The sequence below is a fragment of the Typopeltis vanoorti genome, chromosome 20, assembly GCF_054136105.1.
Source record: "Typopeltis vanoorti isolate ZY-2024b chromosome 20, IOZ_Tvanoo_1.0, whole genome shotgun sequence".
NCBI lineage: Eukaryota > Metazoa > Arthropoda > Arachnida > Uropygi > Thelyphonidae > Typopeltis > Typopeltis vanoorti.
Window position 1 is genome coordinate 94563942 of NC_143568.1, and position 409221 is coordinate 94973162.

Genomic DNA, 409221 nt, shown 5'->3' on the forward strand with positions numbered 1-409221 from the left:
ACATATCATGAAAAGTGAGTCTTGGCTCCTTAGCAAATACTTTCTTGTTGCTTTCATAAATTGTATTATTTGTCTTTCTTGTTGAATGGATTGTTGTTTATGGATAAATTATATAAATTCACCCTTCATTATGAACAATAAATGAAAGGAAACACAAATTGCTCTTTTAAGCTTTGTGAAATAGTGCAAAACTGAAGGAACTGTAAGTGTTAGTGGAATATACATCTTAAACCCCTGTAAAGGGTAGGATATTTCTGTATAATTAAACGTGTAGCAAGAATGTAACTCTTTTGTTATCATAACATGTAACATTCAGATTTTTAAAACATCACTATAAGATATTTACATAAATTAGACCAATATTTGGCAAGTAAATATTTTTTGTAGTTAATAGATTTAATTTTCTGCCTATGATATATATATATATATATATATATATATATATATATCAGTTTTGCATAAGTTTTTATATCTGTTATCTGTGCATATCGGACTTGCAGAAGAGGATATCAGATCTGATTTTCCCTTTCAGTCATTTCTGACCGTAGGCATTGTCCACAAAGTATTCCTTTCCTGATGAGACTTTTACAGGGTGGTTCACCATTGCTTTCTCCAACCCCCCAATTTTATCTGGGCTCGAGACTGGCATCTGGCCGGAACATATTCATGACTGTAATCCACGTGTGTTCACAGGGCTGGTTTTTCATCGGGGGATGAAAAACCTGCCTCCATATGAGACTGGCTAACATACCTTTAGTCGAAAGAGAGCGCGGATAAAGGTTTTTCACATCACTGACGGGAATCGAACCCAGGTCTTTCTGACCAAAGGGCTTCATCTATACTGACTGAGCTATGGAGGCTCAGAAGAGGATAAGCAAACAAAGTTTGCATGTGAAGTTTCTTCATGATTAGTCTGCTTGTATATAGAGGTTGTTGACTCAACATCAATTGCCTCAGTATCCAACAATATAAGCACATTTCCTTTCAGAAATATATATTGCTATGCATTATTGGAAGGGTCACTACCAAGACCAGCTTTAACCATTATTGAGGTCTGATCAGTGGGAGCTAGACTGAAAGATACCCAAGCTAACTGCTAACTTTTCTGGTAAGACTGATTGATTGGACACCTGTGGTCCTTTGTCAGATTTGTAAAGATATTTCTGGATTAAGGAATGTTATTGAGCACTTGGCTCGCCCATTGTTGGTTTTTGTCTACCAGTGAGTTTTTTTTTTTTTTTTTCTCCTTAAAAAACTTGTTTGGTATGGTTTTTTGGGTTGTTTGTCGTGAGATATTTGTTTTATTCTACTGCTAGGTGGTAAACCATAATGGGCTTGGAATATTATTGAGCCTTTGGCGCAGCCATTTTGGGCTTCTAGCAGTGGGTTTTAAAAACTTTCCTGTTCAATATGGTAATCCACTAATTTGCCAAGCTTACTGCTCTTAAGCTTAGTGGATTAGGGTGGATAGCAGCATTTTCGAAGAATTTTGTAGTCTTTTTTGCATAGGAAACTTTTGATGTCGATCGGCTTCCCAGTAAAGCTATGTGTTTCTTACGAACCATGGTGCATTAAGCAGTATTTGTAAACACTTGTTTTGGATTGTCTGCACTTTGCTCAAATTTGAATCCACTGTGTGACATCATGAAGGTAAGCTGCACATCAGGACTGGTCTGATCAACATCTTGTATAGTAGCAGTTTAAGTTCCATGCTTAGTGGAGTGTGACGATTCAGTAATGGGTATAACTGCCACATTGCTCTATTTGCTTTAGAGCACTCATGATGAATATGAGTTGTAAAGCAAATCCTTATCTAGTAAAGCTTTATCTAGTTGTACTCCTAAGTATTTAGCTACTGATTACCATGGAATAGGGGTGCCAAACATGACATTTTGTCCTCTGGGGACACTCATCTTGTGAATAGCACTACAGAGCTCTTGTCTGCACTAACATCAATTTGCCATTTTTTTGAACCATTGTGCTAGTACCGAGACTGCATTTTGCAGTCACTGAGGTACGATTTGGTAAGTTTGACTAGTGTCCTAGTGGAAATTTGGTCTGCAGGAGTTGGAAAAGAAGGCCGTTGTGCCACATTTGTTGAATGCTTTGGAAATATCCAGGAATATTGCACAGGTGTGCTGCTTCCAGATGAAACCTATGCTAATGTTTTTCATGACCCCGAGAATTTCTTGTTCTGTGAAGTGATTCTCTCGGAATCCAAATTATATGGGATGAAATTTAATTCTTTAAAGATTTTCTGCAGTCTTATCAGTATTACCCTCTCAGCTATTTTTCCTACACAGGAAAACAGGCTGATTGGATGCTAGTTTTGGGGAAATTGTGCTGCCTTTCCTGGTTTTGGGATTAATCTGCTACTTTCCATGCAGGAAAGTAGTGATACCTTAATATTGCATTAATAATAGCAGTAACATGCATTAGGGCTTTATGTGGCAGGCATTTGATGATTTCGTTAGAAATTTTATCTGGCCCTGGTGCTTTCCTATTCTCCAGTTTGGTGATTTCACATACCTCAGCAGGTAATGTCAGTTGGATGAACTTTATGTACTCTGTATGTTTTAGCATCTAGCATATTGGCTTGTACTTTACTAATGAAGTCAAGAATCTGCATGGGTGTAGATTCTTGACTTCATTAGTAAAGTCAAGAATCTGCATGGGTGTAGTTTGGACTACACTGTTTCTCTAGGCTGTCGGCAAATGTCTACATCACAATAAACCAGACCATGTTCACTGTGGATTGGTGGGAGAGTTTACAGTCTGCATAGCTTTGGTCATTTTCCAGGGTCTGGTCCATTGTGTTTAAGAACTGATGTTTTGTCTCCCACTGTTGATTTATATAGTTTTTAAGTGCAAGTTAGACTTCCTTTGTAGCCCTGTTGAGTGCTTGTCAGTGTTCTGTGGTATTTGGCATCTGGCTCTGTTCTTTTCACAGATCAAATTTTTAATCTCATCTGGAAGTAGGTTGAAGTTTGTGTGCGACACATCCACAGCTGCTATTTAATGCAGTTGTGATCTGCTTTTCTAAGCTCAATAGTGAGTCATCAATTTTTTCTTTTGAGTCACTAGCTGGAATGGGCCAATACATTCATGTAGAGCAATCGTTAATTAATCGTTAATCGACAAAATTGGAAACTGATCTGGGATATTTTCATGTTGTAAGCTCAGCTGGAGTAAAGCTGGGTTGTAGTCAGAGCTGAGGTCTGTTCCTCTTATTTCACATTGATGTACGATATTTTGCAATATCGCTATATCAAGGACATAAGGACATCAGGAAGTCCTGCTACATTGTAGTACATGAGTCTGGGAGGGGGTAGAATTATCAATGGCAGCAGTCATTGAGAATTCTACCATTTTGTTTTGTAGTCTGCTGTTTCAGTCTGTGTACTTAGTTTGGGTCTCCTCATACTACTACTAGCACTGCTTTGTTTGTGTCTAGAATTTTAATCAAGTCTACTTCCAATACCTGTTTGGAAAGTTGTATACAGAATATATTTTCAGGGGAACCTGCATTTGTAATTTTGACATCCACTCCCATGATTTCTATGTTGGTAGTGCTGGGATTTACAATTTCATTGTGTTCTATATTGAGCTTGACAAATATGGCTGTTCCCCCCCCCTGGTGTTAGGTATGGAACATACTTCCTGAGCTTGGGATTGTCAGCTGGCCCAATTCATTTACAAGGATTACCTCATCACTATAACATGTAAATTCTTGTAGTGAGTCCTAGCCGTGATTTGCTTTGCTGAACTTGGTTAACATTTTCCCCCAGAATGGCTGCAAACACTGCAGCTTTTGCTGGATTATTTGGGCATTGGGATTCAGTTTTTCCTGAAGGCTTTGAAGTCACCACCACATCTTCATATGAGGCATATTTTTTTGAGTGGTTGTGCCATTTGGGGGGTTATCAGCATTTGTTGTGGGTGCCCATGAAGTTGTTGTTGGGGGCTCTTCTGTTTAATTTTGTTGATTTTTAGGTGCTCAAGTATTGCTTGCACTCTCAGTAGTTGGCAGGATGTGGTTTTGCTGTAGTCAGGGCTGGTTCGAGAGTATCTGGCGCCCCTAGGCAAAGAAAATTTAGGCGCCCCTATACATTGTCTCTATGCAGTAATTGGTGCGTCATTTTTTAGATACCCAAATTCGATTATTGTGCCTATATACATCTTAAAAATAAATGTTACAGATTTTAAAATTTTCTATCTATATATTGGTTCTGAAGACGATGCGAACAGTGCTTCCTAAACTTCTGGATGTCAAGTCCCCCTTTGCAAAAATTAAAATATTTCACGGCCCCCCTCGAAAAAAATCGTAATAGAGATATATTATTATAATATTTATTGTATTTATATTCAATACAAAACATACACAGCGAATATTGCAAAAATCAAATGCATATATTACATTTTTTGCCTCTTACCGTTTGGTTCTGAAGACGATGCGGGCTGTTCTGGTAAAATATGAAATAGTGTCCTTTTTTTTTTTGAGTCTGTTTCTGCTTCTGATTGTTCGCTGGATTTTTTTTTTTTTTTTTTATCAGCCACTTATCCATCTCAGGGTTAAATTTTTTAATATAGAATAGATCAAATAATATCACCACTTACCGATACTGGCACACCACAGACCGATAACATGAAATTAGTGAATATTACCTGAATAAGGGAATCCCCGGACCAGGAACATTTTTCTCCCTTTACGATAATTAAGCCTAACGCGAAACAGCAAAGGCAGGTTATTAAAACGTGCATATGATTGGTGCGGTATTAACAAAAGATCGCGCAACAGAGAGATAAAAGCATAGCTGACAATTGAGTTGAAATGCTCGAATTAAGATGGCGTCTCGAGTAGTCGATGTTGAGAATTCTGATTTCAGAATTATCAGTCGAGTGTGTTAGTGTTTCGTATCGAGTATTATTGATGATGAATTGTGAATTTAATTGATATGTTTTAGCGATTTTTTATGTTTATTCATTGTAATAGTAGTTAATACCTTCTGTTATAAACAGTCGCTTAATTTTCGTCAGTGCATTATCCAGCGTCAACAGAGTGCTCGATCATTCAGAGCAGGTAAGACTTTTATTTCATCTTCAAAAACATTTTTCAGGCCCTCTCCTGTTCCCTGCCCTGTGCAGCACTTGGTGGTTGAAGGGACAAGGCAGATCCTTCCCCCACTTCAAGTCTAGATTTAATTATGGATTCACCATATGAGGATCTCTCTTTCAAAGAACTTCTAGCTATTTTTTGGCAAATTGGTAACATTTTGCACACGAAATGGCCAGGAAGAGTTGAAATTCATCAGATTATGGAGGTCGAGACAGAAGACCCTCAAACCTCCGAAATTTCTCCTCACAGTACACATGACAATGTCACAACAACTGACATAGATTCCAATGATTATCAGGAAGTCAGCAGAAAGAAGAGAAAGAAAGCGTCTCTTGCTGCAGAACCTGAATTTGCACCTCAAATGGACACATCAGCACAATCTAGTGCAAGAACAGAGACAAATATACCGATACAGCCCAAAGAGAGGATCCCACCAGTAGTCTTGCGATCTAAGGAAAAATGGTCGTTGCTTGCAGAGACGATGAAGAAAAATAACATCAAGTTCTCATCAGCCAAAAACACAGATGACGGAGTCCGCATACAGCCTGAAGGAACAACGGACTACCGCCAGCTAACCAGACTTATGGACGATCATAAATTTCCATACCATACTTACCAACTCAAAAGTGAAAAGAACCTCAAGGTAGTGATCAGAGGATTGGTAGAAAACATAACATCAGAAGAAATAGCTACTGACCTTAGATTACAAGGCTTGGAGCCGATCAAGATTTCTCGAATGTATCGAGCAGACAAGCGTCCCATGCCTCTGGTCTTAGTAGAGATCAGTAAAGATCAGAGAGAAATTTATGATCTTAAAATAGTCTGCAACTTGGTCATCAAGACCGAGCCACTAAGAAGAAAGGCATCGGCTGGTCAATGCCATCGCTGCCAAAAATTTGGGCATGCGCAAATGTTATGCAAAGCAGACTACAAGTGTGTGAAATGCGGTGGCAACCATCCCTCGCACACTTGCGTCAAGCCAAAGTCCACACCTGCTAAATGTGCGAACTGCAGTGGCCCACATCCTGCTAATTACAAGGGCTGTTCTCTCCACCCATCCAACCTTCAAAAACCTAGACAGGAGTTAATTCAGCAAACGCAGAAAAATAATGTGAGATCTGTGCCTGAAATCAAAGCACGAAAAGTTACACCAGATAAATCTTATGCTTCTGTGGTTTCCTCACGTAACACCGAGGTACTCCCTGCAGCTAGCAGTCAAAATTCCTCAGCAATTCTCGCTGCCTCACTAGGGGAGATGCTAATGGCCTTCAGCAAAACAAATCCAAGCCAGGCCGATACCAACAAATTCCTTAGGAATACTCAAGTCATCTTCTCCATGATTAATGACTAATCCAGATTCAACATCAAATTCTATACAGATAATATTCTGGAATGCAAACGGTCTCAACAACAAAATTTTGGAATTACAGGAACTTATAGATCACTTACAAATTGATATTCTCCTCATTAATGAGACTCACCTACGTCCCTGCGATAATCCCAAACTTAGAAACTACTCATTACTTAGAAATGACAGACTCAATGCCAGAGGTGGAGGCACTGCCATCTTTGTCAGAAGAAGCATCCGCTATAATGAGATTAAGAAGACTAATACATCTAACCTCGAGGAGACAGGCATAGAAATTCATACCAACAATGCAGGCAGCTTAATGATTTATTCTGTATACAACCCCCCTGGCAAACCTTTACTCTCCTCTGATCTCTCTCAGCTACTAGATACAAATGAAGCAATAATTGTAGCAGGAGATCTCAATTCTAAGCATCCTTTATGGAACAGCAAGAGTTTTAACAACAACGGAATGATCCTCTACAATTTTGCCTTAAAGAGAAATATTGTTATTGCAGGCCCAATCGAGCCAACTCATTATGGAGCGATCGGCAGACCTGATGTTTTGGATATTGCTATTTTTAACAATATTTGTCATCAATTTCAACTTCAAGTGGTTGACGAGCTCAGCTCAGATCACAATCCAGTACTCTTAAGTTTAGGGGGGGAGCCTGAGCTCATTCCCAACCAATCCCACACTAATTTTGCAAAATTCAAGGCTAAAATGAACTCTATCATAGACTCAGTACCTACTATCTCCACCTGTGAAGAAATTGACGTGGCAGTCAGCAATCTTGAATGTAAAATACACGCTGGCTTATCCGCAGCTTGTTCTATTTCCACCCCAGCTCAAGTCAACTCACTTCCTGAAGAAATCCTTGTTCTGATCAGGAACAAAAATAGACTCAGATGCCGCTATCACAACACACTATCTCCGCAAGACTGTCGAGAACTAAATAGAGCATCCAACCAAGTTCGTTACGCATTAAAAGATCACAAAAACCAGCAATGGGAAAGAAAACTCTGTTCTCTCAAAGCTGAAGATAATTCTCTGTGGAAGTTGACTAAAGCTCTCCGTACAGATCGCTCTAACATCCAGCCCATTCACGGAGAAAGAGGTCTTGTTTACAGAGATAATGAAAAAGCGGAAGCTTTCGTTGATGCCCTCCAGCTTCAGTGCCGTCCTAATTATACGCATGCTGATCTGACCTTCATAGAGAGGATACACCGTCGTGTACGCTCTGTGCTTCGGAAACCTTGTAGCTGTGAAAATATCTGTCCCACCTCACCTAAAGAGGTCTATTCAATCATTAGGAAGCTTAAAAACAAAAAAGCACCTGGTCCAGATGAAATTACCAACAAAACAATTAAAGCCCTCCCACACAAAGCTGTCATGCATTTAGTAGCCATTATTAATGCAATTCTGAGATTAAATTATTTCCCCTCAAGATGGAAACAAGCTGATATATTCCTTATCCTGAAACCTGGTAAGGCACCACAAATGCCACAGAGCTATAGACCTATCAGTCTTTTATCATGCTTAGGAAAAATCGCAGAAAGAGTCATTCTCAACCGACTTAATGAGGAGGTGAATAAAAATAACATAATTTCGAAAGAACAATTCGGTTTCCGTACCGGACATAGCACTACACAGCAAATTCACAGACTGACTGAATTCATCACTACAGGCTTTAACTGGAAACAGCACACAGGAGCTATCTTTTTAGATGTTGCAAAAGCATTTGATAAGGTGTGGCACAAAGGTCTCATCTATAAATTAATTACAGCCAACATCCCTCTTTACCTTACTAAAATTATTAACTCCTTTCTACAGGACCGTAAAATCCAGGTCAAGTTGCGCGGAATTTGATCCTCACTGAAAAAAATCACTGCTGGTGTCCCTCAAGGCTCGCTGCTTTTTAACATCTTTGTTTCTGATGTTCCTAGCACATCACTAACCACTATAGCTAGTTATGCGGATGATATGGCAATTCTTAGCAGATCTCTCAGGCCTAATATTGCTACTCAGCGATTACAAACTGCAGCAAGAAAATTGGAGGACTGGTTCAGAAAATGGAGAATATCTGTAAATGCCGATAAAAGCACTGCCATTCTATTCACACGAAGACAAGCATCTCACTCTGGAGAAGTTAAACTTTTTAACACAGCCATCCCATGGAGAACTAGCACCAAATATCTAGGCATTCAACTTGATAACCATTTAAACTTTAATTCCCACATAGTTTATGCATGCAAAAAAGCAAACTCTGCAATTGTACAACTCTATTCTCTCCTCAATAGAAGAAGTCAAGTTAGCACTGAAAACAAACTACGGATCTATAAAACAATTATCAGACCATCGTTAACTTACAGATCTCCAGCCTGGGGTCACACTTCCCCCACCAACATCAACAAGCTACAAGTTATTCAAAACAAGTGCCTCCGTATGATTTTTAACGCTCCGTGGTTTGTCAGAAATGCTCTCTTACACCGTGATGCCGATATTCCAGATATTCCCACGTTCCTCCATAACAGTGCTGCTGCTTATTTTGCCAAAGCAGCTGTTCATCCAAATCAACTCATTCGAGAGTCTTCTAACTATGACGAACACGACAAGTGGAAACATAAGCGCCCGAAAACAGCTCTGCTTATCGGTTCAGGTGCCTCCATACAGCCCTAAATAGGGTGAGCCAAGTGCTCGCTAATCTTTAATGCAAGACTATTTCATAGAGACAAAGGGATTGGAGTCCTTGGGACTGATATCCATCATGCCACATCAGTTATCAGAGTTGAAATGCTAATTCTCTTCAGTCGAATTCCATATGTGAAACCCATAACATTCATTATATATATATATATATAACATTTATTATACCCAAGGTAAAATACTTTCTACATATATATATATATATATATATATATATTACTTAGTTTTAACACTTTTACGAATTTTATTGCTGCCTTGGGAAATCGAACTCACACATATCTAATTAATAACAATAGTTTTTAGTTAGATACTGTGTTTGCCCATGCAACATATGGTTTTGTTTCAGTCTATACAGCATAGTTTCTGTATGAGGGGACATGTGATTCATTAATTAGTGTGTTTTTATCTCAGTTGTCTCTAATTGCACTTTTGTTGAGAAATATATTACACAGACTCCTCATACCTTATTCACTGGCATAATAAAAGTACTTGTTTTTATTTCCTCTGCAGTATAGTGGCTCTTAGGGAGGGCGTGTTGTTTACCACTGCAAGCGAGTTACTATCTCCCCACATGAACTTGTTTAAGCTTTTTTTCATGTATGAAGTATATGCGAAACTTTTATTGGCAACAGAAAACTAGCTCGGATGACAGATAATATAAAACGAGTTTTGATATGTATATAAAGTCAATATTAACAGTCCCTGATTACGAACGCGTGATGAAAGGGACAGGAAGATTGGGAGCTTCCCTGGAGAACATTCGAAGTAAATACAATTAACCACTGCTTTAAAATGAAATATATGAATAAACAATATTTACTAATATTCATTAAGCGCCGAAATACGCAGGAAGCAAAGTTTGTGAACCAACACCAATGTGTGAATTTTTCCATTAAAATATAAAAAATAACAAAAAAGAAATAATAAATAATAAAAGTTAAATACGTTTCTTTTAAAATAAAAGAAATCTACTTAGTCGTAAACATTTTAAATTTGTTTTCATTATTTCATGGCACCCCTCAACAAAACCTACGGCCCCCAAGGGGGCCGCGGCCCACAGTTTAGGAAGCGCTGCACTAGAATATCATGTGTTAAATAATTTTCCAATATCAAACATTTTTTAATCAGTTCTGCTGAAGTAATTTTTTGAAATTCATATATATTTAAAAGAAAACCAAACGTTTCGTTAATTGTAGACATGTGCTTGAATTTTTCATCAACAGATGCAATTGCGGTACCAATAATTGAAAAATAAAAATCTACCTTAAATTTTTGTTTAAAATCTGTTATGGAGTCGAACCGGAAAAAAATACGTAAAGACGATGTACCGCGTCAAAAAATGCTGTGGCATCTAAAGTATTAGCAGTGCAATTCACTACTAAATTTAATGAATGTGAACTACAGGGTACATACATTGCTCTCGGGTTAATATTTGAAATTTGTCGCTGCACACCTTTTACATCGCTTTTCATATTATTGGCGTTATCGTATCCTTGATCTCGTAAATCTTGTATTGGTAATGAAAATTTGTCTAGAGTTCCTAGTATTTCATTTGCTAAAACTTCTCCAGTGGTATTTTTTATTTCTATAAATCCCAAAAAGTGTTCTTTTATAGAAACCGTACTATTACTAGTGTCTGCGAATCGAAGTACTATGCTCATTTGTTCCGTGCGACTAATGTCGGACGTACAGTCAATAATTATGGAATAATATTTTGCGGCAACAACTTGTTGCCGCAAAATATTATTATTGTCCTGCAACTTGGTGTCCTGTAAAATTTTCCAATATCATTGGAAAATTTTACAGGACACCAAGTTGCAGGATCATTATAATTTAAATTTGTAAAATCAAATCCTTTTATGATTGGATATGATCTGTAGATTTATATATATCTACAAGATCAGATTTAGATATTTATATATAATATAGTAGATTTAGATATAATATTCATATGATCTGTAGATTTCTCCTTCGATGTTTTAATCCAATTTTTGGTATCTGTAGAATTCTCCAATTCATTAATCGAAACTATAGACGAATTATCCAACGAATAATCTTGAAGATTTTCTTCTTGTATGTGATTACGATCTTCTCGGCAAAGATATTTTAAAAATGCACCTTCTAGTTTTTTCAATCTTTCTTCCTTTTCTGCTTTACGTTTGCGATATTGAAAACCCTATTTCTTTTTATCCATTTTCAAAATCCAGTAACTGAAATATTTATAAATAAAAATAAACTTAATTATAAGAAACATGGACTTTAAACTATTCAGTAATTCATAAATAAATTTTTATTCATTTACTTAATGAAGTATTTATCAATTATATATACCTTATAACTATATAACTTATCTATCATACATTTATAATCTAATAATTCAACAATATCGTTTTCTATGAACATAACTGACAAATTTCTCAAATGCATCTGACTTAACGAATTGTGTAAATAATATTTTTAACGCGTTTAAGTACAGAAAATGAGCGTTTACCGCTAGCATTACAAACAGGCAGTGTCCAGGGCCGCATTTATACTTTTGGAGGTCCGAGGCGCAACATCATTATGAGGCCTCAAAAATAAGCACTTTTTTTTTTTAGTTTATTGAAAATAAAAGTAAACATTTCCATAATAACTAATTTTAATAACACAGTACGACATGGGTATACATATACAGTCGTACCCGGAGTTACGCGGTTTCATATATGTACGTATTCCCGTCCCGCTTCACGCCTCACCACTAGTCGTATCTTTCCGGCGCCGGCCGCATTCGCCAGTGACACACATGCTTTGAACAAGCACTGACGTGTTTCGCGCGGTCTCCATTGATACATGATTTTTATTGTCTACAAACCTTGCGATTGTTTAATGGAGACCGCGCGAAACATAATTTTTATATTCTTCATAAAAATTATATCACATAAAAAATACTGTCATCCAAAAGAAGCAAGTCCGATTCTTCTACAGCTAGCAAGAAAAGAAAAACATTGATTTTGGAAACAAAACTCAACATTATTAAGGATTTTGAAGCGGAATGAAAATTTGTGAGCTAGAAAAGAAGTACAGGAATCCACAGTAAGAACAGTCATAAAAGAAAGGTTTACAGATTTTGGAGGACATAGATTCTGACGAGGAACGAATTGTAGCCACAAGGCAAGGAATAAAAAAAATCATTAGCTTGCTATGAAGAAATTTTGCGTGACAAGAAAAAAGACATTATGCCGTCAGACGAATCTATTAGATTTTATGAAACCATCGAAATAACTTTCTTTTTTTTATGTACGAAAAACTATAATTATGATTATATTTCTTAAAAAATATACGTGTTTTTGTAAACCTTTGGTCCCAATTAACTAATATTTTGTATGTTTGTATGCAAAATTATACCTGAGTTCAACTTACGCGAGATTTTTGTTGGTCCCACCTACCGCGTAACTTCGGGGTATGATTGCATTTGCATTTTAAATAACGTATAAAAATAAATCAGTTCAAATTAAATTTTTAAAAAAATCAATAATTAAAAGTTTTTTTTTTTCTGGCTTTGGTTTTAGCAAATATATCTAAAATGATATAATTAATCGAGTCTATTACATCTGAATCAATGCATAATAACGACAAGTCAATTGTTTTATTTTGGTGGAAGTTGCCTCTTAAATAATTTTTTATTCGTTTCAACGCTGAAAATGAGCGTTCAGCACTTGCATTTGAAATAGGCATCGTGAAAAATATTTTTAAAATTGTTTCTACGTTCGGAAAAGTAGACCTTAACCCATCGTTTATAAATTTGTACATATTTTTAATTGAAGAATTTTCTTCCTTCATCATTATTAAAAATTGCTTAACTTCATCAGTAAATTTTTCTGGATGAACATCAGTCCAATAAGTGTAAAATTTTATTAATAGTGGTCTTGTACTTGTCTTGATCTATATCTTTCTTCAAAAAAAAAAAAAAAAACGCCAAACATATCTAATCTGCTGAAATAGCTCTTTGTTCTTTCATTAATGTCCAAAATTAGCTTATCGCAAATGACATTAAAAGTGTTCACAGCGAAATTTTCTTTCCCATGTAACATAATTTCATGGTTAGATTGTGAAACTTAGTCACTTTTTTTTTTTTTTTCGTTTTCTAACTCTTTCCGTTTCATCTTTAAATTTTGTCTCATCTGATAATAAATTCGCTTCTTCATTTACAGCAGCAAAACTATTTCTTATATCTAAAATAAAACCAACTAAAGACTAACAAATTATTAACTAAAAACAAATCCATATCGGGATCTTGTAGAGATTTACTAGTAGCATCTATTTGTTGTAAACTTTTGTCCCACACAACTGTTAAAATTGCTGTTTCTGGTTTCTCAAAATGTTCAGCCAATGATGAGCTCTCTAATTTAGAAATAGGTTTTTCATGAGGAGAAATGTACAAGTAATGCGTCTTTAATTTCTTTATATCTACGTTTATATCCAAAATCTTTTTGCAAAAGATTTCAATTGCAGTGTTGATTGTTGATTTTGTTTGACAAGCATCATAGTTGATACAAAAATTCTGAATACCGAAAAAATATTAAAAGGTATGGTAATAATTTAGTATAAGGTAAAAGTTTTTTTAAAAGAAAAAAGAAAAGAAAATAATTTAAATGCAATCCAATTAAGCTTGCTAATCGAGGTAAAAATAGGAACTTCAACTCTAAAGTTCAGATATTCTCACTAAAAATAAAAATTTTGAATTTGCGGTAATAAAAATTGTAGCAAAAATCATGATATTTATGGAATTACAACATAGATCTAAATATAAATATAAAACGTTTCAGTTTGCAGTAACATGCATAGTATGCCTCTCTGATTGACAGAATGGTTAATGTATCTGCTTTCCAACCACACAACTTTAGGTGAAAGGTAAATTTCGTCGCCTAATGCGAGACAACCTTACTTACTGGAAGCATGGGATTCACATAAAAAGCATAAAATAAATACATATATATGTGTGTGTGTTCAGAAGCGAAAACCATCTGTGACAAAATGAAACTAGTTTATTTAATTAAAAACACAAAAATACAACCAATTTATTAAATATATATTTATAGAGCTCATAATTAAAATGACTCTAATAATAATAATAATAGATTTCTGCAGATGTGTCTCATCATGTTTTAGTATTATCAAATTATTCTGAAGCATTATGAATTTTATTATTATGCCGCTAATATTTCTGCAAATGCGGCACTTTTTACAACAAAACTGGCTAAGTTATGTTGAATATATCTGTTTGCAGGGCTGGCGGAAGCGGGCACGCAGAGCATGCGGGCGTCGCTACGAAGGGGGCGCCGCCGCTGGGGCACCATTCATAAGTTCATTTTTAAGAAACAAAATTTTTATCATGAAAACAAAAAATTCTTAGAATGATCAATATTAAAATTAATAAGGTCGGATACACCGAATAAAAATTTTAAAAAATTGTATATTGCCGCCTCTTTGATCAGCCAGCTGTTTACAATTTTGCAGCGAGAGCAGGCTAAATGCTTGCCTAAGAATGCTGTGTCTACTGCAATCTATCTAAAGTGAAATGGTGAACGGCTTTTATGTGCAGAAACGAATTTTCGTACAAAACATTTGTTGCTAGTTAACCAGTCATATGATACGCATCTCAGTAGGCTACTGACAGTAGCACAGTGCTGACTATTATTTCGTTTCTATGTCGTGTTGTGCAATAATTTCTTGTGGGTATAAAATAGAAATGGAATCAAAAATTAAAAAAGAAGTTATCTGGTGCACACAATCGTAAGCGTCATGCTGCGAAAGAAGCAGATATTAAGAAACAAACTGGGGCTCTTAATAAATTTGTTAAAATATTAAAATATTCCGATGCATATTGTAACCAACTCGATACATCACAAATCAGTTGAAGAACCGTGCACATCATCCAGTTTTCATGGAAGTACTATTTCGACTATTGAACAAGATGCATGATTTAAGTGAAAAACAGAAGATTTGGTTGTAGTTGACCATGAAACTAACACATTGTTAGTCTCTGTAAATTTAGAAGATCCAGGTGAATAGGGAAATATTGATGAAAAATTACGAGTTGTTTTAATTGAAATGGGGCCTGTTCAACAGAAAAATATATCTCAGAGATACATATGGTCATAAATTTGGCGACACGTATTATAATAGAAAAAATGGAAAACGGTGAGCTCGTGCCAAGAACATGGCTCATTTATTCCGAAACTTTAAATTCTGTTTTTTGCTTTTGTTGCAAACCTTTCGCACCTACCGGATCAAGTAGTCTTGAAGAAGGTTTAACGATTGGAGAAATGTAAGTACAGCTTTGCATAGACATGAGACTAGTTTAACTCACATGAAAAATTTCTTAAAATGGAAAATGAAGTTGATAAAAATTTAAAAAACAAAACTACTATTGATTGCCAGACTCAATGGAAAAGAAACATTGGACGAGTGCTTTAGAACGCTTGATTGAAATTATAAAATTCCTTGGTAGCCAAAATTTAGCTTTTCGCGGATAATCTGATAAATTATATGAAAGGAATAACGGCAATTTTTTAAAATTAGTCGAACTGTTTGCAAAGTTTGATCCTGTTATGGAAAATCATGTTGAAAGGGCCCTACAACGAAACAGAGTACACTATATGAGTAAAGACAGTCAAAATTAAATATTGGAAACTTTAAGTAATGCAATCAGGGATACAATTTTATTATCAATTCTAAAATCTAAATATTATTCCATAATTTTAGACTGCACACCTTATGCAAGTAAAACAGAACAAATGACCATTATTATTCGGCTTGTTTCCTGTGACAATGGAATTGTCAAGATCAGGGAAAACTTTGTAGGTTTTGCAGACATATCAGATTCCACAGGATGTGGTTTATGTGGAACAACTGGAAAAATGGAACATTCCCATTGAAGACATGCGAGGTCAAGGATATGACAATGGGGCAAATACGAATATGGGCGCCAAAATATGCTTTTAAACAAAAATCCTCGAGCATTTTACGTGGATGTGCTGCTCATACTCTAAATGTAATCATTAACGTTGCAGCCGAAGTGAATGCAGATACAATTAGTTTCTTTGCAATTATTCAAAAAATATACAATTTCTTTTCATTCTCTTACATACGTTGGACAATCCTTTTAAAATTCGTAAAAAAATTAACATTGAAACAGCCATCAGAAACGCGATGGGAAAGTAAAATTAATGCAATCCGCCCTCTACGATATCAGTTAGGAGAAATTTACGATGCACTTTTTGAAATTTTAAATAATGAAAATTTTCATAAAGAAACAGCATGAAGCACAAACATTATGTGCTAAAATAAAGGACTACAAATTTATTTGCTCTTTTATAACTGGGCATGATTCACTTAACAGAATAAACCCTGTGAGTAAAATGCTTCAAGACAAAAATATGTACATTACACTTGCTTTAGAATCTATCGAAATCGTAAAAATATTCTTAGAAGAGTATCGATGAGATACAAATTTTAAAGAAGTTCTAAAACGGCAAAAGAACTGAGTGAAGAGGTGGACCGAAAACAAGAATTTAAAACTGGTACGGAAGTCCGACGACGAAAAAAGACAATTTGACTACGAGCTTCATTACGAAACGCCGCAATCGCCAGAAGATAAATTTAGAGTGAATGTGTTTTATACACTTCTAGACGTTGCAATGTGTTCGTTAATAGAACGTTCTAAACAACTAAAAACATATGATAATTTCAATTTCTTGTATAGATTACTACAAATTAATAAAGAAGATTTACGAAAAAACTGTGACGATTTAGAGATTCCCTTGAAGGACGGCGACAATAAAGACGTAAATGCAATAGAATTATATGACAAGTTATGTGCTTTTCGGGATATTTTTTGGAATGATAATTTAAATATTCCAAACCCTTTCGATATTCTTAATTTTATTGTGTCCAATAATTTATCTTTCCCTAACTTTTTAATTTCTTTAAGAATACTATTAACCTTACCTGTTAGTGTAGCGAGCGGTGAACGTTCCTTTTCCAAGTTGCAATTGATTAAAACCTACTTAAGAACAACTATGTCACAAAAAAAGCTTGTTAGTTTGGCGTTAATGGCTATTGAAAATGATATATGTGCGGAATTAGACGTTAAGACCATTATTTCTAATTTTATGAATATGAAATCAAAAACCCTTAAATTTTAATTTAAAAATTTTCAAGTATATTTATATAATTTAATTTATTTTCTGTTATTCTGTAAAGATGTTATTTTTTGAATACTTATATTAAATGTTCTAATTATTTCTGAATTCTTTTCTTATTTTTCATCTATCTTGAATTTCTTTTATTTTCCTAAAAGATAGTTCCACTTATAAAAATTATTAAAATTTTTTTACAAGTTACTAAGAATTTAGTAACTTGTAAATCAGGGATACAAAAATGCAAGAATTTTTTAAACATTAGTTCAAATAAAATTTAACTTAAATTAAAATTCATTTTAATTTTGTTAGCGATTCGGGTTGGTGAGAAGGCTATAATCCCTGTATCATTATATTCAACGATTAAAGTGAAGTGGCTTTATCAAAATTTGCTTTAACTTTTGAGAATTTTTTGAATATTCGGGTTTTTAACGATTATCCTGCCTAGTCAACACCCCAGGTTCGTTACATTTAGCGAACCACGTGTGGCGGTTCTGTCAAAATTTATTTAAGAAATTTCAAATAATTTAAATTTTTATTATCGTAAAAGAACCACACACGCCCGGATCGTTAAAGGGAGCGCTTAGATAGACTTTGCATGCGGGCGACAAAGACCCTAGCGCCGGCTCTGACTGTTCGCAAATATACTCAAAATCCCTTTGACCTAATAAAAATGTAGAATGCTGATGAAACTTATCAGCATTCTATCTGTTGCAATTATAGGCAATTACCCCCCCCCCCCTTCTTTAACGGATTATTGTCTTTATGTGCACTGTATTACTTCGAATTTCTTTACTGTCTTACGATATTTGGCCCTTTTTTGCTGCGCACTTTATTTATTGTGTCTCTTCCCAAATAAAAACGAATTTAACATGTGCGAAAAAAAATAATCAAAACGTTTGTTTGCATTGAAAATATGTCAAATATTTATATTTTTTAAATAACATTTATTGAAATAAATATGACATTTTGCTTTCTTTCCTTGAAAATAAAATTATATGGGTTGCACATTTCAATTTTAGGAACTTTTTTTTTTAATGAACGACAAATGATGTTAAACATTACTCGGGGTTTCCGATTGTGAGTCTTTTTAATAACAAAAATTTATATCCAGTGGTATTTTATCAGAGATTCTTCACCTTTGTCTTTTGCTTAAAACTGCAACAGTACAATTACTTTGGAAAACTAACGAATTCAAACAAAAAGAAAGTGCACATATGTTATCTAGCAGTATTTTTTTCGTGTGTGTGTGTGGGGGGGGGTGATAATTTTGGGAGGGGTTAGCCATTAAAGGCGAATTAATTCTGTTATGAAAATTTTGGAAATAAAATTTCATTTTGACGCATGTACCTACACATGTTTCGAAGGATAAAGTGTAGGGAAAATATCGCTACTTCAAAACTGCCGCATAATACCGAAAATATGTACATAACAGTTGACTTCATAACTGCCGTTTATTTCGATTTGTAGGGAGTGATTGGGGGAAACCAAGAAAGTTGAAATGCAAAAACCTACAGATTACGTTTATAAAAATTATGCGTTACATGATATGATTCAAGATTTACATATGATTCTCTATAAAACAAAATTTAAAAGTGTGAACCTTCGCGCTATCTGTGAACTAACCTTCGAACTAAGATTATGAATAAAAAAAGAAAACTTAATTAGGAACAGATGGAGGCTATATTCATTTTTAGATTCGGATTTTCATGAATTTATAAAATAATTGTTTGACAAAAATAATTATCTTCAATCAAGTTCTGGGAGAATTTTAAAATGTATTGGTGATTAAAATAATTAGCCAAAAAATTGATAGTGACATTGATCTTTCAAAGTGATACAATATGAAGTGAAGAAAGTATGAAAGGATTTCTTATTTTGTGCTGGCATTAAAAACTATAATTATACGATAAAAACAAGCAGCAAAATGAATAGAGCCTCTGCTACTAATAACTTAAGCAAGTTTAAGCGCGGTTAGTAGTTGGACGGGAATCAATCGTTCAGTGTTGTTGGCACACTCTCCCTCGATGAGTCTTTGGACTTCTTGGAGGTGTCACATACTACTACTACTACTACTAATAATAATAATAATAACTCATACGTATTTAGTCTGATATAACTTAGATTCCGGTTACCGAGCAAACGGCAAGCAACTGCATTTCTTGCTGTAGGCAACTGAACATAGCTTCTACATATGCCAAGTAATCTAGTTAAGTGTTCTTTTCAGCGTGACGGATTATTGCGCCTTCTAATGGACATGACTGTCAAACTACACTTCTTATCCATGTTCTTTCAGCAGGTGGACAGAATATCCAGGTTTGCTGGATGTGTATATACGTCCAGCAAAGAAATGGTACGCTTACATACATGAGTTTTATGGAATACAAAAGTTCCTGTTAGTTTTATATGTAGAAAAATCTGAGGCCCATAGGCGATTGCCTAGGTCGCCTAGTGATAAAACCGGCACTGGCTGTAGTTGGTGCATTTAGCTGGCTGTGTTTTTGATTTTTTGCAGGAAGCCATTGCATGGTTTTCTTAGCACTTAACAGTGGAACTGTTAAGTGCTAACTCACAACACAGCGGCCTTGCAGCTGTGTTGTGAGTGGCTGAATTGTTGACATTGGTGACATTGTCCAGTTGGTGCCTTCCATCCTAATGGTTCTGGTTTTATAGCTAAGTTGCATACTGTTTTTATGTCATAGATTTCTCGGTACTCTTTGTTGATTTTCACTATGGGTGAGAGGCATTGGCCATTTGTCTGCTCAGAGCATGTGGCTAACTTTAATAGGGTTTAGTCTGCAGTTTTGTCTGGGACTTCTTCAGTGCTAACAGATTCTGGAATACTGCACAGTACTGCCTATTTTTCCCCTTTTTAAAGCGAACATGGTATTGGACATTTTTATTGCCTCAAAGTTCAGTGCGTGCTTGGTAATCAGCCACCATCTCAGTTCCCCCCTTGGCCATGTTCCTGGCTTTCGTAAAACTTATTTTATGATTTTTGAGGGCCGTGACCACTTCTGTCCATTGATCCTTGGCTTGTAGGATAAAAGGAGGAATTTTTCCTTACATTGTTTCATTTCTGCTTTCATGTGGGGTGCAGTTTCATTTGATGTTTGTTCCTTTCATTGTTTTTTTCTTATAATTTTTTAGAATCCGTTTTGTTCCTTCCTCAGATGTTTCATGGCTTAAATATAAGCCAGACAGCAAGTAGAGGCTGGAGTTCTGGTCTGTTGATGATGACTGGAGTGGTTGTTGGTCTCTCAAGCTCGATTGGGCCATTTCATTTGTAAGAGGTTATAAAAACTTTCGAAGTGTGCAAATGCCAAGTCAAACTCTAGGCATTCCCAGTGGGGATTGCTCATTTAAAGTTTGTAAAATAATTGTAAATTCTCAGTTTAAGATAAGAGATTAAAAAATAAAGAAGTAGAATAAATCTAGTAACTAGATGGTACCTCTGAAGAAGCCTTGAACCCAAAGTCACTAAAGGTAGAATGGCAAAGGTATTAATGATTCACCTGCAATAGATAAGTAAATCAGATGAGATCTTCTAGATCAGACTTGCTACATGTGGGAAGAGAGGGAGAGCAGAAACCAGAACCCCTGCTCTAGTGAACAAAAATGGCTGTAGCCACTTCAAGCTTCTAATAAGCAAGGTAGTGTATTTCACTGGGTAATGGACATATACCACTCGAGGTCCATACAAAATTTTCTCCAGCTACGGAAGGTATGCAGTTGACAATGGCCATTAGACCCTTTTGTAGAAATCTGCTATACCTCAGGAAGGTGGATGACTTGATTGCAGAGGCTATATATTGTACATCGATAGTCCTTTAGTAGCCAATTAATTACTAATAATTGTAAGAGATGATCTGAGTTACCAACAGAACTGACATCCACAGTATACTTGGAAGGGGAGCTTGTTAAGAAGAGGTCAGGTGTGTTGGCAGATTGGTGGGGATTGTCATTTATTATCCAAGTAAAAGAGCACACCTTGTTGACACCATTGTTCTATTCAGATTAGCTATTTAGCAGCTAATTAAAAGCACACCTTATACCTCTAAAACGACATTTGCATCCATATTGCTAGGCCACCCGAACCGAAGCACGAATCTAGTCGCCAACTAGAACTTTTTGTAAGCCTTTTTTTCGACAGGCTCCCTAGTTAGATGCTCTCTGACATTGGCAAGCAAGGATTTTCATCCTGTAGGCTGAAGAAAATTCAAAGAGTTGTGTACTCTTTCCTGAATGCCAATTAAAATCATTGAGAGTGTTGAGGAAGCTATTTGTGATTGGCTCGTCTACTCCCTCTGAGGAAAAAAAATGACAACGGGTATTACATGATATTTGGAAGAACTCATTTTTATTTGCATAGTTAGCAATGTTATAAACAGAAACAAATCCCTTTTAACTGTTAATATTTGGTCCTTTTGTACTAAGTAAGAGACATTTTCTTTGGATTTTATTGGATCATGATTCTTTATAAATATATGTATACAATCGTCTACAAGTTTCGCAGGCTTAAGTCTGTCTGTCTGGCTTCTTCAGGACAAGAAATGGGTACACTAACAAGAAATGCCGAAAAGGAATGCAGTAACGACAGTAAAATTAATTGAAATGATGCGTGACCAGTTTTAATTTTAATTAATTTCACTGTCGTTACTGCATTCCTTTTTAGCAATTAATGTTAGTGTACCCATTTTTGTCCTGAAGAAGCCAGACAGACTTAATCTGGCGAAACTTGTAGACGATTGTATACATATATTTATAAAGAATCATGGTCCAATAAAATCCAAAGAAAATGTCTGTTGCGTAGAAATAAATCCCATTTAGGCTGAATCTCTCTGCCCAGAAAATCAAGAGCTTTGATTAAAACGAATTTGAACCATACAGCCAGTGTATATATATAATTTACTCCCCCATTTCTTGTCAAATTAGAACAACAATGGAAAATCCCGAGTCATATGGTTTGTGTTTAATGTGTATTCTTCTGAGTGATATAATCTGATATAGAACTTTAGACTAGTTGCGTTTAAAAAAGTGAGTACATATTACATACGTACTTTTTGTCATATATTCCACATGTGCACACTGTTATAAAGGTATATGAGTATATTAAACCTCAAAGTACTGAAAAGTTCCCAATAACTATGGGTTCTGAAACCTCACATCTGAGATACAGGTCTTTGTAATTGCAGCACAAATGCCAATAATAAGCAAAATATAAGTACAGGCAGTCCTCGGTTTACGCCTCACTTGCGTTCCTGAAAAAACTGGCATAAAACAAACCCAATTTTAATGGGAGGTACAAAATTATGTTCTGCGCAGTCAAAAAATATGCATACGAAATATGTGTAACATTATATTTAAAGCTTTGATAATGCATACATATATTTTGTTAAAATAAAATTATTAATAACGAAAACAAAAAATTATATACAAAATTTCGAAAAGATATTACATATTTCTATGTTAAGTTCCTGGATTCGGATTACCTGCTTTTTTATCTTCTTTTTTTGAAAAAGTATCCAGTGTTAACTGCCTAGATTTTCTTTTTCTTTCTTTAAGGAATTCAGTGTAAGGTCAAATAGATGCGATTACACTCCTTTTTACGTTCGCTCTCCGTTCCCAATCGTGGTCCGTTTCGCAGTTCATCAGTCAATGTCTATGCTTGGCAGGATACGCTGTAAATCGGCCGTTTTTATATCTCTCAGAGGACTTCTTCGTTTTCTTTCTCCTCCCTTGGATGTTGTTCGGCTAATTCTTTTAAGTCTTCATTGGAAATCGGTTTATCATGGCTCTCTAAGACTTCTGTCGTATCTTCAGCTGTAATAATGTTCAATTCCACCTCTTGCGCAGGTTTGGTAACGTCTTCAATAACATTCTCCTCTTGCTCTAATTCCTCGAAGTCGCGCATAAATGCTGGAAGAAGTTTTTGCCTTGATCCTTTTAAACACTTTGCTGACACTTTGTTCCAAGCTGCCTTGATGTTGTTAATGCCCTTCAAAATATCGAATGATTCCAATAGTTTTTCCTGAAGTGTCCAAGACTTACCATTTCCATAAATGTTATACGGAGGTAATAGGCCTTGAAGATTGATATAATCCCCTGATCCATCGGTTGAAAAAGCGATGTTATGTTTCGGAGCATGTAAACAACCTTGACATCCAATGGTGTACTTACTTCAGCAAGGTTTTGCGGATGTCCAGGGGCATTATCAAAGAGAAGTAATGCCTTGGCTGGCAAATCGTTTTCTTTACAGAAGCAAAGCACGGTAGGACAAAAATAATTTGTGTACCAATCTATAAAAACGTCTTGTGTAACCCAAGCTTTCTTATTCTATTCCCAATAGACTGACAGCATGGTTTTAGGCCCTTGAAGGCGCTTGGTGTTTGTGAACCAACATTGGTTTAAGCTTCAAAGTTCCGGAGGCATTTGCACCCAACTTTGCACAAAAGCGTAAGTCTATCTTTTGCAGCTTTAAAACCTGGAGCGGAACGTTCTTCATGGGAAATGAAGGTGCTTGATGGCATTTTTTTCCTGTAGAGCCCAGTCTCATCAACATTAAAAATTAGATAAGGAGGATAACTTCCGTGTTCTACACAGTCTTTAGGAAAAGCAGCCGCTGCCGCAACATCTGCACTTACCGCTTCACCACATAATTTGACACTATGGCACTTCGAGACTTAAATCTCATGAATCAACCTTTGCTTCCTAAAAATGTTTCATCTTCTCCATCTGTCTTTTTAAGATCCTCAAAAATTGTTTTTGCTTTCTCAGTTATAACGGCCTGCGTCAGAGGAATGTTTTTCTGATTCAAGCCATCCACCCATAATGATAATAATTTTTCCATTTTTTCATGAAGTTTAGCCCTGCTATAACTTATATGTTTTGCATTTCGTACTGCCGTAGATTGTTGCGCAGACTGTTTTACTCCATCTGCATTTTTCATAGTTGTAGTAACAGTCGATGGAGGTAAGTTCATACTTCTACAGACATTAGCACGTGTCTGCCCATTTTCCATTCTTCGAATCACCTCCATCTTCTTTTCAAGTGTGAATGATTTCCACTCTTTCTTAATGACCAAGTTCTGTTAACTTTTCTGCACTTCATTTATCAGACATGGTATATAATTACGTACTTTATCAATTTTAAATACGTATGTAAAAAAATCAAATAGAACAATTAGGTAGATTACACAGTAAAACTAGACTTGATACATATATGTCTAGTTGCTCGGTACACACTCAAACATTAGATTCCCTGCTAGGGTGTTTCTCAGTCAGACCACATTACAGTAAGAGCACGCACAGGTACCTGGCGTTATTGTGAACCGTCGTAAACCGAGGGCTGCCTGTACATCCTTTTTCGGCGGTCACAAAAATCTAATAGAAGTGCATACAGGATCGACACGCTCTTGCAGTTCATCAACAATCCCCATAGTGGTGATGTATACCAATGATTTCAAATCGTATCACTAAAATCGAAACAGGATGTTCATCATAAAAGCCTTAAAATAAGCTGGCCTTTTACTGGTAAACCTCTGCATGCATTAATCTTGTTTTCCCTCCAAGCCAAGGGAACACAATGGAGCATGTTATGGAAGATGTTTTCTACCACCAGGTTATTTAGTCATGGTATGAAGATCCTGCAGCTTGTCTGCCAAAGCATACGGTCCTAGAACTGTGCCCCCCCCCCCAAAAAAAAATACCTATGACGACAGAAAATTGTTACTGATATCTTAAGATGCATGTATACCCATACGGCTGATAATCAAAAACACTGAAAAGTATTTTTGATTATTTCTCATGTCAACATCGCCTCTTCTGTAATACATGACAAGAATCGGCCCAGTATACACCGTTGCAAAACCACTAACAAAATAATGACTAATACGAATAAAGCCAAATTTCATGTAAGGCACTACATAGAGCTCCCTTTTCCATTAAGATCATCTGTGTGCTAACAAAATTGCAAATTCGACAATACTGTTTGGTAAAAAATCAACAGACCCCATAGTGAAGAACAAACAGCCATCGTGACCGCTTTCATAAGACGGACCTCCTTTTGCTGCAGTTCTATGGGGCATAATTTCCACAGGCATGCGAAAAATAAATTGATCCGTTATATATAAAAAGCTAATGCCTTTCATTCCCTTATAGGAGTAGGCAAGGCATTTTAACCCTATTGAATGAGAAAATGAACCATCACGTTATCCTACCATTAGATAGTTGTGCTAAACATATCCTCTTAAAAGAGATGAACAAAGTATTTTATCTTGAGGCTTTAATTTTGCTATAACTCCAATTAACATACCAGAGGTTGATGTCAAAGGAATATAGAAAGATATCTGCATAGAATCTCGAGAAAGTCAGTCGAAATAATATGTATAAACACAACAGCAATTTTAATTCCTTCTCCTGTGTAGCTCCGTGGAAGTGGCACTTGCATCCTCTGCAGCAGGCCACCCGAAGATAGATTTATAGTTCAAGTTTAGTCAACGACTGGAAGAACTTTTTCAAAGCTTTCCTTCAACCGGTTCCTCAGTTAATCTCTGCAGAGCAAACGGGTTTTTTCTCCCTTAAACTTAAGAAAATTGACTTTAGAACCCACATTATTTCACACAGTAACTGTCCTGTTATCGTTAGGTACCAAGAGATGGGAGTACTTGCTTGCTGATATCTTCATCAGTTGCCACCTATAATTAGTGATAGTCATGGGTCTGCTATCAGTGGAGATTGAATGTCTCCAAAAGCTAGATAGGGTTAAAAGGCCTCGTCTACTTCCTATAAGGGAATAAAAGGCATTAGCTTATTTTAATTCCAAACCTAGCTGGTAATATCTTCCTTCAAAACAGAAGTCATAGCTCTCAGTGGTATTCATAATGCTGTTTTAGGAGGGATCGGCAAAAGTAATCAATCTGAAATTCTAGATTCCAGTGATTATATACAAATGCTGACGTTAGCAATGACCCCACTTAAGTGTACTCATAAAATGACTTCATGAAGGATTGTTTGCAACTGGCCAAGAGAAACTGAAGATCAAATAATATTGAAATATCGCCGTTGACATACCGATCTGAGGTACACCTACAATCCATTAAGACGGTATCAGATTAACACCAATTGTACATTGAAGACCCTCCAACGTACTACCTTACTAGATCCCTCATATCAGAAAAACTTCGTCCATTAAATGAAATACTCGCTAGATTTCATCAAGGTATAAGACAGCATTTTGTATTCTATATGATATGCTATTCAGTAACGTATATGTTAGCTAATTAGAAGGTAATGAGTCTTTTTTTTATATTAAGTTACATATGAGACGTTACTTAGCATAAAAGATGTAGGAACGTTAGACAACTGTCTGGGCAGTGGTCTCCAAACTTTTTTGATCGCGTACCCCCAAGACAGAAAAAATAAATAGCGCGTACCCCCAATCGATTGAGAAAGTTTCTTTGGAGGAAATGAGGAAATTTTTTTAATCATTTATCCATTTTGTGAGGGTTGATTTGTAAAATTTAAATATCATTCATTTACTACTGATAATATCAAGCACTTTTAGTTTGATATTATGCAAACAATTATAATATGTAAAAATGTAAGCAATTTTGATAACATTAATTCACCGTTTCTCGTGTAAACGTAAAATAAGCACAAAAAGGCGTTGGAATTGCACAGAAACAATATATACTACTAATAGTCAAATAATTAATACAACTGTGGTGTCATCTGTAGATAGCAGGATAGCTAAGCAATTTTCCTTCTCTAGTTGGGTTTGTCAACACCAGGATGCTCTACAAACAATGGCAATGATAAGAAGTAAGAGATTTACTCCCTAGTTTTAAAAAACATGGCAGCTTTGCCACGGACGATTATGTGTGCAAAGTCACCCAATGTGTGCTACTCGCAAATTTAAGTTCACAGGATCTTTATAACGTCTTTGTCTATATTAGACATATGTTTAATTGATGAAAGAAAGTAATATTCTTTATCTTTAATTAATTACTTAACTTTTTCCCTATCAATATAAAACTTTTTTTGATGATACCCCCACGTATCGACTCCCGTACCCCCTGGGGTACGCGTACCACACTTTGGAGACCACTGGTCTAGAGTGCTAGTGTCAAATATTAACGATCGAAATTGTCACACTGAGCAAAAAAAAAAAAAAAACAGCTAGCAGCCTAGCTAGCTACATTATTGAGCTTACATATCGTGCCAATTTATTTTATTCGTGTAGGGGTTTCCCCCCCATACCTCGACCACCTCTTAGGACTGGTTGAGCACCCTAATGAGGGATTAAGTACTATATCCTATGACTAGCAGCGTGTGTTCACGGGGGCGGTTTGCCTGCTTGCAGGATGAAAAGCCCCACATAAACTGGGGGGGACCCCCAGTTTATATGGGGCTTCCCCCCCAGGGTCCCCCCACATAAACTGGGGGGGGGGACCCTGCTGTCCACACCCAAGACCAGCTAACTTGGCTATGGCTAATAAAGATCCTTGAGCTCCTCCCATCGTCGGGAATCGAACCTAGGACACTCCTTCCCCAGGCATAGCCACTAAGCTAACTGTGCAGATATCTTGCCAATGAAATCTCTTGAGTAATGTAGCGTTTCTTCTAACAAAGTCTTTAATATATATATATATATATATATATATATATTGTGTTTCACATCTACAATATGTCTTAATGGGACAGTGCCTTCAATTTCAGATGTCCATAGATCCGTAAGACAACGGGAATGTTTCCAGGTTATTTGAACTTGAATTTCTTTTGATCGCTTATTGTTACTGTATTAGAAGTTATTTCCACCAGCTCTATCAACCTTTTCAGACAGTTTTTTTTTTAACTCGAAGATACTATGAATAGGAAGATCTAGCCAAAGGTGCAACAGTTCCTCCCTTTCCTAAATTATATATATAAAGTGCTTGAAAAGAAGTCAAGTGACACCATAGCATGAGGAATAAACAGCCATGGTCCCTACATTAATATTAAGATAGGCGTCTTAAAAACATGTAGGGCGTCCTTTCAGTACGGTGCCTGGCAATCCTATGGAGCATAATTAATACAAGCTTACGATAGCGACCAATGGGAATTTTAGACTATTCTTCCTATAGCATTTTAATGAGGTCTTTGACTGTTGTAGGGCAGACATCCCACAACAGCTTACCTCGTCCAACGCTCCAATTTTTTCCACAGATGTTTAAGAAGGTTGAGATCAGGGTGCTGTGGAGGCCAGTTAAATGTGGTAGTGTTCGTGTCCACAAACCACAGTAGCAGCCTTATGACTGTGCATCGTCTTGCTGAAAGAGACAGTAGTCAGTTCCGTAGGAAGCACTGCATTGCACAGAATGTTCAAATACCTCTCTCTGTTTGTGACACCACAAACAGACGTTCAAGGCCAAAACACTTGGATTACAATCACGCCACTTGTGAATCTCATAGTTGGGGTTAAAAAATCTGGTAAGAGAGATTCACTGGGCATCCGCCACACTCATCCATCTGCTTGGTGGAGGGTGTAGTGTTACTTATCTCTCCACTGTCAATCCTCTTTGCGCTACTGCATGTTGGTTTCGATGATTTGACTTGCATACGAGTATTATGGTCCTACCATGGAAACCCATGTTAATAACTCATGCGAGAAAAACGTTTAAAACCTCGGTTTTAAAAGTTTTTCTTGCAGATTCGTGGTTTTAGTCGATGCTAGGAATTCAACATGTCGGCCAACGAATGGTGGTTTTTACGTATTATCCTTCATAGCACCATACGCTAACTTTGGCGAGAGTGATGGGTCGTCTACTATAGTTATTACTCTACTCCCTGCTCTTCCATCTCAGTTTGATATCACTGATTGGGATGACCCAGGTCCAATTTGTCACCAATTTGTCAAACAGATAAGCTTGCAATGATGCATCCTATGAGGTCTCTTTAACTTAGTCAGTTCGCTTCTCACAGCCATTTAACCTGGACAACACAGTTGCATTGACTTGGGAGCATCGTAATTCTCTAATTTATACCGACTAGGAACACATGACACGATACAACTTGCCCATGGGCAAGATGCATCTTGACTTCTTTCCAGATAGTGTATATAAGTTAGGAAATTTCCATTTCCCCAAGGGAGAACTGTCAAGACATCCATTAACAAGATGAGCAATTTCTTCAAATCATCAATAAAATTTTTAACTTAATTCGAGAAGTCCAAAAACAACTTACTCTCTTCATACGATAAAACAAATCCTTCTACCAAAGCACCTCAAACTCCCCAATCTTCCACATTATACACCTAATTAAGTTAATTACAAGGTCCAAAAGAATATAAACTCCTTGTGCTATTGATCAATGTACAGGAAAGTCATTGGGATCCACACTGCTTGGAAAGAAGTCCACAGACCAGTCCCATCGGCAAAATGCATCAGGCTTAGAAATTAGTCCACTGACCTATTTCCAGTGTATTTAATTTTAAATTTCTATTTCCCCAGAAACTATCATTATAAGATGTGCATTTTGAGGTGGACGGTTTCTGGATTTCTAAAAGCCGCACTTTCCTTACTAAACCAAGCAAATTAAATTTGGTGATTATGGAAGAATGCATGATAAAGCAGTATGGTTGTTTTTTGCTTTAAAATCTGTACCAAATGACAATTTCAATAGCCACAGTATATTTCACTTATGAAATATTCTGCCCCACCCCAATCACTATGAAAAAGTAATTTACTTAGGGAATGTTTATCTTGAGAAAGATAATACAGGTAACTCGTTATATGCTTTTACGCATATAACGAGTTACATTAATCTTTCAAGATTAATTTAACCAAAAATGCAACTATTTTTCATACATATTAATGCATAAACGTAGTAAATAAAACATATCAGTACGTACAAAATAAACCACCGTTAAAGTAGTTCTTTATTTTCACGATTAATACATTGTAACTATATCTTTAGCTGGCATGCTGAAGTTGAAGACTCGTAGGAGGCTGAAAGCTACGTTTTCAAGGATTCATTGAAACCTACTTTGCAGTTTTCAACTTTTGGTTATAACCGCCTGCCATCGTTTGCTTTGAGAAATTCATGAAGTTCTTCAACAGCAAGGTGATGTGCAGTCTCACCAGTCATGTTTAGATTGGGGAAGGCTAGCGTTGAACCATCCACAGCCTGCAGGAAAAGGTGGTGTGGGTTGTTTTCCATGTTTCGCCACCTCTTCATACAAATCTTTCTCATCCAATAATCAGTATCTTTTTGTATTTTCTCAATTGCATGACATCGCGAATTTATTACCCTGGTCACACGCTCTTGCGAATTGTACCAGCCGCTATCACTAGAATCCCTCAGTCCTGAAACGGATTTTGAACTGGGATTTCCTATGCCATTTCTTCGCCTGGTCATTATTTACATTATTCTTTTCACTCTTTGTTTTCATTTGCTCAAAGGGCGCAGAAGTTAATTTTTAGAGTAGGTACACTTAATGGTATTCTGAACAAGTGCATGCATGGAAGCTTCCATCCCCTGGAGAGGAAACAGCGATGGTCCTTATGTACCGCTGTAAAATATATCGCGAGATATAAATTTTTTTAGAGAATTTTCGCTAAATATTTTACAATATTTTTTGTCTGAAATTTTAAGAAAAAAATGTACCTAGTTAGTTGTAATAATATATAAAATTGTAAAAGTATAAATTGCTGTTAAAATGCACCTGCACTTTAGACTTGTTAAGAGCTTAATAAGAATTAAGCCGGATTAGCGCCGAATGCCACCAAAATCGTAAGGTTAAGCGGCCAGCGATGACGTCAATTGTTTCATTGCTTCTGGCTAATCCTGGAATACTTCTAAGTACGAACAAAGGACTGAAAATGGAATAAAAGTGGTTCTAGGCCTTTTTTTTTTTTTGGTCCTTGGCTCTTCACCTACGAGGGCTCCTTCCCTAGTTCCCGGATGATCGTTCTTCCCGCTGCCGATTACAGATGTTTGTCTGCCGCCAGCTCGCTCTAGGCTGCGGATCGCTACGGCAGAACTCCAGCGTACGACGAAGGAAAACTATCGAGGATTGACCTGATGGAAGTATCTACGTCAGTGGCGCACCCAGAGGGGAGGGGGGGGGGGCAAGTTGCCCGGGCACCCCCCAAAGAAAAGGAAAAAACACTAGAAAAATTTCCAAAAATCTTTTCCTAATTAAAATTCTTTTTTTTTTATTTATGTTGACAATTGACAATTGACATTTATGTCTTCAGGGGTGAAGCAAGATGCTTTTCATATTCCCCGCTATCTGTTGTGGTTGCAGTGAAGGTAAAATTTATGAGCAGAATGCTCGCCCTGATTGAGCATGGAGATTATGCATCACTAAAGGAGGCCAATATAGCTTTTGGTCTTCTGTATTTGAATATGTCCGTTGGATCGTATGCTGTAGCTTGTTGAACCAAATCGTTGGGATGTGTGGACGTCTTTAGGAAAAACTTGGTGGCTAAGGATCGTAGAAAAGAGAAGATATAGGGAATATTTGTGTCTCTGTGGAGTTGAGTGTTTCTAACATACCACGGGGCATTCAAAATCATTCTCAGGCACTTGTTCTGCACTCGCTGTATTTTGATGATGTTAGCATTAGAGGTGTGGCTCCAGGCCGGAGAGGCATAGGTGATTATAGGACGAATCGTCAACTGGTATAGCTGCAATTTGATTCTGTTGCTGAGCTTGCTATTTCTATTAATTAGCGGATAGATCTGTGCTACGGCTTTAGATGCCTTTGTGCATGCAGACTTGGTGTGTTGATTGAAAGATAGCTTTTTGTCGAGAATTACACCCAGGTAATTTGTTTCTGACTGCCAGGGAATTTTAATATTGAATAGTAACAAATCTCCTACAGGAGACATTGGCCTTTTTGAGAAAAGAACGGCTGAGCTTTTCTGGGGGTTGACTTCCAATCTCCATTTAGAGAACCAACCCTCCAGCTTTAGAATGTTTTCTTGAAGCTTTCTGGTAATGAAAAGGGGTCTGAGAGATCTGGTTAGTATTGCCGTATCGTCTGCATATAGGGCCAAAATGGAAGTCATCGGATTGTGTGGGATGTCTGACATGTATACAGAGAACAGCAATGGAGCCAGCAGAGATCCCTGCGGCACTCCAGCAAAGATGTGGCGCTGGGAGGATGTAGAACCGTTGATTTTTACTTGCATTGATCTATTTTGAAGATATGAGTGGATTAAATGAACCATTTTAGGTGAGATGCCGGCTGAGATAAGCTTGTGCAGGAGTCCAAAATGCCAGATTTTGTCAAATGCTTTGGATAAGTCTAGGAAAACAGCGCCTGTGCACTGGCGCCAGTTGTAGCTGGTTGTGATGTATTCAACAATTCTGTGGATTTGCTGGGTAGTACTATGGTGTTGCCTAAAACCAAACTGTTCTTTTGGAAGGATGTTTAGGTCATTTATTGAGGTTTGAAGTCGTGAGAGGATGACCTTCTCTGCAACCTTACCCAGATTTGAGATGAGACTGATTGGACGATAATTTTGGGGTAGGTGTGAGTCTTTGCCTGGCTTATGTATGGGAATTACGTCAGCCAGTTTCCAGGTGGAAGGAAAATAGTGAAATCTTAAAATTGCATTTATTATACTGGTCAGGTACACTACTGCCCTCCGGGGCAGAAGTTTAATCACACGATTAGTAATGCCGTCTGGTCCAGGAGCTTTTTTGTTCTTTAAATTTTTAATAATGTCATATATCTCAGCAGGTGATGTTGATGCAATATGGTCAGTGCTGGTGATAGGAAGTTTGAGTGAGTGTCTGACCTTGCTGTGAATCTTATGTATGTGGTCAAAGTCAAGGTTTCCATACGAAGGCCTGCATTGCTCTTCCAAGCTGTGCGCTATAACCTCTGCTTTGTCCACATCTGTGTGAGCAAGGCCCTGATCAGTTAATATTGGGGGAAGGGATCTGCCTTTGTTTTTGGTATTTTTCAGTAGTCCCCAGATGGAGTGATCACTAGGTGAAATGGAGGATAACTTTTCATCCCATACATGGTCTCTGTGAGCTTTCAGTGCATCTCTTACTGCCCCATTTAATCTGTTTAGATTTGTTTTGTCTTGTGGTGCACACGTGTTACGGAATCTCTTTCGAGCTCTGTTTTTATCTCTGATTAAGTTCATGATGTCTTCAGGCAAACGATCTGGCTTGCGGGCAGATTTGTAGGAGGAAGCTACCTTTATAGCAGAATTAATTTGTTGTGTGAGATTTGTAACTGCAGTTTCTACTTCTTCTTTTGTGTGTATGTGAGGAACAGGTCCAATATGATCCTTGAGTGCGGCTGACAGTCTTTCCCATACAATGTAGGAGTGAGAAGGAGGACACAGGAATTCCTGATTTCCCAGCTGCAGCAGTATTGGATTGTGATCGGATGATAGTTCATCCATAGAAATGATACTGTACTGAAGTTTAATATCCTGCAGGATAGCTATATCCAGGATATCAGCAGTGCCGAACGTACTGAGATGAGTTGGTTCGGTGGGGCCTGCCACAACAGCGTTGCTTGATCCTAAGTAATTGAAAAGGATGCAACCATTCTTGTTTGTGGTTGAACAATTCCAGGCAGGGTGCTTGGAATTCAGATCCCCGGCAATAATGGTGGGCCCTCTGATGCCTAAGATGGCATTTAGATCAGAGTGAAGTAGAGATTTTTGGGGAGGATTGTAAGCTGAGTAGATTTTCAGTTTGCCAGTGGAGCTGGTGACTACTTCCACTCCTGTGATCTCAAGGTTAGTGGTTGAAGGAATGCTCACAGAGTGGTGCTTAATGTAGTTTTTAATGAAGATGGCAGTGCCACCACCTCTGTAGAGTAGTCTGTCATTTCTGTATAGGTGATAGCCCCTTATTGTAGGGTTGTCTGAGGGTCTTAGATGAGTTTCGCTGATTAGAATAACATCTGGCTGATACCTAGATGTGAAGGCACGGAGTTCCAGGATTTTGTTTTTGAGGCCATTTGCGTTCCAAGCAACTATTTGAAGAGATGCTGGAATGAGTTTGTTACTATTCATTTATGAGAGCTGTGAGGATGACCTGTGTTTCACGAAGAAATCTTTTAGTGGAGGTTTCAGTAGGGTTTGATAGGCTAAAATTTTGTAGCATGTTTGCTAGTGAGGCCGTGATAATAGCTGTTAGGTTTTTAGGTGCTCTTGGTTGATTTTGTTCTGGAATTGGCCTAGTTGTACGGGTCACATCGGCATAACTTCTTGTTTGCTTTTGGTTGGAGGTCTCCGACTGTGGTCGATGAGTCTCCGGTTTTGATGTCTGGGCCGCTGGTGTTCTTGTACTGTAGGAGGAGGGCTGATTGATTGCCTCCATCCGTCTGTTCTTTGGGTGTTGAGTGCATCCTTTGATGCACTCAACACCGGATGAGGGCCACTCATCCGGTGTTGAGGATGAGTGGCCACTGCCACTCATCCGGTGTTGAGGTGAGTGGCAGTGGCCACTCACCTCAACACCGGATGAGGGCCACTGCAGTTGGCACATTTGGCCGAGGTGGTCCTTGGCTTAGTGCAGGTATTGGTTGGGTGGCTGTCTCCACATTTTAAACATCTATATTCTGCTCGGCATAGATTCTGGGCATGGCCAAACTTTTGGCACTGCCCAGAAGATGATCTTTTACGGAGTGGTTCCGGTGTGACGATGAGACCACAGACTGTTTTTAAGTTGTAGATATCCTTATATATTTTGTGAATCTCAACAAGGACTAATGGCATGGGAGTTTTGTCTGCTTTGTACATTCTGCTCACTTTGACTGGTGGCAGATCCTGAGAATTTAGGTCAGCAGCGATTTCTGCTGTGTCAATGTCTTCACAGACACCACGAAGGACTACTTTTAAATTTTTTTCTGAACTGAGCGCAAAGGTATGATACTGGATGCCTCTGTTGTCCAGTTCCTTGGTCAACCTTCTGTAGTCTGTCACTGTTGCTGGCTGAATCTTTATGCCTTCATCCATGTTTTTGGCCTTAATGAAGCCAATATGTAGATTGGACATTGTGGATCGTAAAGCTGCCCACTTTTGTTTTTCTCTAAGGATGACCGGAGGCACCTTTTCTTTGGGAGAGGTAGCGGCGTCCGAACCCTGAGAATCCTGTTCCATTACAGTGTTGTTATTGTGCGGTTCTTCTGTTGTTCTTCGCTTTTTGCGAGCACGCACTTCTACAAAGTCTGAAGGTGTAGAAGGCATCGACTCTAAATGATCTTCAGCGACGACTTTGTGAGCACGCACTTCTGCAAAGTCTGGAGGAGTAGAAGGCATCGACTCTAAATGATCTTCAGCGACAGCGTCTGAGACACATTCGGGGGGAAACGTGTCATACAGTTTAACCTTTCCCGGCCAATTTTCACTCAGCAGCTTTCCCAGTCTGAGGAATTCAAAATAAACTTCTTCGAATTTGGCCTCATTAAGAAGTTTTGCCATGACAATATTTGGAAATGTGTTAAGTCAAGGATGGAGAAAGAGTAGAGATTGCTCTGGTGTTCCGAGCAGGTAAAAGTAATCCTGTGGACTTTTGAGGGTCCACTAGCAAATCCCGTAGACACCCTAAGGTGTCTACCAGCAATAAGATGTCGCGATATAAAATACAGCAATGGCGATACTAACGGCAGTAGGCCTAGCGTATCGCCCTTATAACTTCAATTGACTTACCTGGATGGAAAATAAATAAAGTGCCTGTTTATGGCAGTAAGCAATTAACTGAAATTATTGATGAATACGCATAAATCACTAAATCATAACCGTCAAATTCACAATTCACCATCAATAATACACGACACTAAACACTACCACGCGAGCCGCCATCTTCATTCCACCCTATTATGTTCTGTCGTGTCTTCTATTTTTATACTACTTATGAATTAGCGATCACTGCACATGCTCAGTCATAGGTCGTATGCGATGCGTAGTGTATATTCTCAAATCGTCTACTCAACTCGCCCCCCCCCCCCCCCCAAAGGTTAAATCTTGAGCGCTCAGCCCCTTCCAAAATTAAATCCTGAGTGCGCCACTGATCTACATGTGTTACGGATTAAATCGAACTTTCCTCTCGAGATTGTTAGCAAGTCAGCCATTATTTTGTTTGTAGTATGTAATACGATTCTCACTCGAAATCGTAACGGATTGAGAGAGGTTACTTGTTAACCGGCGGTTATATCGAATTTTGAACATGGGAAGTGTATTGTTAAGTATGTCAAATTCATAAGTTGCTTGTGATACTGTCTGAATTAGTATTATGTAAGTTTTGAAACGTGTTGGAAGAAAGTTAAATGTAATTCTTCCTGGAATACTTATGCATACTTGTAAGCCAAGTTATGTCATAGAATACATTTTTATATCAAGGAAAACTAGGTTTTTCTGATAGTGAAAGCACTATAGTTTCTGTTACCCAGATGGCAAGTAAATTTGTGTGTTAAAGTTGTTTTGATTAAGTTAGTCTAAAATTAACTTTTATGCGCTCTGTATCACATCTTTTAGTTTGATAATAAATATGTTTTTGTTTTGTAACTACCTGGTTCTCATTCCTTAGCCAATGCACCATCCCGAAAATAAAAACGAGCCTGCGGAAGTAGAATATAATAACGAGCCACGACTTGCATATATAAAGAATTTGTATAGAAGTGTTAAATTAATTTTGTCATCTTCTCGCCCTGACTTTCAATTATAAAAGGGTCAATTAAGTGACGCAGTCGTTAAGATAAATAAATTTCTTAATTGACATTGTGCGATTGCTCAGGAACTGTTACGTTAGATCGACTTACAACACGAGGTCTAACCTAACAGCAGAAAGGGGGGAGGAGAAATAATGTTAGGTAGGGAAGTAGATAGATAAAAGGAAAAGTAAAACAAAGTAAATATTTTGCAAAGGAGCAACCGACAAGGATCTAATAAAAATAACATAATAGAAAGATATAAAAAATTTACACCGTAATAACGGAAACGTGTATATGAGGAAACGCGGATAGCGAGATTTACCTGCACTCTGATTTTTTATAGCACTTTTTGCTTTATTAAGTCCTACGCAATTTGACATTCTATATATTAAAACACAAAAAAAGTAATGCACATACACACTGGCCACTAAATTTAGAAACTTATTTAACACCGTGTTGCACCTCCTTTATCCCGAATTACAACACAATTGCGGTTTAGAATAGATTCCACAAGATGTTGGATTGTATCAGTGGCGCACTCAGGATTTAATCTTGGAGGGGGCCGAGCGCTCAGGATTTAACCTTTGGGGGGGGGGACGAGTTGAGTAGACGTTTTGCGAATACACACGACACATCGTATATGACCTATAACTGAGCATCTGCAGTGATCGCTAATTCATAAGTAGCACACAACATAAATAAAAAAATGAATTTGAATTAGGAAAAGATTTTTGGAAATTTTTCTATTGTTTTTTCCTTTTCTTTGGGGGATGCCCGGGCCCCTTCCCCCCCCTCTGGGTGCGCCACTGGATTGTATCTACATCTACAACATATCAGTCATCCAAGTGACTCAGATTTCACGGAAGAGAACTGCTCTCGGATCTATTTTTCTAATCTCATTATCATCATGCATATCAAGGATTTAGGCCTAGCATGGCCTGTTCCGGCCTTAGAAGTCATCGTTTAAGAGGACGTCCTGGTTTTCTTTTTTCCAAATGGCTTGTATTTTAAGGCTTGTTTTGGTAATTTTTCTGTTTTCATTCTTTGAACGTGTTCCATCCATTTATGTTTATACAGGGTGTCCCAAAATTCACGCAAGATTTAAATTTAGCGCCATTTGTGCGGTCAAGTGTTGCCAACGAAAAAAAAAAAAAAAGAGCGTGACAGCTGACAGTTCAGGGTTATTAAAAATGATCACACACAGCGAAGAGAGTTCGTTGAATGGATTATGGAACAACAACAAGTGGATGCTTATTTTTCGAACAAAATCATCTTCAGCGATGAGGGTCATTTTCATCTTGATGGCTTCGTTAGTCGACAAAATTGTCGCATTTGGGGTTCAGAAAATTCACGAGTGATTGTTGAGAAACAAATGCACCCACAGCGTGTCACTGTGTGGTGCGGATTTTGGACTGGAGGCATTATCGGTCCATTCTTCTTCAAACATGCGGCTGGTAAGACAATAACAGTTAATGGTGCTTGCTATCGCGACATGATAATCCAGTTTTTTGTGCCTAAATTGCAAGATATGGATGTGGACGACATGTGGTTTCAACAAGACGGTGCCACATGCCATACAGCCTGAGAAACAATTCAATTACTGCATGAGTCATTTCCTGGTCGTGTAATTTCCCGTTTTGGTGATCAGAATTGGCCGCCCAGATCATGTGACTTAACGCCGTTGGACCTTTTTCTTTGGGGTTTTTTGAAGTCAAAAGGTTTATGCCAACAAGCCCACGACCACCCACGCCTTGAAGGAGGAAATTGAGCGCTGTATCAACGAAATTCAGCCATATTTATGCAAAACGGTCATGGAAAATTTCGACTTAACTCTTAATTATATATGCCAGTTCTTGGTGTCAACATTTGATAAAATAAAGCATATATGACCCATTTTGCATATTGAGAATGCTTGGTATAACAATATATTTCTATATATATTACTTCTCTGCTAATTATCTCCACTCCTGGCAATCAAGGTTACATAATATAATTTCATATTTCATAATACAAAACATAATAAATATAACCATGGTTACAGCTGATATGCAACTAGTGCTTTTTGATGAAATATTCAGTTTATTCTTTCAAAGTGTGCCTGTGTAGCTCAGTGGAAGTGGCACATGCATCCTGTACTAGGCCACACAAAGATAGACGTTCGAGTCTAGTTGCCAACTGGAGGAACCTTTTTCTTAGCCTTTGTTTGACTGGTTCCCAAGTTAGTTGATCTCTGGCATGGGCAAGCGAGTTTTTTTCTCCCAGAAACTTGGGTTTATCATCCTGTAAACTCAAGAACCCACATTATTTCAGACAGTAACACATCCTGTAAGGATTAGTACTGAGAGATGGCAGCACTTGTTTGTTGGTCTCTTCAGTGATGGCCATCTATGATTAGTGAGTCATGGGCGAGCTATCCTTGATTGGCTACCAGTGGAGACCGAACTGCCCACTCAGTCTCCAAAAGCTAGATAGGGTTTAAAAGTCATCACCTACTCCCTTACAGTGGATTCCACACTGGAAATAAGATAATTTGGTCTAATTAAATGAAGTTAGGTCAAGAATTTTGAAGCTGTCAATGAATGCAAATGCTTCATAGTTTCTGATGCAGTTCAAATCCAATGGGATGTCATTTTTATTATTAGCTGTATCCATGATCCCACATTTTTGTTCAAATGGTACCAAACTAGTCACCTCTTCATTGTAATACCTTTAATGTATCAAGGGCTGGTCCTTTCCACAATAACTAGCTACTTTCACTTACTAGTTCCAAATATTTACATGGCATAACACTGTTTACACAATCCATTTATCCAACAGTGGTTTGGATAAATTTTAAAATAAAAGTTATGTTTATAACACAACCATTTGATGTGGCACAAAAAATAGCCTTCTTTTTTCAGCATTGTATACATCAGCACTAAATTTTTGATATAACGAGAATTTTTTTTTTTACCTCCATGCAACAGGTTACTCGCTAGCCTGATTAAACGAAACAAATTCATGTTTTATTCTCATTTTGTTTTTATTCTTCGAAACTTGTCCCAATAAAACAGCTGCCCTTATTAACTGGAATCTATTGTATTTAAAAACGAATTTCAATTTCAATATCAGTTTTTAATTTAAATCTCCAACGTTTATTTGAGATTGCTAGAATACATTTTGTTAGTTCATCAGAAATATCTAAAATAAAGAAGGTACTTTACATTTACTTTCATATTAGAGTGGACCATCATGCAACGGATTATTAAAGAGCAATGAATCAACATTTACGAATATGTTTCTTTCCCCAAGTACTTTTGCATGCAGATTTAAACTATTTAAGCAAAAGCATTTGTTAATTCTGCAGTCTAATTTTATTTTTGATGACCGTATATAAAAATGTACAAAAATGAAAAAATCAACTGCAGCAATCATATTGCTGTGATTTCCTTACAAATTCAGAAAGAAACATTTGCATAGTAAATACAGTTGTGAATTTATTGTACATACCAACTTCAAATACACATCTCATTCTATGTTGCATACTAACATACAGTGCAGGAAAGTAATTTATGACTCACATACATACGTACGTTCATTCTCAGTCCAGATATATTCTTCCATTCTGACAAGCATGCATGCACACATACAGTTGTTTTAAATTAAGTAGCTAAACAGTGTTGACAAAGCTCCCACAAAAGAAAAGTAGGAATTTAGAAAGGAAACATTTTATGTACATTTATGTTTTATGATAATGCAAAAGAAAAAAGTCTGCTGTACAAAATCAGTGAAGAGCAATTGGGCAACTTTAAAGATCATCATCATCTTCATCAGGAAGAGATATGTTCTGAGCTTCCTAGAAGGAAAAATAAAAAAATTTTTAGTAAATATTTCAAAATCTGAACTGACTTATGAAAATTAATATAAAAAGGCTACCAGATGTTGAATAACTTTATTTTTCAGAGAGAATCAAGAATAAGAATTTACAGCAGTGAGGTAAAATTTAAGTAACTGTTAAGAACCACGGGCTTCTAGTTTAATGTTGCTTGTGATACACACACACACACCTTCAAGGTGACATTCAGGATCAGGGCTTCAAAAATATACCTGTCTGCTCATCCATGACAAATGAAAATTCTGAGTTGACAAGTAAAAAAAACTTAGAAGAGGAGGGTCTCTTTAATCTTTTTATTTAGGTAATAATTATTCTGTTCTGGTTATTATAACAAACATGTCGTAGATAAGTTTTTTGTATTCATCACCAAATTCCTGCATGTACCCTCAAGGGATGTACAGGATAAGGTAGTGCCACATGAAAAATTTACATCATTACTGACTTCCTATCTACAATTTCCCTCCAAATCAGTCCGTTGCCTGTCAAGACTCCAACATTATCAGATCTTATATTTCTATCGTCTAAGGCACTTTGTACCGTATCAATCCACCTGATTGATACGGTATCTTGGTCTTTCTCTGGGTTGTTTTCCTGCCAACCTGGCACAGAACGCTTGTTTTGCTAATCTTTCCTCGACCATTCTGTTCAAGTGACCATACCACCTGAGATTAGCTCTGCTAACGCATTCCTGGATGCTGACAATGTCAAGTTCTTTCCTAATATCCTCGTTTTTAATATGATATTGCCATTGATGCCATTTGTTCATGCCTCTAATCTTTCTCAGGACTCTCATATCTGCGGTCTCTAGTCTTTGGTCAAGTGTTTTACTTCTGACCCAGCTCTCAGATCCATAAGTTAAAACTGGTTTGAACACTGTCTTGTATAAGCTAATTTAGTGTTCCGACTAATTTCTCTCTTATTCCATATGAATTTATTCAGTTCACTTCCTACCATACCAGCTTTGTTGACTCTGTTGTCTATTTCAATATTAAATTTACCATCTTCACTAAAAATCGTGCTTAAGTAGCTAATAATGTTTTACTTGTTCCACAAGTTCTCCGTTCACAATGCATTTTCAACGATTCAGCCTATTTTCATCGTCTTTGTCTTTTTAATGCTGACGTTCATACCATATCTATTACAACAGTTATTCAATTTAGTCAGTGAATTTTGCAGACTTGTAGCGGATTTATTTAGAAGTATAACATCGTCCACATAAAGCAAAGAGCAGACATAAAATGTGGGTCGTTTTCCTGCCAACCTGGCAGAGAACACTTGTTTCGCTAATCTTTCCTAGCTCATTCTGTTTAAGTGACCATTAGATTAGCCCAGCTAATGCATTCCTGGATGCTGACAATGTCAAGTTCTTTCCTAATATCCTTGTTTTTAATCTGATATTGCCATTGATGCATCTGTTCACACCACTAAACTTTCTCAGGACTCTCATATCTGCGGTCTCTAGTCTTTGGTCAAGTGTTTTACTTTTGACCAAGTTCTCAGATCCATAAGTTAAAACTGGTAAATTTTGTACTGGGAAACAGTACAAAATTTTGTAGAAAAGCACCACCTGGGTAAGGCTGTAGCAGTGCGAGTGATGAATCTGTTTAACGACAATGCAATGTCATATTTCCGTGAAATCCTCAAAAGGAGGCAAAAGCAAGTGTCATTGGATAGGTTCCTTGTTAAAGTCGCACAAAAGGAAAAAGAGTTAACAGATAGCAGTGATTCCGTTAGCGACAATGAAAGTCGTCCTACCCAATACAATTACTGTAACATGTAATTGTAATGTAATTAATAAATTCGATTACTTTATGTATATTACATTTAAATAATAAAAATAAGGTATATGAAGGTATATGCATTTTGTATTAATCGTTTTTATATGAATATTTTTGAGTTTTGGAATGAATCATCTGAGTTTCCATTATTTCTTATGGGGAAATTCGCTTTGATATAAGAATACTTTGGATTACAAGCACGTTTCCGGAACAAATTATGCTCACAAACCAAGGTATCATTGTGTGTGTATATACATATATAAACTATCGTGCATACCGGCCTGCACGAAACTCACATGCACGACAATCTATCCCACTAAATCCAAACACCTGCCCAGCTCAAATTAACATGAATTGCAGAAAGAAACCTCCAAAAACATATCACAAGCAAGAAAACAATCAAAAAATCATAAATCCACTTCAGTAAAAAAACAAAACAGAATTCAGTAGTTATGTTTTCAATGTTTGTTTATAATGACAGAAAACCAATGGCTCCCCCCCTCCCCCAAAAGTGATTCAAGACATGTTAGAAGTGAAAAATAGTATCATTAATAAAATAACTTGTATCTATCACCTTGTATGTATGTAACAAAGGCTTCTAAACTAACCAGATCCAGGATTAAACATGTGAAATCAATACCTGAGAGAGAGAGAGAGAGAGAGAGAGAGAAAAAAAAGTTCAAAAATTCCCCATCATTCTGGTTAATACTATCCACACCGATGGCAATAACTCCCCTCCCCCCAACGTGCTTTGATAGTGAAGTTGTACCACCTAAACAAATGTTGACGAAATCCACTATTGCATGTGCTGTGTGATGAATGATTAGCTGTTTTGAAGAAATGGGATCATTGAGAGTCACACCTGGCAGAGGTAGCAAACCAAGCAGTTCACATGTGAATGGAGTTGCTAATGCTGTTGTGGAGCAGGCCATGAATAACAGTGTTAGTTCTTGCAATGCACATGCTGTATCAAGACACATGAACATGTCTAACACAACTGTCTGGAAAATTCTGCATTTCTACCCAGTCAAGATAACCCTGACACAGGAGTTGTGCATGCAGGACTTTTGAAAGTCAACTGACGTTTGCTTTAACACTCGTTCGATGGTACGTGGCTGTGGATGATTTTGTGATTAGATGAGGCCACTCTTCACCTGAACGGAGCTGTGAATACCCACAACTGGTGGAGAGTTTATAGCTTTGCATATCATTGGACCATTCATCTTTGAGGATAGATTCAAAAATGCAGTATAAGGAAAAAGAAATGGCTCCTGCTCAGTTCTGATTGAGAAGTATTGTGATATAATAAATAAAAAGCAGGTGCTACTACAGCAGTGCCTGTGCAAGGATTCATTTTCATATAAGATGGGCCCCCTCCACACAATCAGTTGATCAATACGGTGGTTCTTGAAGAACCACCTATATGCATCAACTAATGTGTGGAGGGGGCCCCTGCATGGAAACCAGAGTGATCAGCTGTGCATTTCTCATTGCATGAACACCTTGTTCACTTGATCTGACTCCCTATGACCTCTGTTTGTAGGGATTTCTCAAAGACAGCATAACGCAGCGATCAATCCAGACCAGCTGCATTCTGCCACATGCTGTGCAAAGGATAGTTTGTGTCATACCAGGAAGGGCAGCACATTGAATGGCACAGCTCATGAATGTACAAAGTGGAAGTGAATAAAAATGTGTTATTTATGCTTGTGTCGCTTTTCTCCTTACACAGAGAAAAATTACACACCCATTTGGTATATATCATACAGTGTTCTCAGTGGCAAATTTTGTAACCCCCCCCCCCCAGATATCACTTCTGCATGAAGCACAGTGTATTCCTGCAAAGTTTCACAGCATATGACTCACCAGGTGGCACTCAACAAGTCCTTCAACAGGGTAGTTTAATTTTGATCACCATGTATTTAAAAATGGCATATGATTGCATAATGACTAGTCAACCAACAAGTGTCATTTTGAGAGCTTTTGCTTCTACTGTTGGATTAAATTGTACAAAAATTAGAGTGTTGCGGATCCTAAAATTAGAATATTAGGATCCACAACATCAAGTTGTTTTATAATGTGCTCTTAATAATTTTGTACTGGTCATCATCCTAAAATTAGAATTCTAGGATCAACAACATCAACAAGGTGATTTATAATAATCATAAAAAAGAGTTTATGCCTTTTAAGTTTATTTAATTTACTATCTTTCCATATAATGTTTTTGAAAATGTAAGAAATTATTGATAACTGAAAAAGTCAGTAAATTTGCAATCCTAGTTGTGACCAATCTAATGTGATATGTACAAAACTACATTTGCGTATTTAGGATGATAATGTAAATTTTTAAATAAACACTACAAGGTACATACATGTCTGCTACTTATTTTAACAATTCTATAACTTTAAACAAACCAATTAGCCACAACCATAAGGTATCAGCCCCATGTTCATATGAAATTTTTTACTCAAATTTTTCCAAGTTCCCAAGTTATGCACATTTTTTTGACTTAGCAAGCAATCCTTTTATTAGTTGAACATAAGATTTTTATTGAATAGTAATAATATTATGCACACAGAAGGAGTAAAAACAACATACCTTCATATCATTTTCCAGTTTTGCCTGCCATTCTGGATCCATTGTAACTTCAGGAGGTGCTAAAGCAGGCATTGCTACAAACTCTAAGTTAGGATCACCTATTAATTTTCTGGCCAGCCATAAGAAAGGCTTTTCAAAATTGTAGTTGCTCTTGGCACTAATATCATAGTACTGAAAATAAAAGGAAGCACAATCCGAGCTGATTAAAATTTTGTAAGATAGTAATGACTACTGGGTTACAATAAAACTTCAATGATACATGTATTTTAAGTTTAAGAAATATAGGGGATTCCTCAGCACCTTTTTTTTCTTTGTAAATGAGGTAGCTGTGTATACAACTTTTGGATAAGTTGTAAACATGTGGCTGGCAACAATCAGAATTAAAGCTGGCCATACATGTGACAGAGATTAAGGCAAGGCAGGAAGTAAAAAAGGGGGGAACGTTAATACAGCGCAAATTGCAGTCACCTGACCTGCATGTTGTCTTGGAGTGTGATGGTTTATTCAATACATTTATAGTTTTGATGTCATAACTGTTTTTTTTTTCCTCTTCAAAGAATGACTTTAACGTAAGTTATTTTCTCGTTTCTTTTGTTATCACCACTTGATAATAATGGATCTATTTTAATGTTTTGATAATACTCCATATTTGAGCTGGATGGTGGTAAGAACTAGCTAGTTAACTAAAGAACTAACATGTATTCAACTTTTTTTCTGTATACTTCAAATGATAAGAACATTCAAGAAGGAAATAGATCTATCTTTTTCTACCTCTGATATAAACTGGATTTTTTGATGTAAATCATTAAGGAAGCAAGCGAAGTTATGAAGAGATTATGCTGAGTCTAATCAAGTGATAAAAATATCATCAAAATCTCACCGGCACTCTTGGTTTATTATGGTAGTCATCAATAGCAGACTGTTCAAAAGAAACAAGGGAAAACTTATGTTAAATACATCCTTTAAAAAAAATGGTTACATCAAAACCAATAACAACATAATGAATAAATAATTGCTGGCCAGGGCAACAAAGCAGATACCTACAAAGGTACTTTCTTTACCTTATATCAGGAATGTTAGACAAAATAATCCTGCAAAAATACAACTTAAAAGGTGCCTTCTGACTTCTACGAAAAATCTCCATGATGTCAAGATCACCAAAACAACTACATCAACCTATGAAGAAACCAAGAATTTGCAATCGAAATGCTAGTTACTTTGGAGACAAGAAGTTCTGGAGAAATCTATCAAAGATGTAGAGAAAAAACGAGCGCATAAATCTGGAATGGCCTTTCACACAACGAAAATCAAGTCAATTGTCAAATCACAAAAATACCATACATAGAATTATGTACACAAAGTTAAAGATGCTAGTGCAATGATATAATGTCCAACCTAGCGTGATAAAAACCAAAGTCTGATACTAAATGATCTCTGGGCAGCATGCATGAGAGATCTATATACGTGTGGATGAATTAGGCTATAAGACAAAATGTTATATCCTGTACAATGATCTACACTCAAGATATTTTGTTATTGCATCAATACGCCTCTCACGTGTTGAATGAATTAAAAAAAAAAATGATTTTGTTGCAAAACAAGTGTTCTCTGCCAAGTGGACAGGAAAAAAGATCCAGAGGAAGACCAAGATATAGGTGGATTGATACAGTCAAAAGTGCCTTAGAAGACAGAAATATAAGATCTGATAATGTTGGAGTCTTGACAGGTAACAGACTGATTTGGAGGAAAATTGTAGATAGGAAGTTAGTAAGGATGCAAGTTGTTCATGTAGTACTATCATAATATCCTGTACACCCTTTGAGGATACACATCAGGAATTTGATGATGATGAATACTACAAGCCATGGGAATATAAATCCCATAAGGAATTAAAAGTGTTCATGAAGATAAGATAACAAATGAAAGAAAGAAGGATATAACATGAGAAAATCAATACCTGATTTTGAAGACCTGCAGACTCTAAAGGAGCTCTCTCTCACAGGGATATCGTCTCCTTAAGAGGTGTTTTTAAGTAAACAGCTAATAACAGTTCAAGTAACATCTTAAAGCAAAGAGGAACTTAATTTCTTGGATACCGAGAAGGCAATATTCACAATGCTCACGAGAAAAATATTCCATAGGATATTAAAATGTTAATAAAAAAAATACGGGTGATCCTTATAATCACAAAGTTGGGAAACATAGCATTTAAATACACTAAAATACTCTTATTTCAGTGTTTAATTTCATTAAACAATGGCAAGGTTTGTTGGTGGGTATATATTCAATCTGATGAAAACACTGCATAACCATTCAATTTACACAATTTCACAGAATTCTTCAATGTCATTTAAAACAATCAATATTAGTTAAAATATAACACTAACCTGCAAATTTTTTTTCCTGTGAAAAACAATAGACTTTGCTTTGACTTTTCTGTCTTTGATATCAACCTTATTTCCACATAACACAATGGGTATATTTTCACATACTCTAACTAAATCTCTATGCCAGTTTGGAACGTTTTTGTATGTTACTCGTGATGTCACATCAAACATGATAATAGCACACTGGCCTGCCAAACAAATATAGTACAGTATTAAGATATATTAAATTCAAAATATACAATATCATTTTTAAGGTTACTTTTCAAAATGAAACAGTAAATCGAGGATAAAAAAAACTTACCCTGAATATAATAACCATCTCTAAGACCTCCAAATTTTTCTTGACCTGCTGTATCCCAGACATTAAACCTAATTGGTCCACGATTTGTGTGAAACACTAGAGGATGCACCTCAACACCCAAGGTTGCTATTAAAAAAACATTTAAATAATTTAATGATATTTAACCCATAAAAATGCAAAAACAAAATAAATTATATTTGTAAGTAAGATGTAAATTTACTGGACTTCAAACCAGCATCCTAAAGCACAAAAACAGAATACAAGAATCCAGTAACAGAAAGTTTAAAACTGTAACACAGGACTAACATTTTATCAAAGTGTCATCTTAAAATGAGTCTTCCATTTTTTGGTGAATTAATACAATAATATTCACTGACATTTGAAGCATTAATCCCAAAAAAATGGAGTTCGTTATACTATATTTTTCTTTCATTTAAATCTGTGTGAAAGGGTATCCATCACACATGCCAAGACTACATGATCATACGACACCAATGTACTATATATATTTAGCTATTCTTATATTTCTAGGGTAGATATTAGCAGACAAGGTGATTTTGCTCCTGGATGTGTAAATTGATGGATTTTAGCCTTAGATAATGGGTAAGGGTGGCTCATTTTATCATCTAAAAGTGGCATCAAGATTACATTTAGTTTGCACTTTGGCTAACTTCTTTAAGAAAGGAAATAACCCTACTGTGATTTTTTGTCATGGGCAGAGTATATAGTATTCTATCCTGAAAGGGTTTATATACTGCTCAAAACAATTTGGGGATATTTTGGTTTCCTATAAATTATAAAAATAATTTACAAACATAACACATTTATTTAAAAATATTCTTAATATATAACAGTGTAGAACGCACAACCCCGTATAAAATCATGTTGCCACTTTTAGATGATAAAATGAGCCACCCTTACCCATTATCTAAGGCTAAAATCCATCAATTTACACATCCAGGAGCAAAATCACCTTGTCTGCTAATATCTACCCTAGAAATATAAGAATAGCTAAATATATATAGTACATTGGTGTCGTATGATCATGTAGTCTTGGCATGTGTGATGGATACCCTTTCACACAGATTTAAATGAAAGAAAAATATAGTATAACGAACTCCATTTTTTTGGGTTTCGACATGTTAAGATTTGTCGTGTCTTAGCCATATTAGCATGTGGGGGGGGGGGGGGGGTATAAAAGTGTGGCTTGTTGCACTCACTTCCACAGTGCATAATTATCACTTCAATTACTCGTGTCACCTACCACCACTCATTATTTTGCTAAAAATGGCAGAGAAACATGATATCCTGGGATCCATCTGTCGATTAGAAACTGGACAAATAGCAAGTTGTCGCATATCTCAAAGCATAATCTTTCTGGAGACAGGAAATATTTGCCAAAGACAAGGCCAAGGCCATCCATCACCAACAGACGATCAGTATTTGTTGTTACTTGCCAGAAGAAATCGAACATTTAACACAACACAACTTTGAAGAGAACTTGCCACAGCAACAGGGAGGCTGTTATCGACACAGTACGAAATCGTCTTCATGCCATAGATTTATATGTTTGAAGACCAATGGTTTGCATTCCACCTACTGCAAATCACAAAATATCCCGAAGAATTTGGGCAAAGGAACACTGCAGTTGGACAAATGAGGATTGGGCTTGCATATTTTTTAGTGACGAGTCCAGGTTCAGTCTGCAACCAGATAACCCCTTTTCTACCATAACCAAATTTTCTAGTGATGCCTCATTCTTTTTCTTCCACTTTTGCATTCCAATCACCTAGAATCAAGAAAAAATCTGTTATCAACTGTATACTACTTTTTTGCAATGTACTGCAAAATTCACTGGATAATCTGATTAGGATTACTCTGTATTCTAAGCATGAATGCTACTCCACTTCCTTGAAGGTTTCATGTCCAGAGTAATACATCATGAAATCATTAGTATCAAAGTGACCCAGTCTGGTCTATCTCAGTTCAGTTCCACTTCTGAGATTAACTCTATCAGAAGTTTAACTTCCAGAAGGCTTTGACCAAGCTTCCCATTCATATTAATTTTGTTGGAAGTTCCTCTTTGCTCTTCCCTAGTAGCTATTTCAATGTCTTTCGATCTTTCAACCTGGGTTCCTCATCTTCCAGCACTATATCACAATAACTTAAGCCTGTACATAAGATTTTCTTGGCAAAACATATGCAGAAGTGATTTGCCATTGTCTTCTGTGCGTGTTTTTAGCCTATTAGGCAAGCAAATAATTGGGAGAGAAGGCAGACCCCCCACTGCAAGAGATGAAGAAAAGTAAAATAGGAAATATTCACCCCCTAGCCCTCAAAGACATTACTATACCAATTTGCATAGTGTTTAGTCTTACTCTGGTTCTAACCATACCACCAAATTTTTCTTGAGTTTCAGTATATTCAATATATAACTAATTCTGAGAAGTCTCATATCTGTTTGTATTCTTCAGGAGATTCTGCTAAAAATAAGTCTTTTTAGCAGATATATAAGTAAAAATATTAGATGAAAAAGTGACATTTACTGTATACAGGCATATTATAAAGAAATCAGCAGTGTTCACTATTATTGTGAATACAACAAGTGAACACACGATGGTATATGTACTTAGCAGGAATTATTACATTAAAAAAAAAAAAGTGCATTGTGTCAAAGGTCTGTGCATGACATTTTTGATGAACAGTGACCACACTATGTAAGATGATGCCCAGGATAGATGTAAAGCATCTGTGAATTTTGGGACCAAACAGTTATGAAGAAAAGCTAAAACACCTGTTTTATTAACCAATTTTAATCCCATTCTGAGTGACTATTCTACCTAATATTAGACCTTCTCAGACCTTAGTGAATGGTAAAATGTCAAGCTCATTTCCAAGTTCTAAATTTTTAATATGAATCTGCTATTAATGTCTCTTCACTCCCAGTTTTTCTTTATGATCTAACTAGCCTTTGATCAGTTAATTTCTAACCCAATATTCAGATCCAACAGCTAGAATTGGAGTTTTGGTTAATTCTACTGTTATTCTATATAAATTATTCAACTGGTTTTCTTTCTTTCTGTACTAGCTTGGATCACACATTTATTTCTGTAAATGATTACCTATTATTCACTAAACATTATGCTTAAATAGTTTAAAATAATTCTGCACATCTACTACTGATAGGATCCTGATGGACTCATTTAAGAGTATAACATGATCCATATAAAGAAGCAAGTTCAACCTATCATACCAACAGATTTAATTCAATTTTTCTTTGAACGTAATCTATACAATTGGAGATAATACATACTCAATATCTGTTATCACCTCATACCATCTTATAGTATCATTATTCATAAGTTAAGTAGAAAAAACTGTAGCTGAAGTCAATAAAACAAAGAAAATGGGAAAGAGAACAGAGGAAATAGTAGGAACAATACATAAAACCTACAAAAACACAATGAGGAAAGTACAAATGCTAACAATAATGAGAGATATAAGAGGAAAAGAACTTTTATAAAGTTCAATTAAGCCTATAATAACATTTCACAATCTAAATGTTTCATTTTTATAATCCAGGCTCCAGAAATACAACTTAAATCAGAAACCCAAACTATCAGTCTACTTTATATGTTGTTATAAGTGATGTTTTAAAAAGCAATATCATGATGACAAAATAAACACATTATTATTAGCAATGTATGAGAAGGATATCTATAGACAGTGAGTGGGAAGTATTAAAAAAAATAAAACCTTCAATGCTGCAATATCAGAATGTGTTCCTAAAGTTTTGAAGAATAAATATAGTCGGGGTGAAATGGATGTGTGTAATCTAATTAAACAAGAGATTCATTAGATAAAGTTGATGTGGAAGGAATATCGAGTGCATGCTCACCACCACCTCTTCACCTCATTGATGAAGAGGTACTAGTGCTGTTGCACAAAGTGAATAAGAATTCTGCAATAGGAACTGATGGGATATCAACATGGATGCTAAAAGAGTGTTCAGCTGAACTGGCTATTCCCTTGAGTCTCAGAACAGGGAAAATTCCACAGGAGTGGCAACTGCACAAGGGTAGTGCAAAATCTAATGTATCCAACGATTAGGAAAACTTGCAGCTTCATCCTCTCCAATCTGTAGAGAGGGTTTTCATAGCCCTAGTATCCAAGAGGAATTTTGATGAGTGAAGGGGTAGACCCAGATTGAGACAGCAAGAGAATGAGTATAGGAGATGGGCATCTTTGCCTATAATTCTGTAAGCGGCATCTCCTTAGTAGAGTCACACTTGGTATCCCCACAACATTAGTGGGTATATGATGGGACTAGATTACTTCCAGGTTTTGAGTTTATTGATTTAATAAGGACTAGAATAAATGCCCTGTCCAGTAGGGCCCACAGAGTCCAACAGCGCAGTGAAGACATTAGCTGTAGGGCTGGCTGCCATTACAGCAAGACTTTGTCTCATATTTCCAAACGCTGTTTCTGGACACATGGTGTCCGTGTACAGACACATGATGCTGTGGTCTCCATATTAGCTAACCATTTTAATAACAAAGGTTGGGAGACCACAGTTGAACCACACTATAGAACAACTTCTGGCATTAGAAAACCAGATATAGTAATGAGGAAAGATGGTGATGTTTGGGTGACTGATGGTACTGGGTACTGGGCACTCACTCACCTATTGCCATAAGAGCAAGGTTCAGTACTATGAGCAAAATGCTGACCTTGCCAGGCAAATAGAAGAGAGGAGTTTGGGGGCGGCTCCTCGTTTTACCAGCATCACCATCTCCATGAACAGCGTGTGGAGTGCCACTAACTATAGAGACTTGTCTTTATTTGGTTTATTCAAGAGTGATTTTATCAACTTACATTCCATAACAATTTTACCATTGAACTAGACAAGGGGAATGGATACACCATGGAAAACTGTTGCATAAATTGGAGAATATGGGTTTGGGTTATACAATATTAGTGTGGAAAAAGATGGCTGACTGATATCAAAAAGTGTTCTACAGGAGATGTGAGTCTGCAAGATTTAAGATAATCAGTGGTACACCACAAGGATCAATGCTTGGTCCACTGTTATTCAATCTGTACATTAATGATATTGGGAAGGATTTGACATGCAACATACAGCCATTTGTTGATGATGATGCTGATATGCAAATTCAAATCATTCTTGAATAGGTTGGAATTGTGGGCATGGGAAAATGGATATCAGTTCAATGCCAGTAAATGCAAAGTCATGCAGTTTGGCATGATTAGATATCCAATGTCGTATTCTGTTGGTTTCCATGGTGATTGTGATATAGTGAGAGAGAGAAAGAGACTGCAAAGGAGAGTGTCAAAAATTATATCAGGATAGTAGAATACTGATTATGAAAACAGATTGAGAATATGTAGGCTGCAGACACCAGCAAACAGGAGAAAGAAGGGATTGATTGATATGAATGAGACTTACAAACTTCTTACAAATATACAGAATTTCAGTAGATGGATTTTTTCATTTTATGGAGGGCAGAGAAAGACTGCAAGGGCATCCATGGAAGTTGAGAATGAATGTTGCGAAGGAAGGGGTTAGGGCACTAGATTTTTCTCTCAAAGCAGTGCATGACTGGAATGGATTGCCATTGGATTTTGTGGGTGCAAGTAACATGAATGAATTTAAGAATAGATATATCAGCTGGTGTGAATAGTATGGCCTTGTCTGATGAGTTCCTGACTCCCTAGAGGTCTTAATAATAATAATTACTCAATTCCAGAAATTTGATGCTAACTTCAAGCTATTTGTCAGTGAGGGCTTGTTCAACTGAATTATGCTCCAGCTGACATGACATGATTATGTTGTACCATCATACTGTATTGACTGAAACTATATGTTTGATGTGGTTTAAGCCAATAGGGCCAAGCTTAGTTTCACAACTGTTAACTAGATGGATATACCTACTAATAGGGTGAGCAACAAGAAGTATTGAAGACTCAGTCAGAAATTTCAGTTTCTTTGCAGTGTTTTACAGATCATGTGGAGATCTCTTTCTAGTTATCTTTGATCTTTAATAGGTCCTAAAAACAACATGACCAAACTTGTGTCACTCATGAACCAGGTAATGTGTTCCAATGCTCACCTTTTTCTGAATTTTACTTGCTCAAAACATCAGATATAATGTATATGGATGGGCATGCCATGTACTTTTTCCCTTGAATTCAAAACAACATACGGGGGGGGGGGGGGGGATTTATTGGTTTCAGGATAATACTTAAGAGGATTTTCAATGCTGGATGGTATATTAAATTAGCAAAGGATGATATGCATTACAAAGCAATAAGCTAGAAGAGAATCACATATGCATGAGTTTAAGATATAAAAGTTAAAAGATTGATACAGGAACTACCCAATAACTACCTATATGTACCATCCACATACAGGATCTCACTATGTGGATGGTACAGTTGTGGGATGGAGCTATTTACATATAAGCCTAAAATTTATTATGATAAAGGAACAGAAAACTTATGAAAATAAAACCCATGTAACTATAACAAGTCTGGCGATTGTTCGTGACATGTGATGTACTCATTATGCATGCACTCCAAAGCACACGACAGCAAACATTTAGTTTGGGATTTTATTCCAGGAAAATCTTTACTAATCATTTTGAAATAGCTCACGTAGCAGACACTATTTCATTTCAAAAATAAAAGGTACTATTAGAATTCTGAATTTGTGTTTTACAGTATTTGATGGCAATAGTGAAAGGTAATGACTGAAGCTGTACCATTCAAGTTTAAGACATTCATAAGTCTAGAAAAAAATTGGTAACCAGTAATAAATTTAATAACTTCAATGACCAACAACAGGCATTGGTCCAACTATGCCTGCAGAATGGATGTTTGTGAATATCTTTAGGCTATATTCTGAATCTGTGACTCTTTGAAACGAGCAATTTAATAGGAAACAGAAATACAGGATCCCAATGAAATTCCAATTCATTTGAATTTTCTTCACCTAGTGTGTTGGGATCAATGAATTAACAATCCAATTAATACCATCAGCCAAAGTGTGTATATCTGCAAACTGCATATTTTCTGTTTTGCAGAATGAAAAATCCTAATAAAAATTCTCCATTCTAGATGGGAATCAAGTTTTTTCAAACCAAAAGGAATAAGCTATAGAGCATTGAATCAATGTAAATTTTACTTCAATTCATTTTATTCTTCCCCTATCATGTTTATGTATTTGCTAAACTGGTGCCTATCTTTAATAAATTCAGATATCTCTACAGAATAATGATGAGTCATATTCACTATATATATATATATCCACATTTAAAGACTGAAAATTTTTTAGTTACTAGTACTAATTGACCCTAAAGAAAAGCTGAGCTATCAATTATGTACAAAGTGATGCACAATTTCGTTTCCATTATTTTTCTTTTTCTCACAGAAATGCTGCACTTTCTTTCTCCCACTTTATATATAATTTTCTTACTAAAATACGATAATTACTCTTACCTAAATATCTAATTCAAAATGCCAATCACCAACCAACGAAATCCTTCCTTTATATTATTTCAGACAGTATATCTGAAGTCATAAAAAAAAAAAGAAGGAAATTATTGTTCATGGGTGCATTCCCATTTTTCTCATGTTCACACTAACTTCTTTAAGTAAAAAAAAAAATATTTTGTATTATATAATTGTATTATTTCAAATTTTAACAAGCACAACATTTCAAAACTATATTTTAGGAGAACAAGTTTTCATTTTTGTCTTTATCCACACAGTACATCTTATTGTGCTCGCTTCAACTATCAACATATATGTAATTTTTTTTTGAAGTATACCAAAACATGTCCTTCATACACAACAATCCTCCATCTCCTCCTTACACTTAAAATGTGCATTTTCACCTTTATTACTAGCTTTATTTATTATATAAATCCCAACTTACAAAAGATAGAACATATGATGCATATTACTAGTCAGTGGGCTACAGGTTAGCTATGATTCTCACAATATCAAAAGAAGCAACTTCACATTATTACACTACCACGGAAAAACTTCATCACAGAGTTACACTCGGTAAAAAAAGCATTCTCCATAACCAATTTTCAATAACTTTATGCATGTCACTGGGGACCAGGGATACTTTCAAATGCTAATTATGATTTATTTTGAAACAGACTCATTACTCAGAAAACAAGACTAGAATGATTTCCAACCAAGTGATCTAGCCTTACAGGTCAAAAATATGATATTGCATAGTCACATACATCCATTTTTCATGCAGCTATCTCATGATTTTTGATAAGATGTTCCTCCAATTAACAAGTTGGAAGAAGCATAAAGACATTCTGATCAAGTTTGATTCTCATGATGACAAGAGAAATCTTCACATGGAAATGGAAGTAGCAGGTTTTTTTCCTGAAGAAAGGTTTTCATCTTACGTACAGGCAAATCAGCTAGTGAATACACCCAGTTAACAGACAAAATTACCATTAGTGGATAACAGATGGCAGTGTGTGTGTAGGTAGAGGGTAGCACTCTCATGTAGATGTGTTAAACCTCCTGTGATGAATCACTGGTGTATCACATAATATTATATTGTATCTAGTTTTATGAAATACAGTATCTGATTTTAATGCCATAAATTCTACATATTCTACATACATAAATTCAATTGTGATGGTGAATATTTTTTTTTTGTTTCAGTAGAAATTTAGTAGATAAATTTTATGCTGATTAAACTAATATAGAAAGCTCAATTACAGTCGGCATTTCACAACATCTTTAATTTTTATTTGTGCTATTCAAACATTCAAAAACCTTGTTCTCAAGGAAAAGCATATTCTAAGTATACTAGACAAGAAATTTATTCTTATTTTAATCCTTCCTAGAAACGTTATATCACCATGCCATTAAAATACTCTAGATCAGAAATATATGTATCAAGTTTTTCTGAGTGGTTATGAAGTAAATTACACTAGACAAAAATTATGTCTTAATCCTTTACACAGCATAAGCAAACTTTGTACATGAAGTATCACGACTAGACTACTTGGTAAAGAATTAAAACAATATAATTTCTAGTTCTCTATAACTGCTTCATAACCAAAGGGGGAAAAACTTTTCACAAAAAACACATGCTATTTTTAATAGTTCAAATGCTTACTGATATCACCAGTGATATCAGTGAGCATTTGATTAAACTGTTTTATCAAGATGAGCATTTAATTCAGTTTTATCAACTTGATATCAAAATTTTACACAAACGCTGATTCATGAACTGAGATTGTTAGAATATGCCAACATCATAAAATTGCTACATACTCATCATTCCCACAACATTGTCAGGTCAATGGCTTATGTCAATAATACACTAACTACATTTGCAGACACACTGGGGTGAAAGAAACTGCAACCCAGAGACATTACCAGTGACTCTCCAGAGCTTTACATATTTCCTTAAAACACCAGCTTAAATATCTGGTCATACATGTGACACCAAAAGCACATTAACTGTAGCTATTAGTTACTGAGGAGAGTTACTCTGAGTTTTCAATAACATTATCCAATAGACAATAAAACTCTTGAAACTTCAGTCTTTAAATACATAAAAATTGACACTACACATACGTTCTTCACAATAAATGTTGCACCAAAATCCTAGAAATACATGACATGTTTTCATTGTCTAAATAAATTTTCATGAAGATTACAACCCTCTTTTTCCCCCCCTTCAAATTAGATCCCTCTTCCCCACAGCAACACTTTCTTTTCCATTCAAAATTCAACTTTAACTAGTTAATAAATAAACTGTTTTTCCCCATAAATACCCAAGGCTCTAAACGAGAAGGATATGGAAATTTTTAAAAATTGATTACAATTTGATGTTTATCCAATACATCAAATATTGTATGTATTGGATAAACCATTAATTCTCCATACATAAATACAATCTTTGCAAACCACATCCATAACATATTTTAGAACTATATAAGAAGGCATTTGTAATGATTCAACTAGCAGTGCATCTAATTTTGTATCAAAAGGTCACCTCTTTTGTACCTTATGGTTCTACTTAAATATTAATAACAATTCATTGTCAGTATTCAGCTCTCAAAATGATTATAAACCAAATCACCAGTTTTGCTGACAACCATCCACTACACTTCTAGAGTAAATATCATAAAATGTCTTGATTCAAAGTATTTTCACTAATTTTTCTTTTGGAATTAAGGAACTTTAGGAATGGAATGGAAATTTTGGAACTAATAGTTATTAAATCTTCTATGTTGTTTTCTTGAAACAAAAAGATTATTAAGAGTATAAACTGATATTTTAAACAAGTCTCAAAAACAGAAAGGAAGTACTGCAATTTAGCACTGTTATAAAAGCAGAACAATACATCTAAAAACTGAGGGCATGTGATAAGATGCATAAAAAACCATATACTGGACTTTTGCAAAAAAACTATTCAAACCACATTTAATTCAACCATTAATTAAATACACTGCAGAACTGTTTTCACAATATTTTCAATGAAATGAAAGAAGTTGAATAAAACATTTTATTCCACCAAACTGATCTGAAGAATAAAATGTGGCAAATATCTCCAGTAATAAATTCATTTCTAAGGTCTCTCCAAAGTCCTATAGTAAAATCAACATTTTTATTTCTTTTCATGCACATGAAGTTAATTTTCATTTTTTTGTGAACAAAAGAAAATAAATAGAATGTGAAGCAAAATATTAACACACTGAAAAACACTTTCTGTTCTACAGTCAACACTGGTCTCAATGGTCACTACTTGGTTACAGTAAATCCATTACTTAAGAGGAGTAGGATAATTACATGATTAAAGAACAAAAATGGTTCAGTGTCTTCAATTCACTTACCTGGTGTGTGTGTGTGGGGGGGGGGGGGAACAAATTATCAAAACTTGCTATTGATTTATATACACTGATGAATATAAAAAAAATTAGGACATATACACAGAATCGTTTAATAAAAGAAAATTTTACTTACCTACATACTTTTTTTCAAACTCTCCTGTTAAATGTCTTTTAACAAATGTAGTCTTTCCTGTCCCACCATCTCCAACAAGCACACACTAAAACACATGCACATTATTAATACATAGTATAAATCTTCAAATATTGAACATCCAGGTTCACAAAGCTAAATTTAAGATTATTTAAACAATCATAAAAGATGAACATCAAGATTCTATGTGCAAAATAAGTACATTCACAATTTTTTTAATACTATAAAACTTCCAATTTTCAAAATGGTCCAACATGCATTACTGTCTACTGTTCAAGATGTTGGGGAAATAGTGTACAGAATAAATTTCTTCCCCCAAGGTAGTGGCCCAAAAGTAAACAATGCTTCTGCGGTTAACCAGGACATGAATCTATTGTATTTTGTGTTCATTACAAGATCTTTTGATAAGTAATTACAAGCTCATAATGGAGAATATAAGATGTATGCACAATTCAAATTTTGTGTTGGTAAATTACAGGTTTCTGCATGCATGCACACACACACACAGCATAAGTTCAATGAATGATAACAACAATGTGAATGTATTGATCTGATCATATACATGTCATTTTTTGTTACATATCAGCAAATTCAAAAATGGCTCAGTTGTGAAAGAAAGACAACATGCAAATCTATAGCTTCCAAAGTTATGCAAGCAAACACTCTCATACAATCTTTCTGCAAAACACAAGGCAACAATGCCATCAATAGCGGTCATCCTTAATGGGATACATCATGAAGTGACAATTCACCTGAATCAAGTTTTCAGAACATTTTTTTAGAGAAGCTACGTATTCACTCACCATAACTTTTATGAATGGCATACCTATTTTGCTGATTGATTGTGAAGCATGTGCTTACATGATCCTCATAAAGTAGACATTCTTAAATAACTATAACCAGAGTATTTTTTTCTCCCTATCCAATTTTCAACCAAATCACACTAATGCTTGCTGAGTATCACGTAAATTAGAATTATTTGTAATAATTTTCAAAATGTAGTGATGGGTAACTATCATCTATCTTGGATTATATAATTTTTATAAACTTTTCAAAAAATTGCAGAAATTATACTTTTTGGTCACCTAATACACAATCATTAAATCACTTTACACCTCATACTTCAAGATGAAGATATTGCAAACATTGCATTTTTTGGAATAACAATCAGATATTTTCAAAAGCAAAAGGCTTCCCAACCCCATGATAATACAGCCATTTTAACCCATAGCTTTTAATTTTTCATTAAACCAAACAGTAGCAGCAAGAAACTTTCTGGATTTGCAAGACACTGACAGGTGAAATTTAATCTATGAAGGGGTAGTTATTAACCTATTCTACATTAGTAGAGTGTATGAGCTCCCAGGGGTGATCTTACTCGAGACTAAATGAACTTTAAAAGCCACTTTAGACCTCAGTGGGATGGTGGTCTCACATACATCCATGCCCTATTGGCTTGGCAGGAGAGGTGCTATCCAGTCAGTCAACAAGGTCAGAGTAATGGCTTCCCTATTCAGAGAGGAAAATAGCATTGTGTAATCCAGACTAAAAAAAAAAAAAATTCCCTTATAAGATTGGAAGCACATATACATGCTTTCCTGTTATAAGCCATCAGATACTTCAAATTTAGTTACATGCCAGAAGATCTGGAGTGATACCAAAGGAAAGGTGATAAATGCTGCATAGTGATGGATTCTGCATCACTCCCAGCCTATATATTCTTCAAACACTAAGGATGCATTTAGATACAACCTCATTAAACAGTTTTTCAAAGATTCCCAAGCATTGCTGATATTTTTACCATTCACTAACTGATACCATGGGACCAAAGATAGCATTCTCCTAAGTTGATCATAACTTCCAGCTTTGTAGTTCAGCATATAATCTGTTTTAATCAGAGTAGCAACATAATTAGATACTTTCCAAGAAAGCACAGCATGATCACTTGGTGGTAAAATAGCCATATTCCTAACAGAGACCCTGTCTGACGCTTTAAGCAAATCCAACACTCTTTGACCTCAAGTTCCTTTTTTCACATACTGCTTGAGAAAGTTGCCTTGCAACAATTCAATAAACTCCTCTTCTTTCTTATGAGATTTCTCTTTTATCCAATCAATGTTTGGAAAATTAAAGTCACCCATAATGATCATTCATTTGGTACCCAATAAGGCTAAATTGGAGATGCATTTCTTCGTTCCCTGCAACTGAGCCACCAGGTCTGTAGCAACCCCCCCCACAATATATTTCATTCTTTTAACCTCCATTTCACACCAGATACTCAAACTCACCGCAACTTGGGACACTGATACCATACCATGCTCTGGATTGCATACTCCTTCACACAGGATCAGATGGAGAAAACATCTACTGTATATTACATAGAAGTCATTACAAGTTTGAGAAGCTTTTCTTAGATGAGTAGAAACAAAAAAAAATATTATTCAATAAAGCAACGAACTCAACCCCTTTTGTTTCTGGCATTTGTGTATAGACATAATAAATTATCACCTAGCCTAATCTTAAAATTAGATATGCAATTTATTTGTTGTAACAGATTTCACGGTATGATATGAACACAGATGGATAAGAAAATAACTATTTATTAACTTAGAAGCTACTAAAGTCCTAATATGGCGCCATCTAGGTAAAAAAAAAAATCAAAGTTTTGAAACAGTAGTCCAAATGATAGTGTTAGAAAGTTTTAAAAAATAAAATAAAAGTAATAAATATTAATTTGGTCTTAGGATGACTGTCTCCCAAATCTTTGGTAGATTTATACAGCCATACTTGTTAAGGTTTGGAGTATGTTTTAAGGCTTCTGTTGATTCAGGGAACAACCTCTCTGACTTGTAGAAGCTTCTGTGCATTACTTTTGTTTCTTTCCAATTGATCCTGTGTGCAGGGGTATCCAAAGCATGGTCTGCCAGACCCGACTTGCCATAGTGAAAGTGTCAGATATATTTATTGTGTTCACTGAGGCAGATGTCCACAGTTCTTCCTGTCTGTCCATAGCAGGCTTGATGGCAAGAACAGAGCACTTCATAGACTCCTGGATGTTATAAAGGAGTGCATTTGTCCTTAGCTGAACGGATGAGAGTTGCTAATTTTACATAAGGTTTGAATACTGTGCATAGTTGGTGTTTGTTAAGCACCCTAGATATCTTTCAGATGTGCCTTTAATATATGGGATGGTGATAGTTTTGTTGTAGTCTTTTGTGGTAGATAGAGGGGATTTCTGGGTCTCAGAAATCCCCTCTAACGACATAATGTCGAAACACCATATAATATATAATTCACTATACTATGTATTGCCATGTTCTTTAACAATCTCTCCGTTAAATTATGTGCCATATAACGAAATATACTTAAATACACGCAAATAGCTTCAACTGATAGCGTGTGTCAAAAACACAAAAATAACGCTTTTGTGCACGGGGGCGAACATTAAGGACGTCAGCGAGTCTATTAGAGTGCAAAAACAGAGGGTGAAAGAAATGATAGTCGTGACAGGAACAAATGATTCTGAAAGAAGACAAAATGGAAATGATAGAGGATGTGAGGGAATTACAAGAGGTTGCAAAAAAGAAGAGTGAGAGAGTTAGGATGGTGAGTATTTTACCATAGTTTGATAGTGAAGTGTTTAGAAGGAGGACCATAATTGCCAATGACTTTATATGTGGGTTATGCATGGAGAGTGGTGTAGAATGAGTTTGATGGGTGAAAGGATTTATATAAGATGGATGGTTTACATTCGAATGGATTTGGTGTATGGAGGCTTGAAAAAGTGTCGATAAATGAAGTGGATGTACAGACACAGGGAAACTAGATTTTTTTGGGGGGGAGGGAGTAGATATGTAGACTTTAGGGAGGCAGTTGAGTGTATGAATGAGTATATATATAATATGCCCTAGCGAGTACGAAGGACAACAAATCAGAATGGGATAGTTAGTATAAGGCATCAAAGTAGGGATGAGACTAACGGGCTTCTGCAATTCATGTACACTAATGCCAGGAGTATTAGGAACAAGGAGGAGGAGTTTTTGGGCTTGGTTGGCACTTCCAGGCCTCAGGTTGTTGGTATTAGTGAAACATGGCTGACAGAAGATGATAGAGCTAGTGGGATTGAATGTGATTGAATGGCATTCAACCATGCTCAAAATGTGAAATTCTTTCAAAAATAGACATGGACAGAAAATACATTAGACTAATAACTAATTTTAACCAGGAATAGACTACGTTTTTGAGAATAAATGGAGAGACCTCAGAAGAAGTTTTAAGAAAGGTGTGAGACAAGCTGTGTCTTGTCTCTGATTCTCCTTAACCGATACACAGGATAGGTAATAAAATTAGTAACCTCAAAGGAATCAATGTAAGGGGTAGAAATATTAATAACCTAAGATACACAGATGACATGGTCCTTCTAGATAAAAACAAATGACTTCAAGTACAGCGACCAGTATGGCATTAATTTCAACTTTAAAAAGAGAAAAAGGAAAAACCAAAAATATACATCAATATAAAAGAAAAACTAGAACAAGTGCAAACGTGTGTGTGTATATATATATATAGTCACCCTTGATTTATGTCCGTTCGAGTTATGTCTGTGATCCCATATGGGAATGAATAAATAACATTTTCGGCTATACTTCTGAACAAGATGCAAGCGAGCGTAAGGTAAAGCATGTGTGTTGGCTACAGCATTTTCAGCAGCAACCTCCCTCGGCAGTTGGAATGTGCCATCAGTCCCTCTATTGATTTTCTGATTGAGAAATGGATTATTTGTATATTTATCGTTAAATATTTTGGGATGTTTTGTGAAACATGGTCCATCAAAAAATCTAGTGAAGAATCACAGAAAAAGAGGCACACAGTTAATTTTAAAACGAAGTTGCAAAATATGGAAAAAACTACTTGCATCACAGATAGGGGACCTGAACCAAAAGTGCATACCCCTTAGCACTATGACCATAACCACTAAGTCTCTTCAACATGTTGAAGGAGAAAGCAGGACCCGATCAAGACTGCCAAATTGCTTGCAGATGAAGAAATTGGATAACATTATTTGCCATAGCAAATATTTAATATGGATGAGACCTCCTAGCTTTTTTCAGAAAAAAGTGCCCAAGCAGATATGCATTCACAAAAAGCTAAAATCTGCCAGGTTTCAAAGCTCTTAAAGCCTGCATTATGATTCTGTTAGGGGTAATGTGGCTGGATATAAACTGAAACCATTTGTGAAACAGTACAGTGAGAATTCACGAGCCTTCACAAACATTAGAAAGCATATTCTTCCAGTTCGTTATTGGAGCAATATGTCGTGAATGACTCAAAAATTGCTTGCGGATACCTGTTATGCGAGTGAAATGAAAAGCTATTGTGTGAAAGAAAATGTAGAATTTAAAATTTTATTAATTCTAGATAATGTTCCAGGTCATCCGTCTTATAAGCGGTGATCTTCATCGGGTTCAAGGTATGTTTCTCCCTCCAAAAACTATTGATCCAACCGATGAATTAGAGTTGCAGTGTTTAAGGCTTATTATCTATGGAGAACTTTTTCACAAGCCATTTCTGTTACTGAAAGAAATGATCACTTTCATGCAATTCTGGAAAACATTCAATATTTATCATGCTATTAAAAATATTATTGTGGTTTGGGACGAAGTGACCTCAGTGTATGAGTGGCATATGAAAAAAAGACACGAAAATGGTTCGTGGACAATTTTGGAAGTTTGTAATAGTAGGCCCAGCAAACAATCTGAATGAAGTGATGACAACATAATTCAACCCACAGAAGTTGCCCTTGAAGAGTTGACCAACGAATTGGTCAAACTGGAGGAACAACCTGTTACAGAAGAGAAAAAAAAAGAGAGAAAAGAGAAAGAAGAGGTAGTTAAACAATTCACAGTGAAGGGACTTACAGAAATGTTCTCAAAATGGCTGAAAACATGGACCCAATGTTGAACGCTACTTATTAGTAGAAACTAAAGTAGCATTTATAGCAAGCAAACACATTTGCTTGCTATAAACAAATGTATGATGAAAATATGAAGAAGAATAAGCAAAGCAGATTGGACATTTTCATCAAAAAACAAAAGTTACACCAGAAGACTCACAGCTTGATTGTTCACATAGGGAAGGTAATGAAGATGTGATTGTGGAGGAAGATCTGGGTGATTATTCTCCTATTTTATAGTGGCAGTAATAAACAGTACAGTTTTACAATAAAGTTTAAAAATTAAAAACGACAGTATACTTTTTACGGCTATGTCCCTATAACTGTTGATTTAATGTATCGATTTACATTCTGCTGGATAGAACGGAACCCGAGGGATGACTGTGTGTGTGTGTGTGTGTGTATATTGGATTGAAATCACAAGGTCAATCTTCATTAATATAAAAGCCTACTGACATCTAGAGAGCTAAATTTGAAAATAAGACTAATCTCCAAATGTGACATATGGTCCACCTTACTTCTATATGGAGTAGACACATGCACACTTTCTAATCTGAGTGTGAAAAAACTGGAAGTATTCAAAATGTGGATGCTGCGAAGAATTCTGAGGATATCATGGAAAGACATAATGACTAACGAAGAGGTATTAAAAATGAGGTGAAAACAGAAGCCTAAAAAAAAGAAATTAAAGAGTCGGCTATTTCAGACATATTGGTAGACACAATTGCCTACAAAGAACACTTCTTGAAGGAACTGTTGAGAAAAAGAGGAGAAAGAAGACAAAGACTGGAGTGGATGAAAAATATAAAAGAATGGCCTATCTCTCATACAAAGAATGCACAGAGAGGCGAAGCATAAGACATGGTGGAGACACATGGTAGTTGATCTACTGGAGGAAGTGGACATCCGACAAGACAAGATCTTTATTTACATGTTGAAAGTTTTTCACTATTATAATATAAAGATGCCAAGAAATTATATTATTGGTTTAATCCTTTATCCAAGTGTAAGCAAACAAATTTTGCATGTGAAGTATCTTCATAACAGGGCTACTTATACAAGGTGGTTCAAAATTCTAGGTACAAACTTTGAGGGGAGGTAGAGAACATCAAAATCAACCATATTCACATAGGAAAGCATGACTGGAAACGCCACCCGAAAGTGATAAGTGGCACTCCAGGTGATCAATTGGGGCTTCCTCATTCAAGCTTTCGACGTCGTACGAAGAACATGAGTCATTTTACGAACGATGAGATGGCAGACATGCACCTCATTTATGGGTTAGCTGACGGTAATGGATGAGCCACTGTATGAATGTATTGCGAAAGGTACCCAAACAGATGTGTACTGCATCAACAAATGTTTGTGCATTTGCATCAGAATTTGTGTGACTATGGATCATTCAGGGATCGCAGGCATGACAGTGGGAGGGAGGCCACAATCGATGCGAAATCCCGCCATGGAAGAGGAGGTGTTGCATGTGATGGACAATAATTCAGAGACAAGCACACATGCCATTGCCTCTGCCATAGAAGTATCTCGATCCAGTGTATTGCATGTTTTGCACTCTGAGTCCTTACATCCGTTTCATCTGCAACAGGCCCAGTTAGTGATGGCCGAAGATTATCCTCGACGTGGAATTTGCGCAGTGGTTTCTGCAGAAAAGTGCCATAGACCGGAATTTTCCAACTTATGTTTCGTTCATGGATGAAGCTTCATTTACAAGCAAAGGAGTCTTCAATCACCACAATGCTCATGTGTGGGGCCCATGAGATCCCACACGCTGCACAACAACACTTCACCATTAAGGTATGGGCAGGTATCGTCCCTGACTGTTCAGTTGGCCCATACCTGTTACCACCCTGACTGGACTCCCAGAAGTATTGGACCTTTCTGAAAAAAGTTCTGCCGAATCTACTGAACAATGTTCCAATGACTATGCGTCGGTAGATATGGTTCCAACACGACTGGGCTACAGCCCATTTTGGCACTTCTGTGAGTCAGTATTTGGACAGGTCCTTTGAGACTCAATGGCCCCTAAGCTCACCTGATTTATTGAGCATTGATTACTTTCTGTGGGGAACCCTTAAAGCCACGGTGTACAAAACGGTTGGTGTTGCCTCTGACATGGACCTTGTGGCAAGAATCACCACTCCTAATATCCGGGAAACTCCAGGTATTTTCGAAAATGTACGGCAATCCATGCATCACTGTTAATGGTCATTAGTACTTTCTGGTGGCATTTCTGGTTATGCTTTCCTATGTGAATATGGTCGATTTTGATGTTCTCTACCTCCCCTCAAAGTTTGTATGTCGAATTTTGAACCACCCTGTATATAGAGGCTAATGACTTCACATTAGTTGGGTTCTTATCCCATAAAGCAAAGCACATCCTTTAGGGTGTGCATAATGTTATGCATTATGGAAGGGCCACTACCCAGACCCAGAAGGGATATCAAGGACGAAGTAATGCAGATGCCATATACAAGTGGTGAAAATTGTATATAACCTTATTAAATTACTCTGGATCAGATAAAGATTTTGAAAGTTTTTTTCACCTACTTATATTATAAATTAAAGATGGCAAGAATCCCATTTCTTGCCATCTTTAATTTGTATCTTTATTTAGACCAGACTGTTTCGTTACTGAAGATTACAAGCATACTGGAAAAAAGGACTAAGAAATACAGATGAAAGAACAAGCTGCTTTGGGCCAAACAGGGATGGCCAAAGACAGATTTTTGTGTTATGTAGTTGAGAAATCACCATCATCATCAAATTCCTGCCATGTATCCTCAAGGGGTGTATAGGATATGATAGTACTACATGAAAAAAATTACATCATTATTAATTTCCTATCTACAATTTTCCTCCAAATCAGTCTGTTACTTGTCAAGACTCCAACATTATCATATCTTATATTTCTATCGTCTAAGGCACTTTGTACCGCATCAATCCACCTATATCTTGGTCTTCCTCTGGGTTGTTTTCCTGCCAACTTGGCAGAGAACACTTGTTTTGCTAATCTTTCCTCACTCATTCTGTTTAAGTGACCATACCACCTGAGATTAGCTCTGCTAATGCATTCCTGGATGCTAACAATGTCAAGTTCTTTCCTAATATCCTTGTTTTTAATATGATATTGCCATTGATGCCACCTGTTCACGGCTATAATCTTTCTCAGGACTCTCATACCTGTGGTCTCGTCTTTGGTCAAGTGTTTTACTTCTGACCCAGCTCTCAGATCCATAAGTTAAAAATGGTTTGAACACTGTCTTGTATACAGCTAATTTAGTGTTCCAACTAATTTCTCTCTTATTCCATATGAATTTATTCAATTGACTTCCCACCATATCAGTTTTGCTGATTCTGTTGTCTATTTCTATATTTAATTTACCATCTTCACTAAAAATCGTGCCTAAATAGCTGAAATGTTTTACTTGTTCCACAGGTTCTCCATTCACAACACAGTTGACAATTTCAATGATTTTGCCTATTTTCATTGTCTTTGTCTTTTTATTGCTGACCTTCATACCATATCTATTACAACAGCTATTTAATTTAGTCAGATAATCTTGCAGACTTGTAGCGGATTTATTTAGAAGTATAACATCGCCTGCATAAAGCAAAGAGCATACATTAACATCTCCAATTCTGATATGTTTAATACCACTTTCCTTCATAATGTGATCCATATAGATAATGAATAACAGAGGGGATAATGTACATCCTTGTCTCACACCAGATTTAACATTAAACCATCTTACTGTACTCCCTTCAATTCTAACTGCTGACTTACAACTCAAATAAAGACTAAGTATTGCTTGATATAATGCCCCATTGACACCATATAACTGCAGCATATTGAATAGCTTCTCTCTTGGCACCTTGTCATATGCCTTTTCCAAATCGACAAAACTTAAATACAGATCTTTGTTATATTCCCATGCTTTCTCGACTATTTGTCGCAAAGTGAAGATATGATCCTGACAGCCTCTATTTGGCCTGAATCCAGCTTGTTCTTCACCAAGCTTTTCTTCCACAATTCTTCTCAACTGTTTCTCAAGTATACTTGCATAGATCTTGCCAGGAACACTCAGTAGGGTGTTCCTGGCAAGATCTATGCAAGTATACTTGAGTATATTACAAATACCTCTGTAATTCTCACATGCAGTTTTATTTCCCTTATTACATATGGGTACTATGAGAGCTCTACTCCAATCATCGGGAAATCGTCCCTCTGTCCAGGCTTTCTGAACTACGCAGTGCAGCCACTGTAAGACTCTTATACCACCATACTTCAGCATTTCTGGTCGAATATCATCTACTCCTGCTGCCTTTGATGGCTTTTTCTACTTCAAGTACGGATATGCATGCCTGGTCAGTTTTTATACCACTGTGCTGTCATCACTGCTTGTTTCATTTAGCAGTTTTTCAAAGTAATTACTCCATACTTCAAGGATATCTTTTTCTCCTGTTTTCATGTCACCTTTATCATCTCTAACTCCTTTTACAGCACTCTTTCCTCTATTCCTAAACTTCTTCAACAACCTCCAGAATATTTTGCCACCTTCTTGATATTTATTTTCTATATTCTTGCCAAAGTCCTCCCATGACTTTTGTTTAGCTAGTTTTACACAGTGTTTAGCATTCTTGCATTTGTCTCTATATTCTCTAAGAGCACAAGCTGACTTATTTGACAGGAACTTTTGATATGCTTTCTTCTTTTCCTTCACTGCCTCTTAAACTTCCTGTGTCCACCAGGGAGTTCTGATTTTTTTATCCTTACAGACAACCTCACCACATGCCTCTCTGGCAGAATCAATGAATGTTTTCTTCAGAGTTTGCCACTGAATCTCCAAGGTTTGATTCCTGTTCTCAAACTCTTTCATTTTTTCTTCAATAATCTTTGTGTATTTTCGTCTACAGTTCACATCTGAGAGCTGCTCAACTTTTATTCGCTTTAAAACTTTCTTACATGTTTTTCTTTTCGATACGAAATTCAATTTTATCTTGCTCAACACTAAGTCACAGGGTTCAGTCCTTGGCCCATTGTTATTCAGTCTACTTTAACGACATTAGGAAGGATTTGGCATATGGCTTATAGCTGATAAAGCAAGGATACAGGATAATCAGGAATGCAGATGATATGCAGTACTTGTAGAATGATTTGAATAAGATTAATTGTGGCCATGTGAAAATGGCTGTCAGTTCCGAATATAAATTAAATTACACTTTAATAAATATTTCCGATATTTCAAAAGGAACTTACAAAAAAAGGCACTTGCACGTAGGCACTACAACACAGTAACTGAGAATGAAGTGATGAAGCTATTGTTCTCCTAAAAGTTCTGATGGTGCCCTCTAGCAGGCTAAGTAGGTGTTCTTGGCCGTTGGGCTGAAGGTCTGCTGATGTAAGCCTCCCAAATTTGGAGCAATCCTCTGTACACTCTGGTGTCCTGCACCTGGGAGAAAAACATCACTATCAACAATAACATAGTCAATGAGACTTTTCTTATTCCTAGCCTCTTCTCTCCATGTGAATTTGTGCACATTTTTATGTTGGAACATGGTGTTAGTAATAACCAGTCCATGTCCTGAGCAGAAATCCAACAGATATTTGCCATTATTATTAGCTTTGCTCTTTTCTCCAAATTTTTCCAAAATATTTTGGTATGTCTTACAATCATTTCCTACTCTGCTATTTAGATCCCCAACAAGGACCAACTATTCCTTTTTCATTGTGTCAGTTGCTTTTTCTAAAGCCTCAAAAAATTCCTCCACTTCTACCTTAGTAGAACCTTCTGTGAGACCTTAGGCACAAATAAGTCTCATTGTCCAGTTTCCCATTCTCATATTTGCCCACATTACTCTACTTGAGACTGACTGACTGCCATTCAAGAAGATTAGCCTCATATTTTGTGTTGAATACTATGGCTACTCCTTCTTTTCCGTGATTGTCATTGCCTGAATATAACATTTTGTATTTATTGCTCAGAAAGATCTCACCAGTTTTGGTCTTTTTTGTTTCAGTCACCCCTATTATGTCGATCTGGTACTTATCTAATTCCTCAGCTAGCTCCATTTCTTTGCTATTCAGGCTTCTTACGTGATAGTACCGATCTTTAACTCTGGTGATGTTGAGTTTAGCTGACACTTTTCGCTGTTCTCCCTGGTGAAAACAACGGGTGGTTTAACTGGGCGACGCCCCAGCCAGCATGAAATTTTGTCATGTTGTACCATCATTTTTTATTTTGGTTTAACCAACAAGAATACAATTTGGTCGGCTAAATCCCAAATTGCCAGCCCATCCTCGTTCGTTCAGTATCCAAGTAGATACCCAACAGGGTGTACCACGAGAAGGTGAGGATTGGACATTAGGTCAGAAGCCCTGGTCGGTTCTCCACATTCCTTTAAAGGCTATGTGGAAGTCTCCTCTCAGTTATACAGCTTTGACCCTTAAGCACCCCACAAGTTGAGAAATCATAGGTACATATTTAAATAAGCTGTGACAAAGTTCATTTGAAAATTAGCAATAGATGAATAACAGCTAATACCATTCTTTGTAAAACATGTTAATTACTTCAGCTATTCAGGTATTTGGTGAAAATTCCAAATTAAGCGCAGAATTCAAAAACAGAATAAGTAAGTCTGCAAAGTCATATGTCAGATGAATAAAATATATGGAACCAAGAGAAATCAACAAAAACAGTTAAGAGTATACAAGATAAAACAGAAGCGATCAAATTAATCCAAACAAGCTATATTTTCGTGAAGTTTTTGGTTTGGTCTTGCTCACAAAAACGGAAACCACAATAATTTATTTCGGTTTAGTTCACATTTTGGTTTAATGCAGCATATTTTATCTGTATAATGTTTATTAATAGTGTTGTAGATTTTAATTGCGTAAACAAGTTGGCGTTCATAGTGCTTCATACATTTTGTGTAGCTATACAATGGATACATTATCAAGAAAGCGTACATATTCAAAAATATGTACTCTTTCTCAGCACACATTCATGACTCAAATACAAATCCCCAATGAGTGTGATGTTCATTTGGGCACTGTTAATCCAATTTTAAACTACACTTACTCAAGATCATTTACTAGTTAAGAAAAGCAAAATGAACCCAAGATTGTCTGCTGTAGACTTAAAAGAGCATGTAAAGATTGGAGATTGTTGAGAAGTGGAAAGTCATATTCTCAGATGAGAGCCATTTCTTTGTCCAAGGAGAGTGGATAAAGAAATAGACTGTTCCTTCAACAAGCTAAACATCCAAATAAAAAGATGTTCTGGGACTGTTTCACAAATGACAGACCAGGACTGTCTATTGACAGTATGATGAAAAGTGACCAATACATAAAAATATTGGAGTAAAGAGTGATTCCATAAATCTAAAAGACAAAGATCACATCTTCCAACAGGATCTCACTACATTCCAAAAAAGAGTTCCAATCACAAAATCCATTTGCTTCAGTGGCCAGGTAACTCTCCTGAAATTAACCTAATAGAAAATTTGTGGGCTACAGCAAAAAGGAGACTTGGAAAATTAAACTGTGATACAAAGTATAACTTAATAAAGACATCCCTCGATTAACGCGGTTAATTAATCCCCCGATGTTACCGAGTATATCAAAATCGTGTTAATCAAATCTAATAATCAATGGCAAAAATTATAATTCGTCCATAATCGATCACTGTATTAATAATTCGTTTTATATGGTACTCTTTTAGGAAAGATAAAAATTGAATGCAAAGTAAATGTTTAATAAATACTTGCCTATATTATTTACTGCAATTTTTTTTATCAAAAGAAGTTATCAAGAGTCCTTTGAACAGTTTTAGTTTTTTTCTTATCCGCATAAATTCTACGATAACAAGCAAAATGACTCTCCAGACCTCAGCATACCAGCAATGAAACAAAGAAAAAACACTGCAAATATAATACATGATGGTACAAATTAAGTGGATATTGAATCCAACATTATTTCATAGCCAAATATAGAAACTACAAGAGTTTCGGAGGATGCAAGCATAAGCAACTTTATGGGCAACTCCTAGTAAAGGTGGAGTGAGCCCCAGATCACTTTCCTCAGTATTTTCCATAATATAAAGCATATGCATGATAAATAAGCCTTTGGCTCTCTATTTCAGTAACACATGATGGTTTATTTATTTTCAGTTACAATCTAGAAATTGTTAAACAAACAAAACATACTATAGTGTCATCGGAGGTTGCGGTATCTCTCAGATACAATTTACTGTCAAATATCACAAACCTTTCCATAACATGTTAAACCAAACAGACAGCAAAAACAGTGCAGAATATCAGTCATAACATATGAATGCACAGCTACTCATCACCTCCATGCTATACACTGAATTGTGTAGGAATATTTATATTAAACATTTTGCATGTATCTGTCAGATCAGCTGCGAGTTCTGCAGGGATAAAGGCGTGTTAATCAAGGGATTGCCGCAATTAATTTCGGCGCGTTAAGCAAGGGATACCATACTTATAAAAGTATGGTATGGTTTCAAGATGCATAAATAAGAAAAGCATGTTCTTTGTTGGTAGTGTTCAAGCCTAAGTAAATTAATGAACTTATTAGAAACAGAAGAGCACATAAATTATCGAGTAAAGTTTTCATTTTAGTACTTAAGACAGCTTTGGTGTCATTAATGTTTGGTCAGAATCAACAGCAATTCCATTGCAGGAGTTTTTATTTTTGGTGGAACCATCTGGCTTCTGATGGTGTGAGGCCTTTTTAAAAACTTTTTGGAAAATGTAGATGATTGGTGTTTCACTTTAACTCTAAAGAGACAGCAATTACATTATACTGTTCCAGGATGCTGTAGCTATGAGAAGGTGGTGTTATAAAGAGATTAGATCTCTGTAGCCATTTGTTATAAAGAGGGATTATTTATTATTTAATTTTTATCAATCCTCATTTGTTATGAGATTTTCTCTATATCCAAGTGTTTTTATTTATATGCTCTGGTGTCAACAAGGAATCGAAGAAGGGTTCAATTCCGATTGGTGCAATGACTTTTTACTGTTTCTTTCAGAATCTGAAAAATCACTGACTCAAGACCAAATACAAAATATACACATTTAATAAAACAAAAACAATATATACACTTCAAATAAAATTACACAACTACAAAATTAACTGGATCCAAGGCCTTTTAAAATAAACTTACACTTTAGAGATCCATTCTCTGACTCATTCTATTACTGGTTTGTTTATCATATACTTAATCACGTCTACTAGACTAAACACCTTGTTTACACAATAAAATGTTCATAGTCAGTTTCTTTGTTAAGGCCTTTTCCCGAAGATATAAGATTCTCTTCTTCTTTTTCCACAGAATCCTTTCTCATCACCTTTATGTAGCACACATTATTCCTCCCGACTCTGAAGTAAGATATTCAGAATTCACTGAGGTATAAATACTCTTACCTCATGCAGTTCAATTTTGTTAATTTTTGTACCAGCAAAAAAAGTTTCTTCTACTGATTTATCTAAGTTGCTAAATTCAGTCTCCTTTTCCAGTAGAAATAACAGATAGATCTGGTTTTTCCTTAAAACAGATGAAATTTTCAATCAGCATTTCCTCAAACATTCCTATAGAATGCAAATCACAATATTTTCTTTTATTTATCAAAACCTTTTTTTTACAGTATTAACTCCTCCACTTTAAATGCTCACAGTTCTACAATTCCTTTTTTGGAATCTTCTATTAATATTCCTCCCACTGTCACATACAACTAAATAAACTTCGTAAGAACAAAATTCCTTCATTACTTTAATACCAAACGCTCTCTTGATATTTCTGTTACCTTGATACTGAATGCAAAACTCCTTGGAGAGCATGTGCACTCCATGAAAGTGGCAAGCAAGAAGTTATGTATAATGGTTGACGTGTTGTCTATGTTAGCATTAAGAGAATGTCTTTACAAATCACAGCACTTAATAATTTTAAACCACAATAAAATTTCTGAAAGTAACACAACTATCCAAATCCAGTAAGTATATATATTTTTAAATTTTTTAATCATAAATTAAGTCTCTTCCTATTAATATAGCTGATAAAATTTGGCTAGAAACCAGCAGAGTTCTGAATAAAAAGAAAACCTTATATAGCAATCTTACAAAAACAGAACTAGCAGTCATTAAAAGCTAATCAAGATATAGCAAAATCAGACAAAGGTAATGCCACTGTTGTCCTTGACAGATCAACTTATATCCATCAGATGAATCAACTAGTCTCTGATAACAGCACCTATCAGCTTGTAAACTATAATCCAACTAACAGAATAAAAAAAAAACGGGAAATTACTTAAGTCCGTCATTAGAAAGGGTCATACAGGATTTCACTTGATGGAATGTTTCATTTTCTGGAGGACAGGAAAAGGACATTCTCAGAAGCTGAGAATGAATGCCACCAAGAAAAGGGCAAGATCTAGATTTTTTTCTCTCTCATAGAGTGGTATGCGATTGGAATGGATTGCCATTGGATGTGTGTGAAAGTAGTGTGAATGAATTCAAGAATAACAATCTATTATGTGGTCTCCCTCAATGAGGTCTGACTTCTTAAAGGTCTCTCTTATTAAATAATAATAGTGCAAAGCCCCTCTAGGATGATTTAAATATTTATTTCGATAAGTTAGGTTATTCTGAATTATAGATAAAGCACTTAATACTATGGGGATGCCAGTTTTTTTCCCCCAGTGGAATTCATACCATCCATCAGGTAATCCTGCCCTAGATACTGAATTGCAAGCATTATACAGACACAAACTGCTGCTTACAACACTGACAACCAGAGATAGTGATTATATTAGAGTCAAGACCTTATTCAGACAACTGAGCTATTTTGCACTTATCTCTTCACCTACTTTCTGCGTGATAAAGAAACTGGTCAGTTGATCAAGGTCATGGGGAAGAGGTGATATGACAGCAACTGGTGAGGGCAATTTTACCAGATAAATATGGAGAAGATTTTATAGAGTATGAAAGATGATGACTGGAATGTAAATTATAAACTGGTAGTTGGGTCAGACCTCAGGTGATGGATCCAACTCAACAAAGGTGTGATATTTTTCAGTTCAATTTCATTAACCATCAATTGACTACACTGGATTAAAGATATCAATTCCCACATTTCACACCTATGAAAAATACCTACATACACTGCTTAAATAGAAAAGGTGGTTAATTTTAACCAAGAATTTAATAGAAGAAACCAAGGATCCTTGACATGTTCATATATATAAGTATGAATATAATGTCATGCAAATACCAAATCTGCAATATTGTTTTTGTGTACTTAAGGTTTGCAATGAGGATAAATTTAAATATTCACAATTCGAAACAACACCTATTCCTACCAAAATACTCTAGAATTTTACTTAAAATAAATTTATAGTTATCATTCAAGGTAAGTAATATCTAATTTTCTTATCTGAGGGTAATGGAGCTAAAACTATATTACACAGATTTAGCACGAGACTCTCACTAATGATTTTCCTGTGACATCTGAATGCCCAAGCATTGTAAGCTTGGTCACTCCAAGTTGATACAGGACTACTATATTCCAAATGTATTTTTATTTATGATACAAACTACCTACAAGCATACTTCAATATCTTGCCAAATACTCCAGAATTTTACTTAAAATAAATTTAGTTATCATTTAAGGTAAGTAATATCTAATTTTCTTGTCTGAGGGCAATGGAGCTAAAATTATATAACACAGATTTAGCACGAGACTCTCACTAATGATTTTCCTGCAACATCTGAATGCCCAAGCATTGAAAACTTGGTCATTCCAAGTTTACACAGGATTACTATATTCCAATTTATGATGCAAACTACCTAAAAATATTAAGCATATCACATCCCTCATAATAAGGATCACATTGATAGTATTAGATTGTAGGAGATGAATAGCCAGAAATGGGTCATCACTGGAAGTTGTGTAAGAGTGTGGTTAGTAAGGGTGTGTGGAGTAGATTATTAGAGGTATCATGTGTATAAAGGTTAATTATTGGTCAACCTCAATTAGTCTTCCAACTCCATGGAGATACCCGTGAAGTAATAGTAATAAACTGGAGTCAGATAATAAATCTATATTTATAAGTGTAATAATGTTAATTAAACTCTTATTTTTAGTTAGTTCACAGTTTTATATATTCATATAAACTGTTGCCATTTTTGATGAAAATGATACTGTACTTTGATGGACAGTAACGAGACATACCCAAGAGATATTCTATAACAATTTCAAAAAGAAGATAAAATGGGAATTTTTGATAAAAGTAATATAAATGATATTTTCAGAAACTAGTGAAAACATGAAACCATAAAGTGGCATAAATAAACAGACCTTCCTGATGCATTCCTCTATGCAAATTAAAGGAAACTGTTTTCTCTGTTAAAAAAAGAATTTGTGATTGTACTTCCTGTAGATCAGGGATGCACAAACTTGTTAAGGCCGAGGACTGCACAGTTCCACTGTTACTTATGGGAGGGCCGCCAAAAAAAAAAAAAAAACTTGAAAGTTATCATCTGCCATATATTATTTATACCTATCATAATTGTTACAAAAAAGGTAATAAAAAGTAAGTGAATTTAATTTGATGCGTGGCATTGCATTGATTTGACAACTGTTTTGATATTTGATTCGAGTTTTGTAGTAGCCAACCGCAAAATTGATTCTAAATTTTCATCAGTCAAGCAGTTCCTATTTTTTGATTTGTTAATATTCATGATTGAAAAAGTTTGTTCACAAATATATGTTGAGCCAAAGAGGCTTGCACATTTTAATGCATTATCAAGCAACCATTTATAATTGTTTTTATCGACACAACGAGAGAAGTTTAATAAATTGCCTTTGTTAAATTTTCACAGGCTCTCATTATTTTGAACGTCGATGAGTTCAAGCTGTGCTGATTGGGGCAAAATGGCAAAAGGATTGCTAAATAAATCTAGCAACGGTTTCACTTTTTTAAAATCAGAAAACCGATCCTTGAAGGCTGATATCAAGTTATCAATCTTTTCAACATACACAGTTTTGAAGTTGACATTGAACTTTTCAGAAGTTTTCTTATAATTAGGAAAATGGATGTAATTCCTTGACTTCAGCTGGATTTGAAATAGATTTAACTTGTATTGAAAAGACAAAATGTGGCCGTAAAGTTGAGTAACCAATTGAGCTTTTCCCTGAAGTCGCGTATTTAACGTATTTAAATTATTAATAATGTCAACCAGAAAGGCTAAGTCACCTAACCAATCTGGATATTTTATGTCAGGGATGTTTTTGTTTTTTCAGTCACGAAGATTTCAATTTCATCAATTAAATTTAGGAACCACTCCAATGTTTGTCTATAACTTAGCCACCTCACTTCTGTGTAAAAAATTAAGTCACCATATTCACTTTCAATGTCTTCAAGAAATTTTTTAAATTGTTGGTGATTAAGGCCACGGGATCTTATAAAATTAATCGTTGAAACCACAACTTTCATTCATGACATGTTCAAATCCAAGTTTCTTAGGGCACAAGCTCTCCTGGTGAAATTGTATCAACTCATCGTCGTGCCATCCCAAATGCTGTTTCAATAATGTTACCAATCCAGAATTAGCTCCATCAGTCATGATACCTGATACTTTTGTCAGATCTAAATCAATTTTGGAACACTGTTCCAAAAGCCCAGCGAACATGTCATTACCTTTCATTTGATCTGACAATGAACTCATTCCAATCAGCTCCTCACTTACCTCAAACTCTTGCGTTATTCCAAGTGCAAATATTAACAACTGGGCTGTGGAAGTAATGTCAGTTGATTCATCAATAGCTAATCAATGGCAAATTTCTTTGAATAAGATGTTAATTGGTCCTTTACATTTTCCGACATTGCAGTAATTCTTCTTTGCACAGTCATCCTGTTTAACTGAATTTTCTTAACATTTTTGGCTGATTCGGGACAATTTTTTTAGCAGCTATCTCAAGGCAATCTTTAACGAAATCTCCGTCTGTAAATGGTCGGCACCTTTTTGCTATAAGGCAAGATATTTCAAAACTCATTTCTGTTGTGATTTCCGAATCTTGAATAGGTTTTGTAAACATCATTTGCTGACCTGTCAATTCTAGTTTCAAAAATGAAATTTTTTGTTTACGTAGTTCTTCGGGTAGATTTGAAAATGTAGAATGCAGACTTTCATAGTGTCTCCTTATATTGTATTTTTTTGGTATGGCTACAGCACTTTGCAAAAATCATGCACACGATATTATTAAACGACTGCACAAAACCATATTTTTCAGTCCAGCTATCCTGAAACTGCCGTTTTTCATCCTGTAGTTTGCGTTTCCTACTTGGCCCTGCTTTATCCATCGTAGAATTTATTTTTTACCATTTCCTAGGAGTGATAATTAATTGTAGCAACCGCACCTACGAAAACAAAATACTCATATGACAAATTATAAAATTTGTTAACATTATTACTAACCGATTATTGTAAGTAGACAGGCAATCGTGACATCACAAGCTACCTTGCTTTGCACATGTACCATTTTTAAAAATTACCTATCGTGTAACTTGTTAAAGTTAAAATAATACGCAGTGAGGCGGGCCGCCAGCAAATCAACGGAGGGCTGCATGCGGCCCGTGGTCTGTGCATCCCTACTGTAGATGGTGCCCAGACATGGAACACCACTAATCAATAAGCAGTGGGATAATATGCCTTTGAACAACACTACCCAAGAGATATTGTATAACAATTTCAAAAAGAAGATAAAACGGGAATTTTTGTTTTTCTCCCCGTTTCAAGGATAACAGTAATATAAATGATTTTCTCAGAAACCCATAAAGTGGCATAAATAAACAGACCTTCCTGATGCATTCCTCTAAGTAAATTATACGAAACTGCTTTCTCTGGTAAAAAAAAAAAGAATTTGTGATTGTACCTCCTGTACATGGTGCCCAGACATGGAACACCACTAATCAATAAGCAGTGGGACAATATGCCTTTGAACAATACTACGATATACATGGCAAGTTCACATTCCCAATATTGTCATTAATGAAGAAAGCCAGCAAAGACTGCTAACAGAAACAATTCAAAAAAAATCAACTGAGAAACCACCTTCATTCAGTGTTCATGCTTTCTACAGACCAACTAATGGAAGACCAAGGAAACAGTTTTGGCAATACCTAGGTAAACTTCTTTTTGAAGATGAGGGTCATGAATCATCTGATATTTACCATTTGGAACATGGAGCAACCTGATTCAACTTTATCTAACAGAACGCCATGAGTTTTTGCAATATGAATGTTTCTGTATATAATTTGCTATTCATACATCTGACCAATCAGTTGATGTCCGAGGGTAACGGAGCTGAAACTATATCACACAGAACAGCACGAGGCCCTCCACTGATTTTCCTGCATACATTTAAACACCCAAATAATACACAGTTGGGCATGCCAAAGTCTATACAGGATAAATTACTTTGCACCATAGTTAAAGCAGCCACATTAAGAGAAACAAATTTTCTAAAAATTACATATAAAAAATTTAATTAAAGGAATTTTGCAGTAGTTTATAACTGTACCTAAAGCAGGCAACTTAAGCTAAATTCAGTTGATATGCACATTAATAACATAGTTCAGCAGTGTTTTCATTGTTTAAATAATGGTTAGTTATTCAAACCTAAAATTTTTATGGTGGCCATACCCAAAACAAAAGCACAATGTTAGTGTCAGTCTAGTGGTTTTGTGATGTCTAACAGTGATAACAAAAGCAGGTTTAGGTGCAATGATAAGTTCACCAATCTTTACACAATGTTGCAGGAGACTTTTCTATGCCCACACTTCATTTAAAAAAAAATCTATTCATGTTGATTTCAGGCATGACCGAGAAAGCCTTTGAAAACATTTTTCAGGATGAAAAATGGCAAAGACCAATGATTACGTCTTTCGAATGTGTCTCCAGTTGCAAAAACTACAGATGCTAAAGAGTATCAAAATATCAATTAGGAATAACTTCACATTCTGAAATGGAAACATTAGCTAGCAATGTCTCCTGATGTCACTATTTCCTGTGAGAGCACTGAGAACAAAAAAGTATACTCTAACAATCCCAGAGATTTAGACATATTGACACAAAATAAATTCTGCACGGTGCTTTTCCAATACATATCATTTCCCTGTCAAGTCAACTCTGCCTTCCATGTGTGTGTGGCCTGTTTCCACAAAATGGGGGCTCTGGCATTTGTAGTGAGCAAATGCCAGAGCATATCTCTGCAAAACAGTATCTTTCTAGTTGAAGGAAATGCAAACTCCAACTAGACCACTAGGTGGTAGATGAACTTCACTGCGTGGTGAAACACCATGCTTACTGGGGACAAGACGTGGCAAATGCTATGTTTGGCTTCTATCATCCCTTCCCCCTTCTCGTTGCAATGTGAGTAAGGACACATGACTAACATACTTAGAAACCCAGATCCTTCTTCATTTTGACGATACAGCATTTACAATGTGGCAATGCAGGCCAGTCACCAGATAGTATATAGTGCCTGAACAGGTCAATATGAGTCAGGAGGCTTCCTGGTTACCTGGTGCATATCCCCCTGCCGCATGCTCTGTCAGATTGTGCTGGTGGCCACTGTTGAGGCCACGGAATGGCAAGGCAACTGGTCATAACCTGCATGGGTGACATGTTCATGCTCTATCCCTCCACTCTTTCATCTAATAACAAAACGAAAAAAATTAAACAATGGCAACACTGCAAACAATAAATCCCCCTCAATCAGTTCATCCAAACAATTCAAAGCAAACATAATAATCCAAACACATCAGGATAAAAACTCATTTCCACATCCATGACATAAATTCCAACATAAACAACATTCATCACCACTTACAGATATCTAAACCAGACCCCTTCTTTTAACAGAAACCCAAACCCAGAAACAGCTACAACAACCTCAGTTCATCTTCAATGCCCAAATTATATTTTTTATGATTCATTTTGCCACAAAGGCGGCACCAGTGGATTTGTACATTCTAACACTGCCTGCCAGAGAACAGCAAATTTAAAACCCCCTACTTTTGACCTTTTCTGGTCGAAGGTTTCCTTGACCCACTTAGTAACATTCATCTGTTGAATTTACCAGACTCCAAACTCTGGAAACCACAAGGACCTCTTCACTTCTCTCCATGAAACATGACCATCTACAAGCCAGCTATTCAAAAATGAATGCCCATAACTCCGACTGGCATCCCTTCTCCAACACTACAGATCAAGCTGGAGGTGATGAAGTGTTTGCTATAAGCAAACAGCTAATGCAAATCGTGCAGCTACCTAACCAAATTCCAGATACCCCCCATCCCTCCCCATATAGCCTTGATATTTTTTTAAAACTGGTACTTCTTCCACACATGCTATAGAAGTCACCTCTTCTCTCAGCAACTCAGACCACAAACTAGTGCAAGTTTCCAGTTTCACAGAATGCCCCTACATGAGCACACCTAGAGTTGTGGCCTCTGGCACTACAACAGTGCATGTGGGATGACCTCCAGAGCAGGTGGCTTGTATCAAGAACCCAAGCTTCATACTCAGCCTATATGGAAGCATATAATAAATTACTATGGTTATTGTGTAATTTATTATTTATAATTATGCCACAGACACCTTTAAAGATTAGACAATAAATGTATATCAACTATCAGCAAATCCAAAATCATAAAAGCCACAAGCAGAAACACCTGTCGCTTGTCCAAATGGTGGTTGTGCCTTTTGGCCCCTTGCAAATGACATCAGATGCAACTGCTGCTCACGTGTGCTCTCACCTCTCTCCCATCCATACAGTACCAATGTTACAGCACCCAAACACAAACCTGACCTTCTAGCATCACTCTTTTTCTTTAACTCCTGCATAACAAATCATCTCCTTCAATACCAGCAATTGAGATATGACAGGAGCCATGTCTCCTGTAGCCTTTTCACAGAAAGACATAAAAATATTAAACAATCTGAACACTACAAAGTTGTCTGGATCCAATAGCATCTCACATATTGTGCTCCAGAGCTAACACCTATACTGTATTGTCTCTTCAATCTTCTGTATTCAGCTGGAACCTATCCCATCGCATGGAAACTAACATATATCCTACCCATTCCAAAATACGGGTGCAAAAGCCTACTGTCAAACTACCATCACCTCAATCCTTTCCAAAATAATGGAGATAGTTATCAATAGTCAGCTTCTTCATTGCCTAGAAGCTCACCAGCATGGATTCTGCCATTCCAGATCCTGGCTGATATCTTAGCCTAAATCGCTCACCACTGAACATGTGCCATGGAAAGGTTTGGAGAAACGTGTGCTGTAGCTCTCTTTTGTTCATGTTTGGCATAAAGGCATGCTTTGCTAACTGCCGTCCTTTGGTTTTCTGTATGTGGGTAGCCAGTCAGCTTATTCTCTGGTCATTCGCTGATTATCATACTGGATGGCACCCTCTCTTCAAGCTTTGCCACCAATGCAGTACTTCAGGGCTCCATTCTCTCATCTACCCTGTTTTTCTTATACACAAATAACCTAAATCTCAATCACTACAAATCCCATCCAGCTTTGCCTACAACAGCACTCTCCATTCATTCTACTTCTTTAACAAATCACACAGTTTCCAGACACCCCTTCCATCAATATCTGTAACCAATGCCATACACACAGATCTCCAATACCATCCTTCATAGGGAAAAGGATAACCTGATAATTGTCAATGCTGCCAAAACACAACTGCACCTGTGCTCTCGTGAAACAGATGTTAGATCACCTTCCCTCATTCTAGTAATACACACTTCATCAGACAGGATGAATTCTCTCTCCTTAGACTGGCATTTACCTCCAACCTCTCTTGGTACAAACACTTTAAATCAATGGCTTCCTCAGCTTCTAAAAACTAGGCATTCTTTTCCACTCAAGAAGTTATTTTACACCCACACAGCTAATCCCATATAAATCCCAAATCTGCACACCCTTAGAATACTGTTCACACATTTAGGGTACACCTAAAACCTGCTTAAAAATTCTTGATGCTGTGCAGAGGAGAGCAATTCAGCTCATAGATGACCCTTCCCTCATAGGCTCATTTCAACATCCATCTCATGGGCGCAATGTTTCTTCTACAGCTACTTCCATAGTCATTACTTCAGTAAATTGGCAAACATCATTCACCACTTGCAGGCCTGTTAAAACAAGATCAGCTGCTGTCCAACATCCCTTTACAGTACAACTCCAAATTCATCAAACCTACTTCTCTTCCTCATTTATTTCATCTACACACCTGTCATCTGGAACAACCTTCCTCATGATGTGTTTCTCAACAATTTCAACCTACTGCTCTTTTAAGAATGTCAAGTTTCTTCTTTCTCAATCCTCAGCTACAAGTCACACTCTGAACTGATGCACCACAGGTTCTTGTACTGCTCAGGTGTGGGATAAAAATCACATTACGTTTGTAGGAAAAGATTGTTCACTTCCAATAGCCTTTGAATATTGAAGCCAAACTTGATACTAGCTGATCAATTTCAACATTAGGTTATGCAACATGAGCCAAAGTTTCTGTACTCGTGACAGTCTGCTCTGCAGTTCTTGCAATCATTTCTTTCCAGAAGCAAGTCACCAGAGGAATGATTCTTGTCCTAATTAAATCTATATATTCATAACCAGGCAGAGAAAGCTCCATCATCCTCGAGCTTTGATGCTGAGAGGGAACATGTTTAGATTTTTAATGCAGCTCCATCAACTGAACGGTGCAGGCCATCTCCTTTGTTCAACTAAGGGAGTTATAATGTGTCCTTCCATCAAGACCCCACTCAGAGGTACATCGATAATCATCCATAATACATGAAGTTCTAGAGGCAGCAAACATACTTCTGAAGTGGAGAGAGAAAATTTCTGCAATATGGATAGACATAATTTAGGCACTAATCATTGCAATGAGGGAATCCCATGCTCTCCAAAGGTTTACCGTGGCATGGAAATATACTAGTTGCACATTGCGAGAGAGACATAACCATGAATAGATTGCTGCATCCATCCATGACAGTACTGAGAGAGAGACTTCACCTAGGAGTAATCTACGGTAATCTAAGAAGAAAGATTCTAGAGTGGATGGGAAAGAGGAACAGCCTGTCATAGAGAAGAGAACACCAAGGTATCCACATTCCTCCAGAAGGCAAGAAGATGCTGTGCAGGGAAAACTCAAAGTTCTCAACCTTCAATTTCTTGTCTTTACCTGAGTCGACATGAGAAAGCAGACTTGACTTTGTCACATTGATGTTTAGGCCTTGAACTTGAAAGAAGTTGACTGTTTGGTCGAGGAGTTCCTGCAAGCCTACTTCAGTAAAGGCTATGAATATAAGATCATCAACAAATGCCATGGAATTAAGTGGTTGTGGCAAGAGTGTGGCCAATATGGCTTGGAAGATAGCAAAGAAAATAGGGAAGAGAGAGCATCTCCTCGGCATAAACCCCTAAATGCTGGGATGGATGTCAATGTGGGTTGAAAAAGTTCTAGTTTGGTGTCCGCTTTTCTAATCTAATAGTAAAATACTACTTGCAGTCTTTCATTGGCAGGATTGATAAGTATAAACATACAAGGCATTTTTTTTGGAAATGCAATTAACAAGCCTCACAGAAGTGCTATTCAGAATACAACAGAAGGGCAAGATATTAAAAATATCCACCACAATGTTGTTTAAAAGGCGACAAATGTTTTTAACATACAAGTTTTTTCATATAAATCATACTTGTTTCCAAAAGAAGCAACAGCAAAACTATCCCATCCATATTCCAGAAGAACCTTACCTTAAAAGTAGGAATACCATCACCCTGGTCTGATGTTTGAGCAGGTGTCTGCTGCATAGTTCCACAATATTATGTTCCTGTAAAAAGAAATGCATGGTATAGCATAGGAAAAGCAAAATTAACATTAGATACAAATATTCCACACAAAAAGGATCACATTTATATAGAAAATAAATATGTGATTGCCATGTCCTATACTAGATTACATGACAATTTCACAAGCAGTACAATTACTTATTAACACTTTGACAAGAACTGAATTGTAAAAAAATAAATATATAAAATAAAAAACTTACATTTGTCTTAAAATGTAACGACATTAGTAATATGTTACAGGTAAATTATAAGTGAGGGAAACATATCAGGTTAGGAACCTGGGTGTGATTGTGAACAGAAAGCTGAAGCTTAGAGGGCATATTGTAAAGGTAACCGAAACAGTAGATTGTTGGAGACAACCATGTGGTTGTTGAAGAACACACTAACAAGCAAGGATAGAGAGGTTACTGTTTCCTTATACAGGCTTTAATAGGATCACACCTGGACTCCCACACTTCACAGCGATGAAGTTGTGGAGAAGTACAATTACTCATTAACACTTTGACAAGAACTGAATTGTAAAAAAATAAATATATAAAATAAAAAAACTTACATTTGTCTTAAAATGTAATGGCATTAGTAAGATGTTATAGGTAAATTATAAGTGAGGGAAACATATCAGGTCAGGAACCTGGGTGTGATTGTGAACAGAAAGCTGAAGCTTAGAGGGCATATTGCAAAGGTAACCTAAACAGTAGATTGTTGGAGACAACAATGTGGTTGTTGAAGAACAAGCAGGGATAGAGAGGTTACCGTTTCCCTATACAGGCTTTAATAAGATCACACCTGGACTCTCACATTTCACAGCGATGAAGTTGTGGAGAGGATCCAGTGACTGAATAATTTTTCTCTTGGCACCTTGTCATATGCCTTTTGGAGGTCTACAAAACTTAAATGCAGATCTTTGTTATATTCTCACGATTCTTGGCTATTTGCCTTAAAGTGAAAATCTGATCCTAACAGACTCTATTTGGCTTGAATCCAGCTTGTTCTTCACCAAGCTTCCCTTCCACAATCCTTCTGAACCATTTCCTCAAGTATACTTGTATAAATCGTGTGCAGGAGCGCCTTCTAGCGTTAAAAAAAAAAAAAAAAACCGATGTCCTAAGACACTTAGGTCGAAATATTTACGTATTAAAAAAACTAAAAGTCAAAGCTGTATAATTGAGAGGAGACCTCCACATAGCCTTTAAAGGAATGCAGAGAACCGACCAGGGCTTCTGACCTAATGTTCAATCCTCACCTTCTCGTGGTGCACCCTGTTGGGTATCTACTTGGATACTGAACGAACGAGGATGGGCTGGCAATTTGGGATTTAGCCGACCAAATTGTATTCTTATTGGTTAAACCAAAATAAAAAATGATGGTACAACATGACAAAATTTCATGCCGGCTGCGGCGTCGCCCGGTTAAATAAGGCCCTCGTTGTTTTCGCCAGGGAACCAGGGCGAACAGCGAAAAGTCAGCTACTGGAACAAATCTGAAAACAAACCCCAACCCAACATCACCAGAGTTAAAGATCGGTACTATCAATGTAAGAAGCCTGCATGGCAAAGAAATGGAGCTAGCTGAGGAATTAGATAAGTACCAGATCGACATAACAGGGGTGACTGAAACAAAAAAGACAAAAACTGGCGAGATCTTTCTGAGCAATAAATACAAAATGTTATATTCAGGCAATGACAATCACGGAAAAGAAGGAGTAGCCATAGTATTCAACACTAAATAGAAGGCTAATCTTCTTGAATGGCAGGCAGTCTCAAGTAGACTGAACTGGGCAAATATGAGAATGGGAAACTGGACAATGAGACTTATTTGTGCCTATGGTCCCAAAGAAGGCTCTACTAAGGTAGAAGTGGAGGAATTTTTTGAGGCTCTAGAGAATGCTACTGACACAATGATAAAGAAAAATTGGTCCTTGTTGGGGATCTAAATAGCAGAGTAGGAAATGATTGCGAGACATACAAAAATATTTTGGAAAAATTTGGAGAAAAGAGCAAAACTAATAATAATGGCAAATATCTGTTGGATTTCTGCTCAGGACATGGACTGGTTATTACTAACACCATGTTCCAACATAAAAATGTGCACAAATTCACATGGAGAGAAGAGGCAAGGAATAAGAAAAGTCTCATTGACTATGTTATTGTTGATAGTGATGTTTTCTCCTTGGTGCAGAACACCAGAGTGTACAAAGGATTTGAAATTGGAAGTGATCACTATTTAGTCTTGAGCAGGATAAAATTGAATTTCATATTGAAAAGAAGAACATGTAAGAAAGTTTTAAAGCTACTAAAAGTTGAGCTGCTCCCAGATGTAAACTGTAGACTAAAATACAGAAAGATTATTGAAGAAAAAATGAAAGAGTTTGAGAACAGGAATCAAACCTTGAAGAAAGCCCTGATTGATTCAGCTAGAGAGGCATGTGGTGAAGTTGTCTGCAAGGATAGAAAAATTAGAACTCTATGGTGGACACAGGAAGTAAAGAAGAAAGCATATCAAAAGTTCCTGGCAAATAAGTCAGCGTGAGCTCTTAGAGAATATAGAGACAAATGCAAGAATGTTAAACACTGTAAAACTATGCAAGTATACTTGAGAAACGATTAAGAAGAATTGTGGAAGAAAAGCTGGATTCAGGCCAAATAGAGGCTGTCAGGATCAGATCTTCACTTTACAACAAATATTCGAGAAAGCATGGGAATATAACAAAGATCTGTATTTAAGTTTTGTCGATTTGGAAAAGGCATATGACAAGGTGCGAAGAGAGAAGCTATTCAATACGCTAGTTATATGGTGTCAATGGGGCATTATATCAAGCAATACTTAATCTTTATTTGAGTTGTAAGTCGGCAGTTAGAACTGAAGGAAGTATATTATCCCCTCTGTTATTCATTATCTATATGGATCATTATGAAGGAAAGTGGTATTAAACATGATATCAGAATTGGAGATGTTAATGTCAGCTCTTTGCTTTATGAGGATGATGTTATACTTCTAAATAAATCCGCTACAAGTCTGCAAGATTCTTTGACTAAATTGAATAACTGCTGTAATAGATATGGTATGAAGGTCAGCAATAAAAAGACACAGACAATGAAAATAGGCAGAATCATTGAAAATGTCAACTGTTGTGAATGGAGAACCTGTGGAACGAGTAAAGCATTTCAGCTATTCAGTTACGATTTTTAGTGAAGATGGTAAATTAAATATAGAAATAGACAACAGAATCAGCAAAGCTGATATGGTGGGAAGTCAATTGAATAAATTAATATGGAATAAGAGAGAAATTAGTCAGCACACTAAATTAGTTATACATATATACAAGACAGTGTTCAAACCAGTTTTAACTTATGGATCTGAGAGCTGGGTCAGAAGTAAAACACTTGACCAAAGACTAGAGACCGCAGATATGAGAGTCCTGAGAAAGATTAGAGGCATGAACAGATGACATCAATGGCAATATCATATTAAAAACGAGGATATTAGAAAAGAACTTGACATTGTCAGCATCCAGGAATGCGTTAGCAGAGCTAATCTCAGGTGGTATGGTCACTTGAACAGAATGGGTGAGGAAAGATTAGCAAAACAAGCATTCTGTGCCAGGTTGGCAGGAAAACAACCCAGAGAAAGACCAAGATATATAGGTGGATTGATACGGTACAAAGTGCCTTAGACGACAGAAATGTAAGATCTGATAATGTTGGAGTCTTGACAAGTAACAGACTGATTTGGAGGAAAATTGTAGATAAAGTTAGTAATGATGTAAATTTTTCATGTAGTACTATCATATCCATGGCAGGAATTTGATGATGATGATTACTGTGGTTTTACGTGTGTTTATTTAGTCATGAATTCTCTACAGGTTTCTTTATATAATCATGTCACATTGTTTTTATTTATACGGATACTATGAGAGCTCTACTCCAATCGTCTGGAATTCGTCCCTCTGTCTAGGCCTTTTGAACTATGCAGTGCATTTTATACCTCCATATTTTAGCATTTCTGGTTGAGTATCATCTACTCCCTCTGCCTTTCATGAGGAAAGTCAAAATTTCAAGATCTCAGTCAAAAACAGATCTTGAAATTTCTTAAAATAAAGATTTTAAGAATTTTTCTACTTGAAGTATGGATACGTACTCCTGATTGCATGCATGTTCAATGATTTTTACCACTGTGCTGTCTGTTCATTACATTTAGCAATTTTTCCAAGTAATAATTCCATACATCAAGGATATGTTTTTCTGCAGTTTTTATATCATCTTGAATCCAGAATCCTGAACCGTAAAAGAAATCATCTCTAATTCTTTTTACTGCAGTCTTTTCAACAGCCTCAGAAATCTTGCCAAAACCTTCCCATGACTTGGCTAGTTTTACACAGTGTTTAGCTTTCTTACATGTCTCTGTATTCTCTGGGTACAAGCTGACTTATTTGTTAGGAACTTTCGATACTTTCTTCTTTTTCTTCACTGTCTCTTTAACTTTCTGTGTCCACCATGGAGTTCTGATTTTTCTATTCTTGCAGACAACCTTACTACATGCCTCTCAGGCCGAATCAGTATTTTCTTCAGGGCTTGCCACTGAATTTCCATGGTTTGGTTCTAGTTCTCAAACTCTTTCATTTTTTCTTGAATGTTTGTGTATTTGTCTACAGTTCACATCTGAGAGGCGGTCAACTTGTATCCGCTTTAGTACTTTCTTACATGTTATTATTTTCAATATAAAATTCAATTTCATCCTGCTCAAGACTAAATGGTGATCACTTCCAATTTCAAATCTTCTGTACACTCGAGTGTCCTACACTAGTGAAAAATCATCACTATCAACAATAACATAGTCAATGAGACTTTTTTTTTTATTCCCCTCTTCTCTCCATGCAAATTTAAAATACTGGCACAACATGACAGAATAATGAAAAGATGTGACACCTTATTATTAATACTCTGGATTAGAATTAGTTATAATTTTTTTCTCTCACTTGGTTCTAAATTAAATTAAATACGGCAAGAAATTATATCCTTGTTTAATTATTTATCCATGTGCAAGCAAACTAAATTCGTGCATAAAGTATCCTTGCGGTGAATATACTTCATGCACAAGTTTTGCAAAAAATTATATTAGTGATGCTGTTACAATATAACAAGGTAGAGTTGTTTTGGTAGACACAAATGACTTGAAAGGTGAGAAGTATGAGATGAGAGAAGATATAGAAGCTATTGAAAAAAAAAAAAAGGGGGGGGGGAATGCATGAATGAAAACAAGTCAATGTATAGGCTGTGCAGTTATGGTTTGCACTTATATGGATTTGGAGTTAAGCATTTTGAAAATCATTGTTCAGTGAGAGTGGGGAAGTACAAAGTCCAGAAAAATAAAGTTATTGGGAGTTAGGGGAAACTATAGATGAGTGTATGTGTAGTGCACCCATGAGGGCAAGTGTGAGAATGATCTAAAATGGAAGAATAACAAAACTGAATGAGCTGTCAATGTCACTACAATGTGGAAAAGCAATTACTCAATGTCAAAATCATCAGATATTAAAGGGAGAAGTTTTTAGTATTGGATGGTGCAAGCTTACAAAAAGTTATATGCATTAAAGATATTTGAATGATGAACAAAAAAGTATTTACAGGGAGGAGATATATATATATGAACCATATTTACTCGAATATAACTTGCATGCTTCTGCTCAAAATTAAAGTTAACAAATTGTGGTGCGAGATATCTGTGGAGATTTTTGGAAACTCAAATTTTTCAGGAAAAATCTAAACTGATGTTTCTAATTAAACCCTCACTATTCATTATAATTGTAATTGTTCACATAGAGCCTCTGCAGCTCAGTCGGTATAGATGAAGCTGTTTGGTCAGAAAGACCTGGGTTCGATTCCCGTGAATGAGGTGAGGAACCTTTATCTGGTGTCTTTCGACTAAAGCTGAATTAGCTGGTCTCATCCAGAGGTAGAGGTTTTTTTTTCATCCAGAAGCTCAGGTATTTCGTCCTTCAGGACAGGCTAACTGCCACTGTAAACACACGCACACGAATTTACAGTCATAAAATACATACATTTAATCCCTCATTAAGTGGGCTCACTTTGCCCGTTAGGATGGGGAAAGGGGAGGGGAACCCCACATAAATAAATTAACTGCTCATATTATTTATAAAATGAATGCATTTAAATGCTATTTACTTGATCAGCTGCTCACCTCCATCACGCACTATATTTGAATCTTTAGCAACAATACCTATGTAATGAAATGAAAACAAACAGTTTCATTATTGCTTTCAGAATCATAAGATTACCATGATTTAAAAAAACTGAAAATAGGTATGACTTACCAAGAATCTCCTATTCGCTATTGCTACTTCTGGTCTCGAGAGCAGTTTCCTCATGTACATTGTCAATCTATCCAAACAGCATCATGTTCATTCCCACGCAGGGTTAAAAAAAACCCTTGGCCATTATTTCTAGCAAAATCATATCCCAAGCTCTCAAAAACCAGTTGAATAACATTTGTAACAATGGTCTATTAATATTCCCTTTCGGAGTCAGGTCGTAGCTGCTGGCTGCCATCCACTGTATGTAGAATTTTCGTACATAGTCCTTGAATGGTTTGTTGACAATGCATCCAAGGGCTGTAGACAAGGTGTAAGACCACCAGGAATAATGGTGACATTGGTCTTCACATACAAAAGTTTTTACTATCTATTTCTTAAAGGTTTACATCTTTTTTTGTGCATGTGCAAGGTATGTGAGAAACTTTTTAATTTTATTTTTTGAGAAGTAAAATCAGGGATGTGAGATATACATGAGGGCAAGTTATATTCAGGTAAATATGGTGTGTGTGTGTGTGTGTGTGTATACACAGTAAACTCTTGAATGGACACCAATTCAACAGACATAATTTGACAAATAAATATATACACAGTAAATTCTATTTAACAGATCCCGGTTCAACAGACTTCGGATTTAACAGATATAATTTGACAAATAAATACAGATATGCAATGAAATAATCAATAAAACATATATATATACGTGCTGGTTAATCAAAAGCGATCGACAGTGTTTATAAGCTGCATCTTTGGATACATTTGCACACGTGCATGTACTTGGACACAGTAGCGTTGCTAGAGTAATTTTTAGTTAAACTGTTATTAATCATTATTAACATCAGTTATAACATTAACATTATTAACATGTCTGGGGTTAAAAGAAAATGAGTAAACTTGATGACAGCACAGAAATTTGAGTTGGAAAGTGGTGCACCTGCTGCTCGTGTTTGTGAACTTTTACGGGGTGAAAAAAACAAACAGTTTCGCAAAAATAAAGACAAACTTACACAGTTTTCGCTAAAATATGGCATTGAGAGCTCCAAAAGTGGTTTCACTGTCGCAGATAAGAAACGTGAAGTTGGCCAAGCATAAGAATTTAGAAGAACTTGCGCATTACAAGTGGTAATTCAACAGCTGTGTAGTGGCGTTAAACTATGGTCGGCTGCTGAAAAACTGGCACAACACATGGGCATACAGTTCCAGTGAGTGGATGGCTTTGGCGCTTTCGTAAATGCCATGGCATTACAAACAGGCAAACATGTGGTGAAGCACTGAGCCGATATTGAACAAGTTGAGCACTTCAGAAAAGTCATTGAATTTGAGGGAAGGGTCTTATTTTGTCTGAAGTTTACAATGCAAACGAGACCAGCCTGTTCTATAGCACTGTTCCTGAAAATACCCTTATGAACAAATGAGATTAGCATGCCTGACTGCAAGTGCATTTCAACCCTACATTATGCTAATACTGATGGCAGTCAGAAGAGAACGAAAGTCTCGCACTTTGAAGAATGTCGTCAGCTATTCCAGATCAAGAAATGCCGATTTACAAGTGACATTTTTTTCAACTGGTTTTTCAATCACTTCATACCTGAAGTGCAAAACTATCAAGAGGTCCTGAAAATGTAAAAGCTGTTTTACCTCTTGATAATGCATCAGCCCATCCTATGCTGAGAAGTTCGTTAGTAGGAATAGAAGAATAAAATGTATCTTCCTTCCTCCAATCAGCACTTCTATAATACAGCCTATAGACCAGGGAGTCGCTGTTGCCTGCAAGAGGTTGTATAAGAAGTTTTGGAAAACGATCTCAAAGATAAAAGAGGAGCCAGGACACTTCAAAATTTGCATGCATACAACATGAAGTTCACCATCTTTAATTTTGCTGTCACTTGGAAGGAGATAAAGACTATAACATTGGCTAATGACTGGACCAAGTTACTGGGGAGTGAACCAGAATACAATTTTGGAGGTTTTGAAACCTCTGATTTTCGTGAAACTTTGAAGTGAGAATGACATTGAACAATGGCAACCGAGGCTACCAAATTCTCAGCCAGGAAGGGATTGCTGAAGATGTTCTACAGGGTGATCAGGAGGTTGACGAGGAAGAAGCAGTTCCAACTGCTTCTTCCTCGTGTTCCAACTGGTCTGAAACCATCAGTGGTTAGAGAACACATGGACAACGACATCTCGTTCATAGGTGCATCTTCAGATCCAGGCGATTGTTTATTACGAACATTTTCAGTAATTTCGATCGTTAATTATTAAGAAACAGTATAAAAGTAGAAAGCAACTGAAATGTGATGCATTTTTTCAAGCCCAATCCTCAGTAAAATGTGGTATTTACATAAAAATTAACATTTTTATGTTTTCTCCTCCAAACTTCAGAGATGAAAGTTGAAATAATTTAGATATTACAGAATAGAGTACTCAGGTAAAGGAGAAGTGGCAAACCCCAAATGACATGAACGGATGGATGCTGTGCATCACTGTTGAATGTGAATTCAGCTGCTTCAAGAAAAGCTCAGTACAAGGCCTCCTGGAGATAATTTGTGTAGCAGATTATTGAAACAGGCAATGTTAATATGCCAAAGCCAATCGTGATATAGGTTTAAGTATATTTTCAAGCAGTTGTAAAGTGACTGGAGTTTTTCATGTGATATTGACTGAACAATGACTAACTGTTGGAAGTTTTCCCACTTGGTTATACTATAAATTAAAGATGCCAAGAAATTACATTCTTGGTTTAATCCTTTATCCAAGTGTATGTGCTTTGCATTATGGTAAAGTGATGTAATATACTAAGAACCTGAGTTGTCATCAGTCAAGTTTATTAACCAAAACGGTTAATAATTTTCCATTCCAGATATACTGTAGTGGGCACCTTTCCTCTTGGTAACCTAGACCATAACTTTGTGCAAATTTCCTCTCCCACAGAATGCTGTTGTTCTAACCAACTCGACACGAGCAGCTCGCAGTGCCAAAGGATGCAAGCAGGACAACCTTGATTTCTGTTCTTCCTTTCTATGGTCAGACTACTTCTGAGGGCTGTAGAAAGCCTGACAAAAACTACCACAAATACTTATCTTGCCTCTCTGGAAGAACTGGCAACTGTAGGTTGTACACAACTTTCAGTGCTTATGACATACCAATGTCTTTCTTATTCAAGGCCTGAAGTGGCTGTTGCCATGTCTAGTCCCCAGGGCAAAGTTTTCAATTTGTTACCATTCACTTTCTTCTTATATACAGTGTGCACAACAGTTTCATGAGGATGCTAAAAATTTAATCCCCCAAACCCTTAATCAAGAGCAAGTGTTCTACAGGCCAGCCACTAGGTAGAACAAGGGACTGAATCCAATGATAAGGCGCCAAGAAACGTTCCAATCAACATTAAAAATCCTCATATGACTGATACATGATCTCACCTCATCAACTAATGCACAAATGGTTTACTTCAGCTTTTTTTTTTTTTTTTTTTAACAGGTACTTCAATGGATACTACTCCACCAAAATCAACCTTTTACAGTCCAAACGCAAACTTACTGAACCTGCTTGTGGTATCTTTTATTCTATCTGCTCATGTTCTACAGAATAGCCTTCATGAGGCCATTCTAGCTTAGAAAACGTTTCAAGAAAAAAAAAAAAAAAAAATCTTTCCCAATTCATCTGAACTAGGGTCTTCATCACAGTATTAAATGAAACAACTATGGTACAATATAGCTGTTGCTAATCAGAATATTTCTAACATGGATTATATATATATTTCCAACCTCAACAAGCATGGCTGCACTAATTTACCCAAAATTTGGGAGACAGACCTATGCAGCCCAGTTAAGTGGCATTTGCATCTACCTATTGTGTAAAGAAACCTGAAGAAAAAACGTTTCTAAAAAAACTAGGCATTCTTTTATGCTCAAGGTGCTATTTTGCATCCACCTAAAACCTCCTTAAAAACGCTCATTGCTGTCTAGAGGAGAGCGATTCAGCTAAAGGAGGTTCCTTCCCTCATGGGCACACTTCAACCTCTATCTCACATATTCAATTTTTCAGCTCTGTATCTCTTCTACAGGTACTTCCATGGTTACTGCTGCAATGAATTGGCAAATATCATTCCTCCACTTGCTGTTAGGCCTGTTAAAACAACACGAGATGCTGATGAACATCCCTTTACAGTACAATTGCAAACTCATCGCTACAATTTTAACCTAGTGTTTTAAGAAGAATATAAATAAATAGGTGCAATTAAGGATTTTTCAATCCTTATTTGCACTTCACATTTGGCACTGAGAGGTGTAGGTTCTTTTACCTCTCATGTATAGGATAAATACATAAAAAAGAATTCATTAGATTCTATTTTATTCAATCTCACTGGAAAGGAGTGTCCAAAGCACAGAATACCTATGGTGACGTGCCATACAGAGGGTGTTTATTTCATGTGTCTCATAAGCCAGCCTGGTTGGCTTATGAGACACATGATGTGTCTTAACCACTGATGATGTGTCTCATCAGTGGTTAGCATATTCACTCTCCAGCCAAAAGGCAGTGGGTTCGAATCCCGCTGTGGGCATGGATATTTGTGATTGTCTGTGAAAGAACTAGTGGTGGTAGTCGGCAGTAGATGATGAAGGTTGGTGGAGTAGTGAGACAAAGAGTTGTAGAGTAGATGCCCTCCCTCGATGAGTCTTGGACTCCTTGGAGGCGTGATGTAATAATAATAATAAAAAAGTTGATAAGGAAAAAAAAAAAAAATGTTAACACACCTTACTGCCCATATTAGGCCAAGTTAAGGTCACAGGACACTTCATGCAAGAGGATGGAGCTTATCCTTTGGCGAGATCAGGGTCTTTATGTTGGAGGTTTAATGGATTTTTTACAACACTCAAAAAGAATTAAAATAGAATTTAATACTTCCTATATTTCGTCCTAGTCACTAGGACACCTACGGGGATTACAAAAACAATTAATGTAACATGCACACAAAAACTTACAATACTAAGCCCAACCACGTGGGTGACACTAAAGTCCTATCTAGGTGGAGCGCCCTCTAAGGGCGATAGTAGGTGGCCTGGAATGTAAGGTGGGACCTCTGGTGATGAGTGTTTCCCAAATCTTCGGAAGCTTAATGCAACCGTATTTATTAAGATTTGGTTGGTTTCTGAGAGCTGCTGCTGCTAAGAAAAATCTCTCTTTCTTGAATTTGCTGTGGTGGAGCATGGTGGTTTTCTTCCATGATACTCTGTGGGTGGTGTCCAAAACATGGTCAGCCAAGCCTGAATGGCTATAGTTGTGGTTAACGATGTACGACTTGTGTTCTTCCAGGCAGATGGATGCTGATCTGCCTGTCTGTCCAAAGTACGCAAGCTTACAGGAACAGGGTACTTTGTAAACTCCAGGCAGAGAGAGAGAGAGAGGAGGGAGCTGATCTTTCGTAGAACGGATAAGGGTAGCAAGTTTGCGGTAGGGCTTATATGCTGTGTGTAGGTTATACTTTTTTAGTATCTTGGCTATTTTTTCCGAAGTACCATGGATGTAGGGTATGGTGATGGCATTTTTAAAATCTTGTTGACGAGAGGGACGGGGAATGGGGTAGAAATTGATTATTTTTTTGATACTGTGCTTGCTGTAGCCATTGGAGAGGAAAGTTCTGTGTATGTGGTTAAGCTCAGTAGTGAGGGCGGTTCCACTGGAACAAAGATTGTGGGCTCTCTTGGTAAGAGTTTTAATGATGCCATATTGTTGCGAGGGGTGGTGGTGGAAGAGTTGGTGAATGTATCTGCCTGTGTGTGTGGGTTTTCTGTATACAGTCAAGGCAAGTGTATCATTAGGGCAGGCGTGTGACTAGGGTGTCTAGGAAGGGTAAACAATTGTTCTTTTCCTTTTCCATAGTAAACTGGATAACATTAATCCAGTTTACTATGGAAAATTTATTTACTATGGAAAACTGGATAAATTTATTAATAAAATTTATCCAGTTTATTAAACTGACAACATATTTATCATACCAAATCTTAAAATTCTCAAGGCGCCTTATCAACATATTCTGGTAGTGCACTGCATTCACTGACAGTTCTCCATGTAAAAAAAATCTACTCCTCACATTCTTACACAACTTTAAGGGATGGCCTCTAGTTCTTCCTTTCACTTTCTACTCTTTTTATAATCTCCCCTTGGATTACCCCAATAAAATCACCTTACTAATTAAATGCCTCTTTCATATCATTTCTTTTCCTTCTATCCACCAAACTCTGCAATCCACATTTCTTCAGCCCCTCTCTATAGCTAACATTACAAATCCTGACATTCTCTTAGTCTCCTGTCTGTGGATCCTCTCCAACTACCTACATATTAAAGTACTTCTTATCATAGTGACACTATGATGTGCAGTCTTTGCAATGCATGCAACATGCCATCTAAACCTCACTCTAGTGTCAACTAGCATTCCTAAATCTCATCCACTTCCTGCAGTACACCACTACCAATAATGTACACATCCTTATATTTCTGTACTCCAAAATGCAACACTTTGCACTTATTAATATTAAAACTACAACCATCACTCATTTGTCCAAAAGTCTATTCAAATCTTCTTGAAGGGAAATTAACATCAGTAGTGCTTCTTCAACTTTTACATCATTAGCAAACAACTGAAGATCCTTTGGGTGGATGATCAAACTCTATGTAACATGCCACGATTATGAGGGGAGCTAATGCTAGACAGGGTGTTGGAAGAAAGATCTTGCTGCCTAGAGCTCCTTCATGAGAGAAAAGGGAAATGACAATAGACTCCTCAGAGATGGCTATATTTTCAATATGCCAAACTATCACTCAGCCTGACTCTTCGTAAAAAGTAAAACCATACATACATACAAGTTTATATGTAATAATATTGCCGAATTAAAGTTCAATACTGTTCTATTCATGTTTGTGTATTCACTTTTTTCCTATTTACGTAAGGTCAAAATTTAGCATTCTTCTTAAACACCCGAAAGGGAGTGATCTGCACTGTGGGATAGATACCAAAGTTAACTGAAGTATCCTGAATATACTTCACATGCAAACTTTGTTTGCTTACACTTCAGGTAAAAGATTAAACACACACACATATTCTAAATATAATTTACTTTTATGAGCAAGTGCAAAAACTTCTTACAAAACTGCTGCCATCATTATGGTAGATCAGCATTGACAGACCACGTTCTGGACACCCTTCACATAGTATTAGATGAAAGAAAACTAGTTGGAGGGAATATTTTAAATCTGAAGTTACAATGCACTCCTAAGCACACCAAATATGGCTGCATTAATCTCCAAATATTTGGGAGATTTAAGAATTTTCTTCCAATGTTTAATGAAGATGGCATATTCTGTTCGGTCCGACTGGTCAGGTTTATTAAGACAAAGAGCTGTGACGCATTGGAAATATTATATCAATCTTCTATTAATTTTTTTTACATTAGGATTTCCAATTTTATTTCTGCATACATGACAGCTTAGAAAGATAATACTATGTTTTTGCACTTTAATTCATGTGCAAAAATATGACTTTCAACAATGTTTATCAAACTAGTAATGTTCAGCGATCATGATATAAAATGTGACACACAGCTCGATAAATTTTGCAAAATCATACCTGCCACAAAAAAAAAAAAAAAAAAAAAAAAAATTCCAGGAAGAGATTAGTGGTGCTGCATTATTTAGATATTTCATTTGTGTGAGAACCCTTCCAAAATCGATGTCGGTTTTATTGTTATTTTTTTTCTTAGTCAATAAATAAGAATAAAAAAAAAAAAAAAAACAGTAAAACCAGCACTGATTTTTTTGGAAAATCAAAAAATATAAGTTGTGCATTAATTTTTACTAGAACAGCCCTTTATATTATGCACATTCTCCTATTTTCTTCAATTTGTTTAGTTTTTTTTTTTATTAAATACAAAATACTCTATTTTGCAGCTACTAGTTAGCTGGCAAAATCTACTTGCCATGGGCAAGCATATCTGTTGAGCTCTGTATATGTATATACAGAGCAACAGACACACACCAGAGGTCTCAAGATCTATTGGTGCTATAGACAAGTGATTAGGAGAAGAAATCTGTCAATGTATTTCTTAAAGAGATAGTATGCATTCATTTGGGAGAGGGAAAAAAAAAAAAAAAAAAAAAAAAAAAAAAAAAAAAAAATGGTATGAGGAAGAGTGTTCTAAAGAGCATAAGATGAAACAAAGTAAATAAGCCAGTATGACATCTTTGGAGCCAAGGCATTTATAGATGCTGACCAACAGCTGTCTGTATAATTAGAGAAAGAAGAGGAATGTTGGTGGCTAGTTCACGGCATAATACTTTTGGAAATATCCACAGAAAAGAATGCTGAAACTGTGTGTGTGTGTGGAGAAAGCAAGTGGAGTAAATCGGTGAGTGTGGGAGGGTCATCTAAAAAACAATCAGTTGTTCTGCATACGACTGAGTATTCTATGATGCCTTTGTGGTTTCTTGTTTTTGGTGCATCATTCCAAATGTGAGAACAATATTCTAAAGTTGAGAAGACTGGGATTTATAGTGAGGACTTGAAATGAAGAGAAGTATTATTTAGGACAAAAATAAGAGCAAGATTTTTACAGGATGAAAGAACTATGGATGGGATGTGTTTGTGCCAGGATATACTAAATGTGAAGCAACATAAAAAATAGAAGGGAGTTAAGCACATCTTTCTTCTGAGAAAATAAGAGGAAATGTGTTTTGGTATAATTCAGTTATCTTATATCCACTTGGAAACAGCAAGGAAATCAGTGTTTAAGGCACTGATTACAGATCTTAAAATCTTGAGCCATTTCAGAAGTACAAGATGAAGAAGAGGAATGAGTTTACTGTTATGATCAGAAACTCTACAAACAAGATTGGACATTAATGAGAAGATTACTGGTGTATAGAAGGAAGAGCACGCGTTAAAAAAAAATTATATCGCCATATGTCGCTGAATAAGAAGACAACCAGATACAGCCTACAAAGGTATGTCCGAATTATTTTTCCTATATATTCTTCATATATCGGTCTTTAAAACATCAGTAATGACCTAAAAATTGAGAAAAAACCAATGACATTATAAAAAAGGGGTACTCCTAAAGAAAAATAGGCTAAATAGCCATAAAAATAATATTTACTTAGAGGATTAACATGGAAAATTTCCAGAAATAATACATATAATTATGGAAACAACTATCGTGCTATAGTAAAACTTCAGTTTAACTTATTCGAAAATAATCACCTGTTTTGATCTTCACATCAAGGTCACCATCTGGAGTATAAACATGTGTATACTATAATAGTCCATAATAATAAAAAAATGAACACCAATCACCATGTAACTATGAAAGAAAAAAAAGGAAGAGTAGGTGAAAGCATAAATTCCTGGATCACTCTGATATTGGAACATTCTAACCACTAACCACAAGATGCAACAACCAGACAAAAAAAAGTACTCCACATAGTTAGTACAGTAGGATAAGATTTGCCTTGGTCATCCGACCAAGCTTAGGAGAACAGAATGATGCAATCTTCAGGTGTTACTAATATAATCAGGGTGAGAGAGAAGTGAAAAAATGGCAGGGTAGGACTGGAGGCATACTCAGTAGATTTGGCCCTCATAAATTATGCTTTACTTTTTTTTTTTTTTTAAATAAAGATAGCTGTTACAAGGCAGTAGTAGTTTAACTGTGTGAGAAGACGAATTCTAAAGTTCAGCCCTTGCATGTTGACTGAATTTTTGTTTTGGATTGCTCTGGCACATTTGTTTGATGAGTGAAGTGGGGTGGGAAAATAAAGCACTTGTTAACAGCAAGAATAATTTCAATTATTTGATCAGAACAAGTGCTGGCTTAGCAGAGCAGAGCAGAAGTAATAACCAAATATGGACAAGAAATCTGAAAGGTCACCTCAGATAGCACCAAGGTTGAGACTGGTTGGGAGAACAATCTGTATAAAAACTTGGATAAGGCTATTTCCAGGGATGCAAGAGGAGAGTTGGTAAGTTCTCGGGTGTTGGAAGAATGACAAGATTAAATGATATTCTGGTAGATTAATGAATGATTCGTGTTAGATCATTATTGATAAACAATTCAGCTTTTCTTATAGCTGTCTGTGATGTAAGGAAAAGGGAGCTAGACAGAATTATGGATAATGAAATTTCCAAGGGTGATTGATTATTTTGCTGCTTGGGTAACAGACTACATGAACAACTCTGAGAAAGATATTAAAATATTCAGTATAGTTATATAATTAGAAAAGCAATAAAGAAAATAAGAAAATGACAGCAACAAAGCCAAGGAAATCTGAAGCTAAAGCAATCAGATAAAAGGAGGTTCCAGGTCTGTGATCAGTAACCTTAACCTGACAAAAGGAATGCATTTCACCATTCTTATAGAATGGTATCATGAATAATGTAATGTGGAGAGTCAAGGAAAGGTATAGTCAGAGGATATTAGCTGAGATTCAGTGATTAATATATTGAGTTTGGATATCTATAAGGTTGATTAGTACTGAGATTTTTTTCTTGAAAATTTTGGTTTTTGTGGATTTTTTTTAAACAGTGATTATTTTTTAATGCTGCGGAATATCAGAAAAAAATTATTGGGCAGGAATGAAGGACTCACAGACAAGACTTGCACACAGTACCCATTAAAGACATGGCCTCTACAGTAACTGCAATTACATAATTATATAAATGCTGCATAATTAATATTAGAAACACCAATACTTATATGTAAGGATGCAAGCTGCATGTTCATTTTTAACTTACTGATCAAGGTGAAGCCTTTGACATTTATTAATTAATGCACTAATTGAGAGAAAGCAATTAGTGAAAGATCTATTTATGAAAAACTTGTGAATTTATGAAAGCAACTATGACATTCAAACCTTTGATTTTTGATGTGAGGTGCTTTCAGGTGATGTTCTTCATCAAAATGGCTGAGTAGTTAACGTATCAGCTCTCCAGCCAAAAGGCTGCAGGTTCGAATCCCACCATGGGCATGGATGTTTGTGATTGTCTGTGAAAATACTAGTGAGCAGTAGATAGCATTGGTGTAGATGATGCAGTTCGCTGTAGTTGATGGATTGAGTGGTGGAGACGGAGAGTTGGTGCCCTCCCTCGATGAGTCTTTGGACTCCTTGGAGGTATCACATAATAATAATAATAAAAAAATAATAAAAGAATTAATAAAAGCAAATATGAGGTTATGAGTGAATTTCATGTCTACTATCAATGGGTTAGAGTTAATTGGAGTCATGATAGAAGCAGCTAAGGCTATGAGAACAGTGTCAGTTACAAACTACCCTTTTTATAGCATTTTCTTTAACTTTCAGCTAACATAATATCAACTAAAATAACATTTCAGTAGGTCATTTAGGGCAACTTGTAGCTTGGCCAGCAGCATGTTCTGATCTGAAATGAGAAGGAACAAGTGCAAAGCTCAGTATTATGACAGCTTCTCTTCATGGGTGATACAGTAATGAGTAGCAGTAAAGCTGTGCTAAGTTTGGTGTTAACAGAATAGTCCAAACTTTCAATCTAATTCGGTGAAGATTAGGAGCTATCTGATATCTGTCCCAAACATTATGACCATCACGAAGAGTAAACTCAATGGTCTCAACACAAGAATGACTATACAGAGTGCAGAATGATTTGAATGCAATATACCAAATATTAAAAGAGCAGGAAAGTGTTGTATTAATTTTATGTTTTTTTTGGGGAGACATGTCATTGCAGGGATGAGGAGAAGAAAGACAAGTCATACAGAGAATCTGAAGAGAAAGGCTTTGCCTCAATAACCTTAGATTACTCAAAGTACTAACACTAATGTACCATTAGGTTAAGAGCCTCTTGGCTGCAATATACATAAGTGTTTTGGCTTTATGGATGGTCAAAATACTCAGGTTTGGGTCTTCCACATTATTTTAAAACACAAATCCATTTTGTGAGGATTATAGCATAAATTGCTCTTAAAACTAAGTTGTTTGAAAGCTGATTCAATTTTATAATGCAGCTTGATTAATTGATTTGTAGATTTTATGGTGCAAGGACACAGGTTACAGAAGTATATAGGGTATGAATAAATAAATAGTTATAGGAAGATAAATATACATATTAAAGGTATTAAGAAAGTTATCTATACAAGGCCATAAAAAATAGCACGAAAGGCATTAATAAATAGAAGATAACTAAATTAAATGTATGTACAAGGTTTAGTATCTACATATAAGCAAATTTATAATCAATGTGTTTGAACAAATTAATTCTTTGTAAAAATTTAAAAATGTAATGTAATTTGTCCTAGTCTGATATCTATATAAGTAATAACATTCCTCTCTTGTGCGAAGCACTGACACTCGACCAGAATGACTAATGGTAAGACAGGTGTTGCATGATTGGATCTAGGTTATATACCCTCCTATTTTTAATAACAGTGAAACATACAGATAAGCCTCAGTAACTAATGTGTAATAGGTAACAACGGTAACAGTTGGCAAGGATAACAACAATGCGCTTGGGTTAGAAAGACAAGGATATAAATCCTACATAGGATACAGCTTTTATTAGGCATTTTCAGCTGAAGGCAAATTTAGCAATTTTATATGGAGTTCACAGGGTGTTTTCTGTACAACTAGTTCATCACATAAGGCAGATAAACCAGCCAGAAAATACAATTAACAAACCTGCAACTTATATATAAATAAGATTCATTATCAGCATTGTTTCTACAAACCCAAATTACTTGGCTCTGACACATTGAGTCTAACATAAGTGGAAGAAAAAGAATCACATAGTATCTGGCCACTCATTAACAACTTAATAGTTGGCTCACACTCCAAACCAGTCAATTTTGCAACTGATCATACTGCTGATAAGCTAGCAAACAGGAGCTGTTAGGTGATCAGTACACTTACAGGGATGACTAGTTTGGAGAGCAATTCAAATATTGAGTTGCTAATAAATTAAAGATGCAAAGAAATTATATACTTGGTTTCATCTTCTATCCAAGTGTAAGCAAACAAAGTTTGCATGTAAAGTCACTTCATGACTGGGCCAGTTGTATAACTTGCAAATGTGGGGTGAACTCGCAAAGGAATATTTTGTGTACATTTTGATATAACTGAGCTGTGTTTAGGTACCTCATGCATAATGAACTATCTGCTATAAAGAAGTAAGTGTTGCAATATCATGGTCTCAAAATGAATGTAAGTATGAATAAAATAGATGATTTTTCAGTTTTATAGAAAAAAAAAATTCCATGTTTAATACACAGCACATATTAAAAGGGAAACATGTCCAGTGTTAATATGGCATTCTTAGAAACAAGTATGCAACATCGCTGTGGTGAAACATCAGTTGAAAGTGAAGAAAGTTATGCCTGTAAAAAATATGGTAAAGGAATTTGGTTTGAGAAATTAAATGGAAATTTTGAAAAAAGGTCAACACCCAACAATTTACTGTTGATTCTCATACTGCAGAAATGATGAGAAAAGGAAAAATAGGGACTAGGTGTTGGACAATGAATTTTTGGAAGATAAAGTTCTGGAAAAACTTCTCATTACCAATTGATTAGAATTAAATAAACTATCAACTGCATGAAGGCCTGGATAGAAAAAAAAAAACACTTAGAATGCTGAAAATTATATGAATTTTGCTAACATTAACATGAGACAACACAAAACAAAATGAATAACTGAATTATAAAATTTTTCACATGGAATTTAAAAGAAGCTACAGAAAGATAGGGCACTTTGCTAACTTTTAATTCAAATCTGACTGACGAATGAACCAGTGAGGAGTTCCCTTTGCACACTTGAATGCTTACTTTGAAAAAAAAAAAGGTAAGATTAGGAATGAAAGGTAGTCTTGAGTCACACTATGCCAATGGACTTTCCAATGTTGCCAACCTTTGTTTTTTTTTTATCCCCAGTAAGCATCTTTGCTGGGTTGCTTGGAAGGATAACACTTAATATTTTCTCACATTCTAATATCTTAAAATTCATTGCCTTAAATAGTAAATCTTATTCTGAAACAAAAGAAATGTTTGGTGGCCTTTAAGACAAGTAGTCTGAATCAGAAATGGAAAGGTTTGCACTTAGGGATTAGCTATATATTAATTGTGTAGTTAATGTTTTAACATTATTCAAATATATGAAAAGAAAAAAAAAATCACCAACAAGGGTTCTGATTTTATGCATAATTGCAAGACCAGGTTGAGTTTATTTCAACAATTGGCTTTAAATCCTCTCCAAATTATATAACCATAAAAGACAATCGCTCTGTTGAATCTTTGCTATGCCTTTTGCTAGAAGTAAACGGTTTGCTAAAAGTCAACTGTCTTGCATAAGTATAATATGATATGATCTAAATTATTGGAACGAGGTTATATAGCCTCACTTTTTAATTAATAGAATTACATTTGTGAAACTAAATAAGACCAATGACTTACAGTGAATGCTGTTTTTAATTTTTTTTCTTTTTTTTGTCAACTTCAGAATCATTCCATTCATTTTAACTGCAGTTATGAAACATTCGTTATTTCACTAAATTGCCGAATGCCCAATTTTTCTAAAATACATACTTTTTAATCATATGATCACCAATATTTGCTAAGAATCAATCACAAACAACCAACATAAAATATACTTATTCCAATTCGAAAGTTGCTGGTGGTCCCATAACCAACAAGGATTCAATGAAGATCCTGATAACCCTACCAAATCGCACTATTTATTAGTAAAAACCCATTCATATGTCAATTTTAAATTGGCAAAAAAATTAAAATATATGCAATTTTTAAATAACGCAAATCCAAGCACAGTTTTTGTGTGGCTTTTTAATTAGTGCTAACTTTTCGGCTGATCGCGTATATGTGAATATATATAATCCTATAATGATGTTAAAATTTTAAACATTTCCCAAAATAAATAAAGTAAAAAAATCTTTTACATCTAGGCGTATAAAAAACATGATGTACATAAAAATAAACAACATTTTTTCCGAAAGATGGTACAGATATATATATGCATACATACAAGTACAATTGACAATACCCACCTTTCTCAACGTCTACGATAAATTCTGCTTCTATCGTGCTCAATAACTAAGTTTGGCGCGCACCCTATTTGCGATACGCACATTAAATTTTTTTTCTATGTTAGTACAGTTAAATTTTTGCTTCGATTAAATCATTTATATATTTTAATATTTTAATGTAATAGATTTGTGATATCTTAAAAAAGTAATTTAAACTTGATCATTTTGGCTATTAAGGTAATCAGCACACTTCCGGTTGTTATGGCAGCCAGCTTTCATGCTTTGTTAAAGTGTACTGTACAAGTCACTGAAATTTCGGTTTGCAGCAGTCTTCTTTTACATGTAATGAGTAGTAACGAATTTAAATTAAATAATTACATTGCTCTGATCCGTGGTTCTCCTGAAGGATCATTTGTTTAAACATATCTTTAGTCTCTTAATATGCCCATTCGAGATCGACTCTCTGAACTAAGAGAAAAATCTTCTGTTGTAAGTGTGTTGCTATAAATTTGATATATGTATGATTACATGGGCATCATCTTATGTCTTCTTCTACATTTAAAATTAATAAATGCTTTTAGCAGATAGAGAGTTCAGAGCCACTTGCAATAACATGCAACCGGCAAGAACTGGAATTCAAAATAGCATTGGTATTTGGATGAGTGATGCCTACTGACTTTCACTTGTCGGTGTAGAACATATGTATGGATATACTTTTGCAGAAGCATCCTCTGCAAAATGGGAACTATTAGGAAATTTGATTCAGCTTTGTTGGCTGCCCGGGCATAGAAATAACATCCGGATAGGGTGAAGTGGAGTAGTGAAGGATCTCGTACTATCAGTAAATGTGACCACTTTTTATTGCCGCTTTACTGAAAAATATCTGAGTATCCGAGAGAAAAAGCTCTCCATATATGATTGGCTAACTTACCTTCAGCCGAAAAAGTCGAGGCCATACTTTTGGCTAGATGAGAATTGAACTCGGTTCTTTCTTTTCCATTCAGTCTTCCAATTGCCAAGAGACAAAAGCGCTTTTCTTCTTCTTCTTTTTTTTTTTTTTAATCCCATATAGCAGCACAACCAAAACGTAGGTCCTTTTCTAAGATACAGTTCTTCTCTCAGACAGCTTACCTTTATCATTGGGGGAAAATGACTTTTTCATTCTGGTAAAGTCATTCCTCCATGTGTCTCCGAAGTCACAAGATTCATTGCAAGAGATAATATTAATATTGTATATTCTCTTAAATATAAGCAACTTTTTGGATAGGAATATTAGCTGCTCATAGCTTACTTTCACAGAGTGATAGAATAGCCACCATACAAAACTACACAGTGACAGCATTTTTTATTTTATTTTATTTTTTGAGAAAAGTAATGACTATAATAAAGATGAAATGAAAATTGAAAGTGGAATGAAAAACGAAGAACATCTGGGAAACATTAAAGAGAATGAAAAAAAGCTGTTAAGAAGATGACTTATGGTTCAGCCAATGATTTTAGGGAATAAAGAAAATATCATTGCTCTAATGCCTTCCCAGATGAAATTTTGAAGTTAACTTGTGACAAATGCAAGAGCATTTACACATAATACAAATCTTTAGTTTTGTATGGAGATTGGAAAAAGTGAATGTATTCTCACTGTTGATAAAGTGTATATTTAAGTGGTAAGCAGTATTAATATATTAAAGTACTGTACTTGAATTTCCTACAAACTAGTAATTAAAAAAATATATATACCTGGACTCATTGTAGGAGATTTTTATGAAATCATTGCACTAGCTTAAATCTTTGCATCCGCCATACTCTGGCATGTAATCCATTTGCCTGCCATTCTATAAGCAAAACAGTTTTTTTTTCTGCCTCACACTTTCCTTATATAGCTTTAAGGTGATGTCTGTTCTTTGGTTGAATAATAAAAAAAAAAGTAAACTTATGAATGTGTATGTCTAATATATCATTTTCTTCTCTTATCAGTCAAACTTTACAGATGGCATTTTCCCAGTAAGTTCAAAGCATTGAAAAGCAGGTGACCATATTAGTGCAGGTATAATATGAACAAGATATGTGGATGTATTGTGGCACAGAAGTACTACTTGTCAGTTTGGTTTCCTTTTCAGCATTTGCAAGAATCTACTGTGATATCTTCACTATGATATTTCTTGCTTCAGTTCTGTTTATCATCACTCAAAGAACCAGTATTTTTTAACCATCGTGTTTTAATTTTTAACCAACTTATTTAAATTATTATAAAATTTTATTTACATGTACATACGAGTACATCAGCAAAGGGGCGAATTGAAATAGACTCGCGGGTAAGGGGTTCCCCACCCCTGCTATAGACTGATACCTATCTGATAACCATTTGCCTTCCCAATATACTATGGAGTGTCAATTTATACAATCTGGAAGGCTTTTATTTTATTTATGGTGACCGTATACACAAGATGTTGCAAAGGAGAGAATACTGCATATCATGCTGCTGGTATAGGTGACGTCAATAATAACAGAGAAGAAAAATCGGGTTTAGTTTTTCATTTCTCAAGAACGAACCATACCATACCATAGAGTGGGATAGAAGCACAATTCCTTACATGGAGGAGGACTTCCGCTCCCGAATTTTTAAGGAGGCCACAACAGTTTCCCACTGTACACAAAACCTTAACAGGAACCAAGGACTAATCTTGCCCGTGATCTGGAAGATCCTTATCAGATCCTTCAACTCGCCAGAACTGAATTATAGTGCCAACTATAGAATGTTCCTAAATAACAACAAGTGAGATCATCCACGCTCTATGAATGTATTGTACGCGCTCTGTTCTTTATTTAATATAATTGGAATCGGTTGATTTTAGTTTGTAACAGTTTTTTACTTTTTAGTGCCTTACATCAGTTATGTACCCTGAAGATGCCAACAGACTTAGTTGGTGAAACTAGTTGGTATAACTTAGTTGTTTATTATATACACTTGATCAATATAATTCCAATAAAAGTTTTTCCATGAATTGACTCTTCTTGGCAGCCTGCCAATGACAGCTCTTGCTTCTGTGGTCAGACTATAGCATGCTGGAGGATTTTAATAGTCTCTTAGGTAGTAGTATGGGGACATGCGAGTTGCTAATTCAGTGTTATTGAGTGTCAAGTAAGTAGAACTTGATGCTCAGTTACATATTAACTGGCAATCCACTTATATGTTCATACTCTCACTATCCTGAGAGGCTAGTGAGAGTATGAATTCATATCCAGCCAGTGCAACAGCAACATTAGATCACTTCCCTTGCTTGTGTATCATCTACATAATTGGGTTACTAACGGATTGGTGATGCAGAGCATATAGTCTTCCTAGCTGAGCCAGGCCAACCTTTCTGCACTATGATGAATATTGATACCCTAAGGCATATTTACCGTAGTTCAGGAAATGAAAACTAAACTGCTACGTTTTAAATAACTTTTTTGTCTAGTAAACACCTTGCCATACTCAACAGATGTTTGAAGCCACAGTTGACTTGTTTGATCCCCAAGGCTTTTAGATTTTTGAACAACATTTACATGGTTTTGCAGGCTGGCTGAGCCAGGCCAACCTTTCTGCACTATGATGAATATTGATACCCTAAGGCATATTTACCGTAGTTGGGGAAATGAAAACTAAACTGCTACGTTTTAGATAACTTTTTTGTCTAGTAAACACCTTGCCATACTCAACAGATGTTTGAAGCCACAGTTGACTTGTTTGATCCCCAAGGCTTTTAGGTTTTTGAACAACATTTAAATGTTGTTCAAAAACCTTAAAAAAACAAAAACATTAAAACGTTAAAACAAAAAACATTAAAAAAACCCAATAAAACTCATCCCAGAAAGTGAAATACAGCACCAAAATGCTTGGTCTTAATTATAATGTAAATGAAGTGCCCCCACTGCTTTAGAGACATTTAAACCTCACTTGTTATTTTCAAACAGAATTTCAACTACTGTTGTCCACTTTAACTTACAAACTCTTCATGATTTCCTCCACCACAATGTGAAACATTGTGGTGAGGACCTGACTGACCATTTGTTTATTTGTCAAATCTGATATCCTGTACCAGCAAATGATAAATCTTTAAACCTATCTTTAAAAAGGACCCATGATTTATTATTCTCTGATTTGGCTCAAAATTTCTTTGTCCAATTTACATTCATTTGATCTCTCTTTCTCTCCAAATTCTGATAATTACTCTGACCTTTTTTTTTTTTTCATTATTTTTCTGTGAATGGTGATTATCTACAGTCCAAATACCCAAGCAGTGAGGTGTCATTTTCCTTGGTGACTTCAATGTTCACATCTTTCCTTTTCCATTTCCACTGATTCATAATACAATTTAATGGAATAACTACAACACAAAGAGAAAGAATTAAATAGCAGGTTAAATGGTTTCAATATTTCATCTCTGTCACAGAGACATATCTTCTGAAATACAGTGTTAAAATTTAATAATATATGCAAAAATTCACAAGAAATAAGAAATGAAATTATTATTATTATTATTATTATTATTCCTGATACCTCCAAGGAGTCCGAAGACTCATCGCGGGAGGACATCTTCAACTGTGTTACACCTTACCTCTACTACGAATCAACGAATTAAATTAGACTATATAAAGACTAGTCTTATGAGGGGTACCTTCTATGGGTGCTGTTGGCTAGTCGGCTGTTTGATGGGAGGCTTAAGAATTAAACTTTCTCAAATCTTGGGAAGTTTAACACAACATTATTTATTACGTGGCTGGTTTTTTAAAATCTGCTACTGGTTTTAAAAAAGAGTTTTTCAAGTTTATATGTACTGTGATGGAGCATAATAGTTTTCTATCTGGTTCTGTGCAAGGTATCAAAGGCATGATCAGCTAGACCTGACTGACTATACTTGTGGCAGCAGATATATTTTTTGTGTTCATCTAGGTAAATGTTAGCATATCTGTCTGTCTTACCATAATATGATACGTTCGAAGAACAAGAAACTTTGTAAACACTGAAACAGAGGGGATGAATTGTATCCTTAGGAGAGAGAGGAAAAGGGAAGACAGCTTCAAACAAGGCTTGAAAGCAGTGCAGAGATAATTATTATTATTATTGTTATGGGCAACTCCAGGGAGTCCTTAGACTCATCGAGGGAGGCCCCAAATCATGTTCATCACAACTATTCGACATTTATACAGTATCTATCATACCTCGCCTTAAACTCATTCACTGTCACAGTATTCACTACAGACTCTGGTAGCCCATTCCACTCATTCACCACTCTAAAAGTAAAGAACCCAGCTCTAACACCCCTTACTAACCACACTTTTCCCCAGTTTCCATGGATGTCCCCTAGTCCTCCCACAACCAGCGCTGTTCACAGAAATATCTGATGAATTAATTTTATAGAAACCCTTCAGTAATTTGAATGTCTCAATCATATCTCGCCTCCTCTGCGTATCAAACAATTTTTGCAACCCACAAATCCTCAACCTGTTCTCATAAGGTTCATTCCACAGACCTGCTATCATCTCGGTCACTTGCCTCTGGATCCTCTCAACCTCCTCCCCATCAAGAAGAAACCTAGGTGACCAAATCTGGACACAGTAGTTAAGATGGGGTCTTATCAAGACTCGATACAGAGGAACAATAACCTGCTTGTCTCTGCTCGTCAAGGTATTTTTCAACAACCAAGTGAGTTGATGAGCTGATTTAGCCACTTTTGCAATGTGCTCCCTAAACTTCATCTCCCTATCCACCAACACTTCCAAGTCCCTGGTCTCATCAATCTCCTGGAGTACAGTTCAACCAATGTGATATACTGCTGCTAATCTTTTCATCCCAAAATGCATAACCTTACATTTTGTCACATTAAATTGACATTATTCTCCTTAGCCCAGACCTCCAATCTATCCAAATCATCCTGCAAAATTTTAACATCATCTGCATTCACTATTGCCCTACCTAACTTTGCATCATCTGCAAACAAATGAACTGTTCCTCTCAGATCTTTTCCTATATCATTAATGAACAAATTAAACAGCAGTGGTCCAAGAACAGATCCTTGTGGCACACCACTAGTCACAGGCCGTTTTGTGGACTCTACTCCTGAATAAACCACTCTCTGATATCTCTCTGCCATCCATCTCCGCCACCCTCCCATCCATCTCACCAACCGTATATCCATCCCCATATGCTGCAATTTACTGATTAGAATTCCATGTGGTATCCTGTCAAAGGCCTTAGCAAGGTCCAGTAGAATCACTGTAAACCCATTACCCTTATCCAGTTCAGCCGTCACTGTGTTATAATACGTGAGCAAGTTACTGAGGCATGACCTACCCTTCACAAAACCATGCTGTCCCCGATACAGTATCCCATTTTCATCTATCCAATCTTGTATTTTCCTCTTGACTATTTTCTCCAAGACCTTGATAACGATTCCTGTTATGCTGATTGGCCGGTAATTTTCAACAGCAGCCTTGGAACCACCTTTATGCAGCAGAACTGTTTTCCCCTCTTTTCACCCCCTTGGGACTGACCCAGACCCGAGACTCAAATTAAACAAAACGGGCAAGGGCACTGACAATGCTTTAGCCGCTTCACTTACAACACGAGCTGGTATACCATCCAATCCCACAAATGTATTGACATTGAGGTTCTGTAATAGACTATTTACCTCTACGTCATTCATCTCAATTCCAGTATAAGCTGTTGGTTCTTCTATTCCTGCAATGTCACCACCTGGATGATATACTCTTGCAAAGTGCTCGCTCAGTAATTCCACTATATCGACTGATTCGGTTACCTCCCTACCCTTAGCATTTTTTAAAATCATTCTGCCATGAACATTTTTCCTTTTACTTGCAACATATTGAAAAAGCTGTTTGGGATTCTCTTTAGCCTGCATGGCCAATTTTCTTTCGTAGTCCGCTTTTGCTTTTCTTATCACCCTTGTTATCATCCTGGCCTGAGCTTTATACTGTTCCTGCACCTGCTGGTCACCTTTCTCCTTAAATTACCCCCACAATTGTTTCTTTTTTTGCAGCTCAAGCTTAATAGTATTATTCATCTATTTAACCCCTACTTGATTTATTATTCGGAGTTTTGTTATACAGTCAACCATTGCCTCCTGCAAACACTTCTTAACCACCTCCCATGCACTATCAACATCCAACCCTTGCAGTTTTACATGTCATGGCACTGAGCCAAGCACACTCCTAAGCTTGTCATACTTACCAGCCCGGTAATTCCACATCTACCCTGTCTTAATTGTAAATTCCACTCCTTTAGCCACCTCCCAAGTCATGACCTTAGGATCACTCTCACCAATTGGTGGCAACATAGTCATGTTCGTTACAGCCACATTCTCAGATGCAATTACTAGGTCAAGCACTCTTTGCCCCCTAGTATTTTCCACTACATGCTGTCGCAGATAGTTGTCCCTTAATAACCGCATAAAATCCAGTTCCTTCCTCCCATGTGCTGCCCTCTCTTCTTTCCAGTCCATGTTACCATAATTGAAATCACCCATAATAATTACCCTCCTTCCACTCAATTCTTCTATCTGCCTATGCATGTGTTAAATGGATGCTATAAATTTAGATGGACGTGTTAAATTTCTCAAAATTTGGGAAACTTTAATTCTTGCCTGTGCCCAACAGCTAAGGCTAGCCAACAGTATGCACCCATAGAGAGTACCCCCACATAAGACTTTAGTCTTTATATAATTTAATTTCTTTCACTTATTATTTCTTTTTTTTTTTTGTGTGTTATTACAAACATTGTATTCCTGAAGATGTCTCTGTGGCAGAGACGAAATATTGAAATTTCTCTTTGTGCTGTAGTTGTTCCATTAAATTGTATTATGAGTGTAAACTAGCACCTACACTTAAACACACATTGATAGTTAGTTGGTTAATTATCTGGAATATGAGACTAGTTATTATTATTATTATTATTTTGACACCTCCAGGGAGTCCAAAGACTCATTGAGGGAGAGTGTGCCGACAGCATCGAACGATTGGCCCCCTTCCAACTACTAACCGCGCTCAAACTTACTTAACTGAGCCATTAGTAGCAGAGGCTCTACCAATCGACCAACCTTTGCCGGCAAAGGAAGAAATACACAGATATTTGCAGTCAGCAAGAACTTTCCAAGTTGTCCATCTGACCAGAATATTTGATTATTAACCAGAGTACTAGTACTCCTAATAAATATGCTGTCAGTGACATCTCTCTTCTTCATAATCCAGCCCATATCCTCATCTAAGTCTCCTTTTCTGCAGAACACATCTCACCCCCAGTCACTATTGGTCTCATATATCCTTTGGCACTACAATAGTGTCAAATGGTGTAAACTAAGTAATTTCCACTCCTTTCCTTTCCTTTCCTTGGACTGCCTACTATTTTCACTCTTCTAATTCAAACATCTCCCCCCCCCCCTCCCCAAACAAACAAACAAACAAAAAAAATAACCGGAAATGATTCCTACTGGAATGATAGCCCATTACTTCACCCTAAACTTCAGAAAACTGTCCCTCAAAAATTCTAGAAATTCATTTGCTTTTATACATCATCTTTTCCTTCCAATCCATATTCCAATAATTAAAATCTTCATTAGTATCACACTCCTATTTCTTACCCAACCAGTTTGTGTTAATATTTCATGATTCTTACTGTCTACATTCCCAGGTCTTTAATAACATCATGTTGTATTCATTTCAACCTCATATATACTGCCATTTTCCACCTTCATCCTGAATGGCCATAAAAATATTATTATTAACAAATATTATTACTTGCTAAGTAATTATTTTAGCTGGTAATTATAAGAGTATTACACTTTCAAGTAAAATTTGAGTCCTGTACAGCAACATGATTATTTAATGGTCCAGTAGTGTAACACAATTAAATGTAAGTCTCATAACAGTTTCTATATAGAAAACGAAAATAAAAATAAATGTAAAAAATTAGTAACTGTAATTGACTGGGATGCCAATTATAATAATTATATTTTGTTTCATTCAAAATTTATCATAGAGGATTTGATGCAAGGAACTGCTTAATCACCTAATTTATGATGAAAAAGAGCTTGTTCAGAAGCTCTTTTTCCATCATAATTAGGTTATATTAATTGATAAAACAAAGTAATTACTATCTCATCAGGTGAACTATACAGATCAACTACATCAGACCATTTCTTTCATTGAGCTGTCATATCACTTGAACTAGTGAGATAAGACAATAGATCTGTTGCTTTTTGGTAGGTGTGAATATTGCTTTTCCTTCTCTAAAACATCCAACATTAAATCGATTTTTTTTTAAGGTGCATTTTGCATAATCACATGTTAATTCAATTTTTTCATCCATATGTAAGTTCCTACTGGCCTCTGACTGGATAATGTTTTATTCAACCATGGTATCGGTCTGGCTCTGACTGATCAGACTTCAGTAAAGGTCAAAAGTCTGGCTAGTGACCCTTCCATAATGCATAGCACTGTGCATATCTGAGAGGAAGTGTGCTTTGCATAATGGAATACTAAAGCAATTGATGTGAAGTCATCAGCCTGTATATACAAGTAACTTAGTCAAGAAGTTATTTCACATGCAAACTTTATTTCCTTGCACTTGGATAAAGGATTAAAGTAGAAAATAATTTCTTGACAAGTATAATTTACTTTTTAACCAAACAAAAAATTTATAGCTATCTCTAATTCAAAGTATTTTAATAATAAGTGTACATCTTTTTACTACTTATATATGGGAAATATATAACTTCCCCATTGATTCAACCTTGGTATTATCTTCCTAGATCTTGCTCCCACTGATGATATTTAATATTTTTCATCTTCGGGCTTGCTTGCTTCCTGGAAAGCAGAGTGGTTCTACTTGGTGGTGGGCTTTTGCCTGTCACTAAATGGAGTCATTGCTGAATTTCCTGTCCTGGAGTGATGGGTTTAGTAGTAATCCTGTAAGGTCACTCAGTGAGATTTAGAGTGCTCTTGTGGATCATCAGAGTGTTTGGAGCAGTATCCCCCTGTACTACTTTAATAGTACCTCAAGAAGATTGACACTGGTCTGGATAGTAGCCTTCTCATACTGCATAGCATTGTGCACATCTGAAAGGAAGTTTGCTTTCATTATGCAACTGACATGAAGTCACCAGTCTCTGTATATAAGTAATTTAGTTGTGAAGATATTTCATGTGAACTTTGTCTGTTATGCATGGTTTAATGAGTCCTTAATGCATGATTTATCTAGTCCTTTACTGGATAAATTGTATTGATTTTGTATTGTATTTTGTTCATTTCTTACAACCATTTGTCATGCCACCATAATTTTTCTCCAAGTTGGACCATTTGCAGATCAAATTGTATCCGAATTCCATTCATTCATCCTCATCTGACCTTACTCAGATTGAGTTCCCAAACTGGGGAGTTTTTAGGCAATTTAATACAGTTGGCTTGTCATTCCTTTGCTGCATCCCTCTAACAGTAAGTATTTTATGTTTGTAGATGTGTGTGTTTGTAGGACTGGTTTACCTATTTGTAGGAAAACCTGAATTCCCAGGAGGAAAAATCATGCCAACCTGATATGAGACTGGTTTACTCATCTTTTATCTTCAGCTGGAAAATTCTGATAATGGTTTTTCACATCCTAGATTGAATTTGAACCCAGAATTTTCAAACCAAAGAGCTTTGTCTATATTGTCTGAGCTATTGGAAGCTCTGTATCAGGATTATTATTATTACATAACACTTCCAGGGAGTCCAAAGACTCACTGAGGGAGGGCACCTACTTTACAACTATCTGTCTCCACCACTCAATCCACTAACTACAATGAACGGCAACTACCATCATCATCTACAGCAGTGGTTCTTAATCTTTTTGAACACATGGAACACTTTTGATTATAAGAAAAATTTGGGGAACACCAAAAGAATTAGTGTCATAAAACAAACAATAAAAATATGCATGGACATGCCTTTTATAAAATGGAACTTATTTTAATGCGATACTTGAGCTTTTCGGCTTTTTCAGATTTCATCAATATCAGATCTAATATGCGATATAGCTATCCTCATCTCTTTGTCTATATTAATAAGTCTTTCACACTTTTTAGTTTTTATATTATTATTATTATTATGTGACACCTCCAGGGTGTCCAAAGACTCATCGAGGGGGAGTGTGCCAACAGCATCAAACGATGTGCCCCCTTCCAACTACTAACCATGCTCCAACTTTCTTAACTTTTTGTGAGCATTAGTAGCAGAGGCTCTTCCAATCGACCAATCTTTGCTGGCTTAATATTGAGAGACCGAGCTCACACAAATATGATGTTGAAAACTGTAACAAAATTTTCAGTGCCCTTTTGGAGAGAGCAGGGTATTTGGCTTGGACAAAAATCCAAAATTCATCCAGAATTATTTCAGAGAATTTCATTTTTAGAGTATGATCCATTGACGAGGTAACTAATTGTTCTTCTTGTAACAAAAATTCACAACTCGATGTATTAACTGTGCCAAATTGATTTTGTGTTAAGTCATAATTGTGTGATATAAGGAAGGAAAGTAACTTGAAATCTTTTCTTCCAATATTATTAAATGTTCTGTTATAACGAAAATAATTCCTTTCTCATTTTTATTATGGGGCAAAGGAAACTTATCTACTGTATTTTTTTCTGATATGCAGTTTTTCAAAAAGAGATACTTTTTTTTCTGAAAAGCTGACATTTGTCAGTGGATGTCAAAATATTTTCATTTTTCCCTTGGATACTTGTATTAATGCTATTTAAGTAATTAAAAATATCAGCTAAATATGCCATTTTAGCACACCAAATATCATTTTGAAGACATTTTTACAAAGGCATCTATACCTTCATTTTGAAAAAAGGCCAATAACTCATTCTTAAGTTCTAAAATTTGGAGTAGTATTTACTCCTGGATAACCTTCTTATTTCAGTGTGCAAAAGCAAAGATTCGTACTTGGCTTCCATAGATATGCAAAGTTTTTTTTAAAAAAAAGCGTGCTTTTAAAAGTTTCTTGACTCAATGTAATTTACCATATTTACAACTTGGTCTAGTACAGGTTTTAATATTGCCGGTAATGTTTTTGATACTAGTGATTCTCTGTGCAAAAAATAGTGCATAGATATAAAATTTGTTTTATTTTCTTTGCAAGTTTTTTTTTTAAAAAAAGGCATGCTTTTAAAGGTTTCTTGACTGTAATTTACCATATTTGCAACTTGGTCTAGTACAGGTTTTAATATTGCTGGTAATGTTTTTGAAACTAGTGATTCTCTGTGCAAAAAACAGTGCGTAGATATAAAATTTGTTTTATTTTCTTTGCATGGGTAACAAATCCTTTAATAGAGCCTACCATTGATGGAGCACCATCCGTACAAATTCCTACACACAACTCCCATGAAATTTTAAAATTTCAAAAAGCAGTCTTCAGTTGTTAGGATCAGAGTAGTCAATTACACTCAGAACTGTCATGTGACATCTTTCACCAGCGGAACACTTGTAACCAGTTCGTGGAACACCGGTTAAGAACCACTGATCTATAGCAATGCCATCTACTTCCAATCATCATCACCACTAGTATTTTCAGTCGCAAACATCCATGCCTACAGTGAGATTCGAACCCACAGCCTTTTAGCTATAGAGTGGATACAGTACAGGAACTAGGCCGGCATTATATATAGAAGTAACTCTGTTCTAGAGCCTCTATAGCTCAGTCAGTAGACGAAGCCCTTTGATTGAAAAGACTTGGATTTGATTCCCGTCTATGATGTGAGGAACCTTTATCTGGTTTCTTTCGACTAAAGGTGAGCTGGTCTTGTATGGAGGTAGAGGTCCCAGAAACTCGGGGTTTTTCATCCCTCAGAACAGGCAAACCTACCTCGTGAACATGCACAGATCTATAGTCAAAAATATATATTTAGAGGCATTTTTTTTTTTTTTTTTTTTTGGAGGGCACAACCTTAACCAGTACTAAGAGGGAGAGATGGGGAAATTTGGGAGAACCCCCACACGACAAACAAACTCTATTCTGCTTGATGGGATATGTTATTATTATTATTTTCTTCACCTCCATTTAGCCACAAGACTCATTTGTAGGAGGTCAACACACTAATTAATCTAAAATCTTTTGTTCCACTCCTTAAGCTGATTTGGCGTTTGCACTTTCACCACTCTTTCTCAGGCAACACATTCTATTCTCTTGCTACTTCCTTTTGCAACGTCCAGGGATGACTCTTGTTCTACCATATGAAAAATCTCCCCAGTGTTAATTTGATGATAACCCTTCAACATCTTAAATATCTCAGTCATAGCCTCTTTTTTTTTTTTTTTTTAATCAGACTCTGCATGCCCTCGGTCTGTCATCATAATTAACATTATACAGTCCTGATATTATTTTTATTATCCACCTACAAATACTGGTGACCAATTATGAGCACAAAAATCCATGTTGTCTGAACAAAGCTTTACACAATGTGACTATTCCCCCTTTTCTCTCTCTCTCTGTCATTGTCCTCCTCATTATTGCAGAAATTCTCGTAGATGTCTTCACAACCTTTGTAATATGTCCTCCAAACTTCATATTTCTATCCAAAATCACTGCAAGATCCATTGCTTCCTCCCTTTATTCCCAGTATAACTCCACCAAGTGAGTATGAAGCATTCCATCTGTGGCTTTCATATTTCAAAACCTTACATACCCATTTATTTGACTGCCTTTCCAGCTTATTCAAATTCTCTTGAAGAACCAAAACATCAACACTATCACTAATAATATTTCCAAGTTTCACATTGTCTGAACATAGATTGAACTCTAATGGTCCCAGGACTGAACCATCTGGATCTCCAACTGTAACTTTCCTATACAACTCTCTGATATCTATCTAAGAGCCAATCACCGATCTAATCCACTAAACTGATATCCAAACCCATATGTTGCAATTTAAAAATCAACTTGTCATGCAGCATCCTGTCAAATGACTATGAAAAATCCAAAAAAAAAGTTACTATATTGATTGTATAAGATATAACGGATACTAAAATAAGAGCACCTCTTAACAGATCTGGCCTGCATAAATAATAAATTACTCTCATCTGCCCAATTCTGTATGTGAGTTCTTACCAATTTCTCCAAATCTTAAAAAGTACAGAAGAAATACAAACATGCCTATAGTTTGATACCTCCATTCTACCACCACTACCTTTATGCAGTGGCACTGGCTTGCACTCCTTCCGCTTTTCAGGAACTTGTCCCATTGCAAGACTTTCATTAAACAGCCAAGTTAATTGCATGGTCAGTTCCACAGTACATTTTGTGGAACTGACAAAATCTGCATAACAAAACTCTGTCTGGTCCCCCTTCCTACTGAGTATACTAAATGACACAGTATTTAGAATACATCCTCTTCATTCACTTCTAGCACTTCACTAAATATATAATTTAGTGTTTCACTAGCACTTCACTAAATATAATTTATATAAAATTAAACTAATTATATAATTCATAGTCTAACCAAGTGAAAAAAAAAACTTCCAACATCTTTCTCTAATTCAAAGTAGTTTAATAATAAGGTGTGACACCTTTTGGCAACTGGCATATGCAAATATGAGTTCTGCATTGCTTCAACCTTGGTATCACCTCTGGGTCTGACTCCCACTGAAGAGACCTCAGTAAAGGTTGAAACCGGTTTGGGTAGTAACCCTTCCCATAATGCATAGCATTATACATGTCTGCAAGAGATGTGCTTTACATTATGGGATATTAAGAAAAGTGATGAGATCTTAGTCACGAGTTGCCCCAGTCCTGAAGATACTTCAGGTGCAAACTTTATTTGCTTACACTTGGATAATGGATTAAACTAATTTGTACAGTTATCTGTACAATTTTCTCTTAGGTATCTCCCATGTACTACTTATCTCTCTTCTTTCAAATTCAGCGATTTCATTGTATTGCTGCAAGCTGGTTTTTAAGTTAGCGATAGTTTCCTGCCTTATAATTCCATGTAAATTATTTTTTTCCTTGACATTTCTACATGTTTATTCATCCTCCAAGTCAAGATTATAGTCACAATCAGATGTGCTGGTACTATGACCAGATCCAAACTCTTGATCCTCGTGCTTTTGCCTCCACCACATGCTGCCTAAGATGTGTCTCACTCCTTCAAGAAATAAAAAATTCAGTTCTCTTAGTACTGCATGCTGTCTCCTCATGCAGTTTATATTGCTATAGTTGAAGTTCTCCATAATGATTCACTTGCTTTGCACTTATAAACTAATTTACCTAAACATTTCCGCTTATCACCATTTATATTTCCTAGTCTATAGCGACATCCCACTAAATATCTTGTCTTATAAATGTCTATCTCACACCGTGTACTCAGATCCATTAGTGTTATTTCTATCGTAATTCTCCACCGTGCAAAAATTCATAGTTCATCTCTTATCATAAATAACACTCCACCATCACGTTTTCATTCACCACCATGTTTACCATCCTATCCTACTGAAATGTGCTTTATTCTTTGACTTCTATCTCTGTTAAAACATCTTCCTCAGTCAATCAAGTTTAACTGGCACCAACAATTTTTGGAGAGACTGAGTCAACAGTGCTATAACTCATTCTATTTACATGGAATTATAAGGCAGGAAACTATTGCTGACTTAAAAACCAGCTTCCAGCAATACAATAAAATCATCTCTCTTTTCCTGTTCCACCCATTCTCTCTTGCTTTTTTGTACTCTTTTCCACAAGAAGTACAAGATGAATAATGGTAATAATTAGTTACATGAAGAGTATAAAGAAGAAGCCAGGAGAGTGACTCAGTTAGTAAGGAAAACAGAAGTACAAAGATTCTTTACCTTAAGAAAACAAAGCATTGTTTTCTTAAGGTAAGGATGAGTAAAAGATTAAAACAAGGATATAATTTCTTGTACTTTGTAACCCAGTAATAACTCTTTCTACAACTATGATCCATAGTATATAATAATATGGCAATACACCGTGTTACTACTTGTATATTGAAAATATATGACTTCTGCAATGGTTTAATCTTGGTATCTTCCGGGATTAACTCATTCATGAGACCTTGATAAAGGTTGAATTGTCTGTAGTGAACCATTCCATAATGTTTTTTTTTTAAAAAAATTTTTTTTGATTATGGGTTCATGAGGCATTTGATATGAGAATGTCCTCTATATACAATTAGACTATTGAAGATATTTTGTTTGCAAAGTATTAAACTTGGGTAAAGTATTAAAACAGGAATATAATTTCTTGTCAAGTATATTATACAAGATCCTAGAGCTAAGTTTTTCTATTGTGATAAATCTCATTCCATCTTCTCTAATCAAAGGGCATGACCTTACACTTAGCAACATTGAAGTGACATCTTCATTCTTGAGCCAGGTACCAACCTATTCAAATCCTGCAACAACATTGTCAGAACTACCTTTCATTGCTCTTCCTAATTTAGTGTCATCATTAACAACTGAATATCTCATCTCAAACCATAAACCAAACTATACCAATAAGTGAAACATGATGGGATGAGAATGATATCCTGACTGGAATAGAAATTGAAGCATATGATGTTTTTCATGAGGATGGGAAGGGTTAAAAGGGAGGGAGAATACTATTAATGATAGTAGAGGAATTATGTCTGCACAGGATTGAGATATGAGGTTGGAAAATAGCAGCAGTGGAGCTTTGAAGCATTATGGTGAGGTACAGGATAATAGGATGAAATATTTAGTTGGGTATTGTTATAGGCCAGGGTATGTGAAGAATAGAGACAAAGAAATTATAGGCAAATTGGCTTAGTGAGTCAGAGAAGGTTGATCATTATTGGTGATTTTAATTATGATAATATTTTTTATAATTTAGAGATAATAGGTGGAGTGAATTTCTCGAGTTCTTAAGAGACAACTATCTTAGGCCATATGATATAGAGGACACAAGATGGTTGAGAGTCTTAGATCTGATCATATCATCAGAGCATGTGATTGTGAATGGAGCATCTCATCTTCCTCCAGTTAGTGAACATGACCATGATGTGATCTGTGATCATCTTGGTTATAGGCATTCACATGAGAACTGTGAGGAAGGGCTATATGTGGAAATATAAGGCTGCTGATTATGAAAAAACTTGAGATTAGGAGCTATAAGCATGGAAAGGAGAGAGAGAGAGAGAGAGAGAGAGAGAGAGAGATGCTACTTGGGCACTGATCAAGAAATATTTCACAGCAGCAATGTCTGACTATTCCAAATGTGAACATGCTAAATAAGGAGTAAAATGGATGAGAAAAGGGATCAAGCATGAAATTTGGCAAAAGAAGAAGAAGGCATTGTGGAGCAACATATGATGAATATTAGTAATAATTAGTTGCTTGAAAGTACAAATAGCAGGCTAGAAAGGTGACTCAGTAAAGACAGCAAAAGTGCAATATGAGCAGAAAAGCCGAGAAAATCCTAGTGAGTTCTTTTTTTTATGTGGCAAGTAGAAGAAAGAATGACTGTGGGAGGAGGAGGATGTTAGTAGACAACAATGGCATATTGGTAACTCCTGCAGAGGATATAGTTGAGATATGCAATGAGCACTTTATTGGGTTATTTCATCTTCATGATTGTAACATCATGAGAAGGAGGAATGAATGATGAGATAGTATATGAAGAATTTAATAAACTTGATGTTAATAACAGTATATCACCATATCTTAAGAGGAATGCTCCAGGGAAATAATGGTACCATTACACTTGTTTAACATAAGTCTTGTATCAGGGTAGGAAAACCAAAGGAGCGGAAAGAAGATAAAATTGAAAGTTACCATCTTACCCCAGTCCTGAAGATACTTTCAGGCGCAAACTTTGTTTGCTCACACTTGGATAAAGGATTAAACTAAATTTATTATTAGAAGATAAAATTGTTCTACTTCACAAAGGGTGGGGGATAAGACTGAGGCTACAAAATATGGGCCAGAGACTGTCTATCTTGGGTTGTAGTTAAGATGTTAAAGAGGTTGTTGAGGACTAGGATTCAGAATTTGGTTGATAATAGCATTATTTTCTATGATGGGTTTGTTAAGGGGAGGTCATGCTTCAGCAATCTGCTTATGTGCTACAACAAGTTAACAAATTTACTGTCTAAGGGAGATGCATATACAGTAGTATACTTGGATTTTTCAAAGGCTCTTTTGATATGTTGCCACATGACAGGCAGGTAACAGAATTGAAATGGACGAGATTGAATAAAAGACTAGTAAGTTCGATAGGTGATTGCCTATCAGAGGTATTAACAGTTGTGTATGGAAATATTCCATAACAGGAGAATCACTAGCAAAGTGCTACAGGGATCTCTCTCTCTCTCGTGGCAATTTTTTGTTTAACTTGCATGGTAATGATATTCAGACAAGCTTAACTGGAGATGTGTAGCTATTTCCAGATGATGCAAAGTTAGGAAGAACTGTGAGAAGCAGTGCTGATGCTGTGACTATACAGGCCTTCCATATATCAATAGGCTGTGAATGGAATTATTAGTTTGTTAACAGCTCAAAGGATCACTTGAGTGTTAAAAAACAGACAGGTAGGTTATCATCCATCTTTATAAGGCTTTGATATGATCACATCAGGAGTATTATGTTCAGATTTGGTTGCCTAAAGTTTGTTTAGGATATTAATGTGGTGGAGAAAATTTTACAGTGTGAGTGACAAAGGAGACTGGTCTGTGGAGTGCTTCCTGTGAGAATAGACTAAAGATCTGACTAAAGGAGAGAGACTATAGACTAAAGGGTTGCAAAGTTTGGCTGATTGCAGAAAAGAGGGGAAACGAGAGAAACATGTTTCTTATAGGGTTATTACAGTGGCATAGCTACAGCTTTTCCTCTCATTGACCCACCAAAAATACTACAAAAAATCAAAACGATGTATGGGGAAATAAATTAAAACACTATGTTTATTTTTGAAGTAAAATTCTAATTTCAATATTCTAAAATGTTATTTTTCTTGCTTTTCTGTTAGAAAAATCATCGATGACATTGGCGAAGTCTATTTCATAGTAATGTAGGTAAATCATAATCAATTTTATTTAGAAAAACTCCTCTCACAACTAACAACACTTACAGCAATTGTGAGGAAAATTTGCAGTGATATTACAATATTTTTAACTGAGTTCTCGAGACTGTATTTTAGAATTAACTGCAAAAGTTCAAAAAGGTTCAAAGTGCTGCCTGGGGCGAACCGCCCCCTCTGCACCCCCCCCCCCCCAGCTACGGATGTCCATTGCATTGTTTACAAGGAAAGTGAAATAGTACTTTCCTAGGAGCAATGAGTTGTTACTTTGGTATGTTATTTGCCTGTTGTTCTTATGCAAATGTTATGGAGATGTTTTGTCAGAAGCATCCTGACTCTCTTGCTCCTTAAAATTTGACAAGATTAATCAAACAGTGACTGCGGTACACAGTATGTTGCAATGTTCACCTTCAAAGAGTCTTAAAAAACTCTCTACACAGACAGGTATATCATATGGTAGTACTTGGAGAGCGGCCAAACAATTAAAGATTCATCCATACTGTGTTTGCTCAGTTCAGGAATCAAAGCCACTGGATGAGGAAAAAACGTGTTGTGTACTTGTAGCACTGAAGCAATCAGAGCAGCCAGTAATTCCATGCTTCATAGAGTTGTGTCCAATTTGGTAAAAAGATCACATCCCTGCATTCAAGAACGAGGCAGCCATTTTGAACATTTGTTTTAGTAATATTATTCATTTTTGCCTTTGTAAAGATATGGTTATTAGCTTTGTAGCAATTTAGTTCTATAAAGTTTGTCACTAATATTGAAAAATTCAAGTTTATTTTATGATGTACATAATGGATCATTCTGTGTAATGTACATCTGTATATAATGAACAGGAGCGAATTCTCTATGCTTGCTGCACAAGCTCATTAATTGAGAAAGAAGTAATATTTATTTGTTAATAAATGCATGCATTTATAAGCATTCCATTTAGGCTTTTATTTCTGTAGACAGAAGATATTTTAAGCTTGCGCGACAATAATTGAGCTTTGCGTTGTGTATCGAAGGCTGATGCTTGCTCGTCTAGTCAAAGCTACCTTGGCTTACTCGGTTGTAGGAGCTTCCAGGTCCTCGCTGCAGCACTGTGATTTCATGCACACGCATAGCCATTTCCGCTCCCTTCACATCATCTTAAACACAGGCCATATGCAGTCAAGTTAGCTCTAGCCAGTGAGCTACAGCCAGCCTTTACAAGTGTGCGTGTTGCTTGGGAAAATTAAGTTACAACCAACTTTTTATGACAGTGTTATTGACCAGTTCATAAAGAAGAACCGTAGGGTAGAATTTGTATTCAAGTAGCTAAATTGAAAAAAGATAGAATATCATTTGTAAAATAAATGTTGTATTTGTATGATTAAATGTACATAAATTTCTAAATATATAGTTTTAAATGGTCAGTAATTCATTATTCTGCTAATCAGACTTCAATCACACCTCTCACTCCCTGAATGATAACAAGAGCAAGCTTGAATTTCAAGACCAGCATTCACCCCTGATAATGAATTAGACAGATAAATAGTGTAGTAGTGATATGCATGAACAGTGAAATTAGGCACGAAGTGGGGAACAGAAGTTGGCGTGGAGATATAATATGGTACTAGTAATCAGCTACATGAGGGCTATAAAAGTGGCAAGCATGGTAGAAAGAGAACAGTATGAGAGGGGAGCAGCTATCAAGGCAAGGAAATTTTTCTATGTAGCAAGCAAGAGGAAAAATGATTGTCAGTGGTTGAAACTGGTTGATGCTGACTGCAGCAAAGTGACCATGGCAAAGGATAAAGTGGAATTATTTAATGATTACTTTTCCACTGTATATCATTCTGCTCTAAACTCCTAGAAGGGAGACAAATGCTGGAAAGACCTAGAGTGAAAGAAACAAAGGTGTTGAGTGTATAGATGTTAATAAACATGTGGGAATGAATGACATATCACCATGTATTTTTAGGGAATGTGCAAAGCAGTTGGTTGTGTGCCTTTGACGTGGTTGTTTAATGAGAAGGTTGAATGAGATGGCTCCCTAGTGCTGCTGTACACAAATGCTGTTTTGACAGCTGTTTCTTTCCAAATACAGAACAGTCTATATCTGAATTTAATGTACTGAAGAGACTTAGGATTAGAATACAGGATTTGGTTAATAGACATCCTTGTATTTGCATATAGACATAACAAGTTACCTCCTCACTTTTTCTTATACTTAAATCTACATTCTGCTTGGCCCAGTTGAACAACTTTCTCTTTTCTCTTCCCAGATAAACTCAAAATGCCAAAACCCAAAGCACAGTCCATTCCTTCAGCAGATTCATATGCATGCTCATTGACATGCATATCACTTATGTCTTCACATCCTAGATGAACTTACACATCCTCAGCATTTCTCCCAAGATGATCTAGTTTCCCTGACTCTCTGCATTAAGTCTCATTCCAATAAATAATTTCTGTAGGCACCTAATATTAAATACATTCAAGTGCAAATATGAAAAACAAATTTCTTGAATTGGTGAAGGAATGACAACCTTAGGCAACATATAAGGGAGGCCACACGAGTATTGAGTCTTAGATCTGATCATGTCATTACAGGATGTGTGATTGTGAAAGGAGTGCCTCATCCTCCTCCAGTTGGTGAGAATGAGAAGTGAATCCGTGGGTATTAGGCAGTTATTTGTGAGGAAAGAATGCATGTAATACTGGGCTGGTGATTATGAAAAAACTTAGAAGATAACTGGTAACTATAACATGGAAAGATTAGTTGAATCGAAAGGAGATAGATGCTGCATGGGTACTGATCAAGAGCTGTTTAATAGTAGCAATATCTAAGAATATCCTGAAAGGAGGAGTAAAAAGGATTAATGAAGAGATTAAGTAAGCAATCTGGAAAAAGAAGGCTTTATTGATGCAGCACAGGATGAAAAGTAATAATTAGTTGCGTGAGGACGATAACTTGGTAAGGACAGTCTGAATTGACCAATCAGACCAAGAAAAATCTAGAGAATTCTTCAGTAAGTGGGAATTTTAAAAAATGAATATGGGAAGGTGATGTTGGATGAAAATGGTAGATTGATAATGGCTGCAGATGATATAGTTGAGGTATTCAATGAACAGTTTATTAGGGTATTTCATCCTCATGAATGTGACATGTGGGACTCGAGTATAGAGGGTATGGTGGTGGAGGGACTGATGATTACTGAGTAAAGTTTTAGGAGGAATTATGTAGACATGAATATTAATAAGGATTTGACAACATAACACCTCATTTCAGAAAGAAATGCTCCAGGGAGTTAATGTCCCCCTGGGTATACCAGTTTAATAAGAGTCTTGAAACAGATTAAACAGCAGTGGTTCAAGAACAGAACCCTGCGGCACACCACTAGTCACAGGTCGTCTTTTGGACTCTACTCCTGAATAAACTACTCTTTGATATCTCTCCATCAACCACCCACTTATCCATCTCATCAATCCTATATCCATTCCCATATGTTGTAGTTTACGGATTAGAATTCCATGTGGTATCCTGTCAAACACCTTTGCCAGGTCCATTAGTATCACTGTAAACCCATTACCCTTATCCAGTTCAGCCATCACCTTGTTATAAAACTTGAGCAAGTTACTGAGGCATGATCTACCCTTCACAAAGCCATGCTGTCCCCTGTACAGTATCTCATTTTCATCAATCCATTCTTGTATTTTTCCCTTGACTACTTTCTCCAAGACCTTGACAACGACTCCTGATATGCTGATCGGTCGGTAATTTGCAACAACCGTAGTCTTGGATCCTCCTTTATGCAGTGAAACTATTTTCCCCCCTCTTTCCACACCTTTGGGACTAAACCAGACCCGAGACTCAGATTAAACAGCATGGTCAAGGGCACTGATAATTCTTTAGCTGCTTCACGTAAGACTCGTGCCGGTATACCATCCAATCCCACAGATGTGATGTGAAAGGAGTAAACTAATGGTTCCTTCATTTTTTCAATGTCACCACCTGGATGATATACTTTTGCAAAGTGCACGCTCAGTAACTCCACTATATCGACTGATTCAGTGACCTCCTTACCAACGTCATTCCTTAAAATCATTTTGCCGTGTACAGTTTTTTTCCTTGCTTGCAGCATATTGAAAGAACTGTTTGGGAATTCCCTTTTGCTTGCATAGCTAGTTTCCTTTCATAATCTACTTTTGATTTTTTTACCACACTCGTTACCCTTCTGGCCTGCACTTTATACCGTTCATGTGCCTGCAGGTCGCCCCTTTCTTTAAATTCCCTCCACAGTTGTTTCTTTTTTGCAGTTAAAGCTTAATGGTGTTATTCATCCATTTAACCCCTACTTGTTTTACTATTCGGACCCTAGGTATACACTCAGCCATAGCCTCCTGTAAATGCTCCTTGACCACTTCCCATGCTCTATCGACGTCCAGCCCTTGCAGTTGTACATGCCATGGCACTGATCCAAGCAATCTCCTAAGCTTGTCATACTTGCCAGCACGGATATCCACACATATCCTGTCTTAATTGAAAATTCCACATCTTTAGCCCCCTCCCAGGTTAAGTAAGACCTTATGATCACTCTCACCAATAGGTGGCAACATGGTCATATTCATTATAGTCAAATTCTGAGATGCTATTACCAGGTCAAGCACTCTCACACCCCTAGTATTTTCAATTACATGCTGTCTCAGATAGTTATCCCTTAATAATTGAATAAAATCCATTTCCTTCCTCACGTGTCCTCTCCTCCTTCCAATCAATATTACCATAGTTGAAATCCCCCATAATAATTACCCTCCTTCCACTCATTTCATCAATTCATATGCATACTATCTCCACCATCTATTCCATCACCTGGTCTATAGCAGCACCCAGCTGTATATTTTATTCTGCCAGTCTCAATCTCACACCAAATAGCCTCAAATGAGCTCCTTTCACTATCCTGCGATACAACTTCAATTCTCCTTGGCTGCAGTTTATCAGCTATCATCAATAACACCCCTCCCCCTATTTTATTCTCTCTGTCCCTCCTAAACATACTATAACCCACACATTCTATCTCACTAACTATATCATTTTCTGTCAGCCATGTTTCACTAATGCCAATAACCTGTGGTCAGGAAGAGCCAATCAAGACCAAAAATTCTTCCTTCTTGTTCCTAAAACTCCTGGCATTAGTATACATGAAATGCAGTGATCCCTTTGTCCCACCCCTATCTTGATGCGTTATTCTAAATGTTCCATTCCCATTTTTTGTCCTTAGTGCTGGCTTGGGTACATTATATAGATTCTTACACTCAACTGTTTCACTGATGTCCGCATATCCACCCCCCCTTCTCCTTTAGTTCTAGTTTCCCTGGTTCTGCACATCCATTTTCACTTCATCAGCAACACTTTTTCCAGTCTCCGCACACCAAGTCCATTCAAATGCAGGCCATCCATCTTGTATAAGTCCTTTTGCCCATCAAACTCATTCCACACCACACCGTCTGCATAACCTGCGCATAATGTCATTTGCGATTATGGCCCTCATTCTAAACTCCTCTCTGTCATACTGCTGCAACAGACTCACCATTCTAAACCTTAAGATTAGATATAAGATATAGACTATAATATATATATATAGCTGATAAAAAGGATATCGTTGCTTCAAATCAATATCTAAATAGATCATATGCCTTTTTCTTTAAAAAAAACAAGAATGTAAATACCATTTATTATCATATATTTTTTGTGTTCATGACCTGTTTACAGTCATGCTGCAAACAGATAATGTTCGTTTTCTTTCCTTAAAAGGGCAAAAAATTATTTACAAAACTCTTTGCATCAGGATAAAATGTCAAATTTATCACTTTTACTTATTGAAAATGATGTTGTGAATAATTTGAATATGATGATATTATTCATACATTTGTGAAAGAAAAGTCTAGGAAAAAACATTTATAGTGTCTTTACTTTGCATTAGTTTAACATTGTGTTTGATATATTATTATTATTATTATTATTAAACAAGACCTCATGGAGTCAAAGACTCACCTGGGAGGTCCTTTTATCACACACACACATCTCATCATACCGTGTCTTAAACACACTCAAACTCCTTGCAGACACCACACTCTCAGGCAAGGCATTCCAATCATTCACAACTCTGCATGAAAAAAACCTGCCTCACACTCCACCTACTCACACCCTCTTTATACAGTTTCCAGGGATGACCTCTGGTTCTCCCCTGATCTCCCACTATTCCCTGTAGAACTTCTCCACCATTGATCTTACAACAACCCCTTACCAACTGTAGGTCTCTATCATATCTCCCCTCTTCCTTCTCTCCACCAGACTCTGCAAATTACATCTTCTCAATCTTTCCTCATACTCAACATTCCAGAGGTCAAAAACTACCTTAGTCAGTCGCCTTTGGATCCTTTCCAACATCTCTTCATCCTTCTGAAAACCCAGTGATCAAATCTGGGCACAATAGTCCATGTGTGGCCTAATCAAAGCCTTATACAACAAAACAAGAATCTCCTTACTTCTACACATCAGTATCCTCCGCATCATTCCCAGAAGTCTTTGTGTTGTCTTCACAATTTTGTTGATGTGTCCCCTAAATTTTAGATCCTTATCCACTGTCACCCCCAGATCTCTTATTTCCTCAACCTCCAACAATATATTCTCACCAAGCATAAATTCTGCATCCCATCTTTGTTTTCCAAATTTTAAAACCATACATTTTGCAACATTGAACTCACATCCCCATTTCCGTGCCCAATCACTCAATTTATTCAAGTCTTCTTGCAAGGTCACAACATCTTCACTACTCTTTATGGTTCGTCCCAACTTTGCATCATCTGCAAACAACTGAATATCTCCATCCAAATCTTCGCCAATATCATTAATATACAAGTTAAATAGTAATGACCTTAAAACAGACCCCTGAGGCACTCCACTAGTGACTTTCCTTTTCCTGGATATCGCATCCCCATACACAACTTGTTGATACCTATCAGATAGCAAGTCTCCAATCCAATGCACTAATCTAATATCCAACCCCATCTGCTCTAGTTTGACTCTTAACTTATCATGAGGTACTCTATCAAAAGCTTTTGCGAAATCCAAGTATATTACTGTGTATCCTTCTCCTCTGTCCAAGGAAGCAGTCACTTTATTGTAATAAGTAAGTAGATTACTAAAACATGATCTCCCTTTAACAAATCCATGCTGTCCATCAAAGATTATACCATTGTTCTCAACCCAACTCTGGATCCTAGTTCTCACAAGCTTCTCCAACAACTTAACCACAACACCAGACACACAGATAGGCCTATAGTTTGATGCTTGAGTTCGATCACCTCCTTTATGAAGTGGCACAATCTTGCCCTCCTTCCACTCCTTAGAAACTTGACCAAGTGCAAGACTCATATTAAAAAAATATATTAAGGCAGGTGTCAACTCTCTGGCACATTCCTTCAGAATACACGGTGATATATTATCAAGTCCCACAGCCTTATTTATATCCAGTTTACTCAACTCCCCAAACACCTCTTGCTCACTTACAGTCAGTCTCTCCTCCCCATCATCAACTGCTCTTAATCTCTCCATGAAGTCACATTCACAAGATTAAAAGATCTGTATGAACTGCTCATTAAGTGTCTCCACCGAACATTCTGCAACAGCTGTCTTTATACCATTTCCTCTAATCAATGTCATCCTTCCATAATCATTCTTTCTTTTGCTGGCTTCATATCAAAAGAACTCCCTAAGATTCTTTTTGGCTTCATTAGCTAACTGCTGTTCATACCTCTCTTTAGCTACTCTCACCAACCAAGTCACCCCTCCTTGCCTGGTCTTTGTAGACCTCATGAAATTGGTTACTTCCACTTCTCTTATGCTGCCTCCACAATTCCCTTTTTCTCAGTATCGCATGCTTAATCTCTCTATTCATCCATCTCACACCTACCTTATTTAACCTTCTCACCCATGGAATACATTTAGACATTGCATCTACTAAATAGTTTTTGAAAATCCCCCAAGTTGCATTGATCTCTTTTCCAGCTAACTCCTCATTCCATGCTACACCTGCAAGCTGTCTCCTGAGCTCTTTATAATCACCCCCATTGTAGTTTCACATATACCCTTTTCTCATAGGGGTCCTTGCACTGCTGGCAACCACCCAGGTAATTACCTCATGGTCACTTTCACCAATTGGTGGATGATTTGACACCTCATTTATAATTACATCCTCTGATGAGATGACCAAATCCAAGACCCTTAATCCTCGTGTGCCCTCTGTTACATACTGTCTGAGGTAGTTATCCCTTAAAACTCAAGTTTTTGAGGGATAACTACCTCAAGAAACTCATTTTATTTACTTCCAGTTGCTATATCTTCATTTCAGTCTATATTGCCATAATTAAAATCATCCATTTAAGATCACCCTTTTCTTATTTGCTTTGCTTATTTGACTATACATTTCACTATCACGACCATCCACATTACCAGGTCTATAACAACATCCCACCAAGTATTTGATTCTATTCACCTCTATCTCACACCATACTGCCTCAAAACCACTGGCCCTATTTCCCTCTTTCATCTCTGCCTTATATGGACATAACTCTTTCTCTATCATCAGTAGCACTCCCCCTCCCCTTTTACCCCTTCTATCCTCACGAAACACATCATACCTTTCCATCTCTATTCCTGTCAGGATGTCGTCCTCATCTAATCATGTCTCACTTATTCCGACAATAATTGGGTGAACAGATGCAATTAGTGCAACCATTTCATCCTCCTTGTTTCTTATACTTCTAGCATGGGTATACATACACAACAGCTCATTTCTGGATCTGCAGTTAGTTCCACTGATACCACTCACTCGATGTGATCTCTCCATGCTAGACTGGGGCCATTTCCCTTTCTGCTTCTTCATTTTAGAACCCTTTGCAATTCCATCTGTTTCCTCTTGCTCCCTGGTTATCCCATTTCTTTCCTGCCTACACATGCTCTCACCTCCTCTTGGGACATCCAGCTTTCTCATGTTGTATACCCCTGTCCACCCTGAGCCTCTCCATTTCCCTGCTCCTCTTGTACACCCATCCTCTCATTTTCTATACTCATACCACTCACTTCCCCATTCGTATCCACTTCTTCAATCTCTCCTGTCTTACTCTCCTGCTCTTCCACATCACTCCCCTCTCGATCTGATTCATTCTCTCTATTCACTTCTCTACCTTCCAGCAGCAGTCTCTCCAAGCGACTCACACCATAACCACTCAAATGCAGTCCATCGTTCCCATATAGCTCACTTCGTCCCTCAAACTCATTCCACACATTAACAAACTGTACTCCCATCTCCTCACACATTTCAGCCAGATCATTCATAATCCTTGCTGTCTGCCTCATTTCACCACAATCATACCTAGGCAACACACTGACTACTCATCCTCTCACACTATTCTCTTTTATCTTTCCAAGCAGCCTCTTGATATTCATTTTGACATGCTCTTTGTTCTCTCTGAAATCATTTGTACCAATTAATACTATTAACTCTTTTGCTTGCTCCTGCCTTATATCCAATGCCTCAATCACTGTACTCATTTTACTGCCTGGAAAACATACCTTGTGCATTTTATCCTCTAGCACACCTTTAATAATGGAGTTGCCATACAATGCCACTCGCTCATCTTTCATTAACTCTTTCACGCCATCATGATTTATTTTAATAGTTTTGACCTGAATTCTCTTAATTTCATTCCGCATCCATTTCATTTCTTGCCTCATCCAATCGAATTCACTTTCTGAATCTCGCTACACATTCTCTCTATCATTAAATCTTTCTAACTTTCTAACTCTCGACCCCCTCTTCTCACTTTCCCTCTCATTCATCCTTCTTTGTTTCCATACTTTCGGTCCAACTTTCACTATCATTCTTCTCACTTTCACTCTCATTTATCTTTCTTTGTTTCCGTACTTTTGGACTAACATGCGTCTAACTTTTGCTATCATTCTTCTCACTTTTACTGTCATTCATCTTTCTTTGTTTCAGTACTTTGAGTCCAACATGCGTCCAACTTTCGCCATCATTCATTCTTTTTTCTCTATCATGTATTCTTTCGATTTTTTTCACTTGCGATTTCTCCATCACGCCATTTCTACTTTCATTTGTTCTCTCAATTTCGTTTCTTTCTGCCTCACTTTTGTCCCTTTTAACATCCATTACGGTTTTCAAATTGCTCTTTTTCCATTTTCCTGATTTTTTAACATTTTTTCGCCTCTCTTTCTCACTATCCTTGTTTTTCAAACGTGCACTTGCGACACAATCGGTACTAACACTTTCTGTCATCAATTTCATATTCGCATTCATCAGTTCCTCGTTCAGGTCACACTTCACACACACCCGTCTTCCATCTGCACTAAACATCCACAAATCATTTATATAATCGAAGGAATACATATAACAGACCTCACACTTAACGAAACAACTGAAATCTAAATTAAAATCATGGAATGACAATGCCGCTGCCATTTTTTTTTTTTCTCTCTCTGCAGGTTACTAGGTCTAATAATAACGATTTCTTAATTTAGTTTAGGCAAGAAAAATCCCCCACACTAATAATACCGGTAGCGCACAACATTTACAGCCGCTCTTACTCAAACAATTACGCATATATACTTAATTATTCCTAGTAAAACTTATCTGAATCAGGAGCTCTTCAAATCACGTCCACAGTCCTTGGCTCACATATGTATTGTCTTTACTTAGCATAAATTTTATTAATAAATGTAATAAAAGTTTTTTGTATATATTGATTATTTTTATTTGTCTTTATTCATTTTGTAAGGAGAAGCCCCAGGGTACTGTAGTGCCCCGGGAAAAGTGTGAGTACGCCTCTGCACTTGAGTTAAAGAGAATGGCTGCATGATAATAGTACTCAGTTTTTGTAGAAGTGTTTGACAAGATATCATGTGGAACTCTCTTACACAAATTGGACAAATGAGGATGGACATGAAGCTTCTGATATGAATATGAAGGTTGCTGATGGGCAGATACCAAAGAGAAAAGCATAATCCTGAAGAAGGCAGGTGACTAGTGGTGTGCTGTAGATTCTGTGCTTGGATTGCCACTGTTCAATTTGTGTATTAATGATATACAAAATGATTTGAAGGGAAATATTGAGTTGTTTTGTTGATGATTCATAATTAGGTAGTTTAATAGTCAAGGTGATGTAGAGGGCTTGCTGAATGATTTAAATAAGCTGATTTATGGACAAAAGATAATGGATGCTAGTTTAAGGTTGAAAAATGTAAGTTATACACTTTGGGTTGAAAAGATTACAAGCTGTGTATACGGAACTAATGGAACTGTACCCCATGAAATCAGAGCTAGGAATTTGTAACGGTGGTGGACAGCAAGTTGAAGTTCAACTCCCTGTTTCTCTTTAGGAAGCTTTGTGCATGTCATCTGGATTGCTGTAGGTCTGCTCAACTGGTTTTCTTGGAGATGAGGAAGTAGTGAAGAGAATTGAGAAATGAATGACAAGATGGTGTGTGTGTGTGTGTGTGTGTGTGTGTGTGTGTGTGTGTGTGTGTGTGTGTGTGTGTGTGTGTGTGTGTGGTTCTGTAAAATGTTCCCTATGATGATAATATTAGAGTTTGTTGTTTGCAGGTTGGTTATTAGGCAGAAAAGAGGTAATACGATAGAAACACATAACTCACTAAACGAAATTTTATAGGATTGATGCAGAGAAGTTTTTTAGCACTTGGGGAGTGAGTAGAACAAGCAGTCATTGCTGGTAATTGAATATGAATATAGTCAGTAAAAGTGTCACGATTAGATTTTTCACTTAGTGGATCCTATGATGTAGATCCTATTCAGATTGAAGACACAGAAACTAGATAGAAGAGAAAGAGAGAGAGAGAGAGAGAGGATATTGTTGTATAAAGAGATGTGTAAAGTTTATTGTAGTTATTAATCCATATAGGATTTATTTCGGTTAAAACTGAAAGGATCTTTATTGCTTACCAGTTCATATAGAAATGGCAGTCCCCAGTAAAGTTTTATTGTGTGTTGTTTTATTTAGGATTCTTAGTCTTAAAAGTTACTGAAATTGTTGATATAATTTCTTAATGAGTTATTTCTTGGGAGCTTTCATGTAGAAAGTGAAGTTGTTCTGATTTGATAAAACTGTTGATATAGGTTTAGTAGTTTATGCAACGGAGCTTGCTGTTACTTTCATACAGAAAGTAAATCGCATTATTGAAGTGTCTTGGATGACACTTCACTGAAGAAAATAAGACTTGTTTTCTTCAGTATTCCATGATTTTAACATGCAAGATGAATTTGATTGGCTTATGTTGCTGTCATAGAGAGAGAAGTTTTTGTATTAATTTTTCTCCTGTGTTTATTCAAGATGGAATCAGAGTTTCTGGATGAAGCAAGAAGCTGAAATTTCAAAAGTTTTGACCATATAGGATGAAATGTATTGGATTTTGAGACTTAAAAGAAAGTTATGTAGCTAAAGTGTTTTTCATGTTGTCTGGAATTGTGATCTGATGAATATATTGGTGCTTGAATAGTTAAGTACTTGATTTGATGTAAATATTTGTTTGTAATTTAAGGATTTTTATTTTGGTTATAAGGCATGTGAAGACTCAATTTCTTAATGAGTTAAATGAGTTTTTAGGTGAATTTAAGAGTAAGCTACATATAAGATATCCTGGGATATGACTCTAAGATTAATTGGGAGTTTAGTTTTCAATTTTCTTTTTGTTTTGAAATTAAGAGTTTAATCACTCAGAGTGGGAGGGAATGTGTAAAAATATACATCCCTCCCACACAGACACATACAAATGCAATAAGTTAGTACTGTATTATATTATTATTATCATCAACAGACCTCTATGGAGTCAAGAGATGCATCATGAGATGTCCCACTCTCACATGCACAGCTCATCATATCTCAACTTAAATTCATTCACTGTTCCTGCACTCACCACACTTTCAGGCAGTGCATTCCAATCACCCGCCACTCTCCATGCAAAAATATACTCTTCATTCCCTTGCTCACACCACCTTATACAGCTTCCAGGGATGGCCCCTCGTTCTTCCCCCTGTCTCCAGATATTCTGTGACAAATCCCATCCATACTAATCTGGTAATTACCCCTTACCAACATATACACGTCAATCATGCTCCCCTTTTCCTTCTATCCACTAGGCTCTGTAATTTGTATTCTAATCTGTCCTCATATTCCACATTCCAAACACCAGATACCAACTTAGACAATCGTCTCTGGATCCTCTCCAACAAATCATTATCTTTTTTGAAAACCTGGTGACCAAATCTGTGCACAGTAATCCATATGTGGCCTGATCAAAGTCTTGTACAATGTGATCAAAACATCCTTACTTCTGCAAGGCAGTGTTCTCTGCATAATAATAAGCTGTGTTTTCCATAATAAGCTGTATTGTCTTCACAATTTTAGCAAAATATCCACGAAATTTCAAGTCTATCCAACAATCCCCAAATCCTTCATCTTCTTCGCTTCCTCCAAAATATCCACCAATCCTATACTCTGCATCCCATATTTGCTTCCCAAATTTTAAAACCTTACACTTTGTAACATTTAACTAACATCCCCACACACCACCCATTCAGATAGTCTGTTTTAGTTCTCTTGCAAAGCCATCTGCTCTGCTTCTCATAACTCTCCCCAACTTTGCATCATATGCAAACAACTGTATATCACCATTTAAGCTCTTGCAAATGTCATTTATATACAAATTAAACAACATTGGCCCCAAAACAGATCCCTAGGGCACACCACTAGTGACTTTCCTCTTCTGGGCTATCACTCCCCCATACACAACCGATTGATACCTATCGGACAGCCAATCTCCAATCCGATGAACTAATCTACTACTGTCCACCCATTCTGAATCCTTGTCCTCACTAGCTTCTCCAACATCTTGACCACAACTCCAGACAAACAGATTGGCCTATAATTTGAAGCCTTAATCTTATTATCTTAATGAAGCAGAACAGTTTTGTCATATTTCATATTTCTATTCCTTTGAAACTACGGCTAATCTAAGACTCATGTTGAAAATGTATGTTAAAGGTGTTGTTAACTCCTTGAAACATTTCCTCAAGACACACAGTGATAACCAATTTGTTTAAACATTTCCTTCTCACCGCCTTCCACATTTCCAGGTCTATAGCAACACTGTAATAAGCATTTCATCCTGTCCACCTCCAATTCACACCATACTGCTTCAAAACCACTGTCAGTATTTGCTCGTGGCATTTTCACCCTGGACGGGCACAACTCCTCTTTCACCATTAATAGCACTCCCCCTCCTCCCTTTTTTGCTTTATCTGTCTTTGCAAAAAATTACATATCCCTCCATTTGTCTTCTGGTCAGAATGTCAGGAATACAGATGGCAGGATGGATACATCCTTGTTCAACCATGTCTCACTTATACCAACAATGTTTGGAGAAATTAGCTCTATCAATGCTACAATTTCCTTTCCCTTGTTTCTAATACTTCTTTCATTTGTAAACATACAAATGCTAGAAGTATTAGCTCATTTCTGTTTCTATAACAAATTCCACTAACCCCACTTCTCGAACATCTCCTCTATACTCTACCTTATCCTTTACTATCATCACTGCTCCTCCCCAGACCTAAACATCCCTCCCCACACCCTTGACTACCTTAATCCTTTCTGGAGAACTTGCACATCTACTCCTGAAACCATCATCCACTTTTCATGCAGTGTCCTCATGTCCACCCTGACTTCCTCCATTTACTTGTCCACTCTGTGTTCCTTCTCTCTCTCATTCTCTCCACTTGTGCCACTCACATCTCCATTCACAAACTTGTCACCTTACTTCCCTGCTCTTCCACAACACTTCTTGCTTTTTCAGGTCTTACGTTCACTTCAGTTATTCTCTCTTGCAGCAACAGTTTCTCCAACTGACACACCAAATCCATTCAAATGTAGCCCATCTCTTTTATACATCTCTATCCTCAAACTCATCCAACACATCCACAAAATTAACTTCTTTCTCCTGATACAACTCTGCTAGCAGTGTGCTTAGCTAGGGGGGTGTGGAGGGGGCAGTCTTCCCCAGGCAGCACTTTGAACCTTTTTGAACTTTTGCAGTTAATTCCAAAGTACAGTCTTGAGAACTCAGTTCCAAATATTGTAATACTACTGCGAATTTTTCTCACAATTGCTATAAGTATTGCTAGTTGTGAGGGGAGTTTTTCTAAATAAAATTTGATTAAGAATTACCTACATTACTATGATATAGACTTTGTCAATGTCATCGATGATTTTGCTTACAGTAAAGCAAGAAAAATAACATTTTAGAATGTTGCAATTAAAGTTTTACTTCAGAACTAAACATAGTGTTTTAATTTATTTCCCTATACATCGTTTTGACTTTTTGTAGTATTTTTGGTGTATATTGAGAGGGGCAGCAAACTCGGGGACTGCCCTGGGCAGCAACAGCTCTAGCTACACCACTGTCTGCTAGCATACCATTCAAAATCTTCACTTGCCTTCTCAACTCATCATTATCATACCTAGGCAACATGCTATCTACCTTACCTCCCACACTGTTATCTTTCATTCTCCTTACAATCTCATGACATCCCTATTACATTCTTCTTGTTACCAGTCAGATCATTCATGCCAATTACCACTATAAACTCTTATGCTCGCATATTCCTGTTATTCAATGTTTCAACCACCCTGCTCATTTTACCTCTCAGAAAACAGATCTTGTGCACCTTTTCATTCACCACACTTATTATCATCGAATCTCCATACACTGCCACTCTCAAATCATACAATATTTCTTTCAAATCTTTTATCCCATTCTTCCTCATCTCCTCAGTTTATTCCTCAAATGTTTTATCTCTTTGCCTCATCTTTGCCAACTCCACTTTCATACCTTCAATTAGTTTTTCATTGTTATTTATGTAAATTGCAATTTCACTACTTTGCATGTCTGCTGTCTTACCACCCGCCACTGCTTACTTGCCACTGGCTTTCATACTGCTTATCACCGGTAACTTACTGTCATTTATGCATTCTGTATTGTCAATCAACATCACTAACTCATTGTCACTTTCACCTGCTGTCTTATTGTTACCACTCAAGCACTCAGCTGTACCATCAGCTCTGCTTATTCCCATAGCTACATCCATGATCTTTTGCCCACTCTGCTTACATTCAATATAATTTCTCATCTCTGTTAACTTTCCTCTCCACAAAAACATCCTCAATCTCTCCTCAAGCACGCACACACTGCACTCACAGCATCTCACCATTTTCAAAAAAATCCATGCCCGTTGCACTTTGTGTTTCACACATAATTGAAACATAAATGAAACATAAAGAATCTTATGTTTCACTGCCATTTCACTCGTGCCCAAAGCTGCACACAGGAAACACAAAAAATATAATAAACATAATAAATACAGAATTATAACTATGCCTAACACTGCCTACAGATCACAACTGTCATACAACAATATTTATAAAATAAACTATCACTACTACCATACACCATTTCAAAATTTAAACTTATCTTTTCCCAGTGATCTCAACGAATACAGCTTTCTCTTTGCCATCTAATCTAGTATGTGGGAAGAGATTTGGGAAAGAAAAAACTTGTTCACATTAGATTTGAATGCTTGTGCATTGTATTCCTTGGAAAATACATTGGGGAGGGGCAGGGCTGATCTAGAGTACAGCAGCAGGAGGAAGAGAAACTTGATTTCTGAGTATGGAGTGGGACTGTGAGTGGTGTTGGGTGGCAACTGTATGTTTTAATGGATTTGGTATATATTTGGAGAAGGGGAGAGGGAGAGAGAGAAAGAGAGATGGAGTTATTGATGCAAGTTCTGATGACCATTTACCATGGAAATATTTATAGAATATGTGTACAGTAGATACCAAATGCCTATGTGAGAGTGGATTTGTCATTTGTACATGTAATACCTGGTCAGAGGTAACTGAAGTATTTGCCAGAACAGCTTCATTGCAGAGGGTAAGGATTTTGAGGTGGTGGAGGAATATGAAGTTACTCCTGAAAGTGTTAGCAACACCATAATAGTGCAAGGGTATAATTATGAACAAAAGAGCAGATTTTTTTACATTGAGCAGAATGCACTGCTAGAACTGGTGATGAAAGCATGATGTTAATAAGTTTAATGCAAATTATAACAGACAAAATCACAGTTAATTGGGTTGGCATCTCACGATCCATCTATTCCTTGTGAAGGCCTGAAATAATGCTGTAATTTTTTAGATTCTCCATTTTTTGTAGCCAATCTGTTTTGTTTCAATTCATTCCCTTATTTCAAGCTATGCAGTTAGGGTGCTGCTCCTGTAGATCTATAGATCTATTTAAAATGTTAAATACTTATTTGTGCATTAGTTATGAATCTAAAATAAATTGTAAAATTTATTGTGAAATGTATATAATTTTTAATTGTCATGATTGTATTTTTTAAACATTTAGTTGGGAGTTATTCCTGAAAGTTCTGAATTTACAGAGACTTCAATATTGATTACTGATAATACATTTATCAAGAACTTTTTTGCTGAGGTAAGCCTAAACTGTATATATTATTATTATTATTATTATTATTATTATTATTATAATAGGCTACTTCAAGGAGTCCTTAGACTCATCAAGGGAGGTCCCAAACATCACGTCAGGCACTCTCCAATATCCATCATACTTTGCTTTGAACTCTTTCACAGTCATGGCACCACAACGGACTCTAGCTACCTTTTCCACTCATTGACTACTCTCCAAGCAAAAAATCTAGTTCTAACATCCTTGCTAACTACAGTCTTACTCAGTTTCCAAGGATGGCCTCTAGTTCTCCCACTGCCAGACCTTCTGAAAAATTTCTTCTATATTAATCTTGTAGATTAAAGCTGACAAAAAAAGATAATCGGATTGAATCTATGGGAAACGACCCTGGAATGGAAAAGGGAAAACGAAAATGGAAACGACAAAATATAATACACATAGCAAACTGGAATGTAAGAGGAATAGCATATAAAGAAATAGAATTAGACCAGTTATTCAATGAAAGAAATTTTAAAATAGCAGTAATCACTGAAACAAAAAAGAAATTAAAAGGAACTATGAGAACTGAAAATTTTAATGTGATATACAGTGGAGTCGACAGAGACCAAAGAGCACAAGCAGGAGTCATGATTTGGATTCATAACTCCCTTTCAAAACAGTTAAAACATTATAAATTATGGAATGAAAGAATAATAGAAGCTAGAATAAAAATAGATAGAGGCTATTTAACAATAATTGGTTTATATGCCCCAGAAGAAGGAAGAGAACAGGATAATATTGATTTTTATAATCAGCTACAAAACATATATAATAAAATAAATAAAAATGATACATAATTTTAGCAGGAGACTTAAATTCAAGAATTGGAAACACGAAAATTAATAATAATAATATAGGAATACATGGAGAACACACTCTAAATAGAAATGGTAAAAAATTGATTGACTTTGTAGTTTATAATAACCTAAAAATAATGAATTCCTTCTATAAACATAAAGACATACATAAATATACTTGGGCAGCAAGAGGATGGAAATCAATATTAGATTACTTCATATTAAATGAAAAGACATCAAAATTTTCACTAGATGTTAGAGTTCACAGAGGATACGAAATAAGCAGTGACCACTTGTTAAAATAAAATTAAGATTATCACCTAAATGGCTACAAGTAACAAGAACAGAAAGAAAAATTGAAACATTTGTTTATAAAACTAGACTATTGAATAGATAAAATAAAACAAAATGAAGAAATAGAAATAGAATGGCTTAATATAAAAACGATACTAAATGCAGCAGCAAATGAAAGCTTAGGAAAGACCAAAAAATTCAATAAAAGAAAAAAACTGAAGATCTTGGATGATACAAATAAAGAAATAATCAAAAAGAAAAAAGAAGCCGATCACAAATGGTTAAGCAGTAAAAGATTAGAAGATGAAATAGAATATAAAAGAATAAGAGCCATAGCTAAAAGAGAAGTCAGAAAAAGACATAGAGAATCATGGAATAAATTTGTTTCTAATTTAGAACATGATTTATATAAAATAAGACCCAATGTATATAAGATTTTGAAACACCTAAATGCAGATACCAAAGAAAACATAAAATTAAACACTGAATTGAAATTAGAAGAATTTCTAAATTACTATACAGAACTGTGGACAGACAAATATTTTAAAAAAGACAACTGGCAAACAATTAACGAAAATGAAAAGGAAATAACTGAAGAAGAATTAGAAATCAGCATGAAAGAAACAAGAAACGGAAAATCACCTGGAGAAGATAAGCTAGGTTCAGAACTATATAAATACACAGGAACAAGATTCAAAGAAAGACTCTTATTATTTTTAAATAAAATTTATTCAACTGGTATGCCCCCAATAGAATGGAAAAAAGCAAATGTGATTCCCATCTTTAAAAAAGGTAATAGAGATGATCCTAAAAACTATACAGGTATCAGTATACTAAATTCCTGTTACAAAATATATAGCAGAATCTTAAATAGCAAACTAATGAAATATTCCAAAAACTTTATTTTAGAAGTACAGAATGGATTTAGAAAAGGACGATCATGTACAGACCCAGCCTTTTGCCTAAAAGTAATAATAGAGAAAAGAAGAGAATACAATTTAGAAACACATACTGCATTTATTGACTTTGAAAAAGCGTTTGACAAAGTTAAAAGAAACATATTATTTAACATATTAAAAGAAAGACAAATACCAAATAATATCCTAAAAGCTGTCACAAGTATATATGAAAATAATCAAATACAAATAAGATTAAATCATGAGCTATCATATACAAGAGAGATAAACCAAGGGGTCCGACAGGGATGTCCCCTCTCAGCAACTCTTTTTAATATCTACTTAAATGAAATAATAATAAAATGGAGTAAAAATTTACATCAAGTAATTAAATTTTCACCTACAGTTAACTTAAACACTCTCCTCTTTGCAGACGACCAAATAATAATTACAAATTCTGAAGATAACTTACAGAAAGCTATTTTAAATCTAAATGAGATATCCAAAGATTATGGTATGATAATATCAACGGAAAAATCAAAAACTATGGCCTTTAAAGGACAAGATCCAGCAAGAACTAAAATAGTATTAGATAACAAGATCTTAGAACAGGTGAATTCATTTAACTACCTAGGATGTATGATCACTTATGAAAATGAAAAAGATATAAACATAAAAATTGCAAAATATTTAAAAATAACAGGAGTAATTAACTCTATATTTAAACCAAACCTAGTTCAAAAACAAACCAGGCTAAAAGTATACAATACATTAGCCTTACCGGTCTTAATGTATGGAAGCGAAATCTGGACAATAAAACAAAAAGACAAACAAAGATTAACAACAGCAGAAATGAAGTTTATGAGAAAAACTGCAAAGTATACCCTATTTGATCACAAAAGAAACGAAGATATTATGAAAGAATTAAACCAAGAACCAGTAATTGAAAAAAAAAATTAAAAAATATAAACATAGATGGATGGAACACGTTCAAAGAATGAAAACAGAAAGATTACCAAAACAAGCCTTAAAGTACAAGCCATTAGGAAAAAGAAAACCAGGACGTCCTCTTAAACGATTCAACGATGACTTCTAAGGCCGGAACAGGCCATACTAGGCCTAAATCCTTGATACGTATGATGATGATGATTAATCTTGTAAAGACCCTTCATGTCTCAATCATATCATTCCTTTTCCATCTGTCAACTTTCTGTAACCCACAAATCTTCAACCTGTTATTGTAAGGTTCATTCCATAGATACACTACCATCTTGGTCGCTCATCTCTGGATCCTCTCCACCTCTTCCTCATTGCCAAGAAACCTTGGCACCCAGATCTGTGTGCAGTAGTCAAGATTGGATCTTATCAAAGCTCAATAAAGAGGAACAATAACCTGCTTGTGTCTGTTCATCAAAGTATTTTTCAGTAACCAAATAATCTTATGAGCTGTTTTAGCCACTTTTGCTATGTGTCCTCTAAACTTTAACTTCCTATCCACTAACATTCCCAAATCTCTAGCATTGTCAATTTCTTGGAGTACAGCTCCAGCAATGTGGTACCAGAGATACTGATAAATTGGTAGTTAGACACATCAATTTTTGCACCACCCTTGTACAATGGAACTATCATACATTCCTTCCATTCCTGTGGTATCATTCCTGAGCTGAGACTCAAGTTATACAAACACGTGAAATTTGGCTGAACATTCCTTTAGCAAACAGGTTGATATTCCATCTGTCCCTATAGACAAATTCTTATCCAGGTTATGCAACAGCTCTTCATCCTCATTTTCATGAACCTCTAACTCTTCATCCAATGTAGCAGTAGCACTATGCACCATGTTACGTACACCTGGTTGATTGATATATCTTAGCAAAGTGAGTATTCATTACCTAAACAATCTCATTAGCTTCCGACACTCAAGTATCATCTGCATTCAATAAAGTTATTCTTTCACATTCATTCTTTTTTTTGCTTGTGGCATAATCATATAATTCCTTTAGCTTGCATGGCCAATTTCTTTTCATACTCTGATTTAGCTTTTTGCATAATCCTTGTTATTTTTCTGGCCTGAGCTTTATTTATTTCATAACTCCTCTCATTCTTATTCTCACGATATTCTTTCCACATCAGCTTCTTCTTGTGGATCTCTTGCTTAATAAAGTTGCACATCCATTTCACTCCCAACCTATTTATTCTTCTAACACCAAAAATGCATTCAGATATTTCCTCATTTAAGCACTTTTTCAAAAATTCCCATATATCATCTAATACCATGGGACCAAAGATAGTATTCTCTTAAGTTGATCATTATTTCCAGTTTTGTAGTTTAGTAGTTTAGCATGTAACCTGTTTTAATTGGAGCATCATTATAATTAGATACTTCCCAAGAAAGCACAACATGATCACTGTCACTAATTGGTGGTAAAATAGCCATATTCTTAACAGAGATACTATCTGATGCTATGAGCAAATCCAACACTCTTTGACCTCGAGTTCCTTCTTTCACATGCTGCTTGAGAAAGTTGTCTTGCAACAATTCAATAAATTCTTCTTCTTTCTTATCATGAGACTTCTCTTCTACCTAATCAATATTTGGAAAATTAAAGTTCACCCATAATGATCACTTGTTTAGTATCCATAAGGCTAAATTGGTGATGCATTTCTTCGTCCCCTGCAATGAGCTTCCAGGTTTGTAGCAACACCCCACCATATATTTCATTCTGTTAACCTCCACTTCACAACAGGTAGACTCAAACTCACTGCTGCAGTGAACATTTTTACCATCATTGTTTTCTTGTGTTTCTACCCTAACTGGACTTAAGACATCTGATATCATTAGTAGTACTCCTTCTCCTATCTTTCTCTCTCTCTCCTGTCATTCCTAAAAATAATATACCCATTACACTCAATCCCACTTATCATTTGATTACGATAGCCAGGTTTCACTAATGCTAACAATCTTAGTATTCAATCATAGTATTCAATAAACCAACAAACTCAACTCCTGTTTCTGATGCTCTTGGCATTTGTGCATAGACATAATAAATTACTACCTAGCCTATTTTTATAATTAGATATGCAATCTATTTGTTTTTGTTCTAGGATTTTCTCTTTTCCCTCCCCAGATATACTTAAAGGTCCGAACCCAAAGTATATTTTTCCACCCCTTCGCCACATACATAACCATGTCCGAAGACATTCATCTTTATCATATTTGCATACCATAGCTAAATTTTCACACACATTTTTCCCATTCCTCCTTTGATGACCTTTTCCCTGACTCTGAATTAGGTCTCATACCAAGAAGTAATTTCTTCAGGTTCTTTATGTTTCTCTCTCTCTCTCTGTGTGTGTGTGTGTGTGTGTGTGTGTGTGTGTGTGTGTGTGTGTGTGTGTGTGTGTGTGTGTGTGTGTGTGTGTGTGTGTGTGTGTCTAGATGGAGAGTTTTAAATGCACATTCAACATCAAATAATGCATATTGCGAGATGAATTAAAGAAATAAAAACTGAATTTCTGCAGAAACATTTCATCAGAAACACATACTGCCGAAAAAAGCAATGCAGGCATTTTTATGCATAGGAAAACCACTGATCCCATGTGAAGATAACATGCAGAATTTCAGTGGTTGTAATGTAGCCAGCATTTCATTCCTAAAAGAACCATGCATAAAAGGTACCATCAACCCAGCAGAAATACTTAACAGTCAATTGTATTTGATTGCAATTCAATATCCTCTCCAAAAATATTTGGATAATCACAAACTGCTGTTCATGCATCATAGGGTAGACAAGTTTTAGTCTTGAAATATGACAAAAATATGAACATCAAATGATTCTGAAAACAGCATTGTCTGTGATTGAACATGGCTAAGTATAAGTCATAATGTGGATGATAGCCTGAGTCTTATTCTGAAGATAACTTCTAGATGTCTCTTTTTTTAAAGAATCCCATTTCACAAAAGGATGGAAACCTATATGTGTAGACTAGGAATAAGATAATCTGGGAATTCTCTACTAGAGATCATACTTAATATTTACTTGTTAACTAGGTCTGCAAAATTTAGAAGAGAAGAAACTGTTAATTAGATTTTTTTCAGTTTTTCCTGTCTAGTGAATCTAGTCTTGCCAACCAAGTATAGTTAAGTGCTGGTTGAATGAAAGAATTAAACATAGATTTAATGGTTCCAATATTTCTTGTCTGTTCACCCAGATATCATCTGAGATACAATATGGGAATTGCAATATTGCAATAATGTATACAAACAAACAAAAAAAAAAGGGAAGTGGGAGCTATAAACCTAAGGGTTATAATCCTATAACCCTTAGGTTTATAGATTCATAGCGTTGACCTTTGGACAGGAGAACTAAGAATTACTGTTTCCCGAATCTTGGAATTTTCATAACCATATTATTAAGATAAGGTCTTTTTTTTTTTTTTTTTTTTTTTTTTTTCCAAATATGCTGTTCATCCAAAAAAAAAAAAAAAAGTTTGTCTGGTTTGTATTTTTTGGTGTGAAGCATAGTTTTATTTTTTTTTCCCATTTGATTCTTTTATGTCTCCAAGTCATGACCCTCTAGATCTGACTGACCAGAATTTTAGATATGGACATATTTCTTGTGTTCTTTAAGGCAAATGTTGACCGATCTTTCAGTTTGACCATAATAGGGCAAGTTGCAAGGAACTTTGTATACATCTGGAACCGAGAAAGGAGGGAATTGATCTTTAGATCGAAAAACAACTATTACTGTATACAGAGTATACAGTAATAGTTATTTTTCCTAAGGTGCTCAGATATGGGGAATTGTAATAGCATTGCAGTAAATTACAGTAGGTTTTCAGTTTACAGAAACCTACTTATAGGTAGATACATTCACAAACCTTCCTGTCATCCCCCTCCCAACAATATGTTGTATTGTTGGGAGGGGTTGCAAAGAAATATGCAAGGTTCCTTGTTCTTAATTAATAGAACCACCAATCTCTTCCACCCAGACTTCTCTCATAGCTGAACTCTCCTTTATTCATTACATCTTCCTATCCAATGGCTATAGTGCAGGGGGAAAAAAAAAAGATTAAAAGAAATTTTTTTTCTTCCTGCATCTCTCTCTCAATATACACATTACACAGATTACAGTAATGCTATTAATATTTCTTATATCTGGGATATTCAGGAAAAATAACTACAACTTCGAAGAAATATAATGCTTTTACAGCTTTCAAACCATATTCAAAGCTAGCTGCTCGTATCTTAATTCAGTCTCCCTTTCCATTTAATTGCACATATATGCAAGTTTCCTTGTTCTTGCAACCTGTCCCAGATTGCAGTACTCTTCTGTCCAGCATTACAGTACTCTTTATGGTTAAACAGAAAGATCTGCCAACATCCATCTTAATGAACACAAGAAATAAAATCATGCTTATGATTTGGTAAGGTCTAAATGACCATGTCTTGGATCCCTTGCACAGAATCAAATAAAAAGCACTGTTATGTTTCTCTGCAACAAATACAAACATTACAGAACTATTTTTTCTTTTCTTTTCTTTTTTGAATTAGCAGCAGATTTAAAAAGCCATCCAAATCTTAATTAATATGGTTGTGTGAAACTTCCCAAGATTTGGGAAACAGTAATTCTTACAAATCTCATCCAAGAAATCCATTCCATTCATTCAGTGCTCTGCAAGCAAAAAATCTAGTGTCCTCACACACTTAGTAACTTAAAAGTTTCTATGATGTCCTCTCTTTTCTGCCACATAACTAAATTTTGCAACCCACACATATACACCTTCAGGCTATCTTCATAGGCAACATTTCACAGACCTATCACCATGTTGGTCACTCATACTTCCTTATCCCTAAGAAACCCAAGTGATCACATCCATGCAGAGTTAAGATGGGATCATATCATAGTCTTATAAAGAGGGATAATAACTTTCCTATCTCCACTTGTCAGTGGGTTATTAAATATCCAAGTAATCCTTTGAGTTATTTTGCAAACTTTTGCAACATGCTCTCTGTCGACCATCACCCCATATATCCACCACCTCACCAATTTCCTACATTCCAGTACATCAATACAGTAGATAGATGTAATACAGTGTAATCTTTCATCTTAAAGTGCATAATATTACATTTTGTCACAGTAAACTGAAACCATCATCCTTTACCTGCACCGCCAATCTGTTTAAATCATTCTATAGGAGTGCTACATCATCTTTATTAACTATTTTTTTGGTGTTTTGCATCATCTGTAAACAACTGAATCATCTTCTTCTTTTCAGCCATTTTCTGTCCACTGCTGGATGAAGGCCTTCTTCAGTTCTTTCCACCTTTCTCTGTTCTTTGCAATGGTTGACCAATTTTCCCCAACAAAATTTGACCATTCATCGCTCCACCTTCTTTTAGGACGTCCTCATTTCCCTTCTTTTGGAATCCAGTTCATTAGTATGACGGTCCATAGCTCATCTTCTCTTCTGGATAGATGTCCGGCCCATTTCCATTTTAGTCGCTTATGGTGAATATGATGTCAGTGATGTGAGTCTGGCTTCTTATCTTTTAATGTGATGCCTAGCATCAACCTCTCCATTTTTCTTTCAGTTCTTGTTAGTTTATTTGCCAGTGTTTTGTTAGAGACCAAGTTTCACAACCATATGCGATGACTAGAAGTATACACTGGCTAAATGTCTTCCTTTTTAAATAAAGTGGGACATCATTGTTTAGAAAAATACTTTTCAAATTTTTTGAATACACTCCAGGCGAGTTGAACTCTCCTATTTATTTCCTTTTGGAGTCCACAGTTTAAATCAATGAGATGACCCAAGCATGTATATGAAGAGACTCTTTCCAAGAAATTGTTTTCTATTATTATGTTTTTTTGGTGTTACAAAATGATTAAACATAATTTTAGTTTTTTCTCTGTTTATTTTTAGACTGACTTTTCTGCTTTCATGAGATAGGTTTTCTGGAGTGTTTGCAAAAATTTGATATCATCTGCATATCTTAGATGTGTTAAGTTTCTGTTATTAATTTTTATACCAAGGTTTGTCCAGTTTATATTATTAAATATTTCTTGAAGTTTGGGTATTCCTGTTTGGGTGATAGAGAGTCTCCTTGTCGGACACCTTTTTCAATTGATATTTTATTGCTACTCATGTGAAGTTGGATTGTTACTGTTGCAGTGTGGTATATTTCCTGGAGGAGTCCATATATTCTCCAGGAATTCCCTGATTCTGGACTGCTTTGATTATTGCATTAGTTTTGATGGAATCAAATACTTTTTCCAAATAAATAAAGGCTAAACAGAGAGGCAGTTGGTTTTCTTCTGCTTTTTCTAGTATTTGTTTTACTGCATGAATATGATCAATTGTGTTAAAGCCTTTACGGAATCCTGCTTGTTCTACTGGTTGATTTGAGTCTAGAAGAGGGGAGTTAACTTATTTGTTATTACTTCTGTGAGAATTTTGTACAGATTAGAGAGAATACTAATTGGTCTGTAGCTCTTTACTTTTTCTTTGTCCTCTTTTTTAATAACAGTATCAGAGTAGCATTTTTCCAGTTTTCTGGAAAAATGCTGCTCTGTAAGTTTGTGTCATAGTGAATTATTGTTTCCCCATTTAATTAATTCTGTGTGAATTAGGTCTTTCTTCACCAGGACATTTTCCATTTTTCATTTGTTTTAATGCTTGTTTTATTTCATCTGAAGTGAATGGGTTGGTGAATTCTATATGCGATGGAGAAGAGTTATTTATATTTGATTTATCTATTGAAGGATCACTATAGAGTTCTTTATAAAATTCTTCTAGCCTGCTTGGGATTTGTTCTTAGTTCCTTATTGTAGTTCCCTCCTTATCTTTTGTTGCAGTTATTTGACTTTTGCCAACTGATAAATGTTTTCTTAGTATTTTCATATTTTTATTGTTTTCAATTGTTTCTTTTATTTTTTTAGTGTTATAAGATCTTATTTCATTTCTCACCTTTTTCCTTATTGTTTTGCATATTCTACTTTACAAATTAAGTTTTTGTCTTGTTTCATGTTTCCTCTGAAAGTTTATGATATTTTTGTTGTTTGTTGCTTTTGAATTCATTAGCTGCTGAGATTATTACTTCCGCTAGGATTTTGCTTATTTTATTTATGTCTTCTTCTTCAAATATATTTATTAAGTCTAGTTTTTGATTGAGTTTTTCTTCATAATCCTTCTTCTTGATTTCAATAAGTTTGAAGTCAAAACTTCTTGATTTTTTGTTGTTTAGCCATTTTATTCTTTCCAATTTGGGGTTTATTTTAATTTTGGCTCTCACCAGTCGGTGGTCACTTCCTGTTTTTATCAGTACTTGATTTAGTACTGAGGTATCTATCTATCAGTAACAAGCTTTACATTATGAATACATTTTTTAAGAAGCCCTCAAAAGAAAATGGACATGGAGAAGTCTAAATGGAGAAATAAAAAATGAAATAGATTATATGAAATCGATTATAGTATATAATCAATTTCATTTTTTATTTCTCCATTTGGACTTCTCCATGTCCATTTTCTTTTGAGGGCTTTCTTAAAAAATGTATTCATAATGTAAAGTTTGTTACTGAGAGAATTCTGTAAGAGCCATTCCTGAGTCATTCTTTTTGGATACAATTTTTGTATTGTATCCCATTTGATGTCTCCGTGACTAAGATGCAATAATGGAGCCATTAAACCTGTTTTAATTCTTTCATTTTGCTGTTTCATCTTTGTCACAGAGATATCATCTGGGATCAATATGAGCATTGTGCCCAGGAGATAATATAGTACAATATAAATACAGTATATAAAATACAAAATAAATACAATATGCAAAATCTTCAACTTTAACATTAGCCTTAATATGATTCTTGCCACTAACACTTTATCCACCAGTTATTAAAATGAAATTGTTTGAAATGGCTTTAGTTCACTCCACTGTATCTGTTACAAATTGCACATCTTTTTAAAGACCTCTCTGAATTCTTATTTTACCAGTCTAATTTTAATGTCCATTTCTTAGATGTGGAAAGTTATTATTAGAGATTTTACCATATAATTGTTTCACCCACCATGTTCTGGACCTTTCATGTTTCTTGATTGCTTATATAGTACCTTGTCCTGTTTTGCATTGCTTTCTTCATATCTTCCTTATTTGATTATTAACTACATGGTTTTTCTTCCTTCAACCTCTCTTCTTTTATGATCTTTGCTTTATATCATCCAATTATATATTTGGTTTAATCCTTTATCCAAGTGTAAGCAAACAAAGGTTGTGCCAGAAGTATTTTCAGGACTGGGGGCAACTCATGGCAAAGGTGGTATAAGTTCTCATCACTTGCCCTAGTATCCCATGATGCAAAGCACATCTACTTTCAGACATGTATAATGTTATGCATTAAGGGAAGGGTTACTACCCAGACCAGTTTCGGCCTTTATTGAGGTCTCATCAGTGGGAACCAGACTTTTTTGTTTAATCCTTTATCCAAGTGTAAGAAAACAAAGTTTGCACCTGAAGTATTTTCAGGACTGGGGCAACTCATCGCAAAGGTGGTATAAGTTCTCGTCACTTGCCTTAGTATCCCATAATGCAAAGCACATCTCCTCACGGACATGTATAATGCTATGCATTAAGGGCACCTTCGCCACGAGTTGCCACAGTCCTGAAAATACTTAAGGCACAAACTTTGTTTGCTTACACTTGAATAAAGGATTAAACCAAATATATAATTGGTAGCATAGCCAAGTGAAAAAACTTCCATCAACTTATCTCTAATCCAGAGAATTTTCAACTGGCATATGGAAATATGACTTCTCCATTACTTCCACCTTAGTATCTCCACCTCTGGGTCTGGCTCCCACTGATGAGACCTCAATAAAGGTTGAAACCAGTCTGAGTAGTGACCCTTCCCTTAATGCATAGCATTATACATGTCCACAAGGAGATGTGTTTTGCATTATGGGATATTAAGGCAAGTGATGAGAAGTTATACCACCTTTGTCATGAGTTATACCCCTCTCCTGAAAATACTTCAGGTGCAAACTTTGTTTGCTTATACTTGGATAAAGGATTAAACCAAATATATAATTGGTAGCATAGCCAAGTGAAAAAACTTCCATCAGCTTTATATCATCCTTTCAATCATTCCATAGCATTCGCTATTCCACTCCTCTTAGACCCATCCAAGTAATCTTAAACAATGTTATAATACTAAGGTCACACATAAGACAGTTGACAAATTATTTAATTAAGATTGATTAAACTACAGATATTTTAGTTCACGTATTGTGAACTACATCAGTGTTTTATAGAAACTAAAAATTAAACAACAGTAAAGGTATATGAATAACAGAATCTCTTCTTTTATGCAGTCACCAGCCAAGTAAAACCAATACTATTAGAAAACAATTAAAAGAGAGAAAAATATATATATATATATAATATTAAACCGCATAGTTCTTAATAATAATTTTCCAGATTTTTGGCATGGAAAGTTCATCATTAAGGTTGAGATTTTATAGAAGGACTTTGGAATTTATTTTAAAAAATGCTCATATTTATTGGAGTATGAGTAATCCCACATTCTGCTAGACATGATTTGGAGATAATGTAGGATTGATAGTCAGAAATATGTGTAGACATACAGATCAGTCTGTTTGCAATAGCACAACTGGCAGTTGCATGAGACAGGTAGCAGCAGAGGTGGAATTTTATTTTGGGGAGATAATATCATAGAGCTGATTGAATTAATATGATTGAAAATAGTTGCGATATTAGAAATGCTTTCCGAAAGTCCTGAAATGTCTTTAATGTGTGGAATAGGAATTCTCCGTGAGTCATCTTTTCTAATAGAGGATGGGGAAAAACAAGTGAAAATCTCTGTTGTTTTGGAATTATAACAGTCAAGAATGGCCATTTGTTTGATTGTAAAAATTTCTTTTAGAAGCATTTCAGACAAGGAACAGATAATATGAACTCTTTAATATTTCTGTGAGGGATGGTGAGCAGAAGTGTGATGGATATGCCCACCAGAGAAGGAAGGTTTGCAAAATACAGATGTATAAGCAACTATCCACTTCTCTTTTTATAAGGATGGGGGGGGGGATAAGATTCAAGATATTTTGAAATGATACCAAATTACTACACAGATGTTCTGAAAAATATGAGCGTCTCTTTGTACATCACATAAATCCCAACTGTAATGATAGACTTTCTATGCCCAAATCTGGGAAATTATTACATGTGTTTAAGGATATGTGCATTGCATTATAAGATGCTAAAGTAATTGATGTAAAATCATTAGCCTTGATATACAAGTATCCCAGTCGTGAAGTTACTTCACGTGCAAACTCTGTTTACCAACACTCGGATAAAGGATGAAACCAAGAATATAATTTCCTGACATGTTTAATTTATAGTATAACCAAGTGAAAAACTTGCAACATCTATCCCTAATCGAGTGTATTTTAGTAATAAGGTGTGACAACTTTTGACTAATTGTATATGGAAACATGACTTCTGCATTACTTCAAATTTGGTATCACTTCTGGGTCTGGCTCCCACTGAAGTGGTTACTTTCCTTGAGATTCCTAGTACATTTTCTGTATCTTTTCTACTTTTCCTTCATCTGTTCTTGCTCTCTCCAGTGCCTGTCACATGGGATAGTATCATTAGTTTTCTCCATATCCACAAAAATCAAAAGGAGTTCTTTATGCTTAACAACCATTTTTTTTTGGATATTTGCTGTGGGAAAATATATTATCCACGAAAGATCTTTCTGTTGTAAAACCAGACTGCTTTTTCGATATTATTTGGCATATCTTATATTCAATTCCTCATGATTTGGCTAAATATCCTGCTAACTGAGCACATGACACTTATATCTCTGTAACTTTTAGAGGCTTTCTTATTGGACTTATTGGACTTAGCCACTTGGTTATTTTTTCCGATGTGCCATCCCTTATATCCATGGCATTTTGGAAATCCTTCTGAAGAGATGGCTGAGGAATGGGGGAAGAACTGATTATTTTTTTTTTTAATTCTGTAATCACTGTAGCCATTGGAAAGGAAGGTGTTGTGTATGTGGTTGAGTTCGGTTGAAAGGGAGGTTCCACTGGAACAAAGATTATAGGCTCTATGGTTAGAGTTTTAATAATACCGTATTGTTGAGAGGGGTGGTGGGAAAGTTTGGAAATGTATCTGCCTGTGTGAGTAGGTCTTCTACAGTGAAGGAAAGGTTACCATTAGGAAGATGTGTTATTAAGGCAGTGGTTCTTAACTTTTTTGAAGTGACGGAACACTTGTGATTATAAGAAAAATTTGGGGAACACCAAAAGCATTAGGGTCATAAAACTAATAATAAAAATATGCATGGACTTGCCTTTTATAAAAATGGAACCTATTTTAATGCGATACTTGAGCTTGTCGGCTTTTGCAGATTTCAGCAATATCAGATCCAATATGTGATATAGTTACACTCATCTCTTTGTCTATATTAGTAAGTCTTTCATGCTTTTTAGTTTTTATAGTGGTTAATATAAAAACTAAAAAAAACTTGAGCCATTACTAAAGAATCAGAGGTATTTAATATATTGCAAAATTTAAATGCAAACACTGCTGTAGGCTTAGATGGAATATCAGCTCGGGTGTTGCATGAATGTGCAAATGAATTGTCAACCCCTCTTACTTGGATATTTAATTTAAGTTTGAACTCTGGTATGGTCCCTAGGGAGTGGACGTTAGGCAAAGTGCCTAACGTCCACTCCCTAGGGACCATAAGGGTGGCTCTAAAACTGCGGTAGTTAATTACAGACCAATCACCATCTCAGGAGTAGTGGTAAAAGTGTTGGAAAAGTTGGTTAAAGACAAAATTCAAGAATGGGTGGATCAGGATATGATACTCTATAGAGGCCAACATGGTTTTGTTAAAGGTAGATCCTGCCTTAGCAATCTATTAACTTTTCATAATAGAATGACATCTGAGTTGGACAAAGGAACTGGCTACACAGTGGTACTTCTGGATTTTGCTAAGACTTTTGACAGGATACCCCCTAGAACACTGTTACGCAAATTGGCGCAGATGGGAATGGATACTAAATTGGTGATATGGATAGGAGAATGGCTCAGGGAGAGATACCATAAGGTGGTGTATGGAGGAGCCGAGTCCAGAATGAGGCAGGTGACCAGTGGTGTGCCTCAGGACTCTGTGCTTGGGCCATTGTTGTTTAATTTGTATATAAATGATATAGGAAATGGCTTAAAGAGAGATATTCAGTTGTTTGCTGATGATGCAAAGTTGGGTAGCGCAATAAAAAATCAAGCTGATGTTGAAAGTTTGCAGGATGATTTAAATAAGCTGGTAAAAAGGGCAAAAGATAATGGATGTCAGTTCAATGTGGAAAAGTGTAAAGTCATGCATTTTGGGATTAAAAGATTACCAGCTGTGTACTACATTGATGGAAAAGTACTCCAAGAAATTGATGAGTCTAGGGACTTAGGGGTGTTGGTAGATAGGGAGATGAAGTTCAGAGGACACATTGCTAAGGTGTCCAAGATTGCACATAGGATTACTTGGTTGTTGAGGAACACACTGACATCCAGAGATCAAGAGGTTATTATTCCCCTTTATAAAGCGTTGATACTTCCACATTTGGATTACCGTGCTCAGGTCTGGTCACCTGGATTCCTTGGAGATGAGGAGGCTGTGGAGAGGGTTCAGAGAAGAGTGACCAAGTTGGTGAGTGATGTAAAAAATGCTCCCTACATTGATAGATTGAGAGCTTGTGGATTGCAGAGATTGGTTGATAGGTGAAGAAGAGGGGATATGATAGAAACATTTAAATTACTGAAAGGTTTTTATAGGATTGATGCAGAGGAAATGTTTCAGCTGTGTGATAGTTATGGAAGAACAAGAGCATCCCTGGAAATTAAAGAAGAGTGTGGTTAACAAAGGTGTCAGAACAAGGTTTTTTGCCTGGAAGGTGGTGAATGAGTGGAATTCATTGCCTGACTTAGTTGTGAGCTCTTCGTCTGTAAATGAATTCAAGAAGAGATGTGACAGATGTTGTTTTGCTAGTTTGGGTCTCCCGCGATGAGCCTAACTGACTCCATGGAGATACCCGTAATAATAATAATAATATAATAATATTGAGAAACCGAGCTCACAAATATGATGTTGAAAACTGTAAAAAAATTTTCGGTGTCCTTGTGGAGAGAGCAGGGTATTCAGCTTGGACAAAAATCCAAAATTCCTTCCAGAGTTATTTCAGAGAATTTCATTTTTAGAGTACAATCCGTTGACAAGGTCACTAATTGTTCTTCTTCTTGTAACAAAAATTCATAACTTGATGTATTAATTGATTTCGTATCCAGTCATAATTGTGTATATTTAAGGCAGGAATTGTAAGTTGAGATCTTTTCTTTCAATATTGTTAAATGTTCTGTTATAACAGAAATAATTCAGTTTTTCCAAAGAGATACTTTTTTTCTGAAAAGCTGACAATTTGTCAGTGGATGTCAAAATATTTCCATTTTTCTCTTGGATACTTATATTAACACTATTTAAGTAATTAAAAAAATTGGCTAAATATGCCATTTGAGCAACACCAAATATCATTTTGAAGACATTTTACAAAAGCATCTATATCTTCATTTTTAAAAAAGGCCAATAATTCATTCTTAAGTTCTAAAATTCAGAATAGCACGTTAGCCCTGGATAACCATCTTATTTCAGTGTGCAAAAGCAAAGATTCATACTTGGCTTCCATAGATATGCAAAGTTTTTGAAAAAGGCTTGCTTTTAAAAGTCTTGACTTGATGTAATCTATCATATTTACAGATTGGTCTAGTACAGGTTTTAATATTATTATTATTATTATTACACAACACCTGGGAGTCCAAAGACTCATCGAGGAAGGGTCCCTAATCTACAACTCTTCATCTCCACCAATCCACCTACTGCATCTACCTTCATCATCTACACCAACGCCATCCACTACTGACCACCACTACTAGTATTTGCACAAACAAATATCCATGCCCACAGCGCGATTCAAACCTGCAGCCTTTTGGCTGGATAGCGGATACGCTAATCACTTAGTCAACCAGGCCGGTAATGTTTTTGAAAGATGTCATATGACATCTTTCACCGGAGGAACACTTGTAACCAGTTCACATGCCTTAAACTAGAAATAAACATGCTGGTAGAATATGAGATTTTGTGCCAGCTGGGACATCACTTGGAATCAGGAATTCTTGCCATTCAAGAAGGTTAGCCTCGTATTTACAAGGCTAATCTTCTTGAATGGCAGGCTGTCTCAAGTAGAGTGATGTGGGCAAATATCAGAGTGGGGAACTGGAAAATGAGACTTATTTGTGTCTATGGTGCCACAGAAGGTTCTACTAAGGTAAAAGTGGAGGAATTTTTTGAGGCTTTAGAGAAAGCAGTTGACACAATGAAAAAGGCATTGGCATTAGATTTTTATTAAAAAAATTCCATAGGCTTTTTTTTTAACAATGAAATTCATACAAAGTTTCCTTTTTTTTTAATGTATTAATCATAGTTTAGCCGATCTGGTTGGCCAAGTGGTTAGCGTATCCACTCTCCAGCCAAAAGGCAGCGGGTTCGAATCCTGCTGTGGGCATGGATGTTTGTGATTGTCTGTGAAAGCACTAGTGGTAGTAGTCGGTGGTAGATGGCATTGGTGTTAGATAATGAAGGTTGGTGGAGTATTAAGATGAAGAGTTGTAGAGTTGATGCCCTCCCTTGATGAGTCTTTGGACTCCTTGGAGGTGTAATATAATAATAGTTTCTGTAGTTGGTAATTTATAGTTGTAGTTGAATAACATTATATTTTTTAAGTATTTATACAATAACAATAAATTATATATATTTAAAATTTTTTCTTTAATGTATTTAAATGCTGTAACAACTACACTTAAATGTAATAAATGGATTTTTTTTCTTTGTGTCGATCTTAATTGAGATGTAATGTCTCAACTTGCATCCTTGAAGCTTTTTATTAAGCTTATCTGAGTATGACACTGGTTAATTATAATAATAATAATAATAATAATAATAAGATCGTTGCTCCCATAACTTGTCATTGTCATACCTGGGTAACACACAAACTACCCTTCCTACTAAATCATTCATTCCAACCACTAACTCTCTCTTGCATGCTTACTTCTCATATCCAGCTCCTCAATCACTCTGTTCATCTTTCCTTCTGAAAAGCAAACCTCTTGCATTCACACTTTTTTTATGGAATCCTCATGTAATGCTACTCTTGAGTCATTTGCCATTTCTTTTTCTCCACTGTCTTTCATTTTATTCTTTCTCACTCTTCTGTTTATCCACCATATGTCTAATTTCATTTTGTAAACATCTCATCTCATTTCTCATTTTAATAATTTCATTCTTCATATCTTGCATTTCAACAATCATTCCCAATTTGCTCTCAGTCAAGCTTTCTTCTATTCTTGCAGTTATGCCAGCTCTTACTCTGTCAGGCTCACTTCTATTTTGGCATTTACTCTCCCTTTTTCTTTTTCAATCATTTCTGTATACACAATCACATTCTCTGCACTCATATTCTCTTGTGCTCACTCATCTGTCCATCATTTTCATTCCTGCACTTAGGCTTCTGTCGATCATTCTCAGTCTTACTCCTGTCACTGCCTTTCATCTCATATTTTGTACTTCCCCTTCCTGACTTATTCATATCACTGCCGTCCATTAATATATCACACTTTCTGTAGAGATTGTGATTGTGCATACAGAAATGATTGAAAAAGTAAAACCTCTTCACTGGGGTGCTTAAGGGTCAAAGCTGTATAACTGAGAGGAGACCTCCACATAGCCTTTAAAGGAATGCGGAGAACCGACCAGGGCTTCTGACCTAATGTCCAATCCTCACCTTCTCATGGTGCACCCTGTTGGGTATCTACTTTGATACTGAACGAACGAGGATGGGCTGGCAATTTGGGATTTAGCCGACCAAATTGTATTCTTATTGGTTAAACCAAAATAAAAAATGATGGTACAACATGACAAAATTTCATGCTGGCTGGGGCGTTACCCGGTTAAACAAGGCCCCCGTTGTTTTCTCCAGGGAACCAGGGCGAACAGCGAAAAGTCAGCTACTGGAACAAATCTGAAAACAAACCCCAACTCAACATCACCAGAGTTAAAGATCGGTACTATCAACGTAAGAAGCCTGAATGGCAAAGAAATGGAGCTAGCTGAGGAATTAGATAAGTACCAGATCGACATAATAGGGGTGACTGAAACAAAAAAGACCAAAACTGGTGAGATCTTTCTGAGCAATAAATACAAAATGTTATATTCAGGCAATGACAATCAAGGAAAAGAAGGAGTAGCTATAGTATTCAACACAAAATACGAGGCTAATCTTCTTGAATGGCAGTCAGTATCAAGTAGAGTAATGTGGGCAAATATGAGAATGGGGAACTGGACAATGAGACTTATTTGTGCCTATGGTCCCACAGAAACAGAAGGTTCTACTAAGGTAGAAGTGGAGGAATTTTTTGAGGCTTTAGAAAAAGCAACTGATACAATGAAAAAGGAAAAGTTGGTCCTTGTTGGGGATCTAAATAGCAGAGTAGGAAATGATTGTGAGACATACAAAAATATTTTGGGAAAATTTGGAGAAAAGAGCAAAGCTAATAATAATGGGCAAATATCTGTTGGATTTCTGCTCAGGACATGGACTGGTTATTACTAACACCATGTTCCAACATAAAAATGTGCACAAATTCACATGGAGAGAAGAGGCTAGGAATAAGAAAAGTCTCATTGACTATGTTATTGTTGATAGTGATGTTTTCTCCCTGGTGCAGGACACCAGAGTGTACAGAGGATTTGAAATTGGAAGTGATCACTATTTAGTCTTGAGCAGGATAAAATTGAATTTCATATTGAAAAGAATAACATGTAAGAAAGTTTTAAAGCGAATAAAAGTTGAGCAGCTCTCAGATGTGAACTGTAGACTAAAATACAGAAATATTATTGAAAAGAAAATGAAAGAGTTTGAGAACAGGAATCAAACCTTGGAGATTCAGTGGCAAACTCTGAAGGAAACATTGATTGATTCTGCCAGAGAGGCATGTGGTGAGGTTGTGTGCAAGGATAAAAAAATCAGAACTCCCTGGTGGACACAGGAAGTTAAAGAGGCAGTGAAGGAAAAGAAGAAAGCTTATCAAAAGTTCCTGGCAAATAAGTCAGCTTTTACTCTTACAGAATACAGAGACAAATGTAAGAAAGCTAAACAGTGTGTAAAACTAGCTAAACAAAAGTCATGGGAGGACTTTGGCAAGAATATAGAAAATAAATATCAAGAAGGTGGCAAAATATTCTGGAGGTTGTTGAAGAAGCTTAGGAATGGAGGAAAGAGTGCTGTAAAAGGAATTAGAGATGATAAAGGTGAAATGAAAACAGGAGAAAAAGATATCCTTGAAGTATGGAGTAATTACTTTGAAAAACTGCTAAATGAAACAAGCAGTGATGACAGCACAGTGATAAAAAACACTGACCAGGCATGCAGTCAGGAATACATATCCATACTTGAAGTAGAAAAAGCCATCAAAGGCTTGAAATGTGGAAAGGCAGCAGGAGTAGATGATATTCGACCAGAAATGCTGAAGTATGGTGGTATAAGAGTCTTACAGTGGCTGCACTGCATAGTTGAGAAAGCCTGGACAGAGGGACGAATTCCCGATGATTGGAGTAGAGCTCTCATAGTACCCATATATAAAAAGGGAAATAAAACTGAATGTGAGAATTACAGAGGTATTTCCCTACTGAGTGTTCCTGGCAAGATCTATGCAAGTATACTTGAGAAACGGTTGAGAACAATTGTGGAAGAAAAGCTTGGTGAAGAACAAGCTGGATTCAGGCCAAATAGAGGCTGTCAGGATCAGATCTTCACTTTACGACAAATAGTCGAGAAAGCATGGGAATATAACAAAGATCTGTATTTAAGTTTTGTCGATTTGGAAAAGGCATATGACAAGGTGCCAAGAGAGAAGCTATTCAATATGCTGCAGTTATATGGTGTCAATGGGGCATTATATCAAGCAATACTTGGTCTTTATTTGAGTTGTGAGTCAGCAGTTAGAATTGAAGGAAGTACAGGAAGATGGTTTAATGTTAAATCTGGTGTGAGACAAGGATGTACATTATTCTCTCTGTTATTCATTATCTATATGGATCACATTATGAAGGGATGTGGTATTAAACCTGATATCAAAATTGGAGATGTTAATGTCAACTCTTTGCTTTATGCGGATGATGTTATATTTCTAAATAAATCCGCTACAAGTCTGCAAGATTCTCTGACTAAATTGAATAGCTGTTGTAATAGATATGGTATGAAGGTCAGCAATAAAAAGACAAAGACAATGAAAATAGGCAGAATCATTGAAAATGTCAACTGTGTTGTGAATGGAGAACCTGTGGAACAAGTAAAACATTTCAGCTACTTATGCACAATTTTTACTGAAGATGGTAAACTAAATATAGAAATAGACAACAGAATCAGCAAAGCTGGTATCGTGGGAAGTCAATTGAATAAATTCATATGGAATAAGAGAGAAATTAGTTGGAACACTAAATTAGCTGTATACAAGACAGTGTTCAAACCAGTTTTAACTTATGGATCTGAGAGCTGGGTCAGAAGTAAAACACTTGACCAAAGACTAGAGACCGCAGATATGAGAGTCCTGAGAAAGATTAGAGGCGTGAACAGATGGCATCAATGGCAATATCATATTAAAAATGAGGATATTAGGAAAGAACTTGACATTGTCAGCATCCAGGAATGCGTTAGTAGAGCTAATCTCAGATGGTATGGTCACTTAAATAGAATGGGAGAGGAAAGATTAGCAAAACAAGTGTTCTCTGCCAGGTTGGCAGGAAAACGACCCAGAGGAAGACCAAGATATAGGTGGATTGATACGGTACAAAGTGCCTTAGACGATAGAAATATAAGATCTGATAATGTTGGAGTCTTGACAAGTAACAGACTGATTTGGAGGAAAATTGTAGATAGGAAGTTAGTAATGATGTAATTTTTTCATGTAGTACTGTCATATCCTGTACACCCCTTGAGGGTACATGGCAGGAATTTGATGATGATGAACCTCTTCACTAACACATACATATTACAACAAAGAACCATCTTTGTAAAATCCACACTGTTCAACACACCCAATTTTCATGGTAGTTCTTGTTTTAGTTCTTGCTGCCCCCTTTTGCCTTTGTTGACTGCTATACACAAAATTTGTACAAAACCTACTATCAGCTTCAATAATTAATACACATTTAGCCTCAGTATCACTAATTAAATACATTTTCGATGAATTGCATATATGTTGAAAGTTTTTTCACTTGATCATAATATAAATTAAAGATGCCAAGAAATTATATTCTTGGTTTAATCCTTTATCCAATCGTAAGCAAACAAAGTTTATATGTGAAGCATCTTCGTGACTCGACTACTTTGTATTCCATAATACAAAGTACACATTCGTTTGGGTGTGTATAATGCTAAGCATTATGGGAAGGAACACTACCAAGTCTGATTTCTACCTTTATTGAAGTCTCATCAGTGGGAGATAGACTCATCTTAAGCATGTATACCTCAGAAGGGTCTAAGATTAATTGTGGAAGAGAAACTTAGAGAAGAACAAACTGGGTTCAAATAGAGGTTGTTGAGATAGGATTTTCGCTTTATGACAAACAGTTGAAAAATCATAGGAATATAACATCTTAGTTTAGTAGATCTGGAAAAATAATACAACAAGGTATCTAGAGAAAAGCTTTTCAAAACTCTGCAGATTATATGGAATAAATGGAATTTTATCCAGAGCAATATAATAACAATTGAATGATATGCTGGCTGAAATGTGTGAGGAGATGGGAGTACAGTTTGTATTAATGTGTGGAATGAGTTTGAGGGACGAAGTGAGCTGTATGGGAGCGATGGACTGCATTTGAGTGGTTATGGTGTGAGTCGCTTGGAGAGACTGCTGCTGCAAGGTAGAGAAGTGAATAGAGAGAATGAATCAGATCGATAGGGGAGTAATGTGGAATAGCAGGAGAGTAAGACAGGTGAGATTTAAGAAGTGGATATGAATGGGGAACTGAGTGGAATGAGTATAGAAAATGAGAGAATGGGTGTGCAAGAGGATCAGGGAAACGGGGAGGCTCAGGGTGGACAGGAGTACACAGCGTGAGAAAGGTGGATGCTCCAAGAGGAGGTGAGAGCATGTGTAGGCAAGAAAGGAATGGGATGACCAGGAATCAAGAGGAAACAGTTGGAGTTCAAAAGGTTCTAAAATCAAGAAGCAGAAAGGGAAATGGCCCCAATCTAGCATGGAGTGAGATCACATCGAGTGAGTGGTATCAGTGGAACTAGCTGTAGATCCAGAAATGAGCTGTTGTGTTTGTATACCAATGCTAGAAGTATAAGAAACGAGGCAGATGAAATGGTTGCACTAATTGCGTCTGTTCACTCAAAGATTGTCGGAATAAGTGAGACATGGTTGGAAGAGGATGACAACCTGATAGGAATAGAGATGAAAAGGTATGATGTGTTTTGTGAAGATAGAAGGGGTAAAAAGGGAGGGGAGTGCTATTGATGATAGAGAAAGAGTTATTTCCATACAAAGTAGAGATGCAAGACGGAAATAGTGCCAGTGGTTTTGAGGTAGTATGGTGTGAGATACAGGTAATCAAATACTTGGTGGGATGCTGTTATAGACCTGGTAATGTGGATGGTGGTGTTAGTGAAATGTATAGTCAAATTAGCCAAGCAAATAAGAAAAGGGTGATCATTATGGGTGATTTTAATTATGGCAATATAGACTGGAATGATGAGATAACAACTGGGAGTAAAGAAAATGAGTTTCTTGAGTTTTTCAGAGATAACTACCTCAAACAGTATGTAACAGAGGGCACATGAGGATTAAGAGTCTTGGATTTGGTCATCTCATCAGAGGATGTAATTGTAAATGAGGTTTCAAATCATCCACCAATTGGTGAGAGTGACCATGAGGTGATTACCTGGGTGGTTGCCAGCAGTGCAATGACCCCTGTGAGAAAAGGGTATATGTGAAACTACAATGGGGGTGATTATGAAGAGCTCAGGAGACAGCTTGCGGGTGTAGTGTGGAATGAGGAGTTAGAACTGGAAAAGAGATCAATGCAGCTTGGGGGATTTTCAAAAACTATCTAGTAGATGCAATGTCTAAATGTATTCCAAGGGTGAGAAGGTTAAATAAGGTAGGTGTGAGATGGATGAATAAAGAGATTAAGCATGCGATACAGAGAAAAAGGGCATTGTGGAGGCAGCATAAGAGAAGTGGAAATAACCAATTTCATGAGGTCTACAAAGACCAGGCAAGGAGGGTGACTTGGTTGGTGAGAGTAGCTAAAGAGAGGTATGAACAGCATTTGGCTAATGAAGCCAAAAAGAATCCTAGGGAGTTCTTTCGATATGTATCCAGCAAAAGAAAGAATAATTATGGAAGGATGACATTGATTGGAGAAAATGGTATAAAGACAGCTGTTGCAGAATGTGTGGTGGAGATACTTAATGAGCAGTTCATAAAGATCTTTCAATCTTGTGAATGTGACTTCATGGAGAGATTGAGAGCAGTTGATGATGGGGGAGGAGAGACTGACTGTAACTGTAAGTGAGCTAGAGATGTTTGGGGAGTTGAGTAAACTAGATGTAAATAAGGCTGTGGGACTTGATAATATATCACCGTGTATTCTGAAGGAATGTGCCAGAGAGTTGACACCTGCCTTGACATATTTTTTTAATATGAGTCGTGCACTTGGTGAAGTTCCTAAGGAGTGGAACGAGGGCAAGATTGTGCCATTTCATAAAGTAGGTGATCGAACTCAAGCATCAAACTATAGGCCTATCTGTGTGTCTGGTGTTGTGGTTAAGTTGTTGGAGAAGCTTGTGACAACTAGGATCCAGAGTTCGGTTGACAACAATGGTATAATCTTTGATGGACAGCATGGATTTGCTAAAGGGAGATCATGTTTTAGTAATCTACTTATTTATTACAATAAAGTGTTTCTGCTTCCTTGGGCAGAGGAGAAGGATGCACAGTAATATACTTGGATTTTGCAAAGGCTTTTGATAGAGTACCTCATGATAAGTTAACAGTCAAGCTAGAGTAGATGGGGTTGGATATTAGACTAGTGCATTGGATTGGAGACTTGCTATCTGATAGGTATCAACAAGTTGTGTATGGGGGTGCGATATCCAGGAAAAGGAGTCACTAGTGGAGTGCCTCAGTGGTCTGTTTTAGGGCCATTACTGTTTAACTTGTATATTAATGATATTGGCGAAGATTTAGATGGAGATATTCAGTTGTTTGCAGATGATGCAAAGTTGGGACGAACCATAAAGAGTAGTGAAGATGTTGTGACCTTGCAAGAAGACTTGAATAAATTGAGTGATTGGGCACGGAAATGGGGATGTGAGTTCAGTGTTACAAAATGTAAGGTTTTAAAATTTGGAAAACAAAGATGGTATGCAGAATTTATGCTTGGTGAGAATATATTGTTGGAGGTTGAGGAAATAAGAGATCTGGGAGTAATAGTGGACAAGGATCTAAAATTTAGGGGACACATCACCAAAATTGTGAAGACAACACAAAGGCTTCTGGGAATGATGCGGAGGATACTGATGTGTAGAAGTAAGGAGATTCTTGTTTTGTTGTATAAGGCTTTGATTAGGCCACACATGGACTATTGTGCCCAGATTTGGTCACCGGGTTTTCAGAAGGATGAAGAGATGTTGGAAAGGATCCAAAGGAGGCTGACAAGGTAGTTTCTGACCTCTGGAATGTTGAGTATGAGGAAAGATTGAGAAGATGTAATTTGCAGAGTCTGGTGGAGAGGAGGAAGAGGAAAGATATGATAGAGACTTACAAGTTGGTAAGGGATTGTTATAAGATCAATGGTGGAGAAGTTCTACAGAGAATAGTGGGAGATCAGGGGAGAACCAGAGGTCATCCCTGGAAACTGTATAAAGAGGGTGTGAGTAGGGGAATGAGAGGCAGGTTTTTTTCGTGCAGAGTTGTGAATGATTGGAATGCCTTGCCTGAGAGTGTGGTGTCTGCAAGGAGTTTGAGTGTGTTTAAGACATGGTATGATGAGATGTGTGTGTGATAAAAGGACCTCCCAGATGAGTCTTTGACTCCATGAGGTCTTGGGGTAATAATAATAATAATATACAGTCTATCTTTATTTATGTTGTAAGTCAGCAGTTAGAATTGAAGAAAATACAGAAAAATGGCTTGATATAAAATCTGGTGTAAGACAAGGATGTACACTATCTTCACTGTTATTCATCATCTTTATTGATCACATTATCACAGAAAGTACCTGATATTAGAATTAGAGGTACAAAAGTATCTCTTTGCTTTATGCAGGTGATCTGTTCTCTAAACACGTCCAGTGTAAGTGTCCAGTATTCTCTGACTAAATTGAATAACAGCTGTAACAAATTTGGCATGAAGATCAGCATTTAAAAAAAGTATGAAAATATACAGAAACATAAAAAACTTCAACTGCATTTCAGTGGAAAACCTATAGAATAAGTAAAATATTGATTATGGAAATGATTTCTGTTGGGATTTATTGATGATGTATTTTTTTTAGAACAACTATGTTATACTGGCTAGTTTCACCAACTGAGGATGTTGGCATCTTCAGGGTACATAACTGATATAAGGCACTTAAAGTGAAAACTGTTACAGAGTATAAATCAACTGATTCCAATTATATTGAACCAAACAGAATGCATACAATACATGCATAGCGCTTGTAATTTCACTTATGGTTATTTAGGAACGTTCTATAATTGGCACTATAATTCAGTTCCTGTATGTTTAGAGATCTAATGAGGGTCTTCCAGATCTCGGGCAAGATTAATCCTTGGTTCCTGGTAAGGTTTTGTGCCGAACGGGCAACTGTTGTAGCTTCTTTAATAATTCAAGAGCAGAAATCCTCCTTTATGTAAGGAATGGTGCTTTTATCCCACTCTATGATATGGTTAGTTCTTGAGAAATGAAAGGATAAACCAGATTTTTCTTCTCTATTGTTATTAACGTCTCCAATGTGCTCCCTTTTTCTAATCTCAAGGATTCTTGAAGTCTGGCTGATGTAATTTAAACCGCACGAGCAGGGTATGTTGTAAACGCCTGGAGGAACACAAGTCATTCATCTGCAACTACCACGACTATGGTCAGTCAGGCCTTGCTGACCATGTCTTGGATACATAGGATCTCATGGAGAAAAACCACCATGCTCCACCACAGCAAATTCAAAAAAGAGAGACTATTTTTAGAATCAGCGGCAGCTCTCAGAAATCAACCAAATCTTAATAAATACGGTTGCATTAAGCTTCCTAAGATTTGAGAAACACTTATCACCAGAGGTCCCACCCTACATTCCAAGCCACCTACAACTGCCTTTAGAGGCCGCTCCACCTAGTTGGGACTTTAGTGTCACCCACGTGGTTGGGGCTTAGTATTGTTTGTTATTTGTGTTTATGTTACATTAGTTTTTTTTGTAATCCCTGAAGATGTCTCAGTGACTGAGATGAAATATAATAAGTATTAAATTCTGTTTTAATCCTTTCTGAGTGTTGTAAAAAATCCATTAAGCCTCCAACACGAAGACATTGTAATCTATAGATCACACTCGTGCCAAATTGATATAGTCACAATGAATACCAAAAACAACTTTTGAAGAAATAAAATAAAATCAACCAAAATTCAAACATCACCTAGCTTGAGTAAAGTTTTCTTTTTTTAGTTTTGGTTGTTTTAAAAATGTTATTGGCATTTTTCTTTCAGGAACACTAGATAGTCTGTTCCTACCCAGTCTTCTAGGCAGTTATACATTCCTAAGTTCTGTAGCTATCTTTTTTTTATATACATAAAAAAAAGTTTTGGGTGGGCCTAAGGGGAGTTATATAATATAAAAATCCAGGGAAAAAACTGAACTATTTTCAAGCCACCTCATGTCTCCAACAGGATGATAGTAACACAACATATAGTGAAATCCATCTGCTCTCCAATCCCATCCCCAAACATCCATGCCTGCACTTGGATTGAAATCCATGGTGTATTGGTTGGTGGAAAGAAGCACTATCTACTCAGTCAACCAAACTCGCTTAACTACTTCGAGTAATGATCATCTCACAAAGAACATTTCATATATCCTTTGTTTCATGCTTACACGGTGATCAGAATACATTATCAAAAATTATGGAGACAACTACCATGTTAGAGCAAAACTTTAGTTTAATATAAACCAAAATGAACACTCGACGTTTTGACCTTCATATCAAGGCCATCATCTGGAGCATACATATATATACAAAGAAACAAGCTGCGTTACAATCTACATGTTTGCTAAAGTTACTTACCAGCTGTTACAAACCTCTGGTGAGGAAAAAAAAAAAAAACCTTTACTACATCAAAGCTAGAATCCTATTATTATTATTATTATTATTATTATTATCTATTAGGTTACAAAATTAAATTGGGCTGGAGAGCAACACGTTTATATATATATATGTGTGTGTGTGTGTGTGCGTATGCTCCAGATGATGACCTTAATATGAAGGTCGAAACGTCGAGTATTCATTTTGGTTTATATTAAACTAAAGTTTTGCTCTGACACAGTAGTCGTGTCCATAATTTTTGATAATGTAACATTTCATATATATATGTATATATAATGTGAGCCAAGTATTGAGAAAGCAGGAGAGAATTGCAATTAGAAATATGTAATTCACTGATTTCAAATAAATGGCAATACTTTTCAGTTTCAGAGGGAGAATTTATATTTTTAAGAATTATAATAATAATGTCAGCCAAGTAGTCATTTCCAAATTGTAACCAGCCTTCTGTTTCCTCAGCACTGGAAGTTCACTTTCTTTTACCCATATGAGATGTGTTTTATGAGATATCATTTTTTTTGTTTTGCTAAAGCAGGTAAAACAGTCGAGGAATAAATTGCTAGAATCGGTAGTGGCAACATCTGCAGGTTGTCAAGAGGTCATCCCCAGAAGTTGGGTAAGAGTGTGGGTAGCGCTCATGTGAGGACTAAATTTTTTGCTTGGAGAATGTTGAATGAATGAAATGGTTATCTGAGTCAGTTGTGGGTGCTTTGTCTCTTAATGGTTTCAAGGAGAAATATGATAGATATTGTGTTGATAGTTTTTTCTCCCATGATGAGTCTTAGGACTCCATGGAGGCACCTGTGCAATAATAATAAAGAAACAGCTATTATCTAAATATGGTTGAAATTCATTCAGTCATGTGATTTGTAGAGATGTCTAAGGAGAGGTGGAGGAGAAAAAGGAGGGAAATTGCAGTTTTTTAGATGTTTTTCACTGTTTTTAAATTATTCTATTTTTTTATTAATTGGATTCAGTGCTACGCATTTGGCACAGTGCTCTGCTGGTTACCTATGTGGATAAAAGTAACATAATAATGATGTTCAACTTATGATTTAAGATATGGAATTTTCTGCAGCAACTTAGCCTAAAAGTCACTGTCATGCTCCTTGATAACTTTAGCATTTTAGATAAAACATGATTAAAAAGAAATTATAATAGTTTTGCTAAATCTGATAAGTCCCCTTTTTGGTATAGGTGGAAGATATTTCCAATGATATTAAAAAGATAGAGAATGATACTGCTGAAGTAATCAAGATTCAGAGTGAAGTACTAAATTCTGGAGAAGTTGAAGATAGTAAGATATTTACATATGCAAGCAGCTTAATTCATTTTTCAATTTTCATTACTATGATAACTTAGTTTTTGTTGTGCCTCTTATTATTTGATATAATTTTACTTCATTAGCCATCATAACCCTGAAGTCAGAGTTATGATGGCTCAGAAATTCAGAAAGTTTTGTTTCATTCCCTTCCAGCTCATATTAGTTGTCAGCATTTTGTGACTAGAATTATCATAAAAAAAAAAACTATAATAGAATAGAATAGCAGCCCTAATTTTTATTCTACTATAATAGTAGAATGAAAACTAGGACTGCAAAAATGGGAGCAACAGAGTCCAAGCTGTTATAGAATGATAAGAGTATTAGAAATAGAGGGATGGATTTTTGACCATGATCAAATTAGTTGTCCTCCCAAATTATTGCTGTCAGTAAGATATGGTTCGTTCAAAATGATAAAATATTTTTTAAAAGGTAGAAAATAAAAAAAAAAAAGGTGGTGGATATTATGGATGATCACAGAAGAGTTGTATCCTCTCCATTTAAATGGAATGGGAAGGAAACAGTAGTGATATCAGGTTTCACATAGAGGCGAACATAAATTGTGGATATTTATTGGGGTGTTACCATAAGGTTTTCAGATAAAGGAAATTGGTCAGTGATGGGCAGGAGATAATAAAATTGTTTATTTGATCCTTCTATTACTTTATTTATGGAAGGATTAAAAGCAGAAAACTTCTTATGAAACTAAGGAGAATAAACCCATTGAGTTTTAAGGGTCAAGTACTTATATTGATGCCATCTCTACCACAAATACATGTAGAGATGACATCAAGTTGGTCATATTGTGATGAGAGAGTCATGACAATGCTACCATTTGCTGAAGCGTGATCATATAATTTTGACAAAGAAGATCGCTAGGCAGGTGTAAGCTTCATTAAAGAGAAAAGAAGTCTATAACAGAGCAGAAGATTGTTGTCACTTGATGGGGAAGGTAATGAGTAGTTCCTGGAACTTATTCAAGATTAGTTAGTGATGGCAATGTCAGACTTCATCTCTAAAGGAAGGTGATAGCAGAGTGGGAACGAAATGCATAAATCATGAAATTATGCAGAATCTTCAGAGAAAGAGTATGTTATAGAGAAGATACAAAGGGTGAGCATGAGAAGTAAAAGCACCTTGCTAAGAAGGTAATAATAAATGTAATGAGAAGGAGAAATTAGCACAAGAAAGGTGATTGACTGATGCAGAATCCCAAATCTTAGAAAATTCTATATTTATTCAGCTGGTAGTAGAAGAAAAAGTGAGTATGGATGACTGACCTGAGTTATTGGATATAGTAGTAGCTAAATAAGTAGGAACCTTTACACAGACATTCACAGGAAATGTAGGGAAAATGTCCAGTGAATATGTTGGCAGGTCATGAAAGTAAATTGTATGGAATTTAATTTTTTTTTTAATTTTTTTAATATCAGCCCTACAGAGATTTCAGAACCTATATCAAGTTAGTGCTATCAGTTGACAAAAAAACTTGATATTAATAACACCATGGGACTGGATGGATATATCGGCATGTACAGTTTGTTAAGGGAATATGCGAGGTTGCTAATAGTTTCCATGATATGGTTTGTTCAGCAGGACACACAAATAGTCCCAGATAAGTGGAAAGATTGCAAAATTGTGCCATTTATTTATTTATTTATTCGTATGGGATCCCCCCCCCCTCCCTTTCTCCTCCCATATGAATGTGGGATTAAGTATATATATCTTATGACTGTAGGTCTGTATGTGTGTTCAAAGGTTTACTTCTTCTGAGGGACGAAAAACCTGAGTTTCCAGGTGAAAAAACCCTCTACCTCTATTACTAACTCACCTTTACTTGAAAGAGACCAGATAAAGGTCCCTCGTGTCCTAGATGGGATTCGAACCCAGGTCTTTCCAACTAAAGGACTTTATCTATATCATATGAATTACAGAGGCTCTATTATGCCATCGAATAAAGAAAAATCCAAGTTTGGTCAGTGATGTCAAACTATAGGCCAGTTTGTGAATCAGGTGTTGTTGTAAAGGTGTTATAGAAACTGGTTAGAGAGATAGACTGCAACTTGGATTGGAGAATAATTTTTCCAAAGAGTAGCATGGGTTTTTAAGAGAGAGACCTTGATTCATGGTTACATTTTATAATAGGTTAACAAGTTAATTTTACATAAGAGATGCTTATAGGTGATTTTTTTTCTAGATTTTTGTCAAAGCATTGGATATTATCCTGCTTGATAAACTGTTCATTGAAGTTGAATGTATAGTCAGTTGGTTTGCTTGAATACAGGGATGGTTGGCTAATAAAACCAGAGAATTATATATTCGGGGAGTGGTATCTTGAGAGAGAAGGATTGCAAGCAGTGTGCCACAGGGTTCTGTTTTAGAGTTGCTGTCATTTAATTTATACATGAACAAAAAAACTACATTGCAATATCACACCTTGGCTTATGCACATTTAGCATTACAGTGTTCAACAACCACTCAGGTAATGCATTTCTCTCATTCACCACTCTTAGTGGGAAAAAAAAATGCTACATCTGATGTTCAAAGTTTGCAAAAATGTTTTCATATAATGCTAAATTGGGACATCAGGAAGCTCTGATATGATTTTGTTACAAAAGAATTTGAATAGGTTGGTGCTTTGGGCAAATGAATATTAGATGAACTTGCCAATGATAATGCATATTGCAAATGAAAACAAATTGAGATGAATATATTGTATTGGAGGAACTTTGCTTCAAGAGGTGAAGGCATAAAAGATCTAGGATTGGTGGATAGGATACTAAAGTTCAGTGGAAATGTTTCCAAATTTGTAAACGTTACCAGAAAAATTTTGGAAAATGCACAGAACTAGATTTGGGTTTCTGTGCACAGATCTGGTCACCTGGATAATAAGGAAACCTTAAAGAGAGAGAGAGAGAAAGAGATAAGTGACTGTCTTAGAACTGTAGAATGTTGAATATGATTACAAATTGAGAGAATATGCTGTAAAGATATTCTCTCAATTATAAAAATCTAAAGATAGGGGTAATATTATCCAGCATGGGAGTTGGTGAGAGGAGTCTGTTATACAAGATATAGGAAAATAAGAGTAATAGGTAGTTAAAAACAAACAAAACAGATTTAGCATTTTTTTTTTTTCACTAAAAGTGGTGAATGAGAGAAATGCATTACCTGAGTGGTTGTTGAACACTGTAATGTTAAATGTGCATAAGCCAAGGTGTGATATTGCAGTGTAGTCTGTAGAGTGGGGACACGGGTGTGATATTGCAGTGTAGTCTGTTATTTTGTCATCCACTTGGCCAGTTGGGCCAAGTGGATGACAAAATAACAGATCAAATATGCAATGCTATTCTATTGATCTACTACCCAGTAAATTTAAATAATTTTTTTTCAGAAATGAGTTAAAAGAACGGTATAAACATAAAATTTGAAAATTCTCGCTTATAATTTATTTTATTTTTATTGTGTAGAATTACAAAATTGTATAGAAATTATATTGAAATTTTACATTACAAAAAATGAGTCAGCTAGTTAATAAATATTTTTGTTTATATCATAATGACAATATTAATTTTTGGTCGTGAAAGTTATGCAATGTAGAGCCAAAGCATGAATGAATTATTTGTGGATGGCACATTTTTACTTTTTCCCCCTCTTTTTTGCTCAAAATTTTGTTATTTGAGCTAGAAAGGATGGAGGTCCTGTTTAGTATTGTTTACTACCTAATAAGACTCTTGAAACATACACAAAATTATTTTATATCTTCTTCTTCTTCCTAATATGGAATTTAGGCCATGTGGCCTGTTCTGGTCTCATGCCATCGTTTTCTTGGTCTTCCGATTCTTCTTTTTCCACTTATTTTGTATCTGTATAATATTTTTGGTAGTCTGCTGTTGTCTATTCGATTTAAATGTTCTAGCCATTTTTGTTTATACTGTCTTATGTAGTAATTAATTGGTTTTATTTTCAGGGATTGTAAGATTTCTTCATTTGTTTTGTGGTCCCACTTGGTATATCCAGCTGTTTTTCTGAGGAACTTCATTTCTGCTGTTTGAATTCGTTTTTCATCTTTCTTTTTCATGGTCCATGTTTCGCTTCCGTATAGTAGAGTTGGTTTTGACAAGACATTATATAGTCTGATTCTAGTGTGTTTTTGTACCAGGGATGGCTTAAATATATTATTTATTATGCCATTTACTTTGACAAAGTTTGATATTTTAGTGTCTATGTCTTTTTCTTCTTTGTATGATAGATCACATCCCAAGTATCTAAAAGTGTTTACTTGTTCTAGTATTTTATTATATATCACTATTTTACTTCTTATTGGGTTTTCTCCTTTGAATGCCATTAGTTTTGTTTTTTCTTTGGATATTGTCATATTATATTGCTTTGAGATATCATTTAATGATTTTAATGATCTTTGTAAGTCATCTTCTGATGTAGCTAATACTATTTGATCATCTGCAAATAGTAGTGTATCTATCTTCATTTGCAGGGTCATATGTATACCAAATGGGTTATGCTGTTTCCAGATTGTTAATATTTCATTTATATATCTATAAATTTATTATCTATTTATTTAGACACAGTTTTTAGTGAAGACTGCAAGTTAAATCTGGAAATAGACAATAGAATAAGCAGAGCTGGTATGGTGGGTAGCTAGCTGAATAAATTTATAATGATTTAGTCAAAACACAAAACTAATAGTATACAAGACATTGTTCAAACCAGTTTTAAGCTATGGATCTGAGAGTTGGGTTTAGAAATGAAGCACATTATCCAAGACTTGAGATCACAGACCAATGGCAGAATCATATTAAAAATGAAGATATGGCCACTTATAGAATAGATGATGAAAGGTTAGAAAAACTGGTATTTGATGCCAAAATGACAGGAAAGAGACCCAGAAGAAGATCAAGGTCTAGATGGATTGATTCAATCCAGTGGCATACCTACGGGAGTTTGGAAGGGGCAGCCCACCCTGGGCAGCACTTTGAACCTTACCCTATATGTTGCTTTGACTTTTTATAGTATTTTTGGTATGTATTGAGAGAGGCAGCAAACTCAGGGACCTCCCCAGGTGGCAAAAGCTATGGTAACGCCACTGATTCAATGATAAGTGCCCTTAGAAGCACAAATTGTTAATTATGACAATATTGAAGTGCTGACAAGTAATAGACTAATTCGGAAGAAAATTGTGGATTGGAGGTTAATAATAATGTAAACTTAATCATGTAGTGTTGTGATAGTATTGACAATATTGAAGTGCTGACAAGTAATAGACTAATTCGGAGGAAAATGGTGGATTGGAGGTTAATAATAATGTAAAGTTAATCATGTGTTGTGATAGTATCCTGAACACTCCTTGAAGGTAGATATCAGGAAATTGGTGATGATGATAATTATGTATATGGATATTCATCATCATGCTTTTCAAGGATTTAGGCCTAGAGTGGCCTCTTCTGGCCTTCAAAGTCGTTGAATCTCTTTAGAGCATGTCGTGGTTTTCTTTTTCTTTATACACTATTCCTCTCACATTCCAGTTTGTTATATGTATTATATTTTGTCATTTCCATTTTTGTTTAACCTTTTCCATTCCAGGGTAATTTTCCATAGATTCATTTCGAGTAGCTTTCTCTGTTGGCTTAAAAGTAGATTAATTCTCCATGTGAGGTTACTATCCTGACAGTGGATAGTTCAGCAGTAGGGCTGCTGTCATAAAGCTTTTGATATTCAGTATTGATATTCATCTATATATAAATTTAGCTGGATCTATAAAATCAGCAAGAAGTATGAACTTTCCTATAAAAAAAGAGTTAAGTATGGCGATGCCATTGCACTTAAATTATTTATGGCAGACCTAGAAGAAATTTTAAAATCTAGAATGGAAAAATAGAGGAATTATAGTAAATGGAAAAGAATTAGATCACATATGATTTGCTGATGACACTGTTCTTTTAGGACAACTCTTTAATCACAACACCTGGCACTTTGATTGGCCTATAATTTAAAGCTTAAATCTTATTACCTCCCTAATGAAGTGATACAGCTATACTTTTCTTCCATTTCTTTGGAACTTTTCCCACTGTAAGACCCATATTAAGCAAGTATATCAAGGCAGGTATTAGCTCCCTGGCACATTTCCTCAAGGTAAGCGGTAGCATATCATTGAGTCACACAGCTTTATTAACATCAAGTTTACCCAATTTCTTATGTACCTCCTGATCATTCACAGTCACTCTCTCCTCCTGTCTTTTACTCAAATGCTGCATGATGTGACATTCACAAGGATGAAATACCTTTATAACATGCTCGTTTAATATCTGAATTATATCCTCTACACTGGTTATTGTTTTACCATTTTCACCAGTATTTCAAAAGAACTCCCTAGGTTTTTTTTTCCTCACTTCATTAGCTAACTGCTGCTCATATTGCACTTTTACTACCCTTACCAAGTGAGTCACCTTCCTTGCCTGTTCTTTGTAATCCTCATGCAACTGATTATTACCACTCATCTTATGCTGCTGCCTCCATAATGTCTTTTTCCCTATTTTATGCTTAATTTTTTTATTCATTAATTTCACCCCTACCTTATTTAACCTTCTCACCCTTCGACTGCATTTTGGCATTGTTTCTATTGGATAGTTCTTGAATAGCACCAAAGCAGCATTGAACTCCTTTCTCCTGAACTTCTCATTTCATGATACAGCTGCCAGATGTTTCCTGAGTTTTTCCCAGCTTTGTAGTTACACATATACACGAGGACTAAGGGATCTTGTGATCAAATCCAAGATCCCTTAGTCCTCGTGTATCCTCTGTTACATACTGCCTAAGGAAGTCGTCTCTCAGAATCTCAAGAAATTCATTTTCTTTGCCTCTGGATGCTGCCCTTGTCATCTCAGGCTATATTACCAGAATCAAAATCATCCAATGACCACAATGATCACCCTTTTCCTATTTGTTTGGCTAATTTTCTTATACATTTCATTGTCACTGCCTTCACATTACTAGGTATATAGCAACATTCAACTAAGTATTGCATTCTATCCAATTCCCAGTTGGATAGAATCAGTGGTGAGCTATGGAAATTTTAACAAAGGGCTCGCATCGTCGAGCAAAAAAAAAAGAAAAAAAAAGAGAGGCCTAACTTAGCCCTTATAATACTTATATGGCAACTTTGTAGAGCTTCTGCCAGATATGATAATTCCTGTAAGATATCAATCATTAATGCTAGATTTTTTAAAAATTCCAAATTGAGAATTTAAAAATTCTCAATTTGGTCAGTTTAAAAAGCCCTTATATTTATCGTTCGATGCAAAATGCTTTCATAAATTTGGGTAATTTCTCCACAAAGCAAGAGCCGTTTGTAAACTGCAAGCTGCCTATCGTGGTCCAAACACATGGCCGATCTTTAAAATTTCGATACCAAGGTCTTTTGCAATTGTATTTAATTCTCGTTGATTTTTTGTGATTGATGATAAAAAGCATATAATTTATCCATAAATATTTCAAAATTATTTATTTCTTTAATGTTTTTTAAAGATGTTTTTTAAAGATGTGTCTAATGCTAAGTGTAAACGATGAGCGCAATGCCAAATCACAACGTTGGGAAATTTTTCTGGAAGTTTGATTGCAACACCTGATTTGTTTCCTAACATTACACTAGCTCCATCAGAACAAAATGCAATGAGATGATTTTTTATATAGTTATTAGAAAATCCATATGAATTTAAAGTAACAATTATAGTAGCATGTATACATTCCACAGTGGTATTTTCTAGTTCTACAAGATTATTAAACAAGATGCACAAGGGGCTCGCAAATTTGAGAAAAATTTAACAAAGGGCCCCCCCACTAGTCCCTTATAGCTCACCACTGGATAGAATGCAACCCGTTGCATTTCTACCCTGCATCGGCATAACTCCGTTTCTATCATCAACTCCTTTTCTATCTTTACAAAAAACACCATACACCTTCCATTTCTGTTGCTGTCCTCATCCAGCTATGTCTCATTTATTCCAACAATGTTCGGCATAGTATGACTTGTGCTTGCATCATTAAACTTGCATCATTAAACTCTTAATCAGTTAACCAATTATTCCAACAGTTTTTGGTTGAACGAACTCAGTCAAGCAATAATTTCATTCCACTTATTTCAGATATGGCTAGCATTTTTATACGAACATAAAAATTCATTTCTGTGTGTGTGTGTGTGTAACAAGTTCCACTGATATCACTTTAGAATGACTTCTTCCTGCCTTCACCCAGCCATTCCTGTCTCTCATTGTCCATCCTGGAACCCTCTCCAGATCCAAATGTTCTACTCCCCATTCCAGGCCATCTCATTCCTCTCTTGTTTACTCACACATCCACTTCTTCTTCCAGCATCAACCTTTTTCATGCTATATCCCCATGTCCACCCTATCTATCTATCTATCTATCTCAATGGCTTTAATAGGCCTTTAAGGCCCACAACCCTCCAAGCATGCTTGAATTTTGTAACCGAAATATGAGGATAGATTGTCACCCCTATGCCTCGAAGTACCTCTGGCTGTATCCCTGTGTGTGTTCATGGGGCCAGTTTGTCTGCTTGCAGGATGAAAAACGCCAGATAAACTGGCAGGAAAAACCCTGCTGTCCATGCCCAAGACCGGCTAACTTGGCTATGGCTGATGAAGATCCTTCAGCTCCTCACGTCATCGATAGGAATCGAACCTAGGACACTCCTTTCCCAGTCATATGGTTGCGAAGCGCAAAGCCACTAGGCTAACCATGCGGCCCTGTGTCCACCCTGACTTCCCAAACTTCCTTTTCTTACTATTGTTTTCTCATTCTCCTTACTCCTGTTACTCACTTCTCCATTCCTAAGCACTGCTTCAATCTCTCCTTTCTTACTCATCTACTCTTCCACCTTGCTTCTTACTTGCTCAGGTCCATTCTCAGAAGTCATTACTCTTCCTTCTAGCAGCAACATGACTTCTATCCATGATTTTTGCTCTCGGTCGGTGTAAAAGTAATTACTAAAAGAAAGAGCCATAAGGCTTCATTTTAATTATGTAATATTACTTAGGCAAAGTTGATACTAGATCCAACGTGCAAAGCCGAATGTTTGTAGAAACTATTCAAGTTTTATAAGTTGACCTGAGAACTTACAAGGATACAATCCTCGGCATCCCTGAGTTGCATTAGCTTGCACTACTTAAAAGACATGGGTGCTTCCTAGAATTCACTTATGAAAAATACATTTCTCTGACATTTCAATTTCCTTAGTACTGAACAAGAGTTTTTGCTCGCTTAAGGTTTCTGCCTGGTCTCTGAAGAGAACCAACCACTTCGAAACAGCTGTCAGGTCAGTGAAACCTTAAAAAATGCATTAATAAAAAGGTAAATATATGGATGCTTCAGCAGCATCTATGTCTTTTAAATAGCACAACTAAGGCAACTCTGGGATGCTGAGAATTGTATTCTTGTAAGTTCTCAGGTCAACTTACAAAACTATCAGAGTTTCTACAAACATTTGGCTTTGAAATAATGTTGAATCTAGTATCCACTTTGCCTATGTAATTTTACATTGCCATTCTTTCTTTTAGTAAATAAAATTTTTATACATATAAGTATAATAATATACAGATGATAAAAACATCTAAATAAACAAAGTTTTATAGTAGAACTACATTAAACTACATTAAAGATGTGTTTAATGTAGTTCTACTATAAAACGTTTTCCATATACGTGGTAAATAACTTTCATCATGAAGTTCTACTATCATGCATACATATTGGACTGAAGTGGCTACTGCCGTGTTTGTTCTTCAGTTTCTGTCCTCCCATTCTCAATCTGCATTGTGGCTAATACCCTTCACGGACATGATCAACACACCCTATTTGAATAAGTCAGTATTTCCTCCGTTTCAAGGTACAGTAGTAGAGCAGTCCTGAAGGATGCTGCTACATAGTAAACTAGACTGAACCTGATTGTTCATTCTGGTATATCTGATGAGGCAGGCTAGATTTATTTATTATTATCATTATTATTAAGACATATCTCCAGGGAGTCAAGGACTCATTGAGGGAGGCCACATACTATCCACATCAAATGTACTACCTGTTCTTGAATTCATACACAACATCTAATGGCAATCAATTCCAATCATGCACTACTCAATAAGAGAAAAATCTAGCTCTCACTTTATTCGTGTTGGCGTTCATTCTCAATTTCCAAGGATGCCATCTTGCACTTTTCCTACTCTCCATAAAATGAAAAATTCCAGTGCTACTGATATTCTGTGTAACCCTTTCATAAGTTTGTAAGTCTCAATAATATCACTCCTCTTTCTCCTGTTTACATGTGTCTACAGTCTACAAATTCTTAATCTGTCTTCATATTAATCAGTATTCTATAATCTTGATATCATTTTTAACACTCTCTTTTGCACTCTCTCTCTACTATATCGTAATCCCATGGAAACCAGGATATACTCCCTACATAATAGTTCAAGTGAAATCTTATTGCCTTTTAATGAGACAAAATGAATTCCTTATCATTACATGACAATGTTCATTTCAGAATTCCAATTATTGTCTGAGTTGTATTTGCAATCTTTACTCTATGGTCACTGAACTTCACCTTCCGATCTACTAAAACTCCAAAGTCTCTACCTCATCTGTTTCTTCTAGCATAATCCCACCAATATAAAATGACATTGAATATTTAATCACTGTGTGTAGAGGCTTAAGTGCTGTGAGGACATCATGTTGGAGGCTTAATGGATTGTTTACAGCACTCAGAAAGGATTAAAACAGAATTTAATACTTCCTATATTTTGTCTCAGTCACTGAGACATCTTCAGGGATTACAAAAAATCTAATGTAACATCTACACAAATACCACACAATACTAAGCCCAACCACATGATGACTCTAAAGTCCTATGTAGGTGGAGCACTCTCTAATGGCTGTTGTAGGTGGCCTGGAATGTAAGGTGGAATCTCTGATGATAAGTGTTTCCCCAATCTTAGGAAGCTTAATGCAACTGTATTTATTAAGATTTGGTTGATTTCTGAGAGCTGTTGCTGATTCTAAAAATAGCCTCTCTTTCTTGAATTTGCTGTGGTGGAGCATGGTGGTTTTTTCCATGAGATCCTGTGGGTTGTATCCAAGACATGGTCAGCCAGGCCTAACTGACCATAGTCGTGGTTGCAGATGTATGACTTGTGTTCCTCCAGAAGGATAGTTGCTGATCTGTCTGTCTGTCCAAAGTATGCCAGCTTGCATACTTTGGACATACTTGCAGGAACAGAATACTGTTCCTGCAAGTATGTCCTATAACTTTGCTAATATTTCCTATTTTAATATTTCCTACTTGGACATATTTTGCTAATATATCCAAGTATGTCCTATAATTTTGCTAATATTTCCTTTCCTGTGTACACAGTACACAGGAAAGGATATATTAGCAAAACAAGTGTTCTCTGACAGGAAAAAGCAGGAAAAAGACCCAGAGGAAGATCAAGATATAGGTGAATTGAATACAGTAAAAAGGGCTTCAAAAGATAGAAATATAAGATCTGATAATGTTGGAGTCTTGACAGGTAACAGATTGATTTGGAGGAAAATTGTAGATAGGAAGTTAGTAATGATGTAAGTTTTTCATGTAGTACTATCATATTCTGTACATCCCTTGAGGGATGCATATCAGGAATTTAATGACGATGATGTTGTCTGATTCTGATAGCCAGTTGTCGCTAATGCCTACAATCTGAGGTCCCAACATATTGACTGAGGCAACAGACTCTATCCCTTTGTTTCTGATACTCCTAGCATTCATGTAGAGACATAATAAATTATCTCCCCCCCTTTATATATATATATATATATATATATATATATATATATATATATATATATATATATATATATATATATATATTAGGTAAATATATATATATATATATTAGGTAAATATTGCAGAATAGCATGTAAAAAAACTTGGTCAGTCCCAGTAATGATTTATTGATTATTAGCAATAGCATTTGATTGAAAATACAGTACATCATCATTGCAGAACAAAACAAGCAATTTAAAGAGAACAGAATACTAGGTAAATATGAAAATTGGTTAACCAATAATAGCAAATATGTTGTGGGCTAGAAAGATATCAAAAGATAATTGATCATTTTTGATATTTACTAAGGATGAGAATCACTCACTTTCAGCAATTAGAAGCAGTCATTCTGATTTAAATTCAGGCAGTGTAATAAGGAACTTTCTTTTATATTTAAAATTGTTTCTGTGAAGTATATAGGTGTTATTCAAATGGATGCTGTTTTTGTTCTCAGTGCAATATGGTGCAACATGACTTATAAGGTTTCAACTACTATATGTGTGCTTGATATTCATTGATTTTTTTTTTCCTCACTGAAAAAAAAAATCACTGAACATCAGCAATATGAATGTAATTTAGAATACTTTAATATTCTAAATTACATTCATAATTTTATTGTAATTTAGAATATTAAAAGAATATTCTAAATTACAATAGTTTTTCTTTCATAGTTGGCAAAAGATTAGAAAATACATATGTTATGTGAAATTCTTCAAGATTCTGCCAATAGATTCCGAGATGCCTAAAATATATGGGATTAGGAACTCAGTATATCTTTGGGTGTAGGATACTTGCAGAATATAACTGCTTTGCAAGTAGGATAAAGCTTGTTTCTCTAGAATGAAAAATCATCATTAAAACTTCACAGGCCACTACATACAGTAAGATTCAGCACATCATCCATTTAAAAAAATAGGCACCTTCAAATCTTTGCTTAACAGAGTATGTATTATCTTCTCCAATTCTCAAGTTTTTCAACAAGAACTGAGCACCATCTTGGACTCTTACAAGCCCATTGCCAAAAACCCTGAACCTGTATTTCAAGTCCCTATCCCATACATTGCAGGCACCTCTGAGATGATTGCTAAGATCCTAAAAGCTACAATTTAGTTCCTACATTTTTCACTATCAACAAAATTTTCTCTTGACTACATCCACAAAAGATAAACAGCCCCCCCCCCCCTGTTGTTTTCCAAGTTCATTGCGAGTGCCCTGCTTGTGCTTTGGACAAATGAAATGTTCTGTTGAAAAACAACTACAGAACACCAATCTTACGTTAACAACAATAAATGTGAAAAACCTGGCCTTGTTCAGCATGGAGTGGACATTGACCATGATATTCTATGGTCCAATACTTTCCTTTTGCATTGGTGCAGGTTTAGGTTTGAGCAGTTATTTAAAGAGAGTGCTGAAACACTACTGTACCACTCAAATTTAAATTAGAATGACTATCTCTCTCCAGTACCATGATTTGAGGAGTCTCATTCTCATAAATGGCAAGCAGTAGTGTATTTCCCCCCTTACCATTTTAATTATTATTTTTATTTTACTTTATTTCTTTTTAAATTTAATATAATATAATGCTGTGTCATTTCATTATCTAATTAAATTTAGTTGTATTTGACATCACTTAATTTTAAATTTGGGCCTTAACTATAATCTTATTTTATTAAGATTACAATTAACCACTCACTAGGTGGCATCCTCAGTATGTGGCTCAGCTCTGTAAATTGGATTAATATTCTTTGTTCTAGCTTTTTCTTGTGATTGTGCTGATGCACTGATGATGATCAGTTAGTTTAAGGTTGAAATATTTGCATTAAATTACTATATTCTTGTGAATTCTATATTCTTGTATGTTTATTACACACATGTTAGTGTGTAATAAACATTATTAGGCCACAATTGTCATTAGAAATTCTTAAAATTCATCATTAAAATTCTTGTATTATGTAATCTGCTCTAATCACCTTCTCTATACAGCATGGTCATTGTTCCATAATCATTTCTCATGCTGGCTATACAGTTATAATATTGCAATTATATTATAATATTATGCAAGTAAGGGAGGTAAAAAGCAGCTGCATGAAGAGTGTCGGAATCAGAACTATCAAGTAACCAGTATTATAAAGAAAAATATGTTCAAATATAAGAGAAGTTAGTACTGTTAAGAGATAATAGAGAAGATATAAAACAAATTTTTCATATGTCAACAGTTAAGGAAGGATGTCCCCTGGAAACTGAGTAAATTTGGGATAAGCAAGGAATTGAGTAAATATTTCTCATGGCAGGTAGTGCATTGAACTGCATTGACAATGAATGAATGAATGAATGACAGATACGATAGGTATTGTGGACAGAGAGACCTATTTTGAATTTGTGATCCTCTGATAGTCTCATGGAAGTTACAATGCTTTTTCTATGCATGCATATTATCTTCAAATTAGATTAAACTTGCCAAGAAATCATATTCTTGTTTGCTTAGACTTGGATGAAGGATTAAACAAGAATATTATTTCTTTGCAAGTATAATTTATTTTTGTAACAAGGTACAAAAAAAAACTTTCTATATGGTCTTCAAAGTTTAAACCGTTTAATTTATTTAATGATTAATTTTCATTACAGAAATAAAAGATGAGTTAGAAAAGTTCAATAGTCAAATTGCTAGATATGGAAGACAAGTTGGAAGAAGACTGAAAAGTAAGATTTCTTTATTTTAATACACATGCTCTTTTTTTTAAATACAAGGTTGTCAACCATTTCCTGGAAATAATTTTTAATGCTATGTAGATTTACTTCTATTTACCTATGATGCTTCTGGAGAGTGTACTAAGCTGCTATTGTAGACTGATGAAGGTAGTAGTACTACTACTACTACTACTGACACAAGAGTGACTGAAGGTCCTCAAACAGGTTAGTATGTTTGTACTAATGCATAGAGCATGGGTGGCCAAATACACATCCTTTTGGAGCCAAAATAATTCCAGTAAGACCTAGAAGAGCTGCTACCTTTGACTGATGCAATAGTATGGGAGTAAGTTTGTAAGACTGCTTTGATTAATTACACAAATAATTTTAAGGCACTTATTAAGAATATGGATACAAGGAAGGCCTCTAGTAGTAAATAAGTCATTAAAATTATTGTTTCGACTTTAAAATTATTCTAATTGTTCAAAGTAAACCCCATGTAATGTGTTTCAAATTAAACCCCATGTAATGTGTTTCGAATTGAACTTTTTTATTGCAATAATTTTTATTAACCCTGTATCTCTCTCTCTCTCTTCTTTTTTTTTCTTTTGTTCCTCTTCTTTTTTGTTGTCTCCTCTTTTTGTTTATTTTTCCTTGTAGATCGTGAAGTGACGCGAGCCACATGTGGCTTTCAAGCCATGTTGTGGCCACCACTGGCATGGAGTATCAGAAATAAAGGCAAGTTTGCAACGTTGCTTGAGTTGATTTGTCTGATTATTATTATTCATATATATGCAAAATGTAGGTGATATACAGGTGGGAATAAAAATGGAAAGATATAGCACATCCTTCCAGGAGGATAAGAATTAGAAAAGTGGATAGGAAATACTGTTAATGATAGCAAAGGAATTATGACTGCTCAGAGCAAAGGTGTAAAGTGGTAATACATGTGATGGCTTTAGCATATTTGGTATGAGATTGAGATAAATAGAACAGGACTAATGGAATGTTGCAGTAGGACTAGAAATGTTGAGGACAGTGACTGTGTTGATGGTATGAAACCTTTAGCAATTAGTAGTCCACGTAAAAGCAGGCTGTTACTATGCAGAGATTTCCATTTTGGATTGGAAAGAGAGGACAGCATATGGAAGCAAAGGATGAATTTCTGGAATTCCTGTTAGACAGCTAACTACCTGGCATAGCATGTGATAGAAGACAGGCCCACCCCACCACTGAGAAGAATCTTCTGCAGTGGCTCTGCCCAATGGCAGGCTCACTCCACCACAAAGAAGAACTGCTCGTATTCCAGGGAATGGCCCCCCTGGAGTGGCACCACCTCTGTGGAAGCCAGTTTAGCAAATTTCCTCTTCAGCACAAAAGCACATCAGTGGGAGCCAGATCCAGAAGGAATAACCAACAAGGATGAAGTAATGCAGAAGTCATATATTTCTCATATACAAGTAGTAAAAATGTGTATCGCCTTATTATTAAAATACCTTGCATCAGAGATAGATGTTGAAAGTTTTTTCACTTTGTAATACTAAAAATTAAAGATTAAAAGAAATTATATTCTTGATTTAATCCTTTAACCAAGTGTATGCAAAGTTTGCATGTGAAGTTTTTTCATGAATGGTCTGGTATATAGAGTCTGATGACTTCACGTTGATTGCGTTACCGTCCCATAATGCAATGCACCCTCCCCTTCAGACATGTATAATGCTATGCATTAAGGGAAGGGCCACTACCAGCTACCTTTAGTAAGAATAAGGTGATACACTTTTTCACTACTTGTATAAGAGAAATACATGACTTTTGCATTACTTCAACCTTGGTATCTCTTCTGCATCTGGCTTCCACTGATGAGACCTCAGTGAAGGTCAAAACTGGTTTGGTTAGTGGTCCTTTTCCCTTAATGCATAGTATTATACATGTCCAAAAGGGAGTGTGTACTTTGCATTATGAGATAGTAAGGCAATTGATGTGAAGTCATTAGCCTCTACCTAGGTATATAGAAATAGCAGCCATGAAGAAATTTCAAATGCATGCTTTGTTTGCTTTCAGTTGGTTAAAGGATTAAACCAAGAATATAATTTCTTGGCATCTGTAATTTTTAGTATTACCAAGTGAAAAAACTTGCAACACTTATCTGTTTATTTGTGACAAGTAAAATAATCAGAAGAGGTGTTAGGTTAATTATCAGTTTTTATTTACACAATCCCTATTCTATGGCATGTTTTATGATATAAATAGTTTTTTGTATTTTTATGTTATTGCAATAAGTATATTGCACTTACATTACAAATGCATGTTTTTGTTATTTATCAATGACTTTTTTCATAATGGAATACAACCAATATTAATACAGGATACGTGAAGATTTTAACTTCGAAGCGTGCTCAGGCTTACTATGAAATTACCTGCCCAGTCATCACAACTAGGCTAGTTAGCATGCACACAGTAAACTAACACAGAGTTGCATTAGGCAGTCATAATTGGCTTATTTCATACCTAGTGAAAAAATATGCAGAATTTTATTTTTATTATTATTATTATTATTATTATTATATCTCCATGGAGTCCAGAGACTTATCGTGGGAGACGCACACTAACTTTTATATAACACATAAAACCTCTCTTTAACACATACCTATCCTTAAAGTCATTCACTATCAGGGCACTCATAACTCATTCTGGCAATTCATTCCACTCATTCACCACTCCCTATGTGAAAAATCTAGTTTGCATACCCTTACTAACTACTATCTTACATAACGTCTGTGTTTTCTCTCTATTTGTTATGTATTGAGAAATTTCCTTTGTATCATTCTTAAAAAAAACCTTTAACAACTCATAAGTTTCTATCATGTCACTTCTTTTATGCTTATCAATGCACTCTGCAACCAACACACCTTTAACATTCCACAGACCTGTCACCAGCTTTGTCACTCATTTCTGAATCTTCTTCTCTCTCTGCCACCTCCTGATCTCCAAGTCAGGTGACCAAATCTGTGAACAATAGTCTAGTTGGAGCTGAATCATAGCATTATAAAGGGGGATAATAACTTCCCTATCTTTACTTGGTAGTGTGTTTTTCAATATCAAAATAATCCTTTGAGCTATTTTTTCAACTTTTGTAGTATGCCCTCAGAATTTCAACTCTCTATCCACCTTTATCTCTAAATCTCTAGCCTCATCAGTTGCTTGCAATACAGTGGCGTTAATGTTGTACACAGTATGCAACTGTTTTAACCTAAAGTGTGCATAACCTTACATTTTGCGACATTAAATTGACAATTATTATTGTTTGACCACAGTGCCAATTTGTTTAAATTATTCTGCAGGATATTTACATCACCTTTATTAACAATTGCTCTCCCCAGTTTTCCATCAGCAAACAACTGAATATTCCTCCCTTCCCTAAATCTTTCCCTATATCATTGATATACAAATTAAAAAGCAGTGGCCCTAGTGCAGAACCCTAAGGTACTCCACTAGTCATCTAATTCTCCTAAATTCCACTCCAAAATATGCTACTCTCTGGTGTCTATGTGTCAGCCCTCCTCTCCCCCATCCATGCTTCTAGCCTTACATACATTCTTATTTGATCCAACTTTTGTATAGTTTACCATGAAGTATTCTGTCAGATTCCTTTGCAAAGTTCAGAGCATCATGGTGTACCCATTTTCCTTATCTGACTTTGCTGTCGTTCTATTATAAATATATATAATGTGCATAAACTATTAACGCAGGACCTGGCTTTTACAAAGGAATGCTGCTCATTATAGAGAATCATATTGTGGCCAACTGAGGAATATGATGGATTCTGTACCACGGTATCAGTTGTTGGATTGGGAGAATATCTACAGTGCATAGAATGTATGGGAACTGGATGTGTAATTTTCTTAAACATGAGATTCATAAGAAAAGGATGATGTGAAAGAAATACTCTGTATATAAGGATGATATCAGTTATGAAAATTATAAGGAGCAGGCCATAAGTGTTACAACCATTGTACAAAAAGCTGCCTGAATAAGAAAAGAAACTGGTTCTGCAAGCTAAAGACATCCCAGAAGAATTCTGTTGTTATGCTGCAAGTACAAGAAATAATCAATATGAAAGAATAACTCTGCTGAATACAGATGGTGTGAGGGTGACAGATGCAGATGAGATTAATCAACTATTTAGCGCCACTTTCTTACAAGCTATCAACCTGGTGTATTGTGCTCACTACTATGTCTTCACTGGATGAAGAAACTCAGGTTTATGAGGAGGAAGTACTACAGCTATTGCACAAACTGAATAAGAATTCAACGGGGCTGATGAATATCAGCATGGATGCTAAAAGATTGTTCAGCTGAACTGCCTGGTCCTTTGATCAAGACTATATAATTTGAGCCACAGAACAGGGAAATTCCACAAGAGTAGAATGAATGTATGGTAATCCTATTGCACAAGGGTTTTACAAAGACTGATGTATCTAACTATTGACCTATCATTATATTTCTTGCATACAGAAATGGGCTGACAGACAATCTCTGTTTTGAAATAAACAACATGGGTTTACTAAAGGAAGGTCATTTTAGAGCAGCTTGCCAACATTCTAGAATAATGTTACCACTGAGTTAGACAAGGCTAATAGATACATCTTGATACTTTTGGATTTTGCTAAGGCCTTTGACAGAATATAATATGGAAAACTTGCATAAATTGAAGCATATGAGAATGGTTCATAAAATATTGGTGTGAATAAGAGAATGGCTGACTGGCAGATATCAAAAAGTGGTATATGTGAGTTTGTGAGTCTGGAAGATTTAATGTAACCAGTGGTACACCACAAGGATCAGTCTTTGGTCCACTGCTGTTCAATCTGTATGTTAATGACTGGGAAGGATTTGACAGGCAACATACAGCTATTTGCTGATGGTTAAAGATAGGTATGGTAATCAGGAATGCAGTGCTTGCAAAACGATTTGAATAGGCTGGAATTTTAGTTTAATATTAGATAATGTAAACTGATACACTTTGGTGTGATTAGATATCCAATGTCATATTTATATTGGTGGAATTATGCTAGAAAAAACTCATCAGGCTAGAGACCTTGGAGTTTTAGTAGATAGGAAGTTGAAGTTCAGTGGCCATAGAGCAAAGATTGCAACATCTCAGATGATAATTGGAATGCTGAAACGAACATCATCATCATCATCATCATTATTATTATTATTATTCAGGCCTCTATGGAGTCAGACTCATCATGGGAGGACCTTCCTAGGAAACACCAAGTCTATCATACCAATCTTTGAACTCATTGACCGTTCTTGCTCTCACCGCTCTATTACGCAACCACCCTCCATGCAAAGAAACCACTCCTCACCCTCTTGCTCACAGCTTCCCTTGTCATCGCTCCTTCCTGCTGGTCCACCAAGTGAAAGAACTCCCCAGTGTCAACTCTGTAACTGCCTCTCAACAGTTTTAAAGTCTCGATCATATCACCTCTCCTTCTTCTATCCACCAAACTCTGCAGTCCACATTCCTTCAGCTGATCCTCATAACTAACATTATACAGTCCTGAAACCATCTTTGTTATCTCCCCTACTTCCTCCAGTACAGCTCCTCCAGTTGAGTATGCAGCCTCCCATGAATTTATTCAAGACTTTACATTTTGCTGCATTAAACTGAAACCCCCATTCATTTGCCCATCTGTCCAGCTTATTCAAATCCTGTTGCAGGGCTGCCACATCTGCACTATTACTAATAACCCTGCCCAGCTTCACATCATCTACAAACAACTGAATATCCTCTTGCAATCCATTGACAATGTCATTGATATAAAGATTAAACAATACAGGTCCCAGTACTGAGCCCTGTGGAACCCCACTTGTAACTTTCTGCCTCCTTGATATTGCCCTGCCATATACAACTCTCTGATACCTATCAGACAGCCAATCCAGTTGACCTGGCATCTAAACCCATGTGCTGCAACTTAAGTATCAGCTTATCATGTGATACCCTATCAAATGCCTTTGCAAAATAAAAAAAAAATGGCAGTATATACCTTTCCCTCATCAACTGCTTTTGTCACTTTATTATAAAAGGCAATCATATTTATCATATTACGCTCCTATTGCTAACAAAGAGTGCCCCTTAACGAATCCATATTGATTCTCACAGATAACATTACCCTCCTCTGCCCAACGATATATATGGTCCCTCACTAATTTCTCCAAGATCTTAACAACTACTGATGACACACAAACTGGCCTATAATTAGACACTTTCAGTCTGCTACCACTCTTATGCAATGACACTATCTTACCTTCCTTCCATTCTCTGGGCACCTTTCCCATAGCCAGACTTTCATTGAAATGCCAGGTTAAAGGAGCTGTCAGTTCCTTAGCACATTCTCTCAAAACTCATAGCGAAATACCATCCAGTCCCATAGCTTTACTGACATCCAGAGTACTCAGTACTTGGAACACACTCTCCTCTTGCACCTCGAACCTGCACCTGCCCTATTCCTCTAATACTAAAACCTAATTTCTCCAGGATAAAATACTCCAATAAGGTGTTCATTGAACAATTCCACTATGTCCTCAGCATCAGTCACTCTATTCCCATTTTTATCCTACAATGTCATTCTTTCATAATCATTTCTCTGCCTACTGGCCACATAGCTAAAAAATTCCCTAGGATTTTCTTTGGATCTTAATGCCAATCTCTTCTCATATTCAAGTTTTGCCTTCCTCATCATATTAGTCACTCTCCTGGCGTGAGTCTTATATTCTTCATGCATCTGCTCTCCACCCCTCTCTTTATATCTCTTCCATAATCTCTTTTCACCTGCAGTTCCTGTTTGATATTGTTTGTCATTCACTTTACACCAAATTGTGTCCTCTTCTTCACTTGTAGAATACAGCTTGCTGTTGCTGCTAACAAATATTACTTCACAATTTCCCAAGCACTAATGATATCTCGCCCTTCCATTTCCTCCCTACATGGAACTGTCCCGAGTTGATATCTAAGACTATTATAATCACCCGCCTTATAATTCTACATATGTTCCCTTTTCTTTGATACTCCTGCATGTCTATTCGTCTTCCAAGTCAAAACCACATGGTCATTCTCTCCAAGTGGGGTGAGAGATGTCATTTCAGTTATTATCAGCTCTTCTGGTGCTATGACCAAATCCAAAACCCTTGAACCTCTTGTTCCCTTTATTACATGTTGCCTAAGACTTTTGTCCCTCAAGAATTCTAGAAATTCCATCCCCTTATTACTACATGCATTTTCCTCTTCCCAGCTTATGCTGCTGTAGTTAAAATCTCCCATAACAACCATTCTTCTTGCACTTGCTAAGTTTAACTGCCTAAACATCTCCTGCTCACCACCCTCTGTGCTCCTTGGTTTGTAGCAAAATCCCACTAAATATCCTGTCTTGATCACTTCTACTTCACATTATATGCTTTCAAAACCATTAGTGTCAAGGACATAAGTCATCATTTATCATAAGCAATACTCCGCCACCACCACCACATTTTCCCTTCCTATCCTGCTGAAAAATGCTGTACCCTGCTACTTCTATTCCTATCATTATATTGTTATGTCCCCTTCTTCCATATATATTAGTTATTTATATCAAAGGGATCTCTTACGTGTGACACGTGATATCTCTGGTTCACAAAGGAATATCCCGAGGGTCGAGCGAAAACCAATGTGGATGATTCTTCCTAACCAACCTCTCGTTAAGCCCTAAGAATATTTATTTTTTACTGCGCCACTTAGGACCCTTAGATTAATTGAATTGCTAATCAAGAGATTGGTAGAGAGTTTTGCCAAAGTATCACAAATAATTGCAATCGTGACTGAAAATATACACTGAATGAGTTCCCCGCTTAGATCCGTATTATTTCACAGGTGGTGCATTAAATTTCATACAGACATAGGATTTAATTAAAGAATAGCAAACATTTACTTAACATAAGACATACAATACTATTTACACAAAGAAAGTTTTTCATCCAATAAGATTTAAAAATTAAATCAAGTTTAACAGTATTAAGTCACTCAAATGAATTTCATACTAAGTTTCAATAAGCCTTATATATCTCTCCTGATACAACTATTTAACACTGTGAACCTTAATTAAACAATCCCTAATTTTATATCTTCACTCTAGACACAATCTTATAATTCCTATTATAAGCAGACATTAATCGAATACACATTTCATCAGATTACTCATGATATTCCACACACTTATTTCCCTTTGTCCTAAAGTCCTCATAATAATTGCCTCTGGGTTCTTTGTTACGATAATTCTATGTGAGATTAAGCTCTTAAATCATACACATGCTATGGGAAAATTGTACACTCTTAGTCACAAAGGATCATACAGGCACCATTCAATTAACCTTAATTATTCCATACAAAATATCCTTTATACACTACTAATTTTAGAATTAACGATTTTATTCTTTAAGCATTCACTCCAATGATCAAATTACTATTATAATATTCTTGGACAAGTTTAACAATTTTCAACCACACAGTGCCTATTCATTTAATACTTTCTTTAAATCAAATTAATCACTTTCCTACAGCCCTTATTCTTTACTATTCTTAGAGTTCTTTGCCGATTAATTCTCTTACAATTCTTAGATTCTGCTCAACCGTTCCTTTCGCATGCTAGCGATGGAATCGGCCCTAGATACGTGGCCGACCACGAGGTAAAAAAAACCGGACATCCACGAAGATCAGGAGCACAACTCAGGAACACAGGACTAAGACCAAAAAAAGACCTTGCGCGCGTGTGTATGTGTGGGGGGGAGTTCCAACCCTTTTATACCACTCTCCAATCGGCCGCTACCGTAAACTTGGCCGTTCACCCGAGGCGCGAACAAGCTTGTGACATCACAGTGTCCGATTCTCCCGCTACTCGCTGCTAGCACGGGACAGTATGGGGTAACAGTTTGCTTTCCCCCTTTCTTCTCTTGGAGTATATGAAATATATTGATCAAAATTTGATCACAATTTGATCAAAATTTAAGCATTACTATCAATACAACGTTAGCATATCTTCTTAAATATTCTTTCCATTTCTTAAAGTAAACATGTTTTCTTCTTTTTACACTAGTACATAACCTTTCCTTTAGATATTTTACAATTTCTTCCTTTCTTTTTCTTGTTAATACACTTGGTATTTAAAGTACACATTGCTATTACCCAGATAACAAGTATTTTCAGTAAGCATTGTATATAGTTTATACTCCGTTATACAATGATAAGTAGAATCATGACATTCTAAGCTTGTCAGGGTATAACAATATCATCTTATGTTAACCACATCTTAGATATCCCAATAATCTTTAGCCAGGCTGATGCTATTAGTGCCACCATTTCATCTCCTTTATTCTGGATATTCCTGGCATTAGTATAAATTCCTTCTCATTACATGACAAAAACATTGTCATGTAATGATAAGGAATTCATTTTGTCTCATTAAAAGGCATTGATAAGACTTCACTTGAACTGTTGTGCAGAGAATATATCCTGGTTTCCATAGTGATTATGATACATTAGAGAGAGAGTGCAAAAGAGAATGTGAAAAATGATATCAAGATTTGGAATGCTGATCACTCTGAAGACAGATTAAGAATTTGTAGACTGCAGACACAAGCAAACAGGAGAAAGAGGAGTGATATTATTGAAACTTACAAACTTATGAAAGGGTTATACAGGATATCAGTAGATGGAATTTGAATTTTTCATTTTATGGAAGATAGGAAAAGTGCAAGATGGTATCCTTGGAATTTGAGAAAGGATGCCATCACGAAGCGTCTGAGAGCTAGATTTTTCTCTCATAGAGTAGTGCATGATTGGAATGGATTGTCATTGGATGTTGTGTTGTGTATGCAAGTAGTGTGAATTGAATTCAAGAACAAAGATGACAGCTGATGTGGGTAGAGTGTATCCTCCCTCAATGAGTCCCTTACTCCCTGGAGCCTTCTCTTAATAATAATAATAATATTATTATTCCTTTCCACATAACTGTTGGATTTCACTTTAGCCACCTTTCCAATACTTTATCCATCACTCCTGAGATATTAAGTGGTCTTAATTTGTTACTTCAGTCTTAATGCCACTTTTATATAATGTAGCTATCTTATCCACTTTCCAGTCCCTTGGTGAAACCTTGTTGGAAGTGATACAGATCAAACTACTTCATCAGAAGCAGTGCCAAATCTCTTGCACATTCCCGTATTACACAAGCTGACAAGCTATCCAGTTCTGCTGCTGTATCATTCATTTTGATATTTTTCAATATACTGAGCACCTCCTGTTCATCTAGCTCAATTTTGACATTAGTGCCTCTCGCATCAGCAACTGCAAAATCTCCACATGGCACCTTGGCAAAGTGATCACTCAGCAACTTAATTATTTCTTTGGCCTCTATAACCTTCCTGCCATCAGCATTGATTAAGATCATCCTTCAGTAGTCATTCTTCCTCTTACTTCTATATAACAAAAACTTTTTTGTATTTACTTTGGCCTTCTTAGCTAATTTTCTCTCATAATTTGATTTGGCCGGCCTTTCTCATGATATTTGTCACCCTTTTTGCTTACACTTTGTACTGCTCATTAGTATTCTGATCATCCTTTTCTTTATATTCCCTCCACAGTGTTTCTTTTTCTGCAGCTTGTTTTATATCTTTACTCATTCACTTAATCCCACTTGGTTTCTCCTGCTGACTGCAGATATGCAGTTTGATGCTTCTCTCAAACAATCCCTGACCACTTCCTGTGCACTAGTGACATTCTTTCCTTGTAGCTTTTCAAGCTTTTGCACTGCTCCAAGATTCCTCTAAGTCTGTCATAATTACCAGCATTATAGTTCAACATAATACCCTTCTCGACAGAGAATCCACATGTTTAGCAACTTCCCAGAACAAGACTGCATGGTCACTCTCCCCAGTTGGAGGCAGAGTCTACTTTGGTTATGAATATATCTACTGATGCTATCTCAGATCCAGCAGTCTAAAATTCCTTGTCCTCTCTATCTATGACATGCTTTATCAGGTAATTATAAATTAGCAACTGTATAAATTCCACTTCCATCTTGCTATACCTCTTTTCCTAACTTCAGTCTGTGTCCCTATAGTTAATGTCCCTCATAATAATTGTTCAGGCTGCACTCATTGTGCTAATTTGCCGATGCTTGGTATCTGCATCTTCCTGTGGACCCTCCTGGTCTGTATCAGCAACTAGCAATATGTTTTGTCCTATTGCCCTCATCTTGCACTAATCTGCTTCAAATGAAAAATTCCCTCAGTGAAAGTACAGTACCTTTTACATTCTGTTGCTGTAACTATATTATTTTCTGTAAATCAGATATCACTGATGACTGTAATTTTTGGTCAAGTTGACCAATGCAAAAAACTCTCCTCCCTTATTTCTAACACATTTGGCATTCGTGAACACACACATGCGCGCGTGCGCGCGCACACACACACACACACACAAATTTGTTTGTCCCGGGAGTGGCTGATACATTCTTGATTGTATCCTTCTAACATCTCTCTAGTTTCCCTATTTTTGCATCTCCAAACTCTGCACTAAACAACACATTTTCAAAACAATCGAACGTAGTCCATCAAGCATATATGTTTAACTATTAATGATGGATGTTAAAACATGGAAAGTTGAGAAAGAAGTATTCCAGATTTTTTTTTATTATTATTATTATTATTTTCCCAAAATATATAATTTCTGGCTTATGACATGTATTAGCAATAAAATGAAATGTATTTGAGTTTCTATCCTATATCATGGGCTTATAAACACACTAAATATACAGTATAAGCAGCTAACATATTTGCTTCAATATTGGTAGATACACAGAATAAAAATCAGTCATATTATTAATATGAGCTTATAAATTACCAAGTCCTGGATTGACAGTGCAACTGATATGTTAGATTCTTGGTACTTCACTGAGGAAGTCATCTGACTAGTTATATATCTACATGACAAGTGAGCCAGTACAAAATTTTCAAGTCCTGTATATATATATATATATATATATATATATTTCAAAAAATAGATTTAATGACTCCAAGACCGAGATAACTATATATATATATATATATATATATATATATATTGTGACTGGTATTGACTTGGCTTATAGACATTTTAAAAATTAATAATTATACTGAAAAGAACACTGAGAAAGGTAAGAAAACTTTAACATAGCACGACTAGTTTCATCGGAACGCTGACTTCTTCAGGTGTGTAAATAATAACAAAAAACTGGAAAAATAACATGGTAAAAAACATAGACTTCTCAAATTATCAAAATAGGAATAGCAATAGTTATATTTGAACTGGTGTCCGCATGGCAGGACTAGCGCGAGTTGTAAGTGAGTGGCAACTGATTCGAGGACGCCAGAACTCAATCATTGCACTGTGGGCATCAGGCAAACTGTAGCTTAAATTGTTGTTTATGTGTGATGGGTCGAGAACTATTTCTTTTGAAATAGTTCTGAAATAGACATCTTCATGTCTATGACAAAGGATAACAGAAGTTGTTTGGGGAAAGTTTTATAAGTGATGCTAATGTCAAGTCCAGAAAGATTTGAATAGGCTGGTAACTGAGTACATTATTATTATGAATATTCTTATCATCTGGACATCTCCATGGAGTCTTAAGGCTCATTGTTGGAAGGCCTGAACTAACCATTATTCATAGTATGCCCATCATACTTCTCAGTCACTAGATTCTAAGAAACATTGTGATCCTCACATCCTTGCTAATCACATTTTACTCAGGTAACATCTTTTCTTCATCCCCCCCCCAACTTATATCTGTCACAAAATTTCTTCTGCATCTAAATTGTAAAAGCGTCCTTAGTAACTCAAAGATGTTTTTATTATATACTCCCTTTTCATCCTAAAAATTGAGTTTTTATTGTTATGATCTTGACTTTTAGACAGAAAAAAAAATTTTATATACACACACATGCAAAATCTTATTACCATCTTAGTCACCTGCTTCTGAATCATTTCCACTGCTTTCTCAATCACATGAAATTCAGGTGACCAAATTTGTCAGTAGTTCAGACATGGTGATATCATGTGGTTACTGTTCCTTATGAATAGGAACAATAACTTTCTTATCATCACTTGTTGAGAGTGTTTCAATGTACTGTGGTCTTTACTTCCTTTTGAAATATACTCCCTAATCCTCACCTCCCAGTTTACTTTCACTCCCAAGTTTCTAGTGTCATCAATTCTTGTAGTACAGTCCCATCAATGTAATAAACCTTGTAATCTCTTCAATCAAAAATGCATAACCTTATGCTTTCTGACATTGAACTGATTGTCATTTTCAGTTGCTGTATCAATTGCTTTACTTCCTCCTGTAGAATATCTACATTACTTTTATTAATATTGCCCTAATTAATATATGCACGTAAACACAAGAAAGATATTTAATTAACCAAATATTTCAGACTGGAAATAGCAAACCATCATCAGTGGTATTACAAGAACATTTAAAAAAAACTACAAACTAGAATACTAACAATAGATCGTTAAAAATAGAACACACTGCGTGATGTTATTATTTCACTAAGTATGAAACAGAATATTTTGAAGTAGAGACATGATTGAGGGGAAAAAAAAATAATGAGTAATCTTTATTAGCCTTTCCCAGATTTTTGATATAGATATACAGTCATTACGATTCAGGTTGGGACGATGGAGCAAGGCCTCCATGCTTTCCTTGAACAAACGTTCAAACTTATAACGGGATCTTTGCAAGAGGCGAGTCCTGGACCAAAAGATGCTGTAGTCAGTTTCAATCCTGTGTTGAGCCAGTCCAGACTTTTCAGGTTTGTTGTGAAGAATGGAGGATTGATGTTCTTGGATTCTTTTTTCAAGAGAACGTCCAGTCTGTCCAAAATAGGAGAGATTACAGTTGCAAGGAATTTGATAAACTCCAGGAAGATATAAAGTTGAGCATTTGTCTTTAGAAGAAGGAAAATGATAATAGATGAATACATAACTGTTAAATCATATTTCTTTAAAATTCTTGCGATAGGTTCTGAAATACCAGAGATATAAGGAATAGGCACTCGACGTGTTGAAATTTTGTTGTTTTGTTGAGGAGTATAAGAATTGAGAAGATGTTGAGTACTTTCTTCAGAAAAACCATTGAGTTTCATGTGTTGTTGGATAGTAGAAAGTTCTTTCTGTAGATAATCAAAAGTAGAACAATTAGTTTTGGCTCTTCTGATGAGGCATTTTATAATTCCTGTTTTTTGACATGGATGATGGGCTGATTCTTTAAGAATGTAACAACTACAGTATACAGGAAACCAACCTGTGAATGTTGGTTTCCTGTATACTGTAGTTGTAAGACTATTTGAAGGGGACCGGATGAGGAGAATGTCTAAAAAAGATAACTGGTTGTTTTCTTCTATTTCCATAGTAAACTTTATATGATGATGCAAGGAATTGATACTGTTTAAAAAAGAAGGTAAAGAGGTTTTGCTGTGTGGCCAAATAGTAAAGATGTCATCTATATATCTTACCCAAAAGGATGGTTGAGGGAAAATAGATGAGAAGAGGACTTTTTCTAAATGTTCTAAATAAAAGTTGGCTAAAGCAGGAGAAAGAGGACTTCCCATGGCGTGTTCTATTTTTAATGATCTATTGTTAGTATTCTAGCTTGTATTTTTTTGAAACTGTTCTTGTAATACCACTGAGGATGGTCTGCTATTTCCAGACCGAAATATTTGGTTAATTAAATATCTTTCTTGTGTTTACGTGCATATATTATTCAGTCTTATGTCACAAGTATCCTTAAAACAGCAAATTAATATTGCCCTTTCTATAGCATTATCAGAAAACAAGTGGATATTCTTATTAAATCACTGTGGGATGATTTAATAAGAATTAAATTAACATACAGAATAGCAGTGATCCAAGCACCAAGCCTTGATAACAGCTTTCTCCTTGTATATTATTTTGTACATGACTCGATGTCAACCAGCTTCATAATCCTTTCTCCATTTGCTCCAGTTTACATAACATATTCTATATGGTATCCTGTAAAATATCTTTGCAATATCCAGCAGTATCATGCTGCAGTCTGTCATTTTCTCTAAGCTGCCACTTTATTATAGAAAATGGATTAAATTACTAAGGAAAGATTAACCCTACACTACCCATTTCTGAATTCTAGCCTTCCATTATCTTTACTAGTACTACTACTACTACTACTGCTGAGATATGTGGACTGGTCTGTAATTTTCTACTTCTGTCTTGAAGAAACCTTTATGCAATAGAACTCTTTTGCCTCTTTCTGTTCTCTTGGGATTCTGCCAGTGCTGAGGCTTAAACAATACATAGTGCCAGTTCTCTTGTACTGTTTTGTACACAACACATAGACAGGTATCCCATCTATACAAATGTTTACAATCTATGCATCTTTACAATCTTTACATCTATACAAACTATACAAATGTTTGCATAGGTGGTGCCAGCGAATAATCAACTTTAAATTTGTGCTCCCGCATTTTATCATAACTGCAAGTGTTTTTTTGTACAAAATAAGCAGCAAATGGAAAAGTAACAGAAGGTACAATGCAGCTGACTACTACAGTACAACTCGTAAGTACCCATAGTCCATTAAATCTGGTATATTTTACAACTAAAAAACAGCCACATGAAAGCGCTATGCCTACCATCCGAAATAAAGATGGCAGCAACAAAAGCCAACAATGGAAGACTACCTCGAGTCCCATCAGCGTAGCGTCGCCGATCAACAACAAACTGAATGACATTAAGAATTGCCGTAGCTGTGAAACAGAAGTCAGAGAAGGGAAAAAAGGTATATTGTGCGATTTCTGCTGCAACTGGATACATATTTCTTGCGCGAAAATAAATGAATTGCCGCACAAGCTTTTCACCAATCTAAACCAGCCCTACTTCTGTACGATGTGCTTCCCTTCCGTAAAACAGATACTAAACCTAGGCAAAAGAGTCACAAACCTTGAGCAGCAGCTTAATATCGAGATCGATACCTTCTCCTCCAAAATCGGAAAGTTGGAAACTAAGCTCGAGAAGCTCAACGATCACCGCCCGACCGCAAGTGTGCCAGTGCCTGCTAACGAACTTCGTGAACTAGTCACATCATCTATACATGAGTCGCTTGAGGCCGAAAATAGGAAACTCAACGCTATTATCCTGAACTTTCTGACAGAAAACGGTAAATCCTTAAAAGAAGACATCGGCAAACTTGCAGGAGAATGCAATTTCGATCCCAGAAACATTGCCACATGCCATCGTATTGGACCCATAAACAAAAGAAAGGACGGAACGAACTATCCACGTCTCGTGAAAGTGACCTGTGACTCACCAATAAACGCAACCAAATTTATAACAGCGATGAACAACAAGCTAAAGGACACTTGCCCCCAGTCGCTCATACGTGCTTGACCTGATTTAACCTTTGCCCAGAGAGAACAAAGACACCAACTCCGAAAACAACCAGAAGAAAAACACCAAAATGAAGAGAACAGTTGGGTAATAGACTACAATCCAAACTAGTACAAAAACCAAGTGACACTAGTAGCCACCAAGAACACCAGCATTCAGGCACTGCATAGGAAACGTGCAAGACCCTTAGGGTGAAATCCATGCCTTACAGAACCTTGCATATCCACTTCACCAAAACATCCGTGTCCTCAACTCTAACCTCAACAGCATCCACTACCACCTGCTGTCCACCAAACCCCACCTACTTTTTTTAACTGAAACTCAAATCTCCCCCCCCCCAGCACTATTCATCTCAACCTTCCTAACTATACACCATTTAACTCCTTTTGACCCAAGGGTGGCGTCTGCATATATCCGCTCTGACATACCCTGCCAGAGAACAACTAGCTTGGAATCACCTGACTTCGACCTCCTTTGGCTGAAGATATCCCTCCCCCACTCAGTCAAATTCATCTGCTGTTTCTATCGCTCTCCTAACACCACCAATCACTAACAGCTCTTTCATTTCCTCTCCTTAAAAGTTGATTTTCTCCGGTCCCACTCCCCAAACAGCGAAATCATCCTCCTGGGTGATTTCAACGTCCATAACACCAGTTGGCTTTCCTCTTCCAGTCATACAGATCCTGCAGGCAGAGATGCTGAAACATTTGCAGTCACTAATGACCTCATGCAAATTGTTCAAAAACCGACCAGAATACCAGATAACCCAAACCATCTCCCAAATACCCTAGATCTCTTCCTTACTAATGACCCCTCCAAATATACAGTAAATGTAGTAAGCCCCCCCCCCCCAGGTAATTCTGACCACAACTTAGTGCTTATCTCCTCTCCCATACAACAACGCCTATACAGTTACTCCCACACAAGAGTAGTTTGGCATTATAATAGTGCCAAATGGGACAGTCTCCGAGACTACTATGCTTCATTCCCATGGTTAGACTATTGTTTCTAGTCTTCCAGTCCAGACAAATGCACCGAACGTATCACCAAAGTGATCCTCGCTGGCATAAAAGCATATATTCCCCACAGTACTCAGACCTGCCATCCCCTAACTAAACCCTGGTTCTCCAAAAAATGTGCCAAGGCAGTACAAATGAAAAATCAGGCATACTACCACAACTAGCTCAAATCAAGAACCCCCCCCCCCCCCAATCCTCATTCAATGCACTGAAGCCCGAAACAAATGCAAGAAAACTATCAATACTTCCAAAACAGATTTTGAACGGGCAAAAAGCAGGAAGCTTGCAGCTTGTCCACACGGAAGCCGTGCCTTTTGGTCCCTTGCCAAGGCAGTTTGCCGTAACTTTTGCCCTACACTATTTCCACCTCTATCATACCCAGATGGCTCATTTGCAACATCACCCATAGAAAAAGCTAACCTCCTGGCATCACACTTTGCCTCCAATGCACACATAACTGACAATGGCAAATGCCCTCCAGTCATTCCAACTGCCCAATGTACAATGCCCCCTATATCCTTTTGCCAAAAAGACATCACAAAGCTGCTGTCTAAATTAGACACAAAAAAGTCTTATCCAGATGGAATTCCTCCAATTATTCTGAAGGTCTGTGCATCTGAGCTAACTCCTATCCTATGTCACCTGTACACACTCTCTTACTCCACTGGTACATATCCCAAAACCTGGAAACTGGCCTATATTCAACCCATTCCTAAAAAGGGTGAAGAATCACTGCCATCTAACTACCACCCTATCTCACTTACTTCAGTCCTATCTAAAGTAATGGAGAAAATCATCATTTCTCAAATCCTAATCTACCTTGAAGGTACCCGACTATTAAGCGACCACCAGTACGGATTCCGCCAAAGCCGTTCAACGGGAGATCTACTCTCATACATCACCCATCACTGGACAAGCGCTATGGAGAAATTCGGCGAATCCCAAGTAGTTGCACTTGATATCTACAAAGCCTTTCACCGGCACAAAGGCTTACTAAGCAAACTCCCATCATTTGGACTGCCTCAGGACTTCTGCATATGGATTGCCAGCTTCCTGTCTGGATGCACACTATGTATGATGGTAGATGGCTCCCTATCCTCTCACCATCCAACTAATGCTGGGGTCCCTCAAGGCTCATTTCTCCCACCGACCCTCTTCCTTCTATATATCAATGACCTACTTCACTTGACCTCTAACCCAATACACAGTTTTGCAGATGACAGCATACTGCATTCCTCCCTTTCATTTGACAAACCCTACCCTACACAACTCACTTCAACCCACAGAACATCAACCACCACTGCTCTTAATTCCGACCTCCAAGCCATCCTCCGATGGGGGCTCAGACAACCTTGTCAACTTCAACGCTAGTAAAACCCAGTTCTGTCTTATTTCTCACAAAAAAAGAACCATTTTCTCCCAGCATTGTTTTCGATAACACTCAAATTCACAGACAAGACGAAATTTCTTTTCTCGAAATTACCTTGACATCAAGTCTCTCCTGGCATAAACACATCACAACCATTGCATCCTCAGCTTCCAAAAAACTAGGTTTTCTCTTTCGCTCAAGATGCTATTTCACCTCTAAACAACTGTTAACACTATACAAGTCATCCGCCCAGCTCTCGAATACTGCTCTCACATCTGGAGTGAGAGCAGTATTCGAGACATCTGGGCTCCAAAAAGCACCCTCAATAAGCTTTACTCAATACAGAGGAGAGCAATTAGACTAATGAATGACCCTTCCCTCACCAACTCGCTCCCCCCACTTTCACATAGACGCTTGGTCTCTGCAATCTGTATATTCTATAAATACTTTCACGGGAAAGGGTCATCTGAAACAGCAGCAATAATTCCCCCACCCTGTACCAAGCCCATTGGAACATGTACAGCTGCCGCCCAACATCCTTTTACAGTACACCTCGAAACCCACAGAACAAGTTTCTTCTCCTCCTCATTCATCCCTGCTACTGCCGTACTGTGGAACAGTCTTCCCCTGTTGTATTTCCCAAGGAATACAATACAGGCGTTCAAATCAAATGTAAACAAGTTTCTCCTTTCATAACTCATCATCATATACGGTACTAACGTACTATAGGTTGACCAGCCAACCTCCTGTATATGGGCCCAACATAAAAATAAAATAAAATAAAATAAAAATAAATATAATTCTATTGCTGTACTCACATCAAGATTTTGCAATATCTTTAACACTTTCAGTTCATCTGCCTCTATTCTCACCTCTCTTCCCATCATATCAGTTGCTATGTTGTCTTCGACTATATGGTATACCCTATTAAAGTAATCAATCAGTAATTCAGCAATGTCTTTTGCTTTTATCACTGTCCTACTATCTATATTTATTATAGCTATCATTCTTCCTTGTATACTCATCACGTATCAAATGAACTATGAGAATTCCTTATGCCTAATTATCTAATTTTCTCATAATATGACTTTGATTTCTTTATAGTTCTGTTACTTTCTTGCCTGTGCTTTGTATTGCTTATTGTTGGTCTCCCTATATTTTTTTATATCACTCTCAGACACAACGCATTGTACGGCCTATAGTAAATATATGGTGCTTGTGTGTGCATGTGCTGGTTTAAGAGCAACATGATCTGTTTATATTCTTCTTGCAGAGTTCAAGGTCATGTTATTTGGGAACCCTTCATGGGGAAAGCTGTTCTGTAGAACCAAGATTGGAATGAAAGATCAAGAGAATAGTAGGTTTAGTAAGTCAGCAGTTAACTGTGAAAGGATGTTAGCCAGTTGTTTCTTGCATTGCTATAGGTTATGGAAATATGATGGATGCTAGTTCTGTTGTGGCACCCATGGAAATATGTGTAGAAGAGACAGTGTAGACACTGACCATCATTATGACAGTGGCTGAAGAGAGTGTTTGAGAGAAGTCATCAATCAGCCAAACTTCTCTTCTGAACAGCATCAAGAATTTTTTTAGAGAGGCTTTAGGTTTTAGAGAGTAAGTGACTGATAGTTAGGTAGCTGATAGTTAGATTGAATTATGAAGAATAGTGCTGGTATTACAGGAAGATTTGAATTGACTTTTAGCTTGGACAAATGAGTGGGGTTACATTTTTAATATTAATAAATGCACTTTGGGATACAGAGATTTAAGACTATGTACTGTATTGGTGGAGCTGTACTTCAGGAAGTGAATGAGATTCAGTTTAGAGTGATGGTAGACAGTGGACTGAAGTTCTGAGGGCACATTGCAAGTGTTGCAAAGACTGCACATCATATTGCTGCTATGATAAAAAATACACTAGCATGTACAGATATGGAGGTGGCTCCATATATAAGACATTGTTCAGACCACATATGGACTATGGTGCTCAGATTTGGTCACCTAGTTTTCATTATGATGCAGAATCACTAGAGAGGGTCCAGAGAGGAATGACCGAAGTAATATCCAGACTCTGGAGTGTTGGTTATGAAGAACCTTTGAAGGAATGGATTACAGAGGTTGGTGGATAGGAGGAAAAGAGGAGATATAATGGAGAAGTTAAGAGATTCTATCAGATTAATACAGAAGGAATTATAAAAAGAGTGGATGTTAAGATGTGAAGAACAAGAGGCCATCCCTGGAAGTTGTATAAAGATGTGGTGAAGAAAGGTGTGAGGAGTAGATTTTTTATGTGGAGCATTGTTAGTGAGTGGAATGCATTGCTGGAGTGCAGTGTGAATGCATGTAGTGTAAATAACTTCAAAGTTCATTGTGATAGACATGTTACTGGTTGAGTTGGTCTCCCATGAGATGAGTCTTTTGATTCTATGGAGGTTACCAAAATAATAATTTGATATCATTAATATAAGAATACTATATCCTTTTGAATATAAGAATACTATATACTTATTACATCCAACTATCAAAGTTGGATGTAATAAGTGGAATCAAGAGGATATACTATATACTATATTCTCTTGATTCCACTTATTACATCCAACTTTGATAGTTGGATTTCACTAATTCCAACAATTTTACACCACAACATATTCACCAAAGCAACAAACAAACTCATCCACTTTGTTTTTAATATTCTTTGCATTTGTTTATAGATATAACCAGTTACCCCCCCCCTTGCTTTTTTCTTATACTTAAATCTATAGTCTGCTTGGTTCAGTTGGGCAGTTTTCTCTTTCCCTCACCAGACATATTCAGAAAGGCCCAAACTCAAAGCATAGTCCATCTCTTCAGCAGATTCATAACCATGCTCATTGACATTCATATCACTATTATGTCTGCACATCCTAGCTGAATACACATCTTCAGCATTCTCTCCTAAGATGATCTGGCTTCCTAGATTCTCTGCATTATGTCTCATTCAAATAAATAATTTCTTTAGGAACTTGATGCCAAATCCATTCAAGTGCAAGCCATCTCTCTTATGTCCTTTCTATCATCAAACTCACTCCATACATACAAAAAGTCAGTGTTTTTGTATGCATTTTTTCTATATGGACTGCACATTGAATCGTTTTCTATCATATCCCTCCTTCTTAACTCATTATTGTCAAATCTTGATAATAAACTAACCATTTTTTTTTGTCTCACCTTTCTTTCTCACTTCTTCTGTCAAGCCTTTCATATCTTCTCTGATTCTGAAATTGTCACTTATCATTATTATTCATTGATAACTTATGCCTGTGCGGTTAGCCTAGTGGCTGTGCGCTTCACAACCATATGACTAGGGAAGGAGTGTCCCAGGTTCGATTCCCATTGAAGCGTGAGGAATTTGAGGATCTTCCTCAGCCATAGCCAAGTTAGCCGGGCGTGGGCAGTAGGGTTTTTCCGCCGGTTTATCTGGCGTTTTAATCCTGCAAGCAGGCAAACTGGCCCCGTGAACACACACACACACACGAATCTACAGCTATAAATACTTAACCCCCATGAGGGGGCTCAACTCACCCCAATAGGGACGGGGGAGAAAAAGGGAGTTTTCTCCCTTTTTCTCCCAGAGAGCTCAATGTTCCATACACTAGGTTGATAGCTTTTAACAAAATGGTACTCATTAGTTGAATAGTTTGTGTTCTGCATTTGTAACCCTCACACTGTCTGCATTTACCACAGTTATTCTTTCATACTAATTCTTTTCTTTTTTTTTTTTACTTGCAGCATGATGATAGAATTCTTTTGAGTTGTCTTTATCTTGCAGAGCCAGTTTCTTTCATATTCAGGCTTAGCTTTCAATACAACAGTTGTGACACGTCTGGCCTACTGCTTATAATTTTCATAATGGACATCATCCTTATGCACATGGTATTCCTTTCACATCCTTTTCTTATCAATCTTTTGCTTGCTAAGATTATACATCCATTTGACTCCTACCCTACTTAATTCTTCGAATTCTGAACTCTGGAACACATTCTGATATTGTATTATTTAAGTACACTATCTACGAGTAATTGTCCGGACACTTTACAATTTACATTTGATACCAGTAGTCGAACTGTAATATTGGCTGTATCCACCTTTGAATACCTCCACCCTTTGAGGGTGGAGGTATTCAAAGGCTTTCCACCAATGTCTGGCAGGCATCAGGTGGAACTTGTCTCCATTCCTGCATCAAAGCAGCACTGAGTTCAGCAACAGATCAAGGACATGTTGCTCTGGACTTCAATCACCACTCCAATCCATCCCACATGCGTTCGATGGAGTTGAGATCAGGACTCTGCTCAGGCCAGGCCAGGCCAGTCATAACACCCATCTCTTTATGCCATTCCATAACAATTATGGCTTCATGGCATGGGGCATTGTCACCTTGATAGTAACACTGGTCCTTTCGATAAAAACTCCACAGTATAGGCAGCACCTGATTATCCAGAATATCAAGGTACTGAGCTGTCTTCATGGAACCATGGACAACAACCAGTGGTCCTGCCCCAAACTAGCTCAATGCACCTCCCGACACCATTTCTCTTCCACAAACAAATTTTACTGTGGGTACAACACACTGTGGTAACAAGCATTCACCAGGCTGCTTCCATGCCCACACTCTACCATCAAACTGAAAACAGGTGAACCTTGATTCACTTCTCCAGAGTATCCTTTTCTACTTGTCCAGTTCACATGCTCTTTGCACCAGACCAGACAAGCCACCTTGTTCGTTGTTGTGATGTTTGTCATGTGTGCTACTGCTCTTTCATGGAAACCTAGTAAATGTAGTTCTTTTTGTACAATATTAGTGCTCACCATTTGTTACTGGTGCTTTAGAACTCATCACGGTTAGTCTGTGCTGATTGTAGCCAAATTTTGTGTGCCACCTATTGTAAGACCCTCCTGTCCCTGTTATTTTTGGCAGCTTCCCTAGTTGTTTTCCTGTCAGAATGTCTCCATTTTTCAATCACATTGCCAACTGTTAATTTTGGATGCTCCAGTTGATCAGCAATGGTAGCATATATGGACATGCCACCAATGCGACAGCCCATGATGACGCCTCTCTCATAGTCACTGAGTTCATATTTTGTTGCCATACCACCACCTGTATTCATCTGCTATGATGAAATACTGCTTCCTACTATCCTTACACTGGTTTTTATGTTGTTAACAAACCTGGAATGTTACACAACTTCAAATAACAAGGGTGTCCAGACAATTATCTGTAGATAGTGCATTTTTTAAATGCTTCCTATACACTTGATATATTCTTCCCATCCAGCAACTGATACCATTATGCATAACTCAGTATACTCCCCAGTTTATTATAATTTTCTGTTTTGTAATTCAGCATGCAACCTTTTCTGAATGGAACATACATAAACTTAGCCACTTTCCAAGTGAGTATCGCATGATCACTGTCACCTACCAGAGGCAGAATAGTTATTTCTTTAACTGAAACACTCTCTGACACTATAATCAAATCTAACACCTCTTTGACCTTGAGTCCTTTCTGTCAAATGCTGCTTGATTAAGTTGTCTCACAATAGCTCAGTAAATTCAGTTTCATTCTTCTCATGAGATTGTATTATTACCCAATCAATGTTTGGATAATTAGATTCCTCCATTATGATTACTCTTTTTGCACCCATTGTCTTTATTTGGTGATGCATTTCTTCATCACTAGCAACTGATCCACCTGATCTGTAACAACACTCCACTATGTATTCGATCTTATTAGATTCCACTTCACACTGTTGGATTCTGAATATATAGAGATTTGAGTAATTATTATTTGCTTCAGAATCCAACATGATCTTCCATCACACAAGCTAAACTTGTAATTATTAATTAATGTAAGTCACTTGTTTATAAATTAATATTCATATAACTACCTTTAACTTTATTTGATATTTAATTATTTAATCAAGGATATGTATTAATAGTGAAAAGACTCTGTATTAAAATATTAAGTTTATTTTATTTATTGCTATGTTAATATAAGAATTTATATTTAACATTTAACTGCGCATTAATTGAAGTGTAAATATTCTTTATTTGTTCCTGTATGTAGAAGTATAATGTTATGCAATACCTCAGTTTTATTATATTTGGTTTGGTTGTCATGGAGACGTATGTAAGATAGCTTGCACGAGTTTAGAACAGTGCGTGAGAGAGAGAATTGAAGGGCTTGAAAGGATTTTAGTTGAAGAGAACACAAGAACAATTTTGGCGGGAAGAAGGAATATATAAGCTAGGAACGCTGAAAGAATGATTCATTCGAATGGAATCGGAGGAGAAGCATTTGGGGAATCAGAGTGCGATAATAGCGAGTCGGCGAGTCACTCAAGTAGCTAATTAAAGTCTACTAGTCAAGGAGCGGGTTAGCTAGTAAGTTGAAGAGCAACAAATAAAGCAACGGAAGATAGCAAAGTAACAACCAGATGACTAGCGATAATTTTATTGAGATTTAATTCCAGGCCGACTTTTCAAGGATGCACGGAAACTTGAAGCATAGCACAGAGTAACTAAGAAAATAAGTAGAGGCAGTAAAGTTGAATTTAAACGATAGCTGTGTTAAGAAATATAGTGCTTAAAAGATTAATTAAATGCCGGAAGTATAGGCAACTGTGCGTAAAAACTTCAAGTTAAAGAATTACTGTGTGTTACCTTAGTTCAAGAGTTATTAGTAGAATACTGAATTGGTCAAGTGATGTCAAAAGTAGTACAAGCGTTTTGATCTGAGCAAGAACGTTTAACTATGTGAATTGCGACCATTAATTTATCCAGTTACTAAGTTACTAAGTATTACTAAGAAGATTTGTTTTAATGAGTGCTGTATACAGTTTTAATTTTATGTGTATACAGTTTTAAGAGATGTTCGTATATAAGTAGATGAACAAGGAAGATTACCGGTAAGAATTATCCAACTATTGATATTCCTATGCGGAGATGTGTGTGTGTTTCTTCCTAGAATATCCCTATATTAACAGTAACTATTGCGGAGATTAGCTGGAGTGTGGAATTAAGAGTGTATACTTGTGAAGAAGTGTTACTGCACTTTTATTGCATTTGAAACTTAAGTATCTATGAGATATTGGTGTAATTGATCATTAAGGAACCTTATGACATTGAATTTTATTAAATAGTTAAATGAACCTTGTGAAGACTGTATTTCAGACAGCAGATTAACCATTGCCTGAGATTGTATGACTGTATTACCAGATGAGCTCAAATGTCTATAATACCTTATTCAGTGATTTAAATTAATGTATATAAATTGTAAGCTTCCTAAATTAAATGTTTGTTTGTTGATCTAAATTTGTATTTTGCCTGAATCTCTTTTACTGCACCATTCATAAAATATTCGAACCAAAGCGGGTGAATTAAATAAGTTAAATATACTTGACCAGTATATAAAATAATAACATATTAAAAGAGAAATAGTTGAGAGTTGGTTTTACTTCAATTCTTGGACTAATTTAGATATAGAGTGGCGCAGTCAATAAATATAAATTTTCTCCATGTTTGGATTAGAAATCAACTAGCAACTTATTTTTTGTTTAAGAACATCATAGTGATAAACATGTCAGATCCAAAGATGAAGGTTAAGATGAAGTAGGATCCAACAACACCAAATGGCTTCAAACTTACTGTCACATGAAAAATTGTTACTAGTATTACAGCCATAGATCTCAACATTAACTGGATTTAAGTCATTCGATAGCATTAGCAGCACACATCCCTCCTTTCATATCCTGTTTATCCTTCCTAAAAATACTACTCTTCACACTCAATACCAGTTATTATGTCTGATTCTGATAACCAGGTCTCACTGATGCCTATAATCTGAGCTCTGAACATATTGACAAATTCAACAAACTCTACCCCTTTGTTTCTGATACTACTAACATTTGTGTACAGACATAATAAGCTACCTGCATGTTCTTTTTTTATGCTCTTGTCTGTAGTCTGTATGACGCAGACAACTTACAGATCTCTGTTCTTCTCTAGCACTTTATATATGCAGACATCTTTGCACACATTTGGTGGGTTCCAAACTGAATGAACACAAAGTTGAAATCATTCTCTCTTCATAATAATTTCCATGATAATGCCCAATCTCATTGTTAACACAATTATATTATATTATCGCTCTTACACTCATATTCTCACCATTCCTCCCATTATAATTTAGTTTCTCTGATTCCTTGTGTTAGGTCTCATATCAGTTATTAGTTTTTCAAGACTCCTGATACCACATGCGTTCAGGTATAGGCTGTCCCTCTTATACAAATCTAATCTTCCTTCAAACTCACTCCACACATCCAAAAACTTGCATCCATTCATTCTACACAGCCTAAGCATCAAATCGTTTGTCATCATAGCTCTTCTTCTTAATTCATTTTTATCATATCGAGGTAATATACTTACTATTTTCACTTTCTCACTCTTCACTCTCTCTCTCTCTCTCTCTCTCTCTCTCTCTCTCTCTCTCTCTCTCTCTCTCTCTCCTCTTCCAGCAACCTTTCATGTCCTCTCTCATGCTGAACTTATCACCAGTTAAATCATTAGTACCTACTACAATTATGATCTTGTTTATTTTTCTTTTTGGTTTTGGAATTGCTTGCATTATATCTTTAATATTTGCTCCCAGAAAACTCAAAGTTATAACCAGCTTATCAACAGCATGTTTTACAATAGAGTTGCTATACTAAATAACATCCTTTGTTTTACAAACACATTACTTAGCTGATTTTCATTACTTGCTGACATACCTGATTCCGTGCGTTGTTGTTTCTTATTTTGCTAAATAATTTTTCCTCTCTATGTTCATTTAAATGCCTCTCAACTTTCTGTAATTCCCGCATTGTCTCTCTGATAATCTGCTTTAATTTTGCTGATAAATAATAGCTGAATATTTTTTAAAAAAAAAGTGTTTATCAGCATTACTTGCCATTATTAGGAAAGTTTGCGAGGACGTGGCGGTGGATTCGAGCTGTGGTAGAAAAAAGTGTTTTTTTTACAGTGTAGAAAAATGGTGTATAGTGTGAATTTTTTTTGTGAATTGTGCTATATTTTTTTCTCAGAAACACAAGTGTTCTTTAGTGGTTCTTCTTTTGGTGTTTTGTTGTTATATATTGTATTATTTTTGGGTTACTGAGAAGGTGAGGTCACAGTCGGCAGCATCTGGTGGAAGAGAAGAGAAGTTTTCGCTATTTAATATAGTTGAATATAGCATTTATATATATATATAATACAGTGTTTATATAGCGTTTATATATATTTAGCGGTTAGTTTAGTAGTTCCTTGTCAGTAAGGAATGATGGCGGCTGCAGCTGCAATCACAAATGGCATATCACCAAGTCCTCTGCCATTTAAGAACTGTATTGTATGTAACATAATAAAGGACTTTGTGGCATGCAGTGCTTGCGGCATGTACGTCACAGGAGTTGGATATGTGGCGGGTGAGAGACGGGGGAGTGTGTATATGTGCAAAATGTAGGCAATGGGAGGAATTCAATGAATTAGATATTTCGATAACTGACCTAGTTGCGATGGGAAATGAATGTTGGGAGAGGAGTAGTGTGATAGGAGAGAATGACAAGCGAAATATGAATGAGAAAATAACAGTCGGGAGTATGGAAGGTTTTAATGACTGTGAAGTTTTCGGAGATGTCTTGATTGGGAGAATGAATAGCGAGTAACAGTGACTAACTAGCAGAGAATGATAGATAAGCTGAAAGAGGAGGTGGAATGTCTTATGAACGAGATGAGAAGTATGAAAGATAGATTAGGAGAATGAAAGAGATGAATGCAAGGCGAATCAGAGTAGGAGTGAGAGAAAGTTTTGGGAATGATAGAAGAGGAGAGAATAGAAACAGTAAGAGAGAGAGAGGGGTATTGGAATGCTAGAAGAGGAGAGAATAGGAGCAGTAGAAGAGAGGAAATGAGAGAGAGAGAGAGAGTATGGAATGATAGAAGAGGAGAGAATGGAAACAGTCAGAGAGAGGAAATGAGAAGAATGCGAGGGAGTGCTGGAACCAGGGATAGAGTGATATCAGGACAGCAGGTAAGTAGGGGAACACAGAGAGAAAGGGTTAGAGGAGAGAGAGAGAGTGAGGGATGCAGGTGAGCAATCAAGGAACAGAGTGGTAAGAGGTATGGAGACTCGATGATCTATGGTGTGCAAGATAGGATGCCAGAGGAGTGTTTGGAGGGATGATAGAGAGTGTGGCTATGGCAGTTAAGAGGGGTAAAGGATTAATGAAATGATTGTGATGGTGGGCATGAATGACTTGAGAGGCAATGTAAATCGGGTGGCGAGAGATCTGAGATTCTTGCTTGAGGTTGTGCAAAAGAAAATGCAGAGAGGAAAAGTTGTGTGTGTGTTGCCCAGGTATGATAGTGACAAGCTGAACAGAGGAGCAGTAATACTGAATAGCATAATAGCCAGAATGTGTCAGAAGAGAGGATTGGAATATGTGGATGCTTGGAGGGCATTCGAGGACAGAAGAGAACTGTATGCGAGAGACCACTTGCATGTGAATGAGGAAGGTTCAAGGGATCTGGAGAGATTGCTGTTTTCTGAACGAGTCAGTGTGTCAATGCAGGGAAACTAGAATTCCCAGGATAGATGGTAGCAGGGGTGGCCTTTTTGTGGGAATGGGTGCTTGGGGGGGGGATGACATCAGGTAACACTGAATCCAGTGGGGCCGAGAGGGAATAATGATAGGTATAGAAGCAGTGATTTATGCTTTATACTAATGCCAGGCATATCTGAAATAAAGGAAATGAATTGGTGGCGCTTATAGCATCAGCCTGACCAAAGATTATTGGGATCTCTGAGACATGGTTGACGGAGGATGATATAATAACAGGAATTGAAGTAGCAGGGTACAGCATTTTTCAGCAGGATAGGAAAGGAAAATGTGGTGGTGGGGTACTGCTTATGATAAGTGATGACTTATGTCCTCTACGAGTGGAGGATTTGGAAGGCAGTGACACTAATGGTTTTGAAAGCATATGATGTGAAGTAGAAGTGACCAAGACAGGATATTTAGTGGGATTTTGCTACAAACCAAGGAGCACAGAGGGTGGTGAGCAGGAGATGTTTAGGCAGTTAAACTTAGCAAGTGCAAGAAGAATGGTTGTTATGGGAGATTTTAACTACAGCAGTATAAGCTGGGAAGAGGAAAATGTATGTAGTAATAAGGGGATGGAATTGCTAGAATTCTTGAGGGACAAATGTCTTAGGCAACATGTAATAAAGGGAACAAGAGGTTCAAGAGTTTTGGATTTGGTCATAGCGCCAGAAGAGCTGATAATAAGTGAGATGACATCTTTCCCACCAGTTGGAGAGAATGACCATGTGGTTTTGACTTGGAAGATGAATAAACATGCAGGAGTATCAAAGAAAAGGGAACGTATGTGGAATTATAAGGTGGGTGATTATAATAGTCTTAGGTATCAACTAGAGGCAGTTCCATAGAGGGCAGAATTGGAAGGCCAGGATATCATTAGTGCTTGGGGAATTGTGAAGGAATATTTGTTAGCAGCAATAGTAAGCTGTATTCCACGGGTGAAGAAGCAGACACAATCTCAGTCCTTGGACTTGTATTGTTCAACCTTTATATCAATGACATTGTCAATGGATTGCAAGGGGATATTCAGTTGCTTGCAGATGATGTGAAGCTGGGAAAGGTTATCCGTAATACTGCAGATATGGTAGCCCTGCAAGAAGATTTGAATAAACTAGACAAATGGGCAAATGATTGGGGGTTTGGTTTAATTCAGCAAAATGTAAAGTCTTGAAGTTTGTGATCCATCGATGGGATGATGCATACTCGATGAGGAGCTATACTGGAGGAAGTAGAGGAGATGAGATCTGGGCGTGATGATTGATAGGAAACTGAAATTCAGGGAGCATATTGCAAAGGTGGTGAAGGTAACCCAGAGGATTGCTGCAATACTGAGAAGGATGCTGATCTGCACAGATAAAAGAGTTATCATTCCGTTGTATTATAAGACCCTGATCAGACCACACTTAGACTATTGTTCTCAAATTTGGTCCCCAGGATTTGAAGGGGATAAATTAACTGTGGAAAGTGTACAGAGGCGGATAACAAAGATGCTTTCAGCACTGTACAATGTCAGTTACGAGGATCGACCGAGGGAATGTGGACTGCCGAGTTTGGAAGATAGAAGGAGAGATGATATGATTGAGACTTTTAAACTGTTGAGAGGCAGTTACAGGATAGACATTGGGGAGTTCTTTTGCTTGATGGAATGGCAGGAAGGAGCGATGACTATTTTTGTAACTTCTATATGGAAGTTATGAAAAGAAGTTTTGAGCAAGAGGGTGAGGAGTGGTTTCTTTGCATGGAGGGTGGTTGAACTGTGGAATGCATTGTCTAAGTGAGTGGTCAAGAATGGTCAGTGAGTTCAAGGAGTGGTATGATAGACTGTGTTTTCTGAGAAGGACCTTCCACGATGAGTCAAAAGACTCATCGTGGGAGGTCCTTCTGGAGGCCTGAATAATAATAGTAATAATTTTTTCTTTTTTAAATTCCATAAATTCTAGACTGCCATAAAATCCCACATATGGGATTTGATGGCAGTCTTATTTTGTTTCATTGAATTCTGTGACTGAAAGAAATTGTGTATTGTTCAAGACCAAAATTATCAGTCATTTTGTATCTAATGCAGTCTTGATGTTCTTCAAAGTATGACAGATCACTTAAGTAAGGCACATGGTAAACTTCTATATGGAATAATTAATCCAACTTATCTTCCGGAGAATGTAAGAAAGAATCTGACTTACATATCATGCCTAAGGTTGCTAGTAAAGTTTTACAGTGCAGAAATCTGGCTGTCATCTTTGCTAGTTTGCCATGTTTCTTAGCCATCTATGCTGGATGACTACAAGACTTGGTTGAAAATTCTGCAAAGAAATAATTTTTCCTAAGTTGAAATCACTAATTCTTTTTGTTATATATATATATAATTTATATATCACTACATTCTAAAAGCTAATAAATTACTTCAGGTGATATTTCTGTTAGTAATAGGATAATTTTGTGTGTGTTTCTCTCTACTCACCGGTTGGTGGTGTAGGAATGCTACATTACTAGGGAATTATTATAGTACAAGGTGGTTTTCCCTTTGATCTGTGTGTTCACAGCCTACACATCAAATCGTTTGGCATCATTACCCTTCTTCTTCTTAATTCATTTTTATCATATTGAGGTAATATACTTACAATTTTCACTTTCTTACTCTTCACTCTTACTTCTTCCAACAACCTTTTCATATCCTATCGATGCACTTGTCAGATTTTTATGAAATTACTACAACCATGTTGATAGAGTATTTTTTTTTTTGAATAATGTAAATTTTCCACAAACATCATGTTAGTTGACAATCATTGATTAAAAACAGCTAAAAGTGTATTGTATATAAACCATTTTAAGAGTTACTAATTCTGATTAAATTATGTGATTAATTATTTTGATTAATTATAGTTTTATCAGAATAGTTTGATTCACTTGTGGGTTATTGATCTTACATATATGTATCTTTATTTATATATTTATTTGTAGCTATGGGAAAGGTCATAGATGATACTCATTTTGATGGTTCACCAGCAGATTACAGAATTTGTCGCACACAGGTAATGTAACTTAGTTTTCCTAGTGTAAGTTACAACCAAATAAAGGGCTAATATTCTACTTGAAAATAAAAATAGTACTGAAAAAGAGAGCCAAAAGGCTTCACTTCGGCGATGCAAAATTATTCAAATTGAAACAGATAAAGAAAGAATTTATATTAAAATGTTAGCAGTGAATATAAAGTGTAGCATGGAAAAAGTCATAAAAGAGTTAGTCTGGTTATAGGAGGTTTCATATAAGGGTAGTGAGTGGCATACAAAGAATTCACAAAGGAGAACAAACCAATATATACAATAAAAGAGAAAAAAAGAACATGATCTTTTATTCTCAGAGACTTAATGAGTGAGAAGGCATTATAGAAATAAATTATTGTTATAATCACACCTCCATGGAATCAAAAGACTAATCAGGAGTGGTCCACTATCATGCACATAGCTCATTGTACCTTAAATCTGTACCTTAGCTCATCACACTCATATAATGTATTCCAATAACTCACCACCACTATCTAAGTAAATAAAAACGCTTGCTCCTCATCCACCATGCTCAGATTCCTCATTATACAGCTTCTGACAATAGCTTCTTGTTCTCACCCCATTTTATGAAAAACCTTTTCTACATTAATCTGGTAATAACTCCTTACTACCTTACATATCATATTTCTCTCCTCTTGTCCACTGGACTCAATCTTTCTGCATATTCAGCATTTCATAGAAAAGAAACTACCTTAGTCAGTTGTCTCTGGATCCATTCCAATATCCCTTCAACTTTTTTTTTTTTTTTTTTTGAAAATCAAGTGAGTAAATCTGTGCACACTAATCCATATGCAGCCTGATCAAGGCTTTATACAATAGAACCATAATCTTCCTATTTCTACATTTCAGTGTCCTCCAGCTCATTGATCATTGCAGTTATCTCTTGTGTTGTCCTCATCATTTTAGTGACGTATCACCTAAATTTGAGGTCCTTATCTGTCATCCCATCCCTAGATCACATATCTTCTCCACCTCTTCTCATATATCTCTGCCAATTGTATACTGTGCATCCTATCTTTGCTTCCCAAATTTTAAAACCTTTCTCTTTGCAACATTAAATTTATAGTCCCACTGACTTTCCCATTCACCCAGTTGATTCAGATCCCTTTGCATTACTCCTAACATTTTCTCTACTCATCATAGTTTTTCCCAACTTGGCATCATCTGCATATCACCATTCACACTTTCTCCAATATCATTAACACACATGTTAAACAGCAACAGTCCTAAAATAGACCCTTGGGGCACACCACCACTACTAGTGACTTTTCTCTTCTGGAATATTGCTCTCCGTACTGTTAAACTGTGAATAAAATTGTTTTGTATGTTTTTCTTCTTCATAACTGGTAATTAGTTTATGGAATTAACAATGCATATAAAGTATATTAATTAAAGTTAACTTTAATAAATAACTTCTATATTTCAGCAACGTCACGCTGCCATCTTCAGGAACATAAAGATATGGTACGTGCACGCAGGCACTAACAAAAGCAAATGAGGAAGAAAGCAAGAAACTAATATTGTTCCTAAAGTCCTAATGGTGCCCCTCTGGCGGGCTAATTTGGTTGTCTTGGCAGTTGGGCTGAAGTTCTCATCAAATTAGCCCACCAGAGGGTACCATTAGGACTTTAGGAACAATATTAGTTTCTTGCTTTCTTCCTCATTTGCTTTTGTTAGTGCCTGCGTGCACATACCATATCTTTATGTTCCTGAAGATGGCAGCGTGACGTTCCCGAAATATAGAAGTTATTTATTAAAGTTACCTTTAATTAATATATTTTATATGCATTGTTAATTCCGTAAACTAATTACCAGTTATGTATGACCAACGTATAAGCCTTGCTACTAGAAGTTTTTATTCTTCATGCACATTTAACATAATCTACCATATACTAAGCAAGACATGTTTAAATATTATTTGTTAGTCCCTTGCTTAAGATTTATTATTCATGTATTATCCTTGAATTTTATCAGCTATTATTTGATTATATAATTTTAATGTATATTATACTATTGAAAGGACTCTGTAGTAAATAACATTTATCTTATTACTTTATTCCTTTAATAATATTATTAGGAACTCTATGTATGTAACTTTTATGTGCCTTATATAAACTGTAACATATGTTTTATTATTAATATTTGTAAATGAAAGTGAAGGAGAAATTAAGTAACTATAATATTTTTATTATTATTTTTCATTACTCAGTGTAAATACATGAATAATAAACCTTATGTAACGCTAATGCTTATGTTTATGTTCTGTTTTGATCGTTGCCATGGAGATAGAAATAAAATAGAATGCGCGAGGTAGAGCATGAGCTTCGATAATGGGGAGAGGAGAAATTAATGAGTTGGACGGAGTGAACAAGTTTTAGGTGGGAAGAAGGAAGGCATTATAAGCGAGAGGTAAAAGTAAACAAGGACACTGAAGGGCAGGGAATTCAAGGGAGTAGCATTCAGAAGTGTACAGAGACGAGGAGAAAACTTAGAGACAGCTGAGAGTAAAGTCAGCAGTGGCAGTAATAGGAATTTAGTGCTGTAATAAGCTAACTAAAAGACCGGAAGATTAATAGAAGATTCAGAATAAATCCACTAAGTTTTAGAATTACTACGTATTCCTATATCGCTTTAAAGAAGGATTGTACAAAGCTCAACTTGTTATACAGTAGTAAACTTGGAATAATTATTCTGCCCTATAGTAAGCCCGTCAAGAATTGTGTAGCGCGATAAATAATAATTCATTTATCTCCTTGAAGAATTCTTTTGAATAGTGTTCCATCGGAGTAATAAGTGAATTTGAAATGTGCTCACATTGGATCTGATGTGCTAAGGATTAATCCCGGTACGAACAATCCTATTTTATTTTATTTCAGTGTGAAGGTTTAAGTGATAGCTCCATCTCGAATGTCCTAACATTTATTGTGGCGTTTCACCGAATTTAGCCGAAGTTAGAAGTTGAAAATATTTCCCCTTGAAGCAATAACTGCCATGATTAATAATGTTATAAGTGCTTGCTAAGTGTTAAATATAAAGTGTAACTAAGTGGTACCAGCAAATTTATTTAGCAAGAAATTCTGTAGTATTGATCGGCATGAACAATCTAGTTATTGAGAGAACTGTGAATTTTGTATCTGAAGATTTGAAGACTACTTTAATATGAATCTTTTGATCTGAAGAACTAAGTTAATTGTATTATCTTATTTTAGGAGTTAAATTTATGTATTTGTCATCTAACTTTGTATTAAAAGTTTTGTTTTATTGATTTCAATATTGTGTGTGCCTGATTCTTTTTCATTGCACCGTTCATAAAAAGTTCAAACTTTGCGGGAGCCCTAAGTGAAAAATATTAAATTCGGCCTGTATGAATAAGGAGACTGCTAAGTTAATTGAAGATTGATTCTACTATTTTACATAGACAAATCTAAATATAGGGTGGTGCAGCATAAATATAAATTTCCTTACATTTTGATTAGTAATCAACCAGCAATTAATTGATTTTATTAAGAATAACATTACAATAAGATGGTGAACCATAGAGCCAAGAAGGACGTTCCAACAGTACACAACTTGCTGACACCTGTCAAACAGCCAGTCTCTAATTCAGTGCACTAATCCCCATTTGTTCAAGTTTAATTACATCTTGTCATGTGGAAATCTATCAAAGGCTGTTACAAAATCTGAATATGCCACTGCATGTGCATCTCCCTTGTCCACTGTATTTGTCACCTTGTAAGTAAATAGATTGCTAAAACATGATCTTCCTTTGGAGAACCCATGCTGTCCATTAAAGAGGTTGCTACTGTTATGAATCTGATTCTAGATCTTGGTTTTCACTAATATCTTCAAACACTTTAGCAGTGACTCAAGATACACAGATTGGTCTGTGATTTGAAGCCTCAGTCTTATCACCTCCCTTATGTAGATGAACAATTTTGTCCTCTTTCTACTCCTTTGGAAGTTTGCCCAGTGTAGAACTTGTGAAACATGTACATTAGAGCTGCTGTTAACTCCCTGGAACATTTTCTCAAAATATGATGATATACCTCCTGCTCAATCATCACCAGTCTCTTCTTTACTCTTCTCATTGCATTAAAGCCCTGCATGATGCCACAAGAATGACATATCTTTATGAATTGCTCATTTCATATATCAACCCAATTCTGGATCTAAACCATTACCGTGACTCCTGACATATAGATTGACATTGCCTCTCTCTCATGAAATGAAACAGTTCTGTCCTCTTTTCATTCCTCTGGAATATAGTCCAGTGTAAGACTCATATTATACAAGTACATTGAGGCAGTTATTATCTACTTGGAACATGCACCCACAAAACACCTGGTGTTTTGTGGGTGCATGTATTCAAGATATATCTTATATCACTTGCTCACTCCCCCATCAGTTCCTCCTCTACTCTTCCCACTACACTGAAGCTCTGCATAATGTTGTACTCACAAAAATAAAACATTTTATAAATTGCTTATTTAATATCTCAATTTTAGCCTCTGCAGTGGTTATCATTCTAGCATTTTCACCAAATCATCCCTCCATAATCATCCTTTCTTATATCTACATATCAAATATACTCCCTGAAGTATTTATTTGCTCATTAGGTTAGCTGCTGCTCTTACTGCACTTTTATCCTTACTAAGTGAGTCACCATCATTTCCTGCTCTCTATACTCCTAATGCAACTGATTTTTACCACTCATTTTATGCTGCCAGCATAATACTTTCTTCCTGATTGCATACTTAATACTACTTCATCCATCCATTTCAGGCCTACCTTCTGTAACTTCCTGACAATTTTAACAATTGAGACATTGCCTCCGTTAGATATTTCTTGAATAGGCTTCCAAGCAGCACTGATCTTCTTTTCATCTGGTTCCTCATTCGATGATAATGCAAACTGTCTCCTGAGCTTTTCATAATCAGCAGCCTTATAGTTCCACATATAGTTCTCACCACCCAGGTGATTACTACATGATCACTTTCACCATGGAGGGAAAATCAACATCTCATTTATAATAACATCCTCTGATGAGATAATCAAATCCATGACCCTTAACCACCTTACCGGCTATTATGGATCAAATACGCATCCTCATACGCTTCGTATCCATCATATATTTCAATGTAATATCAATGGTATTACAATTTTAAAATGCACTTCGTATCCATGGTAATTTGGGTGTATATATATGTCCTGGCTGGTAGTGTGGTTAATCTTCACATTGTTTCTGTTATGTATTGTCTAGGGTAGTTGTCTCTAAAAATTCAAGAAATTCGTTCTCTTTTCTTTCAGATGTCATCTCTTCATTCCTGTCTGTATTACCATAATTAAATTCACCCATAATGATCACTTTTATTTCTTATTTGCTAGGCGAATTTGTTTATATTTCCTCCTCATTGTCTTCCACATTACCAGATCTATAGAACATATGATTAAACATTTCATCTTGTCCACCTCTACTTCACACCATACTGTCTCAGAACTGCTACCAGTATATCCTTGTTGTATCTTCGATGGGCTTAACTCCTCTGCTGTCATCAACAACATTTCTTACCTTTCTTCTCTATCTGTCTTCACAAAAAACATCTTACCTTACTTCTCTATCTCTGTTCTTGTCAAGATGTGTCCTCATTAGTTGTGCCTTACTTATTCTGCCAATTTTGGGGAAAATGGGTCATTGCAACAATACAATTTTGTTCCCCTTTGGATACTTGTGGCATTTGTAAACAAATATAATAGCTCATTTCTGGATCTTTAAGAACTCTCACTGATATCACTTTTCAGATATGACTGCTCCCTTTGATTTCCTGGCCATACCTCTCTTCTGACAATCCATTCCAGACTCAAACTTTCTCCCACATTCCAGGCCATCCAATCTAATCTTGTCTGTTCACACATTCACTTCCACATCCAGCATCCAAACTTCATGCAGCTGTTTGTCTTGACTGCCCCCCCCCCCACCATCACCATTTCCACACTTGTGTTCCTGTTTTTGCATTCTCCTCACTCACACTACTTACCTCTCCATTCACAAGCACTTCTCTAATCTCTCCTATCCTACTTTCCCTACTTTCCTGCTCTTCACATTACCTCTTACTTCCATTCATTCATAATCTGAAATTCCTCTGTTCATAATCTGTGAATAGAACAAATTTATGTTCTATTCACAGTAGTCATTACTCTTCCTTTCAGTAACAGCCTCTCCATTTGACTTGCACTGTAACCATTTAACTGCAGTCTGTCTCTTGTATACTGTTCCATTCTTCTCTCAGAATCATCCTATGCCTTCACAACCTGCACTCCCTTCTTCTTGAGCAGAGTCCATGAACAGTATGCTGGAACAGCGTTCCAGCATACTGTTCATGGACTCTGCTCACTGTCTCAACACATCACTGTCATACCTGAGCAGCACCTTTACATTGCCTATCACTAACTCGTATCTTTTATTCTCCTCAGTAACCTCCTAATATCCATTCTGATATTCTCCTCATTCCCAACCAAATCATTCATTCCCTATGACTACCAACACTTTTCTCACTTATTCCTTATATCGAATGCCTCTACTCTGCTTATTTGCATCCAAGAAATTAAACCTTATGCACTTTCTCATTCACCACTTCTAATATTTGAATCTTCATACAGCACGACTCTTAAATCATTTGTTACCACTTTTACACAGTTGTATTTCATCCTATTCTTCCTCACTCTTCTGTGCATACCTAGAATTCTCATTTTGTTCTGCATATTTTTTTCATCTCTTGCTCATCTTCATCAACTTTGCTGTCATGTTTTGAGTCACTTTCTCCCTGCCATTCATGCATGCTCACTTGCCATTAATCACATTCTCTTTTTTGCTTTCTTGCTCTCACTCACACTTTCTTTCTCACTGCCATTCATACTCATTATCTTATTGTCAGTTGCATTCTCTTTTTTGCCATACGTCTTGTATTTTACTTTCAGTCTTGCTCACTTTCTGGCTCAGTCTCACACACACACTATCTTACTATCAGTCACACCTGCACTCATACCATACCTTTTGTACATGCTACTTCTGACATTCATAGACGTCTCATAGTGCATGAGCATGTTGCACACTCTGCATACTGATACTTGCTCACTTATCTTCATAATCTACATAATGATCTCCCTCTCCCTGCCATTCTGTCTTGGATGAGTGAACAAAACACTGAAATTGATCACTAAGAAATCTAAGACTTAAATAAACCTCACATATCAATCTCAGCTACTGCATAGTGAACTCTAAATTAAAAACTATTAATTTTGTCACACTGTAAATAAAAAAATAATTAACTTATCCTGAATAACCAATTTAGGAGGTGGAAGAGGGGGGGAGTGCTAATGATTGCAAATGATTCTGTATGTTGTGTAGAAGGGATATGTTCTGTAGGTGGATGTTCGGCATTAATTTCATGAAAGGAAGGATTTGTGTGAGCAACAATATAATTTTTGACCAATATAGGATTGGAGTTAGACATTTCTACAGGATTAGTAAGAAAATGGATAAAAAAAAAGGAAGTAGGAAACAGAAGTTGTTAGGATGAAAGTATATATTTTGTGCAAAGTTTGAATGACTGAGAATGTATTTGTAGGACTGCAGTTATTATTGTCTAGAAAGAATGTGAAGTAGCTTGAATCATATATGCCTTGTGTATGTGCAAAAGTAGGCCTAAAGTTCCTTTAGGCCATCTTTTGCACATAAAGTCTCCTCATATATGATGCACTGAAAACCTATCAGTGGATGACCAACATGTTTTGCAAACAGATTTACAAATCCCGCTTCCTTACCAATCATGCTGGGTACACCATCTATCGTGACAGATACTGCTTTTGAAATATCAATTTGTTGAATAGATAATTTGTTCATAACTGCTTTACATATTTCAACCCCAGTGCTGTGCTCAGGTAGTGTCACAAAGTTAATCATCTCTTCACATACTTTGTGAACCCTACAAAATTGAGCAAAGATTGCTAGCCTAACTGATGATGTAATGTGTTACGTTGTTGGTTTCCTATAAATTCACTACTATTATTTCTCCTGTGCCAACTAAGAATAAATCTCTAAACTATCTCTCTGGGGGCCGTTTCCCTTTTCGAACTCTGACGATATTTGTTTGTTTTAGCTGTGCCAGTCAGAGCTTTAGGACAGAAAATTCTTATCCAAAGAAACCTTCCCGGAGTTCGAGTGTTACCTAACCCTGTTGAAAGAATTAAGTAGCTTAAAATAATCTTAGCATTCAGTCATGGTGTAAATGCTCTTAGCTTCCTTTATATTTCCCTTGTGCATAGATCCGTAATTTTGTGAGTGGTAAAATCAGTCTCATGCTCAAACAAAACTCAGGCTTGCATAGAAAAACTGTTTATTAAATGGTCAAAGAGATTACAATTAAGTTTAACATGTCAAAGGCAAATGATTTATATCATTACTAAATCACTAGTTAAGCAAATAAGAAATTTTCAATCTGACAAGCATGCCATTCACATTCCATAGGTAAATTAAGTTCACACATAGAACAAAACATAAGTTCAGTTTCTAAACTAAATGTTCTGTCATTTGAATCCTTCATGTTAGATTAAGAACCACACAATCTTAAGTTCTCAGACTACCAGTCCAATACAGTCAATAAGTCATTGCACATGGTCACTATAAAGTTCTCTTTCCTCCTAGTCAAAATCTTGTTCCTTCCTTCGTCTAAAGCTAATTATTACATAAAAAAAAAGATTTTCAGTACATTACCACCTTGACGTGATGATGTCGTGATTCTCTCATCCGTCCTTTGTGAGGGGATACCTTTCTGCTACGGTAGGTTGCCGCCACACGGAAGTGACGTGCTCGTCACGAATTGGGTATTTTTCTTTGTTGGACACACGCTCATCTCATGGGTTGCTGTGGTCAGCTCGACCGCCATCAAAGAGAATCCTTTGCTATCTCACATCGGTAAAGCCTTTACCGATGGCCCGAATTTTGAGAACTGTTGTCATCTCGCATGTAGCCTTGTTCGACTTGTGTCAGTCAGCAACGGGAAAAAGGTTGCAGCTCGTCGTCGTCAAGCTTCCTTCCGGTCATCAGCATCGCTGGTCCACACGAGAAACAGGAACAGGCAAAAAAAGGGGCCTCAAACACATGTGAACTCGCTTTTATCCTCCTTCATAGCGCCCCTCTTTCCACCTTCAAATCTTATCCATGGCGCCTTCCTATTCGCTCTTACGAAGTGGCGTCACACCTCTGCTTCAGAGTTTACGTAATCGGTGGTGGTCAGCTAGCAACCTTTGGACTTTTGTTAGCACTTAGATACATGTTCTTGTATAGAGCATAATTTAACATTAATGCTTTAAACAATATATTTATGTTTAGACATGCAAATTTTATTTCTATTTTTTTTATTTTCTAAAGAAAATGTGACATGTTCTCTCATATAATATGCTTACTTTGCTAACAGTACAAGTATTTTCTTACTTAGTATTGTGTTTTAGTTAAATCCTGAATGAATGACTCTCTTTTCTTGAAAGAGTCTCCTCATTCAAGATCTAACAAATGTCTGTGCTCTCATCAACACAAATAGAAAAGAACTTACATGAAGCCAAATATTTTGTTAATTGTTCTGCTGTATTCCTTTCCAACTTATGCATCCTATCCTTAACTGTTTTTTACTCGCAGATAAATTTTTAATGCACTGAATAAATTTACCTTTTCTGAAAGATTGTCAAATATTAAAGGTGCACATTCTAGCCATGCTTTTTTAATATACTCCCCATCACTGAGTGGTTTTCCATGTTGGACAATAACGTTTGAAACTTCAAAACTAGCAGCAACTAAGTTGGAACTAGGCCAACCTGAAATAAATTTCATCCAAGTATCGGATGTTTCTTTTTTTTTTGTCTTCCTCAGTTCATGAGAAATTAATTCTCTTTGTTCTTGCTCACTTTTATTGCTTAAGTTCTTATAAACAATTTCAAAATGTCTCTTTACAGAAGTCCTACAAACAACTGGCTCAGAACATAACATACTCCCCATCACTGAGTGGTTTTCCGTGTTGGACAATAACTTTTGAAACCTCAAAACTAGCAGCAACTAAGTTGGAACTAGGCCAACCTGAAATAAATTTCATCAAAGTATCGGATGTTTTTTTTTTTTTTTTTGTCTTCCTCAGTTCATGAGAAATTAATTCTCTAATGCTTTATTATCTTTCTTAATTATACAAAAGTTTTTAGTTCAGTATACTTTAAATTCTCTACTATCCTTTTCATTTCAATGTCTATGTTTCTTTGCTGGTGGTTGTGACATTCTGTACAATCTATAAAGAGCAGGAAGCAAATAAAAATATATGATTATGGAATATTTATATATATAGCATAAATATGAATAGAAAAAAGGAGGAAGAAAGAAAGAAAGTCAAGAAGGGAATAAAGTGAAAGGCAAAGGAAAAAAAGTAAATTACAACTGAATGACCAAAGTTGTACAAGCACATGGTACATACAAAAAATAATTGCTTTCTTCATACAGCTTGCAACTTTAATGAAAGATCTGTGTAAAAATGTGGACAGAGACATATGGACACTGACAAAAATTATAATTTGTACTCAGAAAATCTCATCATAACCACTCTCTGCATACACCTATGAGGTTTAAGCAAACCATAAAATTAGTACAATTATAAGCCTACCTACACAAAAAAAGAAGGGTACACATGCCATTTAATCATGTGTAGATAACACTTCATAATCCTGAATATTGATAATACATTTCACATAGCTTTAACAATAACTTATGTTTATGGTAATTAAAGAAAATTTGCATTTATATCTAATAAGTTAAACATATTAATTGGCAATGAATACTTCCAATCCATATTTTAATGACTTACAATTTAACTAACTCCAAATTCACATATATACACACTTTAGAAACCAATAAATTCTTCATGAAACACAAAAAAAAAATATATAAAAGGATGGTAAAAGAGTCATGCTACATCTGGCTGCCTGGCAAACGATGCAACAACTGAACGGGACAAAACTTGTATGTCAGTATATTATTATTATTATTGGGGGTGGGAGAACTGCTACAAGTACAGATAATAATCATTCGATTTAGAACTATAAAAGAGCGATAACCCTATCAAAAAATTCCTGGATGTTTCAAGTGTCGGAGACACACATTTTAGCAATCAATAAATTACTGTTATTATTATAGCATCCTCTATAGACTTGGCAGACTCGTCATGGGAAGTTCATTCAATTGACAACATATTTATCATATAGTTATGTTGGAGGTTTAATGGATTTTTTACAACACTCAAAAAGAATTAAATTAGAATTTAATACTTCCTATATTTCGTCCTAGTCACTAGGACATCTACGGGGATTACAAAAACAATTAATGTAACATGCACACAAAAACTTACAATACTAAGCCCAACCACGTGGGTGACACTAAAGTCCTATCTAGGTGGAGCGCCCTCTAAGGGCGGTAGTAGGTTGCCTGAAATGAAAGGTGGGACCTCTGGTGATGATTGTTTCCCAAATCTTCGGAAGCTTAATGCAACCGTATTTGTTAAGATTTGGTTGGTTTCTGAGAGCTGCTGCTGCTTCTAAGAAAAGTCTCTCTTTCTTGAATTTGCTGTGGTGGAGCATGGTGGTTTTCTTCCATGATACTGTGTGGGTGGTGTCCAAAACATGGTCAGCCAAGCCTGAATGGCCATAGATGTGTTTAACGATGTACGACTTGTGTTCCTCCAGACGGATGGATGCTGATCTGCCTGTCTCTCCAAAGTCGCAAGCTTACAGGAAGGGGGTACTTTGTAAACTCTAGGCAGAGAGAGAGGAGGGAGCTGATCTTTCGTACAACGGATAAGGGCTGCAAGTTTGCGGTTGCGCTTATATGCTGTGTGTAGGTTATACTTTTTTAGTATCTTGGCTATTTTTTCCGAAGTGCCTCGGATGTAGGGTATGGTGATGGCATTTTTAAAATCTTGTTGACGAGAGGGACGGGGAATGGGGGAGGAATTGATTATTTTTTTGATACTGTGTACGCTGTAGCCATTGGAGAGGAAAGTTCTGTGTATGTGGTTAAGCTCAGTAGTGAGGGCGGTTCCACTGGAACAAAGATTGTGGGCTCTCTTGGTAAGGGTTTTAATGATGCCATATTGTTGTGAGGGGTAGTGGTGGGAGAGTTTGTGAATGTATCTGCTTGTGTGTGTGGGTTTTCTGTATACAGTGAAGGCAAGCATATCATTAGGCAGGCACGTGACTAAGGTGTCTAGGAAGGGTAAACAATTGTTCTATGGAAAACTATGGAAAAGGAAAAGAACAATTGTTTACCCTTCCTAGACACCTTAGTCACGCGCCTGCCTAATGATACGCTTGCCTTCACTGTATACAGAAAACCCACACACACAAGCAGATACATTCACAAACTCTCCCACCACCACCCCGCACAACAATATGGCATCATTAAAACCCTTACCGAGAGCCCACAATCTTTGTTCCAGTGGAACCGCCCTCACTACTGAGCTTAACCACATACACAGAACTTTCCTCTCCAATGGCTACAGCGAACACAGTATCAAAAAAATAATCAATTCCTTCCCCATTCCCTGTCCCTCTCTTCAACAAGATTTTAAAAATGCCATCACCATACCCTACATCCGAGGCACTTCAGAAAAAATAGCCAAGATACTAAAAAAGTATAACCTACACACAGCATATAAGCGCAACCGCAAACTTGCAGCCCTTATCCGTTGTACGAAAGATCAGCTCCCTCCTGTCTCTCTGCCTAGAGTTTACAAAGTACCCTCTTCCTGTAAGCTTGCGACTTTGGAGAGACAGGCAGATCAGCATCCATCCGTCTGGAGGAACACAAGTCGTACATCGTTAAACACAACTATGGCCATTCAGGCTTGGCTGACCATGTTTTGGACACCACCCACACAGTATCATGGAAGAAAACCACCATGCTCCACCACAGCAAATTCAAGAAAGAGAGACTTTTCTTAGAAGCAGCAGCAGCTCTCAGAAACCAACCAAATCTTAACAAATACGGTTGCATTAAGCTTCCAAAGATTTGGGAAACACTCATCACCAGAGGTCCCACCTTACATTCCAGGCCACCTACTACCGCCCTTAGAGGGCGCTCCACCTAGATAGGACTTTAGTGTCACCCATGTGGTTGGGCTTAGTATTGTAAGTTTTTGTGTGCATGTTACATTAATTGTTTTTGTAATCCCCGTAGATGTCCTAGTGACTAGGACGAAATATAGGAAGTATAAAATTTTAATTTAATTCTTTTTGAGTGTTGTAAAAAAATCCATTAAACCTCCAACTTAATGTCCTCACAGCACTTAAGCCTCTACACAAGAATTTATCATATCATCATCATCATCATCAAATTCCTGCCATGTACCCTCAAGGGGTGTACAGGGTATGACAGTACCACATGAAAAAATTACATCATTACTAACTTCCTATCTACAATTTTCCTCCAAATCAGTCTGTTACTTGTCAAGACTCCAACATTATCAGATCTTATATTTCTATCGTCTAAGGCACTTTGTACCGTATCAATCCACCTATATCTTGGTCTTCCTCTGGGTCGTTTTCCAGCCAACCTGGCAGAGAACACTTGTTTTACTAATCTTTCCTCTCCCATTCGATTTAAGTGACCATACCACCTGAGATTAGCTCTGCTAACGCATTCCTGGATGCTGACAATGTCAAGTTCTTTCCTAATATCCTCGTTTTTAATATGATATTGCCATTGATGCCATCTGTTCATGCCTCTAATCTTTCTCAGGACTCTCATATCTGCGGTCTCTAGTCTTTGGTCAAGTGTTTTACTTCTGACCCAGCTCTCAGATCCATAAGTTAAAATTGGTTTGAACACAGTCTTGTATACAGCTAATTTAGTGTTCCGACTAATTTCTTTCTTATTCCATATGAATTTATTCAATTGACTTCCCACGATACCAGCTTTGCTGATTCTGTTGTTTGTTTCTATATTTAGTATACCATCTTCAGTAAAAATTGTGCCTAAGTAGCTGAAATGTTTTACTTGTTCCACAGGTTCTCCATTCACAACACAGTTGACATTTTCAATGATTCTGCCTATTTTCATTGTCTTTGTCTTTTTATTGCTGACCTTCATACCATATCTATTACAACAGCTATTCACTTTAGTCAGAGAATCTTGCAGACTTGTAGCGGATTTATTTAGAAGTATAACATCATCCGCATAAAGCAAAGAGCTGACATTAACATCTCCAATTTTGATATCAGGTTTAATACCACATTCCTTCATAATGTGATCCATATAGATAATGAATAACAGAGGGGATAATGTACATCCTTGTCTCACACCAGATTTAACATTAAACCATCTTCCTGTACTTCCTTCAATTCTAACTGCTGACTCACAACTCAAATAAAGACTAAGTATTGCTTGATATAATGCCCCATTGACACCATATAACTGCAGCGTATTGAATAGCTTCTCTCTTGGCACCTTGTCATATGCCTTTTCCAAATCGACAAAACTTAAATACAGATCTTTGTTATATTCCCATGCTTTCTCGACTATTTGTCGTAAAGTGAAGATCTGATCCTGACAGCCTCTATTTGGCCTGAATCCAGCTTGTTCTTCGCCAAGCTTTTCTTCCACAATTCTTCTCAACCGTTTCTCAAGTATACTTGCATAGATCTTGCCAGGAACACTCAGTAGGGAAATACCTCTGTAATTCTCACATTCAGTTTTATTTCCCTTTTTATATATGGGTACTATGAGAGCTCTACTCCAATCATCGGGAATTCGTCCCTCTGTCCAGGCTTTCTGAACTATGCAGTGCAGCCACTGTAAGACTCTTATACCACCATACTTCAGCATTTCTGGTCGAATATCATCTACTCCTGCTGCCTTTCCACATTTCAAGCCTTTGATGGCTTTTTCTACTTCAAGTATGGATATGTATTCCTGACTGCATGCCTGGTCAGTGTTTTTTATCACTGTGCTGTCATCACTGCTTGTTTCATTTAGCAGTTTTTCAAAGTAATTACTCCATACTTCAAGGATATCTTTTTCTCCTGTTTTCATTTCACCTTTATCATCTCTAATTCCTTTTACAGCACTCTTTCCTCCATTCCTAAGCTTCTTCAACAACCTCCAGAATATTTTGCCACCTTCTTGATATTTATTTTCTATATTCTTGCCAAAGTCCTCCCATGACTTTTGTTTAGCTAGTTTTACACACTGTTTAGCTTTCTTACATTTGTCTCTGTATTCTGTAAGAGTAAAAGCTGACTTATTTGCCAGGAACTTTTGATAAGCTTTCTTCTTTTCCTTCACTGCCTCTTTAACTTCCTGTGTCCACCAAGGAGTTCTGATTTTTTTATCCTTGCACACAACCTCACCACATGCCTCTCTGGCAGAATCAATCAATGTTTCCTTCAGAGTTTGCCACTGAATCTCCAAGGTTTGATTCCTGTTCTCAAACTCTTTCATTTTCTTTTCAATAATATTTCTGTATTTTAGTCTACAGTTCACATCTGAGAGCTGCTCAACTTTTATTCGCTTTAAAACTTTCTTACATGTTATTCTTTTCAATATGAAATTCAATTTTATCCTGCTCAAGACTAAATAGTGATCACTTCCAATTTCAAATCCTCTGTACACTCTGGTGTCCTGCACCAGGGAGAAAACATCACTATCAACAATAACATAGTCAATGAGACTTTTCTTATTCCTAGCCTCTTCTCTCCATGTGAATTTGTGCACATTTTTATGTTGGAACATGGTGTTAGTAATAACCAGTCCATGTCCTGAGCAGAAATCCAACAGATATTTGCCATTATTATTAGCTTTGCTCTTTTCTCCAAATTTTCCCAAAATATTTTTGTATGTCTCACAATCATTTCCTACTCTACTATTTAGATCCCCAACAAGGACCAACTTTTCCTTTTTCATTGTGTCAGTTGCTTTTTCTAACGCCTCAAAAAATTCCTCCACTTCTACCTTAGTAGAACCTTCTGTGGGACCATAGGCACAAATAAGTCTCATTGTCCAGTTCCCCATTCTCATATTTGCCCACATTACTCTACTTGAGACTGACTGCCATTCAAGAAGATTAGCCTCGTATTTTGTGTTGAATACTATGGCTACTCCTTCTTTTCCTTGATTGTCATTGCCTGAATATAACATTTTGTATTTATTGCTCAGAAAGATCTCACCAGTTTTTGTCTTTTTTGTTTCAGTCACCCCTATTATGTCGATCTGGTACTTATCTAATTCCTCAGCTAGCTCCATTTCTTTGCCGTTCAGGCTTCTTACGTTGATAGTACCGATCTTTCCTTAACACCCCTTGCATTAACAACACATTCTGGTAATGCATTCCATTCACTAACAATTCTCCATGTAAAAATATATTCATCATACCCCCTTCTTCACCACACTTTTACATAACTTCCAGGGATGACCTCTGGTTCTTCCCCTGTCACCTTCTATTCTTTTTATAATCCCCTCTGGATTAATCTGATAAAATCCTCTCACTAACTTAAATGTCTCTATCATATCACCTCTCTTCCTCCTATCCACCAAACTCTGCAATCCACATTTCTTCAACCTCTTGTCATAGCCAGCATTCCAAAGACCTAATCACATAGATAGATGGCTTGGAAAGAAGATGTTTGTTTCATTTTCTTAGTACTTATTATTACTAAAACAGTTGATAGTGTTTGTTTATTTATTGCATTTTTATTTGGTATCACTCTACTTAATAAAATTGTATTCTATTAAGTTAAAATATACAACTCAGCGAAGATGTTGGATATGTATTTAATTATTTTTTAAATTGAGACCTGGATTGCATGCTGGAAAAGAAAAAGTTGTTGGCATGCCACATTTGGCACACGTGCCAAGGGTTCCTCACCCCTGGCCTAGTGCATTGGATTAGATATTGACTATCTGATGGATGTCAACAAGTCGTGTATGGGAGCAATATCCTGGATGAGAAAAATCACTATTTGTGTCCCTCTACAGTCTATTTTTTAGGGCCATTGCTGTTTAGCCTGTATGTTAATGATATTGAGGAAGACTTGAATAGAGATATTCAGTTGTTTCCAGATGATGCAAAGTTGGGACAAGCTATGAGAAGTAGAGGAGATGTTGTGGCCTTACAAGAAGACTTAAATAGACTGAGTGAATGGGCACAGAGTGGGAATGTCAGATCAATGTTGCAAAATGTAAGGTTTTAAAATTTGCAAAATGAAGATGGGATGTAGAATATATTCTTGGTGGGATATGTTGTTGAAGGACATAAGAGATCTTGAGATGATGGTGTATAAGGATCTAAATTTAAAGGACACATTGCAAAATTGTGAGGACAATACAATGAATTCTGGCAATATTGCAGAAGACACTGACTTGTAGAAGTAAGGAGAGCCTGGTTCCATTGTATAAGGTCTTGATTAGGCTACATATGGACTACTATACATAGATTTGGTCACCTGGTTTTCAAAAGGATGATGAGATATTGAAAAGAGCCCAGAGACTATTGAATATTGAAGTAGGGGATGTTGAATATGAAGAATGGTTGAGAAGATGCAATTTACAGTCTAGTGGATAGGAAAGAGAGCCGTGATATGATAGAGACATACAAGTTGATAAGGGATGAATTATTATAGGATGAATGTTTAAGAGGTTTTTCATAAAATGGTCGGAGATGGGGGAAGAACAAGTAGTCATCCTGGAAGCTGTATAAGGAGGGGGATGAGCAAGGGAGTGGGAAGCAGGTTTTTTTGCATGGAGAGTTGTGAATCATTGCAGTGCATTGCCTGAGAGTGGTGTGTCTGCAGAGAATTTGAATGTATTTAAGTCATGGTATAATGACTGTGTGTATGACAAAGGACCTCCTAGATTAGTCTTTGATCAATTAATCCACAATAATTTCTCCTTCTACTGGCAACATAATGAAAGAATTGCTTAGAATTTTCCTTGGACTCTGGTGTTGGTCTCTTCCTGATTCCATTGTTGTCTTTGTCTTCCTTACTATATTAGCCACTTTCCTGGCCTAAATCTTATATTCCTGATGCATCTGCTCTCCACATCTGTCTTACTTTTTTTTCATAATGTCTTTTTTTTGTAGTTCCTGTTTGATTTTATTAGGCATCCAATTTACACCACTTGAGGTATACTTCTTGCCATTGCTGCTAATAAATATTTCTTCACTAGCTCCCATGCGATGGCAATATCTTTTCCTTCCAGTTCTTCCATCCAATCGAAGCTGATTTCTAAGATTATTATAATCACTTGCCTTATAATTTCACATAAATTCCTTTCTCCTTGATATTTCTGCATGTCTGTACATCTTCCATCTCAAGCCTATATTGTCATTCTTGCTAGCCTGGACAAGGATGACATCTCACTTACAGTAAAATACTCTGATTCTAGGACCAAAACTTCATGTTTCCTGTACTACATGTTGTGTAAGGCTATTTAAACATTAATTAATCAATATTTAATTATTTTGAAATACTATTATGAACAACCAAAATATAATTCTTACCACCAGATCTCCAGAATATCCTTATCTTCAGTTTTTATATCACCTCTTATCATCTCTGATTTCTTTTTTTATACTTTTTTTTTTGTACGCCATTTCTCTGCTTTTTGATCTAGTCCAAAATAATTTGCCACTTTTATAATATCTATCTTCCATATTTGTCTTCCTACGTGTGGGAAGAGTTAAGACAGCAGGAATGGACCAAAAAAAAAAAAACATGGTGATATATGGCGATTCTGTGATTGGGAGCATTCTAGATGAGTGAGTAATGACAGTGTGTGTGTGTGTGTGTGTGTGTGTGTGTGTTTCCTGGGTATGAGGATTCATGATGTAACTGAAGCAATATGTAAGCAAGTAGAATGAGGGGATGATATGATTTTATTGGTTGGAATAAATGATTTGAAAGGAGAAAAGTATTATAAGAAAGAGTTGTTGAGTGAAGTACAAAAGAAGATTAAAAATAATAAGGATTGTGTGTCTTGCCATGGTATCGCAAGAGTGAGCTGAGAAGAAAGCTGCCGTTTCAATGAGTAAGTAGATTGTGTAAGAGAACTGGCATACAGTAATGTGGAAGTATGAAGTGACTTTGATTAGTGAAAGGATTTGTACTTGCAAGGTGGGTTACACACGAGTGGTGTGGTGACCTGAACTTGGGAAAATTGTTATTTAGTGAAAAAGCAAATGTGAATTTTTTAGGAAACTTGATATATCTTGGTGGTTACATTAAATTAAGTAGTGGCAGTTGTGAGTGTGAGTGACAAACAGAATAAGAGCGAGCTTGTTAGGGATAATCTTAAAAAATAGAGGACTAGTTTTGTCAAGGGTGTAAACTGTGGAAGAGTAGATTTGGTTTAAGACTCAGCTCATCAGTTTGTCATGTGTATACACTAATGCTAGAAGCATCAGGAATAAAGGCAAGCTTTAGTAGAACAGTGACAAAAATTATAGCTATTAGTGAGATTTGGCAGACAGAGCAGGAGATTTACAGGAATAGAATAAGATAGTTTCAGTTTATTAAGGGACGATAGATAAGAAAGGTGGGAGAGTATTAGTAACGATCGCAGAGGAATTAAGTTTCTTCTAGCCAAATCCCACCAATATAATACGACATTGGATATCTAATCATGCCGAAGTGAATGACTTTACATTTACTGACATTGAACTGACACCTATTTTCCCATACCCACAATTCCAGCCTATTCAAATCAATCTACAAAGACTGCATATCAGCAGCATTCCCGATTACCCTACCTATCTTTGTATCATCAGCAAATAACTGTATGTCACTTGTCAAATCCTTCCCAATATCATTAATGTACAGATTGAATAACAGTGGACCAAGCACTGATCCTTGTGGTACACCACTTGTTACCTTAAACCTTGCAGACTCAAATCCCACATATACCACTTTTTGATATTTGTCTGTCAGCCATCTTCTTATCCATGCTAAAATCGTATAACTCAAACCATTTTCTCCAATTTACGCAGCAGTCTGCCATGCTGTATTCTGTCAAAAACCTTAGCAAAATCCAAAAGTGTCATGGTGTATCCATTCTCCTTGTCTAGTTCAATGGTAACATTGTTATAGAATGTGAGCAAGCTGCTAAAACACGACTTTCCTTTAGTAAACCCATATTGTTCATTGCAAAGTAGATATTCACTATCAACCCATTTCTGAATGCGGGCCCTAACCAATTTTTCCAAAATCTTCACCACCACACCTAAGATACTAATTGGTCGATAGTTGGATACATCGGTCTTTGCACCACCCTTGTGCAATGGAATTACCATATATTCCTTCCATTCCTGTGAAATCTTCCCTGTTCTAAGACTCATATTAAGCATCCTGGTCAAAGGAATGGCCAGTTCAGCTGAACATTCTTTTAGCACACATGCTGATATTCCATCAGTCCCTATTGATGAATTCTTATTCAGTTTGTGCAACAGCTCTAATACCTCGGCCTCACTCACCTGCATTTCTTCATCTAGTGAAGAGGTAACAGTGAGCTCAGTGTTGCGTTCACCAGGTTGATAGCTTTTAATGAAATGGGCACTCATTAACTGAACAACCTCTTCTGCATCTGTAACCCTCACGCCATCTGGATTTAGAAGAGTTATTCTTTCATATTCATTCTTTCTTTTACTTGCACCATATTGATAGAATTCTTGTGGGTTGTCTTTAGCACACAGAGCCAGTTTCTTTTCATAATCAGACTTTGCTTTCCGTACAACAGTTGTGACTATTCTAGCTTGCTGCTTATAACGTTAATAACGGACATCATCCTTATGCAAACGGTATTCCTTCCACATCGTCCTTTTCTTATGAATCTTTTGCTTAATAAGATTACACATCCATTTGACTCCTACTCTATTTATTCTTCGAAATCTCGGGACACATTCTGATATCACATCATTTAAGTATTGTTTAAATGCTTCCCATGCACTGTTGATATTCTTTCCATCAGGCAACCAATCCCATTCCACTGAAATCAGTGTATTCCTCAGTTTGTCATCATGTAACCTTTTCTGAATGGAACATTCATAAACTTAGTCACTTCCCAAGTGAGTACCGCATGGTCACTGTCACCAACTGGAGGCAGAATAGTTATGTCTTTAACTGAAATACCCTCTGACATTATAATCAAATCTAACACTCTTTGACTTCGAGTTCATTCTGTCACGTGTTGCTTAAGGAAGTTGTCCTGCAACAGCTCAATAAATGCATTTTCATTCTTCTCATGAGATTCTACTGCTGCCCAATCAATATTTGGATAATTAAAGTCTCCCATTATGATTACTCTTTTCGCGCTCATCTTTTCTATTTGGTGATGCATTTCTTCATCACCAGCAACCGATCCACCAGGTCTGTAACAACACTCCACTATGTAATTTGTCTTGTTAGATTCCACCTCACACCAGATGGCTTCAAACTCACTGTCTCATGAAATATTGTTAGTAGTATTACTACATTCCTAGTTCAATCTGAGGTCGCAACATATTGACTAAGGCAACTCTACCCCTTTGTTTCTGATACTCCTAGCATTTGTGTACAGACTTAATAATCTATCTGCATGTTCTTTTGCATACTCTTGTTTGCAGTCTGTCTGACACAGTTCAACATCTTGCAGATCTGTATTCTTCTCTAATGCCTTACACATGTAGACATCTTTGCACACATATGACTGGTCCGAACCGGATGAACACAAACCCGAAATTGTTCTCGGTTCGTCAACATTTCCATGACAAAGCCCATTCTCTTCATTAACACAGTTATATACCATTGTTACTTTTACACTCACATTCACACTATTCCTCCCTTTATAATTTAGTTTCCCTGACTCTCTGTGTTAGGTCTCATACTGGTTATTAGTTTTATAAGACTTGTGATATCAAACGCATTCAGGTGTAGGCCATCCCTCTTATACAAATCCAATCTTCCCTCAAACTCTCTCCACACATCCAAAAACTCGCATCGATTCCTTCTACATAGCCTAAGCATTGAATCGTTTGCCATCATAACCCTTCTTTTTAATTCATTGTTATCATAGCGATGTAATATACTAACCATTTTCACTTTCTCACTCTTCACTCTCACCCTCTTCCAGCAACCCTTTCATGTCCTCTCTCATACTGAACTTATTGCCAGTTAAATTGTTCACACCTACTGCAACTACAATTTCGTTTACTTTTCTTTTCTGTTTTTGAATTACTTGCGTTATATAATTTGCAATTACCTTATTGCAATCACCTCATGTCTTCTAATCAAAAATAATGGAGAAAATCATTAGTATTCATCTTCTTCACCATCTTCATACCCACATGTTAATCATTTACAACCAGTATGTATTCCATTGCTTTTGATCTGCAATAAATCACCTTACCAATGTCACTCATCTGTGAACACAAGCTGCAGAAAGATTTGGTGAAATTCTTGGTCACTCTTGATCAAGTCTGGTACAAGGACCTTCTTACTTAAATACCATCTTATGGTCTACCATCCATTCTTTGTAATTTGGTTGCCAATTTTCTCTCTCTCTCTCTGGCCATTCAACATGCGTGTGCCATTGAAGATGGCTTCATCTCTTCAGATTTTTCTATCATTTCTAGTGTATCCTAGGTCTCTGTACTTTTATCCATTCTCTTTTTTCTGTTCATAAATGAACAGAAGAAAGAGAGTGGCTGAAAGTATATTTTAGTGGAGCAAGGACAACCTTGTCAGCTTCAATGCAACAAGGGCACTGTTTGCACAAGAAAGACTGCACTTCTCTTCTGCTAAACTCTGATAATGCACAAAACCAATCTCTCTCTCTCTCTCTCTCTCAGGTTGACTTACATTTCTAGCCTTTCCTGGCTTGAGCACATAACATAACACCACCTCCAAAAAATTATTAGTTATCCTTTTCTGCTGAAGACATTACTTCTTGCTTAAATAATTTCTAACACTATACATCTCAGATTTTCCCCATCTTAGAATATTGTTCTCACGTTTCTGATACTACACCAAATTCCTCTCTGAAAATACTTGATACTCTCTCTTGAAATGGGTAGTTCAATCAATTCATGATCCATGAAATATAATGAATTTCTAATATATTCTTATTACTACAGTAAATCACATGGTATCTGGGGAGTCATTATTAAAAATTTAAAAGGGATGACTAAGAACCATATTAAGGATAAACTGTTTAAGAGAAGAAAGAAGGAAGGAAGCATATTGCAACTGGCCTTTACTGAAATCTCACTCTTTTTTGTACCTTCTGTATGCTGGCCGAGTGGTCAGCATATCCGCTCTCCAGCCAAAAGGCTGTGGGTTCGAATCCTGCCTTGGGCATGGATGTTTGTGATTGTCTGTGAAAATATTAGTGGTGATGATGGGTGGTAGATGATGTTGTTGGAGATGATGATGATGGTAGTTAAGATTTGTTGTAGTTGGTGGATTGAGTGGTGGAGACAGAGAGTTGTAGAGTAGGTGCCCTCCCTTGATGAGTCTTTGAACTCCCTGGAGGTGTTACATAATAATAATAATATTATTAAAATTTGAACTAGAAACAGGCAAATTATCAGCACATTAAAAAGAGAAGAAGTGATAAGATAGACACATCTAAGTTTGTGAATGGATTTTTTTGAGATTAATACAGAAGGGATTATTCTTTGATTGTAGGAAGAGATGAGAAGACCAATGGACCGGAAAGAATTTTTCATCAAAAAGTGTGAATGAGTTTAAGATGTAGTATAACAGATGTCTGATTAGTTGAAGGAGAGACCTCCTCTATGAATCTTCCTACATGGAGGTTTGTTAACAATAATAATAATTTAGATTTCAGAAAGTATATGTGCATGTATGGGGATTAGATAAAAGCAAGTAAAGTGAGAATAATAATAATGATTATTTATTTTATTTTTTCAAAGCACTTGACGCTGTCTCGAAGATATACAGATGCAATGAGTAAATATAATGAAATTCAACTTGAACATCGTGAAAAATGTAAAGATAGAATTAAAAGGCAATTAGATATTGGTAAGTAAATTCTAATTCTATAATATTCATTTTGTATAATTCTTTATAATTTCTTCTTCATTAGTCATTTTCTACCACTCTGGTTGAAGATCTCCCTTAAATTCTTGCACTGTTTTTGGAGCAGTTTTGTTAATAATCACATCCTTCTAACATCTCTGTGATTTTCCATAATTTTCATGTGATCTCAAAGATTTGGTTCGGATGTCATTCCTGCCCATTCTATTAGATTCTTTTAGATTATGCTTTACAGGAGATTATATTTTTATCCTTTATCCAAGTAGGAGCAAACAAAACTTTGCATGTGAAGTATCTTCACAACTAGGCTACTTGCTTCTAAAGGCAGTTGATTTCGCATTTGCCTCGATATTATCATAAAACACACACACACATGCAGCAAACTTCCTTTCAGACATGTATATTGCTACATTATAGGAAGGATCACTGTTCAGGCTAGTTCTAATCTTCAAAACAGTTTATTCAAGGTGTCTAAGGTTTAAAAAAATGATGGGTGAACCATAAAGATCACTCAGCCATGCCTCTAAACCTAGATCACTCCAGGATCTGGGTCTCTTAGGTGTCTCTGTGTGCTCCACCAGACTACATCATCCCAAACATTCTACACAACTGCAGGCAAAACCTACCACTGTGCTAAGTCTTGGCTCTGCCCAGCAGTAGATAAACTCTATCAGACAGCGTGCCTTGACTCAGTGCAACAGTAGGGCAATCCTATCATACATACAGGACCTAAGCACAAGCCATTGACTGGATGGTAGAAATTAGCTCTGCTCTTTGGATAAACATCTTCTGGAATAAAATTAAAAAAAAAAAAAAAAAGCATTGCATCAGTGGGAACTAGACTAAATCAATTCCAGAAGTCATATGCAAGCAGCAAAATGTATATTATCATGTTCTTAAAATTGAGGGTGTCAAGGCTAGAATTATCCAAAAATGCACACATCATCAATAAGGTTTATTAAAATAATTTTTTGTTATTATTATTTGTCACTTCCAGGGAGTCCAAACACTCATCGATGGAGGGCATCTGCCCTACAGCTCTGCTTCCACCACTCACAATCCACCAATTGACTGCAACTGCACCAACGGCATCTACCTCTGACCACCACCACTAGTATTTCCACAGAAAATCACAAACATCCATGCCCACGGTGGGATTCGAACCCGCAGCCTCTTGACTGGAGACCGGATATGCTAACCACTCAGCCAGCCAGGAGAGTAACTAGTAACTCACCAAGTTTTTATGAAGATTAGTAAAGTTCAATGTGAGCACCTTTTTTTTTTTTTAGCTTGATCGGTGTCAAATTGATACTTGAGCTCTTGCTGAGTATTTTCCAGCATCTAAGGCATTATTAGAGCAACTGCTGCAATGATACACCGTTTCACCTCATCCAAATTTTTAACTTTTCTCTGGTACATTCAGTCTTTAATAAAGCCCCATGCAAGAAAGACCAATGGAGTAATATCCAGAGGTCTAGGCAGCCAGACAGTTGGGCCTCCTGTTCAATCCAGCATCCAGGAAATCTCTTTCAAAAATCCAGATGTTACTACATTTTTCTACATTTGGGCCTCCTGTTCAATCCACGAATTTGTATAAACTCCAGCATCCAGGAATTCGCTTTCAAAAATCCAGATGTTACTACAATTTTGAAAGAGCTTTCCTGGTGAAACTTGGGGGAATCTGTGGAACAGCAAAGATCTGCAGCATGTTGAGGTAAGTGTGTCCCGTCACTGTGGGCTCTATGAAAAAAAAAAATAAATAAATGGACCGATGATGCCATTCTTGTGCACCCCTAACCAGACAATGACTTTTCATTTCTGATTACTTGGTGAGGATTCTCACTACCCCAAGTTTGTCTGTTAACTTTCCTGCAGATGTGAAAGTTTGATTCATCACTGAATAACAACTGATCAAATAATTGGGATTGTCATTGATACGACTGATCATCTCAGCTTGAGAGATGAGATGATCAGTCGTATCAGTGAAATCAGCTCTCAAGTGGTGATCATCTGGCTCAAGGTGATGAAAAAGTTGAAGTTTGTATGCATGCAAACGGATACATTTATAAACAATGTTGTGAACTGTTCAACGAGAAATCTGCAGTTCATTACTAGCCTGTCTAATTGACTTACATGGGCTCCTAGAGAATGACATATGCATCCAATCCACAATATCATCAGCCATGCTTTTTTAGGCATGTCCCAGTTTATGAAACCAAACTTCCCATCTATTTAAATTCAGCTAACCAAAGCATGCACTGCACCTTCCACTGTGGTGTCTACATCTCAACTGAGTCGATAACTGTTCTTATGCCATTTTTGCATGTGCACGAGTGACCTTGGAAGTGTGACAAAACAAATCTTGGAGAGATTTCCAATTGAATGAGCTTTAGTTTGAGAAAATATAATGAGTGGTTTTTGCATTATAAGCTGTTATTTTTGGATACCTCCCCAGAAACTCTGTATTCCAGATGACAGATAGTTATAGTATTTTTTTATTTGGTTAGTAAGTAAATTATATTTGACAAGAAATTGTATAATTGAAGTGTTGACAATGAAAAGGGTGGAAGTGCCAAAATCCAAATTTTACAGGAGAAGCAAAAAACCGAATGATCATCTATTTAAAGTTGCATCCAGCGTGATCTGTTGATGTGAATTACAATTAGAACGAATGGGCTATGGAACTTGTCTCCTTTTCTATACTATTGGCGTTGGAACATACATCTCTTTCAATGAGAAAATAACTTTTTGTAAATTTTGGCACTTGCACCCTTTTTATTGTCAATGCCTCAATTATTTTTATCCATTACTGAAGCATGTGTAACAAATATTTGCTTGAAGTATCTTCATGATTAGGTTACTTGTACAGAAAGGCAGTTGACTTTACATCAGATTGTCTCAGTACTGCATATTGTACAGCAAAGTTACATTTTAGTCATTTATACTGCAGTGCTTGATTGGAAAGTCACTATCCAGATTGGTTTTAATCTTTATGTTGTATTGACAGAAACTAGACCCATTGATCTATGATGAATCTGGCAGATCTCTTGTTTTCTATCTTAGAAGATAACAAAGTATTGATCTCTCCATGTTTTTTTTATTTGTATAAACTTCACCTTAATAAAGAAAAAAGTGTTACTAAAATATAAAACAATAAGGGTAGAATATATAACCAGTGAAGCTGCATATGGAATTGGTGTTAGATAAATATCACTGGTTGTGTATGAGAATTTGTATCCTAAATGAGGAAGGTCACTAGCAGGGTGTAACTAGGGTCAGTTTTGGGACAATTTTTGCTTAGCTTGTATGCAGATAATGCAAAGTTAGGAAGCACTATGAGGAGTATAGCAGATATGGTCTTACAGGAGGATCTCATTAGACAACTGTGTGGGTTGGCAACTGAGTCGTATTATCAGTTTAATTTTGCAAAGTGTAAGGTCTTGAAATTTGGTAGGCAAGGTTGGGATGCAGAGTATACAGTTAATGAGGAAATTTTACAAGTGAAAGAGATCAGAGATCTGGGAGCCACAATGGACATACACTTTAAGTTTGGGGGGGGGGGGTCACATTGCCAAAATTGTAAGAAAATCACAACAAATTATAGCAGTAACGAGGAGGACATTGACATGCAGAAGCAAGAGGTTATGATTCCCTTTTATAAGGCTTTGATCAGGTTGCATATGGACTAATGTGCACAGATTTTGTCACCTGGTTTTCAAGGGGATGAGGATATTTTCACTAAAGTCTATTAGGTCTATAGAATATCGCATTGGAGGACAGATTTAGGGAATGCAATTTTCAGAGCCTTGTTAGTAGAAGAATGAGGAGTAGATATAATTGAGACATATAAGTTGGTGTTTCCATTTCAGTGTTGTGTTGCAAAGTGTAAGATTTGAAATTTGGTAGACAAGGATGGTAACAAATTTTTGAAGGAGGTGGAGTAGATGAGAGATCTGGGAGTGGTAGTAAACAGAGACATGAAGTTTAAGAGGTCACATTGCTGAAATTGGGAAAACATCATAATGGTTTATGGCAATGATGAGGAGACCCTTAAAATGTAAAAATAAAAAGGTTATGATTCCCTTGATTAGGTGCATATGGTCCAGATCTGATCACCTGTTTTTCAAGGGGATGAGGATACGTTAGAGAGGGTGTGGAGAAAATTCACTACACCCTAATTCAATAAAGACAGATTGGGGGAATGCAATGTGATAACCTTTTGAATAGAAGGAGGGGAGATATGATTGAGACTTATAAGTTAGTGAAGAGTTGTTACCATATTAATATGGAGGAGATTTTTCATATCATACAGGAAGACAAGGCCTCTTGTTCAAGGGTTGAACAAGAGGCCATCTATGGAAGCTGTATAAGAAAGGTGTGAGCAAGGGACTAATGAGCAGATTCGTTGCATGGCAAATGGTTGGTGAGTGGAATGCATTTCCTGAGAGCATGAGAAGTGCTGAAACTGAATGGGTTTAAAATATAGCTTGATGATCTTCTTTACTTCTTTTTGACTCTATGGTAGTCTGATGCTAATAATAATAATAAAACTCAAAATGCGATACATGTGATGTTGTAGGTAGTGTGCTAGATTTATTATTATTATTATTAACATCAACCAGAAGACTGATTGTGGGAGGTACCCACCATTACACAAAATTCATCAAACTGTGATGTAAACTCATTCAACATGTCTGCATTTATGATGGTGTTAGGTAGTATATTCCACTTGCCACCACTCTTTTCATGGATATCTTCATGGAAAGAAACTGCTCGTCAATGCTTTACTCACCCTCTGTATATAATTTCTGGGGATGGTCTCTTGTTATACTCTCTTCTGCCATTCTATGAAAAATAATAAACACAGTAACAATCCCTTACCAACTTATATCTTAATCATACCTCCTCTCCTCCTCCTCCTCCACCTATTCACATGTAAAAGACTTGGCTTCAAATCCTATCTAGGATGTGAAGAACCTTTATCAGGGCTTTTCAACTGAAGGTGAGTTAGCTGGTCTCATACAGAGGTAGAGGGTTTTTTCCTCCTGGAAACTCAGGTTTTTTGTCCCTCAGAACAGGCAAACTGGCCATTAAAACACACACAATTAACACATGTAAAACACTGGCTTCATAGCCTGAGTTGCTTTGGCTAAATCTAAATAAACCATATAAAGCAATATCATCCTATTCACAGCATTTTATAAGTTACATTCCCTCAATGTCTTCACACCTCTATATCCCAATGACCACTTACCACCTTAGTCAATCTTTTCTAGACCCTTTGTAATGTATATTCGTCACTATGAAAACCAAGTAACCAAATTTGTTCACAGTAATCACAGTCTTATACAATAGAATCATATCTTTGTTTCTACATATTAAGATCTTCTGCATATCCTCCAGATATGAAATGCCATTACAGTCAAGTGTAAATTAAACAGATAAGTAAACATCATTATGAAAAACACAGATTAATTAAAATAATTATTTTAAAAAAAATGACAATTAGTGAGTGGGTAACAGTACTGCTTCCTAAAATAGGAAACATTTATAGTGGCCTTTCCTATTCAAATTCAGTTTGTGGAGCAGAGCTTCACATCTTTCTTTGTATAATCTTTCCATTAAAAATTAGCTTTTGTGAAAGACTTTGATTTTGTTTTATTGAATTTTATGACTAGAGAGACTGTATTCTGAGCACGATCCAACTCATCAGACCTTTGGTTATCTAATGTAAATTAATGGTCTACATAGACAAAGGCTGACTTTTCTGTTTGTCCAAGGTAAAATAGGTCACATAAACAAGGCATTCAATAAACCTCAGCATTTGACACTGGCACTAACATGTCTTTAGAAAAATGTTAGAAAGAAGCTTATTTATGAATTGGGTGAAAGGTGGCTTGCAAGCTTTTAGACCATAGAATTCTGGTTGACTTCTCTGAGACACCTTGGACATGAACAGAAATAGGAGTATAGTTTTATTATTTTTTCAGTGAGATCAGTGTTATACTCATCAAAAGATGTGGATTTGATGAACTTCATCTTTTCTTCTGAAAGAGTTTCTGTGGAACAAAGGATATAAGCAAAATGGATCAATCTTTTGTTATCTGATGTTTGGCTCTGCTGATGGTCAGACTAAACATTAATCTATTTATTTGATTTCTATTGACTACTTTTTTGTAGACTGTAAATGAAAAACAGAGATCCTGTAAGGTGAATATTGCCACCTTAAAAGCATCCCTTCCCTAATTAGGGGAAATGCCAACTAGACTGCTAGGTGATAGATGACGTTACTATCACCTAGAGGTAATAGATGACTTTACTTTCATCACCTGCTGGCACACCACTTATTTGAAATAGCTGTAGCCATGTTTCTTCTCTAGAATAGAATTTCTAATTTCTGTCCTCTCTCACTTTATTCTTACATGCAGTGCAGGGCAGATAGTGGCCTTGTTGAGCATGCCATCCACACCATAATTATTCAGCAAGTGAGCCAGGCCTCCCCCATTTAATAGTACAACAGTAAAGCATTTTCCACAGATCAGGTAGTATATGGGACTGAACCTGCTGGTAACACTTTGGGAGGCTTCCTGATATGCTGAAGAATAATCCTTTGCCAGATTGTGCCTGCAGGAAGCTTTCAAGGCCACATTTGGATTGGAGTCTGTGTCTTCCTTATGTGGGAGTCATATCCACAAGTCCTACACCCTTTCTACATGCCATTACTCTATAAATGTTTCCAGTATTCCACTACCATGATAGAAAATATAAAAAATGATAGTCACTACAGTTTAAAAAACCTCCCACAAAAAAGTAACAAAATATTTTCAAAACATATCAAAAATACAAAAAAATTACAAAAAACAATAAATTATTATCATTATTATTATTATTGTTATAAGAGACATTCAGGGAATCAGGGCCTCATTGATGGAAGCCCACATCACCCACACCTGCTATCATACCTATTCTGGACATTCACAGTACCTACACTCACAACCTCCAAAAGCAATCCATTCCTATCCTGCACCATTCTGTGAGAAAAAAAAAAATTCTCATCTCTTTCTTGACTGCATTTACTCTCAACTTCTGTGGATGGTCACTTGTTCTTTTCCCATCCTGTAGAAAATTAAAAATTCATTTAGTGATATATTATATGACCCTTTCAAAAGTTTGTATGTCTCTATCAAATATCTCCTCTTTCTCCAATTTACTAGTGTCTGCAGTCTACAAATTCTTAATTTGTCCTCATACTCAACATTCAACACCAGTTATAAAACATGTCTACTAAAACTCCAAGAACCCTTACCTGGTCAGTTTCTTGTAGCATAGTCTTGCCAATGTAATATGCCATTGGATATCTCATTACACCAAAGTGCATAACTTTACATTTACTAACATTGAACTGAGCCATTTTCACATGCTCACAGCTTCAGCTTATTCAAATCATTCTGCAAGTATTGCATGTCAGTTGCTTTCCTCACTACAATGCATATCTTTGCATCATCAGCAAATAGCTGTATGTCAGCTGTGAAATCCATCCCAATAGCATTAATGCAATGACAGTGGACCAAGGACTGATCCCTGAGATACACCACTGGTGGCTTTAAATTTTGCAGACTCAAAATAAAAATAATCCCTCATATGCCACTTTTTGATATCAAAAAGTGGTGTGTGGTTTTTTGATTAGTCAGCCATCCTCTTATCCAAAGTAGTAATTTATAATTTCATCCCATATCTTCCAACTTATGCAACAGTCTTCCATGACATATCCTGTCAAAAAGCCTTAGCCAAGTCTAAAAGTATCATGGTGTACCCCATTCTCCTTGTCTAACTCAGTGGTAATATTATTATAAAATGTGAGCAAATTACTAAACCATGATATTCCTTTAGTAAACCTATGCCATTCTCTGCAAAATATAGTCACTGAGAACCCATTTCTAAATGTGATCTCTTACAAACTTTTCCAAAATCTTCACCACCACTCCAGAAATAGTGATGGGTTGATAGTTGAGCACATCAGTCTTTGCATCACCCTTGTGAAATGGGATTATCATACATTCTTTCCACTCTATGTTCTGAGACTCAAATTATACAATCTGATTAAAGACATAGTCAATTATCTGAACACTGTTTTAGCATCTGTGCTGGTATCCTGTCATTCTTTTTTGCTGAGTTTATATTCAATTTATCAACAGCTCTAGTACCTCGTTCTCATACACCTGACTTTCTTCATGCAGTGAAGAAGTAGCATTAACAATGTTGCATATACCAGGTTGACAGCTCTTAGCAAGAATGGACCTTATTATTTGAACAATTTCTTCTGCATCTATTATACTCACGTAACATCTGCATTCAGTAGAGTTATTCTTTCTTTTACTCGTAGCATAATGATAATTTTTTGGGAGGTTGGCTTTAACTTGCAGAGTTAATTTTTTTTTCATACTCAGAATAGTTTTCCTTACAGTACTTGTAACTCTTTTGGCATATGCCTTATAATTTTTATGTTTGTGCAATCTTATTAAGCAAAAGATTCTTATGAAAAAATGATATGGAAGGAATTACATCTGCATAGGATGATTGCACATCCATTTCACTCCTATCTTGTTTATTCTCCAACTCTAGGGGCACATTCCAATATCACATCATTTAACTTTTTTTTTTTTTTTAAAGTGATGGGAAAGCTATTGGTCAGTGCATACTATACATTGCCAATAGCCTTCCCATTTAGCAACTGATACCATAGGACGGAACCTAATATACTCTTCAGTTTGTCAATTTCTTGCTTTTTGGTTCAGTGTGTAACTTTTTTTTTTTAATGGAATATCCACATACTTATCCTGTCACATCTTTAACTGAAACATCCTCTGACACTAATCAGATCTAACACACTTGAGTTCCTTCTGTCACATGCTGCTTGAGGAATTTGTCTCACAACAGCTCAATAATTTTTTTATTCATTCTGCTCATGTTAGTCACAGTTCTGATAGTTAAATGCACCCATAATTTTGATCACTTATATAGCACCTTTCAGGTTGATTTGGTGATGCATTTCATCTTTATCAGCAATCTACTAGTTCTCTAACAACACCCCACTATGTATATGATCTTGTTACACTTCACTTCACATAGATAGCTTCAAAACTGGACTCCAAAAAAACTGGATTTCCTGCCTAACTGGACTCAAATTATCCAATATCATTAGTAACACACCCTCTTCTCTGCATCGTGTCTGTCTTTCATAAAAATGCTGTATCCTTTACACTTGATACCAGTTAGTATATCTGCCTCTGAGAGCCAGATCTCACTAATGCCTACAGTCTGAGGGCCAACGTATTCACCAAGGCAGCAAACTTTGTTCCTAATATTCTTGGCATTCATGAACAGGCACAATAAGTCACCTTCAGACTTTTTGTTGTGTATATTATCATTCTGTAGTCTGCATGATCCATCTGGATAACTTTCAGATCCTGTTCATATATAATACTTCATTTATACAGATATTCTTACATATGTCTAATATGTCTGCACTGGACAAACATGCAATCATCATTTCATCATAATCGTCTTCATGATTAAGAATATTCATATCATTAACATAGTTGCATAACTCAGTTGCTCGTATATATAGATTCTCACCATTCTTTCCATCATGATTTACTTTCCCTGACTTTCTATATTCCATATCCATAAATACTTTCTCCAGAATCCTGAGGCTAAATATATGGATATTCCATTAAAAATAAAAAAAGTTACACACTGAACCAAAAAGCAAGAAATTGACAAACTGAAGAGTATATTAGGTTCCATCCTATGAACGCATTCAAGTGCTGGCTGTCCTTATATGAATCAGTTGTTCATTCAGTACATCCCAAAACCTTGCATCCTCTCCTTCTACATAGCCTATGCTTCAATTATTTGCCATCATGGCTTTTCTTAATTCACTACTGTGATATCTCACTGACAAACTATTGATTTACACTCTCTCACTCTTTACTCTCACTTCTTCAAGCATTCCTTTCCTGCCCTCTCTCATACTGCATTTCTATCTATTTAAATCATTTGTACCTACAAGAACTGATTTCTTTTCCTTTTCTTTTCTGCTTTTTAATTGCATTTGTTGTATTTTTATTTTTGCTTTTGGAAAATTCAAAGTAATAACAGTCCTCAGTGGTATCATATGTTTTATGAGAGAATCATCATACCAAATAACATCCTCTTTTTATATTCAACATTACTTTTATTGTCATTACTTAATATCTTACCTGCTTTAGTACATTGTTGTTTCTTTTAAGAAGCTCATGTATTAGCATATTAGCAATATACATATTATAACAAGGTGACAAAATGCAGTAGATGAAGGAGATGCATATATTATTATTATTATCTGAGACCTCCAGGGAGTCAAGGACTCATCGAGGGAGGGTAAATTACCCAACCCAGCTATCATACCTTCCCTTAAATTCATTTACACTAGATGCACTCACTACCCCTAAGGGCAAATTATTCCACTCACTCACTGCTCTCTGAGAGAAAAACCTAGCTCTTACCCCTTTCTTGACTGAGAACAACCTTAACTTCCATGGATGCCCCCCGTGTTCTCTCCCTACCTTCCATATAACGAAAAATTTCATCATTTGAAATGCTATAACACCCATTCAAAAGTTTATAGACCTCTATCATATCACCCCTCTTTCTCCTGTTAACCAGAGTCTGCAATCCGCATACTCGCCTGTCCTCATAATCTAAATCCCATAATCCAGATATCATCTTTGTAACTTTTCTTTGCACCCTTTCCACAGCTTCTTTATCCCCTTGAAACCCGGGAGACCAAATCTGCGCACAGTAATCCAAGTGTGATCTTATCAAAGCCTTATAAAGATGCAAAATTATTTCCTTATCCTTACATGTCAAGGTTCACTTCAGCCTAGAAATTATCCTCTGAGTTGTATTTGCAACTTTTGCTATGTGACCTTTGAACTTTAAATTCTTATCCACCAATACATCAAGATCCCTTGCCTCTTCAGTTTCTTGTAGCATAACCCTGCTAATATAATATGCCGCTGGATCTCTAATCACGACAAAGTGCATAACTTTACACTTACTAACATTAAACTGACAGCCATTTTCGTTTTCCACTCTATTCAAATCATTTTGTAAAATTGCTGAATATCAGTAGCATCTCTGATTGCCCTGCTTATCTTCACATCATCAGCAAACAATTGCAATCAGATGATAGACCCTGCTTGAAGTCATTAATGTATAGATTGAACAATAATGGCCCAAGGACTGAACCCTGAGGTATACCACTGGTTACCTTAAATCTGGCAGATTCACACCCATCGTATACCACTTTTTGATATCTGTCTGTTAACCATCACCTGATCCAAGTCAATAGATTATGTTCCAATCCCATATTATCCAGTTTACGGAACAGCCTATTGTGCGGTATCCTATCAAATGCTTTAGAAAAATCCAACATTAATTGCTAAAACATGACCTTCCTTTAGTAAACTCATGCTAACTTCTCTAAAATCTTCACTACCACACTAGAAATACTAATGGGTCGGTAGTTAGACACATCAGTTTTTGCATCCAAATAGAATATATTACCTTCCTTCCATTCCTGTGGTATCATTCCTGAGCTGAGACTCAAGTTATACAAATGTGTGAAAGGCCTAGCCAATTCAGCTGAACATTCCTTTAACAAACGGGCAGATATTCCATCTGTCCCTATCGAGCACTCATTAACTGAACAATCTCCTTAGCTTCTGACACTCGTGTACCACCTGCATTCAATAAAGTTATTCCTCCACATTCATTCTTTCTTTTGCTTGTGGCATAATGATAAAATTCTTTTGGATTGCCTTTAGCTTGCATGGCCAATTTCTTTTCATACTCCATTTTAGCTTTTCTCACAATACTTGTTACTTTTCTGGCCTGAGTTTTATATATTTCATAACTCCTCTCACTCTTATTCTCATGATACTCTTTCCACATCATCTTCTTGTGGATTTCTAGCTTAATAAGGCTGCACATCCATTTCACACCCAACCTATTTACTCTTCGAACACTAGGGATACATTCAGATACCGCCTCATTCAAGCACTTTTTCAGAGATTCCCATGCATTGCTGACATTTTTTCCATTCAGTAACTGATACCATGGGACCAAAGATAATATTCTTCTAAGTTGATCATAATTTCCAGCTTTGTAATTCAGCGCATGTAGCCTGATTTAATCAGAGTTTCAATACAAGTAGATACTTCCCAAGAAAGAACAGCATGATCACTGTCACTAATTGGTGGTAAAATAGCCATATTCTTGACAGAGATCCCTTCTGACGCTATGAGAAAATCCAACACTCTTTGACCTCGAGTTCCTTCTTTCACATGCTGCTTGAGAAAGTTATCCCGCAACAATTCAATAAATTTCTGTTCTTTCTGATCATGAGATTTCTCTTCTACCCAATCAATGTTTGGAAAATTAAAGTCACCCATAATGACCATTCGCTTGATACCCATAAGGCTAAATTGGCGATGCATTTCTTTGTCCCCTACAACTGAGCTGCCGGGTCTGTAGCAACACCCCACCATATATTTCATTCTGTTAACCTCCACTTCACACCAAATAGACTCAAAGTCATTGCTACATGGGACATTGTTACCATCATTGTTTTCTTGTATTTCTACCCTAACTGGACTTAAGTCATCTGATATCATTAGTAGCACTCCTCCTATTTCTTCTGTCATTCCTAAAAATAGTATATCCGTTATACTCGATCCCACTTACCATATCTCATTCTGATAGCCAGGTTTCACTAATGCCAACAATCTTAGGCCACATCGTATTCAATAAAGCAACAAACTCAACCCCTTTGTTTCTAATGCTCCTAGCATTAGAAACAAAGGAACATAATAAATTACGACCTAGTCTATTCTTATAATTTGATATGCAATGTATTTGGTCTTGTTCTAGAATTTTCTCTTTTCCTTCCCCAGACATGCTTAAAAGGTCCGAACCCAATGCATATTTTTCCACTCCTACGCCACATACATAACCATGTTCAAAGACATTTATATCTTTATCACGTTTGTATACCATAGCTGAACGTTCACACACATTTTTCCCATTCCTCCCTTGATGTTCTAGTTTCCCTGACTCTCTGCATTGGTTCTCATCCAGGAAGTAATTTCTCCAGGCTTCTGATGCCAAAGAATTCAAGTGCAGGCCATCATTCTTGTACAAATCTTTTCTGCCATCAAACACATTTAAATATACAGTGGTTTATTTAAATTTTGCAAAGGTCTTTGATAGATTTCCATATGACAAGTTAGTAATTAAACTAGAACAGATGAGGTTAGATAATAGATTAGTGCACATTTGCAGATTGGCTGTCTGACAGATATCAGCAAGCTGATAGGGTAACAGTATCCTGAAGAAGAAAGTTACTAGTTGTGTGCCCCAAGGATCTGTTTTGGGGCTGCTGTTGTTTAACTTGTATATTAATTGAAAAAGGTTTGAATGGTGATGTTCAGACTGCCTGTTTCTTCAAATTTACGAATCATGAATCACACTCCATTTGGTGTCATTGGGCCTTTTTTTGTGAGGTCTTTAGGTGTCTATACTCTCATAGTACTGCTGCAACATTTTCCCCATTCCTATAGAAACACTTCACAAGCAAGGTATATTCAGGCAAAGTGAGACCCATCGTGCAAATTGAATGACTGTAGAGTCAGTCTTGCACCAGCATTTATACTGCTTTATGATTCATGCCATATGAAAAATTCATTCTTTTCTCACTCATGGTGCCATATTTCCTCTATTTTCATTTCTGAACTAATTTTTTGAACTTCCATTAGATGGAAGAAAACTATTATGCTCCATCACAGTAAATACAAACTTGAAACTCTTTTTAGAATCAGTAGCAGATTTCAAAAACCAGCCTAATCTTAATAAATATGGTTGTGTTAAACTTCTCAAGAGTTGGGAACTTGAATTCTTAGATCTTCTACCCAATAGCACTCATACAGGGCATCCCTCACAGGACTGACTTTAGTCATTATATAATCTAATTACATTTCTTCGACTTATTGTTTCTTGTGTGTGTTTTTTGGGTGTGTTATTACAATTTTAACTTTGTATGCCTCTGTAACAAAGACAAAATATTGAAACAATTAAACCTGCTGTTTAACTATTTCTCTTTGTGCTGTAGTAATTCCATGTAAACCAGCTTTTGGACTAAATGTGAATTATTTGGTCTCATGGAGGGGTGAGGTTCATCCTCTGCAAAACAGGCATATGGTAAGAGAACACCTACAATTATCAACCATAATATGTATGCCCTCTTAGTTGTAGTTGCTTTAGTATTAATTCCAACTATCCCAATTCTTTTACAGTGCATTTTTTTCCCTATTAATTTGATATAATTTCCTTCCCAATATGCATTTCTATCATATCTATCAATACTATGAAAAGTTGATAGGTCATTCATAATTCTTATACTTAATATGTACTAAGTGTTATTCTGAACATTTAGTAATTTAATATTATAATTATCAGACCTCAAATATTTATTAGTGATACTCCTCACTGTCACACAAAGCCATCAAACTTTAGCTTAAACTCATTCACTTTTTTTTTTTTACACTAACTGTGATTTTATGCATGTAGAGTGACTAGTGACCAATGCAAAAAACCTACTCTTCACTTTTTTGCTCACACCCTTCTTATATATCTTCAAGGGATGACTTCTTCCACCTGTCTTTCTCCAGTCTGTGAAAAATCTCTTACACATTAATCTGGTCAAAATCCATGTTTTTTTTTTTTTTTTTTGGTCATATCACCCCTGTTCCTGTTCACCAGTCTACAAATGGCATTTGCACAATCTGTCTTCATATCATTCCAAAGACTGCTATGCACATTATCTTAAATGTTTTTCTCTAGTCAATTCCAAAATGTTTTCATTCTCCTTGAAAATCAGATTCTGAATCTGTGAACATTATTCCATGTGTGATCTTATCAAGACCTTATATAGCAGAACCTTAACTACTACATGTCAGTGTCATCCTTATCTTCATCACCATGCTCTTTTGCATCATCCTCTCATAATCCCTTGATATTTATATCAAGTCCCTGCCATTGTTCCACTCAGATCCCTTATCTCTTACACTGCCTTCATGATATTCTTAAATTGTATATTTGCATCCCATCCTTGTCTTCTGGTTTCAAAGTCTTACACTTAATAATATTGAACTTACAGACCCAATCACCTGTCCATCCAGAGAGTCTCTTTCTACAAACAACTATATAGCTCCATTCATTCCTCTCTCTCTCTCTGAATATCATTAATATAATTTAAACAGTAATAGCCATAAAATGGACCTTTCTGACTCACCACTAGTGACTGTTTTGTTCCAAGTACTGCTTCTTCATACACATGTTGATTCCTATCATATATCAAGTCTCCTATCAAACTTACTAATCTGATATCCAGTCCCATCCATTTCAATTTAATTACTAAATTCCCATGTCACAGTCTGCCAAAGACCATTTAGAAAATCTAAATATATTCTGTACATGCAAGTCCCTTCTCCATTTGCAACTCTGTTGTAAAACATAAATGGATTGCTAAAACAACCTCCCCCTTAACAAACCCATCCCAGTTTCAGAGAATTCTACTGTTATCAACCACTTCTAGATCTTGCTCTCACCATCCTCCCTAACATCTTAACCATACTTCCAAATACATAATTTCTTCTATAATTTAAAGTCTCAGTCATATCAGTCCCTACACTTATTTTAAAGTGGAACAATTTTACCCTCTTTATACTTCTTTGAGAGTTGCCAGTTGCAAAGCTTTTGTTAAACAAGAATGTCAAGACTGCTCTTAACTCACTGGAACAACCTTTAAAACATAAAGCTATATGTTGTCATCTTATTTCCTTACTTCTTTAACATTGGGTTTGTTGGGATACCTCGTGTTCACTCACCGCCAGTCTCCATCCTGCTATTCTCTACCAGGTGTTATTAATCTGCATAATATCAAACTTCAGATGATGAATTATCTTTCTTATTGTTCGTTAAATACTTCAACAATGCATCTTCAGTAGTTACCATTCTTCTGTTTTCAGAGACTAATATCATTAATTATCAGACTAATAACTTTCTCTAACTGGTATTTTCTTGGCTGGATTGGCTAATTGTTGCTCATAATTGAGTAAAAGCACTGTAGCAAAAGTACTGTTACTCAGTACTTTTGCTTTTAGAATAAGGAGGCGACATTTCTTGATAAGGATTTTCTGCTGAAGTGGAGTTAGTCTTACATGGAAGTGGCAGGGATTTTCTTTCCAGAAACTCAGATTTAGCCTATTTTTCATCCTGCATATGTCCTCCACTCTGTTTTTCATCCTGCAAAACAGGCTGGAGGACATATGAGGTCGGTCTTTTAGAAAAGTAATGAGAGAAAATCCATGTAAAATTGTGCATTCAGTTAATCATCTGATACATCATGGTCACATTTAGAGTAACTCTCCCTGCATGTAACACACCATTTCCAATGTTCCTTCCTTGCAGTATAACCAAACTGGAAGTCCTCTTTTGTTAGCTTGTTTGTGGTCCTGGTTCTTTGGATGTTTTCTATAGTCTCAAAATGGGTACATTCCATCTTGTTTCTGAGCTTGGGGCAAAGAAAAAGTCACATGGAGATGAATTAGATGAGTATGGTGGCTGTTCCAACATGAAAATGCATTTTTTGGCTATATACTCGTGAATTGATAGTGCAGAATGATAAGACAAATTGGTGTGATGCAAAATCCAATCATTTACAATCTCTAGACACACCCATAAGATGCATTTTTGCAACCATTCAAGCATTTCTTTGTGATAAATTTGATTATCAGTTGTTCCAGGTAGTAAAAAATTCTTGGTGGACCATGCCATGGTCCAACCCTCCAAAAACATCTTGTGCTAATTAGGCACTTGAGCACATGATAAAGAATCCTTGCCTTACACCCATTTCATTTTATGGAATGTTCACTAGCACTATTATTCAGTTTAACCCAGAATTTAATCACACAATTTTATTCAAGATTTTGCTCCTCCATTTTTGTAATGGATGCATTAGACATATACTTATTAAAAACAATAACTCTACAATTGCTTACCCTATCAATGAGAAATTGGTACTTATTACTGGTAACTGGAAACTGGAATCACTCTAACATATTATGTCATCATCAGTTTGACAGCGCTGCCAATTGTTGTGATAAAAATAAAATCATTACTTTTCTGCTAAACCTAGTTGCCTCAACCATAATTACAAACACCCCAACCCAGCCTTTTCTTTTCTTATTAATCAAGTCATCTTTCTGGCATGCTATTTACGTTTTTCTTGTAACTGATTATGCCTCTCACCTTATGCTGCCTTTGTAACTGTCTTCTTCTTCAAGGCTGTGTGCTTAAACTCGCCATTTGTCATTTCGCACGTAAGTTATTTATCTTCCTAATTGTGAGGAGAGAGTTGATCTTGTGGGGAGCTAATTAGGGCAGGTAACTTCATATAGGGTTTAAAAGCAGTGCAAAAATTATATTTCTTTATGTTCTAGCTTTTTTTTTTATGGGTTTCACCAAATCCACCATTCCAGCTTTTATAGATTTTAACAATGCCTTTGACAAGATGTGGAGGCAGAAACTCTTTTCCAGACTTTGTCATATTGGAATAAAAGGGAAAGTTCTAAACTGGATTTATGACTTTCTAAGAAACAGAACAATTTGAGTTAGAATAAATAATACCTTTTCCAAGAAAGTGAAAATAAGCCAGGGACTCCCTTAAGGCAGCATTTTGAGTCCACTCTTTTTTTCTATCTTCTTAAATGACTTAAACAAAAATATAAATAAAGAAACAAAGATAGCTATGTTTGCTGATGATTTGGTCCTATTCTCAGCTCCCAACAACTTAGAAACAGCAGAAGGTCACTTAAACAAAGCCACTGAAAGTTTATCTACATACTGTGAAAACAAAAAACTCAAAATTAACCCTACTAAATCAGAAATTTGTGCATTTACCAATAATAACCACCTCAGAAAGTTGAGACCAAAGATTAAGCTAAACAATCAACTAATTATATTTAATGAAAACCCCAAATACCTTATGGGTCAGAAAACAGAGTTGTATGTGACTTTTAAGGTTTTAGCATTGGCTCCGCACTCTATACCAGAGATACTTTTCATGATATTTAGTCTTCTTTTTTGCTCTGACTGCAACAGTGTTTCTATGTTTATTGAAGCTTACTCTGGATCCATCACTAAGCTTCAATAAACATATCAACACTATTGCAGTCAGAGCAAAAAGAAGACAAATATCATGAAAAGTATCTCTGGTAGAGAGTGGGGAGTCACTGCTAAAACCTTAAAAGTCACATACACCTCTGTTATCTGACCCATAATGGAATATTCTTCATCCATCTGGATACATACATCACAAACCAGTTTAGACAAGCTTATAAAAATTCAGAAAAATGCAGCTAGAATCATATGTGGACTAAGGAATACAACTCCTGGAAAAATAGCAGATTTCGAATCCAACCATGTTCCTTTAAAAATTAGGTGGCAAGAAAATCTTACTAAATTTATAGAAAAAAGAGCTAACCTTGCACATTACAGAACAAGTGAACTGTTTAAAAAAGTGGCAACCAACAAACAGAATAAAGAAAAAATCGAAAAAAGAAAAAATTCCCTTGGATTGTCCAAATAAAATAGCCAACTACTCAGCATTTCCTCCAAATCAAGACAGGAAAAAATATAGTTATTAATTTTGAAATAGGGAAACACTAGGAAAAAAGCCTAGAAAACCCTGAAATCTTGAGATCATTAGCTCTCTCAAAAATAATGAAATATGGGCCTGACTCAATAAAGATCTGCATGGATGGCTCCAGAAATCTAAATGGCAATTTTAGGAGTTGCATATTCACCTATGGCTATCAAAATATAGAGCTAAAAACAACCAACAGTATAGGATTCAACTCATACCATGCAGAATTAATAGCCATTAACAGAGCACTGCAACATTTGGATAAATAGAACCCAAAGGAATTTATATTTTTCACATATTCCTTAGCAACCCTTCAAGCTATTAAGAACTGCTACGCTAGTCATCAAGAAATACTTAGAGACATAGCAAAAAACATAAACAAACTACATAAGGATTCCAAAATAATTTTCCAATGGATTCCATCCCATGTGGGTTTAAAGGGAAATGAAACTGCAGATGAAGTAGCAAAAATGGCTGCAACAATCAAATGATACCACAATTTTGATCTTTTTAAAACTACTGAAAAAGAAAACGTAAAAAGAATGATTCTCCAGGACAAGATTCACCACTGGTATTCAGCAGAAAATCAGGAGCTACCATCAACCCCAAGTTTAATCACTGTGTCACTATCATGATCTCTCACCTCAAAGACCGGCCACACAACAATCAAGTTTAGCAGTGGCAAAAAAGTCTTCCCCATCTGCAAAATCTGTAACATTGAGGAAGCATCACCACTGTATTTACTAATTCAATGTTACAGATTTCTAAATGTGAACTTTATTAGAAACCCAGAAAATTTGACTTCTATGATCTAGTGTAATAATACCATGGGATTAAAAAAACAATGGATATAGGGAATAGTGATAGCATTACTGTAATCTGTAATTACACACTAACTATCTGGAATTGCATATTACAACAGTTGTATACAGAATCAAAAAAAAAAAAAATGTGCATCACTACTGTAAACACAAGCACATACTTTTTATGGAATCAGCTGCAGATTTAAAAATATAAAATAAAATAAACCAAACCTTAATAAGGTTATGTGAAAATTCCCAATATTTGTGAACCAGTAATAATTCTTAAGCATCAGCCAATACTGCTTATGAAAACCCATAGAGGGCACTCTTTGTAGGATTTTAGCCTTCTAGTCTAATTTCTTCCACTTGTCTTTTGTGTGTTATTCTTCTTGGACACATCAGTCCAAAGATTTGTTAGCAACCATAGTACTTCATAATATCCTATCCTGTTCCATTCTCTTTATTTCTTCATAGCTCTTAGCTCCAGTTAATTATTGTTAAGTTGTTTATATAGGAAATTCTTGGTCTGCTTCTTGTCTTCCTTCCTTCCTTCCTTCCATCCACAGTCTCTTCCATCATTTCTGTAAGCAGTCCTCCCTGCCTCAGGTGATGTTCAATTAGGTTTTTTCTTCCCTTGTTGATGTGGTTCATTAGTGACTGCTCTTATTATTATTGTCATTATTATTATTATATTAACATCAGACCTCCATAAAGTTAAAAGACTCGTTGTGGGAGGCACTCACTGTTCCACACATGGCTCATCAAACCATGTTTTAAACTCATTCAGTGTGTCTGCATTCACTACACATTCAGGCAGTGCATTCCACTCATATGGCCTCTATTCCCTCTCCCCTTCTATGAAAAATATCTTCCATGTCAACATGGTAACAACCCCAATCAACTTATATGTCTCAATCATATTATTCATGCTTAGCGTATCTGCCTTCCAGCCAAAAGGCGACAGGTTTGAATCCTGCCATGGGCATGGATGTGTGTGATTTCTGTGAAAATAGTGGTGGTGGGCAGTAGATGCCATTGGTGTAGATGATGCAGTTTGCTGTAGTTGATGGATTGAGTGGTGGAGATGGAGAGTTGTAGAGTAGGTGTTCTCCCTTGATGAGTCCTTGGACTCCTTGTAGGTGTCATATAATAATAATAATATCCCCCCCCCCTTCCTTCTCCTATTCACGATGCCTTGCAAATTACTTTCATTCAATCTGTCATCATACCCCAATGTGAATCTTTTCTGGACCCTTTCTGACATATCCTCATCACTGTGAAAACCAGATGGCCTTATTAATCCATATGAGGCCTGATCAAAGCTTTATATGATGGATCATAACCTCTTTATTTCTGCATGCTAAGGTGCTCTGCATTATTGCCATTATCTGATGCGATAACTTCACAACTTATGCAACATGACCCTTGAATTTCAGTCCTTACCCACCACTACTCCTAAGTCTCTCATCTCCTCTACCTCCTGGGTTTCCCCACCAAGTGTATACTTCACATCCCATCATTACTTACCAAATTTCAAAACCACACTTTGCAACATTTAACTGATAGTTCCATTCAAATACTCATTTGTACAATCTATTCAGCTCTTCCTGTAAGACCAGCATCCACTTGACTCCTCATTGTTCTCCCCAATTTTACATCATTTGCAAACCGCTGCATACCTCCATTTAAACCTGTCCCAATATCATTAATATACAAGTTGAACAACAGTGGTACTAATATAGACCTCTGCAGCACACCATGAGTGACTTTCTTCTTTTGGGATACTGCATCCCCCATATACAACTTTCTGATACCTATCTGACAGCCAGTCACCAATCCAACTCACTAGTCTGTTATCTGGTACCATCCATTTCATTTTATTGAACTGCTTGTCTTGTGGCAGTCTCTCAAAAGATTTTGCATAAGCTAAGTATACTGCTGTATACACATCTTCCTTGTCCAATATATTCATCACCTTGTTATAGTACACAAGTAAATTGGTAAACATGATCTTTCTTTACCAAATCCTTGCTGAGAATGACAGAGAATATTGCTGTTATCAACTCATTTCCAGGTCTCACTAATCTCTCCAGTACAGTAACCACAACTCCAGATATACAGATTGGCCTATAATTTGTAACCACAGCCTTATCACAACCTTTATGCAATAGAACAATTTTACATTCTTCCCACTCTTTTATAACCTGTACTCTTGTATGACTCTTATTAAACAGGCATGCTAATGTTGGTGATACACGACTTGAAAAGAAGTCAATGGACACCATATTGTCATGAAAAACAGCCATGGCACCTACCTTAATAAGATGTAGGACCTCATTTGTCTACATTGACTGCAGCAATCCTATGGGACATACTTTCCACAAGTATGTCCATACGATAGTGATTGGATAGGACCTCATTACACACCTACAGGAAGAACGGCATGTAATGAGATCCCAGATGCTCTGGGGCAGACATCCCTTGACCTTGAGGGTTGAGATTGGGGCTCTGTGGAGGCCAGTCAAGTATGATTTGTTCATACGTACAAACTATGTAGTTACACTAGCCTTATGACATGGTGCATTGTCTTGCTGAAAGAGACAATGGTCGGTTCTTTAGAAATGCCACAAAGTAGGCAGCATTGCATTGTCCAGAATGTTTAGATACCTCTCAGAGTTCAATTTTCAGAGCACCACAAAGAGGGGTCTGAGGCCAAATCAGGAAAACAGGACTATACCATCATACTGCCATCTCTGAATTTCATAGTTAGAATAATGTCCTCTGGTAAAAGACATTCCCCAGGCATATGCCACATCCCCACCTGTCCATCCGCTTGGTAGAGGGTGTAGTTTGATTCGTCACTCCATAACATAGCTTTTCAAGCTTCCATATCTCACTCTACACACTCTTTGCATCCCTGAAGATGATGCTGCATGTTGGTTTGGGTAATGTAGGGCTTGCATATTGGAGTATTACCATGTAAACACATGTTTGGAGCCTTGGTTCTGAATGTTTTTATGCAGATTCATGTTCCATTTGATGCTTGGAACTCTGTTCAAACTATTGGCTGACAAATGGCAATTTTTACATGTTATCCTTCGTAGCACCATAGGGTGCTATGAAACACAGTATGGTGTTTTGTAGGGGATGCTTCACATTTGTTGAGCTTGGCGGATCATTCACTGTGGGTAGCTCTTGCAGTTGATGCCCTGCATTACCATCTCAGTATGGTATCACTGATTGATTGTTTACTTGGGATGGTTCAATTTGTCAACAATTTGCCAAACAGATAGGCCTGCAACATGGCATCCTATCATAATGCCTCTTTCAAACTCCATCAGGTTCCTTCTCTAAGCCATTTCACTGGGACACATTTGCACAGACTTGGAGGGAGTGTCTGTTGACTTCTTTCCAATCAATATATATCATCAAATCCTATTGCCTTATTCACATCAAGCTTATTCATTTCCTCATATACTTCCTACTAACTCACAATTGAGCCATCCTCTCCTATTTCCTCTGCATTTGAGCTTCTCATGATGTCATCCTGATGAGAATAAAACACCCTTATAAATTGTTCACTGAATACCTCAACTATGTCCTCTGCAGCAGTTACTATTCCACCATCTTCATCTATTAACATCAACTTATCCTAATCATTCTTCCTTCTACTTGACACATGTCTGAAAAAACTATCTATTGTTTTTCTTGTCCTTATTTGCAAATTTCTGCTCATACTACAGTTACATTCTCTTTGCTGCTCTTACCAACTGAGTCACCTTTCTGGCCTGTTATTTATACTCCTCATGCAATTGATTGTTATCATTATTCATCCTGTGCTACCTCCACAGTATTCTGGTCTTCCAGATTTTGTGTCTGATCCCATCATTCATCCATTTGACACTTTGGAATACATTTGCACATTGATTGTTGTTCTCTGATATTGATATCTTTTGATCATTTCACACACAGCATTTATCTCTCTCCTGTTTAACTTCATCTTGGATAGGCATAACTTCTGCTTTTATCAACAACTTTCCTTTCTTTTTCTACCCTATCTATTTTTACTTCCATACATACTGATGATCACTTCATGGTCATTTTCACCAACAGGAGGGAGATTCAACACCTTATGTATAATAACATCTTCTGATGAGGTGATAAAATCCAACATTCTTGAACCTTTTTGTTACAAAAATCATCATACTCACTTCTCTATTGCTGTCAGGATATTGTATCCAACCACATATCTGACTTATTCCGACAATTGTTAGGTGAATGAACCTGGTCAATGCACAGTTTTGTTTCCTTTATTTTGCATACTTCTGTTATTCTTAAACAAACATAATAGCTCATTTCTGGATCTTCAACAATTCCACTGTGACACACTTCTCAAATATGACTCCTCCATCCCTCCTCTTGACCATTCTTCTTGATTTATCTTGGTGGTCTAGTAGTAGTAATAATAATATGCATTGATGGAAAAGAAAATTAGACTTTAGGCTAAATAAAGTTTCCCTTGAACACTTCCATTATTCTTTTATTTGCATTTTCATCTTAGCCATTTATATGTATGTTATTTTTTTTTAGTTGGATATGATACAAATGGTGTCGACATTGAGCAGATGCTAGAAGAAAATAGCACAGCCATTTTTACTCAGTCTGTAAGTATATCTGTGGAAATGGTTTTATATAGAGGAGTTTTTTTTGCTTGGTTAGCTAAGTAAAAATTATATTATAATTTTCATCTATCATTCAAATGCTTGTTCAGAAATTTATGCATAAATTTGTATTTATGGCTGTTATTCCAGGTCAGTAAGAAACAGATGACTTCAACTCAATCCTTGCAAGACATATTAAGGTTCTCAAAGGAAATATAGACAAGAAAGTTCCTAAGAAACAAGTTTACCTTAAGAAAGAATTGAAGTCAGCAAGTCTGACTGCATGAGATCCATTACTAATGTGAAGAATTGCTGTTCAGAAGATATCAGAAGAAGATTAAAAATGACTAAAATAATAGTCAGAAAATTGACAAAATTGAAAGTAACAGTCAGTTAGATGTGAGACTTGGAATTTAAAGAAGGTCTGTTAGGAAAGGGATATCTGCTTTTGAGATGTTACAGAAGGCTGTTGAGGACATCATATATATATATATATATATATATACTGAAAGGTGGTCAAATGAATGCTAGAAAGGATTGGTACAGCTTTAAGCTTCTTAAAGATATTGACAGAAGAAAGCTGAAATATTTTGGATAAATTGAAAGAATGGAAGGAGGACTTCTCAAAACAGTAATAGAAGGTAAAGTTCATGGAAAAAGAGGAAGGGCAGGCCTCAGTGAGATGGATGGATGGATGGATGGATGGATGGTGTGTCTGAAGTGACTGATATTCAGAGAGTTAAAGTCTCCAGAAGGACATAAAACAGGACTGCCTGGTGAGGACTGGTGTGGCATCACCGAGGAATGAAGTGATCATGCAGCATCTGATGATGTCCAATGAATAGATAGATGGATGTTCCAGGATTGCATGCTTTTGTGTATACTGAGTTCATTTGTCTACAGTATGAGTGGTCCTGAATATCTGCTAGAATAAAGATTAAGCTTTTTAAGATCTTTTTTTATATTTGAAAATAATGACGGCATGTAGAACTGTTATTGATGCATTCTTGGATATAATATGAAAGGAAATCAGAGTGTATTTTATGTGTGGCATAATACATATATGTTGATATTTTTCATCTCTTATTGCAGAAAATTATGCTGAAATGAAAAAAAAAAAAAATTGTTCCAGGTGATGATTTTTAAGATCCTCATATGGCAAACAAGTACTAACCATTATTCACACAATAGCTATTATATTTCTCCTTGAAATCATTCACTGACAAAGCACTCATGACCAACTCTGACAGTCTATTCCAGACAAAAAAACGTATTCCTCATGCCTTTGCTAATCATATGTTTATACAATTACCAGGAATGATCCATTGTTTCTCTTTGTCATCTGTTAAAAAAAATTCTTTTTTTTTTTTTCTTTTTTTGTGTTGGGCCCATAAACGAGAGATTGGCTGGTCAACCTATAGTATGTTAGTACCGTATATGGGTGGTGGGTTGGGAAAGGAGAAACTTGTTTACATTTGATTTAAAAGTCTATATGTTGTATTCCTTAGAGGAAATACTTTAGATCAAGTAGAGAGTTATTGGGTCAACTAATTACAGAGAATGGAAAGTGTGATAAGGAAATATTAAGAAGAATAGAAATTGCTAGATCAACCTTCATTAGCATGAAAAACATTCTGACCTCAAGGGAAATTCACACAAAAACAAGAATTAGGCTGTCCAAATGCTACGTATGGTCAACACTGCTATATGGAGCAGAAACCTGGATGATATCAAGTCCCGTGAACTGCCAAAAAAATAATTTAGAGATATTAGAGATAATTGGAGAAGATAGGAATCTGTTGAAAACCATTAAGAAAAGGAAAACCACCTACCTTGGTCTACTTTCATACTAAGACATGAATCCCTACAAAAAACGCTTCTAGAAGGAATGATACAAGGAAAAAGAAGAGGAGGAAGACAAAGAACAAATTGGATGAGAAATATTAAGGACTGGACTTTTTTTTTTTGTCCTATGAAGAATGCAAAAGAGAAGCACAAAGCTGTACATGGTGGAAGCTCATGGTAGTCAACCTCCTGGAAGGAGATGACATCATACAAGACAATGTTGTATTCCTTGGGAAATATGTCAGGAGGGGAAGACTGTTCCACAGTACTGCAGTGGCAAGGATGAAGGAGGAGGAAAAGAAACTTGTTCTGTGGGTTTCAAGGTGTACTGTGAAAGGATGTTGAGTGGAAGCTGTGTATGTTCCAGTGGGCTTAGTACAGAGTGGGGGAATTATTGATGCTGTTTCAGATGAAACATTTCCCATGGATATATTTATAGAATATACAAATTGTAGAGACCAAGCATCTATGTGAAAGTGAGGGGAGCAAGTTGGTGAGAGACGTAAAACAAGCATTTTGAGGGAACTTTTAGGAATGTGAGAGCAGTATTCTATAGCTGGGCTGATTTGTGATTTGCATAATATTAACAGCTGTTTAGAGGTGAAGTAGTGTCTTGAGTGAAAGAGAAAACCTAACTTTTTGGAAGCTGAGGATGCAATGGTTGTGATGCATTTATGCCAGGAGAGGCTTGATGTCAGGTTAATTCCGAGAAGAGAAATCTCATCTTGTCTGGGAATTTTAGTGTTATCAGAAACAATGCTTGGGGGAAAATGGTTCTCTTTTCTGAGAAATAAGACAGATCTGGGTTTTACTAGCATTGAAGTTGACGAGGTTATCTGAGCCCCATTTGAGGATGTCTTGGAGGTCGGAATTAAGGACAGTGGTGGTTGATGTTCTGTGGGTTGAAGAGAGTTGTGTAGAGTAGGGTTTGTCAAATGTAAGGGAGGAGTGTAATGTGCTGCCATCTGCAAAACTGTATATTTGGTTAGATTTCAACTGAAGTAGGTCATTGATATATAGAAGGAAGAGGATTGGCAAGAAACCTGAACCTTGCGGGACCCCAACATTAGTTGGATGGTGAGAGGATAGGGAGCCGTCTACCATCACACATAGTGTGCATCCAGACAGGAAGCTGGCATTCCATCTGCAGAAGTCCTGAAAGAGTCCAAATGATGGGAGTTTGCTTGGTAAGCCTTTGTGCCAGATTCGGTCAAAGGCTTTAGAGATAAGTGCAACTACTTGGGATTCGCCGGGTTTCAATGTATGAGAGTAGATCTCCTGTTGATCTGCTCCGGCAGAATCTATTCTGGTGGTCGCTTAATAGTCGAGTACCTTAAAGGTAGATTAGGAGTTGAGAGTTGATGGTTTTCTCCATCACTTTAAATAGGACTGAAGTAAGTGAGATAGGGAAGTAATTAAATGGCAGTGATTTGTCCCCTTTTTAGAAATAGGTTGAATATAGGCCAATTTCCAGGCTTTGGGATATATATATATATATATATATATATAAAGTGTGAAGCCAAGAGGTTAGCTTTTTCAGTGGGTGATGTTGCAATTGAGCCATTGGGTATGATAGAGGTGAGAATGGTGTAGGGCAAAAGTTACGACCAATTGCCTTGGCAAGAGACCAAAAGGCATGGCTTCCATTTGCAAGCTTCCTGCTTTTTGCCCATTCAAATTCTGTTTTAGAAGCATCGATAATTTTCTTGCATCTGTTTTGGGCTTCAGTATAAGCATTGAAGGAGGATGGAGTTCTTAATTTGAGCCAGCTGTGGTATGATCGATTTTTCATTTGTACAGTCTTGGCACATCTTTTGGAGAACCAGGGTTAAGTTACGGGATGGCAGTTCTGAGTAGTGTGGAGAATGTATGTTTCCATGCCAGTGAGGATTCCAGTGGCGGCCGTTGAAGTTTTAAGGGGGTGCTGCCTATACAAAATTTTAAAAAAATCATTCTATATTTCCTAATTAGTAACATTTATTTCTTAATAAATTGGTTACTGATTAGGAAAAAAAGAATTTTTTTAAAATTATTTTGTATAGGTAGCACTTCCACTTAAAACTTCACGGGCTGCCACTGCTTTGTTGATACGTTCAGCGCATATAATTACTTTAGTTTAATCCTTTATCCAAGTATAAGCAAACAAAATTTGCGCCTGAAGTATCTTCAGGACTGAGGCAACTCGTGGTAAAGGTGGACCAAGCTCTAATCACTCCTTGTCTTAGTATCTCCCATAATGCAAAGCACATCTCCTTGTGGACATGTATAATGCTATGCATTAAGGGAAGGGCCACTACCCAGACCGATTTCGACCTTTACCACGAGTTGCCTCAGTCCTGAAGATACTTCAGGCGCAAACTTTGTTTGCTTACACTTGGATAAAGGATTAAACTAAATTTATTATAGTCTAACCAAGTGGGAAAAAACTTCCAACATCTTTCTCTAAATCCAGAGTAATTTAATAATAAGGTGAGACACCTTTTGGCAACTCATATAGGTAAATATGGCTTCTCCATTGCTTCCACCTTGGTATCACCATCTCTTGGTCTGGCTCCCACTGCCGAAACCTCAATAAAGGTCGAAACTGTTCTGGGTAGTGGCCCTTCCCTTAATGCATAACATTATACATGTCTGCAAGGAGATGTGTTTTGCATTATGGGAGATACTAAGACAAGGAGTGATGAGAGCTTGGTTCACCTTCCACGAGTTGCCTCAGTCCTTAAGATGCTTCAGGCACAAATTTTGTTTGCTTACACTTGGATAAAGGATTAAACTAAATTTATTATTGTCTAACCAAGTGGGAAAAAACTTCCAACATCATTCAGTGCATATGTTTGGACTGGAAGACTGGAAACAATAGTCCGACCATGGGAATGAACATAGTCGTCTCGGAGACTGTCCCATTTGGCACTGTTATAATGCCAAATTACTCTTGTGTGGGAGTGACTGTGTAAGCATTGTTGCATGGGGGAGGTGGTGAGCACTAGGTTGTGGTCAGAATTACCCAGGGAACTCACTACATTCGTCTACTACTGTCCCATTGGCACTGTTATAATGCCAAATTACTCTTGTGTGGGAGTGACTGTGTAAGCATTGTTGCATGGGGGAGGAGGTGAGCACTAGGTTGTGGTCAGAATTACCCAGGGAACTCACTACATTCGCTGCATATTTGGAGGGGTCATTAGTAAGGAAGAGATCTAGGGTATTTGGGGAGTGGTTCGAGTTATATGGTATTTTGGTCGGTTTTTCAACAATTCGTGTAAGGTCATTAGTGATGGCAAATGTTTCAGCATCTCTGCCTGCTGCAGGATCTGTATAACTGGAAGAGGATAGCTAATTGGTGTTATGGGCATTAAAATCACCCAGAAGGATGATTTCGCTGTCAGGAGAGTGGGACGGGAGAAAATCAACTTTTAAGGAGAGCATCAGCGATAGGAGTTCTTCTGCAGTTTAGTTCAGATGGAAAGGAGGAACTTTTATCTTTCTATCATATCTCCTCCTTTCCAGCTGAACTAAATTTCATAACCCACAAACCTTTAATCCATGTTGATCACCTTATTCTCTCACCTCTGGCTCTTTTTTATCTGAGCCTCAAGAAATCTGACCTGATCTGTATGCAGTTGTCTAGATGTATAAAGGCTTTGATATGGCTTCATGTGTCCACAAGTGAAAAGCAGAGATGAAACTTTATTTCTGCTTGTCAGTGTGTTCTTCAACATCCAGGTAATCTGATAGGGTATTTGTAGTATTTCCTCGAAACTACAACTTCCTGTCCACTATCCACGTTTGCAGTATTTCCTTTAAACTACAACTTTCTGTTACCCCCAAATTTTTAACCTCATTAATTTCTTCTAGTCCTGTAGTACACTGATAGAAATGCCTAGCTCTCAGTATACTACAAAGTTTGTAATCTTTTAATCCCGAAGTTTGCCACATTAAACTGGTAACCATTATCCCTTGCCCAAACTGCATGTCTTTAAATCATCCTGCAGGATTTCTACATCACTTCTATTAATGATTTCCTTACACAGTTTGTATCATTAGCAAATAACAGAATAGTGTTTCATAATTATTTCCTGTATCAGTGTTGTGCAGATTAAATGACATTAGCTCAACTCCAGAGCCTTGCAGCACACAGCAATTCCTTACGCCATCCAGATTGAAATACTCCATATATGAGTATATGTAGTGGTTGAATACTTGTAGTATTTTTTTGATGGCTGTTCAACTGCCCTCTTATCTACATCACTCATATCCATCCTTGTTGACCTAATTTATGTAACAGAGTCCTGTTGAATGCTTTTGCCAATTCCAGCAGTATCATTGTGTAGCCATTTTCTTTATCCAGCTGAACTATTAACTTTATCATCATCATCATAATTCTAATTATAGATATAGACTATATTGGTGTGTTTTGGTCTCATTATCCATCTAATATCTTTTTTTGAGGCCTACCTGCCCTTCTCTTTCCAATTGGTTTGTATTTCATTGTTTGTTTAGGACAGCGTTTCCCAAATGGTGGGTCATGACCCGGCACTGGGTCACGAAAGCTAAATGCCAGGTCGCCTAAAAAACTCTTGAAAGCCTAAGTGTTTCATTTTTGGGTTTTCTTTTTTTCACGAAACTCTAAAATACAGGAATACCTTGTATAGTGCGGTTTTGAACAACACAAGTTTTGGTCTAACGCGGTTTTTATTATTACATACACTAACATTGTCAACACTGACCAGCGATTCCTGGGCGCTGCAAGTGACAGTCGAGAACCATGTTTATGCAGTAGTTATTCGATTGGCTCTCACATAGACACATTCTTTCCCCGTGGCATTTTATTATTTACATTAATATTAGTATTTAATATTTTTTTATTATTTAAGTATGAGTGAAAAGAGATGAAACAAACAAGATACTGTTGGAGTAACAAAAAAACGCAAGTGGTTGACATTAGAGAAGAAACTTGAAATTATAAAATTTCACGAGAATGGCGCTTCATTTGCTAAAATAGCACGTGAGAATTCAATGAATGAGTCATCTGTACGAACAATTATTCAGAGCAAAGAAAAGATTAAACAACATGGAGTGAGCACTGCTTCTTATATGTCAAAAGTGATCATGAGAAATCGATCTTCTACAATAGAAAATATGGAACGCCTTCCAATGATCTGGATTGAAGATTGTAATCAGAAAAAGATTCCTTTGAGTCAAATGATAATCCAGGCAAAAGCAACAAGTCTATATGACAAAATAAAAGAAAATGAAAGTGAAAATGATGGAGGTACAACCAGTGAAACTTTTATAGCAAGTTGCGTGTCGTTCTACAGTTTCAAAAAGTGTATGGGACTCCATAATGTAAGAATCCAAGGTGAAAGTGCAAGTGCTGACACTAAAACTGCAGAATTATTTCCCAATGAATTGAAGGAGCTTATTGAGAAGGAAGGCTACACAGATGATCAAATTTTTAACGCTGACGAGACTGGCTTGTTCTGGAAAAGAATACCATTGTGCACATTTCTAGCAGAGAAGGAAAAAACACAAGCTGGGTATAAAGTGTCAAAAGATCGATTGACACTTTTACTAGGAGGTAATGCATCAGGTGATTTAAAATTGAAGCCACTGCTAGTGTACAGAGCGGAAAACCTAAGAGCTCTTAAGGGCTTTACAAAGAACAATTTACCTGTTCATTGACGTTCGAATAAAAAAGCGCTCGTTCAATTTTCGAAGACTGGTTTAAAACTTGTTTTTGCCCTGAAGTTAAAAGCTATTGTAAAAAGAATTCCTTTTAAAAATTTTCTTTTATTAGACAGTGTGCCAGGCCATCCAACTGTATTGACTGACTTAGATGAAAATGTCAAGATTCATTTTATCCCTCCAAACACAACATCAATTCTGCAGCCGATGGATCAAGGCGTTATCTCCGCTTTCAAGGCTTACTATTTAAGACAAACTTTTGCTCAAGCTATTAAAGTTGCAGCAGAAGAAGATTCTTGGACTTTGAATGAATTTTGGAAGAAATTTAACATAAAAGATGCCATTCCAAATATTTATGAATCTTGGTAAGATGTGACTCAAAGCAACATGAGAGCTGTATGGCATAATATCTTGCCGCATTGTTCAAAGGACTTTGATGCTTTTGTAACACAGAAATCTCAATAGAAATTGTGCAGATGGGCAAAGATCCTGGTTTTACAAGTTTCGATTGTAACAGTGTGAACGAATGTATTGATTTTCATTCAAATGATCTGGATGATGAAACCCTTTTGGAGTTGGAACAACAATGAGCCTATGAAGCAGAAGAAGACGAAGATGACCCCCCACTGATGTCATGGTTGAAGAATTTACCTTTGCTGACCTTTCAACTTTTGTGAGAAAAATCGATGAAGCTTCCGACTTTCTCATAAATGCCAACCCGAATTTGGAAAGAAGCATCAAAGTGAGACAAAGTCTCAATAATGCCATCAAATGCTACAGAGATCTAGTACTTGAAGAGACAAAGAAGACAAGGATGGTTCAATGAACACTAAAAGACTACTTTAGTAAAAAGTAAATTACTGTATGCTAATATTGAAGCAATATTTGTTTTGTTTCCTACAACTTTTATATCAGATTAAAAGGATTTTATTGTTATTCAGTTAATAAAAATAACATTTTTTTTCATTTTTAAAGATTTTTATTATTCTAAATTTTTGTAATAAACAAATTAAATTGAAAACCTTTATAAATAGACTTCGAACAACGCGGTTTTGCATAGCGCGGACTCTTCTTGGAACCAATTAACCACGCTATACAAGGTATTCCTTACAAGTAAATAGCATTTAATCGGGACTAATGAATAAATAATTTAATTCATAGAGATGAAAAATGCGCTCCATCTGTCTCCGCATTGCCATTTCATGGTCTCTTTGTTTGCGGTAAAGTAGCTCAACTAATGGCGAGGCTGCATCGCAGCAACTGCACCACCAGCCGAATCATTTGGCGGTCTGGCATTTGTTTTATGCCACATACTCACTCTGCTTGTTCAGTTTGAGTTAAGCATCGAGAGAGAGCATATTTTTTAGTATTTACTGATTACGTGTACCTTGCCCAGTGGGTTCGGCTGAACAACCATAATTATTATAATTGTTTCTAAATAATTTATTTCATTCTTTCTTCATCTCACTTGCCATTACCCGTTTAATGATGGATAAATAGGTAATAAAACAACACAAACAAACAAACAATGTGCCGGTTACAAGCTCTTCGATTAGCACCAATTAACAATTGAGTGACGTGCAGCCGGGCATGAGTTTTGAGAACCGCATTAACAAACTACCCCTCGATGTGTTGTCTACTACTCTTACAAAAAAAAAGATGTACTGGACCCAACAGTATTCTGAGGATTACATACAATTCGGTTTCATCAAGGGTGTTGATGACAAACCATTATGTATTATTTGTTGTGCAGCACTTTCAAACGAGTTCATGAGACCTTCAAAGTTGAAGTGACATTTGGAATTGAAACATCCGAACTACAGTAATAAGCCAATAGATTTCTTTATAAATAAAAAGAGAGAACTAATAGCTACCAAGAAGATTATATCTTCGAATTTTTCTCAGGGAGCTCAGTCTGAAAACCTTGTAATGGCTTCTTATGAAATATCAAAATTAATTGCTGAAACTGGTTATCCTCACACAGTTGCTGAGAAATTAATAGTTCCAGCAATGAAAATGTTAGCATCTCGAATATGTGATAAAAAACAGGAGAGCCAAGTAAATATGCTGAAGCTATCAAATAACACAGTGAAGCATAGGTCACTTAAAAGAGTGCAATTTTTTTTTCTCCTGCAAGTCGATGAACGTACAGACATATCAGACAATGCCAATTTAATGTGTTTTGCGAGATACGATTGTGACAATACAACTCGCACAGAATTTCTTTTTTGTAAACCTCTGACAACAAGAACAACAGCTCTGAAGAAATTTTTAATTTAATTGCAAATTACATCAATGAAAAATAAGAAATGTGTGGGACTGAGTAGCGATGGAGCCTGTGCAATGGCAGGCGTATATACTGGATTTTTTCCGAAGATCAAAGCTGTAGCACCAGACTGTGTATGGGTGCTTTGTAGCATTCACAGAAAAGCATTGGCCATCAAAAGAATGCCATTGCTTTTAAATGCAACTATGCAATTGACCTTCAAAAAGCTTTTTGACTCAATATGGCACAAAGCATTATGGAAAATTTTAGAACATTATGGTATTGACAACAAAATTAGGATTATTAAATCTCTTTATTCCTCATTTGATATGAGAATTGAAATTAAAAATTACAGCAGTGAACCGTTCTGGTCAGAATGGGGGGGGAAGACAGGGATGCACCTTGTCCCCTCTTCTTTTTAATTGTTTTCTGGAATATGTCATAGATGAAGCTCTTCACGAATATGAAACTGGAATTGGCGGACTAAGAATAAATAACTTATGTTTTCCATACAATATCGATCTTCTGGCAGAAAGTGAAGAAGAATTACAAGAGATAACCAGTCGCGTTTTCGGAACATTAAAAAAATATGGATTATACATAAATCTACAAAAAACAAAAACAATGATAACCTCAAAATCAGACATTGAATTCTTAAAGATACAAATTGGCAATAAACAAATTGAGAATGTAAACAAGTTCACTTATCTAGGAAGCATGTTGAGTCAAGATGGCTGCCAAAAACCGACATTAAATACCTAATTGCTAAGGCAACCGTGGCCCTACAGAAGTTAAAACCATTGTGGGAAGATAACAGAATAGTAATCACAACCAGACTAAGACTAATTGACACCTTGGTGAATTCTATCCTCTTGTATGGTTGTGGGGCCTGGACTTTATTGAGGGAAGATGAGAGGAGACTCCTGTCTTTTGGAATAAAAACTTACAGAAGACTTTTGAGAATTCCCTATACTGCTCACAAAACCAATGAAAATGTCCAAAAACTGATTGATTCAATAGATAGGAGAAGAAGGGAAAATATTCTGACAGTGATCAGAAGAAGACAGATGAAATGGTTCGGACTTGTGGAGAGGGCTAATGGCAATCCAAAGCAAGTATAGAAGGAATCGTTCCGGGGTCAAGGGTTAGGGGCCGACCTCAATTAAAATGAACAAATTCCTCCCTTTCTCAACTGATATCAAGAACAAGAGACCAAGATGATTGGAGGAGGCTAACAAAGAATATCACCTACCAGCCATGAGTGACCCAACGGTCCATTTAGGACTATGGGAGAGAAAGAAAGAAAAGCAAACAAAGTTTGCACATGAAGTATCTTCACAGTTAGGCTATTTGGATATAGAGACTAATAATTTCGCATTAATTGCCCTTAGTATCCCATAATGTACACATTCTTTCTGACATGTATAATGTTATGAGTTATGGGAAAGGCCACTACCCAGACTAGTGTTGACTTTAATTGAGGTCTCATCAGTGGAAGCCATACCCAGAAGGTTGAGCTAATGCATACAAGTAGTGAAAAGGTGAATAACCTTATCATTAAAATAATCTAGATTTGAAATAGAGTTAGAAAGTTCTTCACTTGGTCATAAATTAAATTAAATTTGCCAAGTAAACAAGAACATAATTTCTTGGCAAGTACCATGCAGCCATATTACAGAGGCAAAGAAGATTAAAACTTGTGGGACTTCTGAGTAATAAGCATAAGATGATTTTTTTACTAAAATAAAGAGCCAAAAAGCTTCAATTTACCGATGCAAAATTTATAAAAATTAAGTGGATATTAAATCCAGCATTATTTCAAATTTATCTCTAAGTTGTAAAGATTTATCACTATTCAGTTTGAAATAATGCTTTATTTAATATCCACTTAATTTGTATAAGTTGATTTATCCAGGCAACATAAATCAGAAAATGAATGAGTATCTATCGATTTAATCTGAAAAGTTTAATGCAGAGATAAAGTTCTTGAATAGAAAGCAGTTTCAAATAAAATTACTAGGATTTCAACATGAGTATTTGGAAATTGTGCCTTATTTGTGTCTGTGGTCTCACCAGAAGTGCCAGTAATGAAGACATCAAGGAATTCTCTCTGTCGTTAAAAAGAAAAACTAGACCTTATTGGAAATAGGAATGATCTAGGAAGTGAATCACATGCTCTACAGAATAATAATTATCATGTAATCATTAATAATAATGATAAATACCTGCCTGATTTTTGCTCAGAATATGCAGTGATCTTTATAACATATATTACAACTTATACACATAAATCTACATGATGAGAATTCAGTGAAATACATTTTATTGATTAGAAATGAAATATTCCAAATGGAGGAGGAAGAAATATATCTTTATAATTTAAAAGAAGCCCTGTGTATACAATTAGAAACATGAATAATGAAAAAATGCCAGCTGAAGAAGAAGATGGGATTTGGAAAGCAGTTCCATTCTGTATCTCATGTTCATATTCGATAGGTAGGAATCAGTCATCACTGCACTAAGTCCAATTTATACATCCCACTTTACATAAAAAATAATATGTATTATTAAAACTAACTAATAGAGCCATCAATTATCTTCCAATGAGGCATTTTCCCTTGCAGGTGAACTTAATTGTATATGTGACACTTTCTTATCTCATCATCGTTATCATCATGAAATGTACTCTCAGAGGGGTAGGCAGGCTATTATGATAATATCATATAAAAAAACTACATCATTACTAACTTCCTATCAACATCTTTTGTCTATCAACTAGAATATAATTTATTTGATCTCCAATCTTTGATCAAGTTTTTTAACTTGTTCAAAGACTGGAGACTTTCTAACCCAGCACTCAAAGTTAAAATTGATTTTGAATACTGTCTTGTATACAGCTAGCTAGTTTAGTGTAGACTAATTTGTTTCTTATTTCATATAAATTTATTCATTTTACTTCCTTCAAACCAGCTTTGCTAATTCTGTTTTCTATTTTCTTATTTAATTTGCCATCTTCACTAAAATTTGTGGTTAAATAGCTGAAAAGTTTTACTTATTTTATAGTTTCTCCATTCACGATGCATTTGATGTTTTCAGTGTTTCTGGCTATTTTCCTTTTCTTTTTATTACTGATTTTCATACCAAATATACAAATTTAATATAGCAGGTATTCATTTTTATCAGGGAATCCTGCAAACTTGTACTGGATTTATTTAGAAGTGTAACATTATCTGCATAAAGTAAAGCTCTGAGATTAACATCAGGTTCACTACCACTTTCCATCAGACCATCTTTCTGTATCTCTTTCAATATTATTCCGTTTCTAATAACTGTAACATTTTGAAGCAGCTTTTCTCTTGCCACCTTGTCATATGTCTTTTCCAGATCTACAAAATACGTTATATATTATCTATTTGCCCTGAACTCAGCTTGTTCTTATCTAAGCTTCTCTTTCATAATTTTTCTTAACCTTTTCTCAGATATACTTGCATTAATCTTCAGGAACACTCAGTAAGGGAAATTCCCCTGTATCATCCCTCGACTTATGTCTGTTTGAGTTACGTCCTTTCGAAGATACGTCCGTGATCCCATAAGGGAATAAATAACATTTTTGGCTATATATAGAGGACCTGAAAACCAAAAGTGCATACTCCTTAGCACTGTGACTATAACCGCTAAGGCACTAAGTCTCTTCAGCATGTTGAAGGAGAAAGCAGAACTGGATTATGACTACAAATTCAACTCTTCTTCCGGTTGGTTCATGAGATTCAAGCAGAGTTTTGCGCTGCATAATGTGAAAATGTATGGGAATCTACAAGTGTTAAGAAGGCTGCCATGGAGTTTGTGGAAAAATTGGATAAAATTATTACGGAAGAAAATTATTTGTCACAGCAATTATTAAATATGGATGAGAGGCCTTGTTTTGGAAAAAAATGCCCGAGCGGACATTCATCCACAAAAAAGCTGAAATCTATACCTAGTTTCAAAGCTCTTAATGCCCATATTATGATTCTGTTACGGGTAATGTGGCTGGATATAAACTGAAACCATTTGTAATATGGCACAGTGAGAATCCATGAATCTTCAAAAACATTAGGAAGCATACTCCCAGTTCATTATCGAAGCAATAAGAAGTCGTGGATGACTCAAAAATTGTTTGAAGATGCCTTATCTGTTATTCGAGTGAAATAAAAAGCTATTGTGTGAAAGAAAATGTAAAATTTAAAATTTTATTAATTCTAGATAATGCTCCAGGTCATCTGTCTTGTAAGTCTTATAGCGACGATCTTCACCAAGTTCAAGGTCATGTTTCTCCCTCCAAATACTACTTCATTGATCAAGCCGATGGATCAGGGAGTTCTTGCAGTGTTTAAGGCTTATTATCTATGGAGAACTTTTTCACCAGTCATTTCTGCCACTGAAGAAAATGACCAGACTCTCATTCAATTCTGGAAAACATCAATATTTATCATGCTATTAAAAATATTGCTATGGCTTGGGAGGAAGTGACCTCTCAATGTATGAGTGGCATATGGAAAAAGACATTAAAAAGGTTTGTGCATGATTTTGGAAGTTTGTAATAGTGAGCCTAGCAAACAATCTGAATCTCGAAGTGAATGATGACGACATAATTCAACTCATAGAAAATGCGCCTGAAGAGTTCACCAACGAAGAATTGGTTGAACTGGAGGAATACGTGTTGCAGAAGAGGAAAAACGAGAAAAGGAAGAGGGAAAAGTGAAACAAGGAGAGGTAGTTAATCAATTCACAGTGAATGGTCTTGCAGAAATGTTCTCTGCAGTTAGCGATGCTCTCAAAATGGTTGAAGACATGGATCCCAATGTTGAATAAACAAATTTACGATGAAAAGAGGAAGAGGAATAAGCAAAGCACATTGGAATAGTGGCAGTAAAATACAGTACAGTTTTATAATAAGGTTTAAAAATTAAAATGACAGTATACTTATTATGGTAAAGTATCTAACCCCTATAACTCTGTTGATTTAATGTATCGACTTGCATCCATCTGGAGGGAACGAAACCCGGACGTAAGTCGAGGCATGACTGTATTTTTATTTCCCCTTTTTTTTGTAGATGAGTTCTGTGAAAACTCTACTCCTATTATCCAGAATTTGACCCTCTAAACCAGCCTCTGAATTACCCAGTGTAGCCACTGAAAAACTTTTATATCTTCATATTTTAGCATTTTTGGTCAGATAGATATCATCTTCTCCAACTGCCTTTCCACACTTCAAGCTTTTGATGGCTTTTTCTACTTCAAGTATCAATATGTATTCTGATTGCATTCCTGTTGAGTGTTTTCTACTACTATGCTGTCACTGCTTGTTTCATTTAGCGACCTTTGAAAGTAATTACTCCAGACATCTAAAATATCTTTCTCTTCAAGATACATGTCGCCTTTATCATCTCTGATTCCTTTTACAGTACACCATTTCTCCATTTTTAAGTTTTTTCAATAACCTTCATAGCATTTTGCCAACTTCCAGATATTTATTTTCTGTGCTCTTACCAAAGTCTTCCTATAACTTTTGCATAGCTAGTTTTACACAGTGCTTTACATTTTTCTCTGTATTCTTTAAGCACCCAAGCTGACTTACTTGCTAGGAACTTTCAGTGCACAGTCTTCTTTTTCTTCATTGCTTCTTTAATTTCCTGTGTCCACCATGGAGTTCTGATTTTTCCATCCTTGCAGACAACCTCATCAACTGAATCAATCAATGTTTTCTTCAGAGTTTGCCACTGAATTCAAAGGTTTGGTTCTTGTTTGCAAACTTTTTAATTTTTTCTTAAATAAGGTTTGTGTATTTGAATCTGTAGTTCTCTGAAAGCTATTCAGCTTTTATTTGTTTGGAAATTTTTAGCATTTCTCTTCTTTTCAATATCATCATCATCTCATCTTCATTTTTCCTCTTTTACCTTGTGGTGTTGAGGCCTTTTATGAAACTTAAATTTATCCTTCTCAACACTAAATAGTAATCACTGCCAATTTCAAATTCTCTGTATACTCTTGTATCCTAAACCAGTGGGGGAAACATTGTTATCAACAATAACATAGTCTGTGAGACTTTTTATTTTTTGCACCTGCTATTATTATTAGCTTTTGCTGTTTTCTCCAAATTTTCCTAGAACATTTCTATATGTTTGGTAAGCATGTCCTACTCTGCTATTTAGATCTCCAATGAGGACCAGCTTTTCCTTTTTTGTTGTGTCAGCTGGCTTCTCTATTGTCTCAAAATATTCCTTAGTATAATTTTCTCTGTGAGCATTGTCACAAATACATCTCATTGTTCAGTTCTCTATTCTGATATTTGTTCACATAATTCTAATTGATATAGCCTGCTATTCAAGAAGATTATCCTTGCATTTAGTGTTCAATACTATAGCTACTCTCCTTTTTCCTGATAGTTGCTGTCTCAACATAACATCAGCATAACATATTTGTTGCTTAGAAAGATCTCATCTCTTTTTTGTTGTCTTTGTTTCAGTTCATCATCACCATCAAATTCCTGATATATACCCTCAAGAGGTATATAGGATATGATAGTACTACATGAAAAATTACATCATTACTAACTTCCTGTCTACAATTTTCCTCCAAATCAGTCTGTAACCTGTCAAGTCTCCAACATTATCAGAGCTTATATTTCTATCTTCTAAATCAATCCACCTATATCTTGGTCTTCCTCTGGGTCTTTTTCCTACCAACCTGGCAGAGAACACTTATTTTGCTGATCTTTCCTCTCCCATTCTGTTTAAGTGACCATATCACCTGAGATTAGCTCTGCTAACGCATTCCTGGATGCTGACAATGTCAAGTTCTTTCCTAATATCCTCGTTTTTAATATGATATTGTCATTGATGCCATCTGTTCATGCCCCTAATCTTTCTCAAGACTCTCATATCTGTGGTCTCTAGTCTTTGGTCAAGTATTTTACTTCTGACCTAGCTCTCAAATCCATAAGTTAAAATTGGCTTGAATACTGTCCTATATACAGCTAATTTAGTGTTTTGGCTAATTTCTCTCTTATTCCATATGAATTTATTTAGATGACTTCGTACCATACCAGCTTTGTTGATTCTGTTGTCTATTTCTATATCGAATTTACCATCTTCACTAAAAATTGTGCCTAAGTAGCTGAAATGTTTTACTTGTTCCGCAGGTTCTGCATTCACAACACAGTTGACATTTTCAATGATTCTGCCTATTTTCATTGTCTTTGTCTTTTTATTGCTGACCTTCATACCAAATTTATTACAACAGTTATTCACTTTAGTTAGGGAATCTTGCAGACTTGTAGCAGATTTATTTAGAAGTATAACATCATCTGCATAAAGCAAAGAGCTGAGATTAATATCTCCAATTTAATACCATTTTCCTTCATAATGTGATCCATATAGATAATGAATAACAGAGGGGATAATGTACATACTTGTCTGACACCAGATTTAACATTCAACCACCCTCCTGTACTGCCATCAATTCTAACTGCTAACTTACAACTCAAATAAAGACTAAGTATTGCTTGATATAACTGTAGCGTACTGAATAGCTTCTCTCTTGGCACCTTGTCATATGCCTTTTCCAGATCTACAAAACTTAAATACACATCTTTGGTATATTCCCATGATTTCTCAACTATCTGTCATAAATCTGAGCAGTGAAAATCTGATCCTGACAGCCTCTGTTTGGCCTGAATACAGTTTCTTATTCACCAGGGTTCTCTTCCACAATCCTTCTCAACCGTTTCTCAAGTATACTTGCATATATCTTACCAGGAACACTCAGTAGAGAAATACCTCTGTAATTCTCACATTCAGTTTTATTTCTCTTTTTATATATGGGTATTATGAGAGCTCTACTCCAATCATCTGGAATTTGTCCTCCCTCTGTAAAGGTCTTCTGAACTATTCAGTGCAGTCACTTTTATACCTCCATAGTTAAGTATTTCTGGTCGAATATTATCTTTTCCGGCTGTTGATGGCTTTTTATACTTCAAGTATGGATATGTATTCCTGACTGCATGCCTGATCAGTGTTTTTTACCAGTGTGCTGTCATCACTGCTTGGTCCATTTAGCAATTTTTCAGAGTAATTACTCCATACTTCAAGGATATCTTTTTCTCCTGTTTTCATGTCACCTTTATCATCTCTAATTCCTTTTACAGCACTCTTTCCTCCGTTTCTGAGCTTTTTCAACAACCTCCAGAATATCTTGCCACCTTCTTAATATTTATTTTCTATGTTATTATCAAAGTCCTCCAATGACTTTTGTTTAGCTAGTTTTACACAGTGTTTAGCTTTCTTACATTTGGCTCTGTATTCTCTTAAAGCACAAGCTGACTTATGATATGCTTTCTTCTTTTCTTTCACTGCCTCTTTAACTTCCTGTATCCACCATGGAGTTCGGATTTTTCTATCCTTGCAGACAACTTTACCACATGCCTCTCTGGCTGAATCGATCAGTGTTGTCTTCAGGGCTTGCCACTGAATCTCCAAGGTTTGGTTCCTGTTCTCAACCTCTTTCATTTTTTCTTCAATAGTGTTTGTATATTTTAGTCTACAGTTCACATCTGAGAGCTGCTCAACTTTTATTCGCTTTAAAACTTTCTTACAGGGGCCATTGTTGTTTAATTTGTATATAAATGATATAGGAAATGGCTTACAGGGAGATATTCAGTGTTTGCTGATGATGCAAAGTTTGGTAGCACAATAAAAAATCAAGCTGATGTTGAAAGTTTGCAGGATGATTTAAATAAGCTGGTAGAATTGGCAAAAAAAAATGGATGTCAGTTTAATGTGGAAAAGTGTAAAGTCATGAATTTTGGGATTAAAAGATTACCAGCTGTGTACTACATTGATGGAACAGTACTCCAAGAGATTGATGAGGCTAGGGACTTAGGGATGTTGGTAGATAGGAAGGTGAAGTTCAGAGGACACATTGCTAAGGTGTCCAAGATTGCACATAGGATTACTTGGTTGTTGAGGAACATACTGACATCCAGAGATCAAGAGGTTATTATTCCCCTTTATAAATCATTGATACTTCCACATTTGGATTAGTGTGCTCAGGTCTGGTCACCTGGATTCCTTGGAGATGAGGAGGCTTCATTTTTTACATCACTCACCAACTTGATCAGAGAAGAGTGATCAAGTTGGTGAGTGATGTAAAAAATGCTCCCTACATTGATAGATTGAGATCTTGTGGATTGCAGAGGTTGGTTGATAGGCAGAGAAGAGGGGATATGATAGAAACATTTAAATTACTGAAAGGTTTTTATAGGATTGATGCAGGCGAAATGTTTCAGCTGTGTGATAGTGATGAAAGAACAAGAGGTCATCCCTGGAAATTAAAGAAGAGTGTGGTTAACAAAGGTGTCAGAACAAGATTTTTTGCTTGGAGGGTGGTGAATGAATGGAATTCATTGCCTGACTTAGTTGTGAGCTCTTCGTCTGTAAATGAATTCAAGAAGAGATATGACAAATATTATTTTGCTAGTTTGGGTCTCCCACAATGAGTCTACTGACTCCATGGAGATACCCGTAATAATAATAATAATATGAAATTCAATTTTATCCTGCTCAAGACTAAATGGTGATCACTTCCAATTTCAAATCCTCTGTACACTCTGGTGTCCTGCAACAGGGAGAAACATCACTATCAACAATCATAGTCATATAATATAGTCAATGAGAGTTTTGTTATTCCTTACCTCTTTTCTCTATGTGAATTTGTGCACATTTTTATGTTGGAACATTGTGTTAGTAATAACCAGTCCATGACCTGAGCAGAAATCCAACAGATATTTGCCATTATTATTAGCTTTGCTCTTTTCTCCAAATTTTCCCAATGTATTTTTGTATGTGTGACAATCATTTCCTACTCTGCCATGAACCAACTTTTCTTTTTTCATTGTGTCAGTTTCTTTCTCTAAAGCCTCAAAAATTCCTCCACTTCTCCCTTAGTAGAACCTTCTGTTTCTGTGGGACCATAGGCACAAATAAGTCTCATTGTCCAGTTCCCCATTCTCATATTTGTCCACATCACTCTACGTGAGACTGCCTGGCATACAAGAAGATTAGCCTCATATTTAGTGTTGAATACTGTGGCTACTCCTTCTTTTCCTTGATTGTCATTGCCTGAATATAAATTTTTTTTATTTATTGCTCAGAAAGTTACTTATCTGGTACTTATCCAATTCCTCAGCTGGCTCCATTTCTTTGCCATTCCGTCTTCTTATGTCGATAGTACCGATCTTGAAGTCTTGTGATGTTGAATTGGGTTGTGTTTTAGGATATGTTCCATTAACTGACTTTTCGTTGTTTGTCCTGGTTCCCTGGCGAAAACAACGTGGGCCTTGCTTAACCGGGCGACGCCCCAGCCAGCATGAAATTCTGTCATGTTGTACCATCATTTTTTTTTTGTTTTGTTTTAAGGTCAGCTAAATCCCAAATTGCTAGTCCATCCTCTTTCGTTCAGTATCCAGGTAGATACCTAACAGTGTGCACCGAGAAGGTGAGGATTTGACATTAGGTTAGAAGCCCTGATCGGTGCTCTGCATTTCTTTAATGACTATGTGGAGGTCTCCTCTCAGTTATATAGCTTTGACCCTTAAGCACAAAGTAATGCCTATTATGTCAATCTGGTAGTACTTATCCAATTCTTCTGCTATTTTTATTTCTTTTCCAGTAATGCTTCTTATGTTGAAATGGTTCCAATCTTGAACTCTGCTGATGTTGAATTGGAATATGTTCTGGGATTTGTTATCTAATGTTTTCTATCACTTTTTTTTTTATCTAATTGTTACAATTCCAACAGAATTAGCAAAATATTTAATTCTCCCCAATTATTGACCTTCTCTGCATACGAATCATAGTAATGTGATCACTGTTCCCTGTTTGCAAGGTTTGTCAGAAAAAAACAGTAAGAATATGAAAAAAGTCCATTCTCTGTGCTGCCTTGAAACTACTTGAAACTGGCTGCCCTTATCCATTATCCTAAGGACCAACTCCTTCCTCTCTCCATTCTTGTTTCTGTAAGTTAACCTACTATGGGAAAAATGGATAATCAGTCAACATCTGGTTAGTAGAACATAAAAAATGCATTTGCAATTATGACTATAGTAAGTCAGAACTTGTGAATCATAGTTTGGACACCACTTATAAAATCAAATGGAAAGAACTTCTATGCTTCTTTGCAACTTCAGATATGACAGTCTTTTCAGAGAATCTGCTGTTCTTAAAACCTAACCTGATTTAAATAAATGTGGTTGTTAAACTCCTTAAAATATGGAAAACAGTAATTCTCATTCATTCCAAGTGACAACTAGACTTCTAGTGTTCATATAGTGGGTGCTCCTTCAGCCAGGACTTTAATCCTGATTTTATCCTCTCCCATTTCTTGATCTTCTCTTCATATGTATTATAGTAATGTGATCAGTATTCCATATGTAGGTATATAATAATTATAACAATATGATCAATTTTTAGGATTGCTAGTACTTGATCTCTTCACATCAGTGCCAGATGTGACAGGGACTGACATGAGAATAGAGGCTGATAAATTGGAAGTTCTCAGGATATTGCAGAATCTTAATGCAAATATGGCATTGGAATTAGAAGAGATATTGGCTCATGCATTATGAGAATGTTCATGTCTCTGGCAGCTGTTTAATTTATACTTCAGCTATGATAAAATCCCAAGGGAGTAGATAGAAGACAAAATACCTATGTTGCAATGAAAGAAGCTCCAAGAGAGAGTCTGTTTTGGAGCCTCTTTCATACAATAGTAAATTATGGAGTGATCATTATCTAATCACTCGTGTTTAAGGTATCAGAAAAGTTGGTCAAAAGCAGAATTTGGAATAAGTAGATGGAAATATATTCTGTGATGGAAGCATAGTTTTGTGAATGATAGGTCATACCTAATTAATTTGTTCAATTTTTATAATAAAGTAATAGCCAAGTTGAATAATGGAAATGGCTATAAAATGATACTACTGAATTCTTCACGGGCATTTGACAGGATGCTGCATAGAACTCTCTTATATTAATTGCAGCAAATGTGAATGGATATGTTCTATGGTTAAGAGGATGGTTGAAGGATAGGCATCAAAGAGTACTATATAGGAGAATCGAAATGAAGAAATTGCTGCTTGAATCACTACTATTTAATTTGTATAGGAAATGATTTAAGGAGAATTATCTAGTTATTTGCTGATGATGCAAAATTGGGCAGAGCAATAGTTAATAAAGATAATGTGGATCCTGCAGGATGATTTAAATTGAGTGGTCGTATGATTTACTGATATATTATGATGTAGTATGTAGTGGTAGTAGTATGAATTACTGATGATATATTATGAGTTACTGATTTAATATGGCAAAATGTAAAGTTATGTTTGGAATGAGACGATTACAAATTTTGTACTATTCTGTGAACTACAAAAAAGTGAACTACAAAAAATTGGTCAGGGCTAGGAATTTGGGCTGATGGTGGAGAGGGAGTTGAAATTTAGAATGTATATTGCAAAAAAAAAGAGCCAAAATACCTCACTGAATTACTTAAATATTGAAGCCTGACAGAGCTAAGAAAGATATTATCTTGCTTTATAATAGGCATTTCCATTTTCCGTAGCTTTGGTATGGTCACATCTATACTACTGCACATCCACACCGAACAGATAGTCTGGGTTTCTTAGGGATGATGAAGTGGTGGAGAGAGAGCTATGAATTATGATAAAGTTCACTAACTAGACCTTAACCATTTGTCGGTTCTGTAAAAGAAATTGTCAGATTAAGTGTTATTATTGAGCAAGTACTTAGCTTGTACATTTTGGACTACTAGAAGTAAATTTTTTTTTTTTTTTGTTTAAGTTAAGGGATATTACATCCCATATCGTTTCTTAGCCGAATAAGAAACTCAAAGAGTTTCATGCCAAATATAGTAGAAACTATATAAAGTTCGGCGATTCCAAGCGTAAGCAAATACCTGGATACTGCAGCAACTGACCCTTAAGGTAGTGCAAGTTGAGGCAACTCATGTCAAAGGTGGAGCAAGCTCCGATCACTATTCTTGATATTTACCCATAATGTTAAACAGTAACATAGCTCCTAGGAGCTAAGTTCACATTATGGGTAAATATCAAGTTGAGGCAACTCATGTCAAAGGTGGAGCAAGCTCCGATCACTATTCTTGATATTTACCCATAATGTTAAACAGTAACATAGCTCCTAGGAGCTAAGTTCACATTATGGGTAAATATCAAGAATAGTGATCGGAGCTTGCTCCACCTTTGACATGAGTTGCCTCAACTTGCACTACCTTAAGGGTCAGTTGCTGCAGTATCCAGATATTTGCTTACACTTGGAATCGCCGAACTTTATATAGTTTCTACTATATTCGGCATGAAACTCTTTGAGTTTCTTATTCGGCTAAGAAACGATATGGGATGTAATATCCCTTAACTTAAACAAGTCATATGTCGCCGAATTGAAGCCTTTGGCTCTTCATATATCTAATATCTAGTAATTTTTTTTTTTTTTAATTTACTTGTTTGGTATGGTTTTTTGGGATGTTATTGTTCTAGTTCTAGTTCTAGTTCCAATATTGCATTTTGCAGTTCCTGAAACTAGCAGTTGCTAATCTAACTTGGAGGGAACATACCATTATTGTAGTATCATCCACATAATAGGCCATGGTGGTGGTAACTGTGCATGGGATGTCAGCCACATAAATGGCAAAGAGCAGAGGTGATAACAGGGAGCCCCAGTGGAATGCCTGCTGTGTTTTGGCATTCTGATCATGTGATTCCCTGTAGCTTCACTCATAAAATGCAGTTGCTGATTTAGGATTTGGTGAGTATGAATGACCAGTAAGAATTTGATAGGAGGTTCCACAAAATGATTGATAGTGCTGTACTGTGGTTGGAGAAGTTATTTTTTTATTCTTATCATTAGATAAAAAAAATATTCCATTTTGTCTAGTCTGCAGCTACTCACCAGCTGGCAAAATCTACTTGCCACTTTTTTTTTTATTTATTTATTTTTTTTTTTAATATCTATATTTGACTCACAACAGGAGTTACTGAACAACTGGAAAATGTGGATCACTTCACATATCTTGGATGCCACATGACGCATGACTTGGATCCAAAAAAAAGAGGTAAAAATTAGAATAGCTAGAGCAACAGCTAACTTAAAAGCCATGGACAAAATATGAATGCTCACAGCAACAACTTTTGTCGAAGCCTTGTGACCAATTATTCTCCAAATGATATTGTTGTTCAGCTTGACGCTGAGCAACAGTATTATTTAGTAGAGGTATGCACTGCAGTTGTTTAGTAAAACTTTCTCCAAGCATAGTTTCCACAATGTCAATCACAGCTGGCAGAATTAGGTCTTCTCCAATAGTGTGGGGCTTTTTGCACCTAGCTATATTATATGCAACTTTGTATATAATATAGTGAAGTTTTTTCATTTACAGGCAAAGCTTTTTTAATGCTAGATTTTTGCTTTTCAAAACATTTCAGTTTGGCAGCAAAGACCTCTTGAGGTTTGTTGACATACTCCTTATGAAGTGTTTCCAAATGTCTTTTAAGTTTATTTTTTGATTTTACTTCGTTTTACTTTCAGAGTGATATTCTGTGAACCTGAATTTGTTGATGTCGATGCTCCACAGTCGTCAGATGCCCACTTACATCCAGTTAAAAATTGATCCGTTTTTCTACACTAGAAAATATTGTTTTTATACCATGTATCACAGTCGTTGCGAATAGGAGTAAAATAATGCTTACCATTGACTTCTCACTGTTGGTCACGTTTGCAGTGTTACTGCCATCTTGCCATTTCAAGTGTTATTTATACTTGCAGAAATATTTCCAGAACATTCGAGACTTCCAGTGATGAAATTGCGAATGTTTCCGAAAGGCCAATACGATTCAGCAGTCTGTGCAGTGATGCCAGATCTATACAATTTTCAAAAGATTTGATGACATATTTAAATTTGTATGAATATTTACAAATTTTAATTAATTCCTAGGGTTTTTTTTTTTTTTGCTAACTTTTATGGGTTTTGTCAGTAAAAAAACTAAAAAAATTGCAAGGGGGTTAGGTGGGGTGGGGCCAGAAAAAAATGGGGCACACATAAAAGAAGGATGAGAAACATTGCAGAGTAGCATCTGGTCTTCTACGTTTTGTCTTCTGCTGTTCATTTTGATAGTTGCTAAGCATATATCGAAATTCATTTGCAACCATGTTGAGCTCTTGTTGGTACTCTGGTGGCTAGCATTTTGTAATATTGATGCCTGGCTCTGTGCTTTTCACAGATGAAGCTATTGATCTTGCTGATGAGTTGGTCAGAGTTTGCACATGGCAGCTATTAAGGCAATTGTTATCTGCTTTTCCAAGTTCAAAATTGTATCATCAGTTTTTTTTCCCCTTTGAGCTAATGTTTGGAACTGGGCCAATGGTTTCATGCATGGTGGTTGTTAGTTTTGTCCAGTTAACAGTTGGGAATCGAAGTTGGAATAAAACTGGGTTATTTTCTAAGCTCAGGTCATTCACTGCACTTATTTGGTATTGGTATGCAATATTTTGAGTATCATTTATCAGTGACATTGGAAAGCCCTGCCACACTGTAGTACATCGTTTCTGGAGGTCCTAAGATTGTGAAGGACTCAATTGTTTTGGTTTGCAGTTCTGCTGTTGTAATATGTATACTTGGCATTCTGGTCCCTGGCTGCTTGCACTCACTTCTTGTTTTCTATCTAGCATTTCAATTAAGTTTGTTGTAACTGTTTGTTTACAGATTTATCACCATCTCCTAGAAATATACAAAGTATATTTATACATGGGCTTATGGTTGCAGTATAGAATATAAATCCCGAGCCTTGGATTGATGGCTGGCTGCAGGTGCATTTTGTATACAAGGATTACCTCAGCACTACGGCAAGTCATAAATTCTTATAGTTCCTGCATTTTATTTCCTAAACTGTTGGTATTCTAGAACACAATCTGTAGGGAGTTGGGCCTTCTGCATGTGTAACCATTAATTAATGTAGTAAAGATTGTTTCTATATATCGCAAGTTTGTTCCTGGTGTCCTGGGTTTGTTTTGCTGAACTTGGATAGTATCTTGCCCAAACTGCAGCTTTGTGAATTTGGCAGGCTGGTTTTGTCCCCTACCTCCACATACAAGCCAGCTGCTTGAGTGGTTTGGTGTTCCACTTTGGAGCTATTCAGCATTTTCTGTGATCCCTCATGCAGTTGTTGGTGAGGCTTTTTGTTTTACTTTTTTTTTGGGGGGGGGGGGGGGGGGAAACCAAGTGTTGCTTGCACACTCTTCTTTAGCTAGCAAGATGTGGCTTGTTGCAGCTGTCATATCTAGCTGGCTTTGTATTTGACTTTTTACAGGAAGCCATTGCATGATTTCCTCTGCATTTGACACAGTAAAAATTGGCCATACCATCCACTAGACAATGGAATTGTCTAGTGGATGGTATGGCCAATTTTTGGATGAAATGGCCAATTTTTCTGAATCCTGCTGATAATCTATGATGCTGTAAGCTCATCCATTCCAACAAAAACTGAGAATAAATTGATCTATAAATTTTAACGCAGTCATTGCATTTCCAGTTGGTCGATTGGTAGAGCCTCTGCTACTACTTGCTCAGTTAAGTAAGTTTAAGCGTGGTTAGTTGTTGGAAGGGGACCAATCGTTTGATGCTGTTGGCACACTCTCCCTCGATGAGTCTTTGGACTACCTGGAGGTGTCAAATAATAATATATCAAAAATGCGTATTGCCAATTTCTTTGGCCATCTAATTGTCTTTCATAAGGGGGAATAGTAAGAAAGCATTTGATCAGCAAGATCGATATCTGACATACCCAAATTATAGTCCATAATGATATTTGGTTTTAATTGAATTTTACCATTCTGATTTTTTGCTTGAACCATTTAAAATGTGTACATATTTGAAATAGAAAGAACTTCCCTCTTATCCTTCCATTTGCGATGATAAATTCATTAAATTCATCATCACTCATATTACGTAAACTTCTAATTCTTTATCAGTAAGTGTTCTTTACTGGTCATGGCGAAACTGAAGGTTTTTAGAGACTAGACACAATAAACACATTCGTCAGCGCATGTAATATATGGGTGGGGGTGATACGAGATTACTCGTAGTTGGCGTATGAAACAAAATTCTGTCTGATAAGCTGGCTATGAGATTACTCGTAGTGACCTTGAAGACGCGAAAGCGCTTGGCATGCGGGAACAAACTATGCCCAAGGAGCGTGGCAGTGAACGTGTTAAATGAATTAAAACAAGTTGCTACTTCACATTTCACTTATTTATAATATAATGCTTTGGTATAAAGCACTACATAAATTTTATAATATAATGAATGACATAACAATTTAATGTGAAGATTGGCCTTGTACTTCAACTACGAGACTATCAGTATTGACATTAATATTACTTAAGGATAATTGCATAGAATTTTTGAGGTTTTCGTCTGTTATTCATGTCCGAATTTTTGATTTATTGTATTTCATTCTCGAAAAAAACTGTTCACAGATATGTGCTGCTGAAAAGACAAATGATTTTTCTTGAAAAGGCATGTAAATTTGTATATTTTTCTTCCACCAAATAAAATTTATAAAAATCCGTCAAAGCAGTGTTGCTTTGATGGATTTAGCTACCTCTAAATAGCTCTCTTTCTAATCTACTGTTGGGCCTTTAAAATATTAATTCAGATCTATTTCCTCTTCTGATATTGGCAAAATTTTTATTATGCTGCGCCAGCCAATATCCTATAACAGAAAAGACTCTTGTTCAGGGAAACAATTCTAAATTCAAAAGGGATACACACAATAATTAATCTTACGCTAGCGCTATATAGATTCAGTTAGCAGTCGTGACCTGAATCTCACTTGAGCAATAATATCTAATTCCTTCCCGCCAAAAGGTTCTATTTCATAAGTGGTGGTTTGAATTCATAATCAGGCATAAACTCGGGTACTCAGGTATTCATATTTATTGGAAAAGCATAAAAAATTTACAGTTAAGAAAATTCAAATACTCAATGGAACAAAACTCACTCTAAGTTAAGGTTCATACTAAATCACAACAATGAATTTGAGTAAGCTAAATCCTTCAATTATGAAAGGATAAGATTAAGTGTAAGCATAACACTACTAGGATATAATTCCTTTCACAAATTATTCACAGAACACACTTTCATTAATACTCTATCAATAACCATCTTAATTCTAAATTTCATTAGTCAAGACTAGCCATTCTCAATCAAAATATTGCCTATCAACATTCTTGTAAGCAATTTTTAACATAGAATGAAATTCTTTACATTACCGGATCCTTTCGGATTTCATGCCATCATCTCATGTAGATCTGGATTACCTTACTGTATAGTTATCGGCCGTCTTTGCGCCTGGCAATGCACTATGCTTTTCTTTGGATCTTTTCCGAACTGTGGCGTGCTGTCTACCGCTCCACAGGAACTTTTCTCCATTCTCCTCGATGGGGCAATCTGCTAAGGCTCGATTCTACATAGGCCGTCATATCACGATCAGCTCCACTTGGAAATTTTCAAGCATTCTCAAGAAAAGAACCTGCTGTCTGTCATCACTGTAGTCGACCCACCTTTCGGATTTCATGCCGCCATCTCATGTAGATCTGGATTACCTTGCTGTATAGTTATCAGCCGTCTTTGCGCCTGGCGATGCACTATGCTTTTCTTTGGATCTTTTCTGGACTGTGGTGTGCTGTCTACTGCTCCGCAGGAAATTTTCTCCATTCTCCTCGATGGGACATTCTGCTAAGGCTCGATTCTGCATAGGCCGTCATATCATGATCAGCTCCATTTATCTTTAAGCATTCTCAAGAAAAGAACCTGCTGTCTGTCATCACTGTAGTCGACCCACCGCTCTCTCACGAATCTCCTGACAAACCTAAAAACTGGAATCCAGGAACCGAAGAAGAAAAAGGCCTGTAATATCGCGCGCATCATCTTTTATTCACCCTATCAGGCGCCCTCTATTCGATGTGGTTTTTACCCACAAACCCCATTGTTCATGCCCTACACTCTCCTTAATCTGTTAGGTTTACCCTATTCCAGGTAGTCGTTCTGATGTCACTTTCCGCGTAGGTATAGCCTCCATCGCTACACTCAACTTGTACAGATTATACATGATTATTCCAGTTTACTATTTATAATCTTTCTCAAAATTTCGTAATGTACTAGACAGCTTAGTGGGATTTACAAATAACTTTTTGTAAATCCCACTAAGATTACAATAATAATTACAAATTCCCTTACATAATTCTTACTATTCTGACACAAAATTTTCTGCTTCGCATTTCAGTTATACAGGAATAAATTTCAATATATGGCACATACGGACTACACATTATCACATAACATAAAGAAATTTCTCATAATTATTAGCTGATGTGAGGGTATCTCCTTAATTAGTAATATTTATCATGTTAAATCCTGAATAAAGAATTTACTTGTAAAGTTCTCCATTCAGGATCTAACACAATGTCTTCTCAGATCATAAAATCGTTTTAACATTTTACCTTTACTCAACCACCTCACTTCACAATAATAAGACACATCTTCATAATCCGAAAATAGGTCTGCCAAATACTCCTTAAATTGGCGGTGATTAAGTGCACGTGACTTAATAAAGTTAATACTGGCTACTACAACTTCCATAACGTTTGTGAATTTAATCGATTTTGCACACAGATTTTGTTGGTGGATAATGCAGTGAAAATTTGTTAAATTTTCCGGATGGATCTGTAGTTCTATTGCTCTTTCATGAACTATTCCAATAAATCCCTTCTGTGCACCAACCATTGCAGGGGCTCCATCAGTGCATATGCCAGATAGTGAACTCCATTTAAGCCCAAATCTCTCGAAGACTGTGATGACTGTTTCAAATATATCTTCACTGGTAGTTGTTCCTTTTAACGGCCGAAGTGCCAATAATTCTTCTGTGATGTTGAAATCCGCATCGACTCCTCGAATAAATATTGCTAGTTGTGCTGTATCGGAGGCATCGGTGCTGTCATCCAAAGCAATTGAAAATGCTTCCAATATAGCAATCTTCTCTTTTAAATTTTTTTGATATCATCAGCCATAATTTCTATCTGTCGGACAACAGTACGTCTCAACAAACGAATATTCTCAAAGTCTTTTTCCTTTTCAGGACATATTATACTTGCAACATCCAGCAGACATTCTTTGATAAATTCTCCTTCACCAAATGACTTAGAATGCTTAGCGATTTTTTCGCTTAACAAAGCTGGCTTTGACAATGCTGTGGTGTTGCATTCTTTGCTTGTTGAACATTTGCTGCTGGGTATCCAAGTTCTTCAACTTCTGTATTTCATCTTTTCGTAGTTGTCCATCAATTTTTGGGTGATCCGCATGTCTCGAAGTAAAGTGTCTCTTCAAGTTGTATTCTTTGTTAACGGATACGGATTCGTTGCACAGCAAACATACAGGCAAACTTTATTCAGAATAAAATAATAATCCTCCATCCAGTTGTCTTGAAATTGACTATTCTCTGCATCTACTTTTCTTTTTTTTACAATAACCACTGACATTGTCCCAAATTTATAAGCGATATTCAGAACTGTCAAACAAAAACTGTTTTCTACACCGCAGGCACTGAACAGAATACAATATCAACGCAGGCACCAAACAGAACATAACATCAATGCAGGCACTGAACAAAGCACAGTACCAATGCAAGTACCGAACTGACACGTCGTAACACGTTCACACACGCCGCTAGTCAAAGTGAGAAAGAGACCCTGGGAGAAAACATAGTGTGTTTTGCACCATGAATGAGACAAACTTCACTGAAATAGATTAGGGCCGGATCCAGCCCGGGGGTTGCCCATATGTGGTCTAGAGACTGCAGGTATGAGAGTCCTGAGAAAGATTAACGGCATGAACAGATGGCATCAATGGTGATATCATATTAAAAATGAGGATATTAGGAAAGAACTTCACATTGTCTTCATCCAGGAATGCGTTAGCAGAGCTAATCTCAGGTGGTATGGTCACTTAAACAGAATGGGAGAGGAAAGATTAGCAAAACAAGTGTTCTTTTCCAGGTCGGTAGGAAAAAGACCCAGAGGAAGACCAAGATATAGGTGGATTGATTTAGAAGATAGAAATATAAGATCCAATAATGTTTTGGAGTCTTGACAGGTAACAGACTGATTTGGAGGAAAATTGTAGATAGGAAGTTAGTAATGATGTAATTTTTCATGTAGTGTTATTATATTCTGTATACCTCTTGAGGGTATATATCAGGAATTTTATGATGATGATGATATACACTTGCAAAATTGTTACTCAGTAGATCAACAATTTCATCTGTCTCTTACCAGCCATCTGCACTCATTAAATTTATCCTTCCTTAGTTATTTTCCCTTCTACTTGCCAGGTAACTGAAAAGCTCTTTGGGATTTCCTTTTGCCTCTTCAGTTGATTTATTCTCATAATCATATTTTGCTTTCCTTATCATGCTGGTCACCTTTCTTCTTATATATTTCTCCTACACAACATTTTCTTTTTTTGCAGCTCTTGTTTAATGATATTACTCATCCATCTAACTTTTACCTGATTTACCCTTCTGACCTTGGGTATACCTCCTGAATTCCTCCAGATAACCCTTGACTATCCCATATGCACTTGAAACATACTTCCCTTGCAGATCTTTATGCCATGATACTGCATCAAGCTGCCTCCTAAGTATATCATAATAACCTACCTTAAAGTTTCACACATACCCCTGTTAACTGAATTTCCACATATTTTGCTACAGCCCAACTCAAGACCTGATCCCTTTCCCCAGTTTGAAGTAATGTAGTCAGCTATCTTAGATATTGACAGGTCTTTTGACTCTATAACAAGATCCAATAATATGTGTATAAATTCCATTTCCTTCCTTCCATTTGATCTTTCCTAATTTCAATCTGTCTCCGAAGTTGAAGTCTCCCCCATAATAATTATTTGTCTTGCGCTCATACTAATCTGCTGAAACATATCTTCCACATCATTCCAGGCATATTCTGGCCTATAGCAGCAGCAATTTTATATTTTGTCCTGTTGGCTTCGATCTCATACCAGATTGACTCACAAGAACTGCCATCTGCCCAACTAACTCCTAATCTTGTTGGATGCAATTCATCTGCTATCATCAGCAGTACTCCATCCCCCATCCTATCTACTTTATCCTCCCTGAAAATACTAAATCCATTACGTTGTATCCCTGTAGCTACATCATTGTTTTTATGCCAAAAGTTGAATTGTATTAGACTATCTTAATATTTTGCATATCCTTGAGATATAGTTCTGGAAATATGCTGATGGAAGAAACTTACTATTGCTGAAATTAAGTCAAAATTTAACTTAAATTACTTAAGCTAAATGTAATTTTATTTTAGTGATATTGATTACAACATTGGAATGATAAGAAAATAATATATATTAACTTATTAGCTGATATTTCACTAGTATTATATCCAGCATCTTCAGAGCACAAGAACAATTTTGCCACAGTACATGAAATAGCAACAATTTTGTATAACAGTGGGAATAGTTTAAAAAAAAAATTGTAACAGACAACACAAGGAACAAAGTCCTAATTGGCACCATTTGTTGTTGGACAAAGATAGAAAACAGGTATTAATTAGATCATAAAATACCAGTCTCCCAGATTTTTGATAAATTTATACAGCAATACTTATTGAAATTTGGAGTATGTTTTTTTTTAGAACTGCTTTTGATTCCAGAAACAATCTCTTTGACTTATATATTTAGAAACAGTGATTAAAAATAATTAGATTTATAAATTCAAATATCTCTAAATACTGAGATATTTAGGTATGGAGACAGAGGTGCAATATCCAACTTGTTTTTTATGTTATTTTGTCTATCAGATTAACAAGAAAAGTATAAGCTGATCAGTATCTTAGGAGTGGTTGTTAAAATATTGGAGAAGTTGGTGAAAGAATTCAGGAACATATAGATTGGTTCACACTCTATGGAGAAAGGGAGGCAACCTGTTTTTGGGAAGGGCAAGTATTGCCTTAAGGTGACGTTAGTAATTACATATACATTTTATTCAGGAATTAAGTTATATTACTTAAAAGGGGGAGACAGTGAGAACATTTTGTTCAGGAAATTTTATTACCTTTCTTGGAATGTATAAAATCACTATCATATCGGAGAAACTTGCACTGCTTGTTTTTACTTGTACAGCAAAGTTATTCATATCACTGGCCCAGCCAAAAGCATTTTAGTCTTTGTATAAATTTGTAATTATTATTATATGATTTTAACAAAAATATAGATTATTTGACAATATTTTCCTTACCTGAAGTATTGTTTTGTCAAAGAAACAATACTTCAGATCAGACAATGTGTGAAGAGAAAGCAGTACAGTTTGTGAATGTGTGAGGTGAGTTTGAAGGACGAATCAAATTGTATAAAAGTGATGGATTGCATTTGAATGGTTTTGAAGATGGTCATTTGGAAAGTCTGCTGCTGGAATGGAGAGTGAATGAGTGCAGAGAATGGATCTGAGCAAGCAAGAAGTGATGTGGAAGAGAAGAAGAGTAAAGGAGGGAATGAAGTGGTGCTTATGAATGGAGAAGTGGATAGCATGAATTCTTTCCATTTCCCCACATGCAAGATGGGAAGGAATATTAGTCAGAGGAGCCAAATCTGGGGAATAGAGTTGATGTTCCAACAATTCATAGTGCAGATCCCTTAATTTTCCCATTGCCAAAACACCTTTCTGGGCATGTGCATTGTCCTGATAAAAGATGATTTTTTTCTGCTGCAAGCCAGGTCTTTTCTCGCGAAGTTTTTCATCTAGTCTGGTTAAAAGATCGGAATAATATTTCTCGATTATTGTTTTACCCTTTTCAAGATAATTAATAAACAAAATGCTTTAGCATCCCAAAACATTGATGACCTTTCCTGCTGATGGAACCAGCTTTGTCTTCTTTGGTGCGGAACAACCAGCTTCTGTCCACTGTTTTGACTGCTGTTTGGATTCTGGTTTGTAATGGTGAATCCAAGTCTCATCTATAGTAATAAATCAAATCACAAAATCAGTTTTATTCTTGTTAAAACGCTCGAAGCACTGTTCAGAGATTTTCATGCGAGTGCATTTTTGATCTGCTGTGAGTAAGCATGGCACCCATCTTGTGCAAAGCTTTTCATTTGCAATTCTTCATGCAAAATATATCCTACACGTTCTTTTGAAATGCCTATAGTCTCAGTAATTTCATGCACTTTGACTTGCCCGATCATTCAATGCCATATCGTGCACTTGATCAATGATTTCTGGTGTTGTTACACTTTTTGGATGTCCTTCATGTGGATTATCTTCAAGGCTGGTACAGCGTTTAAACTCGGCGGCCCATTTCTTAATTGTCAAAAATGAAGGAGAAGAGTGTCCATAAACTTTTATGTACTTTGAATGAATTTATTTGGCGTTAAACCTTCTTTTACAAAGAATTTTATAACTGCACGATACTGAATTTTATTCATTTCAAGTGATACAGATAACACTTTTGCTTCAGACAGCTGTATAAAACAAACTGCTTGATATAATGACTTGCATTTTCACATGGATGCTTATGACAGATGTACCAAATTAAAAAAAAAAAAAAATCTTGCCAATAGTGTTGCCATCTATGGTCGAGGTCGAGAACTTTTCAGACTACCCTCATAAGTTGTATTGTTATATTGTATTAACCATTTATCTAAGTTATGTAATGTTCATAACATCATTCAGTGAGGCAAAGACAATCTGATTACCTTCAGTTCCACCAAAATAGTCTTGCCTTTTCTCTCACAAAAGGATCTCAGCTCACCTACTCTTATCCTCTGTAGTACACACAAATTATTAGACAGGATCAAATCTCTCACTTTGGACCGAAAGTCACTTTCAGTCTCCTCTCTCATAAACACATCACCTCAATAGCTTCCTTTGCCTCCAAAAAAAAAACACATTCTTAATTCTGCTCACCCTAATAATGAAGATTCTGTCATTCGTCTCCACTGATCTGGAACAAATCAGAAAACATTTTTAGATACTACAATGAACTGGAGAGAAGAATTGTGGAATCAACAGAAATTGTCTTCAGTCTGGTCCATCTTAATACTAACCTTAGCTTTAACCTATCTGATTGTCACTCTTCAGCTATCCAGCTTTTGTGTTCACAAGATCATGCCCATGTAAATGATGTGTCCAACAATATTGTGGCATCCAAAATGCCTTCAGATATCAGCAATACATTTGCAAGTTAATTTATAGCTGTTGTTTTGTTTGTAATATATATTTTTGGATTTAATTTTTTCATGCACCCAGTGAAGTTTTATAAGCAGACGAAACTTGTTGTGCACTCAAATAATAAATAGTTGTTTCTATTATTTTGGTATCTCTTGGCTTCTAGTTATTAAATTTATTTAATTATGCATGCACACGCAAGCGCACCCACCCACCCACACACACACAGGTATCTCTTGGCTTCTAGTCATTAAATTTATTTAATTATGCGTGTGCACGCATGCGCGCATACACACACACAAACAAACCTATAATGACATCTCATAACAAAAGGCCATTATCATTGAAAAACATTGTAATTATTTGAAATAACACTATAAGTTATAATGACAATCAAAAAGACAAGGATTCTTCTTCAGCTTGCTGAACCTCTAAGGTCTTTGCTGCATGTGCCAACTTCTTCCATTCCTTTCTGTCTTGAGTTCTTTCATTCCAGTCCCAGATCTCAACCAGGTCTTTCTGAATATAATCCTCCCAGCACTTTCCATCAGGCTTCATCTTGAATATTTGTTTAGTCATTCTCTTCTCCTGCATTCTTTCTACATGTCTGAACCATCTCAATCTGCAAGTTCTGATTTTGTCAGCTAGAAGTGGGAATCTGTAGAGTTAATATAGTTTTTGATTATGTCTTCTTTTACATTCACTTGTTGTGTTATCTCTGAGGCTTGGAGGCCATATTCTGGCTTTTATTTCTGTATTTTATTATCTTAATTAATCAGTGTTCCAATATATTTCAAGGAAGCAGAACTTTTAAATTTAAGGTTATCAGTGGTAAACTATTTCTTTTCCCCTTGATTGCGATTTCTGCATACATTTAAATATTGAATTTTATCATGGTTGATTTGTAATCTTAGTTTTTTAGCTGCATATCCTAATAATGTTGTTCTGTTTGTTTTATCTTTTGCAGTTTCTTGAATACATTTTTATAATGCTAAATTAAAACAGGATGGGTGAAAGGGCATCTCCTTGCTTCAATTCTTTCTTTATATCAAAATATCAAAAAAATGAGGATATATTTTTAAAAAAATCTAAAACTTTAAACTTATTAAACCATTGAAACATTTATTAAATTTCAGAGCACTAACATCTGAACAAATATTATTGTTCGGATTTTAGTGCTGTGTGATTAATGTTTAGTACAGTTTGGCTGTAAATACCTGGTTCTATTCCCACATAGCATGAAAGGAATCTTTTTTTTTTTGACTAAAGATGAGTTTGATAGTTAGTGCAAGTAGCAGTTTTTTTTTTTTTTTTTTTTTTTTTATTCTTCATAATATGCAAACTAGACAGAGTACACATATGCATTGTACAAAATGGACTTGCGTAATAGTTTTTAACTCTTTGGTGTAAATATGATCTAAACTAAGCATCCAACTGTCATCATATTCCTAATCTCCCACCAGTTTTCAAATATAAATTTTGAACTACTGCCATTTTACAAAGGAAGGAGTTTCAATGAATGGCAGTTATTTTAAAAATGCCATTATTTCATGTGATGAAATTATTAAAACTGTCTACCACATCATTGTAGAAAGAAACATTCATTTCAATTATGTGGTTCAGATACTAGCACTTTAAAATTATAGATTTTGATTTGATTTTATAATAGATGTAGGTTGTTATTGTTTTTTCAAGAATAAAACTTTTTCTGATTTTTATTACTCACATAATTTATTATTCATTAGATTTTAGCAGAAACTCAGAGTGCAAGACAAGTCCTCAAGGATATCAATGCACGTCATGCAGAATTATTAAATTTAGAAAAAAGCCTTAAAGAATTGAATACTCTTTTTGTAGATGTGGCTATGGTGCTTCATAGTCAGGTGAGTGAATAGGTTAAATGGTGCATGATCTAAAATTTTTAGAACAGCCCAGTAAAGTTATGAGACTTACTATGGAAGATCCATGTAATTATCAGTACAAAATGAAAATAGACTTGGCTCATAGTGTGTTGTCTCTTTAGTCTAATCCAGTGTTTCCCAACGTTTTTTGGATCATGCCCCGCCTCAAAGATTTTCATGCTCCCCCCCCAATATAAATTTTGAACTACTGCCATTTTACAAAGGAAGGAGTTTCAATGAATGGCATGAGTTTCAATGAGTAGTCAGCGAAGTTCTGAAAAAGTATAACATAAATATGTACTTTAAATAAAAAAGGAACATAGGTAAAACTGTTTTTAATTTGACTTTCTTCAATGAATATAAATTTTATATTACACTTTGTATATTATAAAACATAAATCGAACTGATCTCAGGAAAATAAAATCCAAGTAATGTGATCTTGAGCTTGATGTCTGCTGCAAAGAGTTTTTATTTCAGGTACTAATTTAGTCATTTTCAATCTCAAATCCCCATGGTTTGTGATATCCAGATGATTTCTTTTTTTCAGTAGCAAGTCATTTACAGCACTAAAGCCACATTCAACTAAATATGACAACAGGAAGGGCAACAGTATTTTTTTTGCAAAACTAGTTGAATTTTGGTATTTCGTTTCTGTCTCATCAGAAAGCCATGCCATTGTTCCTTTTATATTAAATAAATTTCTAAACTCATCATTTTGCTTTTCTGAGAGTTCTTGATACTGCATTTATGTTGACTGCTGATGTCTAATGATGTCAGCTTCACAAGGTCACGAGGTGACAAATGCAATGTCATTTTCAAATCTCCCCCCCATGGGGGTGTACGCCCCACACTGGTCTAATGTAATCTAAACTAAGCATCCAACCACTTGGTCATCATATTCCTAATCTCCCACCACTTTTCAAATATAAATTTTGAACTGCTGCCATTTTGCCAAAGAAACAATTTCTGCCACTCATATGGCATCCACATTTCACTCTCTATCCCTTTTTTGTCTACCATACCTTTAGACAACTTTAACAGATGACCTCTTATTCTCACACCATCTATGCAAGATAACTGGGACAAGATGCCCTTACAACACAAAATTCTTTCCCCTGACTTGATTATTTTATTTATTTATTTTTTTTTTTGAGGTCTCTCACTGTCCATAGTCCCATCTGATCGTTCCACCTTCCATTGTTATAACTAAGCTTGATGATCTTTGTTCTTCGTGTTATTGTTTCCATATTTCTGTTCCTTCCTCATGAAATAACAGGAACTAAGATTTATGACTCTGTGCAACATTCCTCTAGTCCTCTAGCATTCAGTGCTGATGCTTGTTTTGCCTTCTTTAGCTATAGTTGTTTGATTTTGTTGGACAAGCATAGTTCACTAGATCATCTTCCATTGCAATCCATTCAGAACAGCAGGTTGTGTGCGTGTGTGTGTGCACATTCTCATATATACCAAACTCACTTGTGCTCCTTGGTTGTGGATGCAATCACTTGATCACAGAAAACATCAAAGCAACCTCCAGGCATATTTCTGATAGAAATAACTGAATGAGGCAGATGAAAAATCAACAGGCCTAAAGTTGCTTTGATGTTTTCTGTTTGTCATATCATTCTCAAGCTATTCACAACCGTGTTGTGAATAGCCTGAAATATTCAAATGGACTGTTTGTAGTAATTCAGTTCTGAATATATAATTTTATCATCATAATCAGTTTCCTGATATGTACCCTCAAGGAGTGATCAGGCTACTATGACAGGATTATGTTGATTAAGTTTACATTAATATTAATTTCCTGTCAACATTTTTCCACCAAATTATTCTATTACTGTTAGCACTGCAATATCATCATATCTAACATTTCATTCTTCTAAGGCACTTCTGAACTGAACCTTGGTCTTCTTCTGGGTCTTTTTCGTGCAGGAAATGCAAGATGGCAGGAAAAAGACCTGCCATCTGTTTCGCTAACCTTCCTTCTCCCATTCTCAGTGACCGTATCACCTACAATTAGCCCTGCATACACATTCTTCACTGCAAACAATGTTAAGTTCCTTCCTAATGTCTTTAGTTTTATTATGATTCTACCATCAATGCCATCTGTTCAGGAACCTAAATTTTCTCAACTCTCATATCTGCAGTCTCTAATCTTTAATCAAGTGATTTATTTCTAACCCAACTTTTAGATCCATAACTTAAAACTTGTTTGAATGCTGTTTTGTATACTGCTATTTTTTTGTATACTAGTTTGGTAGGTTGACTAATTTCTCTCTTATTCCATATAAATTTTTTCATTTAGCTCCTCACCATGCCAGCTTTGCTTATTCTGTTGTTTATTTCGAAATTTAATTTGCTATCTTCACTAAAATCTGTGCTTAAATACCTGAAATGTTTTACTTGTTCTATACGTTGACCATAACATTGCGAATGCAACTAAAGTTTTCTATGTTTCTGCCTATTTTCATAGTTTTAGTCTTTTTATTGCTGATTTTTATGTTGCTGATTTTCATGCCAAATTTGTTACAGCCATAATTCAGTTTTATTATAGAATCCTGGAGACTTGCACTGGATGTGTTTTGGACTACATCATCTGCATAAAGCAAAAAGCTGATTTTGATATCTCTGATTCTAATATCAGTTTTATTGCCACTTTCTTTCAAAATGCGATCCAAATAGATGATGAATAAGATTGAAGATTGTCTAATCCCTAATATTACATGAAACCATCTTCCTGTATTTATTGAAGGAAATCATACTGCTGTATGATTTCATTCATTTCGAACTGATGACTAACACCTTAAACTTAGACTATGTATTGCTCTGTGTAATGTTCCATTGACCCCATATAATTGTAATTTAAAAGCTTTTCTCTGGGCACCTTGTCATATGATTTTTTTGAGATCAACAAAACTTATATACAGATCATTGTCATATTCCCATGATTCTCAACTATTTGTTGTAAAGTAAAAATCTGATCTTTAAAACCTCAGTTTGGCCTGAATCCACCAGCTTGTTCTTCTCCCAGTTTCTCTTCCACAATTTTTCTCAACCTCTTTTCAAGTAGGTTTGCATAAATGTTACCTGGAACACAGTAGAGAAATTTCTCTGTAATTCTCACATTCACCTTTATTCCCTTTTTATAGATGGTAACTATATAATATATACAGTCATCCCTCGACTTACGTCCATTCGAGTTACATCCATCTTGTCCGAAAGTATAGTCGAAAATAAAATTTTAGACTATACTTTCGAACAAGACGAAAGCCAGCATAAAGTAAAAAGGTTTTTATTTAGCAACAATGCAGTGGCTTCAGCACATTCAGTGGCAACCTCCCTCAGCAGTCGATGCTTGGCTTTAATACTTCCTCTGTTGATTTTGTGTTTGAAATTATGTATTTATCATTATGGTCTGAAAAGTTCTCGGCCTAACAATGTAAAAACGAATATATAATTTCAAAATTATTTTTATTTTTTCTTATTTTCTTATTTTTATTAATATTTTTATTTATTAATACATTTATTCCAGTGATGCTCCACCACCATCATCCCGTCCCAGTAGCGGTTCTCAGTAAGATCTGCAAAATACAGCTGCAATCACCTTTTGATTCGAAGAAAAACTCTTACCATCGAGGAAGAGTTTTGGTTTTGGGAGGAGATAGAAGTCAGAGGAGCCAAATCTGGGGAATGGGGTGGATGTTCCAACAATTCATAGTGCAGATCCTTTAATTTTCCCATTGCCAAAACTTTTGTGGGCAGGTGCATTGTCCTGATGAAAGATGATTTTTTTCTTCTACAAACCAGGTCTTTTCTCACAAATTTTTTCATTTAGTGTGGTTAAAAGATTGGAATAATATTCCCCAATTATTGTTTTATCCTTTTCAAGATAATTAATAAACAAAATGCCTTTAGCATCCCAAAACATCGATGCCATGACCTTTGCTGCTGATGGAATTTTGTCTTCTTTGGCACTGAACAACTGACTTCTGTTTGTTTTGACTGCTGTTTGGATTCTGGTGTCTAATGGTGAATACAGCTCTCATCTATAGTAATAAATCAAATCACAAAATCAGTTTTATTCTTGTTAAAATGCTCCAAGCACTGTTCAGAGATTTTCATGAGAGTGCATTTTTGATCTGCTGTGAGCAAGCGCAGCACCCATCTTATGCAAAGCTTTTTCATTTGCAATTCTTCATGCAAAATATATCCTACACATTCTTTTGAAATGCCTATAGTCTCAGCAATTTCACACACCTAGACTCGCCAGTCATCCAATACCATATTGTGCACTTGATCAATGATTTCTGGTACTGTTACACTTTTTTGGACATCCTTCATGCAGATCATCTTCAAGACTGGTACGGCCACATTTAAACTCCTCAGCCCATTTCTTAATTGTTGAAAATGAAAGAGAAGAGTGCCCATAAACTTTTATGAACTTCGAATGAATTTCATTTGATGTTAAACTTTCTTTTACAAACAATTTTATAACTGCACATTACTCAATTTTATCCATTTCAAGGGATACAGACAACTCTTTTGCTTCAGACAGCTGTATAAAAAAAACTACTTGACAGAATGACTTGCAATTTCATATGTATGCTTATGACAGATGTACCAACTTAGAAAAAAAAAATCTTGCTGATAGTGTTGCCATCTATGGTCATGGCCGAGAACTTTTCAGACCACCCTCGTACACACACACACACACACACACACGAACGAACGGACGGACGGACGGGGAGGACTGAAAACTTCTGATAAATGCCTAGGACAAAAATTATATTAAACAGTGATGTAACTACAAGAAAGAACATATCTTAAAACCCTTCAACTCTCTCTCTCTCTCTCTTTGTTCACTGGGCATCTACAGATGCCGTATGGTCTCTTCGATGCTCAGTGATGTGACACACCAGGCCTCGCCATGTAGTCCTGTTGTTTACCTTTCTGGCAGCTTCAACTCTCTGAAGATCAGTCACTCCACACATGCCATCCGTCCATCTCATTGATGGTCTACCCCTGCCTCTTTTTCCAGGAACTTTACTTTCTATTACTGTTCTGAGAAGTCCTCCTTCCATCCTTTCAATGTGTCCAAAATATTTTAACTATCTTTTGTCAATATCCTTAAGGATCCTTAAAGTTCTACTAATCTTTTCTAACACCCATTCATTTGTATGCCTTTCAGTATATGATATCCTCAACAGCCTTCTGTAACACCACATCTCAAAAGCAGATATCCATTTCTTATCTGACTTCTTTAGGTTCCAAGTCTCGCATCCGTAAGTCCCTGTTGGCAAAACAACTGCATCTAAAATCCTCAACTTTGTTCCCATGGCGATAGATCCATCCTTCCAGATTTTAGACAGGTCTCTGACTGTTGTTTTAGCCATTCCTAACCTTTTTCTGACATCTTCTGAACAGCAATTCTTCACATTAATAATGGATCCCAGGTACTCAAACTTGCTGACTTCCTCAATTCTTTCTCCATTAAGATACATTTGTTTCTCAAGAGCTTCTCTGTTTGTTTTTCCTTTGAGAACCATGATCTTTGTCTTGCTAGAATTGAGTTGAAGTCCTCTGTTATTACTGATCTTGTTAACTTTGTCAAGAATTAGTCCTAGTTCTTCCATGTCATTACAAAGGAGTACTGTATCATCAGCGTACCTCAGATTACTGATCAATCCACCTCCTATCGTAATTCCTGTCCTGAGCTCCTCCAATGCTTCATGCATGATGTCCTCTGCATATATACTAAACAAGTGAGGAGAAAGTAAACATCCTTGTCTAATTCCTTTTCCTTGTCAACCTCCATGTTTAATCAAATTATAATAAATTGTGCTGTTTCTTTTAGGATATATAAGAAGACATGTCAGTTCCTTTATGATGATTATCACTTTTCAGCACACCCTTAAATATATATATATTATAAAGTTCTAAATATATGTTATAAATGTATAATATAAATATATGCATATTATATCCTAGATATATAAATGTACTATATATTTATATATTTTTTGTTTGCCTTTATGCAATCGTGTGTTTCCAGGATGGTGTTTTTCAATATACAGGATCGTGTGTGTGTGTGTGTGTGTGTGTGTGTGTGTGTGTGTGTGTGTGTGTGTGTGTGTGTGTGTGTGTGTGTGTGTGTGTGTGTGTAATACATATTTATATTATATATATATATTATATATATGTGCAGTATGAGAGAAGGGCTGATCGGGCTAAGGTTAATAAGGGGAATTTTTCCACTATATGGCAATCAAGAGAAAGAATACTTATGGCAGGTTGACACTGGTGGATAGTTATGGCAGCAGAAAAACAGTTACAAAGAATATAGCAGAATTATTGAATGAGCACTTTATCAGTGTATATCATACTGGTGTAAAAGATGTGGTGCAATATATCGAAGGGAGGCAAGCATTAAGAGAACTGGAAGTGAAAGAATTGAAGTGTATCAGGTGTTGATTGGGTTAGATGTCAATAAGGCTGTGGGAATGATTGACATATCGACACATGTTCTTAAAGAATGTGTGTAACAGCTGTTACACACACATGCCTTAATGAAAGTCTTGCAATGGTTAGGATTCCTAAGGAGTGGAAAGAAGGCAAAATAGTACCACTCTACTAATACAGACTAGTCTGTAATTTCCAATTATAGACCAGTCTGTATAACTGCAGTTGTGGTCAAGGTGTTGGAGATATTGGTTAGGATATAAGTTTCAGTAAGGAAATACTGTGAGTAGACATATTACTTACTATTATAATAACTTATAATACTGTACTTTTTTCTTTCTTTACCATACTCATCACCTTCCTAGCCTGCATTTTGTATTTTCATTGATTTATGTGAGTCAATTCCGTTATTATAATAGTAAGTAATATTGGTTAGGAATAGAATACGGGATTGGAAATATATATTGAAAACTTTGTAAAAATGTGTCCATCTGATGCAGAATGGATATATCAAACAAGTCACTGAGTTTCTACCTTATGCGCAATGTGAGAAGTGCAGCCCAGCATGAATGTGTTAGTAGATTGACACAATGAAGATTCTGCTTCATCTTTAGATTAGACTTTCTAACTAAGCTTCTTGGATTATACAGTGTTGCAACTGTGGTGTCCTCCATATCCTGAACATGTATTTGATATTATGAACTATCTCAAACTATCTACACATTCTAGATTGTTTCTAGTAGTTTTGTTTTTTTTTACCTCCAATACTGAAATGCATTCTTGATTGAATGCATTTTTTTATATCACATATATACACACTCACACACAAAGAAACTACAATGCCTATGGCAAATAAATAGCATGTATGAATTGGGATCAAGAACAAAGTAATCTGTTGAGGTCTTTGGAGAACACTTCATGGGAAAGACTGTTCTACAGAACTGAAGTAGATGGAATGAAAGATAAAAAGGAGGTAAAGGTTTGATGAGTCAGCAATTCAATTCTAAAAGGATTTTGGGCAGTAGGTTTAGCAGAAATGGAGGATATGACTGATGTCAATGCCCTTGAACAATGTCCATGGAATTATTTGTAGAAGAGACAATATGAAAACTGACAGTCTATAAGACAGTAGTTAAAAAGAGTTTGTGAAAGGGAGCTGTCAATCAGCCAACCTGTACTTTCCTTTAGTGTTGCACAGTGATCAGTATTCATTCGGTAAATTATAGAGACTACAACTCTGTTATGAATAATTATTTTAATTTCCTGATGTTTCGACCTTCATATTAAGGTGATCATCTGGAGTATATACACACATACATATATATATATGTGTGTGTGTATATATACATACATACATACATACACTCAATGGCTAATAAAAACCCTTTGTTATTCTCATCTATTTTATTCATAAAAAACTCAATACAAACATATATGTATATTTATGTGTGTGTGTGTGTGTGTGTGTGTGTATACACACACATATACATACATATACACACACACACACACATAAATATACATAAATTCTACGTCTCGAGGAACACCAGAGAGACATTGCTTACAAGAGAACCAGAGCTACTGCCCTATCAGACCATGTCTTGTTTTCAATAAACATGAACAACGAAAGCCGCCAACATGAAGTAAATTGGACAACAACTTCAAACCTACACATTTGCCATGATGAGGTAGAACGCCGCATTGTCCAGTCAAAAGAAATCACCTTGGACCCTCTTTATATGAACAATAATCTCAGTTATAATTTGCCTGACTCTTACAGCTCTACTATCAGATACTGGAGATCTCGCGGAACCACATACACACAGGTGTACAACAATAGAACTTTAACACGGACTATAGCTCAAGTTCTTAATAACTGTAATTTACAGTCAAATATTATAGTTTTATAATTGTATAGGTTTAGAGTGTCTCAATGTTTTCAGTGTCTTTTAATAACTTTCTATGTTCTTAATGCCTGATGAAGTCGATCCCGACGAAACATGTTGCGTTTCAAATAAATCTCAATTTGTTATAATTCTTGGATTTTTAGTCAGTTTATATAAAAATGAATATATATATATATATATATATATACACATACACACATATATATATATTATATATGTATATATACTCCAGATCCAGATGACCTTAATACGAAGGTCAAAACATCAGGAAATTAAAGTAATTATTCCTAACATGGTTGTAGTCTCCATAACTTACTGAAATTAAAACCAACTTGTTTTGAATAACTTGAAGAATTTTTAGAATGGTTTAGGTGCACCACATCAAATGTGAGACCAGTAATCCAAGGTTAGGAAGATTTAGTATTTGTACAGAATGTAACCGAACAGATGAAAAGTAATATCTTGAGTGAAAAAAAAAGGTTCCAAGTTGAGGATAACAATTAACTTTTTTTATTAATTGTTGTAAATTTAAAAACATGTATCAACTAGTTTTGCTCATATCCAACTTAACTGGTGGCTTCCTAAGGGTTTATAAAAAGCATAAAAAACACATAAAATAGATAACTACAGAGTTGCTCCATGACTAATAAAAGATCCTTTATTACTCTCATCTATTTTATTCATAAAAAACTCGATTCTAAAAAGCTTCTAGTTGTTTGGAAGCTGTGGATGCTGTAGATGTGATTATGCTAGGAATAAAAGTCAGTCCAAGAAGAGAAATACAAACGGTAAGGAGATGTTTAGGGTACTTGCTGTATATAATCTTGAAGTTTGAGGTGTTTGAGCACTACAAGGGTTTTTATAGGAGTAGAATGAGTAGAGAGTGCTATTATCAGCAGAAATCTGTGTATGGATTTTGATAAGCGAAATAAGGTGATTTTGTATATGAGGAGGATAGGGGAATATAACAGCTCTGAGGAACATTTTCATTAGTCAGAAAATATGAAGAGAGAGAATTTAGAACACATGCAATTTACAGACATAGAATACCAGTTGTGGTGGTGGTGGAGGTGGGCAGTAGATGGCATTGATGGAGATGATTCATAGTAGAGGTTTGGTGTAGTGGTTGAGACAGGTCTTCGGACTCCTTGGAGGTATTAGGAATAATAATAATAATTTATTGAGAAGCTCTTTATGCTGAACCCTATCAAATGCCTTGAAATGTTGAGTGCAACAGCACAGGTTTCTCCAAACTTTTCCATGGCATGTATCGAGATGTGAGTGAAGATGTCTGCTGTGGATCTTGATTAGGAAATCTATATTGGTGGTCACTGATTAGTTGCCGTTTCTTGCAACGAAGAAATTGACTGTTGATGATCTTTTCCATACTTTATGGAAGTTGATAGTTTGAGATGTCAGCAATTTAACTTTTTTTTTTTTTTTTTTAAATTGGCTGTATACAGACTTGCTTCCATGCATTAGGGTAGATGCCAGCTGAATATAATATAGTATTAAAATGATAAAGAACAGGTGTTTGTTCAGGCTTTCTGCTGGAAGGCGACAGGAAGGATGTAATGCCTTCCAGATAAAGAAAGATGTGATTTACCTTGGTCATTTGTGCAAGAACCAGATGCGAATAATGATGCCATCAACTTTAGGCAGTGTTGCAATACTACCATCTGGGTAACACAAAGAGAGAGACATGGGAGAAGAGATAGAAGTTTCAAGCCCGAACAGCTTTTGTGAAGGACCAGAATGCCTGACTGTCATTATTAGTTCAGCTGATGATTTTTTTACATTTAGCCTTTTCAAAGTCAGACTTAGCCTTTGCTAATGCACAGTCTATATTGAAGTCTGCAGTGCAGACTTCAATATAGACTGTGAATGAAGCTGTGTTTTGTTTCAAGCTACTTATGATAATCTGTATTTTTTTTAACCTCCCTGGCACCCTTTTTTGGAAAATATGGGTTGGATGTTGGGTGGAAATTTTGTACAGAAATGAAGGTCCTCATTTCAATATGGATGATTTCTGTAACAAGTATTACTCCTCCTTTCCCTGGTGACTACTGTCACCAGGGAAAGGAGGAGTACAAAGTCTGAGAGATCCTCTTGCTTAGACTTTGTAGTGCCAAAGGACATGAGATTGTGATTGGCTGAGGGGAGGCATTCCACTAGACATGAAACTTGGATGAGATTGTAATCTGAATTACCAAGAGGAAGGTGACCTCAACCTGGAAGGAGTACTGGTTAAGAAAAGATCCAAAGTGTTGGACGAGTGGAGATTATCAGAAATTCAGGTGAATTGTTTGCTTAGGTCCTGTCTTATAGAAAATACCTCAACTCTTTCAGCTTGGTGATTGGTTTTGGAAAAAAGGGAGCCATTTAGAGTTGTGGATGGTAAAGTCACCAGGAATGAACTTCACTGTTAGGACAGTTGAATTGCAGGGTGAATAATTTTCAGAACTGGAAGAAGGGCATAGAGATAGCAGATGAATGATATATTCATCTGCAAGGATATCTTAAGCCACAAAAGGTCAAAAAGAGGAAATGTAAGATTAGCATTCTCTGTCAATGAATGTTGGATTGCACGTCCTTGTGGTGGGAAGAATCATATAGTGTATAGTTTGGACAGCTAATATAGGTTATGATTATGGGATTTTGTCAAAAACAGGAGATCAGGTGTGGATGTCTGCAGTGATGGTGCACATCATTTAGGTTGTTATTTATACCATATGTTGGTGAAGTGAATGTGAAAGAAATATTTTTGTATAGTTTTTTGAGTGATGTAAATTTTTGTGGGGATTTCTTGAGAGAGATTTGTTTTTCCTTTTAACTGCATCAAAGAGAAAAATAGGTGGGGAGCATATTGTAGGAGCAATTGGGAACATACTGTGTAAGGACATTGTTGGGCCCATGTTGTGGCATACAGATTGAATGCTCTCTTAGACATACCATGTAGAGAGCATCCAGTCTCTATGCCAAAACATAGCCTCGGCAGTGCCCTTTGCACATCACTACATGGTCTCTCTCTCAAGGAATGATCTGGTGGTATAGACAGTTATGAGATTATTTGCTTGTTAATTAGGAAGTCCTAAACACATCATCATCATCAGGGGCGGTCCTTTGCACTGTTTGATGATCAGCTATGGAATTTACTGTTTTATCCTCAAAGATTGGGGTATGCTCTGGATTTTCACATTATGTTTGGTCTGTTCTTGAATTGTATCGCCCACAATGTATGTTGTAAGATTACGTTTTTTTATTATATTATCATTATTATTTAGGATATTTTCTTCTTTTTTTATCACTGGTTACCTTATTTAATAATTTTTTTCCCGAGTAATTACTTCAGACATCCAGAATATATCTTTATTTGGACAGTTAAGATCACCTTTGTTGTCTTGAAGAAATGAGCTGGCCTGGTTGGTCAAGTGGTTAGCATATCCGCTCTCCAGCCAAAAGGCTGCAGTTTCAAATCCCACCATGGGTATGAATGTTTGTGATTATCTGTGAAAATACTAGTGGTGGTGGGCAATAGATGGCATTGGTGTAGATGATGATGGTAGTTGTGGTTTGTTGTATACTTGGTGGATTTGAGTGGTAGAGACAGAGTTGTGGAGTAGGTGCCCTCCCTCAATGAGTCTTTGGACTCCCTGGAGGTATCATGTGATAATTTTGGAGCATGTGTAGCTCAGTAGAAGTACCGTTTGCACTGTACGGCACTTGACCGCACGAAGAAAGGATTTGGTGGTTCAAATCTAGTCACCGGTGGTTCAAATCTAGAGGAAATTTTTCTAAATTTCCTCAATTTTTTGACCAGTTCCCGAGTTAGTCGATCTCTGGCATGGGCTAGCAGGTTTTTTCTCCCGAAAACTTGGGTTTTTAATCCCATAAACTCAAGAAAATCGACCGTTGAACCCACACTATTTTCAGACGTTAAAAATATTGTGTTAGGGTTGGGGACCACGAGATAGTAGCACTAGCTTGCCGCCGCCTTCACTGCGTACCGATGAATCGGTGATAGCCTTGGGTCAGCTATCTCTCTGATTGGCTACCAGTGGAGATTGAACTGCCCACTCAGTCTCCAAAAGTTAGATAGGGTAAACAGCCCCGCGTACTCCCTATACGGGAACAAATAGGTGTTAGCTGATAAATGATTTATTTTGATAGGTACTCTTTCCTCTATATCTTGGCTAAATTTTTCAATAACAACATCTTCATATTGTTTATTTTTTATATTCTTTCCCAAAGTCTTATCATATTTGTTCAGCCCCTTTTATTTTAGGCTTTCTTCTGTTTTCTCTGTATTCTCTTAGTTCACATGCTGATCTATTGTAGCAACTTTCTGTTTTGTTTCTTCTTTTCCCTGCTTTTTAAATTTCCGATATGGAGTGCTTAATTCTATATCTTTGCAGATCACCTCAATACTTGCTTCTATGATTCCATCTGTTCATGTTTTCTTTAGATTTTTATTAGAAAACAGCAGTTTATATTACTATAAACTTCTGTTTTCCAGTTGCAGTGCTAGTTAGCTCAGAGTATACATAGCTTAGAGTAATGCTTAGTATGTGGCAAGAAATCAGCAATCTTAAGGTAATTAATGATTAATGAATGTTATTTAATTAAATTATTTTTGAATTATAATCACTGAAAATTTATTATTAATACAGGGTCTTTGTGAAGTCAAAAGACTCATCATGGGAGTACCATCTTAGACAACACAAAGTTTATCATGCCATCCCTTACATCCATCCACTGTCTACACTTTCACTACCCTATCAGACGTAGTCCATGGTCCAGCTACCTTCTATGCACTTTTCACCTTTATGCTCCACTTCCATTTACAACTTCCAGGGGTTGTCCTTGTCCATGCTTCTTCCCCTTGTTGAACTGCATGAACAATCTCTGCACTATCAATCCTGCAACTACTTCTCAATAGTTAAAATATCTCCATCATATCACCTCTTCATCTTCTATCCACCAAATTCTGCAGTCCATGTTCCCTCAGTCTGTTCTCATACCTAACTTCATACAGTCCAATATCATTTTTGATATTTGCCTCTGCACTCTCTCCAAGGTTAATTTACCTCCTTCAAATCCCATTGACTGGATCTAAGCACGGTAATCCAGATGCCGTTTGATCAGGACTTTATACATTGGAATCACCACGCTTCTCAGTTTGTTTCTTATATTTAAAAATTATTCTATAATTTTATTATATTCTATTTTAGTTGATGTTTACTCATTGCTCATTCAGCATTTAGCAATTGAGGATGATTGTTAAACTGAGTTTTTGGTTATCTGTGGACTAACTAAATTGGATAATACTTTGTATATTTCAGTTTTTTAACTATTGAAGTGCAATTATTTTAAAAACTTTTATTTTTATAAATTTGTTTTTCCATTGTGATAATAATTTTTAGCCTACTCAGAACAAGATCATTACTGTGTATTTTAAAGCCTCTGTAAGCTCAGATATCCTGGACGAATCAGTAGTATTATTATTATTGACACTAACATAATTGATGAATGATACTTTTTATATCTTCTGTACACTGGAAAACATATACGAACATATAAGAAAGATGTTACTAGCATCATACATAGAATATGTGATGCTAGTAACAACCAGTCTGTGTTGAGTAAAAATTAAGCAAATATTTACTGTTATTGCTAATTCTTCCTTTTCTCCAAATTTTACTAGAACATTTCAATTAGGGATTCAAATCATCCTTTATCTGTTTTGGCTTTCCAGCTGTGGTAAACATGAATATAATCCACCAGTCTTTCATTTTGGACTAAAAGAAAGGATAATCCAATAGTCAAGGATCAACTGATAAATAAGGCTTTTACAAGTGAGACTGATTTATTGACAGTTAACCATGACAGAATGGGCTGACATTTTCAAATTTAGCCAACCATATTATATTTTATATTGGCTTAAACCATACACAAAAAATTATGCTAAAAAATGGTGAACTGTCATGTTAGTCAGACACTACTTGGAAACGTGAAAAGTCAGTTACTAGAACAAACTTAATGTCAGCACAATTAAAGATAGGTACCTTTACTATATGTATCAACAGAAAAGAAATGGGAAAAATAACTAGAGAAGTGCCATGTTGACATAATCGGTGTTACTTAGAAAGAAAACTAAACAGGTGAGATACTGACAAATAATAATTACAGGATTTATATTCAGGCAGTAGTGATCAGGGAAAGAAAAGATTAGCTGTAGTATTCAACACTAAACATGAAGATAAATTTCTTAAGTAAAACAATGTGGGTAGTTTCAAAATATGAAATAGGAAAATAAGAACTATTTGTGCTTGTGGTCACATAGAGTGGTCTACTAAGGAAGCAGTACAGGAATTTTCAGTCTTTTGAATTTGTTATACAATCAGGATATTTCAGCTGGAAAAACAAGGTCTATAAATAGATCGAAGGCACAGCTATGGGTAGTCCTGTGTCTCCACCTTTGCCAAACTATTTTTTGAACTATCTGGAAGATACCTTGTTTTCATTCATTTAGCTCCAACCTTCTCTCTCTCTCTCTCCCTTCACTCTGAAGATGAACTATATCGGATCATTTACCTTCACTCATATATTCATTTTACCATGAAAAAAAAAAAAAAAAAAAAGAAAGAAAGAAAGAAAATGCTAATAGTTGACCATTCTTGGACATCCTTCTTATTCACACAGCCTCTAGTACTTTGTCAACCAGCATTTATTGGAAACCTATCTTTTACTGGCAGATATATACCGTACATGAAAAGTCTGTTCATCGTACCCCTCAAAAAATCAGTGCTGTTAAGTTATTAATTAATAGAGTGCATAATGTTTGCTCCACTCCCTCAGGCTTACACCAAGAACCTCCCACTATCAAAACTTTAATGGAATTAAATGGCTACAACCCTTATCAGTCTGACAGATAATTGACTCCTACATTCCAACACCTAAGGATTATTCAATAGACTACAGGTTTCCAATCTCTTATCTGGCATCTCTGAACCTATTGGTAGAATTTTGAAGAAGTTTCACCTTAATACCATATATTTTTTTATGCGTCTAAATAAATCCACTACAAGTCTGCAAGACTAAATTGAATAACTGTTGTAATAGATATGGTATGATGGTCAGCAATAAAAAGACAAAGACAATGAAAATAGGCTGAAGCATTGAAAATGTCAACTACATTGTGTGAATGGAGAACCTGTAGAACAAGTAAAACATTTCAGCTACTTAGGCATGATTTTTAGTGAAGATGGTAAATTCAATATAGAAATAGATAACAGAATCAGCAAAGCTGGTATGGTGGGAAGTCAATTAAATAAATTCATATGGAATAAGAGAGAAATTAGTCGGAACACTAAATTAGCTGTATACGACAGTGTTCAAACTAGTTTTAACTTATGGATCTGAGAGCTGGTTTCTTAGGACTCTCATATCTGTGAGAGTCCTAAGAAAGATTAGAGGCATGAACAGATGTCATCAATGGCAATATCATATTAAAAACAAGGATATTAGGAAAGAACTTGACATTGTCACCATCCAGGAATGCATTAGCATAGCTAATCTCAGGTGGTATGGTCACTTAAACAGAATGGGTTAAGAAAGATTAGCAAAATAAGTGTTCTCTGCCAGGTTGGCAGCAAAACGACCCAGAGGAAGACCAAGATATAGGTGGATTGATACGGTACAAAGTGCTTTAGACGATAGAAATATAAGATCTGATAATGTTGGAGTCTTGACTAGTAACAGACTGATTTGGAGGAAAATTGTAGATAGGAAGTTAGTAAAGATGTAATTTTTTTTCATGTAGTACTATCGTATCCTGTACACCCCTTGCGGGTACATTGCAGGAATTTGATGATGATGATGACAAATTTTCCCATCTACAAAAGACAACCTGTGGCCTCTGTCTTTAGTTGATGTTTACCAGTTCCCTTATGAATGTAATTTGACATACTTTAAGCAGATAGATCATTCTAAACACGGTATCCTGTGGGATGAAGTATGTCTTCTCCATAGAAAAGTTTTAAATATGAACCTTTTCACACAAAGTTGTAGAGGCTCTTGTATGCCATCCTAATTTGATTCAAAACGATTGTCTTTCTCTCTCTCCCAAAAGTTTGGGCGATTCTCATTTTATGTATTTTCAAAAAAAGATATATATGATATATATTTTATAATCTTTTTTAAATAACAAAACCTCTGGTGCGTTCATAATTAGAAGAAACTCAGATAAACCACAGTGAAAATTATTTAATTGTAAATATTTCATCCTAAGTATCTTAGGACATCATCAGTACAGTATTTAAACAAATTAGGAATAGCATACAGTTAGGACGCATGATTACAATAGAATCTCATGAAACGTGCATAACGTGCTAAAGTAGTACAAAAAAAAAAAAAAAAACGTTAATTATTTAACACAGTTTTGTATGATAATTTCCCATACTTTAGGAATAGTAAGAATGTCGTTGCGGTTTAGGTTTGGTCTGTGTAGTAGGGCTTCAGAACTTTCTTTGTATAAACGTTCATGTTTAAATAAAGATCTATGTAAAAGTTTAGCCTTTGCCCAATGGATCCTATGGTTTGGATTTTCAATTCCGTGTTGAGAGAGGCCAGATTTCTGCGGTTTAAGAAGACGAATGTGGTCTTGATGTTCCGAGATGCGTTTCTGAACAGACCTACCTGTCTGTCCAAAGTAAGATAATTTGCATGAGCATGGAATCTCATAAACACCAGGTAACATCAAGGGTGAGAATTTGTCCTTAGGAGAAGGTAATAAGTTGTAAATTTGGTTGATAGGTTTGTAAGTAGTGGCAAAATTGTATTTCTTCATAATTTTAGAAAGACGTTCTGAGATGCCTTTAACATAAGGTATGGGAATCCTATGCACTTCTTCCTGTCTGGTGTGATGTATGCAGAAGTGACTGATGATTTTTTGAGTTGTTTTGGGATTATATCCATTTAGGATGGCTGTATTTTTGATAACTTCTAATTCCTGGTTTAAAGATTCTTCAGAGGAGCAGAGAATTTGTGTGCTCTGGAAACTAGTGATTTAATAATGCCAGATTTCTGAGATGGATGATGAGCAGAAGAATTGTGAATGTAGCGACCTGAGAATGTAGGCTTGCGAAAGACGGAAGTGGCGATGGTTCCATCGCCACTTTCGCAAGTCTTTCGCAAGCCTACATTCTCAGGTCGCTACATTCACAATTCTTCTGCTCATCATCCATCTCAGAAATCTGGCATTATTAAATCACTAGTTTCCAGAGCACACAAATTCTCTGCTCCTCTGAAGAATCTTTAAACCAGGAATTAGAAGTTATCAAAAATACAGCCATCCTAAATGGATATAATCCCAAAACAACTCAAAAAATCATCAGTCACTTCTGCATACATCACACCAGACAGGAAGAAGTGCATAGGATTCCCATACCTTATGTTAAAGGCATCTCAGAACGTCTTTCTAAAATTATGAAGAAATACAATTTTGCCACTACTTACAAACCTATCAACCAAATTTACAACTTATTACCTTCTCCTAAGGACAAATTCTCACCCTTGATGTTACTTGGTGTTTATGAGATTCCATGCTCATGCAAATTATCTTACTTTGGACAGACAGGTAGGTCTGTTCAGAAACGCATCTCGGAACATCAAGACCACATTCGTCTACTTAAACCGCAGAAATCTGGCCCCTCTCAACACGGAATTGAAAATCCAAACCATAGGATCCATTGGGCAAAGGCTAAACTTTTACATAGATCTTTATTTAAACATGAATGCTTATACCTAAACGTTCATGTTTAAAAGAAAATTTCCCATTCCTAAAGTATGGGAAATTATCATACAAAACTGTGTTAAATAATAACGCTTTTTTTTTTTTTTTTTTTTTTTTTTTTTTGTACTACTTTAGCACGTTATGCACGTTTTCATGAGATTCTATTGTAATCATGTGCCCTAACTGTATGTTATTCCTAATTTTTGTTTAAATACTGTACTGATGATGTCCTAAGATACTTAAGATGAAATATTTACAATTAAATAATTTTCACTGTGGTTTATACGTGTGTTTCTTCTAATTTTATAATCTTATTTAGCACATGGCAGCCATTCTAAATTGGTGAACCAATTGTATTTATTTATTTATTGCATTCCTGTTCATTGAATTGCTTGTTGTTTCCACACACTGTCTCTACAGTTCCTGACAATGTACTGTTAGTTTCAGTATGAAATATTTGTGCTTTTCATTAAAGTTTCTTACTGTGGTTATTATGTGTTATGTTAGTTGTATGATCATTATGCCTCAGGTACCTTTAAAGATTGGTAAAACATAATCTCACTTCAGATCCTTGCTGAAAATCATAGAGAATACTGCTATTATCAACTCACTTCTGTCTTATCTCTCACCAGTCTCTCCAACACCTTAACTACAACTTCAAATATACGAAATGGGCTAATTTTGTAGCATCAGTCTTATCATCACCTTTGTGAAATGGAACAATTTTACTTTCCTTCTACTCCTTTGGGACTTGAGCTGTTGTAAGAACTGATTATGCATGACTAATACTAACTCTGTGGATAATTTCTTAAGACACATAGTCATATATCATCAAATCTTATTGCATTATTGACATCATGCTTACTTAACTCTTCATATATCACTTGCTCATTCATCAGTAAGCCATCTTCTCTCACTCCCTCTACACATCCTTGAGCTTCTTGATTTTGCACCAATCAGGATGAAAGATCTTGAAGACGAAAAAACCTCTATCATTTTTCTTTTCCTTATTTGCTATTTTCTGCACCAACTGCACTTTTGCTGCCCTCACCAATTGAATCTCCTTCCTAGCCTGCTTTTTATTCTCTTTATGTAGCCCATTATTACCATTACGCATCCTGTTCTGCCTCCACAGTGCCTTCTTCTCTCAGATTTCATGTTAATCTCTTTGTTCATCAACTGGACACCTACCTTATTTAGCCTTTTTTGACCTTTGGAATACATTCGCACATTGACATTGTTAACCATGCTCTTCTCTTGTTTGCTAATGCAATTTACTTATACATTTTTTCATCACCACTCTCCACATTCCCTTGCCTCTAGCAGCATCCAACAAAATATCTCTTCGTATCAGTCTCCGTCTGCACTATACTGTCTCAAAAACCATCTACTATTTTTCTCTTACATCTCTTTCTTACATGAATATAATTTCCCAACTGTCATCAATGGCACTCTCCCCCCCCTCTCTTCTTATCCTTTCTGTCCTCATCAAAAACATTGTACCCTTCTCTTTCTATTTCTTTCAGAATATCATCCATAACAACCACGTTTCACTTATTTCCAACAATTTTTGGACAAATAAACTCAGTTATTGAAACAATTTCATCTCTCTTATTTCTGATTCTCCTGGCATTCATAAATAAACACAGATGTTCACTTTTAGGTTTATAACCAGTCCTATGCAGATGTGATTTCCCCACATCTGCTCATTCCCAATCACCTTTACCACCAATTACCTCCAATTATACTTCCCTTTCATCCCATTCCTATGCTGACTTTCTCCATACACGCATTCACTACTGCTTCCAACATCCACTCTTCTTATGCTATCTTGCCCTCCCTCCACCCCCATCTCTCTCCATTTCCTTCTTCATAGTGCACTCTTGTTCTTTCATCATCATCAAGTGCCTCCATAGTGCAGTTGGAAGAATGACAGTGCATTGTGCTCTTTGATTGGAAAATGCTTGAATTCGATTCTCGTCTTATACAGGCTTTTTCAGTTGAAGGGGAGCTAGCTGATCTCATATGGAGGTAGCAGGGCATTTCAGCCATAGAACACATGCAATGTTTACAGACAAAAAAATACTGTTGTTGGTGGTGAATGGCAGTAGATGGCAGCAATGGTAGTCTGTGTAGTGGGAAGGAGTTCAGCAGTAGGAGGAAACAGTGAGATGTATGTAGCAGAGTGGAGTGTCCTCCTGTGATGGGTCCTTAGACTCCTTGGAGGTGTCACATAATGATAATAATCATCTCTCACTCTACTACTGTTTCTGTTAAAGCATTTCAGTCTCACCATTTCCACTCTTCTGAACTTTCACTTCACCTTGTAATCACTTGCTGATATCACTCATTGTACTTCCTTCTAACAATTTCTCCAGTTGACTCACACTAAATCCATTTAAATGTAATTAATTACTTTTGTACAAATCCATACTTCCCTCAAATGCATCCCACATATTACAAACTGCATTCCCTTCTCCTCATATAACTCTGCCGACACACCATTCATGATTCTTGCTCTCTATCTCAACTCATCATTGTCATACCTTAGCAACATGCTGACAACCTTTCTTACCACACTGTTATCTTTAACTTTCCTCAATAACTGCCTGCTATCCCAAAAGCAACAAATTTGCATGATATCCATAGTAATAAACTTTAATGAATATCAAAAATAGTGTTAAATAATTTATTGTTAATATTAATTTCTATCATTCAGCAGTCATTTTTAACTGGTAAACAAATTATTGTATGTTCCTTGTATTCTAGTTCTTGATTTGCTTGTTGTTTCCACACATTGATGATATACTGTTATTTTCAGTATGAAATATTTGTACTTCCATTAAAGTTTATTACTGTTGTTATCATGTAGTTTTGTTATTTTATAGTTATGCTACAGCTTTAAAGATTGCCTGATATCCATCTTCACATGCGTCTCATATCCAACCAAATCATTTATTCCCAAACTGCCATTAATCCTCTTGCTGATTTAGTTCTGATATCCAAAGTATCAATAATCTTGCTCATTCCTCCTCCTGAAAAACAGATTTTGTGAATCTCTCGCTCACCACATGTTTCATAATGGAATCGCTATACATTACTACTCTTAAGTCTTTTGTTACCTTCTTTTTTCTGTACTTTTCTTCATTCTATCCCTTTACACTCTTTCATTCCTATCTGCCAAATATCTTTAATCCCACTGTACATATTCATCTCATTTTTCATTCTGATCAACTTGTTCTTTAGGTCTTTCATCCCATCAATACACTCTCTGTTGCTCTTGCAGTCTCATTCCCTCTTGTTCTGTCATTCCTTCTTTTCTCTTTCCTTGCTCGTTTCATTTTCTCATTCATAGTTGCTTTACTTTCAGAGTTTTATTTGCTTTCATTTTGTCATCTGTATTTTCTCTTACTCACTTTCATTCTGTATTCATACAGTCTTTTGCAGTTATGCTAACTTTTGTTCCATCAGTCTGTTTCACATATTGCATACATGTTGCACTTTGACAATGAACCATTCGCAAAAAATCTACGCGGTTAATTACATTTGATCTTCTCACCACACCATGGTTGAAACTCAGACTGGTTTTGATCATTATTGAGGAATGTTAGTGTGGGATACATCTCCAAAAACTCTGAGTGATCTACAAGATCACTCTAAATCTCGCTGAGTGACTCTAAAGGATCATTATTAAACTCATTACTTCTGACCTGAATCAATCCAGGAGAGGAAGCTCAGTGGTGGTTCCACCAAATTACAATCAAAAGTGCACCACAGAGTAGAGCCTCTCTACTCCCCAGAAAGTAAGCAAACTCGTGACGAGCATTAATAAATATCATCAGTAGGAGCCAAACCCAAAAGAGATACCAAGCAGAAGTAATGCAGAAGTCATATTTTTTCCATATATGAGTATTGAAAGAGTGTATCACCTTATTATCAAAGATAGATGCTGAAAGTTTTTTCACTTGGTTATATAAGCCAGGGAATACATATAAATTAAAGATGCCAAGAAATTATATTCTTGGTTAATCCTTTATTCAGGTGTAAGCAAAAAGTTTGTGTGTATTGTATCTTCACAACTGGGCTACTTGTATATAGAAGCAAATGACCTTATATCAATTGTTTTAATATATGACTTCTGCATTACTTCAACCTTGGTATCCCTTCTGGGTCTGGTGCCCACTGATGATACCTCAATAAAGGTTGAAACCAGTCTGGGTGGTGGGCTTTCCCATAATGCATAGCATTATACACGTCCTAAAGGATGTTTACTTTGCATTATAGGATACTAAGACAATCAATGTGAAATCATTAGCCTCTATATACAAGTAGCCCAGTAGTGGAGAAACTTCACATACAAACTTTGTTTGCTTACACTTGGATAAAGGATTGAACTAAGAATATAATTTCTATGTACTCCCTGGCTTTGTCAAAACACAACATTGCCCAGTCATCCTCCAGGTAAGCCTAAGTGTTCCACTAACCTGATCAATATTCATCCCAAGATGGAACTTCTGCAAGGCAAATTGGAACATCTTTATGAGGAAACTTGATGAAATTGTATGCCTTATTGAGCCAACATTGTATCCCAAGAGAATACTGAAAGGAATATATTGGTACATGGATACACAAATGTCTGCTGGAGCTAGCTTATAATAATAACAGAGATGATTGAAGATTACTGTTTTTTTTTTAATATAAATATCCCCTTTGTGCTATAAATGTGACACAAACTTTGCAGAAATTTTTCTTTTACCCAAGTCTGTATTAATATGGACTTGGGTATTATTAACTGGTAATTAACTTAAGGAATTTACAATGCATAAAGCGGATATTAATTAAAGGAAACTTTAATGAATACCTTCAATATTTCGGCAATGTCACGTTGCCATCTTCAGGAACATACAAATATGGTATGTACACGCAGTCACTAACAAAAGCAAATGATGTGTTTGCTATTTGGCCACATGGCTCAGATACACTCCACTCCTTCCTACCACACTTAAACAACCAATACCCCAGGGTCCAGTTCACCTTGGAAAAAGAAGAAAACAACACCCTCCCCTTCCTAGACACTAATCACTCGCCAGCCTGATGGATCTTTGGTTTTCTCTGTTTATAGAAACCCACCCATACAGGCAGATGCATTCACCAACAATTCCCTCCCCCCCCTCACAACAATATGGGGTTATTAAAACACTATATAACAGGGCAAAATTAATATGCTCAGATGACGATGCCCTAACCACTGAACTAAACCACATCTTTAACACTTTCTTAGCAAATGGCTACAACCTCCAAAAAATACTAAAACCAGTAAACCACAATCCCTCCCCCCCTTCACAATAAAGATTACACTAAATCTATCACCATCCCCTATATCCGGGGTACCTCTGAAAAAATAACCAGTATCCTCAAAAAATATGACCTAACTTCTTGTTATAGACCATATAAAAAGTTGGCATCCCTTATCTGCTCTATCAAAGACCAACCACTTCCCCTAGACCTACCTGGTGTATACCAGGTCCCTTGCAGCTGTAAATTGTCCTACTTTGGCCAAACAGGCAGGAGAGCAAATATCAGGATTTCAGTACATAAAGACTACATCCGGTTTCACCAGTACAGCCACTCTGGGCTTGCAGACCATGCCATAGATACCCGTCATAGAATTTGTTGGAAGAAAACTAAAATAATACACCACAGGAAGTTCAAGTACGAAAGATTATTCATGGAATCATCAGCAGCTCTAAAAAACGTTCCAAACCTCAACAAATTTGGATGCATGAGACTGCCCCAAATTTGAGAGACTTGCATCATGAGAACTTCAGCCCAATGGCCAAGACAACCCAATTAGCCCACTAGGGGACACCATTAGGACTTTAGGAACAATATTAGTTTCTTGCCTTCTTCCTCATTTGCTTTTGTTAGTGCCTGCATGCACATACCATATTTGTATGTTCTTGAAGATGGCAACGTTACGTTGCCAAAATATTGAAGGTATTCATTAAAGTTTCCTTTAATTAATATCCGTTTTATGCGTTGTAAATTCCTTAAGTTAATTACCAGTTATGTATGACCAATTTATAAGCCTTGCTACAAGAATTGGGTATTATTATATATTATTTACATTAGTTTACTTGCCATCATTCCAAATATTGATTAATGATCTGTTGCAAGTAATAGTTCACTTTTCTCCATTTCTGACTTGGAGGTCAGAAATGGAGGAAAGTGAACATTTTTGTTGTCTACTGTGAGGGTCATTGTCTACATCATCTTTGTCCTCTTGGAACTTAAACCATTGGAATGTTTGCATTCTGGAGAGAGAATTCTGAGTATAAGTTTTTCTTAACATTTCATTTCTTTCAGTAGGGCTTATCCCAGCTTTACACAAAAAAAAAAAAAACAACAACATGATTTTGAGATGTTTTTCTATTATTTGTTTTCTTAATTGCAAATTAATGCATGATGAGTAAAGCATGTCTGTATGAAACAATGCAATCCCAACTGATCACATTGGTGGCAGTGCTGATGTTAAGGTGGGGTGGGCTAAGATTACAAGATCTGTAGATTCTTCAGTGTATCTATAGCAGTTTCTTGCAGAATTGTATTCATGCTACATATTTTTATTTTGGTCTCATTAGTGGAGTGGGCTAAGATTACAAGAGCTGTAGATTCTTCGGTGTATGAATGCATGAGCAGTTTCTTGCAGAATTGTACTCATGCTACATATTTTTATTTTGGTCTCATTACTTTTAACCACCGTGTGTGTGTGTGTGTGTGTGTGTGTGTGTGTGTGTGTGTGTGTGTGTGTGTGTGTGTGTGTGTGTGTGTGTGTTTATTTTCCTGCATACTAATAAATTATATTGTACAAAAAATGTGTTATAAATTTCATACAAATTAAATTGTGATATGTTTTTGAATTTCCTAAGGTGTAGTTAAGGAATTAATGTACAGTGCTTACAGAAAATTATGCAGAGAGACATTTCAGTATAGAATATGTCCACCCTGAACTACAGTGCAACTCTCACAATATTGTACTGTGCTTAGCACCAAGTGATTCAGGAATTCTTGAATCAAACTGGCTCACTCCTCCTTCAGAGCAAGAATAAGGCCTTGTTTGTTTGTTTTCTGGAGGGGAATTTCATGCATCTTCCAATTGTTTTCCAAATGTGTTCTATGGGGGTTGAGATCTGGGGAACACATTGGGCACTCGATTCAACTAATATCCTCAGTCTCCAGAAGTATCTCCGCTGCTCGTGTGCAATGTGGTGTGGCATTGTCATCCATAAAAATGAATTCTTCACCTACAGTACTACTGAACAATCGAACATAGCATTGAAGAACATTGTTCAATATTATTCACCAGTCATAGTCCCTTTTTCTAACACGTGTAGTTTAATGATTCCTCAGTGATCACTACTAAAGGCATTAAGCATAATGCCTCCCAACACCAATACCATGATACCCAGCAATGTCATATCTATCCCTTTCAAGAACATTCTTGCAATGGTAAACAGTACCACTTTCACGCCAGATCAAGTGTTGTCTAGAATCGGAGGAAAGACTAAAATGACTCTCATCTGTAAAGAGAGTACACTAGTGCATTGGTGTCTTGTCCAATTTCTATGGATACAACACCACTGAAAATGTGATCTAAAATGAGCTGTGGATATAAGGATGCAGACTACATGTATTTGGTCATATAGGCCTACTTGTCACAGATGTCTTGCTACAGTTTGTCGAGATATCCACGTATCTGTGCTTGAATGGAGCCAACTTATATGCTGATCTGTCCTTATACATCAAATACATTTTGCTGTAATAACCAAAAATCTGTCTTCATGAACCATGGTAGAGCGAGTGCAAACTCTTAGCAAATGTCTGGAGCACATTCCATTGGTTTGAAATGCTGACCAGACCCTGGATGCAGCACTATATGAGATTCCAAACTCTCTGGCAATATCAGTAATTCTATGGCTCTCTTCAAGCTTTCTAATAATTCTCTATGCGAAATAATCTATATGATGTCTTTGAGACATTACAAGACATCCAAGTGTGCAACTTTATTCCTTTATGAAAAGAGCTTCCTTTAAACATAGCACAGCTTTTAGGGCAGCGTGACCCCTTTGTGAATGATTCGAAAATTTGAATGTATACCCACTTTCTACTTGAAATTTTCAATTATTCAAATTGCCACAAGTTGATTCATTTGAATTCATGGTTGTAATCTTCGGAAATATAGTGTGTATGTGTGCACATGTATATATATATATAAAGTGTCAGTCGCTGCCCGGCTTGGTTTGGCTGAGTGGTTAACATACCCGCTCTCAAGCAAGCAGGTTCGAATCCTGCTATGAGCATAGATGTTAGTGATTATCTTTACGTTGCAGATGAATTTCATTGCCTTGTCTAAGACCACTGCCTGTTTATTGGAGGACTGAAGTGGAAAAAGTTCCACGTTTGGTCTCTAGAGTAGGGTTTTTGGACTATGTAAAAAAATAAATTAAAAATACATAAAAATATGAAATTAATAAAAATGTAAAAAAAAAAAAAATCCTCAGTTCCATCCATGGTACATAATGTACTATTCATCAGTTGCATCAGTCTTGGGACTGGTAGCTCAGCAGCAATTTCCTCCATTCTGCTCTATCTTTGGCTTTCTTCTTAACCTCCTGGTAACTCCTCAAACCCGTACTGTCTTTGACTTGGTCAAGAAAGCTTTTCCTTGGTCTGCCTCTTCTTCTTTTCCCCTCTATTTTGCCTTCAGTTATTCTTTTCACAAGTCCATCATGTCGAAGTATATGTCCAAACCACCTATCCCTTCTAATTTTGATCGATTTAATTAGAGTTCTTGTTTCGTTTATCTCTTTCAGGACTTGTTGGTTTGATTTTTTTTCTGTCCATTTTATTTTGTTCATGCGGCGCCAGCACCACATTTCAAAAGCCTCCAATCTTCATACATTTTCTCTGCCTAGAATCCAGGTTTCACATCCATACAGTGCAATGCTCCATATCAATGTCTTGACTAATTTTTTTTTCAATCGTAGGTTGAGGTTTGCTGTTAAAATGCTTTTCATCTTAGAGAATTGGGCTTTTGCATTGTTTATTCTTGATCTTATGTCTTCTCTTGTTCTGCCATCTTTTATTATTAGGTTTCCTAAATATTTAAAGCTTTTCACTTGTTTTATTTGTTCCCTGCTGATGGCTATATGCTCTGTATTGATAGGGATTTTATCTGTAACAATGATTTTAGTCTTATCTGTGCTGATGTTCATTTTATATTTTTCAAGGTTATTATTTAGTAATTCTAGCATTGTTTTTAATGTTCTTCTGTTTTCTGCTATAAGGGCTATGTCATCAGCAAATCTTATACACATGACTTGCTCACCATTTATCTTTATGCCACTGTTTATTTTATCTTTAATTTCCTGAATCTCCTTTTCAATATATAAATTAAATAAAAGTGGTGAAAGTATACATCCTTGTCTTACTCCACTCCTTATATTTATTATTTTCTTCTTATTATTGATTTTAATCTGTCCATTTTGTTTTTTGTAAATTTGATAAATTATTTTCCTATCCCTCAAATCTATGCCGATATTAGTTAGACAATTTAGGAGTATTTGCTGGTTTACTTTATCAAACACTTTCTCTAAATCAAGGAAGAAAATGCAAGTATTTTGACTAAGGTCTAATCTTCTCTCTATTATTGATCTTAAACAGAGTATTGCCTCTCTTGTTCCTTTATTCTTTCTGAATCCAAGTTGGTCTTCATCCAATAGACAATCTATTTTTGAATAAATTCTATTTTGAATAATTTTTAGCAGAATTTTGCTAACAATGTACTATAGATTTGCAAATAACATTTTGTGGGTGAGAGCAACATACAAAAATAAAATAAATAAATAAATATATATATATATATATATATATAATCTGTGTCTGTGTGTGTGTATTGCAAAACAGTTCTTTTAAGCAAATACTGTTTTTCCAAACTTTAGGGAGATGTCATTGATAGGATTGATTATTACACAAATATGTCTGTTGCCACCACTGCACGAGCCGTAACAGGAATTAAGTTGGCACATGAACGCCATCGTATAAGTAAACGTGTAAGGAAAAAATTTTACTTTTGAAAAAATTTTCATTTGTTGTAACCCAGTTTTATCCTTTGACTGTTGTAGGTTTGCTATTATTAACTGAGGGACCTTTTTCTAGGCCTATTTATTTATTTTTCGAATTTGCCAAGTTAGAAAATTAACCTTTTAACTGCTGAGATACTAAATAACCAGTATGACCCTCCTTGCTGAGTTATTTTCACAATTATAAAATATTTTATAATAATATGAATAATTACTATAATGTATTACACATTTTTGCACTGTTTTCTTATATAAATTGAAGTCACTGAACAAAACTGTTATATAGGAATTTTATTTTCAAGTTAGGGATGTCCAAAATTTATTTTGAAATTTATTTGCTTGTTCCATGTCAAATAATGTCAAACACAACTTCAAATGAGAAACACCTCCCAAAAATACTTCAATACTTTAGCAGTGTGTGGTAATTTTGAAAGCAGGGGTGTACACATAAGGCTCTGCCACATTTGGCACACATATATCAGCTCTCTTTTCTTTTTCTTTGCCTCAATGTAGTATTTGAACACACATGACAATGCCTAGTGGGACTTGCTTTCTTGGGTGTGGGTGGCACAGGTATTAGGAAATGTCTTTCCCTTCATCACCCTGTGATGGTTGTGCAGATGTAGTAGTCGGTCTTGGCATGTGGAACTTTTGAAAAATTTCTCTGATGAGAGTCAATTGAAAATTAGCATGTGTGATATTTCACCAATATGTACATTATACAAAATATGTGAATCGAGAACAGTGAGATCCAAGAGATGAAAAAAGAATTTTCTATACCATTTGAAGGCCTTTTGCATACATTCAAGAGAACTGACCATCATGTCTGTCCTGTCAACAACCCCCATATTCCTATTATAATCCATGACACATTCAGGTTTCATTATTGGTGTGTTTTTTGTCCTGTCAACTTTCCCTGATTGTTTCATAGCGTCTGCGTGGAGTGTGGTCAACATACAAACTTCTCGTTTATCAATCCATTTTACCACCATCATATTATCTGTGTGTCTGGATTCTACCTGTCCCTTGTCTAATTTTTTGTTCAATTTCAGCAACCCTTTCCTGTTTTTCCTAACAGTCCCACATGCATTGGTACCATTTTTATATAGCCAGTCATACAGAAGAGGGACAGAATACCAATTGTCTAACCACAATGTGTGCCCTTTCTGCAAATACTTTGCGACTAGGGTTTGCACCACGGCCCCAGAAATCCTAAATTCATGTTCTGGAATAATGTCTGTAGTTGTCCCTGTGTACACTACAAAATCTAACACATATCCAGTCACACAACACAAAAACTTTGATCCTGAATCTATGTCTTTTCGAAGGAATGTACTGTTTGAACTGGAGGTGGCCCTTGAACAGTACTAAGCTCTCGTCAATACATATATTTTGAAAAGGGGTAAATACTTCACTGTAGGTTTTTCTCAGATGATTGATAATTGGTTGTAGTTTGTGTAGTCTTTTTCCCAGAACCTGAGTTTCATTGTCATTGAAATGTAAAATACGTAAAAGTAAAAGGAATCTGGCCCTGGACATGTAGTCTGTGAATTGTGGAGTAGCTATGAGGGGATCCTTGGACCAATATTCTGCTATTGTTAGTTTTTTTTTACCCTAGCCATAAGCATTATGATTCCAAATATATATATATAATTCCTCTGGAGTAGTATTTTTCCATTTTTGCAAACGAGATCAGGGTGCTGGTTGTAGTTTCTGAGTCAAAAATACATAATATTTATTAGTTTCTCCAGCAATATGTTGCATTATATGAAGGGGGAATAGTTTGAAAAAATCAAAAACAGTTGAACCATCATCTATAATTGCTGAAATACCTGAATTATCATTATTGAATTGGTGAACTGTTGGACAAAAATTTGTATCGCGCCATTGAAACAATGAAGCGTCAGTACGATTTCTTTTTTGCAGATGCACTGGTGCTGGTGGTTCGTTATCTGAACTTTCACTATCACAATTTTCACTATTTTCTAAAAAAATAAATATCATCATTGTCACTGAAATCTGATAAATCGGAAGGTAAATTTCTAATACTTCTATTAATTCTGCCTCAGTAAGAGAACGCTGCTATCTGCTTGTCGAAGCCATTTTTATTAACCCTGGAATCACTGTATCACGTGATTGCCTAGCTCCTATTGTCAAGGACGGCTCTGATAACATTGTGCATGGTCTCATAATTATTTACGAAGATAGCGCCACAAAGCAGGCAGAAGCTTGAAAATTAGTTCCTTCTAATCCTAAGAGATGGAAGCACTATAAGCCCACTCAATTCAAATGCTTTCACAAACTAAATTAAATGAGTATTACACATTGAAAGTTCAAATCAAGTTAACTCGATCGTAGCAAGATCACCATTTTTTCCGCGCTCGAGTTAACTCTACTGTAGCAGTTAAAGGGTTAATGGAATATTCATTCTGTGATTGGAAAATATCTGAGTTTGACACTTGTCATGATGAGAGGTGTCTTTATATAAATTTTTTTTTCAGTTAAAGATTAGTTAGCCAATCTCCTGTGGAGGTAACAGGGATTTTGTCTCCTTGAAATTAATTTTTGTTTGTTTTTGTTTTTTAATTTTTTTTTTTAATCTCATATTGAGGCATATGAGATGGAAAACATATGCAATAACCAAAATTAAATTATTATTAATGGGTGGTAAATGACATAGTTTGTGGATGGTGGGTGATGTGGTGTAATTGTAGAATGGCCTCCCACAATGAGTATCCTTAGACTCCATGGACTCCCATTATTACATGCACCTCATGTAATAGTAATATAATAATAATATTTTAAGAATTCTTTCACTTTAGTTTTCAAAAATTAAAATTATGACACATTTATGTCATTTATAAGTGCTGTGAGATTTCACAAGAAAATTATGTTTTCATTATCAAAATAATAAAGGGGAATCCATATATGACCATTTTCAGCTGCATTCCCTCAATAGGTGTATCAGATATTATGACACTGTAACATAGTTAATAACTCATAACTAGTTTCTGACAAACAACTCTCTCTCAAATTGGTCCATTGTTTGTCATATTTCTGATTTATTCTGTTCTTACATTTTAATTTCTCATGATTTTAAATTGATATGATCCAGAGAAAGATCTTGATCTTTCTCCAGATTTTTTTCATGCAATTTTTGCTTCAAAGATATTTTTTGATGATCTTGCATTTCTGTTTAAGTGACCATATACCAAAAGGATTAGTTCTGCTTACCCACCTGTATTTTTAATATGGCTTTGCCATTGATGCCATTTTTATTCCCCTTCTTTTTCAAAACTCAAACTTCTGCAGTCTCAAGTTTTAATCATTTTGATCATTTATTTTATTTCTAACCTGAAGCACTGATCATATATTAAAAGTACTTTGAATGCCATCTTATATTCTACTAGTTAGATCTTTTGTTTGATTTTTTTTAATTCAATATAAATTTAGATTGTGTGCTTCTCACAGTATTCATCTATCTGTTTTCTTGTTTAATTTGCATCTAAAAATTATGCCTAAATACTAAAATGTATAATGTATTCTTCCTGTCTACTACCTAGAATTGTGTTTTTAATTTAAATAAGTTTAAGTAAATTTAAACTTGCTAAATTAAATTTAATAATAATTTTTATGCCAATTCTATAATAAGGGGAGTATTACAAATGTGCTACAAAATCTTGTTTCCATGGTGTGAAAATTAATAACATTAGTAATGCTGTTAAGAATGCAGAAAAGGAAGGTGAAAGAATTTGTTGTTTTGGCTGGGAAAATGACTTGAGAGGTGAGAAGTATTGTATGAGAAAGGATGTGAAAGGGTTATTGGAAGAAGGGAAAAATAAGAGCAAGAAGATGAAATTTGTGAGTCTGCTGTCAAGCTATGATAGAAGCGAACTGATAAGGAGGGTGATGATAGCTATTGAATCAATACAAAGTTGTGCAGAAGGAATGATGTAGAGTTTGTGGATCTGTGACTTGAGTTTGGTGAAAAAAATTATACAGTGCTGATGGACTGCACTTAAATGGATTCAGAGTTAGATATATAAACAGAGTTTTGTTCCCTAAGAGTGTGGAAGCACAAAGTCAAGAAACTAAAGAAATTAGGGCAGATGCAGATGAGTATGTATGAAGGCACCAATGAAGCAAATGACTGTCTGATTGAACAAAAATGTGAACTCTGGACTCTCATGTAATATCAAATGGATTAGTCACTTCAGGATGTAAAATTGGTTGGAAGTCTAAAGGGATAGTACAGTTTCTATATACTACCAAGTTCTGCTTACCCACCTGTATTTTTAATATGGCTTTGCCATTGAAACTGTAGGGACAAAGCAATGGGTATTGCTGTCCCTACAACTACCAACTCTCTTACCTCTTAATTCCTCGTATCCAGAGTGTTATCATCCACTTCATTCTCCCTACTGAAAACTAATCTTCAGTTTCATCAATAGGACAAAATATAATGCTGGAACTATCAGGAATAAGAGGAAAGAGATTTTGGTATTGATTAGTGTAACCTCTCCAAAAACTATAGGCATTAGTGAGACTTGGCAAACAGCAGATGACATTGTTATAAGGATAGAATAGAGTAGACAGGACAGGTGATGGGGTACTGCTGATGATAGCAGATGAATTGCAGCCAACAAGAGTAGGAGTCAGTTGGGCAGATGGCATTTCTTTTGAGTCTATGGTGTGAGATTGAGGCCAATAGGACAAAATATAAAACTGGTTGCTGCTATAGGCTAGGGGTTACTAGGGATGATGTGGAAGACAAGCAACAGCAGATTAGTACAATGAATGCAAGTCAAGTAATTGTTATGGGGAGACTTCACCTTCTGAGACATAGATCAAGGAAGAAAGATACATGGCAGGAAGGAAATGGAATTTATACACTTACTGAGAGATAATTACTTGAAGTAGAATGTGACAGGAAACTTGGGGTACAAGAGAGTTGGATCTTGTTATAAGATCAGAAGACTTGTCCATAACTAAGGTGGCTATCTGTAATGGTGTTTCTCTGGAAGCAAATGCCATTCATAATCACTTTTTCAGTTTCACCTATGCTTCACACCATATCAATACAGTTGCATTTTGTCATTCTTATGCTGTTTCATCTATTAAATTCATTTCATACATGCAAAATTTGCACCCAGCTCTGGCAAAATACCATTTGTGATTTTTGAACATGATCTTATCTCATTATTCTCATATCTTCTTATTCACTACACCTTTAATAATAAAATCTTCATCCAGTACCACCACTCTTGAGTCACTCATTACCTCTTTCTTCTGGATATTTCTCATTCAGTTCTTTTGTATTCTTCGATTCATATCTATTGATTCTGTATGTATCTCATCCTTTTTTTTTTATTCTGATCTTTGTTGACTCAAATAATATCCCACATATTTCACACGTATGTGAAATCATTGCTCTAAAAGAGCTACACAATAATAACCACATTATCATAAACAATGCAGACAAAGGGAATGCAACTGTGGTGATGGATTCAACAGAATATGAAAGCAAAATGCACACACTTCTCCAAGATCAGTCAACATACCAAATTATAGATTGGGATCCCACCAATTTCCAAAAGAATATGATAAATTTAGTTTAATCCTTTATCCAAGTGTGAGCAAACAAAGTTTGCACCTGAAAGTGTCTTCAGGACTGGGTTAAGGTGGTACACACCAGGGCAACTCGTTGCAAAGGTGGAGCAAGCTACCAACACTCCTATCTTAGTATCTCCTATAATGCAAAACACATCTCCTTGCGGATATGTCTAATGTTATGCATTAAGGGAAGGGCCACTACCCAGACCGGTTTCGACCTTTATTGAGGTCTCTTCAGTGGGAGCCAGGCCCAAGTCGAGATATCAGGCAGAAGCATTAGCAGGTCATCTCCACCTATAGGAATTGCCAATTGGTGTGCCACCCTTTTTTAATAAATTACTCTGGATTTAGAGAAAGATGTTGAAAGTTTATTTTCCACTTGGTTAGAGTATAATAAATTTAGTTTAATCCTTTATCCAAGTGTGAGCAAACAAAGTTTGCACCTGAAAGTGTCTTCAGGACTGGGTTAAGGTGGTACACACCAGGGCAACTCGTTGCAACGAGTTGCCCTGGTGTGTACCACCTTAACCCAGTCCTGAAGACACTTTCAGGTGCAAACTTTGTTTGCTCACACTTGGATAAAGGATTAAACTAAATTTATTATACTCTAACCAAGTGGAAAATAAACTTTCAACATCTTTCTCTAAATCCAGAGTAATTTATTAAAAAAGGGTGGCACACCAATTGGCAATTCCTATAGGTGGAGATGACCTGCTAATGCTTCTGCCTGATATCTCGACTTGGGCCTGGCTCCCACTGAAGAGACCTCAATAAAGGTCGAAACCGGTCTGGGTAGTGGCCCTTCCCTTAATGCATAACATTAGACATATCCGCAAGGAGATGTGTTTTGCATTATAGGAGATACTAAGATAGGAGTGTTGGTATCTTGCTCCACCTTTGCAACGAGTTGCCCTGGTGTGTACCACAAAAGAATATGGTGTGCAATTATTGAACAAAATCACTTTCTGGCCTAAAGAAACAGTTAACAAACCTCAAGCCCTTCCAAGATAAAACACCCTGGATATATGTAGCACCAAAAATTCACAAACAAGGTACACCCTTACACCCTATTTTGGATAGTATAAATAGTCCCACATATAAACTTGCTAGACATTTAGCCAAACTACTAGCCACTCTCACAAACTTTAAACAAATTCTCCCTCTTATGTTAAAAATTCTACCCACCTAAAAAGCATTTTAAAAAACCATATCTTAAAAAGTTCAGATATAATGGTCAGTTTTGATATCACCTCACTATTCACAAATGTACCATTAATTGAAACCCTAGATTTACTAAAGTCACAGTTTCCCTCTAATATATTTCAACTATTTAAATTCACAGTACAGCAGGTTATTTTACATGGAAAGGGAAAATATACAAACAATTAGATGTGACAGCATCTAATTGTTGCTGCATAGAACATTTGGAAAATCTAGCTATCAATACAGCCCACTCTCGAACCAAGGCTTTGGCTACACTATGTTGATGTGCTTGCTACTTGGCCACATGGCCCAGACACATTAGATACATTCTTAGCACATTTAAATAGCCAACACTCAAAAATGGAACTGGAAGCTAATGACTGTCTGCCCTTCCTGGATACACTAATCACACGTCTTCCAGATGGTTTGTTATCATTCTTGGTTTATAGAAAACCCACACATGCAGGGAGATGTTTACACAAACAATCACACTATCACTCACCTTAACAATATGGTATTCTAAAAACACTAACCCACAGAGGTAGAGCGATTTGTTCCGATGACATTGCTCTCTCTGCTGAACTCGCTCACTTTATCACACCTTCTTGGCCAATTACTTATAATTTTGTATATCATAAGATAGACAAAATACTAAATGCTCCCCAGAACCTCCCCCCCCCCACTGTCTACCACAGAAGACTACAACAAAACTGATTTTTAGTGGAACCTGTGGCATAGTAATTAAATAATAAAGTAGCACATAAAATCCACAGTGATGTCTTTAATTAGTAAAATTTATATATGCACAAGTTTTTCCTTAATTTGTAATCGACTTCATACTGCCAAAAAAGAATTAGCTTCTAATATCAATTCTCGAAGAAGACATTTCAGCTGTTCTTAATGAAGAATTATTGGATATTGTTCTTCGCTTATCAAAACAATCTTTATCACAGTCTTATGAGAGAAATTTTCAAAATCTTATGCAAAAATACAACTCTTTATGTAAGAAGCAAAAGAAAAACCTTACCTCTGACAGTATGGCTACAAATAAATGGATTGTAAACATTTCAGATTGCCCATTATCCACCACTGAAACCAGTGCTTTAGCAAAGGGCCTTGATTTTGCTGTTATTCCTTCACACATTCCTTATCTTGATTTCTTACATAATATAGAACGCAGTCCATCAGGACTTCCTAGCGAAGATGCCAACAAACTACGTTTTGAAGTTGCGACTTCATTATTCAAAAGCAAATTACCTCCATGCAATTTATCAAATGCTGAAATTAAAGGTCTAACTTCTTTAAGAAAAGATTATACAATATCCATTTCTAAGGCTGATAAAGGAAAAGCTATTGTAATTATGAATAAGACTATGAGACAAAAGTATCCAGCCTATTAGAAGACACCACGACCTACCAAGAGATCACACGTAATCCTACTAATTCACAAATTAAACAACTAAATAAATTACTTGATGAGGTTATAAATTGGGATCCTAACTACGTGGATAAAATACAGAGCTACTTTGGAAGAACTCCTCCTCTTTATGGACTCCCAAAAATCCATAAAGAAGGCTGTCCTGTATGACCTTGTCGTGACGACTCCTTTCTGTCGCGTTCTAAATCTATCTAGTTTCAAGTCACTTTTATGAATAATACAACTAATTATGAAATGATCACCGATCCAAAAGTAGGGAAATTTATATTTATACTGCGCCACCCTATTCTTAGATTAGTCTATATAAATAGTAGGATCAGTTCTAAATTAAGTTAACAGTCATCTCATTAGGCCGAATCATCTATCATCATTTTTACTTGGGGTTCCCGCACGATTCGAATATTTATGAACGGTGCAATAATAAGGAATTCAGGCAAACACAATATTTAGATCAACAAAATAAAACATTTAATATATGATATGGTTAACAAATACAAGAACTCTATTTTAAAATGGAACTATACAATTAACTTAACACTTCTTCTTAGGTCACTGATGCTAATTCAATGTTCTAACTTTCATATACTATTCACAGTCTAAAAAACACAAATCTTCTTATTTCAAGTTAATATAACAATTTCACATCTTATTCAGTCTTCACAAATCTATCAGCTCAATATTTATATTCACAGCAGGCAATAAACTACGTAGCTACATTCCAAGCAAATATATTCCCGGACTTTGAGCATCGGAGGTATATTACAGTTAATGCTAGAATAGAGAAACTTATACAACTACTCTTACCAGACAAATTCTTCAATACATCAAATTATTGAGAGAGCACTTATGAATTAACTTAATTAACATTAGCGGAACACACATAATAAATATTCTCCATAGTTTAAACTGTATTACTGTAAGTCGCACTTCACTATTCCAAACAACAGTAATTAGGTACTAATATCTTTTCCTGTTCACTTTTCTCCAAGTAACCAATATAACCTTTTCCTAGGGCAACATAGAATTTAATCGTAATTCAGATTAACTAGAACTAATCAGAATTTTCGCATTGACTGTCCAGTTTCCTTTTATCTGATTATGACATCAACCTTTCTTCATAACAACAACAATTTTCGCTTATAACATTAAACTTTATGTTTCACTACTTATAGGTTCACTTCCGAACACTATACTCATAAATTTCTGCCCTGAGGATTATATAATCTTGATTCCGCAAAACTCTCTCCTCCTTCTTAACAATAATTCTTCTCTCTCCTTTCTTATCTAATCTAAGACCTTTACTCTTCTCTATATATCTCTCTCTATCTCCATGACCTTCACTCCCACCTTACGTTCGAACGCCACGCTCTACTCCACTCGTGGTTGTTTACGCGTGCGTCTCCATGACAACAGACTGCACGTAAACATTTCGCTAATGTAATGTATGGTCTAATATTATTCATGAGTGATTACATAACATTAAATATTTCACAAATAAAAACAACAGAATATTTAAGCTACTTTAACTTTTTGATTACGTATACAGTTAAATATAAATTAACACTTTACGTTACACCACATATATTTAGTTATACAAAATTCTAAACATATTATTATTTTATAAACTAATAATAGGTCAAGTTTTGAATAAATATTTAATTAGTAATTCTTAATTAAGGAATAATAAACAATTTTGTATAAACCATGATTAATATTTAATAAGCCATGTTAAATGTGAATGAAAATAATAAATTACATAACATAGCTTCATTCACAATTTAACAACCTATTGTAAATTGCATTGATTCACCAACTTATCGGATTGCAAAAGTATTATCATGTTCCTTAAATGCTCTCACTGGTCATTCCAGATCCTATATAAAAAACTCAACAGATTTTCTTGAAAAAATCAAGGATATAAAAATTACAGATTCTGAAATATTAGCCAGTTTTGACATCATTTCTCTGTTCACCAATATCCCATTAACTGACACAGTCAATTCTTTATATGAAGATTACCCTCCAGATATCGCAAGGATATTCGAATATGTCATCCACTCAGGTTATTACAATTGGAAAAACAAAATCTACAAACAAATTGAAGGTACTGCCATGGGTAGCCCTCTGTCTCCACCTTTGGCAAACTACTATTTGAAACAGTTCGAAGATACTATGTTTTCATCCATTCATCCTCAACCATCTCTTTGGTACCGTTACGTCAATGATGTTTTTGCTGTTTGGCTACACACTGAAGATGAACTTTCCACTTTTCTACAACGGATAAATAACCTTCACCCACACATCCAATTCGCTATGGAAAAAGAAAACTCTGGTGCTTTACCATTTTTGGACATCCTCCTTACTAGAACATCTTCTGGTACCTTATTTACAAGCATCTTTCGAAAACCCACATTTACTGGCAGATACATTCACAAAAAGTCTACGCACCACGTCTCAAAAATTTGACATTCATAGAGCGCATAAAGTTTGCTCTTCCCCAATAATCTTACAACAAGAACTTTCCATCATTGAAAAGTTAATGGAATCAAATGATTACAACTCCAATTGAATCCAGCAGATACTTGACTTGTATGTTCCAACACCTACAGTTTCTTCAACAGTCCACAAAGTTCCTATTCCATACATTTCAGGAATCTCAGAACCTATAGGTAGAATTCTGAAAAAGCATCAATTGACTCCAACATATATTCCTATCAACAAAATTTCTTCTTTATTACCTTCTACAAAGGATAAAGTGTCTTCTCTATCTTTGGCTGGCATTTACCAAATACTTGCAAATGTGATGTCTCTTATTTTGGACAAACTGGCTGTTCTTTGGAAAAAAGAATAAAAGAACATCAATATTATATTGATTATAACAAACCTCTGAAGTCTGGTCTGGCGCAGCACAGTATTGACTCTACTCAGTGTCCAGTGGGATAAAGCAGTTCTCCTCCATAGATGCAGATTCAAATATGAATGCTTATTCAAAGAAAGTTGTGAAACTATCTTACACCGACCGAATTTAAATAGAAATGACTGTATGTCTCTCTCAAAGATCTCGGAGACTTTTATGTTATGTAAAAAACCATTTATCTTAATAGATTAAATTTGTTATTTCTATTATTTCCTAGCATGCGGTAACAATTGTATTTTAATAGGTGATCCACTGAACGTTTTGCTTGTATTCCATTCCTATTACTGTTACAGACACTGAAGATGTACTATTAATTTTAGTACGAAATATCTGTCATTTTACTAATTAAAGACATCACTGTGGTGTTTACGTGTTACTTTATTATTTATTTACAACAAAACTGTCACCCCATACATTAAAGGCACATCTGAAAAGATATCTAGAGTGCCCAACAAACACCAACTATGCACCGTATTTAAATCGTATGTGAAATTGGCAACTCTCATCCATTCACCCAAGGACAGAATCTCTCCTTTATCACATTCAGGAGTTTATGAAGTACCCTGTTCATTTCATCAAGCCTACTATGGACAGACAGGAAGAATGCTGGACATCCGCCTCAGTGAACATAAAAAATATATCTGGCACTATCGTTATGGCAAGTCAGGTCTAGTAGATAATGCTTTAGACACCCTTGCACACTTGTTCGATTGGAAAAAAAACAAAAGTGCAAGTCAGAGAGGTTGTTCCTGGAATCAACAGAAACCCTGAAACATAATCCAAACCTCAACAAGTAGGGCTGTATAAATTTACCAGAGATTTGGAAGGCAGTCATCTTAAGGCCAAATTAATACCTGCTTTATTTCTCTGTTTTTTTTTTTTTAATTTTTATTTTTAAAAAATTTACTCAACATAGATTTATTTTACTCAACATAGATGGCATCTAATTAGGACTTTAGTCTTTGTGTTGCACATTACAATTGTTCAAACTAGTCCCATTGTTATACAGGATTGTGGTTTTCTTGCGTACTGTGACAAACTTTTTTTGTGCTCTGAAGATGCTGGATAGAATACCAGCAAAATATCAGCAATAAGTTAATAAATAGTTATTTTCTTATCAGTCTGTGTTCTCATCTATACTGTTAAAATTAATCAACTTTGTTGACTCAATTTTCAAGAATTTTGCATTCCATTCATTCCTAATGCTCTTTTTTGTACTGACAGTTACCCTTTTTTGTACTGTTATACTGGCTTGGTTGGCCAAGTGATTAGCATTCCCAACGATAAGCCTATTTTCACTGCCATTTTGTCTTTGATTACTATAAAATACGTAAAACATGACTATCACTTTATGAAGCTCAATCAGACAGTACAGAGTCAGTTCAAACTATCACAAAAAATGAACTTTCACTGAACTGCAGAATTACTGCCTTTTTCATTCCGTTGTGTCGTGTCTACTTTTCCTTCAAATTACCCTTCTTATCCCAAAATACACGTCTCTGGCCGTATCTCTGATAAGAGTGAAACTGAGGTCTTGTGAAACAAAGAATTGCAAATTGCGGATGCCAATCTCTTTGTCTCAACTCTGGTTCTATCTCCCTCTCCAAACTCAGAGAAAATTTATTTGTATGAGCTGCGCCACTCTGAATTCTAGGATATACTGAAAATTATGACCAGGGAGTTAGAAGCCAGTCAGCGTTCACTCTTCTCAGCTAAAATTTTTATAACTTGCAATCGTGACCTTAAATTAAACTGTTTCCTTCCTTTGTGTGGTTCGTCGTACTGTATGAGCAAGTGCAGTAGTTCTAGATAAAGGCAAGACAAAATTTATAATAAAACAAAACATTTTAATTACACTGACAAATCATACAATACATTTATAAAAGCTTAGTCAATCATTCAATTAGAACTTTACATATATCACTTAACTCTCGTGCACATAGTTAATTAAACACTCTTCAAATTTTTATATCTCAGAACACTAAAAAAATTAAGGTTTAGTCACTTAGTCTTATCTCTCTTCTAATTACACATGAAATTCCATTCAAGATATCACCTTAACAGTCCTATTCAATTAACACATTTATCTCTTTCCTAAACCTGAACCAACTTAATTAATTTTCTTTCAAACACATTTTACGAGTCTTTAACATATTCTCTTTCAAAATACTCAGCTACAGTTCAAGGAATGTCTCTCAGCACACAATTCAAATCTTCTTGTTTAATTCATTAAGAAGTAGACATAAAGTTCACCTTACCATTTTTGCAGCATTTTCTACTTAGGTCACTTCAGATCTTACATCAGACTATTTCCTTGAATGGTCGTATTTCTTCTCTTCCATAGGACTTCTACTAGATTTCCTTTTATACTTCGAATGGAGTTATTCCTTCGTTTTCCACCATTTGGATCTGTTGGGCTTTGTTTCCGACTGGTAGTTTCACTTTGTCATTCGCTCGTATCTTCCACTAACAAAGGAAACCCACGTGGAAGCTCCATACCAGTCGGACTTCCATGGCACAGGAATCAGCAGCAGGAAAACATCTCAAAAAGCCTGGCTTGTAGCGTTACCTCCGCTTTTAAACACGTGCTGCTTCTCTCTGTCATCATCCGTGCATGCATCATACGTTCCTTACGTCTCGCTGCACTTAACGCCACTCGTGGACTCTTCTTGAAACTCTCGTAACTTTACGGTGGAAAGGGGGGGTGAAGGCACCATGGTACATAACAGATATACTAAAGTTGGCCATTTCACATTTAACTTATTTTCTTGTTTTACTTTTGTCCAGCAAATGGTTAATTATTTGTTCACATATAAACTCAGACTAAGCAATTACACAAATTCATACAACGAAATTTCACAATACTAAATAAAATCATATAAGACTAAATTACTAATTTTGTACAAGTTTCTTTATTTCTGTTAGATCATTATTTTTTCTATAAGAGTGATTACAATGTTAAGTCTTCCGACATAACAGTTGTTATTACTGGTTGTTGTTTTTTTATTTATTTTTATTTGAGAGCCTTTATTTATAAATATTTCATAAATGACCTTATTGAGGTTATTGTTAATCCCCCAGCAATTGCTTAATTCCTTAACAATATATTTCTTTGAAATTATAATGATAATTTTCACTGAAAAGTCTATACATCAAGAAAAAGGATAGAAATTATTTTTGTGGGCAGGTTTAAACTGCATACAACTTATTAAAAAGAAAAATATTTAATTATTAGTTTCATACATCCTGTAATGTACATCTTTAGATTAAATACAATAGAAAAAAAAAATTATTTAGAGAGATTTCTAAATTATTAACTGTTATACATCAAATGAGCATAAAACAGAGGTTGAATATAGCATCGAGATATCTGGTTCACATCTCATTGTTGTAATGTGCTGTGTGACTTTTCTCATAGCCTAATTCATTAATTAATGCAGAGATCGTTGATATATGCTGAGCAAAGTTAGTTTAAGATGAGACTTTGGTTTTTATTACATTTGGCTGGACATCATATCATTTTGCTAGCCTCTTTAAATCAGTGAACATAGTTGGTGAATTCTGTCTATGGAAGATTTATTTATTTATTTATTTTTTAATTTTTTGTGATGTGAAATGCCAGTTCTGACTTATGTCCATTTTTTCTCCACATTTTTGATAAGTTCTTTGAGACAGATTTCTCCAGATCAATCCATCTCCAACATAACAGATAAGTCATGTATGACAAATTTTGTACACTTCTGGTCATTTAAGAGGTGTGAGGTTGTTTTGTTGAGCATCATGGACACTTTTTTTGCAGAGACGTGAGGACAACTTTAAAGCTGCATTGCTTGAGTATTTTTGCTATTTTTATCTGTAACATTTTTAGGAAGAGTAAGGAAATGGTACCTTTATACCATTTCCTTACTCAGTGCATATACAGTCATCATGCTGCTGTATATGCACTGGAATATTTGATGGTCTGTCTAAGGTATTATTAATGATTTTAAGATTGTATCCATTTTCAGGAATATATCTTTGAGATATGCTATTTCTTTTTGCCTTTTGTTGTCATCACTTGATGTTGTAAAGGCCCTCTCTTTGAACATTTGATGATGCAACAATTTTAGTCAGGATGATGTGGAATAGGATATAGATTTTTTCATAGACTTCAAACAAAAGATTGCCTTGATTTTCTACTGAGATCCTGTCTTCCCTTGGAAAGTTGGTAAACAAACTTTGATATCCAAACTCACTATGATGTTTGTAGGATCCAGTTTAATGAATCCAGTTTATTTTGTTTATGAAGAGTCTTTGGAGTTTTTATTTTTGATGGTGTTTTTCATATATTTGGAGACAGAAGAGTAGATAAATATTTACAAAAGTAATTATTATTATTATTATTATTCAGACATCCAAGGAGTCAAAAGACTCATCGAGGGAGGTCCTTCCTAAGACAAAGTCTGTCAAGACTCATCGAGGGGAGGTCCCCTCCTGAGAAAGACAAAGTCTATCATACCACTCTTTAAACTCACTGACCGTTCTCGCTCCCACCACTCCATCAGGCAATGCAGGTAATATGTGATTGAATGTCTAGCATCCACAAGAGGTCTAAGTGGAACACCCTCCTTGTGTATTTTAGGTACACCACAGATACATGGAATGACTGGAATGATGATTTTGAAATGATTTGTTGTTTGATCTACTTAGGCCAATTACAAAGATCTTTGATTAGATCATCAGTTTGTTATGAACACTCTATGCAGAGTCACTATCTAACTGCCTATAAGTATTGACATCACTAAGTAGTTCTTTTGTTTATGTACATTTTTGAATCCAGAACTACAGTTTCATTTCTTTTATTTGCTTTCATTACTAAAATGCTCTCATTTTTTCAGAAATCCCTCAATGCCTTAAATTCAGCATTGAAGATGTGTCTATCAGGGGATTTGGAATAAGTTAGAATGGCTGCCATTTTGTCTCCAAAAGTAGGAAAAACATCATTATACGTATATGTATATACATATACATAGATATATTTAAACAAATTAAAAGACATTAAACTGGATGCTACAGATTCAGATCTTTGAGTTTGTTTGTCAGTGTTCCAAGAGAAGACACCACACTAATCTTAGAAAATATTTTCCCACGAGACACTGCCAAACTCTTCAAATTTTGTCTAGAAAACACTTTCTTAAGTTTCAAGACCACTGTTATGAACTGACAGAAGGCATAGCCATGGTCTTGTCCATTTTATCACATTTGAAATATATATATATACATGGAAACATTTGAACAAACAGGCCTCAATATGTGCCATATTAAATCCACACTGTGGCTTAGATATATCAATAACATCGTTGTCATTTGACCAGGCTCTGCAGAAACCCTCCACAAAAGGAGGAGGAGAAAGAAAATTGACCGTGAGATGCGGTGATTAATACCCTTGGAGGGTAATGGATGGCAATGCTGTTAAACGCCTCCGTAGTGCAATTGGAAGAACAACGGTACATTGTGCCCTTCAATTGGAATAAGCCTAAGGTTCGATTCTCGTTGCGATGGAAGGAATCTATATCTAGACGATTTTCAATCATAGGTGAGTTAGCCGATATCATGTGGAGGTAGCAGGGTTTTTTCTCCCAGAAACTCGGGGTTTTTCATCCCGCATACATACAAATCAGCCCTTCAGAACACATGCAATTTACAGACATAGAATACCAGTTGTGGTGAAGGTGGGCGGTAGATGCCGTTGTTGGAGATGATTCGTAGTAGAGGTTCGGTGTAGTGGTTGAGACAGTTGTAGGTGTCCTCCCGCGATGAGTCTTTGGACTCCTTGGAGATGTCAGGAATAATAATAATAATAATAGTTTTACAGAATTCTTCAACAGTTCAAACTACAAAATATAGTTCACATTAGAGGTTGTAAAAGATGGATTAGTTCCATTCCTAGATATACTCTCATCTTAGTAGAAAATCAAGGCAATCTTTCATTTGAAGATAACAGAAAAAGAACTCAACACTGGAAGATATCTATATCCCATGACACATCATCACCCTGCCCATCACCTTGCTGACCTGATTGGCCAAGTGGTTAGCGTATCTGCTCTCCAGCCAAAAGGCTGCAGGTTCAAATCCTGCCATGGGCATGGATGTTTGTGATTGTCTGTGAAAATACTAGTGGTCATGGTGATCAGTAGATGGCATAGATGTGGATCATGAAGTTTGCTGTAGTTGGTGGATTGAGTGGTGGAGACAAAGAGCTATAGAGTAGGTGCCCTCTCTTGATGAGTATTTGGACTCCCTGGAGGTGACATGTAATAATAATAATAATAAAAACAAGGTATCATCAAAATGCTTAAAGCCAGGGCTTTCATAGTATTTGGGAATGGAAACAAAAATGCAAAAAGAAATAAACATCTTAAAAAGATATGACTAAAAAAAAAAATTAAAATTTCTATAAAGGTGCCATTTCCTTATCCTGCATTTAAAAAAATGTTACAGATAAAATAGCAAAAATATTCAAGAAAAAGTTGCCTTCACACCACTACAAAAAATATCCATCATACAAGGATCACCAAAACAATCTCTCTCTCTCTCTCTCTGTCCTCTTAAATGAACCTGAGTGTACATATAGTATCTATCGATTGTGAGGGAGGGGGGGGGGGGAGTAGGATGTCCTTGGACATGCAGAATAAGTGTTTTAGTTTCAGAGGCGTAAAGGTAGTTTCGATTATACTTCCTTAATTGCTACCTATGTTTTTAGATACACCTTTAATATAAGGGATAGATATGGCTTTGCTGAAATTGTTGTTTTTGTGTAGGCATCATATCTTTTTATACAATATATTATCTGTTTTCTTTTTTGTTATATTGGTTTCTTAAAAAGGTGGATCTAATCCATTGTAGTTCTGTTCTGAGTTCATTTCTATTGGAGAAAATTGTTACTACTCTCTTTTGAGGTTATTTATTATTATCCCTAATTTTTGTATTGGTGATGATAGGAATCTGTATGTATAAATTGACTGGTAACTATAGATTTGTGATATACACTAAATGAGAGACAGCCCAACAGAAGACAAGTTACAAGTGTATCCATGAATGGTATGGTAAGAAGTTTTGTTTTTCTATTTTGTTGTGAATTGCATGCTGTTTTGTTGTGTAGTACTGGTGTTGGTTGCTTTAATGTAGCACATGTCTCTCAGACTGAGAGGCATGTGGTGAGGTTGTCTGCAAGGATAGAAAAAAAATCAGAACTCCATAGTGGACACAGGAAGATAAAGAGGCAGTGAAGGAAAAGAAGAAAGTATATCAAAAGTTCCTGGTGAATAAGACAGCTTGTGCTCTAAATAGGGGATTTAAATAGCAAAGTAGGAAATGATTGTCAGACATACAAAATATTTTGGGAAAATTTGGACAAAAGAGCAAAGCTAATAATAATGCAAATACATGTTGGATTTCTGCTAAACACATGTTGGATTTCTGCTAAGCACATGGATTGGTTACTAACACAATATTCCAACATAAAAATGTGCACAAATTCACATGGAGAGAAGAGACGAAAGTGATGTTTTCTCACTTGTGCAGGACACTAGAGTGTACAGAGGATTTGAAATTGGAAGTGATCACCATTTAGTCCTGGGCAAGATAAAATTGAATTTCATACTGAAAAGAAGAACATTTAAGAAAGTTTTAATGTGAATTAAAGTTGAGCAACTCTCAGATATGAACTGTAGACTAAAATGCACAAACATTATTCAAGAAAAAATGAAAGAGTTTGAGAACAGGAATCAAACCTTGGATATTCATTGGCAAGCCTTGAAGAAAGCCCTGATTGATTCAGCTAGAGAGGCATGTGGTGAAGTTGTCTGCAAGGATAGAAAAATTAGACCTCTATGGTGGACACAGGAAGTTAAAGAGGCAGTGAAGGAAAAGAAGAAAGCATATCAAAAGTTCCTGACAAATAAGTCAGTTTGTGCTCTGCTCTTAGAGAATACAGAGACAAATGTAAGAAAGCTAAATACTGTATAAAACTAGCTAAACAAAAGTCATGGGAAGACTTTGCTAAGGACATAGAAAATAAATATCAAGAATGTGGCAAGATATTCTGGAGATTGTTGAAGTAGCTCAGAAATGGGGGAAAGATGCTGTAAAAGGAATTAGAGATGATAAAAATGACATGAAAAAAATAAACTGGAGAAAAAGATATCCTTGAAGGGTGGAGTTAATTACTTTGAAAAATTGCTAAATGAAACAAGCAGTGATGACAGCACAGTAGTAAAAGCCACTCAACAGATGTGTAATCAGGAATTCCTATCCATACTTGAAGTAGAAAAAGCCATTAAAAGCCTGAAATGTGAAAAGGGAGCTGGAGGAGATGATATTTGACCAGAAATGCTCAAATATGGAGGCATAAAGGGTGCACTGCATAGTTCAAAAGGTCTGGACAGAGGAACGAATTCCAAATGATTGGAGTAGAGCTCCCATAGTACCCATATATAAGAAGGGAAATAAAACGGAATGTGAGAATTACTGATGTATTTCTGTACTGAGCGTTCCTGGTAAGATTTATGCAAATATACTTAAGAAATGGTTGAGGATTGTTGAAGGGAAGCTTGGTGAAGAACAAGCTGGATTCAGGCAAAATAGAGGCTGTCAGGATCAAATTTTCACGTTACGCCAAATAGTTGAGAAATCATGGGAATATAACAAAGATCTGTATTTAAATTTTGTAGATCTGGAAAAGACATAATGACAAGGTGCCAAGAGGAAAGCTATTTAAAACACCACAGTTGTATGGTGTCAATGGGACATTATGTCAAGCAATACTTAGTCGTTATTAGAGTTGTAAGTTAGCAGTTAGAATTGAAGGAAGTACAGGAAGATGGTTTAATGTTAAATCTAGTGTTAGACAAACAAGGATGTATGTTATCCCCCTCTGTTATTCAATATCTATATGGGTCACGTTATGACAGAAAGTGGTATTAAACTGATATCAAAATTGGAAATGTTAAAGTCAGCTCTTTACTTTATGCAGATGATGTTATACTTCTAAGTAAATCCAGTTCAAATCTGCAAGATTCCCTGATTAAATCGAATAACTGTTGTGATAGATTTGGTATGAAAGTCAGCAATAACAAGATAAAGACAATGAAAATAGGCAGATGCATTGAATATATCAACTGCATTGTGAGAATAGAATCTATAGAACAAGTAAAACATTTCAGCTACTTAGGCATCATTTTTAGTGAAAATGGTAAATTAAATATGGAAACAGACAACAGAATCAACAAAGTTGGTATGGTAGGAAGTCTACTGAATAAATTTATATGGAATAACAGAGAAATTAGTGAAAACACTAAATTAGCTATATATAAGACAGTGTTTAAACCTATTTTAACTTATGGATCCGAGAGCTAGGTTAGAAGAAACACTTGACCTAAGACAAGAGACTGCAGTTAAGACAAGAGAATGCAGTTAGAGGTGTGAACAGATGGCATCAATAGCAATATCATATTAAAAACAAGAATTTTAGGAAAGAACTTGACATTGTTAGCATCCAGGAATGTGTTAGCAGAGCTAATCTCAGGTGGTATGATCACTTAAACAAAATAGGAAAGGAAAGATTAGCAAAACAAGTGTTCTCTGCAAGGTTGGCAGGAAAAAGACCCAGAGGAAGACCAAGATATAGGTTGGATGATATAGTAAAAATTGCCTTAGAAGACAAAAATATAAGATCTGATAATGTTGGAATCTTGACAGGTAACAGATTGATTTGGAAGAAAATTGTAGATATGAAGTTAGTGGTGATATAAGTTTTTCATGTAGTACTATCATATCCTCTATACCCCCTTGAGGATACATGTCAGGAATTTGATGATGATGATGATATATATATATATATATGGTAAATTAAATTGACATAAAAGTTTACATTCCTGAAAATGACTTTAATGTAATGGTCAAAATGTATTTTCATTTTATTAAATTTTTTTTTTTTTTTAAATCTCAAACACCTGTTGAATCCATGAATCTAATATAATAAATAGCTTGTTACAGTTCAGGATATTTATATCTTGTCATGGGCTAAAGAATGGTTTCAGAAGGCTATTCATTATATCTGCATAGTAATCACTCAGAAGGTGAAAAGGACTCCATTAATCTATTAAGAGTTTAAGGTTGTCATCTTGTGCTGATGCTACAAGACTCACTTCAATCCCATGCCTAAATTTTGTCTGTAAGTAATATGAAAGGTACTTTTGTGACCCATAGATATGAATGCTGATATCGCAAGAATCAACTTTTTATTTCTATTTTTTTTTTTCGTGTGAATCATACCGATGAAAGACTTAATTTATTCTTATTTTCCTAACATTACACTGAAAGTAGCTCTACATATTATGGTCCCACTTAGAGAACAAGAAATGGCCTAAGACCTCCCAACAATATCATATCCAAATCCAGACTTAGGGATTCAAGAAGTCATTCTCTGGCAAGTTCTCCATTCTGCCAGTGTAATCTGCAAGGCATGCAAAGAGAGTATCTTGAAATCAATCGAAGAGATTCCAAAGGTTAGTAAGTCCATATAACTTTCTGACACCATAAGCTTTCACGGATACAATTGCAGAGGTAAATTTTGGTATGATGTGGTGTTCATCCTGAAGTTAACCACACCAGGTCTTGGTTTTCAGCATAGTAGGCAGCTTTCTAATGGTGGAAGGGTGAATGATCACCCAGCACCAGCAACTTGTGTGTCGATAATGATTAACTCATCTCCTCTGTTTACTACAAGATCAGGTTTTCTTAATCTAGTGTTAGTCCAGGACAGTACTGAGAGAGAGAGAGAGACTTTTCCAGGACCAACTAATGGAAGAGTCTAGGAAGTGGTTTAAAATAAAGTGCTTCTGTTGAGATGTAATTAGGGCTTTTCAGAAAGAAGCAAGAAACAATTCTACATTGGAGGAGGAGCTGCCTGTCAGAGAGAGAGAGAGAGAGAGAGTAGAGAACACCATGATATTTCCACTCCTCCAGAACCGAGATAGAATGAAGGACATGCTGTGCAAGGAGTTCTCAACCTTCAATTTCTTGTCTCTACCTGAGGGGGCAAGAGAAAGCATATGGATTTTGTCACATTAATGTTTAGGCCTCAAACTTGAAATAAGTTGGCTGCTTAGTTGAGGTGTTTTTTGTAAGCATTCTCTAGGTTATGAGTATAAGATCATCAGTGAATGCCATAGCATTAACAGTGGTTGTGGCAAGAGAGTAGCCAATATGGCTTGGAAGAGAGTGAAAATACTCATCAATGACACAGTTGAAAAAAATAGGAGAAAGAGGATCTCCTTGGCATACACCCCTAAGTGCTGGGATGGACATCAATCTGAAGACCAGGATAATAGTAAGAGAATTAGCAGAGTACATCTGATATGTAGGTGAGGAAAGCTCCTGGACATCCTGCAGTAGACAATGCTTCAACTTGTATAGCTTTAAGGGAAACAGAAACACTGTCAGAGGTCTTCTGGAGGTGCAAGTTTCAGAGAGAAGACAGGAAAGAATGAGGACATTCTCAGCACAACCATCCACAGGGACGAAGACCTACGGTCATGTTAGATGTGTGACTGAAGATGTTTAGCTAACACTTTATGAAAGAAATGTAAGAGAATAGGAGCAACTGTAACTTCCTTCTTTGAAATGAACACTGTTTTTGACTGGTGAAGATATGATGGTATACATTTAGTAAACAAAAGTAAATCAATTACATTTTGCAAGATATGTAAAGGGATCTGCCAATGCTCTTCAGCAGTTAATCCATCTGGTCCTGAAGCAGATTGAAATGAAGAATTTATCTCATCAAAAGAAGATGACAGTGAAGTTCTGATTCAAGAATTGACCTTGAGATAGAAAGAAGGCCTAAATCAGGTAGATATGGTGGTGGTGGTGGAGTAGAAAGGAATCCTTCCAAAAGTGGACAAACTCCTTTTACCCTCTTAGAAGAGGAGGAGATCCTCCATCCAGTATTGTTCTATCACACTTCTTATATCTATAGTACATTAGTACTAGTACTGTGGATTCAGGCCTCCTATAAGCAAGGTGATGGTCTCACACTGAGCAACAAAATTCATCTCCCACTTAATAGCATTACTAAAACATCCAGACATCCAGGTCCACATTGGGATTCAAACCAATAGCCTGTTGGTTGGAGAGTAGATATACTAACCACTTAACCAACGAGACTAGCAAACATACTCATTTCAGAATTCTAGGATACCTTACAAAATAATCTTTATATCCATTTCAGGATGTAGAATACTATTAGCAAAGAGTCATTCTCCTTGGGGACTCTAGTTGAATACACTTTTCATATTATCACAAAGTCAGTGGAAAATTATATGTTAGTTACTTATTAGTTGTATATGTACTTTGAGGCATGTGTTTGTGTACAAGGATCATACTGTTGAAAAATAATAATTCTTATATTCTCTGAACTGATTATTTTTTCCCCCAAGTTTCTACAAAATTGTAATCCATAGATCATCTGATTTAATATTTTCTAAAGTAAAATGACTTTAACATCAGCATATATTTCCTTCATATTTATTCATTTTCATTTAGAATAGGAATGGCTTAGTGAGACAAATTAGAGCATCTTAAAACCTGTGGAGAATAAATTGATTGGTAAGCTTCTTTCAAATGTTGGCAACCCCCCCCCCCTCCTTTTCCCTTATCTTTTTTTTTTCAACATTTTATTCTGCAAATTTTTTTATTTTCTCCATGCCCTTTTCCCATTTTGCATTGTCATAACTCTTGCAAAATATTATCATTTGCTTATTAATTCTCCTTATGATTGCTTATTTATAAAGTGACAAATGAATTTCTCTTGTTTTATTAAACATTCATTTAATTAATAATTCATTTTCATTGAATTATTTTAATTGTTGTTGTGATTATAATGTAATAACATTAATACCATTCTTTTATACATGATTGTATTTATTATATATTAAGTTTATTTATTTACATTTGACCCATTTTATTCAAAAATACCATCAATCTTATTGGTATGCTGGCATTATTAATTTAAATATTCTTTCAAATGTAATGAATTAATACAAAATAAATATTAACTTACTATATGTATCGAAAGTCATTGTTTGTTCACTGAGAATCAAGCCATGTGCAGAAGTCAGCAAAGGTTGGAGGGTGAGAGCACTGTACACTTTGATTTTTTTTAAAGAGGAAGGGATGGAGGATCTAACTTCAGTAAAGTACCAATAACCTTTTTTTTTTCCCTTGTTATCCATCGATATGCTATAAAAAACACCCAGAATTCATTGAAATTTACTAAAAATGATAGTAAAAATTATCGTTTTTAGCAGATTGGGTCATATTAAGGAAATTCGCAACATATACAGGGAATTTTCATATTATTCCCAAAGCACAATGTGTTTTCAGAAAAATAAGGGAACAGCATTTCTCTTGGAAGATTTTATGCTTGTAATTAATACTACCTTAGATAAAAATAAAATTGTAATGGTAGTCTTTATTGATTTGACTAAAGAAGCACTCGCACATCAAACCTTATTAGAAAAGCTAAGACATGTTGGAATAGATGGGTCTGCACAGGTGGTTTAGAAAATACCTTCGAAATAGAAAACAGATCGCGCATATCAAATCAAACCACAGTAGAGAGCTGCCAGTAACACCTGTGGAGTGCCACAGGGAGCTGTTCTCTCTCTGTCTCTCTCCCCCAACTCTATTCAACATTTATATGCATGATATTAACCAGCTACCTCTCAAAGGAGAGATCTTCCATTAAGCAGATGATACAGCTATAATATCCATCCATAATAATGTAAGCATAGCTCAAAAAAATATGCAGCATGACATAAATCTGCTCATTGATTGGCTCACCAAAAACTCTATACACCTAAACTGTGACAAGATAAAATTTGATGTCGATGATATTCAGAAATCCACTTACTCAACCAGTTGATAATATGTACCGTATTTTTCTGTGTATAAGACAATACTTTTTTCTAAAATCTTTAGACCAAAAATTGGTGGTCGTCTTACACACAGGGGAGGTAACTGGTTAAGAGACCCGTGGTTGCCATGGATAAACTGCTGGTACCTTGTCTCCGTGAACAGGCTTCTGCCAATCACAAGCCTTTGTTAACGCTGTCGATTGATATCATTAATGACTGATTCTGAATAAACCAATCAGAACTCTGAAAGCATCCATACATCTGCAACTCGTTGGTGAGGTAAGTTATTGCATTGACAATAATTTGAGCACTAGTCCATAAAAATGTTCAAAAACAAAAAACGATGAAGAAGATGATATGTCTGGAACTGAGAGTGATGCATAATTTCTTAGTATGTATCTTAAAAATATTACCTAATTACTAAATATACTTTGAATATTTAAAAAAATATCAAATGTGTTCTGTTTTATGTTTAAAATATTGATTTCTTCATTTAACCCTACTTTTTCGAACAAGTAGGGTTCGAAAAAAGAGGGTTCATCTTATACATGAGAGTGTCTTATACACAGAAAAATATGGTATATATATATATATATATATATATATATATACAGTAAAACCCCGAAGTTACACGGTAGGTAGGACCAACAAAAAGCGTGTAAGTCGAATTTGCGGAACTTGGGGTATAATTTTGCATGTAATTTATATATACAAACATACAATTGGGACCAAAGGTTTACAAAAACACCTATATTTTTTAAAAAATATAATCATAATTGTAGTTTTACGTACATAAAAAAAAAGTTATTTCAATGTCGATGGTTTCATAAAATCTAATAGATTCGTCTGACGGCATAATGTCTTTTACTTGTCATGCAAAATTTCTTCATAGCAAGCTAATGATTTTTTTATTCCTTGCCTTGTGGCTACAAGGCAAGGAATAAAAAAAAAATATCCAAAATCTATAAACCTTTCTTTTATGATTGTTCTTACTGTGGATTCCTATAGATCGAACTTCTTTGCTAGCTCACAAATTTTCATTCCACCTTCAAAATCCTTAATAATGTTGAGTTTTGTTTCCAAAGTCGATGTTTTTCTTTTCTTGCTAGCAGTAGAAGAATCAGACTTGCTTCTTTTGGATGACATTATTATTTTTTTATGTGATCAAATTTTTATCAAGAACATAACATTAAACAATCGCAAGGTTTGTAGACTATAAAAATCGTGTATGAATGGAGACTGTGCAAAACACGTTAGTGCTTGTTCACAGCATGTGCGACACTGGCAAATGCGGCTGGCACCTGAAAGATACGATTAGTGGTGAAGCAGGATGGGAATACGTACATATAAAAAACCGCATAACTCCGGATTCGCGTAAGTCAAGGTGTGACTGTATATATATAACCATCCAACATCCGCTCTCCAACATAAAAAACACACAGAACAGTAAAACCATTACCATCACTCAGGTTGAAACAATACGATATCTTGGAATTTACTTCAGTGCAGATATGAATTGGAATAGCCACATAAACCATCTACAAAACAAACTCCGAACAATAATTGGCAAACTCTACAGGTTAAAAGACATAGTTCCCACATACCTGAAAACACTAACATACAAAGCACTATGCCAAATATATACTAAGATACACTATAACAATGTATGCATTCTGTGCAACTACAAACTAAATAGATTAATATTATTACAGTACAAAATGATAAAACTGATCTTTTGGAAACAAAGAGACAATACCGGCTTTACATACACCGTAATGTCAGAACACAAAATACTAACAGCAAAACACTTATGTCACTATGCAGCTATGTTAAAATATTATTTTGATGCCAACTACAGGACAGCCAGAAATGCATACTGTATAACAAGACCTCAGACAACTAATTATATCGCATATAAATATAATAATCACTGTGGAAAGGCCACTCGAAGCTTTTAGATCCCTGACATGTTAAATAAACTATCTTTTGAATACAGGAACCTTACAAACTACTATAGCCTGAAAAGACCCTTAAGGACATACTGTGAACAAGAAATACACCTTACAAATTTAATGAAACACATTATATTAGTTCAGGCTTTCCAGTTCAGTGATACATCATGACAGTCCAAATTATCATGTGTGTGTGTGTGTGCAGGTGCATCCCTGCATGTGCTATGAATGAATTTCTCACTCTGCAGCAGTAGTGAATATCAGACCTATCAAGCATCAGCCTACGTCCATCACAGCAATCAAACTAATAAACAATAGCTAACCAGTGTTATCCTCAGATAAGCTTACTAAAAAGCTTTGAGGATGCAAGCTGAGACATTACATCTAAACCGAGATCAACACAAAGGGAAAAAAATCCATTTATTACATTTAAATGCTGTAGTTACAGTGCCTAAATACATTAAAGCAAAAATTGTAAATATATATAATTTATTGTTATTGTAAACATATCATGCAAACCTGCAATACTATAAATATTGTAAAAATGTAATCTCATTCAACTGTAGCTATAAATTATAAATTGCAAAGTGTTGCAACTAAGTAACAATTATTAATATATTATACAAAAAAAAAAGGAAAATTTGTATGAATTTCATTGTTGAAAAAAACAAAAAAAACAGAACATTATGTTTTGTTAACTCCTGATATGTAATCATAATTTTAATAATAAAAATTATTGAATTTTTTAATAGAAATCTAATGTGGAAAATTAACCATAAATTGCAGCACTTAGTTGCAACACTTTGTAAAATAACATGTTGGAATGTCACTTAAGGCAATTATTGCACATATGTAAATATTTTGAGATCAATAAAAAAATTAATATTATTATCATAGTGCAATCATAGCCACCATAACCTGTTCATTGCACTAATTTGTGCTTGTCAAAACAAATAATCCATTCCTCATGCATTTTATCCTTTGTACATGCCCAGCATCTGGGTTAGCTCCTTGTTTTCTCTCTCTCTCCACCATATATTGACATATTTCTTCTGCATATGTCCTATAAAATACATTTAATAACTTATGTATTTCTACTGGATTCACTCTTGTCTACAGATCAACCAAATTTTGTATCATGCAAACCTAAAATCAATCCTTATGTGGAATTTTTCATGTCACCATTCTTTATTTTTCTTTATTCCTACTTTCCAGTGTGTCTTTCTGCATCCAACAATAATCATAATAACTATTTTGAACCACTTTTGCAATTCATCCTTTGAACTTTCATTTCCTTGTTCATCTTCACTTCAAAATCCTTAATCTCATCATTTATTTGTAGTAAAGTGTATCATGGAAATACACAGTTTGTAATCTTTACATATCAAACTGCATAATTTTACTCTTTGCCAGATTGAGCCCTCAGCCATTACCCTTTGTCCAACAAGTTCTTTCCTGATATCCTCGTTTTTAATATGATATCGCCACTGATGCCATCTGTTCACCCCCTCTAATCTTTCTCAGGACTCTCATATCTGTTGTCTCTAATCTTTGGTCAAGTGTTTTATTTCTAACCCAGCTCTCAGATCCATAAGTTAAAATTGGTTTGAACACTGTCTTGTATACAGCTAATTTAGTGTTCCAACTAATTTCTCTCTCATTCCATATAAATTTATTCAGTTGACTTCCTACCATACCAGCCTTATTGATTCTATTGTCTATTTTCATATTTAATTTATCATCTTCACTAAAAATCATGCCTAAGTTTATGAAATGTTTTACTTGTTCTATAGGTTCTCCATTCACAATGCAGTTGATATTTTCAATGCTTCTGCCTATTTTCATTCTCTTTGTCTTGTTATTGCTGACCTTCATACCAAATCTATTACAAGAGTTATTCAATTTAGTCAGGGAATCTTGCAGACTTGTAGCAGATTTATTTAGAAGTATAACATCATCTGCATAGAGTAAAGAACTGAGATTAACATTTCCAATTTTGATATCAGGTTTAATACCACTTTCCTTCATAATGTTGAATATACAAGTATCTTTATACAAGAAGATAGAATTGAGAAATTCCTAAATGAAATTGTCAGCTTTTGTTGATGCAGAATTCAAAAAGAAATTGAGAACACATTGTGAATATCCATTTTATTTTATTATTATTATTATTTCCGTGTAGTTAGAGATTTTCATGAAGTCAGAGACTCATCACAGGATACCCATAATAACTATTAAATGGATACTATAAGTCAGTCATGTCAATTGACAGGAAATCTTCAGTTGTTTGCTCATGGAGCAAAGATAGGGAAAATTATAAGGAGCACTGCTGATGTTAATTCCCTTGAGGAAGATTTGAATAGACTTTTAGCTTGGACAAATGAGCAGGACTGTAGTTTTAATATTTATAAGTGCAAGGTGCCTTTTGGAGTGCAGAAATTTAAGGATGTGTACTATATTGATGGAACTGTGATGTTCAATGAGATTCAAGATCTGCAGATGGTAGTTAATGGTAGACTGAAGTTCAAAGGGCACATTGCAAGTGATGCAAAGATTTCACATTGTATTACCACTATGATAAGGAGTATGCCAACATATAAGGATAAGTAGGTGGTTATGCTACTGTATAAAGCACCAGTCATACTATACCAGGACTGTTCTACTTAGATTTGGTTACCTAGTTTTCATTGTGTGTTGTGGAAACATTGGGGAAGAACCACAAATGAGTGACTAAAGCAATATCAGAGCTCTGGAATGTTGGCTATGGAAAGAGAGAGTCTAAAGGAATGCAAATTACAGAGTTTAGTGGATAGGAGGAAAAGAGGTGATATGATAGAGATGTTTAAGTTAGTGAGGAGATTTTATCAGATTAATGCTGAGGGGATTATAAAAAGAGTAGAAAGTTAGAGGGAGAAAAACTAGAGGCCATCTTTGAAAGCTGAGTAAGAGTGTGATGAAGAGGGGTATGAGGAGGAGTAGATTTTTTACATGGAGAATTGTGGGTAAATGGAACACATTATCAGAATATGTTGTGAATGCAGTGAAGTGAATCTCTTGCGATGAGTCTGCTGACTCAGTGGAGGGTGTGATTACAACAATAATAATTACTATTCACACAGTACCTATCATACTACTCCTTAAACTCATTTACTGTCAGGGTACTTGCAGCTACCTCTAGCAATCCATTGTAGTCATTTACTACTCTCCAAGCAGTACGTAGTGGAGGTTATATTGAGTGGTCAGTGTAATTTAGCGATCGTGTAAAATTGGTGATTTTTATCTGTTTTATTATGTTTTTTTCCCTTAGAAAATTAGAGTTTTATAGCATATTAGTGTAGAATTTCATGTTTTTAAAATATTTATGTCTTTATAACATTTTCATTGTAATATTTTAATATTAAATATGGGTGTAAATTGGGCACCAGAAATGCAGAAGAAACGAAACGCTAACAACAGCAAAGTAACATTGTATTATACTAAGTAAAGTATCATCTTTAGTATCAACTAAAGATAATATTGAAGAGGATATTGAAAATAATTTAACCTCCAAGATTGCTAGGCTAAAGCAGATTATTAGACAGACAATGAGGGAACTTAGAGGAAGACAGGGAGAATAAAAAAGTTCAGCAGCAAAATGGAAAACAAAGCACAGAATCAGGTAAGTTAGTGTGTAATAAAAAATCTGGTGAGTAAAGTTGAGGTATAAGAAGAAGGATGTTATTGGTATGGGGATTCTATCATAAAACATGCCATTGATGAGTGGGTTATAACATCAAGTTCTCCCAGTGCAAAAATTAAAAATATAATGCAAGCTATTCAAAAACAGAAAAGAAACATAATTGAGATCATAATTGTAGTAGGTGCTAATGGTTTAATTAATGATAAGTTCAGCATGAAAGGGTTGTTGGAAGAGGTGAAAGTGAAGAGTGAGAAAGTGAAAATAGTAAGTATATTACTTCGATATGATAAAAATGAATTAAGAACAAGGGCTGTGATGGCAAATGATTCGATGCATAGGCTATAAGAGGAATGGATGAGTTTTTGGATGTATGGAGTGAGTTTGAGGGAAGATTGGATTTGTATAAGAGGGAAGATTGGATTTGTATAAGAGGGATGGCCTACACTTGAATGAGTTTGACATCAGGAGTCTTGAAAAATTATTAATTGATATAAGATCCTAACACAGAGAGTTCAGGGAAACTGAATTCTGATGGGAGGAATCATGAGAATCTGTGTAAGAGCGACAGTGTTAGACAAATGTTTTAATGATGGGAATGGTTATTATTATAGAAATGATTATGAAGAAAGAACAATTCTGTGTTCATCAGGTTTGGATCATGTGTAATGATGTCTGCATAAGCAAGGAACTAGATAAGAACAGAGATCTATAAGTTGTCAAACTGTGTCATGCAGACCACAGACAAGTGTATACAAAAGAGCATGCAGGTAATTTATTGTCTATACACAAATGCTAGGAGTATCAGAAACAAAGTAGCAGAGATTGTTGCCTTGGTTAATTTATTGGACCTCGTGTTGTAGGCATTAATGAGACTTGGCCATCAGAAGCAGATGTACTAACTGGTATCGAGTGCAAAGAGTACAATATTTTTAGGAAGGCTAGACAGGATAGGAGAGGAGGGGTGTGTGCTGCTAATGTCTTGAATCCAGTTAGAGTTGACTTGTGACAATACTAGTATAATGTTTCTTGTGGCAGTGAATTTGAAGCCGTCTGGTGTGAGGTGGTGTCTAACAAGATTAAATACACAGTGGAGATGTTTCTACAGACATGGTGGATTGGTTGCTAGTGATGAAGAAATACATCAACAAATAACTATGATGGGTGCGAAAAGAGTAATCATAATGGTGGACTTTAATTATCTGAACATTGATTGGGTAGCTGTGAAATCGCATGAGAAGAATAAAACTGAATTTATTGAGCTGTTATGAGACAACTTCCTCAAGTAGCATGTGACAGAAGGAACTCGAGGTCAAAGAGTGTTAGATCTGATTATAGTGTCAGAGGGGGTTTCAGTTAAAGACATAACTATTCTGCCTCCGGTTGGTGACAATAATCATGTGGTATTTACTTGGGAAGTGGCTAAGTTTATGAATGTTCCATTCAGAAAAGGTTACATGCTGAACTACAAAGCATGTAACAGGAAATTATGACCACCTGAGAGATATGCTGGGTTCTGTGCCATGGTATCAGTTATTGGATGGGAAGGATATTGACAGTGCATGAGAAGTATTTAAGAAATACTTTAATAATGCGATATCAGAATGTGTCCTTAGAGTTTGAAGAATAAATAGAATAGGAGTGAAATAGATGTTTAATCTAATTAAGCAAGAGATTCATAAGAAAAAGATGATGTGGAAGAAATATCGAGTGCATAAGGATGATGTCATTTATAAGTGTAAGCAACAGACCAGAAGAGTAACGTATTCTGCAGAAAGCTAAGTCTGAGTATGAAAAGGAACTGGCTCCACAATTTAAAGGCAATCCAAAAGAATCCTATCATTATGCTGAAAGTAAAAGAAAGGATGAATTTGTAAGAATAACTCTACTGAATGTAGATGGTATGCGGGTGACCGATGCAGAAGTGATGGTTCAACTAATAAGCAGCTATTTTGCAAAATGCTATCAACCTGGTACATGCAACATTGAACTGACCTCTACCTCTTCATCATATCAGGAAACTCATGTTGGTGTAGAGGAAGTACTAGTGCTGTTGCACAAACTGAATAAGAATTCTGCAGTAGGAACTGATGGGATATCAGCACAAATGCTAAAGAAGTGTTCAGCCGAACTGATTATTCCCTTAACCAGGCTATATAATTTGAGTCTCAGAACAGGAAAAATTCCAGAGGAGTGGAAAGAATGTATGGTAATCCTATTGCACAATCATTATTTCAGTAGTGGTGGTGAAGATTTTGGAAAAGTTGGTTAGGGCTCACACTCAGAAATGGGTTGACAGAGAATCTCTACTTTGCAATGAACAGCATGGATTTACTAAGGGAAGGTCGTGTTTCAGCAACTTGCTCACACTCTATAATAATGTTACCACTGAATTAGACAAGGGAAATGGATATACCATGATACTTTTGGATTTTGCTAAGGCTTTTGACAGAATACAACATGGAAGACTGTTGCATAAATTGGAGAATATGGGATTGGATTATAAAATATTGGCAAGGATAAGAGGAATGGCTGACTGACAGATATCAAAATGTCGTATGTTGGGTGTGTGAATCTATAAGGTTCAAGGTAACCATTGGTGTGTCTCAAGGATCAGTCCTTGGTCTATTGTTATTCAATCTGTACATTAATGAAATTGGGAAGGATTTGACATGTGACATACAGCTATTTGCTGATGATGCAAAGATAGGTAGGATAATCAGAAGTGCTGCTGGTATGCAGTGCTTGCAGAATAATTTCAATAGGCTGGAATTGTGGGCATGTGAAAATGAATGCAAAGTCATGCACTTTAATGTGATTAGATATCCAATGTCTTATATTGGTGAGCTTATGCTTGAAGAAACTGATCAGGCTAGGGATCTTGGAGTTTTAGTAGACAGGAAGTTGAAGTTTAAGGATCATATAGTAAACATTGTAAATACAATTTAGAGAAACATGGCAATGCTGAAACAAACCTTGCCATGTAGAGATAAGGAAGTCATTTTGCCTTTTTTCAAGGCCTTAATAATACCTCACTTAGACTATTGCACGCAGGTCTGGTCTTCTGGTTTCCCTGGTGATTCTGATATAGTATAGCGAGTGTCAAAAATGATATCAGGATTGTAGAATACAGATTATGAAGACAAATTGAGAATTTGTCTTCATAAAGAACTAGCAAACAGGAGAAAGAGGGGTGACATGATTAAGACTTACAATCTTCTGGGGTCATACAGAATTTCAGTATATGGAATTTTTCATTTTATGGAGGGTGGAGAAAATACATGAGGGGAATTCATGGAAGTTGAGAATGAATGCTGTCAAGAAGGGTGTGAGCACTAGATTTTTATTTCATAGAGTAGCGCATTATTGGAATGGAGTGCCATTGAATGTTGTGTGTGCAAGTAGTGCAAATATTACAGCCTCTCTTGATGAGTTTCTGACTCTCTGGAGGTCTCTCTTAATGATAATAAACTAACCCCACTCTTATACACTTGCCAGGTGACCCTTCTTGGTTCTCTTCCTGCTCATCATATACTGAAAATTTTTTGTATGAATCTTATAGAATCCCTTTAGTAACTTATAAGTTTCTATAGTGTCCTCCATATTTCCATTGTCAGCTAAACTTTGCAGCCCACACACCATTGATCTGTCCTCATAGGGACATTCCACAGACTTGTCATTAGCTTGGTCACTTGGCTCTGGACCCTATCTACCACCTCTTCATCTCACAGAAACCCAAGTGACCAAGTCTATGCACAGTAGACCCTATTATTATGAAGAAGGATAATAATCATCCTATCTCTACTTGTCAGGATGTTCTTCAAACTCTCCCTAATCCTCTGTGCAATTTACTAACTTTTGTAATATGCCATCCACCATCACGTTGTATAAGTCTCTGATCAGACCACACTTAGACAATTATTCTCAGATTTGGTCCCCAGGATTTGAAGGGGATAAATTAACTGTGGAAAAGGTACAAAGATGGTTTCAGGACTGTACAATTTTGGTTATGAGGATCGGCTGAGGGAATGTGGACTGCAGAGTTTGGTAGATAGAAGAAGGAGATGTGATATGATTGAGACTTTTAAACTGTTGAGAGGTGGTTACAGGATTGACACTGGGGAGTTCTTTCGCTTGGTTGAACAGCAGGAAGGAGTGATGACGAGAGGCTATCCCTGGAGGTTATGAAAGGAAACTGTGAGCAAGAGGGTGAGGAGTGGTTTCTTTGCATGGAGGGTGGTTGAACCATGAAATGCATTGCCTGATGGAGTGGTGAGAGCGAGAACGGTCAGTGAGTTTAAGGAGTAGTATGATAGACTTTGTGTTTCTTAGGGGGGACCTCCCCTCGATGAGTCTACAGACTTTATGATCTTAGGAAGGACCTCCCACGATGAGTCTTTTGACTCCGTGGAGGCCTGAATAATAATAATAATAATAAATGGTTTTCCTGTAGTTAACAAGCAAGTCCTTTCATTGTGATCTGTTGCTGACTGTACTGATTTTTCAGTTGTAAGTTTTTTAAGCAGATATCAATATTATTATTGGCTTTCAAACAGAACTTCTAAACTTTGTGTTTAATTTGTAGATATTCTAATTAGGCTAGATATTGCGTTGAATTTTTTCTTGACTATTATTTATAAGACTATTACACTTTTTTATATAATGTTCGTCAAGTAGCTTTATTTTATTATCCTACATGTTTTGCCAATATTTTTCTATTGGCATCTTCAGGGAATACAACTAGTAAGCTATATGAAGGTAACAGACTAGGTTATAACTGATGGTTCTAATTCATACAAAAAAATTGTATGAATTAGAACCATCAGTTATAACCTAGTATGTTACCTTCATATAGCTTACTAGTTGTATTCCCTGAAGATGCCGATAGAAAAATATTGGCAAAACATGTAGGATAATAAAATAAAGCTACTTGACGAACATTATATAAAAAAGTGTAATAGTCTTAGTCTAGATATTGTTTCATTGTTTAGCAGCACATTTACTGAAGATATTCTAAAATTTTCTTAAACAAGATTTCACACTTGACATTCTCTTTAATTTTGTAATTGTCTCTGTTTATTTGACCCCAGCTGTCAGAATATTATTATTATTATTATTATTATTGTTACAGTCAAAATAAGATATCATTCAAACAACAATTTGACTGGTGATGTAGACCAGTTCAGATTCTGCCCAAGAATCTAAGAATAGTCGATCAAGTAGCATTGTAAAATATGGCTGTTTCAGGTAATGATGTTTTTTGTAGATCATATGGGTTCACTTCTTTGATGTCTAATTCTTGTAAATAGTTGGATAGCTTCTTTGAAATTGCACCAAGTGTGCTGATAACTATTGGGATGACTTTGGTGTGTTTAAGCCACAGCCAGTCAACTTCAATTGCCAGATTTCGATATTTAGTGATTTTTTTCAATTCTTTGTTGTTGATGCTGTTATCACTAGATACTGTAATGCCAGTAATCCAAACTTATCTATGTTCAATAATTGTGATGTCAGGTCTGTGTCCCAAATGCTGATCAGTTTGTATTCTAAAGTCCCAGAGAATTTTTACTGTTTCATTTTCCAATATGTCTCTATTTTATGATGCTACCAGTTATCAGAAGTAGGATAACCATATTATTATTATTATTCAGGCCTCCATGGAGTCAAAAGACTCATCATGGGAGGCCCTTCGTAAGAAACACAAAGTCTATCATACCACTCTTTAAACTCATTGACCGTTCTTGCTCCCACCACTCCAGCAGGCAATGCATTCCACTCCATCAGGCAATGCATGCCAATGAATTATTTTGGCCACTTGATCATGGTAGTATTTATAATCAGTTTGAGCTAACTTGCTGCAGGCACTGATTAAATATTCTACAGTCTCATCTTTCTGATTGCATAATCTGTTCTGTTATTATTAATGTTAAAAATTTTTGCTTTGATTGCATTAGTTTGTAATGCCTGTTCTTGAGCTGCTAGAATAAATCCTTCTCTTTCTTTTTTTAATATATCCATCTTGTGTACATCAATTTTTTCCCCAGTATCTCGAAGAAATTGGCCATGCAAGTGTTTTTTCCAGCACACATATTGGTTATTTTGCTGTTCCTTTTTGTAATTGGATTTGCTTCTTGTTGCTCTTAGAAGGCCCTCTTTGAAATGGTTCAAAGCATTTGCTCAGAGCTATTGTTGATGCAATTTTTTTGAACTAATTTCTTCTTTCACAGTTTGTCTCACTTGCAGCATCCACCTATTCTTCTTGGTAGATACAGCCGGTCAACATCACTTCATGGATGTAATGCATGATGCATAGTCATTAATTTTCTAGTTTTGTGGTCCAGTTTGTCCAGGTCTTCTTTTGTCCAGTCTATTATGCCAGCTGTGTATTGGATCACTGGTATAGCCTAAGAGTTCATTGCTCTAATTGTGTTTAATCCATTAAGTTTTGTTTTCAGAATATTTTTAACTCTTTTGGTATATTCTGTTATTTAACTTTAGAGTGGAGAATATCTCTGGCTTGTAATATTCCTAGGTATTTGTAGTGTTTGTTAGCTGAAATTGCTTTTATATATTTCTCTTGATCAAAATTAAAATAGTTAGTGTCATTAATTTTTTCTCATTTAATAGATAAAATTGCGCATTTATCTAAACTAGATTCCATTTTGATGTCCTGAACTGAAAATACGAACTGTGTTCAGAAAGAGTCTATTTGCCATACTGATTTTCCATATAACTTCAAGTCATCCCTATACAACAGATGGGAATTTTAATATTATATTTAGGAATTTCATATCCAAGTTTTGTTTTCTTCAAAATCCTAGACAAAGGTATCAAAGAAATGTTGAAGAGCAATGATGACAAGGAATCACCTTGGAAAATTCTACGTTTAGTGCCGATATCTCCGAATTGTTCATTATTGACTATTAAAGTTGTTTTTCCATGATTTCATAGTAGCAGCTAGAAACAAACATATGTTTTTGCTAATTCCAAATATTTGTAGATTTTAGGATCCAGGAGTGTGGGAGGGGATCAAATGCATTCTTATAGTCGATCCATGCCATGTTTAAGTTAGTTTTTCATCTTTCTGAATTTCTGAGGATCATTTTATTAATAAGGATCTGGTCTTTTATTCCTCTAGATTTTTTAAAATTGCCTTTTGGTTCAATCGGATAAATCTGATTATCTGATAAGTAGTGGTATATGGAATTTGCTATAATTGCAGTGAACAGCTTAAGCATAGTTGGTAGATATGTTATTGGATGATAGTTACTTGGGTCTGCACCTTTATCCTTATCTTTCATTAAGAGAAAAGTACTCTCAGATATCATTAGTCTTCCACCATTCGATCATGTAGACTGATTTCTAGACTGATTACTGACTATTTCTTTAGTGATAGTGATGCATCTTTATTATGTTCAATAAAATTATTCCAGACTGACTTCCAAAATTTGAGTGTTTCTTTTTTTTTCCTGGTGAATGATTGTTTGCATTTGTATTTCTCTAGAGAGACTGAAAGAAGTGATGTTGGTTCAATCAAAATTGCATATTTTGTACATAATGGTTTATTCTTACTTTATATCTTTTAATTTTATATATTTTAATCTAGTAACTTCAGCAGTTGTTTTGTTGGCCAAATTATATGTGTTTATGAGTTTGTTTTTGATGCTATTATTTTTCAGATCAGCTTGAAGTTTGTTGACTTTTTGTTTCAGCTGGATTTTCCATGATGTGCAGATTGCTTCATCCTTGACTTTTGCTCTTGTCTTTTGCAACTAAGCTTCAATGTAATGATATAGGCTGTGCTGTATAGTAGCCAATTTGTTTCCTTTATACTGTTGGTTGTGACTGTTTCTATCATAGCATTTGCGTCTAAGAGGAGCTGTTTTAGCTTAGATTTATGTAAAGCTTTTAATGGTGGTGATAGTCTTATACAGTCATTTATGGAGTTCATATGTTCTAGTATCCCTGACTTCGTTTTACACTGTACCTCTATCAAAACATTCTGGAGTGTCGTTGTGACTGTTTTTATCACAGCATTTGCGTCTAAGACAGTGTTTCTCAATGTGGGGCACATGTCCCATGGGGGGGGGGGGAATTAGAAAATGATGTTGCATTCGTCACTTCATCACTGATATACTCAAAACACTCACCATTGTCGGCGAGGGGGGGGGACATCAAAATCTTTGAGGCTTTGAGGTGGGGCATGATCCAAAAAACACTGGGAAATACTGGTCTAAGAGGAGCTGCTTTAGCTTAGATTTATGTAAAGCTTTTAATGGTGGTGATAGTCTTATACAGTCATTTATAGAGTTCATATGTTCCAGTATCCCTGATTTCATTTTACACTGTACTTCTATCAAAACATTCTGGAGTATGTCATCAGCTTGATGCTCACTGAGTTGAATTCCAAAGTTAGATATAGCTACCTCCTGATGATTTGCTGTTACTGGAGTTGTTGATTTATTATACAACTCTTGCAGCTCAAGTTCAGTAAATATTTTGTTGCAGAAAATTAAATTCTTTTGGTCCATAAGTCTTTCTTCTGTTATTACAGATTCTGGGAATTTTTGTTTCCAAATTAAATGCGTGTGCTTTCTAATAATTCAAAATTAGAATCCCCCCCCCTCCCGTTTTTCTGGTGTTGATCTGTAAAAAAACATTTCATAAGTTCTATTTTTTACATTTGGTTTCTTCCAGTCGCTTTTCAGTTTCCTACCCTGGTTGTCCAGCAAGGAGAGCTGGATCCTATAGCCTAGGATGCCCAACATCTGATGCAGTCCTTGATGACCTGGGCATCAATTGATCCAGTATGAATTTCTTCTTGCTTCTCACCATTAAGATGGGGGGATGGAACACTGTTAGTCTCTCAGAATATTATTATTATTGCATGATACTTCCAAGGAGTTCAAGGACCCATTGAGAGAGGATGTTCTACAACTCTTCATCTCCATCACTTAATTCACCAACTACAGAGAATGCCATTGCCATCATCATCATCTACTTACAATGGGATCTATTGCCCACCACCACCACTAGGGTTTTTTTTTGTTTTTTTTTTTTGCTTTCTTTTATTTTTTTTGTTTGTAAATTGCATGTTGTCATCGCCAGTTTTTCTGTATGCAGGATGAAAAAACCCAAGATTATGTGAGATTGGCTAACTCACCTTAAATTGAACAGTCATGATGAGAATCAAACTTAGGCCTTTTCCAATGAAAGGCTGCAGTGTACAATCATTCTTCCAATTACACTATGGAGGTGAAGGTCCACTGTCTTGCATATTAGCTATTTCATGGAGAATTCTGAACCTCTCTCTTCTGGGGCATTCATTCTAGGTTTTTAGTATAGTATAGTATAGATTTGTTGATGTTTTTGATGTATGCCTAGGTTCTTTGGCAGAGAACCAAGAGTTAGGAAAGAGAGAAAAAAAAAAAAGATAGTGCTATTCTGTGGTGTATAGTATGTAAGAATAAAAGCAATAATATTGAAAATATTATTGCAAGGGCATGCAGAATAATTCTTGCTATTATTGTGAAGAATGAGGAGGAAGATAAGGATTATTTTCAAAGGCAGAACAAATGACATTAATCTTGCTTACAAACTCTTTCAGATCTGTCAATGAGCCTTGATAAATGCATATATGCTTTGTCATATTATCATAATCTTGATCAGAAATCTGACAATATAAGGGCTCTTATCTATTGGGTTACTGTTCACTACGTATCGAGATATTTCATGAGAATGCATGCATGTTCATGCTTGCTGCCAGTTAAAAGTATCAAGTTTTCTTCCTGTGGATAGGATAAACAACATGAAAAATAAACTCTGTGAGTTCCAAGGAATTTTTTATGTAACTGAAAAGTTTATAAACCTACTCTGGATGAAGACTAAGTTTGTTTTTATTTATTTCCCCCCCACCCCCCCCCCCCCCCACCCCCCCCCCCCCCCACCCCCCCCCCCCCCCACCCCCCCCCCCCCCCACCCCCCCCCCCCCCCACCCCCCCCCCCCCCCACCCCCCCCCCCCCCCACCCCCCCCCCCCCCCACCCCCCCCCCCCCCCACCCCCCCCCCCCCCCACCCCCCCCCCCCCCCACCCCCCCCCCCCCCCACCCCCCCCCCCCCCCACCCCCCCCCCCCCCCACCCCCCCCCCCCCCCACCCCCCCCCCCCCCCACCCCCCCCCCCCCCCACCCCCCCCCCCCCCCACCCCCCCCCCCCCCCACCCCCCCCCCCCCCCACCCCCCCCCCCCCCCACCCCCCCCCCCCCCCACCCCCCCCCCCCCCCACCCCCCCCCCCCCCCACCCCCCCCCCCCCCCACCCCCCCCCCCCCCCACCCCCCCCCCCCCCCACCCCCCCCCCCCCCCACCCCCCCCCCCCCCCACCCCCCCCCCCCCCCACCCCCCCCCCCCAGTAAGAAAGGTAACCAAGCTGGTAAGGGTAGTAAAAGTGCAGCAGCAGTAGGCTGATGAGGCCAAAAGAAATCCCATAAGATTTCTTTTGATATGTGACTAGGAAAAAAGAAAGATTATGGAACAATGATACTGATTCCACTGCAAAGAATAGAGTTCAGATTTAAATGAGAAATTCATAATGGTATTTCATTCTCATAAATGTGACATCATGTAGAACTTGAGTGCACTGGATATGAGGAATTGAGTAAACTGGATGTGAAAGGACTATAGGACTTGATGTATCATTGTGTGTTTTGAGATAATGTTCCAGAAAGTTAACAATGGCACTGACCTTTTTAATATGTGTCTTAGATAGGGCCAAGTTCCAAAGGAGTGGAAAGAGGAAAAAAAATGAAAGCTTTGAATTATAGAACCAATCTGTGTGTCTGGTTAAAGTGTTACAGTATAAAAGGGTGCGGAGAATGTCATCTCCAAACCCTTTTATACTTATTGTTAAGGATTTATAGCAAATGGGACCAAAAAAAAAATTTTCCAAAAAGTTTTGGTATGTAGGCTATTAAATATTCTTCTGGTCCTCTCTTTTTTTTTTTTTTTTTTTTTTTTGCTGAAAGACCACAGTATGTGGTGCATCATTTCTGGTTTGCATAGCAAGTGATTTGCCATGATCATTTATTCAGGAGTTAGAAAAAAAGCCAGAAGGTCAGCTTTATGTTTAGGTGTTATTGAAATAGTGTCATTTAGGTGAGAAAGATGTGAAGCAGAGGTTATGCTCATCAGTGCTTCGCCAATGGGCATAACCTCTGCTCATCAGTAAAGTGAGAGAATTCACTTCTCTGGGTGAGAAGTGAATTCTCACTTCTGATGAGCACAACCTCTGCTCAGCACAGAAAGTAAGTTTCCTGCATTTGGTGTGCAGTCGAAGGGACTGAGTGAGACTAGAGTTATCCCATGCTGCTTTTCAGTATGCTGACTTTTTCTCTTGCATTGCCTTAGGATATGGATTAGCCTGTTGTTAAACTGTGGCTTGGATAATCAGTGGGAATTTTGAATGAAATGGGGGAATAAAGGTTTTCATTCTAGAGAGACAGTTTCAGTAACCTACTCAGAGCAAGTGTTTAGAATAAAAGAGTAAAAGCAGTAGTCTGATCATGAAAAAGAAACATAGAACTTGTTTAGATTATACCACTTATCACTGTAATGCCAAGGAAACAGGCTAAGAATGACTGAGCAAAGAACATCATATGGAAGAGGAAATTTGCACAGGAATATGGTCTGAGATACTAAAAGAGAGGTGACCACTACAGTATATTTGAAAGGAGAACTGACTAAGAAAAGAACAGTGGTTTTTGGATCATGACGAGGTTATCTGTATTTTGGTTGGAATAGATGGACAATTTGCATTAGCATTAGACAATTGCACACATCAGATACTTCCATGTCTTTTCCATTGGAATTGGAAAAGAGAAGACTGAGTTGTGGTCACTGAAGTCATCTAGATAGAAAGTTGAAGAAGTGCGACTGATTTTCAGAATTTGAAGAGTACTAAAGACAGCAGAGCAGGTGTTTAGAATAAAACACTAATCACAGAATCATACAGATTGAACGTGGACAGTCAAGTTATGCAGTGATTACTGAGTTTATTACTTCAGGTTAAGTTAAAAATAGAGATCAGGTCATGGTCTTTGAGGTCCAAGTGGTGATGTATACATCATGTCTTTATGACATGAATATTGGTTGATGGAGATATTCTTTTTCCATTAGATTTTTATTTTTTTAAATTTCATTTTGGTTTTATTTTTTGAGGGAGATTTTTTAGCTGCACTAACAATATGATTGTTATTTTGCTCAGGTTCATTTTGGTGGAAATGAGCACTTTCTTATGAAAGTGACCCTTCTATATCATTACCTGAACAGTGCTCACCCAGCCACCCACCCACACACATTCCTATTCAGACTCCTCTCCAGGCATGATATAGCAACATATGCAGTTGCAGGATTATTATTATTTGTTTTTATTCTGGAGGATGCTGAAGAAGCATAGAAATTTAGGAAGGAGTACTGTATAAAGAACCAGAGATGATAAAAGTGACATGAAAATTGAAGATAAGGATATTTAGATGTCTGGAATAATTCTTTGAAAGATTACTAAATGAAACAAGCAGTGGCAGCATGGTGATAGAAAATACTCAGCAAGAATGCAATCAGGAATACATAATGATACTCAATTCCAAAAAAGACATGTTGTTGTTGTTGTTTTCGTGTGGGGTTTTCCCCCCAATTTTCCTCAACTGTCCCGTAGAACTGGTTGAGACCTCCAACGAGGGATTAAGTATGTATTTTATGACTGTAGATCCGTGTGTGTTCATGGGCAGGTTTGCTTGTTCTGAGGGATGAAAAACCCAAGTTTCAGGTGAAAAAACCCTCACTTCCATATGAGAACGACTAACTCACCTTTAGTCGAAAGAGACCAGATAAAAGTTCCTCGCATCATGGATGGGAATCGAACTCAGGTTCTTTCCAACCAACAGGCTTCGTCTATACCAACTGAGCTATGGAGGCTCTAGAAAAATGCATAAAAACATGAAATGAGGAAAGACAGCTGGAGTAGGTGATATTCTACCAGAAATGCTCAAATATACAGGCATAAAAATTTTCCAGTCACTGCATAATTTAGAAGACCTGTTAAAGGGTCAAATTCCAGATGATTGGAGTAGAGCTCTCGTACCCATAAAAAGGAAAATAAAACTAATGCATGAATTAAAGAAGAATTTCTCTACTGGGTGTTCTGGTAAGATTATTCAGGTATTCTCGAAAACAGTTAAGAAAATTTGTGGAAGGAAAGCTTGGTGAAGAACAAGCTAGATTCAGGCCAAATAGAGACTGTCGAGATCAGATTTTCACTTTACAACAAATAGTTGGGAAATCATGGGAATATAACAAAGATCTGTATTTAAGTTTTGTAGATCTGGAAAAGGCATATGGCAAGGTGCCAAGAGAAAAGCTGTTCAAAATGCTACAGTTATACATATGATGTAAATGAGATATTATATCTAGCAATACTTAATCTGTATTTGAGTTATAAGTCAGCAGTTAGAAATGAACAGTTTGAAGTTAAATCAGGTGTGAGCCAAGGTGCACATTGTCTCCACTGTTATTTGTCATCTATATATATATATATATATATATATTATGAAGGAATCACATTATGAAGGAAAGTGGTATTAAACCTGATATCAGAATTGGTGATGTTAACCTCAGCTCTTTACTTTATGCAAATGATGTTATACTTCTTATTAAATCCAGTACAAGTCTTCAGTATTCCGTAACTAAATTGAATAACTGCTGTAATAAATTCTGTGTGAAAATGAGCATTAAAAAAACAAAGACAATGGCAGAAATCCTAGGCAGAAATATTGAAAACATTGACTGCATCCTGAATGGAGAACCTATAGAACAAGAAAACCAAACTTCTACATAGATCTTCATATAAACATGAATGTTTATATAAAGAAAGTGCTGAAGCTCTATGTCACAGACCTAATTTGAACCATAATGATGTTCTTACTATCCCTAAAGTCTGGGAAATTGTCATCCTAAATTGTGTAAAATAATTTTATGTTATCTCATTTTAATGCAATCTTTTTTTTTTTTTCAGTTATATTTTAATTTAATTCTATAACACGCTACTGCACACATAAAGGAATTCCATTGTTAGCATGTGCCCTAACTGTATGTAATTCCTAGTATTGTTTGAATTTAACTGTACTGAAGATCTCCTATGATACTTAGGACGAAATATTTACTTATTAAAAATCTTATTACTGTGGTTACATGTGTATATTTAGTTATGAATGCTCCACAGGTTTCAATACAACAAAATTTCAGCTACTTAGGCACAATTTTTAGTGAAGATGGTAAATTAAATATGGAAATAGACAACAGAACTAGCAAAGCTGGTGTGGTAGGAAGTCAACTGAATGAATTTATGTGAAATGAGAGAGAAATTTGTCAAAACACAAAACTAGCTGTATACAAGATATAGAGTGTTTGAACCCATTTTAACATATGGATCTGACAGCTGAGTTAGAAATAAAACACTTGATCAAAGACTAGAAATGAGAAAGATTGACTTGAGTGAACAGATGGCATTAGTGGTGGCAGTATCATATTAAAAATGAGGATATTAGGAAAGAACTTGACAGTGTTAGCAGAGCTAATTGCAGGTGGTATGGATGCTTAAACAGAATGGGTTAGCAAAGTTCTTTGCCAGGATGGCAGGGAAAAGGCCCAAAGGAAGACCAAGATCTAGGTGGATTGATACAGTATAAAAGTGCTTTAGAAGATAAAATTATAAGATATGATGATATTGGAGTCTTGACAGATAATAGATTAATTTGGAGAAAAATTGTTGATAGGAAGTTAACAACAGTCATGTAACATTTTCATGTACTATCATGATATTCTGTATACTCCCATGAGGGATACATTCAGGAATTTGATCATGTGATGTTTTAGTTTTTATTATTATTAGAGTAACTTCCATGGTGTCAGAAGACTCATCGTGAAAGGCTCACTCACCAACCATTCTCCATGTAAAAAATATATCCCTCACATTCTTCTTCACCACATCTTTGCACAACTTCCATCGATGGCCTCTCATTCTTCCTATCTTACCCTCCACTCTTTTTATAATTTCTTCTGTATTAATCTGGTAAAATCTAATAACTAGCTAGAAGGTCTCTGTCATATTACCTCTTTTCATCTTATCCACAAAACTCTGCAGTCTATATGATTTAAATAGGGTACTGATATGACTTTTGTCATTCATCTCTGGATCTGCTCCAGTGTTTCCACATCACAATAAAAATTAGGTGACTAAATCCGAGCACAATAGTTCACGTGTTGTCTGACCAATACCCTATACAGGGCAGCACCACTGCTGCATCGTTGCATCTACACGTGCACTTTGTACACATGTAGATGCAGCTTTTGATGGATGACCTTGTGAAAGGTGGAGTGAGGTGTTTGCACTTCATGTGATGCTCTCCTAATAGATTTTGTAAGGCTTCATGCAAAGGTCTCGCGAATCCTCTCCACCTTCTCTTCCAATATTGGCTGATTTCTTCCTCTATTTTGTTCAAAATGCTTCCTGTCGATAGGAAATTTTCTTTCTACAAACGGATACTCTTGGGGCCGGGTGCTGCCTTTTTTTTTGTACACCTGACAGAACTTATGTTGCACTGCTCTGATTGATTTCAGCTCAGCTAACCACTACACAACTTGAGCTTTCTCTGCCCTTACACCATGTTTAAAACTATGACAGGCCTGTCCAGCAATACCACTGCATCGAGACGCAGTAAAAAATTCTGGATGAAACTTGTAGAGTGTCTGGAACATTTGAACAATCCAAACCTTACATATTTCAACATGTCAATTTTTTACCATTCTTTAAAACTAGGGAGATCCAATGTGGATACCCTATATTGTCAGGATTAGAAAAGTCTATATCCCACCATTTCTAATCCTGAGAGGATTCACGAGACCTTCGCATGAAGCCTTACAAAATCTATTAGGAGAGCATCACGTGAAGTGCAAACACCTCACTCCACCTTTCACAAGGTTATCCATCAAAAGTTGCATCGACACGTATACAAAGTGCAGGTGTTGCAGGAAATCAAGAAATAATAAGCCACAATGGGTAATATTTACAGCTGAAATTCTGGAACATGTCAACAAGATCCAAATTTTCTTTCCTAGATTTGCTTTTCAGACAAAGCCACTTTTCATGTCAGTGGACAAGTGAACAGGCACACTGTTAGAATATGGGGGGGGGGATCTTCACTGTGTAAAGGAACATATGTGTGATAGTCCCAAGGTAAGAATCTGGTGTGGTGTAATGCTACCATTGGCCCATTTTTTTCATGGAAAGCAATATCGACGGAATGGTTTACCTACACATGCTGGAAAATTTTGTCTTTCCACAACTCAAAGACTTGCAACTGTATATACTCTTTTAACAGGTTGGTGCCCTGCCACACTTGCATTTGGAGGTCTGCGCAACTCTTGACAGGGCTTCCCTTAGCAGTAGATCAGACATGGAGGACCAATTCCCTGACTACCACGACCGTTGGATCTTACCCCACTTGACACACTAACTGCTTTCTAAATGATGCTACTATCCTTCACCTCCTGCAACAACTTCTTCAGATCCACTTTCCACATTCCTTGTCTCACAATCCAAGTCATTTGTTTCCACTATCACTAATTCTGATACTCATTCCTTCTTTCCTTCCATGCGAAGCATCAGATATTTGTTTCAATATACCAGTTGGAGAACATGTGTTATGCACGCTATTATTCACCACACCTCTAATCATTGAATCTCCATACAAAACTATCCTATCATCCTTTGATACTTACCTCTTCCTATTAACCTCCTTCTCGTTCACATCAATCACTTCTTTAGACATTCAGTATTCTCCTCCATATATTTAACCTCACTCTTTATTTTCTGCAACTCTACCCTAAGCTCTTCCGCTTCACTTCCATCCATTTTCTGATTACTTCTGGTGTTCTCATTTTTGGAATACTCTGTCTTTGCACCTCTTACACCCCATAATATTTTCCTTCTTCTCATTTAACCTAATAGTCCATAAATTTTCCACATTTTTGATGCATGCCTGTAACAGTTTTTGCAGTGTATCCACTGCAAAAAATCTAGAGAAAAACTGAATCTCTCTGTTGAAACCTTCCGTGCTCTTATATGCTTCCTTACTGCTGCCGTTTCTGTGACATTAACCAGCATGTTAAACCAAACAGCAACAACTGAAGTCACCAAAATGACTTTAGTCAATAATATCACAGCAACACCTATATCTGGCTATTACCCAGAAGCAGTATTACAAAAAGCTTTACAATATAATTTTTTTTAAAAAAACAATTTCCTTAACACACACCTCTTAGTCAAGAAGTATCTTGATGTGTTATTGTCAAGTTTGGTCTCCTGTGTACCATTCTGCAGAACAACCTTATTACTGTATTCCAAAATGTCAAACATTTTGGGCCTCTGCATGGTATGGTGCTCTATCCTCACACAGTGTGGCTGAGGGAAATGTTTTGACAGATGGCCATGATTCTGCAAGTAGATGTCAGATGAAAGCAGTATGTGTGGAGAGAGAGAGAGAGAAAAATAGATTTACTAATAAAGGAAATGGAAGGCATAAAGACTGAGTTGAGGAAGATGAATGAGGAGATTAAGAGACTAGAGAGGTTAGGAGAATGACAGCAGATATAAGAGAAGGGTTTGAGAGGGCAAGGGAGATAAGAAGGTAAGAGAAAGAGAGAGAGAGGGAGCAAGGAATGAAGTGAGAGGAAAGTGGGAGAGAAAGGAGTGTAGAAAGGGTCAGGAATGTCAGTGAGAGAATGAATGAAGCTGTGAGGAGATTCGATGCATGCATGGAGATTCCATGATTCGGAGTATGCAGAGAAGAGTTCAACAGGGAGTGCTTGCCTCTAAGAATGATAGAGAGTGTGGCAATGAAGTGAGGTGAAAATGTAGAAAAAATTATAGCAATGGTTGGTACAAAGGACTTTAGAGGTAGTGTGAATTATATAGCAAGAGATTTGAGCTTGTTAAGGATTGTGTAGCAAAAAGGTGTGAGAGGGAAAATGAGTGTGTTGCCTTGGTTTGATAATGCATAATGGAGGAGAACATTAATAATAAATGACATAGTAACGAGGCTGTGTAGGAAAAGAGATATAGAATACAAGGATGCTTGGAGTACACTTGAGGATAGTAGAAGGGAGCTGTATGAAAGAGATGGATTACATTCGAACACAGAAGGATACAAGCATTTGGAGAGAATGTTGTTTTCTGGGTAAGTGAGTGTGTTAGGGCAGGGAAACTAGAATTGCAGGGGTGGCTTTGTGTTAGGATAGTGGCTTAAGTATTGAGATTATATACCATCACAGAACTAGGTGGAGTATATGAAGAATAATAATAGCTGTATCAATATTAGCAATGCACTGGTATTTCTGTATGCAAATACCAGAAACATTACTAATAAACGGAATGAATTTGTGTTATTGATTGACTCAATCTGTCTAAAGATTCTTGATATCAGTAAAACTTGATTAACTGAGTAGGATGTTTTGTCAGAGATGGAAATGAAAGAGTTTAGCATATTTCAGCAGGATAGGAAGGTAAAGAGGGTAGTGAAGTGTCATTCATGATAAGATATGAATTGTGCTCTCTCGGGGTAGAGTCAGAGGGGAAATGTCACTAATGGCTTTGCAAGTACATAGTGTGAGATAGAGAGTATAATCTTCAGGAGGATTTTAATAAGCGAGAAATGTGTCAAATGAATGGGGGTAACTAGTTTATAGGTCAAGATAGATGTTGGAAGATTTTCGACTTGTGTCTGGGTGTGGCCCTTCTCATGTCCATAAGGATATGTGCTTTGCATTATGGAATACTAAGGCAACAGATGTGAAGTCATTAGTTTCTATATATGAGTTGCCCAGTCCTGAAGTTACTTCAGGCACAAACTTTGGATAAAGCATTAAACCAAGAATATAATTTTTTGGCATCTTTAATTTATAGTATAATCAAGTGGAAAAACTTCCAACATTTATCTCTAATCCAGAGTATTTTAGTAATAAGGTGTGATACCTTTTGTCTACTCATATGTGAAAATATGACTTCTGCATTACTTCAACCTTAGTATCACTTCTGGAGTCTGGCTTCCATTGATGAGACCTGAATAAAGGTCAAAACCAGTCTGGGTAATGGCATTATACATGTCTGTAAGGATACGTGCATTGTGTTATGGGATGCTAAGGCAAGTGAAGTGAAATCATTAACATCTATATACGAGTTGCCCAGTCCTGAAGTTATTTCAGGTGCAAACTTTGTTTGCTTACACTTGGATAAAGGATTAAACCAAGAATATAATTGCTTGGCATCTTTAATTTATAATTCAGAGAAAGTAGGAAAAACAGCACAAAAGATCAATTTATTATTTGGTAAAATCCATGGAATCAACAGACTCATTCTGAGAGACCCAATCAACTAGCAACAAATCTTTCATAATGAGCTTTGAAGTTATTTACACTACCTGCACTCACAATGCACTCAGGCAATGCATTTCCCTCACTAACAACTCTCTATGTAAAAAATCTTCTCGCACCCTTCTTCAACAGATCTTTATACAACTTCAAGGAATGGCATCTCATTCTTCGCATCTTAACAGCCATTCTTTGTATTATTTCTTCTGTATTAATCTGATAGAATCCCTTAACTAACTTGAAAGTCTCTATCATATATCTTCTTTTCCTCCTATCCACCATCCTCTGTAATCCACATTATTTCAAATGCTCCTCATAACCAATACTCCAGAGTCATGATATGACTTTGGTTGTTTGTCTTTGTACCCTCTCTAGTGTTTCCACATCACATTGAAAACTAGGTGACCAAATATCAGCACAATAGTCCATATGTGGTCCAATCCACATTCCTATAATTAAAATCTTCCATTAGGATCATCTTCCTTTTACTTGCCAAACTAATTTGTCTGAACATTTCACAATCAGTGCTCTCCACATTCCCTGGCCTATAACAGCATCCTATTAGATATACTATTTTACTGATCTCAACTTGACACCAAACAACTTCAAAATCTTCACATATACTACTATTTTCCAGTTTGACTCTTGAAGGACGCAATTCCTCTGCTACCATTAACAATCCTCTTCCTATCCTTTGGGAAAATTCTATATCCCACCATATCAAATCCTGACATATCATCTTCAGTCAACCCAAGTTTCACTTATGTCAATTATCTTTGGACATACTGATTCACTCAATGCTACAAACTCAGTCCCTTTATTTCTAATACTCTATACATTAGTATACAAGCATAACAATTCACCACTCTTTGAGGTCATCCCATCAACACAAAATACAAAAATATATATATGTGGAATCATTATCCTTCAAAGTTCCCACTACATCATTGGCATATGCTAATACCTTATTTTCCTTTATAGTTGAAGGAACTGTTATTCCTCACATAGCATGTATATTGTTGACTTCCTGTAAGAAAGGTTCAAGAACCAATGCAAAGAGCAGTGGACTGAGAAGGCAACCTTGCTTGACTCTTTTTCGAGTTTTGACCGAGTCTGACAGAAACTCATTAACTAGGAGGCAGGGCTCCTTTCATAACGGATAGCAGTTTTTTACCTACACCGATTTTCTGGAGGATGTATAATAGAAAGGGATGCTGGACATTATCAAATGCTTAAGTAAGGTCTACTGATAGCACTGCCATCAATTGCTTTTTCATGTTAACTAAGTGGATTAGATCACATAGCAGAAATAGATTAAATTCTACTGCTTGACCTGGTACTCCATACATCTGTGTGCTTTCCATTGTATGCATGTATATCATTCCCATTTTGAGCCTGTTATTGATAATGCAGAAAAATATCCTGTAGTTAGATAGAAAAATAGGTCTCCAGCTGCTGATTAAGGTGTAATCTCTAATTAGGTTTAGGAATGAGGACAGTATAGCTCATTTGGTATGTGTCCTGATGAGAGAAAGGAATTAAATAGTGTAACCAGACTAGTTAATTAAACAGATTGAGGTCTCATCAGTGGGGTCAGACCTGGAAGTGATACCAAAGTTGAAGTAATGCAGAAGTCATATTTCCATATACAAGTAGTCGAATGGTGTCACACCTTATTACTAAAAAATTCTGGATTAGAGATAGATGTTGAAAACTTTCCCACTTGGTTATACTATAAATTAGAGATGCCAAGAAGTTCTATTCTTAGTTTCATCCTTTCCAAGTGTAAGCAAACCTTTCGACTGCTTATATATGGAAATATGACTTCTGCATTATTTAAACCTTGGTATCATCACTTCTGGGTATTGGCCCTTAACATAATGCATAGCATTATACTTGTCTGTAAGGATATGTGCATTGCATTATGGAATACTAAGGCAATTGATGTGAAGTCATTAGCCTGTATACACAAGTAGCCCAGTCATGAAGTGACTTCATGTAAACTTTGTTTGCTTACACTTGGATAAAGGATGAAACCAAGAATATAACCTCTTGGCATCTCTAATTTATAATTGCCATCTTAAAGCTCATTCAGCATAACATAATCAGTTTGTATTGAATGTGTTATGATGCACATTCATGACACATACAGATGGATTTTTTTTTTTTTTGTGTGTGTGTGTGTCATGAGGATTCTGCCTGGATGTTAATCAGCACTAGCAACTCATCATTTCAAATTACATATGTATAGATAAGATCAATGTTCTTACTTCGCAGTCAATGCTCATATTTATTTACAGGCATCATTTTAAAATATAAGTAATAAATTCATTTATTTTAATTTGTCTAATATAATCTCTCTTTTGTTTACAGAACATGATGATTGTGGCTGGAGTGATCTTAGTTTTAGTAATAATTATTTTGCTTTCACTTGGACTTGCCTTCAATTAAATGGCTTAGTAGACTGATTTGAAAGTGATTTTCAAATGTATTTGGTATATAAAAATATGTATGTACAGATTAATGACAAAAATACTCTTCATTAATGAATGTTTTTCTAAAAAATACAAAACAGTTTACATTTAATCTTCATTGAAAAATAATGATGTGTTCTATATTCATATTTAACTGGAATTAATAAAACTGAAGAGTCCACATACATGATTATTAGCAAGAAATTACCATTTATTAATAACTGATATTGAGCTTATATCAGTGTTACATTAATGCCTTCAGAGCAGCTGAATTGCATGAATTCTTATACATGAAATTTGATCATTTATACAAAACATGAAAAGTAATTAGGAAATGAGACTTACTTTTGAAGTACCAGTTTTTTTCAGTTTTAACTGTTTGGCTGGCTTTTTTGCTTTAGATTTTGTAGAACCAGCACCTTAGCAGCAGTATTTATGGTGTTTTCTTATATAACTAGTTTCTCTTCTTATACATAATTCATTTGGACCGCAGACAATGTAAGATTGCTGAAAGGTTTGCAAAAGTTATTAATAACTGACACTGTTTTTTTTTTATTTTTGATAACCATGTGTATGGTCACTTCCACAATAATTCCGTTTAAATATTAGAATACTTTGTTTCATATGAGAATATTGCTTAAAGGTAAGCAATGTGTTTAATTTATTCAAAATGTTATTCTAAAATAACAAATGTATTTGTTATTTTGTGAATAAAATAAATGTGTTTTCCATAGAGACAGATTTGTTAAAAGATGTTCATCATCAATAAAGTATTTTTATATAAAATGTGGCAATATTTTTCTTTATTTGCATTTTAAGTCCTTTACATTATTGATATTAGTATTACTTCCAATCCTCCTTGAGTCTGAAGATTTGTCATGGAAGGTCAAACACTCACAGACCACCATATCTTGCCTTGAATATCACAATAACTATCATAACTTGTCTTGAATACATTCACTGTAAGCTCTTAAGGTTTAGGGTATATTCTGATATGCCCTAAACCTTAAAATTGACTGAATGTCAAGTGTATCTATATATTAGCAGCATAATTTAATCTATTATGAACTATATGAATAACATTTTTGGTTTCCAGACTATTTTATGTCTTTCAATTTGTTGCATGAATGGCCAAAACTGATTTTTAAGCTCTTATTTTTTGAACATCCTTAAAATGCTTTCAAACAGATTTTCAGAGTTGCTTATACATCCTTCAAAAACCTTCAGATGACAAAGGATGACAGTTGCCATTCAGTTTTGCAAAGCATAAGGTTATGTATTTTGGATTGAGAAGATTACAAGCTGAGTGTGAAAAGGTTTAAACCAAGAATATCATTTCTTGGCATCTTTAATTTATAATGCATAGCAAAAAAATTGATTAGACTGAGAATCTAGTGGTAGTAATCTATAAGAAGTTGAAGTTCTCCCTGAACTGCAATTTCCTATATATTATGAAAGTGGCCAAAAATAGCACAGAATGACTTGACTGTTAAAAAAAAAAAAAAAATGTAACTAAAAATAAAAATAAAAAAAAAGTGTCAAAAACTAATAATTTTGACACTTTTTTTTTATTTATATAAGTGTTTTTAAATGTTTTGAAATGAAAAGTTTTATTGCAAATTATGCTGCATTTTTTCAGTTTGGATACAAGTGTCCTTCAGTATTGTTGTTGTTAGAATTTTTTGTTGTTTATATTGTGTTTTGCTATTTGTTTGTTCATACTGCTTCTGAAAGTGGTGTCCATAAAGAAACACACATTGGCAGCACAGAAGGCTTTGGTATGAAGATTTAGCTCTGCCATGGGTTGTTCACAGTGGATACATTGCAAAAATTGCTGTATGTATGCACCAAAAAATGTGAAAGATTTGTGGACTGTTTGGGTGAGAGAAAGGAAAGCATTAGCGAGCGTGAAAAGTGTCTTAAGGTTGCCTGATTGGTAAAGTTTCTGCTACTAATGGCTCAGCAAAAAGTTAAGTTTTAGCTCAGTTAGTAGTTGGAAGGGACAGTCATTCGATGCTGTTGGCACACTCTCTCTCGATGAATCTTTGGACTCCCTGGTCATAATAATAATAATTAGAGTAATTAGAAATGGGAGCAAGAGTCAGGACCGTAGTCATAGAGCTTAAACAAGAGTTAGTGAAAATGAAACATCTGGAAGAGGATAGGCTGATGAGAAGGAGAAAGTTAGTAGCATGAAGAAAGAATCAAAGGATAGTCGTACATCACTGTTCGGGGACTCAATCATTAGAGATGCAATGACTAATAAAATCCATAAAACATGCTTTCCTGGTGAAACAATGAAACAAATAACTGATGCAGTGTAGAAAAGGAAAGACTGTGTGTCAAAATTATGGGCACAAATGACTTAGTTGGGGAAAAAAGAATTTGGTAGAGACTTGAAGAAGTTATTGCGGCAGGTAAAGAATAATTGTGTTGTTGGAAAAGTTGTAGGCGTGTTGCTCAGATATGACAATATTGAATTGAGAAGGAGAGCAGATTGTAACTTTTGCTTATCGTTATTTGTTATATATATATATATATATATATTGTTCTCTACCTCTCTATCTTATATCTTAATATCTTGGCTACCATATATAACCTGGGTTGACTCCTAGGGATATTTCCTCTTCAGGGGAAATATCCCTAGGAGTCAACCCATAAATTTGATTTTTCCCTAGAAAAATCAAATTTATATTTTAACTGCGCCAGCCAGCTTTCTATAACAAGAATATAATTCAGGCTCAGGGAAATATTCCTAGGTTTTAGGCATATATGTTAATCTAAATTCACATGCGAGTATATAGTATATCTAAATTCTCGGTTCCTTGCAGTCGTGACCTAAGATCTAATCTCGATTATATAATTTTCTAAACTCTTTCCCGCTATTTGGTTCGAATTTTATAAGTGATAGGCTGACACCTCGAATTCAGTCAAGACTCGGTTTCAAGTAACAAAACATGTTTATTAATGCTAAAAAAAGCAGGTACACAAAATCGTGTATTAAATTATCAAAACTTCTGCATTGCTAGCTAAGTGAATGTCTTATGCTTATCTATACAAACTGTTCAATACTAATCTGACCTTCTCATATAAACTGACATGCAAAATTATGTAATACAAATGGATAATTTAAACAATGTTACACTCAAGTTAAGTTCCTTCGTTCACATTTTTACTTTAGATAGACACTTCTCAAATCATTTCTCTCTTAGTTAAGTTTACTCAGTTAATAAAGGGTTTTCACTAATTCAATCATATACACGTTAGAGATTTATGATATACAATTCTTTGTCTAATAGAATTGGCTGTAGTTACTCTATCCTATCAAAGTTCTCTAAAATGTCTTCAGTCTTGCTTTATCAAGACACAAATTCTACCTTTAAACAATCTCAAGATATAAAACTAAAGAATATTTACTTTACCAAGTCCCTCCGACGGTCTATTAGCTGCCACATGTTGCTCGGGTCATCCTTCGTCTTGTGACTGAGTTGTTCCGTTCTCTGCTACCGGACACAAATCAAGAAATAGCTGTTGCTACGAGCTTTCTCCGCTCGCTCTGGTGGGTCGTTCAGCATTTGGCACCATTCATGAGCTGTTGATTCTCATATGGATCTCTGCGGAATACTTCTCAGTGCAGATCATGAATATGGTCGGCTGTCGTCGACAAACCACCCTCGGCTTGTCCTATCTCCGATCACTCGTCGAGAGTCCTCGATCTTCAAAATCCCCCAAAGAAAACAGGGAAAAAAAAGCCTTTGAGCTTGGTGCATATTGCCTTAAATACTTTTTCTCAGCGCCCTCTTTTCTGTATTATTTTTCGCATGATCCATAGCTTACATCACCCTGAGATTGATCCCCTTGCTTTCCCTCCTTGCTATTAGGTGTTGTTTTTGAGGAAAAGCGCTTACGTCAGCCTTCCCTGTAGCTACAGCCTTCGGCGTTACAACAGGTACTTGTGGCTTAGATGTGACCGTTGATCCTATTAATCATGTCTTACCTAGCGACTTACGATTTTATGATAGTTTGATAATACATAAATTAAGCCATTATTCCTTTACATGAAATGCTAATCCGACATTATTCTTGATTTTTAGCTTTCCATTTTACAATAAATTCCAATATATTACTCATACTGATACATACTTTCATATACAACAACTTAGGTGTTTCTCACCTTCCGCTGGTAAGCAGGTATTATGCAAATTTCTTGGTAATTTTGTAAAGCTTACATGTTAGATCCTGAATGAATAACTTGCCAAGAAGTTCTCCATTCAGTATCTAACAAGATATAATGAATAGTAAGATGGCTGAGATGTGTGAGGCAAAGGGTGGTCAATTTGTAAATCTGTGGAGTGAATTTTGAAGGAAGGAAAGTTGGAATGGTTTAAAGTTGATGGCTTGTCTATTTAAATGGGCATTTAGAAAGAGTAGTTAACAAATTCAGCTCTCTTGTCAAAAACTAGAGAGCTGAGTTTGTTAAATTAAATGAGTCAGTATGCCCAAAGATAATTGGAATAAGTAAAACTTGGTTGTTTGAGGAGGATGTGATGTCGGGGATAGAAATGGAAGGATATATAATTTTCCTGAAGGATAGAAATGTGAAAAGAGAATGGGGAGCTGTTAATGATTGCAGGGGAATTGCATCCACAAAGTGTGGAAGTTGATAGTGCTTGCACAGATTTTGATTCTGTGTGGTGTGAGGTTGAAATTAACAGGCTAGTATATCTGATGGAATGCTGTTATAGGCCAGGAAATGCAGAGAATGCTGATTATGAAATATTTAGGCAAATTGGTTGGGCATGTAAAAAGAAGGTGATCCTGATGGGAGACTTTAATTAAAGGAATATAGAATGAAAAGAGGAGTAGTGTATTGGAACAAGGAGTGAGTTTGTTGAATTTATGAGACTGCTGCTTAAATATCTTAAGCAGCATGTGACAGAGGCAACTAGATGTTTTTAATTTGGTGATAACTTCACAAGATGTAGTTGTTAATGAGGTGTTGACACTGTTGCTGGTTGGTGAGAGTGATCATGAGGAATTTTTTGGGAAGTGGTGAAACAAGACAAGGTTACCACCAAAAATGGATATATGTAGAAGTATAAAGCAGGTGATTATAGGAAGCTCTGTAGAATCAGTACATTGTGTAGAAGAGCTACACAACGTACTGATACTAACTCAGTTAGCATCAGTACATTGTGTAGAAGAGCTGAGTGAAAAGGATTTTGACAATAAATGGAAATTCACAAGGTAGTATCTGACACAAGCAATGTATAACTGCATACCAAAGGTTAAATGAGTAAATAAAGTAGGAGCGAAATGCTGTGCTGGAGAAGAAAAGGCTGTTGTGGAGGTACAAGACAGTTGTTGGCGATGAACAGTATGAGAGGAAATTCACTGGTCAGGCCAAGGTTAACTCAAGGGGATTTTTCTGCTATATGGCAAGCAAGAGAAAGAATGATTGACAGGTTGACACTGGTTTGTAGTCATGGCAGCAGAATAACAGTTGCAGAGGATATAGTGAATTTAATGAGCACTTTATCAGCATATATCACATGGGTGTAAATGATGTGGTGCAATGTATAGAAGGGAGGCAAGTACAGGAGAATTGACAGTGAAAGAATCAGATGGATGATATATCACCATGTATTCTTAAGGCATGTGCACCACAGTTGGCTATGCCCTTGCCTTGGTTATTTAATGAAAGTCTTGCAGTGGATAGGGTTCCTAAGGAATGGCAAGAAGGCAAAATAGTACCACTCCACAAGTATGGTTCTAGGACAGAAGTTTCCAGTTATTGACTAGTCTGTATAACTGCAATTGCAGTCAAGGTGTTGGAGAAATTGGTTAGAAATAGAATACAGGATTGAATTGATGGACATAGCATTGTTTATTATGTTCAATATGGATTTGTAAAGTTTAGGTCCTGTTTTTGCAATTTACTTGCATTTTATGATAGGGTAATGCAGGGCAGCGGAAGTGGGCATGCTGTGCATGTGGGCGCCGCTGCTGGAGCATGGTTAATAAGTTCATTTTTAGGAAACGAAATTTTTATCATAAAAACAAAAAATTCTTAGAATGATCAATATTAAAATAAATAAGGCCGGATACACCGAATAAAAATTTAAAAAAATTGTATATTGCCGCCTCTTTGATCAGCCGGCTGTTTACAATTTTGCAGCGAGAGCAGGCTAAACTTGCCTGCAGGATGTTGTGTCTACTGTAGTCTATCTAAAGTCCTTATAAGGACTGGCTTAAAGGGGCGAATCAAGACTGCTTTTCATCTTCCCCGTTAGAGGAGAGAGTAGGGATAAGGTGTTATTGAGCTATTAAAACTCTGATCATGGCAGGAGGATAACAGCAATAGCCGAGCCTCAGTTAGAACTTCATTGGCTACAGCATTGCCATCCTTTACCCTCCAAGGGTATTGATCACCGCATTTCACGGTCGACCTACCTCTATCTAAAGTGAAACGGTGAACAGTTTTTATGCGCAGAAACGAATTTTCGTACAAAACATTTGTTGCTAGTTAGCCAGTCATATGGTACGCATCTCAGTAGGCTACTGACAGCAGCGCAGTGTGGACTATTATTTCGTCTCTGTGTCGTGTTGTGTAATAATTTCTTATGGGTAAAAAATAGAAATGGAATCAAAAATTTAAAAAAAAAAAAAAAAAAAAAGTTATCGGGTGTACAAAATCGTAAGCGTCATGCTGCGATAGAAGCGGTTATTAAGAAACAAACTGGGGCTCTTAATAAATTTATTAAAATATTCTGATGCAGATTGTAACCAACTCTATACATCAGAAATCAGAGTTGAAGAACCGTGCATATCATCCAGTTTTCATGAAAGTACTATTGCAACTGAACAAGATAACAAGACGCATGATTTAAGTGAAAAACAGTTAGGAGAAATTTAGTTGTAGTTGACCACGAAACTAACACATTGTGAATCTCTGTAAATTTAGAAGATCCAGGTGAATGGGGAAATATTGAAGAAAAATTACGAGCTGTTTTAATTGATATGGGGGCCTGTTCAAATGAAAAATATAATATATCCCAGAGATACATAGGTCGTGAATTGGGCGACACGTATTATAATAGAAAAATGGAAAATGGGGAGCTCGTACCAAGAACATGGCTCATTTATTCCGAAACTTTAAATTCTGTTTTTTGCTTTTGTTGCAAACGTTTTGCACCTACTGAATCAAGTAGTCTTGTAGAAGGTTATAACGATTGGAGAAATTTAAGTAAAACTTTGCATAGACATGAGACTAGTTTAACTCACAAAAAATTTCTTAAAATGGAAGGAACTTGATAAAAATTTAATAATCAAAACTACTATTGATTGCCACTCAAAGCATGTATGAAATGGAAAAGAAACATTGGACGAGTGTTTTAGAACGCTTGATTGAAATTATGAAATTCCTTGGTAGCCAAACTTTAGCATTTCGCGGATTATCTGATAAATTATATGAAAGGAATAACGGCAATTTTTTAAAATTAGTCGAACTGTTTGCGAAGTTTGATCCCGTTATGGAAAAATCATGTTCCAAGGGCCCTACATTGAAACAATAGAGTTCGCTATTTGAGTAAAGACAGTCAAAATGAAATATTGGAAACTTTAAGTAACGCAATCAGGGATACAATTTTATTATCAATTCTAAAATCTAAATATTATTCCATAATTTTAGACTGCACAACTGATGCAAGTAAAACAGAACAAATGACCATTATTACTATTCGCTTTGTTTCCTGTGACAATTGAATTGTCAAGATCAGGAAAAACCTTTTAGGTTTTGTAGATATATTATTATTATTATTATTATTATTATTCGTGACACCTCCAAGGAGTCCGAAGACTCATCGCGGGAGGACACCTACAACTGCCTCAACCACTACACCGAACCTCCACTACGAATCATCTCTATCAACGCCATCTACCGCCCACCTTCACAACTACCACAACTAGTATTTTTTGTCTGTAAATTGCGTGTGTTTTGAAGGGCCGATTTGTCTGTATGCGGGAGATGAAAAACCCGAGTTTCCGGGAGAAAAAACCCTGCTACCTCCGTATGAGATCGGCTAACTCACCTTCGATTGAAATCGTCCAGACAAAGATTCCTCCCGTCGCGACGAGAATCGATATCAGATTCCACAGGACGTGGTTTATGTTGTGCAACAATAATGGAACAACTGGAAAAATGGAATCCCCATTGAAGACATGCGAGGTCAAGGGTATGACAATGCGGCAAATATGAACGTGAAAAAAATATGGGCTCCAAAATTTCCTTTTGAACAAAAATCCTCGAGCTTTTTACGTGGCCATTTGCTGCTCATACTCTAAATTTAATCATTAAAGATGCAGCCAAAGTGAATGCAGATACAATTAGTTTCTTTGCAATTATTCAAGAAATATACAATTTTTTTTCATTCTCTTACAAACGTAGGGCAATCCTTTTAAAGTTTATAAAAAATTTAACATTGAAACAGCCATCAAAAACGCGATGGGAAAGTAAAATTAATGCAATCCGCCCTCTACGATATCAGTTACGAGAAATTTACGATGCACTTTTTGAAATTTTAAATAATGAAAATTTTAATAAAGAAACTCAGTATGAAGCACAAACATTATGTGCTAAAATAAAGGACTACAAATTTATTTGCTCTCGTATAACTTGGCATGATTTACTTAACAGAATAAACCTGTGGGTAAAATGCTTCAAGACGAAAATATGAACATTACACTTGCTTTACAATCTGTCGAAAACTTAAAAATATTCTTACAAGAGTATCGATCAAATACAAATTTTAAAGAAGTTCTAAAAGAAGTGGATGGAAAACAAGAATTTAAAACTGGTACGGAAGTTCGACGACGGAAGAAGACACGACAATTTGGCTACGAGCATCAGCGAGCAGTGAACGTTCCTTTTCCAAGTTGAAATTGATTAAAACCTACTTTAAGAGCAAGTATGTCACATAAAAGGCTTGTTAGTTTGGAGTTAATAGCTATCAAAAAAAAAAAAAAAATAGCTATTGAAAATGATATATGTGCGGAATTAGACATTGCGACCATTATTTCTAATTTTGTGAATATGAAATCAAAAACCCTGAAATTTTAATTTAAAAAATTTCAAGTATATTTATGTAATTTAATTATGTTATTCTGTAAAGATGTTATTTTTTAAATACTTATAGTAAATGTTCTAATTATTTCTGAATTATTTTCTTATTTTCCCATCTATCTTGAGTTTCTTTTATTTTCCTAAAAGATAGTTCAACTTATAAAAAACTTTTTTTTGCAATTTACTAACTTGTAAAATGAAAGAATTTTTTAAACTTTAGATCAAATAAATTTCAACTTTAATTAAAATTCATTTTAATTTTGTTAGCGATTTGGGTCGGTGAGAAGGCCCGAATATAATCCCTGTATCATTATATTCAACGATTAAAGTGAATTGGCTTTGTCAAAATTTGCATTAACTTTTAAGAATTTTTTGAATATTCGGGTTTTAACGATTATCCTGCCTAGTCAACACTCCCGGTTCGTTACATTTAGCGAACCAACGTGTGGCTGTTCTGTCAAAATTTATTTAAGAAATTTCAAATAATTTAAATTTTTATTATCGAGAAAGAACCACACATGCCCGGATCGTTACAGTGGCGCTTAGATAGAAATTGCATGCGGGCACCAAAGACCCTAGTTCTGGGGTAATGAGTGTGTTAGATAGGGGAATAGTTCCAAGATGAGTCTCTGGACTCCATGGAGATGCTGTAAATAATAATAAGCAAAGCTGGCATGGTGGAGAGCCAGTTGAATAAATTTATGTGCGATAAGAGAGAAATTAGCCAAAACTCTAAACTAGCAGTATACAAGACCGTGTTCAAAACAATTTTAAGTTATGGATCTGAGAGTTGGATTGGAAAAAAAAACACTTGATCAAAGATAGATATTGGAAGTTTTTCCACTTGGTTATACTATAAATTAAAGATGCCAAGAAATTATTATCATCATTAGTGTTCTGTCTCTTGACAGGTCCAATGGTATAACTCAGCAGATTCACTTCCTCCTCCATTTCCTGATATTCTCTTGCGTCCATTATATCATCAAGCATCATTAGTCATCTCCTTCCTCTTGGTCGCTTTTTTTCAATTTTCCCTTCTATCATTCTTTTTCAGTAGGCTGTCTCCTCTTAATACATGTCCTATCCAGTTATGCATTCTTCTTCGTATGCTCTTTAGTAAATTCCTTTCTTCTTCAACTCTTTGTAATACTTCTTCATTGGTGATTTTTTCAGTCCACTTTATTTTCTCCATTCTTCTCCATAACCACATTTCAAATGTCTCCAGCATTTTATCTTCTTTCTTCCAAATTGTCCATTTTTCTGACCCATATAAGGTCATACTCCAAATATAATACTTAATAAGCCTTTTCTTTAGATTTTTATTCATTGTATTAATAAACAAATTTTTCTTGCTATAAAATGCATATTTTTATTTGTTAATTCTTTCTTTTATTTCCATGTCACATTTTCCATTTTCTTGTATTATACTACCAAGGTATTTGTATTGTCTCACTTGCTCTACACTTTCTCCATTCATCATCACCTTGATACTTCCTGGTTTCCTGGAGACTCTCATCGCTTTTGTTTTCTTTGCGTTAATTTTCATACCATATTTCTTGCATATACTTTCATATTTTTACATTAGGTGCTGTAGTTCATCTTCAGTATTAGCTAATATTGCTTGATCATCTGCAAATCTAATATTTTGTATTGTTCTTCCTCCAATAGTGATTCCTCTTTTCTCTTCATCAAATACTTCTTTTATCATTTCTTCTGCAAATATATTGAAGAGCACCAGTGACAGGCAGCATCCCTGTCTTATACCTCTGCCAATCACACATTTTTTAGTTTTTCCTACTTTTGTCTTTATTATGGCCGTCTGGTTCATATATAATTCAGCTATTAACCTTTGGTCTCTCTTGTATATTGCGAATGAGCATTCGTAGCTTAGTCAGTATAGACGAAACCCTTTGGTCGGAAAGACTTGGGTTCGATTCCCGTCAGTGGTGTCAGGAACTTTTATCTGGTCATCTTTCGATGAATGGCGAGTTAGCCAATCTCATACAGGGTGTAGGTTTTTTTTTCACCCAGAAACTCGGGATTTTCGTCCCCCAGAACAGGCAAATCAGCCCAGTGATCACACATAGATTACAGTCATGGATACGTCCAAACCATATGCCGATCCTGAGCCCGGATAATATGGGGGGGGGGGAGGTGCTATGGTGAAGCACCCCGTAAAAAATATCTCACCAGGAACACTTTGCAGGAAAGCCCACAAAGTCACCTAGGTTCGGAAAATGACTAGGGATAACGCATCATCATTTTGCGATTGTCTGATTCATTTATTAATTGGGGTAATATTTTGTACAAATGCCCAGTTTGCAGACATATTATCTAAAACGTTTTTTAAGATGATACTCAAAATCATTTTCAATTTGAATTCATGTCCAAATATTCGTTTTTCTATAATGTTTAATATGAATCTTATTATTTATAAAATAAATTTAGTTTAATCCTTTATCCAAGTATAAGCAAACAAAATTTGCACCTGAAAATATCTTCAGGACTGAGGTAAGGTGGTATATCTCTTGGCAACTCGTAGCAACGGTAGACCAAGCTCTCATCACTCCTTGTCTCAGTATCTCCCATAATGCAAAGCATATCTCCTTGCTGACATGTATACTGCTATGCATTAAGGGATGGGCCACTACTCAGACCGGTTTCGACTTTTATTGAGGTCTCGTCAGTGGGAGCCAAGCCTAGAGTGGTGATACTAAGGCAGAAGCAATGGAGAGGTCATATTTACCTATATGAGTTCCCAACCGGTGTACCACCTTATTAAATTACTCTGGATTTAGAGAAAGATGTTGGAAGTGTATTTTGCACTTGGTTAGACTATAATAAATTTAGTTTAATCCTTTATCCAAGTGTATGCAAACAAAGTTTGCACCTGAAAATATCTTCAGGACTGAGGTAAGGTGGTACATCCCTTGGCAACTCGTAGCAAAGGTGGACCAAGCTTTTGTAAAATATATTGTTTTCTTTTCTTTGTCTCTTGTTGTTGCTCTTTTGGGTTTTTGTTATTTCAATTTTTCTATCATAAATGCTTTTACTCTACTCACTTAATACTTAATTTCATAAATTCCTTTATTTAGTCTTATCTTTATCTTGCTACTGTATTTAACCTAATCCTTAAGTTCTACCTTCGGTATTTCTTCCTTATGCCGGAGATCTCTAGAAATTTATTATTTATTTATGACTGCGCCATTAAAGTTCTCCTAATGGCAAAAGAAGACATTCATACCCCCTAGTAGATTCTAATTAATCAGTTACATATCCTTTCTTGGCCAGGATTTGCAGTCATGGCTTCAAATGCGTTCTCTATCTTAACTCACTTCTTATCTTATGGTGCCCGCTTATAGGATCGAATTAAGTTTTTTGGATCAGTGCATTGCAAAAGATAAATCAGACGACACCTTTGTATAATAATAAACAAGCATATTTAATGACTAATTGAATAATTGTTATCAAAATCAAAAAAAATCAGCTAACTCCTTTTTATTCCCGTATATGGGGAGTAGGCGAGGCCATTTAGCCCTATCTAACTTTTGGAGACTGAGTGGGCAGTTCAATCTCCACTGGTACCAATCAGAGATAGATGGCCCAAGGCTATCATTAATTAAGCGGTACTCAGTGAAGAGAGACGGCTCAAATGTGCCGCCATCTCGTGGTCCCTAACCCTAACACAATATATTTAATGTCTGAAATAATGTGGGTTCTACGGTCGATTTTCTTGAGTTTACAGGACGAAAAACCCGAGTTTCCGGGAGGAAAAACCTGCTTGCCCGTGCCAGAGATCGACTAACTCGGGAACCGGTCGAAAAAAGGCTTAGAAAAATTTCCTCTAGTCGCCGACTAGACTCGAAACCAAGTCTTCCTTCGTGCGGCCAAGCGCCGTGGTTGGCAAACGCCACATCCACTGAGCTACACAGGCTCCCCTACTACACAGGCTCCTTGAATAATTGTTTACAATACATAAAATCAGGCGAGATCGCACTCAAAAATCTCAGTTTCAATCATGCAATTAAGTGTAATATTTAAGGTATCCTCTCATATTCACTCACTTAATTCTCAACAACCAAATTTACGTCACAAACAACAAATAATTTCATTTATATACAGATATTACGGGTGCATACAATTACCATATTTCAGTTTCAATAATGCACCTTATATAACTCTCAAGGTAATCTCTCATAACCACTTAATTAAATATTAATAATCACATCAGCAGAATTCTTAACTCCGAGCTTAATCAATCTTGCGATATAAACAACAGGTAAACACACTAACATAGAATCATCACGAATACATATAGTTAACAATCTAATCACTTAGTCCAAATTGCCTTTCGGGAAATTAACTGCGCTCAATTTTGCATCCGTTAATAGTTACACACCTCCACTAGTATTATTCACACGTACGTTATTATTGCCTTATTCTAAATATCTTATCAGTTCATTGGGGGATTCTCTCACATCACAAAAATTAATCGAATAGACACACTCACATGGCTTTCTTCCTGCCTTGTGTCTACCTTCCTTCTCTGATCGATTCAGCGTTTCAAGGTTCCCTCTCCGCTCGGTGTTTTGGAATTCTTCCTTCGGAGTCACAGAGCACCGATGAGTCGTCGCGTTAGCTAGCGGGATACGAGGAGAGATTTTCCGGCGTCTTGAATGGCCCGGTGAAGAACTACAGCGGTCGGGGCATGCGCGGACTCGATAGAGCAGCAGAGCTTTAGGACTGACGACTAGATTTCTCCTTATTTGATCACCTCTGGATATCCTTGGCGGTGAACTGGAGCGGCTCTCGGTGGACGGACCTCCATCTTCCTCCCTCTGACTAACGATCCCTCTCGATCTCGAACTCACGTGGTCAAGATTATCCAAGATGAAAAAAAGTCCTCGTCTCTTAAGATCCATGCTTTATATCCACCTGTACCCCTGAACCTTGGGTTAAGTTTTTGGAACCCCCTTATGTTCCCGTGCAAATCTTGCATATAGTTATGAGAACCCCAGACAATATTTCGTGACGAATGATTCTCGAATTTTCGCCGACTTCCTTATTTTCCCTCTTCACGTCTTTAATCTGATTTTGTGGCCTTCGGAACTTCCTTTTGATTCACACCACCCCTTTCTGTATTGACTTGAAGGTCACCTGAGATTGAACTTGTAAACAACTATTAAAGAATCTACCGATCTTAAGGCATTGCCTTTGGCTTCAACAATTCACATCTTTTTCTTAAACAATGAGCGAGTTAATTCCCTTTGGGCTTATCATACTCTTTATACAATAATCTAACATAACTAAATAGAAATATTTGTGCAAGGTTTTTAGGATGTGTTCCTTCTGTAAAAAGTCGATGTATTAGAAAAATTACAATTTGAGCAACAACGAATTTTTACACTCATCATTCCTTGTCTCAGTATCTTCCATAATGCAAAGCACATCTCCTTGCAGACATGTATACTGCTATGCATTAAGGGATGGGCCACTACCCAGACCTGTTTCAACCTTTATTGAGGTCACGTCAGTGGGAGGCAGACACAGAGTGGCGATACTAAGGCAGAAGCAATAGAGAGGTCATATTTACCGATATGAGTTGACCGGTGTATCACCTTATTATTAAATTACTCTGGATTTAGAGAAAGATGTTGGAAGTTTATTTTGCACTTGGTTAGATTATAATAAATTTAGTTTAATCCTTTATCCAAGTGTAAGCAACAAAGTTTGCACCTGAAAATATCTTCAGGACTGAGGTAAGATGGTACATCCCTTGGCAACTCGTAGCAAAGGTGGACCAAGCTCTCATCACTCCTTGTCTCAGTATCTCCTAGCAGACATGTATACTGCTATACTTTAAGGGAAGGGCCACTACGCAGACCAGTTTCGACCTTTATTGAAGTCTCGTAAGTGGGAGGCAGACCCAGAATGGTGATACTTACATTTTATCCAAGTGTAAGCAAACTTTGTTTGCTTACACTTGGATAAAGGATTACACTAAATTTATTATACTCTAACCAAGTGCAAAATAAACTTCCAACATCTTTCTCTAAATCCAGAGTTATTATTTATAAAAATTTGTAACTAATCACATTATTGTGACACCTCCAAGGAGTCCAAAGACTCCTCGAGGGAGAGTGTGCCAACAGCATCGAACGATTGAAATCCTTTCAACTACTAGCCGCGCTCAAACTTGCTTAATTTTTTGCTTGAGCCATTAGTAGCAGAGCTCTACCAATCGACCAACCATCAAAGCTAAAAGTTAACATTTCCATACACGTTCACAAACAGATTTAATGGAGTCATGAAGAGGAATTGTGCTTCCAATACATCAAACATAAATCGCAAAAAGAAAATTAAATTAAATGGACAAAAATAAAAATAAAAATTAAATCATTAAAAATAATATAATACTTTTATGCACCAACCAAGAGTTAGCTTACGAAAAAATACCTCTGCAGCATTTCAAGCTCCATGGTATTGAAAGAGTGTTTTTGCTTCCTTAAGGTTTCTGCCTGGTCTCTGAAGAGAACCAACCAGTTCGAAATAGCTGTCAGGTCAGTGAAACCTTATAAAAAAATCAAATTAGAAAGCAAATATATGGATGCCTGGACAGCTTTCATGTGTTCTAAAGATCCGTGCTAAAGCGACTTGTAAAGCCGGCAGGAGTATTCCTGTAAGCTCTCTGGTCAACTTATATTTACAAAACTTTCATAGTTTTTACATTCGGCTTTAAAATAATGCTTGATCTAATATCCACGTGAATTTTATAATTTTTGCATCCCCGAACTAAAGGCTTTTGGCTCTTTATTTTAATGAATAAAATAAATCTACTAACCCCTTTTTATTCTCCGATAGGGAATAGGTACGGCTGTTATCGTCCTGTCTAACGTTTGTAGACAGGGGAAGTTCAATCTCCACCGGTAGCTAATCAGAGATAGCTGTCCCAAGACTATCGCTAATTATAAACAAAATCCGGTGAAGAGGTGGCTGAGAAAGAAGTGTCGCCATCTCTCTGTCCATAACCATACATTATATTTATTATCTAAAACAGTATGGGTTTTATGGTTGATTTTCGTGAATTTACAGGGCGAAAAAATCAGTTTCCAGAGGAAAAAGCCCGCTTGGCTATCTCAGCGATCAATTTACTCGGGAATCGGTCGAAGAAAAGCTTAGAAAAGGTTGCTTTAGTCGGCGTCTAGAATCTAACCTGGGTCATTCCTCAGACGATCTAGCACTATAGCGTGCAAACGCCACTTTCACTGAGCTGTACACGTGCTACACCAAACATTAAATAAATAATTGGGAAGATAAAATTAAGGAGCCTGTGTTTTCCCATGTAAAGGGCGGTTGCATCCATGGCACTAGGCCGCCTGAAAAAAACTTTTCTCAGTTTGAGTGTAGTCACCGACTAGATAATATTTTTATAACCATTTCTTAGATCGGTTCAAAAGCTAGCCGCTCTCTATCACTGGCAGGCAAGTTTTTTCTCTCGGAAACTGGTTTTTCGTCCTGTAATTTCAAGAACATTGACCCTCGAATCCACAGTGTTTAGACAATCAATATTTGTATTAAGGTTAGGGACAGGAATGGCGACACTCCGCTGTTGCCATCTCAGCAGTTTTGTCCCTTCTCTGGATGCAGTTTATAATTAGTGATAGTCTTAGGTCAACTATCTCGGAGTGTCTGCCAGTAGAGGTTGAATTTCTTTCCCTCATTCTCATTCAGTTATGGTATGAAGATATACGAGGTGTGACAATTTAATTCCTGGAATTTACCTGTGAAAATCTACGTTTGGAACTTTACATAAGTAACTACTGTCGCATCGAAGTAGCCCCTTGTGCATTTATACACTGGTTTATAGACGTTCCCAAATTCAAGAGTCTAATTTTGAAAATAGATAGAAATCACAGGGAGCTCGAGTGAATAAGAAGGATGACATAATTCAGTAACCGAATTTTTGGCCAGAAACTCTCTCATGATGAGTGAACTATAGCTTGGTGCATTGTTGTGATTTCTTTCGAAATCTTTCGCATACTCACTTCAGTCAAATTACCTTTGCTCTTTCACGATTCATTTGCCATTAATCGCACACTTAATCGTCTGTCAGACCGTACCAATTCTCTCACTCTGTTCACATTTGCATCTGTCATTTTTATTTTTGGCTGCCCACTTCTGGGCTGAGGCGTAGCTAAAGGGGGGGGGGGTCCGCCCCAGGCTGCACTTTGAACACTCTTGAATCTGTATTTTAGAATTAACTTTTACAGTTAATTCTAAAATACAGATTCAAGAACTCAATTTCCAATATTGTAATACCACTGCGAATTTTCCTCACAATTGCTGTAAGTGTTGCTAATTGTGAAAGGAGTTTTTCTAAATAAAATTGATTAAGAATTACCTACATTACTATGAAATAGACTTCGCCAATGTCATCGATGATTTTGCTAACAGAAAAGCAAGAAAAATAACAGTTTAGAATGTTGAAATTAAAGTTTATCTTCAAAAATAAACATATTATTTTAATTTATTTCCCTATACGTCGTTTTCATCTCGGGTCATTCACATCTTCTCGCCCTCCTGTGAATCTCTTATGTCACTCAAAGACACTTGCCTTTTTCATAGCGTCCACACCATATGGCACTTTCGACAGCTCCAATGTTTCAGTAACAGTTTTACCGATTTTCACACAAAATTTAACGTTAATACGCCGCTCCAAATTTCGATCACGCATTTTTACGCCAAAGTTTACACCCAGATCTCTATTATTTTTGCAATAGCCAACTTGCAAATGGCTCTATTGGCTTAAGGTTTACGCACGCATTAGTTAAGAGATGTACTAAAAAAAAAAAAAAAAAAAAAGACAGATGTGACTCTAAACAAATCACCAAATGGGCGACACTACGTGGCCATTCAGTGAATTAAATTGTCACACTCGTACCTCTGAGAAATAAAATTTCAGCGTGTGTTTTTTTGATAGCATCGAATGATTGCTTATCTTCATCCAACTTTAGAATGGTGTGAAGACCAGACTTGAAGACATTGGGTATTCAACAGATTAAATCTCGGATCAGGTGAGAAATAGAAGTTAACTGGAATAAAATGCCAGCTTGCTGGCCGAGTGACTAGGAAGCGTATCGGCTTTCTAGCCAAAAGGCTGCAGGTTTGAATCCCGCTTTGGGCATGGATGTTTGTGATTGTCTTTGGAAATACTAGTGGTGGTGGTGGTGGTCGGCGGTAGATGGCGTTGGTGCGGTCGGTGGAGGAGGCAGAGTTGTGGAGTAGGTGTCCTCCCTCGATGAATCTTTGGACTCCCTGGATGTGTCTAATAATAATAATAAAATAGAAATGGACAAATATAAGTCTCCAATCAGCAAAACTATAAACAGGATTTCAGGAATGAATCTAAATGAGAGATGGTTATTTGCGTAAATGAACAATAGTATGGATAAAAACGTGCATTCCAGCATTGATAGAGAAATCTAATGAGTGGAAGGCATCCACATAACATATAATGAACAACCAGAATGAACACTGGCAATTTTTTCATAAACAGGCTAATAGCTCGCAAAACGTTAAGCAAGTTTGAGAGCGGTTTGGAAGGGGGTTCAATCGATGCTGTTGGCACACTCTCCCTCGATGAATCTTTGGACTCCCTGGAGGTGTCACATAATAATATTTCCTTTAGTCAAAAACGGGTTATTCGGATGGCAAAAACGTGACAAGGGTTATATAATTATAGCGCCTCCGTAGCGCAATTGGAAGAACAACGGTACATTGTGCTCTTCGATTGGAATAGACCTAAGTTCGATTCTCATAGCGATGGGAGGAATCTTTATCTGGACGATTTCAATCTAAGGTGAGTTATCCGATCTCATATGGAGGTAGCAGGGATTTTACTCCCGGAAACTCAGGTTTTTCATCCTGCATACAGACAAATCGGCCCTTCAGAACACATGCAATTTACAGACAAAAAATATTGGTTGTAGTGGAGGTGGATGGTGGAGATGGCATTGATGGAGATGATTCGTAGTAGAAGTTCGGTGTAGTGGTTGAGACAGTTGTAGGTGTCCTCCCGCGATGAGTCTTCGGACTCCTTGGAGGTATCAGGAATAATAATAATAATAATAATTGTCTCTATTCATGAGAAAGTAAGACGATAAAAAACGTTTTATTACATAGACCCATACAAAAATTTAGTTAGACGTAGAGGGGAGATGGTTATTCTGATATATTCTGTTATTCTGTATTTCACCACGATCAATTCATCAGGAATATTTCTCCAATGAAGTTATCTTACGAAGCAAATTTCGGTCTTTCAACAATTTTGTCTTACAACACTTAAATTCTCAACACTTAATCTAGATTTCTCCTTTGACTACATACTGTTCATAACAGAAAACATTTTTTCAACATGTGCTGTACTTCTTGTAAGACAAAGAATAAATTCTACAATATTAAAAAGTCTTGACAGGCTAGACGTTTTCCGTTCATTTTAGAAAATATCTGTACCCATCTATCAGATACAGGATTGTTTTCTTTATTCCATAACTTCTTCACAATTATAGATTTTATGAGGGTCCACTGATCGAATACATGAGTTTCTCTGTTTCTGTGTGTGTTACGAGTTCCTTGTTCAGGCTGCACTTCCACTTCCACTGTTGACATATTCTAAGCTGGTTTCATAGAAATTCTCAACTGCCTCAAAAAACTTAGCCTCCTTTATTTCTCCTGAATTTACTAGCATTTTAAGTTGTTTTTTGACATCACTAGTTACAAACATTTCACTTTTTCTGGACTCTAAAATGTTTACAAGATTTTCAATGTTCATGGCTACTTACTGAAATATTATCGTTTTCATTTTAAGGTAATGTGTGTTTGGAATGTAGACACTTGATCTCTTGCAAATGACAACCACAATTTCAAACAGTGATCTTCAAACAATATTCGCAACATAACAGGGAATTTATCTTGAGGAGAAAATAAGAACGAAGCCCATCAAACATGCTTATAATTCTGTCAGTTGATGAACCCAACATGTATTTTTTATTTTCTCTCAATTAATCACTGCAGATATTGATATTTAGTACTGAAAAATGCGACTCCGTGGTTATACAAATTACTGGTATTCATCATATTGATATACGATTATAGGTTATGAATAACAATTTATGATTGACCAATATTAACGTATATTTATAGTTTTTATTAAAAAACGGGACAAAATTGACAATTTTATTAAAACGACGGGACGGTGGGAAAATATGAAAAAAAAAAAAAAAACCGGTACTGTCCTGTTCAAAACGGTACGTATGGTCATCGTATTCATAAAGGGCTGTAGTAAGACCATAAAATGGTGGATTGGACGCAAAAAATTTTATATCAAACTGGATCAAATAGCTTGGAAATATGAAAAACAACTGTGATGGCTTGTGTTCAAATGTTGTCTAGGAGATCTGTTGTTACAATGTAACAACAGATCTAATTGTAACTACATTGTGCTACAGTGGAATAATCCATATCGGTGATTACTAATCAATTGTAGTCTTCAGGTTAGCAGTTAATGTGTTTTTGTATTACCAGTGAATCGATGGGTGGTATGATAAATTGATGGATATAACATTTATCTTCATGTATTGACAGGCTGTATAAAAGCTTACTTTTTGCTGTTGCATACATACCAAAGGAATGTCATTGCTTTCATAGTCTATACTGGATGTGTGTTAATACTTAGGCATAAGATTTCCATGCAACTGGAGGAAAACTGTCTGGACTAGGATACTTATGAGTATCAAGGTTATCGAGGATTTTCTGATGTTCTTTGTTGAATTTTACTAATTCCAAGAACGAATGTGAACCAATCTTTTAACTTGTTTTTGCATGTTGCCTGTATAGCTCTGTGGTATCTATTAAACATCCAAAATACTAGATTGAAAAATGAAAGACTATTACATTTTATAATCTCTTCGCTGCTAGATGAGATTTTGTAAGTCTTCTTTCAGCCAATTCTGAACTTGCTCGATCATTACCACAAGCAATAGGACTATTTTTTTTTTATTGGAAAATTTATGTCTTACTGCAGTAGCACAGAAAAATCGGTCGCTGAAACCACCTGGTTCAGAGAATAATATACCGTTTAGGGTTATAAGTCAGCAGTTGTTTTCTTGCACTTTTCCTGAATTCTTGAAATCGTTGATAATCCCTGAACTCTTCGATGACTAAGGATGGAATACCTATTTCTACCTACTGATTTCCGAAACTCCTTTTGGGGAATAAACGCCATAAGAGAATATGTTTTTATTTTGTATTTTTTCATTCTTCAACAAACAAATAAAATAAAGGAAAGACTATGACCTTTTTAACATCTATCTTCTACACCTCATCATCACGAAAGCATACTAGACGAACTGCTAATTTCCTAATCTAATTGGTATATTTCGTTTTATATACACACATGCAACCATGCATGTTGATATACAACCACCTATCCATCTATTCACACACGCCCCCCCCCCCCCCCCACGTGTGTACAGTCAATTTTGTTGAATAGCGAAAACACCATAAACACAAATTAAATG

General features: G+C 36.0%; 2 protein-coding genes across 7 annotated transcripts; one reads left to right on the top strand and one right to left on the bottom strand.

Annotated features, from left to right (window-relative positions):
- Positions 1-40475: 40475 nt before the first annotated feature.
- LOC150095676 (GTP-binding nuclear protein Ran-like) lies at positions 40476-107389 on the bottom strand. Of its 3 annotated transcripts, XM_090409822.1 has the most exons (8): positions 103170-105898; positions 92122-92176; positions 85844-85920; positions 58994-59078; positions 47959-48084; positions 47658-47845; positions 45271-45441; positions 40476-40854 (listed from the first exon to the last, which is right to left on the bottom strand). In XM_090409822.1, the coding sequence occupies exons 3-8, from the start codon at positions 85898-85900 to the stop codon at positions 40807-40809; spliced, it is 675 nt and encodes a 224-aa protein (XP_090265948.1). In that variant the 5' UTR covers positions 85901-85920; positions 92122-92176; positions 103170-105898; the 3' UTR covers positions 40476-40806. The 3 variants fall into 3 exon arrangements, with proteins under 3 accessions (XP_090265948.1, XP_090265949.1, XP_090265947.1); XM_090409823.1 differs by lacking the exons at positions 92122-92176; positions 103170-105898 and adding an exon at positions 107341-107389; XM_090409821.1 differs by lacking the exon at positions 92122-92176.
- A 204-nt stretch (positions 107390-107593) lies between these two features.
- On the top strand, positions 107594-388255 carry LOC150095677 (syntaxin-like). 4 transcript variants are annotated; one of them, XM_090410061.1, is made up of 11 exons: positions 107594-107808; positions 143928-144014; positions 173740-173839; positions 188373-188447; positions 220956-221026; positions 245050-245158; positions 269375-269448; positions 306356-306493; positions 334676-334786; positions 358573-358635; positions 387422-388255. In XM_090410061.1, the coding sequence occupies exons 1-10, from the start codon at positions 107761-107763 to the stop codon at positions 358609-358611; spliced, it is 852 nt and encodes a 283-aa protein (XP_090266187.1). In that variant the 5' UTR covers positions 107594-107760; the 3' UTR covers positions 358612-358635; positions 387422-388255. The 4 variants fall into 4 exon arrangements, with proteins under 4 accessions (XP_090266187.1, XP_090266188.1, XP_090266186.1 ...); XM_090410062.1 differs by having other exon boundaries at positions 358578-358635; XM_090410060.1 differs by lacking the exon at positions 358573-358635.
- The last annotated feature ends 20966 nt before the right edge of the window (positions 388256-409221 follow it).

Bases quoted from the DNA above. Each gene is read 5' to 3' on its own strand.
- LOC150095676 (XM_090409823.1), bottom strand. From the start codon at position 85,900: ATGCAGCAGACACCTGCTCAAACATCAGACCAGGGTGATGGTATTCCT. The intron at 59,079-85,843 runs GTAAGGTTCTTC...CATGTGTTTTAG, and splicing joins ATGGTATTCCTACTTTTAAG to TGTGTGCTTGTTGGAGATGG. The intron at 47,846-47,958 runs GTAAGTTTTTTT...TTTGTTTGGCAG, and splicing joins AGATGGTTATTATATTCAGG to GCCAGTGTGCTATTATCATG.
- LOC150095677 (XM_090410060.1), top strand. From the start codon at position 107,761: ATGCCCATTCGAGATCGACTCTCTGAACTAAGAGAAAAATCTTCTGTT. The intron at 144,015-173,739 runs GTAAGCCTAAAC...TTTTTGGTATAG, and splicing joins TCAAGAACTTTTTTGCTGAG to GTGGAAGATATTTCCAATGA. The intron at 221,027-245,049 runs GTAATGTAACTT...ATTTTTTCAAAG, and splicing joins ACAGAATTTGTCGCACACAG to CACTTGACGCTGTCTCGAAG.